The sequence below is a fragment of the Aplidium turbinatum genome, chromosome 5 (genome assembly GCF_918807975.1).
Source record: "Aplidium turbinatum chromosome 5, kaAplTurb1.1, whole genome shotgun sequence".
Lineage (NCBI taxonomy): Eukaryota > Metazoa > Chordata > Ascidiacea > Aplousobranchia > Polyclinidae > Aplidium > Aplidium turbinatum.
This window is the reverse complement of record NC_137476.1, coordinates 9,088,649-9,574,886: the sequence shown is the minus strand read 5'-3', so window position 1 is coordinate 9,574,886 and position 486,238 is coordinate 9,088,649. Positions and strand designations below refer to the sequence as shown.

The 486,238-nt window shown below is 38.1% G+C and overlaps 20 protein-coding genes, 1 long non-coding RNA gene, 2 other non-coding genes and 1 pseudogene across 25 annotated transcripts; 16 read left to right on the top strand and 8 right to left on the bottom strand.

The window, feature by feature from the left end:
* The first annotated feature begins 26,402 nt into the window (after positions 1-26,402).
* Positions 26,403-44,938, top strand: LOC145770743 (14-3-3 protein beta/alpha-like). The gene is made up of 6 exons (XM_082582446.1): positions 26,403-26,517; positions 40,146-40,316; positions 40,742-40,871; positions 41,725-41,888; positions 42,159-42,260; positions 43,765-44,938. Exons 1-6 carry the CDS (start codon positions 26,464-26,466, stop codon positions 43,810-43,812), a joined length of 669 nt encoding a protein of 222 aa, XP_082438572.1. The 5' UTR covers positions 26,403-26,463; the 3' UTR covers positions 43,813-44,938.
* Positions 29,826-30,509, top strand: LOC145770102 (uncharacterized). Its single transcript, XM_082581690.1, has 2 exons — positions 29,826-29,936; positions 30,232-30,509. The coding sequence occupies exons 1-2, from the start codon at positions 29,826-29,828 to the stop codon at positions 30,433-30,435; spliced, it is 315 nt and encodes a 104-aa protein (XP_082437816.1). The 3' UTR covers positions 30,436-30,509.
* LOC145770741 (uncharacterized) lies at positions 30,734-281,948 on the top strand. The gene is made up of 2 exons (XM_082582444.1): positions 30,734-30,765; positions 278,689-281,948. Exon 2 carries the CDS (start codon positions 279,352-279,354, stop codon positions 281,449-281,451), a length of 2,100 nt encoding a protein of 699 aa, XP_082438570.1. The 5' UTR covers positions 30,734-30,765; positions 278,689-279,351; the 3' UTR covers positions 281,452-281,948.
* Positions 45,294-47,171, top strand: LOC145770920 (uncharacterized; annotated as a pseudogene).
* LOC145769912 (uncharacterized) lies at positions 47,593-78,237 on the bottom strand. Its single transcript, XM_082581457.1, has 12 exons — positions 78,202-78,237; positions 70,636-70,768; positions 69,996-70,102; positions 67,934-68,063; positions 66,439-66,612; positions 65,853-65,939; positions 65,013-65,223; positions 63,538-63,678; positions 63,089-63,143; positions 61,733-62,287; positions 56,530-56,784; positions 47,593-47,929 (listed from the first exon to the last, which is right to left on the bottom strand). The coding sequence occupies exons 2-12, from the start codon at positions 70,703-70,705 to the stop codon at positions 47,762-47,764; spliced, it is 1,953 nt and encodes a 650-aa protein (XP_082437583.1). The 5' UTR covers positions 70,706-70,768; positions 78,202-78,237; the 3' UTR covers positions 47,593-47,761.
* LOC145769913 (uncharacterized) lies at positions 52,394-54,545 on the top strand. Its single transcript, XM_082581458.1, has 2 exons — positions 52,394-52,542; positions 52,629-54,545. The coding sequence occupies exons 1-2, from the start codon at positions 52,535-52,537 to the stop codon at positions 54,151-54,153; spliced, it is 1,533 nt and encodes a 510-aa protein (XP_082437584.1). The 5' UTR covers positions 52,394-52,534; the 3' UTR covers positions 54,154-54,545.
* Positions 101,964-112,417, top strand: LOC145770397 (stAR-related lipid transfer protein 6-like). The gene is made up of 7 exons (XM_082582031.1): positions 101,964-102,154; positions 102,496-102,545; positions 104,304-104,439; positions 109,807-109,927; positions 110,182-110,208; positions 110,660-110,753; positions 111,138-112,417. The coding sequence occupies exons 1-7, from the start codon at positions 102,062-102,064 to the stop codon at positions 111,289-111,291; spliced, it is 675 nt and encodes a 224-aa protein (XP_082438157.1). The 5' UTR covers positions 101,964-102,061; the 3' UTR covers positions 111,292-112,417.
* LOC145770851 (vacuolar protein-sorting-associated protein 25-like) lies at positions 131,965-133,149 on the top strand. The gene has a single exon (XM_082582589.1). It carries the CDS (start codon positions 131,967-131,969, stop codon positions 132,495-132,497), a length of 531 nt encoding a protein of 176 aa, XP_082438715.1. The 5' UTR covers positions 131,965-131,966; the 3' UTR covers positions 132,498-133,149.
* Positions 135,827-147,566, top strand: LOC145770092 (GMP synthase [glutamine-hydrolyzing]-like). Its single transcript, XM_082581682.1, has 11 exons — positions 135,827-136,323; positions 137,000-137,122; positions 137,366-137,523; positions 137,927-138,097; positions 138,560-138,695; positions 139,786-139,990; positions 141,658-141,805; positions 144,570-144,680; positions 145,266-145,427; positions 145,933-146,043; positions 146,732-147,566. Exons 1-11 carry the CDS (start codon positions 135,876-135,878, stop codon positions 146,981-146,983), a joined length of 2,025 nt encoding a protein of 674 aa, XP_082437808.1. The 5' UTR covers positions 135,827-135,875; the 3' UTR covers positions 146,984-147,566.
* On the bottom strand, positions 148,293-149,764 carry LOC145770256 (RNA-binding protein PNO1-like). Its single transcript, XM_082581854.1, has one exon. The coding sequence runs from the start codon at positions 149,728-149,730 to the stop codon at positions 149,035-149,037; it is 696 nt and encodes a 231-aa protein (XP_082437980.1). The 5' UTR covers positions 149,731-149,764; the 3' UTR covers positions 148,293-149,034.
* On the bottom strand, positions 149,764-153,141 carry LOC145770254 (serine/threonine-protein phosphatase 2A regulatory subunit B'' subunit gamma-like). The gene has a single exon (XM_082581853.1). It carries the CDS (start codon positions 153,139-153,141, stop codon positions 151,798-151,800), a length of 1,344 nt encoding a protein of 447 aa, XP_082437979.1. The 3' UTR covers positions 149,764-151,797.
* On the top strand, positions 193,820-196,999 carry LOC145770164 (RNA 3'-terminal phosphate cyclase-like protein). The gene has a single exon (XM_082581749.1). The coding sequence runs from the start codon at positions 193,827-193,829 to the stop codon at positions 194,952-194,954; it is 1,128 nt and encodes a 375-aa protein (XP_082437875.1). The 5' UTR covers positions 193,820-193,826; the 3' UTR covers positions 194,955-196,999.
* Positions 197,138-198,152, top strand: LOC145770812 (ceramide synthase 2-like). The gene has a single exon (XM_082582538.1). The coding sequence runs from the start codon at positions 197,168-197,170 to the stop codon at positions 198,125-198,127; it is 960 nt and encodes a 319-aa protein (XP_082438664.1). The 5' UTR covers positions 197,138-197,167; the 3' UTR covers positions 198,128-198,152.
* Positions 211,249-244,027, top strand: LOC145770142 (b(0,+)-type amino acid transporter 1-like). 2 transcript variants are annotated; one of them, XR_014289134.1, is made up of 11 exons: positions 211,249-211,418; positions 211,644-211,791; positions 212,153-212,395; positions 214,981-215,206; positions 216,076-216,120; positions 216,610-216,733; positions 234,682-234,882; positions 240,639-240,794; positions 241,185-241,353; positions 241,851-242,109; positions 242,534-244,027. XR_014289134.1 is itself a non-coding variant. In XM_082581727.1 (10 exons), exons 1-10 carry the CDS (start codon positions 211,320-211,322, stop codon positions 242,006-242,008), a joined length of 1,569 nt encoding a protein of 522 aa, XP_082437853.1. In that variant the 5' UTR covers positions 211,249-211,319; the 3' UTR covers positions 242,009-244,027. The 2 variants fall into 2 exon arrangements, 1 of the variants encoding a protein (XP_082437853.1); XM_082581727.1 differs by having other exon boundaries at positions 241,851-244,027.
* LOC145770427 (72 kDa type IV collagenase-like) lies at positions 244,681-258,164 on the bottom strand. Its single transcript, XM_082582071.1, has 14 exons — positions 257,695-258,164; positions 256,955-257,072; positions 255,190-255,313; positions 253,889-254,037; positions 253,186-253,320; positions 250,386-250,559; positions 250,065-250,238; positions 249,633-249,897; positions 248,971-249,104; positions 248,319-248,431; positions 247,762-247,903; positions 247,128-247,299; positions 246,764-246,873; positions 244,681-245,659 (listed from the first exon to the last, which is right to left on the bottom strand). The coding sequence occupies exons 1-14, from the start codon at positions 258,142-258,144 to the stop codon at positions 245,496-245,498; spliced, it is 2,424 nt and encodes an 807-aa protein (XP_082438197.1). The 5' UTR covers positions 258,145-258,164; the 3' UTR covers positions 244,681-245,495.
* LOC145771311 (uncharacterized) lies at positions 261,154-272,337 on the bottom strand. Its single transcript, XM_082583057.1, has 7 exons — positions 272,166-272,337; positions 270,541-270,621; positions 269,282-269,373; positions 268,946-269,027; positions 268,146-268,241; positions 263,362-263,539; positions 261,154-262,164 (listed from the first exon to the last, which is right to left on the bottom strand). Exons 1-7 carry the CDS (start codon positions 272,194-272,196, stop codon positions 261,993-261,995), a joined length of 732 nt encoding a protein of 243 aa, XP_082439183.1. The 5' UTR covers positions 272,197-272,337; the 3' UTR covers positions 261,154-261,992.
* On the bottom strand, positions 273,449-287,610 carry LOC145770742 (D-3-phosphoglycerate dehydrogenase-like). Its single transcript, XM_082582445.1, has 12 exons — positions 287,433-287,610; positions 286,046-286,197; positions 285,316-285,436; positions 283,285-283,383; positions 282,674-282,806; positions 282,180-282,328; positions 278,065-278,217; positions 277,326-277,452; positions 276,711-276,835; positions 276,266-276,351; positions 275,860-275,993; positions 273,449-275,233 (listed from the first exon to the last, which is right to left on the bottom strand). Exons 1-12 carry the CDS (start codon positions 287,568-287,570, stop codon positions 275,079-275,081), a joined length of 1,572 nt encoding a protein of 523 aa, XP_082438571.1. The 5' UTR covers positions 287,571-287,610; the 3' UTR covers positions 273,449-275,078.
* Positions 287,611-332,716: 45,106 nt separating this feature from the next.
* Positions 332,717-348,499, top strand: LOC145770740 (uncharacterized). Its single transcript, XM_082582442.1, has 4 exons — positions 332,717-332,866; positions 336,113-337,592; positions 342,500-343,166; positions 346,251-348,499. The coding sequence occupies exons 1-4, from the start codon at positions 332,801-332,803 to the stop codon at positions 346,852-346,854; spliced, it is 2,817 nt and encodes a 938-aa protein (XP_082438568.1). The 5' UTR covers positions 332,717-332,800; the 3' UTR covers positions 346,855-348,499.
* Positions 348,500-375,990: 27,491 nt separating this feature from the next.
* On the bottom strand, positions 375,991-380,228 carry LOC145770802 (uncharacterized). 2 transcript variants are annotated; one of them, XR_014289173.1, is made up of 3 exons: positions 380,097-380,228; positions 378,010-378,095; positions 375,991-376,955 (listed from the first exon to the last, which is right to left on the bottom strand). It is a non-coding gene; the product is annotated as an uncharacterized LOC145770802 (long non-coding RNA). The 2 variants fall into 2 exon arrangements; XR_014289172.1 differs by lacking the exon at positions 380,097-380,228 and adding an exon at positions 378,778-378,918.
* A 5,193-nt stretch (positions 380,229-385,421) lies between these two features.
* Positions 385,422-385,495, top strand: Trnar-ucu (transfer RNA arginine (anticodon UCU)). The gene has a single exon. It is a non-coding gene; the product is annotated as a tRNA-Arg (tRNA).
* A 19,828-nt stretch (positions 385,496-405,323) lies between these two features.
* Positions 405,324-405,429, top strand: LOC145771435 (U6 spliceosomal RNA). Its single transcript, XR_014289225.1, has one exon. It is a non-coding gene; the product is annotated as a U6 spliceosomal RNA (small nuclear RNA).
* An 8,318-nt stretch (positions 405,430-413,747) lies between these two features.
* Positions 413,748-459,263, top strand: LOC145770919 (fibronectin-like). The gene is made up of 27 exons (XM_082582663.1): positions 413,748-413,846; positions 414,611-414,775; positions 415,088-415,217; positions 416,651-416,962; positions 417,356-417,637; positions 419,776-420,060; positions 422,296-422,574; positions 423,450-423,725; positions 425,061-425,342; positions 426,516-426,797; positions 429,270-429,542; positions 430,459-430,517; positions 433,270-433,480; positions 434,187-434,299; positions 434,892-435,072; positions 435,689-435,836; positions 436,569-436,693; positions 445,812-445,918; positions 446,276-446,450; positions 447,419-447,528; positions 447,864-448,023; positions 448,764-449,068; positions 450,020-450,176; positions 452,141-452,252; positions 452,814-452,849; positions 456,232-456,315; positions 457,157-459,263. Exons 1-27 carry the CDS (start codon positions 413,784-413,786, stop codon positions 457,371-457,373), a joined length of 4,929 nt encoding a protein of 1,642 aa, XP_082438789.1. The 5' UTR covers positions 413,748-413,783; the 3' UTR covers positions 457,374-459,263.
* Positions 442,020-444,363, top strand: LOC145770101 (receptor-type tyrosine-protein phosphatase H-like). The gene is made up of 4 exons (XM_082581689.1): positions 442,020-442,260; positions 442,620-442,886; positions 443,270-443,539; positions 444,005-444,363. The coding sequence occupies exons 1-4, from the start codon at positions 442,020-442,022 to the stop codon at positions 444,361-444,363; spliced, it is 1,137 nt and encodes a 378-aa protein (XP_082437815.1).
* LOC145770824 (cytoplasmic aconitate hydratase-like) lies at positions 459,253-485,102 on the bottom strand. The gene is made up of 21 exons (XM_082582554.1): positions 484,979-485,102; positions 483,622-483,720; positions 482,645-482,813; positions 480,568-480,705; positions 480,124-480,193; positions 479,393-479,576; positions 477,783-477,922; positions 477,354-477,525; positions 473,869-473,969; positions 473,343-473,459; positions 472,569-472,728; positions 471,941-472,076; positions 471,284-471,368; positions 470,331-470,487; positions 466,641-466,765; positions 466,138-466,242; positions 465,604-465,746; positions 464,919-465,066; positions 463,583-463,705; positions 462,899-463,084; positions 459,253-462,357 (listed from the first exon to the last, which is right to left on the bottom strand). Exons 1-21 carry the CDS (start codon positions 484,980-484,982, stop codon positions 462,244-462,246), a joined length of 2,676 nt encoding a protein of 891 aa, XP_082438680.1. The 5' UTR covers positions 484,983-485,102; the 3' UTR covers positions 459,253-462,243.
* Between the last annotated feature and the right edge of the window lie 1,136 nt (positions 485,103-486,238).

The following is a 486,238-nucleotide window of genomic DNA, read 5'->3' as shown; positions in this document are numbered from 1 at the left end:
TGTCAAAACAATGCATTGTACAACTGTTGGTTAGATTATGGCGCAATCAAGATGGTAGCGAAAGACCATGTAAGCAGCCATCTAGTCAGCCACCACCCCATAACAGTAAATCTAACTACACATTCGTACCCACTAGTGTGGCGAGGCAGGCACACTACTTTAATGAATAAAAAAGGTTCGCCACTGAGATTGAGAAACAACTGCTGTTGGTTTGAATCTCCATTCTCAGACTGAGAAAGCCGAGGATGAAGACTCAAACCAGCGACCAAGAATTAACCAACGACCAATATGTGATTGTGTGCTAGAATAGGCACCATTTGGCATGCAACAACTCAACAAGTAGGTCAGCTACTGCCAAGTTAGCAAATGAAATTTACTTGCTCAGTTTGGACTTGCTTGGTCATCGATTGTAAAACTAATTTTGCTGACTGTCGCTTGTGACATGCCAAGCTTTGACTCACTCAGATTTATCATTTAGGCTACCAGCTTCAGCCACTTGCTGAAACGTTGCTTGCTCAGCAGTTGTCACTTGCTCAACTGCCATTTGCTCAGTTTACAACTGCTGACTTGTAGGCGACTCGTGAATCTGGCTTTGAAAAAGTTTGCCAAACTGTCGGAAATTGACAAAGTGTTCATCTAGTTTTTGTCAAATAAGAAACGTGTTATTTTTTTTATTTTCAGTGAAAATTGTCATTATTTCAACCAGTCTAGAAGTTTACAATTACAGTAGACGTTATAAATACCGTAGGCTACTATCACAATCAATGTGCAAGGCCTCGCGACGGGCTGCTTTGTATCTTGACCGAACGTGCTGTTTTGATTGTGGAATTCTTGAGCGATATGTTATTATCAGTTAGTTGGTTACTGTCCTGTAGTGACCTCTGATTACGAAATCATTATTATGTGACGTATTTCCAGAAACATTTTGTAGACGTGCAAGTCGGGAATGTTCTTTGCTTGACTTGCTAGGTGTTGGGTGTTGTGACATCTTAAATGTTTGCCGGTAGTAAAATTTAACAGAACAATGAGTTCTTATGATGTAACGTTATTGTACCTTCTCGAAGTTACTACTAGACTATCAAACCTAGTATAAATAGTAGCGTAATTTGCGTAACCATTATTATGAGAGATGATTATTATTGTAGTAGTGGTAGTTGGTAATAGACGCAAAGATTATTGTTGATCGAGAGTTGAAGTTATTGAATACGAGTAAACCAAAGTTGATGCTAATATAATTTCTGGTTGAAGTTAAACTTGTATGAGAAGCTGTGAGTGGATTACGTTAAACTCGATTAATAGGTGTAAGCGTTGGAATGTATTGCTGTTCACTGTTACTATTACTTTGATTATAAGTTGCTGGAAGTGCTGAACCATTCGTTAAAGTTCTTCAAGAATTGTCATTATCATTTCACTAGTAGAACTATCCGACCATTTAATTGACTGCTTTTCGATGATATTCCATTAAACTACGTCATTAATCCATTCCAAGTCTCTTTCCTGGTAAGAGATAGAAAGAAGTCGTGACAGCTACTGATATTGAATCCAGTGCCGCTATTGATAGGCTTACATCAAAACCAAAGTGGGCAATAATTGTTTTCAGAATAAATTTTATGACAACTTTACATACTCAAAATACCATTCTCACTTCGTTAGACAGAGGGGTACCCATGGAAATTATTTCTTTCATGTATTCAGTCATATCCTCATATCGTTCACATTGCTCTGCAATCTTAACCAACCTAATTTTCTCCGGTCTTCCAGGATTCGTTTGTCCGCTTACTGCAAATTAAAATTGATATTTGAGCATTTTTTATTTCAAATAGAGTTTATAGAAAAGTAGGCTAAATTATTTTTCAAAGGTTATACACCACCCTAGCTAAATTTTCAAGTCAAGATAACTACTAAAGCACTTTAAATCAATATGAGTGCGGAATCATTACACGTTTGACACTTTACACTGTGCACTAAACTTTTAACAAGTCTAGACAGAAAAATGGTGGGAATTTAGGCTACATGCCGAAGTTAGATCAATTACAGTACACAGTAGGCTACAATTAGCCTACTGTACATACAGTGTTGTACGTTGACGCCGTCAATTTGACGGCGTCATTTCACGACGTCAACTTTTTGTTGACGCTGAGGCTAGCGCCGTCATTTTTGTTTTTAATTGACGGAAGTGATAGCGCCGTCAACTATATTGCAGATTTTAAGCGTCAAGCACTATGCGTCATTTTTTGTTATCTCGTTTCACAATGAGAGTTTCACAATGTATTTTGGCCAGCGCGACTCAACCGAATTACCCGCTTTCGCGTTCCTTGGAATGGCTACCTGGAATACAAGCGGAAGAAGTTTGCCAAATGGTGATCACTCATATCGTGAACAGTAGCCTATCGAGAACGAGGGATCAGAGGGAGAAAGCGAAAAATCAATGAATGTCATCGCGGAGGTTGATACTTTATTTCAAGAGCTCTATGCCCCTGAAAAGAGCGATTTTGTTGCAGTGGACCTCGTTAAAAGATTTATATATGCTAAATCATCACAGCACGCTTGGAACAGTGATACATTTCCGAATGAACGTTTTCAAGGCTTGTTTTTGAAATACAACCTCAATACCATCCAGCGCTGCTGTGGAACCAGAGATGGTGGAACACATGTTTTTACTTGGAAAGGACATTATGCGTTCCAAACGCAGCAGATTGTCAGACAAACGTTTTGAAATGCTTGTGTTTCTACAAGGAAATAACAAATAGGCTAAGCAGCTAATTACAATACAGTCTCAAAACATAATACCAGCTCTTTATTCATAGCTATTGTTAACCTAAACTGGGTTGAAATACTTCCGTTTTGTAAGACCCCGGCTAAAATAGCGCTAGAAATTAGCGCTGACGCTGACGCCGACGCCCTCAATTTCTTTGAGAGCTTACGCTGTACTTTACGCCGTAAAGTTTTTAGGCAATTCGCGCTGACGCCGTTAATTTATTCCATTGACGCGTACAACACTGCCTACATACATACAAGCAACAACTTCTCTAAACACCTCTGCACTGAAATGGTTTAGTTGAATTGTTGGAGTTGAGCGAACATTGAGACTTCGAAAAAGTGCATTAATTCAGTACCTTTGTCATTGAAGGACACACAAAATATGTTTACCTCTAAAACACAGTAGGTCTACATTGCTGAAACCCTGCGTGCCCAATGCCGTGGTAAAGTTAATAAAATGGGATTCAGCAAATGAAAAAATTATGCAAAAACGTTAAAATTGCGTGTTTTTCTCGATTCTGATTGCGCTTCTCCAAGCCTACTTTTCCTAGATCCGCTACTGTAGACTATATGACATTGCTGCAGTTAGAAACGAGCAAGATTACCAAGAATATATGATCTTATAAATCAAAATCAAATTACCAAAACAATGTGATATTGAAGATTAAGATCGTAATTTAAAAGATCAAGGTAAGACGTAAGATCACTTTTTACGCACCGGTACTTAAAGAAAATGCAATTCATGATCAATGAGATTGCAAAAAAAAAAAATTAAAACAAAAAAGTGCTGGGTCAAGATCAACAAGATGTTGAAAATAACAACCAGCTTTATTTCCGACGCTTCATCAGTCAGGACGATATTCATTCTCAACATCGTGTGGTAGCCTGGTTTACAAGTTACATAAAACGCAAAATAAGACTTTACAGTATAACGAAATGGTTGGTGAACAGTTTTATTCTTTTTTTTACTAAATATACAATTTTTAACAAATGCTTCGATGACTAAAATGTTTTCAAAACAATTATAGAGTTTATATTGTAAGTTTATATAATCACTATTTTTGAAACGTTTGCTGAATATTCACTGTGTCGTTTTATTTCTCAATTCCACAACAGTCTTGTCAAATAATAACACAAAAACAACAAAAACAGCCAGCCTATTCTGGTTTAAGATTTACTGTAGGCCTACCTTGTAACAGTATCTATAAATAGGAACAAAGGTTTGCTTCAACAGAAATGGTAACTTAAGGTTGAGCAGAAATGCCTGTAGCCTACTTACTTTTCATTTGTTGTTCGTTTTCATCCATGTCTGAATTTGAAAGTGATACAAATGAAATGCGCGAAGCAAGTAGCTAATATATATGCTATGTAATAATCGACGTGGTTATTATTGTTTAGCTCACTATTTATCACGGTTTGTAACCAGTCTGTGGAAAAGACACTTTAAAAACTATGTAAACGTAGACATAGACAAGTCCAATAGTTTTTTGTGGTCCAGTCATTTTCTCACTTCAGCACGGGCAAAATTTAGTCTTTTTCACAAAACTGGCCATTTGATTGATTGAATGCCTGAAAAACTAAAATTAATAAAAAAATAAAATAAAAAAACTTCAAAATTTGCGAGCAGACACAACTGAGTGCAGTTTGCTAGATTTTAAAGTAAATTGCAACTTTAGAATGCCCAAAAAAGTGATTTTAACTGCTTGAGTGCATTAGTTTTAGACATCGTTTTTTGTTAGTGAAATTCGTGTTGCGACGTTTAACCAATTTGTGGATTTGTTTTGTTTCAAGAACATACGATCCAAATTTGGTCAATGCCAATGTGCAACAGCTATTAGGTCTTTTAGCGATAGGACTGGAGATGTGAGTCGTTTTTTCTTGTTCGTATTTAAAAAAAATGTTTTTTTTATATTGTATGAAAAAAAACGATTATTTTTTTTGCACCAACAATTTGTCTAAAATTTAAATGTAGGAACAAAATTTTAATGCAGAGTGGAAGATTAAAAATAAATCCCATAAAGGTAACGTATGTTAAACAAATCCATGGTAACCAAATTTACTCCTCGGCAAAAACAAATCTGACGTAATCTTAAATGTCACTGCTATTTCTGGCCTTAAATTCGAATTTTGAAATCAGAAAAGTTTCAGGTGAACAAATTGTGCAATTTATGAAAGCGGACCCCCCCCCCCCCCCACCCCAAATACATCACACACCAAATTTTTTTCAAACAAACCTTATGAATTTTTTTTAATAACAAAAATTACTGTAACTTCAAAATGATTGGGGAGGGCATGTCATGATTGTCATGTGCCTCTCAGACGCTACGCTACTGATTCATTATGCAGCCCAGCTCTTCTTAACCTGTGAGCCATGGAAGGTCATCAAGTGCGCCGCAGGAAAATTGAAATCATATTTAAAAAATCGGTATTATTTTTAGAATTAGGGATGCAGTAGAATGTATGTATTTTTTAAATCTGAGGCAATGAAATGGGTAGTTTAGTTTATTAAACGGTGTGGAATTTTGTTGATCAGAGCCAATTTTTTTACACCCAAAGGTTGTGCTGTGTGTCTGTAAAATTGAAGACATGAGGTATAGAACTAGGCTACTTATTACTTAAGTCACATTTTGTGGAAATTGAGTTATCACCAAAAATATGTTGTATGATGATCAATGCCTGTCTCCGCGCAAAATTTGATTAAAAAAAAACTGCTTAATTTCCCTACAGCACAATGCATGTTGGCAAAGAGAACTTTGATTTGCTTTATACAAAAAGTCATATTTGGCATTTAGACAGGGATTCAATTTAAAATTATTACAATATTAAAAGCTTTATTTTTATAAATTTGTTTATTTACTTTTTTGGCTTATCTTATTGAGATTGAGCATATAACTTGGTACTTTAAAAATAATGCAACTATGAGGCTTATAAAATGTAGGCGAATAAAAACTTGCAAGCTATTCAAGAGAAAGATTAAAGCTATACATGAGTTTTTGTCTTTTTTCTTTTTGTTGTAGCCTTAGTTAGCCTACTACGGACTACGGTAGGCTACTAGGTAACTCAAAATAGTCGGCTACTCTGCTTAACGTTTGTCTTTCGATCTAACTGCGATTCGGCTACAACCTTGCTGAAGCCTATCACTTTTTGTGGAAATTAAACGACGTAGGTCGCGTCTTAACATCCCTTTTTAACTTCACTAGTTGTAACAGACTTGGCTATTACAGGACTGCTCATTAAACCAACAATGCAGGCTACTGATAACAAAGCATTACCTGATTGTTTGTTGGAAGCAATGCTCAACAGGAAACAGACACGAGCTCTATCAATAGTCTACCAATAAAGGACTTAATTACGTGTAATGTTTAGATTATAATTTCTATGACTGACGTGCATTCATTCTGCAACTTCTTCTTTGTACAGTAGAATTCGCCTATAACGGCACCTCTAGGGGATTGCAAAAACTGACGTTATAGCCGAATTGACGTTATAGACGAACTATCGCAAACTATTCCAAAACTGTCTTTTGATTAAAGAAAGAGGTGTATAATCCAGTCAGGTTTACTGTGTACCACCAAACTGACAAAAGTCACGCAGAAAATACAGTAAACAAAGAAATTGTTTAAAAAAAATAACCTACAGCGAAAGGTACAGGAAATTTGCGCAATAGGCCTACAGCTCGTTACATAGTTTATACAGTTACTGAACGTACAACTGTTGCTTTGAGTTTAAAGGTCAGCTGTAGAGTGTAAAGCTGCTTTTTACACGTGATAGTTTTTACGCGGGAAAAAAGTTAATTCAGTTAATTAAAGTCCTTGCTCCGAATGACGTAGCAAAATAAAGGGAAGGCATTTTGCAAGCAGCAGCGCTAACTGGATTAAAAGACTGACCGTTCGTGGTGAAGGTGATGGCTTGAAGTGACGTTATAAACGAACAAAAGACGTCTGGGTACCAATAAAGGGTGCTGTTATATGCGAATTGACGTTATAGGCGATGCTGTTGTAGCCGAACTACAATGTACGTAAAAGATAGGAATTCTGCCGGGACCCAGCGAAATGTGACGTAATAGGCGAATTGACGTTATAAACGAAGCCGTTATAGGCGAATTCTACTGTATTATGCAGTCACACTCACATCTATCATAATTGTGTGTTTTTTTTAGCTGAAAGATGAAAGTCGGCCAAGCAAGTGAAATGATTAGTCAGTTGGTTATAGTTGTGTGCATTGCACTGAATTAAACAATTGGAATTACAGATATGTGTGTTATGTTTACCAATTTCTTGATGATTTTTTTTTTGTAATGTACACTAATGGCAGCTTTATCCTATTGCATAACCTTATAATGCGAGTCCATTACAAGTCAGCAATTGTTAACTGAGCAAGCTACAATTGAGCAAGTGACAACTGAGCCAGCAACATTTGAGCAAGTGGCTGAAGTAAGTTAGATAAATGATGAAACTGAGCAAGTAGCAACAGATAGCCCAAACCTGTGTCACAATTCCTTCTAGTTCTTACACGTAAAGACACTTTGGAATTATTGATGACGCAGTTTATTGGGATATCAAACGTTAAGCAGTCGGATAAATGGTCGAATAGTTTTACTTGTTGGGTGACAGATGAAATGCTTGAACTGACGAATGATTCACCACTTTCAACACGTAAAGAAATTGAATTCTCAGCAACAAACGTCTTTGTCGATATCAAATAAATATACATTACTACTTTTACTTGCACCAGCTAGGGGAAGGTGGGGATGGTTCGGACAAGGGGATACCCCGGACAAGCAACTTCCGGTTTAATTTTAACATCGCCACGCAGTTTGCACGCCAACTCTCACCATTGGTGAAAGTTGCCAGCTGCGTTAGGACTGCTTTAAGAACTTCAGTTGTTCAAATTTAGAAGTTTAAATTTTTTTCTCAAAGAGGTAATATTTTCAGTGAACGTCGTAAGCTTTTATAAAAAAGTTTGTGCAGTAAAGCTTTTAACCTTTAATGTAGTATATACGTTGTAGATAGCAGGTTCTTTACAGCAAAAGAGTTTTCTAGCAGAGCATTTTGTACTAGTAGAAATCCGCCATTGTTTGCTACACGTGACCATGGGGATACCGCGGACTTAATATATCTAAGTGTCCGGGTGTCACAATCAATGTGCAAAGCCTCGCGTCGGGCTGCTTTGCGTCTTGACAGAATGTGCTATTTTCATTATGGAATTCTGGTGCGTTGTGTTATTATCGGTTATGACCTGAAGTAACCTCTGATTGAGAAATTTGTAACGTATTTCTAGAATCATCTGTAAGCATGCAAATCTAGAAGGTTCTGTTGTTTTTCATGATTTCTGAGCGTCGTTTGTCATGACGTCATAAGGTTGTTTATCAGTAAATGTCCGATTGCGAAATCGTTATTATGTAAGAATCTTCTTGCGAACGTGACCTTCTAGAGACTTCTGTTGTTTACCTTTTAAATGCTACGTGACCGAACGATGGTTCTTTATGATGTAACCTTCTCGAAGTTACTGGACTGAACAGCCAACTATAAATAGTGGTGTAGTTTGTATTCTGATTATTCTGATGATGCTTCTGAGATTATTATTATGGTGATTATTATGATGATTATTATTGAGTTGGTTATGAGAGTTGTGCTATGAGTTGTAGATTGGTAGTTGATGCAGAAATTAGAGTTATTTGAGAAGCCGTTCGTTAAAGTTCTTCAAGAAGTCAGATTATCATTTCGCTAGTAGAATTATTCGACATTTAATTGACTGCTTTTCGGTTGACCCATTAAACTACGTCATTGAACCTTTCCAAGTCTTTTTCCTGGTAAGAGATAGAAAGAAATCGTGACATTCTGGGGGCTCGTCCGGGATAAACCGAAAAAATTTAACCGAAAAACCGAACAATACCGAAAGATTTATTGAAAGAATAATAAATTAATGTCAAGATGGCGGATACTGTCAAACATGAGATGATTGAAGACTTAGGGAGCATGGCTGAACGAATGGGGCTGACTGGTAATGAGAAGTCTCAGTTTGTGATAGAAGAGTATCACAAGATAATGGACCAAAAAGCTCAGCGAGAAGCTGACGAAAGAGAAGATAGAAGAGCTGCTCGTGAAATAAGGAAAGCAGAACTTGAAGCTGAAGAGAAACAAGCGCAGCGCGAAGCTGAAGCTGAAGAAAAACAAGCTCAACGAGAAGCTGAAGAGAAACAAGCGCAGCGCGAAGCAGAAGCTGAAGAAAGAAGAGCGCAATATGAATTGGAAAAGTTAAAACTTGAATTAGAAAGACAAAAGCTGGACATTGGTGAGCGATCTAATTCTACTAATGATAATGCTCGAGATGTTATTGTGGCGCAAGTTAGACGTCCAGATTTGCCATCATTTGTTGAAGAAAAAGATGAGTTGGATAGTTATTTGTTAAGATTTGAAAGATATGCTACAATAGCCAAATTGGAGAAGTCGACGTGGGCTACCCAGTTAAGCATGTTATTATCGGGACAAGCTCTTGATGTATATTCAAGACTTTCGCAAGAAGAAGCCATGAACTACGACAGATTGAAGTTAGCTCTGTTAAAGCGATACAATTTTACCGAGCATGGATACCGTCAAAGATTCCGTGAGGCAAAGCCTGAACGACACGAAAGCCCAGGTCAATTTATTGAACGTTTAAGAAACCTTTTGTTAAAATGGTTTGAACTTTCGGGGGCCGAACAATCATTAGACGGATTGGCAAACCTTATAGTTAAGGAACAATTCACAGATTCATGTTCAAAAGATCTGTCTGTTTATCTAATGGAGAGAAGTCCAAAGAATCTAGAAGAAATAGCCAGTGTGGCAGAACAGTACTTAGTTGCTCATGATGAGAAGTTGTCGACTGATGAAACGTTGTCATGCGATAATGACGAGGAGCAAACAAATAATTTTAAAGGAGGTGCTGTTCCAAGAGAAGTACGTTGTTTTAATTGTAATGGTTTAGGTCATAAATCTGTTAACTGCCGGAGGAAGACTAACAGAAATCATCAGGAATCGAGGAAGTGGTGCAATCGTTGCAATAGGCAGGGACACGAAGCGAAGGAATGCAAGGACAAGTCGTTTTCCCTATCCAATCAGTCTGGAAAAGATAAAGACACAGAGGACGTTTATAGATGCGGTTGTGCATTAATGATTCCTGAACCCACGCTTGACGAGAAGAATCCGGATGAAGATGTTTGCGGAAAAATAATACCTGAAGATCACCTGCCAGTAGTGGATGGAAAAGTTGGAGACAAAAAGGTAAAAGTTTTACGTGATTCTGGTTCTACTGGTATAATAGTGAGGAGAGATTTGGTTAAAGACAGTCAATTAACGGGAAAAACTGGCCATGTGACAAAAATAGATACCACTTCAATCCAAGGACCTTTAGCGATGATATCTATCGAAACTCCGTATTGTAGTGGGACTGTGAAAGCGTTATGTTTACAAAACTCTTTAGTTGATCTTATAATCGGAAATGTTATTGAGAAAGATTCTGAAGTTACCTGTTATTCTTGTGGCAAGAATGGTCACTTTGCTCGAGATTGTTCTGCAGATAATCAGCAACGATCTCACGATGACGGATATTACGAGCGCGATGAACCGAGGAGAAGAGGCAGGCGACGACCATTTGGAGTTTGCTATAGATGCGGTAGACGCGGACACTTTGCCAGGGAGTGCGTTGCTGACGGCGGACATTCAGAAAACAGACGTTGCCGTGACAACCACTGCTACCGATGTGGGGAGATTGGACACATAGCCAGGAGCTGCCCTTTTGATGAAAAGGCTTGCTATAATTGTCATAAAGAAGGTCATCTCGCCAAGGACTGTCCGGAGAGGAGATGTTTCCGATGTAGGAAGATGGGTCATCTCGCTCGCCGATGCACTGAAGATGTTGAGGACGTTGGAGACTTTCGCAGAAAACGTGACTATTGATTTGAGAAAAGTTATCGTTGGTAGATCATGCAACGATGGACTTATGAGAATTGATTTATTGAGTAATTAATTGTTTTGTGGTGTGTTTTGTATTGATTGTGTTGTTATATTGTTTGCAACAATATTCTAAGGGGGGGCGTATGTCACAATCAATGTGCAAAGCCTCGCGTCGGGCTGCTTTGCGTCTTGACAGAATGTGCTATTTTCATTATGGAATTCTGGTGCGTTGTGTTATTATCGGTTATGACCTGAAGTAACTTCTGATTGAGAAATTTGTAACGTATTTCTAGAATCATCTGTAAGCATGCAAATCTAGAAGGTTCTGTTGTTTTTCATGATTTCTGAGCGTCGTTTGTCATGACGTCATAAGGTTGTTTATCAGTAAATGTCCGATTGCGAAATCGTTATTATGTAAGAATCTTCTTGCGAACGTGACCTTCTAGAGACTTCTGTTGTTTACCTTTTAAATGCTACGTGACCGAACGATGGTTCTTTATGATGTAACCTTCTCGAAGTTACTGGACTGAACAGCCAACTATAAATAGTGGTGTAGTTTGTATTCTGATTATTCTGATGATGCTTCTGAGATTATTATTATGGTGATTATTATGATGATTATTATTGAGTTGGTTATGAGAGTTGTGCTATGAGTTGTAGATTGGTAGTTGATGCAGAAATTAGAGTTATTTGAGAAGCCGTTCGTTAAAGTTCTTCAAGAAGTCAGATTATCATTTCGCTAGTAGAATTATTCGACATTTAATTGACTGCTTTTCGGTTGACCCATTAAACTACGCCATTGAACCTTTCCAAGTCTTTTTCCTGGTAAGAGATAGAAAGAAATCGTGACACCGGGGTATCCCCTAGGCTATAGACCTTCTGTAATTTTTTTGATATTTTGTTATTCCCTTCAACATGAAACAATTGCAGGATTTCTTTGTAAATATTATTGGTACAATACATGTTATTCAAGACTATTTTAAACAATATTTTGGTTTGTCCGACATAGCCCCATACCTTGTCCGAACCTACCCCCTCATTGGGGTAGGTTCGGACAATTTAGTGATGTCAGCATTTTAGGAAATTTAATAAGAAAACAAATTTTAAAAAATTTATGCTGTGCACCCTTTTTTCAAGAAAGACATAGCTATAAGTTGACATAAAATTTAAACTTCAAAAAAGTTTAAAAAAATTTTTACGGCCAAATTTCAAAAAAGTGTCTGAACCCTCCCCACCTTCTCCTACCGTAGGCTACGGTACTTTACTGTACAATATGGGCAATAACTTCCACTTTTACAATCTATTTGATATCGCCTGGAACTCTATCGTTTTTAATATACTTTTCATTACAACTTCTAATCCTCATAATATACAACTTTCAACACAACTCTAATAATAAAAATCAAATCACGTGGCAATTGATAACAGGTGTGCTTGGACCAGAAGCTTCCAGGGACTAAGGTAATATTACATCACAAGAACTTATTTTTGCTTAACAAGTCAAAGAAGTTTCCAGAATGTCACGTAGGCTATACAAAAACTTTTTAGAAGCAGGTTTCATAATAACAGATTGCTTAACTAAAGATTGCTATCGGTCAGTAATCGACAAAATAACACACTATAGAATTACGCAATAAAATAGTTCACTTATTCTAGAACAAAAATGTAGCGCGTTTCGCGGAACTTTGCATATTGATTGTGACATGCGCCTCCTAGAATATTATTGCAAACAATATCATAACACAATCAATACAAAACAATACCATCACCCCATCCGATACATAAATACCAGATTAAATTGTCTTGATAAAATAAAATAAAAACCCTCTCAGCTTTTCTCCAGAAATGGCGACTGGAACTCAGCGAAACCAAAACAAAACCATCTACATAACCTGGAAGCAAAGCTGATCATGAGCTGAATGTTTTGATTGAACAACAATAAATCACTGTCTTTCTGCCCCAAACCAAAATACCGCAGGATGACATTAGACAGATCGCTCGCTCGCCGCCACTATTTGATGTCACTACGCAAGAAACTCACGTCGAGAGCTGCGCTACTCAAGCGCTTGGCAAGTTCCAAGGTTCCAGCTTGGGAGCGAATACTGACTGCGTATAGTAGCCCTCGCTCTTGTTTACTCCTCAGCAGAGTACTGTGTAGGTCTACCTGTTTGGTGTCGCAGTGCTCATTGCCATGACATCGACGCTGCCATCAACAGCGCTCTGCGCACAATGACCGGGTGCCTGCGTCCCAAGCCATTGGACATTCTTCCCATTCGTGCTCGCATCCAACCCGCTCAGCTTTGTCGCAAAGAATCCACTCTGTTTCTCGGTCGTCGGGCATTGGAGCACAACCATCTTCTTCATTCCAAGTTCTCCTCTCCCACAAGAGAGCATCTCCTTTGACTGAGATCAAAAAACCCATTTGTACCAGCCGCTCAACTTCAGATCAACAAAGCTCATAGACAAAACATCTCTGCGGTTAATTGTGCGGACCATAAGTGGAACTCTCAATAGAAGTTAAACACTACCAGATTCCATTCGTTCATCCACGATCCCGACGACTGTCCCATCGGCCCAACAGTGCAAAGACAGTTGTGGGTGCGCCTCAACCGTCTCGGTACGAGCGTCAGGCTTTTCCGCACAACCATGTGCCAATGGGGAATGGCTTTTTTCTTTACTTGTGCATGTGGAGCAAACCGCAGGCCACGTCATCCACGATTGCACAATCTTCAAGTCACCAAACGGAGTGGAAGGTTTGCCTGTCTTGGATGACAAAACAAAAGACTCGACGACGATGAGCAAACTCTTTAAGTGAATTGGCAAAAAGCATATAATAACTGGAAAGCTACGGAACATCAATCGGTTTGGTTGCGGCTGAACTGCTCTACGCATTCATAGCTTGTACAAGGGGTGTCTTTTAGCCTAATTTGATCACAACGCTGGAAATTAAACCGCTTTTGTCGTACAAAACAACGGTCGTGCCGGTATGTTCTTGAGTGTAATCGAGCTGGCGGTCTTTCGATCGACGTATCAAGGCTCTTACCACTCGGCTATGAAAAATAACTCACTCCACAATGCACATTCAACTCAGTTTGTCAGCGTGTGCTTTTTCTCTTTCCCAATCATAACTTTTTAACCACATTCGAATGGGTCTACTAAATTGGTAGGAGTACAAATCCCCGTGTAAGCTATTGTTACCCACAATGAATCTACAGTGGGCATTATGTAGGATTGTAGGCCACCAACCGGCAACCATATGCTTCAGTGCATACTCGTGTGCTTGAGTTTGTATCATTACTAATACCGTGCTATAACAGCCACATTACTATACTAGTCGCACTACATCATATAGCAATTAAAACATATGTGGTTGCAGAATACAAAGAAGAAGTTGCAGATTACAAAGAAGAAGTTGCAAAATACAAAGAAGAAGTTGCAGATTGAGTGCACGTCAGTCATAGAAATTAAAATGTAGGCCTACACATTACACGTAATTCAGCCCTTTATTGGTAGACTAATGATGATAGAGCTCGTGTCTGTTTCCTGTTGAGCATTGCTTCCAACAAACAATCAGGTAATGCTCTGTTATCAGTAGCCTACATTGTTGGTTTGATGAGCAGTCCTGTAATAGTCTAAGTCTGCTGAAACCAACAAAGTTGCAAAAAAGTTGTCTGTAAATGTGGCCCACATCGTTTGATCAGTTTTCACAGAAAGTGGTAGGTTTCACCAAGGGCGCGTTTTGAAGAATTAGGACAGTACACAAAAAATATTTATTGTTGTAGTTGGCGCATCGAAGAAACTCTATGCTGAGTAGCCGACTGTTCTGTGTAACAATGTAATAAAAATAACCAGAGTTTGAAACATGCCACCAGTTACCTAACCAAATGGTTTTAAGCTTACCTTAACGCTTACTCAAAAGCATCGAAAAGAAGGATAAGAAACTGAACAGATGCACTTTTCTGCACTATCAACTTATTTATAGCCTACTGTATTTCCGCATTCGTATCTACCTACCTGGCAAACTGATCACAATTAAGTCAGTTTGTCAGGTAAAAAAGAAACGAGAAAAAAACAGGATTAAGAGGCGATAATTCAACTCTATGCGGGTGCAATTAAGAAAAGCACTTCGAAAACAAATCATGTATCGTATCATATACGGCCAAGCTTATTGAAGAAAGGTGCTGCTACCGTGCCATATTTTAAAGTGATTATCCCGTGTCGGAATCGAGTAGGCTACGTTATAACGTTCACGTTTTGTCGCTTCTACCTTTTTCTAGATATGTTTATGTTTGGATATGATAGCCTACGTTGATATGTTTGGAATAGTATGTTGTTTTTCGTTGTGATGGTTCGAAATAAAACAAGTTGAACTGAACTTTAATTTAAAGTTTAGATGTGTCGGAGAAGTATTAACTACGGCAGCCTACTTTATTGTTTGCTAGTTTTATTCTTTTTACAATAAAGTGTAAAATGAGATTATGCAGATTCCTTATAATGAAATTTCGTGTAAGAAATTTGATTGGTTTGTATCAACATGTAACTTAGTTTGTGTAATGAACACCAGTCGTGTTGACAAGGGGTTCAGGGGGTACTTTTGGACCGGGCGGGAATGATTTTAGGAGCCAGTAACCTTTCCAAGGGCCCCGGAAATTTGAAGAAACCACCACTGGATATCTCTGGATATAGTGCGTTTTTCTTAAAAGTGGTTTGGGCCCAACTTATCTTCCCAATGGCTCAAGGAAAAACTGTAGGCCTAGCATAAATCTCTGGTCGAAGTGACGTGTGGAGCCATTGGATAACCGCACGTAAACCTTCCGTAAAAAGTTAGGCACTCTTCATAAGATTAACATAACTTAGATATCACAGATAGATGTGTCAAAAAGTTTGGTATCTGTGTCAAATGGTGGCATGGCTGATACTTAACGAGGTTATCATTATTGTGTCCACCTTGAATCGGAAACTAAGTTTGAGGCGTTATCTTGAAAATATAGGTATTGGCTGTTTCTCGACCACATAAAATTTGTTGTAGGCTACTAACCAGGCGGTGAGAGTCTGGTAATAATAATTATATAGTGTAGTCTAGGGGTGTGCAACCTTTATTACAGGAGGGCCAGATATAAATAACTGGGTAAAACCGCGGGCCGCACGTTTATTCAATATATGATTTCTAGTAGTTGCAGGCACAAAAAAGAGTTTTTTTGTTATGCATGGCATTCTTATGGAATTATTAAGGGTTATCTCCTCGCAGAAATAATAAGTTAAGACGAATAAATTTCTGAAGAAAACTGCTATTCAAATTTATTGTCACACCGTCTTTAAACGAGTTCAGTGAGAAGCTTGCAACTGGCTTCTTTTCCCAACGGCTTTTTCCAAATTTACTTTGAAAGTGCTCGCAATTCGAAGTCCATTTTCCAAGTGTTCGTCTGTCAGAACCGATCGATAGGGAGATTTCATGACGCCAATTTTAGAATAAAATTGTTCACACAAATACGTTGAGCCAAAAAGAGCCATTTTTAAACCCATGGATTTTTTCAAATGTGGAAAATCATCTTGGTTGAAATGTTTTCGGTAAAAATCGCCAAGATTCAATTCTAAATACTTTACTTTCAAATCCGTTTTCTCTTGAAGATCAATCAGTTCAAGTTGGATATCAGCTGGTGCTTTGTCAATGTCTGTGTTGAATGGCGAAGAGGATAAACCAAACAAATGTTCATGAGATTTCAAGTCCTTGAAACGAGCCAAAAATCCATACAACAATTTTTCAAGTTGGTCTGCAAATTCAGTGTTTTTCTCAGAATGCATTCCATAGTCTCTCAAAGTTGGAATGTGGAAAGGATTTCCTGTCTGTACGTGAGCTTTCCAAAGTCGTAATTTGTTCATAATGCCTTTTATGTGACCATACATTTTTACGTTCCAAATAATTAAATACATTAAATTAGGGGTGGCAGGTGGGAGATTTCTAAAATGATTAACAAAAGTAGCGAAATCTACAATAATCCACTCCACAATTAATTGTTTACACGTACCAGACTAAACTAAATTAAAAACACGTTTCGCGGGCCGCACAATTTTTCTTAGCGGGCCGCATTTGGCCCGCGCGCCGCACGTTGCACACCCCTGGTGTAGTCCACAGATTAACTGAGCGCTTTATGAGCACTCAACAACAGACCGTTTTTTAGGTGTTTATTTGTTTTAGCGAGCTTTAAACACACACTTGGTTTGCAGTTTGCTGAATGGCTGTTCACATTATATCAAAATAAACGGATGTGATATGATAGCCTATGGAGAGTCACTGTGCAAATCTAGCATGTGTTTGAAAGTTTCTAAAAAGTGTTAACACCCAAAAAAATAGTCACTCGGAAGAGTTGGTATTGACGCATCCAGGACTTTATGTACCGTATGTGAAATAAAATAAGATTGTTTGAACAAATATTTTGCTTGATAAGTATTATACTATATATATATGATTAACTTTAAGTTTAACGTCACAAAAGGTGATGAAACTTACATTGTCTTAGTTTCTGTTTGAATTGAGTACTTAGTGAAAAACTGGTTGACATCAGAATGTCCAATCATTTTTTTCGACTTACAATGCCCAGTTTTTGCCTTTATTTTGACTACCGGTACCGGTATTTTTGTTATTATGAAGCAAAGACAAACTTTTATTGCGTTATTCTTTTGTTATAAACATGTATATTTCTAATGAAATGCAAATCAATGTTTAGCCTAAGTTCAGTTATGCTAACATGTTTACATTGGAATTTCAGTTGCATGTTAGCTACTACTTCTACCACATCGAAATGAGATTTCGTTATGCTCAATACAAGTTTGTTTTATGCAAATATTTATTTTAATTGATTGATTGATTGATTGATTGAATCTTTATCCTCGGACTGGGAAAGCTTCTTGCAAAGCTTAATCCTGGCAGTTTCGCATACTTGTAGAGGCTTTGAATCACTGACGCAGGCCCGGTCACCGAGATTGACAGAGTGAAGTTTCCGATTGTTGAAGTCTTGTTGCCGGGGAACTATTCCATCCATTAGATGCCGCTGAATGGAGAGCAGTCCTTAACGTGCGTTGCTCAAGCGCACACCCCGAGAGTCGAACCTGCGCCGCTTGATCTTGAAGCTTCTTCGTTCCAGAAGTGACGCGCTAACCAATTGAGCTATCGGGGCGGACGAAAAAAGGTTATCGACGCTTGTGATCTCATGTAGACTACGAACTTTTATGTGCTAGCATAATACCAATGGTAGGATAGGCCTACACCTGAACATGTCGATAAATTCCACGTACACAGGCGGTGAAAGCCTGCAATTATTTAGCACTGGGCTTCGGCAACTCTGCATTTGGTGATGCATCTATGTATAAGGTTATTAATCAACAAAATGGCTATTTTTGTGAAATAGAAAGGTCAGGGACCAGTGGGACCAAATAAGATGTTTCTTAAATAACTCAAATAATTTACAAACAACGTGTACCAAACCCAGGGATATCTGGAACAACGGGATTGCTGACTCTGTTTTGAAGTGGACAATAGGAGGGTTACTGCATCATTACTGCACAAACTAAAATGTGGATTTCTCAACATACAACCCATTTCTTGTTTTTAAAATGATGCTTGAAGATGAAATAATTTAAAAAAAAAAAAAAAAATTGAAAATGTGGCCGTTTTTCCCCAAACCGCCACCACGTGGTAAAAAATACACAAATTTCAAACACAAATATTTTTAATACCACTTACTGGATTTAAATCAAATTTTAACAGAATGTTTATAAGTATCAAGACTGAAGCTCTATGGAAGGAAATGAAGATATTTTGAGAAAATAAAAAGTTATTCGAATTGTTGCATTTTTTCAAAAATTTTTGATCTTCGGACATGAAACAAATGGGTGCCGACAGCATCATGGACAAAATTTCCAAAATTCTTTGACCAGAGGCTTTGCATGCTTATTCTGTCTGATAGTGTTAAAAATTTGAAAGCGATAGGCAAATAAATGAAAGAGATATTTGGGATTAAAATTTGGTACTTGGTCAAAAATCACATTTTACGAAAAACAACAATAAACATTTTCAACACCTTAAAGCCTCCTTTATCATAAGTAGACCCTTTTTTTGCCTCTGCTTGGGTTTGTAATTTTTTCTTAAGTGCTTTTAATGTTTTTCTCCTGGCCTTGGATGTGTCAAAGCTTCTTTTTCATGATTTGTCAAGTCAAAACTTGTCGAGTATTTGGCAGATTTCTGAATATGCAGAGATTTTGCCACTGTCTTGTTTTCCTATTTTTTTTGCTGAAGTAGAAGGTTGGCAAAAAGGGCTTTGATCTTCTGTTGTTGGTTGGCTTTGTGGTGTTATAGGAAAGGTTACACTTGTGTTACAGTAACAGTTCATCAAGTCTACCACCATTGTTAGACTTACAACCAACCTTATCCAACTTTCTTTGTTTAGCAATACCACGAAATTGAATTTTCTTACTTCTTTTCATGTTTTTTTTATTTCCTATTTTTGATGACTAAAACTTGCCCAAAAGTGATGCAATAATCAATTAAATATGAAAACTAAAGCTGTGTTCAATACTCAATAGTCTTCGATGACTAACAGCAAAATTTTGGTTTAGAATGATGTTAAGTTATAGACAAGGCCAGCCATTAGTTGTTGCTATGAGCGTTGCTAGGAAAGATGCCTAGGAGTGCCCACTTTCAAGACCTTATTTTAGCTTCACAGCAGGGATATCTAGAAAAGGCGACTTCTCAACAGCGTAATTGACACGCGCTTTCGCCTTTTTCATTTTCGGGCGTTAACAGCGCTGACCCTTCCAGTGTCCATCGCTTTATCGAAATTTGCAAAGTCAGCAATCCCGTTGTTTTAGATATCCCTGACCAAACCACATTTTTTTTATAAAGTTGCATTTTTAATCACATCTTCAAAACATTTCAACAAATTTTTTTAATGTTTTGATGTTTATTTTTAAGTTTTAAATGCCGCAGTAAAGTGTCCCACTCGTGCCTAACCTAAAGGTGCAGTGGGACACTTGAGAAATGCATTTAATGCAACAAGAAACTAGTTGCAAATAATAAAAAAACAGAAACTTTACATTGCTTTCATGCATATACTTGTGTATTACAAAGCATTGTTGCAACACTTTATATCAAAGAAATGTTGAAATAAATAATTTGAATGGATTGACTCAGTAAAACTGTCAAATTTGCAAAACAAACACTACTGAAAACAAAACAAAATACACAATGAAGCTGTTTAAATGTCCCATGACTCATTTGAAGAGAAGGATTTGTCAACACTATCATATTGTATTATATATGTTGTATATGCATACGTTTATACTGTCCCACAGGTCCTAGAACAAAATGTCCCACTGGTGCCTGAACCCCATTTTGAAATGTTTTTGCCTCTCAGTCTAAAACTTGAAAAAAAAATTGCAGTTTTTGCTTAATGGAAGTGCAAGTATAAGGATTAACTCAATCTAAAAACTACTTCCTGTTACATGTTTGCGCCACCAGCAAAAAATAAAATTGAATTCCTACAAAGTTACTTTTGAACCCAGTGGCGTAGCCAAGGGGGGTTTTGGGGATGACAACCCCCCCTTTGGCACGCGTGTGACGTCACGATATTGAGAATGATGCTTTCAGTCTAAAAAAAATTGCCTAATTTTAAACAAAATTGCATTAAAAAAGCGAGTTTTGCCAATACCAAACATTCAAATATCTCAGCCAGGAATTAGCAACAAGAAAACACAGAGACTTAGCTTTTTTTCCGAAAAATGCCGAAGATAACATGATTTTATCCTTTTGCTATGCTACCGGACAGCACCATTTTACAGGAATATTCATACCCACATTTTTGTTGAAAATGCTCTCAGAATGCACCAAATTCAAAGTAATTTTTCAAAATTTTCTGGGGGAGACCCCCCGCCGTTGGGTGATCAAAACACTCCCCTTTCAAAATTCCTGGCTACGCTACTGTTTGAACCAACAATACAAAAGAAATCTAACCACTCTTGTTTACTTCGATAAGTGAAAAAAAAAACTCTTTTTGATGTCAGTTTTGAACTATAAAATTTTGCCATCAAACTACGCTGAGCAACATTGACCAGTCTCTCGGTTCCACACGCAAAATTTCAGTCATTTACGTTCATCACGATTCAAAAAAATGCTAGTGTCCCACTGGAAAAACGACTGATCCCGAAACGATTAGTCCCAGTAAGTAGGGGAGACCGGGGAGGGTTGTTACAATTTTCAGAAAATCCAAGATTTCTCTTTCAATATTTGCACAAAGTTGCTGAAAATTTTATGTAATCTTGCCACATCACCAGTTGTTATAAATACAACATCAAAATTTAACAAAGTTATGTTTGCAGGAAAATATTTGCATTAATATATCAATGAGTCAGTTGTAACAAGTCACCCCAGTATCGGGGTGACTTGTTATACAGATGGGGTGAAATGTTACAATTTCAAATAGGCTGTTCTATGAACTAATTTTTCTTACTAAAATACTTCAAACTGATGGAGTACGTTGACACAGCATTCTTGAATTTATTGAACATCCAAATTTAATAGAAAAAATCATGAACAAACAAATAACATCATTATTGACTATGCATTGTCACCAGGATTGCAAACGCATGCTCTCCATCCAACCATTTATGGTATTTGGCCTCAATAAGGCACCCTTTATTAGTTTTTGGCATGTTTAGGCACAGATACAGCAACAACAGATATTAGTAGAACTTAAAAATGTAATCAACTATTCTAAATAATACAAAATTTGTTATTTGAGTACCAAATTAAGCACTTTTTCCAGTTGGGATGAGCAAGCATTACACTGTGTAACAACTCACCCCAATAGTAGTTGGCTGAATAAGATCAACATATGTCAAACATGTGATACTCAGCTTTAAAATATTTATAATGGATCAAAGGTATTGCACTTCAAGTCTGATTTAACTTTGAAGCCAGTTAAATATCACTCATAGTTTTGTAGCAATAACATTTTCTTTGACAAAGCAAAAATTTACTTTTCATACCCTAAAACAGTTTTTCATCAATAATTTTCTACTGCAGCCTTCAAAACGGCTGAAGCTTCGTTTGCACATGGAAACTAAAAACCTGAAAAAAACAACTTAATTCCAGCGGTTGATGTGAACTAATTTAAAAGTTAAAAGGATTGTAACAACCCTCCCTTGTAACAGATCTCCCCGGTCTCCCCTACTATACCAGCCTACGTCTACCTAGTTTCTAAAGTGATAACTAATAACTATCTTTCCACAGGCTGGTTGCAAATCGTGATAGATAGTGAGATAAACAATTAACGACGTAGACTACAGCAAATATTTTCTAATTGTTTCACGTAATTCATTTGTGTCACTTCTACAAATTCAAATATGGATATGGATATGGATGAAAACGAACAAATAATGAAAAGTAAGTAAGCTACCGGCATGTATGCTCAACCTTAAGCTGCCATTTCTGTTAAAGCAAACCTTTGATTCTCTAAGGTTACAAAGTAAATCTGATAGAAAAGTAGGCTCTTTTTATCCTTGTGATATTATTCGAAACAATTAGTATTAAAGTGCCTCTGACAGGTAAATAAATTCGCTAAATTTACCTAAGATACCAAAAAGATGACACTAACAAACTTCCCTGACCAGCAAATCGTAAAAAATATCAACAGGCTAGTAAGTTACACGCTTGCAAACTTTCGTTGACATCGGCGAATCTCGCACTCATTCAATTGCGAAAATAAAAACGGCAACACCGCTGTGACGTCACAGTAAGCGGGAAGGATACATTCTTTCTTTGTGATGACTTGGTAAAGTATGGTACGGCTATTACAAAACGTGAATGTGTGGGGCTCTGTTGGTCTACTAAAGCATGTGCAAATTAAGAATTACCGAAATGAAAAAGTGAACTTATTATTACTATCAGGTTTCGATCAAATAGGTTGAGTTTACTTTTATCAAACAGCATCTCAATTCAATTGAAATTGCAGTTTCATAGGGCTACAATTTTCATACTTTTTTATTTGTCCTAATCTGGCTATAGCCATTTGCAGTGTAACAACAGTATCTCACAAACAGTACCTTTAATTTATGGTTGAGGCAATGCCTACAAATTGCTGTTTATGTGACATTGTCAGTGACAAAGACCGTGTGCTTTCTTTTCCCACAAAACAAGGTACTGAGAAGAAAATGGTCAAAGTTTTCTTCAAGTGTTCGAAAGTGGGATGGGCCATACAAAACTAGTCGTGTATGTTCACTTCACTGAAAATGATTTTGTTAATACCACTCAAGTAAAAATGCCTACAGGCATGTGTTGGAGTGTATACTACAAGGTGATGCTGTCGGAAGCAACAATCGGATTGTGATGCCATCATGTATTGTTTGGCGAATCCGAAACAATTTTCCAGATCCAGATGGCCGTTACACAGGATTTCAATGGCCAACTGAAGGCACATTATGAGAGAGAGAGAGAAAACTTTTATTTATTTTTGAATAGTGATGATGAATTAAATATGAATGATGATTCGTACGATTTCTTCATTTTTCATTTCAAGTATATTTTAGGTTTTGTAGGAACGTATCCAGTACAGTTTTATTAAACTGCAAAAAACAATAAATCTTCGAAAAAAGCAACCGCTTGTACCAACTCCGACCAAACTGTGATCCACCAATTACATCTAGGAAGCGTTTGTTTCATCCGTTGCTAACGACGTCCACTTAGGATGACGTAATTCCACTAAAGTCGTCCCAGAGCAGTGAAATATGGAGTTTCGCCTGTGGTGGCGCTGCGGAGCAGTCGTTTGATTAACTTACGCCCTAACCAGTCGAGCTACGAGGTTAAGATTAAAAAGTTCGCTAAGTGTAATTCTGCGCTAGAAAATGCTTTAAAAAGTTACTATACTTGGATCCAACCTGTCAGGGGCACTTTAACGACGTCGATTTATAGTTATTATTATTTATTTGTTTCAAGTAGCCTACTTCATTTATATCACTTTTAAAAATTCAGGCATGGATGAAAACGAACCACCAAAGAAAAGTAAGTAAGCTACCGGCATTTCCCCTCAATGTTAAGTTAGCTTTCTGTTGAAGCAAGTCTCTGTTTCTCTATAATAGTGTTATAGACAATCGTTCCCCAAATCAAGCGTCACATAAAACCGTTAAGGTCCACTTAACCTGGCGTCTTACGTCACGGAATATTGCTAAAAAATGAGCAGAGATTTTATAATCCCTTTGTAACACCTGTAAAACATTGCACAATTCTTTTGAACACCTGTGAAATTGCATAACAATGCATATGGACTATTAGGCTACGTCACAGAAGCTGGTTACGTGCATTTGAAATATCGCAATCAATTCTCTCATTTTAGACATTAGAATTATTATTGTCGTTAGAAAGGTTGGTCGAATATTAAAACTGTTTTGCTTGTGCTTACCAACTAGACAAAATTTCTGTCGTTTATCTTCAGTAATCTGTATTGTGGTGACAAGTTTTAGTGGGTACCGCGTTGCGGCTCTTTTCGACAGCCTGTGGCTATTTTTTTGTGAAATACAATTTGTGAAAAGACGTTTTCAGAAGAGTATTTTTTCGGAGTCATCGCATACAGACGAAAGGATTTGGGAATTTTATGTTGCAACTTTCCCACGAAGATATTATGGTTTTCCGCTGTGACCGAAAAAGAAAGTGGATCTAATAGCAGAGTAGTTTATTTTTTTTATCTTTTTGGTGATAACAGTAGCGTAGCCAGGAATTTTGAAAGGGGGGGGGGGGGCTTGACGGCCGGCGGGCGAAGCCCGACGGCGTTTTCGCCAAAGGCGACACCCAGCGGCGGGGGGTCTGGGGGGCCTGCCCCAGAAAATTTTGAAAAATTACTTTGAATTTGGTGCATTCTGACAGCATTTTCAACAAAAATGTGGGTATAAATATTACTGTAAAATGGTGCTGTCCGGTGGCATGACAAAAGGATAAGATGATGTTTTCTTGGGCATTTTTCGGAAATAAAGCTAAGTTTCTAAGTTTTCCTGTTGCTAATTCTTGGCTGAGTTATTTGAATGTTTGGTATTGGCAAAACTCGCTTTTTTAATGCAGTTTCGTTTAAATTTAGGCAAACTTTGTTTTAGAGACATAGAGACTGAAAGCATCATTCTCAATATCGTGACGTCACATGCGTGCCAAAGGGGGGGGGGGGTTGTAACGCCCAAAACCCCCCCCTTGGCTACGCCACTGGGTGATAATATTTGGCAAGGATGTTGTGGAATAGAAAATAAAACGAAATAGTAAATGTTCAGCAAACGATTTAAAAACTGCATTTTGTCATCTTTAGCGCTATAACATATTATGAAAAAATTTCAGTTTTTTTAACATTTGCTGAAGATTTTTTAATTAGTTTTCGGTTCAATAGCATCAAATTCAGTGCAATAATTCAATTTAATGCTGCCAACCTAATTTATTTCAATTCTTTTTAATTCAATTTGGAATATATATTTTAAATTTATAATACTGGCTATGAAAACAGTTTTGTTTTCGAAATGTTTGCTAAGCAAGTGTAGTTTCTATACGTTGTGGCTTTCATGTTTGATCATGTTTTAATAACCCCTCACATATCGTAGCCTACGTAAAATTCTGCAACAATATAACTCCTTTTGTTAACTTTCTTCCAAACTTCATTAATCTCCAAAAACAGAATTTTCTCCTCAAACTTTCTACCTAACAACATCAATGTTGCTATTAATATATCGTACCGCATGCAATAATGTGTCATTTTTTGTTGTTGGAGCATGAAAGTTAGCATATTGCCTAAGTTATCACTGAAACCATGTGTACATCAGTCCTTGCACATGTCCGCTGTTTACCGCTGAGCAATGTGCACCCGTGCGAGGTCATAGTACACATATTCGCCTCATTGACAGCACCATTATCGACCTCTTGCTGATAGTAACTGCTGGATGTCTCCATCATGCTCCAACAAAATATCTACCCATTCTCTCAGGCATCCAACCATGTGAGTTCTGCCACAGGGTTGATACTTTAGTTGACGTAATTCGAAAACGGTTAACTTGCTTTACAAAACAAAAACAAAAAAACTTGGAAATCCAGCGAATGGAAAAAAAGCAGTGACGCAATCAAGACAACCATTTGTGCCGACCTCCATCCAAACTGGTGGTATAAAACCATTGATAAAGATACAGTACAACTGCATGACAATGCAAAATTTGCCCATATATCCAGTCCGGGTATAGGCCACATAACCGAAGTGGTTAAGGCTTGAGTGTGACGTTGCAATACTACTCAAACCACAGCAACGATTGGTCATATCAAGCCACTAACTTCCATTTTTGGCCAGCACTAAATTAAAAGCAAGAGTTAACAATACGTACATTTAACCGGATCACTATCAGGAACTACATTTTTCAAGTACACAAAAAGTGATCTTGATCTAATCTTCAAGATTACATTATTTTGGTGATCTTATCTGCAAGAACACATATTCTTGGTAGTTTTAATAACATATTCAATTTAAAACTGGTGATTTTGCCCATCTCTAGAAGTGGTGTATAACGTACTGTGACAAATACTTTAACCTACACTATCTAATATCTATATAAACTTTATAAACTAACTTTTTATAAACTTTATTTTAAAATAAAATTTTACAAACATATATTTCTTTTAGCAGCAAGCGAAGAAACGAATCCTGTCAGACTGGAGAAACTTGACTTGGCTACGTGGGCAGAGCAATCAGAGCGATATGAGGATATGGTTGAATTCTTAAAAGAAATCGTTAACACGGGTACCACACTGTCTAACGAAGTGAGGATGGCATTTTGAGCTTATAAAGTTGTAACAAAATTCATTTGGAAAGCAATTATGTTTTAGTTTTAATGTATAAAGGGCTGAAATTATTCCAATACACCTAAAAGCAGAGTTTTACCAATTAGGCTACTACGTAGGGGGAAGGCGGGGCAAGTTGAGCAGATTTTTTTTAAATCTAATTTTTTTTATTTCACTAACTTTTTCGAAGACTCAAGTATTGCATCTTAAAAACATGCTAATAAGCCAAGTTTTTAGACAAAAACTGCTGGTTGGTTTTATTTACTATTTTGCACTGTATTCAAGTTTAAGTAACGATTGCACAACTTGCCCCGGATTATTTGTCCGGGGCAAGTTGTGCAGCACCATGGGGCAAGCTGTGTAGCACCATGGGGTAAGTTGAGCAACAACAATCGTTCGTTTTGACTAGGGGCAAGTTGAGCAACATATTACGGCCAGCAAAAGTACAGACAATTTAACAAATCAGCTATTTTTACATTCATTCACTAGTCATTTTTTACATTCATTCACGTGGAAGACTTTGAAACTATGCAATAATGGTTAATAGGCTAGGACATTTGTAAATTAACAAAGGCGGTTTACAGGAACAGTTGCACAACTTGCCCCGTCATCAATTGCACAACTTGCCCCATTCACACTTTTTCTAAAGAACAAAAAATTTCAAGAAAACTAGCAAATGTACGAAAAAATTTTACCTGCGAGAATACAACTACATCATATGTCTACTGACCCCTACTGCTAAAGTTTGACTAGTTCTACTGTGCATCCAAAAAATCAAAATTTCGTTTGCATCCGAATTTAGATCCTAAGACCTTAACACCTTATATCGTTGATCAAGCCTAACCTGCCCAAAAAACTGATAACTGCGATTCACGTGCTTCAAAGGCATTTTAGGTAAAATATAATAATGGCGTTAAAGATTCATTACGCTATTTATTTCCTTTCAAACGGGGACTTGCACAACTTGCCCCGTTGCACAACTTGCCCCGCCTTCCCTTACATCATCAGTCATATAAACGCTATGAATTCCATTAAAACACACTCTTCCATTTGAAAACTGTAGTAAGGCATAGGCCTATACAGTTTTTCAGAAGCCGATTGCAGCAAGAATTGACAGCGATAGACACTTACTTTGCTAATGGGGCTGGACTCATCAGCATCGTACCTTTAATTCATGCCACAGCCTGTTTATCACTGCTTTTGCCGGTCAATTAAATTTTTATCACAATGGAAATAAAACAACCAATACGTAGCTGTTTTAGTGATGTCACAATCAATGTGCAAAGCCTCGCGTCGGGCTGCTTTGCGTCTTGACAGAATGTGCTGTTTTCATTATGGAATTCTTGAGCGATGTGTTATTATCGGGTATTGACCTAATGTAACCTCTGATGACGAAATCTGTATTATGTAACGTGTTTTCTACAACCTTCGGCCCTACGTGACATTCTAGAGACTTCTGTTGTTTACATTTAAATGCTACGTGACCGACGATGAGTTCGTGTGATGCAACACTACGTTACCTTCTCGAAGTTACTGGACTGAACAACCAACTATATAAATAGTGGTGTAGTTTGTGTAATTATGATTATTATTATGATGATTATTATTGAGTTGGTTATGAGAGTTGTGCTATGAGTTGTGGATTGGTAGTTGATGCAGAAATTAGAGTTATTTGAGAAGCCGTTCGTTAAAGTTCTTCAAGAAGTCAGATTATCATTTCACTAGTAGAATTATTCGACATTTAATTGACTGCTTTTCGGTTTAACCCATTAAACTACGTCATTGAACCTTTCCAAGTCTTTTTCCTGGTAAGAGATAGAAAGAAATCGTGACATTCTGGGGGCTTGTCCGGGAAAAACCGAAAAACGGATTAGAAAAACCGAACAATACCGAAAGGTTTATTGAAAGAATAATAAATTAACAACAAGCTGTCAAAATGGCGGATACCGTCAAACATGAGATGATTGAAGACTTATGGAGCATGGCTGAACGAATGGGGCTGAGTGACAAAGTCTCAGTTTGTGATGGAAGAGTATCACAAGATAATGGCCCAAAAAGCTCAGCCAGAAGCTGACGAAAGAGAAGATAGAAGAGCTGCTCGTGAAATAAGGAAAGCAGAACTTGAAGCTGAAGAAAAGCGAGCACAACTTGAAGCTGAAGAAAAGCGAGCACAACTTGAAGCTGAGGAAAAGCGAGCACAACTTGAAGCTGAGGAAAAGCGAGCACAACTTGAAGCTGAAGCAGAGGAGAAGCGGGCGCAGCGCGAAGCAGAGGAGAAGCGGGCGCAGCGCGAAGCTGAAGAAAAACAAGCACAACGAGAAGCTGAAGAAAAACGTGCTCAATGGCAGTACGAAGCAGAAGCTGAAGAAAGAAGAGCGCAATATGAATTGGAAAAGTTAAAACTTGAATTAGAAAGACAAAAGCTGGACATTGGTGAGCGATCTAATTCTACTAATGATAATGCTCGAGATGTTATTGTGGCGCAAGTTAGACGTCCAGATTTGCCATCATTTGTTGAAGAAAAAGATGAGTTGGATAGTTATTTGTTAAGATTTGAAAGATATGCTACAATAGCCAAATTAGAGAAGTCGACGTGGGCTACCCAGCTAAGCATGTTATTATCGGGACAAGCTCTTGATGTATATTCAAGACTTTCGCAAGAAGAAGCCATGAATTACGACAGATTGAAGTTAGCTCTGTTAAAGCGATACAATTTTACCGAGCATGGATACCGTCAAAGATTCCGTGAGGCAAAGCCTGAACGACACGAAAGCCCAGGTCAATTTATTGAACGTTTAAGAAACCTTTTGTTAAAATGGTTTGAACTTTCGGGGGCCGAACAATCATTGGACGGATTGGCAAACCTTATAGTTAAGGAACAATTCACAGATTCATGTTCAAAATATGTGTCTGTTTATCTAATGGAGAGAAGTCCAAAGAATCTAGAAGAAATAGCCAGTGTGGCAGAACAGTATTTAGTTGCTCATGATGAGAAGTTGTCGACTGAAGAAACGTTGTCATGCGATAATGACGAGGAGCAAACAAATAATTTTAAAGGAGGTGCGGTTCCAAGAGAAGTACGTTGTTTTAATTGTAATGGCTTAGGTCATAAATCTGTTAACTGCCGAAGGAAGACTAATAGAAATCATCAGGAATCGAGGAAGTGGTGCAATCGTTGCAATAGGCAAGGACACGAAGCGAAGGAATGCAAGGACAAGTCGTTTTCCCTATCCAATCAGTCTGGAAAAGATAAACCAACGGACGTTTATCGATGCGGTTGTGCGTTAATGATTCCTGAACCCACGCTTGGGGAAGAGAGACCGGATGAAGATGTTTGCGGAAAAATAATACCTGAAGATTACCTGCCAGTAGTGGATGGAAGAGTTGGAAACAAAAAGGTAAAAGTTTTACGTGATTCTGGTTCTACTGGTATAATAGTGAGGAGAGATTTGGTTAAAGACAGTCAATTAACGGGAAAAACTGGAATTGTGATGTCGATAAATAATACTTCAATCCAAGGACCGTTAGCGAGGATATATATCGAAACTCCATATTGTAGTGGGACTGTGAAAGCGTTATGTTTACAAAACTCTTTAGTTGATCTTATAATCGGAAATGTTATTGAGAGAGATTCTGAAGTTACTTGTTATTCTTGTGGCAAGAATGGTCACTTTGCTCGAGATTGTTCTGCAGATAATCAGCAACGATCTCACGATGACGGATACAATGAGCGCGATGAACCGAGGAGAAGAGGCAGGCGACGACCATTTGGAGTTTGCTATAGATGCGGTAGACGCGGACACTTCGCCAGGGAGTGTGTTGCTGACGGCGGACATTCAGAAAACAGGCGTTGCCGTGACAACCACTGCTACCGATGTGGGGAGATTGGACATATAGCCAGGAGCTGCCCTTTTGATGAAAAGGCTTGCTACAACTGTCACAAAGAAGGTCATCTCACCAAGGACTGTCCGGAGAGGAGGTGTTTCCGATGTAGGAAGATGGGTCATCTCGCTCGCCGATGCACTGAAGACATTGAGGACGTTGAAAACTTTCACAGTAAACGTGACTATTGTTTTGATAAAAGTTATCGTTGGTAGATCATGCAACGATAGACTTATGAGAATTGATTTATTGAGTAATTAATTGTTTTGTGGTGTGTTTTGTATTGATTGTGTTGTTATATTGTTTGCAACAATATTCTAAGGGGGGGCGTATGTCACAATCAATGTGCAAAGCCTCGCGTCGGGCTGCTTTGCGTCTTGACAGAATGTGCTGTTTTTATTATGGAATTCTTGAGCGATGTGTTATTATCGGGTATTGACCTAAAGTAACCTCTGATGACGAAATCTGTATTATGTAACGTGTTTTCTACAACCTTCGGCCCTACGTGACATTCTAGAGACTTCTGTTGTTTACATTTAAATGCTACGTGACCGACGATGAGTTCGTGTGATGCAACACTACGTTACCTTCTCAAAGTTACTGGACTGAACAACCAACTATATAAATAGTGGTGTAGTTTGTGTAATTATGATTATTATTATGATGATTATTATTGAGTTGGTTATGAGAGTTGTGCTATGAGTTGTGGATTGGTAGTTGATGCAGAAATTAGAGTTATTTGAGAAGCCGTTCGTTAAAGTTCTTCAAGAAGTCAGATTATCATTTCACTAGTAGAATTATTCGACATTTAATTGACTGCTTTTCGGTTTAACCCATTAAACTACGTCATTGAACCTTTCCAAGTCTTTTTCCTGGTAAGAGATAGAAAGAAATCGTGACAAGTGACTATTTTGCCTTTTCTAGTATTTTGCTAACTGCCATACAGACCGCCCCTTCCACGGCACCTAAGTGAGGGAAAATTAGCCCACAGGAATTTGAAAACTTTCCTGGTTGGTCAGTTGAACTTTTGAATGTGGGTGGTTGAATTTGTGGATGTGTACCAGTCAGGCAATCACTGTTATTTACTAATGATGTCCTGTACCAAGAAAAAACATAGTTTAAGTGCACAATGCACACAAGGCGTATGCTTAATTTGCACAAGATATTAATCTTTGTAGGCTATTGGAATCAAAAAAACCTTCATTCGCATTGAAAAAGATTCGTCTAATGCAGGGGTCACCAAACTTTTTTCCCTGAGGGCCGGATTGCTGCGAGATTAACAGCTGCGGGCCGGATGCAAATTGCGAAAAGGTATACAACCATTTAGAATCTCCATTGACTTGTAATGAGCACAATAAATAACAAAGTCAGCGGTGGAATAGCAAAGTTGTGATGAAAATCGTAAGATTGCTGGAAAATTTATCCCCTACTGTGATACTCTGAAAGGCATCGTACTCTTGAAACAGCATTACATCTTTCAAAATTTGACCTAGGCTGTCCCGTGTCCCCATTTGTGGTGGCCTAATGATAAAAGAAACATAAGAAGAAACAATATGAAAAAATCATTAGCAGGTTGCATGTAGCTCAACAGCAACGTCAGTAGCCTACTTTAAAAAATGTTTTGTAACTTTTTTCCTTAACAGTTGTATAGCGCAGCTGTTATTTCCGCAGCGCGTGGCGGGCAGGATGAAATCAGTTCGCGGGCCGGTTCCGGCCCGCGGACCGTAGTTTGGTGACCTCTGGTCTAATGCAATTAACATGAGCTGTGGAGTACGCCAAGAGTATGTAGTTTTTGTATGCCTTTTCAATTGATATACAGATATGATTTTTCGACACGTTGGTACTAAGAAACGGATTAAACTTGAGTGTTTAAAGTTTTAAACATAACAAATTTGCGCAATGTTGATGATAGCCTATAGTGTTCTGTTGACGGAGTCGCTAGAAGAACTTCAAGAAACACTAGACAATGTTAATTCAGATGAAAAAAAAATGATATAAAAATAACCAAAGCATTGATAAACTCAAAATCACCAGACACTCCATTAGCCTACTCTAAACTAGTGTATAATTGATAATAGATGTATACAAAATGTAAAAAAAAATTTTCCTATCTTGGACATTCAGTAGCTGAAGATGGAAGGTATGACCACGGCCTACTAGAACACGGCCAAATATGTTGCTATTTGGGAAAATTTCTAAGAGTCTTAATTGTTACAATTATAGCCATGACAAACCTGTCATTTTCCCACTACTTCGGAAGTATGTAAAATAAGCAATATTTGCATCTAGACATATTTTTGGCTTGTTTTGCCGGAGATTAGATAATATGTATTTAAGCACAATGTATGCAATAATATTAATGTAAAATATGTAAGACTTTGCAACTGCATCCTGAAGGTAGTCTCATCATACAGTCGTTAGGTTTTTTGTATAGCAGGATCTTTCGCCAAAAGACAAAGTTTACTTGCAAAAGTAAACTTGGCGAAAAACAAAACAAACTCAAATGTAAATTGGCACATCAAATGGACAGCTTACAACATACAGTAGAATCCACAAAAAATCCTTGATATTTTAATAGGAACATGCAATTGCACCAAACGATACTACCTCCAGGGTGCAGTTGAAAAGTCTTACATATTACATTATTATTGTGTAAACTGTGCTCAACGCACATACTTAACTTCGGTTAAACAAGCTAAACATAATATGTCTAGGTGCAAATATTGCTTATTTTACTTACTTCTGGAAATGGGAAGATGAAAAGTTTGTCATAGCTATGATTGTAACAATTCAGACTCTTAGAAATTTCCTCAAATTGCAACATATTTGGCCGTGTTCACAGTTCTAGTAGGTCATGGTGTGACCTTGAAATTCAAAGGCGAATAGAAATCACAAGAACTGCATCTGGGAAAATAAACAATGTTTCAACCAAAATGTAAATTTAGCGATTCGTTAAACGGAATTAAAGGTAATTAAGTTGCTATATCTGGGCAACTCTTTTATCTGGCTCCATATCTGGCTCCACCATTATCTGGATACTCAAAAAGCTGTATAACGAGGCAACATAAATGGTGCGAGTCGAGAATCAAAGAACAAAATCTTTTTAATTCCAAAAGAGTGTCAAACAAGGCTTCTTGATATCATATTCTTTTTAATGCCACCGGAGAAGTGATAATGAGACAGGTGTATCGCGGTCTGCGTGAGGGGAGTGGAAAAGTTATTGAGGAAAGAATTATTTTCAATGTGAAGTACGGAGATGACACAAATCTCGTAGCGAACAGCAGGGAAAAAATTGCGGAGATTGCAGAGAGCCCTATAAGACAAGTTATCCTGGAAATTGGTCTATCAATTAATAGGGCCAGACAGCTATAATAACAGTGCATGAAAGCGGAGAAGTAAAAATTGGTGGTCAAGAGATCAAAAAGGTAGAAAAATTGAAGTACTTGGGATCGTACATCACACTAGATGGATATAGTACACTGGACACCAAATAGTCTCACTGATATTTGGAAATCAATAGACCCTATACCATCAACTTCAAAGTACAACTGGCAAATAAGGTTTCAGTAAAGAGTGTTGTGCTCTGCGGATGCAAAACATGAACATTAGAAAAATCAGAGGAGAATATGATTAATGCTTTTAAAATGTGGTTTTGAAGACTGGTTGTTGACAAACACTGCTCACCTCTAACCAGGTTGTAATAAATTGAGTGAGCATAGTTGCTGAAGGAAAGGCGGCCGAGAGAAAGTGGCCACCCTACTCTAGTTAATGCAGATGGATTAGTACAATGAGAACCTTATCTTCTCATCCCCCGTTTCTTGGTTCAAGTATAGGACGCACTTATACCTATGGAGACAAGTGCTGAGGGTGAGTTGGGCTGATAGATACACGAATGATTGGATGAGAAACAATATTGGCATCCTGGAAAGTGAAGGTATGCTCAAGAACGTCATAAAGAAGAAGCTTCCCAAATCTGATCATTGGAAAAGAAGGGGAGATAGTTTGGTTTTTATAGCTATTATCGAAGGAGAGGTTTGTGGAAAATGTAAATCTGAAAGAAGAATAGAGTAGATAAACAATGTTCTTGATTGAATAGCTGGGCTCGATCGGGCCAGAAAAGCTGCTCTAAAGAGAAATGCCTACGGTCTTCCATAATGCTTTGGCCTACTGAATTGAATTACAAAGCATGTGGCTGTGTCTTTAGCAAGGTGAACACAAAGATTGGTTTCCTTGCAATCCCGTCCACTTAATCTAAATCTTCAACTACTAGGAGTAAGCCTGGATACAACAAAAAGAAACAACTTTTGTATACAATTCTGAACACTGTCACAAAAAAATGAAAAAAAAAATATTTCAAACTCTAGACATACAGGCAAATGTTACTATGCTCACACTAATTTTTTATTTTTCAAAATGAACATCTTGAAACTAAAAGACATACATAACATTGAAATAAAAAAACATATGTACAAAGTTCATATGAATGAGTATCCGTCTACGTATTGTGATTTATTTACAAATGCTTCATCTATTCATCAGCATAACACAAGATATCAAACAGGCAACAATTATTTTATAAACAGATCAAACACAGAATTTGGCAAGAAGTCCATGCAGGTATTGGGACCAATGCTCTGGTCAGAGGTTCCAAGCAGGCTAAAAAACTTATCATTTCATTGTTTCAAAAAAGAGATCAAAACGTTAATTTTACAAAGCTACAGTGCATCGTAAGTGATATGTTATGGAAACCAACTTGTCAGTTGCTTCGGAAACTTTATTATTCTCTGCTTGCTTCATGGAATTTTGTGTTTTGGCCTACGTTATCATCAATATGTTTTTTTTTGTGCGTATGCTGTTGTTGAAGCGCGGGAACGTTTCAATTATTATTTTTCTCTTGTAAGCTTATTTTAAATGGCAAAATCGTAATTTCCGTAGGGTGGCAATTGACTAGTAGACCGTATGGTCGTCTCGTTGTCTCCCTGTCGGTATGGGAACTTGTGTAACTTTTGTACTGTGTATATTGCATATTTCAAACATGTACCTATGTTCCTGTTACTGACAAATAAAACATTGATTGATTGATTGATTGAATGTTAAAAATTTCATGGAAATAAAAATACCACTTACGATGAAGTATTATCCAAATTCAATTCAAACGAAATTCTCTTTCAAACAATTAAGAAAAGAAAATTGACATATTTCGGACACACTAACACTATACAGTAAAACTTTTTACAAAGGTCAGTAATAGAAGAGAAAATAAATGGTGAAAGAAACAAAGGCAGACCAAGAAGGGTTTGGATAACACACATCTCTAAATGGACGAAACTTAAATATGAAAGTGCGGTACGAAAAGCTCATGATCGTGAACAATGGCAACTTGCCTCCAACGCTCAATACGAGAAAGGAACATGATGATGATTATTTTTTTTCTGAATGGTTTGTGAAATGAGTATCGTAGCTTGTATAGGCTATAATTTTTTGAATTCCCGGGCCTGTTCAGTTTGCTAATCCGTCCCTATACGTAAAGTATAGGCAGTATTTGTACGTGTCTGGATGCTGAACGGAGCTGGATGTATGTTGAAATTGAGATTGGGTGGGGCGTAATGTTTGGTCCAAAGTCATAGCCTTGAGAAGTGCTGTGGTTTCAAAATAGGAAGTATTTTGATGATTCTGTAATTGGGGCCAGATCTTCAAAATTGTAAAATTAAAGTCGACATATTCAAGAAAATCGAGATATGCAACATGATAGCTTATGTAATTTAGACTGGTCGTAACTTTTCCTTGAATATAGAATTGTTAGACAGTGTATATCCTGTGGATGTGGATCCGGATTGGGCTTCTCTGTAGCACCTGCTTGCTGGGCGTGCAGTTGTTCTCTAATGCGTTAAATTGCCTAGCTTATTACTTTTGCATTTTAAAGGCGATAGTTTGTTGAATTCATTTTCAGCCTTGATCCCTGCGAGCATAGCCGCACTGGACCAACAATTTTTGTGGAGCAAGAATGTTGCTTTCCAGAAATGATAATTGTAGGGCTGATATCAATTTTGTCTTTAAAGGTCTTCCAATATTTCTTATGGCTAAAATAAATGAAGATTCATAAAGCAGTAAAAATGTGAGTTTCATACTTGATTCAAGCATCGGGGGATGAAAAGATAAGGTTCATATCTTTAATCAAGCAAACGATCTTCCAGACGGGAATGGAATTGTAGAAATTGTGGATGGGTGGTCATTTATTTTTATTTGGATGCAAAACAACCGTACCATACATAAAAAAAAAACACAAAAAACAAACAGTTTGCATTTAGGCTAGAGAGAGCCGAGTGGTAAGAACGTCTGCGCAGCGTACGTTCTCACGAAAGGACGTGGGTTCGACACCGCTCTGGAGCACGCAGCTGTGTCTCCGCAAAGACACTTATTGGCAAGCCAAACTAAGGAGAGCAGCTGACACGAAGACTATATGTCACTTCGCTGCTTCCTGTCGTCTGTTGTATCGCATCTGTGATCGCAGTGTACTGTATGTTATCGCAATGGGCGCAAATAAAATCACAATTATTATCATTCAGTAAAAGAGCGCGAAAGACCGTAGCCCTAACAAATCGTGGGGGTCGTCGAGTCTGCACTCTTTTATTTAAATAGATATACAACAGCAAGTATTGCGTTTTTAAAAAAAAATTGACACAATGAAAAAAGAAGCAAAAGTAAATTCGGAGGCAAACAATGCAAAAGAGAAATAATAATGACATTGGAGATAAAATCAGATAGTGATTGTCGCAGCTCTTGTTTACTGAAGAAGCATTTTTACAGGTTTTACAAAACAAATTGTAGCTTTTATTTCATGTGTTTTTTATAATTGGAGGTAAATTGTCCCATACCCTGATTTCCATGCATTTTAAACTTTATTGAAATATTTGGGTATTTGCTTGTTGAGTGCAAAGCGAATTGGAACTTGAGCGTCGTGTGTTGTAATAATGTATAGATGATATATATGTAAAGAAATTTTTCAAGTTCTTTGTTAGTTTGTTGTTATAAAATTTGAACATAAATTTGTTTATTTCTAGTTTATGAGTAGAATTTACATTTAGTATACCATTATCTTGATAGAGCGGTAGTAATTTCGTTTTCATTTCAAATGCTCCTGTAACGATTTTAATCACCTTATTTGTATAATTTAAATTCTATTCAAGTATTTTGTCGGTGCGCAGTTGGTAATTTCGTATTGTAGGTGAGAGTGTACAATGCTATAATAAACATTTAGGGAAAATTTTCTAGGAACAAAATCTCTAAATTTACCAAGCATGCCTGAAGAAGAGGATAGTTTTTTCGAAGGATTATCGATGTGTTGATTCTAGCTTGTTATCTATTGTAACTCTTGAATAGCGCGTGTATGGTAGGGTTGCCATACCGTCCGGAAAATTCCGGACATGTCCGGAATTTAGTGTTAAATTTTGCGTCCGAAAGGAATTTTAAAAAATGCTCAAATGTCCGGAATTTTATGATGGGCATTTTGGGGGAATTAGAATTTTTTTTTTCTAGAAAATTCGCTCAGCCAGCTCATTTCACTGCATCTGCAATCGTACTGTGCAACACTTCCATTTTTTTTACTACGAGGTTGTACAGAATTATGATGTAACAGAGCGTTTTCCTTATCAATGATGTTTACCACTTAGAACTTTCTGGAGCTTTGGAACTTTCTTGTACTTATTGACCGTTGTGCTGAATCAGAATTGGTTCGATATAGATCACATGCTGCGAAAATTACTAGAACATTCCAACAGTCTATAAAAGCAGGCGATTTCGCACATATAATCAGAGATTTACTTGAAATGTCATAGAGGAGGAAGCCTAGTGAATTTTTGATATAGAATCCTTGACTAATTCTAATGGCTAATAGTTCGGTAGCGCATACACTAGAACTCGGTTAATCCGAATTTGATTTGACCGGCGATTCCATCCGGATTAGACGAAGATCCGGATTAACCGATGACGGTTCTATCAAGCCTGACGTTACCTAGATAGAAGGGTATCGGTAAAAATCACCGAAATTAAACGCATTAGTGTGGTCATCTGCCGATTCCGAGACGCGCGATCACCACATTAGCGACCCAGTGATAGAGTTCTTTTGAAATGCAGTATGCATGTAAAATGAATGTATTGTAGACTCTGCGTCTAACGCAAGAACACGCTGGCAAAAGTTACATCTTCAGACATGCGTGTAGGAATAATCTGTAGTCACTCAAAACTTTTGAAAACAGTTACCGAAGACGAGTTTCTATGGAAAACTTACAAAAAACCATGGTCAAACAAAGTCTTCGATTGGAAAAACGTCACCGACATTACGACCGAAAATTCCACCGAAATCTTTTCAAGTTACAGTACGAGTTTGGGCATTTGCGCACGAATTTTGCGTTAGGAGGGAATACTGTTCATGAACGGAAGAAATCCGTAATTTTTGACTGTCGCTGTTTCACTCATTGGTCCATAAGTAGGCCCTCTATTTGGAAGACACAGTCTTCCATGCCAGGGCAAGAACTGCTAAGTCCATAGCGCTGCAGCGTTTTCATGGCTTCGTAGGCGTCAATAATAAGCAATAAGCCACGTTACGTTTTAGCATAAAATGGCAAAACTGTCGGGCAAATCCGGATATAGCGATAGAGAAAGCGCAACTTTTGTCCGGAATAGGCGAAGATCCGGATTAAATAATCCGGATAATCCAAAGTTGTTTCTCAAGAAAAAGATTACAAATCAATTGTATCTCCAGTTTTATCCGGATTAGGCGAAGATCCGGATTAACCGAATCCGGATTAACCGAGTTCTACTGTAATATATGAAGAATCTGTAATATAGCACAGAATCTGTATCGCATGCATTCAAGAAAGTGGGCAACCACATATTTCTTTGGGCCGTTGCGTGAGAATTTGACCAAATGTAATTAGTTTGATACCTTGTGGGTACTCAAATTGGCATGATACAATTGTGCAAATTAATAAAATTAGGAATTTTTGCTGATTTTGGTGCAACTGCATCGTGTTGATTTGAGCATTTTCATAAACGAATTACTCAGAAGCAAGATAATTTCACATTTTGTAGGTTTCAAAATCAATATAGGCCTAATAGGCTACAGTTGTCTTGTAAGTGCACAAAATAAACAAGATTTTGTCATTTTTGTCACTGCACAAAACAGTGCGCTGAATAAAAGTTATACACTACCAATTTTGTGCAAGTTGCAATTTTTTAACTGATGTAACTTTATTGTTTTTGGTTTACCAACTTTGGCCCAAACAATTGTAGATATTTGCCAGAATTCGAACTTTTTGAAAACAGGAGGTACCTGCCCCCTGACTTAAGTGTCTATGCTTACGAGTATATTCCTTGACTGAGTTCAATATAATTAACCTGTATTTAAAGTTTAATTGTAAACTTCTAGATTGGTTGAAATAATAATAATTTTTCATGAAATCAAAGAAAAGACTGGTTTCTTATCAACAAAAAGTAGATCCACAAATATTAAGAGCTCGACAGAGTGTTTCAAAGGCAGGTGTGCACTATCCACGCATCAATAGGCTACTTTAAATACGGTAGGAGTTAAAATCAACAATAACAACGTTTCAACTATAGGCTAAACGGTTTGATGTTTTGCTGCCAAGATTAAGTTTCTATAAGTTCAGTCAAAATCGTTTCAATTTGTTCAATGTCATCAAACTTTTACATAAACTGACTTTCAGGAGAGAAACCTGCTTTCCTCAGCTTACAAGAACTTGGTTGGGGCAAGAAGGTCTGGATGGAGATCAGTTATTTCCTACATCAAAAAACACAACTTAGGAAAGTTAAAAGTGGCAACGAATTACCAGGAACTGATTGGAAATGAGTTAACCAACATATGCAATGAAGTTGTGGTAGGCTATGTTTTATTTTTCTAAACAAGACCGTGAAGCCTAATTAGCTTATATCTTAATTTTCTTTCCTAATAGTTTACTAAACTAAGATTGTTGTTAGTTACTGCACATCAGATGAAACGTAGCCTATTTGTCAAAAGCTCTTGCAGGTTTTCATAGTTTTTAGAACTCTATGCTATTTGGAATTATGCCCACTCCCGATTCTGACACCTACCGTACCTCATCAATCTGTGGTTTTCAAACAAATATTGGTCTGAAAAGTAAAACCTTACTTCTTGGACTGTCAAAAATGTTTTTTGCCTAAAAATATTTGAAGTAGGCTATGTTTGTTCCAAAGATTCAAAAGTCTATTATTTTTTATCCGGATATTTAACATCAACGAAGTATTTTATCTAAAGCAGGCCATCGCATTCATTACTTTTCAGGAACTCATTGACGGTTCACTTTTGAAGACTGCAGAAAATGACGAGAGTAAGATATTTTACCTCAAAATGAAAGGAGACTATCATCGATACGAAACCGAAGTAATGCTTGCAGAAACGGACAAACGCAATGGTGCGACTTCATTTAGTATCGTCCTTTTCCTTAAGTCAGGGGTGTGCAAAAGTGGCCCGCGAGCTTAACGTTTTGGCTCGTGGAACGGTCCCGATTTTAAATAATATGTGGCCCTCTAGAAGATTTTCATTTATGTGTCAAGTTTATAGCGTTTAGTAAACATTATTTTTTATTTGACAGCCTGACAAGTTCAACCAGTGTGAAATTAGACTAGCTAGGAGTGAGATAGTTGCGTGGTCATTTATAGCGTGCACTACTGCACATTCGTCATAATATGGTGAACAAATAGATATTTTCAGTAAACGACTAAACGTAAGTAGCGCACTGGCGCACTTGACAGTACAGTTAGTAGGCTACGGTACTGTTCCTTTCAAAGATATAGCCTCGTTGTGACAGTGCTGTTGGTATGTTACCGCACTTTGCCTACGTTGAGGCTACTTATGTATTTTACATAAGGAATGAAGAACACAATTATGGTCAGTTAAAAGCGTCACTCAAATGTATCAATTTATCTTACACGGAAGGTAATTTGATACACTGAAACTAATACAGAAATCTCCTTACAGAGTAAAGCAATAAATCAAAAACTTAATACGTGGTTGGCTTGCTAGGGTGCAAAAATGACTGTTGAGGCCCATGTACCTATGCGACAAAGCTTCTGCTACGAGATGGATATGGAAAGGATTTATCATGACTAATCAGTGGCTTGATTCGTGAGGAATAATTTAGTTGTGTTTTGAATTTCGAACTGGTTATTGTAAAGCAAGTATCACAAAGAATAGGCCTATATTTAACATTTGTCTCCCCAAACAACTGTTTCTGTAAATTGTATGTGCATAAAATTTGTATTTAGAGCAAGCTGCAAAATCTAATGAAGCTTACATCGCTGCATACGACCTATGTCAAAAGAAACTGCCAAGCTACCACCCAGTGAGGTTAGGTGTTGCGCTTAATTTCTCCGTTTTCCACTATGAAATCGAAGAAAAGCATCAAAGAGCTTGTGAACTTGCAAAACTGGTGAGTGAGCAACTTAGTTGAACTGTTTTTGTTACTGATCATCACAACGAATACAATGTTCAATGAATACAATGAAATCACAACGAATACAATGTTCAATGAATACAATGAAATCACAACGAATACAATGTTCAACAAATGCAATTGTATTTTCAACGTTTCGTTTTTAAGTATGCAGACACATAACTTTACGGCAGTTCAATATCGAAGTTCTTCATTTTCAGCTTTTTACATTTGGTTATACGGTAGTCTAACGTTGCTTTTAATTAGGCCTTTGATGAAGCTATTGCAAAACTGAGCGAAATACCATCCGGTACTTCTATGTACAAAGACAGTTCACAGATCTTGCAACTTCTTCGTGACAACTTAACGGTAAGCATTATATACGAGCGTGCTTAACTTTTCGCTGTTTCTAAAGCAGTGGCTTTCAAAGTTTTTGTGAGCCACTGTTATTATAGGAATGTTTGATGCACACATGCAATGCCTAGTGCCAACTAGTCTTCGCTATGAAATAGCCTACTGTCATGTATTGTATGGCCTACGTAGCAATCTTTATGTAACCTAAGCATTACACCTGCTGAGAGTAGTCAATCGGACAAAGGGTTACAGAAATGATTTTGCTCACTTCTTTCTCCTAGTGGACACTAGACACCATAAAAAAGATACACGCACGCCACAGAACAAGCAGATCCAAAATGGATAGGCCCCAGTAACGCTCCATGGTGGACATGAATGATATGACAAAACAGTGAAAGGTTTAATTAATTTGAAAATAAACTACACAGTCGTGAAACAAAAATTTGTTAATCAAGCTACAGCTTAGTTAGCCTACTTATGTCTGGAATGGTGAGTTGATTGCAGTACATTTCCATTCTGCACTGGAAAAGGAAGGATTTGAAAAGACCGTTTCATTTACTTTAGACTACCTTTGTGACGACATTCTCCACTACACTTCAAGCCAATACGATTGGCTTAAACGGCCTTCAATGTAAGTTTCCCACTTCATGAGAGTGGTTTTGACCGACACCAAGCCTCGAATTGAGAAATTGTTCACACAACAACTAATCAACTGATTACGTGTGACTCAGCTCGGTATGCTCGAGTTCGTCTAATCTCGTTCCCCTTTGTCAGATGTTCTCTTGCTAAGGATGGCATTGGTTTTGAATTGAAGAATAAATAAAATAAGAAATAATTAAACAATTGCTAAGCCTATATAAAATTCCTTTCTGTACTGCAGGCTAAACAAATAACAGCGACACAATAATATCGACACACTTTTTACTCACTACTGTAGCCTAGATTCCATGTTGGTCTCGGGTTAACAAATTGTGTTACTTGTGAAAAGAGGGGCGCTCTTCCCGGCTATCAGCACAAGGCTGAGCACTCGCTAGTACAGCGAGCAGCTGCGATTCGCTAACCATAACGGTGTAGCTTCCACGCTAGCCATTCAGACTATCCAATCAACGATATGTTTCTCGGCAGCCGATTTGTAGCAAGAATTGACAGCGATAGCCTCATGGGCGAAACACGGTGTCTATCGCTGTCAATTCTTGCTATAAATCGGCTGCCGAGAAACAAATTGTGTTACTGTTTAAAGAAATGATTTACTTAATACAGTAATTACAATTGCACAAGAGTTCCGATTTTTAAGTAAAAGCTAAACGGCAACAGCGAATCAACGTGCCAATTGTAGTAGCCTACCGTAGCGATAGTTAGGGGGTGCTAAACTGTCCTGTTCATGGTGATGAGAGGCTCAGGAAAAAAAGAAACCCCGCGTAGCAACTGGCAAGTAGCCATCAGCGGCGATGTGTGGCAGTGTGGCTACTCTGGTTTGATTTGAAAACTGTATCTCAAATCAAAATCTTGTTATTTTTAGTTGTGGACCAGCGAAAACGACGATACAGAAGACGACAAGGATGAATGACCTTCTTCGTATCGAACTTCAACAATTCAAGTTCCTTTTTATTATTGTTTTTTGGTTTAAACCAAACATCTGTAACCTCAATCTTTCACATTGAAAACGTGTTTTTATGTGTGGATATGGTGTTATCAAAACCACATATAGTGGTGCATCAGCAAACGAATGACCGCTCAAGGTCCGCGATTTAGTAAATTATTCATCGTAGGCTATTATCCTACCTACTGTAGCCTATATGAGATTACTACCAACAGGAAAAGGTATCGTATAAGTAGGCTATAACAACTGGTAGGGTTGGTAGACCCAATACATTATTTATGGGTTATAAACTACCCTATATTGGATAAAATTTTATTGGTTTTCGAAAATCTTATTTTGGTTTTAATGTGTATATTTCGTTTCTTGGCTGATGCTATTACTGTGCGCCGCACAGTGTGCGGGGGAGAGTGACTAGCCTGCCAACGTTGCCTTAGGCCTACATGGCGAGAGTGGAAGCTCCCGATGTTAGGTTGCTAAGCTAAAGCAAGTCGATCCTTGTGTTTTATCAGAAACAGCTTAAGTTTGTGATACCGAAATAGAGTAAAATCCAAAAAGTGGATTAAGCTGTTTCGTGCCAAAACTGCGTAATTTTGTAGGTTCCGTTCATAAGCCTACAACCAAGAGTCTGGCACAAATCAGCACATTTTCGTTTTGGATACGGCAACTTTTTGTAAGCCTACTTTTTATCGTTCCCGCAAACCTGAGTTGTTGGGTCAGAAACAATCTAAGATTGTGGTATCTGTAAGTTAGGGAGTAACGGAAATTTCTTTCGCATCATAACGTTGACTCGGTTAGCTGTAGGAAGGAGAAATTGAAGAGTCAAGAGTATGTTCAGTGAAATAACATTCACAAACTGGGTATGAGGACTGGTTACAATTACCGTGCAACTATAGGAATTCATGGTGCAGTTCACAACGTAGCCTACGCGTTAATTCACTTCATCAGCGATATAGACCAGCCTACATTGTTTTGGCGCTGCCCAGCCTACATAGGCTATTTTGGCAAGTTTGCAGTTGGAGTGGAAAACGTTTGGTCGGTTTCAAAGCCTTATCGTAGCCTAATCTATTATTCACATGTGTCCTCTATCTGTGTATGTAGCCTACGTTTGAATGTTAACCTACATGATTGTATGTTTAACCAGAAATTTTGTGCTCTGTAGATTCTACTGCGTGTTTATTAAATTTCTGGCTAGTGAGCAACTGACGCAGTTTTTGGTTCTGCAAATGCTCCCATGCGCTAGGTGCCGCTGAATGGAGATCTGTCCTTGAAATGCGTTGCTCAATAGCATACCCAGAGAACCGAACCAGCGCCTGTTGGCCTTGAAGTTTCTTTGTTGATGAAGCAACTGAGCTAAAAGAGCAGGCAGACAAGTACTCCCTTGCATGTCTGTAGAAAGCGACAGACAATGTTTGTATTCTCCATCACGAACAAAAAAAATCAGGCAACCAATGAGACATTGTGCGACAGGGCTGGCGGAATTGAACAAGGGCGTTATCAAAAGGTAGCCACTAGCCTATATCATAACAACTTTTGTAAACGCCTATGAAGTATTAGCCCATCAGAAGCTGCGTTGTCTGTGACGTAACTTCGTACATGGAAGTACAACAGAGAAAAAACGCAAATATTTCTCGTAGAAAGTAAATTAATTGAACCTTCCGCCGTATCCAGGGTGTCCCAACCTAAAGAGTTAAGACTAGTGAATACATTTAAATGACGTGGGTTCGATTCCCATCCAGTCATAGCCTAACTCCTTTTTCTTTTGTAATTACCAAACAACGTTCAAAGCACTGATCAACTCTCTGGCTTAGTGTTAGAAGGGTCACAATTGGACGGTAGCCACTTAAACCATGTTCTGATTGGTTCATGCCTTACAAGTTCTTACAAAAACCTCGGCGGCTATTATTTTAAGCTAGTCTCATGGATACCGTACCCAAGACTTTTACTCTTGTTTTGTCCTTACCAAAAGTGGAAAAATTAATTTACTCTCACGCACCATATCAGATTATATTATGAAAAGCCATAAGTTTGCCTTCAGTTGAAAAACATTAAATTAAGTTGATGGGAAGACAAGAAGGTCAATCTTCGTGTCCACCCTCCAGTTGGTATCTCGGTACAGCCTTCGCTCTGTACCCTACTCACAATTAATGAGAGTCGAACCGTCGACTTTCAAATGTCGTGCAGGATCTCTAACTACTCAGCCATGCAGCCGACTGCTCAGCTGTGTAGGATGAGAGTTAATGTTCGGTTAAATAGCGTTAGGCTATATTTATTTTTATATATTTTATTATAATATATTAGTCATTAAATAATAAATGCTATTAATCAGAGGTGGGTAGTAGCGCGCTACTTTTATAGCGCCGCTACTTTTTGGTAAAAGTAGCGGTAGCACCGCTACATTTTTGGAATAGCGGTGCTACCTAGGCTTTCAGTGCGGTGCATAACTTTGTAAATTTTATTTGTATGTTACTCGCTCTGAGGATGCGCGAAACGTCGGTGAAGCAATAAATCCTGCTTTTGTCATAGTTATGGAAGCTCAGATAAACTGGACAACACAATAAAAGAAAATTTGTACGCTGACGATTCAGTGCTTATTGAAGACAGTTGGAAAGAGGTGGAAGAAAAGTATGTCAAATGGAAAAATTCATTGGAAAACGAAAGTTTAAACGTGACTGTGATTAAAACGAAAGCAATGAGAACAAGAATAAAATGTACCAATGAGGTATTAGCAGTCGATGTTATGGATTCATGTGCAATATGTGGCAGGTGAGGTGAGTGATGGGCAATTCTATTCAGGGTATTAAATGTAAGTAGCCTATTGAGTTCGCTAAAGATGTTCAGGCATTCATGAAAGATTGATGAGTGGGATGGTGGGATACGTTTTGAATGTGAAAGCCGTGAGGGTATTGTAGCTGATGAATTGATGAAACGTAGAAGCATGTGACATTAGGACGCGATAAGACAGAAATTGTTACGAAGCTCCGCTATAGAGATATGTTAGAAAAATATAATTGAACCAGCAGAGCTGTGACGGCGGGTTGGAAAAAGTTTAAAGAATTATCAGGCACACTTTGTGGCAGAATGCTTTCCCGCAGATTGGAAGAAAGGTAGTAGTCCTACAAGGCGTGTGTAAGAACGTGATGTGGTATGGAAGTGAATGCTCGGTAATGAAGAGGGCGGATATTAGACGAATGCAAACGACAGAAATGAGGATAGTTCGTATAATGTGTGGCAAGACATTTCTCGACAAAATTGGAAATGATGTTTTGAGAGAGTGGACTGATGTTGATGATATTGAAGAGTACTTGCGTGGACATCGTCTGAGATGAGTTAGACATCTTGAACGAATGGATGAAAACAATTTGACAATGCGAGCTTGGAATAAGGTAGTGAAAGGAAAAATGAGAAAAAAACAAAGAAAACGTGGGATGACACCGTGAGAGATGACATGACAAAAAGCTAAAAATGCCAACAATAGAAAGAGGAGTTGCTGCAGACAACTGGTCGACTCTGATGTTTCGGGATGAAGACCAGGCTTCTTTGAAGTAAAATGGGAGCAAACAATCAGTAAACTTCTTGATAACAAATTGCCTATTCCACAACTCGCCGTTTTGATATCGATTCATTGTAGCAAATAGTTTTTCGCCGACATAACACATAAGGTGTAGCTGTAGATTAAGACCCTTAACCAAATTTTAGATTTAAATTGCATTAATTGACGTAGTCAATGAAGTTCAATGAAGTCAGGTTTTCAACACTGATTTTATTGACTTTTTTAAATGAAGCAGCGTGAACGAAAGCAAAGTGCATTGATTAAACAGTGGTTCAAATGCCTGGTCATTATGGCACTCACATAGCTGTGAACATATTTCTCTTCTTACATTGAATCGACGTTAAAAATGACCAAGATCGCAATACTCTAAATATCAATTTCAACTTCTTCCTCGGCTTCGTTTTCAATTTGGATTTTCACTTTCTTCTCGTTGACAAAAAGACCGCTTCTCTGTTCTTTGAGATGTTGTCTGTTTTCTTTACGTTGCCTCTGCTTCAGCCACTTTGCAAACCGACGAGCTTGTCTCTGCCGACGCTAAACAATACAAGAGGGAATCAGCAAAAACTGTTGACAACGTCGTTATGAATACAATATCTATCTACAATCTACCTAACGAACAAAGTTTTCATTTTAACATGGTTTTTAAGTCTCAACATGTAAAAAGTGAAACCGTTGCTCGCTAGCCCAGTAATAAACTAATTACATATTCTCAAAAAAATATTTAATAAAACTACCATTTAACGTTTTATAGGCAGAGAAAACTTTTTCTCTCTACATTGAGAAATTCCAAGTCTGACTACTTAGATTGCTGGAAGATGGAGAATATCAAATAGCTACTCTCCAAGCTAGCTAGCTAGCTACTCTCCAAAGCTAGCTAGCTAGCTAGCTAGCTACTCAACTAGCTACTCTCCAAGGCGTATATGATCAATCAGAGTTGACTCTGTCAAGGAAACAAGCAAAGATGGTCCTGTAACCGGTGGTGTAAATCTTCTAAAATGACTGAGACTTTTGATAAATTCTTGTTTCTTTTCGAATTAACGTGTGCTTTAAAAGGTCGTCGTTAATTAATTGGATACGTTACTATATTACATTGTATTATAATCACTGAAATCACATTGAATTGATATTAAGAACAATGCCGTCTATTAATTTTCATTGCTTATTTAAGTACTGTAAATTAGTATACTTCGGTAGATGTTCATTGTTTTGCTATTTTGCTTTGAACATTAAGTTTGTCTTAACAAAAAAAAAACTTAAGCGAGTAATGTCGGTCTGGAATTGCATGCGGGAAGTGATTTTCTGATGTCTCTGGATTTATTAATATTCAATTGAACACTGAGAATATGTCCTTATAATCTTTGTAATGTATTGTATTGAGTTTAAATTTAACCGTTGTTATTGTGTTCATAAATGTAGTTGCACTGATGAGAATTTGATATTCGAAAACGCGTTCTGCAACATTGCTTTACACGCTCCAATGCCTGATGGTTATTTTTTGGTAGGTTTCCATCACGCGTTGAAGCAGTGTATGTGTTTCGTTTTTCTTTGTTTATTGCATTAATCGGTTAGTGCCTGCTTATTTGCAGTCATTTCTGAAGTACAGTTTGTTTGCAATGACTAAAGAAAAACAACAAGTCGAAGAAACGGTAGTCTCCATCTTCCAGCAATCTAAGTAGTCAGACTTGGAATTTCTCAATGTAGAGAGAAAAAGTTTTTTCTGCCAGTGCTCACTACGTGTATACACGTAATAGTGTGATGTCTTTTGATAAGTAGATAAATCTGGTCTTTTTGTTTGCCAAACTGCATGAGTCTGACTGTTTTAGAAAGAAGAAGACTTGTATTGTCTAAAAGTGGAAAGAAATAACTACGTTTGTATTTAAATTTTTTCTGCAATTATCAATTATTTACAAAAAACTGTCATTTTTTGTGCAAAGTGAGGTATATCCAGTTCTTTCTTCGCAAAACGCGTCGATATCTCCGTGACAACCTTTGTGCGACGAGCGTAGTACTTGCCTGACATCTACCGGTGAAGTTTATCGCAGTTTGAAGATTTTTTTCAGATATCTAAACGGAAGCGAAAAAAACTCAAAAAAACACAGAATTTTTGTAGTTTGTCAGAAATTTTAGTCATTTAAGGCATTTAAAAAAAAAATACACAAAATTTGTAAACATACTGTAAAAGACTGTTGAAAATGCAACAACTTTCATGTTTTGATTTTTTTTCTAGCAGTTACAGTTCTCAAAATACAGCAGTTCAAAATGAAAGCCTTTGCTCAAGCCCAATCCTGAAAATTTCATCAAAAAAGCGTGGCACTGAAAGAGAATGGTAGTTTTATTAAATATTTCTGAAACTTCCTTGGTTTCATATTACCTGAATATTCTCAAAGGTTTTCAAACTCACTTGTTCCTTTTCATAAATATTTGAAATGGAAAGGCCTGCTGATTTAGTGTGACAATCAAGGTAACAAGGCCGCACACTAGTTAGTCATTGGATTATTTTTAATTTTTAACATTGTGACATCGACACTAAGACGGTGACCCAGATAAAAATTAAAGTCACAATATCTTACTTGCACAATGATTATGAAGAATGTGTTCAGTTTCATCTATAGCGACATTGACATTAGGCAGTGGCTTACCGACGGGTGCCCTGCTATGTGCCCCCTAAGGTAAGCTTAAATCCACAAAAGATCAGTCAACTTTTCAACGAACTTAGTGCAGCCCATGTAGAATACTTGGAATTTCAGTTGCTTTTTGAGTTCTACTATAATTCTAGTGGGTTTTACTTCAATTAGAAACGACTGTGCCTGGATTTTGAAACGGAACACGGGTTAGTATATTCATAAAAAAAAACAAAAAACAAGAACACATGATTGAAATTGAACATGAAAAAACCTACGGTTGTTTTGTTGACAAAAAAACGACGACGCAACCATATAGTAAAATAGTCCGTTGCATTTTATTCAGCCGAAACGAAACGGCATTTCATTAATTTCATTTCGACCATTTGAGGCCTATTGCACTTTTTAGCGTAGTTCTGAAGTGAAGAAAATCTATAACTGACAATCTGTGGCCGTGCACAACTTTATCTAAGACCTCTGAAAAAGTTCACGTCTTTTACAACTCGGATAAATCCTGGACTACTGTAGTGGCCTGGCGGTCCAGATGGCCTGGAGGTCCAAAAGTTTCCAGATATGCCTTAAGCTCGCGTTGATGATCAAACAACAAAGACTTTAATACCGATTCTTAGAACATCATGATTTACAAAGCAATGTACAGTTGTACACGTTTCTATTAAAATTTAATGCATAGTTATAATTACCAATTATATTACGTTTAGGCGTGCTGTAAAGTTAATTATATTTCACGGACAGTGCAATGTAAAATATTTGGCAACCCTGATGACTTCTAAACTAATGCAAGATACAAGGTAAAATTGATTGTGATGTTTTTTAAACTCTTACACCTGTTGATCTACACTCAGAATTTAACGAAGAATGTTCTGAACCGCTAAGCTTCAAACAACGCTGTGAAATACAATTTACCTTACTTTGCATACCTTTTCCGCAATGTTTTGTGATATTTCAATCTGATTATGACATCATAGATTTAAATAGCCAACGCTTTCACAGTGATAAGTGAGAAAAATCTCTCGACCACAACGCCTTATAGGGGAGAGTGGGGAGGTTTGAGCCACTGGGAGGTTTGAACCATGGCTGTTATTGCGGATACCATAAAAGTAGAAATGACGTAACTATGTCTGTAGACAGAAGAAGTAAAGTGATTCCAAAGCATGTCTACGTTAGAGCGATAGCAGCAGCGATTTTAGCGCAAGCAGGTTAGAACTTGTTTTCCTTGCAAAAAGTAAATTTTAGGAATTTCAGTTTGTAGCTGCATGCCATCTTCGCTGTTTTACTTAGGCAATAGTTAATACTACCATGAGTAGTCCTATCTAAAAGGTGTTTAATGATGCTGGCAAATGCTCTGTAAGTGAAAGATTTAATAGCTGATTAGACAAGTTTCTTAAAATGGTGGCAACAGGGAGGTTTGAACCAGTTGATTCGGGAGGTTTGAACCGGTGGCTCAAACCTCCCAGAAGAAAATAAGTTTTAGTAGCTTCTTCTGAAATAGTTTGCGGTCTGTAGTAGTCAATGTATTGTAAGTCTAGTGCTTTAGTATGCATTTGGCTACTTATAAATAGGCTATACAGTCTATGTTAACTGTAGTAATATTGCGAATTGCTTACACAGGGTATTCCTATTGGCCACAGTAAATTACAAGCATTAGTTGAATTTAAGTTTTTATTTCCATCACTATGCCTCGCAAACATGTTAGAACTACAAGCCACGCATCAGCCACTCGTGAGGAGATGTTGCTTGCTTTGGAGGAAATAAAGAATGGAATGTCGATCAGAGAAGTTGCCAAAAGAAGACATATTAACAGGACCACTTTAGGTCGCTATTACAAAGAGTGCAATCGTCCTGGATCTGATAATGGTAGACTCTCAGAAAACATTGGCTATAATAGAACGAAGGTAAAAAGTCTGGTGTTTCCTTGGGAGTTGGAAAGTCTGCTCGCACAGCACATAAAAGACCTGGACGATAGATTTCACGGACTCACACGCACCAAATGCCGTGAGTTGGCTTTCAGTTTGGCTGACAAGAACAACATTCAGATGCCAAGTAACTGGGTGGTTTCTAAGATGGCAGGTTTGTTTTATTTTAAGCCTATGTTGTTTAAAAATTGAATGAGACTGTTCACCAGGCATTTAATTCAATAACATGATACGCTCTTCTGGTGTAAAATAAGCAAAACTATCACAAGGTGTTTTTAGTGATAATCTGCATTTATTTTCCGACGTTTCGTTAATCAGACACGATTAACTTGTTTATTAATTCTGTGTGGAAAATTGTGTACGGTAGCACATTGTAGATCACATTGGTTTGTTTTTTCGACATTACTCAACACACACCACCTCTCAATTCTTTCCCATAAACTTTTGCAGGAATTGACTGGTTTGAAGGTTTCAAGGAGAGACACCATCTGACATGTCGTAAACCAGAAGCGACGTCTTTAGGAAGAGCGACAGCTTTCAACAAAACAACTGTTGGGGAGTTTTTCGACAACCTTGGAAGAGTTATGGACAGGTCTCGTAACAATAGCCTAACATTGCTTTGTACTTAGCAATTCTTATGATCTGAAAAAGGCTTCATTGTATCGTTTTGTATTTTAGGTACAACTTTGCTGCAAGTAGAATATACAACCTTGATGAAACAGGTGTCACAACCGTGCAAAGACCAAATCATATCGTGACAACGAAAGGAAAAAAACAAGTTGGTTCTGTGACATCTGCAGAGAGAGGAGAACTTGTAACAGTTGTATGTGCTGTCAGTGCTTCAGGTGTTGCCATTCCCCCCATGTTTATCTTTCCAAGAGTAAGATATAAGGAGGAATTTGTTAGACATGGACCAGCAGAATCCATTGGAGAAGGTACCAAATCTGGGTGGATTAACGAAGAAAAATTTTTGGTCTACTTGAAACATTTTGTGAAGCATAGTGGTTGTTCCCCCTCTCAACCTGTCCTCTTAATTCTCGACAACCATGAGTCTCACGTTTCTTGGGAGGCTGTGGAGTTTGCTGATAAAAGTGGCATTGAATTGCTGACTTTGCCTCCTCACACTTCTCACAAACTTCAACCGCTTGATAAATCAGTGTTTGGGCCATTTAAAGGCTATTACAACCAGGCTGTAGATGGATGGATGCGAACCTACAACAACAAAACTTTTCGGATTTATGACATTCCACAATGCGTTAAGGAGGCTTTTTTAAACGCTATGACGCCAAGGAACATCACTTCTGGCTTTGCCTCTACAGGAATATATCCTTTTAACAAAAGTATATTCACAGACACAGATTTTGCCCCATCACTTCTGAGTGATAGACCAAATCCCCAAACAAGTACCTCCCATCAACCTGAAGTGAATGAAGCTAATGTTATGGCCGCAGTTCCCAACACTATTGCTAACCGATCAACTGATAATGCTTATTTCTTTGAAGGTGCGACACATTTACCCGTATCTTCATTGCAAGATCTCGAGGAATATCACGCCTCAGAAAGCTTCATACCACCCAACGAAGTTATTCCATTACCATCAAGCAAAACCCCAAGAGTTCAACGCAAAAGGAAACGAGTAAAAAGTCGGGTTCTCACAGAGACTCCAGAAAAACAGGCAATAAAAATTCAGCACGAAGAAAGACGTGCAAAGCAGGAAAAATTGCTCAGAAGAAAACAAAAAATTATTAGACCAAAGCCAAAGAAACCCCCCACAAAACGTGTGCTAGCTCTTAATGAAAGCTCAAGTTCTGATGAGGATGATGCAGTTCCTTTGGACGATATGTCAGACACAGCATCAGAGAGTGGAAGTAGTGTAAATGAAGAGCAAAATCCCAAAGAACTTGCTGTAGGAGATTTTGTTGTTGTTAAATTTAATACCAAAGAGAACACACGTCATTACATTGGCAAGATAGATGACGTGGGCACAATCGACGAGGAGCCTGAAGCTCGCTTCTTGCAAAAGGTTCCATCTACAAATAAGAGTGGAAAGCCATCATTTACATTCAAAGAAAATGATGAAGGGTCTTTTCCACGAAGCGACATAGTAAAAGTTTTACCCAATCCACAAAAAGCGGGAGGAACTGCAAGAAGGGAGAGCCATTTTATATTCAATTGTTGCCTGAAAGAGTTCAATTTGGAATGATAACATATTGATGTTGACAATGCTTAATTACTCTTACGAGACAGTTGATTGACAGTTACTGGTCGTTGTTTGTGTTGCATGTTTTTTATTATTTTTGTACTTATACCGCTGTAAATGTTTGAGACATCTTTTTCATTGATTATTTGTGAAACAATGTGTATTTATCCAACTTTGAAAAGGTGGGTTAAATTACCCCAGTGTGGTTCAAATCACCCTTTTGAGTGGTTCAAATCACCCCAACCCAAGGGTGATTTGAACCACTTGAGAACTTTCTGAAAATACTTTATATTTTTCGTTGTAATAAATTTCATTTGCAAATTCACTTTGGGCTTGCTCAAGTACATCCTAGACTTGGATGTCATGCAAAAAAATTGCTGAAAAATTGAATCCTGAAGCAGACATTAGGAATATTGAGAAAAGTGGTTCAAACCACCCCACCCTCCCCTACAGAAACGCATCATAATACTCGACTTCAATGAGTTTGAAAGCGCATAACTTAAATACACCGCACACAGACATCTAGCTTCGAAAAACATCATAGTATTCGTGCATTATTATCAACTAACAATCCATCTAATCACAGTATTTATAGGCTAAATGTTTGTTTATCTATATTTTTTTGTGCCAGGGAAGGATTTTCTATTCTCATGAAAAGAAATCGTGACAAATTAGCTGCTTGCAACAATATTGCTGTTGCCCCGGCCGCAAGTTTCGAAAAGGTACCATTAAAAAATCCCATTCGAACTTGTTTGGTAATTACGGAAGAAAAGGGGCATAACAGTGGTGGGAATCAAACCCACGTCAATGCAAGGACTACCACCGCCTTAACCCTCCACGCCAAGTCAGCCAGTGGCAGCCGATGAATTAGCTATTATTTGCCTTTTTCTTTTGTTGCTCAAAGAGGATTTTTTAATGGTGTTTATCCCGCCCCGTGTTTATCGAACGAAAATTGAAAATCCGATTGAAATTTAGTTGGCGTAGTACGCAACGGGCAGGATTTCCTACTAGATGAACAGGATTTCTCTGAATGGATAATCTACACAAAACGGGTGAACTGGCCTAGAATAGCTTGTCACCGTCTGCAGACCTTGAATCAATGCAAAAATGACGGATTTTGCTGCCTGGGTTCAAAGATGTGTTGGGTGGCGCGTATGTCCATTGTGTCAAACACGGGTGGCGAACCCGGTATTGCAAAACAGTGTTGCCCTTTTTACATCGTTTCAATGTCTGGCGACGTTGAAACGACGTAACAAAGAAGATTTCTTCTGACTAGGTCCCATCGGAACATCGAGTACCAAGCGAAATAATTGAAAACCCCAACCAGTCACACCCTGGATTTCAAGTTTGTAAAAACGAAATATTGCACTCTAGTATTCAAAACAAGGAAATTTTACTGTTAACAACAAAGTTTAAGGTTTTCATGTGGAATCGTGGACTTGCCTAGTGCCTGCAGCGCAATGTTGAAAGCAACCGTCAGTTTTGAGAAAATTTACTTTACAATCCAGCTTGATAATTTCTAACAATGCTTCAAACAAACACATTATTGAACATCTTGCCAGTTTAAAATGTATGTAATTCTTATGCCGGTATAAGAACCAAACGTATTTTCTGGTCGTTGCATGGCTGTATAAAATGTTCCAGACAGCAAAATCCGTTATGTTTACATTAATTCAACGTCTGCAGACATTGGATCAATATAAAAATGACGGATTCTGCTGTCTGGGATATGGCTTGGCAATAACACTTCACAAAACTAGCAAACAAACTAGTTATTTTGACGTGTATTCACCATCGTATTACATGATATCAATGTGAATTTTAACAAGCGTTTGATAAGCTTTCAAAAGTAAACAACGACGTCTGGGAGTCGGACAATGCAAATATTTGCTTTCATTGCGATAACAACATATGGGGAATGATGATTGAACACTTTAACAAGCACGCCAGGATGCGATGGGCACGCCCAAGTGGCAATGAATATAAATGAAGCTGATGATTGGAAATTAGCGCTGTTTTAACAAGAAACAACTCTCCGCTAACAAGAAAGCTTGAAATGATTAAATTTACAAACAAAAAAAAAACAGGGGCAATTCTTAATATTTTTTCGCAAACATTTTCTATTGACATAAAAGAAACTTTAATTCTAAGCGAGAATCAAGCCACAAGACTTGACGTTGATCTGTAGAGGATCCTATTGAGGTCCTGTTGATCCTATTTATTATACCCTCCAAAGGGCCTCCATTCACTCTTCTTTCTATTGAGGAAGAAGAATGAATGGAGGGTGTGCACTGAGAGAAAGATACAATTGTTCAGCTAAAAGTCGGAGACAATGCTATTGAAGAAATTAATCAGTCACATTTACTATCAATACCATACCCTTTGCTCCTTTTGTGCATCAGAGAGGGTTTTAGCAATATTTCCATCGCTATTGCTTCTTCTTAAGTTGCTTTCAGGAGTTGGTGTTTGAGCATCGAGTTTCGAAGAAGTAGACGAGGTGTCCATTGACTTGTGGGTGTCCAAGTAACCGAGCACACGAGATAGCTTATGGCTGTCGATGTCGTCAATGGACATACGGAATGGTATTTGACACTTATTGTTAGCACCAATAATCTGGATTATATCCAGTTGCTCCTGGAAAAAAAAATATTATAAAAAATAGTAATAATCTATGATAGAAAACCTTGTGAGGTCAAAATCCTTAACAGAGTTCAATAAAAAAATTGTCAGTAGAATTCGACTGTAATGACATTACGCTATACAGGGTCATCAACAATAAACGTTGTAACTTCAAACAACTGTATTTAACAAATGGCAACAATTTTTGAGTAATAAACATATAATATTATTGCCAAATAAATAAATATTTAGGAAAAACTAGTTTACTCAATGCGTCTGCCATTTAAACAAGTTGGAGACGCTTCTAAAAGGGCCTGCAAGAATCACCAATAACTCTTTGGGATATTTTAGCTCATTCTTTTTTCAGATTAGCCTTCAGCGCTTCCAAACTTTGATGGTGTTTAGTCGAAACCTTGTTCTCCAGGTAAGACCAGATGCCAAAGTCTAGGGGGTTCAGGTCTGGGGATAAAGGAGGCCATTCTTCCTTGAAAATGAAGAACGGCACATTGGCTGGAAGCCAGTTTTGTGTTTTCTTAGCTCCATGTAAAGGGGCAGAATCTTGTTGGAATGACCAATTACATTTTTAAAGTGTTTCTTTGCTCAAGGCAACAATGAACCCTCAAGAATATCATTTCGGTGGTTTTCTTGGTTCAATTTCACTCCTTGGTTCACAAAAATCAATGGACTCCTTCCTGATTCGTTGACTGCAGCCCACACCATCACTGATGCCGCCCCTTGTCTCCGAGTGACTACCCGGGGTTCCACGTCACCATCGTGTGACCAAACACGATCATTCTGATTTCTGACTGTTAAAATGATGCTGGACATCAAATTTCTTCTCATCGCGAAACACAAGGTTTGGCAGTGTGCCTCTTCCTTCAACGCGTGAGAGCAGAATTCTGGGTCTGGAAAGACGTTTTACAATGGTATTGGCATTTAACAACTGTTTCTTCATGTGTTTGAATGGGCTCATCTTCAAATCCTTCTTGAGAACTGTAAGCATGGTTCCATAGGCCACGTTCGCCTCCTTTGCCACTGTTTGAATCGGATCTTTTGTTACGTTAATTATTGATGACCCTGTAGTGACTCTGACCTCTGTGCTCTGTTTAGGGGTGTTCAATTTCGATTATTTGAATATTCGAAATTCAATTTGTTTTCGATTTTCGAATTCGAATATCACAACTATTCACCAAACTGCAAAATGTGACTTTATTGAAAGAAACGACATGAAAATTCGCTAGAAAACGGGAAAAAAAGCCATAAAAATTTGCGAAAAAAGAACACAAAATAACGTCTACAGCTCCAGGCCCATGTTGGTGTTTATGAACACAAGCTGATCGACATGGTCACCCGTCAGTCGGGATCTCAGCTTCATGACGGTCAGGCCAGCTTTTGAAAACGATCGCTCCTCTGGAGCCGAGGTCGCTGCGATCCCAAACACTTCAAGTTCATCTTCACAGCGAGCGATTCACTGCCGCGACATTTCACTGCAGAGTGCAGAGGTTTCGACTCAAAAGCGACATCGAGTACGTTTGCAAGCGCATAAAGCTAAACGCACGCTCCGTCTACTTAGCAAATTATGTTGTTTTTGGATGCATTCAACATCTGATGACATTGAATCGACACAAAATGGTAGATGTTTGCTATTTCCCAGACAGCAAAATCAGTCATTTTTACATTGATTTAACGTCTGCAGACATTAAATCAATGTAAAAATGACAGATTTTGTTGTCTGGTGTTGGATTGTAGCATCGCAGCTCGTTCATAGTGATTATTTATCGCAAAGCTGTTGCGGTTTGCATTCAAAAAGTGTTTTCCTGCTGCCGATCAGTGGCGGCTCGTCATAAGGGACTGCGGGACTGCAGCCCCCCCAACATTTTTGTGCATATGTGAATTATATTACATATAGATAGTTTTGCCATGTTTTTTTAATTTATTTCGCTTGAAAAATTAAAAAAACTCTTAATATTAAAAATTTGTGTTACAAAAATTAATTGGCAACTCTAGGTCTGCAAATTCTGCAGGTCCGGTGTTGCTTGTTCTTTTTTTTATGACGTAGGTTTTTCAGAAAAAAGTTTTCTAGCATCACTGAACAAGCGCTGTGGGGACTGCAAATAAAACAGACCCTGGTCAGGGATTCCAACTTTGGTTCTCGTAAATCTTTAGTTTAAGCGTGTGGAAGCTATCGGTGATTAGGTAAAGGGATCGTAGGTTACTTTACTTGATCTGTGTTTTGAGAAGTCACCGAGACAGACTAGTTTTGATGTAAAGTAAAGCCAATTACTGTAATTATTGGTGCTCTTTGATGACGTCATGTACGTCACACAGGTTGGAATAGACTATTATAAAGGAGGAAGTACGGGGTGGAAAGGCACTGAAAAACACCTGAAGGAAATTGTCTCCCATTTATTCATTTGTTGTTCAATTTCAACAAATTTGCTATCGTTGGAAAGCACAAGCATAGATCTAACCAACTAAGTTAATACCAAGTCCCAAAATAGTACTAGCTCCATCTGGTGACCACCTAAACTTGACCACATTCAAGCCATTATCAAAAGTTTACTTTAAATGATAAAAACATTAAACGACAGCCAATTAAAAGAACATGTTACTGTGTTACTAACCTTAACTCAGTGCATTTATACCTCAGTCCGGTACAGGTTTATAATTATTTATATTAGGTTAGCCTACTGGTTGATGCAGCCCCCCCATGTTTTGAGACCACGAGCCGCCACTGCTGCCGATCACTAGTTGATCTACAGGGTGATTGAAAAGTAACTCCCTATTTTAAAAAAACTATAATTTATTTTTAAAATATAATTTCTACAATTAATGAATATGAGAAGGAAGTATAATGCATGGGCTTTTATTTAAAATTCGATATGGGCGCCTTTATTTGCCACCAGCTTCTCAAGTCGACCAGGAATCGCATCAACTGATTTCGCAAGAAACTCTTGCGGGATGGAAATCATAACTTCTCGTATTCGCCCTTCAAGTTCTTCCAAATTTCTTGGTTTGGTTGAGTAGACTTCCTCTTTCAGCCAACCCCAGAGAAAAAAGTCGCAGGGTGTTAAGTCAGGACTTCTGGCCGGCCATTCGTGTGAACCGCGACGACCCATCCATCTTCCAGGAAATTGAGCATTTAGCCATTCACGAACAACAATAGCAAAGTGTGGAGGAGCTCCATCTTGCATGAAAATCAAATCTTCAATATTTTCCCAAGCACTGATAATTGGCCAAATTTCATCTTTCAACATAGCGAGGTACCTCTCGGTATTCATGGTATCGCGAAGAATGAAAGGACCCACAATCCTATCAAAAGTCATTCCACACCATACCGTTACTTTGGGTCGATTTTGCATTTTTTCACAGGTAACACGAGGATCTTCTTCCGCCCAGTAGTGGCAGTTATGACGGTTCACAAATCCACCTATGTGGAATACAGCTTCATCACTCCATAGAATATTTTTAAAGAGGTTGGGCCAATCTCTAAACCAAGCCAACATTCAAGCCAAGCCAACGTTCCTGTAGAGTAAGACGTCCAGCCATTTTTGTAGGGTTTTGAAATAAAATAAATTTGAAAAGATTGAAATTGAACAATATTTAAACAAATCTGAAAGGAAATCAAGAACATAAATTAAATTGCCATACATTAAGTAATATATACACAAAAATTGAGAAACATGATATAGCATTTGAATAAATTGTATTTATTTTAAAATAGGGAGTTACTTTTCAATCACCCTGTTATTGTTTTATGTATCAATATTTAATACAGCATAAAAAGTTGCCCTCACACAGAAATATGCGTGGGGGCCTGGCACCCACGCAGGCCCGTAGCCAGCCAGGAGCCTGGGGGACCTCGCCTCCCTGAAAAAAAATTTGACCCCTCTTGGCAAAATCTCAACATTCTCGAGCAACAGCTACAATTATAATGATTTTGCCCATTTAAATTTTTTCGCCCTCTTCCCCCTAAAAAAAATTGCCCCCCCTTGCTCTGTGGTCTGGCTACGGCCCTGCCCCCACGGCTTAGGCGCCTATGGATTCGGTAAAAAATGGATAAAACTGCGACAAAGCTCAGCCTACACTTTCTGCTATTGCACAACCTAGCGATCTTCATTCTTGAGAGAAATTTGTGAAATTTGGCATTAAAAATGCCAACCTGGCATCCCTGGTGCAGGACTGCCCGTTGGACCCGCGAGAGCGTGTGGTAGTCACGTGATCGACGATGCGCATGCGTCGAAGTCTTTTTTCGCTTGCAAAATGCGACAAGACAGATTTCGCGCCACTCGCGTTACTTTCAACCGCGTTCAGCCGAAAGGGCTGCTATAATTTCGAATATGTCCGATACGAAAAACGAATTTCGAATATCACCTTAATCGAAATCGAATCGAAAATCGAAATTGAACACCCCTACCTCTGTTGCAAAGTCCCGTTTTCAAATTAGAGTAGAATTTGGCTATGAAGACACTTATTAAATTTCCCTTCAGGTGTCACTGCATCAGCATCAAACATTTTTGAATTACTAAACAGGATAAGCAAGACGTCAGGTCGAAGCTCACGCAATCTGTCTTGTTATATTAATTCAACATCTATAGACGTGGAATCAATGTAAAAATAACGGATTTCGCTTGATGGGTGCTTACATACAGGCAAAGATTTCCCACAGGGGCTTGTCCATTCGGATTTTATCGATTATGAAAAAATCAATTTTAATCAAAGCTCGCAGCTTCGTCTTTAGAAAAACTACGCCAAGGTCAACGTTCGAGATTTTGCATTGGTACACTGTGAAGTGCTCGAACAAAAGCTCATTAATAGTACAAGGTGGAGTTTTGGCAACAATAATACAATGAGCGGTATCCTAACACGTAAGAATCTTTTTCTTTTGCAATGCAATGTTGAGATAACTACAAATAGGCCAGAGATGCAACTTTTCTTATTATATTCAAGATAAAAACTGTACCTGAAGTCCCATGGTTTTAGTTATTCTTTCACTCAGCTGCTCGACAAAGCCAAGCTTCTTCTCTTTCGGAAGACTATTCCAGTTGTCCAAGTTAGACGTCAGCATCACATCGACGGGCTCTATGATACTCACATCATTAACATCGCAATTAACCACTGTGTGGCTGTCAAAGTCTTCATCAAGCTGCATTGCAGCTGCAACAGGCACCGGACTTAAGCTTTTTAGGCTCGGCATTGGCGGAATGACGGCAGTCGGTCTTTTTTCGACCCTTGGGGAACACCGTGAATCCGCCAACTTGTCTTTTTCCATACTCGTCATATGAAGCACTGACTGCGCAGGTGCAATAAAGGAATCAACGTCCACAGTGTTCTCTGGGATGTAGGACGAGTAGCAATGTATAGGAGGAAGGAGACTTCTCTCCACGGGGATAATGTCCTCTGTGGGCGGCATTGTTCGCGTGAGTGGAACAGTAGAAGGCATGTTTTTGTGGCCGACACTGCTCTCCGTGATATCAATCGGCACTTGAGCTATCACATCACAGCTCCCAGTTGGCACCTAAACAAGTAATTAAGGTTGTTTTGATAATGTTAACACAATTCCCTGGACTGCCAGAAAAACCAACTAAAATGGTTTAAATCATGTCGATCAAACAAAGAATATATTTTTTTTAAATAAAGAAAAACAACTTGAATTCCTAGGACACGTGCTGCAAAAACGAAAATTAGAACAGCTCTCCCGCAGAACTGAAGCGTGCCCAAGGCAGACAATCAGACATCCTACTTAAACCAACAAAGACAATACAAACATACACCTAATACACACGGTAAAAGACCGAGAATCTTAGAAACTGTTCATACGAGAGGCAGTCAATGCTTAGAATCAAGTACGACAACGATAGAAGAACTCAATGAAAAATATCTTGAAGCTTGAGAGAACGATAAAAAATATGCATGGATTCAACAAATAATTTTAGAAGAAAAATTGCTAATAACAATTGCTAAAATTTACTACGCTAAATATTGCAGTGTGTGAGTTCACGGTATTGGGTAACGCCAAAAACCAAACTTTTAACTTTAAGACAACGCGCTCAACAGTACTTACTATTGGCTGTATTTGTAAATAGACATATACAAAAAATTGACAAATGAAGTGAAATTCGTGAGATTAAAAACACTTTGAAAGTGTTTTTCCAAGTAAATCATTATTTTTTTCATTTAAAAATTAACCAGAAAAAAAGTGACTGTTAAGCGAAAAAAAAAAGACAGAATATTTATCCCGTGTTCTGGTAATACGATTATATTGAGTCAATTAAGGAATATTGCGTTTCTGTGATATACCGACAGTCCGACACCCTACCTGAAAGCTGTTTGGAATCCCGTCGGTTTGAGAACGGTTTTGTCGCTTCTTCAACCTGAACAAATCGGCAACAAAACAAAAACTTGATTGCATATCAAACATCCGATCTTAACGCTACGTAGCCTAATAGTGGAGCACTTGGTCCCATTCACGAAAAGGCGCCAGTTTGATACCGCCCAAGAGCTGTGTCCATAGCAAGATATTCAAAGGGTATTACTGAAGGTGGACAGTGGACACAACGATTGGCTTTCTTGACTTTCCATCCACTTTATCTAAATCTTCAACCACCAGGCGTGCGACATATAAAGTCAACCTTAAGAAAACTACCAATGCCAGTAACAAACCGTTTCTTGTGGTTTCAACAAGATCACTTTAATTTTGAAAATACAAAGGTGATTGGGAAAAAATAAAGTACCGTATTAAAATTTTTGCAAAATCCCAGCACCTACCTGTTCCTTTCAGTGGGCACAGAGCAACTTGGGCCAATGTCTGAATGTGCGTCGCAGTTGGAAATCTCATTCTGCTGCTCACTGCAGTCAAAATCCAACTCACTGATCGAGTCTGGCCAGTCTCCGTTCAGAAAAGGAGTTCTAATAATTTAAAATATGATCAACAACATTCAACAAATACAAGGACAGGTTAAGTTTAGCTGACAACTAAAGAAGGCATTACCGAAATACTAATTTTTTTCTCTGATAGCTTGGTTAACCATAGGCCCAAGTACACCTTCAGAATAACGACCCCCTTATAATTGGGTGAAAAATCTCTCCCGTCCTTCAAAACAAATTGCGACTTCTTTGAAAAAGCTTATCGGCTCTCATAGCCGTCTAAATTGCACCACCGCATTGGCGGTTATGCCTTTATTTGTCAAGGGCCAATCTATGATTGGCGAAATGTGTTGTTGGCCTTCTACAATACTTGGCTTAAAACAGCGGTTTTATCAAGTACAATTTGTTGTACGTGTTTTTTCATTAGTGTAAGGAAAAGTTTATTAAATTATTATTTAATATTTATACAATATGCAATGCATCCACGTAAAAAATCGTGCTTGGGTTTCTGGTTGCTAAGCCTACTGAATGTAGCAAAAGTTTGATGTAGAGTTTGACTGTTTTGTTTTTTTTTTCTTTTTTTTTATAGCAATACTGGCAACGTTTATCAGATATAACCGATTGACCGTGCAGCTATTGCCAGAAAAGACAACAATCCTGGTGAACACTTAAACATTTCAATATTGATTTGATCAACTGTTGAAAATAAAACTTTTGAGAGGTTTGTATTGGGTTTGTTACTACAATTACACACTTCAGCACACCACTTAAAAAACAGCAAACATCAGCGGAAAATATGGTACCGTAGTCAAATTTTTCAATAAATCTTCAACAAGTAAATCGGTTCGCCAAGTAAAAGCACTTTGAGACACTGCATGGCAACGGGAATAATGGCAAAATTTACGAACTCAACATAATTATAGTTTCACAAAGATCGCATCACCTGTCATACATAGAAACAGTGCATAGCCGAAGATATTATGTTTAAGTAAGCTACCTCACAAACCATACACTGAACCTGTGTAAATAGTTATTTAATGTAATATTAAGATCCATTTTTGGGTTCTAGGCTGGCTGTAACTTAACGCGATAAAAACGAATTTGATGACAAACTCGAAGGAAACATGCAAAAATTCCCATTCCATTCCACAGCACGTGCGTCGTGCGGCAATGTACACTCGTCAAAATATATTGTGTAAACAGTGTGTGTTTCTCTCTTTTCTTTGGCAGTACAACAACACATAAAATCTTTAAAGCAAATTTAATGAAATGGTGGCAGATATGGTTATTTGCATCTCGAACAATTAGCAGAAGACGAAAAACGTTCATAATGAGGATAAGCAGAGTCAACATGGCACTTCCGTACACGATCTTACCTGCAGCTAATCGTCCCCTCTTCCAAAAGACTCATTATATTGGTGGAGAAATCAGAACTGGTGTCAATGACACCGTACGAATCGGAAAATAAGGAGTCGGCATCAAAGAGAGAAGAGTCATCTGTCATGCTGAAGAACGCAAGATCTGTAGAGTCGATGTCGGATCCAGCCATTGATGCACACCCGGAAGTTGGACTTGAGTGATGATTGGCTGGGAAACGAAGAAACGTAAGAGCGAACGTAATGCTGTACGTAACGTCAGAAACAACGTAAGGTAGTACGTTGCGTAAGAGTAAATGTTGTAGTGACGAAACTGGACACTTGTCAAGAAAAAAATGACGATCTCATCGAACTACTTTACTTTCCCGTGAGAGTAAATCTGGTTAAAGTTCTGATTAATTCTCATCCATTTGATGTGAAAAAAAAACAACGCACAACGACCTAAAGTTTTAGTTTTTCGAAACAACGTCATCAGATGCTCTATGATTACAGATAATGCATTGTAGTGAAAAGATGTGGCAAACCTATGTAAATCACATGTTCACTGAAAAAATGTACATTTTTTTGCAATATCAACGCAACAATGTCAGAAAGCAATGTGGAACTGCAATCGGAAGTGCGCCGGTTCGACACCGCTCATGAACAATAACATACGGCTGTGTCTTTGGCAGGACACTTAAAGGCATGCCTGAAGGTGGACAACTGGACACGAAGATTGGCTTCCTTGCCTTCCCGTCCACTTAATCTAAATCTTCAATCACCGGGTGTAAGGTAAGCCTGGGTACGACAAAAAATGTCAGAAACAACTAAACCTTAGCGTAACACATTTTAAAGTCTTACCAGATGTATAAGAGTGTCTATAAGATGTTCGATTCGTTGAACGAGTTTTAGAGTAATCAGAACATGAATCCCAAGGATGAGAACAGCCTGTTTTAAAAAGAAATACCGTGATGTGAGCTGTACAAAAAGGATGTTAAAGTTTAGTTGCCAGCTACCATGTTTGATGTAGACCAGCAACTAACTTTATGTTGATGTAACAACCACGAGATACCTATTTTTCAATATTTCTTTTTATAAAGTTATCAAAAGAGTTAATTTGAAACTGCTCATTAATGGAAGAACTTTGGCTTAAGAAATCTTTCGATAAGCAGTGCTTCGTTGATAACTAAACGATGAGCCAGCTAACAATCGGAAACGGAAACGCTTTATTTACCTCACAGAAGGGCATATACTTAGATTAGCATTCAAATGATAAATGGATAGAAATGCACGTGAAAACATACGACACGCAGCCGGCACATGTTACATGTAGAAGAAACATCGTTTTTAAACGGTCTTAATGCTTCATTGAGCCACAATGAGCAAGTTTCCGATTCAACGTTGAAGTAATGTAAACAATACCGGTTTTGCTGGCTGGTGGCAATACCTGTTGATGGGATATTGCACAAGCTCCCAGCCGATCGTTTTGACGCCGCCGATCGCGGATGGGTAAAGTCGTCTGACAAGCCGAAACATTCATCCCAAGGAAGTTTGTTTTCATGTTCAGCCCATGGCGATAGTGACGTGGTGTTTATAAGGTTCAACGTGCTTGTAAGGTTAGCTATACGGGAAAAAGATAAATGTTTGAATGGTTAGTTTCAGAAATTGAATGGGGCTGTTTATCAGGCATTTCATCCAAAATCACAGTGCGCTCTTTTTGTGCAAATTAAGCTGCCACAAGGCGTTACATGCGATGATCTATTATGACGTTTTCAGACGTGATTCCCTTTTTTAGAGGTGAAAAGGTAAGCAAGTACTGTATATTTAAAGTGATAGCACACAGGTCACAAAACCACGCTGCTGAAACAAAATTGTTTTTTATTTCAAACTGCAAATGTAGCAATTACAACTGATACGAAATCCAACTTGAAAGAGGAGAAAAGATAACAAGAGGAGAGGACAGTAAGACACTCTAAGATACTTCTCCTTTACAATCAACAAGGGTCTCAATTACTAAAGTGCAATTGAAGCTGGAAGTAAGACCTTTCATCTTTGTACGTTCGATTTTCAGAAAACATATAAACTACTGGGGATACGAAACAGTTTTCATTAGTTCTGTTTTTACATTCTGAATCACCAATGACATCAAAACAAAATGCAGTCTGTTACAAAATGAAACATTATACAGGAACAGGAGAATTAGAATTTATAAAATGATGATATAATAATCGCTGTCAAGTCTGTTGTACCAGGGTCTGCTACTATTCGGTGAGTCCGATTCGGTGAGTTCCTAACCTCTAACCCTAACCCCTAACCCTAAAACGGCAATGATAATTAGGCTACGGTACCCGATAATTTAAAAAAAAATTGAAAAAATCCCCCGTTAAGGGATCGGACTCACCGAATCAGACTCACCGAATTGGACTCACCGAATCGGACTCACCGAATCGGACTCACCGAAACGGGCCATTCCGGTTGTAGCATGCCATACTTTTACTTCAATCATCCGGAATAGCCCGTTTCGGCTAGTCCGATTCGGCTGGTCCGATTCGGCTAGTCCGATTCGGCTAGTCCGAGTCGGCTAGTTCCCTATTCGGGTACAGTCTTTTCTCGACTAGTTCCCTATTCATCAAATTTTTGGAAATCCAACCATAATCCTTCTGTAATCCAACAAAATCCTTAAGTAAATCCAACGAACCAGCCGAATCGGACTAACCGAATCGGACCAGCCGAATCGGACTAGCCGAATAGTAGCAGACCCTCAATCATCATTCATCATCATACTAGACATTCACTCTGGCCCAATTCACAGTTAACACCGAATACATAAAGTATATATAGGGATTTCTCTCATACTTTACAATAAGTTAGAAAAAAATAATATTTAACAACATTGAATAGCATTTACAATTGAGACACAATTTAACAATTGTATATCTCACCATGGGTGTCTTTAGTGTGTGTGACGTAAGGAGTGTTTGATTTGGTTTGTCTTATGACGCGGTTTCTCTCTCTTCTCATCCTAGCAGCAACTGAGCCATGACCAACGCTATTGTCATCCCAGCTTCCTCCCTAAAAATAAAAGATTAATTTTCAGTTTATTTAAGTATTTATATAAGGTTGCTAGTCGTATCCAAGCACACGCCATGTGGTTGAAGATTTAAATTAGGCTAAGTGGATGAAAAGGCAAAAAAGTCAATCTTTGTGTCCACCTTCAGGCATGCTTGTAATTGTTTTTCCAAAGACACAGCTACATGCCCATCGAACTAGCGCCCTTTCAAGTGCCGTTCCAGGGTTTCCACCACTCAGCTATGCAGATGATAGAAAATAAGGTGATAGAAGGCTTTTGAGAAAGTCTAACAAACTCAACTCTAAGTCTGAAACTAGGGTTATAGTAACTAATGATAACAAAATGTTTCTCGGCAGCCGATTTGTAGCAAGAATAGACAGCGACAGACACGTGTTTCGCCCATGAGGCTGGGCTCATCAGTATCGCACCGTATTCTGCCACAAATTTATTCGACCACCGCTTTACCAGTCAGTTTAACTCTTATCTTTGTGGAAACAAAGAAAGAGCCAACAAAACCAGCAGGCGCCAGGGCAGAGGACATTGTGAAGAAAGGGGCGTTCTTCCCGGCTATCAGCACAAGGCTGAGCACTCACCAGTACAGCAAGCAACTGCGATTCGCCAACCATAACGGTGTAGCTTCCACGCTAGCCATTCAGACTTTCCAATCAACAATATGTTTCTCGGCAGCCGATTTGTAGCAAGAATTGACAGCGACAGACACGTGTTTCGCCCATGAGGCTGATTTATTCGACCACCGCTTTACCAGTCAGTTTAACTCTTATCTTTGTGGAAACAAAGAAAGAGCCAACAAAACCAGCAGGCGCCAGGGCAGAGGACATTGTGAAGAAAGGGGCGTTCTTCCCGGCTATCAGCACAAGGCTGAGCACTCACCAGTACAGCGAGCAACTGCGATTCGCCAACCATAACGGTGTAGCTTCCACGCTAGCCATTCAGACTTTCCAATCAACAATATGTTTCTCGGCAGCCGATTTGTAGCAAGAATTGACAGCGACAGACACGTGTTTCGCCCATGAGGCTGATTTATTCGACCACCGCTTTACCAGTCAGTTTAACTCTTATCTTTGTGGAAACAAAGAAAGAGCCAACAAAACCAGCAGGCGCCAGGGCAGAGGACATTGTGAAGAAAGGGGCGTTCTTCCCGGCTATCAGCACAAGGCTGAGCACTCACCAGTACAGCGAGCAACTGCGATTCGCCAACCATAACGGTGTAGCTTCCACGCTAGCCATTCAGACTTTCCAATCAACAATATGTTTCTCGGGCTAGCGTGGAAGCTACACCGTTATGGTTGGCGAATCGCAGTTGCTCGCTGTACTGGTGAGTGCTCAGCCTTGTGCTGATAGCCGGGAAGAACGCCCCTTTCTTCACAATGTCCTCTGCCCTGGCGCCTGCTGGTTTTGTTGGCTCTTTCTTTGTTTCCACAAAGATAAGAGTTAAACTGACTGGTAAAGCGGTGGTCGAATAAATCAGCCTCATGGGCGAAACACGTGTCTGTCGCTGTCAATTCTTGCTACAAATCGGCTGCCGAGAAACATATTGTTGATTGGAAAGTCTGAATGGCTAGCGTGGAAGCTACACCGTTATGGTTGGCGAATCGCAGTTGCTCGCTGTACTGGTGAGTGCTCAGCCTTGTGCTGATAGCCGGGAAGAACGCCCCTTTCTTCATAATGATAACAAAGTTCATCATAATTCAAAAGATACCACTCAGTCTTCAGCCTTGACACTTGTATAACAATGTATAATAACTACTGTATATATTACTATTTAATCTTGAATCACAGAAGTACATCTCAATCCAAATCACTGTGACCTACTACTATGCAAGTGAGCTCAAAATTGGCAATATTTACAATTTTTCAGTTAGCAGTACAACAGGTATAATACAATTGTAATTATTATAATTACACAAACTTACAGCTATAGGAGTATGTCTGCAGCGCAAGTTTAAATTTTGATACGTTGAACAAGTGCTGCAATCATGTAGATGTGAAGTACTTGTACGTTTTAACGAGTTTAAGGAACCTGAACAAAATTATAGCTAATATGAAAAAATCAATGCTGAAGTACTGTATTAGGAAAATGGCACATCCCTCCATGAAGGCAGATAGCCAGTCTAACTACAAATTTTTTAATAAAGCTATAAAAGTTACAATTAATCTTAAAACAATGCTGCACATTTCAAAGCATAAATCTTCAACAATAAAATTTGTTATACTGTACTATTAATGCAAAAACCTTCAAATGGATCTTTCAAATCATTTATACATTTGAATTCAAAATACAGACAACTCAAGAAATTCAATTGTAAAACTTAAAAATTAGTCCATAACTTGATCAGACACAGTAATTAATCAAATGATGTTTTTAAAAATAATAACTAACCAACAGACATTGCAATAATAAACAGTTGTAAAACTGGCCTAATATTCTGATTACTCTTGAAAGACCAAGACGTCACAAAAGATGAAAAAAAAACTAAAATCCAAGAGAACACAAAGGTACGGTTGTTGGGTACCACAACCTTAGATCATCATCAGCTACAAAGATTTGGTTACCTGTGCTTGTTCTTCGCAATGAAACCAGTGACCCAGGGACAAACTGTGAACTGTCTGTTTCCTCTTCCATTTAACTGTCCAGTGCTTACAATTCTCTGAAGCACTTTCACCACAAATTTAAGCTATGTAATCTCTATAAAAATCAGCAAGTTCAATCAAGTTTTGCAAACTTTAAGTCACTGCGATTTAGATGATTATTTTTGATCCAATGATATGCGCAGTTAGCTTAGTTAGTTAGGCTTATAGCCACTTATTTATTGTTACCTAACTTTACGTTGCTTTTAACTTGAAATGCTTTAGTTTCCTTTCAGTTCAACTAGCCATCTTCCAAAAACTACTGGTCTAGTTTAATTAGATTACCGGTACAGGTTTAGTTACTACTAAAACATTTTATAAGTGGGGTGCATTTTGAGAAGAAAATTTAAACTGATTCCAAACATAAACATGAGAATGATGTTCGATGAACACAGACAGTGATGTATGCAAGATTTTGTAACTTGTAATGGCTTGAAAAATTTTGTTATTTTTATTTTGGTGTCACATTTATGTACAGTTAATCTGACTGAGCAAACGTATGTTACAAATGTGTATGAAAAAGAAATAGAGTGATATTCATGTTATGATTAAGAATGATATGGGCGGAATCAGGGCTGCGATTTTTTCTTTCTTGTCGACCAAAAATTCTGCGTTTGTTTGTCGAATAGTGGTATGACGTCACAAGAGTCAGATTAATTACGTAAAGTAACACACGAACGAATTAATTAATAACAGTAAAAAGGAAAGAATATTAGTAACAACACAAACATTAATGCCAGGGCAACAGGGCATGCTTGCTGCTAGATCTTGATTTTGCTGCCTCTGTATGACTTTAGACAGGAGATTTCCGGTACATTTTTTGAAGATAGAAATGCCAACCATTTGGGAACAGGCAGTCAAGTGGTTTTTGCAACAATGGTTTCGCCAGTGAAATCGGTGGACCACACATGCCAACAAATAGTTCATCTTGAAAAGCTTCGTCAGACAGCAGCCTTAATCGCGAGTCGTGCAGTGCGTAGCTGGACCAGAAGGACTCGACGATGCATTCGTTGCAACAGCGCACCAGGTACTTCAAGCAGAAGTGCATGAGCTCACTTAATTCCTGGAAAAATTTTTCCTTTGTGAGAACGTTGTATCACAAACTTTCAATCGAAGGAAACTTCTCTTCTGATGATAGGCGCTGATGAAGCTTCCTGATGAGCTTGAACATCTAGAGAAGACGTGCTATCGCCAGGGCCTGACCTTATATTTGCAGATGGAAGCTCACCGACCGAACTTGAACTGCCTGTGCTTGGGCAAACTCAGAAATGTTATCACTGTCTCGTCGAGATAAGAATGTATCGATGCATTGTTCCATACGCACTTGAACAGGTTAATCTATAGTATTTTATTGTTGAAAGGTGAAAACGTAGTAGGCGCATTTTACAAAGCATGCGTTTGCTTACCACTATTAAATTAAACATGTTCAATATTGAGAATGCTTTGCGACGTTAGGCTACGAAATGCTATGAGCCTGAAGTTTACCTTAATGATGTGCCAAATTGAATAGGCAATGCTTCTCTTGATAGCTTTTTCAAACAGATCCCGCACATCACTCGCTGTTTGCTGAACCTTAACCGCTTCTCGGTAAGACCGACCGAAGCTTTTACCATCCGTGTTGTCGGAGGATTCTTTTGTTTTTTAGTCATTATAGGATACTGACTAACTGAAGACTATCCTATCTGTAGTTGGGCAAAGCTATGCTGTTCTTACAACTTGCCTATTACCTTGCCTTGTCCACTCCCAGTGACTACCTACTATTCTTCCAGAAGCGAACTCTTATATATAGCGACCTTTCTTATCTGTGTTTCTGATTCTGAACATCTGGTCGGAAACTAGGCTATTTTCTTGATGTAAAAAACTTGCGTAGTAAGTAGGCTTTATTGTGTACTTTTATTGTGTGCTTCTGCGATTATTTTCTCCTGTATCAATCACCTGCTTTAAGTTATATAACGGAAAGAAAATCTTAAATTTGTTTTCGTCATCACTCATCATGCACTGGCTACATAAATCCATCATTGTTAAATCTTTCAAAGGACGGCTGCGAGACAAATTTCCTGCAGATATCCAGACTTCCCAGCCAGCAAACTTGTTTATACATGTCATGCATTGTGATTCAACGTCTGCAGACGTTGTGTCTGCAGATGTTGAATCACAATCAAATGCTGAATCAAATGCTGTGGCTATATTTACACTATATAGTGTAAATATAGCCACAACCTAAATTGATCAGTCTACAAATTAGTTTTAAAGCCTAATGCATGAAAGAACAATTGAATAATTTCAACAGTGAAACATTTTTCATCATCATTTTATTTTTCATCATTATCATACTGCATCCGAGTCAAAAAGATACTATTAGCTACAATAGTAAATGTACCAGCACATCAATGAACAGAAAAAATGGTGAATCAATTGACAGAAAAAAGTGAATTACCGTAAATAAAAGGTTTTACTTAATGCCAGTGTAAAAAACTAGCTTTGCTACATAATTATTTTAGTCTTCATTTACTTTCAATTGCAGACAACACAAAATACTAAAGCAATTACACTTCACTTGTTACTCTGCACAAAGCCTCTGACAACAAACGAAAGAGATTGTTTCCTAAACAGGCTGAACACCTGCATCAAGATTGCCAGACATTTTTAAAACTTCTAGCCCAACTGCTACTATGTAGTAGAGCTGAGCATGGAATAAAGTCGGAGTGGAGCCGGAGTTCAATCCCATTTTTAGAAAAAGGAGTAGATTCAAAGTTTCCTTTTCACAAAAGTTTAGGAGTGAATTGAAAATTTAGTTCCGCAACTTTACATTTAATTTAAATCAAATAAGTCCTGTATACTTCACTGTTTGTTGAAAAAAAAAGAAAACTGTCTCTAAGATTTTCAGGTTAGACTTTTAGACATTTACGGTACTTGCTACTGACGTGGTCAATAGATTTTTTCCCCTCAACTAATTTGTGTTGTATGCATTGGCTAATGGCTAGATACTACAATTATGTTCATTCAGAATTTTACTTAGGAGTGAATTGGGAATTTAAACTGATAAATTTTTTTGGAGTAGGATAGAAGTGGAATGTGGTTTCATGGAGTAGGAGAGAAGTCGGAGTCTCAAAAATCACACTCAGCTCAATACAGCTATCTAGCCCAATTGTCACAAGTGATAAAACAAGTCCGAAAGTAGCCAAAAATATGAAAAAATTGAACAAAATATAGTCAACGTTTTGGTGAAAACGGAAAGAAACCGAATGAAAAAAATGGCGACTGTCAATTTTTTTGTTTCTAGCACTACTGTAGCTTCAACATTCATCTGATTAAAGTAAAAGCAAAAAAAGTTGATTTATTCTGTGATTGATTTGTTGATCAATCATGGTGATTGATTTTTTGTGTGATTTGAATATGGACATTCTTGTCTAATACAAATAAATAATACTGCTTCACGGACGTTCTGGCACTATGACAATATGCATCGTTGGATCAAATAACATACAAAATAAGATTTACAAATGTTACCTTGTTCCTAAAACAAAACTAGCCCAATTCCATGGGAAAATCGTGGAACTGGCAACTCTAAATTGCCCTAACAATTTTTAACTTTTATCAAATCTTATCTTGTCACAAAGTTAAATAACGTGATATACTTTGGTCTGGTGTAAACTAACTTTGCAAACTTTAAATGTAGCAAATCTCGCAAAGCTTGTACAATATTGGTGATAATGTTAACAAAGCTATAGTTTTGAGGAAGGTCTGAGCATTGTCAGTTGATAGCTATGCCAGCTAGAAAATCAGCCGTTTTTTTACATTAATTCAACGTCTGCAGACGTGAAAAAGCGACTGATTTTCTGGCTGGGAGGGCTTTCATAGTCTGCATAATATAGAAAAGCTAGATTGTATTGGTGATTATAAAAGGCTCCGATTGTGGCAGATAGAGCTTGTGCACTAAATGTGCAGGTGGTAACTAGGCTTTGAGAAAGGCTTGTGCAATTGATAGATCTTTGAGGTTTTCTTAGCCTGTTACGGTATGTATAGAATTGATTAGGCTGCAGTGACTATTTGGACTAACACTACAATTTTTAAAACAGAAAATGACTATACAAAAAGATTGCTTTCAGAAAGCAAACAAGCTTTGCTAGGTTTGCTTCATTAATAAAGACGCCCCATTCTATTTGAATAAGTTTCAGGTAAATGAGTGCCTAGGACGTCTGTGTTAAAACTACCATTAAATCTTTATTTAACTAGTCTACTATTAATTACGGTACTGCAATGGGAGGTAAAGAAGACTTGAGAGTTATGATGACAGATGTGTTGAACAGCTTGGCTCAAATCAAGGAAGAACAAAAGGTTCTCAAAGGTCAGTGTGGTGACATAAATTCTGAATCTAAAACTGATACTAATCCTGTCCCTTTTGTTTCAGGTCCTAAAAAAAATGCTGTTGAACGATTAGACAAACGAATAGATGACCTTGCCAAGAAGATTAGTGGCATATCTTCTGCTATACAAAACTTTGAAGAACAGCTGGACAAGCAGGAACAGTATTCTCGGCGTGACTGCTTGATCATTCATGGCTGCTCAGACATGCCTGATAGATCAAGCAGCCATGCCTCATTTGTTGATTATGTTTTAAATATATTTAATAGGAAAATGAGTACTGGTACTGAGGTAACTGCTTGGGACATCAGTATTTGCCATCCACTGTCCCAAAGGTCTAAAAAACAACCTATGATTGTAAAATTTACCAGGCGGTCTATTCGTGACATGATATTTAAGTCGAAAACAAAATTGAAAGGTACAGGAATGGCAATCACTGAATCTCTAACTAAAAAAAGGCTTTTATTACTTAATCAGGCAAAAGAGAAACTCGGAAAAAGTAATGTCTACACCTTCAATGGCAACATTTTCGTTTATGTCAAGGAAAAAAAGCACCAAGTTCACTCAACAAAGGACATTGAAGAGTTAAGTAAATAGATAAACTACTTGATTTTAGCTACATCCATATAATAACCTACTTTTTATCAGCTTAAATTGTAAATAGAAACTTGTTCTTTCTCAGATAATGACATATTAATAAATAAACTACTAAAATTAACTTTATATTGGGGTCCATGTATGAATTTGCTACCATCGCTGCAATGGTGTCCACTTCAAAATTTGCAAAGATTTTGCAACTAAAAATTATTTGACAGAAAAAATTTGGAGCTGTTTAAGTTAACAAATAAAATGTCTAAAGGTCCCTGAAGATAAACGGTCGCAAATTAGTACATGGACTACAAGTCTGACAATTAGAAAAATATGTTTTCTTTCAACTGACATTAGTATATTTTATTATTGTCCTTTTGATCCATTTATTCCCAAAATAACAATAACACAATTATAGTGCTTTCAGCACTAAACCAGTAGGCTACATTTTCTGCATTTAGTTTGGTATGTTTTTTCACAGCTATACAGGTAAGTCCTTATTCCTTATTTGTTATGCTTAAACCTAAATGTAACATATGTAATAAGGTTGTTCGCAGCAACCAGAAATCCACATTTTGCAGCATGTGTGGCTTTTCTTATCACTTTAAATGCACTACCAGTAATATAAGAATACCCACTGGTACATGTAAAAAACTTGATCATTCTTACTTATGCAGAAATTGTCTGCAAAACTCTTTACCCTTTTTAAACTGTGATGATACTAATTTCTCAGAACTGTTCATACACACAGCCCCTCAACCCCTCAGCAATGAACCTTCAGTACTTAACAAGCTTTTTTCATCTAAAAATGCAAATGAAATTGCCAGTAATGATGAATCAGATCTATATTTTGAAGTCAATGATGTGTATATCAGTTCAACTGAAGCAAGCTCATTATTAGCAAATATGCAAATAAATGAATCCCTGATAACTATGCATCTAAACATTAGATCTCTATCCAACCCAAACAATTTCTCTAAACTTCAAGCACTTTTAACCTCCATGAAAATTAAACCACATATTATATCCATCAATGAAACATGGCTAAAAATAAATCAGATTGGTGAATTTACCTCCCTAGCAGGGTATGTTTTTCTTGCAAACAGCAGATGCAAACAGAAGGGCGGAGGAGTAGCACTGTACATTAAAGATAATCTTATGTTCTCTGTAAGAAATGACTTAACTATTATGAAAGAAAAAAAGTTTGAATCTCTTTTTGTTGATTTATTCGTGAACAAAAAAAAGTTAACTTGTGGTACTATTTATAGATCCCCTCAATCACTTTGTGCTGTAAACTCTGATTTTCTACAGACACTCCTTCTAACTATAAAAACAATATCAAAATCAAATGCACAATGTTTTATTATGGGCGATTTTAATTACAATCTATTAGACCAGGGGTTCTTAACCTTTTTTCCCTTATTACCCATTTCTGTCCAGATCAAAGTCCCATTACCCAAAATCTAATTTTATCTATTTTACCATATTAAAAATATAAAACAGCGTTATTCAACAAAAACAACATTTAACGTAAAGAACGGCATCAATAGTTTCAGTGAGACATTTGCGCTTTTTTTGTGTACAATCGATGCAATATTGGGTGCGATTTTGGATACTGCACAAAGCAAATCTGACTTCAGATCTAACAGCTTGTTTCGAAATTTTGACTTCAAAGCAACAACACTTGAAAATGCTGATTCACAGAGATAAGTGGAAGGGAACATAGTCAACAATGTTAGTGGTTTTGCACAACTTTTGGATATGCTTTTCCCATCATTTTCCCAAGTTTTCATCTTCAAAAGAATATAGCTCGCTCGTCTCAACACTAACTCTAAATGTACACTTAGCTATATAAACTACTTCAAACAACTGCTAACAGCAACGCAGCCATCAAGCTTGCTTATAAAACAACTGTAACTGAACTGATTATACAAGAAAAATCTTACTATTATGTCGCAAAAATGAAATACATAAAACCGTAGCTAACTGCTCTAGGCTGCTGCTGAGCTGAGTCGGAGTCTGCCTCGCTTTCTGACCTAGTCTTGTTCTAAAACGATCCCTGTTCCATATCTAGAAAGCTAAAACCTCAATTGCTAAGGTAACAAGGATCAGTAGTCAGTAGATGTAACAGAAAATATATTTCGCATTTGTTAGTGCGTCGTCAGTTCCGATAAAGGGCAGTTAAAACCTACAAGTAATGTTTTAAATAACAACTTAACTGCCCTTTATCAGAACTGACGATGCACTAACAAGTGCGAAATATATTTTCTGTTACATCTACTGACTTACTGATCCCTGTTACCTTAGCAATTGAGGTTTTAGCTTACATAAAACCGGCAACAAAAATGATGCGAAAAATAAATCACTATGACGAAACAATTCTAAAAATGATAAAATATCACTGTGCTTGTTTGGTTGTTTTGAACGGACTCAAATAATAAAAAAAGCATGAGTAATAAAGCAACTTTACCACTTACAGCAGTGACATTGTTTGTTACATCTATAATTCTAAATATTCTGGTTCAGCTGATTACCCACCTGCTATCCTGAAATTACCCACATGTGGGTAATTACCCATAGGTTAAGAACCACTGTATTAGACCATAGCAACTGTCACACTAGTAACTATGTTGATGCAATGTTTGAATACAGCTTCCATCCATTGATAACTAAACCAACTAGAATTACTTCATCCAGTTCCACAGCTATTGATCACATATGGACAAATGTCTATAATGCCAAAACAAATGCTGGTATAATAGTTGACTGCATTGCTGACCATCTGCCTGTAATACAATGCTCTCAATTAGGTTTAATTCAAGAATTTTCCCACCTCAAAGAGAAAAGGTGCTTTAGTAACACAAACATCTGTAATTTTGTTAAAAGACTATCAGAGTTTAACACTAAAAATATAATGGAAGAAACTAACACTGATGCAGCTTACAATAGGTTTTTTAACAATTACTCCGAATTATTTAAAAATAGTTTTCCTGTCAAATCAGTAAAACACACGAAAACCCAATGTTGGTATGATGCTGAACTCTGTGAACTTCATAGAAAAAAACAACTTGCATATAAAAAGTACATTTGAAAATCATCTGAAATAAATAAATCCCGGTACAATGCTCTGAGAAACTTTTATGTTAGATCACTGAAACTCAAAAAGAAAAATCATTTCAAAATTGCTCTGTTAAAACACAAAAATGATCTTAAAAGCACCTGGAGTGTTTTAAATCAGCTATTAGGGAGAAGCAAGTGCAACAAATGGTCCCGTCTGGCTGCTGGAGATAAAATCTTAACTCACAACAAAGATAAAGCTGACTACTTTAATGAATATTTTTCTTCAATTGCCTCAAAGCTAGTTGATAAAATCCCAAACAAAACTTCACAATTTTCAGAATACCTTTCCAATCCTATTAGTAAATCAATTTTTTTACAGCCCACCACCACTCTTGAAATTAAGCAAATTCTCTCTTCCTTTCAATCCAAACTAAGTTGTGGCATTGATGAAATACCAACAAAAATTATAAAAGCTTCCCCAGACAATATACTTACTGCACTTGCACATATATTTAATCTATCCTTAACCAATGGCAAATTCATATCATCATTCAAAACATCTAAAGTAATACCTGTATTTAAAAAAGGGAAAGCAGAAGACTGCAGTAATTATCGACCTATCAGTTTATTACCATCAATTTCAAAAGTACTTGAGAAAATAATGTACAATAGAATATACAATTTTCTAGAAGGCAATAACTTCTTCTATGGTCAGCAGTTTGGTTTCAGACAAAATCACTCAACAAGTCATGCAGCATTACATCTTGTTGATAAAATTTCAAATGCAATTGAAAGAAAAGAAACAACACTAGGTATATTTTTGGACCTGTCCAAAGCATTTGATACTATCGATCACCACATTCTGCTAAACAAACTGTACTATTTTGGTATTAGGGGTATAGCCCATGACTGGTTCAGAAGTTACTTACAAAACAGATTTCAAGTTGTAGAAGTATCTCACTCAATGTCTGCTAAAAGAGAAATATGTTATGGAGTACCACAAGGATCGATCCTTGGACCACTATTATTTTTAATCTATGTTAATGATTTTTCGAGATGTTTAGTACACTCTGAATCTATAATGTTTGCTGACGATACCAATTTATTCTTTTGCAGTAAAAATTATGATAAACTTTTCGAAATGGCGAATGAGGAAATGACAGGAGTAACAAATTGGTTAGCAGCAAATAAGTTATCACTAAATGTAAAAAAAACAAAATACATGTTATTCAATAATACAAATAAACTTTCAAACCTCTCTTACACACTATCTATATGCAATCAACCCATTGAACGTGTAAACACTATTAGTTTTCTGGGCATTTTGCTGAGCGAAGACTTGTCATGGAAACCCCACATGCTATCTTTACTGCAAAAACTTCGCAAAAACTTTGGAGTTATCTGCAAGGTTAAGCCCTACCTAAACACCAACAATTTGATTTGCCTTTACCATTCCTTAATTGAAAGCAATCTCCGGTATTGCATAAGTGTATGGAAGCATGGTCATGTAACTGTTTTAAAAAAGCTTCAAAAGATTTGCGACAAATTTATAAAAATGATTGCAAAACATGAATCAAATCACTCTGAATCCCATAATTTCTTCACAATTGACGAACTATACACAATAGAAACTGCAAAATTTATGTTCAAACTCAAACACAATCACTTACCCCAATGCTTTAATTCTCTATTTCAACTTAATAACAATTTGCACTCAATATCAACCAGAAGCAACAATCACTTTTTCCTCCCCTACTTCTCCAAAAGCTTGACTCAACAATCCATTCAGTTTAGTGGAGTTAAAGTGTGGAACCATCTCCCGAAAACCATCACTGAAATTGAAACCTTTTCAATATTTTGCAGTAACCTGAAAAAGCACTTGCGTTTTGAAAATTAACCTCTAACAACCTATGCTGTAACTCTTTAATTATCTGACTGTATTATTGATTGTTGCACCATATCCTGGTATAGCATGCCTTTCCAAATGCCACTTTTGTAAATTTATCCTACATATCATATATTACTATATTATACATTAACATATCTTACTATACGTATATCTTATATATTACACCCGACCGGATAAGGATGATGATTACTATCTTTACTCTTTCATGAATAAGCTACTATACCGTATTGCATAATTTAATATTTGCCAAATAAGAATATATCACTAAGTTACTACCAGCTTGCATCTAACTACTCCCCTGATTATTATAAGCTATTATGTTCGTTCAGAGGATCGCTTGACTTTTCGTAAGATTATTATTTAGGTTGGTTTGGAAAAGATGCATGAAACAACTCAGACACTACATCCTTCATCGGCGCTACCAAAGAGTCTCCACCTCTCATTAGCGATACCAAAAACACTCCATCCCTCACTGACGCTATCAAAGATGATTCAACTCTTATTAGAAATACCAAAAACACGCTGCTATATTATCATGCTTGTTATGCTCTTACATGCGCAGGAAATTAATTTAAAAAACAAAGCTTTTTTAACTATTTTATCTTGATAATGAGCTGCCATATTATGTATTTGTTCTACAATATATAGGCTACTTAATATCGTTGCTGCGAACACTTTATTTCTGTATGAAATCTGTAAATAGTCCTTGTTTTGATAGTCCGTTACGTAATTTCAATATGTGTGTGTAACTGTGTATATTAGTTTGTTTTTGTGATGTTGGGTTCAGTCGTGTTCTCATTGCTTTAAGAATTGGCGCTCCAGTTGTTCCAGGAACGAGGAGGCGACTGATTCTTAACTAATTCATCAACTTATTTTAAAGTATCAGGTTTGGTGGCCGTGCTTAACTATATTTATTGATGCATATACCGCAATATTAGATCCTTTCACGCACGTCTTAAACCATTAAGGTTTTGCCACCTTTTCCTTTTGTTAGTTTTGTTACTGTATTTCTTTTTCTCAATATCATTTCTTTTGCATTCTGACAAAGAAAAATAAATTGAATTGAATTGAACTGTAAATTTAACTAAATGCCTGATGAACGGTGAACTGAACAAGTGAACAGCCTCTGAGCCAGCGTTGCCAGATGCTGAAAGCTGCTTGGCACCAAAAAGTAACTAAAGTTTCACCAGATTGCATTCAACTTCACCAGATATTTAAAATACCCTAAATAAAGCAATTTCGCCTAAAAATACAAATAGTTTTTGACTTTTTGAGACATAAAACTAAAGTGAAACCCTCTTAACTATATCAGCTAAAGCTATGTGGGCTAATAAAGCTATAGCCTAAATTTATGTTTTTTATTTTATTTTTTTGTACGGTAACATTTTATTTTTTTTATTTTCCCTTTACATCTTAAATTTTTGTGAAGGTGTTGCGACCGTGCCAAATTTTTTTCAACTCAATAACTTACTTTGGTCACAAGCACGTTTTAACGTTCGCGTTTTGTCGCTTCTACCTTTTTCTTGACCTTTGCTGTGTTGACGTGTATTGTTTTTGATATGATGGTCAGAAATAAAAACAACTGAACTGAACTGTGAAACGAATATGCAAAACATATGTTTTGTCACACATCGCATACACGGATTATAACTGTAGCAGTCATAAATATCAGTATAAACTTCAAAAGTTCTTAACCGAAAAAGTTGTTGTTTTTACTTTAAAAGCGGAAACTTTTACGGCCAGGGTTAAAATGCACTCCAAGATGCAATAACAACCCGATGAAAAAATTTGAAAGACTTTTGCATATCCTGCACAGGATCAGGATATCCATGAAAATGAAACAAGTGGCCACTGTATGCTTGTGTAGGGTAGCCTATGTAAGGTCACTGATGTTGATAAACTTCTAGTTTTTGGGCAAAAAACAACCTCCTTCACTAATTTTAAATATAAAACTTGTCTTTTTGGCCAGTTTTTTAGTAAAAAGAACTCTCCAAAAAGCATTGTCTCGCCACTGCCTGCAACCATGCCAGTGGCAAAAGCTACACGATCGCTGGTACAGTGCTGCTGTCAGATTCAAAAGATTGATTGAAGAGCGCAAATTGGTCACTCTGAACTTGCAACACACTCACTCTGAACTGAACACAGCCATCACGCATGCGCAAACCTCTTGCAAAACGTTTTCTGCACGAGCAGACATTTTTTGCTAAAAAGTTTAAAAAATTTTGGAAAAACTTGAGTGAGGAATATTTCACCAGATTTCACCAAAACGTTGTTTGGTTCCAAGGTCAAAATGCGTGGTACCAAAGACCTTTAAATTTCACCAGAATTTTTTTACTAGGTAGTAGGTATCCTATTCCCCATCTGGCAACGCTGCTCTGAGCTTCCTTGATTGGTAGCCACTTTAACAAGTCGAAACTCTGCCACTGAAATTGACTACAATGCAACCGCCAACCAATCAGAACGTGTTATAAGAGGCTACCGTCCAATTGTGACCCTTCTAGCACTCATCCAGAGAGTTGCTTGTTTTGAACTTTATTTGGTAATTACAGAAGAAAAAGAGCAATAGCCGTGGTGAGAATCGAACACGCGTCAATGAAATGACTACTTTCTAGCCCTAACCCTAACCCCCAAGCCAACCAGCTGACAAACAATCCATCACTTAATTTGCTTTCTATGATCTTCTTTTCGCCATTTTTACGTCATTTAAACCGTAGCTTATGATTGGTTGGCGGTTTCATTCTAGTCAATTTCAGTGGCAGAATTTCGACTTGTTAAAGTGGCTACCTCCTTGATTCCTTCAGTTTTTTCGTCACAAAGTGTTGCCAAAGATGATAAAATATTATTTCAAGAATATACTTGTAGGCTACTCGTGTTTTATTCTGCTGGAGTTGCGACAACATGAAATACACTGTGATGACAATAGATGCATTGCATCAGACATTTGAAATAAATAAAAGAGGGACCAGCACTCGGGCAGTCTTCGAATAAGTTGCTCTTAGTATTTTGGCATTGCAATAAGACATGGGTTCGCATTTAAAGTAAACAGTTTTGATCTCCAGGTCTTAATATGTAATTTGGAATCAAGAAAAATTTAGGCCTGGAGAATAGCTAAATTCAGACAAATTAAGAAGAAATGTAATTATAGTCATTTCAGAAGCAAAATTTTCAAAATTGATAAAGAACTCGCAGAGAAGGGACAATTCAAAGAAACCTTAATTTAGGCTGGCCAGTGGCTACCAGTGAATTCGACAGCTATTTTGTTATTTGCATTTTCTGAGTTGGATCGCTCATAGAGAGCCATGTTTATTATTGAACTTTGAAGACAAACTAAAGAGAAGTAACAAGAAATGTTTTGGCCTTCCTTATATTCCACCCAACCATAGTCAACCTTCATTTTCACCCAACCAAGTTTAAACCGCTCAGTGGTTACGCGCCCGGCTCAAGACCACGCGGCACTGGTTCGACTCTCGGGGTGTGCGGTTGAGCAACGCATTTTAGAACTGCTCTCCATTCAGCGGCACCTAGTGAATGGAATAATTCCCCGGCAGCAACATTTCAACAATCGGAAACTTCACTCTGCCAATATGGGTAACCGGCACTGCGTCAATGAGCCTCAACAAGTAGGCTATGCGAAGCTACTATCAGGAACAACCTATCAAGACTTTGTCAGTCCAAGGATAAAGATTCAAAACCAACCAAACAATTTTGGATTGATAGGAATCAGCTCGGTCTAACTCATTTTACAATTTTTGCCTAATTTTCATATGGTAGCCTATACTTTATGAAGCAACAATAATATTTTTGAAAATTTTACGTTTCGAGCTGTTCCTTCTTCTGTTTTTCTATTTTGTTTTCCCATTTTACAGTAATTAATGTCTTAATTAGGCTACTTGATCTATTAACGGCAACAAACCACATTTTTTTTTCAAAGCTGCATATTTTTAATTGGATAGCATTTGAACCTAATTCATTTGCTTTAAAGTGCAACTGCACGATTGAATTAACATAGGCTAGAATCCATTGCCAAGACATCCGGTACCTGTTGAAAAACTCACTTCCTTACAATTGAGGCCCACAGCCGAGAAACCGACCCTTTTCCCACGCTCTCTAGCGCTTCTCTCTCACGCTACCTGGAAGTAGCAAACTCGTTAACGCCACCTAGCGATATGAGGTCAGTTGGAGTGGAGCTTAGTGGAGACCAAACTAGCCGAGATAGGCTTGGTTGCTAGTGAATGCGCAAATTTATAAGGCATCCATAGTGAAGACGCATCTTTCAGTCAGCATTATACAAATTTAGTTGTTCATGCTTGTGTGCCAGGAGTGGTTTGCGAAGCCCATCGCCGAGGGCTAGTTTCGTAGATTACAACAGCCAAACTTGGTTATACCAAAAATATTTTGTATTGTACGGTATTGCAGGACATAGTACAGTCGACTTTAGCATTCATTGGGACTGTCTTTGGCGGTGTTGACACGTTGTACGTTCTTTAAAAATAATCTAGATGAAGCTAAAAAAAAGACCAGAATAAACCAAATTGAAGCAGAAATGAACTAAAAAATATACCAACATACAATACTAATGACAAATCGCATTACAACATGTTATAGTCGTCATTTTATTTACGTTGATTTTGTGTAACTTGTGACCTGCTTCACTACAGAATTACATTCAGCGTTTTCTGGTACAGACGCTGGAATTGATTACCACCAACGCGTGTAATCAATTAAGCGTTCTGTACCACGTTCCTTAGTTGATTGTTTTGCGTTTCTTTCTTGATATATATTGAGTTGTTTTTGTGCACATAAGTGAGTAAGTAACAAGAGGTAAATGGTTTTCTCACTTGGTTGGCTATCGCTACAATTATTATTGTTTATTTTATATTAAACGTCTGGAATTACAACACAACACATGAAGCTAAACAAAAAAGACCAGAATAAGCCGAACTGAAGCAGAAATAAAGTAAAAAAATAAACCAACATACAATACTGATGACAAATCGCATTGCGACACACAAATCGAAAACAAACCAAACCAAAAAAACACCAAATCGAAAAATAAACCAAACGGTTGCAAATAAACCAGGTTAAACCAAGACTAAAATGTTAACACTGGTCTTCGGAACCCAGCATAGTCTCCATCGTCGCTGGGATACTTTCTGCGGATAAAAGAAACAATGCAGGATGGCAGCACGACTCTGTTGGACTTGCCCAGAACTTCTCCATCCAACAGCCACTCTAGCACGTGCCTATAGGCGACTAGCCTGAATTGTCTGGGAGATGTAACAGTAGGCCTAAGTCGTTTAATAATGAATGGAACAATTACGCAACCAGCTCTCACGGTACGGAGCAGTTTCACCATCGAAATGTTCATCAAAAACCAGAAAGTCATCACTGTCCATTTTAATCACTAAACTATGTACTTAAAACTTAATTCTAACCTGCAGAATAATAAAGAGAGTCCAGCGAAATGAAATGGCCGAATGAAAGTGGTGGCAAATTTAATATTCTGCAGTTTGCAGCCACATCCATGAGGTAATCTTTCTCTGGTAACATTCCTAAAACCGGTGCAGCTAGCAGGAACTCTATCACAACATGTGAAAATTCACATATTGAAGCGACGATTAGAGGCACTGCGCTGAATTGAACTCCTTTCAGGTTGGTGGAAATCCGACGTTAGGCTATGTCTGGGGGGGGTGTTAATAGTCCGGAAAGCAGTGCGAAAAACTTCCATTTCCTCATCAGTTGTCAACAACAGTTTGTGTAGGATTTTTTTAACGTATCCTAAATAAACAAGAAACCATGTAACTTTAATGGTACGGTATTCTTAATCAAAGCATAAAAGTACAGTACAAATTTTTCATTACTGTATTTATGCATCATTTTTCATGCATTTTTAGAAGAGCTGATGACTTTACTGCGTGTAGCCTACTGTACAGTGCAAAGTTTATTTATTGGTACAATGGTGAATAATGACTTTAATTAAATAATGATTCTTACCACATCATTTTAGGGCGGTTGGCAAATTTTGACTTAAAACTTGAAATGCCTAATAATTTATGAAGTGCTGTAGGCCTATACAATATTGTTGTTACTGCAATGGAATCAGGAATAGCACAAGCTCACACATCCTACCGTAAGTCGGTTTGGCAACAACAGGTCGAATGAAATACTCCTTCGCCTTGTGCTTCGGGAAAGTGATGATGAATTTCTCCTGACCACTGTCATCTAAAAGCACCTCCCGCTCACTATTTTCATTGTAATGCATAGCAGCCAAGTATTGCCTGTCAAAATCAAAAACGTTAATATTTGGTACCGTATGGTGGGTGACCCTAAAATTACAGGACAAACTACCAGCACAACATTCCTTTGAATGAGAAAGACTGTGATTTTGGTGTGAACATTATTTCAGTGTTCGTGCCCACGATATTTCGTCCAAACCACGTTTGGGTACCTGTTGAGAACTGATGCTGTAGTAGTGGCACAAAAGACTGTTACGTTGTATATAAGCAAAAAGAAACATTTTAACATTGACTGCAGAATCAATCAAACTTTTAAAAAAAGATTGCAGATAAGCACTTATTAATAGGTGACTCACTAACAGATCGCTTTGTAGTCTGCTCCTGTTTTAATGAAACCTGACAAATCTTGGATTGGAAAGATGCTGTTACACACCGGGTGGAAACATCAGAATGACTCTCACTTGAAAACTCGCAGCTAACCATTTGTTTGTCAACATCCGCAACCTCCAATACCTAATATGTATTGTAAAGTACACTTTGCTTCTTATTAACAACCATTGAAGACTATAACATTTTGAAATAACAAATTAAATACCGGTACCGGTAATCAAAGTATGTCTGATTAAAAAGTACACCAATTACCTGTCAGCTGTTTAAATAGACAAATAAACACATTATATTCGCTTGTATTTTAGGCTTACTTTTAGTGTTTTTCTTGTTGCTAATTCCTGGCTGAGATGTTTGAATGTTTGGTATTGGCAAAACTCGCTCTTTTAATGCAGTTTTGTTTAAAATTAGGCAAGTTTTTTTTAGACTGAAAGCATCATTCCCAAGCATAAAGAGACTGAAAGCATGATTCTCAATATCGTGACGTCATACTGATTGTTTTGTTTTATTATCTTTATCCTGCATTGCGGGAAAGCGGGCTTGAGCGCTATGCATCGGTGTACGCCTTCCGACGTACACCTGACCCACGCTGCGGCCGACTGCAATATCTGTTTCCGGTTGTCTACTCTACTTATGACTTAAATTTGGTACTACCCATTACTCGAAATCTATCACTGGGTAGAGGCAATTATCGTAAAGTTTCTTGCCCAGAGAAACAACAGCAAGTGCGGGTGGCTGGAGTCGAACATGCAGGCTCTCGACTGCGAGCCCAACGCGCTAACCACTCGGCCACTGCTGCCGACAACGCGTGCCAAAGGGGGGGGGGGTTGTAACCCCCAAACCCCCTCCTGGCTAGGCCACTGGCCATTGATATCCCAGACGTTTTTATGATACCCCAGGATGGTTTTAGTTTAGACTTTATCCATTTTTTTCTCACTATAATAGGCTTACAGAACACTATGCCACATTGGCATAGGCCTACCTGGGGTGGGGTAGGTGGATTGGGCCATGTATTTCGAATTGGCTTAGTCTATAGAACAACATTGTTAATTGCTTTGACAGTGGGGGGGGTCATGGCCCAATGCCCCCCCCCCCCCCCCCTGCGAACGCTAGTGTTTGTAGGGCATGATATTTTTTGATATTTGAATAAAATCACAAGAATTCACTTGACTGTCGGAGCAGTAAACAACTTTTTGTTTTCATTTAGGCTATAGGCTATATAGGCCTAGGTTAGGGATGGTAGAAGTAGGGGATTGCTCACTCAAAAGTAAGGTGGACAACTGGAGGGTCACAATGTTATGACAAAATTTGATGCAACTACAGCTTGAGGTCTACTGCCATATGTCGCATACTCAGGTGCAGTTTATATGACCTGCCCACATGCGTACAAAGTGTGTATCGCCAAAATAAATGTAGGAAATATGTGTTATCACAGGGGTGGGCGAACTACGGCCTGCGGGCCGCATGCGGCCCGCGAGACCATTTTATGCGGCCCGCCGGCACTTGCAGAAACTACTACTCATCACTTATTGTTTTAATTTAACAGGTTACATGACAAAATATTATTCCCTTTACGAGTGTGTTTTTCTCTTCACTTTCAGTGCGTAAACACACACACGTCAGTCGCGCATGTATTGCAACATGCTCTCACGCATTGTTAGATCATAAAATACAAATACGGTAGCGGCTACGGTAGGCCTACCAGTACTTCTACTTTCCTCCAAATAGCTTTTCGTTGTTATTTGAGACGCACAGTTTAATGTTTTCTACTTCGACAGGATTTTTGTTAAAAAATAAAAGATTTATATTTTTACTCTGTTAAAATATTGAGTGCTGATAAGAAGCGAAAGATTGAAGACGAAAGTCGTGTTTTCAATAAGGGAATGGACTGTTAAATACTATTTTATCGAAATTGGGAATAAAGCAGTTTGCTTGTTGTGCCGTGAGTCCGTGGCTGTTTTCAAGGAGTACAATTTAAAAAGACACAACCAAACCAAAAGTTTGTGAAAAATTGTGCACAGTTGCACAAAATCTCATTAACTTTTGTGATGATGATTGCATAGCTTTAAACGTACCTGAGTGTGAAATAAAAAAATTGTGTTTAATATGAATATGCGTTTATTTACACACCGGGTAAATTTTCCTACTTTGTAATGAGAGTGTGCGGCCCCCCGGCTGCAACATTTTTTCAAATGTGGCCCTCAGTACAAAAAGTTTGCCCACCCCTGTGCAGTTATCAAATGTTTATTGAATAGTATTCAAGTCATTATAATGCAGCGGTAGACTTCACGCAACACTACGGTTGCCAGATTTTTTTCCTCAAAATAGTGAACATTTTGAAAGCGCGCGACCGCACCCTCAAAGTTCTCAAAGCAGTGGCGGGGGGTCTGGGGGGCCTCCCCTAGAAAATTTTGAAAAATGACTTTGAATTTGGTGCATTCTGAGAGTATTTTCAACAAAAATGTGGGTATAAATATTCCTGTAAAATGGTGCTGTCTGGTGGCATAGCAAAAGGATAAGATCATGTTTTCTTGGGCATTTTTCGGTAATAGAGCTATGTCTCTATGTTTTCTTGTTGCTAATTCCTGGCTGAGATATTTGAATGTTTGGTATTGGTAAAACTCGCTTTTTTAAACGAAACTGCATTAAAATTAGGCAAACTTTGTTTTAAAGACATAAAGACTGAAAGCATCATTCTCAATATAGTGACGTCACACGCGTGCCAAAGGGGGGGGTTGCAACCCCCAAAACCCCTTTCTTGGCTAGACCACTGTCTCAAACACATGCCAAAGCCCAAAATACGCGCAATTCCACCCTCTAACGCAAGCCACACGCCTAAATGAGTGCAACCACGCCCAAATATGCAAAGAATTATTGCATAAATAATATGCAAAAATTGTTGCAATGCAATATGTGATGTTGTCTGACACAACAATTTGGTTCATAAGTGATACCACAGATGAAAATTAATTAAATTTTACTTTTTTGATCTTCTTTAGCAAGTATAGTGCTCTACTTATCACAGGTTTAATCCAGGTAATTGGCTAGCCAGTATCTTGCAGTGTACACAGCATATACCTGCTGATGCTAAAATGGCAAGAAAAGAGACCCACGATTAGAAGCGCTAATTAGAACGCTAGCTCCTACTTGCTTATGTAACTTAGTTTACTTAACATACTTTTCATGCGACTGCTGCCTTCAATAAAGAATACACACAATTCACTTTTAACAGAATAATCAGCTAAACGGTTTCGCTCAGTGGCGTAGCCAGGAATTTTGAAAGGGGGGGGGGGGGGTTGACGGCTGTCGGGCGAAGCCCGATGGCGTCTTCGCCAAAGGCGACACCGAGCGGCGGGGAGCATTTTCAACAAAAAACATGGGTAGAAATATTCCTGTAAAATGGTGCTGTCCGGTGGCATATCAAAAGGATAAGATCACGTTTTCTTGAGCATTTTTCGGTAATAAAGCTATGTTTCTATGTTTTCTTGTTGCTAATTCCCAGCTGAGATATTTGAATGTTTGGTATTGGCAAAACTCGCTCTTTAATGCAGTTTCGTTTAAAATTAGGAAAACTTTGTTTTGAGGCATAGAGACTGAAAGCATCATTCTCAATATCATGACGTCACACGCGTGCCAAAGGAGGGGGGTTGTAACCCCCAAACCCCCCCTGGCTGCGCCACTGCGCTCATCTGTCCATATGTTACCCATAACACTGAAAATTCTCTCAACATTGGCATTAGATACAGTCAGTCAGTCAGTTTATTTATTTGTCACAAACACAAACATGAAAAGAATACAAAATATGCAATAATCTGCTGTGTGTCATATGACGAGGAGACTGCGAAAAGACCAAGCGGTCATCTAGTCAGCAGCCACCTCAAGCTAGGTGATGTAGGTCTAAATAACATGATATACAATAAATACACAAACAATCATTCAAAAAATCAAGCATTTGCTGATATAGATACACATGTTTTTATTAGGCAAAAAAAGAAAAAAAGAAAACTAAAAACCTAAGCAGGTTTACTACCGTGCTAGGCTACTGCATGAATTAATTGTGGAGTTTAAGAGATATCAGTTGACAATTTTAATCAGTAAAAAATCAAAAGTAACGTAGGCCTATACCAAAGAGGTGAGCATTGAGCAAATAGAATAATGTAATTATATATAGACAAAACAGTTATTATTTATACAGTGTCGTTTAAATCAAGAAGGTAGAATTTAAATTTTCTTTTGAAAGAAGTTGGAGAAAGACCTTTGAGATCACCTGGAACCTCATGCCATATTTTAGGACCCCTGATTAACATCTGCTTTTTACCCAATTCAGTACGCACCCTTGATACAAAATAGTTACTACTGGATGATTGGCGAGTATTGTGTGAGTGACCACTGAGTGGCATTCCGATAGTCTGCGGAAGATATCACATTCTGTTTCTGGTAATAAATTTAAATGGACTCTGTGCATGTATTTTGCAATCTCTAGTTTGTAGATTTCTTGTATATTTAACAGCTGTAGTTTATGGAAAAGTTGCAATGTGTGAGCTGTATAGTTGCTGAATGTCATGATTCTAACAACTCTTTTATGTAGCTTAAATAAGTGATCCAGTGCACTGTCACAGGCTCCACCCCAGCTGGATATGCAGTATTGAAGATGAGAATATATAAGACTGTAATACACAGTTTTCAGAGTGTTAGTATCCACATAACTTCTGAGTTGAAGAATGGCCCAGGAGCCTCTAGCAAGTTTTTTACAACATTTTGAATGTGACATTTCCAGTTGAGGGAGTCATCAATTAATACACCAAGATATTTAATACACTTTTTTCTTTGCAATTCATTTCCGTTTATCGTAACGTACATCTTTACATTAAGCTTTTGTTTAGTTAGTATCATGTACTCAGTTTTGTTGTAGTTAATGGAGAGCTTGTTCATTTTCATCCAGTTGTCAATTTTGATCAATTCTGTATTGACATTTTGTTCTAGAGAAGAAAGATTTTTGTTGGACATAGTTAAATTGGTGTCATCAGCAAAAAGGCTCATTTGAAAAGACGAAATGGAAGAAAAACCATTTATATAAATAATGAATAACAACGGTCCAAGTGTAGAACCCTGTGGAACACCACATGTTACACTTCGCAAACCTGATGCCATACCATTAATTATTGTGTATTGCTTTCTGTGTGTGAGATAACTTTCTAATAGTTGCAAAGGTAGGCTAGTCCACGTATTTCATATCTTTGTAATTTCTTGATCAGGGTATCATGATTTACTGTATCAAATGCTTTTGCAAGGTCAAGAAATATTAAACAAGTTATGTTTTTTTTATCTATAGTTGAAATGAATTCGTCGTATATGTGAGAGACAGCAATTGAAGTAGAATGACCACTTCTGAAACCATGTTGACATGAAGTCAGAAGATCTGATTCGGCAAAATAATTGTAAATCCGTTCATAGAGGCTTTTTTCAAATATTTTAGAAATTGGAGAGAGAAGTGATATAAGTCTATAATAGGTCTATAATAATAAGGGATAGACATTGCATACTGGACAAATTTTAACAATTTAGGTGCAGTTTCTTTCTGAAAGAAGTTAGTCCATTTTCCAGCGATGATCTTAACTTATTAGCCACATCACACATGATTGGGTAGCTGGCCTACACAGTCTATAAACAAACAGTTAAATGGCCAAACTTCTAGGCTGTTGGTAGCTCAGGCAAGTGGCTTTCATTATGTCAGCTACCTAGATGTACACCGTAGCCTACGGTGCACTGTTTTTTTCCACTGTTGGACTTCGTGCTGGCCAAGCCTGGCTTTGGCGAAATTACACTGGGGTAGCATATTAGGGATTTTTCCTCAAAGCACCAGACTCATGTGCTTTTACTCTCTAAGCAGCAGAAGTGTATAGTTAATCCATGGCTATTGGCTAAAATATATTGACAGAGTTGCAGACAAAAATTAATTGTCAAGATAGTGAACATGTTCACTATCACTATTAGCAAAATAGTTTACAGTGAATCGATAGCTCAATTGGTTAGCGCGTCACTTCTGGAACGAAGAAGCTTCAAGATCAAGCGGCGCTGGTTCGACTCTCGGGGTGTGCGCTTGAGCAACGCACGTTAAGGACTGCTCTCCATTCAGCGGCTTCTAATGGATGGAATAGTTCCCCGGCAACGACACTTCAACAATCGGAAACTTCACTCTGTCAATCTCGATGACCGGGCCTGCGTCAGTGATTCAAAGCCTCTACAAGTATGCGAAACTGCCAGGATTAAGCTCTGCAAGAAGCTTTCCCAGTCCGAGGATAAAGATTCAATCAATCAATCAATTTTCTTAAAATACCGGTAGTGATTTGTTCATTAAAATAGTGAACATCTGGCAACCCTACGCAACACCGGTAACGGAAAGCAGCCTCACACTGCCGTCAGGCTTTGCAGATTTTCTAGCACCCAAAATTTTAACCAAATATAGAAATTCATTTGATGAGAATGAATTTACCTAAAAGCGAAGAAAGCGTTGTGCAGTTCTGCTAATTTTTGAACTTTTTAGTAACCCTCCTCCCTCCAGCTGTCCATTTCGCAAGAAAAATCAGTAAAGTGAGTCGTCCCGATATTCTACTGTCCCTAATATAGATCTATGGAACTTAAGCTTAAGGCCTATCTTGTTTTCAACGTAATGCCGATGTGTTACATTTGTCACATTAAAAACACGAGAAGCAGCGCTGCTTCTTGTATGTTGTTGAATATATTTGTGCGCATAGCTCTACTGTTTTTCGCCACAGACAAAATAAAAGGGATCTCTCAATGGACCTTTTGCACATTCAAAATCACCAGAGCGTGACGTTTGAGTTACGCGGAGTCTGAAGGTTAAGAATCGCTTGTTTTCTACGGTTTATGAAGACGTTTCTTGTTATTGCAAGCAAGCGTGAGGTCGCTGGCAGGTGAAAGTAAATTTTTTGTGTTTATGAATTGTTGTAAGTTATCGGTACACTTCAGTTCTTGTTCGTTTTAATCATAATGTTGGCTAACAGACTAGGAAAGGCAATTTAGGACGGCCATTGTGGAGCGTGTGCATTTTGACCGGGAATTATGGATCACGTTATTGCAACATTTTCTTTTCATTCTGCATAACATATGCAACAAACCAACCACACTTCATTGGTGATGCCAAGCATAGTCACTGGTATTTTCCTGTCGAAGATGTGAAATTGACGAATTTTTTTTATGGCCCACTCTCTACATGAATGCGATGGCGTGCAATACTTCGTGTATTCAACACATCGTCTTCACTCATTTGAGGCCTACCTAGGAAAGGAGAGATATTCAAATGTAGACCAATACCATGTAGGCTAAATCTTTTTCTATAAGAAACCCTTTTTCGGCCATAACAGCATCATTGAAGTGCAGTGCATTAGCAGCTATTTTCTGCTTCAAAAGGTGAAACATCCACTCCTCTGACATATTTCTTTGTCACTCACATTACCAGTGTAGCCTACAACTGAGATACAAACATAATAGCCCCATTTCTTAGATCAACTCCCACTAATCTAATGCCTTTGCAGTGTTCGTACTTTTATAGTTCGAGTACGTTTGCGACTGACGGTGAAGTGAGGATGGTGTTTCGAGACGTACTTCAGTGCAGTCGATGGTGATCATGGTGCTTGAGTAGGCTAGTCCTTTTTGAAGTCTAGCTTCATGGCTGCTATGATAACATCACGATGACGGAATAGGTTCAAACTAATCAACCTTGAATACATGAGATGAGATGCATTCATGAATAAAAAATACGGTGTACTATACGAATGCAGAAGTAATACCAAACCTTGTGCCTAAGTCTGTATAAAACAAACCCAGGCGAAGCTTCATCAACACCAAGAAAAATTCATCTTCCACCGCTAGTCTATGTAGCCTAGATGCAGTGCTCCTGTATCATTTTGAGGTATTTCGAAAGTAACATCGTCATCAAGTTCTGCATCAACATTTTGATTTGCATGCTTAGCTTTTGAAGCTGTGTAATACAGGAAATTCTTCCTATCTTTGCCGGGCAAGATCGCTTCCAATACAATAAAGAACGGGTCGAAGGTTAACACTTCTGTAGCCTAAGTTTACAACTTAAAAGAGTTTTATTTTCTGGAAAATTATACTGAAACACTGATACACGCCTGTAAAGACCACAAAACAACAGCTTAAGCAAACGTTAAACAATTTATTCGCCTGCAAACTACGCCACTAACTCTATTGCACAGCATTGCAAACAGCGGCTAGTCGTTCACGACTCCAACGTCACGCTCTGTTGGTTTGTTATGCAAAAGGTCTATTATTGTATCTCCGTTTTTATATTTCCAAAGTCGTGCGCGCGATCACACTGAGCCAGTTTCCTGTATTTTTTTTTTTATCTTGCATGGTCTTCTGTGACATCACAATTCATTTTTAAACATTCCTTTGAAGACTCTCATAGTCCGGCAGCCCGTGACGTTTTTGTAACATCATAAGGTACAAAAGGTTTGAGTGTTTTATCAACCTTGCCCCACTGTGGGATGTTCAGAAACCCACATCCGAGGTTTCACTGCTGGGGCGTTTGGAGGCTACGGCCCGGTGAAAAACCCATTTTGGGGGTCAAAAAAACATCATAAGGTACAAGAACAAAACCAACGCCAGATTTTATGCCTTCACTTGTAGACTTTGGAACAAGTCGATCTGGGTGCCCCAGGTGGGGCATTCCCGAATAAGGGGCCCCCAAAGTTGGGGCAAAATACGTAAAAATAACATCATAAGGTACAAAGATGGAACTTCTTTCATCAGTTGGGGCATGTTCCACTGAGTACGAAACAACTTTTCTTATGGCCCCAAAGTGGGGCTTAACCTCATTTTGGGGGTATAACCCCTAAAATTCACAAAATTAACATCATAAGATACATGGATGAAACCAAGTGTAGGTGATAGTACCTCAATTACGGACTTCAGAACATTCAAATTTGGTCGCCCCAGGTGGGGCATTCCCGAATAAGGGGCCCCCAAAGTTGGGGCAAAATACGTAAAAATAACATCATAAGGTACAAAGATGGAACTTGTATCATCAGTTAGGGCATGTTCCACTGAGTTCGAAACAACTTTTCTTATGGCCCCAAAGTGGGGCTTAACCTTATTTTGGGGGTATAACCCCTAAAATTCACAAAATTAACATCATAAGGTACATGGATGAAACTAAGTGTAGGTGATAGTACCTCACTTACGGATTTCAGAACATTCAAATTTGGTCGCCCCAGGTGGGGCATTCCCGAATAAAGAGTCCCAAAGCTGGGACAAAATACGTAAAAATAACATCATAAGGAAGGCTACAAAGATGGAACTTTTATCATCAGTTGGAACGCGTTCCACCGAGTTCGAAAAAACTTTTCTTGTGGCTCCAAGGTGGGGCTTAACCTCATTTTAGGATATACAACCCCAAATTCAAGGTTGTAGCCTATTTGCATGGAACCAAGTGTTTGCAAAACGTCAAAATTTTTTTTGCTTCACCTGAGGATTTTTCCTAGCACAAAGACTGATACCGGGTGCGAAAGTCATAATTTCTTAATAAGCAACTATAATTTAATATTTCACCGGTTGAAGACTGTAGTGTACAGTAGCATACGTACATGTGGTAGCAAGAGTACCTGTGTGTTACATACGATCTGGCCATTGCAAAACATGCCCTCACCATTCAAGAGCAAGAAAGTCCAAAATGTGACCGCTTGTTCATATTACTGGGTGGTTTCCACATTTGCATGGCGTTCTTTAAAGCTATGGGTAAGTACTTGGATGGTTCAGGTGGTCCATACATCCTAACAGAAGCTGGTATTCTTGCCGAAGGATCCCTTAACGGATTTCTGCGTGGTACTCATTACAATAAGTGCAAACGAATACACGTTCTTTTCGGAGCAGCATTAGAAATCTTGCATTTTAATCAATTCTTGTTACAATGCCCTGCTCCTGAAAATCTGGACGAAGAACTACGTCGTTTATGTATTCGTCCATCCCAGTCAACGATTGGCTTTTTGGATGACGATGTTAAAGACTTTTTGAGTTCCTACAAAGAATTTTCAAGAAAAACCGAAACAGGAGAAAATGGCAAGACTGCCCAGTAGGCTACTGGTATGGATACTTAAAACTTGTCAAGACGTACCTCCTCTTTGCTCGGACTATTTATTTTGCAAATCATCAGTTGTTTGTGCACTGCATAGGAGAGATGTCAAGCGTGTTCTTCATTTTCAATCAACCAAATTATGCAAGATGGATTTTGCGACTGCAGGATAACATGCTAAAAATGGAAGCAATTCACCCTGGAATAAGTGATCTGTTTGAACAAGGCATCTTGTCCGTAAAAAGAACTCAAATAAACTTCTGCGGATGTGCTGTTGATCAAGCTTTGGAGCAAACAATCAATGCAGAATCCGCCAATCGACTCACTGGGATTTCGTTTTTCACCAATTCAATTGGTGCCAGACAGAGATGGGCACTTACCCACTTTATGCGCCGATCGATCCTTCACAACTTCTATGAAGATCTGGAGATGACGTCAGCAGAGGAAGCATCATTTGACCTTCGTCCTTCAAGCATCGATAGAGATCGCAGACATTTGGATAAACTAATGCAAAAAAATAAGCAGTACAGTTAATCCATTTAGTGCAAGCTTCGTAGTATCCTTTCTATTCAATATTAGCACAGGAAAAGCAGTCGCTCCTGCCACTTCAAATTTTGTTTTGAATGTTTTTCAAAAAGGAACTGAGGATAGAAACAAATTTATAAATCAATGCCACCAGGACGCTAGCACTTTCAACAAGCCAGCACGTAGAAACAAAATCTGCAACTTTGCTTCTGAAGCTGCCGTTGTGAAAAGCATAACCCGCGAAGGCAAATTTTATCGGTTGAGCATGGAACGCAATTTGATGGGAAGGCTTCTATGTTTAGCAGTAGATCACAAGGTAGACGTGGAATTGATGCTGTCTTACCCCCTCACACCAGTACCACTGTCTTTGTGCCATATGGATGCAACGATGAAATCAACCCAAAAGTCAATGCTTTTGAAGGCTCTTGAAATCGATGGTATGTTTCTTCTTCACACTCTTGGAGATTTGCCGATGACGTTCGGAGGTGTTGCAATGACGACTTTGAAGAAATTGTGCAGACACAGTGGGAAAACAATACACGTTGTTTTCGATAGAACTGTATCGCCGTCCATGAAAGATGCCGAGCGAGATCGCCGAGCAATTCATGGCTTCCGCGATCAGCAATACGTCATCGAAGGAGAGGCCATAAAACGACCTGTTAATTTTGCAGCCGCAATGAGGAATGACAACTTCAAGCAAGCATTGGTGCATTTTCTTGTTAATTCTTGAAAATCAGATGAGTATTCCAGCTTCCTCGACTTAAGGTTCTTTTATGCTACACTTGATGAAAAATGTTATGTTTATCGAAAAGATAGCGAAAAAATGTTGTGTGGTGAAGAGGAGTCCTTGTTATGCTACCACGAAGAAGCAGATACGCGCCTAATGTACCACATCGTCACCTCATGCCATGACGTGAAAAATGTGGTAGTCCGCTCTAATGACACGAATGTTCTGATTATATTGTTGGGAAATTTGTCGTTTGTACAAAAAGACGTAACATATGGATGGAAGTTGGTGTAAAGGCAAACAACACTCTGAGATATATTGATGTATCAAAGCTTGGCAGTACTTTATCTGCAGACATGCTTCGGTCGCTTCCCGGTTTTCATTGCTTTACAGGCTGTGATCATACAGCTGCTTTTTCGGGTAAAGGGAAGGCTCGACCCCTTAATATATTGGAGAAAAATGTGCATGCTTAACATGCCTTTGCTGCTTTGGGATATTCGAAAAATCTTGATGAAAACATTGAAAAAGGCATTGAAAAATTTGTGTGCCAGATGTATGGACGTAAAAGTGGTCATTGCGTTAATGAATTACGATTTAAAAAATTCATTGGGACATACAAACTGAAAGGTTCCAATCCATTGCGACGACTGAAAGGTTCAGATGGAAGCAACTTTCCCCCGTGCAAAACTGTGCTCCATCAGAAAATACTCAGAGCGAATTACATTTGTGGCATTTGGAATCATGCTGCTGAAAAAGGAAGCTTTTTCCAGAAACCAGTTGAAAGCGGCTGGCGTCTGGAAGATGGCAAATTCACTGGTTTGGTTTCATGGAGGTCCAGTTCCGTCTACGCTGGACAACGTTCTGCAAAGTGAGAAGGGTTTGGACCAAGACGGAACAGAATCAGATGATGAAACAACAGAAACGGATGAATGCGACTTTTCTGACGACGAACCTGCAGACCCTTAATGAATAGATGTTTTTGCCTTTCTCCACCTCAAGCATAAATAAATTGTAGGCTATAGCCCACATAAGCAACTTTTTGTAAACATGGGGATAGAGTATGATATTTTGAACTTGTATTAATTTTACGGTTTCCACCAGAACTCACGAAACCACATAAAACAAAGTGTTAGGATTGATCTTTTCACATGGCTGCAAACCGGGGCCAATGGTGCATACTGCATAGCCTACCCGAGAGAGATTATGCAGGAGGCATGCTTTTTCAAGAAGCCCTTTGACTTGATGAACAGGGCATACGTTTTTAAATAGTTCAATGTGCATCTTTTCGTTCTACTAGTGTATAATTTAACGTTTCTTTCGCACGCCGTTCCAGGTTTCGTTATTTTGTAGCGAGCAATTTTTCCATTCTTTTCAGCACAAATCACATGTTATTCGAGAAGTCCTCTCAGTTGTTTAAATGAGACCACATAGTGTGATTTGTTTCTGTTCAGTGTTTAGTCTGAGAGAAACTTAAATGTAGGTAGGCCTACGTACAATCAGGGGCGGATTAGCAAATTGAATTAGCCCGGGAATTTAAAAATAATAACGGTCCACTTCTATCAAAATAGATTTAGCATAAAAATGCTCGTTTCACAAACAATTTATTTCATTTCAGAAAAAGTCTTTCACCGGTAATACGATGTAGGCTATAAAATTAGACATTGTACGTATTTGTATAGCAAGCTTCGATTTGTAACTTCAATCATTGTCAGTGTTATTCAAACAAAGAATAAGGATATAGCGCTACGACTATTATACTTCAAATAAAATTTTCTTTTGTACATAAAACAGGACAGTGACCCTCTGACCGGCCAACCGGGAACGTTTTCGAAATCCCAGTAAGCTAATATGATTAGCCGCCAATCCACCCCTGCGTACAATATGTATTTTCATAGTGATAAATTTTAACCTAATAAGCAAATGTTATGCTGTGTAGATATTATATCTTACATGCTTTGTTGATTTTCCAAAATATTTGCAGACGTTTTGAAATATAAACGAAGGACACTTGGTTTTATCCATGTACCTTATGATGTTAATTTTGTGAATTTTAGGGGTTATACCCCAAAATGAGGTTAAGCCCCACCTTGGAGCCATAAGAAAAGTTGTTTCAAACTCAGTGGAACATGCCCCAACTGATGAAAGAAGTTCCATCTTTGCACCTTATCATGTTATTTTTACCGGTAGGCTACGTATTTTGATTCAACTTTGGGAGCTCCTTATTCGGGAATGCCCCACCTGGGGCGACCAAATTTGAATGTTCTGAAATCCGTAAGTGAGGTACTATCACCTACACTTGGTTTCATCCATGTATCTTATGATGTTAATTTTGTGAATTTTAGGGGTTATACCCCAAAATAAGGTTAAGCCCCACCTTGGGGCCATAAGAAAAGTTGTTTCGAACTCAGTGGAACATGCCCTAACTGATGATACAAGTTCCATCTTTGTACCTTATAATGTTATTTTTACGTATTTTGCCCCAACTTTGGGGGCCCCTTATTCGGGAATGCCCCACCTGGGGCGACCAAATTTGAATGTTCTGAAGTCCGTAAGTGAGGTATTATCACCTACACTTGGTTTCATCCATGTATCTTATGATGTTAATTTTGTGAATTTTAGGGGTTATACCCCCAAAATGAGGTTAAGCCCCACTTTGGGGCCATAAGAAAAGTTGTTTCGTACTCAGTGGAACATGCCCCAACTGATGAAAGAAGTTCCATCTTTGTACCTTATGATGTTATTTTTACGTATTTTGCCCCAACTTTGGGGGCCCCTTATTCGGGAATGCCCCATCTGGGGCACCCAGATCGACTTGTTCCAAAGTCTACAAGTGAAGGCATAAACTCTGGCATAGGTTTTGTTCTTGTACCTTATGATGTTTTTTTGACCCCTAAAATGGGTTTTTCACCGGGCCGTAGCCCCCAAACGCCCCAGCAGTGAAACCTCGGATGTGGGTTTCTGAACATCCCACAGTGGGGCAAGGTTGATAAAACACTCAAACCTTTTGTACCTTATGATGTTACAAAAACGTCACGGGCTGCCGGACTATCAGTCTCAAAGTAAAAAGTTCAGGAATTTAGTTTATCAATATGAGGAAGTAAGAGGAAATAATTAATTCATAATAAGGAAATTAAAAAGTAAAATTGTGGAAGCCTTTGAAAAGAAAAAACCAAAAAGCTTGGACAAATGTAGAAGCCCTTTCCTCCATGACTGGGCTGGCGCAAGTGGTTCAAATTTTCTATACAAGTGTACAAAACTGTCAGAGTTAGGTAGGCTGTCAAAGAAACTTTTTCAGTTTGAGATATCACTAAATTTATTTCAAACTTGCTACAATTTATTGAATTGTGACAAGCAGTTGAGTGAATTAGTTCAGACTGCAGATGAAAGTTAAAGTTAATTAGCTGTATTTTAGAATTTTTTTTTGTACAGTAGCATCAACAATGGTTGATTTTTTATCAAAAATTGCTTCAATAAAAGAAGAAGCTCTCAAGATGAGAACCAATACACCACCGTGGCATTATATGAAAACACAGGCAAGTTGTAAGCATAAAGTCTTTTTTTTTCATCATAAATGTTCAGTATGATCTGTGATTGCCATGAAGCAAATCATTGCAATCCTAATCAAAACGTCTAGTGTTTGGTTTTCTGTGGAATTTAGGTCTTTCAATCTTTGAAAAATACTTTTTACCCCAATTGTATAAAATAAAACGTGTTACAAGCTAACCTAACTACGCCACACTAAGTGGATTTTAGCTTGTCTTGGTGAAGCAATTATCTCACAGTTTTAAAACACTGTCGAATAACCAAGATTAAAAAAGCCATTCATTGTGATACTCTACACTGCACAAGTTCTCCTAATCTTATGTATTTTTAGGGTAATGTAAAAGTGTCCTACAAACCTTCCTCACATTTTCATGGAAATGTGTGAGTATTATGTTTTATCTATACACATGGGAAGCCTACGCTGTACTTTAATTTGAATTATAAAATGCCTTAAGTACTTTATCATTCACATGTTCTTACCTAAATTGCAACCTTAATATAAAGCAAAAAGCCTGTATAACTTGCTTGTCCATTTGAGCCTATTTTTTGCTGCCATGCCATTACCAACTATATAACAATGCAACACATATATTTCTGGAGATGTTGAAACAAGTTGGAATTCACTTGAAAGTACATTATGTTGTTTGCATGCCTATTGCATAATACCTCAAAAACTCTATTGCTTTGCTTTCTGTATATAGTTTTTGTGTTACGGTACCCTACCTATTTTTTAACTAGTTTGTATATTCACACAAGCATTAGGTTCAATGACGTCATTTGTGCATAGATGGTATCAGGGCCGGATTAAGGCGGGGGCTGATGGGGCTGCAGCCCCAGGCCCACCAAAAAAATAGGCCCACCAATAACAACTTACTAAGAGCAACTGACATGCTTATTATCAAGATCGAAAGAGTAAAGGAAGAAAATCGTAGAACGAATGCTAACTGTATAAACCAGTGGTTCTTTACCAGGGGGCACGATTCCCCAGGGGGGCGTCAGCTAATTTCTAAGGGTGCGTGAATCACAATCGAATAAAAATCACAGACTAAAGAAACAACCAAAGGGTTTATCTTGTGAATGGAAAAGCTTGAAACCGTTATTTTAATTGAGTTATGGTCTCGTGCATAATGGAACGGTTTCATAAAACTAGTCGGGCGCTGCAGGATAGCAAAACTACTTTGAATAAGGCAACAAATTTGCTTCAGGGTCTACATGACTTTGTTCAACATTAAGATCCCAATTTCAAGAATTCGAAGAAAAGGGTAGAGTAGGCTATTAAGTGGCTGCTGTCATCATTATATTGAAGAAATTTCAAGAAAGAAAAGAAGAAAAGTATGCTTGGATAGCGAAGGTGGATCTGAAGACACATCACTTGATCTATCGAGCAGATTCAAAGTAGACTCATATTTGCCAATCATTGACCAAATTATTTTGTGTATGAAATCCCGAATTGCAGCATACGATCGTCTTCGAATAAGATTTTCGTTTTTTTTGCAGAATTAAACATGTCTAACTGTAAAATTGAAGAGAGTGCTAAAACATTGCTTCACTATTATCCAAATGATCTAGAATCTAGCTTCTAGAAGAAACACTGCCTGAAGAGATAATTCATTTTTCTGCACTGGTGAAGCACCATTTTAACAGCGAATGCAGCAAAGAAACTCAAATGTTCATCAATGAAAATAAGTTTATGCATGCAGTTCCTAACGTATCTGTTGTAGGCTACTAAGAATGTATCTTTGTCTGATGATTTCTAATTGTTCAGACGAGCGCCCATTTTCAGTGCTTAAAACAGTAAAGAATCAACTGCGTTCATCCATGGGCCAGAAAGGTTGCATTCCTTAGCTCTACTCTGCATTAAAAAATAAATTTTGGAAAAAATAGACACCGATGATATTATTAACAGCTTTGCTTTGTCTAAATCCAAAAACATGTCATTTGAATGTGAAGTAAATACTTTATTTCGGGTGTAATTTTTGTTATTTCATTTTAATTGTGATTGGTACAATGAGGGGAATGAAATATAGGCCTCATATTACCATATAGCCCCAGGTCCATCAAAAGCTTAATCCGGCCCTGGATGGTATGACATAAGAAAGACATAATTGTTGTAAAGAACGATTTCTGTTTCATCTTCAGTTACAAATTTGAAGCCACATTAGATTTGCCTTATGATCTGGTGTATGAAGTAATGAAGCCGTCCACAACCACAGAGGAAAGACTTGCATGGGATAAGAGTATTAAGTATTATGAAAGACTATCTACAATATCAGAGGTAACAACTGGTTTTTAGTTGTACAGTAGCTTCGAAAATAACGCATTGTTATTTGAATGTATTTTTAATTTAAGATAATTGCACTGTTTCATTTAATTGCATTAGTACGCTGTGATAGGCAATAATTGGATTGCATTATTTTAATATCCTATATAGACTGAGAATGGCTGAGGGGGGATTGCAAGAAGTTAGGTACCGGCATAAAAATCATGGTACAAAAATACTAAGAGGAGTCAAGGATTATGCAAGTTGTTTGGAATTGATATTTAGCTTGTCATGGGGGGTTTAGAAAGATGGGAAACACAAGTTTGGCAATCAAAGTGATTGAGAAGTACTTGCAATTGTATGGACATCGTTTGTGATGGCTTGAATGTCTTGAACAAGTGGATGAGAACACTTTAACAAAGCTAGTTTGAAATAACACAATAATGAGCAAAATAGGAAAAAAACAAAAGAATCCCAAACCATTGGATAATAATGAACAGTCTGATTCGAATAATCCCAAGTAGGCTAGTCTATTAATTATACGCAGGGCTGCGATTTTTGCCTTTTTTGGTGACGAGGTCACTCGACACGCGCCATCACTATTCGACAAACGCCGTGCCTTGCAAAAAAAAAAAACGAAAAAAATGGAAAATAAAAAGGAAAAAAACTGAGAGAGGACTAAACGTCGTCAGGTCGAGCAACAATCGGGAGGGGGGGCATCACGTGATGCAATCATAAGAATGCTGACTTACGTAAACATGCTTGTGCCAGGTACGGTACTTCAAAGCAAGGTCTAAAAGCGACGCTTCACACGAGAAACTCCCAAGGCGTCAGCGCCGCCATTTTGAACACTGCGGGAGAATGCTTTGATCGAAGTTCCAACGCCTGGCATCAAACATTTCGCAACACACGTTTTGTGCTATTTGACACAACGGGTTTCTTTTATGGATAAAATAACTGAAGTAGGCTACTTTATAATACAATTTTGGTAAAGAGGCCACTTTCTTCAACCACAGACATATACAACCAAGCAACCACACGGCATTTAACATAATCCATTAAAATTGAACATAAACTATAAGCTACAAACGTTTTCGGCCATATACACACGTTAGCCCTTATCAAGTGACAAAAAAATAACTGCTTATCATATCTACACTGAAAATGAATAACTGATCTAAACACTGAATTGAAAAAACGAAATGCAAAATGAAACGGCATAGCATAGGAGAAAGGCACATCACATGGCGTTTAAATTACACGAGGCAAAGACGCATCATAGGCTACTTTAATTGTCAACGTGTTTGCAAGTTTGGATTTATGTCTGACTTATGCACTTGTTGTTCCAAGATTGCAGAAATGTTTTGCTATGTGAATAAAGAATAGTAGACAGATAAACAGGTGGCAACTTGACTTCCACCCACTAAAAGGGTTTCTGTGATTACGTAATAGGCGATTTTGCATTTGCATTCACAAAAGCACACAACCCAGCTGGCAAAACCTGTCGTTTTTACATTGATTCAACGTCTGCAGGCGTTGAATCGAAAAAAACGAGAAGCGAAAAATATACTAGAGTAGTCTATCACGAGTCACGACCGCACTGTTTGATTTGTAGTGTGATGTAATAATACCAAAAGTAGCGATACGCACGCTGTTAAGTTAAATCACGTTAAATAACTCAGGGGAAAAGTAAGTTAATTTTGGGTTGATTCAACATTCGAGTCAGCACAAATCTATTTAATTTTCCTGGCGGGTTACATTGCGTACCCAGACAGCAGGAATCTAGCGCGCTTATGGCTACGACATTCTAGAAGACGTTGCCTCAATAACATAAATATTTTCTGCTACATCTGTGGTGATTAACAGAAAACCAATCAATGATTTTTTAAAGCGTACTTATCTTGCTTCCTTTAAAGTGAAGTTGGGGTATCAAGATAAGTCTTGGGCTCTCCACATTGTTTGCAAAACTTGCAAAGAACATTTACGTCAACGGACGAACAAAAGAAGAGAAGGATTAGGGTTTGCTATTCCAATGGTGTGGCGTGAATCAAAAGATCATAATAGCGACTACTATTTTTGTGCAGTAAATATAAACATAAAAGGCATAAACAGGAAAAATAGGACTTCCTTGCAATATTCAAACCTAGCTTCAGCAATCAGGCCAGTGCTACACAGAGAAAAACTTCCTGTTCCTGATTTTGAAGGGTTGCCACAATTGGATTTACTTTCTGGAAGCGAAGACGAGCAAGCATCCATTGACAGCGATTCCACCCTTGCTGAAATCGAATTTCTTCCTGCTATTTTACCGTGTCAACTTTTTTCTCAGAGAGAACTCAATGACTTGGCGAGGGATTTAAATTTATCAAAGAAATCTTCTGAGTTACTGGCTTCAAGACTCAAAAAAAAAAATATTTATTTTTGAACCAGGTACTGTAATCACTTTCTATCGGAAATGCCATGTCGAATTTTTGCCCTACTTTTCTCAGGAAATGATATTGTATACTGTATACACTGTATACTGTATATACTGTATGTGTATACAGTATATACTGTATACACATACTGTACCGATGTGGAAGGTCTTCTTAAAAAGTTTGGTGTAGCAGAATACAATCCTCAAGATTGGCGACTTTTTATTGACAGCTGTAAACGAAGTCTAAAATGTGTTTTACTGCATAATGGAAATGTTTATGGATCTGTACCACTTGGACATTCAACAACTCTCAAAGAAAAGTATAACGAAGTCAAATTTGTTTTGGAAAAAATTTCATATTATGAACACAATTGGACTTTTGGGTTGATTTGAAAATGATTGGATTTCTGCTTGGAAAGCAAGGTGGATACGCAAAGTTTCCTTGTTTTCTCAGTTTGTGGGACAGCAGGGCAAGAGATCAGCATTGGAAAAGGAAACATTGGCCAGTGAGAAGTGAAAGATTCCTGACGAGAAAAATGTTCAAGCACATTCTCTGGTGGAACGATAAAAAATTGTGTTACCTCCTTTTCACATTAATATAATAATAATGATGGTGTTGCAAGCACAGTAGGCTAATGCTTTTCCATCTTAATGATAACTTACGTAGCAAAGTTGGGTATAATGAAGCGATTTGTAAAAGCACTCGATAAAGATGGAAATTGTTTCAGATATATTTGCACAAAATTTCCAGGATTAACAATTGAAAAGTTAAAAGCTGTCATATTTGATGGGCCTCAAATCAGAAAATTAATCGATGATCCAAACTTCCCTGGGATGCTTTTGTGAAAGTTGTTAAAAATTTTTTGGCAAATAAACAGGCATCCAAATACAAAGAGCTCGTGTCTAACTTACTCAGAAGACTCCAGAATATTGATGTTAACATGAGCTTCAAACTTCATTTTCTGCACAATCATCTTGACTATTTTCCTGATAATCTTGGCGATTTGAGTGACGAGCAAGGGGAGCGATTTCATCAAGACATTAGTGAGATAGAAGTCAGATGTGAAGGGAGATGGGATGCTACCATGCTAGCTGACTATTGCTGGTCTATTAAACGCGATGAAGCTTTTGCAGCTCATTCTCGCAGATCTCTTAAGCGCAAGTTTATGGCAGACACTTCAGCAAGGTGAAGAATAAAAAGCTACCACACCTATTAATCCTATGTTTGTGTGTACGTTTTTAAGTGTTTGTTTGCTTGCTGAAATTGATTTGTGTCTTTTAACAATATGTTTGACTCGTGAATAGATTTTACATGAGCAATTATGGATTAGTGCACTCATGCAGTGGAATAACCGTAACTAGAAAATTAGACCTGATAGAGAAAAACTGACAGCATTTTTGAAATCAGCGACCCCAAATTAGCTAAAAACAGTTGAAATATTTTCGGCACCAAAAATTGTTTTTTGTTGGCTAGTGGTACCCAGACAGCAAAAATCATCATTTTTACATTGATTTAACGTCTACAGACGTGAAGTCAATGCAAAAATAACGAAGTTTGCTGCCTGCGTAACAATGCCCAAGAAGAAATTTACGTTTGTTTTACATTAATTCGACATCTAGCGACTTTGAATTATCATAAAATTACGTTAATTGTTCAACCAGGTACCGGTAATAAATTAATATCTCACTGCGAGATGATTGCCTCGATTTACGTTTACACTAACATAATTTCAGCACAATTGAAATACTGCGAACAAACACGAGTCTGTTTGATAAAGAACTAGCTGTCAAAATCGGAATCATAAGACGCTGTATGGGAGGATGAAGCTGTCGCATCGTCACTGGAATACTTGAAGACGCAAAACTGCCCGTTCATGAACGCGCAATGCCATATGATCAGAAGCATTATTTTTCTTTTCTGCCGAAGAACCGTTTATCCAATTTTGCACTACTTTTTTAACTTGACCCCGTAGCTTTTCTAATTCCGATTTGTTTCCGTCATAAATTCTTTACAAATTTTGCAAAATACCACACTAACTTTTCCTTCTGTTTGATAATTATAGCAGGTAATTTCCGCTTTTTAACTGTATCTTCTTTCACGATGATTTATATTCGCAACGACACCGGTAAACAATAAGCATTCGATTAAAGAATAACTTTTGCGGAACAATAAGCCGGTATTTATAAGGTTGCAACTTTTTACAGTTCACAAGAGCATTGTCAGCGCATAAAATAGCTTGCGTGATGCTCTGGGCTACCGCCGTGTGACACGCGATGAAGAAGCGATAAAATTTCGTTTGATTAAACATTAAAGCATACGGCAATTGTCGCAGCAATCCAAGGTGTGTTGATTTGGCGACGGCAATGTTTTTGCCGTCGTAGATGGAATCACTCAACCAGCGTGCGATTAAAAACTTAAAGTAAGTGACTCTGATACCACACAACTTGTGCGGTAACTCGCGGCCAAACGCTTATAATCTGACTCTTGTGACGTCATATTACTATTCGACAAACAAGCGTAGAATTTTTGGTCGTTCGACAAGAAAGAAAAAATCGCAGCCCTGATTATACGTTTGAAAAATTGGCTATTTGATTGTTATCTATGCTAACAATTAAGTTGATAATCCTGGTCAGTGGTCAACGTGCAAATTAAACAATAATAAATTAAAAAGTTATCAAACCACAGCTATGGTCATTTTTGTGTTGGAAGGATGCATTTCATTTCCTAACATTTGGGAATTAAAATTTGAGTTATGTAGAATTTTTGTGTTGTTTAAACATTTTTAAGAGATTTTTACGATTATTTTTATTAACCATTACTCTGGCTAATTATTAAGATTTGAATGTGTGTGAATAAAAACATTAAAGATTAGTAGTAAATATTCTTCAAAACAGAATGAAGTCTTTACATATTTTCATTGTACTGTAGTACAAAAATTGTGTTAAAAAAGTTTATACTTTTAATCCAGGAAGTTGCAGTTTGCCTTGTTGTAACGCCAAGTGTGGCTTGGGGAATGATTTCCAAACGAGAGTTTGTTGACCTATACCTCTTCCATGCATATTCCCGTGATGAGATGAAACTGAATGAAGGTAACGGAATGCAAAACATAAATTATACAAAAGTATTTTGTCCAAACTCTGAACATGCTGATTGCTGAAGGACTGGAGATTATTGATGTGTTTTCAATTTAGCCTAATTGTTATTGGTGCAAAACATTAATACAGTAAAACAAAAAGACTGAAAAAATAAGTAAAACAGACTGTTTGATTCAGTTGTGTTAAGGATTTGTTTTGAATGGTAGCTTATTGGGAGATTGAATTTCTTTCTTTCAATCATATTTTAGATTCTGGAGAGGTTTGCTGGATATTTGGTGAGTTAATTAACAATCTGCAATTTTTACGACTGAAGTAAATGCATATATTGTACCTTGATTTCTGTGACCTACACTTGCAACATTTTTTTAAGTTTTCCTAGCCTGGCACAATATTCCACCTTGGAAATTTTGATAAGTGACACATTATATTATGCAACGTAGCAATGCTTCTATATAAGTGTTGCCAGGTCACAGAATATTTCCAACTGTTGCCAGGTCACAGAATATTTCCAACTGTTGCCAGGTCACAGAATATTTCCAACTATTTCTAACTATTTTGAAAAAGTTTTTTTTTCGTTTGTTTACCTAGCCTAGCACAGTGTTACTCCTTGCTAATTTTTGATAGCTTCTACGTCATAGGTCGTTTATATGGCTGTACGTAGCGTTTCTTCAGTGTAAGTGTTGCCAGGTTACAGAAGATCCTGTCCAATTCAAGAAATGTTTTCAGGTGAAAGTGTTGAGTTTCCTTCACGTCCAGTGACGAGCGAGTATGTCCGAGGCATCAATCATCCTTTTGGTTATGCGGTGGCGCAAAATATCAGGTGCGTTTCTGTTTCAGTCATTTTAGAGGTTTTGTTATTTATAAGGCGCTGTCTTCAGTTGCATGTTCGACTTTCTTTTAACTTCTTACAGGCCTTTTTGTCTTTCTATTCAAATTCTACGTATTTATTTTATGACGTTAAATAAGTTTTCAATAATGCATAAAATTAAATTATGACGCTTTGGTGTGGATAAGGCTTCCGTAATGCAGCTGCCATGGCTCCCACAACTAGGCGATGCACCCGACCTGTGTTCGCCTACCTGCATGAAACGAAGGTTTGACAACTTGGCGTTGGGGACCTAACATTTTCTGATTTTGTCTCGTAGTTAAAGCAATAAGAGCCTAGTTCATTGGTTACAATTCGTTGTGTTTTTTTTTTTTTCAGAAACCCCAACCAGTGCTTTCTGGAACTTTACGTCAACTGCGACATTGGCGGCATGATTCCACGTAGCATCGTTGAATCAGCACTACCCGCACAGCAAGTTCATTATATCGACAGCGTGAAAGCCGAAGTCAGAAGGCGGCTGGCACAAAAATGAAATTTTTCACGATTCAACTAGAGGGGCTGAAGTTTTTTTTTATACATAATGTATATTCCAATACTTTCTTTTCATGTCAAGGCCTTTAGTTTATTCATTGTTTTGAACCAGCCATTTGAGATACGGTACTGATTTTTTCTTTTAGAAATTTCTTTTTGATAGAACCAGTACGCACTTTCGACAACGTGTACGCACCTAACCTGCAAATCAATTCATTTTTGTATTCATTTAATGTATTCTGTTGTTGAATCGATGTAAGACGGTGGGATTTACTGGTCGGATCTATCGTAATTTCAGTCGTTTATTTTCGAGTTCATTGTGAAAACATCTCCATTACAAAAGTTGTTGATGTTTCATCGGTTCAACAAACAATTTGCAACTTCACGTGTGTTTACTTATTTAGGCAATGTTTTGTGCTATGCAATAATTAAACCTTATGCGATCATATTATGAATACGCTACATCTTTTTCTCTTGCACTTTTTTGACTTTAAGTAGGCTATCATTATTACATTTTGTTTCATTCATCTCTGTGCTGCGCTTTTTCTTTTATCGAGTCTTCTAAATTTGATTGATACTCCACAGATCGACACATTCTTGTGCGACTGAGTTGCATATTGAAAGGTCCCACTTGCTGCACTGGGTGGTAAGCTGGGGGCGCACAAAGGAATGGCCCGCTGTTTGGGGCTTGGTGCCACAAATGCAAAAACTAGACCCTGTTTGTAGCCCCACTTTACCATTGCATACTTATTACGGCCAACACGGCTTTGGGGTCGATGCAAGATTTTCCACTTTGCTCAAGGTGCGTTTGCTCCTGGGAGAAGGGGACTCAAATGGTGAAACCTTCATTCCGCGTACATTGGGTCACTTTCGAGTTATTGTTTGTATTACACAACCCTTGTTTTTTTTTTGAAATTAGTGGCTAAACGTGTACTGCGCTAAAGCTGCTTCATATATCGTCCTGCTTGAGTTCTCTTATGTGATTTGAATAACCGCAGTAACAATGCACTCATAGACCTAACGTTCAATGATCACATTGTTATACAGTCCTTTAACGTTTGTTCAATCGTAGAAATATATTAAACGTCAGCTGAATTCTAGTGTTCGCGTGAAGATGCAAGTGACAATTTCCCCGCCTCCATTTGGCAATGGGAACGATAAATATGAACGGTCCTAAATTGGTCCCTACTTCTATTTTACATTCATTAAATGCTTGCATTTGCACAACGATCTCACTTAGCGTAATTTATTCAGGATCGATTTTGCTATTAGAACCAGTGGCGGCTCGTGTCATGGGGCTGCAGCTACACCTGAAAGAAAGAGAAGAGGGAAAATATGTTTTCCTTTGGGTTTCTCCGACCCGTTTACTTTTTTCATCTAAGAATGGCGGTTCGAAACTTAAAGTATTGACAGTTTCGTTTGGCAACACCGATTTTGGGCAAACTTCTATGCAGTCCGAGATTATGGATTTCAAGCGCTCTGATTGGCTAAAAATTATCCTTGAAGTTCCACTTTTGGTATTTTACAGCAATTTTTGAATCTGTTGGGGCTGCATGGAAAACAGCCCCGAATAACTTTACAGACTTTTTAAAGGTAGTTTTTATTTCGCAGAGTAGCGATGAGCCGTGAATGTAGAAGTGTTACCTGTAGAGTTAGGGTATTCAACAGGTTATAGGAAGTGCTGGTCCAGTCTAGGGCACCTCAAAATCACTTGAACCTTGTATGCAACGGCTAGTCGAGACTAAGCTCAATACTAGTAAAGTTTGTCTCCAAAGAATACATCAACTTTTCAACAAAGTTTTCAATGCATTTTTTCAAAATTTGGGGTAGGCCTAAAAACATGCTCAGAACGCACCAAATAATTTAAGGCAATTTTTCAAAATTTTTTGAGGAGAGACCATCCCGCGAAGTCGTTCGCCTTCGGCGAACTCAGCGACTGGCTACTATTTATTGCAGCCCCACTGATTAGAACCGAACACCAACTTTTTACAGAATGATAGCTGCTGAGCGCTTTGCCATAACATTTGACAGTTCACTGTACCAAAGATAAAAATTGCATTGGTTTAACAGAAGGGTAATTCCAACATCATAAAGCAAATTTAATTTGAAAATTTCCGAACAATGTAATAAGGTGCACACCATTGTCTTTGCGTATCGAGGCTTTGCGTCAGAATGCTTTCGTATTTCAGAATCACGTAGATTTCCGAAATCAATACTTTTTAATCTATCCAGCAAGCTACAAGTATTGGTGTCAAACGTTGGTCACAGCGGTAAACCATAATCTCTTCTTGGGAAAATTTTAACATAAAGTTCCCGAATCCGTTCGTCTGTATATAATGACCGAAGAAACACACACTTGAACTTCTTTTCAAACAGTGTATTTCTGTAAAATTAGCCCGAGGCTATCGAAAACGAGGGGGGTGCAACGCCGTACACCACTGAAAAACTGTCACTACAGAACAGATTACTTGGATAAAAGACGGAACTTTTGTCCAGCTAGCAAGCACTAAGCCAACAGTTAAATGTGCGACTAACTCTCAAGCAACCATTTCACGAATGAATCAGAAAAATTTGTGATAACTCAAAGGCACGTCAGCAGTAGTGTGACGCAATAATGAAATCAATTGTCACGCAATTCAAAACAGGTGTCCAAAGCTAGTAATCCAAGTTTCATGTTTAAACAGGTCTGACACAAGTCTATGAACGATGGTGCAATTTTGGCACATTTTCTAGCAACTTCCATGACGTAATATTCAGTAGACTTGAACGGTTTTTATATGACGTTTGATTAGGTGAACAATTGTCTGGAACATAGCGGCCCCTAGTTATGACAGTGTGACATGGCATAACTAAAAAAGAATTGACGACAATTGTGAGCCAATGAATAAAAACACAAATTGTTTGAATCCCTCACGTTTAAGTTAATACGTAACTACAAAGGGCATGCGAAGAATGAACAACAATACGAATAATACACGACGATACAAGAATTGGTACCATAGGTACATGCTAAATGACGCTATATACAATGGTTGCGATAATAACCGACTGTTCCGGGCTCAGACAAAGGTCGACCACCGCAGACAAAACCAGGCTCAAACCCTAACACTTAGGTGTTCTTTACGGGGGCGAGGCACGAAATATCCCTCAAAACGTAGTCTACTTTCACTTTCCCCGTAGCCTACTCTCATCATAGTTGCAGACGGCAACCTTGGCTCTACGAACCACAGGCTTCCCTTTCCTAATTTGTGGAACTACCTCATGCACCCTCCCAAGTTGATACTTCCCACGTTTACCAATGTCTTGGAGAGAACCTACCACTACAAGTTGACCAGGCTCCAAATTCTCGGCCATTTTTTCCGGCCCTGAAGACCTGGCAAGTAAAAATCGATCCATTTACTCCAAAACTGCTGAGAAAGTGACAAATTGAACCGATAATCCCTTCTTAGTTGGTCACGATCATGTGGTTGCCCAACAGCACAGTATGGGTCTAAGTATGGGGTCAAAAGTGAGGCAGGGGTGATGACAGTAAAATCCCTAGGGTCGTCACTCAAAGGTACCAAAGGGCGTTCGTTCACGATCCGAACGGCACTGCCTGTGTACGTAAGCAGTTCAATAAAATTGGGCTTACGAATTGAAGAGTTCAAAATGTGAAAAAAGTATTTAATCACATCGGCCATGAAACCAAACCTTTCAAGCCGAAATCTAGCCAAGAGATCTGCCAGAGGGTTTAAGAAATCAGGACACGAAAACATTACATCATTAACACAAGATCCTCGAAATTCAGACTTGCCCTCGTAAACAATGCGCTTTTTTAATTGTGACGTCACAAAGTATGGTAAATACCATTCAAATCCCTTGACATTTCCTGCTTCACCAGCACGCTCAATATAGCCATTAGATTTAAGATCTTTCATGGTGTCAGTAAGGAAATCACGAAGTTCAGGTTGTTTTAAAGCTTTCTTTCTTAAAGCAGCAGCTCTATCTGACGCCAACACAAAATTGTTAGGTAGATCAATATCTTCCTTCAACGGAACAGGTATCTCAAATCGACCATCTTTCAACTCATTATTCGGTTCGACAAGTTCTCTAGCCAAAATATCATTGCGAGACAATTCACAGGTTTCATTTTGCAAAGTCAAATCCTGAATGACTTTATTCAGGTCTGCTATTTCCATATCACGAGACTGAATTTTACGCTGAAAGCCAGAGATGACATCCGACTCTGAAGACGTCTGCACTCTGCACACTTTAGCAACGCTTTCAACTAAGGGTGACTTACCACCACAAGCCAACCAACCGAGAGGAGTGAGTAAAGCATGCGGTTCACTACGATTTTCACCAACACGTTCTTCTTTTGTCCACATCAAATAAGCGTTGTCATTGCCAATCAGTACATCTACAGTACTACAATCATTCAAATGAAACATATTAATGACGGAAACCACTTAAATCTTGTTTATGGGGTAAAGTTTTAACATCGTCAGCCCAAGCTGGGTTAACCACCGAGGTTATATCACAAAACAGTTCATCAGTCTCTAACGACTGGATGTTGAGTTTAACAAGGTCAGCACAAGTAGGTTTCTGACCAGCCAGAGTATCCATTTTAAACGACGCTTTATCATACGGTTTAAGACCAAGTTCGCACACCAAGTCACTCGAAACAAAGGTCAACTGCGAACCAGGATCATGCTGACAATACACCAACTTCGATTTGCCAGTCATTGGATTCAAAACACGAGCAGCAGTAACGCGGTTAAAGGCTGCTTTAACATTTCCAATCTTAACATTACGGACAGGAACTCTGGCATCAGCATCATCTTTACCGATCGAATCCAGAGAATCACGTGACGTCACATAAAAATCATGCAGAAGAAAAAAGTGTTTCCTATCGCTGGTAGGTCCACACTTACGACAGTTATTTGCATGAACGCAATCCCTAACCATATGTTGGCGCAAACAATTCAAGCATTTGCCAGCTTTCACAATAACATCTCTCCGATCTTTAGGTGTCAAGCGCAAAAATTCTTTACAGTTAGACAAAAAATGATATTCAACTTGACCACGTGACGAACAACAAAAACATGCCGGTATGTCACTACGTCTGGCCACACCGCCGCGCGGTGCGCCAACAGCAGTCGAGTACTGCGAACTCCCTGAAATCACATTATCATGGGGTTTTACCGACGTCTGCCTAACCGGACATGAAGGCAATTTTCCTTTGCCAAACTTTTTAAAATGCTGCGACTCACCAGAATCGCCCATTAGCATGATGCTAAAATCAGTCGACTTGCGCGTTTCCTCCCGTACTACAAAATCAAACAAACTCTGAAAAGTAGGTTCCTCAGTGCTACCATACTGATCACCTAAAAAGTCAAGATAACGCTGCTTAGCGTCAAACGGGAGTCGCTTAGCCAAATCCAAAACAAAACGTCCTTCCAATTTGTCACGCTGACCATAAGCTTGCGCGTAAAGCAAACACTGTGATAGTGTGATAATTCATCTTTAAACTCTTTCAGATCACTGGAAGAGGTCGAAGTCAATTTGCTACCATAGCGATACTTTCTAATTTCTGGTTCTGCGAAAAGACCTCCACGAACCCCAAAACGCTGGGACAAGCGAGCTAACGACATTTCTATCCTGTCTTCCTCTGACAAGCCAGGAGTGTCGGAAACCAAATTAGCAATCGTTTGTGCAGCTGTTCTAACACAAGCTGCTTGCAACAAAGTCAAACGAGTTCCCTTAAAGGGCGAAGCTGCCATCAAGGCCATAACACGATTTTTAAAGAAGACAAATGGCATATTATTACCATCGTAACCAATCAAGGCCGCCTTATCGAAGAACGTCCTACTATTTTGGTATTCAAAAAAGCAATCCTGCTGTTGAGAACTCGATTTAGCGGGAGAAGACAAGCTATATCCCTTAAGGGGCTGAGTGGGCTCAGTCACATGCACAGCCTGATCACGATCCTCAAACACGTTAAAATCAGGAGACACGATACGCCTCTCACAACCACCCAAATTACGTGTAGCTGGGCGATCAGCAACTAGCGGCGCAGAAAACTTTGAAGGGGGAAAAGCATTACTGCTAATGGCGGCCCCGTGACCTGTACGCTCTGGGGGAGGAGTTCGGTTGTAATTTGCAGACCTTGGCTCTACAGCCTTCGGAAGACCCTTAGCCGCGGCCTCGAGACCTCCTGAAACAGCTGGAAAACATGTGGATTGTACAGGTCCACTTACAGATTGAACAGGCGTCTGGAAAAGGTTAGGTAAATTAAATTGCGATTGATGTTCACTTCTGGAATGCCTAGAAGAGCCCTTCCTAGAGCTACGTCGGGAGCCCAACTCAGAACGATATTCAGCTAAAGCTACCTCCTTACGTTGTTCAGCCCTCAACTGTGCGTCTTTGAGTGCGAACTCAGCAGCTCTCGCTTCGGCTTTCGCGGCAGCCTCAGCTCGTACGGCCTCAGCTCTCGCGGCGGCCTCAGCAGCTCTCACTTCGGCTCTCGCGGCAGCCTCAGCTCGTATGGCTTCAGCTCGAATGGCCTCAGTTCTCGCGGCAGCCTCACCAGCTCTCGCTTCGGCCTCAACTCGTATGGTCTCAGCTCTCGCTATGGCCTCAGCAGCTCTTGCTTCGGCCTCGGCTTGGATCTGGAGCTCGTCTTAGCTGTAGGTTAATTTGTGCAACTATCCGTGACGAGCTCTCAGACATCCTAGTGCTTACATTTGAGGCGCTATCCTCAGGATGTATGTCAGCATCCAACCTATCTGAGAAATCACTTTCTTTTGTTCGAAGTTATTTTTTAACGAGTTAAATTCGTGATCTACCCTATCACGAAGTTCTGCCAAGATTGCAGAGTTAACAATTTTACTCAAAAGAGCATGGAAATGCCTTAATTCCTCTTCTAAAGTAGATAAGTTAGATCGAAAAATTAACAGTTCCTGCTTATCACTCAAAGAACCTAGGGCTACAGAAAGTTTCCCAATTTGAGTCAAAATATCCCGTCTAAGATGCCGGGCCTCTCGAACTGACTTAGCCTCATCGTTAATGGGCCCCTCTCCAGAATGGCCTGCCCGACCGCAAAGAACATCATCAGGCTTAAACTCAGTCGAGTCGACGGCGGTCGAGTCCCTGTCGCCACCGAGTGTAGACATATTAAATGTTGGGGCTAAATTTAACAATTAAAAAATTAAGTTACACAAACACACAAAATTAAGTTATAAAAAACTTAACTGCAAAGACTGCAAAAATACAAAAAAGAATTTAAATGCACGATACCGTATCTGTACGAGTATGAAGTCCTAAAGTCCACAAAACTTGCTTGGATTCTTCCACTTGAATCTTCAAGCACAGATGGATTGCCTTTAATCTTCTTTCTTGCCAATGAATGTCAAAGTTATTTTTCTTCAGTACCAAACTGAGAAGAAATGTCTTTAAGTTTCTTTGCTTCTGTAGACTACCAACTAACAAGATCTTCTTTTATTATTTCTTTGCTTTTGTAGCCTACCCACCAACAACTTCGTCTTTTATTTTTATGCTTCTAAGTGCTTCTTGGCCTACCAGATAACAAAAACGTCTTTTATTTTTTTTATGGTCACAGCGGTAAACCATAATCTCTTCTTGGGAAAATTGTAACATAAAGTTCCCGAATCCGTTCGTCTGTATATAATGACCGAAGAAACACACACTTGAACTTCTTTTCAAACAGTGTATTTCTGTAAAATTAGCCCGAGGCTATCGAAAACGAGGGGGGTGCAACGCCGTACACCACTGAAAAACTGTCACTACAGAACAGATTACTTGGATAAAAGACGGAACTTTTGTCCAGCTAGCAAGCACTAAGCCAACAGTTAAACGTGCGATTAACTCTCAAGCAATCATTTCACGAATGAATCAGAAAAATTTGTGATAACTCAAAGGCACGTCAGCAGTAGTGTGACGCAATAATGAAATCAATTGTCACGCAATTCAAAACAGGTGTCCAAAGCTAGTACCGTAATCCAAGTTTCATGTTTAAACAGGTCTGACACAAGTCTATGAACGATGGTGCAATTTTGGCACATTTTCTAGCAACTTCCATGACGTAATATTCAGTAGACTTGAACGGTTTTTATATGACGTTTGATTAGGTGAACAATTGTCTGGAACAAACGTTAATCGAAAGCTTAAGTCCTTAGAAACCTGGTTGAGGGTAAAAACATTCACTTTTTAAGAGTCATTGTCGTTTACAGACCTAGGGTGCAGGCGCGGACACCTTGCGCACTGCAGCCGTGACTTTGGTTCACTCCACTGCTGCCTACTGCGCCCTGCCTGGTGCCCACACCCGCCTCATCGATCGGCCAATCAACGACGCATTGCAAACTGTGACTAGATTCCTGCACCCAACTTCAACAGAGTACCCACCAATCCTTGCAGGCATCCAACCTGCTAAACTTTACCGAAAAGGAGCCGTTATACATCTGGCTTTCCGGGCAGAAGATCCCAACCATCTACTCCAACCCTACAGCCCACTGGCACAACAACATTTTACAGAATTAAGTTTGAGTTGAGTTTCCCACATTGGTGCAGAATATATTAGTAACTTAATATTAAATCATAATTGCAACATAAATATTTTTACAATTTTTCTTCTTTCATCTTCCCTTCAACTATGAAGAAAAAGCTGCTTTCATTAGCCTACCTCTGAACTCGAAGTCTTTTGGCGTGAGGTTCAGTGGCGCGTCGTATCTAGATTCCAAAGACATCAGTTTGACCGCTCGGCAGTGCTGTGTCAAGGGGGGGGCCAAGGGGGGGGCCAAGGGGGGCCCGGCCCCCGGGCCCACCATCTCAGGGGGCCCACAAGTAATAGACTTTTGCGCGTCAGTGTCATGTTTTTTAGCTGCTAAAGTTTACTGCGTGTACTTCCATTGAGAAGATAATTTAGGTCCGATACCAATGAGATGCCGGGCCTGGGCCCTTGTACCAAAATATCTCAAAAATCACCATATTATCTTGAATCAAAGTTAAAATAGGCTGCGACAACATTAGTAAAATCATTTGTATTTAAAACAAAACAGGTTGGTTGCAATTGAATACTTGAAATCAAGAAGGGCCCGATTCCCACAAAGGTGTGTTTAAAATAAATGTGTTGTAGTTATTTTGTGATGGAATTTCAGGGGGCCCACAGGTAATAGACTTTTGCGTTTCAGTAACAATGTGTTTTTTAGTTGTTAAAGTTTACTGCGTGTAGCCTACTTGTCCATTAAGAAGATAATTTAGGCCCGGTACCAATGAGATGCTGGGCCCTTATACCAAAACATCTCTAAAAACACCACATTATCTTAAAGAAAAGTTAAAATATGACAACATTAGTAAAATTACCTGTATTTAAAATAAAACAGGATGGTTGCAATTGAATACTTGAAGTCAAGACGGCCCAATTCCCACAAAGGTGTGTTTAAGATAAATGTGTTTTAATTATTTTGGTTGTTTATTTTTTCGTATTTTGTGGTAGAACTTTGGAATTGGCAACTGTTGAACTGAAACCACTTTATACACTGGTAGAATCACCATACTTTGTAAGCTACTGTTAAACCACGAAGTAGACAGCTCATTTTAAATTGATTGTCATAAATGGGAAAATTATGTAAGACATTTGCATAACTTTATTGCAATGCCTTGTCTAAACTTTGCAAAAGCATAGATTGAAACCTTTCTTTAGCATACCGGGTAAGGTGAAAGCGTTCATGTTTTGTAGGTTAGCTTCTCTTTAGCATAAACTTTAAGAGTGAGGTACGATTGATTTTGAAGTCTGCCAATAACTAAACAAGACACATAAAATACTTTTTGTAATACTGGACTAGCTGAAAGTTTGGTTGGTCTAGTGATATCCCTTTTAACAATAAAGTATTTTTCTACATCTACTGTATAACTTGCAAGGTAAAAGTCTTTTTTGAAGCGTCATAAGCTGCATTAAGGCTGTTGCACTTTTGGCTTAACGTTTTGGTTTTACAGGGTGTTTTGTTTTCTTAAGTTTAACTTCAAAGTGAATGTTACTGGTTTACAACTGGTAATCTAGTTCTAGAATGGTGTAACATTGCTATGTACCAAGATTTCATTCAGCATTTCATAAAGAAGATGTCTTGTTTGAACTAGCGACATTCTTGCTTTGAACATTTCAGATTTATAAACAAAACTCTCAAAGAGGAATTCTTTGAAATGGCTGACCATGGAGGTTTGTCAGAACCAAGCAAACTTTGCTTTGCCATTATTGCCATTGAAGTACATTCGTTTACTATGATTACCAATGGTGCAGACATGCTGCAAAAGTTTTGCAGATGTTCCAAACAAGGGAATGTTCCAAACAAGGAATTGAGCCAAATGTTAAACCTTGAATGTACCAGAAACCATGAAGCATTTAATGCGATCTTTACCCATGTCTTTAATTGCTGTGGTAAGAACCAGATAAAGTGACCAGCAGGCCACAAGCTGAAGAACAACCACCAAAAGTAAGGCAAACAATTCAAAAACTGACCTCAACAAAGGTCAGCATGTAATAAGCGAACAGCGGACATTGAGTAGTGTAATAATCAATTCACCTGCCTTTAGATGTAGGCCATAAAAATGTTTGTCTTATTTGTAGCCTATTCCATTTCTGCAGTCATATTTTGTTTACTGCTAAAAAATTGTAAACAGTAAACAAAATAGCATTTCTCATAGATTAATTAGCATTTCATTTTTAGCATTTACAATCCCGTAATTATAAATATCCCTGACTTTACAGAGGTAGCTATCGGCAAGTGTAACCAGCATACATTTAGATACCAGTATAATAAGTATTTTATGACAGTTACCAGGATTTTGTTTGTGATTTCAAATTGTTGCTGCTTTATATTTCATTTCTTTCATTCCAAGCAAAGATGAAGGTATAACTTGATAGACCTGTGTTTACTATAAATTATATTTCTGCTGTGTTCTGTACACTGCTGGGTTGATGGTTGTTTATGAAGTTATAAAAGTTTAACTAGGTAGTAGTTATTGTGCAGTAAGCATTACAACATTTCATTAAGCACCAGTAACCTATGAAGGCTTTCTGAGTACTGCAAAGTTGTCAGTGAGTAATGAAGCTGTTAGACCTTACCTAGAAACCTCTTAACTAGTGTTGCACTGTAAATATTGCTCCGTTTTGTTAAAGTTCATAGTAATTTTCTTATGTATGCTGTGATTCCTGTGAAGTAGTTGCAACATGTGATAAAGTTATTAAACTTCATCTACATAAGTCAGCATTCATGCCCATGCACCATTCCAATAACAGCTGTTTTTAGCATGACCAATGGTGTTTGCATATGAAAAAAATAATTACATGTAGTAAAGTTAATTCAACAGTTAGATTACAGCAACTGCTGCTCATAATAATTGTGCTTCTTAAATTCAACAACCACAATGTTCCAAAAATAAAGCAATTAATAAAAAAAATGTTTTAGTGAAATATAGCATGATTAACAACAGGTTTCTAATAATAGTGTATCTTGTGTGAGTAGGCCTAGTTAATAAACCATGTACGCCATTCTGTGCTGTTATAAATTACCACTGTTCTGTTGTGAATTGAAAGTATATCACTAGATTGGTAACTACTGTTTTTATCATACTAAAGTTCCTGATTATGCTATGCACATTTGAGTTTTGAGTACACTTGAGTTTTCATGTTAGCATTTTGAATGGGTACTTGGGTACGGTAGCTTTTTGAAAGTATTGTAATGGTGAGTGGTTTAATCAATCAATCACTGGTTTATGTTTTTTCACAAAATATTACACCAAATGCACTGGTACATTACATAAAAGTGAGAGAGGAAGGAAGCGAAAGACCTTATGAGGTCACCAAGTCAGCCTCCACCCCAGTGATCCTATAAGGCAAAACTTAATTACCACTAAAATGTTGTTTGTTAAAGCATTTGTGAATTCACTTTATTTTTTGCACTTCTAAACTGTTTTGCTATGTTATGGCTATACATTTAAAAATAATAGGTTAGTGAAATTTCAGATGCCAATTGTAATTTTTGGAAAAAATTGCTTTCAAATGTAACTAACCAATTTAAAATTCTCATAATTTTGTCAATTCTTGTCCGATATAAAAAATTGTATGAACTCAATGTGGTAAGCATGTCAAATTTTTATGCTAACTTCTACTGTGTGATATAATATACTGATATAAGATCTGGATTGAATGACCCCTACGCTTCATGACCGTTGCCAGTATGTTTAGAAATCGTTAACACTTTTGGCTTTCATTGCAAGCAAAGGTGTAGCTATGGCTTGATGGACCTGTGTTTGCTCTTATTTACATTTGTATTGTTTTCTCAACTGGTGAGAAAGTCTAGTGAAGTGAACCACCTTTCCATATCAGTGCAGTTAACATACACACTATATTATCATAAGTCTGCTTGCCGATAAGGGGCCCAAAATTATTTTGGCCCCGGGGCCCACCAAGGGCTTAACACAGCACTGCCGCTCGGAAACGCTTTTTTTCAAACTGGGCTGCCCAATTGGGTGGGAACTTGAGCTTACGTACAAATATAACTGGGGCCTAATATATTGCTCGTTTATTACCCAGAAAGGCCCCAGTTGTCATTGCTGGCTGGGAGTACATGTCAACATTGCAAAGGTAGGAAAAAAAGCTTCGTTTGCTCATATCGTACATGTCTTGTTAACCTTCATTCGTGTAGACCAGTAGGCTAGTTCTTAAACCTTTTCACCTTGCGGCACGCCAACAAAATGTAAAAAAAATACGCCACACTTATTATATAAAATGAAAGTTGTTTTAAAAAATTTTATTCTGCAAATTTTATTGATAGGTGTGCCTGAAACGAGGCTCCTTTGTAGCCAAGCACACTCGTGTTTCGTCGTCAATTCAAAAAAGTCTCTCCCGTTATTTGCTTTCAATTTCTGTCAGATCAGAAAATCTGTATTCACATAGCCATGCAGATGCAAATGACGAGACTATTTTGATGGCTTTTGAACCAACCATTGAATAGGATTTGCAAGGAGCTAGCCAAAAACCGATTTGTCATACGAATAGCTTCTTTTCTAAAATTTGAAAAAGTTCTTCTGCACATTCGAGAATCTCTCGCTGCAGGCACTTTGTGCTGCTGGTGTAGACCAGAGAAACGAAAATGCGTCGCAATAGCTCTGGTGATAAAGCGCCTGTATTTGTGCACTAAAAACGCAAGGACTGGTTCGACTCCCAGTCCCGGGTGTGCGTTTGAGCAACACATTTAAGGACTGCTCTTCATTCAGGGGCACTTAATGGATGAAAGAGTTCACAGACAACAGAAGAATCTTTATTCTGTCAAACTCAAATACTGAAAAGTGTGGATGTTCATCAGGATAATTATCGTTTCTGGCACAATTTGTAAGCTAGATAAAGCTAGGATGAGGCTCTCAAAGAAGTTTCTCAATCCGAGTAGGCTACCGTATAAACATTCCCACGCTTAAATTCAAATCACTTCGATTTAAATCGTAAGTCTGTCATAAACTACAACTTCGGTTAAATCGTTGTTTGCTACAAAAATAGACAGCTGTCCTTGTCAATAACTGAATTTCAATTTTTTATTAATGATGTAGGCCTACCGGTAATCACAACTTTGCAGAAGAAGGCGATTGAGTAGGCTATAGTGTAGGCTACGGTACGTATTAGAACATGTTTTTTTGGTTTTGGCTGTCGCAAGCGAGGTGAATTATTACAAGCTGCTTGGATATTTCGTATGCGATAGATCAAAAAGGAAGCTTATTTTGAGTCGATGTAAAACACTTTTTCGTTGAAGTTTTTTTTTTTTCAGCCTGGCGTAAAGTTAAACTTTCCTTTCCACGGAAGTGTCGCCTTCTGCTGCTGATTCGGTCTGCTAGATTTTTACATTTAAAAACAAGAAGTTGCGTGTCTTAGGCAAGCTGTTGTGCGTAAGTGGTATCAGGCCACAGTTAAAAACTAAGTGCAGTATTTTCTATCCCCATTAGCCTACATAGCCCTATAGTTTACTAGCATAACGTTTTAGCCTAACAAAGATTTCAAGTTACAAAAAAGCGATGCCTTAATTGTTTGACATTAAAGCTCGAAAGGAGGAAGATATTTTCAAGCTGAAGTGAAGTTTGTAACTCGTACAAAAGCTTAGTGTTTGGCCTGTTGACACCAGCAATCAATTTTAATGAAGCCCGACCCTGTCATAAAATATGTGTAAGCTTATGTGCATTGTGTAGCCCAAGCAGTGGTGGCCTTAAGGTTTTGTGGGCCAAGGGCAAGAAGTAATATGAGGGCCCCCTACAGCCGGTATCGACAAACTAAAGTACGGTACGCAAACTCAAATAACTATAAATCATAATAACACAAAAAGGAATTAACATGATACAACAACAAACGGCGATGGTAAGCGAGAAAGACGTATTTCACGCTTCTTCTTCTTCTATCGAGTCTTCTAAAGTTTGTTGATACACCACAGATTAACACATTCTTCCGCAACGGAGTTATACACTAACAGGTCCCACCTACTGCACCGGGTGGTAAGCCGAGAGCAAACAAGAAGGTGGTCCGCTGTTTGGGGCTCGGTGCCACAGATAGGCTACATGCAACTGGGCCCGTGTTGTAGCCCCACTCCATCATCGCAGACTTGGTACGTCCAACACCGGTTCGGAGTCGATTTAATGTTTTCCACTTTGCCCAAGGAGCGTTTGCTCCTGGGGGAGGGCTCTGATGGTGGGACCTTCATTTCAGTGCATGATGGGTCATTTTCAAATTGTTGTTTCCATTGCTTAAGTCTTGTTTCTTCTGTTGTTGAGGTTAGTGGCTGGACGTGTGTTAAGAAGCTTTTTCTTGATTTCAACCGGGTTTTGTGCAGCATTTTTTCCATATAACTTAGAGCAGTGGTTCCCAACGATTTCTTAGTTGCGGACCCCTTTTAATAATTTTTCGCCTAAAATTTGCCAAGAATTCAATTAGAAAATATCTTGTTATTTAATACATAACCTATTATTGAGGGATATTTACTGTAATATCGGATATACTTGAGAGCTGCTGCAAATTTCAATAAGATAAAGTGTCTTAAACGAAATATGTGGGACTTCAACGTCCAACAAAAAAGGTCTGTAGCATATGAAAACAAACGAAATATGACACAAACACGGAACAAGTTTAATGAGAAGGCTGCTGTTGCCTTTCTTGAACCAAAAGATTGAACTGAGGTTGAGTTTTAGACAATGCAACCCGCATGTCTTCTTCAACCTCCAAACGGTTTCGTTTTTTTGTTTTTATTGCAACAAGCGCTGAGAATCCGGCTTCGCAAAGGTAAGTGGTAACAAATGGTAATAACACATCAATCGCTTGCTTAGCCAATGATGAGTAGGTTAGGTGCTGTGAGCACCAAAACTGCTCCACAGATTTGAAATAAAATTTCAGTCGTAATAATTCCTTTGATCTTAAATCAATAAGATCCTCTTTGCAAAGATTGTCGTCGCTAATGCTGTTCAAGTCCAAGAGAAATGGATTTCTAACCCATGTTTTAACTGCTTGCGACAAGTGTTCCAAATTGAAATAACCACTAAACGACGTTTGCAAGGCATCCAAGTGCAGGGCCAGTTTTAGGCCGATTTGACCGATTAGATCAAATTGGGCCCCGCACCTTGAAGGGGCCCCGCACCTTGAAGGGGCCCCGCGCTAGCGGGGGTCTTTCTGTATTACGAGGTTTAAAATACTACTGAAACGTAAAATAAAAATTGAAATAATATTCTTTCTCATAACATCAATTTGTTAGATGTAACATCAATTCGGAGATGTAGCCAAATGTTGTCCAGATGCTATAACATTCTTTGGAGTTTTGCAATCGATCTACACATTGTTCTCGGCATCAACTAAGAGGTGGGCTATTTTAAAAAAATATGTACCTGGGTTATCAGTAAAACCCTTGAGCACTACAAGATGGGAATGTCGCATTGACAGTGTTAAAGCTATCCGTTATCAGGTTGGAGAAGTATATGATGCTCTTGTTGAAATATCAGAGATAACAAATGAGCCGATGGTAAAAGCAGAAGCTGAATCTTTAGCAAACCAGCTAAAAGACTACAAATTTTGTGTTTCTTTGATATTTTGGTATGAAGTACTTTTTAAAGTTAACTACGTAAGCAAGGAACTACAAAGTGAAACAAAAGATATTAATGAAGGTATAGAGTCATTTAAAACACTCTTGTCATGGCTAAGAAATTATAGAGAAGAAGGCTTTAATGATGTTCTAATAGGTGCAAATGAATTGGCTGAATCGATTGAATTACCACCGGAGTCTAGAAAATTTCATGAAAAAAAGATACGTCGAAGGAAGCGAATGTTTTTGCATGAAGCAGAGGATCAACCTAATGATGATCCAAAAGAAATGTACAGAGTTCAATGTTCAAAGATATGCGAAAGGAGGAAATAAGGGAGCACACATCAAAACTTGAAGCTTCTTTAACAATTACCACAAGAAGACAGGACGCTGAAGAAAAGATTGTTACAGAAAAAAACAAAGATATTGATGGGTAGGCCTATATGCTAGCTGAAGAACTTGAAGCTCTAAAAACTTTCCTTCAACCCAGAATTAAGCCGTATGCCCTCTTTGAACACTTGATAGAAAACAATAGATTTACAACATTTCCTAATGTTTTCATTGCATTGAGGATTTATTTGACGATGCCAATAACTGTCTACTTGAGATCTACAATCGCGCAAGAAAGACTTAACAGTTTGTCAATGCTTTCTATAGAATGCGAGATTGCTAAAGCCATTGACTTTGAAGTTATTTTGAATGACTTTGCTAATAAAAAGGCAAGAAAAGTTTTTTTCTGAAAAACTAAAGGTTAATTGCCTAATTTTCCTTTTTTGCTATTAAAAGTAAAACAACATATCGTAAATAAACATCCACATTACCTTTAACTTGTTTTATAGCAAGTAATAAATGTCTATCTTTGTAGTTTGTATGTACTGGTATGTATTTTATGATATATAAACACCCATAAATTTTGCTATGAAGAGTAGGGGCCCCGTCATCACATTTCTAATTGGGCCCCGCGGTTCCTAGCACCGGGCCTTTCAAATAAGAAGGAGATGATCACTTTGTGCATCATCCATCGAAATAAGCTCTTCCAACATTGGAAAGTTGGCATAATTTTGTGCTTCTAATCTACTTTTCCAAAGAGGCAGTTTGGCCAAAAATGCATTCACTTTTTCAGTGGCATCTATTATTGTTACACCTGGCCCTTGAATTGCTCGATTTACATTGTTTATAAGACCGAAAATATCAGCCAAGTATGCCATGCCGTAAGAAAAATTTTTGTTATCAAAAATTTCAGAGAGGGGACTTTTTTTGGCTTTCAAAAAAGTGGATACCTCATGCTTAAGCTCCTGCAGTCGTTTTAAAACTTCACCTTTAGAAAGCCAACGTACCTTAGAATGGTACAAAAGTACTTCATGATCTGCACCTAATTCTTGACATACCGTAACACTTTGAAAATCCCATGGTTTACAGCTCTGCCTTTAATAAAGTTAACGACTTTCACGCATAGGCTACTGATAGAACTTCTTTAAGACTTGCTGGTAAAGATTTTGTTGCTAAGGCATGTCTATGCAAGAAGCAATGTGTGACAACGAGGTGAGGAGCCTCATTTTTGACTAAAGTAGCAAATCCAGATCTGTTCCCCAGCATTGCAGGTGCCCCATCAGTGCATATCGAGTAGAGTTTCTTTTTCCAGTCAAAATTTTGTTTGACAAAAAAATTTTTTACAATTTCAAATACATCGCTTGCCTTTGTAGTTTCCAAAAGAGGTTCACAAAATAAAAATTCTTCCTTAATTTCGTCATCATGAACGTAGCGGACAAACGCCAACAACTGACTGCATTGGGAAACATCTGTGCTTTCATCAAGTTGCATGCTAAATCCGAAAGAGGGAGCTGACTAGTTGACTACTCTGCCATGACTTGTTTAAGGATATTGTCTGAAATATCACCTATGCGATTCTTAATAACATTGTTGGACCATGATGGTTTGATTGTGACGTAACGAAAGTGAGACCATTCGGTGAAAAGATCAAACGTGGCTTTCTCTCACCAGGAATTGCCAGCGTGTAGCAGTTGCCGTAGCAACAACAATGTAGTGAGTACCGAAAATGGTTTGCAGATGCTGATTTTTGTTTCTAATCGCGACGATATTCAATATGTTGTAAATAGAGGAAACGTGCGATGTGTCCTTTTAGAAGAGAGGAGTGCTGTAAATGCGCGCATCCGATTTAGCGTTTCAAGTACGAACACACTTGTCAGCGCAATTTCGATTAGCCTACCACGAAAAGCTAGGCCACGCGGATTCTAATTGTCTTGGTTTTCTGCTCTAGACAGGTTTTCAACGAGCGACGTCCTAAGAGAGAAAGAGAGATGAGTTCGGTGGTTTTACAGCGTAGCCTATTGGCTTGATATCAAATCGTACCCGAACGCCTTTTTTCAACGCAGCGTTGCGGAATGGCTTTGTTCTGTCGGAGAAATAGCGTAAAACAATAAGTTGCGCTGCAGTTGGTTGGATAATTCAGCGTTCAAAAAAAAACGGAAATAACTGTAACGAACACTTCATAAGTGTTATGAAAACAGGGTGGGCGAAACATATTTTGCCCCCCCCCTCTATTTTCGACGCCTATGGCCTACACTGTCATTAGCACGCTGTAATAGCATTAAAAACTCATTTTTGGGGAGATGTAAGCTATAGCGTCTGCGGCTTTTCTTATGTTTTCTTGCGTCTTATTTCCGTTGTGAAACCTGTGTTAGTTAGGAATTTAAAACGATGGCTAGAATTTGGACGTTTCCTTAAGAATTTGAGCCGTTTATTAGGGATTTGAAACGCTAACAGTAATTGTTAACAGACAGTTAACAGACAATGCCGTCGGCTGCAGCGTGGGTCAGGTGTACGTCGGAAGGCGTACACCGATGCATAGCGCTCAAGTCCGCTTTCCCGCAATGCAGGATAAAGATAAACAAACAAACAGTTCAGTTATGGTTATAGTTTAATTTTATGTTCTGAATCATGTTTTCGATTCAGTTCAATTCATTCTCGCAGAAAACCAGGGTATCATTCTCCTGATCATCCCAACTACCATGCTTGTACTCGGGATGTTGCTATAGCAGTTACAGCTAGGTAGGTGGGCGGATGTTCCAGACAATTCGACGTCCGTTACAGAGACAAGATTAAATTTTGTGAAAGTGATTGCTCTAACAAGCTCCCCATAGCTACGTCCCTGCCACAGAGATGAGCATTTTAAACAACCATTGATATCATGGTGAATTAGTGATGGAGAAATAATAGAGAAATGGTAAGCTATCATCGTGAAATAGCGATGATGATGATGTATTCTACGCAAGTGTTGAAATTAACCATTTAAATAAGATACCATAATCGAAGTTTGTAATTTATAAGCTAATTGTAAATGTTTTGTAGAATTGTAAAACAAAAAATGTAGGTCAAATAAAATAATTGTAGGGAAGACTATCCTACGATATGTTTTGTTCTTTAGACATATTGAACTTAACAAATTTTATATATTGCCTTTATGAAAAATGCTAACAACAAAATAATTACAATAACTAGATTATAGGCCTAGGCCTAGCACACGTGCTGCTTGACAGCAATTGTAGTTGTTTTGTATGACGCTTGAAATGACGTTGACTTAGCTTACTTAAGTCGTCTCTGGTTTAACTATGGTGGAAAAACTATGTATTTGGTGGAAAAACTAAGCATGAAGTTTTGCAACCGGGCTCTATAAACTATGTCTGAATCTGAAAATGGTATTTTTGTAAAAATTATTTTATGGATACCATACTGACAAACAGTTAACAATCATTAACATGGATTGGAGGAAAACAGCAAAGATCTGTAGCCTAGTCTATATAGCCTACCTCTATACTTTCTCATTCTGAAGAGGTGGAAATTCATTTTTGTGTAAAAGTGTTTATTGCCTTGAATTGTGTCAAGTAGTTTATGTTTTGCTAAATACTGCAGCGTTGAATTCACTCGTACTTTTGAAACTAATCAGTTGGCATGTTGTTATTCGTTTTTACTACATTTTTTGAGGGGTTTTTGTGTTGTTCAAGTGATCAACATACGAGTGATGGATTTGAGCAGTCAAATGAACTTGCTGATGTTGGGAATTGGGAAAATATATTTGGTGGCATCTGGCAACATTAGCCACTGATTCAAGTGGAACAACTCCAGTCTCGTCTCCAGCAACTACTGTAAAGCCTGAAACCGGTCGGACAGTCTGGCCTGGCCAGGTATTGGAAGTAAGTATGCTTGATTCTGGCACTTGGTGTCTTTGTCACTATACCGGGCTGTTAAACTTATATTCTTAAAGTACTTATTTTTATTGGGTGAAAGAAGTAATTTACATCCATTTAATCACAGTCAGTGTGCGGTAACAGACTTAGGCTAAATAAGTTTGCTTATTAGATATAGTCTAGGTATAGAAAGCATAAAAATTTATACCCTGTTTCAAATCAAACAATTACACTCGGTGTAAAAGCTTGATATGAGCATAAAATTTGTATACTTTAAGGCTTCTGCGTTTAAAACACAAACAGTGTTATTGCTGTATCAGTAGTAAAGGTTTCATATGGATTGTTTCAGGTACGGTACTAGCATTGTTAAAATGTCAACGGTTTCTGATTTTAATTGGCCTTGGCAATATGATTTTCCTCCATTTTTTACTCTGCAAACTAATGGTGATACTAAATCGAAGCAAATGGATAGTTGGTGCACATTGTTACTTTCGTATCACCAACACATGAAGGTTTTTCGGCTGAGAGTTGCAGATGCTTTGACTTCTCCACTTTTTTATAATAAGTCGATAAACAGAAAACTTTCAAAAGATGTTGTGATGGAAATTTTAGAAACTTTGGCAAAAAAAGGAAATATTCAATGGGAAGATAAGAATAAAACATCCTGCCTTGTATTTTGGAAGACAGAACAACAATGGGGTGAACTAATTTATGCATGGGCAGTAAAAAGTGGTCAGCTTAATAGCGTGTGCACTTTGCATGAAATTACTCATGGTTTGAATACAACAACTGAGGAATTTTATGGACTTGAAGACTGGTTACTTTTACGTGCCTTGAAAGCTCTTCAGTCAAGAGGAAAGGCAGAATTAATTGGGGAAGAAGGTGTAAAGTTTTTTGCATAGCAAATTTTATTTCTAAAATTTTAGATTATGTGATCATGAAGGCTTCATTTCCTTGAAATATTTGGAGGTTTAATGTTCTCTTTGAATGTACAGTATTGTTGTCTTGTTATATGGAAAACTTTGTACAGTTCATTAGTTACATTAGAATTTTTTTCCAAAGTTTCATGTTAATTAAATTATTTAATTGGAAGTGACCATATTCACAAATGTGCTTTTAATTGGAAAGCTAGTAACAGTGCTATCAGCACTGGGCTAAAAACGCATTAATACATTAAGCATATCACGAGATTTGTTAACCATATATCTGTTTGACTTCTGTGCTTGACTCAACAATTCTAATCAACAACTTTATGGGCATTTAAGTACACAAGACAAGAATAGCTGCTCTTTGGTATCTCACTGATGCTATAAATCTCATTCAAAAACCGATATGTATACTTTCATGATTGGTTTACCCAGCGTGGATAGCCAGAAATAACTTTCTTCGTTTACTCATTGATTGTTATTTATAAATATTGTTATGACATAATATTAAATATTGATGATTTGTTTAACAATATGTGAACCTTGCAAAGAATCATATTATTGTGATTTCATTATGCTTGTTGGAGTTGCATGACAGATATATGCTGTTGAATAATTCGTTGTAAGTGTTGTACCACAAAATGACTTCGGACCTTTTTACCAAAATTTACGCCAGGTTGGTAGCTCTGCGTTTTACATCAGATCATACCACTAACAATAGGCTAAGGATTGTGACTAACAATGCGAAGATTGTGAAAAATGTGAAGAAGGTTATAATAATGCAATATGACAAATTATTAAGAAAGGTCGATAGTTTTTATTAAAAAATTTCATTGTATACAAATGCTTGTTTTTCTTGAAAATTTAAAAAGGTCCGAAGTCATTTTGCGGTAGCTGTATAACGTTATATATGACATATTTATGTTTGACAATTGAATATGAATGTATTCATTTTGCTTTACTTATGCAATAGCTTCATACCTCTCATACTGACACTGATTTAATTGTGAAATAGTTGTAAAAAACCAAATGCATCAAAAGTTTGTTTTTTTTTAAGTGCATTTTACTTGCATTGCATGTATTGTAATTTCACAATGGGGGAGTCATTTTATTACAAATTGCATGCAAAGAGTTAATACTGAGCGTTTAAAGATATTCATTATTTTTCATATATATTTGACTATTAACTCTTAGTTATAATTTTTTATACCATGTATTATTTTTATCCAGAAAAAGAACAACCCCAAAAAATCTTGTTCAAGTTGTGATTAAAGATTGTACATGCAGTATCAATTATTGCAACAAATTCCAATTGTTTAATAGAACTTACCAAAGTGGTGACAATGAGTTATAGCTTAAAAATCAAACAAGATATTGAAAAACTTTAACTGTTCTTGCAATGATTAACAAAAACATATCAAAAATACAGAAAGTTTGAGCGGTGGTGTTGTTCAATGTTTCATAACTTATAGTGGAATGTTTAGTGGCAAAGTCAACTGCTGAAATAAATTTTCAGTTGGCCAGCATACATTTTAAAATCTAACTAATCCAAATTGAATATACAGACGAAATCGGTTAATATAATAGTATATATACCGCTTATAGGTATCAATCGTTTATTTGAATCAAAACCTGAAATCCCAAACCAAATCCAATCTAATGTTAAGTAAAAACATCGGTTAAACGTATACCGGTATACCGCTTAAAAGAATAAGTCAGATAAAAGCATCAGAACTTGCTTCTCATTTACATACTTTCTTCATTTAATTGTATAATTGTACCCATAAGCGAAAAGAGAATGTCTCTTTTTTGCTTCGCATAATTGTCTGCAATGTTCAAAGGCGAAATGAAGCAAAGGTGAGACAGATGCATGCGATGAAAACAAAGACAAAGTGTCTGTAATCCCAGGACATAATCTTATGTGCTAGACATCGCACTGCAAACAACCAATTTTCGCACAGCTGGGCTTCATTAAAACAAAAGAACAGACAAAAGGAATAATCACACTTCCTAATAAAGAAGTATAAATGCTTTTGATGTCATCTGTCGGCGACTGACCTTCCAAGGAATGGACGCGAACAAATAACTTCTGCTTGAGAGGAAAGTGTTGAAAAGCATGTCCAAAAGTTTAAACCAGAGAACTTTGGAGAATTTTTTTTAAATTACTGAAAAAAAGTAGCCTACTGTTGTGAAACGCAGTGCGTAATTTTATTTGTGCAGTTCAGTTGAAGAACATTGCAAATTAATTATTTTACCAGACAGCGCAAAAGACATGAAAAGAAACTCTGCGATTTCAAAACAAACAATGAGTGTGAGATGTGTTTTTCTACCATACCACTATTTTCGTAGGCCACGTTCCATACTCAAACCTACACAGCTGGTACGAACTGAAAATAACATGCTTCAATCAAAAACTTCAACGGTCAAAGTTCGCGGTTGTGACGTCACAGAGATCGGTGAGATTAAAAGAAGTCCGATTGCCGCAGTTTGCAGAAAAATGATTTGATCGTCCAATATGCTCTCCCAGTCAGCAAAGCTGGTCTTTTTTACATTGAGTCAATGTCTGCAGACGATAAATCAATGTAAAAAGGACCAGTTTTGCTGGCTGGAACATACTGCATGGTGTTATGTTACACAGAACTAGTAAACTCTTCAAAGTTTAACCAGAATTGTAAACAGTTGTGCGTTGCAGCCTAGACAGCACAGACATCTTCTCAACAATTACACCCATTCACAATAAACCTTTTTTTTTTAGTAAATTGGTTAAACCAATCAATCGTATAATCGTATCAAAACGTCTGGCAAATAGGTGATTTGATTAACCGATTTCGTCTGTATATATATGTAACAATGCGAGTCTTAATCTGTGGCATGATTTTGTAATGCTTTTGAGTCATTATAGATTATCTTTGTCAGCACATCATGTTGGATGAAATAATGTTGAGGAAGTTTTCACCACTGCTGTTTGATGTATATACCTGTTGAATTTTTTAAGTGAGGTTACCAAAATATAGGTTTGGCCTCATGTACCGTACTAAAAATTAATAGTAAATACATTTGTCTTGTTGTTTGCCTTAGTAATACTGTAGTAGCCTATTATATTGTTGATTTTCGGGAATATATTGAACTTAACTTTATTGCCATGTCTTTACATCATAACATCACATGCTTATTTGTCATAGTAGCATTGACTTTTGTGAAAAGCAATATCACATGTACATTGTACAGGTACTGATGATAGTGAAGCAACACATCAGGAAAATCATCAACCAAGCTGCATTGAAATTGTTTTCAACTTTAGCAGGATTTGTGTATAGGAACAAGTAGCAAAGTTTGATATCGCTAGCTTACAATATGACAAATGAGAAAGTTGTGATATTGGATGCTGGTTCACAGTATGGTAAAGTAATTGATCGACGTGTTCGTGAGCTGAATATTTATTCAGAAATTTTACCTCTGCAAACAACAGCTAATTTACTCAAATCTTCCGGATGTAGTTGCATCATCATCTCTGGTGGCCCAGCATCTGTGTATGGGGATGACTCTCCACAGTTGGATCCCGAGGTGTTTAATCTTGGTGTCCCTGTTCTTGGGATTTGTTATGGCATGCAGTTGATAAACCAGATGTTTGGAGGCAGTGTTGAACAGACTGAGGTTCGAAGAGACGGCCAATTTAACGTCACACTTGACTGCTCTTGTTCCCTTTTTAAGCAATTGGAATCAAACACACAAACAGTGCTTCTAACTCATGGAGACTCGGTTAAAAATGTTTCTAGCAGTTTTAAAGTTGTTGGAAAAGCAGGTAAGGCACCATCATAAGGAGTTGTCAGTGTTTGCAATAGCCTACTACATTTGCTTAATTTAAATAATAATATCCATATCAAGCAAATTTTAAGCAAATATATCTGAATTTTACTTTGTTGAATATCTTGATTGTATATACTTTGCTATTTGACTGGTGTCATGAATTAGTCTATAATTATACACATTATATTATAGACATAATTCATATTACTTTATTTTCATAGCTCTGATTAGCTTAAACCTTCTACCATTTTGCAACTAAAATGTTCTTAGATTTAACAAAGACTAGTTGCTAACAAAACAGTGAATGCAAGGTGCATCAATTTTGTAAAATGTGATTAACAAAAGCAAGTGAGTACAAGGAAATAAAATAAGTCACAAACATCAAAGAAAAATTACAAAATAGAACAAATATTTGTGACATGGACTATGAAGAATGAAGATGCTTTCTCAATATTTCTCTCAGATGCATTTTAATTGTTATATGTCATAACTAGTATATAATAATAATAATACAATGTACTTACTAACATGACTAAAAATATGGTCAATGCCAACCAGAGCAAACTATAGCATAGATAGTTAACTTAAGGTTTTTATGAGAGTCATAGGTGTATTTGCTAACAGTAGGCTATCTAGTAGACTTTTAATTATAATGTTAATTTTTTATGCAGATAACTATATCGTCGCAATAGCAGATGAAGCAAGGCGTATTTATGGAGTCCAGTTCCACCCTGAGGTGGATTTAACACCAAAAGGAAAGCAAATGTTTAAGACATTTCTGAACAAAATTTCTGGTATGTATGTTTGATAAGCTGTTGCAAGTTTTGCCACAATCGAATTTTCATAACATTTTGATACAGACAAAGGATTCTAAAGTTATGTTTAAATCGTAACTTAAGTGATGAAAGTGAGAGATGTGGTAAGAAGGGATTTCATATGAACCTGTCATTTCAATTGAAATGAATAGCCGAACATATAGACTTGCTATTTATATGCTCTCACAGCGTTAAAATAACCAATCGTTTTAAAATCCTTAGGTTTGAAAGGCACATACACCATTGATAGCCGGGAACAAAAATGTATTGATGAGATAAAGAGGGTTGCCGGTTCTTCTAAAGTTTTGGTGCTTGTCAGTGGAGGTGTTGACTCCACAGTGTTGGCTGCTTTGTGCTATAAAGCTCTTGACTCAGATCAGGTGCCACTTAAAGTGTTTTATTTATTGCAGCTTGCTTCATTTTTCATTAAAATAAGGTATACCGATATTAGCAGGTTTCCTGTGCTATCACATTAAACTGATCAATCGTAAACTGTCGTGTGTAGCAGATTGCACTGCAACTGTCGTTAAGAACCCAATGAGTATTGCAAGGCTATGCACACGTGCATTCCTCTAACTTTAATGGCTATTGGCTAGCCTATCCACTCCAATCAGGAGATGTACAAAACAAGACCGCGTTGCTGGTATGGCGACTTATGGTCATTTTTAAAAGTTTTGAGTTGTCTCGTCTTAAACTTGTGATGGCTCAAATGTAAACTTCATGTTTTGAAAACGAGATATCTATAAGTGAGGTTTATACAAAAACTACCCTCTGTTTGGCAAGGTTGTTGCATTACACGTGGACAACGGATTCATGCGCAAGAACGAGTCTGAGGAAGTGGTCAAAGGTCTGCAGGCGATCGGTGTGAACGTGAAGCTGGTCAAAGCTTCCCTCAGGTTCTACAACAGCACCACAACATTGTATGTCAAGCACAGCAAGAGAAAGGAACGCAAGGTAACCGAGCTGTTTGTTTTAGACAAAATCCGTCATTATTAACATAATTTTATGGCGGCGTTAATCCATAATTATAATGATATAAAATTAAGTTTGTTAGAGTTGTGTGGCTTGCTCAGACAATGCCTATTCGAACGAAAAAAAAAACTTGAATGAAGTAACAGATTTTGTTTGCCGTTTTGTCTGTACCCAACTACCCAACCAATTTTCCTTTTCGCGCTGTTTCAATGTGTCACGATATTAAATTGTTGAAAAAACATCACGTTTTGCTGGCTGAGCAAAGGCCTAGAAAGATACCAAGTCTTTTGCCTTGCCCGTAGTGTTTTACTGTGATGAGATGGCCATAACAACAAAAAGGAGCTTATGATTATTGCGGCTTGTTTAAGTTTTTTTGCAACTGTACTTGTTCGTTGCACATTTTGTTCTGTTATAATGGGTAGCTTCAAAGTCTACGCATTGCAGCTCACATCTCGCGTGCTTTGTCAAACCATTGAACCTGAGGAAAAACGCAAGATTATTGGAGACACATTCATAAAGATAGTTGATGACGAGGCCGAGTTACTTGGGTTAACCATCAACGACTGCTTTCTTGCCCAAGGTTCGTATGGCATTGCAGGTTGCAGATAACTTCTGTACTACTGTGCAATAGTTTACCACCAAAACATTGCCCCTCGCAACGAAACCAATCACAGTATTTAACTTTGCGCGTCAACTTAAAACTGTCGTCTGCGTAGCTAAATGGTAAACGAGAATACGAAGATTGGGTTTAACTTCCCGCCCATTTAACCTAAACCCAGGGCTGTGGAGTCGGAGGGATTTTGGCGTGTCCGGAGTCGGATTCGTTTAATTTTCTCCCGACTCCACAGCCCTGCCTAAACTTGCGAGAAAAAAAAACTTGAAACGACAAATCACTTGCTTTGTGTGTGATTCAAGTTATCATGTCGATCAACCCAATTTTCCATTGTGTAAAGTTTCACCGAGCCAATACCACATGCTCGTGGTTACTGTTCTACATCTGCAGCGGTAGACTCAGGGATTATTAGTAGACTCAGACATTAACTATCATCATCATTAAGTTCCTTCCTCTCGTCGAGGATTAGAGGCAATGAAGCGCCAAGTTTTATTAACAAAAGACCTTAAAAACCTAAAACTTTGGACAACATCCATAAAACTAGTTTGGCTTTTGTAGTTCTCAGCGCTCACAATTTATAGAATAGTGCTAAGTTGTGTTGTCAAATGAAGACTGGTCATCTACTGGTGCTTGAAATATCTGTGGGCAAAAAACTAGGAGATAGACGCGGAACGGCCCGTTTCGGTGAGTCCGATTCGGTGAGTTCCCTATTCGGTGAGAGCCTTTTTCGGTGAGAGCCCTATTCGGTGATTTTTTTTTAATTATTGGGTACCGTAGCCTAATTATCATTGCCGTTATAGGGTTACGGGTTGGGGGTTACGGATTAGGGGTTAGGGTCTTATTTTAACGTTTAGCGACGTTAAAACGATGTAAAAGCGGCAAAGTTAATTAGGCTACGGTACCCGATAATTTTCAAAAAAAATTCAAAAAAATCACCGAATAGGGCTCTCACCGAAAAAGGCTCTCACCGAATAGTAGCAGACCCAGATAGACGACCCTAGTGTTTGGCATCAGACAAAACTTGACCAGTGAGAAAACTCTTTGTTTTCGAATGCAGGAACGCTGCGTCCAGATTTGATTGAATCTGCGTCGAAAATAGCCAGTTCCAATGCTGACGTGATCAAAACACACCACAATGACACTGAGCTAGTCAGGGCTTTGAGAGATAAAGGACGTGTGCTGGAACCTTTGAAGGACTTTCACAAAGACGAAGTACGGCAACTGGGGAAAAAACTCGGTCTCAATAATTCGATCGTTATGAGGTGCGTGCTTTGCATGAAAGGTTTGATTTTTTTAAAAGATTTTTTAGCTTGCAAGGCAACATTTTCATTTTGCGCCCTGTAGTTTATATTTCGTTGCGTTTCCTTGCACGATTGCATGCAACGTTCGAGACTTGCATCATCAATGCAATGTATGTAGCGATTTGATAAAAACGGCGAGAACCGGTTGTGACAACGATTCCCGTTTCAATAATTAAGTAGTTTGCCTACTGGTCTATCAGCAGGGTTTTAAAGACGAATTTGTTGACGATTGCAAGTCCTGAACGTTTTGAAATGTCACATTGCAGGTTTCCAATTGTGTAAACAGCCACCTGAATCTTTGTTGGTTTTGTCATTCGTGATCACAATTTCCGTGGCGTGCGCTTTGTGCTCTCTGCAATCTGCATGTTAGTTTGCCCTTTGTTGTGCCCTCAATGCATCTTGATTCGTATATAAACCATAGATAGTTTTAGGCGAATTCGAAACTGAATACACAGTGTATTCTATTCTATCACCAGCTGGTACCTTCCTCCCTTCAACAATACAGTATTACAGTAGTCCCCACCTTATTTAGCCCACGGTTAATAGGCCCACCCGCTTGTTAAGCCCAATTTGGTCCCGTCCGGAATTACTCCCTTCATGGCCTTTAGAGTTATGGCTGGCTATGTTACATTTTATGAGGCATTTCTAAAAGGCTTACTTTTGCTTCCTTAATCTTTTCAAAATTATCGAACTATAATGTTTGTTGAGGTTACTAACGGTTCGGGAAACTTGTTGCAGTTGTTTTGGCGTGATAATACTACAAATAAAATGGTAAAACTTTATGCACAAATAACACTTGCTTTACCATTTTTTTGTAGTATTATCACGCCAAAACAACTGCAACAAGTTTCCCGAACTGTTGGTAACCTCAACAAACATTACAGTTGTATAATTTTGAAAAAATCAAGAAAGCAAAAGTAGGTCTTTCTAGAAATTGCTCACAAAATGTGACCTAACCAGCCGTAACTCTAAAGGCCATGCTTCCATTTATTCATGTAAAAAAAAAACGATATAAGCCGCAAACTAGCCTACTTAATATTGGATACATTTGCTTGAATTGGTGTAAAAAGGCGTCACAATTTACTATTTTTCGTCTTGTTTTCGAAAATCTCACGCTTTATTATTCTACTAATTCAGTTATTAATTCAACTGTTTCGTCGCATACCGTATAACCTGGATCTTACTTCATTGAGTTGTACAAAACATGGTTTGTTGCTGACACAACGTTTTGTCGTTTTTACCTTTTTCTCGATCTTTGCTATATTGAGGTATATTGTTTTTGTTGTGATGGTCAGAAATAAAAAGAACTGAACTGAACAACTTGCAAAAACGTAATTTTAGGAACGAACCGATCGTTGTGTACAGCTGGTAACATATTTAGCAATTTTTAGCTATAGTACAGTTGACCATAGTCAAGTATGCGTATAGAAGTGGTAGAAATTTGTCTCCCATTTAATCAGCCCCAAACCGTTCTGTTCCGAGGTGGCTTAATAAACGGGGACTACTGCATAATTACAATTCGCCATATTGTTTTATCTTCATCCGATCTTTCAATGTTGGCTGATGAGTTTTTAGCCTCGACGTTCCAGACTAGGAATATGGTCGACGTGAAGTTTTTTCGCTTTCAGACATCCCTTTCCCGGTCCTGGGTTGGCTATTCGTGTCCTATGTGCCGACGAGCCATTCACATGTGCCGAATTTTCCGACACTCAAACAATGCTGCGAATCATAGCAAGTTACAGCCATTCCATCAACAAACCTCACACTCTTTTACAGGTAAGTCATTGAATGGCTCGTCAGCGTGGCGTCAGTTTGTCGCCGCTTCAGAGCACGCGATTGTGTCTCGGCAAAATGGGAGCAGCTGACCCAACGACTATGTACTAGGGTGGAGTGAATTTCACTTAATTTTTTGGATTTTGATTTAAGGTGTTGTAATGTTGTCTTTGGGCCAAAAAAACAACCCTGAACATAATTTTGGTTCTTCTACCCCTAAATTGACCCTCCTACCTGAGGTCAAAGGTCACGCGAGGTCAAAATTGCTCTATCTCCACTTCCACTGGTGCTAGAAATCTGTTTAATGGCTTAAAAGATTCAGAAGACCCATATTTCTATCTGTTCTAAGAGAACTTTTTCTTCTATTGTTAGTAGAATTTGAATAAACAGCGAAAATGTAGTTTTTGTGATTTTTTTGCACATGCAATTATAGTTAACGAACTTCAACAGCCAAAATAGTAAATTTCAGCAATTGGTTGGATTATTGTTTGAGAATAAGTGTATTGAACATCGAATTATTCTTATCCGAAACATTGATGAGGAATTGAAGTTTAAACTAAGTATGAAATTAATGTTTTGATGCATTTAAGATGACATTTCAATGGTTGAAAGGCATGAAATTATTGAGAGAGAGATACAGTTTTTGCCAACAAGTCACACTACGTACAATAATAATTATTACACAAACAATCAAAATTTAAATTGAGCATGAAATAACCAGCAACAACGGGAAGGCTGTTAAGGGACCACCGACAGGTCTTCAAGTCAAGCAGCACCTAATGAAAATCCAATTGCACACTCCAAAGATGTCACAAAGCATTTTGCTTCCCTCATATTTAGGTCCCGGCTATGCCCCTGGTAACTATAACGAAAAACAAGTGGTTTTTATGCAATCATATTCAGCAGTAAAATTGATTTTTGGTGTTGAAAGAGGGGCATCAACTTCTTTGATCTGATCTTTTGCTGGATCACACCATCCCGTCTTTCGAACCTAGCCACATACATGGAAGTTTCTATTACGAGCTTCACATGGCGCTCTACAGCTTGATTGTGGCATGGGTGATCAATTTCAAGCTTTTTTGTTTTGAAATTTTGTATTGCATCATCATTCATAACTTTGGTTGCTGGAGGTTCCTGTGACACGAATTTCATCAAAATTTACCATGTTGTGGTAGTACTCGGCGTTGATATTGATCTACGGTATGATAAATTTTCGAACAGTTACTGTCCTCTCTGCAATAGATTTCGCCTTTGCACTTTCATCATCTGGGGTCATTTCAACATCTTTGCTTAGCTGCGTAGCGATAGCACAATATTGACAGCTTGCGATCGATGTATCATCATCGTCAGCCATCATCGAAAGAAGAATGTTTTCGGGGTGAGCTGAGAAGCCATTAAGAATCAAAGTTTTTGATGCAATGTCTCTTGCTTGCTTCTAGGGAAATTGGTTGATTCGTTTGAGCATTCCAAAATAGTTGACAGCTACTTTATTTATTTTAGAGTTAAACTTGATATCAAACCAACTTTGGAGAAGTAGGCTGGACTTGTAAACAAAATTCTACCAGAATTCTCAAATTTTTGCTCGGCTTTGCTTGGGAAGTGTAGTATCTCACAATGCGACATGCAAGTGTCAACCATCTTGCATGTGACAAGCCACATACTTCAAACTGTGCTAATAAGTCATTCTCAAGTTTTCCAGATATGACAGCCAAACAAATTTGGTATGCATAAAATTGATCGGAACTCAAACTTTCCATAACTTTTTTTGGCAATTGAGGAAATTCAATAGAAGATAATAGCTTAAACTTAACCACATGCCAATCAGTCAATAAACCATTTAGCTCTTTGCCAATTGGGCCTGAAAACGAGTCGGAGTTTAAAGAGACTCCATCCAAATGCTTAAAAACATGCCTGAGAGGTAGTTCGTTGGTACGCAGGAGACAGATGACCTATAGCGAAGGTCTTTGCAGCAACTCTTCTAATGTGGCAATGGTGTTTACCTGTAATAATTGCTGTTCCATTTGAGGCTATAATTGACAAATTGTTCTGCAGGTCGGTATTTTCCATTGCTTTGTGGATAGTTTTGTGATTCTCAAATAATAATCCAACCAATTGCTGAAATTTACTATTTTGGCTGTTGAAGTTCGTTAACTATAATGTTGTATAATTTATGCAAAAATACCACAAAAACTATATTTTTGCTGTTTAGTCAAATTCTACTAGCAATAGAAGAAAAAGTTCTCTTAGAACAGATAGAAATATGGGTCTTCTGAATCTTTTAAGCAATCAAACAGATTTCTAGCACCAGTAGAAGTGGAGATAGAGCAATTTTGACCTCGCGTGACCTTTGACCTCAGGTAGGAGGGTCAATTTAGGGGTAGGAGAATCGAAATTATGTTTGGGGTTGTTTTTTAGGCCCAAAGACAACATTACAACACCTTAAATCAAAATCCAAAAGATTAAGTGAAATTCACTCCACCCTACTATGTACCTTCGCGGTTTTTTGTTGTATGTCTGGTCGCAATGAGCACAATATAAGCATCATTATTATTATTAATCCTGATATATCTCACTTCAGTTGATTTTTTTAGCTGCGTGTCCGATTGGTGAGAGCGCTCTACACCGCTCAAAGGACATCAGTTCAACACTTGCTCAAAGCAAGCGGCTGCGTCTTTGATGTTGTGAATACCAATTACCAAGCTTACCCGTCCGAGATAATGTGTTTTGTTTTTTTCATGTTCTTTTCCTTTTTGTTTTGTTTTTCCAGAAAATACACGCTGTTCTTCTGACTGAAGAAAGTAGAGAAAAGCTACGCTTGTACACAGAGAGGTTCCCAATGAAAGCAACCTTATTACCGATCAAGAGCGTTGGGGTGCAGGTAACAAGATCTCGTTTCATCGAATAATCAAGAAGAAAATTCGCAACTTCTCATTGCGAGTTTCGTCGCTGTTCAACGAAAAGAGCAATTTTTTTAGATTAATTTTAACAAAGAAAGTTTAAATTTAAAGGGAACCCCAAAAGTCAAATCTTTCGTTTCACTGAATGTAGAGCTTAGTGGCTTAGATTTATTCCCATTTGATTTGTTGGTTATTCAAGCTAGCAAATCAGTCATTTTCTACATGTCTGTTTAAAATAGAGGTTAGATTTTCTGACTGAAACGTACAAGTCAGTTATCAGATCCTCTTGCGAGCCTCGTCAATAAATTTCTGAAGACGCCATTTTCTCGATTTATTTTATTTCTTTACTCTGTGGCACAAAAAATTATCGTTGTGTATCAAAACCTTCGTGTCCAAAACCGAGCTAAACAACAATATTAACAACAACAACGCCATTTGATCTAGAAATTTGATAGAATTTTTTCATATTCTACTACTCGTTCGTACTTGAAACAGCAAACAAAAATATGATCAACGAATTTCTACTGCAACAGTTTAATCAGAATTGACTTTATCTCTTCCTCTAGGGTGACGGTCGAAGCTACAGCTACGTAGTAGGATTGACGTCAAATATCCAGGAGCCTGACTGGGAAGTTTTGTTTTTCCTCGCGAAGACCATACCGAGAATTTGTCATAATGTAAACAGAGTGACTTACATATTTGGACCAGCCATATCGGACCAGATCCAGGTAAGAAAGAAGCTCCATTTTGCTTCAAAGAAGCCCGGTCATCATACTAAAGCATCAGGGTCGACCAGTTGTCTGCAGTGATTCCTGCTTAACCGAAAACTTTTAATTTTATTTTTGTAGGCGTTGGCTCTCCACCTGTGACCACGGGTAGTGCACACGATTGTTTTGGCATTTGTAAGCGAATAACGGTTATTTATATAACTATCTTTGACTGAAAACTAAGTGTCGCTCAAAAATCAAACAAAAAACAACCAAGCTATTATCCGTGATTGACTTACAAGTACCAGAACAAAGTTTATTTTTTACCGACGCTGATTTAAACATAACGATAGTCGGATTTTTTCACCAATCAGAATCGTGTGTTCAATTTTGATCAGTGTGGTAGCTGGGCAAAAAATAGTAACGAATGTCTTGTCTTCTTGGTGAGTTCCTTAAAAAGTAGTTTCTCAACTGTTTTCTTACCGCCTTTGATGTCTGTCAACAAGCAAGATCGATATTCTTCCAGGACATCACGCCCACTATTCTGTCCTACAACACCCTCTCCACTCTTCGCCAGTGCGATTATGTTGCTACTGCTGTTCTGAGAAAACATAACGAGTACGCGAAGCTCAGCCAGGTAGATTGCAAAGGGTAACGACTAAAGCTACTTGACAATTTTTTTCAGCACAGTTCAAATCACCACATTGAAGTGAAATATATGCTTTGTTATTGTTTTTATTAGTAGGTTGGCAAAATGTATTGCCGTAAGGTCTGCTGTTGAGTAAGCTAAACTTTCTTTTGACAAGTCAACATTAGTGTTGTTGAGTATCGTTTGTAAATTCTGCGTATATTCCATGCAAAATTTGTCAAAAGCGATGCATTACTTGAAAAGTTGGTTGAGCCAAGGGAATTATCTTTGACTCTACCTGGAAAATTACATACAATAAAGTCTGCCTTGAATTAGCACTTTTAAGTTGTATTATTACGATTGGTAAATTGTCGATTGCTCAATTTCATTCCGATTGGTATCATTTTGCGAAGTGGGTGTCGACTATGGACAAGTTGAACACGCAAACCGCTCCATGTTCATATCCCAGCTAGTAAAATCCATACTTACATTGATTTAACAACAAATGCAAAATAACGATTTTTTTCGAGTTGGTTATACCCAATCACGATATTGGTGAATACTTGCCGTTAAGGCGAGCTCAGCATTGCAGTATTGTATTGCATCAGCAACTCCACACACTGTAACCGTATTCTTTTGTTGATCACGCTCGTAGACCTATTCACTAACAACGTGTGCGTACTCTGGTGGTTTGCAGATGCCTGTGGTTTTGCTGCCGCTTCACTTCGATCGTGATCTACTGACCAGGGATCATTCCTGTCAGCGGTCAGTCGTCATCCGCCCGTTCGTCACCAGCGACTTCATGACCGGTGTTGCCGCGCGCCCAGCTCAACACATATCGCAAGAAACGGTTCTCGATATTGTGCAAGAGATAAAAAAAGTACCTGGAATTTCAAGAGTTCTCTATGACTTAACATCTAAGCCACCTGGCACCACAGAGTGGGAGTGATGAGAGCCGGCTTTGTCGACATTAGAAAAAGCTAGTAAACGGATATTGAAAAGTTTTGGTTTCTGTGATAACTTAATATACTGTAGTCTGTGTGGTAACATGTTTTTTCGCTTTGATCTCAAAAAACTAAACCATTTGACAAAACACGACTTCAAAACTGAGCTAATCAACGCTTGATTCAAGTCTCACGCAACTATGTGATTGTCAAAGTTTCCGTGCTGCCATGTTGGATTTCTATATTTTTATGTCACGTAAACGTTATCATCAGTGGTTAAACCAACAAGTGTAGTTGACATGAAGAGAGGGTCCTCCCAAACTGGACCAGGGGCAAGCTGCTGTGATGTATGTAGTTTTAGCAATACGCCTTTCCTTGCTTCATTAACTGTGGTCTATGTACGGGTATATACTATATACTGACCGCTTTGTATTTCAATGCTGAAAATCGAACATTTGTGATGGATTATACTTTGCATGTACGCAAAAGATTATTTTCCTCAAATATAAGCCAATTGGAAAGAGAATTATTTTTTCATTTGCAATGTGTCGCTGTTAAATTGACCGCATTAAATGAATTTCAGTTTGATTTGTCTACGTTGTTCTCGGATGCACAGGAAAGCAAAAACTATGGCATATCGCATCCGAATAACACATACACACTGCTGGTTACGTAATGTTTTTCTGGTACTTCCAATGTCTTTTTTTGGTAAACGTAAAATCAGCACTGAGGCCGAATGGTAGGATCGTTCGACTGACGCTCTGAAGGATCTAGGTTCTACACCACCGGTTCTCAACCTTTGGTTCGCGGACATTTGCCTGGTGGTCCGCGAGCAAAGTCTGAACGTTGTTTTTTTAACCCTTTGCATAAAAGTTGTTAGTTTTATCAAGGTTTATCCACTAAATTGTCGACTCTGTACTTCATTATGTTCGAATAAGGATCTTGATCATGAACAGCTACTGATGCCTACTCAAGTTCGCTAATTATCGAGGAGAAAAGTGTTTAACAGACTGTTTGAGTTACGTGATGCTGTGAGAGAGTTTCTTGGAGAAAAAAATCCAAGGTTGTTGTTCATTTCAACGATTGCTTTTGGGTTGCTGCTCTGGCTTACTTGGCTGACATTTTTGAACTGAATAAACCTTATTCATCGTTGCAAGGAAAGCAGACAAATTTAATTACCCCCAGTGATAAAGCGTCTGCTTTAAGAAAAAACCTGATCTTTGGAAGACAAGATTATTGCAGGGTAACTTTGACATGTTTAATCATTGTAAAATTCACTGAGAAATTAGAAAATGCTTAAATCAATAAAAAACAACTGTTTCAAGTGGTCCTTGAACCTCAAAAGGTTGACAACCTCTGTTTTATACCAGCCTTGGCTGTAAAAACACATGAAAATGGACACCGCGATTCGATCTAATTTGGACTTGATGAAAAAAAATACAATATTTTTACGTTTTAGTTTATTACTTGCATCGAAAGTTGATTTTTTTTAACAAAGTCACATTTACTAACAAGACTGGTGTGGAAAAGTGGTATGGCCAAATGTAGTCTAGTTTTAAAGAAACAATTCCAGTTTCAAACTTGTTTTTAAGCAAGATGCAGGAAAATGTTGACTACAAAGTGAAAACAATATAACTTAGGGTGTTGCACACTGAGAAAATCAAAAAACATCTAGTTTCACTGCCACAAAGGCAGTGCGTTGAAGCTGATGTTACAAGAAGCGCATTTGTTTATGGCAAATAGCAGTATCAAGAGCTATTCAAATGTTAATTACGACAGCAAATCAGCGTCTCACCATGCGCGGTGGGTTAAGAACTGCAATATCGTAGCTTCCACGCAAAGATGCATCCCAGACAAAACAACATCACGAGATAGCCTTCAACTGATCAAACCGCAGATAGATCACTTTGACATTAAGCTTACATGATCGGCTTCTTGTTTTCATATGCAACTAGTATTTCAGGATGTCTCGAAATATTGAGAAAGACTCTAAGGATAATAACATTTCACACAAACGATGCAAATAAACGAAATAGAAGCGAAAAACAACAATTTCCTAAAAGTTATCTGCCACCTTGCCCGCTACTGATCGCATATTGCCATAAACTTTAGAAGGGGGAGAACCGAGAATAAGGTTACAAATGGCAGTTCTGGCAACCCGAATATTTTGGTACGAGCCGAGGATATGAACATTGATATCCGCAAGCACAATTCGCGTTTTTGTCACATTTTCGATTGTAAATTTTGTGCGGCCACCAGAGCCAGACACACGCCCGATCGCTCTGGAGAGGTGGTCCCCCTTGAGTCGTTTCACATCAGTCACTTTGAAAGATTCTAAAAACAATTCCTCAAGTCTAACCAGAGCCAACGAATCTTCAACAGCAAATCCTAAAACGAAAGCTCGAACAAAGTCGGCTGCTTTCTGCAAGGCGCCAACTTCGATTGTTTCTTTGCTCGTTCTAATTTCAACTTGCTTCGTTTTCAAATTGAAACGGACTTGCAGCTTCAGGTGTTCCACTATGGGAGTAAATATCTTCATCCAGTTTTCTTTAAGCGGAGTATAGCGGTTGGGGGGTACAGAAACACGTCGAACCCCCTTTTCAGTGACAGCCAGCCTACCTTTGTATGCAGGGAAGTGAGGTCTTTTCACTGTTGACTCTGTAGCATCCATAGGTTGGGCAGCATGTTTCCTTTTACGAGACTTTACAGTCTTGAATTCTTCTTCGTTACTATTGGCAACTTTTTCGTCCATTTTGCAATAATTTACTCAACTTTAAATAAAAAATCTAAAAATATAAAATATCGTCAATGCATTAACATATCTGTGAATAAATTCATAACAAGTTGCACAAAATACTTCTGTCAATATCAAAGCACGGTGGCTTAGGAATGTCAAGTCCTCAACTCTACAGCAAAATACAAAACGTGTTTTACAAAATTTACACACAAAAAAATAAATTCACGTTTCTTACACAAAAAAACAATTAGTTGTGTATTTTTCCACCTAAAAAACACACCACCAAAATATGAATATTAAATGCACACAATGATGTAGATTAGTTGTGTCAAAATGTAACAGAGGTCAATAACGTAATAGAGGGCAACGTGATTGGTGCTACGCAAGTTTTTAATTTACGGAATTAGACAGAAAAATTACGTTTAAGAAATCGGTTTGGCGGAAGTAGCATTAGTAATAAAAAACTTTTATTAGCCTACATCACAAACATAAGACAGGCAAAGTAAATTCATTGGGAGACTTTTTAATATCATCTGACTCCGCTTTCTTGCTTTTCCGTGAACAACTTTTTAAGACCCGGTTAGAATAACGTCCTTTGTAACCAAGCCCTGATGATGTAGTGGGGTAATGACTCCTCATCCTGTACTTTGCTACTTTATAACCAACATTTAGATACATACCAAAGTTATCATTCAAATCATAGGAAGTAATTTCCTATACCCAATTCACTGAATCCCAAATAAAAGTTGTGAACCCCCAGGCCATGATATTGTATTAGAACTGCACGTAAATTGTACACAGCAGGATAACAGATATAATACGGTATAAACAAACATAACTCCATACACAGATCTCGGAATGGCCCCATTCGGTGAGTCCGATCCCTATTCGGTGATTTTTTCATTTTTTTTTTCAAAATTATTGGGTACCGTAGCCTAATTATCATTGCCGTTTTAGGGTTAGGGGTTAGAAGTTAGGAACTCACCGAATAGTAGCAGACCCCACAGATCTATATATCCTTACAATGAAAATACAGAAGCAGTTCGAGAAAAACTATTTGTGAGAATTAAAAATTAGACAATCAGTTTTCGTATTTTCGTAAAAAGAGGATATAAATATCGTTTGACAGGTGTCAAACCCACAACAATGCTTATTATACGTGACTCGGTAACATGTCTTGAAATACCAATAACGTTATTTTCATGCAAGTCAGTTCCATTTTAAACAACTAAAAAATGCGATTTTGATTTGCTAGATCATCTTTCGTTCAGCTTATGCAAGAATATGTTTAACTGTGATTATTTAACAGCAGACTGAAATCGATATTTGAACTGACACACATGGAATGAATTGCTCTAAGCTCCTGGCGGTCATGGCCGCCGAAAAGTCGTCAAATGGCCTCCAAAACTACTGCGCCGATAGGCCATGATTGGTCGCCGGCTTCCATAAGCCAACCGTAGAATTTGACTCTTTTTTCTCTTCACTCGCATTTGCAACCTTTTTTCACAAACAAGACAGTCTCTCACAGGCCGACGAGAAATATTGCTGATAAAACTTTCAAAAAAAATGTGAGCGTGGACCTATAAAAACTCGACGTCTACTTAGAAAGCGGTGCATTTAAATACAACAGCAAATATGTTTCAGAGCCTTGTTCTTACCTGAGTGAACGCAAAACTCAATTAACGGATTTTTAAAAACACAAACTTTTAGTTTGGTTGCCGGGTGCGAGAATTTGGCCGTCGGGAAGAAGCCTTAGTAGGCCATGCTTGGTCGCCGGAAAAATAAAGGAGCTTAGGGGCCTGAATTTGGTTTTTATTTTTATTCCACCAACAATATAAAAATAAAACTAAATCTGTAACAATATCTTTAAGGACACTTCGGTGACTTTATAGCTGGAAATATTTGTAAAAGTGAAAACTTTTCCACGGTAGATCACTGAAAATAGACACACCGTGACAAAAGTACATCATTATTCAATAAACATGTTTGAGAAAGCTTATTGGAACATGTCAGCCTGGTCAGTGGTCTTCAATTCATTCGTGCAATGCTGCTTCTTTGTCTCAAAAAGAACACAAAAATATTCTAAACGTCATCATCAATCCCGGAATCGACTACCAAAACTTCCCGATTCTCGTAAGTCCAAAAACCATTGAGGTCGATAAGAATGTTTGTTACTGTTTCACCTTGTCCGCTGCTTATCAAGTCTTGCAATGTTATTTTCAATGGGTCTTCAGGTTTCACCATGTCAAAGATTTCATCTTTAACATCAGCAAAAGAAACTGGATCTTGGCCATGAAGTTTCATCATTTCTTGTATGGCTCGAAAGAAGTAGTTGAGTGAAAAGACATTTAAATACCCACAGTTTTTAACATCAAGGAGCTTAAAAACATACTGAAGAGCTGCAGGTTCTTTTCGGTTCTCCATTGCAAGCACAAAGTCTAAATAGGTTTTGTAATCCATTTCTCCATCGTAAGTCAAGCATTCTTGAAAGACACGATCAAGAAATATATTGGTTAATGTTCCTGTTCCGTATCGAGACAGTTCTTCTTTACTTAACATGCCATTGTGATCTTTGTCTAAATTAAGGTATTGCCCATACACACGCAATGCTGATGGAGCTGAGAACCAATTGCTCTCCTGCACTGTTTTAGACAATTCTTCATCTCTAAGTTCCAAAAGGTCATCTAAAAATCCACACGCTAGAATGTCAAGAATACGGATTTTACCTGTTCTCAGTGGATCAAGAAAAAAGAAAAACTTTCTCACTCCGGTGCAGACGTAAAAAGAATAGAATGACCGTTCTAAACCATCTAATTGTGGAAGTGTTGGTATCAATTCCAAGATGTAGTTTTCTAAATCAGCTTCACGTAAATAACCTTGTCCAGCAACATCATACAAGCTGAGGCCAATCCGTGTCTGATGCAGCCAAACTTTTCGCATAACATAGTTAAAAAACTGCAAAATAGATATTCGACCTAGTGGATCTTTGTTGTATAATTTAGCAAAAACAACAGATGTAAAAAATTGCTTATACTTCTCTCCAGACTTTTCACCAACAATTTTGTAGTCTTCATAATTTATCATTTGCTCTTCTCCAGTGACAGGAGGAGTATGATGCTTGTCTAAAAGGAACCACAAATTTTGTAATTCGTTGTTGTCCAATAGCTCTCTGCTTTTTCTTTGTAAAAACACTGCTCGAGATTCTTCTCGGAGCTTCTGTAGCAAGACTTCATCATCATTTGGCAGTCTGTAATAGAAGCGTGGTATTTGTTTGTACGACTTATTTTTCTTCGGACTTACACCTTTTCCATCAGTGTACAGTTTAGAAAACACTTTCAGTTCAGTATCAGTGCTTTCAGATTTCGATGTATCTTTTCTTTGTGAAGTTGATTCCAGTGAAACCTTGAGCTTACTTTTCCAATCCATGATAAAAAGACAAACTATTGCTCTAAGTGTTAAACTATTGCTAAAAATCTATAAAATTATGAAATAATTGGCTGCAGATCAACATATACAGTCACGATATCAACTACGGTATCATACTCAAATTTTCTGCAATAATGTAGTATTGCTGCGTGAAAAAGGAAAATGCGGTAGATATAGCACAATTCAAATTACACTCAACTCTAGGATTTAATAAGTGGTTAGGTACATTTATTACTGTATGTGAATTAGGGTGGTCTAAAAGCTTTGTTTGTTAGCAAATATGTAACTTTAAACGAAGCACTTCAATCCAATCTTGTACAATTTTCCTTTTAATACATTTATCTTGTTGATTATTTTCTGTTTTTCCTGAAATGAAACAACATCACTGCTTGCAAATAGGCAATGATGCATCGTTTCCTCGCTTAAATAGGTTATTTATATACAACGATGGATCATTTCTAGTTAGAAAATGTGTCGTTTTGGATGCTTTCCGTATTGAAAAATGTGTTAATAGTCTGGGAGCCAAACGCCATTTTCCCCCTTAACCTTGCATTGCTGTATTAAGTTTTTTTTACTGTTGATTTTGATAGCCAAGGGTCTCTATTTTCAGAAACTGCTTGATGACATGTTGTCACCTTTGGGCAATTTGAGAAATTCAAGATGGCGTCCAAGATGGCCGCCATTACCTATAAATGACCATAACTTTCTATCCATTCACCTTAGGAAGGTGATTTTTGTCTCCATACCTAGGTTGTAGGGCTTCAGCTATCCATTAGAACTAAATATTATCTTAATATCGTATTACACACATAATAGTAATTTCCAAGATGGCGTCCAAGATGGCCGCCATTACCTATAAATGACCATAACTCCCTATCCATTCACCTTAGGAAGGTGATTTTTGTCTCTATACCTAGGTTGTAGGGGGCAAGCTATCCATTAGAATTAAATATCCTCTTAATATCGTATCACATGAATAATGGTAATTTCCAAGATGGCGTTCAAAATGGCCGCCACAACTCTCTACCTATTCACCTTAGAAAGGTGATTTTTGTCTCTATACCTAGGTTGTAGGGGTCAAGCTATCCATTAAAACTAAATATTATGTTAATATCGTATTACACACATAATGGTAATTTCCAAGATGGCATCCAAGATGGCCGCCATTACCTATAAATGACCATAACTACCTGTAAATCCCATAAATATCATATTGTAGTAGACAGGCACTAATAATTCGCTGTTGTCTTTTTAGGTGCTGCCCGTAGCCTATAATATAGTATGACGATCACCAATAGTGAAACATGAATGGAGAAGGAGAACAGTGCAAATTTGGATGTGAGAATAAGACTGAACCGTTGAAAGGATAGACCCTCGGTATTGTCAGTATTCAAAACTTTATCAAGCATAGCAAAACCTATGGGGACAGGTATCATGAACTTCTTGAAGAAAAAGTTGAAGGCTGAATGCACAATGAAAATCCTGAAGGCTGAATGCAAACTGCACAGTTAAACGTCACAGAAACTGCGCTTCAACATACACTTCAAGCCTGCAGGTTCAAAGGCACAAAAGGAAGAATCCAGAATACTCGTCTTACATTCCGCCTAAGACCAGGAGACGGTCATCACTATCAAGGTTTATCTTCAAAGTACATTGTTTGTTTTGTGGTGAAACATGTGTGCTTGAAAAAGATCCGAAACACCCAAAACGTTAGCGACCAGCATATTCATGTCGGAAATAGGCAGTGCAGGTGGCAAGAAGTCGCTCAAGCAAACTATACGTCGTCGTCGTGTGAGCCTCTGGGGCCGAGGGTCTATCCTTTTACCACCCCGGATTCACGCTGTTCCCGGACTACACTGGAAGGCTACTAGAGAGCAGCCAGTCTTTGGTTTCATCATCCATGACACGCAGACCTTCCACTCCGTTAGGTGGCTTGAAGATGGTACAGTCATTGATGATGTGGTCGGCGGTTTGTTCCTCGGCACCACATTCACAGGAGGAGGAAGAGGCCATTCCCCATTGGTGCATGGTTGAGCGGAAAAACCCGACGCCACACGGAGACGGTTGAGGCGCAGCCATGCCTGCCTTGGTAGTGTCAGGCCAATGGGGCGCGTGTCAGCGTCGGGGATGAACGAATAGAGTCTGGTGGTGCCCGACCTCCACTCAGAATTCCATCCATGGTCCGCCCAAGCAGCCGAAATGATGTCCCGTTCATCAGCTTCATTGATCAGAAGTTGAGCGGCTGGCACAAATGGGTGGCTTGATTTCAGTCGAAGGGGTGCTCGTTTGGGAGAGCAGAGATCCCGCGGTGGAGAAGGTGATCAGGCTCCAGTGCCCGTCAGCTGAGGGACAGAGTAGCTTTTTTGCGACGAAGCTCAGCGGGTTGGATGACAGCGAGAATGGGGAGACTGTCTAATGGTGTGGGACGCAGGCATCCGGCTACTGTGCGCAGGGCACTGTTTATGGCAGTGTCAATGTTATGGCAGTGAGCACTGCGACACCAAACGGGTGCACAGTATTCTGCTGAAGAGTAGACAAGGGCTAAGGCTGCTATACGCAAAGTGTCAGCCCTCGCCCCCCAGCAAGAGCCTGCCAGGCGCTTGAGTAGCGCAGAGCGGGATGTCAGTTTCTTGCGCAGTGACACCAAATGGTGGCGGTATGTGAGCGATCTGTCCAGTGTCCCCTCAAGATACCTTGGTTGGGGCAGAATGACAGAGATTTTTCGTTGTTCTGGACGTGCAGCTCACGATCAGCTTACCGATTGTGGAGGTGGAAAACTGCTGCCACAGTTTTGGTTTCGCTGAGTTTCAGTCGCCAGTTCTGGAGATAAGCTGAGAGAGTTTTCATTTCCTGGCTCAAGGTGTCTTCTAGACTTTCCCACGACTTTGTGGAGTGGAGAATTTCCAGGTCGTCCGCGTAAGCGCATTTTGTGGAGACCGTGGTTGGCAGGTCGTGGGTGTGGATGTTAAAAAGAAGTGGAGCCAGGACCGATCCCTGTGGGACGCCGTTTTTCAGACGTCTCAGTCTGCTTAGTGAACAGTGTAAATTACTTGGTAAAGTGGCAGCCTTCCTTAGTTATGAATTGTATAATATGCTTTTGGTAGTCTGTGTGAGAATTTAGAATTACAATTAAAAAACATTTGTTATAATATAACACCTGTTGTCGTTTTCCTTTTCATATTTTCCTCCAAGATTGAATGATAGGCTATGTAAGATAATTTAGTGTCACGACGGCCATCTTGGAAATTACCATTGTGTAATGCGATATTAACATAATACTTAGTTCAAATCGATAGCTTGACCCCTACAACCTAGGTATAGAGACAAAAATCACCTTCTTAAGGTGAATGGGTAAAGGAGTTATGGTCATTTATAGGTAATGGCGGCCATCTTGGACGCCATCTTGGAAATTATCATTATATACGTAATACGATATTAAGATAATACTTAGTTCTAATGGATAGCTTGACCCCTACAACCTAGGTATAGAGACAAAAATCACCTTTCTAAGGTGAATAGGTAGGGAGTTATGGTCATTTATAGGTAATGGCGGCCATCTTGGATGCCATCTTGGAAATTATCATTATGTAATGCAATATTAACATAATACTTAGTTCTAATGGATAGCTTGACCCCTACAGCCTAGGTATAGAGACAAAAATCACCTTCCTAAGGTGAATGGGTAAGGAGTTATGGTCATTTATAGGTAATGGCGGCCATCTTGGAAATTACCATTATATACGTAATACGATATTAAGATAATACTTAGTTCTAATGGATAGCTTGACCACTACAACCTAGGTATGGAAACAAAAATCACCTTCCCAAGGTGAATGGGTAGGAAGTTATGGTCATTTATAATAGGTAATGGCGGCCATCTTGGAAATTACTATTATGTGTGTAATACGATATTAACATAATATTTAGCTCTAATGGATAGCTTGATCCCTACAACCTAGGTATAGAGACAAAAATCACCTTCCTAAGGTGAATGGATAGGGAGTTATGGTCATTTATAGGTAATGGCGGCCATCTTGGACGCCATCTTGAATTTCTCAAATTGCCCAAAAGTGACGACATGTCATCAAGCAGTTTCTGAAAATAGAGACCCTTGGCTACCAAAATCAACAGTAAAAAAAACTTAATACAGCAATGCAGGGTCAACCATCCCCGCTCCCGGACTATAAGCAGAGCGTTTGGAGGTTGAATCACGGTCTGCGACATCGGTGGCAGATCGTGATTTCCCGGCTTGATTCTGGTGAGCGAGTTGTCGCATTGTCGGTGTTCATCTCGATATTTATGGTCGAGTTATGTGGTTGGGCGCTTAGTAAAGTGGTGGGAAGCTGAACAGTGGTTTCACGCGAATTAGCATGTGTATCAATAAAATATGTAGTGGCACTTTCTGTGGAGGAAGTGATGGAGTCCTTGGGTGTTTGGGGTAAGATTGTTTGGTTTTCTACCACCGTGACTGGGTCAGACTCGTGGGTGCAGCCTAATTCGTACCCTTAAAAGATCGAGAGAAAAAATTTAAAAAAGCCGAAGTTGCTGATTGGAGTTTCCGTTTTTCCGCGGTTTCCGCAAACATTTTAAAATTTCCGGTAATGATATTAAGAGTTTGCCGAAGTCGCTGATTGCAGTTTCCACAAACATTTTAAAAGGGTTAGGGTTGATCCGAGTTTTCGCAAACATTTTAAAATTTCTGGTAATGATCCTAAGAATTTGAATGAATGAGCCGAGGAGAATGGAGGCGTCTCCCGCAAATAATTATTTCTTTAAATTTGGATTGTAGGGTTTGATTAACAACGCTTCCTGAATTTTTGTAGCCTATCAAATTAGGCATACTCTTAGGATCATTACCGGAGATTTTAAAGTGTTTGCGGAAACTGCGGAAAAACGGAAAGTGCGATTAATCGGCTCAACATTTACTAGATGTATCACGTAGCGTACCGTGTGGTGCAAATCTTTTTGTAGTTATGTAATTGCCTTTTCCTACTATATATAACGATATCAGCTACTACAATTTTCTGCAATAATGTGTATTGCTGCGTGAAAAAAGAAAACAAATATAGCACAATTCAAATTACACTAAACTCTAGAATTATATCTCACGATATCAACTACGGTATCATACTCAAATTTTCTGCAATAATGTAGTATTGCTGCGTGAAAAAAGAAAATACGGTAGATATAGCACAATTCAAATTACACTCAACTCTAGGATTTAATAAGTGGTTAGGTACATTTATTACTGTACGTATGTGAATTAGGGTGGTCTAAAAGCTTTGTTTGTTAGCAAATATGTAACTTTAAACGAATTGCTTCGATCCAATCTTGTACAATTTTCCTTTTAATACCTTTATCTTGTTGACTATTTTCTGTTTTTCCTGAATTGAAACAACATCACTGCTAGGAAATAGGCAATGATGCATCATTTCCTCGCTTAAATAGGTTATTTAAATACAGCGTTGGATCATTCCTAGTTAGAAAATGTGTCGTTTTGGATGCTTTCCGTATTGAAAAATGTGTTAAGCGGAGCGTTTGGAAGTTGAATCACGGTCTGCAACATCGGTGGCAGATCGTGATTTTCCGGCTTGATTCTGGTGAGCGTGTTGTCGCATTGTCGGTGTTCATCTCGATATTTATGGTCGAGTTATGTGGTTGGGCGCTTAGTAAAGTGGTGGGAAGCTGAACAGTGGTTTCACGCGAATTAGCGTGTGTATCAATAAAATATGTAGTGGCACTTTCTGTGGAGGAAGTGATGGAGTCCTTGGGTGTTTGGGGTAAGATTGTTTGGTTTTCTACCACCGTGACTGGGTCAGACCCATGGGTGCAACCTAATTCGTACCCTGAAAAGATCAAGAGAAAAAATTAAAAAAAGCCGAAGTCGCTGATTGGAGTTTCCGCAAACAAACTGAAAAAATTGAGAGAAAAAAATAGAACAAAGCTGAAGTCGCTGATCGCAGTTTCCGTTTTTCCGCAAACATTTTAAAATTTCCGGTAATGATCCTAAGAGTTTGCCGAAGTCGCTGATTGCAGTTTCCGCAAACATTTTAAAAGGGTTAGGGTTGATCCAAGTTTTCGCAACATTTTAAAATTTCTGGTAATGATCCTAAGAATTTTTGTTTGCGGAAACTCCAATCAGCGACTTCGGCTTTTTTAAATCTTAAATAGAACAAAAGCCGAAGTCGCTGATCGCACTTTCCGTTTTTTTGCAGTTTCCGCAAACACTTTAAAATCGCTGGTAATGATCTTAAGAGTATGTCTAATTTGACACAAAAATTCAGGAAGCGCTGTTAATCAAACCCTACAATCCAAATTTAAAGAAATAATTATTTGCGGGAGATGCCTCCATTCTCCTCGGCTCAACATTTACTAGATGTATCACGTAGACTACCATGTGGTGCAAATTCTTTTGTAGTTATGTAATTGCCTTTTCCTAATGTACCAGTAATTTGTTTTCTGTTTGTTTGTCTGTTTTCCACACTATTGCTTTTAATCGCTGCATATTTCTTGATGCTTATAGCCAGTTACAGTACCTACCGTAGTTACTTTCAATTCAAAAAGTTGAAATTTATTGCATTTTCATATATATTTTCAGATTTCTGATGAAGGCTTAAGTTAAGCCGAAGATGTTCGACAACTACAGTAAAACTATTTGTAAGTATGTAAAATATATTGTTATAATGATCAACACTGTTGCAATGTTGCATTGTTGTGCCTTGCCTGTCTTTGGTACAAGAAATCAAACTCTTTCCTGAAACTATGTAGGCTATATTATTAAGTTTTGGTTGTTACTTTGCTGTTAACAAGCAGTAATTTTGCTTTATGTCATTCAACAACCAACATGAACTTATGAAAAAATCTGCGAAGAAATAAGCTAATCAAGCTTTTGACATAACCACAAATAGGGCCATCATCCCATCAGGATTGGGAAAGGGAACAAGACTGTGAGATTGCCATTTTAAACCCGATTTTCCACAAGTTCTTCAAAAAGATCAAAGTTAAATTATCATAAAAACATGCCTAATGCGAAACCAAAAATAACCTGCCAAACGCATGACAAACAAAACGCTAATTTCTTGAATTTGGCATTAAAAACGCAAATTCGGGCAACTCTGCATAGAAGTAGGTAAACCAACAGTTTGACACGCTAGGTTGTTTACACTAGGTGGCATAAAATTTGAAATAAACGAGGGATCTGCTAAACAGAAAAAAATTTATCCATACTTTTCGTATTTCCCTTCTAATGAGTAGGCCTACATTTACTTTTGTTAGGCTTCAGTAAGGTAATCAATAAATACTGTCCATATTTTTATCGACTCGTATTAGAAAAGCAAATAAAAAACAAACATCTCTCTCTGTGTATTCATGGTTTGATGTACCTATTTCGTACCAAAACTGCTTTCAAACAGGTTTTGTTACAGTCGATGAATAGTCTCCAATCATCACTGTAGTGTTTGTGAGGTAATCTAATCAGGCCAAAAATGTTCGTGTTGTCTTGTGTTTGTTCAAAATTGTCTTGAATCAGTGGCGCAGCTGGGGGGGGCGGACCGCCCCGGGCGGCACGTCTGGGGGCGGCACTTTCAGATAGGACTTTTTTTTTTTTTGATAATGCAAAAGTACATAAAAAATAAAAGCAAACAGAATGGCAACGTTCAAAATATAGAATAATTTCACGTTAAGTCAATTAAGAAAATAAAATTATCTATTGCAAATGTCTTGAAACTACAAGTTTTTTTTTATTTTTTATTGCAAACTGACTAAATTAACTTAGTCTCTATAATAGTTTCATGACCCCATCGATTTCATGACGCCATGTCAAGTCGGGGTCACATTCATTGTTTTTCTTCGCCTGGGATATGTAGCTGTTGTTGAATGAATAAGTGAATGAAGTTTACTGTAATCGCACATTATGTTTATAAAGTTGTCTTTTGGTAGTGGATAATAGAATGTTGTCAACAATTTAGGTGAAATCGATTTACTCTAGTAATGCAATAAAATATAAAGCTGATTTTGATAATAATCTTGATGTTGCCATTGGTAATTGGGTATCACTAATATTAGCTGATAATATTTCTTGATTTTCAGTGAAGTAGGGAGTAACCTTGTTTTTACACATCGTTGCTGAATACTGTTTAACCATAGTAATCTACTGCTGCTGCACTATACAATAGGCTACAAACATTTCAGTAAATGATTTTACCGATGGCGCTATAAGGCAGTGTCAATGGAGTCTACAGACGCTTCATGTTTGAAATCGATTTCACACGATCCACGCTTAACCTCCCACAAAAACAAGTCAGAAAATCTTTGAATTCTACTTACGCGAAACTATAATCCTATCGCTGTGTAAGTTAGACTGGCTTTGCAGAGCTCCGCAGTGCATTTTTTCAGATTAAGATTTTTTATTAATTGCTGTGACAATATAGCCTACTACCTACCGACTTGTTACGGAAAACTTTCAAATCAAACGTCTGGTCACAGCGGTAAACCATAATCTCTTCTTGGGAAAATTTTAACATAAAGTTCCCTAATCCGTTCGTCTGTATATAATGACCGAAGAAACACACACTTGAACTTCTTTTCAAACAGTGTATTCCTGTAAAATTAGCCCGAGGCTACCGAAAACGAGGGGGTGCAACGCCTACACCACTTAAACTGTCACTACACAACAGATTACTTGGATAAAAGACGGAACCTTTGTCCAGCTAGCAAGCACTAAGCCAACAGTTAAAAGTGCGGCCAACTTTCAAACAATCATTTTACGAATGACCAGAATAGATATCAATATCTCAAATTCACGTAGAAAGTAACTGTGACGCAATAAATGAAAGACAATTATGAAGTCATTCCAACAGGTGTTTAAAGCTGATGTAATATTTCCTGTTTAAACAGGCCCAAACAAGTTTGACACAAGTCTATGAACGATGGTGCAATTTTGGCACATTTTCTAGCAACTTCCATGACGTAATATTCAGTAGACTTGAACGGTTTTATATGACGTTTGATTTGTACAGAGATTGGCCGTAACATAGCGGCCCCTAGTTATGACAGTCTAACATGGCATAACTAAAAAAGACTTGAAGGACAATCGTGAGCCAATGAATAAAACACACGATACACAAATTTTTTGAATCACTCACGTTTAAGTTAATACGCAAATACAAAGGGCATGCAAAGAATGAACAGCAATAAGAATAAACACGACGATACATGAAATTGGTACCATAGGTACACGCTAAATGACGCTATATACAATAGTTGCGATAATAACCGACTGTTCCGGGCTCAGACAAGTATCGGCCACCGCAGACAAAACCAGGCTCAAACCCTAACACTTAGGTGTTCTTTACGGGGGTGAGGCACGAAATATCCCTCAACACGTAGTCTACTTTCACTTTCCCCGTACTCTCATCATAGTTGCAGACGGCAACTTTGGCTCTACGAACCACAGGCTTCCCTTTCCTAATTTGTGGAACTACCTCATGCACCCTCCCAAGTTGATACTTCCCACGTTTACCAATGTCTTGGAGAGAACCTACCACTACAAGTTGACCAGGCTCCAAATTCTCGGCCATTTTTAGCCATTTTTTCCGGCCCTGAAGACCTGGCAAGTAAAAATCGATCCATTTATTCCAAAACTGCTGAGAAAGTGACAAATTGAACCGATAATCCCTTCTTAATTGGTCACGATCATGTGGTTGCCCAACAGCACAGTATGGGTCTAAGTATGGGGTCAAAAGTGAGGCAGGGGTGATGACAGTAAAATCCCTAGGGTCGTCACTCAAAGGTACCAAAGGGCGTTCGTTCACGATCCGAACGGCACTGCCTGTGTACGTAAGCAGTTCAATAAAATTGGGCTTACGAATTGAAGAGTCCAAAATGTGAAAAAAGTATTTGGTCACATCAGCCATGAAACCAAATCTTTCAAGCCGAAATCTAGCCAAGACATCTGCCAGAGGGTTTAACAAGTCAGACAATTCAGGACAAGAAGACATTACATCATTTACACAAGTTCCTCGGAATTCAGATTGTTTTAAAGCCTTCTTCTTTAAATCAGCAGCTCTATCTGACGCCAACACAAAATTGTTAGGTAGATCAATATCTTCCTTCAACGGAACAGGTATCTCAAATCGACCATCTTTCAACTCAATATTCGGTTCGACAAGTTCTCTAGCCAAAATATCATTGCGAGACAATTCACAGGTTTCATTTTGCAAAGTCAAATCCTGAATGACTTTATTCAGGTCTGCTATTTCCATATCGCGAGACTCAATTTTACGCTGAAAGCCAGAGATGACATCCGACTCTGAAGACGTCTGCACTCTGCACACTTTAGCAACGCTTTCAACTAAGGGTGACTTACCACCACAAGCCAACCAACCGAGAGGAGTGAGCAAAGCATGCGGTTCACTACGATTGTCACCAACACGCTCTTCTTTTGCACACATCAAATAAGCGTTGTCGTTGCCAATCAGTACATCTACAGTACTACAATCATTCAAATGAAACATATTCACGTCATGAAAATGACGGAAACCACTTAAATCTTGTTTATGGGGTAAAGTTTTAACATCGTCAGCCCAAGCTGGGTTAACCACCGAGGTTATATCACAAAACAGTTCATCAGTCTCTAACGACTGGATGTTGAGTTTAACAAGGTCAGCACAAGTAGGTTTCTGACCAGCCAGAGTATCCATTTTAAACGACGCTTTATCATACGGTTTAAGACCAAGTTCGCACACCAAGTCACTCGAAACAAAGGTCAACTGCGAACCAGGATCATGCTGACAATACACCAACTTCGATTTGCCAGTCATTGGATTCAAAACACGAGCAGCAGTAACGCGGTTAAAGGCTGCTTTAACATTTCCAATCTTAACATTACGCACAGGAACTCTGGCACCAGCCTCATCTTTACCGACCAAATCCAGAGAATCACGTGACGTCACATAAAAATCATGCAGAAGAAAATAGTGTTTCCTATCGTTGGTAGGTCCACACTTACGACAGTTATTTGCATGATTACAGTCTCTAACCATATGCTGGCGCAAACAATTCAAGCATTTGCCAGCTTTCACAATGACATCTCTCCGATCTTTAGGTGTCAAGCGCAAAAATTCTTTACAATTAGACAAAAAATGATATTCAACTTGACCACGTGACGAACAACAAAAACACGCCGGTATGTCACTATGTCTGGCCACACCGCCGCGCGGTGCGCCAACAGCAGTCGAGTACTGCGAACTCCCTGAAATCACATTATCATGGGGTTTTACCGACGTCTGCCTAACCGGACATGAAGGCAATTTTCCTTTGCCAAACTTTTTAAAATGCTGCGACTCACCAGAATCGCCCATTAGCATAATGCTAAAATCAGTCGACTTGCGCGTTTCCTCCCGTACTACAAAATCAAACAAACTCTGAAAAGTAGGTTCCTCAGTGCTACCATACTGATCACCTAAAAAGTCAAGATAACGCTGCTTAGCGTCAAACGGGAGTCGTTTAGCCAAATCCAAAACAAAACGTCCTTCTAATTTATCACGCTGACCATAAGCTTTCGCGTAAAGCAAACACTGCGACAATTCATCTTTAAACTCTTTCAAATCACTGGAAGAGATAGAAGTCAATTTGCTACCATAGCGATACTTTCTAATTTCTGGTTCTGCGAAAAGACCTCCACGAACTCCAAAACGTTGGGACAAGCGAGATAACGACATTTCTATCCTGTCTTCCTCTGACAAGCCAGGAGTGTCGGAAACCAAATTAGCAATCGTTTGTGCAGCTGTTCTAACACAAGCTGCTTGCAACAAAGTCAAACGAGTTCCCTTAAAGGGCGAAGCTGCCATCAAGGCCATAACACGATTTTTAAAGAAGACAAATGGCATATTATTACCATCGTAACCAATCAAGGCCGCCTTATCGAAGAACGTCCTACTATTTTGGTATTCAAAAAAGCAATCCTGCTGTTGAGAACTCGATTTAGCGGGAGAAGACAAGCTATATCCCTTAAGGGGCTGAGTGGGCTCAGTCACATGCACAGCCCGATCACGATCCTCACACACGTTAAAATCAGGAGACGCGATACGCCTCTCACAACCACCCAAATTACGTGTAGCTGGGCGATCAAAAACTAGCGGCGCTGAAAACTGTGAAGGGGGCAAAGCATTACTGCTAATGGCGGCCCCGTGACCTGTACGCTCTGGGGGAGGAGTTCGGTTGTAATTTGCAGACCTTGGCTCTACAGCCTTCGGAAGACCCTTAGCCGCGGCCCCGAGACCTCCTGAAACAGCTGGAAAACATGTGGATTGTACAGGTCCACTTACGGATTGAACAGGCGTCTGGAAAAGGTTAGGTAAATTAAACTGTGATTGATGTTCACTTCTGGAATGCCTAGAAGAGCCCTTCCTAGAGCTACGCCGGGAGCCCAACTCAGAACGATATTCAGCTAAAGCTACCTCCTTACGTTGTTCAGCCCTCAACTGTGCGTCTTTGAGTGCGAACTCAGCAGCTCTCGCTTCGGCTTTCGCGGCGGCCTCAGCAGCTCTCGCTTCGGCCTCAACTCGTATGGTCTCAGCTCTCGCTATGGCCTCAGCAGCTCTTGCTTCGGCCTCGGCTTGGATCTGGAGCTCCTCTCGTCTTAGCTGTAGGTTAATTTGTGCAACTATCCGTGACGAGCTCTCAGACATCCTAGTGCTTACATTTGAGGCGCTATCCTCAGGATGTATGTCAGCATCCAACCTATCTGACAACTCACTTTCTTTTTGTTCGAAGTTATTTTTTAACGAGTTAAATTCGGGATCTACCCTATCACGAAGTTCTGCCAAGATTGCAGAGTTAACAATTTTAGTCAAAAGAGCATGGAAATGCCGTAATTCCTCTTCTAAAGTAGATAAGTTAGATCTAAAAATTAACAGTTCCTGCTTATCACTCAAAGAACCTAGGGCTACAGAAAGTTTCCCAATTTGAGTCAAAATATCCCGTCTAAGATGCCGGGCCTCTCGAACTGACTTAGCCTCATCGTTAATGGGTCCCTCCCCAGAATGGCCTGCCCGACCGCAAAGAACATCATCAGGCTTAAACTCAGTCGAGTCGACGGCGGTCGAGTCCCTGTCACCACCGAGTGTAGACATATTAAATGTTAGGGCTAAATTTAACAATTAAAAAATTAAGTTACACAAACACACAAATTACAGTAGTTATAAAAAACTTAACTGCAAAGACCGTAAAAATACAAAAAAGAATTTAAATGCACGATACCGTAGCTGTACGAGTATGTGAAGTCCAAACGTCCACAAAACTTGCTTGGATTCTTCCACTTGAATCTTCAAGCACAGATGGATTGCCTTTAATCTTCTTTCTTGCCAATGAATGTCAAAGTTATTTTTCTTCTGTACCAAACTGAGAAGAAATGTCTTTACTTTTTAGCTTAAAGTTCTTCAGTTGCCTACCGAGAAGAAATGTCTTTAATTTTCTTTGCTTCTTTAGACTACCAACCAATCAGATCTTCTTTTATTATTTCTTTGCTTCTAAGTGCTTCTTGGCCTACCAACTAACTAACTTCGTCTTTTATTTTTTATGGTCACAGCGGTAAACCATAATCTCTTCTTGGGAAAATTTTAACATAAAGTTCCCTAATCCGTTCGTCTGTATATAATGACCGAAGAAACACACACTTGAACTTCTTTTCAAACAGTGTATTCCTGTAAAATTAGCCCGAGGCTACCGAAAACGAGGGGGTGCAACGCCTACACCACTTAAACTGTCACTACACAACAGATTACTTGGATAAAAGACGGAACCTTTGTCCAGCTAGCAAGCACTAAGCCAACAGTTAAAAGTGCGGCCAACTTTCAAACAATCATTTTACGAATGACCAGAATAGATATCAATATCTCAAATTCACGTAGAAAGTAACTGTGACGCAATAAATGAAAGACAATTATGAAGTCATTCCAACAGGTGTTTAAAGCTGATGTAATATTTCCTGTTTAAACAGGCCCAAACAAGTTTGACACAAGTCTATGAACGATGGTGCAATTTTGGCACATTTTCTAGCAACTTCCATGACGTAATATTCAGTAGACTTGAACGGTTTTATATGACGTTTGATTTGTACAGAGATTGGCCGTAACATAGCGGCCCCTAGTTATGACAGTCTAACATGGCATAACTAAAAAAGACTTGAAGGACAATCGTGAGCCAATGAATAAAACACACGATACACAAATTTTTTGAATCACTCACGTTTAAGTTAATACGCAAATACAAAGGGCATGCAAAGAATGAACAGCAATAAGAATAAACACGACGATACATGAAATTGGTACCATAGGTACACGCTAAATGACGCTATATACAATAGTTGCGATAATAACCGACTGTTCCGGGCTCAGACAAGTATCGGCCACCGCAGACAAAACCAGGCTCAAACCCTAACACTTAGGTGTTCTTTACGGGGGTGAGGCACGAAATATCCCTCAACACGTAGTCTACTTTCACTTTCCCCGTACTCTCATCATAGTTGCAGACGGCAACTTTGGCTCTACGAACCACAGGCTTCCCTTTCCTAATTTGTGGAACTACCTCATGCACCCTCCCAAGTTGATACTTCCCACGTTTACCAATGTCTTGGAGAGAACCTACCACTACAAGTTGACCAGGCTCCAAATTCTCGGCCATTTTTAGCCATTTTTTCCGGCCCTGAAGACCTGGCAAGTAAAAATCGATCCATTTATTCCAAAACTGCTGAGAAAGTGACAAATTGAACCGATAATCCCTTCTTAATTGGTCACGATCATGTGGTTGCCCAACAGCACAGTATGGGTCTAAGTATGGGGTCAAAAGTGAGGCAGGGGTGATGACAGTAAAATCCCTAGGGTCGTCACTCAAAGGTACCAAAGGGCGTTCGTTCACGATCCGAACGGCACTGCCTGTGTACGTAAGCAGTTCAATAAAATTGGGCTTACGAATTGAAGAGTCCAAAATGTGAAAAAAGTATTTGGTCACATCAGCCATGAAACCAAATCTTTCAAGCCGAAATCTAGCCAAGACATCTGCCAGAGGGTTTAACAAGTCAGACAATTCAGGACAAGAAGACATTACATCATTTACACAAGTTCCTCGGAATTCAGATTGTTTTAAAGCCTTCTTCTTTAAATCAGCAGCTCTATCTGACGCCAACACAAAATTGTTAGGTAGATCAATATCTTCCTTCAACGGAACAGGTATCTCAAATCGACCATCTTTCAACTCAATATTCGGTTCGACAAGTTCTCTAGCCAAAATATCATTGCGAGACAATTCACAGGTTTCATTTTGCAAAGTCAAATCCTGAATGACTTTATTCAGGTCTGCTATTTCCATATCGCGAGACTCAATTTTACGCTGAAAGCCAGAGATGACATCCGACTCTGAAGACGTCTGCACTCTGCACACTTTAGCAACGCTTTCAACTAAGGGTGACTTACCACCACAAGCCAACCAACCGAGAGGAGTGAGCAAAGCATGCGGTTCACTACGATTGTCACCAACACGCTCTTCTTTTGCACACATCAAATAAGCGTTGTCGTTGCCAATCAGTACATCTACAGTACTACAATCATTCAAATGAAACATATTCACGTCATGAAAATGACGGAAACCACTTAAATCTTGTTTATGGGGTAAAGTTTTAACATCGTCAGCCCAAGCTGGGTTAACCACCGAGGTTATATCACAAAACAGTTCATCAGTCTCTAACGACTGGATGTTGAGTTTAACAAGGTCAGCACAAGTAGGTTTCTGACCAGCCAGAGTATCCATTTTAAACGACGCTTTATCATACGGTTTAAGACCAAGTTCGCACACCAAGTCACTCGAAACAAAGGTCAACTGCGAACCAGGATCATGCTGACAATACACCAACTTCGATTTGCCAGTCATTGGATTCAAAACACGAGCAGCAGTAACGCGGTTAAAGGCTGCTTTAACATTTCCAATCTTAACATTACGCACAGGAACTCTGGCACCAGCCTCATCTTTACCGACCAAATCCAGAGAATCACGTGACGTCACATAAAAATCATGCAGAAGAAAATAGTGTTTCCTATCGTTGGTAGGTCCACACTTACGACAGTTATTTGCATGATTACAGTCTCTAACCATATGCTGGCGCAAACAATTCAAGCATTTGCCAGCTTTCACAATGACATCTCTCCGATCTTTAGGTGTCAAGCGCAAAAATTCTTTACAATTAGACAAAAAATGATATTCAACTTGACCACGTGACGAACAACAAAAACACGCCGGTATGTCACTATGTCTGGCCACACCGCCGCGCGGTGCGCCAACAGCAGTCGAGTACTGCGAACTCCCTGAAATCACATTATCATGGGGTTTTACCGACGTCTGCCTAACCGGACATGAAGGCAATTTTCCTTTGCCAAACTTTTTAAAATGCTGCGACTCACCAGAATCGCCCATTAGCATAATGCTAAAATCAGTCGACTTGCGCGTTTCCTCCCGTACTACAAAATCAAACAAACTCTGAAAAGTAGGTTCCTCAGTGCTACCATACTGATCACCTAAAAAGTCAAGATAACGCTGCTTAGCGTCAAACGGGAGTCGTTTAGCCAAATCCAAAACAAAACGTCCTTCTAATTTATCACGCTGACCATAAGCTTTCGCGTAAAGCAAACACTGCGACAATTCATCTTTAAACTCTTTCAAATCACTGGAAGAGATAGAAGTCAATTTGCTACCATAGCGATACTTTCTAATTTCTGGTTCTGCGAAAAGACCTCCACGAACTCCAAAACGTTGGGACAAGCGAGATAACGACATTTCTATCCTGTCTTCCTCTGACAAGCCAGGAGTGTCGGAAACCAAATTAGCAATCGTTTGTGCAGCTGTTCTAACACAAGCTGCTTGCAACAAAGTCAAACGAGTTCCCTTAAAGGGCGAAGCTGCCATCAAGGCCATAACACGATTTTTAAAGAAGACAAATGGCATATTATTACCATCGTAACCAATCAAGGCCGCCTTATCGAAGAACGTCCTACTATTTTGGTATTCAAAAAAGCAATCCTGCTGTTGAGAACTCGATTTAGCGGGAGAAGACAAGCTATATCCCTTAAGGGGCTGAGTGGGCTCAGTCACATGCACAGCCCGATCACGATCCTCACACACGTTAAAATCAGGAGACGCGATACGCCTCTCACAACCACCCAAATTACGTGTAGCTGGGCGATCAAAAACTAGCGGCGCTGAAAACTGTGAAGGGGGCAAAGCATTACTGCTAATGGCGGCCCCGTGACCTGTACGCTCTGGGGGAGGAGTTCGGTTGTAATTTGCAGACCTTGGCTCTACAGCCTTCGGAAGACCCTTAGCCGCGGCCCCGAGACCTCCTGAAACAGCTGGAAAACATGTGGATTGTACAGGTCCACTTACGGATTGAACAGGCGTCTGGAAAAGGTTAGGTAAATTAAACTGTGATTGATGTTCACTTCTGGAATGCCTAGAAGAGCCCTTCCTAGAGCTACGCCGGGAGCCCAACTCAGAACGATATTCAGCTAAAGCTACCTCCTTACGTTGTTCAGCCCTCAACTGTGCGTCTTTGAGTGCGAACTCAGCAGCTCTCGCTTCGGCTTTCGCGGCGGCCTCAGCAGCTCTCGCTTCGGCCTCAACTCGTATGGTCTCAGCTCTCGCTATGGCCTCAGCAGCTCTTGCTTCGGCCTCGGCTTGGATCTGGAGCTCCTCTCGTCTTAGCTGTAGGTTAATTTGTGCAACTATCCGTGACGAGCTCTCAGACATCCTAGTGCTTACATTTGAGGCGCTATCCTCAGGATGTATGTCAGCATCCAACCTATCTGACAACTCACTTTCTTTTTGTTCGAAGTTATTTTTTAACGAGTTAAATTCGGGATCTACCCTATCACGAAGTTCTGCCAAGATTGCAGAGTTAACAATTTTAGTCAAAAGAGCATGGAAATGCCGTAATTCCTCTTCTAAAGTAGATAAGTTAGATCTAAAAATTAACAGTTCCTGCTTATCACTCAAAGAACCTAGGGCTACAGAAAGTTTCCCAATTTGAGTCAAAATATCCCGTCTAAGATGCCGGGCCTCTCGAACTGACTTAGCCTCATCGTTAATGGGTCCCTCCCCAGAATGGCCTGCCCGACCGCAAAGAACATCATCAGGCTTAAACTCAGTCGAGTCGACGGCGGTCGAGTCCCTGTCACCACCGAGTGTAGACATATTAAATGTTAGGGCTAAATTTAACAATTAAAAAATTAAGTTACACAAACACACAAATTACAGTAGTTATAAAAAACTTAACTGCAAAGACCGTAAAAATACAAAAAAGAATTTAAATGCACGATACCGTAGCTGTACGAGTATGTGAAGTCCAAACGTCCACAAAACTTGCTTGGATTCTTCCACTTGAATCTTCAAGCACAGATGGATTGCCTTTAATCTTCTTTCTTGCCAATGAATGTCAAAGTTATTTTTCTTCTGTACCAAACTGAGAAGAAATGTCTTTACTTTTTAGCTTAAAGTTCTTCAGTTGCCTACCGAGAAGAAATGTCTTTAATTTTCTTTGCTTCTTTAGACTACCAACCAATCAGATCTTCTTTTATTATTTCTTTGCTTCTAAGTGCTTCTTGGCCTACCAACTAACTAACTTCGTCTTTTATTTTTTATGGTCACAGCGGTAAACCATAATCTCTTCTTGGGAAAATTTTAACATAAAGTTCCCTAATCCGTTCGTCTGTATATAATGACCGAAGAAACACACACTTGAACTTCTTTTCAAACAGTGTATTCCTGTAAAATTAGCCCGAGGCTACCGAAAACGAGGGGGTGCAACGCCTACACCACTTAAACTGTCACTACACAACAGATTACTTGGATAAAAGACGGAACCTTTGTCCAGCTAGCAAGCACTAAGCCAACAGTTAAAAGTGCGGCCAACTTTCAAACAATCATTTTACGAATGACCAGAATAGATATCAATATCTCAAATTCACGTAGAAAGTAACTGTGACGCAATAAATGAAAGACAATTATGAAGTCATTCCAACAGGTGTTTAAAGCTGATGTAATATTTCCTGTTTAAACAGGCCCAAACAAGTCCAAACAAGTTTGACACAAGTCTATGAACGATGGTGCAATTTTGGCACATTTTCTAGCAACTTCCATGACGTAATATTCAGTAGACTTGAACGGTTTTATATGACGTTTGATTTGTACAGAGATTGGCCGTAACATAGCGGCCCCTAGTTATGACAGTCTAACATGGCATAACTAAAAAAGACTTGAAGGACAATCGTGAGCCAATGAATAAAACACACGATACACAAATTTTTTGAATCACTCACGTTTAAGTTAATACGCAAATACAAAGGGCATGCAAAGAATGAACAGCAATAAGAATAAACACGACGATACATGAAATTGGTACCATAGGTACACGCTAAATGACGCTATATACAATAGTTGCGATAATAACCGACTGTTCCGGGCTCAGACAAGTATCGGCCACCGCAGACAAAACCAGGCTCAAACCCTAACACTTAGGTGTTCTTTACGGGGGTGAGGCACGAAATATCCCTCAACACGTAGTCTACTTTCACTTTCCCCGTACTCTCATCATAGTTGCAGACGGCAACTTTGGCTCTACGAACCACAGGCTTCCCTTTCCTAATTTGTGGAACTACCTCATGCACCCTCCCAAGTTGATACTTCCCACGTTTACCAATGTCTTGGAGAGAACCTACCACTACAAGTTGACCAGGCTCCAAATTCTCGGCCATTTTTAGCCATTTTTTCCGGCCCTGAAGACCTGGCAAGTAAAAATCGATCCATTTATTCCAAAACTGCTGAGAAAGTGACAAATTGAACCGATAATCCCTTCTTAATTGGTCACGATCATGTGGTTGCCCAACAGCACAGTATGGGTCTAAGTATGGGGTCAAAAGTGAGGCAGGGGTGATGACAGTAAAATCCCTAGGGTCGTCACTCAAAGGTACCAAAGGGCGTTCGTTCACGATCCGAACGGCACTGCCTGTGTACGTAAGCAGTTCAATAAAATTGGGCTTACGAATTGAAGAGTCCAAAATGTGAAAAAAGTATTTGGTCACATCAGCCATGAAACCAAATCTTTCAAGCCGAAATCTAGCCAAGACATCTGCCAGAGGGTTTAACAAGTCAGACAATTCAGGACAAGAAGACATTACATCATTTACACAAGTTCCTCGGAATTCAGATTGTTTTAAAGCCTTCTTCTTTAAATCAGCAGCTCTATCTGACGCCAACACAAAATTGTTAGGTAGATCAATATCTTCCTTCAACGGAACAGGTATCTCAAATCGACCATCTTTCAACTCAATATTCGGTTCGACAAGTTCTCTAGCCAAAATATCATTGCGAGACAATTCACAGGTTTCATTTTGCAAAGTCAAATCCTGAATGACTTTATTCAGGTCTGCTATTTCCATATCGCGAGACTCAATTTTACGCTGAAAGCCAGAGATGACATCCGACTCTGAAGACGTCTGCACTCTGCACACTTTAGCAACGCTTTCAACTAAGGGTGACTTACCACCACAAGCCAACCAACCGAGAGGAGTGAGCAAAGCATGCGGTTCACTACGATTGTCACCAACACGCTCTTCTTTTGCACACATCAAATAAGCGTTGTCGTTGCCAATCAGTACATCTACAGTACTACAATCATTCAAATGAAACATATTCACGTCATGAAAATGACGGAAACCACTTAAATCTTGTTTATGGGGTAAAGTTTTAACATCGTCAGCCCAAGCTGGGTTAACCACCGAGGTTATATCACAAAACAGTTCATCAGTCTCTAACGACTGGATGTTGAGTTTAACAAGGTCAGCACAAGTAGGTTTCTGACCAGCCAGAGTATCCATTTTAAACGACGCTTTATCATACGGTTTAAGACCAAGTTCGCACACCAAGTCACTCGAAACAAAGGTCAACTGCGAACCAGGATCATGCTGACAATACACCAACTTCGATTTGCCAGTCATTGGATTCAAAACACGAGCAGCAGTAACGCGGTTAAAGGCTGCTTTAACATTTCCAATCTTAACATTACGCACAGGAACTCTGGCACCAGCCTCATCTTTACCGACCAAATCCAGAGAATCACGTGACGTCACATAAAAATCATGCAGAAGAAAATAGTGTTTCCTATCGTTGGTAGGTCCACACTTACGACAGTTATTTGCATGATTACAGTCTCTAACCATATGCTGGCGCAAACAATTCAAGCATTTGCCAGCTTTCACAATGACATCTCTCCGATCTTTAGGTGTCAAGCGCAAAAATTCTTTACAATTAGACAAAAAATGATATTCAACTTGACCACGTGACGAACAACAAAAACACGCCGGTATGTCACTATGTCTGGCCACACCGCCGCGCGGTGCGCCAACAGCAGTCGAGTACTGCGAACTCCCTGAAATCACATTATCATGGGGTTTTACCGACGTCTGCCTAACCGGACATGAAGGCAATTTTCCTTTGCCAAACTTTTTAAAATGCTGCGACTCACCAGAATCGCCCATTAGCATAATGCTAAAATCAGTCGACTTGCGCGTTTCCTCCCGTACTACAAAATCAAACAAACTCTGAAAAGTAGGTTCCTCAGTGCTACCATACTGATCACCTAAAAAGTCAAGATAACGCTGCTTAGCGTCAAACGGGAGTCGTTTAGCCAAATCCAAAACAAAACGTCCTTCTAATTTATCACGCTGACCATAAGCTTTCGCGTAAAGCAAACACTGCGACAATTCATCTTTAAACTCTTTCAAATCACTGGAAGAGATAGAAGTCAATTTGCTACCATAGCGATACTTTCTAATTTCTGGTTCTGCGAAAAGACCTCCACGAACTCCAAAACGTTGGGACAAGCGAGATAACGACATTTCTATCCTGTCTTCCTCTGACAAGCCAGGAGTGTCGGAAACCAAATTAGCAATCGTTTGTGCAGCTGTTCTAACACAAGCTGCTTGCAACAAAGTCAAACGAGTTCCCTTAAAGGGCGAAGCTGCCATCAAGGCCATAACACGATTTTTAAAGAAGACAAATGGCATATTATTACCATCGTAACCAATCAAGGCCGCCTTATCGAAGAACGTCCTACTATTTTGGTATTCAAAAAAGCAATCCTGCTGTTGAGAACTCGATTTAGCGGGAGAAGACAAGCTATATCCCTTAAGGGGCTGAGTGGGCTCAGTCACATGCACAGCCCGATCACGATCCTCACACACGTTAAAATCAGGAGACGCGATACGCCTCTCACAACCACCCAAATTACGTGTAGCTGGGCGATCAAAAACTAGCGGCGCTGAAAACTGTGAAGGGGGCAAAGCATTACTGCTAATGGCGGCCCCGTGACCTGTACGCTCTGGGGGAGGAGTTCGGTTGTAATTTGCAGACCTTGGCTCTACAGCCTTCGGAAGACCCTTAGCCGCGGCCCCGAGACCTCCTGAAACAGCTGGAAAACATGTGGATTGTACAGGTCCACTTACGGATTGAACAGGCGTCTGGAAAAGGTTAGGTAAATTAAACTGTGATTGATGTTCACTTCTGGAATGCCTAGAAGAGCCCTTCCTAGAGCTACGCCGGGAGCCCAACTCAGAACGATATTCAGCTAAAGCTACCTCCTTACGTTGTTCAGCCCTCAACTGTGCGTCTTTGAGTGCGAACTCAGCAGCTCTCGCTTCGGCTTTCGCGGCGGCCTCAGCAGCTCTCGCTTCGGCCTCAACTCGTATGGTCTCAGCTCTCGCTATGGCCTCAGCAGCTCTTGCTTCGGCCTCGGCTTGGATCTGGAGCTCCTCTCGTCTTAGCTGTAGGTTAATTTGTGCAACTATCCGTGACGAGCTCTCAGACATCCTAGTGCTTACATTTGAGGCGCTATCCTCAGGATGTATGTCAGCATCCAACCTATCTGACAACTCACTTTCTTTTTGTTCGAAGTTATTTTTTAACGAGTTAAATTCGGGATCTACCCTATCACGAAGTTCTGCCAAGATTGCAGAGTTAACAATTTTACTCAAAAGAGCATGGAAATGCCGTAATTCCTCTTTTAAAGTAGATAAGTTAGATCTAAAAATTAACAGTTCCTGCTTATCACTCAAAGAACCTAGGGCTACAGAAAGTTTTCCAATTTGAGTCAAAATATCCCGTCTAAGATGCCGGGCCTCTCGAACTGACTTAGCCTCATCGTTAATGGGTCCCTCCCCAGAATGGCCTGCCCGACCGCAAAGAACATCATCAGGCTTAAACTCAGTCGAGTCGACGGCGGTCGAGTCCCTGTCACCACCGAGTGTAGACATATTAAATGTTAGGGCTAAATTTAACAATTAAAAAATTAAGTTACACAAACACACAAATTACAGTAGTTATAAAAAACTTAACTGCAAAGACCGTAAAAATACAAAAAAGAATTTAAATGCACGATACCGTAGCTGTACGAGTATGTGAAGTCCAAACGTCCACAAAACTTGCTTGGATTCTTCCACTTGAATCTTCAAGCACAGATGGATTGCCTTTAATCTTCTTTCTTGCCAATGAATGTCAAAGTTATTTTTCTTCTGTACCAAACTGAGAAGAAATGTCTTTACTTTTTAGCTTAAAGTTCTTCAGTTGCCTACCGAGAAGAAATGTCTTTAATTTTCTTTGCTTCTTTAGACTACCAACCAATCAGATCTTCTTTTATTATTTCTTTGCTTCTAAGTGCTTCTTGGCCTACCAACTAACTAACTTCGTCTTTTATTTTTTATGGTCACAGCGGTAAACCATAATCTCTTCTTGGGAAAATTTTAACATAAAGTTCCCTAATCCGTTCGTCTGTATATAATGACCGAAGAAACACACACTTGAACTTCTTTTCAAACAGTGTATTCCTGTAAAATTAGCCCGAGGCTACCGAAAACGAGGGGGTGCAACGCCTACACCACTTAAACTGTCACTACACAACAGATTACTTGGATAAAAGACGGAACCTTTGTCCAGCTAGCAAGCACTAAGCCAACAGTTAAAAGTGCGGCCAACTTTCAAACAATCATTTTACGAATGACCAGAATAGATATCAATATCTCAAATTCACGTAGAAAGTAACTGTGACGCAATAAATGAAAGACAATTATGAAGTCATTCCAACAGGTGTTTAAAGCTGATGTAATATTTCCTGTTTAAACAGGCCCAAACAAGTCCAAACAAGTTTGACACAAGCCTATGAACGATGGTGCAATTTTGGCACATTTTCTAGCAACTTCCATGACGTAATATTCAGTAGACTTGAACGGTTTTATATGACGTTTGATTTGTACAGAGATTGGCCGTAACAACGTCACATATAAGAACCGTTGTCTACTGAACCTGACGTCTTACGTCATGGACTGTTGCTAAAAATAAGCAAAGATTGCATCACCTTTGTCACACCTGTGAAACATTACATAATCGTTAAATCTTGAATTACGAGATATGGTGTAAGCCAAATTCAACAGGTGTTTGAATAGCTTCATAATGCTTATCATTATTACGCCACAGAAGCTGCTTACGTGCGTTTGAAATATTGCAATCTATTCTCGTCATTTTAAAATTGTTGCTTGAAAAGTTGGTCGCATATTTAACTGTTTTGCTTAGTGCTTGCCAGCTGGACGAAATTTCCGTCTTTATCTCAGTAATTTGTATTGTAGTGACAAGTTTTAGTGGCGTACGGTGTTGCGTCTCAATTTTGACGGCCTTGAGGCTATTTTTACAGAAATACAATTCTTGAATAGACGTTTTCAGAAGAGTGTTTCTTTCGGTCATTGCATACAGACGAACGGATCCGCGAATCTTATGTTACAATTTTCCCACGAAGAGATTATGGTTTACCGTTGTGACCATAAATAATAAAGACGATTTGTTGTTAGTTGGTAGGCTACAGAAGCACAAGAAATAATAAAGATGTGTTGTTGTCAGTTGGGACAGAAGCACAAAAGAATAATAAAGACGTTTCTTTTCAGTTGGTACTAATTAGGACTTCAAGCTCAAAATTAAAGACGTTTCTTTGTTGGTTATCCAGAAAAACAACATTGACATTCATTGGCAAGAAAAAAAATTAAAGACAATCGATCTGTGATTGAAGATTCAAGTGGACGAGTCCAAGCAAGTTTTGTGGAACTTTCAATAGCCTAGATTGGAAGTCTCCGGAAGTGGTAGGACTTCATATACCCCTACAACTACGGTATTGTGCATTTAAATTGTTTTGTATTTTTACGGTCTTTGCAGTTAAGTTTATAACTACTGTAATATTTTGTGTGTTTGTGTTACTTAATTTTTTAATTGTTAAATTTAGCCCCAACATTTAATATGTCTACACTCGGTGGCGACAAGGACTCGACCGCCGTCGACTCGATTGAGTTTAAGCCTGATGATGTTCTTTGCGGTCGGGCAGGCCATTTTGGGGAGGGACCCAGTAACGAAGAGGCTAAGTCAGTTCGAGAGGCCCGGCATCTTAGACGGGATATTTTGACTCAAGTTGGGGAACTTTCTGTAGCCCTAGGTTCTTTGAGTGATAAGCAGGAACTGTTAATTTTTAGATCTAACTTATCTACTTTAGAAGAGGAATTACGGCATTTCCATGCTCTTTTGACTAAAATTCTCAACTCTGCAATTTTGACAGAACTTCGTGATAGGGTAGATCCCGAATTTAACTCGTTAAAAATAACTTGGAACAAAAAGTAAGTGAGTTCTCAGATATGTTGGATGCTGACATACATCCTGAGGATAGCGCCTCAAATGTAAGCACTAGGATGTCTATGACTTCGTCTCGGATAGTGGCACAAATTAACGTACAGCTAAGACGAGAGGAGCTCCAGATACAAGCCGAGGCCGAAGCGAGAGCTGCTGAGGCCGCCGCCAGAGCTGAGGCCATACGAGCAGAGGCTGCCGCGAGAGCTGAGGCCGAAGCGAGAGCTGCTGAGTTCGCACTCAAAGACGCTCAGTTGAGGGCTGAACAACGTAAGGAGGTAGCTTTAGCTGAATATCAATCAGAGGCGGGCTCCCGGCGTAGCTCTAAGAAGGGATCTACTAGGCATTCCAGAAGTGAACATCAATCGCAGTTAAATTTAGATAACCTTTTCCAGACACCTGTTCAATCCGTAAGTGGTCCAGTGCAATCCACATGTTTTCAAGCTGTTTCAGCAGGTCTCGGGGCCGCGGCTAAGGATCTTCCGAAGGATCTAAAACCAAGGCCTGCGAATTATAGCCGAACTCCTCCCTCAAAGCGTACAGGTCACGGGGCCGCTATCAGAAGTAATGTTTTGCCCCCTTCACAGCTGTCTGCGCCGCTAGGTTTTGATCGCCCAGCTACACGTAATTTGAGTGGTTGTGAGAGGCGTGTCGCGTCTACTGATTTTAACTTGTGTGAGGATCGTGATCGGGCTGTGCATGCAATTGAGCCCCATCAGCCCCTTAAGGGATATAGCTTGTCTTCTCTCGCTAAATCGAGTTCTCAACAACAGGATTGCTTTTTTGAATACCAAAATAGTAGGACGTTTTTTGATAAGGCGGCCTTGATTGGTTACGATGGTAATAATATGCCATTTGTCTTTTTTAAAAATCGTGTTACGGCTTTGATGGCAGCTTCGCCTTTTAAAGGTACTTGTTTGACTTTGTTACAAGCAGCTTGTGTTAGGACAGCTGCTCAAACGATTGCTAATTTGGTTTCCGACACTCCTGGCTTGTCAGAGGAAGACAGGATAGAAATGTCGTTAGATCGCTTGTCCCAACGTTTTGGAGTTCGTGGAGGTCTTTTCGCCGAACCAGAAATTAGAAAGTATCGCTATGGTAGCAAATTAATTTCGATCTCTTCCAGTGATTTGAAGGAGTTTAAAGATGAATTGTCGCAGTGTCTGCTTTACGCGCAAGCTTATGGTCAGCGTGATAAATTGGAAGGACGTTTTGTTTTGGATTTGGCTAAGCGACTCCCGTTTGACGCTAAGCAGCGTTATCTTGACTTTTTAGGTGATCAGTATGGTGGTACTGATGAGCCTACTTTTCAGAGTTTGTTCGATTTTGTTGTACGGGAGGAAACGCGCAAGTCGACTGATTCTGCTATTATGCTAGTGAGCGATTCTGGTGAGTCGCAGCAATTTAAAAAGTTTGGCAAAGGAAAATTGCCTTCATGTCCGGTTAGGCAGACGTTGGTAAAACCTCATGGTAATGTGATGTCAGGAAGTTCGCAGTACTCGACTGCTGTTGGCGCCAGGCCCGGATTTAGGGAGGAGCAGAGGGGGGCAGTTGCCCCGGACCCCCGACTTTTGAAGGGCCCCCTATGTGGAAAAAAATGTGATTTTGTGTTATTTTTTTTCTTTTGGCCTTTAAAAGTTTCTGGAAAATGCTGTGCAGTACTGGACTGATGCTACTGTAGACGTAGAAATGTTTTTTTGCGCCGTAGCCGCGAAAACTTTTTGCACGGGGGCTCCCCGATCTAAAAGTGCCCCGGGCCCCCCATCAGCTAAATCCGGCCATGGTTGGCGCACCGCCCGGTGGTGTGGCCAGACGTAGAGACATACCGGCATGTATTTATTGTTCGTCACGTGGTCAAGTTGAATATCATTTTTTGTCTAATTGTAAAGATTTTCTGCGCTTGACACCTAAGGATCGGAGAGATGTTATTGTAAAAGCTGGAAAATGCTTGAATTGTTTGCGCCAGCATATGATAGGGACTGTAATCATGCAAACAACTGTCGTCAATGTCGGCCTAACAACGATAGGAAACACTTTTTTCTTCTGCATGATTTTTATGTGACGTCACGTGATTCTCTGGATGTTAGAAACGATTCCCCGCCCATTTAATATTATTGCTGTATCTCTGCTCCATTCTATTTTTTCATGCTTGAGTGACTCGGCCATGCATTTACAATTTTTGCTAGTTGATCTTTCTTTTACGTTTTGGCATGGACTGGAGTGGTCATTGTTTTATAAGTCTGGAGAACTGGAGATTTGGAGTGACTAAAGAATATGTAAGAATTCGGTAAGCAACTGTTTGTTTCGTTTTATTATTGTCGTTTTCAATACACCATTTCTTCTAATAAGTAAGGCCTGCACTTTATCCAGTCTAGGCAGAAAACGTTTTAGACACTGGATTCGGTTGGCAAAGATGATGTTTGTGCCAGAGTTCCTGTGCGTAATGTTAAGGTTGGAAATGTTAAAGCAGCCTTTAACCGCGTTACTGCTGCTCGTGTTTTGAATCCAATGACGGGTAAATCGAAGTTGGTGTATTGTCAGCATGATCCTGGTTTGCAGTTGACGTTTGTTTCGAGTGATTTGGTGTGCAAACTTGGCGTTAAACCGTATGATAAAGCGTCGTTTAAAATGGATACCCTGGCTGGTCAGAAACCTACTTCTGGTAACCTTGTTAAACTCAACATCCAGTCGTTAGAGACGGATGAACTATTTTGTGATATAACTTCGGTGGTTAACCCAGCTTGGGCTGACGATGTTAAAACTTTACCACGTAAGCAGGATTTAAGTGGTTTCCGTCATTTTCATGACGAGAATATGTTTCATTTGAATGATTATTTGATGTGGGCTAAAGAAGAGCGTGTTGGTGAAAATCGTAGTGAACCGCTTGCTTTACTCACTCCTTTCGGTTGGTTGGCTTGTGGTGGTAAGTCACCCTTAGATGAAAGCGTTGCTAACGTGTGCAGAGTGCAGACGTCTTCAGAGTCGGATGTCATCTCTGACTTTCAGCGTAAAATTGAGTCTCGTGGTATGGAAATAGCAGACCTGAATAAAGTCATTCAGGATTTGACATTGCAAAATGAAGCCTGTGAATTGTCTCGCAATGACATTTTGGCTAGAGAACTTGTTGAACCGAATATTGAATTGAAAGATGGTCGATTTGAGATACCTGTACCGTTGAAGGAAGATATTGATTTACCTAACAATTTTGTGTTGGCGTCAGATAGAGCTGCTGCTTTAAGGAAGAAGGTTTTAAAACAACCTGAACTTCGTGATTTTCTTACTGACACCATGAAAGATCTTAAATCTAATGGTTATATTGAGCGTGCTGGTGAAGCAGAAAATGTAAAGGGATTTGAGTGGTATTTACCACACTTTGTGACGTCACAATTAAAATAGCGCATTATTTACGATGGCAAGTCTGAATTTCGAGGAACTTGTGTTAATGATGTAATGTTTTCGTGTCCTGACTTGTTAAACCCTCTGGCAGATCTCTTGGCTAGATTTCGGCTTAGTAGATTTGGTTTTGTGGCCGATATGACTAAGTACTTTTTTCACATTTTGGACGCTTCAATACGCAAGCCCAATTTTATTGAACTGCTTACGTACACAGGCAGTGCCGTTCGGATCGTGAACGAACGCCCTTTGGTACCTTTGGGTGACGATCCTAGGGATTTTACTGTCATCACCCCTGCCTCACTGTTGACCCCATATTTAGACCCATACTGTGCTGTTGGGCAACCACATGATCGTGACCAACTAAGAAGGGATTATTGGTTCAATTTGTCACTTTCTCAGCAGTTTTGGAGTAAATGGATCGATTTTTACTTGCCAGGTCTTCAGGGCCGGAAAAAATGGCTAAAAATGGCCGAGAATTTGGAGCCTGGTCAACTTGTAGTGGTGGATTCTGTCCAAGACATTGGTAAACGTGGGAAGTATCAACTTGGAAGGGTGCATGAGGTGGTCCCACAAATTAGAAAAGGGAAGCCTGTGGTTCGCAGAGCTAAAGTTGCCGTCTGCAACTATGATGACAGTACGGGGGAAGTGAAAGTAGACTACGTATTGAGGGATATTTCGTGCCTCGCCCCCGTAAAGAACACCTATGTGTTAGGGTTTGAACCTGGTTCTGTTTGCGGTGGTCGACCCTTGTCTGAGCCCAGAACAGTCGGTTATTATCGCCACCATTGTATATAGCGTCATTTTAGCGTGTAGCCTACCTATGGACTATGGTACCAATTTTATGTATCGTCGCGTATTATTCTTATTGTTGTTCATTCTTTGCATGCCCTTTGTATTTGCGTATTAACTTAAACGTGAGTGATTCAAACAATTTGTGTATCGTGTGTTTTTATTTATTGGCTCAAAATTGTCCTGTAATTCTTTTTTAGTTATGCCATGTTAGACTGTCATAACTAGGGGCTGCTATGTTACGGACAATTTTCAAATCAAACGTCACATAGAACCGTTGTCTACTGAACCTGACGTCTTACGTCATGGACTGTTGCTAAAAATAAGCAAAGATTGCATCACCTTTGTCACACCTGTGAAACATTACATAATCGTTAAATCTTGAATTACGAGATATGGTGTAAGCCAAATTCAACAGGTGTTTGAATAGCTTCATAATGCTAATTTTTTATTTGTCACAGAAGCTGCTTACGTGCGTTTGAAATATTGCAATCTATTCTCGTCATTTTAAAATTGTTGCTTGAAAAGTTGGTCGCATATTTAACTGTTTTGCTTAGTGCTTGCCAGCTGGACGAAATTTCCGTCTTTATCTCAGTAATTTGTATTGTAGAGACAAGTTTTAGTGGCGTACGGTGTTGTGTCCTAATTTCGACGGCCTTGAGGTTATTTTTACAGAAATACAATTCTTGAATAGACGTTTTCAGAAGAGTGTTTCTTTCGGTCATTGCATACAGACGAACGGATCCGCGAATCTTATGTTACAATTTTCCCACGAAGAGATTATGGTTTACCGTTGTGACGCTGATGCCATGCCGCACTGGATTTCACTTTTGGCCACATAAACCGGCCTTGTATTCTGAATTATATATTTTAAATACAGGGAGGGGGAGCACAACACTATGTTTATTAACTGTTGTAATAAATAACTTTGCTACCGTCACTAGAATGTGGCCGTTAGATTGCGAAAAGTGAAAACATTGCGCAGTAGCATGGCTAAAGTTTACTTAAAGATGATTTTGCTGCATTTGCAACCTTGTAATTTGTACGCTTGCTCATTTTGTATTCGTTTTACAGTTGATAGGAATAAGCTTCTATATGATTCTATCCATATCTTATTTTAAAGTTCACAGTGTAGATTCTAACGATCTGTTTAAGCCTGATGCTGCGAGTTAGTTGTGGCAATATCGAATTACACGAGCTTTCGAAACACAGTTCCCTAGTCATGTGCTATGACGAATAGTTTTGAATTCAGTGAGTGGTTCTTTCATGTGGCTCTTTGGTTTAGCTTGAGGCTGCCGCTGCCGGCTGTTGAGTTTCTGTGCTGTTAGGCGCTATTGCTGTGAATTTTGTTGAATCAGTTGTTAGTAGATTAGGTGACGTAGTTCTTCCCTTTCGGCACGGTTGTTGATGTTGATGATCAAAGACCGAACTTATCTGAGCTAAGGTGTTCTTTGATGCGGGAGTGGAGTGGGCGGAAGTGCTGCCTATATAGCTTTCCCTGCATTTTTTGCATGTGATCTTGTAGACATAGTGTCGTCGTTCCGTAGTTGGCAGTTTGCAGCCGGTAAGGTTCGGATTTTTGTGTTTTTTTAAGTGCGTTTCGGAGGGTTCGTTTAAAGTATTGTATGTAGGCCTATATAAAAAGTATTGGGAAAATTATAAAACTTACGTTGCCAATAAGTAAAGAAAGTTCAATGAGCAAAAAAAGAAAACGTCTATATCATTACATTGGTAAGCAACTATTCATATTACACTATATTACACAGTTTAGTAGAAATGAATTAAATGAATTTTTCTGCCGTTATGTTTTTAATACGTTACAAAATTCCTACTAGCCTTTATTGAGCAGAAGCGGAAACATGCTCTTCAAATTTGGGTAGCCTTGTAAATGGTTACAAATTGATTATTTTAATTCTGTAGCAGTTTTTGTGCTTTTGCATTCAGTAGGCTATAGCCTATTACTAAATTATAATGGTGCGTTCGTCTGACTGTACACCCCAAATTGAAAAAAGCACGTTGCGTATTGCAGTGCTGATAAAAAAAAACGCATTTCATTTTCACATGCTTTTTCTTGAAGGGGCGGCAAAATCTGAATCCGCCCCGGGCGGCACATTCCCTAGCTACGCCACTATCTTGAATACAGAGAAAAAATATAGTTTTTACATGACAAATGTCATAACTTGAAAAAGATTTTTACTGAAACTGAATAATCAAAATGTATCTGAAAAAAACAGAGTAGTAGCCTATGTATGTATTTTTTTATTTAATCGTATCCTTGCTTTTGATTACTTTTTTTCTAAATTTGTACTGTCACACTGAGGGTTTCCAGTAATTTCTGAATTGCTGGTCTATTATGACATTACATTTCATTGATGCCTTTGAAGACCCTCAAAGCAAACGTTCAGGAAACTTAGTTTGGTTTGGTTTTTTAATCTTTATTCTCGGACTAACAAAGCCTTGATATCAATTCAATTTTCAATTCAATTCAATTTTATTTTTCTTGCTGGCGAGAACATGTAGAGAACGCTAATAAAGTAAACACACGGATTTTACACCAACAAAAGAAAAAGATGACAAAACCAAAAGGTTTAAAATACGCATCAATAAAACAGTGTTAGAGAAACATAATCTTAAAAATGCACAGCCACTAAGTTATTCCTGGTAGTTTCGCATACTTGCAGAGGCTATTGACGCATGGCCGGTTACCGAGATTGGGAGAGTGAAGTTTTCCCATTGTTGAAGCAGAGCTGGTTGAAGTGTTGTTGCCGGGGAATTATTCCATTCACTAAGTGCCTCTGAATGGAGAGCAGTCCTGAAACGCGTTGCTCAAGCGCACACCCCGAGAGTCGAACCAGCGCCGCGTGATCTTGAGCCGGGCGCGTAACCACTGAGCTAACTGGGCGGACTTTGTTACCTTTTGAATTTCTTTTTTGTCTAATTAAGTTTAAATCGCCCTTGCACTTGCAAGTGGTAATTGTCATTGTCGGACTATTATCACAAAAAAGATTTTAGCTTTTCTATCTCTCTTCTAGGTTTGGTGGCTGTACAATTATTTTAAGCTAGTGGTAGTTTAGCTAGTGGTAGTTTAGCTACGTGACAAGCTATGAATGAATGAAGCTAGTAGGCTCCGTATATTTTATCGATGTACCTTTGGTTTGGACATCTTTTCCTTTTGTTGGTGTCAAATTCTATGTTTACTTTGCCTTTCTGTATATGTTTGCGCCAGCAGCAAAAAATAAAATTGAATTGAATTGAATTAGATTGAATTGAATATGTCAGTGTCTTTTCAAAATTCAATTCAATTCAATTTATTTTTCTTTGTCAGAATGCAAAAGAAATGATATTGTAAAAAAGAAATACGGTAACAAAACCAACAAAAGGGAAAGGTGGCAAAACCTTAATGGTTTAAGACGTGCATGAAAGGATCTAATATTGTGGTATATGCATCAATAAAAATTAATATAGATAAGCACGGCCACCAAACCTGATAGCCTACTTTAAAATAAGTTGATGAATTAGTTAAGAATCAGCCGCCTCCTCGTTCCTGGAACAACTGGAGCGCCAATTCTCAAAGCAATGAGAACACGACTGAACCCAACAACATCACAGAAACAAATTAATATACACAGTTACACACACATATTAAAATTACGTAGGCTAACGGACTATCAAAACAAGGACTATTTACAAATTTCATACAGAAATAAAGTGTTTGCAGCAACGATATTAAGTAGCCTATATATTGCAGAGCAAATACATAATATGACAGCTCATTATCAAGATAAAATAGATAAAAAAGCTTTGGTTTTTAAATTAATTTCCTGCGCATGTAAGAGCATAAGAAACATGATGATATAGCAGCGTGTTTTCGGTATTTCTAATAAGAGTTGAATCATCTTTTATAGCGTCAATGAGGGATGGAGTGTTTTGGTATCGCCAATGAGAGGTGGAGATTCTTTGGTAGTGCCGATGAAGGATGTAGTGTTTGAGTTGTTTCAAGCATCTTTTCCAAACCAACCTAAATAATAATCTTACGAAAAGTCAAGCGATCCTCTGAACGAGCATAATAGCGTATAATAATCAGGGAGTAGTTAGATGCAAGCTGGTAGTAACTTAGTGATATATTCTTATCTGGCAAATATTAAATTATGCAATATGGTATAGTAGCTTATTCATGGAAGAGTAAAGATATAGCCTAGTTCTCCGCCTCGATGATAGCTCGGTTTGTCAAGCGCTTGACTTTGTAGCGATCTCTGATAAGCTATTGTGGTTCACAATTTTTTATAGGTTATTTTTCCTATAATATTTGCATTTTGAAGCTTGCCTGTTTGTGAGCGAAATGGACGTTTTTTGATAAATTGTTTTTTCTTTCAGTAGGCTACCCTATAGGCTACAGTAGCTTTCTCCAATGTTAATAACGATTATCAGAAGTAGCCTAACAGTAGTGCATCCTGGTGGATTGAGCAATTAGAGAAGCAATAAAACTCGTGGGCAGTGGCGGCTGGTGAGCTCTAGAAATGGGGGTGCTGCGTGTTCGCCGAAGGCGAATTCAACACAGGGGGGGCTGGGTGCCTCCCCCAGAAAATTTTAAAAAATCACATTTAATTAGGTGCATTCTGAGCGTATTTTCAGCTCTGAATTGTGATAAAAGTTTAAGATAAAACTGGCTTATTTAAGAGTTTCGCAAATGCGTAATATTTTGAAGGGGACGATCAACAAACAAATGTGAATAACACGTTCTAGCTATTGTGCCGTCACAGCATCTGAGCACGACAGTCGACAGGGTAATGTTACTCACTTGGTAAAACAATGTTAGTAGGCCTATTAGTAAAATAATAATATTCATTACATTAGCCTAACAGGCGGCAGGCCTGACTGGTCAGCCATAAACAACAGCTGCTAAGCTTAATACCACACAAGCGGGTTAGTCATGTGAACAACGTTTAAAAGGCCAAATTAAAAAATGCCAAACAAAATTTTTTGGGCAAAAAAACAACAAAAAAGGCCAAAAAACTGCCAAATTTTGAAAAATACCAAACAGGATTTTTTTCATGCCAAACAACATAAAAAATGCCAACCTGGCAACTCTGAATGTGCTGTTTGAAACGCAGCACTAGCGTTTGCTATTCGTTTGTACAGGCAACTCAAGAAAACACGCGGCTCTTTGACGTCACGATCGAGTGTTTGTTTTATTTTAACCTTGCGCAAAATATTTCACAGCACGCAGAGTTGCCAAATATAATTTACACAGTCAGCAATTCTGTGAACAGAAAACATAAACTACATTTTGGGCTGAAGAAACGCTAAGATATTTGAGAAACGTTTCGTAAAAATTTTGTGGGAGTGCTGCAGCACCGCAGCACACACTAGCGAGCCGCCCCTGCTCGTGGGGGTTAGAGCGTACCGAAGGCACGCTTATTCTAGGGGAGTCCGGGGGCATGAGCCTCCTCCGGAAAAACTACACTCAAATAACGGATTATAGTGCTTTGTGGAAATACTTTTAGGGTATTATTTGTATGAAATTGATGAGCAGATAAACAGCTATTAACTTATTAAAAGTAGCTCTTACACACGCACGAGTAAAAGCTGCGTGTTAATTCGAGTTTTAATTCGAGTTCAGGTAAAGAAATTACGAAATCGTTTTATTGAAAAATATCATGTCCTTTTATCAATTTTGACAGGAGAAGCAATGCTTTCCCTGCTTCCATTGAGGATACGCCCTTGAGAAGTAGGCTAACTCAGAAAAACGTTATGTCATATCGTGAATTCACTAACCACTACTTGTAAAATTGCGTCAGTTTCAAGTTGCTGTGATGCAACAATAATTCGACATCTCCTCAGCTCACCCTATGACGAAATCCTACCATGAGTTCACACTTGTTGTTCTAGAATCGTAAATAGCCTAATTGTTGAAATTTAGTAATTTTAAAAATTGCACTGTGAAAGCTTACATTGTGTGCACGTTTTGAATCTTTGTGGTTTTGAAACTTTTTCTTTTTGTTAATATTGTACTTGGGTTCTATTTTAACTGAATCATATATTTTAAAGTAAAAGTAAATTAATAGACTAATTCTTCATGATTGAGAATGAAACTAAAGCCATAGTGGCTCTGATGAAACTAAGCTGAAAATAATTTTTAATACAGTATGAATACTGTATTTTTAGCAAAACGAATCAGTCAATTAGTCGCTCTAGCGAATTTAAAGAGCAACCTGAAAAGAGATTGTTCAGGTGCGGGATGTTCTGTTGTCGGTCGGTTTCCTTCGATTTGAATACTTTCTTAACCACGCAGGCTGATGCAGCCCATGCTTATTATAGCGAAAGATGCGTACCAGTCTAGACATAGCAGGGGGTTAGAACAGTGGTCAAAAAACTTTTGCCCGCTGGCTATTATTGTTCAACTTTTTATGAAAAACGTACATTATTTTGGACCTTGTAGGCCTACTGGTAAATCTGTGGCATAGCCTTCCGTACCGTAGTAATTCACATTAAGCATAGTATCTTATAAATTGTATCATTTCAACAATTGCACATGACTGTTTTAAGCCATTGGATTAAGTTTTTTGTAGCTTACTGATTTAGCTCCAGTCTGTGAATGGACAGTTAGTTGCTAGCACAGTACCATAGTGGTCTCAGTGGTAAGTTGTAAGTGCCAGCTGGGTAATGGGTCATTCCTAGCCAAATTTTCCTGGACCCTCCAGTTTGACTCTCTCCAACTTTGCTGAAAATCAGACAAAAGGTTGTATAGCATGATTGTGCTAAAAATTGAAAAGTTTAGCTCAAAATGTATTGTACAATTGAAATTATAGCATTTTTAAATTGGGTACACCCCTGCGCTGATGAGCGCTTGGTCATTTTCAGCCATTTTTAAACAAACATGTATATCTCTCATGCAAATTTAATCTACTCCATTTCTGGAAAAATGAGACACTTTTATATCCAGTTTCAAAATTATATTGTTTGTAAGCATTTTGAAAATATGGAGGCCCAAAGTGCCCCCATTTTGATGCGAAAATTTTGGACCATATTGAAAAAGCTGTAGCTTCCATAGGAAACATAGCATTGCTCTCAAATTTATCCTGGAGGTCCTCTTTTACTGGATTACAACCACATTGAATTTGGAAGGAAACACTGCTTTCATTAAAAAGTTATTTCACATCAAAATATAGACCAGCAGCAAATTTTGCAAAAAATGTATTAAAATAATAAAATATATACATCTTGTGGTAAAAAAATGACCTCGTCAGACGATGTTTAAAAAAAAAAATTTTTTTTCATCTCAAAAAGCCTTTTATAAGGAAGTCATCTTCTGAGTTTCAACTTTGTTCCGTAACTATTAGGGGGTAAGATGCAGTCATTTTGAACCCCTCTTAATACCCATTTCAAGTAATAAAACAGAACAATTTTAAACATTCACTTTTTAGTTTTTCAATTACGCTTGATATGACATGACTGAAAGAATTAAAGTTGTAATATCTTTGACGTATGATCAAGTTTACTGCTTTTGTATCTTCTTACAGTACCGTAATAACTAATGTACCTGTATGATACTATGCAAATTGCAAGGCCGTGTCAAGGCAGGCCGTGTCAAGGCAGCCCCATACCCCCCATCAGAGACTTCCCCCAACTCGAGAGGCCCCACTAGAACATAAACACAACAAAAATAAACAAATTTGTTTAAAATATTCCAAAATTGTTCAAGAACCTTGGGCTAACCCTATCAATACCCAATTTTTTCTCTGACATCTGTTTGATTTACCCATTTTCACCCATGTAAGCAATGGATTCAAACCAGTGGCACAAAACGTATCGACATGAAGCTTTCAGTCAGTCATTTTATAGACCTGTTAGTGGAAAAGTTTGATCTTCTACGTCGTCATCATTTTCTTGCCAAGTCACAATCAGCATTTCTTCAATTAACCAAGGAAGCACTTGTCTTGCAGATGATACCATCATAGTTCTCTTGGATTTTGCTGAAAATTACAGTTTTGTGTTACAAGACGCAATCCAGGGCTATCATTGGGAAAATAGCCAGGCAACCCTCCATCCTTTTTGCTGCTATTACAGAGACGAAGTAATTCTCAAATGCTTAAATTTCTGCATTATTTCGGATTGCATGAGGCTGAGGCATGACGCCAACACAGTGCATGCTTTCACTTGTAAAGTAATGAGCAATGAGCTGCATCAAAGAAAAGTTAAGTGCTGTTTTTTTTTTCAGTGATGGAAAATTTTGTATTTCAGTGATGGAGCACCCAGTCAACACAAAAATTTTGTCAACTTATGCTATCACAAATCTGAGCATGGCCTCCAAACTCAATGGCATTTCTTCATGAGCCATGGCAAGTCGCTTTGCGATAGATTAGGAGGGATCACAAAGCAGTTTGTAGCAACAACAAGCCTTCAAGCTACAGAAAACAATCAGATCTTAACTCCTATACAAATGTTCCAGTGGGCTGATAAAAATATTGCTGGCATAAATTTCTTTTACATGACGGATGAAGAAGTTTCGGAGCTGGTATACAAGTCCCCCCCCCCACTTGGTAACTCATGACAAAAACAGGACTCAACCAAACATATGGGGTGAAACTACTTCACCTTTGTTTTACTGTTTACACACTTCAATCCACATGTTTTGGTCAATACCTTTTTGTCATGAGTTGCCAAAAGGGGGGGACTTGTATACCAGCTCCAAAGTTTCAAATAATCCAGAAGCTTATCAATTGAAACAGCAATATTCGAGCTGTGTAACTATTTCATCACAACATCTCATCACTGCTTCATCCCTTTATCTACATCCAGATTGATAAAGAAAAGGCTTTCCTCCGATGATGAAGGAGCTCAGATGAAGCTTCATAAAGATAGCCTAAAGCCCTTTTATAATCTGAAATAGATAGGCTACTATATCAGTGCTCTTCAACATTCTTGTCATTGTGGAATCCCTGATCTACTTTTGTATTTGGCAAGGAACGCTCAATAACAAAATGCTAATGCATTAGCGTGCTTGTTAAATGCATGACAATAGGCTAAACTAGTGGCGCAACAACTGCTATCAGCGTTTCTTTTTCAGCTATTCACTGCACTCAACCTCTTGTTTAACTAACCGGCCTACGGGAGTGTGTACTGTGAATGCAGAATGACGATTTAGAAATTCAGAATGACACAGCAGCATAGGCTAGAATTATTTGATTTTCTTATTACTGGTCAACCAAAGTGTTCTCCAGAAACTTATGTTATGCATCAACATTTGAAACTACCAATTTTTTTGCCAAAACCTGTATATATCACTTCTTTTAGACCAAAAGGCTACTGAGTACAGTATTGATATTTTGCTTGCACAAACCTATTTGAAATATTTAGGTTTTATATATCATATTTGATCAGGCATAATTAAAGTCCATTAAATTCAAAATTATTAACCATGTTATGGAATCATAGTCGGATGCAACCTATTTCGTCCCCTGAACACTTCGTCCCCTGAAAAGATCGAGAGAAAAAATAAAACAAAGTCGAAGTTGTTGATCGGCAATTTCAATCTCCGATCAACCGGAGTTTCCACAAACATTTAAAAATTTTCCCCTTGAATTAATCATTGAATTTTTATGGGCCACCACAAAATAAGTGTCACTTTTTCTTTGTAATTTTGTCTAGAAATGTTAGTTGGAAGTGAATTAGATCATTCCAGTGTGGCAGCTAGTGATCATTTGTAATGCAGGTGCTACCGCTACAATCTTAATTTGATAACCCTAAGCCAAACGTGAGGTTCGGTCTGTTTTTTGCTCAGTCATTGACTGATTTTTTAGCAAAATGTCCAAAAAAAATATAGTCAATTCGGTCAAATTGACCGAAAAAAAAAAAATATATATAGTCAATTTGGTCAAAATGTTCACGACAACGTTTCTCAGCGAAGCTTAATGTTGTAGCTAGTCAGAAAGTGCAAATCTTGGTTTGTATATCAGCTTTAGGGAACGTTCAAATATTACGTAACGCTTTTTTTCCGAATTTTTGACCCCCCCCTCCCCCATGTAACGCCAACGTAACGCTTTTTTCAATCCCCCCTCCCCCATGTAACGCTTTTTCACTACAAATTCAGCACAAAAAACTACCATTCCGTACTCGAAAGCGTTTTGTAACGTTTTGCTTGAACCCCCCTCCCCCCCGATGTGACGCTAACGTAACGCTTTGCATAAACCCCCCCTCTCCCTCGAAAGCGTTACGTAATATTTGAACGTTCCCTTACTTGAAAGGAAATGTTTTCATCAGAAAAAATGGCTGAATTTTTTCAAGTCATTTCGGACAAATGACCGAAAAGTCTCACCCCAGGGTTCGGTTTATCAAAATTACTTGAAATTAGAAGTGGGTTACTTGAAGTTAAATCTCGTTTTTTTTTTGCATATTTTGTTACATAAGTTATCATGAAGGTGAAAAAGCACTACTGTGCTTACAACACCATCATTCTTATTATTATTATTATTGAAATTTGGATGTTTGCATGCCGTTTAAAATCTCTTAAGGTTACTTGAGTTTCAATCAGGAACCCAAGAAAAAAAGGTAACTTTGCAACGAAGTGAAATAGCCTATTGAAATAAACCTAAACTTGTATATATGTATGTTTGTATGTTGGTCTTTTGAATAGTAATTCCTTCTACGATTATGAAAACATAGGTTAAAAATCAACAGGTTTTGATCAATTGCTGTTTTTAGGCTTGCTTAAATATAAAAGCTTAGATTACTGTAGCTATCTTAAAATGGCAGGGAATCCTCTGGTATTTGAAGGAAGTAATTTTTTTAGACAACGCTTGATATTGTCTACTTTAAGTGGTCGTTCGGTTAGAATAAAGAAAATTCGACACAAAGATGAAAACCCAGGTTTGCAGGAATTTGAAGCAAATTTACTGAAATTATTAGACGAAGTGTCAAATGGAACAAAAATAGTCATCAGTGTCACTGGAACAACCTTACTGTATGAACCAGGAATTTTAACGGGAGGAACATTTCATCACAATTGCAACAATGATAGAGCAATTAGTTATTATTTGGAAGTGTTGTTATGTTTGGCCCCCTTTTGTAAAGTTCCTATGAAAGCCATTTTGTGTGGAGTAACAAACTCATCTTCAGAATCTTCGGTTGATTTTATAAAAGAAACAAGTCTTCCGTTAATGAGAAAATTTGGAATAATAAGTGGATTAGATATTACAATAAACAAACGAGGAGTTTTCCCCGGCGGTGGAGGCGAGATTTTATTCACTTGCTCAATCAGCAGAAAAATAAAGCAAGTCAAATTCACAGAGCCTGGAAAAATTAAAAGGATTAGAGGCATGGCTTATGCTTGCCGAGTGTCTCCTCAGATACCCAATAGACTTGTTGAATCTGCACGAGGTGTGCTCAATAGTTTCATACCTGACATTTACATATACACTGATCATAGAAAAGGCGCTCAATCTGGAAAGTCTCCAGGATTTGGTTTATGTCTTTATGCAGAGACAACTGATGGGCGCATTCTTGCTGCAGAAGCATCCCCTCAATTAGAAGGATTCAAAAAGGACCTTCTTGTTCCAGAAGATGTTGGTAAACTGGCTGCTAATTATTTGATGGAAGAAATTTACAATGGTGGTTGTGTTGATTCTTGTAACCAATATTTAGCTTTGCTTTTTATGGCACTGGGTGATCAAGACGTTGGAAAGATGTTGATTGGGGAATTGACGCCTTACACTATTCAATTTTTACGTCATTTAAAAGATTTTTTTGATGTTATGTTTAAATTTGAAACAGTAACGCCTGATCCAGATGAAGCTGGTGGCAGAGTTGGTGGTTCTAAAGTTTTACTCACTTGCGTTGGAGTTGCATATTCTAACATCAGTAAAACTACCCGATAAAAAGTCAAGTTTGCAGCTACCTGACTATTTATTATTGTTGAACTACCAGCCATGGAATTGTGGCACTGTAAAACTTAAAATGTCAATGTGACTATTGTTATCTGAATGTATGTAAACAACTGCAAAGTATTTTTCATGACTGTTTTTGCTATTGAAAATATTTTCTGCTGAATGTGAACAATTTTACAATTAGTTTGTTGCATTTTTACTTTAGAAAAATTGACAAAATAGGTGAAATTGTGACAAAACGTTATGATTTTTAACAGTGACTGTAAGTGTGAACTTCTATTTCATTTAAAATAGTTGTAAATTTCTAAAAGCAAACATAATTATAGACATTTCATGATGACAGTATGTTTGTAGGAAACCAGGATCAAAACTTATCCTTACCTTTGTTACGACCAATCCAGTAAGCTTAATTCTAATCAAACTACCGTATTTATTTAATTACAACTCACTCATGTGTACTGTAGTGTAAAGCTTACAACCCCAAATCTGTTTCAAACGTGGTTCAAGATTTTTTCCAACTCTCATTTCCAAATATGATCTTGGTATGTAAAACCTTTCACAACTTTTCTCATGATCACGTTTACCAAACAGCTTTTCCCATCGTTCTAAACACATCCTGATCACTGATCAGTATCCTATGAACGTGAAGTGTATTTGTAAGGGTATGCCACACTGCACTGCTAATGCAAACCAAGATGTGGTGCGTGGTGGTGCGATATGATGTGCTTTAAAACTTAATATGATGAATTGGCTTTTTTATGAAGAGTGGTAAAAATGATTTGGCGTACGCCGTACATGCAGGTTTGAGTTACAGAGAGTTTATATAATATATATATTTGAATACCCAGACACATAAAATAAGTAACAATAAAAGGTTTAACAGTACAATACTTATTACTTATTTATGAACAAAATGGTTGTGTAGTGGACAAACTTTGTGTGATTACTTACAATAATTTTCTTCGTTTTTGATGCTTGGGATTGGGTTAATGTAGGATGTATTGTATTTCTGCAACTATGTTTTTTGCTTGTGCCTCTATTCATCATCATAATCCATTGTCGGTTTGTTCCCCACTAGTGGGGATGGCCGATTGTTTCCGCGCAGCAATTGTTTTAATTCCTTTTCTCCATTTCACCCTGTCCCTTGCATCTTCCTCCTTCAGTCCGACTTTTTTAAATTCATCCTTCACTTGTTGTTTCCACGTTCTTCTTGGACGACCGCGTTTCCTCTTCCCATCCACCTTTAGATCTAGTACCTTTCTAAGAAAACTTCCTTCCTCCCTCCTTATCACATGTCCATACCATCTTACTCCATTTGCCCTTGCCAGTTGGTCTATGGTCTCTCTCATCTCTAGCATATCCAACGATTCTTCAGTCCTTTTTTCCCTTCTCGTTTTCACCCCACACATTGCTCTCACCATTGACCTTTCCGTTCTTCTCAGGATTGCCAGTTCACTCTCTCTCAATACCCATGTCTTGCTACCATATAGCATTGCAGGCCGCACACAGCTCCGATATACTTTTCCTTTCATCCTTAATGAAAATTTTCTGCCATGCAACATTTCCCCACATTCCATTTATCCGATCACCCAGATAACAGAAGTCTGTCACTGTTTCGATGCCATGGCAGAACTCATCATTATGGCCTTCTATTATAAATATATTACAACTGCCATAGTGCCATACCAATTAGAGTTGATTGCAATTAGACTGTTGCTTTAATGCTTCAAATAAAATTTGGTTGAAAGGGACATAAGCTTAATTTGTTGCAATAAAAAAATGTTTACGGCAATCCATGTCATGTTAACACTGCCAAATGTTTTCATTTTTTAGTTTAAATGATCATGTATATCATTACTTTGGACTTAACGCTTATTAATATAGTCTAACTGCATTAATTTTCACTGAGCAGATATACTGCTTAAGAAAACAATGCTTGCATTGCGCATTTTTTTTTCCTATCCCTTTTGCTGCTAAAGCTATCATTTGACAGTGTAGAAAAAACGTGTCCGTATGTATCATGTTTGTTTTTCAGATTGTTTTATAAAATTAACATCAAATAGGCAGGAATCTGAGTTATGGTGGACATACAAGCTTTCTCTGATTGGTTCTGGTCTGACTATTTCTGGCTACCGAAGGGAATTTCTTTCAAAGATTTGCAAGATAAACCTGGATTCCACTATGCCAAAGCTCGGGATTTACCAATGATGTTTGTCTATGCTTTAGGTATACATGTCGTTCGACGCATTTTTGAAGGGATTGCAACCAAACCACTGGCTGATAGATTAAATTTGAAGCACAAACGAAACCACCCTGAAGAAAATAAGTTTTTAGAAAATTCTTTCAAAAAGGAAAGAGAGCCAAGTCGAGATGCTATCAAATCTCTGGCAAAAGAAGTTGGGTGGACAACAAACAAAGTTGACAATTGGTTCAGAAGACGAAGAAACAAGGATAGGCCGAGTTTATACCAAAAGTTGGCTGAAGCCAGCTGGAGAGGATTTTATTACACTTTTTTGTTTACGTTCGGAATGTGTTCATTAGTACAAGCACCATGGTTTTGGGACACAATTTACTGTTGGGTGGACTACCCTCGGCAAACACTGTGGGCTTCTGTATATTACTACTACATGCTAGAAGGAGGTTTTTATCTGTCACTTTTGTTTTCCCTCTTGTTCATGGGTGATGTGAGAAGAAAAGATTTCACGGAGCAGCTGATACACCATATGGCAACAATATTTTTGATAGTATTTTCATACGTCGCAAATTTCGTTCGAGTTGGTGTGCTAGTTATGGCCATTCATGATATATCAGATGTTGTTTTGGAAATTGCGAAATGCTTCGTTTACGCACAGAGTAAAACCATAGCGAATCATCTGTTCAATCTATTTGCTGTCGTTTTTATTATATCTAGGATTTTCATGTTTCCTTATTTCATTCTACATACCACATGGGTTAAAAGCATGTGGCTTTTCAAGCCATATCCCGGTTACTACTTCTTCAATGCCTTGCTATTCGTTTTGCAGCTGCTTCACATATTTTGGGCAGTGACTATCCTAAAGATGGCTTACATAGTGATAAAAAATGGAGGTATTGAAAAGGATGAAAGAAGTGACGCCGAAGAGATAACTGATGGTGATGAAGATGCATCTAAGAAGAGTCGATGAAGTGCTGATTTACTCAAATCATGTTGCTTTTTACAATGAAATTATATTTGATTGTGTTTTTGTGTATATATTAAATGTATATCAGCTAGACTTGTATCACATATATACTGTACATTTTTTTCTAAATCACCAACACATTATCTGAGTTGTTTTTCTGTTCTAACAAGATGACCTTCGTAGTGCTTTGGTAGTGAAGCGATTGTTAAAATAATGTAGCTTTGGCTTAATGAAATCTCAAACATATTGCATTTCTTGTTCATGCTCATTATCTTTATTTTGTCTTTAACATGCCAGTATGCAGATGGATATATTTTAGATACAGAAAACTCGTTCATATTATGAAGATCTTAGTGACAACCGTTCAGAAAAGTATTAAAAGTGACACGCTCTGAAAATGAAAACGATCGTTCTTGACCAAGATTGACTTGTTGATTAATGTCGTTTAGAGTTACGGCTAGCTATACCACAAAAGACCTAATTTTGTTTTCTTGATCTTTTCAAAAGTAAAAACTGTAGTGTTTGCTGTACAGTAGTAAGTAGGCCTAGTTGTTGTAACAAAAACTGTAGTAACAGTTCGGAAAACTTGTTGCAGTTGTTTTGGCGTGACAATACTGCAAACAAAAATGGTAAAACTTCACGCACAACTAGCACCAATAGAGCACTGCATGCAGCCGGAGCTCTGCAAACCCAAACAAACCTCAACACTATAATGCAAAACAGTCAATCTACCGTATGTAATTAAACGAAATTTGAATTAAACGGAATTTGAATTAAACGGAACGTAATTAAACGGAACGTGATTAAACGGAACGTAATTAAACGGAACGTGATTAAACAGAAACGTCAAACGTTTAAGACGTAAATTTCAATTTGTGTTTATCAGAGGTCTTAGAATATACTGATGTATCCTAAAACCAAGACTAAAAAGTTGGCTTTGAAAAAAAAGCTGATTAACCCTTCTACAGATTCACTAAAAATTGATGTGGTATATAATTCAAACTGGTATATAATTAAATTGATGATTTTTACTCAAATTTAAATGATATACAGTACGGTATAATAAAACTAAAACAACTGCAACAAGTTTCCGAACTGTAAGTAACCTCAACAAACACTGCAGCTTTTTACTTTTGAAAAGATCAAGAAAACAAAAGTAGGCCTTTTAGAAATTGCTAACAGAATGTGAAATAGCTAGTCGTAGCTCTAAAGGCCATGGTTGATTTCAAAAATTGCTAAGCTGAAGTGTGATTGGTTCAAGTTTTTAGGATGCGGCCGATTCATTTTCATTTTGAACGTTATCGTTCTGAAAACCTGTGAAACAAAGGCGCAATTACTAATCTAAGCATCTAATTTCCCGATAGAGGCGCAACCATTATGTACATTATGTGGTAGAGAGGTCATGTTTCTTACTTGTAATTACCAGGGTTTTATTTTAAATATCACCACCATAGTTCTGTTTCATTTACGATGTATTAAAGTATTGACAGAAAACAAGAACACACACGAACATTTATCAATAGGTAACTGGTGTAACTATAATCTTGCGCAGTAGTTGTTAGAATAAAGGATTAAATTACCTACAAGGCTTTTCAGACAAAATTAGGTAATGTATTGCATGAGAACACAGCCATTAGTTTTTGAAGGGGGCTTTTTTGTTTTTATTTTGAATACGATTGAAAATGCTTTCTATAAAGCCCAAGGTTATTCCGTTTCAAAAAATGACATTTATATTTGCGTCGTTTTTCTTTAAAATAAAAGGTTGTTCTCACTGCTCATCACAATTTGGTAAATAAACTTAATTCCAGAGCAGGCAGTGAATTTTCTGTAACGTATGGCAACAAACGTTGTATATGCCTCTAGAAAAAAAAGCGTTTCAACACCATAAAAGCGTGTTTCTAACCGCTTTTATGCATTCAGTGGTTTTGCTGTTAGTAAATTGCTCTCAGCACTATAGTTTGGTTGACTACAAATTTTCTATCATATTATCTTCACTAGTTGCTTTGGCTTTTGTTGAAACGTTTTTGTTTTGTTATGCTTTTGGCGAAATTTGTTTACCATAATGAAAATCTCTGGCACGATTATACCGTTTTCACGGGAAACAGCAGCGGACCTGCTTTTCCCAACCTCGTGTAGTTTTATACAACCAGAAATTCACTCCATTTTTACATTTTGTAACGCCTGCAGGCGATTTGCTGGCTTGGGACCTGGTCGTTACCCAATCACTTCCAAGTACATTTTTCAGCTGTGATTCCAATGGTTTATCACATTTATCAACTGCTTGAGTTTTATAGGTTTCATATCTAGATCACTGCATGCCCACACGGAACATAGAAAATGTTTCCACTTCAAATAAAACGATCTGCTAACACACCTTTGATAAATAAACGAAAAGCCTCAATTTATCTGGCTAGTGAGAAAACCCCATGCCGCCAATCCACCTACACAAAATTAACCAATTTCTGATTTGGTTGCCGAGAAGTTTTCAGTCAGTTGATTTGCAAACTTCATCTTTTGTTTAATCAAGGTTGTGGTGCTTCAAAAATGGGCCCCCCTATTCCTTATGCTGGGTTTCAATCCGAATAAGTGTGGTATGTCTTGTCTTTCTGAACAATCGTTCGATTTTGGCACTGTATAAAAATAACAATTTTTGCAAGATAATCGTTTCTCCACACCGTAGTGTACTAAATAACAGGGCTGTTCTTTTTTGCCTACCTAAAGTTAAAGTTTACTTAATTGTTATTCGGTTACCTATCTTATCACAAAAACTAGAACCAATCAGCTATTATCGGCGACTTTTTCGGACTCAACAAGTTTTAGTTTGTCTCAAAACGATTATTTTTATTTTGGGTGTACAACTGTATACGCTAGATTTTAGTGTTTTTTTTTGGAAACCCGCTAAAATTGATGTCTTTACTCATTGTTGTTTGCCCAATTCTAGAACATACAAGTTTGCAAACTATTCGCGTTCAATCTGCAATGATGAAACTTTTGTGTTGAATTGCATTCGTTGAACAGTCACATGACAGTTCGGTAGTGGGTGAAGGTCGGTCAGTGTGTCATGTAAGAATCCTCTATCAGTGTGTCATGAACCCAACCGCTCATTTTAAATCTTTTCAACGTCGCTGGACGTTGAAAAAGAGTAAAAAGAGAATATTTTGCTGATAGGGAATAAGTGACTCATCGATTTCACTTCAGTGATCCACTTTTTGAATATCACACAATGTAAACCAAAACTAGTGGAGAAGATGTATCGAGTTTTTGATTGACATGTTCTTAAACCTATGACCCACTTTTGTTTCTTTGCAGATTAAGGTCCTAACCGTGACCCATTCGATTGAGAACGTTCACAGTCCCTGACGCATGTCCAGTCCACAATAATACATGACACTTCTGTGCATTCGTGTGACCTAGTTGTTGAGCATGAAGGCCTTAGTTATCGAGTGATTCTTTCTATAAAATAACGTTAATGCTACCTGCAATCAAGTATACTTAGCAGTGCCTGCAACGATTGTATTAATTGGAATCATCTGTTTGTTTTTTTGTATGAGTGGAATGTTTCCTATACACCCTGACGACTTGGTTGGCTGTACTTCAATAGTTTGTTTCAGTATCGGTATCAAGCTGATCATTATATCTCGTTCAAATTAATTTTTATTGTGCATGTGTTTTTGACAATATCTATGTTTTAAGTGTATAATCAAATGTTTATTGTGAGGAGTTATCCTCGAAAAATTTGTTAGATTTAGGCAACTGCTTGTGTGAAGCACGAAACCTTAGTTTGTGACATGCACGCTGTGATATCCCAAACAGTAAATCGGTCGTCTTTTACATTGATTCCCTGGATTCAACGTCTGCTAAAAAATGACTGATTTATTGTCTGGAATGTTTATCAAATTTATTTTTGTGAATAAAAATCAACTGCTCTTTTTTTCCACTCCATGTAATTTAGTGTCAATTTGTGCCGGCATAGTTTCCTTTATTCAGTGAAGGTCTTGTTCTATTCTCTTAACTTTTGTGGTAAAACTGTCTTATTTTTCTGTGCAGCACATGTAATCAAATTCAACAGCTATCGACTCACCTAAGAGCATTTGAGATATCGTTGACAAAGCTTTGCATTGGTCAGTAATTCCCAACAAGAGCAACGATACAGCTTTTTACATGAATCAACTCTCTAAAGGTTTTGCAAAATTTCGTGCCGTATACTCACTGGCATGCTCACATGTAGAATACGAGAATACGCGTACTACGTACAATCGTACATGCACGTTGACTCGTTGAGTGAGGTGTCGACTTTTAAAATTGAAGTGTGTTGATTCGTTGGCCTGAGGAGTTTCATAGCTTTTCTAACGTTCCGTGCACGCGCATCCTCAATTGCGTAATGGAATCGTATGTGAAAGGTAATTAAGTTTAAAGCTTTGATAGTATTGTTTTGCAACACCACTTTTTCTTGAGGAATGGTATACCACGGAATGGCCCGTTTCGGTGAGTCCGATTCGGTGAGTCCGATCCCTTAACGGAAGATTTTTTTAATTTTTTTTTTAAATTATCGGGTACCGTAGCCTAATTATCATTGCCGTTTTAGGGTTAGGGGTTTGGGGTTAGGGTTAAAAGTTAGGAACTCACCGAATAGTAGCAGACCCGGAATACCAACGTTATGTGCCGAACATGTTTTATACAGTAGCAATGGTGAATTTGCTTGTTATGTTATTGTGCAGCTGTGGTGCGACATCTGTTTCAATACATTAATTTTCAGGTCATACGTTGCAAATTATCAATTTTTGCTATTGTACGTCATCACTTAGCAATTCATAATCAAAACTATTCCTGAAAAGTCCTTATTTTTGGTGTTACCCTGTCTTCGCAGTTTTGTTGTAACTGAAAACATCTGTTGCACTAAAAATAAAAAAGGTTAGTCACACAGTGTTTATTGTGAGCCAGTTGTTTGTGTTTCATCAAGTGTGCATACCAAGTTGCTTCTCTGATCTATTGCGTCATCCAAAAGGGAAAACTCTTTTGGTTTGTTGGATTTGAGTGTACTCGTTACTTTACAGCCGTCCCCCCATTGTTGCATGGCCGATATGTTTTGTTTGTGGCTGGTTATTTCGACTAAACTTTTTTAAAGTGAACTTTTTAGGTTATAGCCTACGTCTGTGTTTGTTGCAAATTGGACTTTGACCCAGACAGCAAAATCCGCCATTTTCACATTGCATCAACGTTTGCAGACGCAGACTGCACAATCAATGTAAAAATAACGGATTTTGCTGTCAGTTGATGTGGTTAAGAATTTAACCCAAATCGCAATGTTTGAAACGGCATCAATTTCACCTTGTAAAGGGAACAAAATGCCAACATAAAGCAATCAATCACTTGAAATTTGTCTGTTTTTGCCGCTAGTTAATTACATGCCTTTATTGTTTATCCGAAATACAGTAGAGTGTCTTTCGTTGGTTTGAGATACATGATGTACTTTAGTTTTCCTTTGCATGTAGTGACCGCAGAAATCCGAATTTGTTGTTAATTTTGAGTTCTTTACTGACACTCAGTTGCTGAATATTCCACGTAATCTGTATTTTCCTCGTTGCAGTTAACTTAGCGTGGAGATGAGCACGCCTCGTTTGTGTAATCCATTTGCTTTGCTCGTTAGCTGCATTTCACGTATTTTGACTCAAATCAACAATTCAACATAATCACTGATTATTGTCGCTTTGGTTGGATACGGCAATGACTACACTTAAAGTAAATTCACTGTTTTGGCACGTACATTGTACATCATGCTGTAAAGCTCAGGGAAAGCTATGGTAAGGAAGTGTTGGTTGGTAAAGGAAGTGTTTGTTGAGGTAATGGAAAGACTTCGGTCTTGGAAAAGTTCGTGCAGCTCAATTTTGACAAGTTTCACGTCTGTTTGGCGCATTTTTTTTTAGCTCTGAACAAGTGAACATCTGGTTTGCATTTATCAAGTTTAACGTTTGAGACTTAGAGTTTCTGCACTGTCAGTGGTAGTCTATTCAAGTTCGGAAGGAGAAGCCTTCTTTGCGCTCACCACGCATGCAGTTAGCTCTGTTGTTACGCGCCAGGCTCAAGATCACGCAACGCTGGTTCGACTCACAGGGTGTGCGCTTGAGCAACGCACTTTCAGGACTGCTCTCCATTCAGCGGCACCGAGTGAATGGAATAGTTTCCCGGCAACAACACTTCAACAATCGGAAAACTTCACTCTGTCGATCTCGGTAACCGGCCCTACCAGAAATAACCAATCAAGGCTTTGTCAGTCCGAGGATAAAGATTCAAAAACCAACGGAGTTCCTGAAGCGTTGCAAGCTCTCCGTCTTGTTGATCGCTTAAATACAAAAGTGGACATCCCCTATTTTGAAAGCAGCGCGCTACCGCGACAATATGCTAAAAGAGCGACGTCCCTGGTGCTCACTGCCAGACCTTAAAAACGAATGATAACACGTTTCAGAACCACATTTGCTTGCTCTACCATTTCAAAATCGCTACGGAGAACACGTTCGTCGTAAAATTGTATTTTATGATGCGGTGTTTTTATAAAAAAAACGATTCACTTTAAATTAGAAAATAGCGGAAGTAGGCCTACGACTGAAGCAAATGTAGTAGCCTATCTACCCGCTACATTGGAAAAAGTGTCGCCACTGCAGACGTTAAGCCTACTCTAACAAAAATATAGCTCCACTGTCTCAACCAGAAATGTCTCACTACTTCCACTTAAATACTGTATCGTAAAAATTTTGTGGCTAGTAGGCCTATTTTATTTAAAAATATATATATTATCCTGTTAGAATAACGGGCCTATAAGTTGAATGGGACCGCTTACCGAGCATAACATTTGAAGCATGAGAGGCTCATAGCCTACGGCAATTAACCACCTGAGGTTTTCAGGGCGGACTTAAATAAAGTAACACGGTAATAAAAACCATTTACAGTAAATTTCTCTGTTGTTTTTCGTTCAGGCATTACTGTTTTCTTCAAGATCTGGTTTGGGAAGCAGACGTTTAATGTGAAAGGAGCAACAACAATCAGAAACTTCACTTTGTCTATCTCGGTAACCGGCCCTGCGTCAAGAGCCTCTGCAAATAAGCGAAACTACCAGGAATAACCGATCAAAGCTTTGTCAGGCTGAGGATAACAATTCAAAACCAACCAACCAATGTATATGCACAGGGCCGGATTTAGCTGATGGGAGCCCGGGGCACTTTTGGATCGGGGGGCCCCTGCCCAAAAAAAATTTTCGCGCCTGCGGCTTGAAAAACCACCTCTACGTCTACAGTAGCATTAATCCAGCACTGCACTGCACAACATTTTGCACAAACTTCAAAGGCTGAAAGAAAAAAATAATAATAACATAAAATCACATTTTTTCCACGTAGAGGGGGCTTCAAAAGTCGGGGGGCTCGGGGCACCTGCACCCTCTGCCCCCCCTAAATCCGGGCCTGTATATGCATACTTCCAGTAAGTTAGAAATAATAGAAGGTGTTTTAAGATAAAACCTGCAACACAACCACAAGTGGCGCTAAAGAACCGTAAATTACGGTAGGCACTTTGACATAGGACAGTTTTCCTTGCGAATCAGCTGATTTCAGTCATGCGACTCAGCACGTGATATTCTGACCGATCTACTCGAAAGATTTTTGATACAAAGAAAATTAAGTGAATGTATCGCCACAAGCAAAAAAATTCACAAACTTTAGGCTTCTTTGAGTTCACAACGATTCACTTTGAACGAATTAGCCTCTGCGAGTTTTCAAAACATCTCATTTTTGCTGCATGTTCCCTAAAATCAGCTTTGTAAGTGATCATGTAGGCCATGGCCTTTAGAGCTACGGCTAGCTATGGCTAGCTTTCTTGATCTTCTCAAAAGTGAAGAACTATAGTGTTTGTTGAGGTTACTAACAGTTCGGGAACTTGCATTAGCTTTGTTATACAGTATATCACTTAAATGTGATTATACGACATCAGCTTAATGAATTATAGGCTACAGCCAGGGGCTCCGAAAGGAGGGGGAAGTCGGGCAACTTTCCCCCTAGAGTAAGATTGTAAAGGAAAAAACGAGTACGATAGTTTTTCATTTTTTCACGTTTGAGGGGGCCCATTATCGCCACGAAAATAATAGTGTACCGTACCAACTTAAAAAATATACAAATTTTTGAATGAAATAGGCAGCTCCAAGTATTTTTCGTTCATGGCACGATATAGATGCTACTTCAGATGTTTCTCATCAAGAACAAATCATTCTCGTAATTAGGTAGGCTATGTTCAACTGCTTCAAGACGAGAAAAAATTGATCCTGTTAAGCCTACTGACTTCTGCATCAGTAAAGAATTTCTATTGTTATAACTTGAAAACTGATGCTGCTGTGTTTGTCTAAGCGCGTAGTCTACTATTCTTGCTTAACCAACTGAACCTTGACTTCAAAAACTGCGTTGGTCAGGCATATAGCTCCAACATGTCTGGAAAGATTAAAAATGTTCAGGCATGATTCAATTTAAGGGAAGTAAATCCTTTTTGCGTATTTTCTACTTATGGATGCGATTGCTTAAATCTGGTTGGAGTTCATAGTGTTGTCCAGATGTCATATCATTTTTGGAGTAATTGATCGACTGTAAGGCTAAGCTTGTGTCATTTTTAATTGTAGGCTAACCCGGCCAGATTCGAAATTCTGAAGAAATCTGTCTCATCCAAGCAGCCTGCTTGAGTAGTTTCAAATCTATGCTTCTCTGCATTTTGTGGATTACAGTTCTAAACAATATTTGCTCGACTAACCTATTCATACAGCGATGAAGAACTGTTCAATGGATAGTAGGATATTCAATTGATAGACGTCCGCCCCGATAGCTCAGTTGGTTAGCGAGTGTGACTTCGTGAACGAAGAAGCTTCAAGATCAAGCGGCGCTAGTCCAACTCTCTGAGTGTGCGCTTGAGCAACGCATTCTGAGGACTGCTCTCAATTCAGCGGCACCTAATGGATGGAATAATTCCCCGACAACAATACTTCAATAATCGGAAACTTTACTTCTTCTTCTCTCGTTTGACTACTTGTCGGTTTGTTGTCATTAGTCGAATCCAGGGCTCACCACGTGGAGGTTGACAACTTGAGCCCTTGAGGAAACTTTACTCTGTCAATCTCAGTTACCGACAATGCGTCAAAAGCCTCTACAAGTATGCGAAACTATTCTCGCAAAGTATGACAATCAAATCTCGAAACTACTCAGTTGCATCCGCCGCTGTTACAACATGGGCCTACTTTTTGTGTATTATTATAGGTCTACTTTTGTTTCTGTCACCAAGAATAAAATAATATTAGCCTTAATTTAAGAGCAGTTGACGTAATTTCATCCACCTTGGTATAATTCTAAGCTACCTCCCATGAAAATTTTCTGTGTACGCCACTGGTAGTCGATGTGGATATCTGCGAAGTGCTTGTTTTGCAGTTCACCACAGATAAAACTTTTCATGTCCACTCGTGTGGACAGGTCTGTTTGTTTGTTTGTTTGTTTGTTTGTTTGTTTATCTTTATCCTGCATTGCGGGAAAGCGGACTTGAGCGCTATGCATCGGTGTACGCCTTCCGACATACACCTGACCCACGCTGCAGCCGACGGCAATATCTGTTTCCGGTTGTCTACTCTGCTTATGACTTAAATTTGGTACGGTACTACCCATTACTCGAAATCGATCACTGGGTAGAGGCAATTATCGTAAAGTTTCTTGCCCAGAGAAACAACAGCAGGTTGTTCTACTATTCAATGCAAGACACAAAACGCTGGCAATGCACCAAGCAAAGATTGAAAAGTTTTAACTTCTGCTTTAATGACAGACACAGTTTAATCGTCGTGTGAGCAGTATTTACTATAGACTAATAAAAAGATGGATTTTTTTTAGTACTGGTAGGCTATTTATCAGACCAAATCAGATACTCTTTCATTTTCTAAATAATGTTGTTATTGGTTTTGTTGACGTCATCATAAAGCGGTCGGTTGACTTTGATTAAAACTATTACGACTGAATTTTTAGTGCTTAAGCCGATATAAAACAAGAAGCTTTGCAGTGATAGTTGCTGTACTTGGTTATGTTTTAGATTCAAACTCTTTTATTTTTCCTGCATAGCAGCACATCGGGTACGTTTTCAACACAGATTAGGCCTATTAGTGCTTGCAGCTGAGCATATTGGTGGCAGCCTACCAGAATGGTAGACAAAGACTGCAGAACAAACAGAGTCAGCTACCAACCTCGTAAATCAACAATTGAATGAGCAAATTAATGTTACACCAAAGCGGACAAAGAAAAACAGAACAACTGATGAGGCGATTGTAGCCCACTCTTGAACGATTTTACACCAGGCAGTGAGAAGGATGCAGCTTTTAGTTCTAAGTTTTGGTGTTTTTGGATTTTGTTTTTGGATTTTGTTCAAGTTTTTGGATTTTGAATCTTTGTCCTCGGACTGACTGGACAAAACCTTAACAGGTTATTCCTGGTAACTTCACATCTTTGTAGACTTGTAGAGGCTTTTTGACGCAGTGCCAGTTTCCGAGATTGGTAGAGTGAAGTTTTCCGATTGTGGAAATATTGTTGCCGAGGAATTAATCTATCCACTATGTGCCGCTGAATGGAGAACAGTCCTGAAATGCGTTGCTTAGTTCTAAGTAAGCAAATGAGGATAAAGTAAAGCAAACGGTGAAAAATAGACTAGCCTATGGTTCATTCAAAAGAAATCGGATTGACGAGATAAATAGATTCTACAGACCTGTTAGAAATGCTACTTCTTTTTCAACAAATTAATCATCATTTTATCGGTTGTGACCTCCCTTATCCATTTTACTTAAGTTAGCTTTTGGTTTTGTAACCAGTTTGGGTGGGCTATCTTTCAGCCCGTAATTTGTTGGTGATGTTAAAATATTTCATTTTTGTCGTTTTTTTGTTCGTTTTCATTGCGCAATGCCAGCTAACATTTTACTTTCTAATGAGTTTAATTTCTTGCAATGCGTCCGAAGCAGGCTATCGCGATTTTCTAAGGTTGATGTTGTTTTCTGCCATTCTGGTTATCGTCTATTTATTTGTTAGCAAATTCGGTTATTTTCATTCCCTCTCAGCCAATGCGTATTAGCTTCATGCGACTCTACAATTCAAAACTTTTTAATGTAAAGTTTTTTGCATGTCCATTGTCCAATGTAGGCTACAGATAAACACAACAGACAAACGAATTAAATTCTAAGCCTATTGGTTGCTGCCGATTGTTGGTGTTTTTGTGGCAATATAGTAGGCTACTGGTAGGCTATTGTTTTTGAATTCTCTGGCAATACTTTTAAATAGATTTACTACTTTTTACATCTAAATATTTGATCGGCTGTTCATCCTGTCTTTTTCATATTAACTTTACAGCTTGGAAACGAAGTTTTTTGTCTAACATGGTAGGCTACTACTTTTTTACTGTGCGATGCAGTTGGTTAAACAGCCAGTAGGCTATGCTGTCGACAGATCTATGCATGAAATCTTGGACGATTGATTTACCTATTTGTAAACCTCTTTGCTATCGTAATTGTTTTTCTGTTGACTGGTGAATCTTATTTGGTGTTACAAGCAACCGAAGAATTTCTCTTTTGTGCTTATTTGCAGAAAAGATCAGTCGAAGGCTTTGGCAAATGAACAGCAAGAAGTTTTCATTTTATTTGTTTCTGTGTTTTAGCACAACTCTGTAAATGAGACGTAAGCAAAGACAAATGCAAAAGACTATTTATACATTTGTTTTGTACACACAAATTATAGTCTAAACTCTAAACCAAGGGTCGGCAGCCACTCGTGGCCAGGTGCTGGTCCGTGAGGAACGTTTTAAGAAATAAAAACTATTAAAACTATTGACAAAGACATCTCATCAATTTGCATCCACTGTGTTATTTTGTGTGAAAGCATTCTTAAATGTTTTCGCAAGCATTTTCTCAGATCATGCAAGGTTTTGTGACACAATTTTTTGCCTTCTACGCCTATGGCATACCATTGTGCAACGGCACGTATACGGAAAACTCTGGTAAACTATTATGCAGTGGCTCATTAAAAGATGAAGTAGGGCAATTAAAAGGGACGACTATGGTACCGTTTGAGCCCCCCAAAAAAACAATTAGGCCATTACTTTAGGTATAGCATAGAGAGCAATGTACCAAAAAAGTTGAGAGCCACTGGATTAGAAGATTCAATGTAAAAGCTTATAAAACCAATTTGAAGGGTTTTTTTATAGCCCTTTATTGTTCAAACAATTTATATGCAATAAGCCAATATGCTTTTGTTCAATGTTTAATTTACTTTTCATGTGTAAAGTTTGACGTCAGGATATGGGCTAATGCTTTTTCAATGTGGAATGCTGTTTAACTCCTGGACAAAACTTGCTTTTTGTTCAGAAATAACTTAACTGGTTTTGATGGCACAAGAATTTGAACTGAATAATCACTAACTAGTGCACACCAATCAGATTTGTAAAGGTTTTCGTAAGTGTGAAGAAAGGCGTTCTTCCCGGCTATCAGCACAAGGCTGATTACTCACTAGCACAGCGAGCTGCAGTGACGCTTCGCTAACCAGAACGGTGTAGCTTCCACGCCAGCCATTGAGACCTCCAATTAAACGTTTAAGTTATTTTGGCAGCCGATGGAATGCCAAAATTCGGCTGCCAAAATAACTTAAACGTTTAATTGGAGGTCTCAATGGCTGGCGTGGAAGCTACACCGTTCTGGTTAGCGAAGCGTCACTGCAGCTCGCTGTGCTAGTGAGTAATCAGCCTTGTGCTGATAGCCGGGAAGAACGCCTTTCTTCACATTGACCTACCCCTGGCACCTGCTGGTTTTGTTGGCTCTTTCTTTCCACAAAGATAAGAGTTAAACTGACTGGTAAAGCGGCGGTCGATTACTCAAGTGGCAAGAATACGGTGCGATACTGATGAGCCCAGCCTCATGGGCGAAACACGTGTCTATCGCTGTCTATTCGATGCTACAATCGGCTGCCAAAATAACTTAAAGGTTTTCGTAAGTTTATATTCTTTTTAAGTTCCTATATACAATCAAGTTTTTTCGATCATTCTAATTATTATTTTGTGTTAATTTATCAAAAGATATTTGTATTAGGTCGAATAATAGAACAGTGGATATTTTTAGTTAAATTTACCAAGAAGATTAAGAAAATAATCAGAAGCAACCATGGATACCGAGTTGCGGCACCGAACAAATCAAGTTTCAAAAGAAGACGAAGCGAATGAAAAGGACAAGAAAAGCGATGTTATTGAACTGAAACAAGAAGTAGGCTAACTACCGTACTGTAAATTATTTTAAAAGATTTTAAACTTAGGCTATATCATGTTTTGTAAAGTAGGCTACTTGATTCCTGATAATGATAAAAAACGGAAGAAACTGGATATTAATTTACAGACGGAATTTGTGTGAAAAAAAACTTCTCATAAGTTACAAGCGAGAAAAATTTTAGGCTATCATACTATTTCTGTAACTGTGTTTATTTTTGTGAAGGTTGGCCTGATTGGAGGCATATCCTTAGTGGTGGGGACAATGATAGGATCAGGAATATTTCTGTCTCCAGCCAACATTATCTCAAATGTGGATTCCTTAGGAGCAAGCCTTTGCGTGTGGGCTGGGTGTGGTTTACTTGCAACTTTAGGTGATAACTTGATACAAGCTTAAAAATCTACAGCCATGTTTCAGAATGTGCAGTATTTCGCCTTTTTATAAGTTAGTAAATATCCTATTTAAAAGAATGTCTGTTTAGACAGCTACCTTATCGAAAACAATCAGCTGTCTTTTGCAAGACACTGAGTGACAGACTTAGGCCTAGGCCACTTACAGTAGCAGTAGCCTACTTATTACTTGTCGTCTACTTAGTTTTCATAAACTAGAATTTGTTCGAATACTACTTTTGCATCTGTCTGTTCGAACAGCATAGGCCTAAGTTGAAATATTTACTTTGCTGCATGGTAGGCTTATCATACTTGATCAAATGATAACCAGAAAGTATTTTTCAGCCGCTTTGAGCTACGTGGAGCTAGGCTTGATGATCAGAAAGTCAGGAGGTGAATACCAGTATTTAAAAGCTGCTTATGGCAACATGGTAGGATTTCTACTGGCTTGGACTAGTGTTGTCGTTACTAAACCATCGTCTTTCGCCATTATTGCCATTGGATTTGCGCAGTACGTTACTGCGCCGTTTTATCCCGGATGTTTACCTCCTGACACAATACAAAAGTGCGCGGCAGCGTTTTGCATACGTAAGTAAATAGCCTAAGCAATTTTAAGTGTATTATAATTAATAAACAAACGTTTAAAATTACAAAAGGATGTTGTATTTGGTAGTTATTGAGGCCTGATTTGATTTAGGCTACAAGCATAGCCTACGGATGCTGATAGGAGTCAGTTTTGGGATTAAGTGGTCAAATTATTAGCTAGATTTTTTATTATCAAATTAACCCAAACGCTGGACTCCTATGACATCAGTATAGTAGGAATCTTTCTTTTTTCGCCGGAGGACATGGGTCAATGTTCTGCTTAACTAAGGGCTGCTATATGCCAGACATGCAAATTAAATCAAATTGAACAAACCTACAGTCAGGGGTGGATTAGCAAACTGAACCGGCCCGGGAATTTAGAAACAAAGGCGGTCCAATTTCATCAAACCAAATGTAGTAGCCTGTACCAGTAGCGCACCCAGAAAAAAGTTTAGGGGGGGCTAATTCAGAAATGTCGGCTGAGTGAATTGCGAGAATAGTGACAGCAGTGACGTATCTTGGTGGGTTGAGCAAGGGAAGCAATGAAAGTCGTAGGGGCAAAAGCGTGCCGAAGGCACGCGTATTCTAGGGGGGTCCGGGGGCATGCCCCCCGCAAAATTTTTGCAAAACTACACTGAAATAATGGATTATAGTGCCTTCTGGAAACATTTTTTGGGTAATATTTGTATGAAATTTATTAGCAGATAAACAGCTATTAACTTAAAATGAAAGGTAGTTCTTAACAAAGGGCAAAAACTGCGGCTCAAATTAGAGAACACCAAAAATTCAGCTTAACTGCTCAGTTACAGCTACCTACTGCTGTAGTAGCCAGGATATCAGTGTAAATCTAACATTAGGCTCAAACTTTTCCTTGCGAGGCAAATATAACCCCGAAGCCTTAGATTTTCTCATTAGGCTACGCACCGGAATAATACCCAACAGGAAGTAACTCTGAGATTGCTTCCACAGATTAGTTTAAAGAAACGTAAATCGCGTAAACTTTGATCTGCTTTTTTCCTTTGTTTCTTCGTATAGCAAAAACGAGAGCAATGGATGCGGTACGAATCTCTGCTTCCGTAAGCTTCCAACTTTTTAAAATTAAAACCTAGACGGGGACATGAGTTAGAAACTGTTCTATTCGTATTCAGGTAAAGAAATTACGAAATCGTTTTACTGAAAAAATTTTTTTTTTCAATTTTGGTAGGGGAAGCAATGCTTTCCTTGAGGATACGCCCCTGAGTGACAGTGACTATTGTCATTGACTATTGTCAGTGACTAGGCCAATACCCATCCCTTTGATTAATATTTAAGGCACTCACGGCCCACAACCCACCGGTTGCCGATACATCAGGATTTGTTCTCTCAATCAGATTACAAGTTGGCCTAGTGAACCCCATGTTACTAGCACCATCAGCATCCTACATTCCTACGTCTACTCTCGCAATCTTCTATAGATCTTGACTTTTTCCTCATGTATGACAAAATAGAATTAGCTTTCTGTTTGCATAAGTGCGAAAACAACAACTAGCACGAAAACAGTTTGAAACAAAACACGAAACATTCAAAATTAGTTCGTATTTTCAGCTGAAGTCCTAAACGCCTTCGTCTTTCTGCTCAAATTTCGTATACAGTTTTACATGTCCGTGTGATTCAGCATTGACGTAGGCTACGGTAGCCTACATCGGTATGTCCACCAGTGACCAGACATTTGACGACGAGAGCATCTGAACTTTAAAAGTGCCATCAAAGACCTAATCATGGAGTGTTCTTTATGTACCGATCGAAAATTCTCTGCTGACTCATTTAAAATTTTACGCAAAGGCAAATTTTACATCAAAATTCAGGAAGCAGTGTTAATCAAAAGCTACAACCCAAATTTAAACAAAAAATTAACTTATTTGCTGGAGGCGCGTCTATTTTTCTCAACATTTACTTGATGTAGGTATCATGTTCCCTGTGGAGCAAATTTTTTTGTAGTTATTCACGTAGTTGCCTTTTCCTAATGGTTGAAATTTATTGTATTTTTACAGATATTTTCAGGTTCCTGATGAGGGCTTAAGTTAAATCGAAAACGTTCTAGTGTTAAAACTATTTGTAAATATGTAAAAAATATTGTTATAATGATCAGCCCTGTTGTATTCCTGTGTCTTATTCATATCTAACCTGTAAGCAAAAGGTATAAATGGGGAACATACAAAAACTTGATTTTTGGTGGCGGGTTTGGTGGGGCTTGAGCCCCCTTAGCCCCATGCTGGGTGCGCTACAGGCCCTGTACGACAAGTTACAATGCTAATTTCACAAACCATTTAAAAAAAATGTCTGCACGTTTTTCAGCACTGAAAGATAAGTGAGAGAGACACGTCCTAAATAGTTGGGCCACATGGTAAAGAAAGGCGAAGATTACGTCAGAAGAAGAGTGAGACAATTGGAAGTTGAGAAACGAAAGCGAAGAAGGCCGAAGAGAAGATGGAGAGACTGTGTAGGCTACTGTAGTAGAAAATATGGAAATAGTAAGAGAAAGAAGAATATGCTGCTGACAGGGTGATAACAGTGAATGGAATTTCAAGATTTTTCTTTTTTTCTTGCAGTTCTTATTACAACAATCAACTGCTTTAGCGTGAAAGTTTCCAATGCAATCCAAATTTTCTTTACCGCTGTTAAGCTGCTGGCTATAGCCGCGATAATCGTTGGGGGATTAGTCATGCTGGGTCAAGGAAATACCGAGAACTTCGAAAATGCATTCGCAGGCACTAAGGTTTCAGTGTCAGCACTCGCTCTTGGATTCTACAGTGGTTTATGGTCGTATGACGGATGGTAAGAGACACCAGTAAGCTATGAACACTATTTTTAATATTTGTTCAGCAATCAGCATTAATTAGTAAACTATGCTTTATCACAATTTCCAAACCTATAGGCCTTCCCTATTTTGCTTATAGTTTGTATTTAAGGCCAAGATCGAATAAAAATAGAATAACTTACGCCATACTTGAGTTTCATTCTTGTTTGGGGTCATAGCTTGAGAACCAATAAACACCAAATCGGACAACTCACTGTCAGAGCTCCACATGTACAATTTAACATCATAATTTTAAGAAGAGGCTGTTCATTAAGGTCAACCTATTGAATGGAACAGTTTGATGGTGACCACCCAAAACAAAAACCTAAAGATCCTAAACATGTGTCTGTTGTCGCAGTAAAAACTCCTCATCTGAAAAAGAATGAAACTATTTTGATTACATAGTTCAAAAATCTTTCCCTTTGCTATCATCTGTCTTACATTTTTGTTTTATCTGGAGTTATGCTTTGTAGTTGAAGACTTAAAAAAGTAAACGAGAAAGCAAAAAAAAAACTAACGTTAAGTGTTTTTCCAAGACATGGTTGCTTGCTTTCTATTGGCGTCAACTGACGCCCTTTCAAACATCGGGCAAACCTATGCACCACTGGGCCGTGCGCCAGGCCAAACACAAAACCTTCTTCTGATATTTCAAGTAGGCCTATTATAGAATAAAACGGCCCATTTTCTCTTTTGCTGTTGTTGTAAGTCCGATTAATTATGTTGCTTATTTTTCCTCTGCATCAAATACAACTTTACCCGTTAATATTAAGCCTTTGTAATATTTTATTCTTACCTCAGATCTGTGTATCAGACATTAGAATTTCCTCATTGAGTAAATGATTTTCAGGAATCAGTTGAACTTTATCACGGAAGAATTGAAAAACCCGTTGAGGTGAGTACGCAAAGGTTCATCAATAATAACCCAAACAGCAAAATTCGTCATTTTTACATTGATTCAACGTCTGCAGACGTTGAATCAATGTAAAAATGACGGATTTTGCTGCCTGGAAAATGAACCTTTTAAGAAGTAGCCTAAATGTTTTTTTTTAATTTTTGAAATTGAAGTAATATCGTATAGTATGGTTGACCTAACCAATGCAATGACAAGAATTAATTTTGGTCAAGCGGATTAGTAAACTTTGGTAAACTTTTTAGCTAGATTTAAATAGTAGGCCATGTGAGGCTTGAAAAATACATCTACCGATTTCCTATCATTCTTGGCGGATAGTTTGGCATCCAGTGCTAATAGAAATCTCTCGTTTATTGGCATAGTCTGCGGTAGGATGACTTGATACAGCTGCTTGCTTAAAAACTTGTGATTGCAGATAGTTTGGTCAGGTAACTAAAGTAAAAAATTAAAAAAAAAAATTCTAATGTTTAGAAACTTCCCACTGACAATTATAGTTGGAATTCCAATGGTCACAATCTTGTACATCTTGGTAAACGTCGCGTATTTTTCCGTTATGACTCCTAATGAAGTGATCAGCTCTTCAGCAGTGGCTATTGTGAGTTGATTTATTGTCTTTCATAATTGTAAATAGTATGATGAGGTTATCGAACCTCAAAATAAATAATATAAAAAACTTCAGTGAATAAGTAGGGAAATATAGCTCAATGTTTTCTACCTGACGGAAGTGTTTACATTGTAGTCAGATACCAGTTACTACCACTTTGGCTACTTCATCGCCGTAATGATCTGTATGCTTATGAAAAAAGGCAACGGGCAGCGAGCATTGTTGACCTACTAGTTTTATCCCAGTGATCGGAGATGAGGTACCAGTGCTATCAGGTACCAGTGAACTTCGTAGTAATGTTTTTCACATTGTAGGCCTGGGTTTAGTTTTCTTTTCGACCCGATACCTTGTCCAAGACCAATAGTCTTCAATCCGTGAACAAAATTCCCACACTGTTGATTTTGTTAGACAAACAAAAAGTCAAATTGAAAGTAAGACATGGAAAGAGCAACCTAGTCAATAAAAATGTCCTTTTGAACTTGATCCAATGTCTGCAGAAGTTGAATGAATGTAAAAAGGACTAAATTGTGAGTTGGAAAAAGGTCGAGAAAATGTAAATTTCAAATACCAACAAATGCTAAAACTTTTATTTTAGCAAATATAGTGGTATTGCTAAGAAGTCACCTAGGAGTAAGATGATAGCGTTGAAGTAGAAAACATAAATGTTTGACAAAAATAAAAAACTTTTATCACCTTCTGAATTGCCTCATGTTTGTTTAAAACAATTCAACAACAATTATAGTTTACAGATTTTAGCATCTAGTTCTCACACTTCTCACCATCGACTTCTCACACTCAAGCCGCAAAGCATGGAGCATCATCAACAACCTCACTGGGCGCTCAGCAAACTCCCCTCGTCAGTGCCCCGTTTCTGCTAATGCCATCGCTTCCCAGCTAGTGCAGAACGGGGTGTACAAGACAAAGGACCGCAAGGCATCCCGCCTTGTTGCCAAGGAAGTGTCTGCCCTATGGCGAGTGGAAACACCACCAGAAGAAACAATCTCTGGAGACTTCACTCCAGAGGAATTCGCCACCGCCCTCCGCCTAGTGAAACCACACAAGTCTCCAGGGCCCGATAAGATCTGCCCTGAGCTTGTGCTCCATGCTGGCCATGCCCTAAAGTCCTGGTTACGTAGATTCCTCTCTTCCTGCCTGCACCACCTCACAATCCCAAAAATCTGGAGAAGAGCTTTAGTAGTTGCGATCCCTAAGCCTCACAAGCCACCAGAGGACCCAAGGAGTTATCGTCCGATATCCCTCCTCTGTGTTCCTTTCAAGATCCTCGAAAGACTGATCTATGCCCGCGTCAACCCAATCATCGACCCGCTCCTTCCAAAAGAGCAAGCTGGGTTTCGGCGCGGAAAATCCACTGTAGATCAGGTCACACTGTTGACCCAAGACATCGAGGACTGCTTTGAGGCAAAAAAGAAGGCCGGCGCTGTCTTTCTAGATCTCACAGCTGCCTACGATACCGTATGGCATCGCGGCCTTACTTACAAGCTGCTTCGCCTGCTTCCTGACCGACATATGGTCCATATGATTATGGAACTTGTCAGGAATCGAAGCTTCACCCTCACCACCGGCAACCCACGGCGAAGCAGACTGAGACGCCTGAAAAACGGCGTCCCACAGGGATCGGTCCTGGCTCCACTTCTTTTCAACATCTACACCCACGACCTGCCAACCACGGTCTCCGCAAAATACGCTTATGCGGACGATCTGGCAATTCTCCACTCCACAAAGTCGTGGGAAAATCTAGAAGACACCTTGAGCCAGGACATGCAAACCATCTCAGCTTATCTCCAGAACTGGCGACTGAAACTCAGCGAAACCAAAACTGTTGCGGCAGCTTTCCACCTACACAATCGGGAAGCTGATCGTGAGCTACATGTCCACAACAACGGAAAACCTCTGTCCTTCTGCCCCGAGCCAAGGTACCTTGGGGTGACACTAGACAGATCGCTCACATACCGCCACCATTTGGTGTCACTGCGCAAGAAACTGACATCCCGCGCTGCATTACTGAAGCGCCTGGCAGGCTCTAGCTGGGGGGCGAGGGCTGACACTTTGCGAATAGCAGCCTTAGCCCTTGTCTACTCTTCAGCAGAGTACTGTGCACCTGTCTGGTGCCGCAGTGCTCACTGCCACAACATCGACACTGCCATAAACAGCGCCCTGCGCACAGTCACCGGATGCCTGCGTCCCACACCATTGGACAATCTCCCCATTCTCGCTGGCATCCAACCTGCTGAGCTTCGTTGCGAAGAAGCCACTCTGTCCCTCGGTCGACGGGCACTGGAGCCTAATCATCTTCTCCACCACAAGATCTCTGCCTTCCCAAACGGGCACCCCCGCCGACTGAAATCAAGACACCCATTCGTGCCAGCCGCTCGGCTTCTGATCAACGAAGCTGATGAACAAGACATCTCTGCGGCTACTTGGGCGGACCATAAATGGAATTCTGAATGGAGGTCAAGCACCACCAGACTCCATTCATTCATCCACGACGCCGACACACGCCCAATCGGCCTGACACTACAGAGACAGGCGTGGGTGCGCCTCAACCGTCTCCGTACGGGCGTCGGCCTTTTCCGCTCAACCATGCACCAATGGGGAATGGCTTCTTCCTCCTCCTGTGAATGTGGTGCCGAGGAACAGACCGCAGACCACATCATCAATGACTGTACCATCTTCAAGCCACCTAACGGAGTGGAAGGTCTGCGCGTCATGGATGATGAAACTAAAGACTGGCTGCTCTCTAGCAGCCTTCCAGTGTAGTCCGGGAACATCGTGAATCTGGGGTGGTAAAAGGATAGACCCTCGGCCCCAGAAGCTCAGACGACGACGACGACGACGAGCATCTAGTTTCTGGTTTGCTTTGTGAGAAATAATGCAAACTTACCGCTATCTAGAGTCGTTGCCATTGTTTTTAGACTTTTTTTGGTAATCTATTGAGCACAAGAGCTATCTCTTCGCTTCCACAACGGCCCATGTTGCCATGGCTAAACTATAGTCTCTAACAGACTTTGTTTTCTTTAATGTTAGGATGGATTTAATTGGATGCAGTAAAACACAATGACGAAGCATAAGATAAAGAAAAAAAAGATTAAAAATCTTTGATATCGCTCGCCATCTGCATTGTAATGTTTCTGAATTGATTTATTTTCGTTTGCTGAGCTATCCATTTTGTAGTTTGCAATTTTACGATCTGCAAGCTTTTACTGCCTGGTTGATTTGAGGACATTAAACTTAAAAATAACATTGTTTTGTTGCAAAACGACCAGGGCAAGGTTGATCGCATGGTCAGTTTTTTGAAGAGCCAATGTCAACACAGGTTCGTAACAAAGCCTTTGTGTGGCTTAACGCGAGCCATTCAATGAAGTAAAATAAAAATTGTAAATGTTCCGTGAATTCCGGGAATAGAAACGTTTAAAAATTGATGAATTCTTTTTATCAATATCATTATTTTAAATAAGTTGTATTAATAAGTTATACAAGCATTCTCCAGAAGGGAAAATTGGGACCGGATGCGACAAAAAGGGTCATTGTTTTGCTCAAATTCGTAGCCTAATGCAGTATTGCTCAACTTCATTTAGTGCAAATATGGCGTGCAATCCTAACTTTTTTATTGTGCGAACGACGAAGGTTTGTTTTTGATTAAACATTTACTTTATAAAATGACACACGATTATTTGTAAATGCTTGGCCTATGACCAAACGTCCGGATGGTGCAAGTCGTTTGGTTGTCCTTCGATCAAGGTACAATTTAAAAGAAGTTCTCTTTCTTGAATCGGCTTTAAATAGTTGCGAGTTAGATGGAGTATTTTGATTTCACTTCACTGGCACTGACGCACTGTCACTACTGTACAATTGTTTGCCGCAATTCTTCAGCGTCCACTGGCAAATCCCCAGCTAACAAATCAATCACATTTTTTGATTGCGTTTTACAACGTCTGCATACGTTGAATCAATGTCAAACGTGATTGATTTGCTGCCTGGATCATGACTAGGTCTACAATTTGAGCATAATAATCTATCACAGTGCAAAGCTTGTGGAGAGCTAGAGAAATCAATACATTCTACTTGCTGTAGTAAAGGCAGCTTCTTTGTTTTTGTAAGAAATCTTAATCTTGGCTTTGAGCTATGTCTTGTTCAAAGTAGACACCGTTCACATTTTGATTGAATCTGTATCCTCAGACTGGGAAAGATTCTTTGAGAGTTTAACCCTGGCAGTTTCGCATACTTGTAGAGAATTTGAAATACTGGCACAGGCCGGTCACCGAGATTGACAGAGTGAAGTTTCCGATTGTTGAAGTATTTTTGTCTGTCCTTAGAATGCGTTGCTTAAGCACACACCCCGAAAGTCGAACCAGCGCCGCTTGATCTTGAAGATTCTTTTGTTCACGAAGTTAAGCGCTATCCAACTGAGCTATCGGGACTTCACCACTTTAGGGCTTCAGATGTGGACGTCGCCATGATAGAATCTGGACTGGAAGCCAAATCCTACCCCCAACATAAGGTTCAAACAGAATTGCCGTATTGGCAGTTTTACTGCCAATTTCAAAATTCTTTTAATGGATTCTCTGGTTAAAATATAGCGCAGTCCCAACATTTTCGGCTATTGTAGTATATTTATGTTGTTGATAAAATAAGCCTAAATTTCAATAATGTGGAAAGTATCATTAGAAATCGGGAAAAGTTGCCTTTTAAAACCTGATGTTTTGTAAACAGGATAGCCTACTGCAAAGGATAAAACAGAGTTTTTAAAATATGTAGAATGCCCAAAAAAATTTAAAATTGCCAAATATACAGTGCAGTAGGCTACGTCAAAATGCCAAATTCATCGCCAAACGCATAAAAAAACGCCAAATTTCACAAATTAACGTTAAAACAGCCAGAATGGCAATCTCGTTTGAGTCACGTCTTGGGCGGCAGCGTCTTGCTTCCAGTCTAAATGCCATTATAATGACGTCCCACGGCTTTGGCGTTTTAAACTGTGTGGTCATCAATCACCTGTTTGTACTTTTTCAAAAGTTTGTTTGTATTGTCACTTGAGAGCCTTTATATTTGAGTGCCATGTCAGTTAGATATGAATTTGTATTAATCTCACACAAGTGTGACAAACAAACAATGAAGACGGTTTAAACAGCGAAATAAATTAATGAGAAAATGCTTACTTTCACATCTGGGCTATATCTTACTGTACAAACCCTGCGCAGTTTTCAAGAACCTCTTCTAGTATGTTGACACTAGTCTTTCGATAAATATGACTGGCTACATTATGAGAAGAGTAAGCTACAACCTAGAAAAAATAATTAAAGCTTTGGTAGAGAGTTTGCTTTGTTGAACCATAGAGAAATAAACAAAGTAACTTCAGCGGGTTTAACATGATGTATTACATACAAAAATAAAACATAATTAAAAGTAAACTCTAACGTTTTCGACACGTACGTGTGTCCTCATCAGGAATTACATCTCTGCAATATACATAAAATGAAAATTGTAAGGTAAATTTGACTTTGCACTATAACTGTAACTGTATACTAACGACACTCCAGACTGAAAAGCGCAAACTGAACGAGTGACACAGGAATGATTATATTTTTTGATGAGAATGAATCGTACTTAAAATTTTTAAACCTCTTAACCGTATCTGTCACTGCTTCCTTTTGGCGTCAAGAGTTACTGGCCGAGACCATCAGGTCTACGTCTCTCTTATTGCTAATTACTCCGTCGGCTTATATCAAATAACAACGGGAAAAAGTATGCCGTTGGTCAAAAGCCTTATCTATCACTTCAACCAATTTATTTCGCAAAATATATTCGTGATTGTGTATGTTAGGTAGAAAAGGTGATAAAGACTCGGTTTTTGACCTATTTTCGCCATTTCTTGGTCAAATTTTTCAGTTCACATTTTATTTTGAAAGTCCCCTTGCATAGAACACAGAATGTCATCAATTTTGTTTTTCCGTTTCTGTGCAAAAAGTATTCCATGCACTTTTTGCACTACAAAGCAATTTGCGCAAATAATAAATTGCCTTCCATTTCATTGTCTGCCAGCAAAGAATGACTCATATCGCGTCAAAGACCAACTCCCTACCCAAACAGCAAAATCGACATTGAATCAATGTAAAAATGACGGATTTTGCTGCCTGGGTAGAGAATGGAATTTTAGCGCTGTCGCGTAATGAATAACAAACACAAAATGAAACCGCACGCTAATAATAAACTGTCAATCAAGCTATTGAATATCAGGAAATTTCTTGCATCTTATAACTGGCTGTGACAAAAGGTTTATTGTGAACTTCACAATTATCCGATACCAACATAGTCGGGATTAAAAGTTGGGGCGAGAAAAAAAAGTAAAAGTCAAGAAATCTCAGGTTTCTAGCGTCACTGCTTCTATGTGAAATTGCTGAATTAGCAGAGGGCGAGACCATAAGGTCTACGCCAGTAACAGATACGGTTAAACTCGCAGCATAAAAATATCGAATTTACACTTGAAAAATCTAATGATACTATCGCTTTTCTTGATGTTGAAATCGAAATTAAACACAATTCTTTTGACACCTGGATTTGGCGAAAACCTACCAACACTGGCTTGCTTTTAAATTATAACGCTCTATGCCCTAACAAATGGAAATCTGGTTTAATGTTGTGTCTGTTGTGTCGTGCTCGTTTGGTGTGTTCTGATTAGTCCAGTCAAAATACAAAAAAAAACCTTTACCCTGAACAAATTCCAAGAAAGCATTTTATTGTTTTTTTTGGTAGTATAACATGTAGGAAAAAACATACTAAAAGTTTACCAAAATAGGGTTACCACAAAAGGTCCAAATGTGACGTCAAAGAATATGGCCGCCAAAGCTATAAAATGTTAAAGGCGACTCGCCTTTCAGTGTCTATCATATTTTGTATAGTTTTCTGTGTATGATTTCATTAATGAATGTGAACAATCCTGAGAAGCCCAGCAGAGAGCCATCATAGAGACTGCGGCGAAACTCATCAAGAGCGATATCAAGTCTAAGATCCCATCTTCAACCGATGAATATCCGAAGACTCCTTCGCTTGAATGTGCGTCTGCCTTAGATTATCTCCCACTGAGTTTGCGTTGCTTGCTTGAAAACCTCTTCGTTGGAAAGGACATTCACAGGAAGGTCGCAAGCATTGGACAATCAGTTGTTCAAGCAGTACGTCCCAGGGCTGTAGTAGCTCCATTGCAGCTTGGGTTAGCAATCCAGCTATATCATCATTTCAGGTCTCGATTTCTTGTAGACAGTCTCTCAGCCATGAGATATTGTTCATCATATTCGGAAGTTCAGCGATTCGAGGAAAACGCTGCCGCTTCTGTTGGCCAGGATGTACTCGGTGGTACCATAGACAGACTGGATACGGCACTGCTGTTCGCTGCGGACAACGTCGATCATAATATCATCACGTTAGATAGGAAGGGGACTTTCCACGGCATGGGGATGGTAGCTACTGTTAGTCCAGGAAGGAAGGTCAGTCGCACTGTTCTCAGACGGAAGACTGCGGACTTGGAGATAGTTGAACAAAGCAGAGTTGATGTAAGGGAATACCGTTTCGCAAAACACGCTCGCCGAAACATAACATTCAAGCCCTTACCATTTCTCGACGCCATTGACCATCGGTTGATGTATTGTGAGAGATGTCTTTCCGCTTCAGACAGCCTGCACCGAGCTGGAATGGAATGATGCACATGCTACATAAAGACTGTTATCATCCGGGGTCGTCTTCGGTAATCTTCCTGCCCATCATTGACATGTATTCCGGAGACAAGTCATGCATCTTCTCCACTCTTGAGTATCTGTGCAAACTTGCTGATGAACACCGCTCCGCTGCAGTTGTTACATTCGATCAGCCACTCTACTGGAAAGCGTCAAAAATCAAACACGAGGTGCCTGAAGACAGCCCGGTTCAAGATGTTGTTCTGATGCTCGGGAGCTTCCACACATTGATGAATCTTATGGGTGGTCACAGCGGTAAACCATAATCTCTTCGTGGGAAAATTGTAACATAAGATTTCCGAATCCGTTCGTCTGTATGTAATGACCGAAAGAAACACTCCTTTGAAACCGTCTATTCAAAATTGTATTTCTGTAAAATTAGCCACCTGGCTGTCGAAATTGGGATGCAACACCGTACACCACTAAAAACTTGTCAATACAACAAACTACTTAGATAAAAGACGGAAATTTTATCCAGCTGGCAAGCACTAAGCAAACAGTTAAATATGCCTCCAACTTTCAAGCAACCATTTTACGAATGACTAGAATAATTTGCGATATCTCAAACTTACGAAAACAGTCACTGTGACGCAATAATGAAAAGCATTGTCACGCAATTCAAACAGGTGTTCAAAGGTGGTGATGCAATGTTTCATCAGGTCTTACGAACGATGGTGCAATATTTGGACATTTTCTAGCAATTTCCCTGACGTAAGATGCCAGCTAGGTTAAGTAGACCATAACGGTTTTTATATGAAGTTTGATTTGGTGAAAATTGTCCGTAACATAGCGCCCCCTAGTTATGACAGTCTAACATGGCATAATTAAAAAAGAATTTAAGGACAATTTTGAGCCAATAAATAAAAACACACGATATGTACACAAATTGTTTGAATCACTCACGTTTAAGTTAATACGCAAATACAAAGGGCATGCAAAGAATGAACAACAATAAGAATAATACACGACGATACATAAAATTGGTACCATAGGTACACGCTAAAATGACGCTATATACAATGGTTGCGATAATAACCGACTGTTCTGGGCTCAGACAAGTGTCGGCCACCGCAGACAAAACCAGGCTCAAACCCTAACACTTAGGTGTTCTTTACGGGGGCGAGGCACGAAATATCCCTCAACACGTAGTCTACTTTCACTTTCCCCGTACTCTCATCATAGTTTCAGACGGCAACTTTAGCTTTACGAACCACAGGCTTCCCTTTCCTAATTTGTGGAACTACCTCATGCACCCTCCCAAGTTGATACTTCCCACGTTTACCAATGTCTTGGAGAGAACCCACCACTACAAGTTGACCAGGCTCCAAATTCTCGGCCATTTTTAGCCATTTTTTCCGGCCCTGAAGCCCTAAGTAAAAATCGATCCATTTACTCCAAAACTGCTGAGTAAGTGACAAATTGAACCGATAATCCCTTCTTAGTTGGTGACGATCATGTGGTTTCCCGACAGCACAGTATGGGTCTAAGTATGGAGTCAAAAGTGAGGCAGGGGTGATGACAGTAAAATCCCTAGGGTCGTCACTCAAAGGTACCAAAGGGCGTTCGTTCACGATCCGAACGGCACTGCCTGTGTACGTAAGCAGTTCAATAAAATTGGGCTTACGTATTGAAGAGTCCAAAATGTGAAAAAAGTACTTGGTCATATCGGCCACGAAACCAAATCTACTAAGCCGAAATCTAGCCAAGAGATCTACCAGAGGGTTTAACAAGTCAGGACCCGAAAACATTACATCATTAACACAAGTTCCTCGAAATTCAGACTTGCCATCGTAAACAATACGCTTTTTTAATTGTGACGTCACAAAGTATGGTAAATACCACTCAAATCCCTTTACATTTTCTGCTTCACCAGCACGCTTAATATAGCCATTAGATTTAAGATCCTTCATGGTGTCAGTAAGGAACTCACGAAGTTCAGGTTGCTTTAAAGCCTTCTTCCTTAAAGCAGCAGCTCTATCTGACGCCAACACAAAATTGTTAGGTAAATCAATATCTTCCTTCAACGGTACAGGTATCTCAAATCGACCATCTTTCAACTCAATATTCGGTTCAACAAGTTCTCTAGCCAAAATGTCATTGCGAGACAATTCACAGATTTCATTTTGCAAGGTCAAATCCTGAATGACTTTATTCAGGTCTGCTCTTTCCATATCACGAGACTCAATTTTACGCTGAAAGCCAGAGATGACATCCGACTCTGAAGACGTCTGCACTCTGCACACGTTAACAACGCTTTCATCTAAGGGTGACTTACCACCACAAGCTAACCAACCGAGAGGAGTGAGTAAAGCATGTGATTCACTACGATTTTCACCAACACGCTCTTCTTTAGCCCACATCAAATAAGCGTTGTCGTTACCAATCAGTACATCTACAGTACTACAATCAGTCAAATGAAACATATTCACGTCATGAAAATGACGAAAACCACTTAAATCCTGCTTATGAGGTAAAGTTTTAACATCGTCAGCCCAAGCTGGGTTAACCACCGAGGTTATATCACAAAACAGTTCATCTGTCTCTAACCACTGGATGTTGAGTTTAACAAGGTTAGCACAAGTAGGTTTCTGACCAGCCAGAGTATCCATTTTAAACGACGCTTTATCATACGGTTTAAGGCCAAGTTCACACACCAAATCACTCGAAACAAAGGTCAACTGCAAACCAGGATCATGCTGACAATACACCAACTTCGATTTGCCAGTCATTGGATTCAAAACACGAGCAGCAGTAACGCGGTTAAGGGCTGCTTTTACATTTCCAATCTTAACATTACGCACAGGAACTCTGGCACAAGCATCATCTTTGCCAATCGAATCCAGAGAATCACGTGACGTCACATAAAAATCATGCAGAAGAAAATAGTGTTTCCTATCGTTGTTAGGCCTACACTTACGACAGTTGTTTGTATGAACGCAATCCCTAACCATATGCTGGCGCAAACAATTCAAGCATTTGCCAGCTTTTACAATAACATCTCTCCGATCTTTAGGTGTCAAGCGCAAAAATTCTTTACAGGTAGACAAAAAATGATATTCAACTTGACCACGTGACGAACAATAAAAACATGCCGGTATGTCACTACGTCTGGCCACACCACCGCGCGGTGCGCCAACAGCAGTCGAGTACTGCGAACTCCCTGAAATCACATTATCATAGGGTTTTACCGACGTCTGCCTAATCGGACATGAAGGCAATTTTCCTTTGCCAAACTTTTTAAAATGCTGCGACTCACCAGAATCTCCCATTAGCATAATGCTAAAATCAGTCGACTTGCGCGTTTCCTCCCGTACTACAAATTCAAACAAACTCTGAAAAGTAGGCTCATCAGTGCCACCATACTGATCACCTAAAAAGTCAAGATAACGCTGCGTCAAACGGGAGTCGCTTAGCCAAATCCAAAACAAAACGTCCTTCCAATTTGTCACGCTGACCATAAGCTTGCGCGTAAAGCAGACACTGCGACAATTCATCTTTAAACTCTTTCAAATCACTGGAAAAGATCGAAGTCAATTTGCTACCATAGCGATACTTTCTAATTTCCGGTTCGGCGAAAAGACCTCCACGAACCCCAAAACGCTGGGACAAGCGAGCTAACGACATTTCTATCCTGTCTTCTTCTGACAAGCCAGGAGTGTCGGAAACCAAATTAGCAATCGTTTGCGCAGCTGTTCTAACACAAGCTGCTTGTAACAAAGTCAAACGAGTTCCTTTAAAGGGCGAAGCTGCCATGAAGGCCGTAACACGATTTTTAAAGAAGATAAATGGCATGTTATTACCATCGTAACCAATCAAGGCCGCCTTATCGAAAAACGTCCTACTATTTTGGTATTCAAAAAAGCAATCCTGTTGTTGAGAACTCGATTTAGCGGGAGAAGACAAGCTGTATCCCTTAAGGGGCTGATGGGGCTCAGCACATGCACAGCCCGATCACGATCCTCACAAACGTTAAAATCAGGAGACGCGTTACGCCTCTCACAATCACGCAAATTGCGTGTAGCTGGGCGATCAAAAACTAGCGGCGCAGAAAACTGTGAAGGGGGCAAAGCATTACTGCTAATGGCGGCCCCGTGACCTGCACGCTCTGGGGGAGGAGTTCGGCTATAATTTGCAGGCCTTGGCTCAACAGCCTTCGGAAGACCCTTAGCCGCGGCCCCGAGACCTCCTGAAACAGCTGGAAAACGTGTGGATTGCACTGGTCCACTTACAGATTGAACAGGCGTCTGGAAAAGGTTATGTAAATTAAACTGTGATTGATGTTCACTTCTGGAATGCCAAGAAGATCCCTTCTTAGAGCTACGCCGGGAGCCCACCTCTGATCGATATTCAGCTAAAGCTACCTCCTTACGTTGTTCAGCTCTCAACTGGGCGTCTTTGAGTGCGAACTCAGCAGCTCTCGCTTCGGCCTCAGCTCTCGCGGCAGCCTCAGCTCGTATGGCCTCAGCTCTGGCGGCGGCCTCAGCAGCTCTCGCTTCGGCCTCGGCTTGTATCTGGAGCTTCTCTCGTCTTAGCTGCAGGTTGATTTGTGCCACTATCCGAGACGAGCTTTCAGACATCCTCGTGCTTACATTTAAGGCGCTATCCTCAGGATGTATATCAGCATCCAACCTATCTGAGAACTCACTTACTTTTTGTTCAAAGTTATTTTTTAACGACTTAAATTCGGGATCTACCCTATCACGAAGTTCTTCCAAAATTGCAGAGTTGAAAATTTTACTCAAAAGAGCATGGAAATGCTGTAATTCCTTTTCTAAAGTAGATAACTTAGATCTAAAAATTAACAGTTCCTACTTATCACCCAAAGAACCTAGGGTTACAGAAAGTTCCCCAATTTGAGTCAAAATATCCCGTCTAAGATGCCGGGCCTCTCGAACTGACTTAGCCTCATCGTTACTGGGTCCCTCCCCAGAATGGCCTGCCCGACCGCAAAGAACATCATCAGGCTTAAACTCAGTCGAGTCGACGGCGGCCGAGTCCCTGTCGCCACCGAGTGTAGACATATTAAATGTTGGAGCTAAATTTAACAATTAAAAAATTAAGTTACACAAACACACAAAATTAAGTTATAAAAAACTTAACTCCAAAGACCGTAAAAATACAAAAAGAATTTAAATGCACAATACCGTAGTTGTACGGGTATATGAAGTCCTAAAGTTCCACAAAACTTGCTTGGATTCGTTCACTTGAATCTTCAAGCACAGATCGATTGTCTTTAATCTTTTTTCTTCAAATGAATGTCAATGTTGTTTTTTTCTTTAATTTTTTTGGTTGAAGTTCTTCAGTACCAACTGAGAAGAAATGTCTTTAATTTTCGTTTGCTTCTGTAGACTACCAACCAACAAGATCTTCTTTTATTATTTCTTTGCTTCTGTAGCCTATCAACTGACAACTTCGTCTTTTATTATTCATGGTCACAGCGGTAAACCATAATCTCTTCGTGGGAAAATTGTAACATAAAATTCCCGAATCCGTTCGTCTGTATGTAATGACCGAAAGAAACACTCCTTTGAAACCGTCTATTCAAAATTGTATTTCTGTAAAATTAGCCACCTGGCTGTCGAAATTGGGATGCAACACCGTACACCACTAAAAACTTGTCAATACAACAAACTACTTAGATAAAAGACGGAAATTTTATCCAGCTGGCAAGCACTAAGCAAACAGATAAATATGCCTCCAACTTTCAAGCAACCATTTTACGAATGACTAGAATAATTTGCGATATCTCAAACTCACGTAAACAGTAACTGTGACGCAATAATGAAAAGCATTGTCACGCAATTCAAACAGGTGTTCAAAGGTGGTGATGCAATGTTTCATCAGGTCTTACGAACGATGGTGCAATATTTGGACATTTTCTAGCAATTTCCATGACGTAAGATGCCAGCTAGGTTAAGTAGACCATAACGGTTTTTATATGAAGTTTGATTTGGTGAAAATTGTCCATAACAATGGGTGCCATAGGAACGTTGTTGGATGGGAGTGGAATCAAAGAGATCGTGGGAACAATTTACGGTGACAATGCTGTGCAACACATCATGACTGGAAAGGCAGTTCAGCGTGCAGTTCGTGGCCATCTCCTCCTTGATCAGTGTCTTACACAGCAAGTTGCAGACAAAGTACTTTGCGACCATCCCGGTTTTGCAGACCTGTTGCAAGAACTTGAGCAGTTATATGCTCGGACACTGACAAGGGACAGTGACTTGAATTCGCTCATCACTTCTACCTGCCTTAGTGAAATTGTGCACCTCTTGTCCACCAAAAGAAATGGATTATTCGCTCACACCGCTCACCAGTAAAGTATGGCTGAATTACCAACAGATGGTAGGAATTACAAGGGAGCTTATCGAGGCCGATCGTACAGGATCCTGGCTGATGCACCTTCATGCTGTAGCCGAATGTTTGCCCATTTTTGCAGCTGCTGGGCATGGGAACTATGTGAAGTCCGCCTACCTTTACCTTCAGTCAATGACCACTCTGGAAGATGATATGCCATCAGTGTTCCATAGATTTATGAATGGCTTGCATGTTGTAAGGCGTACTGATCAGCACTGGGCAGGCTTGTGTTGCGACCTAGTCATTGAGCAAGCTCTGATGCGCTCCCTAAAAACTGCAGGAGGACTCACCAGAGGAAGTGGAATGTCCGAACATCAGAGGGCCTTGTGGACTCTGTCTGTGCCAGTGTCCTCTTCCTACAGTGATACAATGCAGGGTTTCACTAGCCAGAGCTTTGTCACTAGTGAACAACACAAGGAGGAAAGAACGTCAAGGACGAGAAGAAATCGTGAAGACCTGGAGAAAATTGCAGATAAACTCGAGACCTTTTCACTTTTTCTGATGAAGTGTCTCTTCGCAACATTATCACCGGGGTCAATGCAAATAAGGATGTGAATGTCCATAACCTGTTTACCATTGGCAGAGAAATAGTGGCAACAATGGAGGGTCAATCACTGTTTTCAGTTAAGTACAAGCGGTTAATGAAAGCCAAGACCCTGGCATCTAGTGTGGCAATTGACGTTGCTATGGACAAAACAATAGACCCCGCTCTTTTCTTCCAAAGGTTTCTTGTGGTGTCTCAAACTGCTCATCTTTCCCTTGATGAAGTGATGGCCTATGAACTTTCACCATACCCACCATCCCTCTTTGAGGCAAAACATCTTTTACGCAAACCAAACAAAGCACAACTGATGGCTGCTATAAAAGAACAGAGTTCAGATGACGCAGTACTCAAGGATGTACCAGAAGTGAAACATAATGTTCTTGACGGAGGTTCTCTTCTCCATCGACTGAAGTGGTCAGAAGGAAAGACATATTGTTCAATCGCTGACGACTATGCATCTTTCACAGTAAAGCAATATGGTAAGGCTACGATAGTATTTGATGGTTACATTGGAGGATCAAACACTAAGGACATTACCCATCAGAGACGGCGCAAAACTCGAACAAGTAACAAAGTGAACATTGCTGAAGGAACGAAATTTGTCGGGAAAAAGGAGGATTTCCTTTCGAATGTGGAGAACAAACAGTCTCTTATCAATCTCATTTCACAACGCATGAAGGACAGAGGTTGTCACGTAATACAATCAGAGGGGGATGCAGATGTGGAGATTGTTGGCAGCAGTGTCAATGTTATCCAACAAAAGTACTAGTCTCATTGGCGAAGATACAGATCTATTAGTGTTGTTACTTCATCACGCGTCAACCAACGATGGCAACAAGCTTTATTTCTACTCGGATAAAGGGAGTCCTGCAACAGTATACGACATTAAGGTTATGAAGAAGTTGCTTGGAAACGATGTCTGCAGCAGTCTTCTGTTCCTGCATGCATTCACGGGATGCGATACCACTTTTGCGGTTTTTGGAATCGGAAAAAAACTCGCTCTACACAAGGTTTTGAAGGGAGACTCTGTCTTAAATAGCTGTGCTACGATGTTTTCCACACCTAAGAAAAAGATAGCTGAGATTGAAGACGCTGGGTCTAAAGCGATGGTGGCATTGTTCGGGGGCAAACCTGGAGACAATCTGTCTGCAATGAGGTATTCTAGTCTCTGCCAAAAAGTTGGTTCGGCCAAAAGCTTTGTTACACCTGAACGACTGCCACCAACCTCCTCTGTAACGAAGTATCATGCCCTTCGGAGTTACCTCCAAGTAATGCTTTGGATGGACAATGGTGAGGCCATGGACACTACTGAATGGGGATGGGAACTGCAGAACAACAGTCTAGTTCCAGTGACGATGGATACTTCACCTGCGCCAGAAACACTTCTGAAAATAATTCACTGCAATTGTTCTCGTGGTTGTAGTACAGTTCGAAAAGACACGGAATTATCTGTTCACGGGTATGCGGACCATGTCAAGAAGGGCATTGTGACAATATGAGTGAGGAAGCAGTGTCTGGTGATGAAAATAGTGACTATTAAAATGCACTGTGTATTCTATAATTTTTAGAAATGTACATGTATGTCATGACGTCATTGATGACGTCATGACCTCGCCTGTCCATGCAGTTAGTATAAAACTTTGTATAAAAATTGTTAAATCAAAATATATAGTATAAAAAATACAAACTCTTCTGTAACCTACAGCTACAGCTTTGAAATAAGGAAATATTGGTTATTTTAAGTGCGATAGCTGTCATCGTCTTATGACGTCATAGTTAGAACCTTTGTGGTAATCAATTTTTGGTAAACTTTTAGTATGTTGTTCCCCACATATAATAGTAATAAAAAAAATCATAAAACGCTTTCTTGGAATTTGTTCAAGGTCAAACCGTATTTTGACTGGACTCAGAAAAAAATCAAGAAATTGAAAAATATGTTTTAATTAAATGGATATCCTTCCCACTTTTCAATAAAGTCTTAAACACCTTCATGGCTGATGAACCAAAAGACACGCCTGAAGAAGTAGATTTTAGTTATTTTGTAGTATACCCTTTATAGAAAAAGATTCAACAAGCTTTGCAAAAAACCTAGCTAAACTTATAAAAAAGAAATTTTCATGTGAGATTCATCCTGTGTACAAAACATTTAAAGTGCATCAATATTTTCAACTGAAGTTGCCTACCCCCTTCGCTCTTTCTTCGAATGTTGTGTATAAATTTAGTTGTTTGCGTGACGCAAACCAGACATACATTGGTATGTCAACCAGACATTTGTTGACAAGGGCCGGGGAGCACTTAAACCCAAACTTAACAACTAAAAGTGCAATTAAAGAGCACATCGCCTCTTGTGAAACGTGCACTGACAATGTCTCGATCGACCAATTTAAAATCATCTCTAGAGGCAGATCTGAATTTCAGACTAAGATCATGGAAGCCGAATCAAACGTAATAATCCGTCTCTCAACCGGTAGTTATTTGCCTGTGGCTCATCGTTTCTCTTGTGTGTGTTTTAATTGTTTGTCAAATGCCTGGAGTTTACACCTCATGTGATCTGTTTTCCACCGTATAATTTACTTGTAATCATTCCTGTGTCACTCGTTCAGTTTGCGCTTTTCAGTCTGGAGTGTCGTTAGTATACAGTTACAGTTATAGTGCAAAGTCAAATTTACCTTACAAGTTTCATTTTATGTATATTGCAGAGATGTAATTCCTGATGAGGACACACGTACGTGTCGAAAACGTTAGAGTTTACTTTTAATTATGTTTTATTTTTGTATGTAATACATCATGTTAAACCCGCTGAAGTTACTTTGTTTTATTTCTCTATGGTTCAAAAAATAATTACAAGTTTAAAATGCCTCCCATCAAATTCACACCGTTACAATATTTTAATTGACAAATTAGCTTTAAAACGAAATAGGCTACTTAAATAAGCCGGAGTAGCATAATATCATGCAACCAGGCGCGGATTTATGGGGGGGGGCCCAGGGGGCCCGGGCCCCCCCGAAATTTTGTGAAAAGTTGTATGTTTCCGCATCAAATGGTTTGATATGCTTCTAAACAGCTGATATTAGTCCCTCGGCATCACAATTGATGAAAATGGTTGTTTTAATGTCTATTTTCTAGCATATCGTATATGTCGTAGTATCATTGTTCATATCTGTTTAGCTTTTTCTTTCTTTTTAGTTGATTTTCAAATTTTCTGGCCCCCCCCGAAAAAAACTCTTAGATTCGCGCCTGCATGCAACCATGATGTATATTTGCAACTTTTCATGTTTTTCTTATTTTAACAGACGTTTGGAAATCGAGTGTTTGGGCCAGCGGCTTTCATCATTCCAGTGGCAGTTGCCTGTTCAACGTTTGGTGCTGCCAACGGAAGTGCATTCACAGCTGGAAGACTGACCTTTGCCGCTGGTCGAAATGGACACATGCTCCAGCTCTTCTCTTATATCAGCGTGAAAAGACTCACACCGGCACCTGCTCTCATGTTTAACGTGAGTGAGCATTCATAATCACGATTAAAAATTAGCATAAGTATTAGGGTGGGTCGCGAAATGGACCTTTTCACCAAATCGAAAACCTCAAATGGTTATTTGAAAATAGGCCCAAAAAAACACTCCATGCCAAATCTGAGCTCATTTGGTCTAGGAATGGCTTGCGAAAATGCATTTGAAATTTCCCAAAAATCCTGATTTTTCGGGAAAAATGCCATTTACCATTTTTTTTCCAGAACTTGAAAAAAAAAAATTTCTGTCACACTATATTGATGAAATGCATGCCCTTATACAATTTAGATGTCATTGTACTCCTTTAAAGGCCAATTCAACTAGGATTATGTCTCAAAACTACTTGTTTGAAAATGTGAAAAAAACGCCAAATATGCATGATGACGAATACAATTGAAATAACGTGCATTGTATACTGCAGTGTATTATACTCAGTGATGGGCATTATCGGCGATAATTCATCGGCGATAATTATCGGCGATAAATTTTTATCGCTTATCGTTATCGCTCAATTATTTTTTCGGTTATTGTTTATCGTTATCGCCAAAGGCAATATTTGATTATCGCCGATAATTAATCGCCGATAAATTTTATTTTGGATCAACACACAAGTGGAAAGATCATGAAAAGTAATATTTTTACTAGCCACCTAGTTAATGAAACTAAAATTAAAACCAGTTCTTCTTCAGTGCCTGAAGTGTGTGTGCACAGGTCGTTATCAGGAGAGGGGGCACGCCCCCCTGCAGCGACGACCTTGACAACACAATAATTTTTAGAGTTGCAAATTGCAATGCAATGAAATGCATGCAACAAGTTTCTTGTTGGTTTGCTGCAATGGGCAATCGCGAGTGAACTTTACAATTAAAATGTAAGCGCACAGGCGGTACAACTTCCTTTGAAGCGAAGCGAAAGAAATTGGCAAGTGGTTTGTGAAAGTGTCGCAATACAAGGCCGCTTTTACATAGGAAACATGGTCTTTCACGCCACCTCACGATCAACTATTTTGTTCTTGTGTTTTCTTTTTTCGTTGAAAGTGTTAGTTTTTAGTAATTGTGGTAAAAAAATAAAATCTCTCTCGTCAAAACATGAAACTTAATGTTTTAAGCGCATTAAATTTTTAGATGATTAGATTAACTAAAATTGCAAGAACTTGCCTTGAGACGTGCGGTTACGTCACAAACTCAGATTAAAAGACAAAATTCACACACAATAACAACACAAGATCGGTTATAGACTGTAAGATCGATTTTTTTCTAGCTTGGCGATATAACTTTAATTAAAAAATAATAACCGAATGCATAAGTGCCATTTAACTTAAAAAGTTAACCCATTTGTGCCGAAAGTGAAAGTACTTAAAAAAATTTTCGGAAAATTTAAATATTGCATAATTATGACTTAAAAAACATATCACAATTATTTTTTTCCTAATTGTGTTTGTACTTTTTGAGAAAAAAGCCGTCCTATAAATAAGACGCTAGGCAAATCCGTTATCAAATTTCACAAGTTTCTTGTGCGTAATGCTTAAGCGTTATTACATTTTACTTATCGCTCAAAGTGATAAATGGAAAATGTCTTGTTCATGTCTTGTCATGTCATTATTGTCATCGAGCATTTTATTGAAATGAAAGTTCAAAAAATATGAAGATGAAAATTAGCAAAGTAACACAACATCACTGAAACAAGTCATTGCGGAATATGATATTGCTTGAAGCATTTAACATGCAGACCGACATCACATTTTTTTGCATCTTGTACTGTAATAGTTTTTGCATGACAATAGGCGGATCGAGTTGCGTGGTAAAATTATGCTAAATACAGTATAACCTTTCTCATTTACTGTAGCCTACCTATGCGACATAGCCTACCTCAATCAAATATTTTTATTCCCACTAATACAGTGCCTACATTGTAATTCTTATCTCAACAACTCAGCGTTCTGCCATTGCTTTAATGATGGTGTTCACAAAGAAAACAAAAAAAATTATCTGAAATTATCAGTAGGCTAAATTACGATAATTATGTTATTGTTCTTAAACAAACACGACTAATTTGACAAGCTTGATGGATTTCACAGTATGCACATTTTTACTACCAATAACGCTTATGATTACTGATGAATTTTCAAGCATTTTGCGTTTTTGGGAATTTTTTCAATTATTGCTGACTTTGCTGTAAACAGCCCTTTAAGCAGAAAACAAAATACAAAGTTTGGAATTTTTTATGGTATTTTCATTTGATTTAATTATTTTGCCTACTGCACGTAAGCGGCAGTGTAACTCAATTGATAAAAGCATCCAACTGGTATCTGAAGGTATAATTATAAGCACGGCGGTTACCTCAGTGGTTTGATTCTGGATCAAGAGGTTGAAGATTCGATGCCCACTGCCGCTATTGCGATTCTGTTTATGCATAACTTACAAAAAGTTTTGTCCCTTTACAGTATATTATGTTCGATTTTTCGGCATGTTGATGAAAACAGTTCGTGCTGCATGGGATGGGGCAGCGCTAATCAAGAAAAAAAAATTATTGTTATCGGACATTATCGGCGATAATTTATCGTTTATCGTTATCGCTTAACTTTTTTTTGATTTATCGTTTATCGTTATCGCTTTAGGCATTTTTCGTTTATCGATTATCGTTATCGCTTAACTGAAAAATGAGTTATCGCGCCCAACACTGAATACTAGTGTGTATAGGCTAAAAGTAATTGATAAAATGCTTTATTGCAGCACGCATTTAAAGCGTTTTCTCAATTGTTCGAAGTTTTGTACCATTCAAGCTGAAGTACATAGAAACATATTAAGCAAAAGCATCTATGAAAGCAGTTCGGCTGCAGTCAGTAAATTCATTCATCAATGGTTGCTCCATCATAACTGCCACTTTGGTGCACAAATGAAATGAAATCCTTCTTCGAATCAGATATTGAATGAATGGCTCTTGAATTAAGTTTCGACAGAATTTGGCCCTCCCTAGTGCCTCAAGGTTGGCCTTCACATTACCAACACGACCATGTTCACTAACGTACAACCGGCAAACTCTGGAGGCCAAAGTCAACCATCGAGCATAGTTTAAGGGGCAGATATTGATGCTCTCTAGTCGGGCTGGTACAGATCCATTTCGAATAGCTGCACACACATCATACAGATACCGTTGATCATCCGATAAATCATAGACAATCTCTTGAGGTAGTTCTCGGATAGGTGGGGCATTCTCAATCGGTTGGAAATTGATATTGATAGGTAGGTATTCAGCAGACTTACAAAGCTGCCCAATAGGTCCTTTGAATGACCTATTGGCCTATCACCGGTAGTTTCTCCATCAAGTTTGATAAAAAGATGCCGGAATGGCAACTCATTCATGTGCAGCATACATATCAGCCAGACAAGCCGATGGTCCAAATGATTTTCTTATAATGCGATAACCCCGCCATGCATTCCAACGTTAACATTTGTTGAGTCACATCCGATGAACTTCAAACTGGTCAGCCAATTTTTTTCTTTTAGGGCAGCCGATAAGAATTGCTGAATGTCCTTACTCTGTCCGCTTTGAGGAGTGAAGTGAGTTAGGTACCTGCCACCAGGCTGTTTCACTACAGAATAATGTTCTTCTTTGGCCACGTGCTTGCCGCTGCTTCCTGGTCGTGGAACAAGTGTTTGATCTTTACGGCCATCAAAGTACACATCCTGGACCAAAGCCGGGCACATTGCGATGGAATTGCAATCCACATTTTCATTTCTAAGATATTCCTTATCTCTTTGGATTTTACTCTTATCAATTATTTGTGAAGTATCATCTTCCGTAACGATGCCGATATCAACTAAGAGAGCGGTACATATCACTGCTGTTGCTCGAATGCACACACGGTATCTTTCACTTTCGCGTACAGTATTTTCAAAAATCTTCTTTTGTGAAGCCAATCGAGAACTTGATACGTTTTCGACATTGACAGTTCTGGCGTATCAGCAACAACATCCCTAAATGAAGACGTAACAGAGGAAACAATTGACGACGAGTCATCGGTATCATCAGTATTAGTAGAGTCTCCCTGAATGTCACTGGCAAATGTGCTGCAATGTGCAGCTGCGGATCTAGATCTTTTCTTTGCTTGTTTCCGTACTTGCTCTCTTAGTGCTGCAGTTCCAGTTGGATCGACACTTTGAAGTTGAGAACTTGAGCGACCACTATCCCTTAACCGCTGATCCCACACAAAATGCAGATCAATCAATGGTATTTGATCCTCTTTTGTGCACTTGCATTTGATATGAGCTTTCATATCACATCCACAATTGTGTCCTTTTGAAGTAAAATTAGTCCGCTTTTTCTTGGTGAGATGGTTTGTTTTGAGATCTTCATATTCTTTAAGGAGCCTAACCAATTTGGTTTTCATAGTCTTGTCTGGAATTAGTGGAATATTGGTACAGATTTTGAGGTTAATTGATTTCACATCTCACATTATTTGTGAAAGGACAGCTTCTTCGTCCCCATCCCCCAGGCATCTTTCCCTAAGGAGATTCACTTTCTTCAAAATATCCTTAGATTTTGGAAGTTGTGCCTAGGGTAGCTTTCTAGAAGAACCAACAATCGGGCATGCATTTTTTCTGGTTATTTTCAATTTTGACAGCATTGTAATCAATCTGCATTAACACTACCTCTCTCTTACAGTATAATTTTGTAAATGATGCAATATTGCATAATTTAGCAATTTTTTCACATTTTAAAGTAGTTTTTAACATAATCATGAGGTGAATTGTGACCTTGAAAAGGGTATAGTGGTATCTAAAATGTATAAGGAGATGCATTTCACCAATATTGGATCACAGAATAATTGTTTTTAAGTTCTGGATAAAAAAATAATAAATGCCATTTTCGCCCAAAAGTCTATGTTTTTGGAAATTTCAAATGCATTTTCGCAAGCTATTTCTGGTCCAAATCAGCTCAGATTTGGCATGGAGTATTTTTTCGGGCCTATTTTCACATATCCATTTGAGGTTTTCGAATTGGTGAAAAAGTCCATTTCGCGACCCACCCTAATAAGTATAGTTCATATTTACTGAGCTTTTGGAAGCAAAAAGATAAGGTTCTCATCACACTAGGCCTACGGCACTAACGAGAGTATGGTTACCAGTTTTTCTCGGCCTCCTTTTTTCCGAAAGTGTGCTCACCCAATTCATTCCACCCTGGGTAGAAGTGAGCGGTGTTTATCAACAACCAGCTTAAGCCGGGTGTCAAACTAGGCTCGCATTGTTGGAAAGGCAGCGCCTTATCCACTTCGTCATCCTACTATATGCCTACGGTATATTTATACAAAAACATTAAGCAAACAAAAATAAGCCTATTTTTTGGTTAGTTGTGATTAAATTCAATGTACGACAATTGAAATTTTATAAACAACTTTAGGCCTACGGCTACCCATTCTATTGACTGATTGTGAAACTTTTGTCTTCAAGCAAAAAAGCAAATTGTTGGATGCTTGTAGCCGCCCTAGGCTACTATACAGTGTTCAGTCTCAGAACCACTGACGCAGGCCCAGTCCCAAGACTGATGGTGTGAAGTCTCTACTAGTTGTTGAAGCGTTGTTGTCTGTAGATTATTCTATTGACTTGACGCCTCTGAACGAACGATTGTTCTTGAAGTATGTTGCTCAACGGCATATCCCAAGATGTTCATTCAACTGTGCTATCAAGGCGAACTATTATATAACAACCTACCCCACGTGATAAAGAGTTGAATGTTTTTTATTTCAGGCTTTCATTGCTCTCATCATGATCATTCCAAACGCTTCAAACTTTTCCTCTCTGATCGATTATTTTACTTTTGCTTCTTGGATTTTTTATGGAGCAACATTCTTCTCGGTGCTTGTTCTTCGTTACAGGCGTCCTCACTGGAAAAGACCTTACAGAGTAAGTTACAAGTTAAAACAAGTTATTTGTTTTCCTGTTGTCTCAGTAAAACCTGAAAAAAAATGCAAAATCACTCTTGCTGGTTAACTATTGTGGGTCGTTGCATCCCAGGACAGAAAAATTCGTCATTTTTACATTGATTTAACGTCTGCAGATGGTGAATCAATTTAAAAACGACTGATTTTGCTGTCTTGGTTGGACTCGATATGGCTTTATGATTGCTGCTTGATATTCTGAAACTGTTTTTACTAGGCTTACTACTAATTCATTACATTAATTAGACCTAGAGACAATAGCACATTAAGCTACATTACGGTACAAAAGTACAGTATTAATTAAATGTAGGCTATTTTAACTTATGTTTCAACTTATTCTTAATTTTTTTTGTAGGTGTTTTTGGTGATTCCTGCCTTGTGTACATTGGCCGCGGGATTCCTTATCGTGGCTCCAATTGTTGAAGCTCCATCGCTGACCTACTTATACGCAGCCATTTTTATTTTTGCTGGACTGATATTCTATTTTCCTCTCTGTTATTTCAAAAAGGTTCCACCTTTCATGGGTAAATGATTTTTCATCGGGTTTTATTTCTCCCTGACAATTTTCCCCGACAATAACTTTAATAATTTTTCGGATGTTTAACTGGTACATGTTTGTTTGAGTCTCGCCTTAAGCAGGCTTGCAAGGTAAATAGGCTACATTGTTTGAATCCGGTGATTTCCGGCATTTGTTTAATCACTGCCTGCCTCAGAAGAAAATGTTAGTTCTGCTTACACTTAAACTTCTAAATGATGGAAATGTTGCACGAAGCTTAACTTTAATGCTTTTAACTAAACTCAATGAATTGAGGAGCATATTGGGGTCGTGACCTCAAGTTAAAATCAACACTTTAGTCAATCCATCAGAAGAAACGATTACATACTAAACTGCAGTTTCCTGTAAGTTTTAACAGCTTAATTAAACAGTATGTGGCTCATACTAAACGTAGTTGAGATTACTTTTCTCCTAAAGAGTATTGTGTTTCCAATCACTGGTGACCATACATGTTTTCTTTTGCAGAGCCTCTCACTGCATTCCTCCAGGAGTTGCTAGAAGTAGTTCCTCCACCTGAATTTGAAGGAATAGAAGAAGATTCAATAGATGATGATGATGATTATAGCAGTGTCAGTAATCATGCTTCAGAGGAAAAAAAGGAATCATTTTCTGCTCAATTTTAACACTTCTCTCTTATCCTTTTGTCATTTTGATTATCTTTGATTCGTAACGCAGTAATAGCCTCCTTATAAACACAAGGACAGTTGAGTCTTTGGCCTAATGCCTACCATGGCCACCTTGAGATGCGGCCTGATTTGTCACATTTCGCAGATTTTGATTACAGCTACTGCTAGTGCTTGACTGACATTTTTTAAGATGTTTTTACTTTTTGAGGTTTCCTAATGACATAAAACTTTTTTGTTGCCTTAGGGAAGCAGTAGCAAATGAGAAAAAGTAAGTTGAAAAACGCAAAATCATACTGTTATTGAAAATTAACAGTCTGACTAAAATCTACAAAATCAAATTTTCTTTGTTTTTCAACATGTGAGGATGTTAAAACCTATTGTGTCATCTGGGGAAAAGAATAAAGAAAGCGTAAAAATCTAATTTTTAGAAAAATTTATTTAAACGTTCGCCCAAAATCAGAAAAACCTGAAAATTTCTGCAAAATGTGACAAATCAGGCCGTATCTTTAGGTGGCCATGTGCCTACATTTGGTTTTGCCACAACAAGTCAGCCTGCTTTTGTATGAATGAAATTCTAGTTTGAATTGAAACTCATTTGGGTTACTATATTCAATGATTTAATCTAAACTGATCACTTTCAAGTCTTTCAGTAATTTCTAGACGTTCTCAATTCTATTTGTCCAGGTCAGAAAAGTTGTATGACTTATTGTTGTTAAAGTATTTAGAAATGTATTAATACATAAAGTCCGGCCTAAACACTGTTAGTTTATCAATGTTTATATAAACTGAAGTCCGTTACCAAAAGATTTTATATTACAAACTTTTCCTTCATTCACAGCAAAATTCTTTAACGTGAGATTCTCAAGTATAGTTCTTTGGATTAACCCCACCCCCTTGGAGTAAACTAAACTTCTTTGTTGAAAAATTAACAACTGGAAGTAGCTGCTTGTTAATACAATGCGTATATTCTGGTCTGGAACAAATGATGGAGAATGAGCTCATGTTTTGAATCTACTTTCTCAAGCGTTTTGAACTCCCTTGTAAGAACAAAGACACAAATTCAAAATTCTGATCCGTAAAATCTTGTCAAAAGCAAACGTTTCTTAGAAATAATAAAAAGTTTCTGAAGACCCTTAACCTCCGTTCTAGCTTCTTGGTGTTTAGAGAATTGCGAATCATGAATTATTTGTAGGATCCATGTGAAAGGATTCAACCAAACGTATAAAATCAGTAAAAAAGCAACCAGGTTTGGTAACTGCAAATATTATATTAATGGAGCTTTCGCCGCCGTCAAGGCGGCTTCATCAGTGCTCTTATTCAAATATAAACATTTCTATTACATTACAGATTATTACATTATCACATTACAGATTCTATTTGAATAAGAGTACTGATGAAGCCGCCTTTACGGCGGCGAAAGCTCTACTAATAAAATATTTGTAGTTACCAAACCTAATTGCTTTTTTACTGATTTCTTAGAAACTGGATAAAATTACGCTTAGAAGTTTTTTCTTACTGATTTTTAAACACTCTTTCGAGAAAACTAACCGCTTAAAAACTAAATGCATAGCTTCTGATTGAAAATATCTGTGTACTGTAGAGTAAATTGACATTTCGAAACTTGGCAAAGAACAAGTGAGAATAAAAATTTTGGAAACTTCTGCTACAGGCATGTAGCTATAGTCTACTGTGAGAGATGCTAATATACATTAACTGTGTACAAGTCAAGAAAGTTCAGTTTCATTTATTGTGGAATAAGTTTTGCTTTCAGGTATTATTGTTACTGTTAGGCCTACATATCGCCAGTTGATGAAGTGTCTTGGATACAAACAAAAAACTTTTTAATGGAGGTGAATTTTCGCTTTCTGAACAGCATTTGAATTGTGATTGTATTTTTCTTGTGACGTTGTGTTTCTACATCTAAGCATTTGTAAAACTTTATATTACATTTTTTTATCATTCAAGCTCAGTAATTAATTGAAACAATATGCTGTCAAAGTAAATACAACAATTCATGTACAACATTATTTGTGCTTTGAAAAGTGTACAGTATAGTCGGTTTGGACCTGAAGCCTAGATGATCCAAGGTTAGACACCATTAGCCAAGGTGTTCTCTTTTTTAATTCTTTTTGAGATTTGAACACTCTCGTTAGACAATGGTTGATTTTCGGCCGGTTATGTATAGTTAAAAAGTGATTTTAGGTTTTTATATTTTTTCGCTTTTTGTAATTCATGTGAGAGAAAAAAACTACCACAAAAGTTCTGATACACCCAACATGAAATGTTCTCAACTACCAACAGCACCTAGACAGTGAGATTCGTTATTTCAACATTGATTCATCGTCAGCAGGCGTTGAAAAAATCTCAAACAAAAACACTTAGTCAATGGGAAACTTTCACTCTGTCAAACTCGGTGATCTGCCCTGCGTCAGTGGTTTAAAGCCTCTACATTTCTACAAGTATGCGAAACTGCTAGGAATAATCTATCAGAGGATTTCTTAGTCTGAGGATAAAGATTCAAACCAACCAACCAAGTTATAGGTCTAAAATCGATTGAAAGTTACATTTGCTATTCCAGCTCCTAGCTGCGTTGCCAAGGAAGTTCTGCTTAACATTTTTTCGACATGATTTCTCCACTGGCAGTTTGAAACAACTTAACATAATAAACAAAAGCTTATCAGCGTTTATTTACAAAAGTTCAATGTGTTTTATCAGAAATCGACATAGAAAAGCGAAATAAGCATAGATCAAAAATGAATTGAAAAAAGAATATCAATTCATGTACAAAAAAATAGAAACCAGGAAAACGATGAGCAATATTTTATTATGCTGTCTGTGGGTAATTAAAACTTGTTTAAAAACCATGATCATTAGCTATAACTTACACGATGCGTTTCAAAATGGCACAAAATTGACATTTAAACAAATCTGAAGTGACCTACAGTTATGATTCCTGGAATTTTTAAATCAATTCTTGCTTCCAACCAAAGAAACTTACTAGAGATAGTTATTCCAGCCAACAGATCAGTTCTTTTTCACATTGATTAACGTTTGTAAACGTTTCATCGACGTAAAAAAGGACTATCTTCAGGTTAGGACAACATATATAGCCTTTTCACAAATAATTTACAAATACATCCAGAACAAGGAAGTCTTGAACGACATGCAGTATTGTGAAACTCTAGTCTAGAGCAATTAAATATATAACAGAACAAAGAACAAAGATGTAAAAAATATCCTGAACCACACTTCAGACTTTTCAATCATTAACATTAAACCAAATGAGCTGCGAGCCCCCTTCTCAAAGAAAATAATACAAATGAAAAGATAGAAATGGCACAGTAGCTACTAGCCTATACAAATTTAAGATTGTGGTAATAAAAAACTCGAGAAATACGCAACATTATACACAAAAGTTTTTCCGACTCTCTTTATGAATGTTTGAGATTGTTGTGAAAAAGGAATGCCCTGTGCCCTTATGGAACTAAGGTATGCCCCTATCCCTTGTTCGCCTGTTCAGCAATGGGACTGCCTGGGCCGATCTTTCAGCGCATCCAAGCCATACATTCACCGGAAATGTCTCTGAAACCTCAACTTTGTAGTTGTGCAGGGCGTAGACGACGTTGTTCTTGATGAATAGAGATTGCCCTGTTTCAACAAATCAAATTTATTTATGGTTTTTCAAACAAATTTAAATCAAACTTTCAAAACCTTAACTTACACCTGTTCACAGTTTGTTAAATTAACAAGCCTAAAAAACTACCGCCCCACTGTAAATAATACAGTACATTATATTTCGTAACTTGATATGCAAGATTAGTTTCAGGACAGACAAGGAGTTGTTCAACAAAGTTGTAGGTGAATTGTTTTAGTGATAATAAAGACTGAGAGTGAGTATGAAAGCACAAAAGTCCCTTTTAATCCCTTTTTAGGATGCTATTAAAATTGTTCTATCAAAACACCGACATGTGTTTAGTGAAGGCGAGTCATCACCAGGGCCGGATTTAGCTGATGGGGGGCCCGGGGCACTTTTAGATCGGCGGGCCCCCGTGCAAAAAATTTTTTCAAGCCTACGGCGCGAAAAACCATCTTTACGTCTACAGTAGCATCAGTCCAGTACTGCACAGCATTTCGAAGAAACTTTAAAGGCCAAAAGGAAAAAAATAACACAAAATCACATTTTTTCCACATAGGGGGGCCCTTCAAAAGTTGGGGGCCCGGGGCAACTGCCCCCTCTGCCCCCCCCTAAATCCGGGCCTGGTCATCACGCTTTGAAATTGCAGAAAAGACACTTTTATCACTCGACAACTAAATCTCTAAAAAGTTTTCACCGGAGTAAACTTTAATATCAATCGTTTTTTGTGACTGGATTTACAAGTATAGCAACTGTAATTGACTTTTTGCTGAAACCACGGATGTTGATATTTCTAGTAGCATTATAGACCAACACCCGGGGCCATCATTGAGGGGATAATTTGTACCACTACAATTTCCGAGCCTCTTGGAAAAGTTAGTAGGCCCTAAAATCATCACAGGCCCGGGTCCAAAAGTATCTTCTGGACCCTTGTCAACGATTCTGCCTACAACCATACAGCAACAAAAGCAACCCCGCCTTATAAGCTTTTATCACATTAGCAAAGACAATGAATGTTAAAGTTAGAAAATCAAGCAAATTTTTTATTAAAGTCTAAAACAGTCTCGTCAGTCGGTAATCAAACCTTTTCCAATATTTGTATAATAATTTCTACTTACTCCGTTTAGTAGGATCCTCCACTGCAGCATCTAGATCAACGGGAAGCCTTCGCCATGTGCTTAGAGGCTTAGGATAACTCCTATCCATCTTTCCACGCTCTTCATTGAACCTGGTGAAGGTAAAAAAGTTTGAAAATCGTTTACCCAGAGATCAAGTGTGAAGGTTACGTTCATTAAGATTGACAACTTAGACTTGTAAAAGGAAAAAACGCAATCCCTAGAGGTTCGAAGATGAGACATTTTCCTGTACTTTTAGTTCAAAAAGTGGGTCTTTTAAAAAAAACTGTTTGTTTATTTGAGAAAAAAAACAAAGAGGATACATGCGATTTGAACAGAATCAAAAAAGTAACCATAGAATGATTACCTGTAGAATTTATTCTTCACATAGAAATATGTTCGCTTTCTGTTTCTTGACCTCAGCCAGTTTAGAGCTGCATCCACTTTCATGCCTGCTTTGGAAGGAAAGCCAAGCACTGTCAACTTCTTTGGGTATCCTGCCCGTAGTTGAAAGGCGTCATAGACCCAGTATCTGAAGCCTGAATAACATGTTGAAGTGAAATCATTGTGTCATTTTAAGTCAAATACACTTTTATAGCAGATAGCCTGTCTTTATTTTGTCATGTCTAGATTTACGTATGATGATTAAAGATTTTAGCGATTGCACGTATGCACGTATTGCACGATTGCACAAGGACAATGCAAGGAAGCCGATGTGCGTAATATGTCCTCAGAGCCGTTGAGAGGATAATTTGGACCCGGTACCAATGAGACTCTAGGGCCCCAAATCAAGACATTTCCAATAAACACGCCCTGCATTCAAAGAACACGCGGTGGTTTCTTCAAGCTTCCAGGACCTATGGAAAGGTTGCAGCCTTTAAAATCATCCCTGGCGAGGACCCAAAAGTACCTTCTGGACCCCCCAGTCAACGCTACTGTGTGTCCACTTTGAAAAATGTTAATGAGCATATCGAAACGAAGCCATTTTTTATTTCACATACCTTTAAAAAACACAAGTGCGTCGTCTCCTGGTCGCTTATAAACCGCGTCGATAGAGCTTGGCAACCCTGGCCATTGCTCGGATATGACGAATGGTCCTCTTTTTTCTTCTTTCACATCAAACATTCGCCAAAAATTTCGGCCCTTAAATAAACGTACAAATTATTTCAATAAATCAACCACAAGGATGAAGATTAAGCCCAATGTCAAAACACTACGCTATTGATGAGATTAAAGGTGCTTTAATTCTAACTAAAAACTAATACAAGGTAAAATCGTTGTCTGTCAAAATCCTCTTTGTGGACATCCAGAACTGCCCTATACCACCAAAATAAAAATTTCTACCGGGACTTTACGTGTGTTCATTGGACTATGTCTACATGGACCGAAGAGTTATGAAGCTTATAATACTTTTTATCCTGAGTTTACTTCTACACTACTTGAAGCATTCGTATAGAAATGCGGCTCAGTGAAAGGACACTCCCTCCGGTAAAGTTGAGCGCAATCTTCAAAAAGATCACTTTTGGTAGGGATAAGAAATTGCCACCAAACAACTCACCTTAAAGACAAACATCTCTCTTCCAAAGTACAACAAAGCATCAATGCTCTTGTTACCGCAGATCTCTTCATCTGAAGGATCAGTTACAATTACTGGCTTCTCATCAGGTGATGCTGAAAGGAAAATTGAAGCTGAGTTTCAAAACTGATACTTTATCATATCGTTAAGAATCTTTCTTGGTGCATTTAACCTATTATTTGATGTCATAAATGGAAACGTTTGTTGTTGATGGCGGGTAGCTCGTTTTTATCGAGCCTACTTGTCTATCGCCTTCAGAATTTACAAATATAAGGTAGGGTTTGCACTGTTATTGCATTAATCATTATGATGGACAGTCAAAGCCAAGCTTGGACATGACATTAATAGAATATATCTTTATCATCTACAATTTAAGCTACACGTGTCAATTCTATAAACAAGTGAATTTTAAAAATAGTTTTCTCAACAAAACAAAATACAAATCGTCATGGTAGACCTATTTTGATGCAAGAAGGATTTGTTGTTTAGTTTGAATAGCGCGTTGGTAACAACCAAAGCATCACACAAAGGTTGTGTAACTTCCTCTATCATTCCTATCTGGATGTTAATCTAGTTTTGGCTGTTCACCAGACCATGTAAAGAATTGGAACCGAGTCAATTCTTAAGTTCTCACCATCTGTCAGTGTGAGGTCACCACCACACTTTTCAAGTCTGAGAGGATTCAACCTCGATGTACGTTTAGAATAAAGACTCAAAGCTCCTCTTCTGTCATCTTCGGGGAGTTTGAAGTTTTGAAAGTTCTGATACCTGAAAGGGAAAGAAAATTTCTTTGATACAAAGTTGATGCTTTGATTATAGATATAATCTTTCATCATCATTACAATGTTCTCAGAATTGCAATAGATGTTGACCTTATCTCTACACTGAGTCAGTACATTAGTTACATCCTCAGTACATTCTTCAGTGCATTAGCAGTATCATCAGTGCATTAGCTATATCAAACGGAAGATGTTATATGGATTCTTTTCTCACAAACAGCAAATAAAAACCGAGAAAGTTTAAACTTATGCTTTCCAGGCACAGTCACCAGGAGAGCACTGGCAAAGCCATTAACGTGCTTAATCTACTGAGTAGAAATCTTTACAGTTTGGAATTTGAAATCATCACAATATGAAGGGGGATGACTGGACTTTTCAGAGGATTATTCCTTTATCAGCAGGACAAAGCAAATTGAAAGTTGATGTTGGTCAAGCGGATGGCACGATGCTTGAAGATGCAGGGAGTTACCAACTTTGCATAGACAAAAATACACTAGAAAATATTTACAGTACTTACATTGGGTACATCAAAGCACTTTGTTCAAAAGAGTGATCCAGTCCTATGGCGTGGCCGAACTCGTGAGCGGCAACCAAAAAGAGGCTGTATCCTGAGCTATGACAGAAGCCATACTTCTGGTCTCTGTCGTAGTCTGCCGTGGTAGAACACCAGGGCAGGTAGTCATTTCTTCCGATGATGGTGCAATCCGAATATGTGTTGCCGTTGAAAGTGAAAGGGAAGACGCATGAGGCTCCTTCAGCATTGCCTCCAAATGTTCCATGAGCTAAATCGAACAATGTAACGTTAATTAAATTCTTTTTCGCATCAAACTAAGCTCAATTGAATCCAAAACGAAAAAAGTGACATTGTGGAATGCAATAAACTTATGCTGCAATTTTTAACTACTAGTTCACATTAAAGAGCGTAAAAATTAGTTAAAGCTTTCGTTACCTCTGTCTGGACAAAAGCCCCACTTGGTGTCATCATCAAAATTGCCCGTCGTGGCACACCAACGGTAGCCATCAGAACGACCTTCGTAAGTGCAAGAATCATATGACTTTCCTTGGAATATAAACGGAAAAGTGCACGGGTCTCCCTTGCCATTACCTCCGTATGTGAAAAGAGCTGAAAAAATGAAAAATTAGATATTGAATGGAAAGGTCAAATTTAAATATTGGAATAGTGAACCACATTACCACACAAAGCTGAACTATTGTTGACGTAAAAACAGAGAAAAGAGAATAATAGGAGAATTAAATAATAAACACTTACTTTCTTGTGGACAGAATCCATACTTTCCGTCTTTGTCGAAGTTGCCAGTGGTAGAGCACCACTCTAAACCATCATTACGGCCAACAGCCGTGCAGGTGGTGTACTCCTGGTCTTCAAAGATGAACGGGAAGACACACGGGGCTCCGTCAGAATTTCCGTAGTATGTTTCGCTCTCTAAAAATCATGTCACACACATGCTTTCAGAAATGCTTCAAATTAGCTCATCTTTAAGGAATAAAACTAACGAAGGCAAGTACAAAGAATACAATTAGAAAATTATTTTTGCAGTGTAGGCTACATTACACCATGCACAGGGCCCACAAGAGGGGGGGACAACCGGTGCATTGCACCGGGGCCCGGTGAGTTCAAGGGGGCCCGACAAAATGTCTAAATTCACGCGTTAAAGTTGATTTCAACGATTTTGTATAAAATATTGTTTTTTCTATTAGTTCCGTATGTCGATTGGGCCCCCTCATAGGTATGCCTTTTTTTAAAACCACAGAATTTTCCATTTTTTGGGTTCAAGAGGCCCGACAAAATGTTTAAATTTGCGTGCTCAGGTCGATTTTGCATAAAATATTGTTTTTTATGTTAGTTTCGTATTTCGATTGGGCCCCCTCATAGGTAGCCTATAGATGCCCTTTTTCAAAACAACAAAATTTTCAATTTTTTGAGTTCATGGGGCCCGACAAAATGTTTAAATTTGCGTGCTCAGGTAGATTTTGCATAAAATATTGTTTTTTATATTAGTTTCGTGTTTCGATTGGGCCCCCTCATGAGTATGCCCTTTTTCAAAACTACAGAATTTTCAATTTTTTGAATTCAAAGGGCCCGACAAAATGTTTAAATTTGCATGCTCAGGTCGATTTTGCATAAAATATTGTTTTTTATATTAACGGTAGTTTCATATTTCAATTGGGCCTCCTCATGGGTAGGCTATGCCCTTTTTTCAAAACTACAGAACTTTTAATTTTTTTAGTTCAATGGGCCCGACAAAATGTTTAAATTTGCATGCTCAGGTCGATTTTGCATAAAATATTGTTTTTTATATTAGGCTACTGGTAGTTTCATATTTCGATTGGGCCCCCTCATGGGTATGCCTTTTTGCAAAACTACAGAATTTTCAATTTGTTGAGTTCAAGGAGCCCGACAAAATGTTTAAATTTTCATGCTCAGGTCGACTTTGCATAAAATATTGTTTTTTACTTCATATTATATTAGTTTTGTATTTTGATTGGGCCCCCTCATGGGTATGCTTTTTTTATGACTACAGAATTTTCAATTTTTTACTTTCAGGAGGGCCTGACAAAATGTTTAAATTTGCGTGCCAAGGTCGATTTTGCATAAAATATTATTTTTTATGTTAGTTTCGTATTTCGATTGGGCCCATCATGGGCATTCTTTTTAAAAAACTACAGAAAACACGTATTGCAGTGTGAATGAATATTTCAGTTTATTTCAATGTTTTAATTTCAGTGGTGTTTTAATGTGAATATTTGAGTGTGTACGGTATGTTTTAATAAGCAATTGATTGGTCAGGTTAGGTTACAGTCATTACACAGAAGGTATTCCAGATGCATTTTTTCTGACATCTTGTCAATTTTCCTTTTTATTTGTTTTCACTAAGTATTTCTTAGCAGTCTTCTCCAGCCAGGCCAATCCAATCTTACTCTTGAATTTCAGGAACAGTGTCAATATTAACTCAAAACAGCCATTCTGTAGTTATGCAGGGTATTTGTAAAGGATTCGATATCGATACATAGTATGTATAGTGATAGATGTAGGTACATTTACATTGATAGGACATGAAAATATAAATACATCAACTTTGTTTTCTACTGATCGCTTGCTGTAGAAATGAAGAGAAAGTGATCCTCAATCCTGCTTGAATGCAGTTTCACTTAAACAAGCAAAGAAAACTAAAGGAGTAACAATAAGAAGCAGCCTATTGATCCTGAAATGAAGTTGGTATATATATATATATTTCTTAATGTCATGAACAATAGCAATGCATTCATCCAAGTTTGGTCTCCTAGTCTCTGCTGATTTTAAGGTCAGAAATGATATTGTACAGTATGTTGATGTAAAGCTGTATGCACACATATGCAATACTACATGTATTGCTACATGTGTCAGGTTGTCAGCCATGCCGGATAGTGTTGCCATTTTTATCTTCAAAGTGGATATTTTTACCCACTTTTTGCCATGGTTACATTCAGGTGTTGCCAGAGTTAGGATTCTTTGCCCAGGACTAAAAAAAATTTCCAAAATATGATACCCTACAAGTTTTTGTTTTTAACAGCTATAAACTTTTCCTCAAATTTGGGCAGAATTCCTTATCTGGCAACACTATTGAGGCTATATTTACACTACCTAGTGTAACTATAGCCACAGCCTTTATTCTTTGTGTATAACTAGTGTGTATCTGTGAATTTAAAGTCATAAACACCAGTACAATACCGGTACTGCATTCTTTGTGAAATGGTGGAGTGTTAATACTTGAACCTAATGTATTCTTTGTATTATTTTTTAAACAGGTCTGGTTTTAAAATAAAAACACTGTGCGGAACACCATGTATGCATTGGCCTTGTGGATTAACGCGCACCGCAAATTTTGTTTGTGATTTGTGAGTTATCATGCGACATGTCGCGCTGGGGGGCCCGGCAGCAACATCTGCACCGGGGCCCGGCAGGGCTCTTGGAGGCCCTGACCATGCAACTCAACTAGGAAGAGCAAACGCAGTTGGAATGTGAATTAAATAATTTGATTTTATAATTACTGAGGTTACTGTACCCCTACCTTTGCCGGTTCCCAAAGTCCAATACTCAGCTTCGTCGAAGTGTGTGTCACCGGCGATAGAACTTCTTCCAGCTGTGAAAGCATGTGCTAGTAAGCCGTTCTTCTCGTCGAAAGGATATCCATCTCCATGTTCCTCTGTAAAAGCAACATGGTGTTACGTTCGTATAACGTCATATTGATGCATCCACAAGGTCAATGAAAGAACAGTCAAAAAAGCGGATTGTTCTGGAACAGGAAAGCCACTAAAGAATCCACGACTTGCAGACCACCCGACGCTTGTTGAGTATTTGTTAAACTTCTAAATGGTTTCTAACATTCAAATCAACTTTTCACTACCATAAAAGATTTCTCTTGAGAACTTGTTTACGATGACAACCAAAGCCTATCTAATTTCTAATAGCAAAACTTTTGAGCTTTTTAGGGTCATTGTATGGTCTTGTGAAACTTGTTTTCTCGGTACTGATTAAATAGTTAGCCTAGCAGAAATAGAATTCAAAAGTTACACATAAGGTCTTTGCAGTGACCTGCAGGGGTTTGCAGCATTTCCCTGAGTTTACAATATAAAACTGTTAAAATTTCAATACCAGCAAACAGGAAAGCAATGTGTGAGATTAGGCCCACCCAAAACGTGTTGAATGCACATGAAACTTTTTTCATTAAAATAGCCTCCACGCCACACTAAAAGTCATCAATAGTTGCTTACTATATCCGAAGTAAATGATCATGTCGGCGTTATCACTATCTTCTGTTTCAACAAAGTCCAATTCGATGACTTCCTCCCAGACACGGAATGCTCTTTTCAGCGCATTCCTTACTTGACAAGGACTCATATCTGGAGTGTAGCCTTTAATTCTGTAAATAAGAATTTTATTACTTTTCTGCAGAGATATGATAGGCAGTTTCAGCTTTTGTAATGTCATGATGTCTTGTGAGAGAGCAATGAAGCATCTAAGTCTTCAAAATCTCCTACAAAAATTGTAACCCTTGCTTAACCCAATAGTGTAAACTCCACAGTATTTTGGTTCTCTTATTCTCATATCTCCCTACGGTAAGTTATATGAAATTGGAGTTTGAAATCAATGCAAAAGTGTACTCCGTTTGGTAAAATTTCCCAAATCTAAATAGTATGTTGTCCACGACAATAGATCTGACAAAACCATACAACAATGCACACAAATGATTACACCTGACCGAATCAATGATGTATGAATCCTTGCTACTTTAAAGCGGTGGAATTAGTGAAAAATCAATGACAGTCCAGCAAAATGTTGTTTGAGTTTGTGCTACCAATGGATCTGTTTTTGTACAATGTACATCGTGTGCAATGACAAGGGGCTAAAGAGAATGTCCCTTTTCATGCTTTGTGATTCAACAAGCTTGCGATGATGGCAAATTTGCTGTTGAATAATGCTCACAACGTTTTGCTTCATTTCCTTTGTCTCCACACAACCCTGTGACGAGTTCTTAAATATTTAAGCAGTGAATTATTTTTTCGATATGACGCAGATTACAATGGAAAGAATGGAGTTCTTAGTCAATTTAAAAAAGTGTTGTTGTTTTTACCCTTTTGGATATTTGAAGCAGGGTGTTGAGTTGAGTTACTACAAAACAGCATAATCTGCTGCTATGCAAGAAGCTCAAAAATTAGCGGTTTTTCTTTATTCCCAGTGTTTGACAAAATATCACAATGAGCAATCAGTCATTTCCATATTGATTCAACCTTGAACTGACGTCAAAGAGCTTTGATTTGCTGGTTAGAAAGCGGTAAGTCTGATGCTTATACAACCTCCATCATGGAACAAGAGGATAAAAACCAAGAAACTTTCGCAAATCACATGCTGTATTCAGGGGCGTATTGAGGGTGTTGGGGAGAAAGGGAAATTTTTCCCAAATTTTTGTGCTGGCTGCGCCCCTGAATATAGCTGTATTTGTGTTATATAATGAAACGGTATCATGTAAGTCAGCTACACGTGAGTGCAACACGAAATTTTTCTTTGCACTTACATGTATGTAACTGGATTGTGGGTCCAATGTTCGTTATTGGCAAATGTTTGATAATTGGCAGGGGGGTCAGGATAGCCACATCTTGCTGCCATCATGTAGGATACTGTAACATCGTCTAGTTCACCTGGGAAAAGCAGAAAATAATTAAGTTTTAATGTTGTAAATTATGGATTATAATGATGATCGTTACTTTACACGTAGCCTAATGAGAACTTTTATAGATTAAGTAATTTTGCATGACATTTACTACAGCCTACTATAATTGATTTGGCTGGACATGAAATCCGATTCAAGCATATGAGAAGCAGAATCGAGGGTAAAGACATTAATATGTCAGACCATAAGTTGGAAAAAGCAAACTTGTGAAACAGCAGCACTTTTCTTTGTGTAAACTTAGCTGTGTTCAGAAAGTCCACTAAATAAATCATCAGCGTGCAACGTCGCCAAAGCAAATACAATAAAAGTCAAAATTGTGCTGAGTACACACGAACAACAACACAGCGGCGATTGATGGGCTCAAACCACAAACATTCTTTCCCTTTACTTTGTTTGTGTTTGTTGGTTATTTTCGCATTTGTTCGACGTTTATTCAACAAACATTTAACATTCTTGTAATGTAACCAGGGCAGCTGCCATAAAAAGTTGTCTTTGCATAAAATCATCAAGTTGTCAACGCCTCTATCATATTCGCATTTTAATTTATAACTTAAATTGTTTCAGAAAAAAATATTTTGTTTAAAAATCGAAAAATATTCAAGCGCGTCAAATGACTTCACCAGATTTATTTTCAAGTTTTCCGATTGTGCTTTCTAAAAGGCTTACGCCAAGATAAAAGCAATAAAAACTGTCTCAAACGGAAGCGATTAAGACTCTCTCTTTAAAACCAAATGCAAACTCATTTCGCTTTTCAACAGGAAAAGATCAGAAATGATGACCTCATTATATTTGCTCAATTTATTGTTTGAACAACAGTTTGAAGTTCAGGGGATCACAAAGTGTTTTCGTTCAGTCTTTGTTTTTGCGCGGTTGGTTCGCCAGCACCAGAGCCAACAAAATATTTGCAACATTTAAAAATATTTTCAGCATCACTTTGTAGAAGAAATCCATAGTACAAGGAATTAATGCGCCGAAATAATCACCTAGCCTACTTCATTCACATGATCATGAATGTCGTCACATGAGTGACGATCACTCGTTCAGAAAAATCATGACCACAAGTGAATTAACTTTTATGATAGGTGACAGAGATTTGAAAAAAGTAAAAGCGACAAAATGAGAGCGCTATTACTACTTGCCAGTTACCGAAATAAACAGTTTAAAGTTTGGCAAGGCCGCAACACATTAGATTTAGAACAATTTTAAAACGTAGAAAACAAAGAAAAAAAAAAGAAATAAAGAAAAAAGTTCAACATTTATGCAAGTAAATAATGTAGTGTAAATAATGTAAACAGATAGCTACACATCAAGTTTTTCTAGTGTACCTATTATTTCAATTTTTTGGGAAAGAACAAAGCATCATTTTTAATTCTTTATCAGCTACTTAAAATAATACTTTTCCAACCTTTGACCGTTTTGGCAGAGTAGAAACATTTGAGATGCCACAGATTTGGGGAAACCTTGAGTTGTTTGAGAAAATTTCATGAAACCTCACTTCTTCATATTTCACAAGTTGTTTAAAATAACATAGGCTATCATTCATTGTTTAACATCAAATAAACAATAAAAAAATGCAACTAATTATCTAATAGAACAAGTTCGCAGTTACCTGTTTGGTTCAGGCCGTAATTTCGTTGCATGAGGCTCACCATGGCGTTCATGTTAGAAATTCCACCTCCCGTATTTTCAAGGCCCTCTGGGACGTACTTTGCTCGAATGATGAATTTCTAACAATTGCAACAATAGCTTTCAGATCATGTATTTACTGATGCGATGGTAACATGTTGGTTCGGTACAATAACGCTAGTCCTTTGCATTGTAGCCTACTTTTCTTGGGAGGTACAAGACTTTAGCTTACTTTAAAGTACCGTACTGCAAGCAACAGTATCTGTAAGCATTTCGAACCCTTCTTCAAATATTAAAAGTTGAGTAACTGTTGCCTCGTACATAAGCAAGCTACTAAAACAAGGTTTTGTCCTTAATTCGGTTAAAACGGAAAATCTTCATGCAGTAGGATTATATTTTGTGCACATTTTTCTTCACACCTCAAAATGTGAAAATAGTTTTTCTCATAAAAATTCATTGCATAAATAGTTTCAAATAATTATTTAATGCATCACTTCCAGGGTTACTTTGCAGTTGTAATATTGTTTCACTTTTTTGAGTTTCCACCCAGACTTGTAGTCAGTGTGAGGAGGATAAAAAAAACTAAAGAACAATTTTAACATCTCACTTCAATTATGCAAAGAACAAGAACAGATTGCAATATCGTTGAGTAGGCTACGGGATTTTACAAATTGTAAACCATGTATTAGGTGCTCATTTTTCGATTGCATGCTTATTGCTTACCGTAGCCACATCTAACTTATCAGCTTCACTCATTTGGGCAAGATTGTCCGCAACTGGAGCAGAAAGGAGGGGGTTTGGTGGGGTACTTGGTCCTGGCGAAATGATGTTACTAGGGTTGACACGTCCAGGGGCCGCACCACTGGTCCCCATGTTTGCAGACAGTTGGGGTCGGCGTTGGCGAATAAATCTAATGCTTGGGGCTGACCCAGGAGCGCCCCTAGAACTAGTCAAACCACTTGGAGTTCTTGGCAGTCGAATCCCTTCAAGATAACCATTTTGTCCATTTGGTCCCAATAACCTAGATTGATCATTCTGATTTCGGTTTCTAAAGTTAACCGCTTGAGAGTGGTGTCTATGGTGAGGTCGATTTCGACTTCTTCTAGGGGCAGCATGTAAAGTTACAGTTAAAAAAGCCAGAAAGATGGCAATAATCCGTAGTCCGGATTTCATTTCAATATGTTTTGTAGCCTATTTCTGAAACGTAGAAAAACTTGACTGAAATAATTTTTTAGGCCGTAATGTAACAAGTTAAAATAGCCTACCTATGGGTGATTCTGTCAGTGTTAGTAATTCAATTTCTTTTTGCATTCGTTGTTTAAATGCAATTCGTAATTCGTTCAAACTCTGCTTAGCCTGGACTCTACAAATGAGCTTATCAACAGCCTCGTACAATTTTTAACAAAGAATACATTGTTGTTTTCTATTTCAGAAAAAAACAGCAAGGCTTCTTGCCAAATTTTTCTCAAAAAAAGATTCACCTTTCTCAAAGTATTGCCTTCTCTGAACAAGTGAGCCGGAAAAAATCCAACTTTTGTGCATTTGAAGGGAAAATCCTTTCTTTATTGGTTTTGCCGTCATGCTTGATCTGCTCAATCGCTCAGGTAGCTGATAACAAATGAGCACTCCAGGTGCAATTTCATCGCTCACGATTGCACGCAATAGTGACGATTAGACAGCAATCAATAGCTTTTAGTTGGTTGTATTTTCTTTTTCTTACAATGGTACAGACTGTATACAGACAGCCAATAGAAAGTTTCAACAAGTGGTGTCTAGACTAACAAATGAGCAAAATTATGCAATGCTTAAAATTAGAAGTTTACATAATAGTCAAACCATTTGCATTAACGCATAACTCCAATTTCGTATAATTGTGCAATAGATTGAGTTTCGCTTTTAGCAGCATGATCGTTGCTTACTTGCAAAGTTAACCTTGCAAGTGGTTAAAATTAGCCTAAGTTTAAAATTTTTTTTTTCTTATTTTTTGATCATTATTAAATTATGGATTTGATAAATTTCATTATCTTTTGGATATTTTTCAATCAAAATTTTCTATCAATTTTTTATTTGCTTGTTTCGTTTCATCATATTAGCCTTTACTCATACTTTATTCAAAAGTTTCAATAAGAAAAGTTTCTCAAATATCTTTAGTGAGGGCATCTCTTACGTTTTAAGTTACTTACTGCACAATTCGCACCGTTTTAGAGTAGGCGATTTCACATCAAATGCAACAAATTTTGAGTCTGCAAAACTTACAGCTTTTGTTATAAAAAGTATAACCGAGTTTTAAATTCCAAAAAAATCAAATTAACCGCACTTACAACTTAAAGAGCTTCTCTGACAACAATCACAGAACGTGCTACTGGACCTAAACTAAGAGTTATTTATCATAGTCCTGTTAAATTTTAACCCTGTGCACAAGCTCACTTCTTCAACAGAGAATGTTATGAGTAGACAAAGCAATAGGACACGAGCTTATATACTGCAAATTTTTAAATCTTCTTCATTCAACCCAATGAGCAACAGAAACGTTGTGGCTTTCGTATACGCATTGAAGTGATTCACAACTGACCAGTGGTAATAACAGACGGAAGGAAGCGACCATAAATTTATGGTTTAAGTCAGGAACAACTAAATTAAGACCCGCGGGCGAAAATAGTCCCGTCACAAAACGGATGGAGCATGCGACGTTGTGAAATAGAATTTGTTGATAGAAATTTAGCACGCCATGAGTATGAAATCTAAGAAAATCCGCGGCCAAGTATCAGGCTTATTAGGCAAGCAGTTTTTCGCCTGTGGGTTGCCTTGACATTTGAATGGACGCCAATGATTTGTAAACACTGAAATATCAAATGCAGAGCTTTCGTTTTCACCAACATGTATTGAACAGATAACTATAGGCTGGTTACAAGGTCTGCGATCGTAAATCGTAAGATACCGGTATCCTGCCCTCAATGAAAAATGTTTGTGAACCCCTGGCTTAAATAATCAGAGAAAAACAGTAAATTCACTTTGTTACTGGTGATAACAACTTTTCTGATCATTTTCATTCTCCTTAACCCAATCATCATTTTAATCTTTTCGCTTTCCATCAATCATTGACGATGAATTATGACAAGTGAAGCTACCATTATAAATTCGTGATTAGTTTGATGATTTATACCTCAGCTGTATCTTATCTTCTCCTACGCTAGTAACATTTTTGTTTATACGTCCGTTTCCGTATTTGGCAAAGAAGGAAATCACAGTTGACAAAGTTTCCGAAAAGTGACTTTCTCCTAAATATCGCAAACAAACTGTTGTGTTTTCGAATGCAACTAGTTGTTATTAGCTTGACCCCTGTCCGCTGACTCATGCAAACTGTTTTTGTGACGTTTTGAGTGAACAACCTCTTTTGGGGTAAAGCAGTCATGGGGGATTTTCAAACTTAACAACAAAATTTCAACATGGAAAATCATGACATCATTCAATAAGCAAACATCTTCCTTCATACATCGCAGCCTATCAATGTCATACAATAGTTCAAGCACGTCACCTAAGGGAATTACCCAGCTTACGGACGTGATGTTATCCACAAATTTTAAGGACTGGCTACATTTTTCAATAATTGCTGTTTAGTTATTTGTTTTTTTGTTTTGTTTTATCGAAGGGGCTGTTTTTACCCGCTTGTTGCCATGGTTGCAATTAAAAAGCATTGTTTCGTGGCAAGTGTTGCCAGAGTTAGGATTAAAGCTAGAGTGGGTTAAGGTATGGGTTAGAGTTAAGGTTAGAGTTTTGTTCTCAGCCCAGGACTTCAAATTTTTCCAAATTACAAGTTTTTGCTTTCAACGGCTTTAAACTTTTCCTAAAGTAGAGCAGCATTTTTTATCTGGCAACACTATTGCGAGAAATATAGCCACCGCTTGTTTCGTAAGGTAACCTACTTTAACTTAAATGGTGATTTCAGCAGACGTAGCCACAATGTCAAGTTTCGTTTGTGTCAAATGCTTTCTGCCGTCACACAAGCTGACCTGTTAGATTTTACGCATACCCTTGTCTTTAGAATTTGAGAGATTTGTCATTCATTGTTTTAATTAACGTTTTTTTGGTACGATATCAACAGCAAAAAGCAACGTTTCTCGTTTATCGTTTCGGTATATCGTTCTTTTATTCCAAGTTCAGCGTAATCGGTATCGGTGACCCAAAAATGGAAATAGGAGAAGTGAATTGACTACCAGATGATAAAACCAACTCGGATAGATATCTTTCGAAATAAATTAAACGGCAAGCTGCTCGCTTTATTCATCCACCAGATAATGTTGATCTAAAATAATCATCCAATCTTTATCAAGCTTTATTCAAATAGAATTTAATTGATTTAAACAACTATAATTTGTTGCAGCATACGAAAACTTGAAATTCTTTCTTCGCACTAGAACGCACCAAAGTGATCATCATAATCTCAGATAAAAAATCAGTCTCGTTTTCAACGTATGCAAACGTTGACTCAATGTAACAAACGGTTGATTTTTTGTTTGGGATTGTAGCCTTCAACTGAGAGTGATGTCTGATGTGAAGATCACTGTGTTGATACACAATACGAAAACTAATTTTTGAGTTAAAAACGAAAATATTTCGATTGTTTTGAACGAAAGTTTTTATGTTGAGACGAAATTCTTCGCAAAGAATTTCATCCGAAACGGAACCAAGGGAGCAGATATTGAACCGAAACGAAACATTTTGTGTTTGAACACTTGAAATCAGGATTATTAGTAAAGCACTTTGAGTACGCAAAAAAACAAAAAAAATTTTAAAACAAAATTAACACCAAAAGTTTTGTGTCGAAACAAATCAAAATATTTACTAAATATATAGAAAAACAATTCTTGCTGGTTCAATTCATGAAACAGCAAATACATTTTACATTCTAAGTAGTCTACTAAAAGCATGTCGAATAGAAGAAATCTGAATGCAATGAAACTTGCTAGAAAAAACACGTAAATGTTTCGAAGCCAATTTAAGGAAGTAAATCCAATAAACAGCTAGTTGGGCATTGGATAGCAGCACAGAACGTGGAGATTAACGTTGCGATATCCTGCTGGAAATGAGACTTTTTTGTTCCAAGCAACTTTAGCTAAGTTTCTGTTGTTGTGAATCACTCCTGTTTCTGGGTGATTTTTTGCCCCCACCAGAACCCAGTCGTTGTACTTGTCCCTGGTAAAAAAAATAATTTAAATTTCTGAGCAATGACAATTAATTAAATTTATTATAAAGGAACATAAGATTATGTGAGTAGACTTAATTTTGTACTCTAGGATAGTAAATAAACGACTAATTTTACTCAGTACACCACATGCATTTGAAGTAGGCCTGCAGAAAAACAATTTTCGAATTTAAGACGGTTACAAGTTTAGGTTGATGGAGCTACCCGAAAAACACAGGAGTTGATTTTTGCAAATGGAATCATTCGTTCGTCAGTGTTCAAAAGCAATATTATCGCTTTGAAAAAGATTAATAAGATTATCAAAAATGAAGTAAATTATTAGCTTTGAACATTAAGTATGTTTTACCAAAAAAAAAAACCTTAAGCGAGTAATGTCGGTCTGGCATTGCATGCGGGAAGCGATTTTCTGATGTCTCTGGATTTAGTTTGAACACTGAGAATATGTCCTTATAATGTTTGTAATGTATTGTATTGAGTTTAAATTTAACCGTTGTTATTGCATTCATAAACGTAGTGCACTGATGAGAATTTATTATTCGAAAACGCCTTCTGCAACACTGTTTTTGCACTCTGCAATGCCTGATGCAGATTTATTTGTAGATTTCCATCACGCATTGAAGCGGTGATCTGATCATGAAATTTTCTGCGGTTCGAGAAAAAGTTTTCTCTGCCTATAAAACGTTGAATGGTAGTTTTATCAAATATTTCTGGAAAATTTCTTGGTTTCGTATTATCTGAATTTTCTCAACTAGCTACTCTCCAAGGCGTATATGATCAATCAGAGTTGACTCTGTCAAGGTAACAATCATAGATGGTCCTGTAACCGGTGGTGAAATCTTCTAAAATGACTGAGACTTTTGATAAATTCTTATTTCTGTTCTAATTAACGTGTACTTTAAAAGGTTGTCGCTAATTAATTAGATACGCTACTGTATTACAATGTATTATTATCAAAATAACTCAGCAGTTGACTAAAACATCAACATAGATCGGACGTAAAAACATTAGCCTATTGCAAAAGACAACGCGGTGTTTTCTTCCAGTTTCTGAACCCATTTTGGAGGTTTCTGGTCCCAAAAAGCATCCCCCCGCTCAGGTCCAAATGTAGCCTACTCCTTGTGGATTCCCTGTCAACATTAACGGGCCTGGTCACCTATAGCCTACTGTCTACATTTGTATTTTCCTACCGCAGAGGCACCCAAGCCGGTCTCCCTTTAAGAAGAACTTGGACTCCAGCTTGGATATCTTTTGGAAAAATTTCTTCTTGAGAACAGAGCTGTAATCTTTCATTAGCACAGCGTGTCTTTGCGTCGTCCCATGATCCACCAAAAGATACTTCTCTTGACTGATCTCTGACAGAAGATGCTGTCAAATAATTATGTAAAAGACATTGTGTAGAAACTTGTACAAAAGATAAAGTTAAACAAAATGAAGAAAAACATTAATGGGCTTTGAGCATGAAACATAGTCGGCCATAGCTAGGAAAACCACATGATATTCCATCCATATCTAATCTGATCTAAACGTAGCTTAGAGATTACGTTAACCTACAGTTTTAGCCTGTGTATAACTAAGTAAGCTCAATGAAGGTTGCAGTAAAGTTTAACAAGTTTACTTCAACAGCTTTAGCAATAAATTGTTTGATTGAGGGAATTTTTTCCTTGGACTGGGAAAGCTTCTTTGAGAGCTTAATCCTGGCAGTTTCGCATACTTGTAGTAAAAAAATAAAATAGACTGCTAAAACTTAGAAGTGATGGCTATTTGTAGGCTAATGTTAAATATTGATTGTACTGTAGTCGATGCATCACAATTTTGACAACTCATCCAGTGGCGCCGCCAGACCTTCAACAATGGGGGGGCAAAATATTGACAGTGCAAGACAGTAGCGTAGTCAAAAATTTTGAAAGGGGGGTTTTGACGGCTAGCGGGCGCAGCCCGATGGCGTGTTCGCCGAAGGCGATACTTAGCGGCGGGGGGTCTGGGGGGCCTCCCCCAGAAAATTTTGAAAAATTACTTTCAGTTTGGTGCATTTTGAGAGCATTTTCAACAAAATTGTGGGTATAAATATTTCTGTAAAGTGGTGCTGTCCGGTGGCATAGCAAAAGGATAAGATCATGTTTTCTTCGGCATTTTTCGGAAATAAAGCTAAGTCTCTATGTTTTCTTGCTGCTAATTCCACACTGAAATACTTAAATGTTTGGTATTGGCAAAACTCGCTCTTTTAATGCAATTTCGTTTAAAATTAGGCAAACTTTGTTTTAGAGACATAGGTTGATTGCTTTTTTTTTTGTGAGATTATTTCAGTTTTATTATTTATCAATTTTCTCCTTGGTTGATTCAAAAAGCGATCTTATTCTGGTAAGTCACTAACTTTTATGCTCTAAAGTCAACCCAAAGTTTAGAAAATGTAACGTCATAGAGGTCATACATCTTGATGAGTGTCAAACAAAAAGCTTTGAGACAATGAAATTACTTTAGGCTATTTCTGATATATTCAAGTTTTGTATAACGAATAGCTGTTTAGATGTTAATCTAGATCGAACAAGCGATCTCAGCAGTTGCAGATGGCTTGCATCCTTGCACAGTTTGACGAGAAATTACATCATAGGCTAAAGCTTTTCTTGTAAACAATGTATTAACATCCGTAAATTCAATTTGAAAGGTTGAAACCCCCGAACCCCCCTCCCTTGGCTACGCCACTGGTGCAAGACAGTGGTATATTATTTAATTTCTCTTGTTTTCTACCAGGGCTGGAAAAAATGTTTAGCTTCCTGGGAATCTGTTTTTTAGAGAAAAAATTTCCCGCGGCTTACAATCACGATAATGAGAACCTTAACATTTTACTGATCTCGGGGGCTGACGTAAACCTTAAAAGTCATGTCGACATATTCTTGATGCCCTCCTTATCGAAAATTGTTCTTTGTAATACCGCTTTGAAGGAGGATTACGAGTTACGACTATGAACAAAAGAATAAATTTTAAACTTCATTTTGAATTGAAAAGACATGAGGTAATGTCTTCCAACCTTAGTTATATATTTTTTCATTATGTAACGTCTTGTAGGAATAAATTGAAAATCAGTATGATCACTCAAAATGAAAGCAATGGGGCTACGAATCCTCACTAAACCAATCAATCAATGGTCTTGTTGCACCGAAGATGACAACCTTATATTTTACTGATCTCTGGAGCTGACGTAAACCTCAAGACATAGATCTGTTGACTCAAAGCAAACCCTTTGAAGGTTGGGGGGGGCCTGTCAATTCAACTTTTTTTGTATCAACAGTTGTATCTCTAAAACCACTGAGGCTGCGACTACGAGATTTCTTGACTTTTCCTAACTTTTATTCACCTCTATTGAGCTGAAATTTTGAGCGAATAAAGGTTATAAATTGAAAGATATAAGGCATTTCTCAGCACATCCTCTGAAATATTTCATATTTTATTGTGAAACATTTTCCCCCCAGCTGGATGAAAGTAATTAATTTGGCCCATGTCTCGTTAATCCTAACTGTTTCACAGCGTGAAGGGCATTGGCTGTATGTAAAATAATGTAAAAAAAAATAATCACAACATTACAATGCACGTTCTTCATTACTCTGCCAAAAAATAATGTGTAAACTCACGCTACAAATTACACTCATAAGTGTCCTCAACATTACAACGTATATGAGCAGTTCTAAAATTCACATAGTTTTAATTTTCGAATATGCTCAGCGTAAATAATTTTACGAAGTGAATCCCAAATTTTGAAACCGTGCCAAAATAACAGAGATATCACTCCTAAAGCATAAGAAGAATCGACAGCCCCCCCCAAAACTGAGCAAGACTCCAGGAGCCCAACTTTCTAAGGGTTAAAAGTCATGTCAACTTATTCTTGATGCCCCCCTTATCGAAACTTGTTCTTTGTAGTACCGCTTTGAAGGTGGATTACGAGTTACGACTATGAACAAAAGAATAAATTTTAAACTTCAACTTGTATTGAAAATAGGCTACATGACGTAATGTCTTCCAACCTTATCACATTTTTTTCCTTACGTAATATTTACCACCACCAAACCACTTTTGACGATCGAATTTGTTAATTTATTATTCGGTAAAATGTTTAGATGATATCACGTCATTACGCCGATTTGAGATATAATTTCATTTATGACGTCGTATGGATGAAAAACTTTTACAAGTTTTATACTCTGCTGAGATTAAAGAAGAAACATAAATGATAAATATTGAAGAAATTAAGTCTCCTTTACAACTTAAGAATTGAACAACTCAAAACTGCTGAAACAAAACGTTTTGTTCAAGTGAAAGAATCATTGCAAGTGACCAATGCCAAAATGCGCGCGGAAGAAGTCATGGGAGTGTGAGATATCAAAAATTTAACAGGTTGTTATTTTTCTACATCAATGTAACGTTAGTTAAAACTTTAAAAAGTCTATGTCTTTGCTTCTGTAGAAAATCTTTCTATCTACTGTACAATTTAGTCATCAAGGTTTGCCATACTTTTTTTTAAAGAGAGAGCTTTTACCCCCCCCCCCCCCCCCCCCCCTTGCAACTTGAGTTGACTTACTTGAGGTTGGGATCCAAATATAAAAAAAAAAAAATTACTATGTATTAATAAATAATAAAAAATTAAAAAGATGATGCCCAAAACATTGGGGGGGCAGCTGCCCCGCCTGCCCCCCCCCTGCCGGCGCCACTGAACTCATCCCATAAATACTAAATAGGCTACGAAGCTTATTGGAATCAACCAAAGTTGATTAATTAGTGGTCAAAGTTTGCTGCACCAACATCAAGCCTTTGTAGTAAGTTATAATTAGTTGTGGTAAATAATCTTTTCTTTAATCTTGACCGGTGTAGCACAAGCATTTAATTAAAGGCAAAACTGAAATCTATTAGCTTAATGTGAAGAAAGGCGTTCTTCCCGGCTATCAGCACAAGGCTGATTACTCACTAGCATAGCGAGCAGCAGTAACGCTTCGCTAACCAGAACGGTGTAGCTTCCACGCTAGCCATTGAGACCTCCAATTAAACGTTTAAGTTATTTTGGCAGCCGATTGTAGCATCGAATAGACAGCGATAGACACGTGTTCTACACCGTTCTGGTTAGCGAAGCGTTACTGCTGCTCGCTGTGCTAGTGAGTAATCAGCCTTGTGCTGATAGCCGGGAAGAACGCCTTTCTTCACATTGACCTACCCCTGGCACCTGCTGGTTTTGTTGGCTCTTTCTTTCCACAAAGATAAGAGTTAAACTGACTGGTAAAGCGGTGGTCGATTACTCATCGAGCCTCTGCTCCACATTTTTATTGAATATTCGTCTGCCACGAGAGCCAAATTATCCTTAAATGGTTCGACTCTCTTCCTCGTGGGAGACCCCAATTTTATCCGCTCTGCCTACTGGCAGACCGGGTATAAGAGTCAAAGTACCTGCGCGAGGACGCCTGAAGGAGACGTGGGCGCTGCCCGGCGGTCAATTACTGCCGGTTCCAGCGTCCACACACGACGGGTCGCCCGGTTCGTCGCAGGGCTTCTTTCTGGGCTATGCAGAAAGAGCCTGTCTCCCTAGCCCGTTCCGCCATTCTAAATTTGCGGACGGGCCATATAGTTTTTCGATCCACACTCTCCCTCCACAGGTACCTCGACTCCCCAGCCTGGCCCTCGCGACCTAAGCTGGTGGACTTAACCCTCCGGGTGCATCGTCACCCCATAAATCACGCCGCTCCCCGCCGCCGCGGGGTGTGGCAGGCCGGTTTCTGAAAGTCTTTGACCTGGCTATGTTTGTTTGTGCTCTCTCGCCGTGTCAATTATTTGTACCCGTGCGCTGTTGATGCAAATAAAACAGTTTAACACATACGGTGCGATACTGATGAGCCCAGCCTCGTGGGCGAAACACGTGTCTATCGCTGTCTATTCGATGCTACAATCGGCTGCCAAAATAACTTAATCTATTAGCTTACTTGTAGTACCTCACCTTGAAATAATGCTGACATTGTAGTCCGGAAGTTTTCATCTGTCTCAGTTGTGACGTTAAAGAATTCAATGAAGTTTACCTCAAACCAATCTTGTTCTGAGATGAAAGAAACAAATTTCAGTTTGATTTGCAATTGCTAGTCGATAATGGAACATGAAGACATTTCAAAAACGGGCAGGAAGCCGGTAGACTAGCAAAACAACCTCGAGATGCTCTGGTTCAGATTGTGCATGAATCTTACAAAACACCAGCAGCTTACTGGTCATAGTTCAATCTGTTCTTCTCCTGCTCAACCAGATACATACCTAGTTTTACAAAGAAGCAAAGAAGTAAAAAAATAACGATTTAAATATGTGTGAGTAGTACGATAAATAGCACACCACATTATAAAGTATATTCATTTTTAGCGACATCTAGCGGATAGATAATAATTTAACAACACTGAAATTACAAGCGGAACGATGACACTGTTAAACTCGATGACAGTGTAACCGTAAACGTTTCCTATTTTACGACCAAACTTGCGTCAGTTTTAAAAGCAAACTTCGAGTTCTTTACCAATATAACAAATTCTCAGAAAGAAGCTTCATTAGTAGCCTACCGTAGATTTCTATCTTGGAAAAATATATCCTCTCTTGCAGCCTACAATTTTCTGCAATCAAAGATTCTAATCACCTTTGATTATCTACAAGTATGCAAAGCCTCTACAAGATGCGAAACTACCAGGATTAAGCTCTATCAGCGAGAAGAAGAAGAAAAATTAACAAAAGCGAGTAAGCAGCCACGAATAAACAACTTACTTTTGTTAATGTCGACAAACTCTTCCCTTGCTCTTTGTATGATCTCATTTGTTGTGCCGAATTCCTGCTCGTATATTACGATCTAAAAGATGCTTTTGTTGGTCACGTTATTAATTTTTCAGTTTTATGGTTTGTTTGTCAAAAATTAACTTATAACCTAGTTGGCCTACCGACTAAAAACAAAGTGAAACTGTTCACTAGCCATTTGATAAATTTAAGAACGCAAGTCACTTAGGTTAGTTATATTACCGACTGTTATGTTTTTATAAAGAAATGCAAATGCAACTTATGATGATTGGTTACCACCATGACGAAAAAGAGTAAAAGCAGGTTTACTTTGATTAGGGAAGCTGTTCCGATGGCGAACGTGAGTCCCCAGAGCAAAAGTAAACTTGCAAAAACGCAGTTTGAACCCTGGAAAGATTTTTCTGAAACATACGAGCAAAAACATTATTAGATTATTGCTGAAATATTTATAACAAAAAAGAACCAGATAAAAGTAAAATACTTTTATCGATTGAGTAGTATGACATAGGTACGGTATTCTCTATTAAAAAACAGTTAGGCTACAACTCTTCCTTAATATTGTTCAATAAAAACATTTTGAGAGCATATTTTTCACAATAAAAAAAATTTATTTTTGTACTTTAGTGTCGATTGTTTATTGTAGCAAGAATAACAATAAACTATAAGTTATCTTTTTCCATAAAACTTACCACTAGGATAGCCTAGGCTACCACTCACATCAGTCGTTTTGAAAGATTTTAACTTAGACTTCTGTCTCACTTGCAAGTAGGCTACTGTATTGCGAAAGAAATGTTTATCAATAGTCTAACTGCCTTTAAATCACAAAACTGAGAGATTAGAGAGGCTACATTAGTTTATTTTTTGGTTCATTTTAGTCATCTGGTTGGTTGGTTTTGAATCTTTATCCTCGGACCGACAAAGCCTTGATAGGTCATTCCTGGTAGTATCGCATAGCCTAGGCCTACTTGTTTGTAGAGGCTCTTAACGTAGGACCATTTACCGAGATTGACACAGCAGAGTTTTCGATTGTTGAAGTCTCCAGACGTTGAATCAATGTAAAATTGGCGGAATTTTATTGATTTACGTTCACGAAGTCACGCGCTAACCAACTCAGCTATCAGGGCGTACTACTGTTATTTAGTTTATAGCAGTGCTGCATTCGTAAAAAAAAGCACAGGGTATACTGTCAGATTTGCCAAAATGATAAATAATACACAACTTGCAAAATACTAATCTTTATTCTACCATAACATGAATTATCAACATCAAAATTGGACTAGAGGTACAAAATTGTTTATTTTTGGAAAACCAGAGGGCATACTATTTGTTGCTCGAAAAAGCAGAGAGTATACTGCGTATCCCGCGTATACCCTCGAATACAGCACTGGCTTATAGGACTGTTTGAAAAGAGCTTTTTTGGTCAAAACGAAGCAAAACGTAAACTTTAAATTGTCGTGAAATAGGCTAATCACATTTAGGCTTAGTCCTACACTACAGCGTAGTAGGCTACAGCCCTAGTAATGTAGCAATTAGGAGTGAAGCTCGAACAGTTCGAAAAGTTCACTCACTTTTGAGAAGTGATCTAATATTAGCGCTGTTGGAGTTATTACTGCGATCATCCTCCACAGCAGCTTGAACTCTGTGAGCATCTGTAACACAATACGACAACACAACTGACAAACTGTCGCTTCAAAGAGCAAGATGCTTATGAAACAGCAGAAGAGTAGCGTAAGTTTTTTCCTGACTCAAATATATCAAAAATGATAAAACATTTGTTTACTTTTTCCCAATAAAAATTATATTACTGTAGGCTAGGCTACAATGTTGAGTGAATCTAATCCAGTGGTTCTTTTTTTCTATCAAGCCCCCCTTCAATAATGGTCATGTGCCTCGTGCCCCCCTAGATTTTAAATAAGTATCATACCAAAAAAAATGCATTTTTGTCTGTATATTGTACACATCAGTGAGATACTTGACACTGCTTCTTAGCGATTAGATTTTTAATGCGAGGTTTAACTCTAGAGAGTGAACAACGTAAGTCTCCTTCAACTCTCAGCCTGCTTCTGTACTTGTTCTTGATAGCAACTAGAGCAGAAAATGCAGCTTCACAAAATATACGTGGATCCAAACATTGTTAGAATTCGAAGTGCCCGAGTTGTGATAAGAGGGTAAACAGGAAGGTAATTGGCCCAGAACGTCTCAAGTTCCAGTTCTTTGAAGTCTTCTTTAGCTGTGGAGTTGAACTTCATCTCAAGAAGCTCCTCTTGTCCTTCTTCAAAAATATCAACTACTTTGCATTGAAACGGGTTTCTGACGAACTTTCAGGTTTAACGCTTCTCATCCAGATCTGGAAAGGATTTGATGAACTCCGCTTTCAATTCAGGTGGATTTCTATTTGTTTCTTCAACTCAGACTCAAAGTTATCATCTTTGAAAGCAGAATCCAAGTTACTGAAGCTCGCTGGATTTGCTTGTTCAATTTCACTCTTCCGGAGGTCGAGTTTGGTTATAAAAGTTCGAATGATGTCACGATGCTTAATGATGTTGATGCTTTTCCCTTGAAGTTTAAGCATTAAGTAAATAAAACTGTAAAAAAGCAATTTGAACAAAAAAGTAAAAATGAAGCAGCGTCGAAAATTTGATAAATCTGAAGGAGTTCAGCGCAAAATAGTTTTGAGAAGTTGCGGTCTAACTAATAAAGCCAGAATTACTGAATACAATATAAAATAAGATAATTTCGCAAAAGATTATATCAATTTGTAACCCGATGTAACTTGTCTACCAATCAATGGATTTATGAACTAACGCGAACAGACTGTTATTATCAATCTTTGTATTTGGTACATTACGACTCAGCTCTTCCGAGTTGAGTATCCACTTTGTTTCTACTTTTTATGTTTGATTGTAATATGGACCATCTTGAGTCTGATGCAAATAAATGAATAAAAAATAAAAATATGACGAACAGCATAGGTTCTAGGACATTACAGTAATTAAAAAAAATTAAAATTGTTGTAGAACTTGCGCCCCCCCCCCCCCTTTAAGAACCACTGATCTAATCAATCTCAAGCCAAATCTTATTAGGCATAACCTGTGGTTGTTGGTACCTAACCTGTTAGACTTTTAAGCCCATTGGTAATGGAGCAAACGATACTGCAATCATAGCCTAAACTAGGCATCCATAAGTGACTTACCTGAAGATCCAACCACTTTCATACCATACATAGCGGTTTCGATAGAATACTAGGCAGCCTACTGCACTTGAAACTCTATTTCCTAGACCTTTTGTGGAACCTTTTCTTTTGATAAATATTGCAGAAAAACCACAAGATTAAGCTTAACAAACATTCAACCAAGGCATGAAAAAATTAACTTTAGCGTAAAATTGTTTTTAAACAATGTAGGCTCATTGATAATTTGATTTTGCAACTAAATGTTGAATTTCTTTATTGCGGTGTTTGAGCAATAGCTGGTCACAACTGTTAGGCTGCCTTCCTTCAACTGCGCGATTTCTAAAATTAGGTGTCACATGGCTTGTATCAAAATCAAAGTCTTTTGGTTTACATTAAACTTGGCTTATGTACAAAAAGCTCCAGGAAATTGCTGTGATTGTTTTGATCACAAAAACTGATGAGCAAGAACGACGAAATCGAACCTGTTGTATTATAGTTCAATCATCGCTTGTTTAATAAATTAAACCGTTCAACCATCATACTTCATGATGAAACGGAAACGCGCATACGGACTATTCACCAAGGTAGTGATTTTACATTTCCGTTAATTTTGAAAAACCAAAGTTAGTGCAATAATGCGCTACACATGCTACAGTATTGCCTTTATCTCCCAGTAATAACAATCATTGAACTTACAACAGCAAGTCTAGGCTACAAGTAGATAATAAAATCTAGCGAGGCAGTTGCTGTTTAAGAATACTTACCACACTTTTGGAAAGACTAATGATTCCATAGTTTGTCTTTAAATCTTTCACATAATCGATTCATTTTTCAGGTCGGCCTTCCCTGTAAGCAACATTACCGTGCTATTTCTCTCTTCGGGAATAGTTTTAACTTTTTGCAGTGCCTCCAAACCTTGAGGAAATGATCGCTTTGGTCCAATAGCTCGTCTGGTTAAGTGCCTGACCTCACATACTTTAAGATCAAGCGGCGCTGATTCGACACTCGGGGAGTGCTCTTGAGCAACGCATGTCAAAAAAAGTTCTCCATTCAGCGGCACCTAGTGGACGATCGGCAATCGGATACTCCACTCTGCCAATCTCAGTGACCGGGCTTGCGTCAGTGATTCAAAGCCTCTACAAGTTTGCAAAACTGTCAGGATTAAACTCTCAAAGAAGCTTTCTCAGTCCGATGAAATAGATTCCATCAACCCATTACAACGCATAAGCACAGCCTTTCACCGATTTAACTTTCCAATTTCATCCATTTCAATGACAGCTCACTGAAAGTCACAAGTGTCGCAGTAGGTCGTGTAATGTTTATTATTTAATTTTAAGTGAATATGCTGATAAACAAAAAATTTTATTGGTCAATATTCAATTTTAAATAGCGCTGTCACAATACCTAAAAACATGTAATGTCGGTAGCCACAAAACATAATGTGCCATTCTAAAAGAAAAAAACTAATTCGGATAATTATTTTACCTAAGCACCACGCATTCGTGTCCGCATTGTTTGAAATAAAACATATCACAAAAACCGCACCAAATCAGTTACCAGAACATAATCGTCTGAATGCTTTTTACAAACATGTGAAATCTAACACTGAAAACATCAGAAAAGCCAAGTCTTCCCACGAAGAAGCTGTTAGGTCTGGCTGCACAATTGCACATCGCCTAAAGACCGAGCAGTTATGCGTTTTCCACTAATTTAACGGAGTAGGCCATTAAAATGTGCTCCAGAAGATGCAATGAGATTGATTCAGTCTTATACAGTCGGGGAACAGAGATTAATTATGGAGACAAAGCTATCTTTACACTAAAGTCAGATTATGTAATAATGATTCTAATAAGTTGATGCACGCAAACGCTTTAACTGAAGCAAAAATAAGCTCAGTCCAAACTCATCGTTTGTGTCTAAAAACTCTCGTAAGTGTCGTGAATGCATTTTCAGTAAACGATTGAAAGGTTGGTAAATACGCAACGGACTGCGGCCGCTCTCTTGGAGTCACAGGCTACAACTAGATACTACGTATTGGTTGCATCAACCCGCAATTTTGTAAAACAAAATATTCCTATAAACTCAACATTTATTGTTATTGGTCAAAATATTGTAAATGATTAAAAAGCGCAACAGTAGGCTTATGGGTGTCAGCTCATACTGGGATAAGCAAATCTTTATCTCTCACCTTCCAACAACGCTTAGAAATTGCACTGTTCGCAAAACTATAGTTTGTGTAGACCAGAAAGAAATTGTTATTATGTTTCAAACGAGGAAGTTGTGTGACTGGCAACACCTTGCAACAAAGTGCGATTGAAAGTGAAGTGATAACGACATACAATCGTGTTCGACAACTGGTCGTCACGGATGACTAACTTTCAATGCTTGTGTTTACAACAATGCAACCTTGACTAGCAAATCAGTCCTTTTTTACATTGATTCAATGTCGACAGACGCTGATTTGAAAAAAAAAGGAAACAAGCAAAAAAGGTCTGATTTGCAAACTGGAAGCACTGTACGTTGGGTGAGTACTGAGTATTCACAATTATTATGATAATGTCAAATACTTACGAGGTAAAATAGTCCTATAATTAATCAGCTTGTTTATTGGAAAAAAAAAAAAATCAAACCTCTTTTTACCCTATTATCGCTTTTACTGTTAATTATATAACTTATGAAGCTTCTATATGAGGAAAATGAATCCCTGTCATTGTGAAACCTCATATAAATTACATGGTTGTCGATGAGAAAACAAATTGTGATCCGACAAAAACCATGTGACCTTTCCAGTCATAAAATCCAATTTGAAAACTTTGTCGGGCAAACAAACCCAAACAGCAAAATCCATCAATGTAAAAATGACGGATTTTGCTGTCTGGGAAGTTTTCAAAGCCCATCAGAACGGAGAATGCCAAGCCTGGATTGAGGCTTGCATTAAAATTGAACACACGCAGAACACTGGAGATTCATTGGACCAAGGCTAGCACCAGCAACAGGAGATGACGTCACGAACACGACCCATTGGGCGTCACTGATAACCGGGGTGCTTGAAAATGACATCACGTTGACTTTGAGCAGTGATAATTGACCTGCAATAAAAATTCTGGTTATTTTGAGCCGATTTTCAATCGAAGGACGATTTGGTGGCACCTGAGTTTCCTCGTTTGTGCCACATTGGGTAGAAAACGAATGGCCGCAACAGCTTAGGGAAACAAAACGACAACTAAATTTCTTCATACACGAACAAGCTCATCTTTCAACAGTCAACACACAGACCTGTCAGTTTCAACCATTGCGGAAGGAACAGCAATGCACAGGTTGCAAATTTTCATTATTGACTGATCAAATAATCGAGAGCATGAGGTTAGTTAGTCGAATTACAATATACTGGCGACGGCTTAGAAACGCACAGGTTTGAGCGACATTCGAACACCATTTGACACCAAAAGAGAGTTCGCAACTAGCCTATGTCTTGACAAGTTGTAGTGAGATGATTTTAAAGAAGCAGTGTTTGACCTTTTGTCTTTAAAGTAGATATAATCCAAAGCTCTTAGTACCAAAACCAGGATACAATTGAACTCGGAAAAATAGCAACCTATGCACAATAGGCAGCTTGTTGGTGTTTTTATAATAAACCCAGCCAGGAACTGTCCTTTTTACATTGATTCAACGACTGTAGAAAAGGGACTGAGTTGTTAGCTGGGAAGTTACATACCAATGATTGATGAAACGTCAGCGGCGCCGCACTTCACAACCACCATGTTGCCATCTAGCGGTAGTGGAAGAGGCAGAAGTTGAGAATCAATGCCCACAAGGAGGCTCTTGCCACCAACAACGGCTCCAGTTAACCTGGCGACAGAAAGTAGCTTTTTTATAATAAAATCATTTCTATTGGTTGGCTAGATGACGTAATCAGAGGGATCGTCAATTCAAAAATTGTCGGATGGACTGCAGACGACAGAGCAAATGAGCAAAAGTAAATGCAGAATGCAGATCCATGCAAGTTACTAAGGTTTGATAAGTAAAAATCAAAACGCTATTTTACGCTGGCAGAATGGTATTCAGTTAATGACTTTTACCATGTTTTAATATGAAAACAAGAAATTGCGGAGTGACTTTACCTTAAAGCTGTAGTTTCACTTTGTGCCACTAAGGAACAAGTAGCTCCGTATTTGCCAGAAGCCTCGGCGGTGTTTGAGAAATTAACCTGAAAAGGAAAGCTTTTATTGCGCACGAAAAACTAAAAACATTTTCTTGATGAAATCAATTTAGATTAGTAAAGTTTGGTAAAAAATGCGAAATTCAATGGTACATACTTAATTTCAGCCACAATCAGACATATGTACTTGCTGTATAAGTGTATATGACATACGTACAATTGTACATCACTCGCTAACCATGCTTTCAACTTGCTATCTACTGTGTATTGAGTTTATTGAAACAACGGTTAAGGGATAGGGACAAAAACTGCACAGACAGCAAATTAACCGCTTGTTTTTACATTGCTTCAACATCTGTAAAATGCAAAAGGTTGATTTGCTGTCTGGGTAATCATCTTGTACTTACAGTGATTCCCTGGTCGGTTGCCTTGGCGACGGAGTTGATCAGATTAATAGAATCGGAAGTTGAAGCTAGGTAGCCAGCACACACGGCAGCCTTCAAGCAATTCCCGGCTCTCGCCAGCTCCTTGCCTGCGAAAGTTGTTGAAACCTCTAATTAGTGGACATCTGGTAGCTAGCTGGCAAATTCTGTCCTTTTACATTAATTCAACGTCTGCAGACAGTAATTCAGTGCCAAAAAGGGATTTTAACAACTGGGTAAAGTTCAAATCGGTTAGATTTTCGGTTTCGTGGCCACGCCAGCTGCAGAAGTGTACCTTTAAAATCAAACCAGCACGCTTTATAAGTTAAGCAAAGTTTGTCACCTTTCACGTTCATTGGAGTACTGGTATAAGAAAAATACAACGACTTTCCCGCTACAATTTCTTTCACCAGTGCAATACCAGAAGCTATTGCAAAGGTAACCACTTCCAGCTTGGTGTGCTCTTTAGCCGTCGAATTTTCAAACCATTTTTATGACATTTCCAGTCAAGGCAATGTCTCGATTTGCAACAAAACTATACTTCAAAAATAACAAAAAACACAACGCATTGCTATCAGCAGAAGAACTCGCACTACTCACCATTAGATTCAATGCTGATCTGACTCGGATTGGAGTTAAAGAAACTCTTCAACAGCTTCCCAAGACCCATGGTTGTTGGCACCCAACTCTCCACGCCGGTGGACTGCGTTAAACCGGGAGCATTCAACTGAAATTGTAAAGAAATAAGTAAGTTTGGACAGCTTGAACCAGTGTAGCTGCCACGGTTCCCAAGAGACTGAGAACGCAAATGCTTGGCGATTTTATGTGATATTCTAATTGTGGCGTGACCATTTTTTACGGAAGTCCAAGGACTATAAGCGTAACGTAACTGGTAAGCACAGGCGGTAGTAAGCTAGTAAAATACGTCCATGCTTATTCATAGGAAGCAACGTCGGGGGACCAGGAGGCAATAAATTACTGCTCTGTTTTACATTAAAAAAATAATTGTTTTTAGCTTTAAACGACAGCAGCAATCAAGTTTTCCTTCCCAGTAACTCCAATTCAACAAAATATTCAATTTCATGAGTACATTGAGTACAAGACTGGAACGATCTCACGAAAACATTTCTTAAACCGAAGTCTTATCAGTATCTGCAATAAACTGAAAGCCCATTCACCAACTGAAATTTCGACTAGCTTATGTGTAAAGTGTAGCCTACCACACCTCACTACCTTTTCTCTTCAACGTTTATTAATTGTGGTTTTACTTATTTCATTTTGTTAGTTTTGTTCCCGCATGATAGTTCTTATATCGTTCGTAAGACTTATGAGAACTTACGACGCCAAAAAAGCTCTTTCCAGTTTTTACATCGGCAAACTGCTCAGCGATTTCTTTGCCGCATCTAGCTTGGCCTTCCGTCGTGCTGGCGCCAAGGTGCGGACACGCTACGACTTTTGGATGCTTCACTAGAGGGAAGTTTGTGGCTGGCTCCTGAGAAAAGAAGTTGTGTAAGAATAAGATCATCAGAATTTCTGATTTTTATCAGTCATTGAAGGGTGGCAAAAAAAAGAAGAATAAGATCGTCTTGCAATGCTGTTTTCACGTTAACCTTATATGTTGTTAGCATCGCTTTGTCACTATGTTTATCCAACAGACCCAAAATACACTGCTACTCAAAAAAATACATTGGTTGCACTCGCCTACAATATATATTTTGGAGTGTCGTTACAAAATCTACAAACTCAGCGCAGACGCTATGTTTACAACGATGTGTAGAAGGCTCAGGAAAAAATTACTGCAATTTAGATGAAAATTTGCTGAAAACTTTACATAAACTATGTTTATGTAAAGTATGTATGTATGTATGTTAAGTATATGTAAGTATGTATGTTTATGTATTACATAAACTTTACATAACTATGTTTCACTAAAATGATATCCAAACACAATGTCACAATCAAGGTGCAAATGCCTCGCGATGGCTTGCTTTGTATCTTCAACGAATGTGCTATTTTCATTGTGGAATTCTGGTGCGTTGTGTTATTGTCGGTTATGACCTGAAGTAACCTCTGATGACGAAATCTGTATTATGTAACGTGTTTTCTGGAATCATTTTCCCTACGTGACCTTCTATAAGCTTCTGTTGTTTACCTTTTAAATGCTACGTGACCGAACGATGGTTCTTTATGATGTAACCTTCTCGAAGTTATTGGACTGAACAGCCAACTATAAATAGTGGTGTAGTTTGTGTAATGTTTATTCTGGGATTCTGAGATTCTGAGATTATTATTATGGTGATTGTTACGAGTTGATTATGAGAGTTGTGCTATGAGTTGTGAATTGGTATAGTTGATGCAGAAATTAGAGTTATTTGAGAAGCCGTTCGTTAAAGTTCTTCAAGAAGTCAGATTATCATTTCACTGTAGAATTATTCGACATTTAATTGACTGCTTTTCGGTTTGACCCATTAAACTACGTCATTGAATCTTTCCAAGTCTTTTTCCTGGTAAGAGATAGAAAGAAATCGTGACATTCTGGGGGCTCGTCCGGGATAAACCGAAAAAGAATATAACCGAAAAACCGAAGAATACCGAAGATTTATTGAAAGAATAATTTAATGTCAAGATGGCGGATACTGTCAAACATGAGATGATTGAAGACTTAGGGAGCATGGCTGAACGAATGGGGCTGACTGGTAATGAGAAGTCTCAGTTTGTGATGGAAGAGTATCACAAGATAATGGACCAAAAAGCTCAGCGAGAAGCTGACGAAAGAGAAGATAGAAGAGCTGCTCGTGAAATAAGGAAAGCAGAACTTGAAGCTGAGGAAAAGCGAGCACAACTTGAAGCTGAAGAAAAACAAGCTCAACGAGAAGCTGAAGAGAAACAAGCGCAGCGCGAAGCTGAAGAAAAACAAGCTCAACGAGAAGCTGAAGAGAAACAAGCTCAACGAGAAGCTGAAGAGAAACAAGCGCAGCGCGAAGCAGAAGCTGAAGAAAGAAGAGCGCAATATGAATTGGAAAAGTTAAAACTTGAATTAGAAAGACAAAAGCTGGACATTGGTGAGCGATCTAATTCTACTAATGATAATGCTCGAGATGTTATTGTGGCGCAAGTTAGACGTCCAGATTTGCCATCATTTGTTGAAGAAAAAGATGAGTTGGATAGTTATTTGTTAAGATTTGAAAGATATGCTACAATAGCCAAATTGGAGAAGTCGACGTGGGCTACCCAGCTAAGCATGTTATTATCGGGACAAGCTCTTGATGTATATTCAAGACTTTCGCAAGAAGAAGCCATGAATTACGACAGATTGAAGTTAGCTCTGTTAAAGCGATACAATTTTACCGAGCATGGATACCGTCAAAGATTCCGTGAGGCAAAGCCTGAACGACACGAAAGTCCAGGTCAATTTATTGAACGTTTAAGAAACCTTTTGTTAAAATGGTTTGAACTTTCGGGGGCCGAACAATCATTGGACGGATTGGCAAACCTTATAGTTAAGGAACAATTCACAGATTCATGTTCAAAAGATCTGTCTGTTTATTTAATGGAGAGAAGTCCGAAGAATCTAGAAGAAATAGCCAGTGTGGCAGAACAGTACTTAGTTGCTCATGATGAAAAGTTGTCGAGTGAAGAAACGTTGTCATGCGATAATGACGAAGAGCAAACAAATAATTTTAAAGGAGGTGCGGTTCCAAGAGAAGTACGTTGTTTTAATTGTAATGGCTTAGGTCATAAGTCTGTTAACTGCCGGAAGAAGACTAACAGAAATCATCAGGAATCGAGGAAGTGGTGCAATCGTTGCAATAGGCAAGGACACGAAGCGAAGGAATGCAAGGACAAGTCGTTGTCCCGATCCAATCAGTCTAGAAAAGATGAAGACACGGACGTTTATCGATGCGGTTGTGCGTTAATGATTCCTAAACCAACGCTTGACGAGGAGAATCCGGATGAAGATGTTTGCGGAAAAATAATACCTGAAGATCACCTGCCAGTAGTGGATGGGAAAGTTGGAGACAAAAAGGTAAAAGTTTTACGTGATTCTGGTTCTACTGGTATAATAGTGAGGAGAGATTTGGTTAAAGACAGTCAATTAACGGGAAAAACTGGCCATGTGACAAAAATAGATACCACTTCAATCCAAGGACCGTTAGCGATGATATCTATCGAAACTCCGTATTGTAGTGGGACTGTGAAAGCGTTATGTTTACAAAACTCTTTAGTTGATCTGATAATCGGAAATGTTTTTGAGAGAGATTCTGAAGTTACTTGTTATTCTTGTGGCAAGAATGGTCACTTTGCTCGAGATTGTTCTGCAGATAATCAGCAACGATCTCACGATGACGGATATTACGAGCGCGATGAACCAAGGAGAAGAGGCAGGCGACGACCATTTGGAGTTTGCTATAGATGCGGTAGACGCGGACATTTCGCCAGGGAGTGCGTTGCTGACGGCGGACATTCGGAAAACAGACGTTGCCGTGACAACCACTGCTACCGATGTGGGGAGATTGGACACATAGCCAGGAGCTGCCCTTTTGATGAAAAGGCTTGCTACAATTGTCGTAAAGAAGGTCATCTCGCCAAGGACTGTCCGGAGAGGAGATGTTTCCGATGTAGAAAGATGGGTCATCTCGCTCGCCGATGCACTGAAGATGTTGAGGACGTTGAAAACTTTCACAGAAAACGTGACTATTGTTTTAAGAAAAGCTATCGTTGGTAGATCATGCAACGATAGACTTATGAGAACTGATTATTGAGTAATTAATTGTTTTATGGTGTGTTTTGTATTGATTGTGTTGTTATATTGTTTGCAACAATATTCTAAGGGGGGGCGTATGTCACAATCAAGGTGCAAATGCCTCGCGATGGCTTGCTTTGTATCCAACGAATGTGCTATTTTCATTGTGGAATTCTGGTGCGTTGTGTTATTGTCGGTTATGACCTGAAGTAACCTCTGATGACGAAATCTGTATTATGTAACGTGTTTTCTGGAATCATTTTCCCTACGTGACCTTCTATAAGCTTCTGTTGTTTACCTTTTAAATGCTACGTGACCGAACGATGGTTCTTTATGATGTAACCTTCTCGAAGTTATTGGACTGAACAGCCAACTATAAATAGTGGTGTAGTTTGTGTAATGTTTATTCTGGGATTCTGAGATTCTGAGATTATTATTATGGTGATTGTTACGAGTTGATTATGAGAGTTGTGCTATGAGTTGTGAATTGGTATAGTTGATGCAGAAATTAGAGTTATTTGAGAAGCCGTTCGTTAAAGTTCTTCAAGAAGTCAGATTATCATTTCACTGTAGAATTATTCGACATTTAATTGACTGCTTTTCGGTTTGACCCATTAAACTACGTCATTGAATCTTTCCAAGTCTTTTTCCTGGTAAGAGATAGAAAGAAATCGTGACACACAACATGTGGCTAACAATTCACAACAAACCTTGACATAGACATCCAAGCCAGCCCCGCCACACTGGCCACTCTCCAGCGCTCTCAACAGTGCGTCTTCGTCAATAATTCCCCCTCGGGCACAATTGATGACACGCACCCCCTTTTTACATTTAGCAAACGTGGTGTCGTTCAACAAACCTACGAGATGAAGAAATAAGTCGTCACTTTGGGTCATTGATCTGTGAAAAACAACAGCTGCGAAAACTAATTTTTTTATTGAACACCTTCCAATTTTCCTAATTATTTTCAATGTTCGTAAGCAAAAGTCGTTTTCAAATTATGACAAGCATTTGTTATTGAACAGATAAGGTGCAATAGTCTTTTTGATGTATTTTCTCCTCAGCGCTAAGTCCATTAGAAAAACATTTTAGTTTGTGCCAGTACAAAGCCTATTCTCGCACGTAAAACACCGCCAGTTATAAGAAACAAACGAAAGATAAGGAAGGTGTAAAAAATTTGAAACTCCTAGAAATCACTAAATACCTTTCGTTTGCGGAATAAGCGGTGTGTGAACAGTGATGTAGTCAGCTTTAGGCCAAATTTCATCCACAGTCATCCAGTCAATATTGTACTTCATGGCTTCTTCTTTCGGAACAAGTGGATCAAAGCCAATCGTCTATCACCAAGTACATAGGCTATACACTGTTGCAGTATATAAGTAGGAAATTGCAACTATGCCACATTTCTCTTAGGTCTTATCTGTCAGCACACGACTGAAATACTTACCCTACCACCGAGCATTGCGTGTCGTCACGTTAATCAGTAGCGAAACTAGTCGTAGAGATTATATCAAAGCACACACGTGTTCGGACTGGTTAAAAGTACGAAACATCTGTTTCATTTTTCCCCCGATGTTTCCCAAACCAATATGCTTTAAATGCCGATAAGAAAGCTTGTTCAAACAAGCTTGCAATGACAGCAAGATACCCAAGCAAAATCCGTCATTTTTACATTGATTCAACGTCTGCAGACGTTGAATCAATGTAAAAATAACGGATTGTTCTGTCTGGGTACAGTGTATTGAGTGTGTACGTTTCTACTGTAGGCAAATAAAAAAACTGAAATTCGCAATAACGTAATTATAATGTAATTACCGTCATGCCAAACGACTGCATTCTGATGGCCGCCTCTCTTCCTATGCGTCCGAGCCCGATGACTCCAAGTGTTTTTCCATATAGTTCGTGTCCCATAAACTGCAGCCACATAAACGATTTGTAAAACGAAAGTTCAAACAAAAAAACTTACCATGCTGCACGATCAAATCAACTTTTATTTTGTCAATGAAATTTTGCATTTGTTTTAAATGACTGTAAATTTTGTTTATTTTGGCCTTCACAGTTACAAACTTAAGTTTACTGCTGGCTGCGGTACAGAAGCTCAGATTTGTAGTTAAAACAATCGTCTTCAACTATTCGGTAGCATGAAATCATTCATATTCTTAATACACTGACTTCCACTGAAGGTCCCCACAATCAATACAGGTGGTAAAAAAGGGCTCGGGTTCCAAATAGCGACTGTCAGAACAGCGACTGTCAATAGAGCGACTACACGACAGCGATTCATTTAAAACAGCGACTGTCAATAGAGCGACTACACGACAGCGATTCATTTAAAACAGCGACTGTCAATAGAGCGACTACACGACAGCGATTCATCAAAAACAGCGACTGCCACAACAGCGACCTCACTTCTTTTATTAAATCCAAGGCTTACGCGCACACGCACTCTTTCACCCCCTCCACACATACCTTCCATCCCCCACACCTCTCTACACACGTATGCACGCACAAATAGGCAAACACTGCGTAGTGAAAGATTGAAACCAAAAGGGACTTTAAAACAACATTTTATTTGGACTATCCATAGAAGTCACATGATTTAAAAAGAAATAGGCTAGTCAAGCCAAACAACAGAAAGTCGTCAAGCCTTGCAATAAAATTCAGGGTCTAGAAAAAGATTGAAACCAAAAGGGACTTTAAAACAACCAAAAGTCTTGCAATAAAAATCAAGCCACGTTTATTTCTAAATTGTGAGCAAGGGCTCGAAGGAACTGCCGCAGATCATACTGGCCTCGATTTTGCTGTACAACAGTGATTCGTGTGTTCATTGTCACGTATCTTTTCATTCGCTGAGTCAGGTCTCTGCCTTGTAGTAGCTGGGTTCGGTTTGGTTCGGTTTAAAGTGTTAAGTCGCTATCATAACAGTCGCTGTTTTAATGCAGTCGCCATTATGACAGTCGCTGTTTTGACAGTCGCTCACTTCATTACGTCGCTATTATGAAGTCGCCATTATGACAGTCGCTGTTTTGACAGTCGCTATCCGGCCTGGATGCCGTAAAAAAGATATGTACTTAACTTATGCATAAAAAGAACTCTCCACTTGACTTATACTGTATATGATTCAATGTATTTAAAGTTATCTCATCATTTTAAACAGTAAGCCATTGTTCCATATATAAAATATAACACACACAAAAGTTATTTCACAAATGCTACAGGTTGTTAGTCATAATGAGGGCAAGTTTTTGCAGATTTTTCTTGTTTAAGTGCAACTTTTAACTGCATATTTTTTTCAAGAATTGCGCCATAAGAAAAAGTAACAAAAGAAATATTTGACAATACAGGGATCAGTTTGAGTTAAACTTGTATTTAGATCATCGGCTTGAACTGAATAGTGATTTTGTAAAAATGTCCCTGCCAAACATTATACCAGTATTAAATGCAAATTATTACATTGCCAAGCAACTTTGTGCAGTGCTATGGGAAGCTTCAACAATGCATGCAGGCAACATTTGAATTCAAGTTATTTTTATACGCACGTGCAACTTTCTCACTTACTGCAACAAAAACTTGGCGCAGTTATAACTAATGTGGCATTATGACATGAAAACTTCCATAAAGTGTATATTCTTGCCAGCTGTTTTGTACATCCATATCGCAACAAACATCGCATATTTAAACAGAAGACTTCCTGGTCATCAAATCTTTACACACCCCCAATTTTAGTGGCTATTTGAAGGCTTACTGACTCATAGCATATTTCAAAGTATTGACTTCAAACATTTACTGGCTTAAAATTATTTAATTAAGAGTATTTATGCACGGAGTAGTGAATTGCAAATTTACCGCCTTTCTGTCCCATTTTTCCGCTTTCATAGAAGCATCAGCAGCAGGGATATTTCTTGATAAGCAGCAAATCAAGGCACATGTATGCTCTGCTGCACTTAAGGTGTTTCCACCAGGTGTGCTAAAAAAGAAAAATTAATGCATATATATAGTCTTTGTCACAATATTCTGACACAAATGACTTTTAGAAAGTTAAAAAAGTTGAAAACATCTAGAAGATCAAGAAGTTGAAAAAAAATTGCATAATGAAAGAAATGAAGGTGTACAAATTTCACATAATTGAGGGCAATCTTCCTTCAACGAAGTCCATGTGAGATTGTAAGAAAATAATTTCATTACTTTTCATTGCAATAAAACACATAAGAGTTGGGTCATTAACATTTTAAAATTAATAATTTATGACATGGCACCAGCTTTGCAACTACTCTAATCTGATCAGTGTCAACTGCTTCTTGTAAAACATGCAACACACAAAATAACAGCTGATGGTGAGTGTCTGCTTTTGAATCAGTACTCAGTAGGTATGGGTCTGACATGTTGTCTGCTTTGTAAATTGCTTAGAAAAATGCATCTTTATGACGGGTAGTATCAAACCACGCCTTACCAGAAAAAATGTAAACTTTGTGTCATGTACTCAAAGCCGGAAGAGCACAATAAAAGTGGCACAAAAAACCTCTGCATGTATACTGTAGCCTACTGATTCATGAATTGAAAATATGCACAAACTCACTTCATCACAATAATGCCATGCTTGCTTGCTGTTGGTATGTCAACATTGTCCACACCCACACCAGCTCTGCCAATAATTTTTAAGTTTGGACAATTCTCTATTATCTCCGCAGTAACTTTTGTGGCAGATCTCACAACAACTCCATCATAATCCTGTTTTATAAAATATGATTTAAATTTAAAACTTATATACATTAAATCCCATGAACTATAAAGCTCCAGCAAATAAAAACTTCTAACAATTACGTACATAATCTTGATTATTCATACTATTACAGCTGGAGACAGATAAAACTAAGCAACCACACGACATTTAACATCATATGATACATGATTAAAGTGAACATAAACTATAAACTACGAACGTTTTGGCCATACACATTACACATGTTAGCCCTTTTCAAGTATATAATGAAAAATATATAGCCTAACTGATTTTATATATATCTACTTTGAAAATAAATAACTGATCTACATGAATTGAAAACGAAATGCATAAGAATGAAACGGCAAAGTAGGGGAGAAAGACACATCACATGGCGGTTAATTCCACGAGGCAAAAAACGCATCACATTATACAATGAATTAAGAAAAGACGTTAAGCAGATAGTAAGTGCCTGTGGCAAACAACTGTGTATTGAGGCGAGGGCCGAGGATTGCAGGATTTTATTAGCACTTTAATGTATTGTGTTAAATGCCGTGTGGTTGCTTGGTTTTATCTGTTTATGGTTGAAGAAAAAAGTCACATCTTTAGTTTTACCAAAATTGTATTATAATATAATATACTAGTGGAAGTAGCAAAAAAGCACTAATCAATAAAGTTCTAAAAAAAATGCTCCTGGGCAGTGTCAAATTGACGCCTTTGGAATCTGTGACCGATGAAGTCGCTGTGAGCCATGGATATTCACACTGAAAGTTGTCTAGTTTAGAGGTTATATATAAATGCAGCTTTTTTGTTGTTAAGAGAACAGAAGGCGAGAAAAAAGATGTCATGCTTGAGTGAACAGGTACATAACATATAGTCTCTGAGGCTATATTCACATTACAGTATATGGTAAGAATAGCCACAGCGTTGTATCAAAGGACTTAAAAAGTGTTGCCTGATATATATACCAACATTTTCAAGACAGTCTTTTAATGACACCCTATCTCAAATATGACAATGCCACATGAAATGTCTGAATAGGCGAATATTTTGTTACAATACTCCTTCACACATCACAAAACGTTGGCAAATAAATACCGTACATACTTAAAAACGATTAAAAGAAAAGCTAAAGCCTGTAACGGTTTACAACAATAAGAGTGTGAATACTTTAGGAAAAGGTACTCTAATGTAGTTAGCATTTACTCATAAAACAAATGCAAAAGTATTTTAAGCTGCACACCTGTAGCTTTTTAATCAGTTCAGCTGGTGTAAATTTTTCTTTACATAAAGTAGCATTGATTCCATTTTCTTTCAATATTACTTCAGCATTTGGGTCAACATTGTCTAAGAGCAACACATTGGTAATAGACACAGACATGATTAAATATAATTACGATTCTAGGTAATTCAAAACTACTCTAACCTGTACTGCAAAAAATTATTAAGCTACATATATATATGGCACTATATATATTATGTATATATGGCACATAGTTGTAGTTGAACATATATAATATATAATGATTTACATTAGCTCTGTCTTTTAAACATTGAGCACTTTTATTTGCAACTGCTGCAATCAATTTCTGGATTATATATGGCACTATATATATATATGGCACTATAGAGTTAATTTTAATTTTTTATAATCCTGGGCACTATATATATATGACCGATCAGCTTAATAAAAAAGCATCTGACTTTGCATGAGAATTGACAAAAGAATACAATGTCAAAGTCGCTGTGTTTGGGTATGGACTTTACAGAACCATTTTAAGAGCAGTCACAGCTTTTCATTCCATGACACCTAGTGAATAGAATAATCTACATACAACACATCCATCAGCAGAAACTTCAATCCCGAGTTGCCAGTTGAAGCATTTTATCTCCAAATACTAAAATTTTTAGGTTGTTTACCTAGTAGCGATAAAATTTTCAGGATCCGAAAAGCGAAGCTGGACCAGCAATAAGCATGATGAAAACCTATTGTTTACAGAGATCACCTTCAACTCAACAGAGTCAATATAAAATGAAAAATGTTGGTGAGATAAAGTTGTTGTTAGGGAATTTGTAATGAAGTTGTGAGAAATTCTTTTGGTAACTATACTTCACTCCACCAGTCTCGACAACTTGGCTCAATGATTCTACAAACTTGTGAAACTGTTAGCCATTATCTACAGACTGAGAAAACCTATCCCTCGTCTTCGTATTAAAATGCTAACAACGCGTTAAGGTTAAGAATGTCTGTGGATACCATACTTAAAAAAAGGTTCACGCAATCAATCAATACAAACTTTTAAAAATTAGCAGTTTTATCATCTGCCCTATTATAAAAATAGATGTAACATATGAATATAAATGAAATATAATACATATATAACATTACGTTTATTCAAAAATTCTTCAAAAAAGCCTTGGTATCGTTTTTTAATACTTGTGAAATCGAAGCATCCAAGATTAGGCTAAGCTAACTGATCCAAAATACAATTTGGTTTATATCTAGACTGCAACAGGCAATAACTTACCATACTGCTCTGGTAAATACCATTACTATACTAGCCTATTCAGTTGGTAGCCACCTGAATCCGACCAAACATATCAGAAATCAGAAAAAAACATGCATCTGCATGTCTAAGATCAATGAGGAAAATCAGTTTGCAATCTTTATCATTAGCCAGAAGCCAGTCATGCCACTGCTGCCAGATGGCATCCACATAATATGTTTTCAGACCATTCTGTTTCTCGCTGTTTTCTTCCAGGAAATTCCCATCTTTCCTTCAATGTCATTTTCAGTCTCCCTCTAGCTCTTTGTGCATATCAATCACTTGATTGTATCTTTTTTCTCGGACTGGAAAAGCTTCTTGCAGAGCTTCATCCTGACAATTCCGCATGATATTTGTAGAGGATTTGAATCACTGATGCAGGCTCAGTCACTGAGATTGACAGAGTGGAGTTTCCGATTGTTGAAGTGTTATTGCCAGAGACTTATTCCATCCATTAGGTGCCACTGAATGGAGAGAAGTCCTTTACGTGCGTTTCTCAAGCGCATACCCCGAGAGGCGAACCAGCGCCGCTTGATCTTGAAGCTTCTTTATTCCAGAAGTCACACCCTGTTGTGAGTCCCAATAACTGTAAAACAGGCTAATGACAACAGAGACATATCAGGGTACTGGTATCTCTGGGGTGGTAAAAGGATATAGCCTCAGCCCCAGAGAATGAAGAAAGCTGTTGATAATGCCAATTAAAATTGTATCTTTTTTAGTTCCACAATTAGTTTACTTTGCATAGTTTACTCTAACAGCTGCATATTATTTGTTTTCAAGAGTAAATTGTCTCCTTTTTCAATACCTCATCTGTCTCAAGCGAAGTTTATACTGCAAGATATTTCACTGTTTTCTTATGCCAGGAATTTGTTGCAGAGCACTGCTGTTATTGCAATAAATGGTTCTTTTGTTAGAAATCACTGCTTCTTTCAAACATAAAATATTGCATAGGTCTACATTGAAAGAATAGGACGACGCCATTTCGTGCTTAAACGGCACATGGAGTGAAATCAAACGAATTGCTTTGTCATTGATCGACCAAATTGCAAAATTGCTTACCGGCATATTTTCCGCTTCACTGCGCTTACGTTCACTATTACTCATGTTTTTACTATAAATCTGGACGTAAAATCGGTTTTACATGACAAACCGTTGTGAAAATACTAACATGTGTTGTTTGTTTACGGTACTAGCAGATTGATCACGCGGATAGCGCGTGGATTAGATAGTGTGTATGGAAATTTTTAGAAAACTTTTATAGCACTGTTACATTTCAGTTGGCGAATGGCGAGTCACTCTCAAAAAAATGTTCCATGCTTTCTATGCTGTGATGTTGCCAATGCAATACTCATATCCAAAAACAACAGCGTTAGTAGCCTAAAAAGGAAAGCAGGCAATATTGCTTACGGCGTAACCTAAAACAAAATTGACTAATGACTAGTCCTACTGTGCTATTTTGTTTCAACGCAAACTTTTTTTTATTTTGGTTTCGTTCAGTTCCAAAATATACGACCAATTTCATTTTGTTTTAACAGCGCCATATAGCCTATTAACAAACAATCAGAGTAAATGGAATTGTCAAAACAATGCATTGTACAACTGTTGGTTAGGTTATGGCGCAATCAGGAACAATTTCATTTTGTTGTAAATTCGAAATAATCTATAGGCTACGGTATATTGTTTATGTTTAATTTTTAGCTTAGCCTACGGGTAGCCTATAGCAGTGCTCTGAAGAGGAATATTTTCAAGTGTGGAGAAAGGTGACCAGTCCTCACAGTCACACCCGGCAAGGTATGGGATTGGTTTGGTTTTGAATCTTTATCCTCGGACTGACAAAGCCTTGATAGGCAGGAGCGGATTTAGCTCAATGGGGCCCGGGGCACTTTTAGATCGGGGGCCCCAGCTGTGCAAATTTTTTTTGCAGCAATGGCTCGAAAAACACCTCAACGTCTACAGTAGCATTAATCCAGCACTACACTGCACAGCATTTGGATTGACCGGGGCACTTGCACCCTCTGCCACCCCCTACATCCGGACCTGTTGATAGGTTATTCCTGGTAGTTTCTCATACTTGTAGAGGTTCTTAAAGCAGGGCCGGTTACCGAGATACCGAGATTGGAAGAGTGAAGTTTTTGATTGTTGAAGTCTTGTTGCCAGAGAATTATTCCATTCACTGGTTGCCGCTGAATGGAGAGCAGTCCTGAAAGTGCGTTGCTCAAGCGCACACCCTGTGAGTCGAACCAGCGTCGCGTAATCTTGAGCCGGGCGCAACCACTGAGCTAACGGGGCGGGGAATGGAATATGGAAGACGTTTTTTCCATCTTCCATTCAGAGATTTTTTTTCTATTTCATCATAGAAATCTTCTATTCCATCTCAAAACTTTTTTCCATCTTCCATCTGCAAATTTTGTGGCTAAATATCAGCTAAAAAATTTACAGCAATATGTTTCTATGGATTACGTCACGTTTGGTGTTAGAATTGTTAGAAGTTAGCTTACAACTAAGTTACAAATGGAATCCATGGCTGTGGAGTCGGGTAAAAAATATATATGACTCCGACGTCTCGGTTTATAACTGGCCGACTCCGATTCCAGACATACCAAAATCTCGCCAACTGTATGACTCCGACTGCACACTTCTGTGGACAGCCCTGGAACAATTTATGGTCTTTTTTCTATTTGAATAAGACCTTCTGATGATCCGTTAGGTGAAACAATTTGTAAAGGCTTCAGATAGTAATAACTATATTTGATTTATGGTCTTTTTTCGATGCAACTTCAACACTTGCTGTGCAGGGAGCACAGTAAGGTGAAATGCGTTAGAGTGGCAGTTATAGGCCTATTCGTCTTCTGTCATTTTATGAAAAAAAAAGTGTTAGGCTATAGCCTTATAGGCCCTATGCAGGCGCGAAGCTAAGAGTTTTTTTCGGGGGGGCCAGAAAATTTGAAAATTAATTATAAAGAAAGAAAAAGCTAAACAGATATGAACAATGATACTACGACATATACGATATGCTAGAAAATAGACATTAAAACAACCATTTTCATCAATTGTGATGCCGAGGGACTAATATCAGCTGTTCAGAAGCATATCAAACCATTTAATGCGGAAACATACAATTTTTCACAAAATTTCGGGGGGGGCCGGGCCCCCTGGCCCCCCCCCATAAATCCGCGCCTGCCTATAGGTATCAGTATCACGTAGAGAATTGTTTGTTTTTTTCTCTTCTTGCAGGTGCATTTTACCAATTACCAACAAGTTTTTGCGGGTTAACGTAGCGTCAGTGTTTTTTTGCTTTGATGTGGCGGTGGTTAGCTACTCTCCGGTGTGTGTTGTGTACAGGAACAGGTTTAACTGATGGGGCCCCGGGACACTTTTAGATCCGGGGGCCCCGGTGCAAAAAAAGTTTTCCGCGCCCTTGGCGCGAAAAAACTTTACAAGGTAACTTGAAAGTCACCACACCGCTAATGCCTTTACGCCAAACTCAGTGGCAACTTTTGTGACTAAAAATTAACCTTGAAAGAAAAAGGAGACATTTTGCATAGGCTATACTTCAAAGGTTGAGAGAAAATGGTTGGTTGGTTTTGAATCTTTATCCTCGGACTGACAAAGCCTTGATAGGTTATTCCTGGTAGTTTCGCATACTTGTAGAGGCTCTTGACGCGTGGCCGGTTACCGAGATACCGAGATTGGAAGAGTGAAGTTTTCGATTGTTGAAGTCTTGTTGCCGCGGAATTATTCCATTCACTGGGTGCCGCTGAATGGAGAGCAGTCCTGAAATGCGTTGCTCAAGCGCTCACCCCGAAAGTCGAACCAGCGCCGCGTGATCTTGAGCCGGGCGCGTAACCACTGAGATAACAGGGCGGACAAAATAATAATACAAGATTACTTTTTTCACGTGGGGGGCCTTCAAAAAGGGGACAACTGTACCCTCTGCCCCTCCCCTAAATCCGGGCCTGGTTATGCAAGCTTACTTACTCTTCTATCGCTTATTTAAAGTTGGGTAGAAACTTTGGCTTAGAAACCTTATTGCTTCATTTCGATGACTCCACGGTGTAGCCTAGTTTCGATATGGATAAAAGTTATCTGTTCGATGTAGAGTGTAGACTATTAATTTTTTACCACGTAGCCTACCGCACCGGTATGTGAAACTATGTTGAAATAAACTTGATTGATTTATTTTTATTGTCAGAGTTTGCGTTTTAGTTTTCAAAGCGCTTTGCACACAGCTGCATAATGTCATTGTTTGTCTCTCTTTGATTAATTGTTCAAGTGTTCGCAGAAATAGAATCGTTCAATAGCGAAGTTGTTCATTGTAGAGTGCATTTAAATGTCTAAACTTAAGTGATAATATTATAGCCTTATGTCGTTGTCACACTCACAAAGTGTGAATATTGTCGACTTTACTTCCAACCGCCAACAATCGTCCGCCAACAGCCGCGCTGGTTCAATAAGAAAAATCGACATATTTCTAACACGCAATCAAACGGAAACTTTTACTCAATTTATTTTACAGCTTCTGTAGCTTATGTCTTGGTATTGCAGTGCAAACTTATAATGATGGAAGATTGTCTTCCATCCCATCATCCAAATCTTTCATTCTTGACATTTTCCATCTTCCATCCTAAAATATGCCTTCCATTCCATTTCCTGCCAGTTAGTCATGGTTGTACGTTTTATTTTTGTTAAATGAGTGGGAGCTCCCGATCTTGGATTGCTTAGCGAAGGCAGGTCGACCCTTGTATTCTATCAGAAAAAACTTTGGTTTATGGTACCGACACAGTGGCGTAACCAAGTGAGGGCAAGGGCGTAGTCATGAGGTAACTGGCATTGCCCCCCCACTGAAATATTTTTTATATGCAATCGAACAACAAACTTGTTAACATAAAAATCAAAAGTGAGTCAATCCAGACTAGCCTTATTAGTTGCCCACATGACAAAGTCTACTAAAATTTTGAGATCGCAGTACAACTGCAGTATAAAAAGCGGTTCAACTGATGGAAAAATAAAGTTGTTCAAACAAAGCCTATACGTTTATTGCAGTGGTGCCGAAGTAGGGGGGGGGGATGAAGGGGATATATCCTCTCCAATATTTTGGCAGCATCCCCCCCAATAATTCAGAAAAAAATTATTTGCTATGAAGTTGTACTTCGATTTATTTGTTTACAAGCATCTCGAATTGCTGTTGTTTTTCTTTTATTGATGTTTGATCACAGTTCAAAATTGTCTTGGATTTGACGCTAGACAATGAAGGACCTTTATTGAAGGTATTAAGGACGAGTCGGACCAGGCCACTGGTCACGGCACTGCAGTAATGAAGAAATTGCAGAAATATATTCTTGTGCTGATTTTGAAGCCTTTGACACTTGAAGCACAATTTAGTAGGCCTATCACGTTGCAAGGAGTTGCCCAGCTAGAAATTTCACGTGTATTACACGTAGATTCTACGTACCTTGGGTCGTGTATTATACGTTAATTTTCACGTATAATACACGCATATGTGTCGACACTATTTCACGTGTATTACACGTATATTTGGTGGTAGATTTTACGTGTTTTACGCCCGCATTACACCTAATTTCCTCGTATCTGACAACACTAATACACGTGTTTTCCACGTATATTTGGTGGTGGATTTTACGTGTTTTACATCCGCATTACACCTAATTTCCTCGTATCTGACACGTAGATTCTATGTACCTTGGGTCGTGCATTATAACGTTAATTTTCACGTATAATACACGCATATGTGTCGACACTATTTCACGTGTATTACACGTATATTTGGTGGTGGATTTTACGTGTTTTACACCCGCATTACACCTAATTTCCTCGTATCTGACACGTAGATTCTACGTTCCTTGGGTCGTGTATTATACGTTAATTTTCACGTATAATACACGCATATGTGTCGACACTATTTCACGTGTATTACACGTATATTTGGTGGTGGATTTTACGTGTTTTACACCCGCATTACACCTAATTTTCTCGTATCTGACACGTAGATTCTACGTTCCTTGGGTCGTGTATTATACGTTAATTTTCACGTATAAGTGTCGACACTATTTCACGTGTATTACACGTATATTTGGTGGTGGATTTTAAGTGTTTTACATCCACATTACACCTAATTTCCTCGTATCTGACACGTAGATTCTACGTTCCTTGGGTCGTGTATTATAGGTTAATTTTCACGTATAATACACGTATAAGTGTCGACACTATTTCACGTGTATTACACGTATATTTGGTGGTGGATTTTATGTGTTTTTACACCCACATTCTACCTAATTTCCGCGTACCGTATCTGAAATCAACAATTTAACACATTTGTATAACACATATTGTTATAAGAGGCTACTGTCCAATTGTGACCCTTCTAGCACTCATTCGGAGAGTTAATGCTTGTTTTGAACTTTATTTGGAATTAGAGAAGAAAAAGAGAAATAGCAGTGGTGGGAATCGAACCCGCATCAATGAAATGACTACTTTCTAGCCCTAACCTTAACCCCTAAGCCAACCAGCTGACAAAAAATCCATCACTTAATTTGCTTTCAATCATCTTCTTTTCGCCATTTTTACATCACTTAAACCGGAGCTTATGATTGGTTGGCGGTTTCATTCTAGTCATTTTTAGTGGCAGAATTTCGACTTGTTAAAGTGGCTACCGTACCAAACCTTAGTAAGTAATTGTTTAATATCAGTAAGCGAGACCACTTAAATTTACACTAAGAACTATCGTTAAAAGATCACATTAATTTGCGACTAAAAAATGTCATGAAGTTTCCTTTTTACATAACGTAATAAAAACGTGTAAAGACACCTACAAAAACACATAATCTAACTTATATCCTAAAAAATGCGGAGGAGCGTGGTTGACACCAATCCACTTGAGTGGAAAATTCTTTGTGTTTATACCGTCCTTGAAAGGTAGTTTTACCTAACACAGATTAAAAATTGCCCAAATGAACGAAAGAACTTCAACACGTTTAATATACGTGGAAAACACGTGTTACTTTTCAACAGATGGAAACGTGCAATACACGTGGAAACAACATATAATCAACATACAAAAAATTCCGGTAAAACATCCTTCTGCTAAGGTAAACATTTTTTCTCTTTTGTATGCCCTCTTCTGGGTGTGATTTTACCTTACATACCTTAAAAATTAGTCAAATAATCATAGGATTTTGAACACGTGTAATATACGTGGAAAACACGTGTTATTTTTGCAAGAGTTATATTCACAAAAATAATCCCTGATAAAACTTCTAGAATCATATTTACACACTAGTCATACTAAATGATAGCTAAAATATGTCTCTAAAAAAATGTTTTTTAAACAAGTGAATTTTTGTTGGTGTACACAAACTCCTTAATAACACCTGAATTCTACCTAAGATACCATACTACCTAAAATCAACCAAAAATCAACGTGTAATATACGTAGCTTTCTAGCTGGGTGACTCTTGTGAAGAGCTGTTTCAGACCCTGAAAATCACTCGAAAGAAATATCGTGATTTGAAAACAATTACAAAAATGCAGCTTCACTTCCGGAAAAATTTGCTGCTAATTTTATCACGCCTTTGCAAGCACCACGGCAAAGAGTTCCTGAAAGGGTGGAGGCTCGATGACAGCTACTGCAGACACTCAACTGCATTATAAATACTTTACAATCAGTTCATGGACAGAGTTATCTCTGAACTGACAGAACGGTTTGAAAGTACAGCCTGAATTCCGATTCGGCAAAGTATAAAGAACTTGCACGAATTTTCAAGACCGGCTTAGTTCCTGAAATGGTAAAAAATTATCTAGAGCTGAATAGACAATAGATGAGTTATCAAATTGATTCATTCAGCAAGGCAACAGGAGCAAAATCTCTGTACGATGCTAAAAGAGCTTACCAGGCATTGTCCGAGTTGTAAAAACCTCTCTATTCTCAAATACTCCAGTTTTCCAATCTTCGTAGATTGAAAACATGGCTGAGAAATACTTTGGGACAGGAAAGGTTGAATGCTAGCATAGTTTGCAACATTCACCAAAATATTCTTAATGACATCAGCAATTCAGCATAAATGACAGTACTAATGAGTTTTCAATGCGCACTACCGTAAGACGCAATATGTTCGGTTGTAGCAAGTTCTTGCGATGGGTTTGAAAGTTATTATTTTTGTCATAAATTTGCAGATGTTCTTCTGTAGCTTCGATTGTTTTCAGTCTCCGAACTAGTGACTTTGTTCTATAGTGCACTAAGTGTAGTGATTCTAGTGAAGGAGAGGGCAAGAAGAAAAGTACAGTCTAACTTCTGTTTTGTTTTTGGAAAAACTTAGTATTCATTGGAAGGTCATAGGTTCGAATCCCGCTGGAGGTACCAATTTTTCTTTGATTGTTTCTTAATCTTGCAGCAGTCATTCACGAGAGCACTGGTAGCACTTTTATCTTCATGATTTCTTTTCTGTATATTATTACGTTGTTAGCAGCTAATTTACCGAGGTCCGGTGCTTGTTTAATAAACTTAAGTTAATACCAGTAAGCTACCACTAAAATTGTGTATAAAAGTGTGCATCCCCCCCCCCCCCCCCCCCAATGTTCAAAATTGTCTAAAATTTGATAAAATTTTGATTTATCCCCCCCATTCTTCAACTAACTTCGGCACCACTGGTTTATTGCTTTGATTTTTCCGCGGAAACAATTTAAAGGCTATAGCAGCCCACTAGGCTACTGTTTGTTGATAGCCTACTGTCAATTCGACGTGATGTTTTTTTTTCTCTACGTAGCTTTTTCAAATTCAAAAACCAAACGTTTTACCACAAGTTTGGCCAGATTTATTGCCTTGAAGTTTAACGTAAGATTTTTCCCGTCTATAAAACATTTAAAGCTGGTTACTATTTCCAGTTGAAGTTTAAAACTCCTTTCCGCTTAGGCCTATGTTCAAACGTCGCGTATAAGTTCACTTGCTCGCATGATGCAAGTTCGACATACATTGGTATGACCACCCGACATTTGGCGACGAGAGTGGGAGAGCATTTGAATTTAGCTGATTTTAATAAAAACAGTGCAATTAAAAATCATGTTAGAAACTGTCAATCGTGTTCAAACAATAAACCCTCATTGATCGCCCATTTGAGGAAGTGTCATAGTACCAGATCACCTTTTCCAGTTAGTTTTTCTCACTTTTGCTCATTGGAGTCCTTCGAAATTGTTCGTAAGTGTTTGTCCGAGTTCGAAACCAAGATTCACGAGGCATTGATCATCAAATCTTTCAACCCAAGGCTCAACAGGCAAGTATTTGCTTGCGGAGCCTCCAATTTTTTAACAGTTTTTGATTGAATTGTCACGTCTTGCGCTTCTCGTATTTTTGCTTTGTTTGTGCCACTATCTCGTACTGTGCTTTTGTCCATCTTGCGTAATCTGCTTGAGTCGTTGTCTGAACAAGTAATTAATTTTACCTCACAAATACTTGCAGGGCCGGATTTAGCTGATGGGGGGCCCGGGGCACTTTTAGATCGGGGGGCCCCGTGCCAAAAATTTTTCGCGCCTACGGCGCGGAAATTTACCTCCACGTCTACAGTAGCATTGATCCAGCACTGCACAGCATTTTGTAGAAACTTTAAATGCTGAAAGAAAAATATATAACACAAAATCATATTTTTTTCCACGTAGGGGGCCCTTTAAAAGTCGAGGGGCCAGGGGCACCTGCACCCTCTGTTCTAAATCCGGGCCTGAATACTTGACCCGTTGTGCTGCGTAATTTTTCAGTTATTATTTTGTGTGAGCTATAGTTACTTCGCAAGTGTGCTTTAAAAGGATTCCTTACCAATAAACGGGATCGTTAGAAAGTTCTTGAAACCAGGATCCTCAACTGGAGACGCAGTGGAAACCGAATTCAAAAACCCTCCAAGAACCTTTTTGAAAAACCAAGGTAAATAGCCTACTGATTAGCAAAGTATAAACGTAATTTATTGATTTCATTATTGAAACAGTCATTGTTCGAGCAAAAGTCTCGAGCTTGCGAGATAAAGCACTTGATTAAAGTGCCTCTGACAGGTAAATAAATTCGCTAAATTTACATAAGATACCAAAAAGATGACACTAACAAACTTCTCTGACCAGCAAATCGTAAAAAATATCAACAGGCTGCTAAGTTACACGCTTGCGAACTTTCGTTGACATCGGCGAATCTGGCACTCATTCAATTGCGAAAATAAAAACGACAACACCGCTGTGACGTCACAGTAAGCGGGAAGGATACATTCTTTCTCTGTGATGACTTGGTAAAGTATGGTGCGGCTACTGCAAAACGTGAATGTGTGGGGCTCTGTTGGTCTAAAAAAGCATGTGCAAATTAAGAACTACCGAAATGAAAAAGTGAACTTATTACTACTATCAGGTTTCGATCAAATAGGTTGAGTTTACTTTTATCAAACAGCATCTCAATTCAATTGAAATTGCAGTTTCATAAGGCTACAATTTTCACACTTTTTTATTTGTCCTAATCTGGCTATAGCCATTTGCAGTGTAACAACAGTATCTCACAAACAGTACCTTTAATCTATGGTTGAGGCAATGCCTACAAATTGCTGTTTATGTGACATTGTCAGTGACAAACACCGTGTGCTTTCTTTTCCCACAAAACAAGGTACTGAGAAGAAAATGGTCAAAGTTTTCTTCAAGTGTTCGAAAATGGGATGGGCCATACAAAACTAGTCGTATATGTTCACTTCACTGAAGATGATTTTGTTAATACCACTCAAGTAAAAATGCCTACAGGCATGTGTTGGAGTGTATGCTACAAGGTGATGCTCTCGGAAGCAACAATCGGATTGTGATGCCGTCATGCATTGTTTGGCGAATCCGAAACAATTTTCATGATCCAGATGGCCGTTACACAGGATTTCTCTCTCTCTCTCATAATGTAACTGAAGGCACATTATGAGAGAGAGAGAACTTTTATTTATTTTTGAATAGTGATGATGAATTAAATATGAATGATGATTCGTATGATTTCTTCATTTTTCACTTCAAGTATATTTTAGGTTTTGTAGGAACGTATCCAGTACAGTTTTATTAAACTGCAAAAGACAATAAATCTTCGAAAAAAGCAACCGCTTGTACCAACTCCGACCAAACTGTGATCCACCAATTACATCTAGGAAGCGTATGTTTCATCCGTTGCTAACGACGTCCACTTAGGATGACGTAATTCCACCAAAGTCGTCCCAGAGCAGTGAAATATGAAGTTTCACCTGTGGTGGCGCTGCGGAGCAGTCGTTTGATTAAATTACGCCCTAACCAGTCGAGCTACGAGGTTAAGATTAAAAAGTTCGCTAAGTGTAAGTCTGCGCTAGGAAATGCTATAAAAAGTTACTATACTTGGATCCAACCTGTCAGGGGCACTTTAAAAGAGATTTGTAGTTAGCCGCGCAAACAGCGCTGAAATTTAAAAAGAAATTAGTATTTGTAGGTTTACGCCAAACCCAAGCAACAAATCAATTACCATTTATCTTCAATTTCTACATCCAAACAAGGCATAGTCTCAGTGGCTTTTTTTTCAATGAAATTTATATTGCGATGTTGCGCATTTAGTAGCCTACTTCAAGAAACTGTGAATAAAAATTATCGTTATCAAATATGGCAAAAATGTCGTCAATATGTCGTAAGTAGGCTAAAGCTTGGAAAAGAATTGACAAAATCTTATTTTCAAGATGTGCTAGGAAAAAATCGGCAAGAGTGGGACTCAGAGGCGAACCCATTGTCACTCTGTCAATTTGCTTGCACAATTTATTTTTGTATATGCCTAAAAACATGCCCTCTGTGGTTAAACAGGGCCGTTGACAGGATTTTTTGGGCCCGGTACCAATTTATTGTCGGGCTCTTTTCATAGTCAATGTTATGAATATATAAAGGTTGTGTACAAACTTTTATTGATGTCGTTTAAGCATGGTCATTTCACAAAACTTGTGCAATCTTTAAATTTCTTGAACCCGCAAAACTTACTATCTCTATCTAGCGGTTGCTTTTTTGAACTTTTATTTGTCACATGGCGCTAGAGTATTACTTCTCGATTCCATTGATGTTTCACTAGTCATTCTAGGCTCACCAGAAGAAAATTTACAGCAAAGGTAGTGCAAACAATCAGAAAGTTTTCTATTTGATTTGGGAAAGGTGTTTGGGCCTCGGTCAAACATTTGCTGATTGCTGCAATCTGAAAAGCGGTTTTGATCTAATTTTTAGTGCAGAAATAGGGATAGCAATCTTCTTACCTGTGCCATTTCAGTTTTTGAGTTTAAACAAATATTAGCGTGTTTATTTTGAAATTCGTATTTCGGGTGATACTCGTGGTTAGGAAAATCACTATACTAGACTAAATTCTTATTTTACTGTTTGGTAACTGAAGTGACTACTTTACCACCAGGCCTATCTGGTTGACGAAGGTCGGAATGAATGCGGATTACCATTTACAACATCTTTTGATAGCTTAGTTTGTTTTATTTGAGTCTGCAGACCTGGTTTAAGAGTAGCCTATGGTAGCTATGCAAGCAATGGAGGAAGTTTAAAGTTTGTATAAAAAAGAAGACGAAGCTGGAGGGGGATCAATGGTTTTATTGCTGATGAAAGTTTGTATTGCCAACGCAAAGCATAGTCTTTGAAAAAAGGCCAGTTACTGCAGTTTTTTTTTGCCGGATTCGTAGCCGACTCTCTTGAACCCTAGTCGCGTACTTGCAAGCTGCTACCACCTTAAAATATTTTGGTAAGCTTATAGGGCCACTAGGTTTCCTATCAGACAAAATACATGTTGAGACATTATCAGACATGTTGATACATTATCAGACAAAATATCAGAATACATACATGTTGAGTAATGTTAGTTGTCTTAAAGTTCATTGCATTTAATTATAAAACAAACATAAGCCTAAGCAATACAAATATAACGCTTGAAGTGCTCCGAAACAAGACATGAACTTTGGTCTAGCATGGTCCCGTTCTATAGAAAACGTTTGGCCTTCGACTAAAATAAATGGACTTTGTACGGAAAATGCTCTGAAAACAAAAACATTTCGCACACATTGAAAACTCGTAGCCTACGACTGAAATCAGCGTGCAGTTAGTCATCACGGAGTTTATTGTTAAAATGTGATCTACAATTGTTGTTTTGCAAACTTGATTAAATCTCTAGTTTTGAATTGACTTCATAAATGTTACCCAGTGTTCGACCCGTTAAGGCTGGATTCAAATAAAAAAAAACTTTTTCACTTAAGTGATAAGCAAAGATTAAAAATTAATTTATTTAGGTAATTCAAGTAGTAAGAAACTTTCAATTTACTGGAGCAATAAAAATTCTAGTTGTAGAAGAATTAGGTGTACATGCAATAACTGATGCAATATGCGTAGTTGCATACTTGTAACGTTCACATCATGATACTTTTTACCGATTGTATTGGCAAGGTGGACACTTACAATATCATGTTCACTTGGTAATAATGAAGTTTAAACAAAAGCAATCGATCAAACAAAAAGAAGGACATCAAAAAAACATAATAAATAAAAATATAACGGCCCTAGTCATTACAGTCATCCAGTTGAATTACCATTGTACCTTTCTCATTTTCTCTCCCTCTCACTGGCTCAGAAATCATAGAAACAATCACACCATCACTACAAGAAAACCTGAGTTTAGGGACTAATAGAGCAGCTGCACTAAAGCATCTTTTAATTTAAACTAACGATGGCGAGAGAGAGACAATAAGGCAGGATTTTAGATTTTCAAGACCTTTGGGGCACCATTTGGTGGATTCTTAAAAAAACATCTCGTTTATTATGTAAGCCAATTTTTTTTCTTGAACTCGACGCAAAGGGAATTTCTAGCCTGCTATACAGCCAGTGCCACCTTCACTAGTCGCAACAATACACTTTGACGAACCCTTTCTGAAAGTAAGAATTAAGTTATAAAAAGTGACAAGAGACAAAATAAGTGCAAGGGGCAGCTTTTAATTCTCCGGTTTTATTTTCTCGCCTATTTAAATTACTGTAGGCCTACTTTAAAATTTTATGTAGTTGGGAATTACTTAAGTAAGTAACAAGTAAAGGTTTTCAAGTAAGTAGTGAAGTAATTGCTTAATAGAATCTAGCCGTACGATCCATAAAACATAAAATCACTAGTTCAGTTTTTCTATCAATCTCCGGGGAATTGAATAAAGTCAAGTCAAGTCAAGTCAAGTCAAGTCAATTTATTTTGTTTTAACAGCGCCATATATTAACAAATAATCAGAGTAAAATGTAATTGTCAAAACAATGCATTGTACAACTGTTGGTTAGATTATGGCGCAATCAGGATGGTAGCGAAAGACCATAAGCAGTCATCTAGTCAGTAGGGTGGCTCGTTTTTGAACTTTTTTTTTAAATTCTCTCGGGGTAGTGGGGAAATGGTGCCAATGAGTGAGAAAACAATCATGACAAAATTTGAGATTTGTAAAAAATTGTCTTCAGCCTCCTCATGGGGCCCAAAAATCGAAAAATGGGGTCAAAAACGCAATTTTTTTTTTAAATATTTTTAGTTTGGGTAGATACAATATTGTTTAGATATATCTAAATAACCTATAAAAAAAAATTGGAGTCATTTGAATGATTCCTTCAGCTTCCTCACAGCTTCTAAAAATTTTTATTTTGCTGAAAATTTCGCATTTTTGTTTGTGGTTACATAACTACAAACTTTGTCAGTGACGTAAATTCAAATAAAAGACGTCACTTTTTCCTACCAAATTAACCCAATTTCATTAAAAAATGACGCAACAGCTCAGGGCAGGCCTATAAAGAGAAATACAATGACGTTTTATAGCTGGCAAAATGTCTAACGCAATTATGTATCATGTACCCACCCACAAAAATGCGAAATTTTCAGCAAAAGGGAAATTTTCAGAAGCTGTGAGAAAGCTGAAGGAATAGTTCAAATGACTCCAATTTTTTTTCTTAGGCTAATTAGACATATCTAAACAATATTGTATCTACCCAAACTAAAAATATTTAAAAAAAAAATTGCGTTTTTGACCCCATTTTTCGATTTTTGGGCCCCATGAGGAGGCTGAAGACAATTTTTTACAAATCTCAAATTTTGTCATGATTGTTTTCTCACTCATTGGCACCATTTCCCCACTACCCCGAGAGAATTTAAAAAAAAAGTTCAAAAACGAGCCACCCTACTAGTCAGCCACCACCCCATCACAGTAAATCTAACTACACATTCATACACACTAGTGTGCAGAGGCAGGCACACTACTTCATTGAATAAAAAGAGTTCGCCACTGAGATTGAAAAACAACTACTGTTGGTTTGAAATCTGCATTCTCAGACTGAGTAAGCCGAGGATGAAGATTCAAACCAACGAGCAACGACCAAGAATTGACCAACCACCAATAATTAGTGATTGTGTGCTATAATAGGCTACAGCACTTGCGAAAGTTTTCCTGAAATAACGAGGAAAAACGTGGATACCACCACCGAATTGCAACAATTTTTATGTGAAGCATACAAAAACAGGGCAATTTGATACTAATAACTGTAGAGAACAAATATTAATAAGTAACTTACGATATGATGATATAGGCCTACTGTAAAGGTAAGTTATCCTTTGTATTGAGCACTTAAGGTACGCATGTATATTCATGTAACAGTTGGTTTTTGAGATTTTTTTTAAAGCAATGGAACGGTAAATCTTTTACATCGTGTGAAATTTCACTCCACACTTGCACACACAAGAAATGGAGTGTTTTTTTGCCAAAGTTTGTTTCAAACCTGGGAAGAAAAAATCTGGTTTTAGCCTTATGTCTTGTATCATGTTGATGTATGTCGTCTAATTTAACAAAGTAGCCAGAGAAACATGCTGGCAAAAAATTATTTTCGTACTTGAACATGAACTGTGCATATGCCAGCTTTGCAAGGTCACTCACTTTTAATACCTGAAATTTGCTGTACATGTAGGTCGTCGAAGTTTTCCTGTCACCAAACAAACACGCTCTAATAAATTTGTTCTGAATCACTTCCACCTTGTGTACTAACGTTTTGTTGGCCCTACCCCAATTAATTATCGAATATTGAAGATTTGATTTAAATAATGAAAAGTAAATTAATCGTAATGTGGATAATGGGACATAGTATCTGATTTTGTAAGCAATGCCACATACTTTACTCAATTTTGTGCAAAGGTCAGAGATATGGGCGTTCCAGTTCAATCTGTGGTCCATCGTTACTCCAAGATATTTTACTTGATCAGTTTTGTTAATGCTTTGGCCGTTTAAGGTGAGAGAGAACGATTTTGCAACAGGAAGATTTCTACAAATGATCATAAAATTAGTTTTAGTGTAATTAATCGATAATTTATTGGTTCTCATCCATACATCAATCTTTTTTATTTCTTCATTGGCTTGTTGTTCTAGGCAAGTCAAATTGTGGTGTGTCATGTTTAGGCTGGTGTCATCCGCAAAAAGAGTGGTTATGAAAGAGGACGCAAACTTCAATCCTCAACTCCATGAAGGATTCCAAAGCTTAAGCTACTCTGTAGAAGCATTGAAAAATCATAATTACAAGTAATGTAAGATGAACATATAAGATTATTAAACATATAAGCAGGGAAAATAAGCGAACTTGTCCTTCTTGGAAAGATAAATGTTAAAACTGAGCTCATTTTTTTCTTTAATGCTCTCCATTGAAAGCAAACTGTAGATCTATATTAAATAGGCCTACGTTACTTGTGACTAGGGCAGTGTTAACCGCTCGCAGTAGGCTACCCCCCGTTCGGAAAGGGGGTCACGGCTGATTAGGGGCCTCACTCATTTTAGACTGTTCAATGTTTTTTAACTGTTTTAGAAATAAAAAATTACTACAGAAGCTCGATATTCAAAAGGTAATCAAATCATGCAAGGCCGTATTTGCTACTTTCCAAACCACCGACTGGGGAGTTGGGGACCTACCTTTAATTAAAGGCCCACTCGTATTTAACTTGTACAGCGTTTTACAGCTTGTAACTTTACATTTTTTCCATTTTTCTAAAAAACATTTGCTCGCTTCGCTCGCTCAACCACATTTCGTTCGTCTCGGCGATAATGCACAAGCATGGTTGAGGATTAAGAGAGTGAAAAGTTTTTTGTGTCTAAAATAGATTAACAAAATGATGCAATATTTCGAATAGCTTATAATTAATTAATTGTAATTAAATTGATAAATTTCAACGTGAATACAGATAGGTTATGAAGTGATAATGCTATCTGCAAAGGTGGGGGCATCTCAGGTTACAGCATACTAGGCTGTACAAACTTTCAAGAAATGAATTATTGACATTCTTTTGTGTTTGTGATTAAAAAATTAAAATGATAGACTAACTTAAATTTTAAACCAAACTTCCACCCCAATCCAATTTTAATTTGATGAATTCGGTCACATACAAAGTGTGGATCTTGATAAAAAAGTAGGTTACATTGCCTCTAAAAATGCCTAAAAAATGACCAAAACACATTGATGTTGTCAAAAATTTTTGGAGGGCAAGCCTTCCACACCCCCTTTCCGTTTTATTTATTTGGACGTTAAGTTTTGCATTGCATTGTTTATTTATGTTCTAAATCTTACTTTGTTAAAACTCTGGCCTTTCTCAACTTTTTTCTAGATCCCCTTCTGCATTGTCAGCATAGCCTATTTATTTTTTTCCCTTGTAAAATCGTAAAAGTTGTTTACTCTTTGCTAAAATGATGAATGTAACTTTTTTTCCCCACATTGAAAGAGTTTGCCGTCCTAAACGCTTTTTGGTCCTATATTTAAGAGCAAACATAGGGGCTTACTAAACATAGGGGCTCAATAGTGGATTTCGGGGGGATTGGGAGAGAAATAGTGCTCACACAGCCTTGCTTGTGTCTGTGAACTCATCGTAAGTTTATTTTTTATTAAGACTAGAGTATAGCCCAATGCAGGTTATCATAAAAGATTTAAACTATTATCGGTGCCAATTGTCATTTTACGGTAAACAGAGATTGTTTACGATATACAAAAGCCCTTCTACTGTCAGACGTATTAAAAGCCTTCATATCCCCTTCTTTAGACATCCGTGGCCCCAACGTGTCAACACGCTGAAAAACGCTAAAAAAAATCTAAAAAGTGATCCATCATCAACTTCTCAATCAAGTGTAAACCAGGATATTAATAAAATAACTAACCAAAGTATTGATATTGATAAACTTAAATTACTTATCCCTGCAAAAGTAACAACTAAAAAAGAAATTACAAATGTAATAAATATTACTCTCGTTACTTGACTCATCCAGTAATGCTATCTTTAGATAAGCTGATAATGATGCACATCAGTAGCTTATTTTATAGACTAAATTTATATTTTTTAGGCTGTAGCTTAATGGCTTTAAATTTAAATAAACCTGTTAAATTTTCAATGCTACTGCAAAATTAAGTTGATAAACTGAAGTGGTAAGCTTTTTGGAATCTTGTGTTTGCAAATATTAGAATTCATTTATCAAATAAGCATTAAATAACTTTTGAGCGAATAAAGAATAGTATTTATGTTGAAACAAAAAACTGGCAACACTATTATTTAATGCATCTTACTCTGGGAGCGTAGATTCCCATCCCGTACTTCTAGAAATCCCTGTCTGAACTTCTGGTGTTTTTTTTTTGTGTTAGTGAGAACTTAAAACAAACGAGATCGAATTGAATCTGACCCATTGTGAAAAAAGGTCGTGGTGGTTCAAAGCCATAAAATCGATTAGTTTTACCAGCACATGTGTAAACAAAATCTTTGGGAGTAAATAGTTTTACAACTGGCGCTCTTACCGGAGGTAACAAATATTTGCTAAATGGATGTTAAAATGAAACAAGATTTACTTTCAGTTTCCAGAAATAACCTTGGAATTGTGTTAAGCTCAATTCAGAGAAAAAAGATAAGTCAGATAGCCTATTACAAAAAGCCCGGGACTTTGACTTCGTATTAAAGTCCCGACAAAAAGCCTTCAAACATATGATTTGTTTACATTTAAAAAGTGCATTTAAATCAGAAGCATGCTTTAAAACTTTACACTAACCTTTATAGTTGCAACAGTGTATTTATACACACAATATTTTTAATATAATTCCGAAAGCAAAAAGGACGAGATATGCTTTTTTTCAGTGCTTCAAACAAAGTTGTGGAGTGTGACAGACAATTTAGCAGACTCAAACATCTTATTTATTCAAGAAACGACTTCCATGCACCCCTAAGTTCTATGCTTTTGTTCTGTAAGCAATGTAACTGCATGAGAACTGTAAGATTTAAAAAATGCATTTTTTAAGCAAGCAAAAATGTCTCTTCTATTAATTTTTCATCTTCAATGTTCATCCAGACTTGTCTCTTGCAAAAGATTTTTTTCATCATTTTTCTGTAATAGGCTTGAGGGACCATTTTGCCGATAACCGGTTGCTAGGATGACTTTGCACAGAAAAAAAACAAAAAAAAAACTTACAGATGCAATAAAGAAAAAAAAGGAGGGTTCATTATGAAGAACGGGCAGTGATCTATTAGAAGCCGCCGTAGTTTGAGAAGAGCAATTCTTTCTGCGTCTGCTGAACAACCAAAGGTGGGGTGTGACACGTGACAGTATTGGTTTCGCACTAGCATGTTATCTTGAACTCAGAAAAGGGACATTTCTCTTGCAATTAACGGCATCTTTGATTTCATTCATTCGATCACCTGAAGCGCTTCTTTCATCTAATATTTATTATTTTGCGCATTAACAATATTTATGACGATAACATTATCGTTTTCTGCAAATGAAGTGAAAACTTCTCAGTTTATAAAATAGGTATAACAACGTAAACGGAACGTTGATTTATTGTAGATAAAAAACGTACATTTTCTGAAATCATATTTTTTTATCCAGTTAGTTTTCTATCTTTGGTGACGTCGAGACTCGAAAGCCAGACAAAAAAACGAGCAACCCAACCAAAACCTCGATGTTTTTTATTGATTCAACCTCTACAGACATTAAATCAATGAAAAAGGGGCTGATCTGCTAGCTGGGAAGCTATAATTGTGAATTTGTTTAATCTGTGGCCGGGTAATAATTTCACATCATTTTCTTCCCATGTCAACGAACACACATTTGCGTTTGAGCTAGTTTACGAAATATTGCTTTGTTCAACTGGCAGTGAATAGTTGGTAAAATTGAATTTAAGATCAAGAAAATTGGTGGAATCGAATGGAAGTCTCCGCAATAAAACTGTAAATTTTGACGTAAAAATATTATGTGGCGTTATTTAATAAATGAAACAATGTTCACTCAATATTGAGATTAATTTTTTTACATTGAAACAGGCCAGTGAAAAAAATGCGCGATAATCTTCACTGTCATTTGTCAGATGCCCAAGCTGTTAACATTTTTGAATAGGTCTGTAAATACTTTAACAAATCCCTCTGTCTGAACAGAAGAACCTTTTTTTCAAGCAGGTTATTCAAAGCTTCGTTTTCTTTGCGATACGTTATTCAATATCATGTTTCAAACAAAAAAACAAAAAACAATTACACTTTCTAATTGAAAATACTGTTTTGTGTTGCTTTATGCACAATTTCTGGCTTGAACATTTATGTTATAGCAAGGGTTTAATTCAAGCCGGAAAACGCAATCTGGAACTTTTAATTCTGTTATCGGAAGTTCCTTCTGTCATTCCAAGAGTTGCCATAATTATTGTGTTTCTTCTGAAATGTTTTGATATGACTATTTAACTCAATTCTAGTTTTGACTGCATAAAAAAAAGAGTGAAAATAGAACTGGTTTAAACTGGCTAACTTTCCGGAAGCAATATATTTGTAAATTAAACACTGGCAGTAATTTTTCAAATTTGAAACAAAACACCTACACAACTTTATATGCGCAATAGCGCAGTTGTTGCGCGAAAAAAAAGAACAAAAAAAACTGAAAAACTTTATCTGTTTCAGTGCCGATTTTGTGTTACGCAAGCAGTTGAAGTTGTTGCCTTGAACGCCTGCTTCTCCGAATGCGTTACATGACTTTGCCAGCTTGCATGTTGCATAACGTAAAATGTTGGACTTTGTAACGAAGAACCTTCTCAAAGTTGAAAGGATCTTTATAGAAAATGCAACAAAATGCTAAACTTCTGAGAAATGGTTTTATATAATGACAAGGTGATAGTGATCTTGTAACACACATTTCAAACAAAATACATGGAGGCTATACTTGTGTTTGTTTTTTCTAACGTTTTGTTACAAAACGATGGGAGGAAAAGTTGAATTCAATGTCTGAAACCATAGGCACTAAAAAAATGAAAGTGTAGCAATGTACAAAGATAATGATGAAAGTGGGTTCCGTTTTCTGTATTTAGACCTTTGAGGGTAAAACGATGCTCAATTTGTGCTGTACCAATGAACTAATGCTATAGTAGGCTAATTCTCATGTAGCCCATAAGCTACTTCTTATACAACCACTTTATCTGGTCCACATTTTTACCAGATAAAGTGGCTGTCTAGGACCTAGTCCTAGGTGGGTATTTTTTGGTCAGATTTTGTTTTCAAAGTTTGATGGAATTATGGATCATTGCAAACATATGTAGGGTGAAGACCTCTGTCGAAAAAAACGAGAAATAGAAAATGGACAATGTAAAGAAGCGGCAAAGAGCAACAAAATTATTATTAAAGGAAGTGGTTGGTAAATTTTTCTTCCTTTACCCATCACAAATATCGTTACCAGGGGTTTGTACAAAATTTGGCTTCTGTATAAAAATTTATTTTAGGTCACAATTTATCCTTAAATGAACACATCTGTAACAATCAGTTACTGTATCTCCTTAACGTTAAAATGACGTTTAGGCTATATGCTATTCAAGTGACACAAAATGAATAACTAAATATTCTAATCTATGAGCCATAACATGCGAAACAGTTTGTTTATTTTAAATAAAATGACATTGATAATTTAGCTGTTCAAGTTGAACCAGTTTGTGGACAAGACATTTCAGTAATCCTTATTAATGATAATGGTCTGCAAAAGCGATTAATATTGCTATTGCTTCTGCTATTGGTAACTGTACAGTATATAGTGATATATTACAGATGTCAAAATCGGTGTTTTGTTGATGTTGGCTTTATTGGGTTCGCAAAAGTCGAGTGCGATTTGCTGTAAAACAAGAATGGATTGCAATCCCGCAAAAAATGCTACTTCTTGTAAACAATTTCATTGAAATATACAGTTTTCATTGGTAGTTTGCTCGAAGTAAAGTATTTGATCCTACTTCCCACAGCAGTGGGGTAGATTAAAATAGAATTACTAGAGTAGACATTTTGGTGGTTAATGTCGTTTATAAACCAAGTGAAAATCTTGCTTACATCTTCAGAGTTGATGCTTCACCAAAGATAGTCTAATAACCCACCTTTGCCAAACAACCATCGCCATCTACACTTGGAAGGTCATGGAAATAACCTATAATTTCTAAATGGACGCTTTGGAAACACTGTTTCGCGTCAGCACACAGTCACTGGCCAGCAAATAATAAAACGAAACAGCTTCGATTTCGAAATAAAGAAAAACAAAATATTTGCTTGTCGAAATTAATTTTCTATCGAATATTTCAAAATGCAAACAATTCCGCAAAATCGTATCCTAGCTCGATTAAGCCAAGTCAGTTTTATTTAAATTAAATCCAGTGGTTTCAATAAAGGGTGAAAAATTATGGACCTACTGAAAAATATATTTTACATCAATAAAAAACAGTCAGGCTAAGCTGGCAGTCTTAGTGGAATTAACAGCACCGTAGTCTAATTTTTCTTTTAAACGTATATTCAAAGCCTGTAAACAAAAGACAAACGCGATGATCACTATGTGGAAAAAATTACGACTTTTGATACCAGCTGCGTGTTCTATAGCAAACAAATGTCTTGGACCACCATGCAGAACCATATGCCATGTTTTTCATAAATTCAGTTTTAACAAAAATATATAACCGTTATGGTCATGACGAAACTATGCAAAAAGTCTTCGAAAACGAATAGAAATTAAAACTTTTTGAAAATATCAATTTCAATTCGTCTTTGGCAACAAAACCCCACCCTTTGCGTACGCTTGTGGTTGTTTCTGATCTAGCCTACACGTTTTGTAAATTTTATTTGAAAACAGACATCGTTATGAGTAGTAAACTTTGGATACGTTAAATGTGCAGAAAGCAAGTGGCGTAAGCCCACAAGTAGGCGGATCGCTGTTAGAATTCGAATGTGAAACTGCATTTCATCATAGTAGGCTTACTCACTAAGATAGCAGCCTAAAGCCAAACCAAGGAAACGCATAAAACGACACGCTGACTCCAACACCATTCATCACAGCACATCACTAGGGAACTGTGTGTTCCCAAAGCTGGTCCAAACCGCTATACCACCACAGCGAACTTGCAGCACCAAGCTAAAACCGATTGTTGGTATCAACATTGTGAAGCAAGCAACGATCATGCTGCTAAAACTGAAACTCAATCTATTACTCATTTAAGGTCATGCTCGCAGCAACCGGTCACGAACAAAAGCAAGGAATGGGTATTGTAGGAGCAAGAATTAGTGGATGTGGATTACCGTGTCTATTTTTAGCACAAATCCATTTTTGCAACATTTACAGACAACGAATTTGTTCCATTAAACCAAACTAGCTTTCAACTTTTGCAAATTTTGCAGCAATATGATTGTGACAAACATAAAAATTTTCCTATGTTCCCCAGGCTCATGTTCCTTTTACTGAAAGTTCAAACAATAAAGTTTCCAAATCATTACGATGCTTAATCCAAAAAAAACAAAAAACAGAGAGCCTAACAGATTGTAAACTTACTCTGGCCGTCTTGATCTATAAAAGCACTAAAACAAACTGGTCAAGTTTATTTCAATTTCTGACTGCCAATGTGAAGAATAGCGAATTAATACGGTACTTGTAGAACATGTAGGGTCCAAATAAACATACAAAGCGAACGATGAGATATTCCGAAATGATATAATAAGTACAAAGACTTGGCATAGTAGAAATTGGTTATTAAGACAAGCTGAAGAATGGCAAAAATTATACGTTAATGTTGTGACACACAAGGCTGCTGACTGCTGGTTACAAATGAGGAGTTACAAGTGAAACACTAAGAAAAAAAGAAGACAGAGAATAAAAACATTGATGACTAAACTTGGCTATTTCAACGAATTAGCCTTGCAGCAGAAGATGGTGTATAAGAATTAAAAACTTTCTGAGAAAAGATGATTATTTTAGAAAGGCTATGAGGCTAGGCTAGACGGAAACGAAGCAAGGGTTTTGTGAGTTATATAAAGCAATTTAGGCACGTGGGCAAGCAAAATTAAAAAAATGGATTAGCGCGGAAGTTTAAAAATTGCATGAGGAGAAATTACAAGGTAGGCTACACAGTACACATTCACAAACTTCTGTATTTAATTGATTGAGTTTCGCTTTTAGCAGCATGATTGTAGCTTACTTCACAAGGTAGATTTAAACGATCTGTCTTAGCCTGATGCTGCGAGTTTGCTGTGGCAATAGTAAGTTGCGCAAGCTTTCGGAAATATACGTTTCATATATATGCTGTGGAGGGTTTGAATCACTAAAGCAGGCTCGGTTAATGAGATTGGTAAAGCGTTGTTGTCATTGAATTGTTCCATTCACTAGGTGCGCTGAATAGAGAGCAGTTCTTAAAATAAGTTTATCAAGCGCACACCCCGAGAATCGAACCAACGCAGATTGATTTTGAAGTTTCTTCGTGCCCAACTGAGCTAACAAAGCGCTGCGACCTATTATATCCTTGGTGGCTTATTTGATCTGACACAATCATTTAGTCTCAGTGGACACAGTGATCATATAACAATAATATAGGATGAAATATACTTAGAATGCAGCATGGTGTAGTACCTACATCAGACTCCGCTGTTTTATTTTTCTCCCAGACACACGGCCCAGAACATTGGATTTGCCTTGACCCACTTGATTAACTCCAATCAAAAAACGAGAAGCACTTAATATTTGGTAGAGACATTATCGACGATCCTACGCCATCTCTCTGAGATTTTTCACCATAGTATGTAGAACTGTTGTTCACACTTTGCAGTGTGGACAACGGTTCACACTGCAAAGTCCATTATACAGGAAAGTTGTCACGGTACACTTGCACTTCAACGCTGCGGACAATCAACTTTTACGACAGCAACTTTGGCTCTCCAATGTTGTACAAAAAGTTTCCAGAATCTCTGCACTTTAAAATGCAATCAATGTATCGTCGAGATGAAAGAGTTGGCTACGTGGGGTCGACAGATTTTTAGAACCGTTGGATGTGAAACATGGCTGAAACTGAAAGCAGTTGTATATAATATACAAAAGTGTTGCCAAACGACACTGATAAAGAACAAAGTGTTCTTTAGATAAAATTGGGTCTCAAGCTGCTTATTTGTTTGTTTGTTTGTTTATCTTTATCCTGCATTGCGGGAAAGCGGACTTGAGCGCTATGCATCGGTGTATACGCCTTCCGACATACACCTGACCCACGCTGCAGCCGACGGCAATGTCTGTTTTCCGGTTGTCTACTTTACTTATGACTTAAATTTGGTACTACCCATTACTCGAAATCGATCACTAGGCAGAGGCAATTATCGTTAAGTTTCTTGCCCAGAGAAACAACAGCAAGTGCAGGTGGCTGGAGTCGAACATGCAGGCTCTCGACTGCGAGCCCAACGCGCTAACCACTCGGCCACGCTGCCGATTGTTTTGACACTTATGTTTTCAGCCAAAACAAAGCGTCTTTATAAAACATGTGGCCCTTGCCCTCTTTCAGCTGTGTTTGACTATTGAAACAAACGTTTTGAAGAGGTATTGGCCCTTGATTAAAAAGTTGCACTGCCCTTTGAGTTCTACGTCGATTCTTTGTGCCTAAGCTTCTGAAAAACCATTTGTTAAACAGGAAATTGCGTGATGCTGCTCTCTCGCAAGCTACACTCCCTTTCCTGCCTTGCGCACTCATGCTCGACGGCAGCGTTATACTCACACAAAGCCTCTCCGAGTTGATTGATTAATTCGATGCAATGAAAATTAGGATGAAATTCGCTTGTTTCTTTATGATACCCTCCCTCATACCGATTCCAATAATACTTGTTTCTTTATTATCTGACGAATGCACATCTCTTCGTAGTACGATTGCGAAACGTGTACGTGCGCCAGCAGGGCAGCGCACGTCAATTCAAAGAAATCGCAGATGCAGATGTAGAACTAAACTGATATTTCATTCTGAAGGAGAGATGTTGTTTACTTTATGTTTTGACACAGTTTACCGAGTGAATGGTTACGTGGCCCCACAAGCAAGGCTGGATTGAAGCGGGGCCGATACTGATTGCAGCTCAGCTAAAAGGAAACTCAGAATAGGCCTAACGATAGCGTTTTGGGAGAAACTATTGTGATCTTTACAAAAATAAATAGGGAGTTGTAATTTTAAAATATCACAGTCTACTAGTATTGAAACTAGCAGCATTTGGCAGCCCTGTTTTGCAATGCTCAGTCAAGGAATTACATCAAGCGTGTATACATTTAATAAATATCGATCTACAATGCAAACAGTGAGATTTCTAGGAGGAGGAAATAAATTTATGAACAACATCTGCAAGGACACTGGTAGTTGCTAAAACGCAGCTTATTAGTCGATTGTTGTTGCCAAGAAAAGCAGCCAAAAGGAGGAACGATCAATTGATACACGTTTCATTTGTTCGATACGAATAGTACGTAGCCTATATGAATAAGCTTAGCCTAACCCTATCTGTAGCGACACGGGGTTTTATGAGGACGCCCCACTCTAGTAGTGAAATATTTCACAGAATATGGTAATATGGTAAGAATGTGAAATTGGTAGAAATTTCACAGAATAGTTCACAGAATAAGGAAATATGGTAGAAATGTGAAATTTCTTGACTTTTAGTTTTTATTCTTTGCGAATTTTCTAAACCTACACTGGTAATTTTCTACCTTTCTGCCCTTCACGATAAGCATTTCGTTTCAAATTGGCTAGACATTTTCATGCAGTTTTTTTAACATGTTCGCTGCTTGATATTTGAGCAAACAAATTATATGGTAGGTAGATTATAAATATTATTGCAATTACTTTGAAATGTAAATATGCCTTACATTTATGAGCAAAAGTAATTTTTTGTTTAGTTTAGCATTACTCTATGTTATAATTCAAAAATATGCATTCGAACGGTCAATTTTGAAGCAATTTTTGGGAAATTAGAATAAAAACCGATTTTCTGACGTTTTTTCATCTCAAACACTTTATTTCAATAAATTTGTTGGATAAAAAATTAATTTTTATATGCACAATACACATGGCTATTGTAAAATATTTTGGCTCTGTGATTTTCATAGCTCCCATTATTATTAGCGATTAATTAGAACGGGGTTAAGATAGCCGTGACGTACTTTCCGCGGACGAAAACAGCTCGTACTAAAATAGGTAAACTGCAGATTGGCTAATAGATGGAAGTCAGTTTCCAAGCAAATATAATGAAACTGATTCGAGTGAAAGCAAATTGACTTTTGTCAGTTAGCGTATTCTTGGTTATTTTTTCCAACTAATGTGAGGAAAAATGTTTGTTTGCGTGTCTTGTGGTATCCAGAAAATGGATATCGCAATAAACGTGAAATATGGAAGAGACAAACACAGCTAGGAACTGTAGTTAGTGCAAATGTGTATTGCACGCCTACATCGTTTACAGTGGTCAACAACTGATGATGAGTGTGACGTCGACGACCAATTTTTAAGAGTTCTTGCAAGAAGTAGGCTACCACGTGTAGCATCCGTGCGTGCATTGTACCAAGACAATATACTTTCAAATGTCATGAAACTAAAATAACAAAAAGAGTATAATGTTGATTAAACCTAAAACGCCATCTGGTGGCCCAAACATCAACCCTAGGCCTACTGCGACTACACTTATACATTATGATCAATCATGGCCACTTAAAGGTGGCCATGATTGATCAATTAATAAAGGTGTGCACCGCTTTACTTCTTCTTTCGTATGAGACAGGATTGTTTAAATTTTAGGCCAGGTGATGGAAACCGAGGTGAGTTTAGCTTCGTCCAGTGCTGCTATACCTATACCATGCATTTCATTTGGTGTCTTGTAAATGGGACATTCAAGAATGATATGGTCAGCAGTTTGTTCCTCCGCGTCGCATTCGCAGGCCGATGAGGAAGCCAAACCCTACTTGTACATGTTGGAATCAAAGCAGCCGACTCCTGTTCGGATTTTGTTAAGCTTAACCCAAGTCGGCCGGGGAAGGTCCATACCAAGGGGGTGTGCCACCGGGTGGGATGTAAAACCTTGGAGTTTGGTGTCGGCGGCACACCATACTGCATTCCAAGAGTCTTTCATATGATCGCTGAATGGTTGTAATAATTCTGCGGCAGCTGGTACAAATGAGTATCTTGACTTTAGCCACCGTGAGGGTTCCTGAAGTGGAACGTTGAGTTTTGAATGGAGTAGGTGGTTGGGATCTTCTGCCCGGCAACCCAGATGTATAACGGCTCCCTTTCGGCAAAGCTCAGCAGGTTGGATGCCTGCAAGGATTGGTAGATGGCCTACTCTGTTGGAGTTGGGCGCAGGCATGCATCCAGTCACAGTTTGCAACGCGTCGTTGATTGACCGATCGATGAGGCGGGTGTGGGCACTGCGGTACCAGGCAGGGGCGCAGTATTCAGCAGTGGCGTGAAAAAGAGCCAGGGCTGCAGTGCGCATGGTGTTAGCGCCTGCAGCCCGCGTTGTGCCTGCAAAGCGTTTTATCAAAAAACTGACGCGAGATGTCAGTTTTTTGAGTAGTGACTGTAAATAGTGTAGTGCCGGTATGTGAGTGACCCGTCAAGCGTAATCCCAAGGTATGTTGGCTTTGGACAAGACGGCAAGATCTTTCCGTTGATGGTTGCTTTCAGGACACGTTGAGCCTCCCTGTTGTTGAAATGGAAGACTGTCTTCATTGTTTTACTTTCGTAGAGCTTCAGCATCCATTGATGGAGGTATCCATATAGTCGTCATGTCTTGGCTCAACGTCGTTCCTAATAATTGCCTGTCTTTCGCAGAGTGCAAAATGACCAAGTCATCAGCATATGCGAATTTGTCAGATATTGTAGATGGTAGGTCATGCATATAGACGTTGAAAAGAAGAGGTGCCAAGACTGATCCCTGTGGGACACCGTTGTTGAGACCCGGAAGTCTACTAGGTTTTCCATTTCCGATGTCAAGGGTAAAACTCCTGTTGTGGATGAGTTCCATGATCATTTTAACCATCTGTCTGTCAGGGACTAGGTGGAGTAGTTTGTAGACTAGGCCACGATATCATAGGCTGTTGTTATGTCAACAAACACAGCTCCGCTTTCGTTTTTGCCGAAAAACTACTCCCCTCTGAGTCCTGAGTTAGTTGTGTGACTTGATCTACGGTTGACCTTTCGTGTCGGAATCCAGCTTGTTCTTTGGGAAGCAATGGATCAATTATTGGTTTGACACGGGAATAGATCAGTCTCTCAAAGACCTTGAAACCGATGCAGAGCAAGGAGATGGGGCGGTGCATCTGCACTGTACTTCGGCTTATAATATCATTATTTCGGGACTCCAAATTTGAAATCTTTAAGTACAAGAAGAGTTTTTTGTGAATTGCACATAGAACAGATTTCTTTGCAATTTTTTTGTGACTTATTTTTAGCCTTATTCTATCTTAATTATTTTGATCGGATTTTGTTGTGTAAAGAAGTGGTGGAATAGTGTCTCTACAAAGAATCTCATCTTGAAACAATTTTGTGCTACTTTTGTAAAAACTCAACGTTAAAAACTCGAGTAAAATGCTGCTGTTATGTGAAAATACGTTGATAAAAATCAGTGAAATTCAGTAGTGCATTTATCAACAGTGTTATCTGAATGTACAATTCACGCCCTATCAACTGTGAATTTACATCAGGCACAAAAAAGCAAATGTGCCTTTTTTTCTAATCCAGAATTGTAACTTTTTTCGGTTGCATTTTTTTACCTTTGGCGTCATAAACTCATCCATCGTTTAGTTTTCTGCAATTAACCTATGATGTTCATCTGAAGAAGAAAATATTGATTTTGCAAAGCTGAGCTAAAGCAGATAATGCAATAAGTCAATTCAAAGATATTTCATGAAATCTTACCACACCGAAGTTATAATAGCATTAACAACAAAATCTTGGTAAACAATGTTCAGATGCAATGAAATGTCGCATTTTCAATGCACTATTTGGAAAAACAAATCAATAATAATAGCAGTTGTAACAAATCGTTTTGCAATGCGGTCTCACCAGAACATATTTTTGTTTGAGAACAGAAATGCTGCGGTAAAAACAAAATTATTTACAATGCCAAAAGTAATTTTGGATTGCTTGGAACGCCTGGTTATTGCTCAATCTAATTATAAATTAAAAAGTCCAATATGTAGTGTAGAATGTAGATACAGTACTAAACTTATGTTTAGCAAACGTTTCGCAAACTGGACTGATTTTGATCTGCAGTGCTGTTCAATGAAAGCAACCCCTGATGTCTTAAATTTGAGAATTAATTGCCGCTGACGTCAGCAGTTCTGCAAGGTTTGCAATTTGTCAACTTGAAATTTAGCATCGTCAATCAAACGGGCAAAGAACAGAAGTTCAGTTCAGCAGGCTATAACCCTGAAAAGAAGGGTTGTAGGCATTTCTCCGTAGAGCAGCGTACTGTTCATAATCAAGAGAGAAATCAAGGGCTGTAGTCAAAAGAACGCCACTCTGCGATCGAAGGCATGTCTTCAAGTGTCTTACCAAAGACACAGCCACATGCTCTTGAGCGGTGTCGAACAAGCGCCCAGTCAAAAAGTGATCATATAGGCTATGAATCTAAATCAATAGTGATGCAAAAGAAGGAAATTACAGAAAGTAACAACCAGACTAATATAAAAGCGAAAAAATAAGCAGTAAAAACAATCACCTGCTATACTCGCAAAAATGTGTCATTTTACGAAAAGCAAAATGCCAATCCACTAACTCAACGAGATGGGCATAGAGAGTTGCGGGTTACCACTTCACGAATTAAATAAGCTTAGCGGAACAGAGTTCAAGCTTAAGTGCGGAGTTCTTTCTTTTATGAATATTGTTTTCAAAATTGTCATTTTTTGAGTTCTTCACTCCCCATAAGACGTATGTTTCTTCAAAGTTGATTTTGTGCCCGACATTGTTTGTAACTTTTGGGTCTTTTGATTGGTGGTTGATGCTTCGATGTTGTTCTCATAATTTGAGCTTCATGTCACTTGTGAAAGTTACTTTGTAAGAACAACACACTTGTGGAACTCGATGCTGCAAAAGTGTATGCACGTCTGCAGTGAAAACTTTTATTTCAAACTAAAAGTTCTCATTGTTGCAATATTAGTAAGTTCGATCCAGTCTATCTGGAGAGTATTAATTGATATTTTTTTCAAATTATGCTTAAACATGTTACAAAAGGGGCAGTTAAGAAAGAAGAAATTTTCTGAAGTTTCTGCAGAAAAATGAAACACGTTCCATGCACTGTTCAAGCACGAGAATGAGAGAAATCAAGGGCTATAGTCGAAAGGGCCGCGCTACGCAATCGACTTCCCAGACAAGAAAATCCGTCATTTTTACATTGATTCAACGTCTGCAGACGTTGAATAAGACGTTGAATCAATGTAAAAATGACGGATTTTGCTGTCTGGGTTGAGCAACACTGAATGTGAGCTTAGACAACGCCACAGCAGGTTAGCATTGCAGCGTACATATTGCTTTATCTTCTTCAATGGTGATTGATGCCGATGAGTTGATGCACCCACCAGATGAACAATCACTCTCAAACTGCAGCGTCAAAGTTTTGACGTTGACAAGCAATGTTGAAACGACGTAAGACGAAAACTTTTGCTAGCTGGGTTAGAAAACTAGTCACCACATCGGCTACTGGTTGTTGATTGTTTTGTGGGTGATAATTTGTGTGATCAATCATCTTGAGTTGGCGTCCACAGAAAAAAATAACTGCATTTGGAAAAAAGAATATTGCGCTTGATCAGATTGAGAACACTTGCTTGAGACATTAGGGTTAATATTTTCGAAATTTGCAGAATCAATAAAGGCATTTCAGGCGGTTGACTTCACAGAAGCATGAATGCAGGGTATTCTAAAATTGTGAAGCAATGGTCTTGTAATTATTCAATAATGATAAAAAGATTAATCAAAAAGCCGAGATGCGAAGTCAAGAAGGGTGTGGAAGTGTCCGGTATCAGAAATAGTTATTAAAAAACTGTGGTAGGCTATTAAATACCTTTTTGGCCGCCTGACACATCCCGAAATTAAAACACCATAAAGCTTATTATGCATGCAGTGATGTATGTAGCATTCCATGATGTTATTTCGGATGTTTGAATTTGAAACCGCAACTAAATTGGCAGACACGCCGTCAGTGCGTTTTTCTTAAAAATTGTTTTGATTTGGGGCTCTAAGATATCATTGGTATGGGACCAAATGACCAAACATATTCTTGCAACGGCCCTGTGTAGGACTTGGGCATTTTATTCGTACCTGGCCCAGCATTTTGCAGCTAGAGTATGGTTGGCAAAATGAAGCTGGATTTCCGGCAAGAATTTGCACCAGCAATAACGGCATACCGTATGGTGCACTTGTCGCTCTACAGTTGCAATTTTTTTTTAGCGATGTTAATCGAGTTTTAATTTTTCTGTCGTATTAGCATGCCATGCTATAAAATTAGTAATTGTGGCTTAGTTAGAGTTTAAACGACTGGGCCTCAGGAACAACAATGACAGTTGTTCCAATCCCTGATGGCAAATGTGAATCATAGAGCATGATGATTTACCAGCAAAATTTGGAGCCCCAGGAGAGTGATGTTCTCCTTTCTAGGCCAATGAATATCACTGCAATCTTTTCTCACTGCTTTACGCAAAACAATGCATTCGATAGGCTACCATTTTGTGGCATGATTGACCTCAAAATCGACCCCAAACCTAGCAGCAGCACAGTCGAAGGCACTCGTCATTCTGCTGCTGAGCTGGTAAACATATTTCAATTGAAAACCGAAACATTCGAGATTAGATTGTTGAGTCACAATTGGTTCGGGGAAATACGATTTGTTTACATTCTACGCTACCCGTAGAAGATGACTAGTGCATTTTATTGATTTAAGGATTTTAAGCAATCCCAAGTTGTTTAAGATTAGCAAGAAGCTAATAGCGTTGAGCCTTAACTCATTGACATTGTTTGCTCGTGTTTAGTTTACGAAGGTTCGTCAGGCTGCTATAGTGTAATTTTGCCCTTAAAAATTAGTGTTATGTTGAGGGGCAGCAATTGGGCAAGGGCAAGCAATTGTTGACTAGTTCAACTCAACAATTGCCAATTGTATAAAAGCGTTTTACTTTTGCAAAACGATGAATTGTCAAAAGTATGTGAAGAAATTATGTCAGAAATATATGATATGCTGAATGCAAGCGAGAAGCTAAATAAGAGCATAACAAGATGTTGTGACAGTCTGTATTTGGATAGGCGTAGTCAGTTTACAAAGTTCAGCAAAGTAGGCAACAAATAGCAAAATACTGATAAACTGTGAAACGTTTCGTAGAAGAGGCAGTCAATGCTTGGAATTGTAATCAAGTATGACAATGATAGTATTACAACCAGTGCTCTCATAAATGAAAACCTGAAAGTCCCCAAAGCTACGTCTAAAAATCCCTAGATTACATCAAAATTCCCTAAATCATTGTTAGTTACATTCAGTTTCACGTTATGAAACAAAAACAAGAGTTAAGAGGTTTAAACAACAACACTAGCAAAAACCATTCTACATGACTTTGTTGTTAATGTTAGTGGGCTAAGTCTCAAAGCAAAAAGCAGTATTTTAAATTACAGTGATGCTTAACACTACAGGGATACAGTGAAGATTTACCAATGCTTACTATCACATGCTAAAAATGACATAAACTGTGCATGACTAACGACTTATTCGTCAGAGCTAATTCGACTAGCAATTAGTTCATGTGCTTCAGCATCTGTAGCTGAACTCTTCACAGCCCTTGCTAACTTCAACAATTTAGCTCGATCACTTAAACCCAGTTCGTCAGCTGATAAGCCAGCTAACTTCATACCTTGTTGGGTGTGCAGCAAACCAACTAAACTTTCTCACTTTAAACTGTAGACGAGTCAATATACGGAAAAAAAGCACCTAACCCCAAAAAAATTGATACAAAAGGTTTTTCAACGGATTCTGTTACCTATGGGCCTACTAAATAACATACTAAAAGTCTACCAAAATCGGACCTCGAGAAAGGGGTCATTTTCAAGATGGCGTCCAAGATGGCCGCCGATATGTTATATTGCCTATATCTCAATTGCTATTCAAGCTAGAAAGGCGGTTTAGGTGTCTATCCCTAGGTTTTCGGGGTCAATGAATCGAATTAAATAGGTTAAATTACGATAGGCTGATTATCTACTGAGATACGTATGATTTGTATATAATATACAACCTGGGGGAGCCCGGGGACATTTCGGACGCAGCGATAGGCCAACATCAGATAGAGCAGAGCACGATATTAGCAAATTCACTTGAGGCTTGAGATAAACGCAAACAAAATCATCTTGACTTCCATTATGTAACACGCGCTTGAGAAAAGTGGTTTTCCAACATTTCAGTTGCTATACTTTTGGCAGTTTGATAAGCCGAATAGTGATAAAATTTTCAGAGACAACTCCTCACTTTTCATCTGAATAAATTCCATACGTATTGGTACAAAACGGTTTCCAGTACACTAAAAAATAAAACATTTTTCGAAAACAAAACACTCGAAAATCCGTCCGTAGTATCCCCAATCTCCCCTAATAAGATGGAATTATCATGACAGCATATTATACGCGACATAACAGGTACTATCTATACAGGCATCTAAGAAAAACTGCAACCAACAGGAGGCTCATATTTGGCCTCCTACAGTAGATCATTAGATCAATACAGGGGATTAATCTGTTTTGAAGAATGGCGTACCATTAAAGTCTGGACACAGCAACATTCGGAAAATTATCGGAATTACAACAGTTGACTACAAAGGTAAATCGTAAACCAGGGTGATCAGCCCGTTTGTTGTCTTATTGCTTACGGCTGTCTCTATTCATCATCTTCCGACTCGTCTAAAAAAAGACTTGTTATGTGGATTGTCACATTCTTGCAGTTGGCATGGTCCACATGCAGTGGTACATGGTAGTCCGTATCCTCTACAGGAGCAGCAGAGTGTCTTACAGGCAGTGGAGCAGTTGCAATGAATGACCTTCAAGAGACTGTCTGGAGCAGCCTTCATTTTTGACATAAGTGGGATGAGCCGATTCTTTTGCAGGTTCCACCCCCAATTCATGACATCCATACTCTCTGCTTTTCCCACCCAGACCATTATCTGGTAGTAAACTCGACGACAGTGAAATTGGGTAGCAGATTCAGTTGGTGGCAGACGCTCGGGCGTTACAAATGATGAAGCAGAGACAACTTTCTTGCTGAAGGTGTTGTATCGTATTGTCGCAAGGAAATCTGTGCTCTGGCCATCAAAGAAGACAGCCATTACTTGGCACCCAAGGTCATCGAATCTCTGTGGTCTGGTTTGGGGCAGTGAATGCTTTAGCACAAGACCGAAGAACAGGATCTCCATGCACAAGTTTCCGAAAAGCAGTCTTCTTGCCAACACCGAATATCCGAGACGTAGTGTCACAACCAGTCATGGCATGGATAAATATCAACTCAGAATACATGTCATGTCCAAAGATTTTTTTCAAACGGTTGATGTTGTATACTTTGGTACTGCCATCAGCTTTGGACTTGTCTGACCTGAAATAAAGGCCCTTACTATCTTCTTTGCATAGTAAACAATTAACACAAGGAGATCGGTATCTTCTCCAATCAGCGTTGTTGTATGGAGAAGAGATATCTCCACTGCGGCCTTCACAAATTCTACATCAGCATCCCCGATGCATTTACCACGGTGCAATTTTGTTCCCAAAGTTTACCTACCACTTATCATCCAAATCAAATTTTGTTTATTGGCATCTTGTGAAAGGAACTCCTCCTTCTAGCCTGTGAATATAGTCTCCGCTGTAAAGTTGACAACGGGATGAAGATTACGTCCTCTTCTTCGATGCATGTTGTCTTTAATGGTCGACCCTTCTTCATAGCCGTCAAACACAATGCTCGTACCCATCCATATTGCCGGATGATAAAATCAGCATATGACCGTGCTATTTCACCATAGCTTTGTCCACGCTGCCATGGTATGCGGTGAAGGAGTGAACCGTCATCAAGTACGTGGCACTCCGTTTTTGGCACAGAATGTAGGATTGCATTACTTGCGTGATCACAGATCGCGTGTGCTAACTGTGGCTTATCAGCTTTTCGGAATACATGTCTCGATTCAAAGAGAGCAGGAGGGAAAGAACTAAGCTCGTAACACATAACTTGCTCCAGTGATAGATGTCCAGCTTGGGAGACCACCATGAAGCGTTGAAAAATAAGTGCAGTATCAATGGTTCGATCAGGAGCGACCTTGATAGCAGATTTTTGCCCAAGGGTCCTGGCTTTATCCTTTCTACTGAATGAGTATGCGAATGCAGGTTGTCCTGTCATTTTTTGTAAGATTTTTTGTCCAACAGTCTCATATTCGTGCACGTTGACACTATCATCGGCTACAACACCAGTGACAACGTTCCATACCGAAGCATCTTGCAAGAAAGGTGAACATACGACAAGTTTTGAATTGATCTTCTCCAGGTCAGCAGCGTCCCTTTTCATCCTTGCCTTTGTTGAATCCTTGTGCTGTTCAGATGTCGTGAATGACAAGATTGTAAACTCCTGCATAGCGATGTTGTACTCTGATGTTATAGACTTGGACATGGTCCAAAGGGCTCTCTGCTTTTCATCCATTCCACTTCCGTGCGTCATACCCCCAGTGGTTTTCAACGACCTCATCAATGTCGTCTCGATGACGAGATCTGAACTGAGGCCTGCCCAGAACTGGCTGCTGCGACGGATAACATGAAAACCCTTTTCAAACTTCCTGAATACGTCTGGGTGGTTAATGTGAAGCTGTCCCATCTGTTGGATATAGAAGTATGCTGATTTCAAGTAGTTGTAATGCCCAGCTGCGGCAAATATCGGCATGCAGTCACTGACAGCACGTAGGTGCATCTGCCAAGAACCTATTCGATCTGCCTTTATCAGTGACCTGGCAACTTTTACCATGCTTTGGTAATTCAGCCACAATTGACTTGTCTTGGATCTAGCACCCAGTTCTATCCTCCAGCTGTTCATTTATCTTACTGAGGGTCGCTGATATGAATACAGTTTCTAATGCCATAGTGCAATATACATCCTTTCAGACTCTTGAACCATCGCTACGAATTCGGGACTAGCATTTTCCATCTCTGATACCATCCTTCGGCTAAGACATTTGTCCACAAGAAGATGACCACGGAATGCTCTCTGAACTGCTTTGCCTGTTAGCATATGGGCTACAGAATTTTCACCGTAAACTACCCCTAGAATGTCCTGAAGTCCTTGCCGTCCATCAGTGTTCCAATCGCTCTTAGCAAAGGAACAGATTAATCACCTGTATTCATCTACTGTAGGAAGCCAAATATGAGCCTCCTGTTGGTTGCAGTTTTTCTTAGATGCCTGTATTGATGGTACCTGTTATGCCGCGTATAATATGCTGCTATGATAATTCCATCTTATTAGGAGAGATTGGGGATACTACGGACGGATTTCGAGTGTTTTGTTTTCGAAAAATGTTTTATGTTAAGGTGTAGACTATTGGAAACCGTTTTGCACTAATACATATGGAATTTATTCAGATGAAAAGTGAGGAGTTGTCTCTGAAAATTTTACCACTATTCGGCTTATCAAGCTGCCAAAAGTATAGAAACTGAAATGTTGGAAAACCACTTTTCTCAAGCGCGTGTTACATAATGGAAGTCAAGATAATTTTGTTTGCGTTTATCTCAAGCCTCAAGTGAATTTGCTAATATCGTGCTCTGCTCTGTCTGATGTTGGCCTATCGCTGCGTCCGAAATGTCCCCGGGCTCCCCCAGGTTGTATATTATATACAAATCATACGTATCTCAGTAGATAATCAGCCTATCTTAATTTAACCTATTTAATTCGATTCATTGACCCCGAAAACCTAGGGATAGACACCTAAACCGCCTTTCTAGCTTGAATAGCAATTGAGATATAGGCAATATAACATGCCGGCGGCCATCTTGGACGCCATCTTGAAAATGACCCCTTTCTCGAGGTCCGATTTTGGTAGACTTTTAGTATGTTATTTAGTAGGCCCATAGGTAACAGAATCCGTTGAAAAACCTTTTGTATCAATTTTTTTGGGGTTCAACCTTATATTGACTCGTCTACTGTTCCTGTAGTCAGTTTTAATGCCTTTCAAGCTAATAAAAAGTCGTTCAATTGGGGCATTTGAACATGGCAGGGACATTAGGCAGGGGACTACTTTACTAAACATGAACTCCAATATGGAAGAAAACTTCACAAATAAACTTCCATTCATTTTGTAAGCAAACAAGACAAAACTGCTAAAATCCCCAAAAAATCCCTAAATCATCAAATTCCCTAAACTTGTCCCTAAAAGTGGTCAAAAGTCCCGATTTAGGGACAAATTCCCGTAAAATGAGAGCACTGATTACAACGTTTTGTGGCAGCAGTAGAGCGGTGTTGCACTCGGCACATCAAAAATAGTTTTAATCGCACTGTGCTGCTGTTGTTGAACATACAAGCAAAAATAAGCAACAGTGAGCAGAAGGGCAACGTATCTATCTTATGTGAACGTCAGTGATGGCAGCTGTGCTGTAATTTTTGTGCTTTGGTTACCGTATGAGAAGTGATACGAACAGGAAGGAAATATAAGCATGCCGTTGTTGTAAGAAGAAAGTAAGAAAACCAACATGCCCAATTTACAAAGCTGCAGGTTAGGCTGCAGCCGACATTAGAATGCTGAAGTTGTTTGAAAAAAAAAACATTTCGAAACAAAATAAAGTTGTGTTTGCTGCAGACAAATTTGTTTTCTTTGTGGTTGAAATTCTGAATGAAGTTTTTTAGTGAAAAATTTCTGTTCAACCGAATGAAATTTGTTTTCAAACAGCTTCATCTACCAAAGTATGAATTAGCTTTTGTTGTTAGGAAATGTGATTAAACTTCAACACGCACGTATTCAAAGCTGTGTGTGCAGTGAAAGCACGGTTAAATTTACTAAAGCAGGGAGATAACTGTGGTATTGTGGTAGTAACTTAAATCTGATCTGAAGAAAAAGCTGACCACTTTTCCCAGCGGTTTTGTGTGGAAAAATTTATTTAAAAGATAAAACGTACTTTTAGGATTCGGTCAGTGCACAGTGCTACAGCTAGGCCTATATAACTCGTTCTGCAAAACTCATTCGACTGAATACAGTACAGGAGCCCCAACTGTTGCGATGACTGTTGCTGGATAATTTGTGGTTTGAAAATAGAAAAGCGGGCAATTACAGTCCAAATGAATGTAATTTTAACAACGGTTTGAGCTCTAATGATCCTATAGCAAACTGCTCTGAATTCTGGCTATATGCATTGAAAAGAAAAAGAATGCAGATAAGTGAGATAACTTGAATTGCGTGGCACAACTTTTGCCCTTGTCCTAGTCAACGCCAGTGATGTGTTGATTTGATTGGCAACGCTTATGTAATAGAAAGGTTTTAAGAAATATTTTCTTGACCCAAAAGTTTTGTTGCATCCAAACAACCCCAATTGTAAAGGCTACTGAAGTTATGATTAATAATTGTCACTATTTTTTTTTAAATGAAAACACAAATTTAAAACTTACTTAGACCTCAGCTATTGCTTTTTATGACCAAAGAGATCTTTCTATGGAAATGAAGTTATTTTTTCAGCGAAGACATCATATAGATCAGGGGCGTCCAACCCGTGGCCCGCGAGAAGGTTCTGAGTGGCCCACGTGATATTTTTCGAAATGACATATATAATATTATATAATCAACTCAATCGCCAACGTAATTTATGGCGAACTTACAATCCGATAAATTGGCATTTATTGTTTGCTTTCTCTATTACTCTACAATTCCTAGTGCATGGGGTGCGCAAATGTTCAAGTTAATTTTATTGTTACGCATCACATTTTCCACATTGTTGCGTCCACCCTTTTCCACACAATAGTGCTGGTGCTTCAAGAGTCTGTAAATCAGCAATATTTCTTGCTTTTAGCGAGAGAAGTTCAAAACTTTCTATTGCTAGAATTTTACAAAAAAATTGTTTCTTAAGAAGAAGATCAGAGGATTCATAGATTGGCAGTTTTCGTGACATCATTAGGCTATTCGTCAGCACTTACTTGTGCGAGCAAGATTTTCGTGGATGAACCTAGGGACAGCCGGACAATACATTACGGGGCGCGCAACTCCGCTGTTCCGGCAACATCAGAAGGGTCAATTGCCAGTTTGACATTATTTACCCTTTGCTGCTGGCTTGCTTTCAACTAAAAACCTTAAACCACTTCAAAACCAACTTCACTCTTCTTATATAACCCATAAAATGTACAAACACATTTCTAAGATTAGAATTCGGGTGTGAGGGTTTTAACTAGAAATTATCAGACAGTCATTTTTAAGATTACAAATTAGCAGTAAATACTCAAGTGGCCCGCGCAACCATTCGTAAACTACATGTGGCCCTTTGGCCAAAAAGGTTGGACACCCCTGATATAGATATTTCAACATACTTGTCAGTAAACTGATTAAAGTGATAGTTTTAAATGATGGATAATTTTCTCACTTGCTTGTCTTGACACTTGAACAAAAGCTCATTTTTATTTACCTAAATATTAAATCAAACATTCTGTCGATCTAAGTTACAGGTGGTTTTCAATGTACTAACCAGGGTATTTCATATCACTTTGTTCGTTGAAACAAACGCAATTTTTTGCTTTATGAAATTTTGTGGCTTTGGTTTTTCAGAGTGGTGCGATGATAAAGATATATCGTCGTGACCAATTTAGTACTTAAAGTATCAATTTTCCAATTTGTTGGTATGAATCGATAGACTATGTATGAATATGCACTTGGCTTGGGTTTATGTCGGAGGTTATATAACCAAACTTTCCACGAAATTTTAAGCTGTTTTTTTTCATATTGCAAAAAATAAATAGTCTCTGCTCAACGGAGAATATCAAATTCCTTTCTAAAACTCTCTAACACGAGAAAAGGCGTGCATGACTTGTCTGTGAAGCTTCTCAACGCTGTTTTCTGTTGTGCTTTATGTAACAGAGGATAAGGAACTAACAAAGAAGTTTTATCACTTTTTGGACGTAGGATTAAATGTTCTAAAAATATTTGTTCTTCCTTAAAAATTTCCATAAATGTTTGCACGCAGTGTGGTACAATATTTGAAATACTGAGGGGAGCAGGCTATTTCATAACACCACCAAAACAACTTGCAACAAAAAAGCTTACATAACCATTCAGTATTTTATTTATTAGCCTGCGATAGTTAAAATTCCTTTGCGTTCTTGTTATGTAAAGGTTTTAGTTAGGTATCAAAAGCAAAAAGTAAGACAAAAATTTGGTGTCGCCTGAGGCCTCCGTTACGTAAGTCAAAAGAGTAGAACTAGTCTTATCCCTTTGAGTAAATCTTCCATTAACAGTGAGGTACGTTTAAATCCGAGAAGCTATTCTCTGATGGTTCGCATAAGTTGTGGTCGCTATTTTGTTGCATGTTATATAGTTCTTGACAACAGAAAAGGATTTTATTTACCAAGTCCGATTGTCCGAACTTTATGAAGGTGTTTTCTTGATGTAAATGCATAATGTTATCAATACTTTCACACTGAATTGAAAACAAGGCAGAGCAGCATGACGCTATATTGCGTGACAGCAGTTTGTAGGGATAAAACTTCAAAAAGTGATTCATTTTTTTGTTTATTCAATTGAGATAATAAAAACTATCAAAAAAATGACATAAGAAGTGGAAAAACGCGGCATCGTTTCAGATTTGCAAAATTCCAGTTGGCAATATTCTTAAAAAGATCTGATTGGCTGTGAAATACCAAATTTCACACCAAGCAAAAATGTTATCATTTGGTGAATAGAGGTAAATGAAATGAGGCAAGGTTTACAGCATTGGAGTGTTTAACAAAATCTAAAAATATAAGTTCTATTGTGCTAAGAAAACCGACTTATGTTCGTACAGTTATTTTCTACGATTTACGTACTCCATTCCGCATGAATGTTCAATCCAAATACATTGCGTGTCAAGTCTTTGACGTATCACCTTTGTATTGATGCAATGAAAGACATCTATTTATTGCCATGTTTCTTTGCGCACTTTACTGCAGTTCTATCAATGGTCTGAAATCTGGTCTAAATAAAGGAAATGACAAGCTGCCGGCGCATTTTTATAGAAATGTGAGTCAGTTCTCAACAATTGCGTGGATTTAGTAGTCTTGAGGTGAGCGATTGGAAAAAAACAGCGTTTATCCGCATTGTAGCAGCAAGTGGGCACTTTGTAATGCAATGTTTCAATGAAGGTGCTGAATGCCGTCTTCGATATTATCTGTAACCTCACTGTATACCACTGTGCTTTCTTCTAAATTGAAAGCTACTTCCAAGAAATCGCTCGCTCTTTTCTCCGCTAGCTACACAAAAAGCCTTTGCACTGGTTGTGGTTGAAATGGCGTGTATAAGAATGGCTCCTCAAGCGTTTAGGAGTAAGTAATATGATTTCGGCATATTAGGAATAAACAAGTACGCGTATTCGAAAGCGACATGTAGTTATGAGCAATATTCACATTTTGGTGATATTGTTGGAGAGATATTTAACGAGTGATAGTTCACGTATGAAAGTGTTCTACATACAAAATATTTACTCAGAAGACAAAAGGAACAGTATAACCGAAAAAAACAACAACAGTGCTTTGTGGATGTACCAGTAACTAACAAGTTACTTTATAAATGACAAAAAATTTTGTTCAACTTGATAATATGTTAAGGTGAAAGGTTCAAATCAAAGCTTATGTAAGAGTCAGGATGGCCCTAGGCTAGATTAAAGAGAACTATTTGATCTTCTGTTTCTGTATTCTCTTTTTTGCCGATCGGTTAACTTTCTCCTGTGTTCTTCACTCCTGTTGCCCAACATCTTTAGTTTTCATTGGTTTAAAGTGTGAGAAGCCAGTGTGCTTTGTAGCAAACTTAGAGAGACATTAATAATGCGAAACTCAGCAGCTTAGCAGAGGATTAAAAGGAGCAGGATAAGGGTGCTAAATCTTTGTTGGAAATGTGCAAATTTCGGATAATGTAGCTTAAGTATTTGGTCTTGATCAATAACTGAGACTGCAGGATATATAGTAGTAATAACAATGATGTTTTTATTTTGCGTCCATTGAGGCAACATACACTGTCATCATAGACAACAGGAAGCAGCAAAGCGACGTATAAGTCTTCGAGTCAGCTGCTCCTTATATTTTTGACTTGCCACATTAAGTGTATTTTTTTTTTGAGAAAAAGCCGCGTGCTCTGAAGCGGTGTCGAACGCACGTCCTTTCGAACGTCGCGCAGACGTCACCACTCGGCCACGGATTCGAGATAGCGCCACATAAAAGTTTATTATTTTGTTTCTTATTATTCCATTGCCTTATAATTGGCCTAAAATCTACAGTAGATGGACTATTTTCTACGTTTTTTAGATCAATTCTTTAGTGTGGTGTGTGCGAATTTTATAATTTATACATATCCGCAATGCGCTGCAGTGCGCGAAGAAGACGGATGTAAAAGCGAAAGTTTTTCGTCCTTTATTAAAGTGTTTATGGTTTGGTAATGTTTTACCACGTTGGTAATTTTTAATACAGGTGTCAATTAATCTAAAGTGGTCACTGCATAGTGTTAATCGTTTACTTGTATGACAATGATCATAAGAAGAACACTGGAAAAAAGGATACGATAAAATGAACAAGAAGTTACGGCGTCTATTGGGAAGAGAACACAGAAGTGAATCGGAGAAGGCTTCGAAGGTAATGCAAAAAATTTAGCTTTATTGGCAACTTACTTTATTGTTAAAGTGCGCTTTATATTATTGCTGTTTGAAAGCATATTTAGCAAACCAAACTTTAAGGAAAAACAATGCGAAAATTGAATTAAAGTTTTGTTGACTGCTTTTGATATCTTGAAGATTTTTACAACTTTGATTTTGATTGTCAAACAAAGCTAAACTCTGGTCAGAATTTCATTCTTTACGTGCATTCATTTGACAAAGGACAATGCGTATTTCGCAATTCCGGTCTTAATTTTTAAAACCTATTTTGTTTGCACATGTTATTTACTCCAGCCAGTTGAGCAAATAGCTGAGCAAACCTATTGACATTTTTTACTATAGTAGTGTTGCCAGAGCGCAGCTGACCTTCTCACGGCACATTGCTCAAAAAAGGCTACTTCAATATTTGTGTTATACTTCAATATTTTGAGAACTGGGTTTTGTAATTCATTACCTTTCTTGAAACGAGTCGATAGCGCTGTGGCGCACACGTGATTTTGCATGATTCACAGCGTTGTGAAATACTCTTTTTATAATTAAGCTGTCACCGATTTTGATAACGATGATTTTAAAGTTCGTGCATTAAATTGCTTAACTTTATTTAACTAACAAAAGGCTTCAATATCGGATTAAACATGATTTGAACATTTGTAAAATGAGGAAAAATTTAAATACAATAGTTGCTTGCATTTCTCGTTAATGTTCTCTCCTGATCACATGGCGGTTGGTTAGTTGATTCTATCTGGTAATTTTCATTTATTGACTACAACAAGGTTGTGAAAAATTTGTTGCAATAGTGTGTCTTGAACTGCTAGCAATGTAGTCAAAAGTAACATGTTTTTCATCAGACTTCGCCGCTTTGTTGCATCTGCGGTGGAGTTCCAGCAGTTAAAGTTCTTGTAAAATCGGAGATTTTTTTTAACTTTACAGCTTTGTGTTTGAAATACGGGAAACAAATTTTCGATTATCTTCAAATAGAGCTGTGTAAGCCATACAAATACTCTTGGACAAAGTCCTGAATGAGTTATTAAAGATGGTAACACAAAATGTGATACAAATAACCATAACTTGCGATAATTTTGGTTATGGAAAACGCTTGAGATTTACCAAACATTGCTTGCCGGGAAAAGTAACTTGTCAATGCTGTAACTACGTTACGCTAGCTATGCTCATTTTGACCGAATGTTACATTTCGTTGAGCTCACAGATTGTACCGCAAAGGTTGTTTGATGGTGGACTGTTGACAGATCAAATACACTTTGTTGACTTTTCTAAGAATTTGCCCTCTTATCAACTGAGTTATTGTCAATTTACAACAAATTTCACAAAATTCACAGAAATCTTTTGAACATTCATAAACTGTACTGAGGCCCATTCGGGTCAGCCTATTTGTACCATTGCTCTCAAAGCACTACGTTAAGAGTAGGCTACCTTCAAATCTTTAATAGTGTAGTTTATTTTAGACCAGTAAAACAGTAAAGCAGTGGTTCTCAAACTTTTTACAGTCTAAGCGCACTTACAATACTACAAATAATTCTGGGCACACTTTATATAAAAACCATTTTACCGACCTGCGACCGACCGTACAAGTTTTACCGAATGTCTGCGACCGTGCCTGAAATTATCGTAATAATGATGTTAAACGGAAGGAGCAGATAAGAAAATTGATCTAATATGGTAACTATTCTTTTTGTTTTTCTTATTAGAATACCTTTTTAGGAATGCTGTTGGGCACACCTAGATAACCTCTGGGGCGCACCAGTGCGCCCGGGCACACCGTTTGAGAACCACTGAGTACTAAAACTTTACTGAGTAAAGTGTTGACTTTATCGGAAATGCTTTATCATAGCAACAGTACCATTAGATCTTTGCATTACTGTAAATGCCACCTTCTTAGAACGATGAAACATTATTTGAAATAAGCATGCCCTGTAGTCTATTGTAAGGGAAGCTCAGTACATCAGTTCAAGGTTAAATATTTCTTGAATTCGAAAAGTTTACTTTTCAATTATGTTCTTGTGACACCGCGAAGTAGAAAGTTCAGATGTTACTTAAAATGTTTTAGTTTTGTCCACTTTAGTGTCATCGGATTGCAAGCAGTCCTGTACAGAAGATTTACAGACCAAGATTCGTTACTGCAAAGCTAAATTAGAAATGAACAAAGTGATTTTGGGTTAAATTGAACATTTGTTTTACTTTTTGTGAAAGAAAATGAAAATGTAATTGTTCAGAGCACTTGTACGCTTGGATAACGCATATTTATTAGTAAATCTTTTCCGAGCATGCCGTGAGATAATGCGTTTTGAATTCTGGAGCACTTTTGCATTCTGCGATTTTTGTGCGTTACGAAATGGTGAAATTGCCAGTGTGTCAAAATTAAACGAAAAGAAACCAATATATATAAAAAGCGCCATGTCAAAACATGGTTTTCATTTCACTTCTTGTTGATAGATTGCAAGACTGTAGAGTCGGGCGAAAAATATCCGACTCCTCGGTTTGTAACTGGCCGGACTCTGAATTCAACTCTGACTCTTGCTTCAGAAACTTTTTTCAATGCAAAATATTGATAAAGAAAGTTTATTTAACAAAATGATAGGAAAAACAATTCAGAAAGTTTTGAAATGTTTCACTTTAAAGTAATGGCAATGTTGTGCAAGAGTGAATTGTGCAAGAATGAAACAGGTAAACTAAATTTCAATAAACTCGTCTGAAAAGTCCAAATAGCTTAAAGATGGTTTGTGATAAAAAAATAAAAAAAACGGTTTTCATATATTAACCGAAACAACTTAAAACTTACTTCAAAATAAAATCATTGCAATTATTTAAATATATGGTTTGGCTTAAGAATAATCATCAGTTACAATTCTTTTATACATTTATTTTATGACTTTACAAACGCAATACCCTGACAATCTACTGAAGTAAATCACAATCAGTGTGGAAAAAAAAACATATTTACAAGTCTAGTTTTGCATGAAAAAAGATTTGCTGACCACTGAATGGTTTAATGTCAGTTGAAAGGTCAAACGGACCTGGGGTCAGAACTAAACGAGAAATTCCAACTATTATCGAACTAGACAGGTTATGGTGAAATTAACGTCAGGCTAAATTTCTTGCGTTGTGTGAAGAAAAAAATGTCTTGATGATTGGATTGTAGGCTGCTATTAATATTATTCAATTTAATTAATAATGTGAAATGTGACCAATTGGACTTTTTTTTTTTCAGAAAAAGCGAAGCAAACGCCCTCTTCCATCATTACTTTCGCAACGGCCGACTGCTACCGAAAACTACTACTGCAGAAGCGGGAATGGTCAACAAGAAGATAGCCATTTCAACAAAGAATGTGATTTCGACCTCAAAAAGGGAGACTTGATCGTAAACACGGAAGACATTGATGTTCCTGACAATGCTGAAGCGGTCATCAAAGTCACTTTGGAGCCAATTAAAAACAATGACGTTAAAGTCGAAACTCTACGGATTGTCGATGCTCCAATTGAACAAGAAATAAAAACCAAACAACTCAACCCCATTTGTGACAAACAAGTGGATCAACAATCAGTATCAAAAACTAACCCTTCTTTGAAGAAAGAAACTTCCCCTCCAGTTATGAAACAAGTCTTAAATTTTGATGAAACCAACAAAATGGGCGCTTCCTCAAAATCTGCGTTACATAACGCATCGCCTCAGGCATCGCGAGTAGAGCACGACTTTGAAAGCCCAAATCAAACACATCACCGCAATATTGAAATTAGTTACTCAAACACTAATTGCATTGAAGAATCATCAATAAGGCATGCCAATGTGAAACATTCAGTAGAAGTTTCTTGCCATGGAATTTCTCAACATCATCATGAGAATAATTTTGATCTTCATCCCGAAGTCAGTTGCACAAAAGGTCAGTCTTTTCCCTGCGCTTTTCTTCAAGAGCATGACGGTTCGTTTTCTCAAGGTGTTATGCAAACGAATTGCCATCTTCGTTTAGATTCCACAGTTCGGCTGGAAAAATGCCAGCATCAGCAGAGCACTAAGCGTTGGTCACGGTCGGACGCTAGAAGCAAATGCACCGCAGATACGGTCAAAGACTGCGACTGGGGATGGGTGTCAACTAACAATGATCACTCAGCAAATCCTACCTCGCATAGAGAATGTCAAAAAACTCCACAAACATGTCATCCGAATGCGAGCAGTAGTCACTCGAGCTGCCATCGCAGTTTGTTTAAACCATTGTCATCTTCAGCATGTCACCCTTGTTGCCATGGTAACACTACACCCCGCCATTTAATGTCAGAAAGTGGGATCCATAAAAGTTGTAGCTGCTTCAGTCGAGAACATTGCAACTCGCACGTGACCTCACCTGCATCTTGTTGTGTGGCCACAGAATGTCCTATCCTGAAAAAACATTCATCTCCGATGGTGCATGCCTGTGGGCATGGTGCTTCTTTCTTCCAGCCCTCAGCCCAAGGAGAAATACGTCCGTCGATTTCGTTTTTGGTTCGAACCGACAAAAACTCTTCCGTAGTTCATGAGATCCCTTGCTTGTCTCAGGAGGAAAATCAATTTTGTGAAGATCAACTGGCGCAGCAGTGTTCTTCTGGCCACTGTCACGGCAGCGAGCGATTTGGATCCACAATGGATTGGGAACCTCATGCCCTGCGAGCTTGGGAGCGTCATCTGGCGGCTACTAATTACTCGACAACATCAAGAGGTAAACTGAAATTAAGGTTATCTTTTTACAGAAAGCAAATTTTCTTATTTACATTAGTTTAATGTCTAGCGATGTTATAGTGATATAACTAGCTAGATTTCGCGTTGAATCAATTAAAAGTGTTCGTGAGGTACCCTAGTAGTCTTGCAAAGAAAAATGTAGACAGATTTAATTATATGTAGTTTTGCAATGTCAACCACTTACGGCGCTTTGTATTCTTTGATTTATGGTAGTCATTGCAATTACATTTTTTAAATTATCTTAGCGCATACCGGTAATGCTTTTGCGCACCCTTAGCTGCAGTTTATGCTGTTCTACCAGGCAGTTTGATTTGAAAGTGTTTTTCAAAAATGTTTTAAACGTAAATTTTCTTGATCAACCTGGGAAGCAAGATGCAAGAGAAAAGAAAGAAAAGCCTCAAATTTATTTGTTATTAGATATACAAACTAATAAGCAAACCTTATTCATGTAGCCTACGCGCAGGTTTTCGTAGGCTTGGCTTAATGTGGCATCACTGTTAAACCGAAATGATAGACATAGTAAAGTTTTTCCTGGTAATATCTTTGGACATGACCATCTGGATAACATAAAAACAAAGGGTGTTTTAAATTCTGCGTATATGAAGATAGGAAAACTTTCTCGTTACTTGTAGTAAATACTATCAAGTGAAGTGAAAAGATGTAAAGCGATGCTAAACTAATGCTAGAAGGCAAACTTATTGTTGATCTAGCGTTTGCTTGTGGAGTTAATCATTATAAAGGCGTCATTTTTTGTAACGAGATGACGTCCTGTGTTTTCGTCAGAGCATATAGTAAGCGCTTCTGCACAGTGTACATACAAAGTTGTTAGCTAATCATTTCTGAGACATTGAATCATCGAATTATGTGTTTCCGATTTCTGAACAAGTTTGTTTCTGATAATCCATGCTTCCGTTTTGCCCAGTTCACTATTTCACATCGTAAAAAGCGATACGGAAAGCAACATTTCTTGGAACATAGCATTTTTTTTTCGTTAATATCTCAATTGGAACGTTTTCGGTGGTTGGTCGGTTGGCACACTTTTGCTTCATTTTTTCGTCATTTAAATGTTTGAAGAGTGAAACGAAGTACAAAAGTAAAGCATGTGATAATGTATACCAGTAGCTTACTTCATTATCCTGGAAAAAAATGCAATGTAAAAAAAGTTTTACAGCTGTTGATTCGAAGAAAGAACGATTCTATCGGTTGTAAATAGTCACTAAGAATCTTTACGCTCCAATCACAGTATTCATACTTAGAATAAAAGATAGTTTTTTACAAAACATTCCCAAGATGTGATAGCCATAAAACATACTTGCCTTTAATTTTGTGACTTTATGTACACTTCAATGCATTAGTTCTACATAACTTTTATAAATTCCCTTCAACCTGAACGCCAATTGAGTTTCTGGTTTGTGGTACAGATCAAGAAATCTAACAATAGGCAAAACAACAATTCACCGTTAATTGAACTTACACATGGAGGTAAACTTTAACTGGTAGGACTTGAATATTTTTGTCCTTTTACGTTGCGTAGATTGACGCCTCAGTTAGGTTTCACATTTTTGCATGTGAACTTAACTCAACTGCTAAGCAAACAGTATTGTTGGTTTTTAAGATTAAGGCTTATAAGAGTACTTGGAACATATGAATTCTGCGAATTATATTCTGCAAACATTAACTTCGTTAAACCCAACTGCATGTTGTACTTTAGTCAACAACATTTGCATGTTGTAGGTCGGCGTTTTGTTGATGAATTGCCTTAACTTACAATAATCTGATGTCAAATTAACATTACAATTTTGGCTCAAGTATTACAATCAGAGTCAAACTCCTATAAACCTGCACTTTGCAACGAATACAGAAGTTATTCCAAAGCGTTTCTGTCTAATTTTTACGAAAGCTTAAATATTTGTTTGAATCATTGTCTCTTGCTGAAACTATTTCATTAAAACAAACAAATTATCCAGCTGTTATACAGCAATGCGATAATTTACAACCACTTCAATGAAAGAATGAAATTTCCTTAATTCCGCTGTCGCACTGTCATAAATAAAACTATTATTTTTTTTGAAAAGCGTCATGGTAATTACCGTGAATTCAAAGAAACCAAAACGTTGTGATAGAAAATTCGATCTTTTTGTAATTGTTTAATGGTGTCGCTTAACGTTAAGCTTTGAAAGGAATCGATTTGAGGATATGTGTTAGTATACAACGACAAGTTTAACATGTGAATAAGTGTTAGTTATTTTCGTTAGTCAGACACATTATGTATCGTAACGATAGAAAGTTATGGGCTCACTACTTGGTTGCTGCGTCATTTGAATTTTATCTGTGAAATTACGTAATCACTTTGAATCACAAGAATGTGACGTAAGGTTCTGTTTCATTGTGTCAATAATGCCGTTTGAAAAATGTTTTTTACAGTACATTGCTGTGATACATTTTTTCAACCACTTGTTAAATCAATGTAAGGAAAGATAACTTTTGCTAGTCGAGTTTGTTTCCTGTCTTGGTTGTATGGAATTGTGCCTTTGTGACACAATTATAAACAAATAGTTCATAGTGACATGTATCTTCGACTGGGTTTTCTTAATCGTCAGCTTAGGACATTCTTGCAGTTGCTTTACAAACGTTTACTTTTATTGGCCTACCAATGACAAAATTTGAGAAATTTTGAAGATCATAAATTTCGTTTAGGCTTACACTGAGAGTATGAACTTATCGTTACATATTGCCTTGAAAACAGAAAGGCAGTAAACAATTTCGATAGATTACGAAATAATTTTTCTGAGAACGTACTCTATTGCAGTTCTTCAGAGAAGTACATTTGACCACGTTTCATACTCTACAGTAGAATATGTCGTTTTCATTGATACAACGTCTGCAGACGTAATGGCGCAATCTTCCTATTACAAAATCATGCGTGGTTTAAAAACGTTACATTTTCTGTTAAGTTTCTTTTGTCCGGAAAGGAATCAGATCTAGAGTACTTTGACCCTTATGATCGATAAAGAGAAAAGTAATTTTGAAAGTAATTAAAACCGTACCAGTTATGTCCAATGAAAAAGTAATGGGATTCAGATTTAGTTGATGGATACACGGTGTTTGGTTCGATTAGGGTTAAGAAAATCTGAAAAAAACTTTCAGACAGCCTGAAGCAAATCAATTTTGAAACAACGACTTACAGTGAAGTTAGGAAACGAAAAGAACAGGAAACGGCCAAGCCTACTGGCGCTAGCAGCTACTGGTTGTCAACGATATATTTGCCAGGTCGTTGCTACAACTAGCAGTAATTTTTCTCTATCAACGTGAACGTTTAGGCGTTGTTCTTGATTTACGCTCTTAAACAAACATGCCGGATTCGACAACTGGAATTAGTTAATTACAAAGGTTGAGCAGCCACATGTGACATGTCAATCAATCGAGTTTATTCAAATAAAATGAAGTCACTGGTTAAAAGCTCAGCATGAAAGCAAGTCAGGCCTATTTGCTTAGTCATGCGGAAGCTTGTGGCAAGCGTTTTTGCGCATTCTTTGGTATCGTTTTCTGTGCAGTGCAGGTGCAATTACTTGTAGTTGAAGACAGAGCTCTTTATCGTACCTTGTTTTAGGTATCGATGGGTGAAAGTGTGAAACCGCATGTAAATTTCCAAACATCATCTACAGCAAGAGTTTAAGTTTGATCAACTTTTCATTTATTGCTAAAAATAACGCCAGATAACAACTTCAGCATAAGGCATTTATCTGAAGTTCAAATTGTATTTTTCCACCTTATGTTCAAAAATAAAAAAAAGTCATTGCCCATATGACATTATAATCTGTTTAAATTTGGGAAAGCAATTTAGAGATTGTAATTGAAGTCAATAAAGCTGCTTTGCGACGCCCGATGTTTGGCGTATGAACTAGGCAATTAATGCGGCGCTAATCTTGCGTGTGTATCTCCATTACTGCTGAAATAGCTAAATCACAGTTTTGCGAAGATGAATTTACAGGAAAGTGTTTCGTAGAACTTGGCGTGAGCTCAAAACGCTTTTGCTAGAACAAGAATATTTCCGCAGCTTTGTGTGGCTGAGGCCTTTCCGTGAAGCCTGAAACAAGAAAGTTCTTTGTTAATTCAGCAGAGATGATTGACTTTCAAGAAAAAAAGTATATATACTATTAAAGTTGCAGCTGCCGATTTGCTGACAGGCTTTTATTGACAAGTTAGTGTTTTACTGAGTAGGAGTAGGAAAAACTGGCAAGATTGAGAGAGGTACTACAGTTTGTTTAGAGTTAGGTAAATCATTAACCGAATAGGACGCATTGTAAACGGCAGCATTCCACATGTACTAGCGATCAAGTAATTCCAAGGACAACGCTTACGCTGAAATTGCTTTTACAGGTCTATAAATTACTCGGAATTTGAATGTCATTGTATCAATCCTCGCTCCTAGGTTAAAAACTTGCTGGGCCTATATATAGAAGGTAGCAGCTGTCCGCAGCGTTCATTCAGGCTTATTGACTCGTACAGACAGTGTGACAATGGCAGATGTTTTGAGGCTGTTACTAATCGTGTAGTTTTCGGTCATGGTTTTAGAAAGACTGCAATCCATCGGTTACTTGTTTAACTAACCTTGACGTTGAGTGTTCTAAAGACAGCAGAGTTTTTTTTAAACTGGTTTCAGTATTTCTAGAAACAATTACCGCCAGCTAAGCCAAATGTAAAGCTGACAAATACCAAGATAGTTGGATAAAAATTAAAGTAGTATGTAACTTAACTATACAGTTGAACAGTAGCTTCGGTTTATTAGAAAATATATACAACCCTTGCACTGAACTTTTCAGAATAAGCCCAATTTGCATTAGTTTTAGTTAATTTTGCTTAATTATATTTTTTGTATTTTTGCAGATTCCTACGAATGTCAGAAACAGTGTTGTCATAAATTTGATTCAAGCTGTCAATTTCACCTTGAGAAAACTGCCATGGCTCCTTGTCTTACTTTCGTCTCTGATGTAGAAGAAATCCAAGGACATAAAATGTTCACGAATCAAACTGGCTGCTGCAGAAGAGCAGCAGTAATTGGAAGCAATAATTCGTTTTGGAGGAATAACCTTGCACGAGCAACAAACAACACATACACTTCCAACGCCCTCGTTGTCCCTTCCTCTGACAGAGTATTTTCCTCCCCCAAACCCTTAAGCCAATTTCAACTTTCATCAAAAGCTTATGCAAAGTTGGTAGCCTATTGCCGTTCAAAGAACATTTTGCGAGGGTTGCCCTATGGAAACAACACTTACCCTAACCACTGCAACGGGCACATGCTCTTTGATCCTTTTGGCAACCCAGTGCAAGCAAGCTCAACCTGGAATGAATGTCCCCAGCTTGGTCGCAACCACAAATCTCATGCTGTGTATCAAAACCAAGCTGCTGTGGACTTGTGCAGACTGGCAAGGGTCTTTGAAACCGTCGAGGAGTGTCCCTGGTATTGGGGGGAACTATCGGGACAAGAGGCCAAAAGGTTATTGCATGGTTCACCAGTCGGAACCTTTTTGCTGCGAGACAGTAGCGACCAAAGGTATATATGATTTTCTTTTTTAATGGCATTTGAAGTGCAATGAATCTTTGGTCATGTAGTCTTAAAGAGCAAGAACTTGCTAAAAACTTTTTAGCAAGATTTTGCCATTAATCTTATAATCCGAACAAAATAAAATTCTCAAGACAATTTTCGTTTCTATATTTGTCCACAGCAAAGTGCGACGGAAGAAATAAACGACTAACCTCAAACCAAAACCACATTTAAATGCTATTAAATCCCATTGCCGTCTTGACGCGTACAAATGAAATTTGTCATCTCACCTTTTTTTAACCTGTAAAAGCACCAGTAGTTCTCAGTAAGCAATTGGTAAGAATTAAATGCGTCATTTTAACAGCCAAATGTTTTTGTGGGAACCTTCAGCTGTATTAAGTTACTGTCTGATAAAGACACTTTTCAGTAAATATCAAAAGTAAACAAGGAATTTACTGGCATGGTTTCCCCTCCATAATTCTGCATAAGCTTATTTGTTGAATGACCAACTTTTGGAAACTGAACTTCGAGCTGATGATGGCGCTTCCTACATAAAGTTAACGGATTGGAAACATAAAACAACATCGATAAAGCACTTTCGTTTTTAGGAAAAGGGCGTATCATAACTTCTTTAGCAACACCGCAAATCTTGGTCTGACTCCGCACAACATCTGACTCATAATCCATCAATGCTCTCCAGGTTGTTGATTCGGGTCTGATGTCTCACTTTTGTTCAAAAATTTAAACGGCCTTCAAACCTTTAGTTATATTATCGCTGAAAACATACAAGTCCATAGTGGGGTGCCTTGTAAACCTTCTTAGATACAGCTAGTTTAAACTTTGTCTAAGTCTCGACCCAAATAAATGTGATTTTGAAACTTTTTCGCTACCGGTACCTAATTTACGCAGTCGCATTCATAGCTGTGATTAAAGTTCCTGATCTATATGAAGTGCAATATTATATTTAGATTTTTATGTTTAAGCCTAACGACCAAAGGCGAGATAATCATACAATAGAAATGAAACCGCTAGAATTGTCAGTGACGTGTGAAGTAAAACGAACTCGTTTTCAAAAAGATGCTTCTATTGATTATGCAATATTTCAGGCTGTTTGGTTTTATAACAAAAATCGATTAATCTTTCTCGGTGTGTAGGATTATAGACATGTCGATTTAAATCAGTTCAATAACCTTATTGCTTTCCGAGAAATTTACCTTAACGAGGTTGCATAAAAAGGTCAGGCTGTCCTTCATGCACAAAGCGAAACAGACTGTACCCACAGAATAAATGTTAGCAATAGATTAGGCTAATTTACTTTTGCCAAAGGTTCAGATATAGTTAATTTTGACATATCTGCAGTGTATACCAAAAGACAAAGCTGAAAGGTCTTGCGGTTCTAAAAGGTTACTAATAGTAAAAAAAATTACCATCTTTTGACATAATGGTTGCTACTATTTGCTTTTTGTGTACACTGTATGAATAAAAACTTGATCATTGTATTCTGCACCTACCAATCCAAGAAAGTTTATACTTTTAGAAAAAACAACAAGCAAGATTTTCGGAAAATGCTTTCTTTCTAATTTTGCAAAATGCTGTTTACACTTCCTATACCTCACCTTTTTCGGGGAATAGTTTTACTCGTTTGCAAAAAATAAAAATAAACGCAGGCAAGGTTTATGAAGCTTCGTAAAAAACGTGTGCATAATTTATGACTTGGCCAAAAAAGACTGATTCCAGACGCTATTCAAATCTCAGACATTGAATTTGGTTTGTTTCTGCTGTGTTTTTTTTGGTCTGTTTGTTCAAGAAAACTGTTTGATTGTAGTTGGCAAATCTTTGTTTTACAGCTAAGCTTTATTCAAGTTTATGAGAGTTTTTAACTTGCACCTTTCTTTCCCTTGTTGTTTTTTTATGGACTCCTCTTGCTTCGGGTTGTCTTGCTACATTTTTTTTAAACATTTCATACGCAATAGTATTGTATGATTGGGCAATTTGTGTTCGTTTTGTAAAAGAAAAGGCATTTTTTGTAAAAATGTCGAAACCTTGTGCGTGCTGTCATCGTTGATAGAAAGAAATTTGGTTAGTTGACTAATTGAGATGTTGTCACCTTAATTAGATGACTAGATACGTTATGTCAATGAATGCTATGTGCTTTCAAAGCTGATAATGATCCTCTTGTTTGTAATCAAATCCATTGTATATTTTATTAACAAACAACAACATTATTTACTAATAAGGACATGTTGGAAGATGTTTTCTTTTCGGGAAAAGCGCTTCTTGAAATCTTACAAACAAATCACCTTTAGAAAAAACACGCTCAGTTTGATCACTTTTACGTAACAAGACGTTGATTTTCTTTGTATAAATGAACGATTCTTTCCACACGATAAGGATCTTTGCCAATAGGCCGCCCAGAGCCCGAGACCTTTTCTGAGAAAAGTGCTCACCGTAATATCGCCCTGGGGCGTTTTAGCATTTTTCAGCTCATTATTCCCTGCGCCTCATTTTTGATCTTATGTAAGGTTTGGTTATGTAACGGTGAGCATGACATCATCAGTACAGAATTTGCCCAAGCTAAGGCGTTGTTATGGCAACAAGAGAAGAGCTGTTTATTCCGACAGAGACACGGATTTCTGTGCTTCCTAGAAGTTGTATAAATTCTCAACGCCCGTTTTAAGAAATCTGCAGTTTATGTCTTCAAAACATTTTCGTTGATATAATACATCAAAACGTTGCTTCTATGCAATCTACCAATCGAAACAAATTGTTTTAAAATGAATCACAAAAAGCCATCTTTGACATCATTTCACTGCAATGCTTGATGCAAAAAAAGAAGTAAAAATTCTTTTATATACAATAATGTCCTAGCTGGAAAAATTGACAGGGGATCGATTGAAGGAAAACAATTGGGTTGAAAAGAAACGGTTTTATTTGTTGGGATGAACAATTAAACATGTCAAATTTACATATTTCAAATAGAAACTAAAATAGGTGGTTTTAAAGGGTGTTCCTTGTTTCCACGAACCTTTACTTCACTTTCGCTTTTAAGAGAAAATTGTATTGAAAATTAAACTGTTTGTGTTTTTTTTTCAGCTTTCTCTTCAGCCTCAGCTTGATGACCAAGCAAGGACCAACAAGCATTAGGATCGTTTACACGAACGGAATTTTCCGCTTTGATTCCGACGGAGATGAAAGAACAAATGCTCGCAGAAGGTTTTCTGCTCCTAACTCTAACCGCGAACCTGAAGACTATCGGAGATGTGTGGTTCATATGATTCTCCGATATACCAAGTACTTAATAAAGAAGGAGGAAGCTGAAAAGGAGGACCAAACTAATTTAAATTCCACATCTCATGTACCTTCACACACAGATCCCGCATCATTTTCTCAGGGAATTTCACGCTCTGCTGCATTGTCTTGCGACCAAACCACTCAACAAACTCTTGACACTAGTAAGGAAACAAAGCGTGAAAGGGGACAATTCATGTGCTCCTGGATGGGGCGTTGTGGGAGAAGGGAAATCCAAGTTTCTCTAACGCATCCTCTTCTTAAAAGAAAAACTCGTACCCTTCAAGAACTTAGCCGCATAACAATAAGCAAAAAGCTTTGTTTATGGAATAATGAAGAGAAAATAGAAGAGCTCCCCTTACCTTTTTCACTAAAAAAATTTATAAAAAAATATCCATACCCCGTTTAAGTTGTATTTTTTATCAGTTTTCTAGCCATCAGAGGACATTGTTTTTATGCAGTTCGGCATATGATCAACCTAGTAGCAAGTTTTGCTCTGGTCTAAAGTTGTCACGAACAAACTTTTTACGTTCTACGTCAATTCACGATTGAATTGACGTAAAAAAGTTGATTTTGTTCGTTGTTTTTCATGTTCACACTAAAATTGTTTTTGTTTTGTTTTTTCATTGCCGCGACCAAATTCATTTTAACCTATTTGTTCTTTTGATTTTGTTTTTTTCTGTTTTGAGTTTAATGTTTTTTCTTGTGATGGACCAAATATCAAAATATCTCTTGTTTGTTGTTTATTTAATACCGCCGAGTGAACTTGGTAATTTTTTTGTTGATCCAACGTGCTGTAAACGATGAATCAACGTAAAAATTGCAAAAGTAATGTAAGTTTTGCATCGTATTTCGATGCGTAGTTCACACTCTCCATTCGTTGATATGACTGCATCAGTAAAACAGGATGACATTTCAACAACAACAATAAATATTTAAGCTCTGCTTGTTGCAAAAGTTCTTGTTCAAGGTGAAGTAGCTAAGTTAAAGGCATTCTTAAGGCTTGTGAAAAGTCAGCGATGTTATTTAAATTTTAGATTTTGAAGCTGTTGTTTTTCCCCCTTGGAAGAATCCAAAATCAATCAAGTCAGCAAGTCAATCCTTTTTAACATGAATTTAACATCTGAAGACATTAAATTCACGTAAAAAGGGACTCAATTGCTCGCTGGAACATGACAAGAATTCAATCCCAAACAGCAAAATCAGTCATGTTACTTTGATTCAACGTCTGCAGATGTTGATGTAATATAAAAATGACTGACTTTCCTGTCTGGGATAAATCTTATCCGTTGAACTGAACTGAAATTTTATCCAGTTCCGCGTTGAGAACTTGCATGTCAACGCATTTGTGATACTTTGGTTCAGTTTTGAGGAAACCCACAAACTTTTCCTATTTATTATCTTTTTATCAGAAATGTATTATTTGTTGAAAAAGATATGTGCATGCTTTTGATGTTGTTTAATCGTGTTTTTGTTTACCTATATCTTGATTTGTTCGAATGACTGATTTGAGGTTGAAATACCAATGTTTATATGAAACAACACGCAAATGCAATGTCATGAAAAGGTTTTGTTTCATTATAGGTAACTTGAAATGTTTGAATTGAACGATAGTGCTTTTGAAAATTAAACAGTTTTACAATCATCATAGACAAGCAAAATTGCAACATTTTACTGCCAGATATTAAGTTTATTTCGCTTCAACATTACAAACATAGTTCACAAGACAAAGCTTTTGCTTGTTTCATGATATTTCGATTAACATGGATTTGCTTACGATCTAATATTTTACCATTATCTGATTTCGTTTGGAGAACTCCATATGGAAATTGAAATTGCTTATTATCTCGTTGGATAGTTTTATCTCATGATATTTTGTGCTTACATTTGTGATTCCAGGATTTGCTTTTCAAAAAATTGTTTACTTTAAATGGTTTTTCAGTCTACAGATAGTGGTTATTCCAATGTCTATCTTATCAACAAGTTACTGCATGATCAGTTATCTGGTTGAAAAATCGTTGGTCAACATTTAATAAACACAAAATTTTCTCGTTTGTTTGTATTGTTCATTCTTTATGCCTTGTTAAGGGAAGTTTTGTTCGTTTGCAATGTGCTTGCTAAAAAGATACTTTTCTGGGGCAAGATATTGCGCAGTGAGTCATACAATTCATGGTCAGTGGTCAAAACGCTAGTCACATAACAGAAAATAGGAAGCAGATAAAAGAACTGAAACTCGAATTCAAAAATGGCAGCATTATTTAAACCAGCAATAAACCTTGAACCTGCAAACAAAACCTTGAACTCAAAATTTAATAACATTATTGAAAAAATAAATGCAAGAAAAAGAGGAGACGCAGCTTCCCAGTAAAGCCGCCCAATGGACTCATCATACTAGAGAAGGATTCACAAAACATAAAAGATGACTTATATAAGTCAGCAAGCGAAAACAAATAAATAGTAAAAACAAGTTGATGCTTTAATAAACTCATTGAAACATCAGCCTACTTATGGCCTACCTAACAGGAATTTTAAAAACTTGAGTACGAATTCGACTTTAAAAAGTTAAAAGTAAAGAACGCGGATTTGAAAACACTTTGCGGGCCTGAATGTGAACTCGAAAACGAATCGGTGAAGTTTAATTGATTTGTCAGAGAAAACACTCAAAACCATGACACTAGGATGATACTCAATTAACAACTGCTGACATGTTTTTACTTGTGATGAGTGAAATGTATTTTTTGATTAACTTTTTTTTGAAGAAAGGTTTGATTTCACTACAGGAGCTAATAAGCAATGCGTAGAATAGACAGAAAGGGTTCGTGTTTGTCACCATTGTAACTTGGCGCAATGTTGCACGGTGTTGTAGCGACATCTGTGCAGCGTATTCATGTGAGTCATAGATGATGCAACAGTTTTAAATAGCGAGATGGGAGACTTGACCTGTGGAGCTCCATTTCTTCAAAAGGAATGGGGCCGAACTTTTTTGTACTTACCCTGAAAACAATAGGAACAAGTCAAGAACTAAGGTACGATCTTTGTCTTGAGTTGGATAGATCGGGTGAGTTTTAAAGATTCCAAACACTGACCAAGGGCCTGAATTCGCATTAATCTCGTAAAAATTGTATTGACAGCAAGTGCTCTTTGTCCCCCTCTCTCGGACATCATACAAACATGTCATTGGGGTGAAGAAAGATTTATCAAATAAATTATTATAGGCTATAAGTTTTTAAATCTAGCTGATTTATTTAGCCTACTTGTAAACAAAGACAGGCAAGACACAACAATAACACAGGGTTGAGCATTACAACAGTATATTACATATTTACAAATAGTTCAACATATCAAACGTTTTCGACTTAACTTAAGTCCTCATCAGGAATCTGTAAATAATTATAAACTACAATCAATTTCACTTCTGGACAGTGACTACCGTAACTAACTAAAAGCATCGAGAAACACGCACGATTAAAAGCACTGGAGTGGAAAACATATAGACAGACGAAAATTACATTAAGAAAAGGCAACTGCATGATTAAGTTACAAACGAATTTGCACCACGGAGTACGTGATACAACTAGGCTAATAAATATTGAGGAGAATGGAGGCGCCACTGGCAAATAATTGTTTGTTTAGATTTGGATTGTAGCGTTTGATTAACAACGCTTCCTGAATTTTTGTGTCAAATTGGGATTTGCCTTTGCGTAAAATTTTAAATGAGTCAGCAGAGAATTTTTGATCTGTGCAAAAAGAACAATCCATGATATGGTCCTTGATGGCACTTTTCTTTAAGTCTCTAAAGTTCAGATGCTCCCGTACTCTCGTGGTCAAATGTCTGGTGGACATACCGATGTACGTCAATGCCGAATCACACGGACATGTAAAACAATATACGACATTTGAGCAGAGAGACGAAGGCGTCTGGGACTTTAGTTGAAAATACGAACTAATTTTAAATGTTTTATAAACAGGAAAAACGTCCACATCAAATTTATCAAATTTGCTCGTAAAATCGAATTTGCTCGTAAAATCGGACAGTTTATGAAAAATAAATTTGATGTGGACGTTTTTCCTGTTTATAAAACATTTAAAATTAGTTCGTATTTTCAACTAAAGTCCCAGACGCCTTCGTCTCTCTGCTCAAATGTCGTATATTGTTTTACATGTCCGTGTGATTCGGCATTGACGTACATCGGTATGTCCACCAGACATTTGACCACGAGAGTACGGGAGCATCTGAACTTTAGAGACTTAAAGAAAAGTGCCATCAAGGACCATATCATGGATTGTTCTTTTTGCACAGATCAAAAATTCTCTGCTGACTCATTTAAAATTTTACGCAAAGGCAAATCCCAATTTGACACAAAAATTCAGGAAGCGTTGTTAATCAAACGCTACAATCCAAATCTAAACAAACAATTATTTGCCAGTGGCGCCTCCATTCTCCTCAATATTTATTAGCCTAGTTGTATCACGTACTCCGTGGTGCAAATTCGTTTGTAACTTAATCATGCAGTTGCCTTTTCTTAATGTAATTTTCGTCTGTCTGTATGTTTTCCACTCCAGTGCTTTTAATCGTGCGTGTTTCTCGATGCTTTTAGTTAGTTACGGTAGTCACTGTCCAGAAGTGAAATTGATTGTAGTTTATAATTATTTACAGATTCCTGATGAGGACTTAAGTTAAGTCGAAAACGTTTGATATGTTGAACTATTTGTAAATATGTAATATACTGTTGTAATGCTCAACCCTGTGTTATTGTTGTGTCTTGCCTGTCTTTGGTATAAAAAAGCAAACTCTCTCCCGAAACTATATTGTAAACAAAATGTTTGTGTTACTGTTAACAATTTTTATAAGTCTGCAAAAAGATAGTAGTCTTTAGGTCAGGATGTATAGGCTACTGTAGGCCTACTTACATTTTAGTATCTCTCGAAAGCGATTTAACATACGTTTCTACGATTCAATTCATGTTCGAGAAAAATTCATGGCGGTGCATTCAAAACAAGAGACCGATTACACCAACAAACATATTACGTGGAAAAAAAAGCATTCATAGGGTCATCGTAAGACTACAAAGCATTTTATGCTTTTCCATAATTTTTTTACATTGTTAATAAAGTCTTTCAGATCAACTTGGTTCTGTAGAAGAGCAACGAATGCCATCTGCAAAAAAAAGTGATATAGAAAATCACTGTAAAAATAACTGTGCACTGTTTTGTACATTCACCCTTGACTAATTATTTAACTGCTTCTATAAATCATCAACTTATTCTGAAAACAGACATAGCAAGACTGAGTAGCTACGCCACCTTGCATAACCCCATGAGTAATACATTCTCTTTTCTCTTACATCGTTTGGTCACAACATTAAGAGTAGCAAAGTCAGCATAACTTGCATTTTTCAACTGACTTTCCCAGAGCCGTAGTTTTGTTTCGAATGCGCGTGGGCTAAGCCTACATGCATCCACATCTTGTGTATCAATTGGAGCTTTTCCTAAAGCTGCACATTCAAGTTGTTCAGATGTGATGTTAAATCGACCAGAAATGCCAAATTAGAACCCATTCTTGATCATGAAATTCTGCAGCAATGATGGTCTTATTTTCAAGAAACGTTGCTATTTCTTCCTTCAACGTGTACACTCTTTCTAGCATATCGTCTTGACAGCCAGCGGACGATTGAGTCAAAAGGTATGTTCAAACGTTTGTCGGGTGTTATGACAATTTACATCATGAACGATATAAAACACACCAAAGAAGCGGAGAAAATGAAGAGCATATAGCCTATGCTACCATTACATTAATCAAAAATTGGGGATTCGGTTATAAAATAGTATATCACTAGGCGGGTCATAGGCCATAATACAGTAGAATTCGCCTATAGTGACTTTGGCTATAGTGACACTTCGCCTATAGTGACACCTGTTGCAAAGTCCCGTTTGCATACGCAACAGTTGAGTAGAATTCGGCTATAGTGACACTTCGGTTATGGTGACACTTTTTCCGCGGTCCCTTCAGGTGTCACTATAGGCGAATTCTACTGTATTATAATTTGCAAAGCGGCTTCAGGCCTGGTGGTTTTCCTTGGCGGGCCGGATACGGCCCGCGGACCGTAAGTTGCTGACGCTTGCTGTAGATGATTGTATTGTAAAGTTGTAGCCGATATTGAATATTAAAAGTAGAAGTTATTCCCAAATGTTAAGTAGCGGTTGCAAGATGTTTACTATTCAGAAGTTGGTTTCTTTACGAGCTGGAAGTGGTGAACCATTCGTTAGTTCAAGGATTTTATCTACTTATGATCTCACAAGTAAAATTATTCGACCATTTATCTGATTGTTTGGCGATTGATATCCCTTTAAATTACGTCATCAATCCTTTCAAAGTCTCTTTACGTGTAAGAGATAGAAATAGATTGTGACACTTAGAAATCTTCAAATGCTTCTGCTTGATATTCTTCATCAGCATGATATTGTAACGCAATTTTTTGTCTGTGCATTTTATGATTTCAAGTAGCAACGAAATTTAAAAAATCTGCCTAGGGTCTCGATACTTCCGAATAATCTGCAAAGGATACTTTGCCTCATGATGATAATAATGATTATGTGCCTGATCTGATACAGACTTTGGCGACCATGGTCTTCCAAACTTCTTTACCATTTGCTATTCTTATAAAATCGTTCGTTTTGATTGTGGCCCATTGGTTTGTGTTGGGGCCCATTGATTCAAGCTGTTTAAATAAGTTAATCTCTGCTTTTTTTCCTTGTATCATCCCCAATAGTGCAAATTTTTCCAAACCTCCATGTCTGTAAATATGGCCTACAAATTCCATCTGGCGCTTTCTAACTGTTGTTATTAATCGTAATGCATAACCGAAGGCTAAGTTAATGCAATGTGTTTGAACATTATGAACAAGCAAAGCGAGTGAGAAAAAATTTCAAAAACTAAAAATAATCCATTGTTAAAGGGAAGAGTGAGTGGGTGACACGTAATTGCTTAAATGTGCCAGTCCGTACAAATAAATGGCAACGCGGAAGCGAACTGTCTATGTTGGTTTTCGAGTCAAGCAACCACATACAAAAAGAATCTAATAAAGAAAATGATGAGTAACTCTAATAACTATACATCAGCATTGACTACATTTAACTACTAATGTAAATCATCATGTACAGCGAGAATATGTGTGGGCTTTACACACTAACTTGCATAACCCCAGCATTAGTCATACCAAACGGTTCAGATGTGAACAGTCAGTGCTATGCGTTAAAAAATCTAAATGTTGTCATATTAGTCACAAATAAGGTGAAAAGAAGTGCCAAGTTATTGATTTAAAATGCTGGAGTATGGTGGTGGATAAAGCTGTTGGTCTGCAATTGCTTGTGTTGTTGATACGACTGTACCTTTGGCATATTGCACCACTGGGACAAGGGACTTGAGACAGAGTTTTGGAATGCAGTTAAAAAAAAGATGCAAATTAATGATAAAATGAACATTTTAGATTTATTTTACTCATCCAAATTCCGATCACAGTATAAAAGATATTTAACAAATGCACCAACTTGACCAGTAGGCCTAGCAGTATGTAAAAAAAGTTTCTTCAAGATGAAACTCATTTCACTAACACAGTGATGTAGGATAAACATATTTTTAATGCATGATGGCCTGATGTAAGACTTTACCGTATGTTGTTATAGTGTTGAGTACAGACTAGGTGAGAAATTGTTGTAAAAAGTAGTAAAAAACAAAGTTAGAAAAAAACAAAGTGAAATTTGTAAAGGGGAAATTATAAAGTGAGTTTTGAGTGATCAAAGAAAGCTTTGATTAACAACGCTAATGTAACGCGGTGTGTGCTACTAAGGCAGGCTAACTACTATGACCATTGACCAAACCGGCAAGCATTAAACCGGGTCAAGCAAATGGCAGAGTGCATTCTAACGATGTTGGAAAAGTTGCCAGTTTGACAACAATCTAGCAATAGAGCCCCATACACACCCAAGACACTTATAAACAGACGCAAAGGTGGCTTCCTTCTTTTGAAGTCCATTATTTCTCACCACCGGAAATAAACGGAGTGTTTTTAAAAACAGATTCATTATAGCCTACCAGCGGTCCCCAATCTTTTTCTCTCTCACTGACGGGTTTTAAAATAAAAATAACGTTGCGGACCGGCCATAGGAAAAACAAAGGCTGCTTTTCAGTTTAATTTTTTTAGAGTGGTTTAAACAAACGTTTGGCAAAATTCGTAAAATAAAATAGACAATGTAAAGTCGAGGTCAAAAAAATTAACAGACAACTAGTTTAGCAAGGTGTATAGGAAGATTGCTCCTCAAAATTTTTTGACTAATTTAACAGTGTTTTGATTGCTTTTTTGCGCACGTTTAGGCCCGATGATTATTTTTTAATCAAGGCGCACATCTTGCATTTAATAAAAGACCAATACCATAAATTAAAACCAGATTTCTTCAGAACTTTAAGTGACAAGTTTTGATTTAAAATAGAAATTTTTTAAATATATTTTCTTTCACGATTGCAGAAAGATTTCAATAATATATTTGTTGAAGGTTTTGGTGTTGTGTGAGCTTAAAGTAAAATTTAGAAAATCCATCTGAGGTTCCCCATCTTTCGAACACTATCCTATATAGCTTATACAAATATACAAGGCACGTTTTATTTCATACCTGGAATAGGTCAATTTAATTGTTAGGTAGTTGGTGAACAAGATGTTTAGCCTACTTTGAAATATTTTATTAGCATCATGGTTTTTGATTGCCCTTTAATAATATACCGGGACCATTCTTTAAATTCATCAATGAAACCGCTCCCAATGCCACCCGTTAGGTTTATGATAAGTGATTGAACGAACCAGAAAATTATGCAAAAAAATAGACAATTTTTTTTTCGATTTTGGAAAGAAGGTGCGTGACCAAGTTCCCCCTCCTTGAATCTATTACTACTTTGATAGATATACAGCAGGTTGGAGGTAAAATTCTTTTGTACGTATTTAGTGCATGGCTGCAATTGTTTTCACTATAATTTTTTCTATGGCTAAAAACATAGCCTACTTTTAATCATTCTGCTCTATTGACGGCCATTTTGGACGTGTGTTCTCGCGACCAAGTAGCAATCTTTCACGACACGGTACTGGGTCACGAACCGGTGGTTGGGGACGCCTGCAATATAGCCTACAATCCAAATGACCACTTTTTCCATCTGACAATTAAAAAAATACCATGGTAGTCTAATTAATTAAATAGCCTAGTGACGGACATTTAGTAGAAACTCTGAGGGAGTGATCATGTTAAGAATGTAGGCTAAAAAAGCCAAACAAGCCTAACTAAGGATGACATCAAACAACTTCCCAAGAAAATACAAAAAATACTGCTACTAGGAAAATGTTCAAATTAATTAAAATGCGATTTTCTATTTCTAAACAAAACTGTTTCAAATATCACAAAATCTTTTCAAACATTTCGATCATTTCACAAACCTTTAAGACGTTTTACTGAAAATGAGAACACTGATCAATATCAATAACTAATTAAACTAAACAATTAATAAACTAGTGGTCAATGAATCATAGCTGTGAATGCATTTCAATAGATTTATATTTGCTTAGTTTTCAGACTTTTTTACAAAGAGGGCTTCTGTTTAAGAATGGCCGAACTAATGCAGATGTTACTGTGTCTTTTGGTATTTGTCACTGCAATACATTCAATCGTAAGTTAACAAGTTATTTTTATTTTATATGAATCCAAGAAGAGATTGTGTTGCTTGCATTAGCTATGCAATGACTTTTTCTTCTGTAAACACTTAAGCTACTTGTGTTTCGTGCTCACCTAGATTCTATAATAATCCTTATCTGATTTTTTTTACCTGAGTTTACACTCTTGTACGTTTTCTCCACTACGGCGTTAGACTGGTGTTTAGAGTTACATGAGAAAATTACCTTTTGTAACAAGGCTACAGTAGATTATTAATTTCAAAATTTTGTAGAATTGTCAGAAGAAATCAGAAAAAATTGAAGGAACAAATGTGGCTTATACAACTTTCGAATCGGATGTAATGGAAAGCAATGACACTTCTAACTTAGCTTCCCAATCGGGTACGGTAATGTCAAAGTCATTAGAACAATGCTGAAGGCTAGGCTAAAGCCCAAACCAAACAACTTATTTGTCAGTAGGCTACTGTGAATATAGTCGCAGACATACGAATTAATTGTACCTGAAGGTGGACACAAAAATTGGCTTCCCTGCCTTCCCGTCCACTTAATCTAAATATTCAACCATCGGGCGTAAGTCTAGATATGACTAAAAATAATTAAGCTACGCTTTGATTACGTCTTTAGTATAGGCTAATACAGACATTTTAGTCTTGATCAAAAGGTTAGGCTACTGCTCGAAATGTTTCAATATTTTTCAAACGAGTCTTGTATCTATGCAGGCGATCGGTGTAATGTAGAGGTTCTCGCCCTTTTACTTTAGCTTAGCCTACCCTTTGTGTCGACTTTTTAAACATAAACGTTCTCCAATCATTTTTCATTTTTTTCATACGCTTATCTGGGGTAGATACAACGCTATACAGTATAAAACACGGCACTGTTTAGTAACTTTACTCTCTTGATAAATGTAGTTTATCCTCAAGGGACGAATTTCTCCCAGTTGAGAACTCTTGGTATAGTGTGCCACACTCAACTTTGGCTAGCAAAGTTTAACAAATGTTCTGATCGTGTAGTTTTAATTAGTAGACTAATATAACAATGTTAAAATAAAATAAAAATTACAACGTTTTTGGCCACATACACAATACCTATGTTAGCCCATATCAAGTAACAAAATGACTGATGCTATAGGCTACATGCTTTTGTTAATTGATAAGGGCTAACATAGGTATGGCCGAAAACGTTCGTATTTTTTAATTTATTTTCACGTTATTGTATTAGGCTATGTTAATTGCCGTGAGGTTGCTGTAGGTAGGATTTTTTTTATTGTTCAAGAAAATCACTTCTTTACCAAAATTATAGTTTTGATTACTTATCAAATACGTAAATGCCGCTGGCAATCTTTGCCTAAACAGGGTTTGTCTGAGGATTATGCTTCCACTGAATTTATTTGCGTTCAGCATCAATTCAAGCAGCGGTGAAAGCACAGCCTATCCTGGACTTTCTATGACTCCAGCTTAAATTAAAACTCAAAGAGCATGTTTGTTGGAGGACACATTTTTAGTAGTTAATTGTAGCTACAATTTTAAGCAATTGTGAACGAAAAGGCTAATTTATAATGTTTATTTTTTATAGATACTTTTGAGCCTGCTTCTGTGAACGTTGGTTCCACCACAACGTCAACTATTAGTATCAGTTGGACAAGACCAACATCCACTGCACTTCGATCTATTACTGGCTACGAAATTTCCTGGACTCCCTCTCACAACGGTGGAGCCATGAATGTCAGTGACATTATATCGTCTCTTATCATAAACCTTGTTTCCAATACACGGTACAGCATAGCCGTTGCCACTTTGTATACAATTGGATATCCTTCTACAGCACAAAAAAGTGGCCAATCTCAGACTGTTATCGGAATCACAGGTACTTTAATGCGTAAAGTGTTTTTTGAAAATCATATAGTTTTTCATGCAATGCAGTAGCAATGCTTGTAAGTAGTGAGAACTACTGTAAAACAGCATATAGAATATTATAGATTGATAGACGAGCAGTGGCGTTTGCTAAAGGGAGACGGGCATTGGGCCATGCCCTCTCCTATATTTCAATATATTTTTTTTTAATTTTTCAGTAACTTAGCTTGAAGTTAAGTGTTTTACGTGTAACTTAAAAGTATTAAATGTTATTGTTTTTCTAAAATTGTCAAACTGAATCGAATGCCTCCCTCGCCCCAATCCTGAGTATGGTTTTTATAGGCCATCTTAACTTTTAAGTTGAAAAATTCATGGCTTTGTTATTAATTTAAGTTAAGCTACCTGATCCACAGAATTTGAAGACTAAACAAAACGTTGCAAATTTATTAAATAGACCAGTGCTTTTCAAGTTTTAAAAGAATGGTTCTTAATTTATTATTTTGCGAAAATTTCTGCTCAAACCAAGTAAAGTTAGTTTACAGCTAATTGTTTTATCTGTTTGTGGAATAACCAATGGAAGGGTTTGTTCAATAAAGTTGTGCACCTAAGACGATTTTAACATCGGTAGGCTAAGCTACAATGAATTGATCTGAATTCAACTGTTTTTTACTTCACTTGCTTCTGTTTCATGTAGGCTTATAGACCTAACCAGACTTGGACAACTAGAATTTTTGTAGTCTTTCGAAATTAGATTAGAATTATAACAAATTAGACTAGGATTAGAATTAGAGCTACCCAAGTTTTCAGAAATTATAGTAGAATAAGAATTTAAACTAGATTAGAATTAGTTGGACGCAGTTGTCATATATCTTTTTTTAGTTGGATGAAAACGCCAATGTGGCAACTCGGGATCAAAGTGTCATTACAAAGTCACAGCGCCAAAACCACTTACGCATGGGCGCCGATCCCTATAGGACAGCGAGGCATGTCCCCACCATCTTTTTACATGCCCCGCCATCTTTTTACATTATTTTAATAACGTAATAGGGAAACTATTAACCGAATGTCACAATTGTATTAGTCAGACGTTTAAAATTTGGAAGCCTTAGTTTAGTTAAACAAGAGGTTTTTGGGAAATTAAAACATCTGTACCTGAATCTTCATTCTGAAGAGTCTTCGCCTCAGGCTGCATCACAACTGAAACAAATTTGTCCAACAAGATGGCTCACATGTGCAGCTGCTGTAAAAGCAGTGCTTGGTAATTAAGTTATAAGTCAGTATTGGAAGTAGCTGTGAGTCAATTTGATTCAAATGTAGCAACGACTGCTAATTTGCTTTTGAAATCTTTTTCTTGTGGGTCGAGTGTGCTTAGATTATTAGAGACATTATCTGTCATTCAGCGACTGGAACGTTTTAACAAAGCCTTGCAAGGTTGCACGGTGACTGCGGCTGGCATGCTTGAAGGTGCTGAACTTTGTAGTGCTCCACTACAAACTCCACCATCTATGCAGTGAAGAAGAATTTCATCGTGTCTTTGTAAATGCTGAGAGAATAATGGTAATGGAGGATTGCAACTTTGAGTCATTGTAACTTTCACGTCCCACAAAGATCCCAAATCGTCTTCAGCATGGACATGGCCATCGCCAGCCTCCTCAACTTCAAACACCGTAGACGAAATATCGGTCAGACTATTTTGCAGTCATTGACAGCACACAGCAAAATCTTACTGACTATTTCAAGTCGACCGATCTTGAGCACTACAAAGTTCCGCAAGAATCACTCTTTAGTGGAAAGCTACAATCACATGAAGTAAACGATTATCCTGAGTTCTCTGACACAGAGTCCCTTGCACAAGAACTATGCTTCTTTCGAAAGCAGTAGGCCTACAATGGAAAGTTGGTGGAAGATTTTCGAATGATATTCAAAAAGATGCTATCCGCTGTTTGGCAAATGTTTCGCAAGTGGAACTTTTTGTGCGACTTTTTCTCATATCACCAGCCAGCTCGTGTTTAGCTGAAAGTTCATTTTCAACTTTGCGACGTGTCAAAACTGGGTTACCATCGACCATGACACAAAAACGGCTAAATCATGCAATGGTCTGCCATGTGCATAACAAAGTTTTGAATTTAATCAACCTCAATGACCACTCCAAAGACTTCGTTTTTAATTTGCCGGAGACTCGTTGCCAAGTGTTTGGACGTCTGCTGTCCAATGCTGACACTGACAATTAAAATATTTATACATCGCATTAGACTTGTACCTACTGTATTTGTTTGTTTGTCAGAACGGACCCCCGATCTTTCTAGCTCGCTTCGCTCAACGCCGGTTTCTACTTTTTCTAGTAAATGTCCCCACCAATTTTAGAGAGCGATCGGCGCCCATGCACTTACGTCATTATATAGGCTACATTGCAACGTCAGCGAATTAGTGAATTAATCAAATTTGGGATGGAATGACATTGTGATCTTGATCGCTTTATTGCATTTTCTTTGTATAGCGTTGATAAGAGCGCAGTATCCTTCCATTTGCAATAAATACTGTTGGACAAACTAAAATTTTTAACAAAACTGGAGATTGGATAAGAACTACAATTAGAGCGAACAAGTTTTTACCGAATTAGGTTAGAATTAGAATTACCGACATTTCGCTCTAATTTATCGAATTTGACAACTAGAAAATCTAGTTGTCCAAGTCTAGGCTTAACGCACTATTTCTGGGAATTTTAGACCAATTCAGTAGGCCTGCAGCTTTTTGCTTCAAAGCTCTCCCTATTGAGTCATCAACTAAACCCTTTTTCAGTTAATTAAATCCGGCTAACGAGTATTTAGAAATAGCTAACTTATCTGCAAAATTATCATTAGTTGCTTGAAGAAAAATGGCGAGTGTTAGACTGATATAGTCAAGCTGCTACACAATGACAATTTTTCTTGTTGTTTAGCCTTCTACTGTAGGCTATGGTGGGCTGCTGGTGGGCAGGACGCCCTCCTACAGCTACGCCGTTCATGAGGAGATTTTTTGTTGACAAGCTTCGTTTCGCATTTGTTGTTTGATGCAGATGTCGCTCAAAAGATGAAGCATGGGATGCCACTTATTCTCCATCCCAAGTTTTTTTGGTGTTACCGTATCACCTTTTGTGATATTAAATCAGCTTCTAACGTAGCCTACGTTAGCTGGATTACAGTATCAATTAAATTGTTAGTTTTAAGTGATTTCGCTTTGTTTATAAAACTAAATGAATTGATTTAAAATTTTTGATATATTTTTAGGTATTGTGAAGCCTGCTGGTCTCGTTGTAACTGGTACGACATCATCAACTATTGGCATAAGATAGACAGCATCGCCAAGGGGTGGTAATGCTAAAACGATTAGTAGATACAAAGTTTCATGGCTGCCAACTCATAATGGTGGAAGCTTCAATTTTGTAGCTTGGATTACTTCACAGCAAATCATCAGACTTGCTTCTAATACACAATACAGGATAACTGTCGCTGCCGTATATTTTGGTGGACTGGGTGATGTATCAGATGCAGTTAATGGAATCACAGGTGATACATTATTCTTTGTTTTCACAATCTTTTTAAAAATTACACTTCATTGTTCAAATGCAATGAGCAAGAAAAATATGTAAATTTAAATACTCTATACTTTCGTCGTCGGCACCAGCTCATGTCTAAGCATTAGCCTTTTCTTGTCGGATTTGGCTTTGGATAGAAATGTAGATGTGGCTTTGGAGGCCAAGTCTATCTTGAGAGGAAAAAAATCACATCATATCGAGGATGGGGACGTGTTTTTTAGCTTTTCTTTTTTTAGTGTTTTGTTTTTCTTGAGCCTTTTGTTTCCTGTTTTTTTCGAATAATTCCATGTCTTTCCTAATTTTCTTCCTCCAAGTTGACCTGTCACTGGCAAGTTGTTCCCATGATTTCAGGTCAATATTTGCTTGGTTAAGGGAAACTTTCAGCTGATCTTTGTATTGCATTTTCGATCTTCCAGTTGGTCTTTTTCCAGTCTCTAGTATCCCATAAAGCATTAATCGAGGAAGCCTCGTTGGGTACATCTGTTCGACATGTCTGCCAAGCGGAGGCGGTGTTGCAATATGCTAGTTTCTGGGCTAGGTAGCTTAGCACGATCGAGGATTACATCATCAAAAGAAGATCGGTGAAACGATTTTCCCAACGAGTGTCTAGCATTTGCCGTGCAAATTTAAACAGCCTCATTCAATTTTAAACTGGTTTATATCTGCCCTTGTTGTTAGATTCATATGATTCTGCTTTGTTTCAAAAATTTTGAGTTAATTTTGATTTATTTGTAGATGTTGCGAAGCCTACTGGTCTGGCTGTAGGCAGTGCAACATCGTCAATTATTGATATAAGTTGGACAGCATCATCGAGCGGTGGTAATGTTAGAACAATCACTGGATACAACGTTTCATGGACATCAGCTCATAACAGTGGAAGCAAAACTTTTGGTGCTTCGACTACTTCAAGGCAAATCACCGGTCTCACTTCTAACACACAATACAGCATAACTGTTGCTGCCACGTATCAGGGGGGAGAGGGTGAGCTAGCGGATGCAGTCGATCAAACCACAGGTGATGCAGTGTTCTTACTTTTCATAATCTTTCAAAAAGTTACACTCCATTGTTGAAATGTGATGAGCAAAGAACATCTGTTAGTTCAAATACTGCTCAATATTTAAATATATAATCAAACCATTGGGTTCTATAGCTATGCAATTATGTGGCGACACAGAGAAAATTTCAGATCCAACTTTAACGTCTCCTACTTTCATAGAAAAAGCTATGTACTTGCTAGTGAACACTGGGAGTTTCTAATGTAGTAATTTTTGGTGTAAGCCAGTTCCTCACTCACATTATTTTCTGCGTGTCATATTTTATTTTTAAGTTACAATTCAGAAGTGATTTTGTAAAGTAATGTCATTAATATAAAACATTTCAGATCCAGCCAAAGTAGCCATCGCCGCTGTAAGTAAAAGTTTGGACAAGAAAACCCATGTAAGTTTGATTTTCTAAAAGTACACGTTAGCCTAAATAACTAAAACTTTCATACCCAAGTTTATTTACCCATTTTGTTCTGGCTATCAATCTAAGCAAACATAATGTTGCACTGATATAGCTAGCTTAGTCTGCTCCAAATTGCATAGGCATTAGCTTACACTGAAGAGTAAATGCAGAACTTTAAATCTAGGTGTTTATCCGGATACGCACAATGAAATTTTCTTGTAATTTGCATAAATGATTGTTAAAAAATTATGGATCACATTATTGGTATCTACGAACAAACTTGAAATAAAAACTTCTGTTCTGGATTCTTGGTTCAAACCCTGGCCAAGCAATTTCTATTCTGATGATTGGATTTTGTTTGAAACTACTTTTTCTTTTTATTCAGAGTCATTTCTGAACTTGTTCCTGTTAAACTGAAATATAATTGTTCCATTTCCATGTTCTTTTTTTTATCTCAGTTAAAAATTTTCATGAGTATTAGTATACTGGTCCATTCAATTGGGTACAAACCCACTTTGAGTACAAGATGAGTTACAAGCACAATGTATCTTGTTCAAGAGAACAAAGTTCGAAGTCTGGCGAAGTTTCAAATTTTAGATCTGGCATTTCCAAACTTCATACACTTCCACAGGGTTATGCGTCAATTCAAAGCCAATAATTCAAAGCGGTAAATTCAAAGCGGTGAATTCAAAGCGGTCAATTCAAAGCCGATAATTTATTTACCATAAAGTCTATAACCCTAACATTAACCCTAACCTTAACCCAGGGATCTCTGAAGAACAGAGATCTCTTCTTCAGAAATCTCTGCCTTAAAATTTCGTCTTTGAATCATCGGCTTTGAATTGTCGGCTTTGAATTGTCGTGATACTTTTCCAAAGCGTCACGACCATTTTTAACATCATTTAACGTAGTAATACAAACCCAGCCAGAAATGACATCCAGGTCACATCTGGGTAACAAATAAGCACCCTTTTGGGCCCCAACCGAGCTGTTCGGCTGGGTATCAGATCAGATTGTTTGCAGGCTCATGTCCTTACCTAACTGGGTAGCCCAATAACTATGTAGGCAGCCTAGTAACCATATAACTTGCTCGAAAAGTTAGTCAAGGAAAGTAATAATGATATTCATACAAAAAATACAATAAATTGTAAAATCCATTAAAAAAACTGAGGGGTTTTAAATTTTAAAAACTGTAAATTTTACATTTTCCGGAATTTAAAACTGTTCTAGCAAGATCATAGTTTCCTAATGACCAAACCTTTACAAAAAAAGCTCAAAACGCCGGCAGTCAAAGTGTTAATGACCAAACCTTTCTTAATGACCAAACCTTTCTTGACCAAACCTTTCTGCAATAAACACCAATGCTGCCATTAAAAAATGGTGTAGGCTATTAAGTTTTTAATTTTTGAAACTAAGTTAATGTTTGAAACTCAACTCAGGCTGAATTTTATAAAATGTTGTTTTGAAAACGGGCTGCCCAGAATGAACCCACGTAAAATTTGACATTAATACTTGTAATAGCTTAATGGACAACACTCTTCTTTGTCATCTGGAACGGAGTTGAGCAAGAGTCGAGCAGCTAGAACGAATGGGTTCCTTGATTTCAGTCGATAGGGGTGCTCGTTTGAAAGAGCAAAGATCTTGGAGTCAAAAAGATTGTTGGGCTTCAGTGCCCGTCGATCGAGATATAGAGTGGCTTTTTCGCGACGAAGCTTAGCACTTAGCAGGGTGGATGCCAGCAATAGTTAGAAGATTGTCCAATGGTGTGGGAAGCAGGCATCCGGTTTGTGCGCAGGACGCTGTTGATGACAGTGTCAATGTTGTGGCAATAAACATTGTGGAACCAAACAGGTGCACATAGTACTCTGCTGAGGAGTAGACATGGCTAGGGCTGCTATACGCAACGTGTTAGCTCTCGCTCCCTAGCTGTCGAGCATGCCAAGCGCTTGAGTAGCGTAGCGCCAGATGACACTTTCTTGCGCAGTGACCGTAAATGGTGGCTGCACGTAAGCAATCTGTTTAATGTCAACATAATGCATTTCGGTTTGGAGCAGAAGGACAAAGGTTTTCCATTGTTATGGACATTCAGCTCACGATCAGCTTCCCGATTGTGTAGATGGAAAGTTGCTGCCACAGTTTTGGTTTTGCTGAGTTACCGTGGCCATTTCGGGAGATAAGTTGAGAAGTTTTCTATGTCCTAGCTCTGTGTTTTCTACGTTTTACCACAACTTTGTGGAGAAGAAAATTATCTGATCGTCTGTGTATGCGTATTTTGCGGAAATCGTAGGTCATAGGTAGGCTATAGATATTAAAAAGAAATGAAGCCGAAACTGATTTCTGTGGGACATCATTTTCCAGGCGTTTCAATCTGCTATTTAAAATTTAAAGTTTGGTGTACATTATTGTACAGTAGCTTATTAATCTCTTTCTCTCTCTCTCTCTCTCTCTCTCTCTCTCTCTCTCTCTCTCTCTCTCTCTCTCTCTGGAGATATCATAGCTGATACAGCCCTCGATGTATGTAGCGCCTACGGCTTTTTTTCGTGTTTGCTTTAGTCTAATTGCCGTTGTGAAATTTGTGCTTGGTAGGAATTTGAAACGCTGACTTAAAATTAGGGCGTTTCCTCGGAATTTGCACCACTTATCAGGGTTTGATTTACATACGTAGTTTTACGTTGTTGTAGCGTTGCGCATTTGACACATGCTGCATTGCTTGAAGCAATAAACCTCCTTTAAATCAATCGTTCAGTGTGAAACACAGTTTTTTTGTCAGTTTTTCAGTTTTCAGTATGGTTTCTGTCGGCCAGTTGTGTGGTGCCTTATTTTCTCAGTCAGTTTGCCACGGATTCCTTTCTTGGAAGTTACGGTGTTAGTTTAATTATGGTTGTAGTGTAGTTTTTTATGTTCTAAATTAGTTTAACTTGTTCTCTTTGTAATCAAGGCATTATTTGGCTAAAACCTTCCGACGTGGAAGTTCATTAATTTCTTTGCAGTAAACTCATACTTGCAAAAAGGAGCAAGGTATTGTTCTCAAGATCACCCCCACTACATGCTAGTACCCCGGATGTTGCTGTAGTAGCTACAGCTAGGTATGGGCGAATGTTCAGACCACTCGACGTCCGCTGCAATGTACAATGATGTTCCAGGTTGATCGATCTCGTGCGTCTTGCTAAATTTTCGTTGGGTTTTTGATATGTGGTTGAAAATTGTGCAAAAATGTGAATCTTTGAGCTCCTTTTGACCTTCAGCTTATTAATAAGGGTCATAAAAGTCGCCTTAAATAATATTTGTTCACTTGAATACAATTCTAGTAAAGATTCACAATTCAGCATTGCTCAACAATTGTTTTCTTTCACTCAGGCTGTAGTCAACTTCAATCCATTGACAAACACCGTTGGAGTAACATACACAGCCGTGTTTGCAAGTGGACTAGGTCAAGTGAGGAGATCAAGTCCAACTCCCCCCATCACTGTATCTGGTCTTACTCCAGGCCAAACATACGAAGTCACCTTGTTTGCAACCGGTCAAGGTGGCGATGGTGAAGCATCAGATGCACGTGCAATTACTATGGGTATGAGAGATTGTGAAGGCTGTAGAAAAATAAGTATAGGTCTATTGGCCATAAGCAAATCATCGTATAGTCAGTGTGGTTGAGAGGATAGTTTTTGATCCCGGTGCTTGTCCAGGTGCCGACCCAGGTACCAGTCAAAGCACCGATGACATTCTAGGGCTCTTGAAACAAGATACCGTTAGTAAATCACTTATTCAAAAATACTTTTAGTAAGTTAGTAGTAAAATCATCGAGAAAATAAGCAGTTTTCTCCAAAAAGCAAAAGTTATCTCAAAAATAAAATGGACTTCATGCAAATAGCCTACCCTATAGAAAACAAAATACGAGTTTGTTTTCTTTCTTGGCCTATTGGAAATTTTGGGGCCTCTGAGATCATTCCGTGTACAAAAGTATGTACCTGAGAAAAGGATGGTTTTAGAGGATCCGTGGAATGCTAATGTGGACCACTTTGATCTATAAAAGTTTGATTAAAAGTTGGCCATCTTGTTAGAACAATTGGCCTACTTTAATTAAAACTGACGAATTTTAGCTTAGTGAAAGAAAAACTGACAAAACTCAAGTTAAAAAAGATTATTATTACAAACAAGCATTTATTTGCTCACAAAGCTCACATCCCCTGGCTTGACTCTGGATAGCTCACTCTCACATTGTTCCCATTGCATCCGTTGCGTATTTGTAATCTGCAAGTCGCTGCAGCAGATGAGGTTTATCAACCAATCAGAAGGCAAGATTTAAACAGCTGATTGCTGTCATGTGACTCATCACGTCAGTAAGTAAATTAAATGAACGTTTCGCCGTGGCCAGAGAGAGAGTTAAGGCCAGAGAGAGAGTTAAGGCTAGGAAATAGTAATTTTGATTGCGTTAGTTTAATTCTCACTCCTGCCATTACTCTTTTTCCCCTGTAATTTACAAACAAAGTTTAAAGAAAGAATCAACTCTCTAGCTCAGTGGTACCCAGTGTAAGGATCGCAACCCAAAGTTGGGTCACCAAAAGGTGTTAAGGTTAATTTTTTTTTCTTTAAACAAAAAAATATTTTGTATAAAGTAGTTGTTTTGTACAATATATTGCAATTAAGCAATTCCTACAATTAAATATGCGTTTATCGATCGTTCTTATTTTTACAAGTACCGATAGGCCTACCTCCTTTCATTCTTACTTTATGTTACTTTTGGCCAACTTAAAGCGCTATCAACGCGTAACGTTGCCATAATATTTTTTTTTTTCTTTTGGATGCCTTCAAAGTAAAATATTAGGTTTAATTAATTCACAAAATTTTCTAAACTTCAGTTTTTAAATCTGGGTCGCTTCGAAAAAACCTTGGAAACCACTGCTCTAGTTGAATGCTAGAAGGGTCACAATAACTGCAGTCACCTGGTTCATGGGGAAAATTGTCCTACGTCAAAACACTCCATCTGCTGCAGCGACCTGCAGATTATAAATACGCGCACCGGTCAGGTAGCCTACCGGTGTCCGACGTTTTTTTCGTAAACAGTTCTTCGTAAAGCAATTCTTCGTAAGCAATTTTTTGTAAAACAATTCTTCGTAAACTTAATTCTTTGTAAAACAATTCTTCCCAAAGCATTTATTCGTGCATGCAATGGAGATTTGAGGTATACGAAGAAATGCTTTACGAAAAATTCTTTTACGGATTTCATTTCACCAACAACTGTTTACGAACAATTGTTTTACGAAGAATTGCTTACGAAGAATTGCTTTACGAAGAATTGTTTACGAAGAATTCGCCTATAACCTGCAAAATCTCCTACGTCGCATTCAGAGTCATCCGGCAACTGACGTCAAAAATTAGCTTGGCCATTTGAATTCTACATTTTTAGATTAATTTTATAAAAACCAACCACAAGTTTTTTCAACAAATTTTTTCTTTGTAGCCTATGCGTGCTTGATTTTCCACTTCCATATTCATTTTGGTCAATTCCAATCATCTTCTTTCAACTCAACAGCTTCTCTGTCGTCATACAATACTTTGTCGTCATTTTTACTTGTGTTTATACTCTTTCCCTTTCGCAATTGTTGGATCATTCTACTCACGTAGTCAGTTTTTCTTAAACAACGTGGCTTTTGTGTTGTAGATGTTTGTTAAACTTATTTTGCAGGCTACTTAGGTTCATTTTGGTTCGCACTTGCCAACAACATAAACAAGTATTCATATACAGATCCTGATTCAGTGAAGAATGTCGTTGTCAGTTCGACGCCTGGAAATGAAGCCAGACGACTTAATGTAACTTGGGAGCCACCTAGTGGAACGGGAGACGCCATAACTGTAAGTTTTTTTTTTTAAGTTTCCAATTTTGACCCTGGCGTATACATAGAGATGATAAAATACTTATTTGCTTTTTGATTTTACAAGTTAAATAGGCCATAACAGCGCGCTTCAACCTTTTGTCATCGAAGAACCCCTGATTTACTTTCGCGTTTGCCATGGAACCTCCACTAACAAAAATTTAGATTAAAACAATAACGTTCCTGTTGATAGCATAATAATGAACAAGTGACGCAACAACTATCAAGGTTCCTTTTTCAACTATTGACTGCACTCGACCTCTTGTTTAACTAATTAGCCTACTTGAAGTGTGAATGCGACTCGGTGATCTAAAAATTCCGAATGAAGCATCGATGTATTCAAACAAAAAAATCAATTTTCCTAAAAAACGAGCAATCCTTATGAAAACTTTTTAAACTCATGGTACCCCACTTCATGTTCCGCGGAACCCAAAGATTCCGCGGAACTTTTATTGAAGAGAACTGAGCTAGAGCAACAACAACGTTTTTGGGTCGAAGTAGGCTACTACTTAGAGTTTTTCTCGCCCAAAGACCATCAATGTTTTTAGTGGTGGCTGGTCCATACAAACTGCATAGGTTCCAGCCCCCTAACCTTTTTAGCAGAAAGAAGCAGTTCAACTATTGTTCTAGCTAAATCCTTGAAAATGGGGTTACTCTAAGAATGTTTTGATCCTTTCACTATTTAAAAATGTGTTGTTTTGATGAAACCCTGAGTCGCTTTAAATTACAGTTTCTGTGAATGACGTTTGTCTAACTATGAAGCAACTTTAAAAAAGCAAGAGATTGCGTATCAATAATCCGCGTCCTACCTTTTACAGATTCTTTTACTTTACTACACAGTTTTCTTTTTCGATGAGCTGATAAACTGTGTGTCACATATTTGTGTATTTGGGGTGAAAAATATGAGACTATCATTCTATTTAACTGTTAAGTGTGTACAAATGAATGCATTCAAGCTGTAGCCTACAAAGCGATCTTGTAATACCAATGCATGTAGGAACAATGTTAACAGGGGATTTGGGCATTTTATTGTAAACTATAGTTGCGGAATTCGGAATCTAAGCTCCAACTGAATGCTTGATTTTTTTCTTCTAAGATAGGCCTACAATCCTTTTTATAAATGATAAAGACACTCCATTACCGAAGTACTTTGCGAACTTAACAATCGGAAAAGGACTATAACTTATAATTTCTGCAGGATACCTGAATTCACAAATTGCGCTTCTGCATTTGAAAGTCTTTATTTTTGGTGAAGAAAAGTATTTATCAATTAGGTCTGTTTCTTTCTACAGATTCATTACGTCAGCACAACCAATACATCGACCAGTCCAGGTGGTAGTGTCTCAGTTAAGTTTGTTGACACCAGCGGCCAAATACCAGCAGTACCTGGTCACAACTACACCATATCTGTTGTTGTCACCAGTAATGGCTTAGATAGCCGTTCCAGTGTTGTCAACGCTAACTCAAGTAAGACTTTGCTTTGTGTATCGCCTTGGCAGTTTTGGAATCAATTCACACTTTATTATTGCGGATGATTGAGTGCGCGCCCGTTGTTTTCAACGTAGGCCTATATGTTAAATTATAACCTCAATGGGTTACGTATTGTTGCATGCAGAACCAGAGAAACCAAATGTGTTCGGAGTTTCTAGTCAAAAAAAGTTGATGCTAACGTGGGAAGACCCTGTTGGTAACGTTCACTTTTATGAAATGCAGAGAGACGTTGAAGTAAGTAAATATTAATCAATTAATTTAATCCTGCCGATTGTACGAATCATTATGCATTAAGCAATGAATTGAACCATTTTGTCTTTTTTTAGCCTGTTCAAAAGATAAACAGCATTAAAAGAACAATCACACTTGACAACCTTGCCCCTTTTACTGACTACACCATAACAATGCGTGCTCTGATCATCGGTATAGATGGGATGCCTGATAAGTCCTCATCGTATGTAGAAACGTTCAGAACGTTAACTGCACGTGAGTACACTTCAAAAAACTCGGGTAACGTAGCAAAATATTTTGAAGCTGTGTAGTTATAGCATTTATTTTAAAGTTAAGTATTGTGTTGTTTACGTGTTGGTCTTAATTTTAGACAACGTATCTTGCCACGTATGAACACTTTTAAGATTTTGTATGGTGAATTTTCAGCACCATCAACACCTGATGAATTTATCTGGCTGTCTTCCAATTATGACAACTCCCCTACCAATTTATACTTCACTCTTCCTTCTGGAACCTTCTCCGATATCAACGGACCCATTGAGTCTTTTGGTGTCTACTTGACTAAGGGGGAGGGCGCAGCATCTCCCGACCTGACAATGAAAGAGACCTGCACTGCAAACTCATCGGATGTAGGCTTTGGTGAATGTGTGGCTCTTTGGACGGATGCGGAGGGTGTGAGAGTGGATCTAGGAACAAGATCTCGAAGAGCAACAGAAAATAAAGACATTAATGTGAGTCTTAGATATTATTTCATGTTAATTATTGCGTTGAAATGAAGGCATTTGTAGACTCATCAGAATTATTCAACTATTTTTTAGTTAAGCTAACTTTTTCCACAATTATATGTTTTTTATGAAAGTAGCGTACAATGATCAGCCTACTTTAAAAAATCATAATGTAAACATAAAAACATTAAAAAGACACTTTATGAAAACAATAACAGAAGCTTGTGTTCACTAGCGGATGTGGAAAACAAACTTTAAAAGTCGGTCCAAAATATCCACATTCTTGTCTATAGCTTACTTTATATTAGGCACGTTTCATTTTCTCTTCTTTATATCTAAGAAAGTATATTGTTCAAATTAGAAGAGAGCAATATAGTATAATTACCACAGTTTTAATACTTTTCAGTTCGAAATCGGAAGTGGACTTTTATCTATGTCACCATGGGGCGTAATCCACATCAACCCTTTGTTGGAACCAAGCACTTCATACAGAATCGCAGTAGCAGCCAAGACAGAAGGCAATAATGAACTTGTGGCCACCACTTGGAAAACAATTTCAACAAGTATGTATTGCTTTGCTAAACCTGTAGGCTGCTGCTTTAAAGAGTTTAATGAGTTGAGGTGTTTGTTGTTGTGGTAAAAAGAATAGAAAGATTTTATAGAACTGTAGACCTATAAAATAAATATTTAAGTGGAATCTAACGTAGTACTGTAGCAGTTCAATATTTAAATCTATGTGTGACATCACACCAAGTTGAAAAAGATATACTTCCCCTTGTGTAAACGATAAGCGCACATGTGTTTATTATGTTGATTTCCAAACTTTAGGCTAGCTACAAAGCTACAAACTTATTGTAGCAATAACGTACATTAACTGTGTTAATTTATTTTCAAAATCAACTTCTTGTCGCCGATTTGGATGAGACAGCTAGACAACCAGGTTTGTTGGTGATTAGAAACTTTTATTTATTGAAAATACTAAGCCAGTAAGCCTACTGATTTTGTATTTGTAACATTTCTAGTGAGATATTTTTTTAGACGTTTGTGGTGCAGGTAGCATCATAACAATGCGTGCATGACCATATGTTGAAACTTCCTGTTTGTTGGAACAGTTTAAAAAATATCTAATTACACTAAATTCTCTTCGTAAACACCGCACTCCGATATTGTTAATGACATGTTTGTTGCCTTGTTCAGTGTGGTTTTGTTTTCATAGATAATAATTAATTCACGTCTCGTTTGCTTGGTGTCTTTATAAGGTTTTGTTGTTGACATGGCACGTCTTGCATTGCTTTCGTGCTTATACAACGAAGAACTTCACGTTTGCTTCTACAGTAATATACAAGTGTTTTTCTAAACTATATTTATACTTACATTTCGTTACTTTTCCTTTTAACTTCTTATGTTCTTGTTCATAGCAGTAAGAGATGGGAATGCAGGGCACCCTGCTACAAAAAAGTTGCAAATTGGTCAAAAATGTCTAGTTATTTGGAAAAATTGTAACATGTTACGTTTTTAATATATATTTTCAAACGACAAAATTTGGGCAAATTTGTTTGTCTTCCCAAAATGTTTTATTCTTTTTCTTGTTTAATGTAAATTTTTCGTTGCTGTGTAGGCCTACGCTATTATTTTTTATTGGTAACAGCAGAAGCATTTCAATTCCTCAGCGATTTCTATCCCCAATCCAAGGTTAGGCGTTAAATCTTAGAAACAATATTTGAATGACTTTCCAGGTGAACTTGGCTTCATCGTGTGGATAGTTGTGGCATTTCTGGCTCTACTTGTCATCATGGCTATGTTCGGAATATGTTGCTATCGACGACAAAAATCAATTGAAGAAGAACCGTACGTTATTATTTGAAAAACTTACATTAGTTTGATTATAATAAATCAACTTATTCCACTCACTCGCCATACTATAGTCAGTAACGTTTGAGTTTTCATGAACAATACAATTACTTTCATTTACTTTTGTCAAGTTAGTAGGGGTCCAGTGAAGTTTACAGATGAACAAACTAAGCCCTACAGCATCAACAACGTCGCGTGAAAGTTCATGAAAACTATAGTAAAGAACAATAACATCTGTTCTAAACCAGGTGCATCCTTAAACACCAGATCGCGACCCAGTACCGGATCGCAAAAAGGTCGCTACCGGTTGCAAGAACACACGTCCAAAACGACTGTCCAGTGTCGAAAAGTTGAATATATGTTTTTAGCATAAATTGATTACAGTGGAAACAATTGCTGCCATGCACTAAATACGTACAAATGAGGATTACGCTTTACTTGTTGTAAGTCTATATCTTTCAAAGCAGTAACGGATATGGGATATAAGGAGAGGCACTTAGTCACTGAGGCTATCTCCCTCAAAATCAAAAAAACAAGCAAATTTTCTACAAAGAATTTGCAAAGAATTTCTGCTTGTTTCGTTCGCTTAATTTCATGATATTCACCTAACGCAATGGTTCTTAACGAGCGTTACCGCTCCTAGGGGGCGCTGTTGACTTTCAGAGGGGCGGAAATACTCAGGGGGGGCTATATTCAGAAAGTGTAACAATATTGCTAGCAAACCCACTGCTAGTGGCCCACTTCTAACTCTGGTTTTCTCAGAATGCCTTGCTCAATTGTTGTTCCAATTGTCACTTAGGCCTACACAGCCTACTGTATGTCAATAGCCTTAACGTTTTCAATTCGAGATTTACAGTATACTAAAAAATCTATGTTTAATTTTTATTTGGTAGACCTACATGAAAAATATAGCCTAAGCTAGTAAAAAGTAGCCTTGGGAAGGTCAACTTTGAGGACATCAATATTTTACCTAAACCGCCATAAAATATTCTGGGTCTCTATCGTTAAAGCAAAGCTTCTTGTTTAAGAAAATCTCGTATTTTATTTTTCAGGAATAATGCTTCTAACTCTGTCACCTCTTCAAGTAAGGAACCATTTGACGACAAGCCCATCGTACCACGCAAGGAAAAACCTTTTATGCCTGCACCGCTGTATGCTATGGAAGGTCATAAAAGATATGTGATACCATCCCAAGTTAGGAAAGAAATCCCAGTTAATCAATATGAAGACGTTAGCCAAATCGCGACGCTTTCTTTAGCTTATCCTTCAACCACATTCCCCCACACCCTAGCTGGTAGAAAATCTTTAGAGGGCCCATACGTAGACTCACCAATCATGAGAGCACCCCCAGAAAGCGCATATGACGACACTGGCAACATCGAAACACTTTCTACATCATATTTTGATTCTTCTAGTACATTCTCCAACGCCACAAGTGGGCAGACAACACTAAAGCGCCCATATGTAGGCCCACCAACCATGAAAAGACCCCTGAAAAGCGCATATGAAGATGTTACATCACCTTTTGCTTTTTCCAGTACTGTCTCCAACACTACAGGTGGCGAGAAATCACTGGAAAGCCCATACCAAGACCCAATAAATATAGGAGGATTCTCAGCAAATACATATGAAGACGTTGGCAACACTGAAAGACTTTCTACAGCTTATGCTTCCACTACATTTGCCAACGTTATAATTGATACGACGTCACAAGAGAATCCTTACGTAGACACAGCAACACGTTTTCTGTAGACAACAGCTCACAAATACCTTGAATTGGATGAGACTCTACAAGCGTGCTGTATGACTATACATTGCACCGTGAAGACTAACTGCAGACTCCAAGTATGCTTTTGCAACTTTGTGCAAAACAATCAGTCTACGAAACGAAAGCTTATCGACTAATCAATGGCTTGGCTTTAAATTGCTTTTATGGTCTTGTTTTCAAGCATGTGTTTTTATATCAAATTATTCATTGTATAATTGTACAGTATATTATTATTAGTATAATATTATATTTATATTATATTAATATCATTGAGCACTGTTTGTAGTATTAAAAGCATTTATTGTTCAATTGTGTTTTTATGTAAATACAGTATATCACGATATTCAAAGGGCAGTTATGTAGTGAATTGTTTATGTGCATTTGTTGGTAACAGCAATGTGGCACAAAGTAGCCTAGCCTATATTTTTATATAGGCTACTGAATGTTTATAAATGAACATTTCATAAAGAGTAGTTGCATAATTATTAATAAACATTTGAATGAACAGACGTCAAACGTGTTATTAGTTTTAGTCGTTTTTACAAGGAAGACTTCAATTCAAAAATAGGTGTTGGGATGGAAGTACTGCTGCGCATTTTATTATTTGTAACTGTAATAACTTTCATCGTAAGTGGAAAAACACCTTTCATATTGTCAATAAATGGTGACACAATAGGGCAAGTTTTTTTTAAACGTCAAGGGAAAAAATCGGTTCTACAAACATTTACTTCTGTTTCATTATTTTGCAAATGTTTAACGCACTCTTCAGCAAGTAGGCTACCTCCTTATCGTTTGCTTTTGGCAAATCATGCGCGGAAACCACTCGTTTTGATATTTACTTGAACACGGTAGAAGAAGAGTCGTGCATATGCTGGATTCTTTGCTGAGTCAGATTTCCTTCCGTAAACAAAATCCTATTTCCAAACTTTTCAAATCCGGTGCACGCCAAATGTAATTACCCATTAGTTGAGAGCACGAAATTTTACGGGAAACTATCATCATCTTCCTGCTAATAACAATGACGCCCTACTAATGAATATGGTTTTATTTACATATCAGCCGTCATATTACAACGGAAAATTACACCGGCAGAAAGCAAATATATGTTAGGCTATCACCAAGACAATAATAAGTCACTTTGTTTTAAACTCCATTTTCCGGATGATGACTTACTGTGAAAGGTTGTAAAGTGAGTAGAAAATAATCGTTGAGGTAATTTTTTAGCACAGCCTCCTTTTTGTTAATGTTTTATTAAACTTTCAACAAATATTTTTCGTTTTTGCAATAGCAATGGTAAAGATTCATTTGTTACATCATACAAAAAGTATGCAAGAAGATAACATCTTTTGACTTCTGTGCTGTTAGTTACGGAATTACAAAATATATTCAAGACAAAGCATCAAAGAGTGACATCACATGTGTAGTGAAAATGGGACGAGATTATATTTCGCCACATTTGCACAGTCCCTTAAAGAAACGTCCAAGCAATATTTTTGGCAGTAGCCTACCCTTTTTTTATTTAAAAAAAGGTTAGATAAGCTTTGGCGATAAGGTAAAGCGGTACTTGCACTTAAAGTACAACAAAACCTCCTCGTAACTTTAGTGTGGGTCGAAAATAGGTAATTTTTGAGCATAACAAACATATTGGGTCGACATATAAAAAATATGGCTAGTATCGAATTGTACAAGTTGAAAAGAGCAAAACTCTCAATGTTCAAGCACAGTGCATCTTGTAGTTTTTCGAGTGACTTTCGTAAATGATCATTAACACAAGCCAACTCGGTCAAAATTTTGAATTACATATTTTGTTAGATCTTTTAAGTTTAAGAGTTGATTGCCTTTGAAATTACCGATTCCATTTAGAAAGATGCAAAATAGCCATATTGTAAATCAAAAATTTTGATCAATGCAAGAGTTACGATGGTATAGTTTACAAAGAATATGAGATCATTCGTCCGTATTCAGCCACTTTTCAACATCAAATTCTGCGTCTTCTGCAATAAGTAAAACAAAAGTTTTTTAAAAAAATTGTTGTTCTTAAAAAGCTGCCATACCAACAAAATTGAAATCCAGTAAGTACAGCCGTAAAAACACACCAACAATCCCCATACGTTAATCTAGAACAGAGGTGACGAACCTGCGGCCCGTCAAAGAATTTTGTGAGGCCCGCAAAACAATTTCACAATCGCTCATGCATGAAAGACAAAAGATATCTCAAAGTTGTTTTATGCCTTCACTGGTACACCTTTCCTTTGCTATTTTCTTGCCCTATACACTAACTTCGAGGGTTTAAAGTTAGAAAATAGGAAAGCTTTTGTTTCTGAGCATAATGGTCGAAACATTTAGTCAACTTGAGCAAAAAGGATAGAGCCAAAAAAAGAAGAAATCATACACATATGAAAGCAAACGCGTCGAAAATTAAACTGTCTTCATTATCAGTGCAAGTAGCTGTTCCTCTATCCTTTTTGCTCAAGTTGATTTGTTTTTATTTTTTACTGTTGTATGTTTCGATTCTGCGTAAGATAATTTCAACTGTGTGGGTTTTATTACTTTCATCTGCCGTTTGTTACTCTTCATGAATAATATCTTGAGTCGCTTCTAACAGATTTCATAGTAGGTTACGATTAAAAAGTTGTGTGGCCCGATAACTCATGTGTAGGCCTAATTGACAAAGTGGCCCGCGACCGCAAAAAGGTTCGTCACCCCTGATCTAGAACCTAAGTTGTAACTGGCTTATCTTTTAACAACTAAGAAAATGCGTAGGCTACAAAAACTTTAAGCTTATTCATAGATTTTGGTTAGAAGCTTCCAAAGTTCTTTTAGACTTATACAATCAGCAATAATTGCAAAGTTATTTATTTGTGTATGGTAACCATTTACGTGATAAACTTGAACCCAGCCAAAAAGGCAATCCTTTGATCAATTTGAAGAGGTCTTTTGTCAAACAAATAATTGAGCAAGGGACAAACTATTACAGTACATCAAGCATAGTTCTAACCATGCATCGTGGATGAAGTTACAAATGAACGTATTTATCAACAGACTTACCATTACCCGTACGGCGTGTGTCGCTGGTGTCTTCATCAGATAAAATCCATTCCGATGTCTCGTTGGCGACGCCCAAAACTTCCTCACTGGAAAGATTCAAATAACAATCGATTTTTGAGACTATTCTGATAACATTAGTTTACTATTATTAGCCTGCATAACTACAGATATAACATAGCACTTAATGGGAAACAGCGAAAGACTAACAGACATCGAAGCGCTTGTTCCCATAATTGGCATGACTTCAAATGTTTTGTAAAGACACAGCCAAAATAACAAAGTACCCAGACAGCCACCTTATCTGGTCTAGATCTGGTAAAAATCTGAACCAGATGAAGTGGCTGTCTGAGTAATATATTTATTTTTTTTCATTAAAAGTGATTATTTTAAAAGGACAGTTAATAGTCTTCAATGTAGTCGACTAAATTTTAAAAGTAGGCCGCAAGTTAGAACAGTAAAAGTCTTTGCAGGTGTTTTTGTTGATTGTTTTTCAAAGATCTCGTGTCAAAATTTTGTTCATACGATTGAGAACATTCAACTTGAATTTTTTTGTCAGTGGTCCTTTCCTGATAGTTATCTGAAGTTAACCATTTTGACAACAACCGAGGCCATGCGCATTTGACAACACATTGAATGACATGTTTGAACTTGGGCTTCGCGTTTGGTCTTCATGTATTTCTATGTGCGTAATGTAAATCTTTCAACCAGCATTGCCTTGAACATGGCAATAAACAACTTTGGAAAAGCTGTGTTTCAAATGGTACTTACTTGTTCTCGCTATCTGAGAGGCCGAGTTGAAATTGGCTTGATAATATTACAGCACAGAGCGCAAAGATTAAAATATATTTCATATTGAGTTAATAATTTAAGGTAACCTTAAATGTTTAAATTTAACGTGTTTGTCTGATCTGAAATGCAAGTTTTGAGTACATAATCTAAAAGAATGCAGATTTTTCAATCTTTTAAGCTGAATCGGCTAAAAATAAAATTTAGTTAAATTTAATAACAAGAAATCAACATCGCATTCTTGTCTATTGACGAATCGATAATTACAGTAGCTTATTCGAAAAATGAAAACTGTTTATTTTTGGTAGAAACTCTTATTCTCTCTCCAGGAGTCAATCGTATTTCTTCCATGCAATTTATCCAAAGAATTCTTCGCTGTCAATCTTTTCAGATTTCCGTCTTTTCTCGTGTAGTCTTTCAATTGATTTTGGTCTGTCTCTTTGCTTCTATCAAAGTCTTGTGCTCTTTATATCTAATTTTTTTCGCTTTCTATCAAGTATTGAATTTTAGTAAAAATACTTCCATCCAAGACGAAATTTTGGAACGGGTTTAAATAATACACATTATTTCGGTGACAAGCACGTTTTAACGTACGCGTTTTAGCGCTTCTACCTTTTTCTCGACCTTTGCTATATTGACGTGTATTGTTATTGCTGTGATAGTCAAAAGTAAAAACAACTGAACTGAATAGTACAATGCTTACAGTATAAGATGGAATTTATTTATTGTAATGCAAAGTTACAACATTAAAACCTCAAATCACAACAATTTTCTTTTAAATTACAAAAATTCAAATCTGTATCTCAACGCAATTTCTCACTCAAGTATGAACAACTCGCGCTTGTAATTTTATTGGATGCTTCCTCGTGTAAAGGTCGTGAAGATGGAAAAGTGCGACTTCATTTTAAAGGAAGTGGCCAATTAAAAAAAAGAAAAAACTTTCAAAAAGCCTCATCCTCGTTTCTGCTTATTTGGACTTTTCCGCAACAAATTATTAAATTTGGCCGCGCGAGAGTTTAAGTTTTGAAAATCTTGGTCTTCCCTCAAAACTGTTTCCCGTAGATTTTTACGTAGGTCTGCTTGACTATGACAATTTAACGTAAGTCTGCTAGAAAATATTACTTTTAGGCTTATTTTGGAGTTTAAATAAATTTTGTAATTTTGGGCATGTGTGATTCAAAAATACAGGGCCAGGTAACCTAAAAGCTCTGATGTTGAAACAAAACATTGAAAATCTTTAAAAACTTCAGAAAAATGCATTAAATACTTGTCTTGAAAAAACATCCATTGGGAACACTTACTTATTGTTGGTCTTTGAATAGGCGGTGTGAAGTTTGGTTGACAGTATTCCAAGACAAAGTACAACAACTAACAGAGATTTCATGTTATTTTAACGTAAAAAAATTGCAAACGTCAAACTTTAAAATGTAAACCTGATTTAAGATACGGTACAAAAAGTGATTGTTATTGTTTAAAAGTATAAAATTGATTGGCTTTGAATGAAAAAGCTGCTAGGTCTGATTTCTATAATGTCTCGACTCTTCACCTACGCCATAAGCCAGGAGCAGACAACACACGGCCCGCGGCCTGGACCAGGCCTGAGACGGGGTTTTGAGCGGGCTGCAGGCAGCTTCCAGTCTTACATGATAATGTGGCCGGCGGCAACAGTATGCTGCAATCCCCCGCTACTTGTTAGTTGTTACATAACTCATATAGTAGTGACTGTTTGATACTCTTTAGTTCATTGTTTTCTTTGTGTTCTTTGATAGTTTGTTTTCGGTTTTTAGTCAAGTGACGTCTTGATAACGAACCATGGCCGATCTTCATAGAAGGTGTCTATAGGCTGTTTATATTATACAAATCTTGAAAATATCAGCTAAAGCTGTATAGCAGGGGTTCCCAGCCTGGGGGCCATGGTCTCCTAGTGGGCCGTGAGTCTTTTTCAAGGGGGCCATGGAAAAATTGGAAAAATAATATTTTTTTTATTTATCATCTTTAAGTCCACTCCAACACTACATAACAAAAGAAATAAATTAAAATTTAATAAAAAATACTAGTACCGGTTAGCCTACTGTATAAACAAGTTTTTTAATTAAAATGACGTTTCTTAGTTTTTTCAAAAGGTTGAAAAAATAAGGGGGTTATTAATTTTTCAAAATTTTCAAAGGGGGCCACGGTGTAAAAATGGTTGGGAACCCCTTCTGTATAGGCTAACAAAGCTATTACCTGAATATATGTTGCTGTTTTTATTGCTGTATGAAACTTTTTTTCATTTCCTTTTTATCTTAAATTTTTCTGAATAGTCTTTGTTGCGGCCGTGCCAATTTTCTTTCAACTTAATAGCCTAACTTATTTCGGCCTCAAGCATGTTTTAACAAAGTACGGTATGCGTAAAATATCATTAATGAAACGACATTGTGTTGTTTCAGGTTCACAGCTACGATTTCTAAGGTTATAAAATTTGATGTAATTTTGTAGAATGTGGTGAAATTTGCCGACATTTCTGGTGATAAACCCATTTGAGAATCTGGCAACGCTGGTCTCAAACCTTGCCTGGAACGCAAGCCGAAAAATAGATCAATGTGAAATTTGGCAGATTAGTGATTAGTTTAATTATTAAGGCCGGAACGGACACAAATAATAGTGATCGTTAGTTATTTTTTAGTTTTTTTGTATTTTTAGATTGTTTTCTTTTTTGGTTAAAATTAGGTTTAGAATTTACAATATTTTTTTTAGCCATGGATTTTGCCAAGAAACGTGAAGTTGACAAGGAGTGTCGTGAATTTAACAAAGATTGGATGCCCAAGTACTTTTTTTCACAAGTCGGCAAGCAAGCGGTATGTTTGCTGGTAAACACTAGAACCTGACCATAGAATTGACAAGGATGGGACTAAAGCATGAGCTCTAAGGAAAAAAAAGAATGGTTTTCAAAAAGGTAAACCATTAGGCTTACACAATTACAAGGAAGAAAGTGTAACAGGTTCTAGTATTTACCATGTTTGCTGTGCAATAAAAGTGTTGTCGTGTTGAAAGAGTACCGCACAACATTTTCCGTCATTATGCGACAAAACATGCAGGCTATGGTAGTACTTTATCAGCAGCGGAACTGCAAACAAGAGGAACAGAACTGGACAAAAGACTTGTAAAGCAGCATCCAGGGGTTCCCAACCTATTCACGACCTCGTACCACTTGGACGCTCTGTACTGCCAAGCGTACCACTTCTTAAAGAACAACTAATTTGATCGAGTCGTATTTTAATCAGAAGAATAATATTGGCGTACTAAAATAATACTAAAGCACCACAACTAAATTTAATGAGATTTTTGCTTACTGTCCACCAATTGGTCGGTGCGCAGTGTAAATTTGCTAACAGCGCAAAGAAAGTCATTTCCGGGCACATCTAGTCGGTTTCGATTTTTTGACTTGATGTTCATCATAACTGAAAATCCCTGCTCGCATTCCCACGTGGAAATCAATAGCTGTGGAACAGCATGGGGAGCTAACGTTGAATATTAAGAGGCCATATACTGAGCCAGAAGATTATTGGAGAGCATTCCTTGTAACTGTTGTTGAACATTTTATTCCGATCTATTTTTAGCATACAACTACTGTAGCAATATTCAACGCTATTTAAAATTTTTTTGTTTTTTTTTAGATTCTTTGTTTTCGGTTAAAATTAGATTTAGAATACAATAATTTTTTAGCCATGGATTTTGCCAAGAAACGTGAAGTTGACAAGGAGTGTCGTGAATTTAACAAAGATTTGATGCCCAAGTAGGCTACGTTTTTTCACAAGTCGGCAAGCAAGCAGAATGTTTTCTGATAAACACTAGAACCTGACCATAGAATTGACAAGGATGGAACTAAAGCATGAGCTCTAAGGAAAAACAAGAATGGGTTTCAAAAAGGTGAACCATTACACAATTACAACAAAGAAAGAGTATTTATATATATAGGTTCTAGCATTTACCATGTTTGCTGTGCAATAAAAGTGTTGGCGCGTTTAAAAAGTACCATACAACATTTGCCATCATTATGCGACAAAACAGGCAGGCTATGGTACGTAGTAGGTACTTTATCAACAGCGGAACGGAAAACAAGAGGAACATAACCGGACAGAAGACTTGTTAAGCAGCAGAATGTAGCCTATTCGTAAAAGTCAAAGCAGCCCGGAAAACTGCTAAATACTGCTTTTGGTCTCTATGCCCTAAACTTATAGTTTACATTAAATACGATTTATGCCTTTTGTAGGTGGATAAATACGCGATTGATGTATCGATTCAGAAATCCGGCCGCCAAGTAGCTTACTTTATTTTCCCATATCTGGCCCGCCTACTAGAGAAGTTGCCGCCCCTGCTTTAAGCCAAACGCTAATTTACCGTTCTATGGATTGTCGTTTGATGAACTGATTGATTGATTGAATCTTTATCCTCGGACTGGGAAAGCTTCTTGCAGAGCTTAGGCTAATCCTGGCAGTTTCGCATACTTGTAGAGGCTTTGAATCACTGACGCAAGCCCGGTCACCGAGATTGACAGAGTGAAGTTTCCGATTGCTGAAGTCTTGTTGCCTTGTTAGCCCATTTTCAAACTGCATGACAGTTTGAAAATGGGCTGCTGAAAAGTCACCAAACTGGGGGTAGTAAATTAATAGACCCCCAAGTTCCGTCTAAACGGTTCCACCATAGCCTACATAGTTCAAACACGTTTTATGCTCAACGTAGGCTATTCTACCAAAACATTTTTCCTCAGCCTGAAATATAGCTATTGCTCACTCATTGTCAAAAGCCATTGCAGTTTAGTGTAGCCTAAGGGTGGCTGCTCGTTCGTCGTGAAACGTTCGGAAAACTAAAGAGATGCAATGAACTCATTTTATCAACTTAGGCCGACAAGTTACTTAGGCTAGTTGAGCAAAAGGCTTAAAAGCGAGCGGCACAGGAAAAGTTTTGGTTACGAAATGAAATCGTTTTATAAAAGGCGGAAGTGGCTAATTTCTTGTTTTTATTTTGTCGACTCAACTAATGTTGTATGCGACATTTTAAAGTCACAATAAGTGTATTAAAAATTAGCTTGCATAGCCTAATTGACCGGTCACCTGAAGAAAGAGTCCTAGGCCTACTGAACACATTTCAGAAATAGCCTGCAGTAGATTTGCGTTGACTTTTAAGCCAAAGGTTGGGGGTTTGATTCCTGTTGAACGTGAAATTATTGGGTTCAAACTAATTGTGATAATTTTATACAAGTCAAGTTTGTCTTTGACCATTATAAATATTTGCACTCATTATATTATCCCGGGTCGTGGCCCAAAACATACCCCCTGGATCTGGTTTTAGTTTCTTACAACTCCTTCAAGCTTTTTAGAAAAAAATACAAATATGTCCCATTAACATTATTCGTGTCTTTCTGTGGCGCAATGGACTAGCAAGCTGGACTTCTAATCCAGAGGTTCCGAGTTCGAGTCCCGGCAGAGATAAATGTAGCCTATATAAATGTATTATTTTACATCATAAAATATGTTTCTAATACAACATTTTTTCATTGGAAATCTGTTCAACCACTTCAAAACAGATTATATAGGCTGAAAGAAAAGCATCTGTTTAGTTGACAAGTCATTCAACTTATTAGGACACCAACAAGTCCCATCTTGGAATGGCTGGCGCAAGGCCAACTAATCGTCAGTGAATAATTTATATGTAGCCTACAATGCTCTCTCTAAGATAGCTTTGGCAGTTAAAAGTGTTGATTGAAAATCTTCGTGCCCCAAATCATGCACCAAGGGGGGCATTATGAAGAAGGGAGCGTTCTTCCTGGCTATACTAAGGACTGCTCTCCATTCAGCAGCATCTAATGGATGGAATAGTTCCCCGGCAACAAAACTTCAACAATCGGAAACTTCACTCTGCCAATCTTGGTGACCGGGCCTGCGTCATTGATTTAAAGCCTCTACAACTATGCGAAACTGCCAGGAGCTCTGCAAGAAGCTTTCCCAGTCAGAGGATAAAGATTCAATCAATCAATCATCAATCTATCAGCACAAAGCTGAATTAGTGGTGCGATACTGACGAGCCTAGCCTCATGGGCAAAACACGTTGTCTATCGCTATCAATTCTTGCTATAATCGGCTGCCGAGAAATATAAAGTTGATTGGATGGTCTAAATAGCTAGCGTGGAAGCTACACCGTTATGGTTAGCGAATCGCAACTTCTCGCTGTACTAGTGAGTGCTCAGCCTTATGCTGATAGCCAGGAAGAACTCTCCCTTCTTCACAATAACCGTAGCTAATTGTTTAAGGGTTAAAGTTTAGGCAATATCTCATGCAGCCAATGTTTTGAGATGCAGTTCAGCAGTGTTCATATATAAAATGTTGCCTCAGAGAGTATATTTAATGCGGCGCAGAATACTTCCTTGTAGCCTCGATCACCTGCAAGCATCCGTTTTTAATTAAATGAGTGGTTATGTAATGCAAGCGTTAAACTTTATAGCCTAAGGTTTTGCCACTTTCTTCTAACTGGTCTTTTATTTTCGTTTCAGATACTTCAAAATATGCAAATTAGCCTTTTAATTTCTTACAACTGATTCAAGCATTTTAGAAAAAGATAAAAATGTGTCCCATTGAAGTTGTTCTTGTGTCTCTGTGGCGCAATGGATTAGCGCGCTGGACTTCTAATCCAGAGGTTCCGGGTTTGAGTCCCGGCAGAGATGATTGTAGCCTAGGCTATTTAGATATAATTCTTTACATCATAAAATATATTTCTGATACAATAATTCATTCATTGGGAATCTATTAAATCACTTTCAAAACAGATTTTTATAGTCTGAAAGAAAAGCATCTGTTTAGTTGACAAGTCATTCAACTTTGCACGATAAATTCAATTCAACCCCCTGGGGGTAAATATCACCTATCGAGGGGGTAAATTTATTGAATCATAAATTAAAGCAAACTTCATTTTTTCAGTTACGGTATTAAAAAACTGGTAGTGTTGCATTCGATTTTGATTCAAATTTATGCTTAATGTAAGTTTTCGTATTTTTCCTTTATCTCCACGCAAGTAGACTACCAGTTTCATTTCAGCAGCGTATGTGTGTTACATTTTTACTGTACACAACCTAATTAGGACTTCGACCACAAAGTGGATTGCAACTCTGCTGATTGCAACTCAAAGCGGTTTGTGATCAGATGGGATCAGAACACTCTGTTCTTCTTTATCACACTGAAGTTCGGTGGCTCTCTAGGGGTCTTGTTTTGTCGCGAGTTTTCGAACTACATGGTGAAATCAAGATTTTTCTTCCAGAACGCGAATCGCGAATCCCCGTTGAGTAAGCACTTTGGCGACAACAAATTTATTGGTGCATTGGCTTACTTGACAGACATTTTTTCAAGTTTGAACCAGCTCAACATCCAAATGCAAGGAAAAAGTGTTAGCTACCATTATAGATGTAGCCTACATGACAAAATTCAGGGCTTTCTGACAAAATTAGATCTGTAGAGTATAAGAGTTCACAAAGGAATTTACGCAATTTTCCAACATTTGATGATTGGAAAGTCAGTAGAAGTCGCAACGAGATTTCTGACCTCGAAGTCGAAATATGCCAGCACCTTGCCGCCTTAAAAGAACTTTGACGGTTACTTCGAAGGTGAAAGTTTTAACAGTAGGCTACTGCTCTTTGGATAACTCAGGGGTGGGCAAACTACGGCCCGCGAGACCATTTTATGCGGCCCGCCGGCACTTGCAGAAACTCTTACTCATCCCTTATTGTTTTAATTAAACAGGTGACATGACAAAATATTATTCCCTTTACGAGTGTGTTTTTCTCTTCACTTTCAGTGCGTAACCACACACACGTCAGTTTGAGTGCGTAAACACACATAAGCATTCAATGTGATTTTAGTACCAACATAGTTGATGAAGAGTGGAGGTTGGACTTTGGGTTTGCCATTGATATCATGGAAAAGTTGAACGTGAATGTAAAACTTCAGGGCAATGGTTTATTTGCACACGAGATGTACGTCCACATTAAATCATTCCAAATGAAGCTGTCATTGTTCCTCAAACAAGCTCGTAACAACAGGTTTTGTCACTTTCCTTTGCTTCAAGAAGCAAACATTTCTGGTGAACTTGCAGCAAAGTATAAAGTTCAGTTGGATACCTTGACTATCGAATTCAGCAGAAGGTTCCAAGACTTAAAGAACCTGGAACCGCAGTCTAATATGCTCAGCTCTCCATTTACTACAGAAGTTTATTCGGCTCCTGAGGATTTACAGCTGGAACTGCTGGACTTGCAAGCAAATAATGACTTGAAAGAGAAGTTTAAATCAGATTCACTGCCTGACTTTTACAAGTCATTGTCTGACGATTTGTTTTCAAACTTAAAAAACTTTGCTGCTAAGGGACCGTTCAAATATTACGTAACGCTATCGAGGGGGAGGGGGGTTATGAAAAGCGTTACGTTAGCGTCCCATCTGGGGGGAGGGAGTTCAAACAAAACGTTACGTAACGCTTACGAGTACGGTACGGTAGTTTATTTGTGCCTACTTTCCGAGTCAAGCAGCAAAAAAGCGACACACGGTGATGAACAGGTATGCAGGTGTACCTATGACCACTAGCGTACGCAGGGGGGGAGCATTGGGCCATGCCCTCCCTCCACCCCCTTAAAAATGTTTTAGTAGTTAACGACGTAGACTAAAGCATTTAATATGTTTTGGATTGCACTGTCAAAGCAATTAACAATGTTGTTCTATTGACTAAGCCAATACGAAATACATAGCCCAATCCACCTACCTCACCCCAGGTATGCCAATGTAGCATAGAGTTCTGTAAGCCTATTACAGTGAGAAAGAAATGGATAAAGTCTAAACTACAACCATACTGGGATATCATAAAGACGTCCGGGATATCAATGGCCAGTGGCGTAGCCAGGGGGGGTTACAACCCCCCCTTTGGCACGCGTGTGACGTCACGATATTGAGAATGATACTTTTAGTCTCTTTATGCTTAGGAATGATGCTTTCAGTCTAAAAAAAACTTGCCTAATTTTAAACAAACTGCAAGAGCGAGTTTTGCCAATACCAAACATCTCAGCCAGGAATCAGCAACAAGAAAACATAGAGACTTAGCTTTATTTCCGAAAAATGCCAAAGAAAACATGATCTTATCCTTTTGCTATGCAACCTGACAGCACCATTTTACAGGAATATTTATACCCACATTTTTGTTGAAAATGCTCTCAGAATGCACCAAATTCAAAGTAATTTTTTTAAATTTTCTGGGGGAGGCCCCCCAGATCCTCCACCGCTGGGTGTCGTCTTTGGCGAAAACGCCGTTGGGCTAGGCCCACCGGTCGTCAACCCCCTTCCCCTTTTAAAATTCCTTGCTACGCTACTGTCAATGCCCCCCCTTCAGAAAATCCTGCATACGCCACTGCCTATGACTGTTACATAGCCTAGGCCTACATATGTTCATTAAAGAACCAAATGACTTTGACACAAACCTCTCAACAGGTAGAAGACATTCATACGTGCGAGTCTGAAGAAGACAATTATGCATCAAGTTCGAACCACACAAGCGAGAGTAGGCTACTGCTCCAATATATAGAAATATTTTTGAAGCATTGATGACCCCATTCGAAGATGCTTAGCTTTCCTTGCGGTTTCTTTTGTGCTTTTGTGATGTTTCTTTCAATACATAACCAAACAATGAAAGGTTTGGATTGAAACATTTTGGGCGGTGGGCTACTAAACGTTTTCAGTAGGCTACATAACGTTTTAATCCAAAAAAAGAATATAGCTAAAATTTCATGTCTCAAACGTAAGCTTTAGGTGCATACAAACCAAGATATTTTATCAGCACGTGTTTCCACGTCATAATTTTGATATAAACTGGCAAAACGGGCTTTGTAATGGAAAAGCGTCACGTGGGGGAGGGGGGGGGGTGACAAAAACGTTACGTTGGCGTCACATGGGGAAGGGGGGGGGGGGTCAAAAATTATTTGAACGCTCCCTGAGTTTTTGACACTGTTTGGATCCACATACATATGCGAACAAGCATTTTCTTGTTTAAAAATAAACAAGTCGAAAAACAGGTCTTTGCTGACAGACACCAACTTGCATGGTGTTATGAGCATATCTACCAGCAGACTTGCTCCCAATTTGCAGAAGATTGTGAAAAACTGTGAACAGTTGCACAAGTCTCATTAACTTTTGTGATGATTGCATAGCTTTAAACGTAGGCCTAATTGAGTGTGAAATAAAAAAAATTGTGTTTAATATGAATATGCGTTTATTTACACACCGGGTAAATTTTCCTACTTTGTAATGAGATTGTGCGGCCCCCCGGCTGCAACATTTTTCAAATGTGGCCCTCAGTACAAAAAGTTTGCCCACCCCTGGGATAACTCATTCCTTCGAAGCCAAGTTAGAAAGTATTGCTGACGACGATCATTGCAAAGATTGATTGATCTTCAATGTTCAACAACGCTTTGTTCCAAATTCTTATCGTGCAATGGTGACTTTTCCAAGTTTTGGTGTGGATTAGTCGAAGAGTTTTTTACGCTGACTGGATGGATGGATGGATGGTCATTTATTTTTGTTTGGATGCGAAACGTAAAGACCAAGACGTACAGTTTACATCCAATGAGAGAGTGCGAAAGACAGTAGCCCTGAAGGCGTAGGAGGCAGTGCCGGATTAACAAAGTGCGGGCCTGTAGCAGATTGATTTGATGTAGGCTACAGATAATACCCGGGAAGTAATTGAATATTTTATAGATTTGATCTACATTCTACAACAACAAAAAGAACAAAAGTCTAATGTAATGTTTTATTTGCAAGGAAAAATATAGAACTTCAACAATATCATTCAAAGGTCTTTTCGACGCATTTTGATCTCTGCGAATTTGGCAATTATTTCAGATGAGTTCAGTGACTTCAGAATGTCATTTTCAATATTCAAAACAGTTAGGCCTACGTAGTGTAGCCGCTCTTGCCCCATCGTGTTTAGCAGATAGTTTTTAATCAACTTCAATTTTGAAAATGATTTCTCTCCAGTTAGTTACCATCATACAAAGATAAATGCGCAACAAATTGTCAATATTAGGAAACGTGGTGTCAATATTGTTTTCTTTAATCAAAGTGAAATAGTTGAGTTCTGGAGAGGAGCAATCAATAGCAATGTGCTTTACGAATTTTGAAAACTGAGGTAGTTCATCTTTCAATCCGTCTTCCAAATCCTGGGGATATGCTTTGGAAAGTTTGTCAGCACTTTCTTGGATCTGCGCAGGTGTTAGGTCATGCAGATTTCACAAAAAACTAAACCGTGTGTTCAATTGGGTGTATGCCTGCGACGTTGCTCCAGCGCAGATTGTAGGCTGTCCAATATACTGCAAGGAAAACTTCCACCCGGAATCTGTCTTTAGGTGATTGATTATCCATTGCATCTGGAACTGTACGGCTGCTGCTTACATCCTCATCGCGCCTTCGATATCGGACAATTCTTCTTGTGCTTGTTGGTCGGTAATCCGGCACCAGTGAGCTTCTGCGCCTCTGACTCAAACTTAGCGAATTGTTCCCTGAAAGTCTGTAGAGATCCTGCCAAAGAGGCACACAACGCTAAAGCAATGTTGAGATTTTGCTGCTTTGCTTGAAGAGAGGCTGGAGTTGCCTGAAAGCAATCAAGTAAGCTATTCCAAAAAACCACTAAGATTCCAGTTTCGAGCAACTCCATTTTCTCGAGGAGTCCATTTGCCTGCTGTCGACATTCTGCCTTTTGCTTTTGGTCATTCGCAAGTTTCTCTAGTGCCTCCTTTATGAAAGGAAAACGTTCTTTAATAACCTTAATGGCATCAGCTCTTGCGGACCATCGTGTTGCAGAGAGCCTCTTTAGCACTCCACTCTAAATAACCTTAAAATCGCACACAAGAAACGATTAAATTCTTCCCTGTGACAACACAATGCGCGAAGTTGCCATTCTCTCGAATGTTCCCTCAAACAACTAGGACTAGCATCGTGGGCTAGCGGCATTCGAACAGGCAGTTGCTTCCAACGGAAATTCCCGTTTTTTTAAGTTCGGAATAATTAAGAAGAGACAAGACATTGGGACTAGTAATTTAATCCTACAATTATAATGTTCTCCTATGCCATTCCAGTTTGCAAGCCAAAACTTATTTTTTTGCAAAAAAAAAAAATGTTGTGCTCGCCAAGCGCGGGGCCTTGTGAAACGCGGGGCCCGTAGCAGCTGCTACATCTGCTACTATAGAATCCGGCGCTGGTAGGAGGTCGTCGAGTCTGCACTCTCTCAAGTGTGCATTTGAAGTTATTTTACCTTTTCCAACTACTTATCTGTGTGAAGCAGGGTTCTCTTCATTGTTGACTATTTAAACAAAACATCGATCTCGCTTAGTTCCCTAAGACGACATGCAAGTAGCTCTTTCATCGACTGTTCCAAGCAAGGCCTATGAGAGGGGGGTACGGAGGGTACGGCGTACCCTTGAGGGCCCAGGACTGTGATTGTTGGGGGGCCCGAAGTTGTAAATTTATAGATTACGCGCAAAATTATTTGGTTAAAACCATCTTAAATGACTAAATTCAAGCATAAAAGTTGTTATATTCTGTAGTCCTAGGGGGCCCGTAATGTAGACAAAGGGCCCGGAATAGTAACTGAATTAATTGCTCGCAAATTAGCGGCCCAAAGTGGTGATTTAATGCTTTAGCCTACGTGCTAAAATGTTTTGTTAAAAGCATCCTAAACTAAATCATAAAAGTTGGGTATTCTCTTGTCCGGGGGTGGAGGGCATAGTGTAGCAAAAACATGATTGAGAAAACCCCGGGCTTATTTTAAACAGCCCGGGTATTTTGGGGCTTTTTTGTTTTTTAAATACTATTTGGAAACGGTAGTCTCTGCTAGGCATGTGGTGAATGCAAAAGTTAAATAAGAAAGTTTATTGGTCAGATGATTAATTTGATTATGTTTTAACAAGATTTTATGTTTGAGCCTTATTAGAGAGCTTGACTTGTTGTAGCCTACCAGATACCGTACACATAACACTTACTAACGTTAACGGATTTAACATTTTCTATTTAACACACACAAAACAGAAAAAACTACTAAATCCAACGTTTTCGACACCACATAGCGTCCTCATCAGGAATAACTAGCCTATAGGCTACATCAAAGATAAATAAATGAATTTGAAAATTTCACATTAAAGCTGTACAAGCGACACCTCTCAACAGCACTATCAACAACTGACACACGAATTCAATGCAGGATACACAAATTGGCGAGTGCACAACACTAAATAATAGTTTTATTGCAGCCTGATACTATTATTGCGCACAGATGTCCAATTCTGCAGTAAAATGTTGTATAGTGTGCAATGTGCCTAAGCAAACATCACGCGATTTGCCCAAGACAAAGAGGGTCCGAAGTGAGAGAGGGGCCCGGAATGACTCTTCGTACCCCTAGTAAAAAATTTTCTCAGAGGCCCTGGTTCCAAGAATTGTTCGCGGAAAGCAAGCACAAAAGTCTCACTGATTGACTGTTGAAACTGCGTGTCGGTTATTAATAAAAAAAAAACAAAAAAAAACTTAAACATTCTTGTGTGCTTTTATCATAGTTATTTAGGACATTTGAGTAGACATTATTTTTTACAGGACCCCGACAAAAACAATCGTGTATTCGGCTATTCAGCCAATAAACAGCTTGTTTTTGATATTTGCCAAAGTAAATCCAGACAAAAAAAATGTTTTGCATTTCTTCGCATGGTTGACTGGACACGATGACATCACAAGGGGCCACCAAAACGGTGGGGGTAAATTTTACTTTTTTCATTCGGCAAGGGGTAAACGAGACAAAAAAGGTTAAGAACCCCTGCATTAGACCAACAATTAAAATGTGTTCTCGATTCAGCTGTAAAATTTGTTACCGTAATTAACTTATATTGAATTGAGACTTCTCCAGCTAAGATTATTTACCATTCTTTGCGACAAAATGGTGTCGGAACATAAAAGTCTTCTTCATTCAGAAGTGAGATGGTTGTCCTGAGGTAAAGTTTTCACCGGTTATTTCTTAAAAATAGAAAACACGAAATTGCTGCAAATCTTGACGACTTTGATTGGTTGGCAAAACTGCTGTAGCCTACCCTACTTATCTTGTATTTTTGAGATGAACAGCTTAAATATGTCATTACAAGGCTGGTTTGGTTTTGAATCTTTATCCTCGGACTGACAAAGCCTTGATTGGTTATTCCTGGTAGTTTCGCATACTTGTAGACAGTGGCGTACGCAGGGGGGGGGGGCCATTGGGCCATGCCCCCCTGCGTACGTCATGCCAATGTAGCATAGTGCTCTGTAAGCCTATTATAGTGATTAGTGAGAGAGAAATGGATAAAAAAAATGCCCACCCCAGGTAGCCTATGCCAATGTAGCATAGTGTTCTGTAAGCCTATTATAGTGATTAGTGAGAGAGAAATGGATAAAGTCTAAACTAGGGATATCAATGGCCAGTGGCATAGCCAAGGAGGGGGGGTTGGGCCTTGGGGGTTACAACCCCACTTTGGCACGCGTGTGACGTCACGATATTGAGAATGATGCTTTCAGTCTCTTTATGCTTGGGAATGATAGTTTCAGTCTAAAAAAAACTTGCCTAATTTTAAACAAAACTGCATTAACCCTTTGCTTTTCAACGTTTTTTTGGAAGTTAACTGCTCAAGGGGGGGCCGTTTTTGGATCAAATTCAATCAGCTGTTACGTGTTATCCGCTGATGCTATTTCAACAGAAGTTGCACTGGTGTGAAAGCAAATCATTTGTCTATAAGTTTGAAAAGTCATTATTTTAAAATTTTATATGTTAAACTTGATATTTCAATTTTTGCAAAGGTACCCAAAAACGACAATTTTGATTTAACTTGCCGCTATTTAATTACCGTGCTAATCCGATTTCATGCAAACTTCTAAATAACAAAGAGCTCGATCGAATGCACGAAGTGTGTGTGCGGTGTGCCGAATCATTGCATTGATTAGAATTTACGACTTGCGAGCAAATCTTATTGTAAGCTACTCACTGATTCTAAAATAGTTACAATCAGAGTAACATTGTTACACGAATTTGAAAAAAAATCAAAACTGCGTTTGTTGTCTTACATTTTTATCCTAAACTAATGCATTCCGAAACTCATGGCTAGCTTCTAGTTTTATGGAACCAAATTTCTCATAAGTAACACCTTAGCCTGCTTGAATAGCTGTTTACATCTTCGTTTGTGTATTTTAGGTCTACAATTGAGTTCGTAGTATGAATATTTTTAGTAGAGAGAAGACAATTGAACAATGAACATGTTGTTGAAATTATCTGAAATTTCTAAGTTCAAATTAGGTGCTTTTGAAATTGTGGATTTGTGTCAAGTCGCATCACAAATATCATGCAGGCCACATCATAAGTCATTTCGCTTACGAGTGTTTATAAACATGACTCATAAATTACATCCACAAAAAATACAGCATTTACATCAACAAAGCTAAGTTGGAAGCTCACTTTTTATTGAAGATTGTGTCAATCAATTTGAAAATACATTTTTAGTCCGCCAGCGTCGTAATAATGCAACAGCGAATTGAGGAACATGCGTAAACAAAGGAAATGTGAAATAACTCACAGTCAGCAAATCTACATAAATTTAACGTTTACAAATGTTGAATCAATGTAAAAGGACTGGATTGCTGACTGGGTCCTTGTTGTTTGAAGCACTAAAAATACGCGTAAAAGCGACAACATCAGCAAGGCAGTGATTATGTTTCTGGCCAAAAAAAAAAAATAACTTTTGACTTCAAAGATAAAAATGATTATAACAAAGCTTCAAAGTTTGTCGTAAAAAATTTTACAGAGATACAATAAACATAATCATTTTGTGCCAGATTGTGAGAAGATTTCCTAGATTCTTTCCAACCATTTGCAGGATTGCAAATTATTTTCCATAACTTTATATTGCTAAAAAATGGCTTCTTTGTTGAAACAACGTGGCTACAATTTTATAAAAAATTCTTAGGCCTACTACATTGAAGTAATGAAATTTTTTTTGTGATTTTGCTGATGACGTTTTACAATATCCGAGAAGTAAAAAATAATAATGATGAATTATTTTACAAAACCGTGGTTTGCAAGTGCTTCACAAAAAATTGTTGGGGGAAAATTTACTATTAGACGTAAAACGTTTGTAAAAGAAAATTGTCAGTTTACGTATTTATAATGTTTATTGCGCTGTTATCGAATTATAAACTGCCTGTAGGCTATTGTCTACCTTTGTAGTTGCCGGCCAGCTTAGAGCAGCATGCAAACTAAGCGTTTATGGTATTTGCATCGTGTTATGATTCTCGAAAATTTCCCACAAGGTCTTTATTTTTATCGTGATATTTTGTGCCTCTTTTGTCCTAAACTTGAAGTTATTGTGCAGCACAATCCACATCGGTTTTTAGACTCAGTCTTCATTGAAAATCTTTTGTGTGGTGCATCATTTCAAGTAGTGTCTTCCCCTAAACTGTTGCACAAATCGCCCAGAACCAGGTTGATTATTATGTATCTTACAGCAGTTGAGAGCCCGTTATTGTATGTGTGGAATTATTACTGTAGATGTCTGACTAAATTCATGCCAAAGTCGAGCAAATCCTGCTTTCGGGATCCTTGCCGTTATTTACGGTATTTTTTGTTGATAAGTTTAGGCAGCATTTTTCCAAGATAAATGAAGACATCGGTATTGTTCGTCACTTAGATTTAGTTTTCTCAGCATTGTTTATTCATTCTTTGATCCACTAGTTTGTCCCACTTTTGGTATAATCGGATCGTTTATAAATGGCGGGTCTTCACGATAGCCGGCCTCTTATACATTGGCGCAACGTATTCAGATGTTGAATCAATGATGAAGAAAGCTGATTTGTTGTTTGTCTTATGTGACGCCTAACTTTATGCCTCGTCTACAGTACAAAATATCTTGTAATGTACATTGTGTACATTGTAAATTTTGTTTGTAGGCCTACATTACAAAATATTTTGTAATGTAGATGAGGCATTATCATCTTTATTTTGCGCTCTTTGGAACAAAACACAGTGCACTGTGAAACAAAAATACAGGACAGAACAACAAGTAAGCGACATAAAGCATTGAAGGGACGCCATCGAGTTAGCTGATACGTGTAAATGGAGCCTATCTCATAATTTTGAGTGTATCTCACAATTACTGTTTGCAAAAACGCTATTTCTTCGGCTTCTCCCAAAAGCATTTGCAGTGATACATTTCCTCAATTGCAAGTTTTGTCAATGAGAGCATTTCCATAGAACGTTTATTTCGAAACCAGGTTTTCGTGTTTTTATCCAAGAGAAGATTTCTTATTGTAACGTTTTATATTCGTCAATGAATAGGCTATTATCTGCTTGAAACAACTGTTTTGAATAGTTTGTGGCCTCCATAGCCTACTATTTTGATCGTGGATTGCTATTCTTCTTTGTAGAGCTGATAACGCAAAAAACGTTTGCTATTATTGTTTCTAATTAACAGCTTTGCGATCACTGGCTTTTCTTTGTAGCATAAGAAATAACGCGCTTTGTATTATTGAGGTCAAACCAAACAAAGGAAAGCAAGAGGATGCTTCTCTCTGCTCGCGCATATCGATGCACGAAGCAATTATGAGCTTATGGCTTGTCATCGCAATGTAATCCGTTTCACGCTTTGCTGGAAGTGAGCTAGAAATAGCAAAAATTCACCAAAATCTTGAATTTACAAGAAAACTACACAACTTTTAGCATCAAATTTAATATCATCAGATCCGCCTGGCAATTTTAGGAAAAGTCAAGAAAAACCAAGTGCATGGCGTTACTGTGCTTCAAATAATTAAAGGAAATATGAGGGGGGGGCCAAATCTGGCCTCCCTTTGAGGAGCAAAGTGTTAAAAGAGCGAGTTTTGCCAATACCAAACATCTCAGCCAGGAATTAACAACAAGAAAACATAGAGACTTAGCTTTATTTCCGAAAAATGCCGAAGAAAACATGATCTTATCCTTTTGCTATGCCATCTGACAGCACCATTTTACAGGAATATTCATACCCACATTTTTGTTGAAAATGCTCTCAGAATGCACCAAATTCAAAGTAATTTTTTTAAATTTTCTGGGGGAGGCCCCCCAGATCCTCCGCCGCTGGGTGTCGTCTTAGGCGAAAATGCCGTCGGGCTTCGCCCGCCGGTCGTCAAAACCCCCCCTTTCAAAATTATTGGCTACGCTACTCTCAATGGCCCCCCCCTTGAAAAAATCCTGCGTACGCCACTGCTTGTAGAGGTTCTTGACATAGGGCCGGTTACCGAGATTGCAAAAGTGAAGTTTTCCGATTGTTGAAGTGTTGTTGCTAGGAAATTCTTCCATTCACTAGGTGCCGCTGAATGGAGAGCAGTCCTGAAATGCTTTGCTCAAGCGCACACCCCGAAAGTCGAAACAGCGCCGCGTGATCTTTAGCCGGGCGCGTAACCACTGAGCTAACTGTCTAAACGAAAGAGAATCAATTGACATTCTAACAGTGCATAACAAAATCAAAAAGAAAATTCAACACTGGGCTAGCCGTGTTTAAAGTGAAAGAATGGATTTGTTTTCTGAACTGAACGACTTTCTTGAAGAAAATGAGTTTAGTCAAAACATTGTGAAGCAATATACAGTAGGCTATTATTATTTATCTTTATAGTCTTTTTCAAACGTTTGATAAATATTTTCCCGAAGACACCAGATTGCAACAATACGATTGGATATTATAACCTTTCAGTTTTCACAGCACGGTATCGAATACTCACTATATCAGGGGTCACCAACCTTTTTTGCATGCCGGCCACTTTGGCACTAAGGAGAGCTGTGGCGGGCCGCACTAATAAAATTTTAGGTAGGTTGACTCTTATGCTAGAAAAGAACGCATTTCGTATCCAGTATCCAGCGTTACATGTTGTTCATATTTATGTTAGAATACCGCAGGACATCATCATCTACCAGCTCATTCATTCCATCACCCACCAGGACAAGAAACAATAACTTAAAATGGATATCAAATCTCAATCGTCTTAGGCTACTGTGTGATGTGCAGTCTAACCACAGAAAAAGCTCAACACCTGCTAAATTTAAACCAGTTCATTAAATTTTAAATTTAAACACCTGCTAAGTCAAAACCAGTAAATCGATGGAACTTCCGCAAAGCCAACTGGACATTATTCTTAAACGCAAATGCACCAGTTTACGAAAACCAGCAACCATGGACATATAAATGAAGCCTACACTTCATTCTGCCAACTCCTGTTAGATGCCGGTAAGGCCGGTATCCCACGAGGGCAAAGAAAGCAATATATCCCTACCTGGGACAAAGAATGTCAGTACAAGTACAATGATTTCCTAAAGGCTGAACCTGGCAGTGAATCAATTTAAAGAGCAAATAACCTAATGGAATACCTTGATAAGAATCGCAGAGAGCGCTGGGAGGAAACTGTCCAAAGCATCGATTTTACTCATTCCAGTCGTTTGGCATGGAAGACATTCAGCCATCTTTCTGGACGCACCTCTGCTCCCAAGCGGTGCCCTGTCTCAGCAAACGCCATCGCGACACAAGTGCTTCGTAATGGAAGATGTAAACAGATTGACGCAACATCGTCCAGAGCAGTCAACTGTGAGATCAAACAGCTTTGGGCGACACACAACTCTGACATTTATCTTGATTCTCCTTTCAAGATCACGGAACTGCGTAACGCAATAAAACTCATCAAGACTGGTAAATCTCAGAGTCCGGATAAGATACCTCCTGAGTTTCTCAAGCATTGCCCTACCAATCTATTAGAATGGCTAGCTAAGTTCTATACAGCTTGCTTTCAGCAACTGAAACTCCCTAAAGTATGGCGTAAGGCTTCAGTGATGGCTATTCTCAAACCAAAAAGCCTGCCGATGACACCAAGAGCTATAGACCAATATCTCTCCTTTGTGTCCCATTTAAACTCCTAGAACGACTGCTTCTTTTACGTCTTGAACCTATCATTGAACCTCAACTACCGAAGGAACAAGCTGGTTTCCGTCATGGACAATCTACAGTTGATCAAGTTGTGAAACTCACTGACGACATTGAAGATGCATTCGAACATCGAGAGAAAGCTGGCCAGGTACTGGTTGACCTAACTGCAGCCTATGATACGGTATGGCATCGTGGACTGACTCTCAAGCTTCTTCGTTTTATCCCTAGCCGTCACACAGTTCGATTCATTTTGAAGATGATCTCTAATAGACGCTTCACACTTTACACCAGTGATGGACAGAGTAGTCGACCTCGCTCTCTGAAAAACGGCGTGCCTCAAGGATCAACCTTATCACCATTGCTATTCAATATTTACATCAGCGACCTCCCCTACACCAAGTCAAAGCAATATGGTTATGCCGACGATTTAGCCCTATTGGCCACTAATAGAATCTGGTCCAATGTAGAGCACTCACTGGAGTCAGATATGAAAAGAATTTCGGAATACTTAAATACGTGGAGACTGCAACTCAGTGCTACAAAGACTACCGTCAGTACCTTTCATCTCAATAATCACCAAGTCGACAGGAAATTGAAGGTCGAAGTCAATGGTTGTCAGTTACCGTTCAAGAGTCAACCAACTTATCTCGGGGTGAAACTGGATAGGCAACTGATGTACAAGCAGCACATCCAAGGCCTGCGTGAAAAAGTAACTGCACGCAATGGACTTTTGAGGTGCTTGGCCGGCACAACATGGGGGGCAAAACCATGTACCCTCCGCATAGATGGCCTGGCGCTTGCCTACAGTGCCGCGGAAGACGCAGCTCCGGCATGGTGTCGCAGCAAGCACACCAAAAAATTAGACGGCTCCCTGAACGAGACAATGCGCATTGTTACTGGATGCTTAAAACCAACACCACAGCAATACCTTCCAGTGCTGTCAAGTATCCTACCCGCTAATGTACGCAGAGAAGCGCTGGTGTCTTTATTGGTAAATAAAGCCTGTGCTGATCCGAACCACATAGCCTACTACACCAGCGGTTCTCAACCTTTTGAGATTCAAGGACCACTTAAAAAAATTGTGTCTCAGTCACGGACCACTACTTCCCTCCACTTCCTCCTCCCCTTGTAACGAACGTCACTTATTGCTTGCTAAGTCATAAACAGCAGTTAGTATTAGAAAGATTGCTACATTTAGTGCGAACCTTGAGCTTGCACATTTGAGCAAAGCATATCCAAACGAGGTGTAATGCTTGAAAGACTCAATCGGATTTCATCTTCGACTTCAAGTCGAGAACAATACTTTGTTTGTATTGTAACCAGTGCAGAAAATCCACATTCACAAAGATAAGATGTCGCAAAAGGTAAAATTATTTTCAAAGCTTTCTGAGACAGTTGTGGATACTCATGTGTAGCTTGTATACAAAATTTTATCAAGCTCACTCTCGGATGGATGCAATATATTCAAAGTAGTGTCACTGGTCAGTTCACGGACTGGAAACCCCAGAAAAACTCTAAACGTTTAAATCACCAAAGTAGAAGTTAAATTGATCCTGCAGTGACTGAGTATGGTCAGAAATAAAATTCATCAACAGTTGTTTATTGATTTCAGCATTTTCTGTTTTTTTAGTGAATTCGTACAATTGATTAAACATGTCAAAGTTGCCCTGCAATAATCTTGTCCTCCAAAGATAAAGTTTTTTTCTTAAAAGCAGACACTTTATCACTGAGGGTAAGTAAATTTGTCTGCTTTCCTTGCAGCAGTGAATTAAGTTTATTCAGTTGTTCAAAAATGTCCGTCAAATAAGCCAGAACAGCAACCCAAAAGCTATCGTTGAAATGAACAAGCTTGGATTTTTTTCTCCAAGAAACTCTCTCGCAGCATCGCGTAACGAAACAGTCGGTTGAACACTTTTTCCCTGTCGGCTAAACACCAGAAAACTTGGGTATGCATCAGTAGCTGTTCATGATCAAGATCCTTATTCGAACATAATGAAGCAAAGAGACGACAATTTAGTGGATGAGCCTTGATAAAATTAACAACTTTTATGCAAAAGGTTTAAAAAATAACGATTTCAAACTTTGCTCGCGGACCACCAGGCAAATACCCGCGGACCACTAGTGGTCCACGGACCACAGGTTGAGAACCGCTGTACTACACGATTGCGTATCCACTCCCTATGTCCCAATCATACAACGCCTACCATCACGGCGCCCTTTTGTAAGGCATGCTGCAAAACTCCAGCTCGCTGATTTCAGCACGTCAGATGCTTGGTCCGAGGAATTGAGCACTGTGCCAAAAATAAAGTCTCGCCTCGTTCTATTCGATGTCTCTTCTGCCTCTTCACTCCCACTTGGTTCTGAACTTCAGTGAAGGGAGTGGGTGACACTGAACCGAATAAGAACGGGAGTTGGCCGCTTCAATGCTTGCTTGACACGCTGGGGCATAAGGGACTCTGCTCAGGGATATCTAAAGAAGGGGATATGAAGGCTCAGAGCGATTGCCTTATTCTCATGACACTAGAAGGGCGGTAGTTGGTACCCCGTTAAACATGCGGTTCTTTTTAAAATTGCAGAAAGTTTTGTAGTGCAGCTGGTACACTCAGCTACACAAGACAGTTAGCAAGTGTTATGTAGAACATATTTAAAGAATACTTGTTTGAAAAGACAGTTGAAAGGTTACCAGTTAGCTGGGTTTTTTTGACAAAACTTTTGCAGTTGGCTAGGTGTAAAGCAAGTATACGGGTAGTTGAATTAACAAGTAATTATGAGCATTCATTGAATATCTATACCTGGTGGTAATAGTGCAATGCAGATTGTCATAACAAAGTTTATTAAGTTACTATAGGTGCCAACTGTTATTTTACCATAAACAGAGATTATTTAAGATAAATAGAAGCCCTTCTATTGTCAGACGTAATAAAAGCCTTCGTATCCCCTTCTCTAGATATCCCTGACTCTGCTGCTTGTCAGTGCGGTGCGACGGAGCAAACAGCTAACCACATCATCTTTGGGTGTCCCATCTATTCCCCTCCCAATGGAATAACAGGCCTCCGCACACTTGACGATCTGACGAAAAGTTGGCTTCAAGTCCTTCCATTCGGCTGACCACAAACTTTCTGCTTCATACGAACGACGACGACGACGAACACCTGCTCTCCTGGGCCACATCGAAACGGGCTTTTGCCTGAGGATGGGTTTCTTTTATGTCCGTTTTTTTTCTCCATCCTATTATTATTATGACTGCTCAATTGCTCATCCACATCAATATTGGAACTGGCAAATTTAATCCACAACACTTTTCATTAGGCTGTCATTCATTACTTACATGTGTGCTTCTCTCTGTTTTTGTTTTATATTTTGCTATTTGTTTTTTTTGGTTTTGTGGCCGTGCTAACTACTGTTATATAGCCTACTACATAATTTTTCATTCAGGCACGTTTTAAACCTTTCAAGGTTTTGCCACCTTTTCCCGTTCGTTAACGTGCTGGTAGGTTTATATCGATTTTTGTAGTTAGTATCTTTTTCGTCCCGGACGCGTTAATGACGAAAATTAAAACGATTGATGGTGATTGACTTTTGACTTTTTTAACAATGCCTAATAAACGAGGCCACTTGTTTTGCGCACTTATAGCGAGGCGAGCAGTTGCATCAGAATATTCATCGCCAAGCAAGAGTGGTGTTGTCACTTCGCTTCACAAAAGATATCTTGCAATTAACAATTTCAGTAAACAAGGAAATGTTTGACCCATCGCAATACAAGCAACAATAGTGACCTGCAAACATATCAGCGAAAAATAGGCTCCAATAACAGGGGTAAAGACAGAGGCGTAGCAACCGCCCTCCGAACCCTCCGATCGGAGGGGGCCCCGCAAGGAATGAGGGCCTCTCCCCCGAAGTTTTTGGAAGACTATCGAAATACACAATATAGGCTAATCACATGGTCACAAACGCACGCGAAATAGCCGAGCTTATTGGTATTGAGCAGGTGTTTTCAAAAAACACGGTGCGACGTAGAAAGAGAAGGTTTGGTTACGAATGTGCTGATGATTCGAGTCGTTTTTCAGCTGAAGAAAAATTCAAATCGCAATTTTTTCTTGTTCTCACTGATCAGGCCATGTCTTCTGTTTCTTTGCGCTTTCACCAACTCGTGGAGTGGTACAAGTTGTTTGGATTTCTGAACAACGCTAGCAGCCTGAAGAAGTGTCTCAGAGAAAATGGTTGGTTGGTTTTGAATCTTTATCCTTGGACTGACAAAGCCTTGATTAGTTATTCCTGGTAGTTTCGCATACTTGTAGAGGCTCTTGACGCAGGGCCGGTGACCGAGATTGGCAGAGTGAAGTTTTCCGATTATTGAAGTGATGTTGTCAGGAAATTATTCTATTCACTAGGTGCCGCTGAATGGAGAGCAGTCCTGAAATGCGTTGCTCAAGCGCACATCCCGAGAGTCAAACTTGCGCCGCGTGGTTTTGAGCGGGCACGTAACCACTGAACTACTGGGGCGGACAATGGAGCTGGACAATCACTGCAAAAGAAATAAAATAAAAATGAGAGACATTGATGCCAACGAACTAATAATGGAATTGAATCGTTTTATTTATGTCATCGAGAACGAGAAAGGACTTGTCACGGCAAGCATTTTTTTAACGTAGCCTACAAGAACAGCCTTCAGGAGATATATCCGAATCTTTGCATTTACACCAGAATTCTTCTGACCGATCACACCAGCTACTGTCGCTATAGAGCTGAAAGGACCATCAGCAGAATGAAACTGATCAAGAATGTCCTGCGCTTAAACCGTGGCAGACGACAGTTACCATCGAAAACAAGATTGCCAAATCCCTGGACATCAATGACCAATTACAATAGACCTTTTGCATAACAAACCAACAGAGCGTGACGTTGGAGTCGTGAACGACTAGCCGCTGTTCACAATGCTGTGCGATAGGGTTAGTGGCGTAGTTTGCAGGCGAATAAATTGTTTAACGTTTGCTTGAGCTGTTGTTTTGTGGTTTTTACAGGCGTGTATCAGTGTTTCAGTATAGTTTTCCAGAAAATAAAACTCTTTTAAGTTGTAAACTTAGGCTACAGAAGTGTAAACCTTCGACCAGTTCTTTGCTGTATTGGAAGCGATCTTGCCCGGCAAAGATGGGAAGAATTTCCTGTATTATACAGCTTCAAAAGCTAAGCATGCAAATCAAAATGTTGATGCAGAACTTTATGACGATGCTACTTTCAAAATACCTCAAAATGATACAGGAGCACTGCATCTAGGCTACATAGACTAGCGGTGGAAGATGAATTTTTCTTGGTGTTGATGAAGCTTCGCCTGGGTTTCTTTTATACAGACTTAGGCACAACCGCACAAGGTTTGGTATTAGTTCTGCATTCGTATTGTACACCGTATTTTTCATTCATGAATGCATCTCATGTATTTAAGGTTGATTAATTTGAACATATTCCGTCATCGTGATGTTATCATAGCAGCCATGAAGCCAGACTTCAAAAAGGACTACTCAAGCACCATGGTCACCATCGACTACACTGAAGCCTACGTCTCGAAACATCATCCTCACTTCACCGTCAGTCGTAAACGTACTCGAACTATAAAAGTACGAACACTGCAAAGGCATTAGATTAGTGGGAGTTGATCCAAGAAATAAGGTATGTTTGTATCTCAGTTGTACACGGGTAATGTGAGTGACGAAGAAATATGTCAGAGGAGTGGATTTTTTCACCTTTTGAAGCAGAAAATAGCTGCTAATGAACTGCACTTCAATGGTGCTGTTATGGCCGAAAAAGGGTTTCTTATAGAAAAAGATTTAGCCTACATGGTATTGGTCTACATTTGAATATCCCACCGTTCCTAGGTAGGCCTCAAATGAGTGAAGACGAAGTGTTGAATACACGAAGTATTGCACGCCATCACATTCATGTAAAGAGCGGGTCATAAAAAAATTTGTCAATTTTACATCTTCGACAAGAAAATACCAGTGACTATGCTTGGCATCACCAATAAAGTGTGGTTGGTTTGTTGCATATGTTATGCAGAATGAAAATAAAATGTTGCAAGACAAGGTACCACTAACGTGATCCATAATTCCCGGTCAAAATGCACACGCTCCACAACGGCCGTCCTAAATTGCCTTTCCTAGTCCGTTAGCCAACACTATGGTTAAAACGAACAAGAAATGAAATGTACCGATAACCTACATTAATTCATAAACACAAAAAATTTACTTTCACCTGCCAGCGACCTCACGCTTGCTTGCAATAACAAGAAACGCCTTCATAAACCGTAGAAAACAAGCGATTCTCAACCCTCGGACTCCGCGTAACTCAAACGTCACGCTCTGGTGATTTTGAATGTGCAAAAGGTCTATTTGCGCAGAACAAGGCTCGAAAGAAGAGCTTTGCGTAATTATGGAATATGTCTATAAAACCGTCTTTCTTTTATTATAGACAACTGTCACTTGCGGTGCTTATCAGCGTGGTAAGAATTTGTTGATTAACAACATTTTGCAGTACTTGCTTCGGCAGTACATACTAAAATTGGAACGATAGTACAGAGAAGATTAGCATGGTCCCTGCGCAAGAATGACACGTAAAATTGTGAAGCGTTCCATATTTCTTTAAAACAAAAACATTTTGCAGTACCGGTACTAAGCTAAATATTTTCATAATACAATCAAAAAAGTCTTTAAATGTATATAGCCTACAATATTTTGCAAATTTGTTAGGCTATAAATTGAATTGGCACACCGACCTATTTTGCCAACAAAAACTTGCATAAAGAGAACACTGCTCGTGACACACAACAACGGTGAAACGCACACTAGTGTTTACATTGGTTTTGATTGGTTGAATCTTTATCAGTTCAGTTCAGTTCAGTTGTTTTTTTATTTCTGACCATCATATCAAAACAATACACATCAACATAGCAAAGGTCAAGAAAAAGGTAGAAGCGACAAAAACGCGAACGTTAAAACGTGCTTGTGATCGAAGTAAGTTATTGAGTTGAAAAAAATTTGGCACGGTCGCAACACCTTCAGAAAAATTTAAGATATAAAGGGAAAATAAAAAAATGTTACAAAACAAATAAACATATATAGGCTATAACTTTATTAGCCTACATAACTTTAGCTGATATATTGAAGATTTGTATGGACAGTTGCTATGAAGATCGGCCATGGTGCGTTATCAAGAGTGCTGATGGTCGTAAGGCAGTGACGTTCGGTGGCTTAAACCATTGGGAAAGCAACTTGGAAATATGCTGCAGCAAGGTAGTAGGCACGAGGGGGCGTAACCGTCGGGCGAAGCCCGAAGGCGTGTTGCCGAAGGCAACACTTCCAGCGGGGGGTCTGGGGGCCTCCCCCAGAAAATTTTGAAAAACATTTCCAATTTGGTGCGCTCTGAGAGCATTTCCAAAACAAAATCTTCGGACTTTCCCAGTCCGAGGATAAAGATTCAATCAATCAATCAAACTGGGACTAGTCTAGAATGTTGGCTGCTTTTTTAGACTGAGCACAAAAACTTATTGTCAATGTCATCTGTAAGCATTTACGACATGCATTGGACTGGTGCACTAGTAAAGAGCAAATAATTAGCCTATATCAATCAATCAATGTTTTATTTGTCAGTAACAGGAACATAGGTACATGTTTGAAATATGCAATTAATATACACAATGCAAAGTTACACAAGTTCCCATACCGACAGGGAGACAACGAAACGACCATACGGTCTACAAGTCAATTGCCACCCTACGGAAATGACGATTTTGCCATTTAAACTAAGCTTACAAGAGAAAAATAAAACGTTAAATAGTACGGTACAATTATAAACAATACGAATAAAATAGTACCATAGCTATCTAAATACCACAACAGACAGGAAGCAGCGAAAGACTATGTCAGTCATCGAGTCAGCTGCTTCCCAGTTCTTAATGTGACAAATGTCAAGCATCGGCAAATTACGTTGAAACAAGATAGGCTGATGTTCAGTAATATTAATAAAAGAAAAAAAAAATTATGTGCTGCTGCGATCCTTCAGTAAAGTCCTGTGGTTTTATTCAAATATAAACTTTATTCCGGGTGATTAAAAATAGGAAAAACTTTTGAAATCAATAAACTCTTGTAGCAAGGGCGTTTAAACTTCAGTGCAACCAAGAAAAGTTCAAGCCAATAAATAGTTCAAGGCTACGAGTAAAAACATTTTCAGTAACAGTATTACAATACAAAAATAATCACAATTTAAAAAAAAAAAGGTATAGCCTAGGCCTATTGTTCTGTCATAAAAGAAATGGCTGAGTGACTCTCAGTGGTACCTGTTAGGCTGCATGAAACTAGCGCAATGTGACCATATAATTTGACAAACAAATTGAATAGAATGTAAATGAGAAATAATTGAGTGTAACCGAATAACACAATAGGTCAATAATGTTTTCTTCAGACGAAATTTAACAAAAATCAAATCCAGACGACGTATCAATTACAAAGTTTGAGCCCAAAATAACAATTTATGACAATTTTTGTCACTTTTCCACTGACATAAAGCAACAAAATTTAAATTCAATTAAAAAAAATCAAACACTTCGCATTGAAATAAAAGCAAGAAAAAAAAGCATTTTTGTCGATTTAGGCTAAGTGCGATTGATCCAGACTTGTCTGGCAGCCCTTCTTAAAAACTGACTAGGCTTGATTGCTGGCCAACGTTCAATTTTTATGTCAAAAACTAAGTAAATTATCATTAAAAACTCTTGCGCTGGTTTAATTAAATTGATTTATACCGATACAACACACACTAATCCAGAAAAGTTTAAAAAACAATTGAATTTAAAACAAAAAATTTTAGGACAAACTTTGAACCGATTTGATAATGGGCAGCAAACAAGATGTTACACAATAGAATGTAAAACAATTAATCCACATGGCTTACTAATGGTTGTTTGATAAATTTTCTACCGTATTGTACTTCAATTGCTTCACTGGATAATAATTTACTTTCCTCATCCCTATTCTTTCAAAGCTGAGGCTGGCGAGTCAATTGCTTGTTTGTTACATGCGGCAACCGCAGACTTGGATTCTTGATATGGGTTTCTTTGAATTGTTCTGTCTTTGCGAATTCTTTATCGATTTCGAAAATTTTCGGACTGAAATGACCACAATTAAATTCCTTTCTAAATTTGACTAAAGTTTGCTATTCTCCAGGCCTAAGTTTTTCTTTAATCCAATTTATATGTTTAGACCTGGAGAGCAAAATCTTTGCTGCTTACTTTGTAAAAGCGCGGGAAAAAAGTTAAGCTAGTCTATAAATTAAGCTAGTCCATTCTTGAAGAACACAAGTATGTTTGCTCTGAACTTGTGATGTCAGTCTATTGACCCAAAGAATTTAAAAAACGCTTGTGCTGTTTCAGTACTGGTTGGTTAATGTACCCTTTGGAATTGCATGTTTTATTGTAGAATCTATGTTTTTTTGGTAAGAGAACCAGCTTTATTTTTAGCGTACTCAGTAGCCTATAGTTACAAGCCCGAAAATCACTCATGCGTAGAGGCTGTATTCCTTTCGCCTGAAACCAAAAGCAGCCGCTATGAGATACGCATTGACGTCACTGGGAAAGCAACTTTAACCATAACACCAGATAACACATCTGATTGGCTAAGCAGCTGGTGTCGTTTTGCAAAACAATTGAGGATTGGATAAAACGAAGGCGTTTTTCAATGTAGGGTAAGCAATTTTGAAAGTTGATTTCCCTGAAGCTTCAGTGATGGTTTCTGACAAAAGCGTTTGCGTTAATTGGCATTTATAGGCAAGACATGCGGTTTGGTGAGGACTTAGACTACTCACAAGCGTTACAAGTAATTCTAGTCACGAACACAGTAATTTTCAAGTTAAAATAGACTTGATAAAAATAATAAGAAGTTAAACCTAGAATTCAGTCATTATATTTTGAATAGTTTTCGCTCAGGTAAGCACTGCTTTCCTTGCTTTCCCTCACCGATCGTCACTGTCGTAAGGGGAACACGTCTTGATGCGTTTAGCTCATAGCAAAGAGCAAGACGCATCAAGACGTGTTCCCCTTACGACCATCAGCACTCTTGATAATGCACCATATCCTCGGACTGGGAAAGCTTTTTGCAGATCTTAATCTTGGCAGTTTCGCATACTTGTAGAGACTTTGAATCACTGACGCAGGCCCGGTCACCGAGATTGACAGAGTGAAGTTTCCGATTGTTGAAGTCTTGTTACCGGGGAATTATTCCATCCATTAGATGCCGCTGAATGGAGAGCAGTCCTTAACGTGCGTTGCTCAAGCACACACCCCGAGAGTCGAACCAGCGCCGCTATTGATCTTGAAGTTTCTTCGTTCCAGAAGTGACGCGCTAACCAATTGAGCTATCGGGGCGGATGTGTAGCCTATGTAGGCTATGTGTAATGTGTAAGTATGTACATCACATTTGCAAACTTAAAATATGCAACCCAATGCATACAGACATTCTCGAAATTCGAAAACAGACGTTTTAATCAACCACCGGGACAGTGTGGCTGGACATCGCATTATAATAACTTTAAGCAACCCCCACCTAGAACTATAATCTGATTGGTCGGTCGGTGGAATCGTATGCAAAGCGAAAATATGCTTCCCGGAAAGTATTTTTTTGCCTTCGTGCTTTTTAACTTCTCAAGAAAAGTATTTTTGGTTATACTTGTACGCTGATACTTTCCGCGGGCCGCAGCGATACGGCGTGGCGGGCTGCATGCGGCCCGCGGCCACCAGTTGGTGACCCCTGATCTAAATTGATTTTTTTTTGGTTTGAGCCGTTTGAAGCTCAAACTTTAAAAGTCTACTTTTTAAAGATAAAATGTTGCGACAGAACTCTTTTCTTGAAATCTTTCTTTGAATCTTTTCTTTGAATTAATTTCACCCTTTTTCTTTTAATTTTCTATAAACGGGGATTACCCTACTTCATAATTATCTTTGAAATGACTGTAAAATTTGGTAGCCACTTTAACAAGTCGAAATTCTGCCACTGAAATTGATTAGAATGAAACCGCCAACCAATCATAAGCTACGGTTTAAGTGACTTAACGAACACAATTAAAACAAAGAAAAATAACAAAGTACACTGCATCTTTGAAGCCCATATAGCTTACTTTCAATAACTTATTGTTAGTTTAAAGTGCAGCCGTGGCCGAGTGGTTAGCGCGTTGGGCTCGCAGTCGAGAGCCTGCATGTTCGACTCCAGCCACCCGCACTTACTGTTGTTTCTCTGGGCAAGAAACTTTACGATAATTGCCTCTACCTAGTGATCGATTTCGAGTAATGGGTAGTACCAAATTTAAGTCATAAGTAGAGTAGACAACCGGAAACAGACATTGCCGTCGGCTGCAGCGTGGGTCAGGTGTATGTCGAAAGGCGTACACCGATGCATAGCGCTCAAGTCCGCTTTCCCGCAATGCAGGATAAAGATAAACAAACAAACAAACAAAACAAAGTTGAGAGAAAGAATATTTGAAATGAGCTGTTTTGCAAAAAATGAACAACATATTATTTAAATTACTTTCTTGTACTTGTATTATTCTGCCAGGGAAGTACCGTATGATCGATATTGATGTGATATTGATAGATATTGACTATGGTACTTTATTCTAACAAGTAGCCTAGGTTTGCGTTGTGAAAAGTTTTATGTAGGCTAAAAGTTCCAAATCTAGTTCAAAAATAACTTATCTTGCAATTTCAAGTTAATGCTGAAATTGTGAAGTTGGTGTGGTCAAACCATTTTCTCATGTAAAGGCTTATGGCATGAACGGATTAATTGTGTCACTCTTGCAGTAGGCTAGTATATATATTTATAAAATCTTTATAATTCTCTGCCATAGTATGGAAATTGAAAAGCAATGTTATTTCTGAGATAAAACTAAACTAAAAATTGCATAGTTTTGCATACAATTGGCGTAGTACGGTTTTCCATAGTTTTGCAAACCTTAGACCCCTGTTTTTTGTGTAAATTCTTTTTTGTGACTATTTATTGAATTGATACTTGATGGAGAATCGCTGGCCTGCTGCTTCTTAGTCAGGAGATCCCCTATCCTTAATGGAACTCAATAAATGTAGAGTCTCTGTCTCTGTATGGCTGGCACATTGACACTGTCTGCTTTGTAAAGCGCTAAAAAGCAACATATGTCTGCAATGGATACAGCGATACATCAAAACACACATTATTTCAAAGGCTTTTATCATATTTGATTACTGAGTCTATCTCTGAATGTATCTATCCGAGTTTGCAGAACATAAGATAGCTGTGAAAATATTAAACAAGAATAAAATAGAATAGAGAACAGGTTTAGACTTTTCAGTAGCCTACTCACTGTCTGGTTTAAATTCAATATGATAAGGATGGTACTGCTATTTTGCATTCATCAAATGCTGGCATTTGCACAACAATCTAACCTCTTAGTGTTATTTATTAAGTAAGAATCGATTTCGCTATAGTAATAGCATCTTCAGCTAGCACATGTAAAAAAGAAAATTTGAAAATACGTAAAACGAACAAATAAAGCAAACTCCGATATTTTCAACATGCATAAAATTCTATTCTGTATAGATGGTTACATAAAATTAAAATCAAAACCTGCAAGCCTAAATCTTAAACTGGTGTTCTGCCACGATTTTCAACATACTGGTACAAAATTCAAGAACACATGAACATTATCATCCCTCAAGTAAATTACAATCGTTCAACCAGACGAATACAAAGAAAAACGCAATTTAGATTACAGTCCACTGCCATAAGTTTACATTGATATAACGCCAAAAAGAATAACTTGTGAATGGGCATGGTTGAATAATCTACACTACAGGGGTCGGAGGTTACTGATGACATGGGAGTAACAAAACAGACTAAGTGGTTGGTCGAATCAATTTTTGTATGTTAATGGTGGCTTTAATTTTATGTAGCCATTTATCTTCAGCGATGTCTAAATATTGTTTGCTGGGTTGTTTGGCGAAAGTAACAACAAAGCAGTCTGCCAGAGCTGGTTTCTTTTTTAGTTCACTGTTGTGGAATTTTGCATAATGTTTCAATAATGCTGCTTTGTCACCGGATTTATCAGAGTAATTAAAACTGTTCCAAATAGATCTATGTGTGGCCCAACGCGTGGAAAACTTTGTGATGGTTTGGCTTACATAGTGTTCGTGACATATAGTGCACGTTGCAATGTATATTCCGTAATTTTGGCAAGTTAATTTTTGTTTAAGACTGAAATTTTTGTTGGGTTTACATTTAATAGAGGTGCATTCTTTTATCATAGGCTTATGCGCTCCATGGTTACCGCATAGTGCACATTTGCCGCATGGTTTGGAGAAGCCGTTGGTTGGTGTTTCTGTATTCAGGGCAATTTTTTTTGTATTTTGTAAGTAAATTTGATAAAATGATAAGGAGATTTTATTTATGCAGTAATTTCTACTTTAATTATAAAATAATTTAATGCTTTACCTACATTATGAAAAATTGAGTAATATATTACATTATTATTTTTCTAGATTGCTGAAGCTATGATAACTTTTATTACAAATGAATAGGATTGCTTCAAGTTTCTTTTAAAGGTTTGTAAGAACTGACAAAAGAATTAAACTTTTTAAGTGCCGCTTGTCCCTCGAACGCATGATACTGAAATAGTAGTCCATGAGTTTCTGTGGTCCTGACTTTACTGTAGTTTCAAAACTTTATTATAAATTTCCATGACAAAAACAACATTTATGAACTGCAACAGAGGGTCAGATTGAAAAAATTAACCTGTTTATATTAATTAGGGATGGTAGAAGTAGGGGATTGCTCACTCAAAAGTAAGGTGGACAACTGGAGGGTCACAATGTTATGACAAAATTTGATGCAACTACAGCTTGAGGTCTAATGCCATATGTCGCATACTCAGGTGCAGTTTATATGACCTGCCCACGTGCGTACAAAGTGTGTATCGCCAACATAAATGTAGGAAATATGTGTTATCATATGTTTATTGAATAGTAAGTTATTCAAGTCATTATAATGCAGCGGTAGACTTCACGTAAGCAACACCGGTAACGGAAAGCAGCCTCACACTGCCGTCAGGCTTTGCAGATTTTCTAGCACCCAAAATTTTAACCAAATATACAAATTCATTTGATGAGAATGAATTTACCTAAAAGCGAAGAAAGCGTTGTGCAGTTCTGCTAATTTTTGAACTTCTTAGTAACCCTCCAGCTGTCCATTTCGCAAGAAAAATCAGTAAAGTGAGTCGTCCCGATATTCTACTGTCCCTAATATTAATTAACCATTTGCAAACTGTTTTCCTTTTTATTGCACTTAGCCTACCAGACGGGATTAATTTCAGAGAAAATTAACAGTTTTACTGTAATTTTGTTTCTGAATTTGTGTTCCGTTTGATGGTTTTCCCAGTTTACTACATAATAATGTTGCCAATATTAAAATAAAGAATAACTGTACTAAAACTTCTGTGTATTGTTGTGTTAACTCATGCAATATATAAAATATAAATGACACTCGTCTTTTTGGCCAAGGGTTAAAATGTGATAGCCTACGGTATGTATATAATATAATATACATCATTTGTTCTATTGTAAAAGTTTTATCGTGCATATATACATATTATTATATACGTCATTCGCCACAAGTGGTGAAACATGAAGATAATGATAAAGTGCTTAACTAAACTTCAAGAATTTTTGTTGTTTAATTGCAACTCAAGTATTCTCTGGTATCACATTGGCAGCGTTGCTCAATGAATGTATCAACAACCTATGTGACTGAAGTTTATTGCACTAAGTTTAAGGACTATAACATTTTCAGTATGTATAATGTATGATTTGTTGATTGTCACATTGTTGTAAATTTTTATTTTTCGTTTTGAAAAGTACGTTTGAACAATGATCAATCAAAAGCATTTTGACTTTTTAGGTTTTTAACATAGAAAACTTCTGTGCAGGATGGCTGGTGCTATGCAAACACTACTGTGTGTTTTGATATTTGAAAGCATGATAATTTCAATTGTAAGTATAAACTACATAGTCTACTTAGTACGGTACCCATCTTCCTTGCTTAAAAATCATTATGGTTTATTCCTAGTTATTTCTACTGCTTTTGTCATATTTAACTTTATAACATGTCGCAAAACAATTATATGATATGTATTTATACAAATTAAAATAGTTAGAAAGAAATCTTGAATTATATATGTATTATACTATCAAAGTTACTGAGAAAAGTTGGTATATATTGAACATTCTTCTTCTTTGTGTACCATGCCTGTTCCAGGTTTAGGCGTTCATGCATAGCTCTTTCTATTTATCCCAGTATTTGACTGCATTAAAAATTGGGAGCTGGTATACAAGTCCCCCCCCCCTGGTAACTCATGACAAAGAGAGGACTCAACCAAACATATAGGGTGAAACTACTTTACCTTTGCTTTACTGTTCACACACTTCAATCCACATGTTTTGGTCAATTCCTCTTTGTCATGAGTTGCCAAGGGGGTTGGGGCGGGGACTTGTATACCAGCTCCAAAAATTGTTGTGGTTGTAATGACTAATGTAAAGATGATCCTTGAGGTTATTGAGGAAAGTGAGACACTAGTTTTCCACGAGCTCATTTTGCTTTGATCTTCTCACAGAAAGCAGTGTGTTCTAATTTTTTCTTCCTCGTGACATGGCCAATTGGCTATTGATGCAGCTTGTTTGCCGCTTGATGTTGTTTTTCAAGAGAGTCGTGGTTTGATTTGTTTGATTGATATTGAATATAAGACTGTTTTATACAGAATTGTCAGGAGCCAAAAAATGTGGAAGTGACAATGGCTTATTCAACTTCAATTGAAATTTCATGGCAGTCAATTGATAAAATGCGATACAAAGTTAAAACTGTTTTATTGGATAGCGGTGGTGACACGTCTGAACCAACTGAGGCTGGATATTCTACTTCACCTGTAAGTTATTTTAAGGCATTTTGATGTTTGTTTTATTGTGATGTTTCAGTGATTTATTCATCACTTCCACTTTTAGAACTTTTGGTGATTTTTATATTATGAATAATTTTAAATGCAGTGTTTTTGTTATGCATGATAATTTGAGAAAGCTTCAAATAAACAAAAATATTAATGAGCTTTTTAATCATCTGCCATATACTAGGCATTGTAAAGGTCTGCTAGATGTTTTATTTGCTGACTAGTATCAGACACTGATTTATCTGAACGATCAGTTAACTGGAGATATCATGAGTGAGGATAAATACATTTCAGCACACCATAACCAGGAGTGATGAAGGGTCCTTGCAACCAAGAACAGGCTACAAAATATCGGTGTTTGAGTATGAAGCTGATGGGAACCGAACAGACAACGATGCTACACAAATCTCACCTGTGTATACAGGTATATCTCACTCATTTTTTTGATTAACAGTTTTATGTTTTGACAAACACAACATTTATGCTCCAGCAATCATATCAAGGTGATAATACTTTTCAGTTTCTTTAATAAAGTTATGCTGCTTTTGTGTGGAAAGAATACCGAAAGATGCTCATTAGTCAGATTCATGATGTAAATATTACTTTAATTTGTTGTCATATTCACTTTACTGCAGCAAACTAGACTGAAGCTACATTATATATATATAAAACCAGAAAAGCAGTTTAGCTTTAGCGAGACCATTTTGAAATTACAAATATTGTGTGCTTCATCAGAAAATATTGTATCATGCAGAAAGTACTTATTGTATTCAGGAGAATAAAGGAATGCTTAGAGGAGGGAAAGAACAAAGCTGTATGCGCAATTACACATATGGAAAAAAATTGCTGAAGTTACCAAACTGATAGTTACCGAAAGAAAGTTACCATCAAAATACTGAGCTAGTTACAAGTTAGCATATGTTTTGTTTAATACTGGGAGACAGCTAGCACAGTTCATGAGATTGCTAATTGACTTTTGCTACTTCTGTAATTTATATATAATGTTTATTGGTACCGTGTTAAAACACCAGCATGAAAGTCCAGATTAAAGTGTGTGTCAGGTTAAATCTTGATTGGAGCAAGTAATTTCATTTTTTTAATGTTTTATTTGTGTATGTTTAAAATTTTTCACATCGTTTATTCAATGCTCTTTTGCACAATGTTTACCAAAAACGTCATGAGTAGCCTAGTACACGGAAGCATATCAGAAAGGACCATGTCCAGTTAGATTTTTGCTGATGCAAAATTAGTGTTTAATTTTTTACTGCACGCAGATTGTAGCCGCAACGTTAGCATTTTATTGATCACTAAACAAATACTTTTTTGTCACTCACACTATTGAGAAGTGTACTATAATGTTATAAATCTCCTGGTGTTTAATGGTCTGTTTGCACTATGAACCAAACCTTTAACATGTAGAAGAACTTTGGCTGTGGAGGTTTCAAAGCATAAGCATTAATACATATATGTATCATACGGAAAGTCAATCATTGTTTGGTGACTAGATGTTGTTATGACAACATCTAGTTTTGACGAGAAAGCTTTGACGAGAAAAAGATGGTTATGACTTACCTACGTACTTTTCAACTCTCTCTTCTGGAGCTTGTCGTCACAATGGAGTAGACTCTGGCTAGAAGCTACTGAAGAGAGTCGATGGAGAAGTATTTCGAACCATCGACCACCTTTTTCCCAACAACCTCATCTTCTACACGACAAACCAACTTTTCAAAGTCTTCATACTGTAGTATCTCACTTAAAAGTGCCTAATAAGTTTACTTTGATATGACGTTATGAGATGTTTGTACAATGCAAAATTGATAACTTCTGTTGTCTCTAAACAACCATGTTTTCGTGCAGGTCCCCCTGCTCCAACGAATGTTCGTGTGACTTCCATGATACCATCTCAGATTGATGTTGAATGGGATGATGAGGATATAGGCTCGGTTGGAGGAGTTAAGGTTATCAATTACAATGTGACGTACAAGGCTGAAGGTGGCAGTGAGCAGGCTAAAGAATCTTCAAAAAACGCTGGTGGATCTGATCCTCTGACAGTTGTTACATTACTAAATCTCCCATCTAACACAAACTATGAAATCGTCAGTGTTGTGTCATTGACTAACTCTTCCTACACCGTCAGTGATCCAAGTGCTTCCGCTAATGGGCGAAGTGGTAAGCTTTCGGCCTGATTTAAATATTTACATTTGTTTTACATTGGATGAACCATCGAAGGGAATAAAGAAATAAGTCATACGTTTAGCAGTGGTTTTGAACTGTTTGTTTGATATGCAAGAGATGATGCACACACACTTTATTGTATGTTACCGGTGATAAGTAACATTCTGAATCAGTCAAGCAAAGGTTAGATCAGTCATCAATGAATCACTCTCCAGCATTGTGATCCATCAGCCCGACTTACCTTTCTCGCGTTGGTGTAACTTTTACTTGTCAGGCTAATATTTTCATAGAGTATCAGTACTCCACGTTGTAGAAAAACTTGGTGGATCTTGATGTTTATGTCGTTACAAGTTTGATGTGAATGTTTTGTTTTTGATTTGTTGGCAGAGGTTGCACAGCCGACTGATTTTAGTGTGGATAGCGCCACATCAACAACTCTTAATATAAGTTGGACGGCACCACCAAATGGTGGAAATGCTGTAACAATCACCGGATACGAAGTTTTATGGTCGCCAGCTTATAACGGTGGATACAAGACATTTGCTGGTGCTGCGACTACTTTAGGGCAAATCACCGGCCTCGCTTCTAACACACGATTCGCGATAACTGTGACTGCCATATATGAGGGTGGACGGGGTGACGATTCGAAAACACTTTATGGAGTCACAGGTGAGCCGTTTGCGTATTATTTTGGTTAAACAATTTTATTGCTGATGAAATAGACAAGAGTTGGATATTAGTGAAAGTAAACAGTGCGGATCATTATAACGTGGAAATGCTGCCTCATGGTTAATTGAAATTAGAAGGCAGGGTTTTCTCAACTGTGCTCACTCAACCTTGAATAAACTTATTGATATCCTCTTGGTGCAAAATCCTTAGCTAAGAAAAAAAATATCAGTGAACAAAAACCAGATGCACTTTTGTGTCTATTTAGTTTGAGAAACTGGATGTATTGTAACGTAGCCTACATAACTGTAATTTACAAAACGCTTCTACGCATTAACGATGGTATTTCATCATTTCATTTCATCTGATTTATGTATAATTTTTTTGAGAAAATTTATCCAAGTCATTTTGGGAATGTTTTCTGAAACAACCTTTATCATTGAAATGCTGTTGCTGCAGTAGCTTCTTCAACAACATCATCAAACGAGTGATGTCTTATCGTCTGATGGATTATGACATCATACTACTATTCTTTGCTATCAATCTTTTCATTTGCTTTTATGTTGACTGTTTGTCTAGATCAGGGGTGTCCAACTCAAACAGGCTTGCGTGCCAATTTTTATTTTACAATTCCTTCCCGTGCCAACGTTTGATAGTTATGTTTAACTAATTCTTTCTAATGCAGTAATAACAAAGTGATTTTTGTAAGAAATAGAACAATCATTAATAGCCCACTAGAAAAATATTTATTTATTTAATGATGCGAATCATTCACAATGACCAAAACTGCTTCTTTGCAAAAAATTTGTTTTTAATCAAACACGAATGATCGAACGGCGTAGTATCAATGCGCATCACTGCATCTGACCGTCCGTCAATGAGCTGGCTGCGCAATTAGGGTTTGTTGATTTTCATGACAGAGAATCCATGTTCGCAACAAATTTGCTTCCAAGCTGAATATGCCTAATCCAGAAACAATCATTCCTCAATAGAACTAGATAGATTTCTTCCTCCAGCCAAGAGTAAAAACAAAGTATCGATTGTTCCTCATACACGTTTGTCATTACTGATCTTGTAAAACTTATTTGAACAATGCCCAGTTTTACAGTGGTCGTGCGAAACGAGCAATATTTTCCTCAATGACGTATGATGCACAATTTCTCTATTTGCCTGGCTTTGTTTGAATGTACATTGTTGTGCAAACCAGAAGTGTAGCCCTACAGGAGCCGGAGTTTCGGTCGGAGTGGAAACGGAGTTTGAAATTTTTTGCCAAAAGCAGAAGCTGGAGTCTGGTGTTTTTTTTACCACGATGTGTTATGTGAAAAATGTTTGTATCCGAAAACTATGATCCATCCTTGTCATTTGTTAGTGAAAACTTCAATTGTATGGCGCGTTTATTTTTCTTTTCTTTTCCAAGCAGTATTTTTTCATTTGAAAAGATGCTTTTTTTATGGCAGGATATTGGGAAAGTATTTAAGTTTTATGATATATATAGTATAAAAAACCTGTGTTGCAATTCATGGTTTGCGCCTGGAGTCGGAGTGCGGTTTGAAGTCAATATTCCCAAAACATTGAAAAAAAAAATGAATTTTCGACTCACAGACTTTGTAGTCGCAGTGGAGCACTGGAGCAGGAATCTAGAAAGCCTCACTCCGTACACCTCTGTTGCAAACCTCCATCGCAGTATAATAATCACACAATAGTAGAACAACGCTTCGCAATTACTGTTGTTTCGTCTGCATGTCTGTAGATAAAACAAAAAAGGGCTAATTTAGCAAATTATCAATAATGTCAAATCCACCTTCAACAATTGACAGTGTAACAAATCTTAAGAATTCGGCATATCGCAAGAACTCGAGTATCATTTTCAAATACGCTGCATGCCAAATTTGGCATGTTTGCCACGTGCCAGACACCACTGGTCTAGATAGTAATTCCACCACTTTCTGATATCTCTATGTTGATGCATGGCATCAAACTATCTTTTTTGATGGATATCCTGCAACCTTTACTTGGCTAACCAATATTTTCGAATTAGTAATTCACGTTATGGAAGTTACCGAAAACCCTGTGATTTTATACTTATTTTTATGTCATTAAAAGTTCAGCGCGAATATTGCCAATTTTTAAATTATTTTTAGATGTTGCGAGCCCAACTGCTCTGCTTGTGGGTGACAGTGCAACAACATCAACAACTATTGATATAAGTTGGACAGCACCAGGTGGTGGCGGTGATAAACCAATCACTGGATACAAAGTTTCATGGACACCAGCTCATAATGGTGGAAGCAAGACATTTGATGATGCTGCGACTACTTCAGGGACAATCACCGGCCTCACTTCTAACACACAATACAGAATAACTGTGGTTGCCACATATGAGGGTGGAGAGGGTGAATTATCGGATGCAGTAGTTGGAACCACAGGTGAGCTATTTGAAGTATGTTTTGAAAATGACTAATTGCAGTGCTGCCATACAATTTTTAAAGATTGAATATTGTAAAAACTAGCGGTGGTAGTTGTTGTCAAGCTATCAAGCGTACGAACATGCACTCGGATTTGTGCATGAAGCAGCATCAAGATTGAGGAACCATGGTTGTACTCATAAGCGCTGACTTTTATTTTTGCACAGGGTGGCGGATAGCACAATATGGCAACCTAAAAACTTTCAAACTGCATGTTTTTGTTTGATTTTTACTTGGCGTGTTTCGTAGATGCAATTGTCTTTTCACACCTGATTTGTAGCTCGATAATTTACAAAGCAACTTTAAAACAAAGCACAGGAGGTATGTTGTGAATTTTATTGTTACGTTGCTGCTATGACACTTAACATTTGGCAAAGTATTTTTGCGAACAGAAGCTCTGTCAATCCAACTGTTAATCAACTGGTCAAGTTGTAACCGTGAAGCTTCAGCTTGATAAACATTTAAAATTATGACGTGGTTCAATCGTTGTTGCGTCATGGACCATGGTAGATCGCAAGTAGGTTTTTTTTGCGCCTGAGTGCACTGAACGATCACTCCGCACAATGCAGACCACGTTTGGAAGCATTAATGAAATTGTTTCATTGCTTGCAAATACAGTAGATCAAGCAGTTGCGACATAGTTGCAAATCGAACAGAATGCTCTATCTTTGCATCTATCGAATTCTAGCCACGGGAATTCGCTCTCCCACGATTTTTGATAGCTTCTCCCTTCAACAGCGATTATTCTGCTCGTGCTCGATTCTTCCACCTCCCTGATCGTGCTAACGCCTTTTGGCAGTGGCACACTTTCATTTCGTTCAGGCGTTTGGTCACTTTCATGCTGGCTGAAATCCTGACTAGACGCAACAAAAAATGACTCAATGGAGAACTGCAATTTTGAACGCTTTTTCGGTGGCATCTTTAAGCTGAATAAAACTGGAATGTCGGCGAAAACTTTTACTGGACGACTTTTCGTAATTTTTTCTATGATGTAACCAGGGATGTAACAAGCAACTCCTATGTCAGACCAATAAATTCCCGCCTCACAGTTTGTCACGCATTGACACGCAATATTACTGCATGAAGTAGATAACAAAAGTATATAGAAATTAAAGCATGAAGTAGATGACAGTACACTCCAATTGAAATGGGAAAATAATTCAAAATGCAAAATCTTAAGTAATTGAAAAAGGTTGCTTTTATTACTGGGAATTGGCAGGGGGTGTAGCTTTCCTCGAATAGAATCATGTAAACGTGTAAATTTGCAGAACGTTAAAACTGCTGCTTTCCTAAGTGCAATTTTTAAATAAAACTCAAAAAGTTTAGAAAATTGCATTTTTTTAATGAAATTTGAAAATAGATATTCATTTAGGGGGTGGAGCTATCAATCATCGAGATAATTTTATTTCCAAGTATTTTATAGCTGGCATAATTTAAAGCGATATTATGAGCAGTTTAAAAAATTTTCAAAAAATATTTTTGAGGGAGGCAATGAAAAGATCGTATTTTATTGGTTATTAAATCCCATTGTAAACCTAACTTTAATGTAACAATGACTTATGACAAGTAACAAATAAAACGATCGCAACAACAACAAGGAAAAAAACTCGTAGCCACGTGTTGCGTAATCTTCATGTAGCTTGCTTGATGTTACGCGAGTATCATGGGGCGTGGCCACCCCGTAACCCCGTAAGTCGGCGCCAGTGGTTGTACTTATAGTGTGTGCGCCTGAGCAACGCGGTTCAAGGACAATCCTTTTCATTCAGTGACACCTTGCCCATGGAATGACTTACAGACAACATTTCAACACTCACTCTGTCAATTATGCGTCATTCGTATTGCGTCATTCAGATCGCGGCTTTAAGTCATGTACCGTGGTAAAATCAAGTTTACATTAGTTGTTCAAACCCTTTACAAGTATGGGAAACTGCTAAGATTAAGCTTTTGTAGAGATTTCATCAGTCCGAGTATTAAGATTTTCACAATTAATCAATCTTTGAATGTGAACTTTTGCGTTTGTTCTTGTGTTGCGTGTATTATCAGCAAATCAACTGAATTCTGATGTCAATGTTGGCATCCACCAGCTCAACTTACCTTTGCTTGGTGGTTGCTTCACTTGGACAGCTAGTGTTTTATATCCGCAGTCTAAGTTTAAAAAACTACCAAACACTTAATCCCTTTTCAATTTGTTTACAGATATTGCGAAACCTGCTGGATTTACTGCGGTTGGCGCTACATCAACAACTATTGATATACTTTGGACAGCATCACCAATCGGTGGTGATGGTAGAACTATCACCGGATACAAAGTTTCATGGACACCACCTGACAACAGTGGAAGCGAGATGTTTGATGCTTCGACTACTTCAAGACAAATCACCGGCCTCACTTCTAACACACAATACAGCATAACTGTGGTTGCCACATATAAGAGTGGACAGGGTGAAGTATCGGATGCAGTAGTTGAAACCACAGGTGAGCTACTTGCATAACGTTTTGAATCACTATTTTTTTTGCTGCCACGAAACAAGTAAAAGGTTAGATACCAGTGAATATAAACAATGGTAGTCGTGATGATGTTGTAATGCCATGAAACAGTTGGTAGTGATCAGACCCCCATAACTGTGCTGACTATCTTGAATGATATTACTTGGAAGAGGTCTACTCTACATTTGTGCAAGAATTTTAGATCCGGTTTTTGATCCTGTTCTTCTTTCTTTTTTCAAAAATATACATTTTTCCAACGTCTTGAAATTTGTTTATTCTTATGTTTCATGTAAATAATTTAGAGGTGTCGCTTACAGCACTCAGTATATAGTAGTAAATTCGTTCTCTAAGTGTTGCATAGATTATTATTGTTATTTTTGATGAGGACACGATGTTGTGTCGAAAACATTCAATTTACTTGTTAGACTATTTTGTGTGTTTATATAAACACATCTGCTGAATCCGGTTATATTACTTAACTTTGTTCGCTTATCCAACGTCATTTTGGCAATGTTTTTGCAAACAAACGTCGTTATTATGTGTCGGAAGGTGTTGCCGCGTTATAACCTTTCGATATTTGTCGAACCAGATTTCAAAGGTGTTATATCTTCGAAATCGATTTATATTCTTGCATATGTTATTATGTTTTTTGTTTCATATTTGATCAGCGAAGCAACTAAGTTCTGATATCAATAAGTAATTTGATTCATTTTTTAACATATCTCTTTCAAGGTACAACTTTTACTTGGCCATGTAGTGATTCCAAGCGATGTTATGGAAGGTTCTAACAGACTGAAATTGGATTGATTTTTATGTCATTACAAGTTGAGTGTGGCAATGGTCAATTTTAAATTTGTTTGCAGATATTGCGAGCCCAACTGATCCGAATGTGGTTGACACCACATCAACAACTATTGATATAAGTTGGACAGCACCAAGTGGTGGTGGTGGTGCTGAAACAATCACCGGATACAAAGTTTCATGGGCACCTGGAGATGGAAGCTTTATGTTTGATGATGCTGCGACCACTTCAGGGCGAATCACCGGCCTCACTTCTAATACGCTATACAACATAACTGTGGTTTCCACATATCAGGGTGGAGTGGGTGAAGTATCGGATGCAGTTGATGGAATCACAGGTAAGGTACTTGCGTAGTATTTTAAGAAACAACAATTTTTTGTGATACAATGATCAACAATTAGATGTTGTAGTAAACAATGGTTTTCATCGTAATTATAAGGCTGGAATATAACTGTGTAGTTAGTAGTTGTCGAAAGACATTGCTCTCACAACTCTGCCAACTCTATCTTGAATAATCTTATCGGGAAGATACTAACAACAATGAACCAATACGATAAAAAAATTGCAGACTAGAAAAATTGGTAATTTGTTTTACTTGTTTGGTTTTAGAAATTAGACAACGTCGGCAATTGTAATTTACAAAACGCTCGTACGTAGAACGATATTTTTTCATCCTATTTTCGTTTCTCTACTTTTTTTCGAAAGGTAATTTTAGCCAAAGTCTTAAAACTTCTCAGTTAATCACAAAATAAAGAGCCTGAAATGTAGATAGTAAACTAATGTTCAGCAAACAAACGTTTCGAAAACTATATGTACTGTCTTCATCTTCAGTGCTATAAATGTATGCAATCCCTGATGCCGTATAGTTTCGAATTGAATTCCGGCTGACGTCACAAGGAGTAATCAATAAGCTATTATGAGTGAAAAACGTAATGGAACTCAAGTTTTTTATGAAATGATAAGTAACAGAAGTCAAGAGTTTGATGAAGCAAAGCATCTCAACGATAGCAATAACCTACAATTGCAGTTACCATGGGAAATATTCTAGTTTTTGTGTCTTATTTTGAGGTTGTTTAGACGTGTCGTTTAAAGTACTATAGTAAGTCCTCTGAATGTTCTGTTGCTGTTCTGTAGGTGTAGCTAAATTAGTGTTGTTAGTCCTGACAAGGACACAATGTTGTGTCGAAAACGTTTGATTTACTTGTTCAATTATTTCGTGTGTTTAAATTAATCTGCTGAATCCGGTTATGTTGCTTGATTGTACGCTCATTTTGGCGATGTTCCCTGGTTTTTGGAAACAATCTTCTTTATTTTGTATCAGAAGGTGTTGCCGCGTTAGAACTTTTCCGTATTTGTCGAACCTGTCTTGGCAAGCCTTGTATCTCTCCAAACAGTTTTTATAACATCAAATGTACCAATCCTTACATACGATTGGTTGCCGTGGTTTTTGTTCCATGATTGATCAGAAAAACGACTAAGTTCTGATATCAATAAGTTTTTTAATACATTTGTTAATTCATCCTTTGAGAGGTACAATTTTTACAACAACTTTTGCTAGCTAATAGTTCCAACGATGTTATTCAAAGTTACCGACAAGACAATGACTTTTCAGTTAATTTTTATCTCATTACAAGTCGAGTGTGACAATTGTGAATTTTTAATTTGTTTGTAGATATTGAGAAACCTGCTGGTCTGGCTGCGGTTGGCACCACAGCAACAAGTATTGATATAAGTTGGACAGCATCACCAATCGGTGGTAATGCCAGAACTATCACCGGATACAAAGTTTCATGGACACCACCTGACAACAGTGGAAGCAAGACTTTTGCTGGTGCTTCAGCTACTTCAGGGCAAATTAACGGTCTCACTTCCAACACACAATACAGCATAACTGTGGTTGCCACGCATCAGAGCGGACAGGGTGAAGTATCGGATGCAGTTAATGGAATCACAGGTGAGCTATTTGTCCACTATTTTGAGAATCACCATTTTTAGCTGCGATGCAAATAAATGTCGTAGTAAAACTAAAGTAAATAATGGCATCGTAATTATTACGTTGGAATAATTACTTTATAGTTGGTAGTGGTCGAAAGACAGAGCTCTCACATCTGTGCCAACTGTAGCTTGCATAAACGTATCAGGAAGTTATCAATAAATTAAAGCTACGAAAACAAAATTGAAGACGAAGAAAATATGAATATATTTTTTTAAAATGATCTATCCATCCAATGTCTGAAAGAAATTTTATAATTCTGGTTACTTATTTTGGGGTTACAATGTTTAGAGATATCGCTTATAGCAGTATAGTGGACTCTAAATTTTTAATTGTTATTTTTTTGACGAAGATAAATTGTTATTGTTATTCCTGACAAGAACAGAATGATGTGTCGAAAACGTTCAATTTACTTGTTGAATGTTGATCCATCTTGTGTGTTTAAATAAATATACTAAATCCGGTAATGTTACTTGGCTGTGTAGTGTGTACGCTTGTGGCATAACAAAGTGAATTTTCTACCAAAGCTTTGTGGTTAACATTTATTAATGCAATTATTTTGTTTTATGTAGGAAGATTCATTCATTTAGCGGCGTGTTGCAACACTTAATTGATTCTTGTCCATGATAAATGAATTGTTGTTATGTAGATCTATAAATTGTTATGGCTATTCCTGACCAGAACATAATGTTGTGTCGAAGCGTCTGATTAAAAAAATCTGCTGAAAGTGGTTGTGTGACTTGGATTGGCTTATTCAACAAAATTTTAGCAAATTTTATAAACAAACTTCCTTACATTGTATCAGATGCGTGTTGCCGCACTAGACTTTAAAATGTTGAATCTTGTATCTTCACCATCACCATCGACTTCTGCAATCATCAAACTACTAATTCTTGCATACGAATGTTTACGGCTGTTTTTTTGTTTCATATTTAATCAACGAAACAACTAAGTTCTGGTATCAATGAATAAGTAATTTGATACATTTGCCAACTTATCTTTGAGAGGTACAATTTTTACTAGGCCATCCAATATGTCCATATAAGGTATAGATAGATGTAATGACAAAAAATCTAATGACCATTGCATTGTTTTTTTATATCACTGCAACTTTCACGTTAAATTTGTTTGCAGATATTGCAAAACCTACTGGTCTGACTGTTGTTGGCACCACATCAACAACTATTGATATAAGTTGGACAGCACCAAGTGGTGGTGGTGATAAACCAATCACTGGATACAAAGTTTCATGGACACCACCTGACAACGGTGGAAGCGAGATGTTTGATGATGCTGCGACTACTTCAGGGTCAATTACCGGCCTCACTTCTAACACACAATACAGGATAACTGTGGTTGCCACATATCAGGGTGGTGGAGAGGGTGAAGTATCGGGTGAAGTTAATGGAATCACAGGTGAGCTATTTGCGTAATATTTTAACCAATTTATTTGTGCCATGACTTAAACTTCAATAAACTAATTTGAAAGCGATCCACATGGTACAAGAATCACACTGTCGAGAAATTTCCAGACAAGACAAAATTAGATGCTGATGCATTTGTTGACTTATCTTTGAGAGTTATAACTTTCACTAGGCCATCAAGTCCGCTCCGATAGCTCAGTTTGTTAGCGCGTGACTTCTGGAACGAAGAAACTTGAAGATCAAGCGGCGCTGGTTCGACTCTCGGGGTGTGCGCTTGAGCAACGCACGTGAAGGACTGCTCTCCATTCAGCGGCATCTGATGGATGGAATAGTTCCCCGGCAACAAGACTTCAACAATCGGAAACTTCACTCTGTCAATCTCGGTGACCGGGCCTGCGTCAGTGATTCAAAGCCTTTACAAGTATGCGAAACTGCCAGGATTAAGCTCTGCAAGAAGCTTTCCCAGTCCGAGGATAAAGATTCAATTAATCAAATATTTCCTTATATATTGAATCGTTGTTATGGCGAAAAGTCTGATGACTTTAAATTGACCTTTATGTCTTTTATGCAACTTTTGCATTGAATTTATTTGTAGATATTGAGAAACCTACTGGTCTGAATGTGGGCGACACCACATCAACAACTATTAGTGTAAGTTGGACAGCACCACCAAACAATGGTGGTGGTAGAAACATCACCGGATACAAAGTTTCATGGACACTACCTGACAACAGTGGAAGCAAGACTTTTGATGGTGCTGCGACTACTTCAGGGCAAATCACCGGCCTCACTTCCAACACACAATACAGCATAACTGTGGTTGCCACATATGAGGGTGGAGAGGGTGAAGTATCGAATGCGATTAATGGAATCACAAGTGAGATATTTGCAAAATCATTTTAATTATCAAACCAGCAATGTAGTGGTGCGATATAATAAGCAAGAATTGAAGATTGTAGTGAAAGTAAATGAAGATGGTTGTTAGGATGCCGGCATACTTGTGCATGGCTGGCACTGGTTAAAAGACAGGGATTGAACATCTGGACTAACATTCGCTCAACATTTCTTCCCTTTGCAAAGTTAGTACTCGGTTGTCATTCTGATCGGTTTTGAAAGTTGGCTATTTCACTTTGTATGATATTGCTTTGAAAGTTAAGGCATGTTTGTCGACATAACGTTTGTCAACATGTTTATTCTATTTGCCACCTGCAGCCGTTCAATCATAACCAAGAATTTTAACTTGTTCTTTATCATCATTCTATGACTATGTCATTCCTCCTTTAGCCTTTGGTGTGTTGTTGTATCTTACTTAAATCTGTACTTTCTGTGCCCTCTTTTGTCGTCTACTCCCTTCCGTTTCTCTTCCTCAGTAGAAATGAGTGAACAGTTTATGTCCAATTAACAATACGGTAGCGACAACAATTCATTACTGGCTTGTTTTGTGGCTTAAAATATTTAATAAACATCTCGTTTCGGCAGCAACTCATTTGCGGAGTCCGTGTCAACGATTTTTATCATAGTTGGAAGATGCGTCAAATTTTACAATTTAGTGCCATATTTTTTTTTAGAGGTTGCGATGCCTGCTGATCTTAAAGCAGATGCCTTCACATCTTCAACTATTGATGTAAGTTGGACCGCACCACCAACCGGTGGTGATGCTGTAACGGTGACTGGCTACAGAGTCTCATGGATACCAGCTCATAACGGCGGAAGCATGAATATTTCGACAACTTCAACACAAATTACCGGCCTTACTTCCAACCTACAGTATACAATAACCGTCGCTGCCTTGTACCAGGGTGGAGTTGGCGAACCTGCTTCTGTCACTGGATACACAGGTGACGTATATTTTACTTACTGGAATGATAAGCACGTGGTTGTGTTGATTTTTTATGCAATGACTTCTTAAAATTTGCACTGAATGCCTGATTATAATAATGATGTAATAATTTTTAACTTTATATAGTATAGAGCTGTATTCATCGCAGATGTGCGATACATGGAGAGGCGTGAATAGGCTACACCATTGCCCACAGACATGAACACTGTTTACAGAACTGGTATAACTTAATTTTGTCGATTTGTAATGTTTGGAGTCTGAAGCACTGCAAGCAACACCTCTGACCTACACTGCCTCAACAACAGACCTTGAAATAGCCAAGTTTTGCGTCTTGCGAGTCTTGCATCGTAGGGATCGCGGTATTAGATCGAGTACCGGCATTATCCACTTTTCTTCTGTCGGTCAATAACACTTTCTTCTTCAATGAGGTTGTATGGTTTTTACAGCTCCTTGAAGAGGAAATGTTCTTTTATTCTAATATTTCCACTCGAAAGTTTCAAGTTGGTGTGGCGAGTTCTTATATTTTTGTTCATAGAATTGCATCAGACAAAGGGAACTTTCGATTCTTTCATAATGGCCTCCCTAGTTTATTGTTATAAAGTTGTTTTTGTTACTTATTTGTAGTTCCTGAAAAGCTACTGGCTCCAACAAGTACCTCCAACACTGCTTCTTCGATATCATTGCAATGGAATAGGATTAGTGGTGGACTTGGTGGGATTACTTACACGGTCACATGGAGCCCACCTTCTCCTGATGGTACTGATAGCCAAACTGGGCTTTCAGGAGATACAACAGTCGTCGATAATCTTGCTTCCAACACAGAATATAGTTTCACAGTATCAGCAGTGAATTCTGGTGGGTCTAGCAAACCGTCTGATACCGCGGCTTTTTATACAAGTAAGTTTGATCTAGTTAGTTATGGCGATATGTTTAAGGACGGTTGATTTAGATTCAGTGCACTTTGCGTTATGTTTGTAGTGAGTTTGTGGTATATGTTAGTCTTGCCCCATCTGTACAGCAGAACCAAGTCTTAACTTCATGAGTGATTGCTTGCCCCACAGATGACAGTTTCTAACTGTCTTCAGATTCTATATGCTTGGCTGTAGAAAGTGTAGATGCATTGCTGTCCACATTGTTTGCTAATCGCCTGTCCGGTTTTCAGCTAGGATAGTTTGCAACTGAGAAGATGACTGAGAGATTTATATTATACTTTATTTTCATACCATCTTGTATGTTTTAATATGCACTACATTGATACTTTGTTGTCTTGACGTTTTTACCGTTAAAGGAAAGGTTTCCATACTTTAGTGTTCTTGATTGAAATAGGATTGTTCACAAATAACGATCAGCTTCATGCTCAATGATCTGTTCCCAATGATATTCTGTTCGATTTGCTTTGATGAGCGTTTTTGTTACTGATATGATGGTAAAATACTTGATTTCCCAAACCAAATCGCCAAACCCAGGTACTGCTGGCGTGGTGCGACATGTTGCGTGGAATTTAAGTTTTGCAACTGAAGCCACATTGAAAATTATGAAGATTTCTTCAGTGGAAAAACTACCTCTAGTAGTGGCGGCACAAGTGCATCGTGGAAAAACCAGCATAAAACTTCAGACGATTTATAGTGCTCAAGACATGGCAATTTCAACAACAGAGCAAATACTGTCACCTCTCTGAACATTGTTTGATATACAAATCAATGTTGATTTATAGATTTTGCTTCGTAGTTTATTCAATATTCTGACCATTGTAAGTTGTGTGTTATATTAATGTAAAATGTAGAATCAGTGACAATTCTATGAAACGTTGCAGAGCCTGCAAAACCAACCATCACTAGAGTTGAAAGAAGCGCAACAGACAGGACATCACAGGTGCGTGCTGGCTTCAACTTCCAGTGTAAAATAGCTCATCTACTACTTCTTTGTAGGCCACTCTACAGTCAGTAGCAGTCTATGGAAGCTACAATTTAAAGTAGCCTATGATATATTCTTTCGCTTAGTTAAAGCAGTCGTTATTGTTCTTTCTATTTGCCCATAACAAAAGCTATTGATTATAAAAATATTGTCTACTGCTTTACAAGTCGAGTACTTCTGATCTGAATCTTGTTCTTTTATTCAATCTACTGAAAATACTGCCATTTTAAATCCTTTGGAAATAACTCTGCCTGTTTGTAGTTTGTTGATCATTGCAAAGTAACGTACTCGCATTTGGTATTGACTATTGAATATTGATGGAGAAAAGTTGAAATGTTGTGTCAATAATAATGAAGTTGTCAAAATATCGTAAGTCTTCTTTTTTTATTGTCGCACTTGATTCCAAGCATTGACTGGGCACCTCTTACATGAAAAGTTTCCAAGATTCTCTGTTGTTTGGTGTGTGTATCAAGTGTATGTTGGTGTTGGTTTTGTCAGTTTGTTGGTTTAAATAGGTCAATCTTTGTCTGCCTTGGACACGCTTCCCTTCAATTTTGCCTGTGAGAGAGACTCCAGAGAGGTGTTCTAATTTTCCTTTTCACAGCATCATCATCATCCGTTCAGTCGTTTACGACTCTCGGTCACTCTATACGTCATCTTTCTCCACATCTCTCGATCCCACGCAGCCTCCTTCAATTCATGCACTCCCATGCCACTGTCATTTACAATCGTGTCAAGCCATCTTGTTTTCGGGCGTCCCCTTCCTCTTCCTCCGCTCACCAAACCAAGCATGATGTCTTTTTCCATTGATTTGCTTCTCATTATGTGGCCAAAATATGAAAGTTTCTGCCTGACGATTCTAGCTTCTAGGGATATGTCCGGTTTAATTTGTTCAAGAATTTTCTCATTTGTTATTTTGGCTGTCCAAGGAACACGCAGTAACCTTTTCCAACACCACAATTCAAATGCGTCAATCTTTCTTCTGTCTGTTTTGTTCATTGTCCATGTTTCGCATCCGTAAGTTGCAATTGGGAATATTACAGCACGTGTCCTTTTCACAGCACGTGTCCTAAAAATTGAAGTTGATTTTCTTTGATATTTTTTAGTAGATTCTTTGTTTGCTTGACTTGCTTTAAAACGTTTTCGTGGCTTTTTATGTCAGTTCAGGAAATCCTCTGCATTTTTTCGGAATGCCCAGATTTCAAACCCATTTATTCTTTTATTAATTGGTTTGGTAATTGACTAATTGTCCAGGCTTCTGAGTTATATTTAAAAATTAGATAAATATAACACTTTAATATTCTGCATCTAGTTGAGAATGATATTTATCGTAAGTACAGTGTACTGTATAGTTATACAGTATACAAGTACAGTATACTGTAAGTACAGTATACTCCATAATCGGGAAGCTGATCGTGAGCTACACGTCCAGAACAACGGAAAATCTCTGTCCTTCTGCCCCGAACCAAGATATCTTGGGGTGACACTGTACAGATCGCTCACATACCGCCACCATTTGGTGTCACTGCGCAAGAAACTCACATCCCGCGCTGCGCTACTCAAGCGCCTGGCAGGCTCTAGCTGGGGGGCGAGGGCTGACACTTTGCGTATAGCAGCCTTAGCCTTTGTCTACTCTTCAGCAGAGTACTGTGCACCTGTTTGGTGCCGCAGTGCTCACTGCCATAACATCGACACTGCCATAAACAGCGCCCTGCGTACAGTGACCGGATGCCTGCGTCCCACACCACTGGACAACCTCCCCATTCTTGCTGGCATCCAACCCGCTGAGCTTCGTCGCGAAGAAGCCACTCTGTCCCTCGGTCGACGAGCACTGGAGCCTCACCACCTTCTCCACCACAAGATCTCTGCTCTCCCAAACGAGCACCCCCGTCGACTGAAATCAAGACACCCATTCGTGCCAGCCGCTCAACTTCTGATCAACGAAACTGATGAACAAGACATCTCTGCGGCTGCTTGGGTGGACCATAAATGGAGTTCTGAATGGAAGTCAACCGCCACCAGACTCTATTCGTTCATCCCCGACGCCGACACACGCCCCATCGGTCTAACACTACCAAGACAGGCATGGGTGCGCCTTAACCGTCTCCGTATGGGCGTCGGGCTTTTCCGCTCAACCTTGCACCAATGGGGAATGGCTTCTTCCTCCTCCTGTGAATGTGGTGCCGAGGAACAGACCGCAGACCACATCATCAATGACTGCTCCATCTTCAAACCACCTAACGGAGTGGAAGGTCTGCATGTCATGGATGATGAAACCAAAGACTGGCTGCTCTCTAGTAGCCTTCCAGTGTAGTCCGGGAACATCTTGAATCTGGGGTGGTAAAAGGATAGACCCTCGGCCCCAGACGCTCACACGACGACGACGACGACTGTATTGTATAGTACATCATAAAAAATGACTAAAACAACAATAGTCTTCTATGTGAAGTGGAACTAGCAGCGTTGCTCGTTGCAAATGATCCAGCGACATGTCTTGCATAGGAAACCATCTAAAGTAAGTATAACTTATTTTAGTGTTACAACAAGTTACGTTTACGCAGGCGACAGTTACCTTTGCTAAAGTGGAAAACGACGGCGGATTAACATACACAGCTATGTTCGCAAGTGAAACGAATGTATTAAGCGGCTCTGGTGCAAATTCCCCCGTCACTGTATCTCGTCTCACTCCAGTTTGTTTTCTTTCACTCAGGCTGTAGTCAGCTTCAATTTATTGGCAAACACCGTTGGAGTAACATACACAGCCGTGTTTGCAAGCGGACAAGGTCAATTGAGGAGATCAAGTCCAACTTCTCCCATCACTGTATCTGGTCTCACTCCAGGTCAAACATACGTTGTCACTTTGTTTGCTACTGGTCAAGGTGGTGATGGTGAAGCATCGGGTGCAGCTTCAATTACTATGGGTATGTAGATTGTAGATGGTATTGAGCTTTTTGTAAAAAACACGAGATTTTGTGTAATTTTAACGTTAATTACGTAGTTGTTACTATAATACGATTGTATTTCGTCACAAGAGTTTAAATTTTTTAAATTGTTTTCAGTTAGCGTTTAGTGGTAACTTTTTGTAAGGTATACGGCATTTTGGCGTGGCGACCTGTTGCAGGAATATCTCACCGCAAGACTATGTGGTGCGAATCCTATTTTATCCATTTATTTACAAACTCACAACAGATATCTCGTAAATAAAATTGTAATGGGAATTCTGCATTGGTAAACAAAAATACCTACACAAGGCTCAATGACCAATTAGTCTCTCGGCGAGATGTCCCTGCGACAGGCCGACGGCGATCAATTGTCTTGCGCCCAATCGGCCGTTCTAGGTTGTCCTCGTTGTGTTTGTGTGGGACTGAGCAATGTTTTCGAGAACTCGTACGCTAGGATTTGCTGAATATAAATTTCTGCTTACTCAACCTAATAATAGTCATGTTTACTGAAGTGAGAAGTTGCTCAACGCGGAATGCTCATCTGGAGAATATTGATCGCCACCACTGTATCATGGGCTGAAGGTCCCTCATGGTCTAATACTTGAGAAATTCGATTCCATTCGTTTATAGTCAAAAGTTTATCAAAACTGTGCTTCGTTTATTAGTGAACATCGATTATTTTCAGCCCCATCTCCAATCACAAACCTGACCTCAGACAGCCAGACAGAGGAGAGCATCTCGATAACATGGGCGCTTCCAGTTAGCCAGACTACGGAAGATGCAATATTTGATAAACAGGTTTGAAAACGTTACTAGTCATTAAATATATGAGAAAGTTTGTCAGTATAACCTCAGTGTACTGTTTCGATGATACTATCAAAGCGAGAGTGATACATCACATGGAGTATTTTATTGTGACCAGACACACTGAACAACAATTCGATTTCCATTTATTAAATTCCTTTCTAGGTTTATACATCATATTACATCATACATAAATTAGCGTTTTGGAAGTGGAAAAAAATTTGGGCGTTTTAAAGCTTAAAAGTTCCATTTTATGAAATCTTTTAACGCTATTGTTATTTTGCGTAACTATTCTAATTTAACGATTTTGCAGATTAGAAGGCTCAGTGCTTTCATACAAATAAAGCTTGTCACTTACCGTATGGAGTTTCAGACATGACAAATTTGATTTTTGCAAAGCAGAATATGCATTACACCGAGAGAAATATGCTTTGTGTATTCATTCGAGTATATGCCTATTGCCTATGACACATGTACTTTTTATTTCATTGTCTCTCAAATGTCCTTGCAATTAAACACGATTTAACTGTTTATGAGATGAACAAGCTGAATTGTAAACATCAAACCACTAAACTGTGTTTTGTAGATTATCAGATATAGCGTTGTCGACAATGATACAATAGCGGCGATGGAAAAAGAACTTGCTTCCACCATTCAAACCACATTCAATATAACTGGTTTGGTTTCTCGTCTAAACTACAAAATCGAAGTATTCTCTGTCAGTAACGACATCCGCAGTGATCCTGCTACCATTGTGCAACCGACTGGTATGTGTCATTGACAATTATTTGCATTGTGTATAACGTAGAGATCGAAAAAACTTTTTTTTAATTAGAAAATTGTTGTGAACTTTTGAAAACTACATGATCGACCAGCGTCGGTTTCAGCTGAATTGTCATTCGGCATCCACCGAAGCTTTTCGGTCGTCGCAATCCGTGAGATTTGCTTCCTTTTCGCCTCTCAATTACAACGACTGCATTGTTGTCAAAGCATAATGAAAACGCAGTTGGTTCTTTGATTAATTGTGCAGCTGTAAAACATATACCCTACTTTGAATCCGTGACAGTGAGGTTTGATTTGGTTAAAATGTTGCTATCTATTTTTTTGCTATAGATCAAAACTATATGCTTACTTACCCCATCACTAACAACTTTTTAAATCAACATAATTTCATTTGTGTCCTAAAGTTTGCTTCTTTTTGTTCAACAACTATAAACCCTGCCCGGATTAAACTTACATTTTTGATCAACTGCTTTCAATTGAATATGTGAATTTAATAAGAGCCTAACTCCATTGTTTTCAAATGTCGGAAAAGCGTAGTTTCATATCCCGTATTGTAATGTCTGTAGTTTGTGCATATTTATCAAATTTCATACTCCATAGATACTTTTGGTCCAAACGATTTACGTGACATAAGCCGAACTACTACCAGCATCGAAGTGCAATGGAGAGCACCAAGTGTACAGGTGGTATTCGACGAATACGTTTTATTTCACTCAGTGCAAGGCAGTTCAAGCTCACCAATTGAAACGTAAGAATGTCTGGCGCTCTACTGCACGTTCTTACTTGGTAAATAATTTACAGCTTCAATTGTTGGTTGGTTTTGTTAAAACTTGTGTACCTTCCAGTTTATCATCGCCATATTCTTAAGGATTTTTATAGTCTATGTTTACTGATAAAATATTTTATCCTAGCTTGATCAGTAAATAAAGAATCTTTGTTTGTAATAACTTGTTTGTAACTGACACACTTTTGGAGCTTGGTGAAACTTGAATTTGTAAAAACACGAATTCCAAAAAATCACAATCGGCTTTGGTCAAGCGACTTTCAAGTGACAACATTTGTCTGTGGTTATTGCTTTATCAACTTCCTTTTGGCGAGTCTGTCTCAGAAATCCTGAAACTGAGCCCAAAAATGACATGACAATAAACAGAGACGTGTCAAGTCATCATCAGGGTGTTAAAAATATCGAGCCCGAAGGCCACCGCAAAGTGAAGAGTATCAAGTTCTGCAGTAGACTTTGTAGCAATCTGTAAAGATTGATGTAATTGCACTTCACAAGCCGCGTTTCATAACTTGATGTCTAAGTTTGACAACAGTCGAAAAACACGACTTGTAAATTTCAATTTTTAATTGTTCAACTTTTACTTTTAGGCTTTGGCTTCAAGTGCAATGTTATGTTGGTTGATTTATTGTTATGCATTTATATTGAGTGACAGTGATCTAAAATATATTGTAAATCTTCTTAACTTTGCCTTTGTAGAATAATACCGAAGGACGTGACAAGATACAACATAACTGGACTCCACCCTGGTACTTTGTACGCTGTCTCCATCATCAGTAGTGGGAACACCAACAGTTCGGCTGAAGACGGCAGTTTCCCGACCAGTAAGAAGCTTGATGTTTTCTTGTACATGTCCAGTTGTCTACTGCAGTGCTTTTCAACCTTTTTGTCCGTGGTACACCTTTTTTAAAATTTTAATAACTTTGTATACCTCACAAATAGCAATGTTTAATTGTGCACAGGAAGTAAAAAAAACTAACATTCATTAAATATTAGTAGGCTACAAGTAGAAGGCTACAAGAAACTACGCATGCAAAAGTGCAAAAAAACGTCAAAACTGAAGTTGATTTTAATGGCTAGCTTGTTGCTGTCTCTGTTGTGACTTCCACTACCACAGATCTAAGCTGTATAGTGTATACCCTACGTATACCCTTCTCCAGTTGTATACCCTAGTTTTGATCTGGTATACACTTTGGTATACAGCATACCCGGTTGAAAAGCACTGGTCTACTGTATATTAAACTTCTTGACAAAGGCCAACGTTGTTACATTTTCATTTTTTAATATATTTTTGGTTTATTCATCTATCATCGTATGAGGCATATTGTTTTTTACAGCGTTTTTCTTGGGAATGGCTTGAAATAACTATGCTTCTGTTCACAGTACATTGCATGACAGAAGGTTGAAACACAACGATTAATGTGGCTGTTTTTGAGATCATTTCAATATTTTTTGTTATTCAGCAATGAGGAACAATGTTTTCTTGGTCGTTAGTTGAAACAATTACTGCAATTTAAGCGAATTGGGTTTTGAGCACCGGTAGGATTTGTGGTGTGTTTTATGTTTCAATGTGTGGTGTTGTATGCAAGTTTGCATGGCTGACGGTTTTGGTGTGTGACTTTCACGACACAACACAAAACACTCTCACCCACCAACAACTGCTGCATCACCACACATCCGCTGTGACGTCCCTGGTTGTCACCGCATCCAGAGGAAGCAAGTTTGTGAAGGAAAGTGGAGTTGAAGGAACGTGAGATGATGCATATTGCATACGGTACCTGGATTGGATAGGATACGCTTTTTTTTACAACGACTTATTAGCACATTAAGTCATGTCTCTGGAACCATGTCCAAATCATCCGTTCAACGGCGAGTAGGAATTCGCCTGTAACATTTTGTGAAATTTGTCTGGAAACAATTGGGTACTTCTTCACCCATTGTTGGTATGTATATTTGCTTTGTGTTATTGTCAAACCATAATGGTGAGCATAGTAATTCAAGCTTACCATGTTTTTTTATGTTTGTTTGTTGTAACTGTCATAACTTTTATGAAACTGTCTTTACTGAACGTATAAAAGCAGCTGTTCAAGCATAATTTTACAAGAGGCGTTTTAAATTTAGTGCTTTCTATTGTCTTGTAGCAGTTGCTGCTGTATGAACATAGTTTCACTTTGCAGTTTGTTTTGGTGTGATCAACTGCAAATGTTTCCACGGACTGTACTTTACTGAAGTCTTTTTTTATTTGTTTTGTGGATTAAATTGATCACACAACACAGCAGCGTACTCCAATGCAAAATATGCATTTCCGACAGATGATCACAATTTATTAGTCAAAATTTTGCTTTTTGCCAATCAGCCTGAAACACTGTTTATTGCAAAACTGCAACGCATGTCAAGCTCTGCTATTGCCATCATGTTTTTCACCAGCCAAGCTTGATTCTCAAAATTTTTGTAACTTTACTCTTCAAAGGTTCATGGTTTCAGTTACAAAAAACGTGATAGCCATAAAAAGACTAGGCTATACAACAGGTGAGATGTCATGCAAATGTCAGTTCATAATATTAATAGGAAAAGGAAACATTCAAATTAGTTACACTCCGACTTTTATTGGCTTTTGCTTGTTCAAGCATTTGTTCCGTCTTCCATTGGCACAGTGTATTCTATGATTGTTGGCAATGGTTATTGGGTCTTTGAGGGTAACTGCCTTGGGCAAAAGTCGATATGTAGAGGTCAGAGGATGACTTTACTTTTCTGGTCTTGCGCTTTGCCGTCCAACTATCCCAACTGAAACCATGCAATCATCTCTATTCAAGTGATTTGATATATTCTTTTATCACAGTACAGTATTTATCTTGTCTCTCAAACACTGTGACCAAATTGTCAGCTGATTTCATCCGCGTTGGCGTACCACGCTCTGTGCTACAGATAATTAACAAACATTAAACAAATTAATGTAGTTTTTCTTATTGTTGCTGCATAATGAGAATGCTCGTTTGTTCTTTTAACGCGGAAATGCCACTTGTTAGTAATAATTCTCGGCGGTGCATTATTGATACTTGGCTATCGTGACTGTTAGTCAAATGGCGATGAATCAATAACAAACACCGCTTATCCATTTATGGCAATGCTGCATTTATCCTTATTTTGCAATGTGACTGCATTTATATGTGTGTGTACTGGACTTAATAACAGTTTCGCTATTAAATCAGTTTTTTTTATCGTTGCAGCAAAAATAATACTTGCCGTAATGTAGCAGTGATCTAGAAAAGCACGGAAGCGACAAAGCGCGAAACTTAAGACCTGTTTGACTCCGAAATCGATTAGTACGTTAAACAATCTGGCACTGTCGCAACATGTAATGTAGTATGTAAAAAATGGAATTTTTGTGCGATTCAATCTATGTGAAAGATTTGAAACTACGTTATGTTGCTTCAGGAAAAAGTTGAAAATTTGAGTCTGGGATGTTACAGCGGGTTGAGGTTTTTTAATCAACTGTCCTTTCAAAATCATAGTAGGCGTCGTCTTATGCCGTTCTCTAACCACTTCTAGTGCTCATCGCGTTATTTTTATTTTTTGCAAGTCACGGGTATTGTTGGCAAGAACGTTATCATCATTTTGTTAACTTATGATGAATCAAAGAAGATTGGTTCGTTTGTGGAGATGCTGCGTTGTTTCTTAATTATGAATAATTTTTATTTTCTTGTACACTGATTGTCGCTTGCACAGCCGAGTGTTCAAAGCCCTGGTAGGACGCACGAAAGGGCACTGGTTCGGCACCGCTCAAAAAGTGTGTCTTTGGCGCTTGAGGTTGGCTTCCTTGCCTTCCCGTCCACTTACTTTAAATCTTCATCAGGCATAAAGCCTGGGTACGAGTGAATGGCCTTATAGAACGATGAAATAAATTGATGTCCTACCAGTACAACAACTTTTCTATGTACTACTCAAGTACTCATGGTAGTAGCTTTTCCTTTTTTGGAAAATCTAAGGTTAATGAAATCCAAATCTTGTACAGTCAGGGAATGTCGAAATGGCCTAGAAAGTCTTCGCTTGGTTTATGTGTAGTGAAACCATTGGTGGTTTTGTTTAAGCGAGAGGTGTCTGAGTGGACCACTTTTATTGTCTAGCTGCACGTTTTGAATTATTCAAATCAATAATTGTTATTTCTTGGAAACTTTTTGTGTGAAAAGTTTCGATTTTACTTGTTTAAGCGTAGTAGGCATCTTATAATGTTCTCTTAACCAATAACCATACACACTAACACAGTGCTTATTGCGTACATTTTTTGCAAGTCATGAATGAGCAATCATGTGTGTCCATCGTCCACGTAGAAAACCAAGCGTTTGTCAATGTATAAAAAATATTTTGACAGCATTATGATTTTTTGTAGTTTTTTTTTACAGAATACCATCATCATTTCATAAATATCTACTATGGTGCATATTAACAATGGTTTTTGATCCGGGATTTGATGCGCCGTAATATCTATGCGACGATAAGTTTTTTGTTTTATCAGTTCACTATCTCACAGCTGCACACTAACTTGGCTGGTTCCTCTATTCTCCATCCACTTCAAGCACTAAGCAAATTTTGATGTTTTCTTCCTTAACCCTATAATAACCGAATATGATATGAGAAGTTTTTATGACTTTTGCTTGAGAGTGTTTGATTGTGTCATTGTTGTATGAGCTGCATTGTGGATGTCTTTGGTCAGACTTCTGTGGCGCTGGGTGATGGTTTTTGTCATTGCGTTGTTTTTGTCTTAAATGCGTGAACGTGGTTGAGACCATGGTTGTGTGCTTCATTTGAGATGCAAAATTTACCATCTAAGCAATGTTACGTGACGTCAGTGCTATATGGTAGATGCCGCCTCAGAATACCAACTTGCTGATGCTGCAACTTTACTTCGGAGTCAATTCAGTTTTATTTTTCATTGCTGGCGTGAACATGTAGAGAACGACAAAGTAAACACACGAGTTTGGCACCAACAAAAAAATAATAATGATACCAAAAGATTTAAAATGTGCATCGATAAAAGTGTTTGGAAAACACTTCCTTAGATTTAGGCTTAGTATAATGAGAATCTCATCTTCTCATCTTTCGATGCTTGGATCAAGTATGGGTCTCACCTTTACCTTTACCTACCTTAAATTTGCACTGCTACCAAACCTAGAAAAGATTTTTTTATTATTATTTTGTTGGCTGTAAGAATAGACCTGCAATTAACACTTGCAAGTGCAACGAGAGCGATTTAAACTTAACACACAAAAGAAATTCAAAAAGTGACAAGTTTCCCGAACTTGTTTCTTTGAGAGTCTCGCCTTCAAAAAATTATAGACTAATTTCTGGCATTTTTCTGATGGCTGTAGGCTAGACCAGTGTTTCCCAGCCAGTGGGTCACGAGCCACTGGTGGGTCGCGAAGCTATTTCAGATGGGCCACGAAGCATTTCTAAATGGTACAGTTTTCTATTAGATCGGGAAATTATTGTATTACCATTACGTAAAAATGATGCAACAATGTAAGAAATCGAATGCGTCATTGAAACCATCGAAGTTTAAGAGGCACCTGGACACACACCACCCAAAAAGTACAATGAAAACAGTGCCTGAAAACGGACGTTCTTAATGCTACGTTACATGTGAGCTTGTCTCCTATCAAGCCTATGCAAGCTCAAGTTTCACATTAATATTAAATTGCATGTGGACACATTGTTTCTTTTCTCATTAATTCGCTTTTCATTCGTTTGGTCATATGTTATTGTGCATCGCACGAAAATATGTAATAAAACTTAAAAGTGGGTCGCGAACTTAAAAAAGTTGGGAATCACTGGGCTAGACTATCACAAGATGTTGTAATGATAACCAGCTTTTTATCTTATGATAGTCTGGTCTACGGTCACCGCACCGGAAGAACGCAAGAAATTAATCTGAATTTTGGACCTAAAAAGCCGAAATCTTGCATCCGATTTTTAAAATTTTTTAGCTTTGCGTCACGCTTCAGCTTTTTTACATCACAATGATAGAAAATCAATACTATCAAAACGCTTCACAAAACAATTTGCCTCTGATTTCCTGCTTTGAAGCGCTAAATCGACGCAATCAAATAAAAAACACCTTTCTTAGCACCTTTGCCTGCTCGCAACGTGGTTGTCATGCCAACCAGCACAACAAGCATCCGCGTCTCTTGGGATGCATCATCATCTGGAGGATATCATCAATTCATCGTTTATACCGATGATTTGCGCTCCGGACGTCGCAACATCACTGTGGACAACAACACTTTGGAAACCATCTTGGATGGCCTCACTCCTGGATCTATGTATGTCGCCAGGGTTGGTGTCATATTCTTTGGAATTCAAAGTGAAAGTGCATCCAGTGTCCCTGCCCCAACATGTAAGTCAATCTAAGGGTTTGTCGGTATGCATCCAAGAGAAACAAACTTTCGTTTTAATTGATATGATGCTTTCTGTTGTTCACTAAACCTTGAAATGTTTGTGACGGTGATTGAGGTGTTCGTGTTTCCTTTGAATTTGCAAAGAAAAACAAAACCTGCTGACTAGAGCATCGAACTCGTGTGCTGTATTTCTGGGCATGATACACGTTCAGTGTATCATTCCATCTGTAAAGTTTGTTGCAGATCTGATGAAACACCCTGTCATGACCGCACTATTAATTGTACTATGTGGATTGTCTGCGATGTGTTCTAATAACTGTAAAAATACGTTGCATTATCGAAAACTTACCGATTTCAGATCCAGATCCCCCGTCAGATTTCAACGTGGAAGCCTCATTTCGGACGAATGACGTCACAATGAACTGGGCTCCTCCAACATTAGGTGAAGCAGACTCCTTCTTTGTCATCTTCACTGATGTTCTCACTGGGTTGAAAACGCATGAAGACACCACCACAGAAACAAGCTACTCTGTCACACTCAAGTACGGAAGCAAGTACTCCATTGCTTTGATCGCGGAGTACAAAGGATATAATAGCACCACTGCACGTCAGGCAACAGTGATTGGTAAGGAGGTTGAAGACGTTATCAAGTTTTTAAAGTTTATTCTTGAACATCGATAATTTGAAGTTTATTTGTTGAATTAAGAAGTTCAAAGAGTGCCGAGTTATCTACTTAACGACCTGCTGGGACGATCGCATGGAGTATTTGAACACATTCTTTGTACTGGGTGCTATCTTCCAACATACGTCATAGCTGGTCTACTTAAAGAGCTTGTTCCTTGTAAACATTACATGGTTTCACACCACCTGGCGTATGTGGTTCTGTCACTTTCATATTAGTATGTCGTGTAGTCTGGCAATTTTCATTCCCGATGTGACGTATTTTAATGTCGAAATGTGACGTAATGATATCGCGTTCCCAAAGTTTTCAATTTATCTTTGTTTTAGCTCCATTGCCAGCTCAACAGCTGATGGTTAGTCCGCAGAGCACAACCACTCTTCGTGCTGACTGGCGGGAACCGGTTAGCGGCGGTTTTCACCGGTTTCTTGTTCACGTTGTCAATGCTACAAGCAATATCACCACAATTCCAGTCGGAAATGAAACCGTCTCGACTGAAATTCCTGACTTGACTCCAGGGTCTTATTACATTGTCATAGTAAAAACCGAGTTCTTTGATGTGATTGGTGAAGAGATTACCAACACCGACAACCCGACATGTGAGTTTTTGTGTACCAGTTTGGTTTCACGTGTTTCTTGTTTAATTTTCAACAGGAATAAATATTGTAGATTAATGTTACTACATAAAAAACAAAACAAAAAGGTTTTCATTTTGGTGACAAATAGAAATCTATCAATCAAATTATTGATTGGTACATCAGTACTCATCAGTCAGATTTATCAGTACTCATCAGTCAGATTTATTTAAATGCTTTTTATTTGGTTTTGTTATTTTTTATGAAAGTAGACAAAAACATTTACTTTGGCATCTTATCCGTATACTAAATCTTCTTCAACACAAATAATTTTGAACATGAAAATATTTTACAACTTCATTCTACCTAATCATATTGCTGGAGTAAGGATATATGTCGAAAACGCTCATTTGATGAGCATGACACGAATCATTGGATGTTTTGTGCAAGACAAACACCCCAGTTTTCTTCATGTGATATTTTGTTTAGATTCCGATCCAGTGACCTCCCTCAAAGCTCCTCCAACATCTGTGAATTCATCAGTGTCTTTATTTTGGTTTCCTCCTGGACTTGGGGAGGCAGATAAATACATCATCACGTACACTGATGAGGATGGTGATCTTGTACGGAACCTCACCACTGAGGAGACCACTGATGAGTTTGTGCTAGAATTTGGGAACCGATATTCCATTGAAGTCTTCACCGTCTTTGCTGGATTGCGCGGGGATTCTGAAAACGCTACAACGATCATAAGTGATTATAAAGCATCTCGTTCTTGTGCATGGGTGGTGGCAATTCACTATGTTCCGTTTCGAACGAATTTTGTAACCGAAATATCACTGCAATAAATTGACAAGAAGGCTGATTAGTTACAGAGCTATTGCCGGTGCTTTCTGTCCTATTTTAAATAATTAAAATTTAGTAAGCGGTGAAAAGATGATATACGTAATATGTAATCTATACGACATAGGTAATGAGTTTAAAGATGTTTTAGTTTAATACCAAGCAAATTGGTGAATGCATGTTCATTGTTCATTGTTTGCAATTGATCAACCTGCGGTATCGAAACTGAAAGAAGGTTACAATCCTCAACAAGTTTATAGTAATTATTTCTACAAATTAATTATTAATTAATGTAATATTTTCATTTTACAGATTGGCGCTTTATCAAGCTTTAATACGTTGAAGCAACGTAATATTATCAAACTTTCTTGTCTGCGTCGCAATACTTGCAGTCTTGCATGCTCTGCACTCTGCAGGTCGACTTCATGACGTCACGAGTTAATAAGATACTTGGAAAACCAGCCTTGGCTTTCACTGGATCATAATCATATATTATAATTGCTTTGTTTGGAAATTTTTACCAAGGTTTTTGTGAAAAATATTCGTTTTTTTGTATTACTAAATTTTTTTGTATTAATACAATACATTAGATGAATTAATTTAAATACAATGTGCATTTATAATTTTTTTTTGCCTTTAATTCGTTTCCATTGCCACTTTTTGCGTTATTTTCACTTCAGTTGCTGCAAGGCGACTTTGCAATCCTGAAAATGAGGATAAAAGAACTGCAGTGTTGCCACCTTTAAATATTAACAAACACAACACGTGGTGAATAACTTGTGGTGTGCTGTTTCTTGGTTGAACTTGTTGCTTGTTCTGGGTGCTGAAAACTTGTCTGTGTTTTGTTTTTTGTTCTCTTGTTTGTTGTGTGAATGGTAGATGTTTTTTGCTTTATTTGACATTGCAGTAATGTTTAACTGCAGTAGCAACGAAAACGAGAGAGGTTGGTTAATCACAGGAGAAACCATTTTATGTCTTAGCAGAGTATGTTGCTGACCTGAAGCACTTAGTTAGGTCACAAAATGTCCACACCAAGTTCATGTCTTGAAGTTTACAACATCTCCTGCACTTTGACATTTTTCATGAACAAACGCATTTACTTAGCTGTGATTTGTTGGTTCTTAACCATGGCGACCAACTGTACATGTTCACCGACCATGCCAACGTGCAATTTTAAATTTGACTGGCGGCGGATAAACTATGCTTGAACTCTATGTTTTAGTAAGAGTAAAACATGTAAAAGCATTATTGAATGCTTCTTGATGGGTTGCTGAAATAAATTTCAAATATAAAAATTTTTCTTTTTTTTTAATCTGCTTATTCCAACTGAATCAGATGGATAATATCTTGCAATTAGTTGGTGTCAAGATCTTTTTTTTAGAAAACCACATGCTGTTTTTATAGTAGCATACGTGTTACATTCACCTAAAAAGCATGTCTTCTCATCCAACAGATCCTGATTCGGTGAAGAATCTCGTTGCTGAGCAGTCGCCTGGAAGTGAAACTACCCGAGTAGATGTGGGATGGGTCAGCCCTGACGGAAGCGGGGACACCATCACTGTGAGTTGATGTTCTGACTTGAAGCATTTGCTGGTTGTGTTGGTGGCAAGTTGTAGAAACTGCGGTAGTTTATACAAAAACTTTTTTGTTAATTAATATTATTGCTTTCATATTTCTGACACTTTGTTTTTGGTCAAAATGGTTTGTTAATGGCCAATTTGATGCTAAAAAACAAGAATGTCGAACTATCTTTCAGGTTACTGACTTTAGCTTTCTGTGTTTATGAATTTTATTGTGCTTTAGTTTCACAAACAACATCTGGTTTAGGCACTACCATTGTGTCTTCATATACATTTGGACAGTCCAAATCGTCGGAAAAGAGCACAGTTTATTGATTGGTTTGTTCCCTTCTTGCAGATCAATTACGTCAGCACAACTGATTCATCGACCGGTCAAGCTGGCAGTGTCTCAACTGCATTTGTTGACACCAGCAGCCAAATACCAGTGCTACCAGGCCACAATTACACCATATCTGTTGTTGTCAACAGCAACGGCTTGGATAGCTCTTCCAGTGTTGCCAGTGCTAACTCAAGTTAGTGTTTGCTTTGCAAGCAACTTTGCAATTGCCGTTTAGTGATTTAGAGCGAAGTAATTTATTTTTTTTGTGATAAATTTGTGAAAATATGCAGCAAGCTACTTCTGCATGGAAAGCATAGATTACTAGTGGAGCATATGCCAGTTTTACGCTGTTTTTTTTTCGCTGAGACTTTTCGGTCATTTGTCTGAAATGACTTGAAAAAATTCGGTCATTTTTTATTTATTTCGGTCATTTTTTATTTATTTCGGTCATTTTTTCTGATGAAAATATTTCCTTTCAAGTAGCTGATACAAACCAAAATTTGCACTTCCTGACTAGCTACAACATCAAGTTTCGCTGAGAAACGTTGACGTGTTTTACAGTATCTGAGAAAAGTTAGAACAGACAAACGTTTCTTCAACGTTCATTAGCGAAACTCAACCTTGCAATACCTTTTTCGGACATTTTAACCGAATTGACTACATATTTTTTCGGACATTTTAACCGAATTGACTACATATTTTTTCGGACATTTTAACCGAATTGACTACATAGTTTTTCGGACATTTTAACCGAATTGACTACATATTTTTTCGGACATTTTGACCGTATTGGCTACATATTTTTTCGGACATTTTGACCGAATTGATTATATTTTTTTCGGACATTTTGCTAAAAGATCGGTCAATGACCGCGAAAAAAAACGCAACGCCAAAGTAAGAAATGTTTATTACATGATTGCTGGAGCTGGCAAATGTTTGCTGAAGCCTGGAGTGTACTTACATGTATTGAATCAGTCTTGTTTTAAAAAAGCATCGCACAAGTTGCTAAAGGTTATTTTAATGAAGTTGACCTTGACATAGAACCAGACCTACCCAATGTGTTCGTGCTATTTAATCAAAGAGAGAGGTGACGTTTAGCTGGCAAGACCCTGTTGGTTTCGTATTGTCACTACTCAGTGAACAAAGTATTTCGACATACAGGACCAGAACAACCGATTGCATCCGGGGTTACTGGTCAAGAAGAGTTGACGCTAACGTGGGAAGACCCTGTTGGTAACGTCGACTTTTATGAATTGGAGAGAGATAGTGAAGTAAGTCAATGTACTGCTAGTAGATCTCAACTTGATATTGAATTATTACTGTAGTTATCATTATCATCGTATATTTGTCTCTAGTAGATGATACCTGGCATTTGTCTCCGCCAGCAGGGGCCCGCCATTTTTGCAGTCCTTTCGCCATGCTTCCCGGTTGTTGGGGTTGACCCTGTTCAAGTTCTTTGCAGCGATGTCTTCTCTCACCAACTCTAGTCGTTTCTTTTGGTTTATGAAGTGCGTTTTTCAATTAGAGTGCTTGTTGGGAGGACTGCAGAAGTTACCAAAGTAAAATTATTCAATTTCATTCTTTTTAATTTTAACCTTTGTTTTAGCTTATACCAGATATAAGCAATACACGAAGAACAATCACATTTGACGACCTTGCCCCTTTTACTGACCACAAGATAACAATGCGAGCTGTGATCATCGGTATAAATGGGATGCCTGATCGATCTTCATCGTACGAAGAAACGTTCACGACGTTAACAGCACGTGAGTACACTTCATAAAACCCGGGATTAGAGTGGCGACATTGCCAAGTTGGGCTTAATTGACAGTTAGTTTTGTATGGGAGTATTTGAAGTTGATAGCTGAAGCTAAACTGTATTTAATTTTTCAGAAAATCAGAGATTCATAGTATTACGGGATGACCAACTCGGCTGCGATATCCGAGAAGTGGACGTAAAAGTGCTGCCAGATATTTTTTAAATTTTTAGAAACATTTTTTTTTTGGCAATTTTAAAGTAGTGGTCGCCCGAAGCTTGTCTGTACAAAACTAACCTAAAGTTTAAAGTTGCACAAGATTTAGTCAAAGCAATTTGTAGTTGTGTTACTTTGCAATAAGAATGTGAATTTATGTACAAAACTTAGATTGAATAAAACTTACAGGTTTAAAAATATATTACTAAGCATTTAAGAACAAAACAAAAAAGCTTAAAATGCGCATATCGCAACCAAGTTGGCGATCCCTTACTTCTATGAATCCCTGCAGAAAATGAGTAACATTTCAAATGCTGAAAGCGCTACACTTTTTCCTAAATGAATGGATTCTTAAGTTGACTGCAGCTAGTTAGTGGAAAGAAACTTTATATTTGTGCATACCCAGACAGCAAAACCTGTCATTTTTACATTGATTTAACTTCTGCAGATGTTGAATCAATGTAAATATGACGGATTTTGCTTTCTGGGATAAGTCTCACAATATTATTTCATAAAGTGCGATAACTTTTTAGCACCACCGCGACCTAATGTAACCATATCACTGAATCCTGACTCTGCCACTTCCCCGAGCTTAATATCCTTCACTCTTCCTTCTGGAACCTTCTTGGATGTCAACGGACCCATCGAGTCATTTGGCGTCTACTTGACCAAGGGAGATGGCACAGTACCTCCCGACGTGACTAAGAACGAGACCTGCTCTACGAGCTCATCGGATCCAAGCTTTGGTGAATGTGTCGCTCTTTGGACGGATAAGGATGGTATGAGAGTGGAGGCAGGAGCAAGATCTCGAAGGGCTACTGGGAATGCGGAAATCACAGTGAGCACTTGAAGTCTTAAATGATGTTTTAAATGAGTTATTTTTCATAGTGATTTATGAGTTATAGTGATAGGGTGGCTGTTTTTGTATAGAATTTTTTTAGTAGAATCATTTCCAGAATAGAAACTAAGCTACAACGTGATACGATTTCTGGTAAAAACAAGAATATTGATTTTTATTATAGATTGAGTTTCGCTTTTAGCAGCATGAACGTTGTTTAATGTTTATTTTACGAGCATATGCGCAAACGATCTGTTTTAGCCTGATGCTGTGGGTTATCTGAGGTAATAGCGGTTTGTCATGAGCTTTTGAAACACAGTACCCTAGTCAATTGTAATGATGAGTACAACATAACTAGTCATAGCCTTGTACTCGTCATTACATATGACTAGAGAACTGTGTTTCAAAAGATCGTGAAAAACCGCTACTACCTCAGCTAACCCGCAGCATCAGGCTAAAACAGGTTGTTTATAATGCACTCGTGAAATATATAATGATTTTTACTTGGAGCAAATTAAACTTATCTTTCTTTGCACACGTTTGTTGTTTACTTGATTAGAAGCCGCATGCAAACACTGATAAATTTGAAACAGACACAATCCATTGGATTAGTGAGAAGTATTAATGTATCTGGGATTTCGAAGTAGTGACACTAGCAACCAAAAGGAAACTTACAGATCACCTCCTTAGCAACAAATGATATGTTTGTTGCACGATTTTAGTTGTTTTTTACTGTTCAACAGTATCCTGCAGGTTATTATGATAAAGCTGAAATTATGATAAAAAAATATGATAAAAACTTTATTATGATGAAAAAATAAAATCTACCGGTAAGATTGGATGCCGCAAAAATTCTAACAAATTGTAGCAGTTCTAGCTTGAGTAAATACGGCATGAAATGACAAGTTTCCAGCATTCATTGCAGCAATAACTTATCGACCATTTCTTTAGTTTGTAATTGGAGATGGGACTCAATCTATGTCACCATGGGGTGTAATATGCATCAACCCTTCATTGGAACCAAACACCCTATACAGAGTCGCTGTAGCAGCCAAGACAGAAGGCAATGGCCTGCTTGTGGCCACTAATTGGACTCCAATTTCAACACGTGAGTGACTTCTACGTTCAACCAGCTTCACTTTGGTAAATCGATTTCTTCACTACGACTGTTGCTATCAGGGGATGGTTAGATCACGCAGCTAAATATGTTTCAAGGCTTGCTTGATAGTTGCTGACAACAATGCTTCAATTGTGAGGGGAATATTCAGTTATCAACATTTGTGGCAGGACCGACCATAGTAAATCAAACTTTGTCGAAATAATATTTGAAAGTGCATTCACAGCATCAGAAAAATTATTTGTCGTATAGGCTACCTACAATCGTACATATGCGCACGATTATGGAGTCTTTCGGTGTAGTCTGAAAACCGTAACCTATCTGGTGTTGTAACAAGATAGATCCTCGTCCCCTCCAGCGATCCAAACGAAGAATAGCTTTGTGTATGGTAGGCACTAGGCACGGTTCAAGGATTACTGTTTGCCGCCAATGAACTTAGGAATGTTGCGACAATGGATTTCCGAACTCATTCTGCACTTTCCTAAAACATCTGTAAAGTATTTTTTTTCAAAACAGCTAATTCTCCCTTAGCCGGTGTTAGCTTTTGGCGTTCAATACTTCAATCTTCACTGGTACAGTTACTGCAAGGCCTAGTGACAACTAGCATGTGGTTATGGCTGCACTCTTTTTTTGCTCGTAATGGCTTTAAACTAAACTGTGTTGTTTTATTTTTCAAATCGTCTTCTTGTCACGGACTTGGATGGGTAGTCAGACAACCAGGTTAGTTGGTTGGTTAATTGAACCCTATCAAGTGTATTTGTAATCACAAACCGATGCTGTTAATTGTGGATATTTATCTACTTCGACACTTCGCTTGAAGATGCCATTCTGGGATAAAAGGTTTTCTTTTTTTTAATTTCCTGCAAATTCAAGTTGTGTAAGTAACCATGTCTTTATTCCATGCATGAAAGTACTGTGTCAGGCAAATGTGGTTTATTGAAAAAGGTTTTGTAAAGTATTAATGGTTAGATTTTCTTTGAAAAAAGTTTCTATTACCTCAGTTGTGTTAACAAGTTCCATTCACTTCCAATATTTATTATTTAATCAGTCGTCAGAATGCAACACTACTGCACCGCAGCCTTTCAACAGGAATTATTGTTGGTTTCAAAGAACCTTGTGAGCTATTTCAAGGGAGGGGTGGCAAACTAGGTTGAAGATGAATCATGTATTAGTTCATTTCTATAATTAATTATGATATGTAGCATGTTTGGTGTATTGGGTGTCACCAAAAGATGATACCAACAGTTTCATTTCCGTGACACGCTCTGTACGCGAAATAATGGCCTGTTCTTTTGTTACTTTGATTTAGAGTCGCATTGAGATTTTTTGTACACAGCTCTCTTTCACCAGTCCGTGTTGTCTCTGTTGTTCTCATTGATCTTATTTCTCGATGTTGTTCAAATGTTCAGCCATGGTGGTCGGTGTTTTATTTTTTATGAATTTTTCCAGTGATGATGACTTTTTTCGTTCCACCTTGCCTCATCGCATGTCCAAAACTCTTTAATCTCTACTTTGTTACATTGTTAGAGCAACACTTTGTACTGATTACTTTCTGAAGTACTTTGATTTTCTTTCTCACTGCTCAACACTTAGCACCACATCTCGAAAGATTGCACTTTTTTCTCGTCATTTTTCGCATAACTCACGTCCTCCAAAAAGCAAGCAGCTATATTGTGTTACATTGGCAAAACACTGTTTGTTCAATTTTATTAAAAAATTTAATGTAATAGTTGAGGCGCGAGTCGACTCAATCAGAACCTTCTGAAGACTTACGGTTTGAATAATCCTTTACAAGTTCTCATCCCAGACAGCAAAACCCGTCATTTTTACATACAACGTCTTCAGACGTCTTCAGACGTTGAATCAATATAAAAATGACGGATTTCGCTGTCTGGGATACGCATCATATAAGGTCGTTGGAAAGTCGACAGAGTAATGTTTGAACTTGTTTCCAGATAATGTCGGTCTCATCGTGGGACCAATCGTGGCATGCTTATCTGTCATCATTGTTGTTCTCGGGGCGTTCTATTATAACCATCGCTCACGAAAGGCGTGTGGAAAGAAACAGTGAGTTGTGATTGTTAGAACTTCATCAAACGATTCTAGAAATGAAATGTGAAATGTTTCCAAATTTAACTTTATAAAATGAGTAACTGAAAATGTTTTCTTTTTATATTATATATAGTCTGTGTGTAGTATTTTTTTCCTTTTTTTTATTTGGCTACATACTTTTTTCAACTCTATGTTGATTGAATTGATTGAATGAATCTTTATCCTCGGACTGGGAAAGCTTCTTGCAGAGCTTAATCCCGGCAGTTTCGCATACTTGTGTAGAGGCTTTGAATCACTGACGCAGGCCCGGTCACCGAGATTGACAGAGTGAAGTTTCCGATTGTTGAAGTCTTGTTGCCGGGAAATTATTCCATCCATTAGATGCCGCTGAATGGAGAGCAATCCTTTCGTGCGTTGCTCAAGCGCACACCCCGAGAGTCGAACCAGCGCAGCTTGATGTTGAAGTTTCTTCATTCCAGAAGTCACGCGCTAACCAACTGAGCTATCGGGGCGGAAACAAAGCTGCTACAGTATTTTATTTTGCTTTACTCTGAAACTAAAACTTTTTTCTCGCAGAATCCATCAAACGTCACGTCCAGAAATTGCACTTAAGTGAATACTTTACGCATCATATATTTTTTTTTTATTTCTTACCGATTTTTTATTCAATCATTCTTCTTTCCTTTTGATTTCATTCGTTTGGTCTAATTAATCGTAAGCATGCTTATTCGTTTGTTATTCGGACATGTCCCACTGCAACCCCCCCATAACCAAGGTAATATGCACAGTATTGCACACTGCACAGTCTAGAACAAAAGTGACGTTTGTCATAACGAAATACAGCACAACAGCTTTTTATAGCACGAACACGAGCAATCGGAAAAGTCGTGTTTTTTTCATTATTCTGAAGTGTAGATGTTTTTTGCTGTTTTTCATATTTTTTCCAGAAATGTTTTTAAGTAAAGAAGGATTTTGCAATATTTTTGCAGTTTAATTTTCAAAAATGATTTTTACTTTTACGTTAAAATCTGCGGTCATTTATCAAAAGCGGTGGAAAGATTTCAGTACGACACACCTCAAGCATTGCGTTATTCCTACCATGTTATTGTCAATGACCACATTTTGCAATAACTTCTGAGAAAATTTTCCCACTGAAGTTGCTAAAATGGTTGCAAGCAAAAAGTTTTATGCAAAGTTTAACGTTATTTGCATGTAACAACGTCTGTCCATGGCATCATAAGAACTTGACAAAAGAAAATCGTATTTTGTGGTTATGCAAAACTAGACAATATTATGAACTACTTACTTCGTACGACTGAAACGATTTTGAGAAGTCAAATAACCTGATCATAGAAGAAAAAAAATGCTTGAAGCAGTGCCGGTTTTAGGGTATTTCGGGCCATGTGCGGAATATGCTTTGCGGGCCCCAATGACAATGATCCAATTCAGTATCGTAGCTAGGTGTTTTGAAAGGGGAAGGGGGGTGGCTTGACGGTCGGCAGGCGAAGCCTGACGGCGTGACACCCAGCGGCGGGGGGTCTGGGGGGCCTCACCCAGAAAATTTTGAAAAATTGCTTTGATTTTAGGGCATTCTGAGAGCATGTTCAACAAAAATTTGGGTATGAATATTACTGTAAAATGGTGCTGTCCGGTGGCATAGCAAAAGGATAGGATCATGCTTTCTTTGGCATTTTTTGGAAATAAAGCTATGTCTCTATGTTGAGTCTGGATGCAACCTATTTCGTCCCTTGAAAAATTTGTACCCTGAAATCGAAGTAACAAAATAAAATTTTGGCCTATTTCGTCCCCTGAAAAGATCGAGAGAAATTTTGAAATGTTTGCGGCAACTCTGATCAGCGACGTCGGCTCTGTTGTTTTCTTTCTCGATCTTTTCAGGGTACGAAATGTTCAGGGGACGAAATAGGTTGCACCCGTTAAGTCTCTATGTTTTCTTGTTGCTAATTCCTTTGTTGAATTCACTTGTTGAATTTTTCCATTGGAAATGACAAAATTACTGCATTTTCTGAGTAAATTGCGGGCCCTGTGCGATCGCACGGTTTGGACACCCCAACGACCGGCACTGCTTGAAGGCCTGTGCATAAAAATGTCAATCAGTCAATCATAGAACATTGGAAATTTGGCATGAAATGTGATGTCAATTCTTGTTTGCACCGTTTCATAGAGTCTCGTCCAGTGTTCCCTCTAAGATGCGCAACTGAACAAATGCGCAGTACCACCAGACTATTTGCGCAGTAAAATCTCATTCTTGCGCACTTGCAATTTCCAAATTTAAAAGTAAAACGATCTTGAAAAAAAAAAGAAAAGTTTTCAACTCCTTTGCCTCCTTCAGATATGCTCTTCCTTCCAAGCCTCCAGTGCCGACTGTGAAAGAGGCTTCAGCCTCATGAACAGAATCAAAACAAAGAATAGGTGCAGGCTGGAGCCATATAATATAGATAAAGTGTATAAACATTGGAAAACCACGAAAACAAGAAGAAACTATTTGAAGTAAATGTGTAATTTGTTCGCTTTTTATTAAACTTCTTCTAGACCAGTGGTTCCCAAACTCGGTTCACAAAGTTGGTAATTCATTTTAACTCAGCATTAAAATGCTCATGCTCACTAAATTGCTCAGCGTAAAATTTTCTTAGAGGGAACACTGGCTCGTCCCATCATGAACGATGAGTTGCATGATCGCAACTCTTTTAAATCAAGTTTCGTTTGTCCAGCGTAATTGTTGTGAAAATAAAATAAATTAATTTCTGTTCTGCGGAGTTAGGGAAATACCCGCTGCATGCTACGTAATTGTGGTCTTGTAGTAAAAAGTTTATTGTTTGGCTACTTTCCATCGTATCAAGGTTTATGCTTGGAGGTTAAAGATTTAAATTAAGTGGATGAAGGACAAACAGCCAATTTTTGTGTCCACCTCGGTGTAGAGCAGATGCCATTTCTAGCGTTTTATCAAGGCCAATGACTATTTGCTTCTCTAATATTAGTGTTTATAGACAATGGTGACCTAAGCTTATATAGGCTACGCAAACCATGTCAACATACAAGCTTAAATTTTGACTGGAGGCTAATTTGCTACGCTCTGGTCTGAGTATTAGTTAACGATTGTGTTATTTTTGACAAGCCAGGGATTCATAGAATTACGGGATGATCAACTTGTCTATGCTCTCCAACAAGTGGAGGGTAAAGTACTGCCAGATATTTTTTAAATTTTTGGAAAAAAATTTAAAAATACTTTTTTGACATTTTTAGAGCAGTAGTCAGCCAAAGCTTGCTTGTTTAAAACTAACCCGAAGTTCAAAGTTGCTAAAAAGAAGTGCTTTAAAAGACCACTACTTTAAAAATGTCAAAGAAATATCTCAAAAGTTGTTTCTAAAAATTAAAAAATACCTAGCAGTACTTTACCCTTCACTTGTCAGATAACGTAGCCAAGTTAGTCATCCCGTAATTCTATGTATCCCTGTATTTCGGGTTACTTTTGACAAGCAAAAATTGTACTATTAGATGGTAGCACTTGTGTTGGAAATCTTAAGAGCATCTGGCAACATTGGTAGCAGGAATTTTTTCAAGTAAATCCAGGAGTTTTGCAGTGGTTTGAGATTTACTAATCACACCTTGACAATATTTAAAAATGTATAAACGAAATGTAGCCGAATTCAAAAATACACCAATCTTTAGTCATAACTGTAGCTTTGCTCTTTGGCAAAGCCTGCGTATATAGCTCGCTATGGTTATGAAACCATTCACCAGTTAAACATCTAAAATATCCATCGATTTTCGATGAATTGATTTCAGTTTTAGTGATGCAAATCACCTACAAGTTACCAGAAGACTAAACTTTTAAAGCGGTGTTATCAACATGTCTCTTCTGTGTATAGTAGGCTATAGGAACATATTTGTAAGAGGACTTCCAACTTATCGCTCTTTTTTGCCCCCATTGTCATGCATAACAAAAGTTAAGTACGATTCATATTTACCATCGCAGAAATGCCTCATCTCCACGCCTAGAAGAAGATAACAATGGATATTTGTCGCCTTCCCAGATTGGAGACTTACACTCTGTTGAAAGGTAAGAAAATATAACGGAGTCTTCTTTAGTAAATGTCCCCCGGTCTAAGACCAGCCCTAGCAACAAACCAATCTTCTTTCATATTTGTTCAACTTCTGCAGACGTTAACTAGAATTCAATATATTGGCAATGAATTTGGAAATTGATGAAAGAATAAACAAGTGTGGAATGTTGAAAACATCTAACTTAGATCTTAATTAATTAAATCTTTATCGTCGGACTGACAAAGCTTCTTTGAGAGCTTAGTTCTGGCAGTTTGGCATGCTTGTAAGTTGTAGAGGCTTTGAACCACTGACGCAGACTCGATCACTGCATTTGACGGAGTGAAGTTTTCTTTTGTCTCTGAATTTTTCACTTTCCGCCATACATACAAAACGAACATACAATAGCACCACCATGATCTTCCTCATACCTGGCGCTTCAGGAACATGCATTAACAGTTTAGTTAATGCTCGTCATCGTCGTATCCAGGCTTACGCCCGGTGGTTGAAGATTTGGATTAAGTGGACGGGAAGGCTAGGAAGCCAATCCTCGTGTCCACTTTCAGGCATGCCTTTAAGAGTTTAAGTGTCTTGCCAAAGACATAGACGCATGCTCTTGAGCGGTGTCGAACCGCAAGTGCCTTCCCAGGGCTCTCACCACTCGGTTATGCAGCCGACGGTTGATGGTTAATGCTCAGAGCAGCACACGAACCTGAAGCAAATTATCGGCCACTTGACATTGTAATGTGCAGATTTGACTGCAGACCATAGTTTCCATTGTATCCTATGTCGCTGCTTGAATTCAGTAAATGGTCGTGCGACATCACAATTCACAAACATGCGTTTTCATATTTTAACAGCAGAAATCTTGCTCCACCTCTCGAGGAAGACGAGAACGGATACATGAGCACTTCTCAGATCAATTCTGGGCCTGTTGTTCACACATATGAGGATATTAAACCCAACCACTACGAAAATCTCTCCACGGTCGATGAATCGTCGACTTACGTCAATACTATGGTTGGCGCAGGGTCAAATAGCAATTACGTCAACATTAAAGACAGCTCTCAGACATGAAGGAAGCTGTGAAGATTTGGTTGGACATTCTAAGATGATGCGTGTCTTTTGTAATTTATCCCTTGTGTTCAACTTTTGTCATATCCAGGCTTATGCCTGGTGGTTGAGATTTAGATTAAGTCAACGGGAAGGAAAGAAAACCTATAAGTATTCGTGTCCACCTTCAGACGTGATTAAGCGTTTTACCAGTGAATTGCATGCTTTCGATTGCTGGCAAACCTTGTAACCTGCTACGTTTACTCGTTTATTTAGTACCGTAGGCACTTTAACGTATTCTTCTGTTGCAAAGCAGTAACGCAATTATGCGTGACATCATAGTCATGTGACTCAGCACGTGATATTCTGAACATTCTTCTCGAAAGAATTTTAATACAAAGTAAATTAAGTGAATGTATTACCACCAACAGCGTGGCCAACGGGTCAGGGAATAGCAGTTTCGATGGTGTGGGTTCGATTCCCACCCCTTGCCATTATTCTTTTTTCTTCTGTAAGCGAACTGAGTGCAAGAAGGATCTTAATGACCGCAATCAGTCGAGTTCATAAAGGAAATTGTCCGACCTTTCTTCCATAATCACAATCTGGCGCTAAAAAGTCACGTGATTTAATGATGTCACACATGATTGCGTTAATGCTTTGGCACAGAAGAATACGTTAAAGTGCCTACCCGTTTATGCAGCCGACCCCGGTTTTATGGATGACGTAATTGCACTTATACTGTTCTTATTTTTACTCTTTTATGCATTTGATCATACGAAAGTGCAAGTGAATTAATTCTGTAATGTTGCTACGCATATTATGACAACATGTATCGTTTGCGTTGTAGCCGTCTGCAATCACCATCGCGTGCAATATTTTCCCACTTGAGATACAGTAGAACTCGGTTAATCCGGATCTTCGCCTAATCCGGATAAAACTAGAAGTACAAATGATTTGTAATCTTTTTCTTGAGAAACAGCTTTGGATTATCCGGATCTTCGCCTATTCCGGACAAAAGTTGTGCTTTCTTTATCGCTTTATCCGGATTTGCTCGTGATTACTTTGTTTGACCGTGATTTTTTGTAAGTTTTCCATAGAAACTCGTCTTCGGTAACTTTTTTCAAAAGTTTTGAGTGACTAACAGATTATTCCGACACGCATGTCTGAACTCTGAAGATGTAACTTTTGCCAGTGTGCGTTAGACGCAGAGTCTACAAATACATTCATTTTACATGCACCTCAAAAGAACTCTATCACTGGGTCGCTAATGTGGTGATCGCGCGTCTCGGAATTGGCAGATGACCAGTTGACCACACTAGTGCGTTCAAGTTCGGTGATTTTTACCGATACTCTTCTATCTAGGTAACGTCAGGCTTGATAGAACCGTCATCGGTTAATCCGGATCTTCGCCTAATCCGGATGGAATCGCCGGTTAAATCGAATACGGATTAACCGAGTTCTAGGGAACGTTCAAATATTACGTAACGCTTTTTTTCCGAATTTTTGACCCCCCCCCTCCCCCATGTAACGCCAACGTAACGCTTTTTTCAATCCCCCCCTCCCCCATGTAACGCTTTTTCACTACAAATTCAGCACAAAAAACTACCATTCCGTACTCGAAAGCGTTACGTAACGTTTTGCTTGAACCCCCTCCCCCCCGATGTGACGCTAACGTAACGCTTTGCATAAACCCCCCCCTCCCCCTCGAAGGCGTTACGTAATATTTGAACGTTCCCCTACTGTATTTGAAAGGCTGCCACCGGCATCAAGACCCCATTTCCTTCCTTTCCCCACATCATATATGACGTAACCTGTCCAATGCAATCAGTGGTTCTGATCATCCACCAGGGCGTTACGTGTTACCCATGAAATGTGAAGACCTTGCAATAACCTATAATTAAGGTGTAGTTTTTTGTTTTTATTGAGCAGCATTCACAATATACATCTGTAAACATCTTTAATTTGTGAGGCAAGCCAATCTGCATAGTTCGGTCACAAATTCGTATTCAGCTTCGTAAAGTCGAATGCGTTTGGGAGAAATTGCAATAACAAATTATTGTCCACGCTTTTGTCGAGGCATAGTCGCCAACTGAGTCGCAGAGCAACCATCACTTTTGCATATGTCGGTTGCCATCACTTTTGCATATGACGTAGCTACATCGTAAAATACACGTATCAAACTTTACTAAAAGTTCGAAAACTAACATCTCATGGATAGTATCATGTATCATATTTATAGTATCATATTTATAGAAAAGGGTGTAAGCCGGAATCTGTTTCATGTTCATGTAGGTTGTAGAGGGAGGTTCCAGAAATAGTTCTTTACTTAGTTGAGAACAAAGCCAACGATTCATTTTTAATTCCCTTATCAAGGTTATTGTGAAAAAAAACGTGTTTTATAGGTCAGGAGTGTTCAATGTAACAATCACAAAGTCCAGAGCAGATTAAATTGATAAAGCAACTGCAAAGGCAGATGCGTGGCTTACAGTCCACATATTGCACGGATTTTGGCCAGTGGAGTTTATGATTACCTCGAAATATCGTAAACAATTTAATGCACAGAATAGCAGCTATGAAGTTCAACTTGCCTCTTTCATACCGTTCAAATACGGAGAGAAATCTTTCAATGTGATACCGTATAAGTTTTTCTTAAAACAATGACATAACCACAAAACTTTTCAAACAAAATTAAAAAAAAAAAAAACAGCGTAAACAAAGAATGTGCTCAACCGATTAATGGCCAGTATAGTACATGTAAAGCAAATACACTTTTATAGCCCATAAGCTGCAAGTACTGTTCAGTACTAGATGAATAACACTAAGAGCAAACTTGGTCAACAACTTCAAAACTGACGAAGGTTTGGCAGACGCCTTTTTGAAAAACCAAAGAAAAAACCTGTACAAAGGTCTCGTTTCTACGCTGTTCAATATTGTAACGATGTAAAATCAGCAAAGATAACTGTATGATAAACACTAAACAGCTTTCGATCTTTAGCAGGGACTGCCAATTTCCGTGTTTCAAACAAGACTTTTCACAGAAACACATCTTGAGTGACACACTGCAAAACACGTAACGGTAATGGGAAAATGGAGTGATATAAACAATAAACATGTACAAAGTGTAAAATTAAAACCATGAAAAAGCACATTTTCACTAAAAATACGTATTAAGGCAGAACCTTCTAGCTCTTTCACATTGCGTTCAAAGCGGGTGTGTCGTTTTAACAGAATCTTCTAAGACAGGGGTTTTCAACCAGGGGATCGCAAGACGCCTGAAAGTGAATGAATCGTTTTCAATTCTTTTTTTGCCAGAAAAAATTAAAAACTGTGTTTTCTCGCAATCGTCCATTGTTCAGCTTGAGGTGATTCTATTGTTTAATCTTTCAGACGATGCAAAGGCCAACAATAGAAAGGCATTCGATAGTTTTAAGGACAATCCTTAGATGTTTTTCACCAAGCTCCTGTACGTCGTTTTGTGCCAACTAAAGTAAACCAGTACTAAAGCTATGGCAAAAAAGCAAGGTTATTTCTAATTCAATGTCAAATATGAATTTGTTTGTAGACTATCTTTATAATGGCGTTGAAAAAGTCAGTGTGCACTGTGCAGCCTAAGCTATTTTGTTAAAAAGTTCTTTCAGCAGCAGTTCTTCGCATTGACAAGCTTGTAAAAAAAAATGCAGCACCAACCATCTCACTGAAGCTGATTTAAATAAATTCATAAAAGATTGCAATAAATTGAACCGGTGAAAATGTGGCTTATTCTCATTATTTTTTTCTCCTATAAAAAAAACTCTATCTCTTAGCCCAAGCTTGAACTAATAGTTGGAGGAAATGTAATAAGCCGTAGGCTACAACATCGTGAAAAGACGTTTTTCGGAAGTTTGCATTAGAACAGCGAAACGAGACATAACTGGATGTCGTCGTGTTTCAAATTTGGTTAAAGTTTGTATTAAATATGCTTTTGTACAATATGTTTATAGGGGGTCTCGAGGCTACGTTGATTGCTCCGAGAGGATCGCGGTGCAAAAAAGGTTGAAAACCCCTGCTCTAAGAACACGTGTAGTATCCAAGCCATATATGTTAAGTCACTACAACTTGTAAATTCTATTTCCTACGATGTGCAACACAAAATATCAAGTACACCAAGATTACTCCGTTTACTTTAAATACTGATGAAGAGAATTCTCAAACAGGGATTTTGAGCACAGTGGGAAAACAGTAACTATTGCGTTTTCTACCATTCGTATTTCGCAACACATTGATGTTATTGGGTAATCCAGTGCTATGATTGGGTAAACCAATGGCATTGTTGTGCAATCAAATGGTATTGTTGCACAATCCAATGGTATTGTTGCACAATTTAATGATATTATTGCCCAATCCAGAGGTGCTGTGCTGCAATTTTTTAGCTGTTAGCATCATGCCAGCAAACAAATCACATTTACAAGAATCCAACAGATACAACTGTCCAATCATTTTATCGAGATAATGTTTTCTTTTCTATAAACGCTAAAGAAGGTTGAGGCTTATTGGTAACGTGTTAAAAGCTAGCTTACGAAGTGAGAAACGAAAAACACTTTCTATTTCATATATGTTGTGTGGGTATTATTTTTTCGTTTTTGTATTACATTAGTGAAAATTGTCATTAGTGAAAACGAGCAGAAATCATAACGTGTCAGACCTTGTTTTTTATTTGGGTGAGTAATTAATTCTCTGGAGGGCCGGCATTAAAAACAACATGAGAGGTGAGTACTCCATTACACAACCAAAAGCATAAAAATCTTTTAACAAAACTTGAGTTGAATGTTTTAAAGAGAATTTAGTAATATCTGTGGTCTATCGTATTCCCATCAATAGGTCGTACCCTTTCTTTCATCAAACTCGTAAAAGCATTTCATTCTACCATTGAGCGAATCATATAATTTAAAATCCCGCCATGTTTGAAGTAGGTCAGTTCTACATCAGTGTCGAACCGAACCTTCACCGGGATGCTCTTCCCACACTGCGTCTGCAAGGAACACAAGTTCGGTCAAAATAAATCGAGGCAGTTGCAAAGAATACGAATCATAAAACAAAGTTTGATGGTGGGCAGGGTTCGAACCTGTGTTCCCATTGGTGTAGACTTCATGAGTTAAATGTTCATTTTCATTGACAATGCATTTCTTTGAAAAGATTTCTCAAAATTTGCAAACTCCATGAAACTGGAGTCAATAATTCATTTAAATAAATATGGAAGTATTCAAAAAAAATAGAGATAGGATTCCAGAATCAAATTGAAGCGTCTGTTTATGCGACAAATATCACAATATAAGTGCATAGCCTCGGTTAAGGTGAGTTTATATGCCATTGCCATCACGCAATAACATTACAAAAGTTAAACTAAGGATTTGAACGGGCAAGCGACTGTTAAAAAATGGGGAAGTATCATGAATAACTTGGTTTGGGATACAGGTCTAAAATAACTATGAGAAAACTGAAGCGCTTTCATAGAAAATAAGCGTTTTTAAACCATTTTAACGCGAAACGCAGTCTTTCTAAACAAGTCCTACCGTAACAGTTATATCCATTCCTGGTTCAATGCTGTCAGGTAAATTGATTGAGTATCTTTCTTTCCCGCTTAAGTTATAGCTGTCAGCGCTCTTCCCGGGAAGAAACTGCAGTGGGATAATCCCCATCCCCACCAGGTTAGAACGATGGATACGCTCGAATGACTCCGCAAGAACGGCCCGGATGCCCTGTGAGCACATTGAATAGTTTGGTGCAAAGTTAATGACCAGAAAGCGATTAAAAAAGTCAAGCGTTGATCCTTTTACAATTACACGATCTTTCCAAATCAGTGCAACAAAGTAGAGGCTGGTTCACTATGTTATCTTTTGGAATATAACAGGATGATCTGGCAACGAAATGCAGAGATTCGTGTTATCTCTAGACAATGACATATGATTGAATGTATATCGTCTCGTATCTGACGATGTATCAGGATCATGTCAAAGGGAGCTGAGTTTATTCGTAATTTAGAACACAGGTTCTCAACTGGGAAAGTTTATCTTTGTCGTCGAGAGGTTGATAAGAGATCACACCAGGCAATTCCATATAATAGGTAGAAACAGCAGAACCACACATATTTCGCCAAAAAACTTTTGTTACCTCTTAACATGCAAATCTGGCATATCATCTTCAAAAGTTAAAAATTTAACCCAAAAATTAATAAAAAGTTTTAGATAAAATGTTACCAGTATCCATGGGCCTTTGGCAGCCCAATCTCTGCTGGATCCACTTCCATAATCCTTTCCAGCAACTATGATCAACTGGTTTCCAGCTTCTTTGTACTTCATTGCCGCATCAAATACGTCCAGCTGAAATTATAGTAGGCTATCAAGTATCATTTTCTATAGGTTGTTAGTGCAGTTGTTAATGCAATGCAAGGAATGTGGAAAGTGGGTACATGCAAGATGTGCTAATGTCAAGAGAGCCGCAACAAGATTGGCAAAGTGTTTTGTTTGTGGGAAATGCAGTAAAGGAAGGAATGAAGTGGAAGGCCATGATGATGAGTTCTGCCATGGCATCGAAACAGTGACAGACTTCTGTTATCTGGGTGATCGGATAGATGGAAGTGGTGGATGTGAAGCAGCGGTGACAACAAGGGCAAGATTGGGCTGGGCAAAGTTCAGGGAATGTGGGGAAATGTTGTATGACAGAAAATTTTCACTAAGGATAAAAGGAAAAGTATATCGGAGCTGTGTGCGGCCTGCAATGCTATATGGTAGCGAGACATGGGTATTGAGAGAGAGTGAACTGGCAATCCTGAGAAGAACAGAAAGGTCAATGGTGAGAGAAATGTGTGGGGTGAAAACGAGAAGGGAAAAAAGGACTGAAGAATTGTTGGATATGCTAGAGATGAGAGAGACCATAGACCAAATGGCAAGGGCAAATGGAGTAAGATGGTATGGACATGTGATAAGGAGGGAGGAAGGAAGTTTTCTTAGAAGGCACTAGATCTAAAGGTGGATGGGAAGAGAAAACGCGGTGGTCCAAGAAGAACGTGGAAACAACAAGTGAAGGATGAGTTTAAAAAAGTCGGACTGAAGGAGGAAGATGCAAGGGACAGGGTGAAATGGAGAAAAGGGATAAAAACAATTGCTGCGCGGAAACAATCAGCCACCCCCACTAGTGGGGAACAAACCGACGATGGATTATGATGATGATGATGATAGGATTTAGTGATATGGACAAAATTGAGGCCAACGCATTGATTTTGTTGTTGTAGGTAAAGATACACGATGGTGTTCAATTACATTAGCTTCATATAAATAGAGTTATATTTATGAAATGAGATTGCAAGTCACTTAGAAAGGCAAGAGGGCATATGACCAAGTGATGGAAGAGAGAGAAAATTTTAGAAAATAAGCAACAATTGTTTTATAAAGCACAACAAAAAAGCATACAATCCAATTTACCTAAAAATTTCATACAATAAGTTTAAAATCTTTAAACGTTTTAAACTTTACCCTCTCAGAAAGCAACAAAACTATAGATACGCGTATTATGTAACCAACTACAAGACGATACCTCTTCTTCGGTAGGTACAAATACGGTCTTTGGTGCCTCCCTTCCCACAAGCTTGTTCTTCAAGCGAATATTGGCGAAGGTTCCTCTAGCCATGACGGCATCATTGCCACGGCGGCTTCCATAGGAATTGTAATCACGCGGCTTCAAGCTGGAATTTGTTGACAAAATTATAGCATTGCGAAAGATGAGCTGGTTTATGATTTCTATTAAACTGTTGTTGGCTCACAGCTCCGTAAAGAGTTGACATACAGTGTACTGATATGTCTATATTTTTACATAGTGTCAATATTTTCAGATGTTCTGTTTGTAAAGAGCATTCATTTAAAAAATCCCTTTGCGAAGGGTGACATACATAAATATTTTTGTTTGCTAAGTTTTGTCTTGAGCTGTTGCATACCATCAGCAGCAAAATTAGGAGTTACGGTTAAAAGTCAATTCTATTTCAGCTTGAATAAATAATAGTTGAAAAACGCAAGACAGCCGTTATGTATGTACACTTGCACAAGGAAAAGGCATTGAAAAACAATGAACGATCAAGAAGAAATGAAAGTTTCCGCGTGCGAGCATCTTCATTGAAATTTAAGAACAGGCAAGAACGACTAAGACGATCAAGGCTAATGCAATGACTTCATCACAAAGTTGTGTGAATCTTTCCTCGTTTCCTCTAAGAAGTGAATAGCCTCACCCTCTTCCAGTGAGGTATCTGGCGGCCGCGCAAGATCTGCTGATGGAGCCAGCCGGGGAGATGTGGTCAGTGGTGACGCTATCACCTAGGTAGAGAAGAGCGTAGGCGTCATCTATTTTCTTGAATGGAGCCAATTGTCTTTTCTGCAGGATAACAATTGCTGATTAATTGACCAGAAGAAACATATTACTAAAGGATGCTTGTTAAAACCTGGTGATTTATGGCTGCACAATTTTACTGAAGTTTTCAATGCGCACCTTTTGTAGATGGATTTTTTTTTATTCTGAGTCTGCTCGTTTTTTTTATTTTTATTTCAGCATATCATGTTTTCAAAAATATTTGCACCTCACTGTTTTGCTTATTTAGTAATGTTTATAAAATAAGCCAAACTCTGTTTCCTTTTTTAATACGTTTAAGGGCAAATAAACCATCTATGAATAAAACTTGCTGTTGATGAGTGTATTGGTTCAATCAACAATGTTTTGTGACCATTCTGTTACTTGTTTCAACCATGAAGGCTCCGACTTTCCCTACCATGCTCGCAAAAAACGGTGGAGATTGAACATAAGTGGACTCTGCACTCCATGGATAGAGGACGCTGGATGGGGCGTTCAGCGAATTCCATTGATCGTTTCCATCCTGAGAATGCCACGAGACAGTGGAATATAATTATAAAAACAACCTTGGGAAAAACAAGATGTAAAAATTCAAATGTGATTTCCTTTGCAAAATTAATATAGATAAATCGTTGCACTTCGTATTTTGCTGACACTGATTTTTTATTGTACTTTTATACCAAATTCTTTTCAATACAATTGTAACTAATGTTTTTCCCAAACCTGCAATAAATAAAAACAACTGAAACGGCAATCCAAAAAACATAAGAAAATTCACCACGCTGTACAAAATTTGTTTGGTCGGTGAAGAACGAATAAACCTTACAGATTAAACTTAAATAAGAGTAAACAATATAATCCTACGTTGTTTTAAAGACATTTTTATTGCGATGCAAGATAATTAACATTTGACTTGCCCACCTTAATTTTGCTGTAGACTTCCTGGAACATTTTCGGCAGAACGGATCGCTTCTCCACGTCTTGTATCTCAGAGCGGGATGGCCATATGTCTCGCAGGTACACAGGCTTGCCCTGGGAACCGATACCTGCATAACAACGCGTCATCATTACGACGTATGTGGGGTACCGCAGTGTCACAATCAATGTGCAAGGCCTCGCGTCGGACTGCTTTGCGTCTTGACAGAATGTGCTGTTTTCATTATAAAGTTCTTGAGCGGTATGTTATTATCGGTCAATGACCAGTAGTAACCTCTAATTGTGAAGTCGTTGTTGTCAAAATGTCGGATACTGTCAAACATGAGATGATTGAAGACTTACGGGCATTGCTGAACGAATGGGGCTGAGTGACAATGATAAGTCTCAGTTTGTGATGGAAGAGTATCACAAGATAATGGCCCAGAAAGCTCAACGAAAAGCTGACGAAAGAGAAAATAGAAGAGCTGCTCGTGAAATAAGGAAAGCAGAACTTGAAGCTGAGGAAAAACGAGCACAGCGTGAAGCTGAAGCTGAGGAAAAGCGAGCACAACTTGAAGCTGAAGAAAAACGAGCACAGCGTGAAGCTGAAGCAGAAGAGAAGCGGGCGCAGCGCGAAGCCGAAGAGAAGCGGGCACAGCGCGAAGCCGAAGAGAATCGGGCGCAACGCGAAGCTGAATATGAATTGGAAAAGATAAGACTTGATTTAGAAAGACAAAAGCTGGACATTGGTGAGCGATCTAATTCTACTAATGATAATGCTCGAGATGTTATTGTGGCGCAAGTTAGACGTCCAGATTTGCCATCATTTGTTGAAGAAAAAGATGAGTTGGATAGTTATTTGTTAAGATTTGAAAGATATGCTACAATAGCCAAATTGGAGAAGTCGACGTGGGCTACCCAGCTAAGCATGTTATTATCGGGACAAGCTCTTGATGTATATTCAAGACTTTCGCAAGAAGAAGCCATGAATTACGACAGATTGAAGTTAGCTCTGTTAAAGCGATACAATTTTACCGAGCATGGATACCGTCAAAGATTCCGTGAGGCAAAGCCTGAACGGCACGAAAGCCCAGGTCAATTTATTGAACGTTTAAGAAACCTTTTGTTAAAATGGTTTGAACTGTCGGGGGCCGATCAATCATTGGACGGATTGGCAAACCTTATAGTTAAGGAACAATTCACAGATTCATGTTCAAAAGATCTGTCTGTTTATTTAATGGAGAGAAGTCCAAAGACTCTAGAAGAAATAGCCAGTGTGGCGGAACAGTACTTAGTTGCTCATGATGAGAAGTTGTCGACCGAAGAGATGTTGTCATTCGATGATGACGAGGAGCAAACAAATAATTCTAAAGAAGGTGCGGTTCCAAGAGAAGTACGTTGTTTTAATTGTAATGGCTTAGGTCATAAGGCTGTTAACTGCCGAAGAAAGACTAATAGAAATCATCAGGAATCGAGGAAGTGGTGCAATCGTTGCAATAGGCAAGGACACGAAGCGAAGGAATGCAAGGACAAGTCGTTTTCTCTTTCCAATCAGTCTGGAAAAGATAAAGAGACGAACGTTTATCGAGGTGGTTGTGCGATAATGATTCCTGAACCCACGCTTGGGAATGAGAGACCGGATGAAGATGTTTGCGAAGAAATAATACCTGAAGATTACCTGCCAGTAGTAGATGGAAAAGTTGGAAACAAAAAGGTAAAAGTTTTACGTGATTCTGGTTCTACGGGTATAATGGTGAGGAGAGATTTGGTTAAAGACAGTCAGTTAACGGGAAAAACTGGAATTGTGATGTCGATAAATAACACTTCAATCCAAGGACCGTTAGCGAAGATATATATCGAAACTCCGTATTGTAGTGGGACTGTGAAAGCATTATGCTTACAAAACTCTTTAGTTGATCTTATAATCGGAAATGTTATTGAGAGAAATTCTGAAGTTGCTTGTTATTCTTGTGGCAAGAATGGTCACTTTGCTCGAGATTGTTCTGCAGATAATCAGCGACGATCTCACGGTCATGGATACAACGAGCGCGAAGAACCGAGGGGAAGAGGCAGGCGACGACCATTTGGAGTTTGCTATAGATGCGGTAGACGCGGACACTTCGCCAGGGAGTGCGTTGCTGACGGCGGACATTCGGAAAACAGACGTTGCCGTGACAACCACTGCTACCGATGTGGGGAGATTGGACACATAGCCAGGAGCTGCCCTTTTGATGAAAAGGCTTGCTACAACTGTCATAAAGAAGGTCATCTCGCCAAGGACTGTCCGGAGAGGAGGTGTTTCCGATGTAGGAAGATGGGTCATCTCGCTCGCCGATGCACTGAAGATGTTGAGGACGTTGGAGACTTTCGCCGAAATCGTGACTGTTGTTTTGAGAAAAGCTATCGTTGGTAGATCATGCAACGATGGACTTATGAGAATTGATTTATTGAGTAATTAATTGTTTTGTGGTGTGTTTTGTATTGATTGTGTTGTTATATTGTTTGCAACAATATTCAAAGGGGGGGCGTATGTCACAATCAATGTGCAAGGCCTCGCGTCGGACTGCTTTGCGTCTTGACAGAATGTGCTGTTTTCATTATAAAATTCTTGAGCGGTATGTTATTATCGGTCAATGACCAGTAGTAACCTCTAATTGTGAAGTCGTTGTTATGTAACGTAATTCTAGATCATTCTGTATCTGGAACGTTCTGTTGTTTTCACAATTGCCAATATCGTTTGTCATGATGTCACAAGGTTGCTTACGAATGGACCTCTGATTACGAAATCTGTATTATGTAACAGTCCTCTACTCCTACGTGACATTCTTTAGACTTCTTTAAGCTTCTGCTTGTTGACATTTATTGCAACTTGACAGAACAATGTGACATTACGTAACCTTCTCGATGTTACTAGACCGAAACAACTTTCTATAAATAGTGGTGGAGTTTGCGTAATGATTATTATGATGATTATTATTGAGTTGGTTATGAGAGTTGTGTTACTTATGAGTTGTGGATTGGTAGTTGATGCAGAAATTATTGTTGATTGAGAGTTGAAGTAATCGAATACAAGTAGATGAGAATTGATGCTGATATAATTTCTGATCAAAATTAGAGTTATTTGAGAAGCCGTTCGTTAAAGTCCTTCAAGAAGTTAGATTATCATTCCACTAGTAGAATTATTCGACATTTAATTGACTGCTTTTCGGTTATAACCCATTAAACTACGTCATTGAATCTTTCCAAGTCTTTTTCCTGGTAAGAGATAGAAAGAAATCGTGACACGCAGGCATGCTCAAATTGCTCATGAGAAGATATCGTTTCGACAGCATCCAAGAGCATGCGGTACTGTCTTTAGAAGGTCAATTAAAGGCATGGCAAAAGGTGGGCGAAGATTGGCTTTCTTGCCTTTCCGTCCACTTCATCTAAATCTTCAACTACTGGGCATGGCCTGGATGCAAAATAACGACTTATGGAAGTCATTTGACCGTGTTGTCATGGTAACAACATCAACAAAATAATAAATCTGCACACGAGGAATGAAAGATGCGATGGGAAACACAACAGTTCTGAAATCCTTTCCCATCAGTTGGCAAAATATCGTAGATGTGCACCGGCTAATTTTTATGACTTTTCCAACAAAACCAAAGTACCGTTGAAAAGGTAGAGTCACAGTGAGATAGCAAAACATCTCACCGAGCGGTTGCTTTTCAAAGTCGATACTGACGGTGCCTGCCAGTGCATAGGCAACAACAAGCATAGGGGAAGCGAGGTAGTTGGCACGAGTGGACTGGTGGATCCTTCCCTCGAAGTTTCGATTGCCTGAGAGGACTCCGCACACCACCAAGTCACCCTGGGTTGAAGTGTACAGTAGGTTAGTTATTAATGGCATTGACTTGATTGCCGAAGACCGAAGTGATAAATACAATTTCAAAAAGACAACAGAAATGTTAAGCAATGTATACAAACAAAGTGACTTGTGCCAGATGTCAAACCATTTGTTGAATATTTCATCGCAGCCAATGTCAGTAATCTTATCATGTTCTCTAAATCAGGGGTCACCAAACTTTTTCTCTGAGGGCCGGATTGCAAATTGCAAAAAGATATACAACTATTTAGAATCTCCATTGACTTGAATTGAGCACAATAAATAACAAAGTCAGCGGTGGAATAGCAAATTTATGATGAAAATCGAAAGGTTGCTGGAAAAGTTATCCCCTGCTGTGATACTGTACAGGGCATTGTGCTGTTGAAAAAACATTACATTTTTCCAAATTTGACCGAGCTAGGCTGTCCCCATTTGTGGTGGCCTAATGATAAAAAAAAAATGATAAATTGTAGTGCAGCTGTTATTTCCGCAGCACGTGGCGGGCCGGATGAAATCAGTTCGCGGGCCGGTTCTGGCCCGCGGGCCGTAGTTTGGTGACCCCTGCTCTAAATGGATCATGTAAAATAAATTGCTGTAAAACGGTGACAGATCGAGATAGCAAAAACCAAACAAGTAAGAAGCAAGAAACTATGCAGCCGTAACCTTCTATCAACTTGAACCTTTACTGCAAGGTTGATTCGTTTACCGATATATATTGGTATTTGTCACAATTAAGACTGAATCAAATATCGAACTGTAAATAATCGTGACGTGTGCGTACCTCATTGATGGCGTCATCGACTGACCCTGGCAACGGACCACTGTTGCCGATACACGTCATACAGCCGTAACCCACAATGTCGAACCTACAATCGAGGTGATGAGTTGGCACGTTGTGCTTAAAGTGGAGAGTGTTTAAAGATTGTAAAACAATTTCTCTGCTAACAAACATTGACATACACTCACACTAGTGTCAGCTTAAATGAAAATTTAAAAGCCCAGTGAGCCACGGTCGCCTTGAAAGATGCGGTCTGGTTTGATGCAGTTTGTTTTTGCATATTTTTTCAACTGTTGCTAAGAATCTGACAGAAATTTCCTAAAATCACATTCTCTGATCTTTCACAGCCTGGAGATGTTATAACATCTCATGGCTTGAAATAGAAAGATAAAAAAATAAAACTTCTAGAAAATTTTAGTCACGCTGTTAGCAACAATTAACAAAATCAGGAAAAAAAGTTTAAACATGTGACAGACCAGACGTATCCCTAAAAGAGTTATGATGATAATTAACATTGCTAGCATAAAAACAACGTCAGAACACGTTCAAGCGATATAAAAGTTACAATTTTTGCTAGTTCGAGGGGATTCTTATCCAAACGCATTTTGATTTTCAACAAAAGGAGTGACAACATTTTCTTATAAATAGTTTCCTTCTCACCCAAGTTTCTGCAGGAAAGACAGAACACCGCTGTCCTCAAGGTAATAAGTGACCACCCCACTGCCTGGTGAAAGGCTGGTTTTAATGTAAGGCGCAACCGACAACCCGGCCTGGACAGCATTACGAGCAAGCATGCCTGATAGGAAGACACAAAGGTGGTTAGTTGTGGCAGCAATAAAAACCAACACACCAACTGGTGCAATATCTCATCGAGTTTTCGCCTGAGGCAGATATTCGCCAATAAACAGTAAACACTCTTCAAACAAAAGGCGTCGTTTTAGTCCATAATAATTGATTGCAGTTAGTTTTTTTTTATAAATCGTTTGCAGCCCATATAACAAGCAACCATGAAGTCACTGGTATGTAACCTAGATTGTGACACGTTCTGGCAGGAAAACCTATTAGGGAGAAAAAACAAAAATAATATATACAATCATACATACAAAATAAAAATTATGGAATAAAGTTGTTTATGATGTTCAACATCTTTCTTACGGTAGTGTCTGCACTCTGCAGTCATCAGAAGAACGCAAGAAAACAGTTTATAATTTGAAGTTAAATCATTTTTCTTTCAACTGATGTTAAAATTCAAAAGGAATCTAGGCGTAGTCACACAACTACAACATACCTGCTCCTAACATGACAGTAGGGTTGCTGGTGTTTGTGCACGATGTTATAGCAGCTATGACCACGCTGCCGTGCCCAATCTGGTACTTCTTGTCCTCAAACATTAAGTCAACTTTCGTGTTCAACTTGTCATCCGGGATACCGAACCCCTTAAACCCGACCTTTAAATAAAAGAAGACAAGTTAAACTATATGATTTTAGAATCCATTTAACGCTGAGCCTGGAAAGAACAGCAGGTTCAATGGTTCATGCTACACGAGGGTGACAGATGACTCAGTTGTCCTTGTGGTCTTTCGCCGCCACTTTAGTACCAACATCACACTTTACATTGTAACGTGATCTGCAACTTCGTATTCTATGTAATGGAGCACTAAAAATGCAATAATCTAAACCAATAAGTTGTGGACTACTTACGAAATTGTAACCACAGCAAATACAAGACTCTCATATAATAATTAGCAGTGTTCGACTGTTGGTGCAGTGTAAAAACATATTAAAACATACTATTACTAATGAAGTTTCATTGGCCATTATTAATTCAAAATGACATCATTCTCTGATAAGATTTATATCCACCACAAGTTCAACCATGGCTACCTAAAGATAATTTGAAATTTCCATCTCCAGATTGCCATGGTTCAACTAACATCCTTCAATGTCCATTTAGCAACATTCTCTGGTTACAACTGCAATTCATCATTTCACGAAGTTACGTTGTTTCAATATGACAAAATAAAAAAAGTAATGTTAAACAGTGGGTTGTAGTTTCCAGCACCTTATTGGAGAGGCATTCTTTGAAGTCGTCTTTCATGGTGGACACAGGCACTCGGTCATGCGGTCGCTTGGGTCCACTGAGGGAGGGCACAATGGTTGTCAGATCAAGCTCAACAATCTGATTGAAAGGTGCAATTTTGATGGGATACTTCTCTTTTAACACTAAATGCGAATCTAGGTGCGTACTGCACAACAAGACGTGTAAAGTTTTTACTTTCAATATTTTGTGTTTGAAAACAGAAAGTTATTCAGTTGAATCATCGTCATTTTTGATAAGATGTTTTCAGTTTTGGTTACAGGTCCTACTTCACAAGATCTAATTCTTTTACTCTTACAGGTATATATATAATTGTTATTTTACAAGCCAAGCTACAAACGTAAACTATTCATATTGCTGTATTAGTGTATTAAACATAGCATCACCTTATATTACAATAATGTATGCTTACACTGTATATTATACAGTGTATAATACTATATATTACGATCATTCAAACCTATTACACTACACAAAGAGGAAATCATACTTCAGAATATTGCGGGTCCTGACTCTCATCAGTGAAATCTCTGAACAGCCCAACTGCTTCAAGATAGGCTTTCACTTGCTTGATCTTCTTTGGGTCCCTGGCTGCAAATGAAAACTTGTTTATAAACTTCAACATTTCAAACAGTGGTTGCAGCAATGTTCATTACTAGGTAACAGTGGGAGATATATTTAAATCACAATAAGAAAAATTGCATTTTGAGGCCTTTACGTAGCAGTGGGCTATAAATGGGCAATTTTTAGTTTTACTTTCGGGACAGTTTTTTTGTGTTCCATTTGACCTATCTCAACATAAAATGACAAAATTTTTGGTCTAAGTTCCAAGAAAAAAGTGTGCAGGGCGAAAATTCAAAATGGCCGCCATTTTCTCTGAAAATTCATGTTTTTAGCCATAACTTGGCCATTTTTGGGTATTTTTACCTGGTTGTGGTGTCTTACCCTATGTTTGTGAGGTCAGGCAATTTGTTTAAGCAATAATAAGTAGGGTATAACTTTTATGTGTAGATTTATGATATAGTTTGACAAAATTACCCACTTTTTTAAACTTATTTTGTGGTTTTTATTTCGATCATCAGAAGACTACAAACTGTATGAAATTGTCCTGCCTTCAGCTAAATCTATAGGCTAAACAACTTTAAACACAAAAAAGCACTCTGTCAAAAAGCAGCAGCTGCAAATGCCCTTGTAAATAAGAAGCCCACAACAAAAGTAACTCTAAAGTGACACTACACAGAGAAGTAGGATAGACGGTGATTGGGCCTGATCTTAAATTTTCGTGATGATGATTATACTGAATGTAAGATGATCTCTACAATTTACATCCTCTCTTCTTTGCATTTGAAGATAGAGACCAAATAGTTGCCCTTATTGTTGAGACGATGAAGAGACTACATGTAGCTGCCAATCACCCTCGCTGGACTGCAGTGCCTCTATGGGAGCAGATTGATGCTCTCATTACAGATGCCGCAAGCAAAAATCTCAAGATTGAGATATATAAGTGTTGCAGAACAACTTGCATCAAAGCATGTGCCATATCATTATTTTGTAAGTCCCATACATGTGAACGGTTTGATATAGACAATCTCACAGCTATGGCTGCTCTCGAAAACAAAATTGGTCTTCGTAAACTTATTGTAAAGAGAGAGCCAGTGTTGCAGGCCTACCTCCGGCAAAACAAATCTGTGGTTGAAACTGCTCTGGCAGCTCTTTTAAAGCTCGTAGCCTATGAGGGAATGGCAAGATAGCATCTTTAGCAGAACAGTTTGATTTGCTTTTAGATGAAGCTGGAGTATATAAATCGTTTAGCTTCTACAAAGAGTGACGTTTTACCCAACTTGGATATCAGGCAGATGCAGTCTATGATTGCATTCCGCACATGAAGCAGTTACTTGTCAAGATAGTAGGATTCAAAGCACTTGAAATTTTTACATACCGAGTGACAATGCCCTTCTTTAAATGAGTGGAACGAGCAAACCAGGATTTGTTAATTGACATCTTTCTTCAGCTCTGCAGTGACTTTGCTGAAAAAAGACACATACCCTCCGGGACTACCATGTAGAATGGACGCATGTGAAAATGGAAGACAATGCTCTACAAAGCGATCTTGATCATCTTCTTCTTGGAGAGATGTGCATCCAGACTGGAAAAGGAGTAGAACTGCAGTGCAAGCGTGACTATTGGGATGTTGATCTTAATGCGGCTTGAGCAACTACTCTCCATACACTGGCATCCAACCAACGAAAAAACCTGCCGACAAACAACTTGAATGCAGAGAGGTACTGAGCCAAGTTTGGTTATCTTGCTTCACAATCAGCCAAACACTCAAACAGGATGTTCAAGGCAAAGAGGATCAAAGATTATCTTAAGCTATCAGAAAGACAAATCAATGAAGTTGAGCAGTCAACCACTACTATTCGCAAACAACTAAATTTAATAGAGGTGACCTAGAGCAACAAGCAGAAACAGAAGAAAAAGCAAAGGTTGAAAGAGAATTTGCAAAAGAAAGCGAGAGCCAGTGATTTTATTGACCAACTCCTTGTGAAATGTAAACAACATGGGAGGGGGGATTTAATATCTGTCCATGAAGTAAAAACTCTTGCTTCTAAAAAGCCACCTGAGCTAACGACATTCTTAAGGCAAGAAATCCAATATCAGAAAGTCACCCACCAACATGATGCAGGTGTCCCCAAAGATCTTTACCAGGTCAACAAGGTATCCCAAGAGGAGATGATTGAGAACCTCAATGTACTCCTTGAAGATGATTTCCAAGTTGAGGAAGCAGTGGTCTTCCCTTGTGAAGAGGAAATAATACAAACACTTACAGGAGCTAAACAGACAGAGGATTAGTATAAGGTAGGCATAGTGTTCCAGCCAAACCAGTCACTTGCCGTCATATGGGATGTGGGAGAAAACAAAAGTTGGTACGTTGGGTTTTACCTCAATGATGGGGATGAATGGAACATTTCGAGTGGACCATCTGACGTGTGCTGGAAGAGGAGATAAAACTTGGCAGCGACCACCTGGCACTGATGACAATCAGGACACTATAGAGCAACAGATTGTCCCTGTGACAGTTTCAGGAACTTGGGTCTTTTCTCGGAGAAAACGATGTCACATTTTAAACAATGCTCTGGAAATTGAAACTGTGTTTAAAGAAATATAATAACCCAATAAAGGTGAAAAAAACGATATATTTGGTAACAATTAGTATTAAGTCAACCTCCAATTGTCAGGGACTTTTCTAATATGCACTAACAGATTGCCTGACCCCACAAACATAGGGTTGGACACCAGAACCAGTGAAAACAACCCCAAAATAGTAAAGTTATTGCTAAAAATGTGATTTTTCATAGAAAATAGCGGCCATTTTGGATTTTTGCTCTGCACACTTTTTTCTTGGGTACAAGATTAAAAATTTTGTCATTTTATGTTGAGATAGGTTAAATGGAATAGAAAAAAACTGTCCCGAGTGGAAAATAACAAAAAAAGTATTTTTGACCCATGTATAGCCCACTCCTACCTTTACGACATAACATTATCCAACTGGGAGTTAAGACAATTATATCTTTCAACTTCGACTAGTAAATGAAACGATTTATACATTGATTTAACGTTTGCAAACGTTGATCAATGTAAAAAGGTCTGATTTGCTGGCTGGATTAGTGGTTGAGTGTTGGTAAACATGACGATTTTTTTGCACTTGGTAAATATTAACCATTACGTCACATACCGGTATCTAAAATTCAAACGAACACATGGAGAAATTATACCCAAAACTAAAATTTTATCTAGGAAATGCAGAGCTGCAAGAAAGTACATGAATGCAATCATAACCTGTTTCATGCACACATCTACGTGGTCTTTATCGTTGGTGCTGGGACAAATTACTCCTTATCGAAAGTCAGTGGCACAACATATACAAAGAATATCGACCCTTTCCGATCGACAAAACCTGAGGGTGTGGTGTACCTGTTTGTGTTAAGTAATCCAAGCTCTGTTGGTCAACAGGGAAGAAGCCGACTGTGGCCCCGTATTCAGGGCACATGTTGGATATAGTGGCTCTGTCCGCTATGGATAGCTTTGCCACACCGGGGCCGAAAAATTCAACAAACTTTCCGACAACTCCGATTTGACGTAGATGCTGTAAACAACACAAACTTGTGTGGGGATTTTTACGTTTAAAGATAATTTGCATATAACAATGTGCAATACGGTTCCGTTTGAGATATTTACATAGCTACGTTGCATGATATTTGTTTATTTTGATGGTGTGATACGACAGCCGCAAGCAAAAAAGCAACGGAGCATGAAATCAAATGCCTTTCTGAAAGCTGAGAGAACATCTGATGGGAAACTAGACAAGAGAAATCAGTTTGAAAAGCTCAACTCCGTTTGTACCTTAGTTATAGTTAGAACAACGTCAGTGCTGGTGGCCAGTGGATTGATCTTTCCGACGAGTTTGTAACCGACGACTTTAGGCAACACCATCGATATGGCTTGCCCCAGCATGACAGCCTCCGCTTCAATGCCTCCAACGCCTGTGTCAAACAAAAGACCATGCTTAAAACGGCCTGGTTAATTCAATATACAGTAATGCAAAACGGAAGCAAAGAGGATCATTAAGAATAGCCATTCAGAACATATGCAAATCGGGATTTTCCACTAAAGTTATATTAGTATGTTGGCTAATCTGAAATCTTCCGCTCGCTTTTGACCACAAGCTTGGTTTACAAGCAGAAAACGGCTACACAGTAGTGGTTGTAAAAGTTGCAGCAAAGCTCTGCAAGAATTATATCCGTCAAGAACAAACCATATACTTCCACAAAAACTCGAAAAATACCACACACCAACAGACAAAAACTTTATTTTTCTAATTTAAAAATGCCTAAGTGTATTAGAGGTAAATCTTTAAAGTATTCGGCTATCGTAACAAGTACGAACCAAATCTCAACTATTTTATTGCATTTGTCTCCTTTATATATGTGGCCGACATCATTCAAAACGCTCATTAATTCTTCACAGTTCCTCCAGCTACTAACTACATAAGAGGCAGAAAAGCAGCAAATGCAAAGGTTTGTTTTTAACAATTATTTATGAGAAAGGAAGACGTACAAATCACAATATTCACTTTACAAAAAGACCAGGCACAACAAAAACCATGAGAAATCATAGCTCAATTATGATATATGATTTACTTACCAGCTGAAAGGTCGGAAATATTTTAACATTTTCCTTTCACCATATTGAGCTTCAGCCAGAAAACGATTTAGTTTTACAGCTACAGACATTAAATCAATGTAAAAAGTGTTGATTTATTGACTGGAACCTCTGAAGATTTTGCTTTGTCTTTTACTATAAAGATATCGTTTGCCTGAATAGGGAAATGCCAGAGCTCTTGATGTCCAACTGCCAAATCTCACCACTTTGCTGTGGATAGAACCAGATGCAGCAAATTGAAATCTTAACCATTCCTCCCAATCTAATTGAAGATTACGCAACTCGACCGAAAAGTACCGAACTTTGGACTTGGCACAACCAACAAACTTATGCTATCCCATGTTGCATTGTCACGTACGGGCTAAATACCACAGCAAACAAATGAATGACAAAGCATATTTCTATAAACGTCGTCACATTGTACATAATGCCTCTCGGCAGTCAAGTGTAGCAATTGACAGCGATAGACACGTGTTTCACGCACGAGTCTGGGCTCATCAGTAACGCACCACTAATTCTAGCCATGAACTCTCAACCGCTGTTTTTCCTAGTCAATTAAATTGTAAAAAGAAAACAACCAAATCAGCTGTCGCCAAGGATGTACAGTTGTACACTGCGTAGAAACGATCTACCTAATGTATATATATATAGTATATGCTTCAACGAACGTCTGCTAAAGCAACGTTGTCAGAATTAGTTTTGTCAGAGAACGAATGCCGTCTCTAAATAAGACTGCTCAGTACTAAGGCTTAAAGTTCTCGTCAGCACCAAAGGTCGTCGGAACTACTTACCCCATCCCAACACTCCGAGGCCGTTAATCATGGTCGTGTGAGAATCGGTTCCGACAAGACTGTCGGGGAATAACCAGTCGTCAGAGCTGAAGACAACTCGTGCGAGGTATTCAAGGTTGACCTGGTGAACGATCCCCGAGCCAGGAGGAACGATCAACATGTTACGAAAAGCCTGAGCGCCCCACTGCAATAAAATTCATAAAGATATTCTCTAAAGTGAAAGCATCGCTAATAAAAGAGCATCAACTTAATGAATTTCTCCACAGTAGACACATCTTGCGTCTGTATGATGAGGGATATCATTATGAACTCTGTTTATATATATACTATATATCGCTCAGTTGTAAAGTTGTGCGCTAGAAAATTACAAGGCAAAAGATTTATGATAAAAATGCATGAAGATCGCACATTTAAAGTTCTTTCAACAACAAAACCACCAAGTTGTGTTTAAATACAGCATACACTATTACACATAACCGGTAAAGCTAAAGACACCGGTTGAAAAGCAAACATGCCAAGACAAAGTCATTAAAGCGGAATGCAAACAACAAACGTCGACATGGGTCGAAGTGAGTGCAAAGTGCAAAATATGTGGTTTAAAAACCCGGCCCTTTTTTCAAAGGTAGCTTACCCAGCCAGCAAATCGACATAAAAAGTGATTGATTTGTGGGCTGTGTATAGTGTGTAAGCATTAAGCAACCTAAACTAATGTTTGCCAATCACTGACTAACCTTTAAAAATAGGAATCTTTCTTTATTCCTCTCAAACTCCCGTTGTAAATTTTTTTCTGCCGCATCCAAGCTAAAAATAAACCAAATACCAAACATCAACTAGTGCAGCAAAAACATTAAACATGCAACAGGTTCATTGTAGAACTGAAATGCATGCAGCAAAGCAAGAAAAATAAGAACCACAGAATGAAATACTGATTAAAGAAAACCAATCCAGAAAAAATGAGGATTAAATGATTTTTATGAGAAAAATCTTGGTGGCCTAATTAACTCTTTCATGGAGCTTCTCGGGTTAAGAGTCTATTCTTGTCAGAACAAGTCGTTATGAAGCAGTTCGAATCAATTCAACCCGCATGACGCGACCTATATGCCACCATGCACGAATGACTCGAAGCCGATACAATTTTACTTATTTGACATCACACATGACTATGAGTGACAAACCTCCGAGTGAAGTCAACTTGCACAGAATGATCAATCACCAAATCAACTGGACAAATAGGGTTGATTTTTTCAGGGTTTCCACCAAGTGATTTTACAGCATCCCTCATGGCAGCAAAGTCTACAACCGCAGGAACGCCACTAAAAAGCAAAGATTGATTAAACCAGTTATCAAGACTAGGTTCCTCAAAAGTCATCTAAACATTGTAGAAATGACAGCACAGCTTGCTGTGTTGTAGTAATGTAAAATGTAGTATACACTTTCACTAATTGTTATCGGTAAAGTTTGGTAGAATTCTTCCATGAAGTGAATACAACAAAATGCATATGTTAAACTTAGAATCACAAAAATCCACACAGCACGAATACAACGATGATAGACCACGAAAAACACTGTTTGATACTGTGTCTGTCTATGACATTGAAGTACGATCACATTTCACATATATATCTGCCAGGTAGGCACCATCCCTGCTGCACCTGGCAATTTAAAATCTATTCCAAATAAATATATGTATATATTTTGTTTTTACTTTCTAAAACCTCGACAGCCTGTTTTATAAAATGCAACTTTGCGCGTGATAATTTTTGTCTAGAAGTTAAAGGCATACTAAAGGAAAATTTCAAACCGGAATTAAGCATTAAAATGAGTAAACTGAACATTCAAGAATACATTTCAAAAACAATTACCCAAAAAAATTTGTTTTCAATGGCGCTGGCAAGGCCCAAAGTCCAGTGTTTCATTTATTTTCATTTTTTTCAAAATGACCAAAACGTGCAAACACAGCTCAAGAATACGTCATAAAGTCCAGCAATAACAAAAGCCACGTTACCAATCTGATGTTTTGAGCAAACTGTCTGCTGTTTTGATGTTAAAATGTGCTGTTTTGATGTAAATACATACATAGCCTACAGCCAAATCGCCCGCAGTAACAATTATTGCGTGATCGGTTGATTGCTAGACTTTATGACGTAGACTTTATGACGTTCTTTACAGTCGCACGCTTCGTTGCTCAGGCCAATCTCGTTTTGAAAGCTCTGACAAAAGCACGCGCACAATGGTGGTCAGACCGCAATGGGGCAAAATTTTATTGAAAATCGTTTTATGGTAGCATGTTAAACAGAAAGAACGTGGAAAATCGCCAAGTCAGGTTTTTCCTTTAATACCCCTTTAAATTTTCATTTTGCATGTTTAGTTGATTTCAGCAACATGGTCTTGTGTTTTGCCATGCTAGACAGGTAGTCACTACTTGTCTAACTCCCTGAAGAAGACAGTCGTGTCTGACTGACGAAACGTCAGAATAAAAGCAGATTGTCACTTTATACATCGGGTGATAGTTTAACTTAATTTGCACCAGTAGGCCTACAATGCGCCTATCATGTCTTGAGGCATTTGGGCCTTGTGGCCTAATGATAACGTTATTCAGACTGCAGCATAAAGTGGGTCTGCTACTATTTGGTGAGTCCGATTCGGTGAGTTCTTAACCTCTAACCCTAACCCTAAAACGGCAATGATAAATGTTCTGTTGCTTAAAGCTTTGTGTTGATTGCAGCGGCGCCGCTGACGTGTAAGGTCGCGTCTTCCTTTACACCTTTGTTGAGTTACCATTAACACGCTGCTTGGGTTGAAGTAGGGTGGTGCTAGTATAGTTTTCTGTTGCTGTTACGTGAAGGTATATTTATGTTCTGCTATGTTTTTCAGACGCAGTGCCTATTTAGTTTATTAAAGCCATTAAATGGTGTCATCTACTTTTGTTACTTAATTCTATTCGTTACAATAATTAGGCTACGATGCCCAATAATTTTAAAAAAAAATTGAAAAAATCACCGAATAGAGATCGGACTCACCAAAACGGGCCATTCCGGCATAAAGTCGTGTAACCCGCAAAGAAGCATGCAGCCATTGAGTCAGCTGTTCTCATTATTTGGCACACGGTTATGTGTCTTGCCAAGACACGGCCATGTGCTCGAAAAGATGTATTTTCTACTGTATTTCCAATTACTTCAGAGAGTCATTCTATTTTCAAATTTTAAAACATACGGTAAGCTAAACAAAACACTTTAATTAAAACAAACTTACGTAAAATCTTGCAAGACAACTCTTGCCGGTTTGAACCTTATTTCAACAGCTTGCTGAGACGTTTTAGCCCAGTTGGAAACTCTTTCAATATCTGAAGTTTGAATTTGAAAACCATCGCAATTTCGCACTACTGATTCCAGAAGAACTCTTATTGAAAATGGAAGTTTTCCTGCAAGCAATGCAAATACAGTAGTAACCTTCCTAAACTCTGAGATACGGTTCCTATAAAACATGCTACAGTAGTAGTTTAAAGTAGTTAGGCTATACCAGTAAATCCGGAATGGCCCGATTCGGTGAGTCCGATTCGGTGAGTTCCCTATTCGGTGAGAGCCTTTTTCGGTGAGAGCCCTATTCGGTGAGTTTTTTTTTTAAATTATTGCGCGCCGTAGCCTAATTATCATTGCCGTTATAGGAGATAGGGGTTTGGGGGTTTTTGGGTTTGGGGGTTTTTGGGGTTGGGGGTTTTTGGGGTTGGGGGTTTTTGGGGTTGGGGGTTTTTGGGGTTGGGGGGTTTGGGTTTTTGGGGGTTTGGGTTTTTGGGGGTTTGGGTTTTTTGGGAGTTTTGGGTTTTTTGGGAGTTTTGGGTTTTTTTGGGAGTTTTGGGGTTTTTGGGGGTTTTTGGGTTTTTTGGTTTTTTTTGGGGGTTTGGGTTTTTGGGTTTGAGGTTAGGGGGTTTGGGGGTTTTTGGGGTTTTGGGTTTGAGGTTAGGGAGTTTGGGTTTTAATTAGGCTACGGTACCCGATAATTTTCAAAAAAATCACCGAATAGGGCTCTCACCGAAAAAGGCTCTCACTGAAAAAGCCTCTCTCCCAAAAAGGCTCTCACCGAATCGGACTCACCAAATCGGACTCACCAACTTGAAGTAAAGCTCACCTAGTTTCATGTTTTTAAATAAGCATTGTTGCGGGCCGCTATTTGACCCATGCAGGTAAAAAGGTTGCCCATCCCTGCTATAGTATAACTATGTAAAAACATACCAAATACATCAGGAGCTGTCACTTGAGTGATATCAACATACTTGAAGGTTTCACCTTCAATTTCAATGTTCTTGGTGAACTTTTCTACAGTGTCGGTTTCTGTGGAAGCAAGAATAACAGTTTTTTAAAGATACTTTGTTTATTCAACAATTTAACTATATGTAAGAGGGAGCAAGTCTTTTAGGAGTAGACAGTTAGGCGCCGGTCAAACAGGCGCGCACACTGTGGCGTCTGGATATTTAGGTGCGGAGCATTGTGGCGCCCGTTCATTTAGGTGCTATTCCTAGTAAAGTCTGCAGATTGTATCAGCTTGGCAGGTAGGGCAATGCTTTTCACACAAAATTTTATATTGAACAGAAAAATATGTCATGGCTTCCGTGAGTGAAGCTGCTTAAACCGGCAATGCTTTTCACACAAAATGTTATATTGAACAGAAAAATATATCATATTGTTTTTTAATGCGCGTGTTCGGCGTTCATTTGTTAGTCCAGGTTTGCGTCGGCGAAAGCTTTATCAATAAATTATTCAAGTTTCCGAACATGACTGAGTTTACTTTTAGTGAGTCAAATAATAACTACACTAAACGTCAGTAAAAAATATACCGTAGCCTATATTCAAGCGGGTGGTAGGCTTGAGTGAGGATTAACTTAGTTTTCCATCGAAACTCCGACTAGGTTTAATAACGAGCAAAGTCGCACCATTATGCTTGCAACTTGTAGCCAGGGTTCATGTTCATATGCCTTATAGAAATGTATTCATGTAGTAGAGCGTTGTCTCATACGTAGTTATGTATCCGCCACACGACCAATCCATCCCGAGTAGAAGTAATTGCGAAAGATAACAGATTAAGTAAGGTTCCATCTGGCTGCAACCTGTGTTCAGGATCCATAGCAAATGTCCTGTGAGATGTGCTAATATCAAGAGTAGTAGAGCGTTGTCTCACACCTCATCTCCACACGCGCATTGACAAAACAACATATTTTCTGTTCAATATAACATTTTGTGTGAAAAGCATTGCCGGTTTAAGCAGCTTCACTCATGGAAGCCATGACATATTTTTCTGTTCAATATAACATTTTCTGTGAAAAGCATTGCCCTACCTGCCAAGCTGATACAATCTGCAGACTTTCCTAGGAATAGCACCTAAATGAACAGGCGCCACAGTGTGCGCGCCTGTTTGACCGGCGCCTAAAAGACGTGGACCCATGTAAGATGCTAAATATATTAGGCTATGTTATTATAATATATATAACAAAAAAACTAAACATCCAAACAGAATTGTAGATGCAATCAACTACCGGTAACAAAATTTAATTGAACATTGATCATGTCATGCTCAAACCTTAGAAACACTTACCCATTTCAGTTTTATTTAGAGAAAAGTTTTATTTGAATGTACAGTCTATTAGATAAAAATATGGAAAAATGTAAAACTGGGAGAGTTTTAAGAACTGCTAAAAGTCTAAATATCTTAATTTTCTGAAACAATGCAAATTTGACTTTTATTTGATATTCTTAGATTACAATCAAGTAAATTACTCCTGTACTAATCTTGCTAAATTAATTTTGCAAATCAATGTTTAAGTAGATTGATTGTGGAAATCTTCACCCTTGGAATGAGAAAACCTCTTTGAAAGCATAATTTTGGTAGTTTTGCATAGTTTACTTGAAGAGGCTTTGATTTTGAACTGCTGATGCAAGCTTTATCACAGACATTGATAAAGCAAAGTTTCCTCTTGTTAAAGTGTTGTTGTCAACAATTTATCCCAAATATTAGGTATTGTGGGGTGGAGTGCTAAAGGGGAGCTTAACCAAATGAGCTATCGATGCAGACAATGTACAGTTCAGTATTATATCATGATCCTGTCTACATTAGAATGGTGCATGCCTTTCATGTTGGAGCCACAGGAAACCCTGGCAAGGAAATCGATTGCAGCTTTGGAGGAGTTAGTACATCAGTCAAGAAGTTATTGTATCTCCTGCAACGTTACCATGCCAGTAGTCTACTTAATTAAAACCATTATCCCAGTCTACTTAACTTACTGTAAACAAAGCTCTTGTTAGCTACTACCAATTACCATACCAGGTATTTAACCCTCATAGCCTAGCTTTAATCATCATCCAATATTCACATTCGGTTTTGTCTCACTGGCAGGGAGACTGATCTTTTCCTCGAAGCAATTATCCTAGGCAGCTCCTATTCTCCATCACATCTTCTTCCCCTAGTCTGAGTTTTTCTGCTTAATTATTCACCTGTTCATTCCATGCTTTTTTTTGGACATCCCTGATTCCCTGTTTCCTTTTCTCATCTAGCTTCAAAGGCAATGCCTTTCAAAAAAACTTCAGTAAAACTGCACTTTAGCTAGCCTACCCAAATTACTTGCAATTTATTCTTGCATTTTAGCTGCCAAAATTAGTACCGGTATGGTATATAATCCGAAATTCACAGCGGTTAATTTTCAGCAACAGCAGCCAAGAAATGATAGAACATGTTCCTGAATTTGTTTCTGAACATGACTTCTTATCTAGGTGTTTGATGGAAACAATGTCTTAGAGGTGCCGAACTGGCGCCACAGCTTTCTTTTAGCCCGCATCCACATATTTTCAACTGACTGCA

Excerpts from the sequence above, each read along its gene's own strand:
- LOC145770743 (XM_082582446.1), top strand. The coding sequence starts at position 26,464 with ATGGTTGAATTCTTAAAAGAAATCGTTAACACGGGTACCACACTGTCT. Across the intron at positions 40,872-41,724 it reads AGAAACGGACAAACGCAATG|AGCAAGCTGCAAAATCTAAT; the intron begins GTGCGACTTCAT and ends ATTTGTATTTAG. Across the intron at positions 41,889-42,158 it reads CTTGTGAACTTGCAAAACTG|GCCTTTGATGAAGCTATTGC; the intron begins GTGAGTGAGCAA and ends GCTTTTAATTAG.
- LOC145770102 (XM_082581690.1), top strand. The coding sequence starts at position 29,826 with ATGATTCCTGAACCCACGCTTGGGGAAGAGAGACCGGATGAAGATGTT. Across the intron at positions 29,937-30,231 it reads GAAGAGTTGGAAACAAAAAG|ATAATCAGCAACGATCTCAC; the intron begins GTAAAAGTTTTA and ends ATTGTTCTGCAG.
- LOC145769912 (XM_082581457.1), bottom strand. The coding sequence starts at position 70,705 with ATGGAAGAGGAAACAGACAGTTCACAGTTTGTCCCTGGGTCACTGGTT. Across the intron at positions 56,785-61,732 it reads CTAAAACCATGGGACTTCAG|GAGCAACTGGATATAATCCA; the intron begins GTACAGTTTTTA and ends TTTTTTTTCCAG. Across the intron at positions 47,930-56,529 it reads ATGCACAAAAGGAGCAAAGG|CGTCGGCAGAGACAAGCTCG; the intron begins GTATGGTATTGA and ends TGTATTGTTTAG.
- LOC145770397 (XM_082582031.1), top strand. The coding sequence starts at position 102,062 with ATGGTTGATTTTTTATCAAAAATTGCTTCAATAAAAGAAGAAGCTCTC. Across the intron at positions 102,155-102,495 it reads GGCATTATATGAAAACACAG|GGTAATGTAAAAGTGTCCTA; the intron begins GCAAGTTGTAAG and ends ATGTATTTTTAG. Across the intron at positions 110,209-110,659 it reads AGAGGTTTGCTGGATATTTG|GTGAAAGTGTTGAGTTTCCT; the intron begins GTGAGTTAATTA and ends AAATGTTTTCAG.
- LOC145770851 (XM_082582589.1), top strand. The coding sequence starts at position 131,967 with ATGTCAACGGTTTCTGATTTTAATTGGCCTTGGCAATATGATTTTCCT.
- LOC145770092 (XM_082581682.1), top strand. The coding sequence starts at position 135,876 with ATGACAAATGAGAAAGTTGTGATATTGGATGCTGGTTCACAGTATGGT. Across the intron at positions 136,324-136,999 it reads TAAAGTTGTTGGAAAAGCAG|ATAACTATATCGTCGCAATA; the intron begins GTAAGGCACCAT and ends TTTTTTATGCAG. Across the intron at positions 141,806-144,569 it reads AACCTCACACTCTTTTACAG|AAAATACACGCTGTTCTTCT; the intron begins GTAAGTCATTGA and ends TTGTTTTTCCAG.
- LOC145770256 (XM_082581854.1), bottom strand. The coding sequence starts at position 149,730 with ATGGACGAAAAAGTTGCCAATAGTAACGAAGAAGAATTCAAGACTGTA.
- LOC145770254 (XM_082581853.1), bottom strand. The coding sequence starts at position 153,141 with ATGGATTGGAAAAGTAAGCTCAAGGTTTCACTGGAATCAACTTCACAA.
- LOC145770164 (XM_082581749.1), top strand. The coding sequence starts at position 193,827 with ATGGCAGGGAATCCTCTGGTATTTGAAGGAAGTAATTTTTTTAGACAA.
- LOC145770812 (XM_082582538.1), top strand. The coding sequence starts at position 197,168 with ATGATGTTTGTCTATGCTTTAGGTATACATGTCGTTCGACGCATTTTT.
- LOC145770142 (XM_082581727.1), top strand. The coding sequence starts at position 211,320 with ATGGATACCGAGTTGCGGCACCGAACAAATCAAGTTTCAAAAGAAGAC. Across the intron at positions 234,883-240,638 it reads CACCTGCTCTCATGTTTAAC|GCTTTCATTGCTCTCATCAT; the intron begins GTGAGTGAGCAT and ends TTTTTATTTCAG. Across the intron at positions 240,795-241,184 it reads ACTGGAAAAGACCTTACAGA|GTGTTTTTGGTGATTCCTGC; the intron begins GTAAGTTACAAG and ends TTTTTTTTGTAG.
- LOC145770427 (XM_082582071.1), bottom strand. The coding sequence starts at position 258,144 with ATGAAATCCGGACTACGGATTATTGCCATCTTTCTGGCTTTTTTAACT. Across the intron at positions 248,432-248,970 it reads TGACCTCACACTGACAGATG|CATCACCTGATGAGAAGCCA; the intron begins GTGAGAACTTAA and ends TTTTCCTTTCAG. Across the intron at positions 247,904-248,318 it reads GAGAGATGTTTGTCTTTAAG|GGCCGAAATTTTTGGCGAAT; the intron begins GTGAGTTGTTTG and ends CGTTTATTTAAG.
- LOC145771311 (XM_082583057.1), bottom strand. The coding sequence starts at position 272,196 with ATGTATGGTATGAAAGTGGTTGGATCTTCAG. Across the intron at positions 263,540-268,145 it reads AATGTCAGCATTATTTCAAG|CATCTTCTGTCAGAGATCAG; the intron begins GTGAGGTACTAC and ends ATTATTTGACAG. Across the intron at positions 262,165-263,361 it reads CCGGCTTGGGTGCCTCTGCG|GGACAAGTACAACGACTGGG; the intron begins GTAGGAAAATAC and ends TTTTTTTACCAG.
- LOC145770741 (XM_082582444.1), top strand. The coding sequence starts at position 279,352 with ATGGCGGATACTGTCAAACATGAGATGATTGAAGACTTAGGGAGCATG.
- LOC145770742 (XM_082582445.1), bottom strand. The coding sequence starts at position 287,570 with ATGTCTGTGTCTATTACCAATGTGTTGCTCTTAGACAATGTTGACCCA. Across the intron at positions 286,198-287,432 it reads AACTGATTAAAAAGCTACAG|GATTATGATGGAGTTGTTGT; the intron begins GTGTGCAGCTTA and ends TTTATAAAACAG. Across the intron at positions 285,437-286,045 it reads CATGGCATTATTGTGATGAA|CACACCTGGTGGAAACACCT; the intron begins GTGAGTTTGTGC and ends TTTCTTTTTTAG.
- LOC145770740 (XM_082582442.1), top strand. The coding sequence starts at position 332,801 with ATGAACAAGAAGTTACGGCGTCTATTGGGAAGAGAACACAGAAGTGAA. Across the intron at positions 332,867-336,112 it reads AATCGGAGAAGGCTTCGAAG|AAAAAGCGAAGCAAACGCCC; the intron begins GTAATGCAAAAA and ends TTTTTTTTTCAG. Across the intron at positions 343,167-346,250 it reads CGAGACAGTAGCGACCAAAG|CTTTCTCTTCAGCCTCAGCT; the intron begins GTATATATGATT and ends TTTTTTTTTCAG.
- LOC145770919 (XM_082582663.1), top strand. The coding sequence starts at position 413,784 with ATGGCTGGTGCTATGCAAACACTACTGTGTGTTTTGATATTTGAAAGC. Across the intron at positions 420,061-422,295 it reads TGCAGTAGTTGGAACCACAG|ATATTGCGAAACCTGCTGGA; the intron begins GTGAGCTATTTG and ends ATTTGTTTACAG. Across the intron at positions 450,177-452,140 it reads TTGGACTCCAATTTCAACAC|ATAATGTCGGTCTCATCGTG; the intron begins GTGAGTGACTTC and ends ACTTGTTTCCAG.
- LOC145770101 (XM_082581689.1), top strand. The coding sequence starts at position 442,020 with ATGCCAACCAGCACAACAAGCATCCGCGTCTCTTGGGATGCATCATCA. Across the intron at positions 442,261-442,619 it reads CAGTGTCCCTGCCCCAACAT|ATCCAGATCCCCCGTCAGAT; the intron begins GTAAGTCAATCT and ends TACCGATTTCAG. Across the intron at positions 443,540-444,004 it reads CAACACCGACAACCCGACAT|ATTCCGATCCAGTGACCTCC; the intron begins GTGAGTTTTTGT and ends TATTTTGTTTAG.
- LOC145770824 (XM_082582554.1), bottom strand. Across the intron at positions 472,077-472,568 it reads TACTGTCATGTTAGGAGCAG|GCATGCTTGCTCGTAATGCT; the intron begins GTATGTTGTAGT and ends TCTTCCTATCAG. Across the intron at positions 471,369-471,940 it reads TCTTTCCTGCAGAAACTTGG|GTTCGACATTGTGGGTTACG; the intron begins GTGAGAAGGAAA and ends CCTCGATTGTAG.